The sequence below is a fragment of the Canis lupus genome, chromosome 18 (assembly GCF_048164855.1).
Source record: "Canis lupus baileyi chromosome 18, mCanLup2.hap1, whole genome shotgun sequence".
Lineage (NCBI taxonomy): Eukaryota > Metazoa > Chordata > Mammalia > Carnivora > Canidae > Canis > Canis lupus.
The window spans coordinates 36,747,919-37,240,091 of record NC_132855.1 but is presented as its reverse complement, the minus strand read 5'-3'; the positions used below and the strand labels follow the sequence as shown (position 1 = coordinate 37,240,091).

The window sequence follows — 492,173 nt, the reverse complement described above, 5'->3', positions numbered from 1 at the left end:
AGTGATTTTGCCTTATCGAAAAAAAAAAAAAAAAACCACCAAACTCTTGCTCTTAGAGTACCTTGAGGTGATTACACAAAGAGAAGGTGTTGGAATAGGTGCTTCTAAAATCATCTATGCTAAAAAGCAGTCCCAATGTGCTATGGCTCAATCCCTAATTATAAGTAAGTTCATAGAATAGTCACTGGTTGAAACAATTTTTTTAAAGATTGTATTTATTTATTTATTCATGAGAGACACAGAGAGAGAGGCAGAGACACAGGCAGAGGGAAAAGCAGGCTCCATGTAGGGAGCCTGACGTTGGACTCGATCCCAGGACTGTGGGATCATGCCCTGGGCTGAAGGCGGCGCCAAACCGCTGAGCCACCTGGGCTGCCCTGGTTGGAACAATTTAACAGAGTGGAATGAAAGATGGTTATTGAGTAATGATGCAAACAAATCTGAAATCCACAGCAAACATGAATGGGCTGTTTGCTATGTGCCAGGCATATGCTATATACTTTACATTTAGTTGTTACTGTAACCTACTGCTGTAGATAAAGTTATTCTTATTTTGCAGATAAGACACTCCCTAGAGCGCCTTTAAGTCATTTAGCTAATAGGATATTGGGCAAGGGTTTGAATCCAGGGTTGTCTAAACCATGAGAGGTTTAGCATAATCTCAAGATAGAAAGGTGCCTAGCCAAGATGAATAAAGTATAGGTGTTGTTGACATTTTAAAAGAAAGTTTGTAAGATGGTACAGCTCCAGAAATTTACATAACCTTAAAAGTTGACATTATTGTCTGGATATATTCTTTGGGGATTTTGTTTGTCATAGATGTATTTGAGCCTGTCCTAGCATGGCACAAAATATAAAGCTAAGCAAACATCAAGTCCTTCATAAATGTTTACAAATAAACAATGAATTAATATGATCTACAAAATAGCAAGTTGTTGAAAAGCTGAGATTCAAGAGAAACTTTGGAAGAGACAACATTGCTCCTATATATTTGGGTTTTATAAAAAGCATTCAAGGTAACCTGTTAACAATACATGCCAAGCCAAGTTATTTTTGCTCTTTATAAGAAGGAAAAAAGAAAAATACAAAACTCTTTAAAATGAGCAACAAGGGCTTCTTTGCAAAAGAAAGACAACTATTTTGTTTTAAAATACTTGCTTCCAAGAACCACTAAATAATGTGTAAAAACATACTATCGGGAGTTAAAAAGAAAAATTATTTTTTTAACAGAATGAAGTACTATTTCTAACATAGTAGGTACTCCATGAATGTTGGGTGAATGTATCAATCAGTTGTTCGAAACACTGAGAAACAGATCACAAAATCTCCTGACTCTGTAATGTTCTCCTTTCCACTAGTGTTGATTTACTAGTTACATGAAAATGTATTAGGAACCCTATTTATCAAAGGCTGGCTTTGTGGAAAATACTTAAATTTGTTACAAGAGAGCCAGTAGAATGGCAGGTTGATGGTATGTTCACAATATCGCCTCAAAATGCAGATAATTGAAATACAAGTACTGGGGGAAGTGAATGAGAAAACTGATTTATGTAACTAATTACTCAGGTTTCCTTTTACTTTTCTAAATGCCGAGGTGAAAACTTGGGCCACGAGTCAAGCAATCAATCATGGATGCTGAAAGTGGCTTTGAAGACAATGTCTGAAAGTGAACAGGTATGTGATACAAGCTCTCTCTGATCCAAATGGCACTGAAATTCCTTGGGCTCCCAGAGAGGTTAAGATAAATCTTTAAATGACTTTTTTTTTAAATGACTTTTTATCAAGGTTTTTTTTTTTTTTTTCATAACATTAGGATATTCAGGAAGGAAATAATAAAACTTATGCCCATTCTGCATCACCACAATGAAGGCTTTTCCTTTCCATTTAAAAAATTATTCCATCCATAAACTTCCATTTGTTTCTGGATATCCAGTTGTTTCAATTTTACAAAGCACTCACAGAACCTGAAACCTGTTGAGAACCTGAAACAACTTCTAAGAGAATAGTTATTGAATGATGGAATCTGAGATTAAGGAAGATATGCAGTAATGTACCTTTTCCAGAATGTAACAGGATGACAAAACTTTTCCACAGAAAAATTACATATTCAACTTAATGATTTTTTCAAGGGGTTCCAAGGTTCAAGATGTGTTAATTGAACCACATGAATTAGGAATTGTGTTAGGCTCTCATTAACAGAGACCCAGAAGAGCGGTGGATTAAATGAGATAAAGGTTTATTTTTTCTCAGATTATGGAAATTGGAGAGTATGCAGTCCAGAGCTGGCATGGCTTCTGACAGGTCATCAGGGTATTGCCCTCCTCTCCTGTTTCACCATTCTAAGCAAAGCAATATTGCTTAAAGTTAAAATCCAGGCAAGGATGTGAAAAAGTAGAAACCTTCATACATTGCTGGTAAGAATATAAAATGATGCAGCCACTTTGGGGCAGTCTAGCAGTTCCTCGAATGATTAAGCAGAGTTACCAGGTGGCCCAGCAATTCTACTCCAAGGTATATCAAGAGAAATGAAGACCTGTGTCCACAAAAAAACTTGCATGCAAATGTCTATGGCAGCATTATTCAAAATAGTCAAAAGGTGGAAACCATCCAACTGCTCCTCAGTGGATGAATGAGTAAACAAAATGTATTATATCCATATAATAAAATATTATTGGGCTGTGAAAAGGAATAAATACTGGTACATACTGTAACTTGAATGAACCTTGAAAGCATGCTAATTTAAAAAAGCCAGTCATAAAAGTCCATATATTATATGAATACATTTTTGTAAAAGTATATGATAGGAAAATCTACAGGACAGAAAGTAGATTAGTGATCATTTAGAGTGTATATATGTATACACATACACATATATATCTCTCTCTCAATACATTTGTATAAGTTAGTGTATGAACATACTTATAAAAACTGTTAATCTACATTTAACACTATATATAATACAACACAATAATACAATGCAATATTTAGTGGACTGTTGATAATATATTTTTAATATGTATTTTTAACATTTTGAGTGCTCCTTATGCTCTCAGCCAACATGAGCAAGTGAGGAAGAATGCCTTTCTTTCTTTTGGTGAATGGGAACCATAATGCAAATAAGTGCCTTACCATTCATCCAGACAGATAATTATAGTTGCCTACTGCTCTGAAATCCTTTTGCTTTCGACTCACCTTTGAGAGCATCATATATACATAGGGTACCTGTAAGATGTTAAGATAGAGCTGAAGCTATTATTATTATCAATGTATTTAATAAGAGCTGTACATATAAATCTCTTCCAAGTTTAGCTCATTAATAAGACAAAAATCACTTTTCCTTGAGTTACTGGAAAATTAATGTTAGATAATCTGTAAGAATAAATCGAAAAAAACATGTTTTAAAAATTATCATTAAACTTGTCTGATTTTTATTGGTGATAGAAATTTAAATAAAGCTTAAACTAAATTTTATTGGCAAAATGAAGTCATTTTTCCCTGTATCGTGTAATACTTAAAGAGAATTAGTTGTACTCAACTATCTTGACTAATTTTGGTGTAATTCTTGTCATCATTTGTGCTCTCTCATAGCAAAACAAAGCTGTTAAACTCTCAGCAGTGCTAGCTGTCTTTAAGCAAATTTGTGTGCACTTATGAAAATAGAACAAAAGTTTAATCAATAGCATTAACTTATGTTAATTAAAATTAACTTCCTTTCCCTTCAAAATTAAGGCTTCAATGAAGAGAGGAGGTTTATTTCACACTGAAGAGTAAAAGCAGTACACCATCTTAGATTTCTGGGTGAATAATGCCCACCTCTGTACTCCCAATATTATCCATTGGAACTTCTGCAAGAAAAATGCTGGTGATATCATCACTATAGGTAGAGAACTTTGTCATGTGCCATCTGGTATAATCCTGCCTGACTAGGAACAGCGCTGGGGTTTGGGCAGACCTCAGTGCAGAGTTCAGAGCTGTGCCTCTGATCTTATACATGAGACTATGTCCTCTATGGTAGATTCTTTCATAATGATCCCTGAAAGAATCACTCTCTGGTAAGGAACAGGACTTAACGGAAAGTTGAGGATGGAACTTCCTAGATCTTTAGTCTCCCTCTCCCTCTCTCCACAGGAACAGTTTAAAAAAAAAATAACTAAGAACCCTGGTGTAGATAGTAAAGGTAATTCAGGTGAAGCATCAGCTAAACATTTGGTTTAATCAAGGGGTAAGAGGCTGAATTAGGACTATCAACCATATTTCCTAACTCCCAATCAGATACACTTTTCCTTTTCTAGTTTTACCTCTGTCACAAATTTGCTTTGGCAGGGACTGCTAACCATTTCCCAATATTTATTCTACCCTTTTCTCCCATGGTAGTATAAATTTCAGCTGAGTATACATTGTTTCCCAGCTGAAGACTAGATTTCCTAGCTTCCCTGGCTTCAGGGTATGGTCATGTGACAAGGCTCTAGCCAATAGGATATGACTGAAAGATACTTTTAAAAGAAACATACCCTCACCTTTGTTTTGCCCCTTTCCCACTGGTTGGATCACCTTTGGCCATGAAGGTGAGGGCAATATATTGAGGATGGCAAGACACTTGCCACCTGATCTGCCACTCTGCCCTCCTCCTGCATGGGTTGTTTAATGAGAAGGAAATAAAATTCAGTATTGTGTAAACCACTATGTTTTGAAATAATATTACAACCCAGCCTTTATCCTAATTAATCCATCTACTCCATGATGTTGAATTAGATCTTCATTTTTCATGAAGTTTATATTTTAAAACAAGGATTCTCATCTGTGGGTCACAGAGCCTTAATATGAGGGACTTTGGTGTTAATATAAAGGATCATAGGGTACAAATCCCTAATAAGTAATGTATGCAGACAAAACCCCTCCTTGTTGGGGCACCTGGGTGGCTCAATTGGTTGAGCATCTGCCTTCAGCTCAGGTCATGATCCGAGGATTTGGGATTGAGCCCCATATCAGGCTCCCTGCTCAGCCAGGGGGTATGCTTCTTTCTCTGCCCCGCTTTCCCATTTGTGTTCAGTCTCTCTCTCTCCCTCTCTCTCTCTCTCAAATAAAGAAGTAAATAAAATCTAAAATAAAACCCTCCTTGATAAATAAAGATAGCAATTATTGAAATATATATGATGTGATTACAAAACAAAACCATTAATGAATTTTTGAAATGCAGGTATGTCGGTAATGAATCTTCTGGCTTTGTACATCTGAAAAAGTCTGTTTCACCTTTGTTTTTGAAATATTTTTCAAAAAAAATAAAAAAGAAAAAAAGAAATATTTTTCACTGGTAAAGAATTTGACTTTTTTTTTTTTGAGCTTTAAAGCTGTTGCTGTGTTGTGTTCTAGTTTGTTTAAGACATAAAATCTGTCATCTTTATCTTTGCTCCTCTATGTCTTTTTTTTCTTTTGGCTGATTTTTAAGATTTTTTTTCCATATTGCTACTTTTAAGAGCTAAGAAATTTGATTATGATGTCCTCAGTATTGTTTTTTCTTGTAGCTTTGGGATTGTTGAGGTTTTTGGTGCTGTGGGTTTCTATTTAATTTGAACTGTGAAAAACTTCAGACATACCCAGAATAACCAACACAATATTGAAGGTGAGAAAGTCAAGGGGCTGACATCACCTGACTTCAAGACTTATTATGAAGCTACAGTAATCAAGAGTGTGTGATGCTGGCAAAAGATTAGACAAGTAGATCAATGGAACAGAATAGAGAACCCAGAAGTAGACACCTGGAGATATAGTCATCTAAACTTTGATAAAGAAATGAAGGCAATTCAATGCAGAAAAAAGATAGTCTTTTCAACAAATTGTATTGGAACAACTGGACATCTACATGCCAAAAAAATCATCTAAACACAGACCTTATATCATTCACAACCATTAACTCAAAATGGATCATAGACTTAAATGTAAAATACAAAACTATAAAATTTCTGGATGATAATGTAGGAGAAAATTTAGATAACCTTAGATATGGCAACAACTTCTTAGATACAACACCAAAGTTATAGTCAATGAAAGAAGAAAAATGAATAAATTGGACCTCATTAAAATCAAACGCTTCTGCTCTACAAAAATATACTGTCAAGAGAATGAGAAGACAAGCTACAGAAAGGGAGAAATATTTTCAGGAGGTATCTGATAAAAGACTGTTATCCAAAACATTCAAAGAAAATGAATAACAATAAATGGACAAAAATTCTGAACAGACCCCTCACCAAAGGCAATATACAGATGGCAAATAAGTATTTTAAAAAGAGGTTGAATATCATATGTCATTAAAAAATTGCAAATTAGGGACACCTGGGTGGCTCAGTTGGTTAAGCATCTGCTTTCAACTCAGGTCATGATCCCAGGGTCCTGGGTTTGAGCCCCAGTGGAGTCAGACTCTGCTCAACAGGGAGCCTGCTTCTTCCTCTCCCTCTGTCTGCAGCTCCCCCCCATTTGTGGTCTTGCTCTTTCTCTGTGTCAAATAAATAAATAATCTTTTAAAAATTGCAAATTAAAACAATGAGATACCAGTGCACATCTATTAGAATGGCTAAAATCCAAAACACTGAAAACATCAAGTGCTAGAGATGATGTAGTGCAAAAGGAATTCTCATTTATTGATAGTGGGAATGCAAAATGGTACAGTCACTTTGGAAGACTGTCTGGCAGTTCCTTACAGAACTAAACATGCTCTTAACATACGACCCTACAATTGCTCTTCTTAGTATTTACTCAAATGAGTTGAAAACATGTCCATACAAAAACCTGCATATGAATGTTTATAGCAGCTTTATTCATAATTGCCCAAAATTGAGAGCAACCAAAAGATGTCCTTCAATAGGTGAGTGGCTAAACAAGCTGTGATGTATCCACACAATGGAATAGTAATCAGTGTTAAAAAGAAATTTGCTATCAAGCATGAAAAGACATGGAAAAACCTTAAAAGCATATTGCTAATGGAAAAAGCCAGTCTGAAAAGGCCATACTGTATGATTCCAACTATATGACATTTTGGAAAGGCAAAAATATAGGGACAGTAAAAAAAAAAAAAAAAAAAAAAAATCAGTTGCCAGGGACTTGGGTAGAAGGAGGGAGAGAGAAATACTTTTTCTTAATATCCAATATTTTGAATAGCATTTTGTCTGTTTTAGTGCTTTTAGAGGGAGGTATAAATCTGGCCCCTGTCATTCCATCTTGATCAGAAGTCCCTCTATTAATGAATTAATAGTAACCTTGCAATATGTATTTTCTGGATTACTATGTATTACTGCTTTTTTTTGTTGAGGAGAATCTATTGAATAAGGTCCTTCTGGATAACTCAACTGAAACGTCAGAAACAAATGGCTTGTAAAAGAAGAAATTGAATTAGTAAGAATGAAAAATAGACTATTTTTCAATAATTTTTTTCAACTGAAAGCATTTTCATATATTGTATTGGCAGACATGAAAAACAATACTCAGGCTTGATAAGGATATGGGAAAACAGACACTGACAGGCTCTCAAATGGAGGATAGAAGCAAAAATTTTACATACTTTTATGAGGGGAAATTTGGCAATACATACAAAATATTAATTGTGCATACCTGTGACTCTGCATTTCTGCTTTTAGGATATTTTCCTTAAAGAAATAATTAGTTGAGTGTACAAAAGTAAACCTATGAAGATGAACATCAGAACACTGTTTATAAAGTTAAACTTGAAAACAGTAAATTGTCCATCTAAAGTAAGGATTATTTAACTGAATTACACGTTTAGTACATTTACATATTGGAATGCTGACAGCTGTTAAAGAGAATAAGGTCAAGACATTTCTTAAATGTTTCACAACACTGTGAAGTATGATTCTATTTAAGTCAATATTTTATGTTTATTATGTATTTATATTCACTAAAATGTTAACAGAGGCTGTCTCCAGGGAGTGATCTCTTTTTGGCTGCAGCTGGAAGTGGGGGCGGGGGGAGGGTTCATTTATACTCGTTAGTAAATGTTTGGCTTTTTTGCAGTGTACATATAGTGTTTTACAATTTGCAAAAATTGGGATGATTTAAATTCTGACTCTAGAAGAAACTAAGAAGTTTTCACATTTGAAAATGTTTGTAAATACTGGTTTACCTTCTACTGGTTTATATTATAAAATTCCTTAATGATTTTATCTTCTGTTCTTCTAATCTCTAGATTAAACTTTAAGCTTCCTCCACGTGCTAAAAGTCCATGGCTTCCTTTCTCCTTGCTGCTGTCACCATGACAAATGTGAATTGCTTAGGTAAAGCTTGGGTGCTCCCTAATTGGGGGGAACCCATACAGTGGCTCAAGCGCTTCCTTTTTTCCAATAAAGTGACTTTATTCCTGGGTGACGATCTTGAGCTATATGCATAAAGGCATTTGGAGTTGGAAAAGCTTAAAGTGGTTCTGGGAATCCCTATATCTCTTTGGGGGATTAGAGGTTGTCCAGATTTGAGTGGGAAGAGAGGATTATGAATTGACTTTACATTAAAGATATCTTCCTCCTAAAGCTCTTTTTCTTACTTATCTTGGCATGCTTAAAAACTTCAAAATTATTTTGAATTCCTTTCTAGTAATTTACCTCATATACTCAATTAATTGTTAAATCCCCATTCATTACAAATTTATGATTCACTATTAGAAACTGTAGTTTCTTTTCTACTATTTCTCAGCTGTCCTGTCCATTTTTCTTGATCTTATTTATCTTCATTGCTTTTCCAACTCTAGCTGTTTCTTGTCTGGAATTTAAATTTTTTTTTCCTTCCATGATTGTACATTTAGACTAACACTAAGCTAGTTAAGATTGTTCACAATAATGAAAAAAAGAAGATTGTCACAATATAAGTATTTTAAGTACTTGTTTTTGTATCTACTTTAAGCTGAGAATTGGGCATGTGTGCACGTGTGTGATTGTGTAGGTGTGGTGGGTTATGTTGGGTTGGAGTGGGGAGGGTGATGTGTAAAGTAATAGAAAACAGAATCTATGCCTTACAATTACTCTTTAAGTACGAAGTTAGTTAAACTCTATTATGATAGTCTGGTTCAGTCCCAACTACAAAATCTTCCAAAGGTTACATCAAAATCAAATGCCTAATCAAGAAATTCAACACCTTTATCAGTTCTAATTTGCCTTGCTCACCTGCCAACACTGATTTCTTCTGCTTGTCCTCTCCTGTTCACTAACCCCACACATCCTTGTCACCAATCCCCCCCCCCCCCCCCCCCCCCCCGCCAAATTCATTCACTCAAGAATGATCACTATCTCCAGGTGCCAGGGCCAGACTTTCCCTGAAGGTGTTCCTCAGCTCCCAGTTCAGAGTACCCAGTAACTCCTGGCCCTTCTAATTTCACTACCACCACTGCTACCCCAACACTTTCTGTATCTTCTAAATCCCTGTTAAAGTTCTCATTAAATGCTCACTGAAGCAATCTGAAAGGAAAACTTTCTCAAGTAGGGAAATAAAGACTATTGGTCTTAAAACCCAGAGCCAGTTCAAGCAGTTTGCATTTTTCCACAAGAGATGCACACAGGCAATCAGGGTCTTTAATAGCCAGGACTCCACCTTCTTCATTTGTGTGTCTTCAGCACATCTACTAGTGTGCCTTAGATGTACTATATTAGATATTCATCAATGAACTCACCCATGAAAATTTGTTGAATTGCTGAGTGGTTTGTGTACAACTAGGTTTGTATACACAATGGTTTGTATACACTCCTCTGAGTTGGGGTGGCCTATTATTTCTTTTGGTTCTGTTTTGTTTAAGTTTCTCCATTAATTCTTAACCATATTTAAAACTTTGATATTCAGTACTAATAATTTAAAACTTTGATATTCAATACTAATGATTTATAATATTGATAGAGTGTGATATTACTTATTATAAGTCTTTTTCCACTCTTATTTTGTCCTAAAAATCATGTAAGCACTTGTGCTATAAACTATAAATGTTCACATGCCCCCAAATTCATATGTTAAAGCCTAATCCTTAATGTGATGATTTTTTGAGAGCTAATTCAGAGCCCTTATAAAAAAGATCCCAGGGATGCCTGGGTGGCTCAGCGGTTCAGCACCTGCCTTCAGCCCAGGGCGTGATCCTGGAGACCTGGAATCAAGTCCCACATCAGGCTCCCTCATGGAGCCTGCTTCTCTCTCTGCCTATGTCTCTGCCTCTCTCTCTCTCTCTCTCTCTCTCTCTCTCTCTCGATGTGTCTCTCATGAATAAATAAATAATCTTTAAAAAAAATAAAAATAAAAAAAAATCCCAGAGAGCTCCCTCTCCATGTGAAGACACAGAAGACAGCTGTCTACAAACAGAGAACAGAAAGTGGGTTCTCACCAGACACTGAATCTGCCAGGGCCTTGATCTTGGACTTGCCAACCTCCAGAACTGTGAGAAATAGATTTCTGTTGTTTATAAGCCACCTATTCTATGGTATTCTGTTATAGCAGTCCACACAGACTAAAATAACTTGGAAACATGCACATTCCCCAGGAACTTTCCAAATCTATGGCATCAGAAAATTCTGTGGAAGGTCCTCTAAGAATCTGTATTTTTAAATCCAACTTAGTGATTCTTATAGCCAGAGAAATTTGGAAACCCTGCTTTATTGAGAAACTCAAGAAGTCTTAGTTGAGGTTAATTACTGTCTTTGATCTTTATGCCAAACATAAAGCATTAACATCAAAATGCCTAAATGCTAGTTTCATTAATTACCATCTGAGTGTTTTGGGGCTAGTCCAGTGTTTCCCAAATTTGTCTGCAAATTAGATTCACAGGGGTTCTTTTTAAAGAAATGCCATAACTCAGGTCACACCCAAGACAAATTAAATCTCATTCTCTAAGGCTATGATACAGGCATTAGTATTTTTTGACACGTATATACTAATAAATTAGTATTTATTTCCCAACATGCACATAAGTTTAGGAACCACTAGACTAATCATTGATCCTCTCTAAGGCTGTGTCTTTATGAGTAAAATATAGACAATAAGTCTCATTCTAAAATGTTATTAGGGGGCAGCCCAGGTGGCTCAGCAGTTTAGTGTCGCTTCCAGCCCAGGGACTGATCCTGGAGACCCAGGATCCAGTCCTGTGTCAGGCTCCTTGCGTGGAGCCTGCTTCTCCCTCTACCTGTGTCTCTGCCTCTCTCTCTCTCTGTCTCTCATGAATAAATAAATAAAATCTTTAACAAAATAAAATGTTATTAGGAATTAATCTAATTAGTGCATGTGAATATACCTTATAAATGATAAAACCGTGTATAAATCTACTGCATTATATTTTAGGATTCAAAGTATTTTGAGTAAAGCTTAACAAATTTGCAAATAAGAGTTTTTATATTCTCTGTATATTTACCTTTTTTAAATGCTTATAATTGTGATGGTGAGTTTAGCAGTTTAGCATGGCAGATTTAAGCTAGCAAAAGAAACCACTGTTCAGAAAGCTATCCTTAAATTTAGGTAAGTTTTAGGTAAATTTTCATCAGGTGACAGTAGTGTATCTCTGGTCCTGGTTTAAAGCAGTGATTCTCAGCTCTCACTGTGAATCAAAATCTTCCTAGTCTTAGGTTTATCCACCAAGATTTTGATTCAGTAGGTCTGGAGTGGGACTCTAGCATCTGTAAGTTTATCAAGATCAACATGTCATTCTGATGCCCTGTTGCTAACCATGGTGAGTTTGTTATTTCTGTTAAGTCTTCTGTTCTACCAGATTTAGTCATAAATGTTCTACTTTTTTAATGTCAGAAATATCTTTTCATCATATAAAACAGAAAAAAATTTTAGAATAGCTTAAAAAATATTTGTATCCATATGGATACCACTCCTTATTACTACTACCATTCAGTCTTTATTATAGAATCTTATAATTTTATTTCAAAATGTGTCCTGGCTTTCTTGATATATAAGCAGACCTTCCCAATGTCTGTGATTACTTTCTGCCTTTTTAAAAAGTCAGAGAGAGGGGATCCCTGGGTGGCGCAGTGGTTTAGCGCCTGCCTTTGGCCCAGGGCGCGATCCTGGAGACCCGGGATCGAATCCCACGTCGGGCTCCCGGTGCATGGAGCCTGCTTCTCCCTCTGCCTATGTCTCTGCCTCTCTCTCTCTCTGTGTGACTATCATAAATAAATAAATAATTAATTAATTAATTAAAAAAAATCAGAGAGAGAGGGGATCCCTGGGTGGCTCAGCAGTTTGGTGCCTGCCTTCGGCCCTGGAGTCCCGGGATCAAGTCCCACATGGGGCTCCCTGCATGGAGCCTGCTTCTCCCTCTGCCTGTGTCTCTGCCGTGCACTCTCTCTCTCTGTGTCTCTCATTAATAAATAAATAAAATCTTAAAAAAAGTCAGAGAGAGGCACCTGAGTGGCTCAGTTGGTTAAGTGCCTGCCTTTGGATCAGGTCATGATCCCAGGGGCCCTGTATGAGGCTCCCTGCTCAGTGGGGAGTCTGCTTCTCCCTCTGCCCCTCCCCTCTACTCATGCTCTCTCTCTCCTTGGGGTATCTATAAGATACCTCTAGATGTTCTCTTTATTTTCTTTACCCTCTTCAATCTGACTTTTTCCCCATCTGCTGTCTTATTCCCTTGTTTTGTTGGTATGTGGTCCTCTCTTGAAGAAACACCCGTCTAGAACAGATCTAGATACCCCAAAACAAGAACAAAACCTATTTCTGAAACCACCCAATCCATCTTTAAATTGCACTAATGACATATTTGATCATTTATTTGGGTTAATTATTTTTACTTTTATGTATAATTTACTTGGCCTGTCTTTTGTTTCATGACTATGCTTTTATTTACAACTGTTTGCTTTCATTTATTAGCATTTTATACATCCTAAGGCTTCATCTGCCTCTGATTTCAGATAAACTGTGTACTTTCTGCAGAAGAAGAAATAAATGATTTTCTACTAAAATATGTTAGATTGCTAGGAACAATGATAAGGGTGGATCATTGGATTTTCATATTTGATATTTTAAGTTTTATTTATTTTTTATTTTATTTTAAGTTTTAAATAAACTTGTGAATTGTTAATCAATTTTTGTGTTAAGTCAGTATTGAATAAGCATTAGCCTCAGCAGAACTTGAGGCCAATAGAATCTTAAGATGACTTTAAAAAGTTATAATAAAAGCAGGTAAATTGATTAATCTTTTCCCAAAACTTTTGCAGCCTTCTGTTCACTTTCCCATCTATTCCCTGCTACCATAGACAAGTTGTATTCTTTATTGTGATTTGCAAAGAACTAAACACAATGCTGCTTAAATAAGATCTAAAGATCAGTGCTGCTTAAATAAGAGCTAAAATCTTATCTGCATTATGTCTACCTTTGTTTAAGAAGTATTACTTCTCACAAATGTTATGACGATTGCCCTTTCTCCTAGAACTACCCTCCTAGTTCATTCTCTAGCCTGAGCCTAAGGTCATCTTCCTAAAGTACAAATGTAATTATTTCTCTCTTTGCTTAAATTTTCTGATGGTCCCTTGTGCAATGGTTACCTGTTGTTCTGGCCATCCAGAACTACTTCTTTATTCATAGGAATTAAATGGGTTTCTTAAATTTAATATTAGAGGGAGAATGTGCTAGTTCTTCCTGGGGAGTGGAAGCTAAATGAGGAGCTCAGAGCTCTTGGTGGTCATGTTTTTCACAATGTGCAGGAATCCAGGCAATAGCAAGAAAGAATGAAGCCAGCCCATGGGGAGAAGCAGAGATGAGAGTTAGGGAACAATCTGCTGGTGGTATTTGAAGCCCCTGATACAAGTTGTCCCTAATCCTTGGCTGTATCCCCGTCCTTCCAGAAGCTAGTTGTTTCATCCTTCCTTGCATCACACAAGATACCCTAGGACATTCCTACGAGTTCTCCACTTTCACCTAAGCCAGTTAGAAATAGGTTTTTGTCACATGTAAACAAGGAGTCTAGATGGGAATAGCTGTAAGGCCCTTCATGACACGGCCCCAAGCTTCTCAATTCCATCTTCATTTAACCTTTAGGAAGATACTTAGCTGCAAGTAACAGAACAGTGACAAAGAGATTTAAATAATAAAGCATTCCATTCTCTCACATACCAAGAAGTGAAGACAAAGACAGAAATGGGTCCAGTGATGGTTTATCAGTTCCACTAAATGAAAACGCCTTAGTTAGCTCTGTAATTCTTTGGGTCTTTTCCTTGATCAAGGAAAGTGGCTTCAAACAGCTTTTAAGACCTACATGAGCATTACAGACAGGTAAGAAGCGGGCAACAGCCTTCTCCTTTGGGAGGGTCTGTTTTTAGCCTGGGAGGAAAGCTTCAGCTGACCTCTCCTTAGATCTGATTGGCCAAAAGTGGGCCACATGCCCAACCCTAAATTCATGATTGTGAAGTAATAATTGCCTTGACTCATTCCCTAGCTGTTCTTAATTTAATGCCTCTGTGCCAATCATCTGAGATTCATTTAACAGAGAAAGTAGAGCTGTAGCAGAGCCAAGGAACCACATTTACTACACGTATGTTTCCATTAGCCTCTCTGTTCTTCCACTACCACAGTTACTACCTACCAGCCCCCCAATTCTAAGAGCCAGCTTTACCAAACTCCCTTCAAGAACCCAAACATACTGTGCTTTGTGTGGTTGCTTTGATCTCTGTACATAACTTTTGCTCTGCCCAGAACTCACTCTTCTTCCTTTATTTAGTAGCATCTTGGTCTTTGTGGGTCCTTTTCCCTTAGACTTTGGCTTACATTCCACTTCCTATGAAAAGTCTTCCCTGACCCCCAGTTTCACAACACCCTCTTATTAGTCCTATCTTAGGATCTCTTGGACTGCCTAATAATTTTCTACTTATTTGTATCCTCTATTAGACCATAAACAACCCCTCCTCTTTTTAAGAGAGAGAGAGAGAGAGAGCAGCAAGCAGGAAGAGGAGAGGGGCCAGAGGGATAGGGAGAGAGAATCCAAAGCAGGCTTCATGCTCAGCATGGAGCTGGACACAGGGCTCAATTTCATGACCCTGAGATCATGAAACAAGCCAAAATCAAGAGTCAAATGCTTAATAATAGACTGAGCCATTCATACGTCCCTAGACCACAAATAAACTCTTTGATAGTTTATTGACTGGGCCTTATTTCTCTATGGCCTCACATAGAGCTTGCACATAGCAGATGATCTCTAAAAACTTATAGAAATAAATAAAGCATTTTTTGAGAGCATTCAAAATCAAATTGTGTTAAAATTATTTTAAAAAGGGTACTAAGAACATAGGTGTTAGTTTACATCTGATTTTTATTAAAGGGAATAGAGTGATTTGTTAAAAAAATTCCTATTAGACATTTCTATTTAAAGTCTTGGCTATGATGGTTTCCAAAGAGCATGGCAAAGGATGATTTCCCACTGAGACAAGGCAATATTCATTCTGTTTGTCTCACGTAAGATCTAAAGATTCTAAGAGCTTTTGAATGGGCCTTACATTTTCAAATGAGCAGATTTCTGCATATGGATTCATAACATAGAAACTAAATGTAGCTAAGTGATGAACTTACTTCCTTACTTAACTTTTATAATGTGCTATTTTACTCTGCAACTTCTTGCTAACATTTTATTACAAAAAAACAAGGTGACATGACAAGGACCTTTCAATCCTTTTTGTAAGTAGATGAAGTTTGAATAAGGAAGGAAGGAATTAAATGAAGAAAAAAATAACCATCACATTTGATTAATATAAGGGAGCAGTACTTTGAAATTTTAGCACTATGGAGTTAAACATTGAGTTTGTCATTAATGTGAGATAATGAAACATTCATTTACAAATTTCTGAAGAGAATTTGCCAGGCACAGTAAGTTGGGTCCTCTTGGGATTTTGGACATAGTGTTGTCATATGCTGACCTTTTCCTGGGTGGCCACCCAAAAGTTGCCAGTTCGGAGTGGGGCCCAAAGTTTGAGGGGGCTTTCCAGTTAGCACAGTCTCCAAACATGGATCCAATACTGCTTGCTGGAAAGGTCTATGGCCCAGCCAAAAGCTATAGGGAGTCGTCTATGACAAGCCCCAATAAGACAATCCCAAAGGCAAAGTCTTCTTTAGCAGATGATTCCTGGCTTGTGGCTAGGCTCATGTAGAGACTGAATCATTCCACCATCTGGTGTAACACAGCCATGGTACCTTGATGACTGACCTGAAATGGTATTGTCCCAGACACTTAGCTGTAAAGCCAGCCACTCCCAGCAGTACTCCACCTCAAGTGGATTGAGAAAGAAGAGAAATCTGTGAAGCTGAGCCTATGAGAAACCTGAAGACACAGGTAAACTGTATAAACAGGCAGTTGTACTCCTACATTACTTTCTTCCTTAAGTCTCATGGGGAGTTTCCTATGCCTAGTGGATCAGGAACAGAGTCACTTGAGCCTGCTGCTGTACAGATAGTTTTGCGTGATATGCTGGCCCCAGACAGCTGAGAGGAAGTACTGCTGATCTTCAGGGTGGCCCTGTACTACAAGTGAGAAGGGAAATGCTTATAATTGTTAAGTTTCGAGCAGAAATTTTATTGTTCACTTTGCTTAGAAGGAAACATTTTATTGTCTACTTTACCTGAGGTCAGAATCTATACTAATTCTTAAGCTAATGATTTGGCACATGGGCAACTTCCAAAACCTGTAACAAGTAAGGCAGTTGGAATCTAGCACTGAAATGGCTGAGGACCTGCTGTTGTGTCAGACATTTACCCATTCATTGCTGGATTGTGAAGGGGTCAGAGGTGTCTCTGAGGGAAGGGCCAGAGTGACTTGGACAATGATGTGTATACTGGGGCAGGAGGTTTGGGACAGTGGCCATATTTTAGAGCTGGCTAAGGCTGAATGAATCATACTGGGTAATTTTTAGTGCTCATCTGACTAGATCGTTAGGGACTTGGAAGGATCAAGATTGGAGAATTGAGAGCAATGAGGTTTTAGGGACGGGTGGATGGACCATTTGGAACTGGCCCAGAGTAAGAATATGTGTGTTCATGTGAATGCTCACAAAGAGGCATCATTGCAGAAGAGGTTCTTAATACTCAGAGAACAAAATGATTCCTTCTGTGGGAATCAGTTATCTTCAACAGAGCCAGTCTGATGGTTCATGGGCATAAGAACTGTGATGACCAGACTGGAGGTGATGCTTGGATTCAGTAACATATATTTCCTTTCACCTAGACTAATCATATACTGTTAAACAAGAATGACTAGCAATATGATTCTCGGGGACCTGGGCTACTACCCTGTGGCAGATAAATTCTTGCATGTTGGAAATGCCCCTTCATCATGGAGAAGCAATGACTTATCATTACTGGAATAGTCTTTCTGGATTTGGATTTGCTTTCCCTTCTTACATGCCTCAAAAGCATCACAGGATTCCATACATAGTTTTTAATCAGTGAACTCACTGCACTGCCAAACAAGGCAAAGGCTACTGACTGCCTGGCCTTATTATATAAATATCCTGTCATCCTGATGAACCTACTCTTCATTGGAAGGACCTATTGGAAACTTAACCAGACACTATCTAAGAAGTAGCATCTTGTAATATTGATATGCTAAGTTGTAGGATCTAGAACATGAATGGAACCAGTGACTAATACATTTGATATTGTTTTCACAGCTGTAATGCAACCTAGGACTTAGGCGTGAAGACATTTCTAATAATCACACTTACTCTTTCACTTTCAGAAGTTTTACTTTAATTCTTTAAAATTATTTCTTTAACACTTTAGCCTGAGCAATTCAGTACTCAGTGGAAAAATGTTTCATCCAAGGGTTAAAAAAATGTAGATTTTGTTGAATTGGGAGCTGAGACTACCACCTGGGCATATTGGATTCTTTGTGCAATCAGGGCAAAGATCTTTGGCAAGCTGTGGTGTTGGCTGCAAGCCAGGAGAACTTGGAACAAGCAAAGGAGGAATCTATCTCATATGTCAGCAGCAGTCTTGTGAATGCCTGCAGAATGGAAGACTAGCTTGCACCAGTATTTTCCTTGCTAAGTATTTATTCTCATGTTTCCTTTTAAAATGAGAATTATAATAATTATTTTTTCTTTCCTTGTCTCTTTCTTTTTTTTCCAGGGATATATAATGTTATCCAGATCATGGTTCAATTTATCACGTGGTTCATAGGCTATAGAATACTGAAATGGGGTTCTGACAGAACTGAAGAGGAATGAACATTAGCCGGAGGTCCTGGGCTTGAAGGCCAGCATCTTCCTTCTGTGTGCAGTGGCTGGCAATAACTTTGGTTGTTCCCCATTGTGGTTATGTGAGGTTTGGTTGGATCATATGTTTTGAACTTGTTTGTTTGTTTGTTTGTTTTTGGAATAGAGGGAAAAAGACGTGTGTGTGTGTGTGTGTGTGTGTGTGTGTGTGTGTGAAGTAGCCAGAAGGTGCATTAGAGCACATGGCTTTCAGGTAGTTGTATAGTCGACTGTGAGTTTCTCCTCTCAGAGAAATTATTCCTTTGTGCACAGACATAGGCCCCAGATTATATCTGTGCTGTTATTCTGTCTACGTGGCCACGAATGCCTATCAGGGAGCTGCCTTCTATGATCTGTATACCAATTATTAAAATTTGAAATGGTGAGACAGAGAGATGAGATGCCATTTGATTTAAGTCACATTAGTAGCAAATTTTAGAGAAAGATCTATAAACTCTTTGAGGCCCTGGAACTTCCCCACTTTTTGCCCTTTTGAGACTTTGTCCTTCACTCTCTCTTTAGATTTCATGGATTGCTTAGAAAATTTCCTATAATCTTCTCTTTTTGGCTAAGTTAGCCAGAGTTATTTTTATGTTCCTTGCAATCAGAGAGCACTGGTTAACTAATATAGAAATCAAGGACAACCTTTGTGTACAGTGTTCCTACATGGTCTTGCTTAATTTTTCAAAAGATTTTATGTATGTATGTATGTATGTATGTATGTATGTATGTATGTATGTATTTGAGAGAGAAAGCACTAGATAGCACAAGCAGGGGAAAGGGCAGAGGGAAAGGGAGAAGCAGGCTCTCCACTGAGCAGGGAGCCTGATATAGGGCTCCAACCCAGGACCCTGGGATCATGACCTGAGCTGAAGGCAAATGCCCTGAGCCACCCAGGCACCCCAGAGTTGCTTAGTTTTAATAAAAAAATTATCCAAGAATTGGGGAGAATAAAGCTACAGGAAGAAAAGACTTCCAAGCTAATCTCTTCCTTCATGGGATTGCACTGCTCTCTTTCTCTTTCCTTACATTTCTGGGGGCAGGAGGCGGGGAACTTGGCATAATTACTGGAAAACTATATTTATTTTTCTAAAGCTAAAATTTGGATCTACAGAGGACATGGCATGCTGAAGAATGAAAAACCACCATCTGGGATGACCAGTTCATTTTAGGTAGCCTAGTATAGTATAGAGAGAGAATGAAGTCAAACGGACAGGGAATAAATATATAGTAGGTTGACCTTTTCTGTGGTTTCCTTTCTGTGGTTTCAGTTCCCAAGGTCCACTGTGTGGCCCTGTAAGCAGATGATCCTCCTTCTGACATATGGTCAGAAGATCATTAGTGTGCCAATGCTGCTGCATCATGATGCCTACGTCATTCACCTCACTTTATCTCTTCATGCAGGCATTTTATCCTCTCATGTCATCACAAGAAGGGTGAGTACAGTATAGTAATATATTTTGAGAGAGAGAGAGAGACCATACAGAGACCACTGTAACTTTTAGTACAGTGTATTATTACAATGGTTCTATTTTATTATTAGTTATTGTTGTTAATCTCTTACTGTACCTAATTCATAAATTAAACTATAGGAAGTAAGTATAGGAAAAAACATAATACAATTAGAGGCTCATACTGTCCACAGTGGTAGGCATCTGTTGGGGGTCTTGGAACATATCCCTTGTAGAGAAGGGAGGCTATTGTACATAGACCTAGAATGATGGCAAAACAAATGTAAATACAGAAGCTAGATGAAGTCCTGTGGTGCTATCTTCCTCATTTGTGCCGTTTTACTGATCTCTGTCTCTGAGACAAAGATAGATGTGGTAGTGGTTGCAAGCCATAAAGAAACTTGCCGAATAAACACAATTATATATTGGTGGCTTTAGGTATATTATTCAATAATGTCACCTCTTGTTTATTTTCATTTACTGGCCTCATTGAAAGCTTTCTCCTCATCGAAATCTATTACTCTGTATTATATGTTAATGCAGCAATTCTCAAAGTTTAGTAACCCTAGCAATTACCTAAGGGTTGTCTGTTAAAATGCAGATCCTGGGCCTGCCCCTCAGAGGTTTGAAGCTATTAGGTTAAGGTGGGACCTGGAAGCTCTCCTTTTAATAAGAACCAGGATTTTCAAATGCATTTGGTCATTGGTTGAGTGACCATAAAAATTATTTTCCAAACCAGGACACTTCTGAGTGAAGTGAGTTGCTACTAATAATTACTCTGGGAGGAAGGCAAATGCACTATCCCAGGCAATCCATGCATGGCCAGTCATTGATCACATCTGAGAAACACAACTAAGTGAAATTAAATTTCGATTGTAACAACCCAAACATCACATTAAAACTGATTGTGGTATAAATGTCTTCGTTATATATGAGAAATTTTAAGTCTCAAGAAAAAAATAGATGGAAATCCACTTATTTTTCAGATGGAGGACTACTTGCCTGCTATACCCTAGAAAATTCATATAATCTTTGGTAGGCTTGTTTTGCCCACCTATTTTGAGATCATTCAAGTACTTTTAAATCACAAAATGGGGCAGCCTGGGTGGCTGAAGGGCAGCCTGGGTGGCTCCAGGTTTAGTGCTGCTTTCAGCCCGGGGCGTGATCTTGGAGACCCTGGATCCTGCTTTGGGCTCCCTGCAGGGAGCCTGCTTCTCCCTCTGCCTGTGTCTCTGCCTCTCTCTCTCTCTCTCTGTGTCTCTCATGAATAAATAAATAAAATCTTAAAAAAAAAATCACAAAAATGCTTTTTGTTTTCTCCTCTCAGGCTTCCCCTTTTAGCCTCCCTCCTTTCCCTCTTTACATTCCTTCCCTCACTCATTTATTATTAAATATTCATTGAGTGGGGCACCTGGGTTGCTCAGGGGTTGAGTATCTGCCTTTGGCTCAGGTCATGATCCCAGGGTCCTGGGATCGAATCCTACATCAGGATCCCTGCAGGGAGCCTGCTTCTCCCTCTGCCTGTGTCTCTGCTTCTCTCTCATGAATAAATAAATACAATCTTAAAAATAAATAAAAGTAAATATTTGTTGAGTAATCCAGAAGACTAAGAAAGTCAGAGGCTGGGAGAACACAACCATGGGCCATCATTCCTCCTACTCTCCATAAAATGCAGACACAAACTAGGTTCTGGAATTCCTATAATTAGCTACTGTTCTAGACAGGTGTTTAGCCAACATATTTAAAAATAAAACAGAACCAATAAGAAAGCATGTATTTTATTTTAATGCTAGTTTAGCAATTCAACCAGAAACACTTTAGCCTTGAATATTTAAAGGACTAGTTACTTCAAAGTATTTTAAGTGATGTTACATTGTAAATACGAAATTGTGTCTCTTTTGTCTGGCATGATTGTCATTGTGTTTAGAATCATTCTTGTAGATGAAGATAAGGTTTCACTTTGTTCTTTTCCAGTTAATTTTGGGTTTGCATTATAGGGAACACATCAAGTGTGTTGGAGAAGTAGGTATGTGCTGGAGAGGAGGAGGGCATTAACTATTTCATGTGAGTAATAAAAAATGGCATTTGCCTCAGAAGTAAACTAGCAAATTATACTCATGGCAACATGGACAAATTAGTGTATCTTTAAAGATCCCCGACCTTTTGAATTACTTGTCTCATAGAAAATGATCTTCCTCCTCAATTTTTAAAGTTATGGGTTCTAGGGAAATTGGAAGAGGATTATAATATTTACCTTTTCTCTCTTTTATCAGAAAGGAAAGGGATTTACTTAGGCAGATATTATCATTCTTTTATCTTTGTTGATGGTGTATCATCTTAAAGATGTTTTTAAAGACTTGGAACAACATGAAGCACTTTGATGGAAAGATATGTATTTTTTAAACAAGTCATTTTTTTCTTTGACCTTTCATCTTTCATATACTAATTACCATAAACACAATTTAAAAATTATAAGTTGAAATTCCTCATTTAGTTTGAGCTCTCCTTAAGGAATTCAACAAGAAGCAAATGTCAACTCTAAATAAATCTTTCTGATGCATCAGCTATAGTATGGTGTGTATAGTTTCTATAAAATAAATGCTACTTTCAGCTTCTGTTAACCCACATTATGCCAGGAAATTTCCTAATGGTTCTTGTAGATGTTTTCTCTCTCTGTAAACCTATTACTATGAAACTAGTTCCTTCCTGACTTCCTGTTATGTTCCTCTTTTATTGTATTATTGATATTTATTGTGTTGGAATAATTTCTCTTTATAAATTAATTTTTTTTCTTAATTTTGTCCATGTTCTTTATTTTTTCAACTTATACTATACTTTTATTATTAATTCCTTTCCTCTCAAGAGGCGTTAATACTTGAGAGGTTTATTCTGTTTGCAAATTTTTTTTTGTTTGTTTGCAAAATTTAATTAAAATTTCCTCCTTTCTCAAGATACTAAATCTATTATTGTTCTTGGATTTTAATATTTCAATTCAAATCAATAGTGGAGAATGTAGATATTCACACATTGGTCTAAATGATTTTCCTCTACTTTTCCATCTTTCTAGCAGCTACTTGAACATTATCTTCGGGATCCCCAAGTGTAAAAACATGTTCTTCTATCTCCTGGTATGTAAAAAAAGTCATTCTGTAGTTTTTTGTGTATGTACTTATATATGCCACATTTGTGTTGTCTTCTCCATGTCCATTCATTCAGCCAGACATTTGCTGAGCACCTATCATGATGGGACAGACATTGTGTTTAGGTTATACTTATTTGTATAGTTTCTTTCCAATTGCAGTTTTTTTTTTATTTTAAAGTTCTAAGGCTGCATACAATAAGTATGCTTAAACAAATTCTTACTCTATTTTACACCTTATTTTCTTATATAGTTGATTGTAGTGTGTTTATAGATTTAAGAGACATGACTACTGAGCTAATATACTAGTCATTCTGATAATTCTAAAAGTTCCCAGTGATATCAATTGTCTGTAGGGTCTTTGTGCATGTATAAAATTTTATTGAGAGCTGCAAAAAAAATTTACAGAAAATTTGATGGTTTTTATTGGCAATAATTTTATTTAAAATGGCAAATTAAATACAGATGATTATAAGCTGTAACGTAGTATCATTAATTATGTGCCAACTTGGCCAGATCAATTTCAGCTAGCATAAGAAAGCTAGATACATGAAAAATTACTGGCAGTCATGTTAAAATTATTCCATTCACTAAAAGTTCACCTTCTGCAAATAAAGTTTTATTTCTGGATCTTTATAAATTACTCTATGAGAAAAAAATCAGGAGAAATAGGAAATAAATTTAAAATGGACATTTTGCTCAGATGATTTAATTAATTGGAAATCACTGCTATTGGCCAGCTCTGTTCAGCCAGGATCAGTTGAGCAGAAGATGCTGGGTAGAGCGATTAAAAACACTGGCATCCTTGAACAGCTAGGAGAGGAATTCTTGACTTGGGCCTCTACTGCCCTCAGAGTCCATGTTTGCCTGACAGGAGCCAGGACTGGCCAGCATTTTATGAGTTGTGATATTGTGATTTATAATAAGAATTAGGTGGGATGCCTGGATGACTCAGCAGTTGAGTGTCGTCTGCCTTCAGCTCAGGGCATGATCCTGCAGTTCGGGATCCAGTCCCACATGGGGCACTTTGTGTGGAGCCTGCTTCTCCCTTTGCCTGTGTCTCTGCCTCTAGCTCTCTCTCTCTGTCATGAATAAATAAATAAGATCTTTAAAAATAACTAACTAAATAAAATATAATAAGAATTATGTATTTGGTCTTTGTCCTCATTTCTGACACAGAGCTCCTAAAATCCTTGTAGTTTCCTAAATGATGAAAACAATAAAGATGTCTTTTGTTACGTGAATGAGGTGACTTTTCAAAGTACCTGAGGTTGAGGGCTGGTTGCCAGGGAAGGGAGAGGAGCTGGGGTTGTAATGAAGCCTCTATAAAGATCCGAAAAAAACACGATAGAATTGGGCGTCCCTGGGCTGGTGAACACATGAAGATCTGGGGCAGGCAGTGCCCAGGAGAGAGTATGGAAGCTCAGTGCCTTACCTCATGCTATGGGTCTCTTCCATCGGGCTGTTCCTGAGTTACATCCTTTTATAGTAAACCAGTAATCTAGTAAGTAAAGAGTTTCTCTGAGTTCTATGAACTGCTCCAGCAAATAATTGAACCCAAGGAGGGGGTTATGGGGATCTCTGGTTTATATGCAGTCTGGTCAGAAGCACAGGTAACAACCTGTACTTGATGACTGGCATTGGAGTTGGAGGGGAAGGGCAATCTTGTAGGACTAAACCCTTAACCTCTGGGATCTGATGCAATCTCCAGGTAGTATCAGAATTAAGTTGTAGGACATCCACCTGGTGTCCTGAGCATTGCTTGGTGGTCAAAATTGGTATCAGAACCAGATTAGGCTCATATATTTAAAAGCTTCTTTCATGGGTACTCCTGAGAAATTAGTTAGTTATATGCAGGTGCAAGATAACTCCTCTAGTGACCTAAAGATGGACTGGTTTGATGAGATATGAACTAAATGTCACAGAGAAAACTTGTCAATTAATGGTGGACGCTGGATGTAATAGGTCAAATGGAGTTGAGAACTTAAGTTTCCATTTAGACTATTGTAAGTTGGTGTTAGAGAAGTGTCTGTCTGCTTGACTCAGCAGAGGAAGCCTGCTATTAGATGGGAGGGGGCTATTAGGGGAAGGTTGTGGGTAAAAGAAGAATGGAACTGATTAGCAAAACAATAAGGAAAGGTGTGTGTGTGTGTGTGTGTGTGTGTGTGTGTGTGTGTGTATGAAAGTAAGAGAGAGAATGAGAGAGACAGAGGGGATGAGTGAATGAGAGAATGTTTATGGTTTATCATAGCTAACTTAGTTTTTGCCCTTCCTGAGGGCTTATTTAGCTTTTCTCCTTGAGAACCTCCCATTTCTCCCTGTTTTAACCTTAGTGACTGTTCCATGAATTCAGGAGCCCATAAGGTAGCAAGGAACATCAGACAAGGGGACAACTTGTTCCTCCTTGTTAGACCCTGGTACTTGATTTACCATGGTCTTGCAGGAGGGTTTTGTAGTGCTGTCTTCTCTCATCACACTGTAATAACCTCCTCTGATATGAGCAGTCAAACAGATAGCAGTTTAGTGTGGAAGAAAATTACTTAGGGCTTCTGGCCTAAGCTGTGTTCTCCAATCTTCTTTTCTCAAGAGATGTAGTGCAGAGTACCCACTGCTTGCCAGGATTTATCAAGCTGCACTTACTTGTCTGTTTACTGTAGGAAATACAAATGCAAGGGGTGGAGGAATGATACACACAGTGTACCACACAGTGAGCTTTCACTTCATTATTTCCTTTTTTTTTTTTTTATGATAGTCACACAGAGAGAGAGAGAGGCAGAGACACAGGCAGAGGGAGAAGCAGGCTCCATGCACCGGGAGCCCGACGTGGGACTCGATCCCGCGTCTCCAGGATCGCACCCTGGGCCAAAGGCAGGCGCCAAACCGCTGCGCCACGCAGGGATCCCTCACTTCATTATTTCAAATAGAATTTAAATTTAAAGGATACTAATAACTATTTTAGTCTTTTATATGTTAGATATTTTGTTTTAATAATGTGAAAAACTATCATTAATTTGCTGAGCCCTTTATATAAAGTCTATTTTATTGGTTTAATTTCTGTTAGAGGGAAAACATACAACACACACACATGAAAGGTCACAATTAATTCCAAAATCTTGGGATATGGGGATGTCTAAACAAATTCTAGGTCAGTTCAACCTCCTTCGTTAAGCAAATATTTACAGATTACCTGCTCTGAGCCAGGCTGAATGCTGGGGATGCAAGAGGACTCACCTGAATCATGAGCAAGGATTTAGCCTTATTTATGCTAGATTGAAGGTTTGCAGTGTTTTATGGCATCATTCTAAAACCCCGTTGCCAGCTAAATGGGATGAAATACAATCCTAAGTATTGTTTAAACATTTGATAGTATGTTTCAGCATGCTTATTTCCTAAAACCCAGAGACGTGGAACAATCCAAAAGAAGCCCCAAGCTCTGCTTCTGCATCCCACCTAAGAGTCTCTTCACTTTTCTGCTTGGTAGGATCGCTTGCCAATCACTATTCTGGGAGAAAGATCCATCTTCTCTCTGTAGTCTACAACTCTTGTCTAAACTAGGTTTATTCATCTTTGTGGTCACCAGTGTTCTCAGGACTTAAAATATTTTATCTTTCAATGAGTACCTCCTTTCTGAGATTCATTTTTCACTTGCATTTCCTACCTTTATTGTTAAAAGCATCTGTAAAATTTACAGGTTGTATCTTTTTTTCTAAAGTTATTTTTCCCTCCTCAGAAGATACAGAGTTATAAAGTCATTTGTAACTGAGGCTAAATCATTTTTGTTTCTAATCCAATACCTAAAACAGTACCTGTTTTCTTTGTTCCATTCATGTGACTTTGGTTTGGTAAAGAATTTGAAGTCCAAAAAAAAAAAAGAATTTGAAGTTCATGTGAATATAAAAGTACCTAATACAAGCAACTCATCCTGGAACAGGATTAAAGAAAACGCCCCATGTGTGCTTACCAGTGCTGTTTAGTGGTCTTGCCCAGGAAGAATCATGACACCTATAGCTCAACATCTTGGAGATTCAGATGGTAATTAGGAAAGGCCACTTCTCACCAATTGGAGCTTAAAAACATTGACAGGCATTCCATTCTGAATTAGTCTAATATTGGAGCCTTTCCCCCCCTAGGAAATAAAATGAGAAAATATAAATATGAAAATATTTATATGAATATAAATATGACCTGATGTGTGTGTCTATCATTTTCTACTCAAATACGTTTTGTTATGAAGAGAACTGTATATGAGAATTTTTATATATCTCAATATTGATCCATTTCCACAGACCCTGTAAATGGATGAATGTCTGTGTAGATGGAACTTGATGCAGAGCAGAACAAGCAGCAAGCATTTTGACTGTTAGCACTGGTTACAGAATTGTTTCTTAATGAGGCTTATTTCTAGTTGGATATATTGGGATTATATCTGATGCTTGCTAAGTGCTCAATAGATTATTTGATGAATGTATGAATGAACCTACAAATGAACTTGAAAGTAGAAAAATAAAACTAATTCTATGCTTTGCCTCTGTGAATAATTTCTAGAATTAGACAATTTATATTAGCCTCAGAGAGTGAATTTAATAAGGACAGGAATAAGATTTAAGCAAAGCCCAGAACAAGGCATCTAGGGGGGCGGTGAGGTCAAGAAATGTACAGTGAGTAATTGAGGACTTACTCTGTACCCACACCATGCTACAAACTTCCACAGTCGTTACCCTCTCTAAATCACACAATAATCCCATAGATGAGGCATTACTAGTTTTATGTTATAAAGGAAGACATAGGGGCTCCACAAGTTACATAGCTATCGAAGATTACAAGCCTACAAGTGATGGAACCCAGATTTAAAATTTTAAAACCATAGCTAGTGATCTTATGAGGATGGCCTTGTCTGGATTTCAATATTGCTCTGTTGAAACACAATGGAATCCCCACAGCTGTAAAGTGAGTTCAAGCATGAGAAAGAATAAAAAAGAAACACTGCATAGATTTCATTCATCAGGGAACTATAGGGATTTAGAAATACAAAGTAGCCTAAAACATATGCATTCCAGACCTATTCATTTCCTTTATTCATTTATGATATATTTATTCATTCAATAAATATTGATTTGGTATCATCTAAATACCATGAGCCCATCATACCCATATCTGGCTTATGTCTTGGGTGCCTCTCATACTATTTTGCATTTTCTTTGGCTCTCCTGAGTAAAATTTATGTTTGCAAATTTTACCCTTGAATCCATCTACTGACACTGAGATGATAATTTGCCTCTTGATTTGTAGCGAGGGGTATCCCGGTTAGTGAGAGAGGCTGAATTAAAGGGGTGTGAGCAGCCAAAGGAGGTAATATGTCTCCATTTCTGCTGAAGAAGCCACCCAAGCAAATTTTCCTGAGGCTATGGTAATCTGGAAGGCTGTCTTTCACTTATCCATGGAATCTAGAAGTTCTGTGTCCATATTGGTAGGATAAGCTAATGTGAGTGTATTACTCAATAACAGATGCTGATATATCTAATCTTTCTTTGGTATTGGAAGGTGGCCTAGGAACACCAGGTGTTAGAGATAGGTTTTCTTGTCACTTGCGCAACCACTTTCATGTGTACTAAGTGTATGAGGTAACAGGTGAAATACCCGAATCAGATTAAAAGTCAACCAGTTAACTGTATTACAGGAATAAAAAGAGCTTTGAAAATGCCAAAGTGCTATAACATATTTTTTGGTATTTTGAGTCCTTTATGATGACTTCAATGGAATGGTTATGTCACAATTAGTAGATATTCAAATATCACAAAGACTTTCTTATGGACAGCTGAGTGGTATAAGGCAATGCTTTTATATCTTTAACAGGCATATGAATCCCCTGGGGACGTTGTTAAAATGCAGGTTCTGATTTAACAGGTCTGGGGTGAAGCTTGAGATTCTGAATTTCTAAAAAGCTGCCAGTGTTGCTGCTGCTGGTTCACAGACACACCTTGAGTAGCATGGATGTAAAATTGAGAGTATTATTATTCTTTATTTCATGGGAATTTATGAAAATCCTATGGATTTATTTTTAAAGATTTTTTTCTTTAAAGTAATCTCCACACCCTATGTGGAGCCCAAACTCCCAACCCTGAGTTCAATGGCTGCACTCTGTTGACTGAGCCAGCCAGGTGCTCCTGAAGCATTCTATTTAAAAACATGCACATATTATGCATGTGTTGCAGGATTCATGGTATATCATCAAATGGTCTTTATTTTTGTCTTTGCTGCCCCTTTAAAATTCATTCAGTAATCATTGGGCGCCCTTGGATGAAAATTTCTCCAGACCCCATGACTTTTCTGCTCATGCTTAAGTAATAGATCACCCTACTGTCAATTAAGGTCACGAACCAGGCTCAATTCAATAATTAGATTTTGGAGCCCAGGATATTAACCAAGCTCTGTCCTTGATTTAACAGGCAATCTTTGGTCCAGCCTGGGCCTGTTTTCCCTGTGAGTCTGCCCTAGAAAGAGGCCCTCGTTAATCTTCATTCAGCCATTTTGGGTCTTTGGGTTTAAAGCCGATCGATCCTTTCCTCATGAGGTACTTCTATGGAGTCTTTCTAGGTGCTAGGGATCTCTTTCCTGCAGTTCCCCTGATGCTGACTGGTAGACCATTTAGAATTCTGGAGGCCACTTGCTCCTAAAGCAAGTGGAAATTCCTGGGAATTTGGTTTGACCTGCAGCTTCTTTCTGCTGCCTCTCGAGGACCCCACTGGGCCAGACTCTCATCAGCTGCCTCTGGTCCACAGGAAACACCCTACTGTTCTATGCCCTGAAGAACTCTGGGAATGCAGATGGATCTGCCTCCAGAGCAGTTAGTCATCTCTGATCCTCTAGATCCTCTAAGCAGAAAGCAGATGGCAGGCCTGGGGTCCTCGAAGTGCAGGGATGTGCCCACTCAGGATGGCCAAGTGGATACTTCTGAATCCTCAGTAGAGTGGGGTAGTGTAGACCATTAACAAGGCTACAGCTCTTTTTAGAGTGTTCCCTTTACAAATATTCCTTCTCCTTTCTTATTTCAATTCTTTCATATTCCCAAAGTAGGTCAGAGGGTTCAGAAATTATAGGATAGATTCTTAAAAAATTTCCTTTGAGGGACATCTGGATGGCTCAGCTGTTGAGCATCTGCCTTTGACTGAGGGCATGATCCTGGGGTCCAGGATCGAGTCCCATATCAGGAGCCTGCTCCTCCCTCTGCCTATATTTCTGCCTCTCTCTCTCTGTGTCTCTCATGAATAAATGAATAAAATCTTAAAAAAAATTTCCTTTGAAATTCTTTTTTTTTTTAATTTTTTTTTTTTTTTTTTTTATTTATGATAGTCACATAGAGAGAGAGAGAGAGAGAGGCAGAGACACAGGCAGAGGGAGAAGCAGGCTCCATGCACCGGGAGCCTGACGTGGGATTCGATCCCGGGTCTCCAGGATCGCGCCCTGGGCCAAAGGCAGGCGCCAAACCGCTGCGCCACCCAGGGATCCCCTCCTTTGAAATTCTTTTTATGATGGTTTGGCTCCTTTCTTTTACTTATTTTTTTAAGTAGGCTCCCAGTACAGAGTTTGAACACCTGACCCTGAGATCAGGATCTGAGCTGAGATCAAGACCTGAGCTGAAAGCAAGAGTTTGATGCCTAGCAGACTGAGCCACCTAGCCCTGACCCCTTACTTTTAAATGTCTCTCTTGTTATTGTAAAAGAGTGTCAATAACCTAAGTTTCTCAAGCACTACATATCCTGAGGTAGGAGTGATACATTTTTCTCACTTTACAGGTGAAGATACTGAGGCACAAGAGAGATTAAGTAAAAAATGCTGGTGTGAACATAAATTTTACTTCTGAGTTTGTAGTCTTTATCCCTATGCTGGCCATCCAGTAGAACACTTCCAAATATTTGAAGGCAATATAATAATATATCCAAAGGAGAATGTTAAGCAAGCAGTGTTATCAGACTGCACAGTGAAATCTTTGGATAACATTTTTGGTTCTGGGTCTTAATAATTATTGTTTTATTTTTTATTTTTTTATTTTTATTTTTTTATTATTGTTTTAAAAGACATTCCTGGATCACATTTCCTGAAGTGTGTTCCATGAATTTTTAGGCCCATGATTCCTTCAATCAGTGAACACACTTACTGAAGGCTTACACAGGACAAGGAATTCTGTCCTTCTTGAAGATTTACAATCTATTACCATTATCAACTCTAGGAACCCCTGTAGGAAAAAAAAAGTGTGTTTAAGACCAAATTATTTGATATTAGATTTTTTGGGTTTGACCTTTTTTCGGTAGCATCAAAAATGTTCTTTGGAAGTTCCAAAGAATTGGCTTTTTGGAAATTTTGTAATGGAGTCATTGATTGAGAGATGCATGAAGGTTCATCTAATTTCATATTCTTCTCTTGGTTGTAAAGAATGTTTGGTTTGTGGTCACCTTTTGCAGTAATTTGAAAGATTTCCCCAAGCACATTTTAAAGCTAACTTGCAATTAAACTCTTTATTAAATGACACTGAAAATAACAGTAAGTGTGTTAATATCCATTTTATAAAATGTGAAATTTGGTACAGTGACTGTCAACCTAGTCTGCACATTAGAATCATCTGGGAAGCTTTTAAATCTCTGATTGGGCCACATCCTGGGCCAGTTAAAGCAAGCATCTCTGGGAGTAGGATCCAAGTGCCCATCTAGGCTCTCATGTGATCCCCCCACAGTCCATGTGATAAATAACCTAGACACTTAGGTGAATTCACACTCGCTCTCTGAAACAGAGATTAAATAATCCACTGCCAACAGATACAGTCTGGCTGAAATAGAATGGTTAAAACATGTAAGATTTTCTTTTTTAAAAACACTAAATGCATACTATTAACCCTTCTACATTATGGCAATTATCTAGGATATTCCTTATTGAGGTTTTATAATTTATGATCTTTTGTGTAAGCCCCCTTTCCTCATTTGGCTCTCATTTGTCAATTTTATATTTCCAAACTGCACTCTACTGAAAATAAGGAAATTAGATCAATATAGTTATGTTAATGGATGTAATATGCAGCTCATTTGAAAGAGAATGGCAATACATATTTTCATAAGTTCTACATTACTCAACTCATTGACCAGAAATGTGTTAATGATATAATGCTGGCATTTTGAATGTTTGAGAGTCCCGCTGATGGCACCTTAGAGATAAAAAGCTACTTAACGTGCATGAAACTGGAATGAATGACTGCACTGAATATATTTAAATTATCTTTAATGTCCTGTTTTTAGCGGCACATTTTATTCAAACTCATTGACTATTATTCCTGGAACTTAAATAAATCAACTGTGCATTTTTGTTCATCTCAGCTCACACAATTTCTTGTCATTTTGTTTGAATAGCGATTTTAATTCTGTTTGCCAAATAAAAAACAAAATCATGGAGCTATAAAAAACACAATACCAGAATCATGTGATTTAATAAGAACAAGCCAGGAGTAAATTCCTACTTGGGATTGTCTTCCTTCCAATCTCAGGCACACACACTTCCTTGCTTTCCCCATTGGTCTTTGCTCTTACCATGTATTGTTTCTTGTTTGATATTTACGTTTGTAGTGGGAAAACTAATACTGATGGTTTTTATGTAGTGAGGAACTTCCGAAGTACCTTTGCAGTATCATTAGGAAATAGAAATCTATCAAATGTTTTCTCCCTGAGAAGGCAGTAGCAGTTGTGAGAATGGAGGAGGTAGGAATTTAAGGGAATTGGTTTTGGAATATTTGAATGAAGGTGAGGATGCAGAAGGAGTCTTATTGAAGAGAAAATAGATTTGTGTAAATGATAGACTATCTGGGAAGTCAGCAGCCAGAGGATTAGCAACAAAAGATATTAACACTAATCTTTATATTAATAAAAATAGAGAAACACTAACAAAGTAATCCTGGGCACACACATACATTGAAAAAATCATTTGTCAATTTCAGAAATATGAACTGTCTTCTTAGGGACTACTGTTTAAATATCATCTGCCTAAAGAGAGTAAGTTTCAGTTGGATTCTGATTGGCAAGTTCTTCCCTACTTTTTTTTTAAGAAAGATTTTTTTTTTTTTTTAAGATTCCACCCATCTATCCACGACAGGCACACATGCACAGAGAGAGGCAGAGACACAGGCAGAGGGAGAAGGAGGCTCCATGGTGGGGAGCCCAACGTGGGACTCAATCCCTGGTCTCCAGGATCAGGCCCTGGGCTCAAGGCGGCACTAAACCGCTGAGCCACCCTGGCTGCCTGCTACTTCTTTTCTCTTTGTGAAGATCTGTTCCAACTGCCAATGCCTGAGAGTTCAGAGTTTTAAAAAAGGGAAAAGGGTATCTGGCTGGCTCAGTGGTTGAGCATCTGCTTTTGGCTCATGTCATGATCCCAGGGTCCTGGGATTGAGTCCTGCATAGGCTCCCCACTGGGAGCCTGCTTCTGCCCCTCTCTCTGTGTCTCTCATGAATAAATAAATTTAAAAAAATTTTAAAGGTAAAGGTGAGAAACACTATTACTCAGATTTGAGCCTGTGACAATGACAATGGCTTTGATATAATTCTTCCTAGTGTAAAGGGCATCATAGAGCTGGTTTCATTTTTTTTTTTCTTTTTAATAATGATCATAGAACAGAGAAAGCACTAGAAAGGGAATTTGAAGATGCTAGACAGAGTTCTAATTCCTCCATAAAATAGCTAGGAACTAACTGGAGTCCCTCGGTTTCATCAACTGTTCAGGTGAGATGCCATAAGGTCCCCCAAATCCAAAACCATGCATTGGCCTAGAATGAGACAGAGCACATTTGCTTAAACCAATGGTGACATCTGGTGGCCAGATATGCTAATGACGCCTCCAAGTTTCCCAGAGTTTTTAAAAATGGCTGCTTTTTCCAGGAGAAAATGCTCCAAGGTCTAATTGGGAATCTTCTTGTTCAGATTTGTTCTCTCTAGTTTATTTTTTGTATTATGAGGTTTCTTTTCAAATAGTGAATAAACAACATGCTTTTCAGTGAAGGATTATTTGATAATCTTTTTCTTTTAAATGCAATACTATAAACAGAGCTTTCATTTCCTCTGGCCCTGGAGCTACCCTTCTGAAGCGGATGCTGCTGCTGTCGTACAATTGCCGGTCTTAGTGTGAGCTGTTAAAAAACAAACTGGGGCATATTAAAGTTTTAAGAGTTTATCTGTGCAAAAAACTATTTTAAGTGATTGTCAGGTTTCAGCCAGGACAAACAATAACTATTCCTGGCAGTACTGAACAACCTCATGGAGGCAAAAGCTGTCACCAAAAGGGGTACAAAATATAATATCCTTTCAAGATCCAGAGCCACCACCAAAGATAAGCAAGGAGAAAACAAACAACAGCAACAAACCCAAAACTCAATTCCACTGAGAGCAGGCAACAGGCAGCAGGACCCTAGAAGCAAGTAGAGTGCTATCCACACCGTGTCAGCTGTAGCTAGTTGCAAATGGGGTGCAACCTGTCTGCCTAGCCTTATTTTTGGAGCTCCGGACTTGATGGCTGCTGATAAGCCAAGTTCTCAGGACACAAAATGAGGCAAATAAGGAGGTAATGGCTGTCCCGGGACAGAGGATCAACAACCAGTGGGCACTTTATTTTTTTTATTTTTATTTTTTTTTATTTATGATAGTCACATAGAGAGAGAGAGAGAGGGAGGCAGAGACACAGGCAGAGGGAGAAGCAGGCTCCATGCACCGGGAGCCCGACGTGGGATTCGATCCCGGGTCTCCAGGATCGCGCCCTGGGCCAAAGGCAGGCGCCAAACCGCTGCGCCACCCAGGGATCCCCCAGTGGGCACTTTAGAGCAAATTCACAGTCACAATTCAAAGTTGTAATCCTGATTTTTGTTTGTTTGTTTGTTTTTGGCCTGCCAACCTAGATTTGGAAAAGAAGGACCTGAAATTGCCGGTTCCTCTCTCGATCAGGCAATTGGGTGCCTCAGAGACCCAGGAGCGCTGCCAGGTGGGGACTGTGATCTTCTAGCTCTGGCCCTTTCCCTGACAGCTGTGGAGCAAGTGGAGTGTTCCCGCGGGTCTCCTCCCAGTCATCAGAAACTGTAGAGGAGGAGAAACAATCTTGCCTTGGCCTTTTCCTGTGAGTGCTTGGTTTAGCCCTTGTTAGCTCTATAGCACCTCAAAATGGGTAAGTTTATCTGGGTTTAAAGTTCTCTATGGTGGCCACTGAATTTCAAGATGATCTTCATTGAGGTTCTCCTGCTTTTACAGCCTTAACATTTTATTATTCACTTGAGGCTTCATACTGGACCCAGTTTAAGTTGATCCAGTCTGACGTCCAGTTTCCAAGGCAGATTCAGGCCATCGCTGGACCTGGTCCAGTTTCCAAGTCAGACCCAGTCTGTTCCTGGACCTGATCTGGTTTCCACGTCAGACCCGGTGTCCCTGGACTGGTTTCCTAGCTGGACCCAAAACACATCCCCAGGTATGTCCAGTTTCTAAGTTCAATGCAGACTGACACTCCAGCTGGGTTTTGGACCCGGTCTGGGAAAAGAAATGCTCAGTTTGAAAGCTCCTGACATGGATGCTGCAGAGATAGGGTCCTAGAGGGGCTCAGCCAGGACCTCCAGAGGCAGCAAGTTGGCAAGGCCCACAGGGAGCCCAAGAGGCACCATGATTGCTCCTGGAGCCGGTGGGGGTCTCCTTTATTTCCCCTCATATGACCCTGAAAGATAAGCTGGAGCGTGTTACAAATTTTAAGAGTTTATTTGAGCAAAAACTGATTCAAATCAGTCAGCTTCCAATCTAGCAGAGGGAAAGGAGCTCCAAGGAGCTGTGCAGAATGAACAACTTTTACAGGTAGAGGGAATGGGAACAAGGAATTTATGCCACGTTGGTTATTGCAAATCACTTTCCTTTAGGGAATGGCAAAACCCGTTAGACAGATTATTTGACCAAGGCTGATCAGGTGATTCCTGATGGACTGGTGTAAAATTGAATTTTTGGGAAAGCTTAAACTGTAAGGAAGTTTTTTTTTTTTTTTAAGATTTTGTTTGTTTATTCATGAGAGACATAGAGAGAGGCAGAGAGGGAGGAAAAGCAGGCTCCATGCAGGGAGCCTGACTCAGAACTCGATCCCAGGACTCCGGGATCATGCCCTGAGCCGAAGGCGGATGCTCAACCACTGAGCCACTCAGGCGTCCCAACCGTAAGAAAGTTAAATCTTGGTTTGGTGACATGAAGTAGCATAAACAACTCCATGTTGGTCCCATTGCCTTGTTTTTTAGCAACACTTAAACATTAGCTTATTTATTCCCTCACTTATTCAGTTCATTTTTTTTGTCAGCCTCTGTTGGAGCAGCAGGGATTCAGAAACAAAGCCACACCCTTCAACCAACTGAAGTTTCTGGCATAGAACCTGGAGACACACTAGCCTGGGTTTGGGCTCTTTTTTGTAAATATGGACAGTGTCAGGGCAAGTCTTGATTTCCATTTTGTTAGTATTTCCTGGTTTGCCCCTGATGGGGGTGACAGCCTTTCCCTGCCTTCTGAATCCTAGCTCTCTTCCTCCCCATCGACTCTTAGTTTCTATTCAGGAAAGAATGAATGAGCAAATATACTTTTAGGGGATGCTTATGCTCCCTCTTCCTGCCCCATTGAATAGCCATGACTTATGATGTGTAGAATTCCACTATTCCTTTTGTGCAGTGACACCACCTTGGGCTGAGTCCTGCTCCAGGTTACTTGGCTTCTTCAGAATTCCCCCCTTCTCAGTCTCTGTCATAGTGCTCTGTTTTTCTTTTTTTCCAGACATTTAGCATTATTTGCAATAATCATCTTTATTAATTTGTCTCTTGCTGGTTTTTTTTCCCCCATGATATAAGATGAGAAACCTGAATCTCAGCACATCTTAAAGAATTTTCCTGAAATATAGTTCTTTGCCATGTGCCAGACTGTCTCAACTCTGGAAGAGTGAGCCCCTCCCTATCCAATGCCTCCTCTTCAGCTCCTTCTTCCTTAACTGCCATCTATAGTTTCTGGGTTGTTTGTGGACAAGAACGTGGATCCAGTGAGAGAAAATGTGGAGAGAGCCTCTCTGTCCTCTGGATCCTTATCCACTGTGGCTTATGGAACAGGAAATAGAGTCATAGGAGTGTGTGCATTGAGTTTAGTTTTTCCAGGAACACTGACAGGTGGTTCAAACAGAAATCTGAATTATTTATAAGAGACTGTAAAAAAATATTTGCTTTAGAAACTCTTACTATTTTAAGCTGGAATCATTTATAGTCTCTATTATTTAGAGCTACAGTTGGCCTTACCAGCATTTATTCTTTTGTACATTGAGTCAGTGAGCCTTAATTCAGCAGATTCTATGGTAATGAACCAGATTAGGTTCTTTTCTTTTTTTTTTTTCAAAGATTTATTTATTTATTATTTTAGAGAGAGAGAGTGAGCATGGGAGGGAAGGGGAATTTCATGAAAACTCCCCACTGAGCACAGAGCCCAACTCAGAGTTCCATCCCAAGACTCTGAGATCATGACTTGAGCTGAAACCAAGAGTCAGATCCTCAGCCAACTGTACCCCCAGATTAGGTGATTTTCTTAGCACTTAGGAGTTACAGTGAATTTGATAGACTCAACAGTGGTACTTTTAAAATATTGCTTTCTCATTCATGTTCCTCTGTATAGTCTAGGGAGAGGATGAATTATGGAGCACACAACAGTGGTATAGAGGATGGCCTGTTACTGCTTCCCAAATTGTAAGGTATGCATGTGCCAGCACCTGGTAGTAGTGCCTGTCACACAGATGTTCAATATACCATTGTTAACTGGCTGCTTGAGTGAATTCTATGATGCTATCTTCCTGCTTAAAATCTTCCAAGGGCCTCCTCACCTCACTCATGCAGCCCTATCTGCACTGGTGTTTTTTTTTTTTTTTTAATATTTTATTTACTTATTCATGAAAGACACAGAGAGACAGAGGCAGAAATACAGGCAGAGAGAGAAGTAGGCTCCACGCAGGGAGTCTGATGACGTGGGACTGGATCCTGAGACTCTAGGATCACACCCTGAGCCTAAGGCAGGCGCTCAACTGCTGAGCCACCCAGGCGTCCCAGCACTGGTGTTTTTTAAAGTCTCTTCTGTCTGAGAACTTTTGCACATAATTTCCCTCTGCCCAGAATATACTTTTCTTTGTCCTTCTTCGAGTCCCAGTTCAAATGTGCCTTCTAAAGGGTTAATAAAATTTTTGTTAAATAAAATTTTTTTTCTTAGTTTATGGGTCACATAATTCTGATTTCTTATTTTGTTGATAATCTCTCTGCTGCTATAGGCTTCACTATATAGAAGTAAACGTAGTTACTTTGTTGTTTGTTGTGGCGTCCTGGATAGACTAAGACACCATGTTCTCAGGTGCTGCACTGTCATCCCTAAATCTAAGGTCCATCATCTCTGGCCTGGACTATTCTTGCCCTCTTATATTTGTTCCTCCACATTGCAACCAAAGTGAACTTGAAAAATAAATCAGTTCAGGGCGTGGTCCCAGTGTCATGGGATCCAGTCCCACATCAGGCTCTTTGAGGGAGCCTGCTTCTCCCTCTGCCTATGTCTCTGCCTCTCTCTCCCTGTGTCTCTCATGAATAAATAAATAAAACCTTAAAATAGTCTGTCCTAGTTACAGTTCTGGTTCTGTTATAAACAGGCCCATGTGATGATAATGATGAAATCTCTCTGGCTCTTAGTTTCCTTATCCAAAAAATAGGAATAATAAAGCATTTATCTTATAGGCTTGTTTAAATGATTAAATGAGTTTATATTTGTGAAGAACTTAGTCTAAGTGCATAATGCTATATTTGAACTTTTAAAATATAATAACTAAAACTCCTATTGTTTCTTATTACCCAGACTCAACACAGAGCCATGAATTTCTAAGGCTCTGTGTTATCTTGTTTCTTGCCTCTCTCTTCACACTGGCTGCTTACGACTCCTGCCTTCTCACTATTCAGACCATGAGTCTTTCCTCTGCCTTCCAGTTTTAGAACCTGCTTATACCAAAGCCTGGTACATTTTTCTCCAGACCTCTGTTTAGTTCTGTCCTTTCCAACTGAGGTCTCTATTAAAACATTGCCTCTTCTGAGGAAACTTCCCTGACTACCTTACCCTCATAAACATCTAATTGTACTCTATTCCTGTACCTTTATTATTTTTTTCCTTAATAGTTGCCAAAATCGATCTGTAATTATCTTGTTAATTGGTTTATTGTTTACTTCCTGCCCTCCACAACCCCAAGATATCTCCATGATATCAAGCACTTTGTCTGCCTGGTTTATCTTTATTTTCCCATGGTATAGAATAGTGCCTGGCATCTAGTAGGTGCTCTACCAACATTTGTTGAATAAATTGCCCATCTTATGGCAATTCTTCTCCATATGGTGGAATTATTGCCATTTCCTTCTTCTTGGCTAATGCATGAAATCTATGGCATAAATTAATCTTCTAAATGATATGTATTTAGTATGGAGTAAGCAAATTCTAAGCTCACATGATTAGAAATTGTTTTGACCTCTCATAGCTACAGGTTTCAGGGCCTTCCCCCCACCTTTTTTTTTTTTTTTCTTAAATTTATTTATGATAGTCACAGAGAGAGAGAGAGAGAGAGACAGAGAGAGAGAGGCAGAGGGAGAAGCAGGCTCCATGCACCGGGAGCCCGATGTGGGATTCGATCCCAGGTCTCCAGGATCACGCCCTGGGCCAAAGGCAGACGCCAAACCGCTGCGCCACCCAGGGATCCCTCCCCCAACCTTTTTGTATTCTTAGTGGCCTGGGTTAATGAAATAGGTCTGTAGTCTAATTTTTTTTCAGTCAATACCACTTTTATTAAATCATTATGTAAAAATGCTATCTCTGGTCTTCCCTGATAAATGTAATTTGAATTCCTTGGAATAGTTGAAGAAGATAAAGAAGGAAGGAAATTAAGGCTGGGATGTTTTCTCAAGACTTAGACCCTAACATACCTTGAGGAATTTATATTTTGATTCATATGTATTTTATTAATTTGGTAAGAATGGAGTATAGTGATAGACTACTTTAGTGTTACATACAAAACTATGGAAGTATATGGAGGAGGGAAGCACTCATCCTGACTGGACAGGGCTTTGGACTTAATTGGTGAGCTTTTAAAATGAATGAGATAATCAGAAGTCCTCCACATCAAAATCTATAGGGCAGTGATGAGACATCAATATTAGCATCATGTATGTACTAGAAAGGCTATCTGCAGTGACCTCTATATTTCTGGGAAAAAATTCCATGCCTATAAGTTGTCATAATCTTCTAGGATTTTGCTTTGGTTTTAGCATCTAATTTCTTTAGCTACATTTTTTTGGTCACTTTGGCCAAGCATCTGTCAGAAGTAGTCCTAAAGCAAAGTGATCCAAAAGCTGCCCAGGGCGTTTGGAAGGGCTTCATAGATGAGGACATTAAGGAGATCATATAAACATAACCCCCTCCCCTCAGCTCTGGCCCATACTAAGAATACCTCCTGGTTTCATGTAAATGAATCTTTGATTCTTCCAGTCCTGGTTTGTGTATGTTTTCCATCAATTTTTGAAACAGTGGTATATTGGGTTTAGAACATTTCCTCTGCTGAATCTACTGGCCTGGTCATTGTTAGCTATTAATTTACTTACAGCAATGTGCAATGTAAAATAGAATATAAAACATTTTGTCAAGCCTATCAGAATGCAAGATTTCTGTGTTATGTCTCTGACTTCTAGCCAGTTGCTAGAAACTTTGCGTACCTATTTTGTAATATAATGGTTGGATTTTTAATGAAAACAGATTAAGTTTATACTCACAACAAAACTTGTCATTAATTTAAACAGTTATGTGGTAGACAGATGATGTGATGGTGACTCCCAAAGGTTCTCCATTTCCTGGTGCACAAGCCTTGTGTAATACCTTCCCTTTGTGTGTTTTGGGACCTGTCATTTGCTTCTAACCAGCAAATAAGCCAGAGGTGTTGAGATGTCACTCCCATGATTAAGTTACATTATATTGTGACAAGCCTGGGCCAGACTTAATCAGATGAAAGGCCCTGAAAGAGGGTCTGGGCCTTCTCTAGGGTGAGAGACTCTCCTGCTAGAGTAGAGGAAGCAAGTTCCTATGATGTGACCTGGTTTTGAAGAGAGTTCTCTGGTAGGGAACATACAGTCCCACAACTATAAGGAACTAAATTCTGCCAACAACCAAGTAAGCTTAGCAGAGGACCCTGAACTTCAGGAAGGAACATACCCAGTTAATACCTTGATTGCAACTTTGTGGAGAGAACCCAGCTAAACTGTGCTCTGGCTCCTAAAACAAGTACCAATTCTGTTCTCGTGCACACACAAAACATCATAAACTACTTTTGTGTTGTCAAATGGGCACAACTGGCTTGGTAATTATTATCTCTTCAGTAAGGAATTTCTTGAAGGTTGCCTGTGGGTGCTACTCACTGTGGTCAGCAGTGCCTTGGAAGGCATCTTCCCTTAGACAAGTCCTGGTTGGAGAAATGATAAATGCCTTTCTCTTTGGCTCTGGTAGATGCCACTTCTTTGGGTCTTTAACAAATGAGACTTCACACGGTTCTAGATGTAACTGGGAGCCCTAAGAAAACCATTAGAAACCCAACTGAGGATTTTCTATGTGTCTGAAACTGAGGGTAAGAAATAACTCTGTCCTGATACCCTCTCTCTTTCCCTCATCTCTGGGGTCTGGTAGAAACTTAAGCAGATGAGACTGGCCTAACAAGAAGAAAGCATTGCAATAAAGCAAAGGAAACCAGTCCATTTTCACACATGTAAAATAGAACAAATTGCTATTATCAAACAACTAAATGAATTTAAATATAAGTGAATGATTATTCAGTGCACAGACCATTTGAGATATAGTTGACTATTCAGAGAGTGACAGAAATTCCATTTAGAATTATTGAGGTCCCCTTCTAAGATATGCCTACATGGCAAGCATATGCATCCTCAAAGATGGAACCTAACCTCAGCCATCCTTCCATTTATTCTTGGCCCGACCTTGTCTTCTACCTCAGTCTCTTGAATCTCAAAGATGGAATGAAGCTTATCACTTGGTGGAAAATGCAGGGTGAAAATCTGATGGTTTGATTTTAGGTAGTGTCACAAACTGTTTCAAACTCATCCCCTCAAATTGGTGTCATCATATTATCATGGCATCAAAATGGCCGCATCAAAGCAGCTTTATCAATAGATCATACACTCAAAGAGCATGAATATATTGCCTCAATACAAGAGTAGTTTTTAAACCCTCTGCCCTTGTGAATATGCCTCCCTGACACTCACACTAATTAAATCAAATCAATTATAACCCAGCGATGATTTAGCTCCAAGTCTAGCACATCAACAGCTGTTTGTTTATATCAGTTATCAGAGCAGAGGCTACTAAGCTGTATATGTAATCTAGATGGCACTTTCTAAACAATGTAGATCAATTTAATGTGGATTCACTATGGTAAATGGTTCATAGTGGAATAATAATGTCAAACCTATAATTAATGATGTCTACAAAAGGAAAGGAACATTACAAGAGTAAATATCTTAATTGAGTTATTAAAATTCTTCAGATGAACCAATTCAGTTAACAGTTATTTATTTGAGTGTCTCCTGTGTATCAGGCATTGAGGGGTATAAGGAGTGAAAAAATGGACAAAAAATTTCCCTGTCTTTATGGAGCTCTCATTTCTGTGAGAGGGTCAGGTGAAACACTGAACGTTAAATGTGTATGTGTCAAAAAGTGATAAGTGCTATAAAGAAAAATAATGCAAGAAATGAGAACATTTCACTTCTAATCTGTCAGCAAATTCTGATGGTTTTACTATTAAAATATATTGGAAACCAACTACTTTTGCCATGTCCACTACTCAGGTCAACCCACCAATAATATATCAAGGGCAGAATAATGTCATAGCTTCTAGATTGGTCACCCTGTTTTATCGTGGCCCTTTTCAGTATATTTTTAATAGAGCTTCCAGTCATCCTGCTAAAAAGAAAGTTAGATAATTTATCTCTTCTAAACTCTCCAGTGGTCACCCAAAGTAAATGGTCAAGGCTTTATAATAGCCATCAAAGCCCTGAATTATCTGGTCTTTGTTTTCTTTTTATATTCATCTCTTATTAGCCTTACCTCTCTCGAGCCCTACTGGCCTGCTTGCTCTTGCATAAATACCAAATATCCTGCCTCTGGGCCTTTGTTCTTGTTGCCCCTCTGTCTAGAAATCATCACATTTATTCCTTTTTGCTTTGACTATCACAGTTTCCAGGGATCCCTGGGTGGCGCAGCGGTTTGGCACCTGCCTTTGGCCCAGGGCGCGATCCTGGAGACCCGGGATCGAATCCCATGTCGGGCTCCCGGTGCATGGAGCCTGCTTCTCCCTCTGCCTATGTCTCTGCCTCTCTCTCTCTCTCTGTGACTATCATAAATAAATAAAAATTAAAAAAAAAAAGAATATCACAGTTTCCAAATCATCTCTGGTCCTAACAGGAAATAGCCCATTCAAATTGGGTAATTTGAAGAGAGTTTTGCAGCTGCATGAGCAGGGTGTAGAGAAAGCACTGGGTCTAGTGCCATAGAGAACAAGGGGTGAGGTGAGGGGACTGAGTTACCAGGGCCTGGACATGGTGATGCTGTGTAAAGAGGGCTGCTGAGGCCATAGGGGGAAGGATGCAGCCAGCCGGTGGGGACCCCCACAAGGCAGGAGGTGGAGGAATAACCACCCTGACCTCACTTCTCTAATCTGCTGGTGCTCCCCATTGGAACCCCTTGAAAGCCAGTGGGCAAGGCAGCTTAGTTAGCTTTCTGGGGCTGGGACCAGAGTAAACAACAATATGTTTCCTTGTCTCTCAGACAAGGAAAAGATGAAAGATCGACAATATGCAGCTTGTCAGACAAAACAAAATAGAACTTCTGCCAAAAAGATTAAAGGGGCTTCCCTGTGTGTGTTTGCACCCTCCTCTCTCTCCACCTGTTTTGATTTTCTGTGGATGAGCCACATGATGATTTAAGATGCATTTAGCATTTAGTAGTTTTTGCAGCAGGCTATTTAATTCAGGCATTCTTGTTCCTATACTGTCATTCCCACTCAACAGGCCTATGAGGTGCCAAGAACTAGGTTAGAAGTTGTTGGGAAGACAGGTTAAGGTGGGAACTCAATCCTTATCTTGGAAGAACTTGCAGTGTAGTTAGGGGAATAGGAAAAACCCATAATAGTGAGCAAATCAAGATGTATGATTATACATATGGTAGGAATTCCAAAGATGGCCATCATTGAGGAATTGGTTAAGAGGTAAGTTTTCTTGGAGAGGACAGTGCAGGGGAGCTGTATTTTGAAGGTGGGTGGGGTAGAAAGGAAAGCATTGTAGGTGACCAGAATAAGCAAAAAAGTGATAGTTGGAGCCCAGATATTTGGGGCCAGAACAAATATTACTCAGTAAGCAAGATAGAACCAGACAGAGATGCTCTTAAATCTAGTTTAAGGAAAAAATGTCATAGAACAAGTCACTGGGGAATGAGTTAGACTTACTTTTTCATTTGTTGCCCTAATAAATCTAGAAGAACATCATGGGTGAAATAAGAACAATTCCTAATGTTGACTTTCTTTATTAACGTAGAATCTTTAAATGTGACCTAGTAAATCTAGTAATTTTTGTTAGTTTTTCTAACTGCCTAAATGCAAGAAGGTGCTGACTTAGAACTTGAAATAATTAGGTTGTTGGATTTACATAAATTAATATGGTTGCAGGAATTTAATCGATTCAAACATCTTGAGACTGAATAGTTAATTAACTGACAGTTAAAAATAGGAATTCATAGTATCATTATACTCAGGGATATGAAAACAGTTGTGATGTATTTCACATTTTAAATGTCTTTACAAACAATTGTAAGCATCAGTATCATGTTATTTATGTAAAATAGGTTCTTTAGTTTTTCGTGATTTTGTGTTCTTAGGATTTCTATAATGAAATTTCAGTACTCTTACTTGGCACTTCCTTGAAATTCTTTTTGACTGAATTAAAAATGTCTCTTTCATCTGTACCATTAGTTCATTTACCAAGTCTACCAGCCCTTGTTTTGAAGAAGGAATAGAGATTACAAACTGGCAGTTGACCCCATCACAATCTCCAATAAATTCAGAGGATGGAAAGAAAAGAACATCAGAATCCTTTATCCACCAAGTCCTGTTATATGTGTGATCTTACTGCTGTTCATAGCAACCTAGATAGAAGGTTAATATCATCTTCACTTTAAAATTTGAAGGGCAGTCCCAGTGGCTCAGCAGTTTAGCGCTGCCTTCAGCCCAGGGTGTGATCCTGGAGACCTGGGATCGGGTCCCATGTCTGGCTCCCCGCAAGGAGCCTGCTTCTCCCTCTGCCTGTGTCTCTGCCTCTCTCCCTCTGTGTCTCTCATGAATAAATAAAATCTTTAAAAAAAAACAATTTGAGGAAACTAAAGCTCAGAGAGAATACATTGGCTAATGTCAGACAGCTATGAAGAGATGGAGCTAGGATTTGAACCAGGGACCATCCAACTCTTTATCTCAAATCTCACTACTTTTATTTTAACATAATCTAACTTTGTTGAATTAATTCTTAGAAGCTCACAACACTTCTTATTAGAATCTCACAAATATTTCATAGACATTGATGCCTCTTACCTCAGGAAATACCAAAGTCATAAAAAATACAGAACTACAGGGGTGTCTGGGTGGCTCAGTTGGTTAAACGACCAGCTCTTGATTTCAGTTCAGATCATGATTCCAGGGTCATGATCTCAGGGTTATGAAATCAAGCCCTGTGTCAGGCTCCACTCTCAGACTGAAGTCTGCCTAATTCCCGCACCACCTGTCCCATCCCAGACTTGCATGAGTGCTCTCTGTTTCTCTCTCTCTCAAATAAATAAATAAATCTTTTTAAAAGTACACAACTACACATATCCTACTCTCCTAGACCCAGATAGGAATTAGGGCTAATGTCTAGGTTTTCTCAAATCACCTAGAAAGTAAAAGGAAATGATGGAATACATAAGTAGAAATTGACCTTGCATTTTTTTTTTCTCAATTTCTTTCTGCTTTGGGAGCCTAGTTTTGTTTTTTGGTCATGATTAATACATTTATCAGTTTCTATGTGGGCGTATGTGTATGTGTGTTACAAAGTTTTGATATGGGAAGGGTGAGGTAGGCACAGGAGAGTTTCAACTTTATGTAGAAAGAGATTCATTCCAGTCAGCCAGTAAATTAAGTCTCTCCAAATCCTTTCATGTTTGAGTACAGAGTGCCTGGTCTGGGCTGACCATACTGCAGAAACTCTGAAAGATATGAGGGAAGATAAAGATATGGCCCTGCCCTCAAGTTGTTTCGTGTTTGGTAGGGTTTAAGACAATGCACATAAACATCCTCAAGTTGTTGTTGTTGTTGTTGTGTGTGTGTGTAAACATGGTATTATAAGAAATAAAAAACAAGTAATATCAAGTGTTATTAGAGAAGAAAGGGAAGTAAATGGGATGGTATAGGATGCTGAGTTTTTTTCCTCTGTTTTTTTTTTTTTTTTTTTTGCTTTTCTTAACTTTTTTTTTTAAATTGTGAAACAGCGAGTAAATGAAAGAAACTAAGGCATAAGCATATAGGTTAGTGAATCGCTGTAAAACAGTTATTATATTGCTTTATAATATTCCATAAACTTTTCTGCTGTTGATGAGCATTTTTTAAAATTTTGGACTTATTATGAATAATGATGTTATAAAACATTCCTGCATGTGTACTTGAGCCCAGAGGACACATTTCTATTGTCTGTGTTTCTAGGGGTTTAACTCTAGGTCATAGAAGTCTTCAACTTTACAAGCAATGCTAAATTATTTTCCAGTTGTATTAACTGATACTGTCATCAACAATATTATTCAATATCCTGAATAAAGGATCATCAGCATCCTTATAAACACTTGGTATTAAATTAAAAAAAATACCCATTTCAGTGGCAGGTTAGTAGTATCATGTTGTGGATTTATTATATTTCCAAGGTTACACAATGGGCAAGGATGTTTTCCAATATTTAGTTTTATAAATTTGGATTTTCTCTTTTTGTATAATGCCTGTTTAAGTCTTTTGTGCATTTTTAAGCAGATTGTTTTTTTCTTATTGATTTATAAAAATTCTTTTCATAATGAGTCCTATGTTGGTTGGTTATGGTTGCTACAACTGTTTCCCCTCGTCCCATGACTTGCCTTTCACTTGCTTAATAGCATCTTTAGATGAACAGAGTTCTGGGGGATGCCTGGGTGGCTCAGCTGGTTAAGCATCTGTCTTTGGCTCTGGTCGTGATCCCAGGGTCCTGGGATCGAGTCCACATCAAGCCCCACATTGGGCTCCCTGCTTAGCAAGAACTCTGCTTCTCCCTTTCCTTCTGCAGCCTCCCCTGCTTGTGCTCTGTCACTCTCTCTCAAATAAATAGAAAAAATCTCAAAAAAAAAAAAGATGAACAGAGCTCTTAATTGAATAAGAGTCTGATTTACTAACATTTTTCATTGTTTTCTTCTTTCTTTTTAAAAATTCTTTCGTTTTTTCTACCTTTGGTGTAATAATTTTCTATCTACAACCAAGAGGATATTCTGCTATATTCCTTCTAAAAGCATTATTATTTTGTCTTTTATGCTTAGGTCTATAATAGATTTGAAGTCGATTTTTGTGTGGGGTCCAATTTTATTTTTTCCCATATGTTTATCCAGTTGTCCAAGCACCATTTATGGAAAACATGATCCCATTCTGACAGCTCTGCAATGTCACTTTTGTCATAAAGTGTTTATTTATATATGAGGGTCTGTTTCTCTTCTCTCTGTTCTGTTTGAATGATTCTGTTCATTGGTTGATTTGGGTAGTCCACCGATGTAACAGCCCTTCATTACTTTAGATTTATGTCAAGTGTTGATATCCCGCAAAGCAGATCTCCCCCCCTACCCGTTCTTTCCTTTTTGGAATGTCTACAGTCTATTCTTAGACTTTTGGCATTTCCATATAAATCTTAGAATCAGCTTGTTCAACCACACACACACACTACACACACACACACACACACACACACACAAACACACAGAGGAACTATTGGTATTTTGATTGAAGCTGTGTTGAGCCTATAGATCATTTTGAGGAGAATTAAATCTTTACAACATTGATTCTTCCACACTATGAATATAGTAGATATCCTTATTTTTATAAAATCTTTCATTTTGTTCAGCAAAGTTTCATGATTCCTTCCATAGAGATTTGCGTATCCCATATTAGTTTCATTCCTTAGGTACTTGGTATTTTTGTTGCTTTTTCTCAATGATATTTAAATAATTGTTTTAAATAAATATTTTTAGTAAACTATGAAATCCAAAGAGAAAAATGAACAAAACACAAGTATGTAACTGAATGGTCACAAAAACATACCCTGGTTACCACTACTTGGATTAAGAAACAGAACATTACCCATACCTCAGAAACCATCCACATGCTCCTTCCAGTTAGATCTTCTCTCTTCCTCAGAGGTATCTGCTAGTCTCATTTCTGACACTGTAGGTTAGTTTTGCATGTTTTTGAATATTATATGAATCAAAGCATGCAGTGTGCATTCTTTTTTATGTGGCTTTACCTTAATGATGTATTTGTGATATTCATCCAAGTTCTTGCATGTAACAATAGTTTGTTTTCTTTGCTTGTATTTCTGATTCATCCTAATAACTGTTCATTTAACAACTCTTCATTGTAATAGACTCATGAAAGTTTATTCCATTTTTTTAATAGCTCCTTTTTATTCAGTATAATGACTTTTTTAAAGCCCCTACATACTAAATGAATATGCTGTAGGGAGGGATGTTTTAACATTATAGTTTCTGACAGATACATTCACTCAAATTCTCAAATAATTGTTCCTACTGAAAGAATATTATATGGAAAAAATTCCAATTGTGTATGACATTTGCATGAACTCAAAATGTGTTGTTTTGCTTGGTATACCAACAGAGAGGCAGAAGTGTATTTTCCATGACTACTGTATGAATGTTGTATTTTCACTTGCTTTCAAGAGATCTCATGTTTAACCTTTATTTTCTTTTCTGTTTTGTTTTACTGTGCTATTATTTTCTTCTCTGTTTTGTTTTACTGTGCTATTACTTTGTTTATAGGTGGAGTTTGAGTGCAAAATTCCATACTCTCCCAAATTTAAAAAGTTGTTATAAAAATGGTACAGAAAGAAGAAAAAGGGGACATCTGGGTAGCTCAGTGGTAGAACATCTGCCTTTGGCTTGGGTTGTGATCCCCAGGTCCTGGGATCGAGTCCCACATCAGGCTACCAGTGGGGAGCCTGCTTCTCTTTCTGCCTATGTCTCTGACTCTCTCTCTGTATCTCTCATGAATAAATACAATTTTTTAAAAAAGAAGAAAAAGAATGAATATAATAAACCTTATATCACACTACATATGTGTGATTTGCTTTTAAGCTATTGATTATTATATAAACTTGTTTCCTTGTTCATTTGATATATTTTCTTTTTTTTTAAAAAAGATTTTATTTATTTATTCTTGAGAGACATAGAGAAAGAGAGGCAAAGACATAAGCAGAGGGAGAAGCGGGTTCCCTTCAGAGAGCCTGATGTGGGACTCGATGTGGGACTGGATCCCTGAACTCCAGGATCACTCCTTGAGCTGAAAGCTGAGCTTAACTGCTGAGCCATCCAGACATCCCATGTGATATATTTTCTATCTGTAAATATTATTTGCACTTTTATGATTGGAATAAAATTCATCAGTTTTTCAAATTAAAACTAATAAAATATTTTTCTTTGAATGTTTTTGATTTGGTAACTTTGATAGTATGATTTATAGTAAGGGTCTTCTTCCACCATTCCTGGCACCTAGCTCCTAGAGCCCTTGGAATTTGCTAAGTACTGGGAGCCATAATGGCATCTTTTGTTATGTTAATGAGGTGATTTATGGACCTACTGAGGATGGGTGCTAGTTGCTAAGAGAACCAACCAGGTGATTACAGGGTTGGAAATTTCAATCTTGTCCCTCTGACCTCTGGGGAGTGGGGAGGGTTGGAGGTTGACCCAATGGCCAATTAGCTAATCGATTGTGATTATGTAATGAAGCCTCTAAAAATCCTGAAGGACAGGGTTTGGAGAGCATTCAGGCTGGTGAATACATGAAGGTTGGGAGAAAGAAGCATGTCTGGAGAGGGCCTGGAAATTCCACACTCTTTCCCCTTATCTTGTTCTATGCATCTCTTCCACCTGGAATTCAGGATAGAATTCCAACCTGAATTTTATCCTTTTATAGTAAACTGGTAATCTGGTAAGTAAAATGTTTCTCTGAGTTCTGTGAGCCACTCTTACACATTAATGGAACCCAAGGAAGAGGTCTTTGGAACCTTCAATCTATACTCAGTGGGTCAGAAACATTGGTGATGTAATCTGGATGTGCAATCAGTGTCTGAAGTTGTTGATGGAAGTGGGTGGGTGCAGTCTTTTAGGACTGAGCCTTTAACTTGTGGGATCTGATGTTATCTCTAGGTAGGTAGCGTCAGAATTGAGTTGACTTGTAGAACACCCTGCTGACGTCTGAGAATTGCTTGATGGTGTGGGGAATCTCCCCTCCACACATTGGAATTGGTGATCAGTCAATAACGGCAGTGTTTTCAGGAATGAATTAGTCATTGAGTAAAGGATAGGTATATTTCATAGTATGACTATACCACAAATTATTTACCTCTTATGTTGATGGATATTTTGGCTGCTTTCCTATTTCTGGTAATTAAGAATAATCTTTCTATAAATATCTTGTAAAAGTTGTTTAGTGTACATATACTCATGTTTCTGTTGGGTGTAAATTTAGGAAGTCTTTTTTTCTGGGTCACATGTTTGTGTGCAACTTTAATAGATAATACCAAAGAGTTCTCAAAACTGCTTGTGCTAAAATGCATTACTACAACCAGTGTATGAGAGTTATGGTTGCTCTAATCTTTGCAAACACTAGTTACTATCAGTCTTTTAAATTTTATCCATTTTGGGGTGCCTGGGTGGCTCAGAGGTTGAGCGTCTGCCTTTGGCTCAAGTCGTGATCCGAGTCCCACATCAGGCTTCCTGCAGGGAAGCCTGCTTCTCCCTCTGCCTGTGTCTCTATCTCTCTCTTTTTGTCTCTCATGAATAAGTAAATAAAATCTTTTTTAAAAAAATTATCCATTCTGTAGTGATACTGCGGTATGGTTTTAACTTGTATCTCTCTGATTATTAAAAAGTCGAACACATTTTCATATGTCTATTGGCCATTTGGATATTGTTTTGTGAAGTATCTGTTTGAGTCTTTTGCTCATTTGTCTGGCATATATGTTGACTTGTCAGCTTTTCTCATGCATTCAGGATACTGGCCCTTTGTTGTTAATGTTGCATATCTGTTCTCTCATCATGTAACTTGCCCTTTTACTCTGTTAGTGGGTCTTTAGATGAATAGAAATGGTTAATTTTATTGAATTCCAGTGTACCAATCTTCACTTTATGGTTAGTGTTTTTTGTGTTGTTAAATAAATCTTTGCCTACTTCAAGGTCACAAAGTTGTTTTCTATGTTATCTTTGGGATGCTCGATAGTTTCACCTTTCATGTTTAGATCTACAGTCCACCTGGAATTGATTTTTTCTTTTTGGTACGATGTGAAGTAAGGGTCAAGTTTCATTGTTTTCTATATGGATATCCAATTGACTCAGCACCATTTTTTGAAAATATGACCCTTTCTCACTACTCCACAGTGGCAGATTTGTCATAAATCAAGTGACCATATGTGCATGTTTTTTTCTAGGCTCTTTATATCTCCATAGATCTATTTATCTATTATCAGTACCACACTGGCTTAATTTCAATAGTTTTATAAGTCTTGATAAATGGTAGAGTAAATCCTCCAACTTTGTCTTCTTTATACTTTTTATCTTGACTATTCTTGATCTGTTACATTTGATAAGAGCTTGAATATCAGCTGTCTGTCTCTCACGCATACACTGTTGAATTTTGATTGGGATTACGCTGAAAATATAGTTTGAGGAGAATTAATATAGTACATCCTTTAATTTATTTGCACGTTTAATTTCTTTCAATACTATATCATCATTTTTTGTGTAAAAGTTTTATATATCTTTTATTAGATTTCTTTCTAAATATTTGACTTGTAAATGCTATTGTAGATACATTGTTTTACCAACTTCATTTTCTAGTTGTTTGATGCTGGCATAGGGAAATACACCTGATTTTGGTTTGATATCCAAAGTTTACTTATTAATTCTAATAAATTATTTGTCGATTCTTTTGAATTCTCTACATTCTCAATTACATGGTCTGTGAATAATGACAGCTTTATTTCTTTGAAATTCCTTTATTCAAAGGGTGGAGTGCTTTGAGGTCCCAGCCTAAAGCAGAAGGTGTTTTAACAAGTTTCCTGACCTTGATGGGCCTTGAACTCTTTTTGTCTCCTCAGTCCCTCTAATTGTGGGAGCTGCTTTTCATTGTGCATCTCAGCTACCCCTCCCAGTTAAACAGATGTTCACAGGCAAAAGTAGCCCCCTGTCTCTAGGTTCTCTCCCCTTTGGTCTGGTTATTCCTTACTCTCTTGTTAGCTCTTTGATGCTTTTAAGAATCTATTTTAAAAATATTGCATCCAGCATTTCCCAATTTGTCTTCAGTGGAAAGATTGATTTTGATTACTGTGTCTGCGATTATTAAAAGCAATAGTTCATTAGATGTCTTTCTAAGGCAGTCTTGGGAGAGAAAGGGTGCCTAGCCTGAAAACTAAATGATGATGCTTGTTTGGGAGGAGAGGGATGAGTCATGGGTGCAGGGGGCTGACTGAGCCAGGTCAGAATGACCTGCTGGCTTTGGCTGTGCTCTAGGATTGCAATGATCATGGACAAAGACAAAATTGTAGGACTCTATGTACTGGGGACCGGCATAAGGAATATTCCTGGGTGAACATGGAAACTTATTTCTTACCTGTGACCTGTGCTAACCACAGTGATTGGTGTTTACCCAGAGCTGCTTCTCCCTCAAGCATCCATTTATATTTTCAACTCCAGGGACTATAATGGCACATGGGAATCAGTTCAAGGTAGTACACTGAGTTCTAAATTGGGTTATTCAGACAAGTATGAAGTATATTCAGACAAGTATATGGTCATGATAGAGAAAGCCTTTTACATGTTCAGGAGCAGACATGCCATTTTTTGAGGTTTATTTGTTGTAAAGCATTTGCTAATTTGGATCCACAAATCTTGGCATATAGAAATATTTCTATTCTGTAGAGGCCTTACTTGAAATGCTATTTGTTATACTGAATTTTAGCTATAGTAATTCTAGGGAGGGTTTTCCCTGTATAATATGCAGTCCACTGAGATTCCATCTGAAAATTGATATAAATTCTTGAGCTAAGAAGCTCACCATAGTAGAGGACTGAACCCGGATGTACAGTTACTGAGCTTTCTTGAAATGTTGTTCATCCCATTGCCTTAGACTTTTTGCCTGTTTGAACAATATACTATTGTATATACTATACTATATATCTCTTAGAAAAAATTCCCTATGGAAAAAAAAGATAAAATCTATCCTTTGCTGGTTATAGAGCTGAAGGATCAGCAATCAATTTAAATTTTCACATAAAAATGGCTAAAGGCCTCTGGGAGTCTCTGGTTCCATTCATCCAGCTTTAGTTGATTCAGGGATACTGGAGTACTGGAAAGTCAGCTTTTTCTATTTCTTTGTATTTTAAGAGTCTGGGACTTTGTATGTTCTTTATCAGCTGTTACGGAAGCATAGTTTTTAACTACATAAGCATTTCCCACAAGGTAGTATTTTGCATTGTTATTTGAGGCAGCATTTTAAGAAAAAATTAATATTTTCAATAAAACTTCCCTGCTATAAAGTTAGAAACAGTCTGGCTAACATTATACTAATCCCCCTCTAATCCCACATGACAAAAATATCTGGATGCACTGCCATAGCTAATATATATATTTTAAAGATTTATTTATTTATATACTCATGAGAGAAAGCAGGCTCCATGCAGAGAGCCTGATGCAGGACTTGATCCTGGGACTCCAGGATCACGCCCTGGGCTGAAGGCAGGTGCCAAACCTCTGAGTCATCCAGGGATCCCCATAGCTAATATTTTTAAAGTGAGATCCAAGTTGAAGACTGTCCATCCTTTTAGGACTATTTGACTAAACCTACCCTTTGCATCCAAATATTGGAAATGAATCATTAATCAGTAGTTATCAATAGAATGTAAAGTAGTATATCCAGAATGCAGAAAAATCGTTTTGGCCTATAAGAGCAATTTTCATTAAATTAAACCATCAAGTATAAGAAGGAATAATAGCAACAACAATTGCATAGCAACAACTAAAAAAGCCCCAAGCTAATCACCTATGCACATAATTTGTCAAAGTATCACCTTCCCTTCCCTCACAAAAATTAGTGAAATGGACAAAACCTTTAATGAAGTTGATCTTGTGCATAATACTGTTGCTTAAGGAAAGCCCCTCTGCACCTGGGTGGCTCAGTGGTTGAGCGGCTGCCTTTGGCTCAGATCATGATCTCGGGGTCCTGGGATTGAGTCCCGCATCAGGCTCTCCAGCAGAGAGCTTCTCCCTCTGCCTATGTCTCTGACTCTTTCTCTGTGTCTCTCATGAATAAATAAATAAAATATTTAAAAAAAACCTCTCTGTTTTATGTATTGGTGAATACACGTAAGTAATACTGGAGGTCAGAGGAAAACAATGCATTAGTGTTTAAAATGTTATGGACTTGAAAAATAGCAACAATTCTACAGCCACTTTTTATGCTGTTGGTTTGATATTTCAGTGTAAGTTGAAAAATCCTGGATGTACTTTTTGTTCGTTATTACTACTTGCAGAGTATTCCCAAATACAGGTTTTCAGCAAAGAAGACTAGACTGATGTCATCAGAAGGATGATTGTCAGATTAAAGTGACTTAAATGGCAACAAAAACAATAAAAAGCATTGGCATAGCACCTTAAGAATCAAACTTTAGAGAAATATGAATAAGGCACAAAGTAGTGGTGAAAAATCCTAAATTATAGTTTCTTTGGAATAACACTATGTGCAGTGTCAAAATATGACAAGCATTACTGTTGTGCTACATTGAGATATCGTGAGGTAGTCTTTGAGACAGCATTCATTTTAATTGAAACCAAATTTTTAAGGTTTATATTCCCTGAAATGTATAGAGACATACTTTTTTCAACACATCGTTTAATCAGTTCCATTTGGAAGGAAAGAAAAGGGAGGAAGACAAGGATTGGACAGTCATGCACCAAGCAAGGAAAATAGGGAAAAACAACTCCAAGACTTATGTAAGTACCAATAGTTTTTAGGATTATAAACCATGACTTCAGACACTCAGACAACTAACTGGTATTTCCATTACTCCACACTGTCTTCCAACTGTTTCTTGGCTATTGCTGGATAAAGTAAAATTTGGACACCCAAATTCTTCCATCACTATGAAATTCTCACCTGCTTAAGAGATGCCTTACTATGTAAGATTTGAACAGGGAAGAGGAGGTTAGAGGAACTGATATCTGATAGTCCCTGGGGTTAGATAACCAAGGGATAGTTCTTGTCTTCAAAGTTTCCATGAATTGGAGCCAAATAATTTAGCAATAATTGTAAACATGCTATACTGGGCACTCACTACAAAAAAGATTTGTATAAAATAAAGACATGTGGGATAGAGACGGAAAGGGTAACGTAGGATAATGTAGGATAGGTGTTAGGGGTAGGGAAGGCATAGGGAGAGCCCAGAAAGCATTGTCCTGGTGTTAAATATCTAAGAATGAGCAAGAGTTCAGGAGATGAGGAGGGAAGAGAAGGTGCTTTGAGAGGCGAGTACATGCACAGACTTATGGGTGTTTAGCACTTCAGAGCCCTACATTGAGCTCCAAGTGTGATACTAGGAATGGCTGGTGAGAGGGCCAGATAGAATGCAGACTGAGGATAAAAGGTTCAGGATTTGGATGTTGCCCTGTTAGGCCAGGAAGGCACATGGAAGGGTTCTAAATAGGAAAATAAAATGATTCCATTTGCTCTTTAGAAAGACCATTTTCTCTGCCCTGTTGGCAACTGATTGGAGGAAGCAAGACTAGAGGAAGGACTATTGATTTGGGAGCCATTGCCAGAAACCAGGATTTAAACCAGGACTAGTTGTGGCACAGAAAAGTGTGAAGATAATTCCCAGATTGTAGGCGAGTTATGGTGACTTGCTTCACGAGGATAAGGAATGTAGGTTTGGGAAGGAAGATAATTGTGCGTGGATTTATTTATTGTATTTGTGGTAAAGGATAGTATAGAGGATAGGCAGGGAATGGCATGGCTTGACGATAACCTCAAAGACAGAGGAGTATTCATCCAGGTGGGCTGGTAAAGTACCTTTCTTGGAGGCCTACAAAGTCCATAATACTCTTTCTACTCTATCTTATTGAATTCTAAGAGGAGAGAGGAAAAGAAAGTTACTGGGATGAGCATAGGGTTAAAGGGAAAGAATGGGTAGCATTATTCAACTGTGTTGGATGGATGTAGGTCCTCAGAAAAGATGTTCCCATGACTTCTTATTGCAGTGGCTATTTTCAAGCCTTTCTCCAGATCTTCAGGTTTCTAAGCAGGGCCCTGAAGATTGCATTTGAAATAAGACAAATCTGAAAACTATTATTTTACTTTCTCAAGGCATCAATTAATCATTGGTTATAAGTTTTCCATCTAGTGGCTTTCCTTCCAAAATTATCTAACACGGTGGGAACATATTGACAGCACTATGTTTTGAGAATATGTAGACTAGAGGTATAGAATTTTAGATGTACTTAAATTTCATGATCTCATTTAGTTCTCACGTTAGTCCTATAAGATAACTTTGTTTTCCCAGTGTCAGAGTTGAGGAAATGGAAGATCAGACAGGTTAAGTAACTTACTCAGACCTGAACATCTGTAAGAGTTGGTGTTAGTACTAGAAAATATAAGTCTTTTGACTTATTCACAATATTCTTTCCACTGTGTCACACAGATGTGTGAGTGTGTGTGCGCGCGCGTGCGTGTGCAGATTTATAAAGAGAGAGAAGGAGGGGGAAGGAGAGGATGTATAATAGAGAAGAGGAATGCAGAATAAGATTCAATAAAAATCTAGGAACAAGGAACTGATAATTTCTTTGCGTTTAAATGCACTATTTATGTCTTTCAGACATCTATCCTTCTGTTTTGTCTTGTTTTCAAAGATTCTTAGGCTCTTGAGAAATTTAAATGAAGTACCCCATGATGTAGCCACATAGACTGTCACTGAAGGTGTCCTGAGGTTGGGGAGTTAATGTCCAGAAGCCCACTGCAGTGCAGTCAAGTATGGTGCTAGAGTTACATTTTTTTTTTTTTTTCTGGTAATGAGCTGACCTTGCTTGCTCCACTGTCTAAAACAGACCCAGGGTGTGGTGCTATTTGATGCAAATGACAGCAACCATGGATGGCATACCCCTGAGGATGACTCTGGGCTGAGGATCCACTTTGGCACAAGCATCACTAATTAGATTTTGAATTTCACCTGTGAAAGCCACCATTGTCAGGCATAGGATGTGGGCAAAACTCTTAGTAACCTTTAGATCACGGTTCCTTTTACCCATCAGCTTTTGTAGGTACCAGTCGAAGTGTCTCAATTTTAAAAGTGCAAGGCTGAATCTTTACCAAGTAATGAAGCCATCAGACTTGTCAAGGGCTCTTCTATGGCACTTCTGCACTTCTCAGGAAATATTTATGTCTGCTGCTTAACCATTATTGACCAAAGATTAAGGGGTTGTTGTTCTGTCTTTGGAGAGGAGCAAAGATGGCACCCAGGCTACCTAGAAAGCTCACTTACACCTTTTTCTTGGCTGTCTTGCCTACCATTGCTGTTAATTAGCTCCTTTCAGAAACATCCATCTAAATCTGTACTAGCATCTTTATAATACAGCTTTCAAAGTAGAGAGAGAACATTAATCTTAATGTTTCTTTCCCCTTGAATGCCATGATTTAAAAAAAAAAAGCTGTTTCAGTCAAATATACAAAGCAATTTTTTTATAAAGTCTGTCAAAGTATTAAATGTATAAGTAATGGCAAAATAGTTAAAACTCTGCACTTGCAGCAGACGTGGGGTCATTATTTTTGATGAATATTTTCCTTTTATAAGAGACACTGCTAATATAAGTAAGTAGACCAAAGAGGATATTTAAACTATATTCATATATTGCCTTTTGTTAAGATCTTTAACCCTGGAAAATCATGTCCATAATCACAGCTCATTATCTTAATTAGATCTGTCCTACATTATCTCACAAGTTATTCTCATTACTTCATAGGTGATCAGCCTTTCGAAAAGAATGTGAGCAGAATTTTCTGATTTTTATTGTTGATAGTGTCTGTCTTCCTTTTCAAACTCTATTTAGATCTTTGGGGTGTTATAATGGTGATGCTATATTTAATTAAAAATTACATTAGAAAGATATTAATATTCATTCTGATGAATGAACATGGGATTAACTCAAGAATTAAAATCTCTATAATGGCTAATGAGATGAACTATGCTGGGTTGCCCATAAAAACAGAGATGAATCATATAAATGACCAAAAATCGGGTTTTCCTTCCAATTGTCATGCTCTGTGTACAGGCAACAGACCTTTTCAGTAACAAGTTACTTCAACATGTGCTTGTACTTAAGAGTGTGATGCTACCAGATATTCTTGACTTAACCACACTACCCTTAAGCTCCAATACCTTAAAGGGGACCAAGCTATACCTTTCCTCTTTCTCCCTTCCTCACATTCAGGTTGGGGAGGGGACAAAAGAAATAGCTGTATTTCTAATAGCTTGTCAGTTAAATGCATTTATAATCTTTTGAGGGAGAAATGAGTACTGTACTTTCAATTTTCTGGTTTGTAGTATAGATCCTGGAGAAAAACGACAGTTGAGGAAGGCAGAATTGTAATTGTTTATGCAAAATAGGAAGGCAATATTGCAAGATTAAGGTTATTAGCAACTAGTTTGTGAGGGCAGTTCTCTTAAGACCATAACTATGTAGGCAAATATAGACATTGCTGGGCAAGTGCTGGGACTCTCTCGCGCAGGTTTGTTTTGTAAGGAAGGATACTTGTGACAGTGCAGATAATGAGAATTATGGAAGTTCACTGTGAAAGACATTTTAGGCAGTATACTCATGGGCAGAAGGCAAGTCTCAGTAGAGGGGGATAAGGTAAGGTACCACAGCTAAAAGACCCAACAGCCTTCCTTGGCTTCTGTTGACGTTCTTCTAGATAATCATTTCATGGCAAATGTGGTGGATGAAAAAAATGAACAGAACCAAAATTTTTTCTATCCAAAAGGTGTCTTTTGGGAAAGAAGATAGTACAGTTGAAAGAATTCTGAGCTGAATAAAAAGTAATTTCTAGTTCTCCTTTGTCTATAAAAAATTAATCCAATTGCATAACCATTCTGGACCTCAGATTCCTCCTATCTCAAATTAGGAGGTGGGAGTAGACAGTAATCACTAAGATCCTTCTAACTTTAGCATTCTGGGAAACTTAATGGAGAGTGTACAACCAAATTTCTCTCACACAAACTGTATCATGATAAAAGCAGTGACACAGATGTTGTGGACTGATTGCAAAAATGGCCCCAGTCACCTTCTTCTCAGAATGTTCCACCCTTGCAATTGATTTTGCAGATTTTCCCATAAAAGGCAGAGTCTATATCTGTACCTCTTAAATGTGACTTTGACATGTAGAAGAGGTGGTATGGATGGTATTCCAGGTCCAAGTGAAGGCCTCAAGAAGTTTTGTGCTGCTCTCTCTCTCTCTCTCTATCTTTCTCTCTCTCTGTCTCTTGGACCTCTACCTTCACAATGAGGACAAGTCTGGGTTAATTCACTGGAGGGATGTGAGAAACATGAAGGAAAGCTGAGACATTTCAGCCAAGGCCAACTAGTTTAGCATGTCTCCAGCTGACCTGTTAGCTAGCTAACCATAGACACATGAGTGAGCCCAGATAAGATAAAACAAGTGCAGCCCAGGTTACTGGAGCTGCCCAATCCACCTAGACTTGTGAGAAAAAATAAATGATTCTTACATTATGCCAATAATTTTTGAGTGTTTTGATACAATAAAAGCCAACTGATACGTGAGACTTCCCTAGCTCTTCCCTCCATTCATTCACCTAAGAATTCAGTTCCTGGTAAAGTCCTTTCCTCTTGCTCTATTTCTTGCAGTCCTTAGGCAGTGTTTTCTAAGTGCTCATGAAAAGTCTGATCATCAGCCAAGTAGCATTCATAGGATCCCACCCCTATTTCTGCTGGATACTGTTCTAGCTGGGCAGGTAGAAACTGCAACAACCCTTTTGGCTTCTACTGCCTGGTACTCAGATTTTGACAAGAAGTGCTGAAGGTACCAAAACTTTGTTGAAGGGAGAGTGGTAAAGTTGCAGAAATGCCTCACACCTCGTGTTGTGCTATTCTGTTAGTGGTTATCAAAGCTACATCAATACACAAAATGTCTTGAAGAGGTCTAAATTAAATACATTTCAGGGTTTTTAAAAAAGATTTAATTTATTTATTCATGAGAGGCATGGAGAGAGAGGCAGAGACATAGGTAGAGGGAGAAGCAGACTCCCTGCAGGGAACCCGATGTGGGACTTGATCCCAGGACCCCAGGATCACGACCTGAGCCAAAGGTGGACGCTCAACCACTGAGCCACCCAGGCATACCACATTTCAGTTTTTTATTTATAGACCTCTGTCTACCTAGGGACAAAGAAAGAAATGAGTGAAGATGCCATGTTATGTCAAGAACACTTCTCCCCCTCAATGATTCAGGCTTTGCTTTTGGGGGAACCTGATCATGCCCAGTTCTTCCTTTCCTAAGGATGAGTTCTTTCCTGGGAGACTCCTTCACTCTCCCCATAAATGTACTTAAGTTTGCATTATATGAGACATATCCAGATGTGATCAAATCCTGGCCCAGTATAAAGTGGGGATATCCCACTGCAGTTCTGAAATTTGCCTCCTGTGGCCATAGAGAAGAACACTGGGAGCCAAGAGGTAGTTAAGTGTGATCTACATACTGGCTGTTTCTTATTGCAGTGCATCTGTGTTTGCACATAATGTCTTAATATTTTCAGCTCACTTTAACCCAGACACAAAATCTCTTCAAACCCATCCTTCTTGTTCATTTATACAAAAAAAAATTAAACATCAGCATAGACCTTGCTAAAAATGTTGTGGGAGGATAAGGATGGAGTTTCTGTTGCATAATACGTTAGTTAATCTAATCTAGGCTATACTATGATAATAACCCCAGAATCCTAGTGATGCTACACAAATAATACCTATCTTCCTCATGCAGATTCAGATGCCGTCTTTCATTCATCTTTTTTCCCCCCAGATTATTGGGATATAATTGACATATAACATTATGTGAGTTTAAGGTATATAATGTATTGATTTGATATACTTACATATTGGAAAATGATTACCATCACCATGTCAGGTAACTACCATTTATTTTTTATAGTGAGCACATTTAAGATTTACTCTCTTAGCAACTTTCAAGTATATGTACAGTATTATTAGTGATAATCGCTATGCCACTTTTCTATCATATAGCTATAGCATTTGGAACACATAACCTCTCCAGGATCACTAGAGCAGGGGTAGGGAAAGAACTAGACAGTTTTGTTGAGAAGTTACATATTCCTTTTGCTCACCTTCCACTGGAGTAATCTGGTTGCATGATCCCACTTAGGCCCCATCCGGGGGCTTGGAAATACAGAGAAATACACGAATATTAAGTAGGCACTCACAGTTTCTCCACCGTCTGCCTTTCTAGCCACCAAATTTCCAATTACTACCTTTTTCACATACTTTGACAGACTCAGGGGAGTCTGTTACCACAGACCTTACTTCCAGTCCAGTTACCACATCAAACTCTATGGAATACATGGGATTCTCTGCCTTGTCTATGTGAAGCTCTTTTTGATCAGATAAACATAATGAAATGAAAAGAAAATCGTATGAACTCTCCCCCTCCACTGGATATACATTGGTGGAAAGGGGCAAGATAACTATGGTACATATTCTCAGTTGGAAAGGGGAAGAGAGGGAACACACAATAATGATGAAATCCCACTGGGAAGACATGGTGAAGGCTCCTCTATCCTGAAAGTGGTGAATGTTCCTGAATTAGGCCTTAGTTCTGACTCTTGGAGTTCTCTCATTCATTGTGCTCCATGTCTGCAAGCTGCACCCAATGAGATGTTCTTTTTTATTATCCTCTTTAGCCACCTCTGAAGTGGATATTAGGGAACATGGCTTCCTTGAGAGCCACACAATTTTTTCAGTGGCCTTCTTTCTTATGGAACATTGGGGACCTAAGAATTGCAAGTCTCAAAATGTTGGTGGTTTTTAGCACAGACTCGTAGGTTCTTTGGCAATGCATTTCCCTCACAAACATAGTAGCTTTCTAATCATTTTATATCACTATGTTCCACGTGATAGTAGTCATACCTGAAGTTCTTTTCTAGACAGAATTCTAAAATCTTCTTTGTTTCATTGCTTCTTACATGAATTTCTCTGTCAGTTTTATGGTGGTTATCTTCTTGAAGATGTCTGAACAGGTGGGAAATTCACATACTTAATAGCAGCTTTATCCTGAGTCATTTCATCTAAGAGGAAAGTTTTGCAATGATTTTGTTGTTTAGTTTTCTGAGATCCTACATTTTATTGTTTGGGTTCTAGAAGTACTCATTTTTTCAATTTGCAAGTCTCAGAATTCCTAAACTATTGCCATTTGTTTAATTTGTTTGCAAACCATCCAGAGTTTTCTGAACCTTATTTTATCCTTGTCATCTTTTGTCAAAGATAGCCAATGTTTGCTTTTAATATTCTTCCCCTAAATCAATGGGCTCAGAAGCACATGGTATACCTCCAAATTACCACAGGAAATAATTTTACCAAAAGCTTTCACAATCCATAGAATGGATTATCATTTTCCTGGCCTCCAAAATTGGTTTTCTTACTGTCCTCAGTCAAACTGCTAAGCCATTGCTACACATTTTAGGTTTCTTTGTTATGACCTAGATATGTCACTTGTACAATTGCTGAATTCGTAAGATTAGAATATGCTAGAATATGTTAAGCTATAATATACTGTGGAAATAAACCACCATGTCAACCGAGCTAGCTGTTGGACACAATGAAGTTTTATTTCTTCTTCATGCCAAGACTTCAGGATCTTGTATTTCTTATTTTGCTATAGACTATGGTTATGAGCTACCATCACGTCAGATGGGTATACATTGTAGGAAAATGGAAAAGAAGTTCAGGGTGATGTTTTACTTAGCAAACTTGGATTACATGTCAGTATTATTGTCTGGGTTCAGGTTCATGGTCATTCAATGTGATTAGGAAAGTTTACTGTGCTTGAATCATTGATTTCCCTTCATTTTATCAGACTTACCAGAGTGAAAATTAGCAGAAAGTTCATGTCAGTGGACATATAAAATAAAACCTCCTTTAAGTTATAATCATATTCAGATTTTTTGCAAGGTAACTATATGGCTGTTGCATTTTCTTCTGGTGGCTTACTGGTGGAAAACAAACACAGATGTTTTTATTTGTTTTTATAGGGTTTTTGTTTTACGGTTTATTTGTTTTATAGTTTTCAGCAACCTTGAGAGGTAGGCATGGCTGGTATAATTATTATCTTCATTTAATGATATGGAAACAGGCAGCTGCCGCAGGTCCTGGCACACTGAGGGTTTTATTCACTGAAGTTCTAGACTGGTTAGTAAGTGACATAATCTAACCAAGTTTTCTTGTGTTCTGTTAACATTGTCTCAAAGCGGCTTCAGAATGGAGGCTTACATTTCTGCTATAAATATTTTCTTCAGAGTTTTGCTGATGAATTGAAGTTTCATAACAAAAAGAAAGCAGATGGCTTTTGGGAGGGGCTTATACTTGCTCTTTGAACTGTGTTTCTGTTTTGCTTGTTTGTGCAGCGTGTGCACCAAGGTTGCCAGAGCCTTAATTTCAAACTGCATCATTTAATAAAATACAATAAGGAGAATTAAGAAGAAAGGCTGCAGGGGAACATCCTGCTTATTATCTCTGTAATGAGAGGACTATTTTTTTCTCCCATCAGTTGCCAATGATGGGGTTTTTTGTTTCCATTCGTCCGGATACAATTGTGATATTCAATGAGAGGAGTGCGAAGTGCCTCTTTAAAGCCAAACATTCAATTCCTCCTAATTCACAAGGGAGAGAAGGATCAAGTTGTGCAGCTGGGAGGTGATGTTTCTTCTCAGCAGCTGTCATTGAAGAGACACGTGCAAACCATAGAAGTCATTTGTCATAAGAACCCATCCAGAATTTGCTATGCGTGTCTCTCTTGCTAACGTGACATGAAATAGTGAAGCTTTCAAAATCAAGTACGGTGACTTCGTTGTGTTGACATGGGCAAAATGAAATGGAGAGCTGAAGCAATTATGTGGATAAATCAGGCCAAAAATATCTAACCATTGAGAGAAAAAGTTCCTTAGTTCAAATTATTCAGAGTGACTGTCCATGTTCATCAATTTATCAGGATAATGAATTTTATCCTATACTTTACTTTGTCACTACAGATATATCTTTAGTCTATGAATTTGAATGACTTTGTGATATTTTATTTCACTGGAAATTGTAATAGGAGTTGAATGAGCAAGCACTATGTTAAAAGATTGCTGCTGCAGCTATGATAATAGCTCAAGAGAATTTAGCTTTCTTATTCAATAGCTAGCGGATATGGCTATTGAAATGGGGCTAGGAAGGGAGGTATGCAATCTGTTGAGAATCCAGTATACTTGTAACTAATCCGTCTCTTCTCTATTATCCTAAAATATCTTGCTCTGTAGCTCCTGGCTGCTCTTCTGGTCATTGGAAGACTGGTTAAATGAGCCCGAAAATTTAATAAGAATTTATATAAATAATAATATATTATACCATACACACAAGTGTATTCTTTTGTGTATTTTTATTATCCCTTATTTATATACAAAGAGATAAATGTTTCAGATATATGAAGGATAAGCAAGATCAGTTTTTATGCCTGCCATGTATTGGCATTGAGCTTCCAACCTGTCATCTTCCAGCATGCTCCACCTTTATCTATCCTTCCTGGTTTTTCATGCACCTGAGAGCCACCAGAATTATGGTGAGGAGATCCAGGGCCTCCCAGGGGCCAGAGGGAGTACTTCTGAGTGACCTGGAGACCTCAGGTGGTCTAGTCCTGCTGGAGTCTCTTACATATCAGGGACAAGTCACCACTCAGAAGTTACAAATAATGAACATATTCACAGAAACAATAGTATACTGTATAAGCAATAAGTACCTAATATTGATGAACCCTTTATCTTTATCATAAAATAATAACATGAGGATGGACCTAGGAGAGTGATTCTATTGCTTCCAGTCACAATAATATTGTAAAATTTTGTTTCTCAAAATGAAAAATGTGTGTGCTTTCTGATTAAATAAGAAAAATATTGTATAAAATTATCAGGAAAATATAAAGGAGAAAATAGAAATAATATAGAATTCTATTATCCAGAAATAACCTCTTGTTATCAACTGTTTGTGACCACTCTGAAAATTCAAAGATTGAAGCTCCAACTCCAGGGTAATAGTATTTGGAGATGGGGCCTTTGGGACAGAACAAAGGTGGTAAAACTGTAATTCAGTAGGACTGGAGCCCTTATAAGAAGAAGAGACACCAGAGCTCTCTCTGTTTCTGCCAGGTGAGCACATAGGAAGAAGGAGGCCGTTACAAAGCCAGGAAGAGAGCTCTTACTAGAAACCATCTGGCGCCTTCATCCAGCCTCCAGAACTGTGAGGTCATAAATTTCTGTTGTTTAAGCCATCTGTTCTATGGTATTGTTATGGCAGCCAAAATAGACTAATGTAGACGAATATTTTATATCCTTTTATACTTTCATATTCTCTTACACTAAAAAATACATAAGACTTACATACATACACTAATGCATACAGATATGACACTATACCCAGTGGTTTAGATCAGAACTGTCCAATAGAAATATGTGGCAAATCACATACATAATTTAAAAGTTTTGCCATTTGTAATGATGATGGAACTAGAGGGTATTATGCCCAAGTGAAATAAGTCAGTCAGAGAAAGATAAATACCATATGATTTCACTCATATGTGGAATTTAAGAAACAAAACAGATGAACTTAGGGGAAGGGAAGAAAAATAAAATAAGGTGAAAACATAGAGGAAGGGAAACCATGAGATTCTTAACTATAGGAAACAAAGGGTTGCTTTGGGAGGGAAGGTGGGTGGAGGGATGGGGTAATTGGGTGATGGGCATAAGGAGGACACTTGATGTAATATGGGTGTGATATGCAACTGATGAAATCACAGAATTTCTAAATTCTGCCCCAGAAACTAATAGTGCACTATATGTTAACTAAATTGAATTTAAATGAAAAATGAAAAAAAAAATTTAGTGGTCACATTGAAAATATAAGAAAATGATAAAAACTATTTTCATGATATTTTTTAAATCCAGTATAACCAGAATATTGTCATTTCAATATGTAATCAATTAAAAATTATCTTTGAGGTATCTTAACTTTTTAAAAACATTTTAAGACCTTGAAATCTGGTGTATATATTATAGCACTTTTCAATTTCTATTGGCTTCTTGGCCACTTTCAAGTACTGGGGCCATCCTATTGGACAGAGTGGATTTAGATCCAGGGCTTTACGTCTTGGGTTTGGGTTGGACCAAATGTCCTTTGGCAATTTAATTAACCCTTTCAACACTGGGTTCCTTGTGTTTAAAATGGAAATAAAGTATCTGTAGTAAAGAGTTGTCATGATGCTTATTTGATATGATGTATAAAACATGTACACTGCATGGTGGATAGCACTTCATAAATTCTGGCAAAAAATATTTCTGTAGTCATAGAATATGAATCCTTATTTTATAATAAATGCCAATTTGTATATTTGAAACCATTTTCTCATAATATTTGTTCAGAAAGTCTAAATTTATAAACATGTGCCAGAAAGTGAAACATGTTACCATCAAAGATCGTGCCATTTCATTGGAATGCAGTCTCTGTGTGTAAGTGTGTGCATGTTTTTGCCCATGCTTTGGGAAAAGTACACAGGTGAGAACATGTCACAAAAATCTTTCAGGGCTGAGATATATATTTATTGAACTGAATTCCAAGTATAATGAATTACCTTATGTTGAGAGCTCAGGCAAATATTTTTTTGTGTTTTTTTTTAAAGATTTTATTTATTTTTCATGGGTGACACAGACCGAGAGGCAGAGACATAGGCAGAGGGAGAAGCAGGCTCCTAGAAGCCCAGGACCACGCCCTGAGCCAAAGGCAGATGCTCCACCACTGAACCACCCAGGCATCCTTCAGGCAAATATTTGTATCTTTTAATTTCTTTATTGATAGGCATCATGTTACTCCAACCAGTGCCCGATTAAATTGCCATTTCATTTATTGACAATCTAAGCAAAAAGGTTAGGAAAATCAATTCTGAACATGAATTATGGCATTTCTTTGAATAGCAACCATTTCTGGTGTTTCTAAAATCTGTACCATGGTATCCTGTTTCTGAGTGGTAGGTTATTAATGAATTCTAGTTGCACTTTTTCCCATGCTTGTTATAATTTTTGTCAGAAAGATAATAGCAGTTTCTGGCACAATAACCTTTCCAACACTCTGTAACTTGATTTGCTGACAATCCTTATCCTTAGCTCTTATAACTAGAGGAGAAGAGGTGGAGTGGAAGGGTCAATCAAGGGACAGAAATTATCAAAAAAGTTTAAATAACTAGATCATTAAAATGCTGATATCTTCCCACATGACAAAGATATTAACAGGAAGAGGAAACAGTATAATATGAAAGCATTTCTCATGAAATGAATATAATGGGATTGGAGAAGAGGAAATTATACCAAACTACTTGCGTTCATTATAGTCTGAATATTGGTCTTTCATACATCTTCATGAGTCCTAGGTCCTGCTCTCGTTCTCTGTCAAGAATAGCAAATCAGAATGGCATTTTTGGTGTGGACCTGAACTAGCCTTAAAACTATGTCACTTTAAAATTAAAACTGCTACTCCAGTCATTTTTAAATGTATACAGTGAAAGCTCAAACCAAAGTGATTTGATATCCACCAGCATCCATTTGAAATTACAGGAACAAAATCTTCTTTTGAGTCATTTTATGTTGTTCCTTTTCTCACTTCCCCCACAGAGTTTTATCCCAATGAAATATATATATTTTTAACAGTTTTAAAATTGACCATCTTATCATATTTCTCTGCTAACAAAACATGTTTATAAATTGGAATTATTTTGTTCTTGATTTTGTAAAGCTCTGTGGGTTAAAATGCTTCTCTCTATTGTTATAACATTTTTATTAACTAATAATTTATAAAGCCAAAGTCAACATACCAAATTTTTGGTACTTTAGTATTGCAAAACATAAAAACAAAGCTCATTTCTTTTTTCTTTTTTTTTAATCCTTTCACTTTATTGGAGTTCAGTTCGCCAACATATAGTATAACACCCAGTTCTCATCCTGTCAAGTGCCCCCCTCAGTACTCGTCATCCAGTCACCCCAACCCCCCACCCACCTCCTTTTCCACTACCCCTTTGTTCGTTTCCCAAAGTTAGGAGTCTCTCATGTTCTGTCACTCTCACTGATATTTCCCACTCATTTTCTCTCCTTTCCCCTTTATTCCCTTTCACTATTTTTTATATTCCCCAAATGAATGAGACCATATAATGTTTGTCCTTCTCCGATTGACTTATTTCACACAGCATAATACCTTCCAGTTCCATCCACGTCGAAGCAAATGGTGGGTATTTGTCATTTCTAATGGCTGAGTAATATTCCATTGTATACATATACCACAGCTTCTTTATCCATTCATCTTTCCATGGACACAGTTCATCCACAGGATGGACACAGGCTCCTTCCACAGTTTGGCTATTGTGGACATTCAAAGCTCATTTCTTAATAAGGACAATGGTGATTCCGTATGTGTCTCCTGGGAAGGGGAACTTAGGGTGTCTCAATGGGGAGCAATAATTCAAATTTGCCCCTAAAATGATATGCCATAAGGGGGTAAGGTATAAGTGGGAGGTGTACTTTTCTTTTGTAAAATGGGAAAAGAGTTACGGCAAAAGGAGGTTGGGATGAAGAAAGGAGAACCCAACTAATGTAAGTGCCTGGTGTCTTCCTCCTCAGATCAGTTTTAGAGAGGACTGTACTGTATGTTGACGCTGAGGATCGGGTTGAGAAATTGAGTTTATTGAAATTTCTGTGCCCATTTTCTTCTTTGGAATAATCTTGATCCCACAGAGATCAGCAATGCCTCTTGGAAGGTCTGAATTATAACTTTTCCATAATTCTTGGTAGAACACTGATGAGTGGAAAGGGATTGAAAAAGAAAAGCCCTTTCAAGCTCACTGTCATATTTTTTAAAAAGATTTTATTTATTTATTCATGAGTGACACAGAGAGGCAGAGACATAGGCAGAGGGAGAAGCAGGCTCCCTGCAGGGATCCTAATTTAGGACTCCACCCCAGGACCCTGGGATCATGATCTGAGCCAAAGGCAGACACTCAACCACTGAACCACCCAGGTAACTTCCTCTGTCATGTTCTAAGTGCAGGGGCTGTTTGACAAGGAGCAAGCAAGCTCAGTGTGATACAGTGGCAGGACCCTGGGTTGTGGAAGCTGCTTTTGATTTGTGGTTTTGTCAGTCATTAACAATTAAACTGCTAGTTTTGTTATTAACCACCAGTTTTATCATTAACCTATGAATTTGGGTTAATCTTTAGATAAATGTTATAGAATTTCTTTAAAGAAGTAGCACAACAAAGGTAAAGCACCTATGTTATAACAGAGGTAAAACATATAATAGGTGTTCAATAAACATTTAAAAAATGTATATACATGTGCGTGCAGTATTTAATGTCAGCAAAATTCTTCAGAGGAAGGACAAGCTCAAAAATACCCGCAGATTGGTCTCAGACACACTCGAGAGGCAACTGGGTATTTACCTGCTGACTCAGAGATAACCTCAGTTATCATTTTTTTTGAGAAAAGAGGAAGAAGCGACAACCTATGGCTCTCCCAAACAATGCTCAGGAAATTGTTAGAATTTTCTCAGCCACCTTGGAACACAGGATGATATATGCAAAAGCCACTCACAGAGGGGGCCTCTTACTCTAGACACGTAACAGCAGAATACAATGTCCAACAAACAGCTAGAAGGTTTCATTTCACCAGAGAAGAGCTCCTGCTTTGAAAGGTTTTCAAAGTTTCCATGACAAAATATTCCGCCACAGTCTCTGCATCAGCGAGCTGCTTTGTATTTCTAGCACAGCTAAGCAATTAAAAGAAGATGAATAGATGTATTCCGGCATGTGTGATAACAAATGGCATACTTAAGGTGACAAGGTTTTCTGTGTTAACTGGCTTTGCAGTCACTTGCAAGTTTTTGAAAAATTTTCCTTTTTATTAAGAGTTTTTTCCTGCTTAATCTCAGTTTAAAGGCTATTTTTTCTCAAAGCAAATTGGAAGAGGACTTTTCAAGTCATCTTTGATGGGACAAAATATATGTACATATTCCCTCTGTGCAAGGGAGCTGCTGCCTTTTTTTTTTTTTTTATGACAGCTCAAAATTGACTAAAGTTTTAAGCATCAAGCTGTTCACCATTACAAAAGATGCTCATCTTGGCTAGGAATGATGAGACGTCCACAGGAAATGGAGTTGGTCCACTTAAATTGCTTCTCTATGGCTTATGTTTTTAGTTAAGGTTAGTGCAAATGAGGGAGGCTCTCTAAGGATCTCGGACTCAGGATATTTTTGGATCTAGACCATTTCCAGGAGCAGGGAATAAGAGAATTTAGATGCCATTTGGTAGCAAATTGGTGAAAAGAGAAGCAGATGGCATTAAAGCCCTTTTAATTTAATCTTCAGTTCTCATCAAGTCTTTTACTTTTGTTTGCTCTTTTGGAAAATTCACCTACCCTTGGACTTCAGTTAGAGTCTCTCCAGTTATTTAAATTGATGTTGTTTTCAATCTGATAATTAGAATCACAGGGAATGCTAACCTGGTTGTTTATGAATTGTTTTGTGGCTTCAGAAAATGGGTAGTGTGATATAAATTAATAAAGACTGACTCTGAGGAAACAAACCTGAATTCAGTTTCTGACACTTTGGGATTTGTGACCTTAGGCAAGTTACTTGACCTTGTTGGCTACCAGTTGCAAATGTAAAATGAGGAGTATCTGGTGGCTCCGTCAGTTGAGCATCAGACTCTTGGTTTCTGCTTAGGACATGAGACTGAGCCCCCGTGTTGGTCTCTGTGCTCAGCGCAGTCAGCCCGTCCCTCTCCCTTAACCTCTGCGTCTCTGAGCACTCCCTATTTCTCTCTCTTAAATAAACAAAATCATTAAAAAAAAATCTCTTAAAAAAATCTAAAATGAGGCCTTGGGATTTATCACATTCCCTATAGGTGCTGATATAGCCTAGTGGCTAAGAACCTGCTTTTGCCATCAGGTGGATCTAGATTTGACAGACCTCTTCTACTTCATAACTGTGAAACCTGGAGAATTTTATTTAATCTTTCTAGGCTTGCTCATTTCTTTACTTAAAAAGTAATTCAAATATTAAAATAATAACACCCTTATAGGGTTCTTGTGGGGGACTGAAAGTGAGAATGTGCATTTGATAAAGAATAGTTCATATGAGCTAAGAACTCTCTTACTCTACAAAAATTATGTACCATTGTAAGGTCATTAGCAAAGACTCAAAATCATAGAACATTTGCATGGTACTCAGGTGGTCTAATCTAAATTCCTTGTTTTATAGATGGAAAAACAACAGCAACAAAAACCAAGCAGAGATTAAGTGATCTACTCCAAATCCCACATCAATAGGCCACCCCTGACTCCATCTCTGTAACACTAAGTGCATCTGGCACATTCAACACATATGTTGTTCACTCCAAGAAGTTCCAAATATGGCATTTTACCTCTAAATCAGTGAACTCACCTGAAACCTCTTTCTTGTGAGGGAAATAGAGATTTTTTTTGATCATTGTATTCTTTTTTCTACCTAAAATAGCCAATTTTTCATGACTAAAAGAAGAAATGGTCAAATAAGATGGAGGGTTCAACCTTTAGTAGAAGAGTTAAGATGTTTATCAAGACAGAGTCCTTTGTCTGTTGGGAATGCATCTGTGTCTTTTGGTAAATGAATATCTGTAGACCATTCATAAGAGTAGTGTGAGAGTGCCTGGGTGGCTCAGTTGGTTAAGCATCTGCCTTCAGTTCAGGTCATGATCCCAGCAGCTTAGGATTGAGCCCCAAGTCGGGCTCCAAGCTCAGCAAGGAGCCTGCTTCTCCCTCACCCTCTGTGTGCATGTGCATGTGCTTGCTGTCTCTCCTCGTCAAATAAATACATAAATCTTTTAAAAAATGACAAAATTTTTACACTGAATGTTTAAGTTTTTTTCAGATTTATTTATTTATTTTAGAGAGAGAGAGAGAGAGCACGCATACATGAGCATGAGGGTCAGAGGGAGAATCTCCAGCAGACTCCCTAAGCACGGAGACTGATGTGGGGCTCGATCTCATAACCCTGAGATCATGACCTAAGCTGAAATCGAGTCAGATACTTAACCAACTGCGCCTCCCAAGCCCCCCTGAATGTTTAAATTCCGTATTCCAGCTCTTATCCTCTCCATGAAAGATGTTTTTAGCCTTCTCCAACCACAATTCCTCCAAGAATTATTTTTATTGTACTTACACAGAAACATTTTGTCCCTTTGTTTCATTTTAGACATTTCATTTCTTTCGGCTGAACTAACGAGGGTTCCCAATGGAATAAAGGGAAAATGTGAATATTCAGCCATACAATAAACGTGTATTTTATGACCTGCACTCTGTGAAGTTACCTTGCTGTGTGTTCTGACTAACTAGTGCCTTTAGACATAATGAATTTTCCTGTCTGATAGACTGCTCGAAGAGGTTAGAGCTTTCCCCAGCTATTTAAAACTCTAAATTGGGGACATTAAATGCCTTCCAGTGTTGTTATGACCTGCATGGCAAACATGTGTTGCCATTTCACAGTTCTGTGCATGATGTCTTTTAAAGATATCCCTTTCACTGTTCCCCTCGTGCCCTACTCTTTTCTTCTATAGTGGAAAAGAACCACATGCAAAGGCATAGAGAACAAATACTGTACAGGATTTATCTACAAAACATGTTGTGGCTGGAGCTGTAATGTTTACCCATATTCTCCAATCTCCATCTGAATAAATAAAGTGGTATCATGGGATAGGCTGCTCTACAGATAACGAGTTTTAAACTCATTCATCCTGAGAAATTTCAACTGATATAGTTTGCCTATCAAATGGATTTAAAATTGTATTGTCACTGCACTGCTTTCCATGGTGATTGCTTCTGCTCTTTGGTTCCATGCCTCAATAGACGGTTTGATTGTATATATCTGCTGTTTTGTTCATACCATTCTGTTTGTAATGGTCTGTAGTATACAACCCTGCTATCCGGTAATAAAGCCGAATATAACCGCTTCCATGATTTTAACTAAAGAGTTTATCCGTTTCTAGTGCTGTTTTCTGACAGTGAATGAGGATATCCTTTTTGATGATGACTATTTTTCTTTCTTTTTCTTTTGTTCTTTATTTTCCTCCCTCTCTTTCCCTCTCCTTCCCCCTTCTCCCTCTGTCTTTCTTTCATCTATGTATCTTTCACAATTTGGGCTTGATGAATATTTCTACTGAATTTTTGTGAGGAAAAGAGAAGTTTATCAATGCATTTTTTTCCTTGTTAATGGCTTCAGTAGTCTATCATTTATTATCTGAGTGCTGGATGCCTTGAATAGACAGACAGTGGAGTAGATGAGGCAGTCTTTCACTTGATGATCTGCCCCCAACTGTCAGAGAATAGTCTTGGATCTTTGATCGAAATCAAGGACTGTCATTTGCCTCATACTTCGCTGGTTCCAGGAAGGAAGCCAGGATTATTTTCCCCTGGAAAGAGAATCAGCTATATTTCCTTTAAAATGCCTAGATTTCGCTCTCAGGTTCAATTATCTATAAAAAGAGCTTTTATAGCAAGGAGACTTCACCACAGAGAAATGATGTTAAGTCAAATGGAATATAAAGAAAACCATATTCCAAACTCTCTCTGATAAGTAATTTAATATTAACTGAAATCTGCAGTTGCAGAATATAAAAAAAAGAAATAAAAAATAACTCTGCTGCTTTCTCAAGGGAGAGATTACTAAGCTGCCTGGCTGAAGTTGGCCCCTGTGTCCTTTCTACAAAATCACCCTCTTAACCACTCTCTCTGACTAAAATCCTTAAAACATCAATATAGGCATTACAATTTTATTAAATTTGATGCTGTCTCAAAATGACTAGGTGTAGGATATCATTAAATTTCAAACTGACCTTGGCATGTGGAAGAAATGGGCAGCTATAAACAGGTTCAACTGGTTTAGTCTAGATAAAGGTGAGGAAGAAAGATTCTGTGTATAGGAACCAGAGAGGCAGATCCGCTGGTACATAAGAGAACAGAAAAAAGGTCAGGATTTACAGGAATCACTTCATTCCAAATTCTCCTTAAATATTACCTCCTCAGAAAAATTTTCTGAACACCCAAATAAATACAGAACAGAACCCTTCATCACACTCCATCCCTTATTCACTTTTATTTTTTTCATTATATATGTTATATATATTATGTGTATAGTATATGTTGTATATACTAAATATATGTTAAATGTGTATTATAAATAAATATTTTAGAATGTGATTATTATCTGAATTTCCCAGAGTATAAAAGCTCTCCCACTCAGTGAAGGCAATAACCTTGTTTGGTTCACTGCTATAGACTCAGAACCTAAAATAATGCCTGGTACAAAATAAATGTTTGTTGAAACAAAAAATGAAAAACAGAAAATATAAATTGATTATGTTACATTATAGTGGGAAGTTTTAATTAAGAGTACTGATTGCTAGTAATCATTCCAGTTACTCAACAGTTTTTAGGCTTTATATAAAAACCATGGTCTGGGATCCCTGGGTGGCTCAGCAGTTTAGTGCCTGCCTTCTGCCCAGGGCATGATTCTGGAGTCCCGGGATCAAGTCCCACATCAGGCTCCCTGCATGAAGCCTGCTTCTCCCTCTCTCCCTCTGCCTGTGTCTCTGTCTCTCTCTTTCTCTTGGTGTCTCTCATGAATAAATAAATAAAAATACTTAAAAAAAACCAACAACCCCAAAACAAACAAACAAACAAACAAACAAACCCATGGTCTCTTTGGTACATGATGATACTATATTAGAAACTTGAGGTGCCTGGGTGGCTTGGTCAGTTGAGCATCTGACTCTTGGTTTCAGCTCAGGTTCTGATCTCAGGATCCTGAGATTGAGCCCCATGTGGGGCTTCCCCCATGGTGTGGAGTCTGTTTGAGATTCTCTCCCTCCCCCTCTGCCCCTACTCCCTGCCAACTTGCTTGCTCTCTCTAAAATAAGTAAATAAACAAAATCTTTTTAAAAAAGAAACTTGTCACAGATCTTGAAAAGATAGATGAAAAATTCATATACTTCAGCCTTAGCAAGAATATCTGATGGGGTCTACTACATTCAGAGAAGTCAAGGTGGACTATCTTTCTTAGGGAGGAAAATATAGCAGAAGTATGAATTTAGCAGTACTAATTGATTGTATGTAGGAATATCTAATACTTAATGAACAAAATTAGCTGGCCTTCTGTAGTGCTAGGCAGTGTTTTAAGTACTTTATATTTATTAGCTCTTTTAATCTTGAAAACAACCCCTTGAGGAAGGTTTTGTCATTAGACCCTGTTGTATAATGAAGACTTTGGCTAGCCTTTTTCATGGTTCTTGGGACAGAGCCTCCAAATCCTTGGAGTTCCCTCAGTTGTAGGAGTGTCTTTGTTACTCATTGTAGGCCCTGCTAGTTTTCACGAGACAACTCATCATAGGTTCCTATATAGTACCAGGATGGGGTGTAACTGGCAAAAGACCAATATGTCATTACAGAGTTGAGTCTTTTTTTTTTTTTTTTTTGTAGATTTTATTTATTTATTCATGAGAGACAGAGAGAGAGAGAGAGGAAGAGACACAGCAGGGGGAGAAGCAGGCTCCCCTCAGGGAGCCTGATGCAGGACTTGATCCCTGAACTCTAGGACCACACCCCAAACCCAAAACAGAGCTCAACTGCTCTGCCATCCAGGCATCCTCAGAGTTGAATCTTTGAGCCATGCAATAGATGCAATATCAGCTCAACCTACTGGAAGGGAAGAGGGTGCTGGAGATTGAATTCAGTCATGTGGCAAATGTTTCAGCCAATCATGCCTAAGTAATGAAACCCTATGGAAAATTGTATACATGAAAGCTTGGGTAGGGGCCTGGGTGGGTCAGTGGTTGAGCATCTGCCTTTGGCTCAGGGTGTGATCCCGGGGTCCTGGGATCGAGTTCTGCATTGGGCTCCCTGCATGGAACCTACTTCTCCCTCTGTGTCTCTGCCTCTTTCTCTGTGTCTTTCATAAATAAATAAATAAATAAATAAATAAATAAATAAATAAATAAATAAAGCAAGCAAGCAAGCAAGCAAGCAAGCAAGCTGGGGTAAACCAAGTGATGTGTCCTGAATCCACAGGGAGAAGACAGGAAGTTTTGCATTGGTATCATCACAGATCATGCCTTCTTTGCATTGGTTCTGAGTTGTATTCTTTTGCTATAACAAAATTGTAATATTATAGCACTTTTCTGAGTTTTAAAAGTTGTGTTAGCAAATTATTGAACCTGGTAATGGGAGCTCCCAGATTTTTAGGCAGCTGGCTAGAAGTGGAGGTGGCCTGGGAACCACTGAGCTTATTGCCAGTGTTTAAAGTAAGAGCAGTTTTGTGAAGGCCTGAGCCCTTAACCTGTGAAGTTTTGCCTTCTTCTAAGTAGTTAGTGTCAGAATTTCATTGTAGCCCCACTTTACAGATCAAGAAATGGAGGCATGCAGAGATCAGATAGTTTGTCCAGGATCTTCCACCTGGTAAATGGCAGCATTGGGAATTAAGTCCAGACTCTCTACCTGCAAAAGATGTATACTCTTAATCATTATGCTTTTGTTTCTCTTAATCAGAGATCTTTTCAGCCTTCAACAGATGTAGGATTGGAAAGAATCAGTTAGAATTTATTACCCTGTCCATACTTTAATTTTGAACTTCAGGCATCCAGAACTGTGAGAGAATAAATTTCTGTTATGTTAAGCCACCCAGTCTGTGGTAATTTGTTACGACAGCCCTAGGAAACTAATACAGTATTTCAAAATTAATATGACCAAAACAGAATTCTTGATCTGTCCCCCACCCAAAACCTGCTTCCTCTTTGTCTTGCTTTCTTGGCGAATGGCAAACTTATCTGTCTAGTTGCTATAGCTAAAATTGGAGGAGTCATCCTTGATTCTTCTTTTCCTCACCTCCCACTTCCACCCCTGTAATAGCCTGACCTGTTGTCTTTAAAAGAGATTGGCCTTTCCCCACTTTTCTCTAGACCTACTGTCATCTCTGGCCTGGACTCCCATGACACCTTCTTCTCTGGTTTCCCTCCTTATACTCTTGCCCTGTCATACTTAGAATAAAGTGCAGACTCCTTACCTTGGCTTAAAAAAGCTTACCTGATCTGGCTATTGCCTACCCGCCTGCATTCATCTCCACTCACTTATACTCCCTGTGCTTGCTTGCTTGCTTTATTTATTTATTTTAAACAAGATTTTATTTATTTGACAGAGAGAGCACTAGAGCACAAGCAGGGGGAGTAGCAGGTAGAGGGAGAGGGAGAAGCAGGCTCCCCATGGAGCAGGAAGCCTGATGTGATGCTGGGCTCTGGGATCATGTCCTGAGCCAAAGACAGGGCCACCCAGGTGCCCCTCTTCCTGTGCTTTAGCCATACAAATATTTAAGTTTCTCAAATAGACCAACTCATTCTTACCTGAGGCCTTTGTACTAGTTGTTTTCCCCGCCTGATATGCACTTCCCCTTGCTCTTGTTCCAACATTTCTCCTTGTTAATTATATCTCAATTTTAGTATCACCTCCTCTAAGAGGCCTTTTTCTGATCACCTGGTTTAACTAGCCTTTCTAGTACTTACTCTCCATCACATTAGCCTATGAAAATTCTTTGCATTGCACCCATCATTATCTGACATTTTTCTTCTTTATTTGTCTATGTTTTGTCACTAGAATATAAGTCTGTAAGAATAGGGAGCTTGCTTGATTAGTTGACTATTGCTTTGCTAATGCCAGAGCAACCCTTGATATACAAGAGAGGAACACAGTATCTATTTGTTCAATGACTATCTTCCATTCTCCCCATCCCTTGTGATACCACATAAAAAAATAGACATGACACAGATTTTTAATCATGGAGCCTTGAAAGCTTGGGCAATTCAGTAAGAGCAGGGTGGACAAACATCTAACATACTCCCTTTTCCTTTATTTTTTTTAAAAGATTTTATTTACTTATTTATGAGAGAGAGAGAGAGAGAGAGGCAGAGACACAGGCAGAGGGAGAAGCAGGCTCCATGCAGGGAGCCTGTTGTGGGTCTCTATCCCGAGACCCCAGGATCATGCCCTGGGCTGAAGGCAGACCCTCAACTGCTGAGCAACTCAGGCATCCCTCCCTTTTCCTTTATAAGAGCCTTTTTATAAACTTTCATTCTCTTACTGGGTTTTTAGATTTGTTCCTGCTGTTAACATATACCAAACACCTAATGGGTTGATTATATGTCGAGGAAAAAAAAACATATTTTAAAAAAATGTATGGAAGCTCTGAAATTTTTAGTATTAGGGGATCATTATATAAAATGAATGAGTAAATATGCCATTAAGTGGTACCTATAAGCCATTAGGATCCATTGAAGCAGGTCTAATTTAATAACTTTAAATCACTTACACACAGTGAAAATAATTTTTACAGTTCACTGATAATTTTAGAAATTTTATTGTCATTAGAAAACAGTAAAAAATCAGGAAATTTCTGAAAAAGTATTGCCTTTTAAAGACACACGACTGTCTTCATTCTTTCTTTTTAAAATACGAATTTCAATTCAAAATCTATTTAACTCATAATTTCAGGAGTTGAATTTTAGGTTGATATAAAAATGCACGACCAATTCATGTAATATCTTGGCACATATCCTAACATGTTATAACCTGTCATGCCCATTTTTGTGTGTTCTTAGCTCAGAGAAACATTTTTAATTTTTTGAATAAAAAATTAAAGAATATTGAGACACATGAAAATTATATGAAATTCATGTATTAGTGTCCATAAAACACAGCTATACTCAGTAATTTAAGTACTGTCTGTGATGCTTTCCATTATAATGACAGCATTGAGTAGTTGTGACAGAGACTATATAGCCCTCAAAATCTAGCTATTTATTATCTGGCTTTTTACAGAAAAATTTGCTGACCCCTGTCCTAACATATGTAAATATTTGAGTAATATTTTTATCACTCAGTTCATCTTAACCATCTAATTGGATAGCAAATGTAGTATGTGCTAAACTCAAGTCAGTATTTTCTTGTAGTACGAACTACTGCCGTTCAGTGTAAGAGCAGTAACACAAACATATATAAGAAATGGACTTACCTACATCAACTGTAATATTACATATCTCTGGAAACTATTAGTCAGAGTGTTCCCTAGACTATATGGGAACAGAGGGCTGTCCCTGTTAAGGCATCTATATTCAGGCATACCATTTAATCAGATCTGTATTTAAAGTCCTGGTGCTGCGACACAAATATGAATGAAGAAACTCCTACTTTCTAGGAGCTCCTGATCAAACAGGAAGTCTGTATTTTCATTCCCCATGCAACTCAACAAGATAATTATTTTTGCTATTTTAGAGGTAAGGCAATAGAAATGCAGAGAGATCAGGTGATTTGTCTGACCCTGAAACACTGGGAATTCCTGTATTTCTTCTGGATTCAGGTTAGTATAGTACTGAAAGATAAGATATACTTTTACAAATAGCATACTGCTGAGAAAGTACATGGGAAAAAGGGAGAACTTAAAGATGGTCCAGACCCAGCAGCAGAAATCTGTCAGGAAAGTCCATGCTAGAATGAATTCCCAGCCCATGTTGTTTCTTTCAACATCTAACAGATTCCTATATATGTTTCAGGTTTAACATGGTTGAGGGTCAAGCATAAGGGACAATGGGAGTGGGAGGGCATCATAGTGGAGTCCATCCTTTAGCAAAATATTTCAATGGATCACAGACACCATACCAACTTCCCCATTAAAAAAAAGTCTCAAAATAGACTTGGTGGGGCCCTGTAAAGTGTAATAATACAAGGAAGAACAGCTTGGGTGCTGAGAGAAGCTCTGAAGTTTGACCTTTCTCAGATGTGGATGTGATGACCCATTTCCATTCCAGGTGGAGAATAAATTCAGGTAAAGATACCTGCTGCTGTCCTGTGGAGCCCACATGTGGCCTTAAAATGAGTGTGCTGCCAGAGCTCAGAGAAGCCAGGTTTATGCGTGCAATGATAGTCGCTTCCCTGGATCCAACTGGAAAGGCAAATCAAACGACTAAGGGTTAGACTATAGACTTTGCCAATGTTAAAAAGAAATGGCTCCTCCCTCTGGCCTCAGCTATATATATGAAATCACACACACACACACACACACACACACACACTTTTTCTTTTCCTGAACAATTTGAGGGTTAGGTTCAGGCTTGCAGGATTCATGATACTTCCTCTTTCAGCTTGTGTCTTCTAAGAAATAGACATTTCATTGACATAACGAATATTATTTTCATACTCGAGACATCTAACACTAATGTAACACTATGATCTAAAATATTGTCAATATCTATAATTTTACAATTGTCCCAATAATGTTTTCATAGGTTAAATTTCTTAAAAAATTTAAAGTCAGGATTTAGTCAGGATTGTTCATTGCATTTACTTAATCTGCTTCTTTAGGGTCTTTCTAGGACAGTTCCCTGGAGCTTTTTTGACATTTTTGAAAAGTCAAGGTCAGTTACTTTGTAGATAATCCTTTAATTGGGATTTGTCTGACTGGTTTATTATCATTCAGGTGAAACTTTTTAAACTCTTTTTTTCTTTTGCAGGAATACTACAGACTTGATGTTGTACCCTTCTCAGCACTTCTAATTAGGAGACACATTAAGTCATTTTGTCTTTCATTTGTGCTAACTTTGATTATTTGATTAAGGTGAAGTCCATTGGGTTTTCCTACTACCAAACATAACTTTTCCTCTTTTTTTTTTTTTTTAAAGATTTTATTTATTTATTTGTGAGAGACACAGAGAGGCAGAGACATAGGCAGAGGGAGAAGCAGGGAACCAGATGAGGGACTGGATCCCAGGATCCTGGGATCAGGACCTGAGTCGAAGGCGGATGCTCAACGACCGAGCCACCCAGGTGCCCTAGAATCATTTTAATTTGGATTCACACTAACTTAGTCCTGATGTTGAGAACCTGAGGGTTGTGTAACCAGAACAGAGCTCTTTTGAGAAATACAAGAACATATAAGACTGTAACTCTTAAGAGTTGGAAGAGATCTTAAGCATTACCTTTCCATGGACAGTAGGAATCATCTATATAATGTCTTGTATCCATCTATGGAAAGTGTCCATATTTTTGTTTTCTCTGGAATGCCAGTCTACTTCCCAGTTGACATGCCCTATTGCATCTTATTCATCACACACATTCTGCCATCTGGTGGTACGTTACTGAGCCTACAAGAGGAGACCAGACCCACAAAGGCCTTTGATATTTGGAGACCAAAGCAAGACCTGTGCTTTCCAATATTGTCCAATGTCAATGGACAATGCCTAATTAGCCAGTCATTTCTTTGTTAAGAATTGTTCATTTTATTTTATTTATTTTTTAAACATTTTATGTATTTATTTATTCATGAGAGACACAGAGAGAGTCAAAGACTCAGGCAGAGGGAGAAGCAGGCTCCTTGCAGGGAGTCCCATGCGGAACTTGACCCTGGGACCCCAGGATCATGCCCTGAGTCAAAAGCAAGCGCTAAACCGTTAAGCCACCCAGTCATCCCGAATCGTTCATTTTAAACACTTGCAAGTTTCTTGAGGAGAAAAGAAAATGGGAAATAGTTACTGGTCTCTGTGTTGGGACCTGTCATAAATGCTACTAAGTTAAACCTCAAAAAACTCTACAGGGTAGACACTATTATCCTCATTTTATGTATCACAAAACAGAAAGGTAAATAATTCTGTCAGGATCATGCAACTTGTAAGAGCCAAAGTGTGAAACAAATTTAGCTGACTTTGAAGGCTGTGTTCCTTCCTTTCACTACACTGATTCTAAAGTATGTTTATCTGTGTGTGTGTATGAGGAGAGAGAGAGAGAGAGAGAGAGAGAGAGAGAATGCACACAAAGATTTATGTGTAAATCACTGGAGGCCTCCCAAAATGTCAGACTGAAATCAACTGGATTATAGACAATTAGGATATGTTAGAACACAATATAATATATACTTCTTTAGGTAAATGCTGTTCTGATATCAGATTTCCTCATTTCCACAATAAATTTAAGGAAGGCAGTAGGGTCAAGTATTTAAGAGAGCCTTTATTTAATAATCTCGGACCTGACTTTGTTCATGTTTGTTTCTGTCTCCTGAATGTGTGACTCTGGACAAATCAGTAAGCATCCCTAAGAGTTAGTTTTCTTATGTGTAAAATAGTAATGTATATGTAATATTTGGTCTAGGGAGTTGTAAACATTAAGTTAAATAATATATGCAGGGGATCCCTGGGTGGCGCAGCGGTTTGGCGCCTGCCTTTGGCCCAGGGCGCGATCCTGGAGACCCGGGATCAAATCCCACATCGGGCTCCCGGTGCATGGAGCCTGCTTCTCCCTCTGCCTGTGTCTCTGCCTCTCTCTCTCTCTCTCTCTCTCTCTGTGTGTGTGACTATCATAAATAAATAAAAATAAAAAAAATATTTAAAAAAATATATGCAAAGTGCTTGGTTCAGGACCTGATGGAATTTGTGCTCAAAAGCTGATGATTGCCATCACTAATTATGAGAGGAGTGAATGGGAATCCTTTAGGCCAGTAAATATTCCTCATATCTGAAGACATCCCTGATGCATCTTCTTAGAGATTAAGCAGTAAGTTACTCTTGCTTTTTATCCTTGACCCTACTTAACATTTAAATTAAAGTGGTTCTTAGCTAAACAGTTCAGGGCCTTAGTACCTGTTAATCAGACAGCCATCTGTGACTGTGACATGGAGACTATTGATGTTTTCTTTTCTCTTGGTGGACTTGCTGACCAGAGCCCTCAGAGACCACCTGACTTGGGAAGAACAATTGTTTTAATCAGGATTTAACCTGTGACAGTTTTTTTTTTTGAACCTGTGACAGTTTTAAATCATTGAAGGATGAACTCTTTTTTTGTTGACATTTGTAAGGTAGATTTTGATATTCATATTAATGTTGTTGAGGCAAAGAAATATGGAGTATTATCTTCAAATATTCTTAATGTGACTTTTTTGCATAAACATGCGCAATTCTCCCTTGACTTACTGCAAATAGAAATACATGACATTTTAATTAATTTGATATATTTGTTGTCTTTTTATATCTCATCATTTTGCAGTTTGCAATGAATTTGCTTAAAAATATTTGTTATTCATTATATGCCAGGCACTAGGTCACTGTACAAGGTGCAAGGTGTAAGAAAAAAGTTAGTAAATATAAAAATATGTGTTTCAAGCATTATGCCTGGTACAGGCGATATAAAAATTAGTAAGATATATATTACTTAGCCATCAAAAAGAATGAAATATTGCCATTTGCAATGATGTGGATAGAAATAGATGGTATTATAGTAAGCAAAATAAGTCAGAGAAAGAAATATATGATTTCATGCATATGTGGATTTAAGAAACAAAACAGTGGATTTAAGAAACAAAACAGATGAACATAGGGGAAGGGAAAGAAAAATAAGATAAAAACAGGGATACAAACTATAAGAGACTCTTAGCATAGGAAACCAACTGAGGGTTATCAGAGAAGGGGTGAGTGGAGGAATGGGGTAATTGGGTGATGGGCATTAAGGAGGACACGTTGAAATAACGAGCACTAGATGTTATATGCAATGGATCAGTCACTACATTCTACCCCCAAAATGAATAATATATGTTAACTAAATTGAATTTAAATAAACTTTAAAAAAAAAAAAATTAGTAAGATATCCTCCTTATCCTCAGCGAACTTAAAGTCTAGTCTGTCATTGCAATTTAATGAACTTGGTATTATGAACTACATTTAGTGAGAGAGGAGGAAACAGAAGTTAAGAGAAGTTGAATTAGGGGCGCGTGGGTGGCTCAGTTGGTTAAGTGTCTGACTCTTGATTTCGGCTCAGGTCATGATCTCAGGCTTGTGACATTAAGCCCCGCATTGGGCTGCATGTTGGACCCGGAGCCTGATTAAGATTCCCTCTCTCTGAATGAGTGGGAAATATCAGTGAGGGAGACAGAACATGAAAGACTCCAAACCTGGGAAACGAACAAGGGATAGTGGAAAGGGAGGTGGGCAGGGGGTTCGGGTGACTGGGTGACGGGCACTGAGGGGTGAATTGACGGGATGAGCACTGGGTGTTATGCTATATATTGGCAATTGAACTCCAATAAAAAAATATACACACACACACAAAAGATTCCCTCTCTCTCTCTCTCCCAATACCTCCATACCTTCGCTTGTGTGTGCTCTTTCTCTAAAAAGAGAGAGAGAAAGAGAGAGAAGTTGAGATAACTTGCATATGGTCACAGAGAGTAAGAAGTACAATTGCAATTTAGGTTAATCAAATATTTTTATATTGTTTATTTCCTATATCGGCTCTGGAATTATATATTGTTTTTTTAAAGATTTTATTTATTTATTAGAGAGAGACAGAGAGAGACAGAGACGGAGACAGAGAGCACACAAGCAGGTAGAGGGAGAAGGAGAAGCAGGCTTCCCTCTGAGTGGAAAGCCCAATGTGGGGCTTAATCCTAGGATCCTGGGATCATGACCTGAGCCAAAGGCAGATGCTTAATTGACTGAGCCACCTGGTGTCCCTATATCTCATTTTGTAAAAGGTGTTGATCTGAATAAAAATATGCATTCTTAACTTATTATAGGCTACTTAGAATCGCTATTAGATAACTTTCCATATAATTTAATAATTATACTTCCATTTCCCACTTCTAGCCTCTAGACTATTTCTGTCATACATTTTATTTTATACATATGTTATAAACCCTATAATATATTGCTATTAATTTTGTTTAAATAGCAAATTCTCTTCTAAATTGATAGAAAAATAAGAATAAAAATATATTTATCCATGTAGCTACCTTTTCTAGTAATCTATATTCCTTTTTATAGATCCATATTTCCATTTCATATCTTTCTTGTTTGGCCTGGAGGACTTCCTTTGACATTTCTTATAGTGCACATCTTCTGGTGATAAATTCTTTCAGCTTTTGCATGTCTCAGAAAGACTTTCTTTAGCCTTCATTTTTGGCAAAATATTTTTACAAGGCGTAGAATTCTAGGTTGGCAGATAGTTTTTTCCTCTTTCAGTGTTTTAAAGTTGTTGCTCCATTGTCTTCATGCTTGCTTTGGGATGAGAAATCTACCCTCACCCTTATTTATTAATAATAAGTAAATAAGTAAATAAATAAACAAATAAACACACTGTACCATGCTCTCCTCCCTACCCTGACCCCCTATTCCCAGACTGCTCTTAAGATTTTCTCTTTATCACTGGTTTTGACCAATTTGATTAATGTATCTCGGTAGTTTAATTCCTATTTCTTATTCTTGGAATTTGTTGTGCTTCTTGGATCTGTGAATTTATTGTTTTCATCAGTTTAGAAAAATAATGGCCATCATTTTTTTAAGCATATTTTTGGGTCCACCCCTTCCTTTCAGAAATTTTAATTATAAATGTTAGGGCACTTGAAGTTGGCCCATAGCTCACTGACTGATGCTTTTTCATTTTTTTAAATTCTTTTTTTCTTTCTGAGTTTCATTTTGGATAATTTCTGTTGTTACTTCCTCAAGTTATTTTCTTCTGAAATACCTAATCTTTTGTTATTCATGATTGTTTTATTTTTTTTAAAGATTTATTTATTTATTTATTTATTTATTTATTTATTTATTTATTTATTAGAAACACACACACACACAGAGAGAGAGAGAGAGAGAGAGAGAGGGGCAGAGACACAGGCAGAGGAGAAGCAGGCTCCATGCAGGGAGCCTGACATGGGACTCGATCCTGGGTCTCCAGGATCAGGCCCTGAACTGAAGGTGGCGCTAAACCACTGAGCCACCCGGACTGCCCCTTCATGACTGTTTTCATATGCAGTTTGATTGCCCCAGATTTCTGACTTTGGAGAATCCCCTTTTTAAAAAAATATTTCTTGTCTTTACTTAAACTTTTGGACATATAGAATACAGTCTTAAATAATTATTTTAGTGTCCTTGTCTGTTAATTCTAACATTGGTCTCAATGTGGGTCAGTTTCAATTGATTGATTTATTTCCTCTTTATGGGTTGTATATTTTGGCTTCTTTGTATCTCTGGTAAATTTAGATTAGATGCCAAACATTATGAATTTTATTTTTGGGGGTGCTGAATATTTTTATATTCTTTGAAATCTTTTTGGCCTTTGTTCTAGGATGCAGTTAAGTTACTTGGAAACTGCTTGAATATTTTGTGTCTTGCTTTTATAATTTCATTATGTATAGCCAGAGCATCATTTAGTCTAGGAATAATTATTGATTGCTCATGTCTAATGTAATACTTCCCTGAGTACTTTATCCAAGGTTCCCTGAATGATGTGGTTTGCTCAGCTTTTCAGATCTGTACATTGATATTTTTCACCAAATTTGGGTAATATTCAATTATTATTTCTTCAAATATTTTTATGACCAGTCTCTTTCCTATTCTTGTGATAATCTAATTGTGTGCCTATTAAACATCTTTCTATTGACAGAGGACACTAAGATGCTGTTCATTTTTCAGGATTTAATATTTATTTTTATTCTTCAGTTGGGATGATTTCTACTGACCCATCTTCAAGCTCACTAATTCCTTTGTTTCCATGGTTCAATTTTCTTCTGAACTCATCCAGTGAGTTTTTTTATTTCATATATTTTATTTTCAGTTCTTGAATTTACATTTGATTCTTTTTTATAGTTTTAATGTCTATAGTGATATTCTCTATCTATTCACTCATTCTATTCATCATTTCCTTTAAATCTTTGAATATGTTTATAATAGTACTTTAAGAGTACTTCTCTGATAATATCAGCACCCACATCATTCTGGGGGACTATTTTTATTGAATCTTTTTGTTTTTACTTTAGGTCATACTTTTTTATTTGCATGTGTATCAGTTTTTAAAAATGTATACTGAATATTATGGGTGAGACATAATTTTTGGATTATGATGTTTTCTTTACAGAATTTTAAGTTTTTCTGGTTGACAATTCAAAGTGATCACTTAGATCTTGTAGAGTAGTGGCTCTCAATCAGGAGTAATTTCCCCCTTTTGGCAATGTATATAGAGAGATATTTTTGGTTGTCACAACTTGGAGGTGATAGTGGCATATGGTGGGTAAAGATTAGGAATGCTGCTGAACATTTTACAATTCACAAATAAAGCACCCCATGACAAAGAACAATCTGATCCAATATTTCAATAATGCTGAGGATGAGAAACCCTATTGTAGATGTTTTAGATCTTGTTAGAAAGGATCTTTTACAGTTTTTTTTCTCCCCCTTAGAGCATATCCCTTATTCTAGGGTATAGTCCTTATTTCTAATGTGTGTCTTTCTATAGCCTTAACTAAATGCCCAAAATACTAAGTAAAGTCTCTTTATTCCACTCCGATGGAGTAGAACTCCAGAATTTCCAAGCACTTTATAATCTCTGGTATCTTTTTTAGGAATCATTTTCTAGCAGCTGTTCTCTGGATGGACTCACTGAGTTTCACCCAGCACAAGTACAGTCCAGTGCTTGGCCAAAGTCATGAGGGGCACCTCCATGCAGAGTTCTAGGACCCCACTTTTTGCATCTTTCCCAACTCAGGTACCTTTCTCTTTAAATTTTAGCTTCTTAAGCAACCCTAATTTCCAACTTTGTCTTCTCTAATGAGTCTGCCACTTTCTGAAGTACAGAAAAGGACCTAAATGGAAATATGGGGTCAACATGAAGCTCACCCTACATGTTTCCCTCTGTCAAGGATCAAAGCCCTGTATAATTCATCGCCCAGTGTTTGACAACTATTGCCTTATATATCTTGTACATTTTTATAGTTTGGAATGAAAATATTTCCCATACCAGTCATTTAATCATGGTCAGAGGTAGATATTTCATATTGGAATTTGAATCTCAGCTCTAAATCTTAGGTTTCCTTATCATTCCTTGAGATTAACAAAATATTATTTTAATCAGAAGTAATTCTTTAATAATAGATAAAGATAAAATTGTAGTTGTCTTCTCTAGAAAATACTACAGAGGAACATTTCTGATAGGTCTACCTTCTTATTCCATTCTCCAAGGCCATTTAAACGCTGGCTAATAAGACCGTACAAATGATGCCTTCTCTTCCCCAATGATAATAGCTATATTATACTGTATACATTCTATTTCCAGGGACTGTGCCAGTAGATTTACATACATTTTATTTTACTTTATGATTACAGAAGCGCTATTTTCCCTGTTTCACTAATAAGGGAACTGAGGTACTTGGAGATTAAATAACTTGCTTAAGTTTTCAGAGCTAGTGAAGTGACAGAGCTGAAACAAAGGCTTAAGTTTGTCTGACTCTAAAGCCTTTAATGTATTATACATTAATCAGTCAGAGCAGGCTAATTGATGTTCCAAACAACCCCAAAATCTTAGTGGCTAAACACAGTCACAATTTATGAAATTTATTCCTAACACATTCCAGCATGGGTTGTTGGAAATGTCTGCCTCACACAGTCCTTCCTTCATGTGGCCCCATCATTCCCTGAGGACTTGGAGTTCTCTGTTCCTCTACTTCATTCCAACTGCCCTTCTACTTTCGTCAGAAGATAAAAAAAGAGAAAGTGGAGGATCAATCTAAAAGCTTTTCAGGCTTCTAAGTGGGGAACATCATTTCTGATCACTTTCAATTGGGTAAGTCAGTTGTAGAATCCATTGCAAGGCCAGGAAATAAAGTCTTGCTGTGTCCTCAGGAAAAAGGAGAATGGATTTTGGTGAATAACTAGATAGTCCTACCATACCACATGAAGCCAGATTATCCCCTACATTGTTTTTTGGGAAGCATTTATACACTTTGCTCTAAATGCAGGGTTTTTTTGTTTTTGTTTTTGTTTTTGTTTTTAATATGTGGGATTTAAGAAGCAAAACAAATGAACATAGGGAGGAAAAGAGAGGCAAACCAAGAAACAGACTCTTAACTGTAGAGAACAAACTGATAGTCACTGGAGGGCGGAAGTGGTGGTGGTAGGGATTGGGGATGGAGATTGGTTAAACGGGTGATGGGTAATGAGGTCACTTGTGATGAGCACTGGGTGTTGTATGTAAGTGATGAATCACTAAATTCTACATCTGAAACTAATATTGTACTGTATTTTGAGTAGCTGGAATTTAAATAAGAACTTGAGAGAAAAATAAAATACAACACTTGTATCTTTAAATACATAAATAAATAAGTAAATAAATACACACAGTTTTTCTAGGCTGGGACTTGTTTTAGTATCACACATTATCCTTGAGATTAGTGAAATTTAACACAATCATGTCCTGAGATTAGGATCTTCAGTTCTTGTATAATATTGTCCCTCAGAGGGGCAATAATAATCATCAACATCCCCAATTTTAAGCGATACATTTTTATTCTTCATTTTTGACATATTAATCTATGGATGGTATCTACATTATTTTAATTAGGGCACTCTACTCATTTCCCATCATTACCTCCTGTCATGCCATTTAGACCTGGTTGATTGGGGAGTCAATGCCTTGTTTTCTTGGCCTTTCTCTTGTCCATGTATCAGGCTTTTAGAATAGTGTCTTCCAGTGAGAATTGAGTCTATAATCACACAATGGGTGTCAGGAACTTTCTAACTGTCCCGAAAGCAATATCAATGCTAAATTAACAGCCAAAAAATAATCACCAATGCTTCTTAGCCTTTTGGCTAAGATCAAGTATAGTATTTGTTTTTATCAGTTTATGTCTGATATGTCCTCTGTTGCAGGACAATATATTAATGGGTTTATGCAGCAGGGCAATAGAATAGGAGCTTGCTCTGCACACTTTATGCATCAACCTGTCAACCTGGTGTCATGATACTACTAGGGAAGGTGCACTCCCTCAGGGTTAAAAAAAAAAAATCCCAAGTTTGAGGAAGATACTTCCAGAAAGGGCTGTATTGGTTCCTTTGAGAAATGGTGGCAACACCTGGGGCACCCAACAGTTAACTTAGAAAGAGGCAAATCAGCAAAGTACTTTAGAAAGGTTGCTTTGCTTGGCCCACCTTTCTTTTGATTTGAATATATCTATACCATCTGTTTGGTTGGAGTGTTTGAACAGATTCCCTGAATTTCATTCCAACTGCCCTTGCCTTAATCCTGGACCTCCTTATGACAACACATCTAAAATTTCCCTGCCTTTAATGTCTTTCTCCCTTATTCATCCTGCAGAAGATGGCCATTATCTTTTGAAAGTGCAGTTCATATTAGGTCTTATTCTTGCTCAGACACCTTTGGTACCAATGGCACTCTCCATCTCCAAATCACAGCCCTACCTTACATCGCTGTTTCTCTGGGTTCTTCCCTCATACATGCTCTGATCTAGTCTGACTGGTGCCCTTTGTGTTCCTAGAACTTGTTCCGTGCTCTCCCACATCCATACTCTTATGAATGGAGTTCCCAGTATCTAGATACCTTCTCATTCTCATTTCTCTTCCTCAAAATCTACCCAGTTTTTAGGACCCAAGTAAAAATCGATCTCTTTTATGAAGTCTGCATCTTTGTTTCTGATTAAATAAATCTTTTTCTTGCTTGTTTGTTTAGCACTTTGTACCAGTTACAGTCTGCTTTGTGTCTCATCTTCTACGTTAGACTACAAGCTCCTGGGAAGTAGGTATTTTGTGAGCCTTCCTATCCACTTCCCACAGTGTCCAGTATCACACCTTGTTCAGCAAAGATGCTTAGAAATGCTTATTTGGCAAAAATTAAAAGCAGAATGTGACATCAACTGTATAAAGACCTTTTCCTCAAATTAATCTGGAAACTAAAAATAAACCATCCTCAAGATGGTTAGATAATGTACTTGAGATAAACTACTAATGTACAACATAAAAGTGCATTTAAATGGTCTTTTTTTTTAAAAAAATGAAACAATTCCTTCAAACAGCTGATTTTGAAATTTGATGATTACAAATGCATTATAATCATCTGCATTTTTAAAAGATAATTTTAAATGCCCTAATTAGGTAGGAAGGAAGGTTGGAATTATCCCTATAAAACGTATTCTGATTTCCAGTGCCCACAAAGACATCTGAAATGATAGATATGGAGTGTGCCTGGGATGGTGCTCTGTAGGTGGCTTCTGTAGCAATGTCCTGGATACAGATTTGCATCAAGATTGGCTTTGCCCAGGAGAGGCACAACTTTTGTTGGGAAGCACAACTGCTGGTGCAGCGGGGCAATTGGAATGAGTTACATCTGAGAGAGATCCTTCAGAGAGAATGTGTATCTTCATCAAAATTCTAACTGCGTTGGAACTGTCATTCAAAGAGTTAACATCTGTGAAGAATAAAAAATGCCATGGAGAGGTTTCAGGCAAAGCATGGGGAGACTGATAAAATTATCAGTGAATTAAATTCAGACAGATGGCTTTGGAAAGGAATGAAGTACACAAACCTTATGCAGAGTATAATGACTCTCAGCCTGACAGGGGCTTTGTCAACAGGGTAAGCCTTTTTTTTTTTTTAAACTGGATTTTAAAGCAGTTGGAAGTCAAATTCTTCTCCTTTTCTGAAGGTGTTATTTAATACTTCAACAACAACAGCAATAGCTTGTAAAACCATCGGACAGGCTCAGATGCTGAAGTTCTGGGTGAAGGTGCGCGGCTCGGGAGAAGGCATGTGGAAGGCATCCCGTGCGCTCATGCTTCTCACTGTCCTCAGATTCACTGCCCACATCGATAGGTCCTTGGCAGTTAAATTATTTCTATAGAACAGAGGTCAATCATTAGCTCTGCTTACAACAGCAGGATAGCGAAGGAAGTCTTCAGTCATTAAACACACACGTACAGGATAAAGACACAAATAGACTGATTTCTGTTTTTAAAAATTTCAGTTCTTACCATTGTTTTTGATCAAATTAAGAAAAATCATTCTTAGAATATCCCATTTTATACTATCATTTTACATTTAGACAAACACAATGAGAAAATAATGTGTTATTTCTCTCTCAGGATTTCTTTTTTCTTGTGGTTTTTATTTTATCTTCACTTACTTGGCTCCAGGGGCCCCCTCTTTCAGGTGACAGGCCCCGGCATATTCACGCTTGGACGCGGATGGCCAGGCTGCTTCTTAGCAATGGACTTTGCCTTTGTTCCAGACCAGATGTTCTGTTTCTCCCTGGTAACAGTTTGCATTGTGGTACCTTATTATACGGTGCTCTCTGGAACTGGTGCCAGGGTAGCCTCCAAATCAGCCAAGAGCAGTGCTGAATCAATGAGACAGCTGGCGGCCTCCCTTGGGAGAGAACGTTTTTACCTTTTTGATTCATGCAGTCTCCGCTAGTTCAGATCCAGGATGCCATGAATGATTTTTCTTAGCGACAGGTGAGAACAAAAAAGCTTTGTAAACCTAATTCAATAGAAGCTGGAGACTCGGTGTGCTATTGATTAAAAGGAGAAGACGATGAAGAGAAAGTGTACACACAGTCCGGTTGCATTTTCCCCATAATCGACTTCTGTGCTGCTTCTGCCTGGGTTGGAGTTGTCAGATTTGCCGGGAGGAAAAGCTTGAAAATCAAGAGTATTGTGTTTATTGACTGAAGGTTAGGATTTAATCATGTCTGTAAGACTGCATGTTATCTACAAAAACAAGAAGATTATTCCTTTTTCATTTTTCAGCTATAAAATTCACCGATCTATTGCTAACTTCACTAAAAATTTGAGGTTACTTTAATGGGCTTGCTCACACCATCCAGGCTTTAATGTTTGGGGTGTGTTTCTTTATTAGGGCTATGGATTTGGGTAAAAAATCATCCACATTTACACTCAAGCAAAGGATTATTACTCAGTAGTTTTCACCCTAGGTCCGACATGTCAGCACACTTCTGAGAGAGCAAGAACACTAGTCCTGGGCTGCCTTGTATCCCACTGTTCTGTAAAAGCACTCCAATTCTTGAGCCATTGTAATCAGAGGACCATTAGATGGGTGGCACAGTACCTGAGAGCTCCAGTCCTGGTGTGGATGAGAGGGAAAAACGTGACAGTAACAGAAGTCAGGGACCCTGCAGTATATCATTCCCATCAATCATGGCAGACATATTGGCAACATGATGGATGACATCCAACCACTGACCTTGGTGGGTCAGCCTTTGTCACATAAGTAACAGAATAAGTCAAAGTAGTGGGTCTACCTACCATCAAATAGGAGCGATAAGCTGTGACTGCAGCAGAGGGAAAACAAACATTAGTGTCAAATGTTGTCTGCATTTCTGAGCCAGGAGGAGCAGATATCTTATTGTTCAGCCATTGAATGGAATTGGATATTTCAGGAAGGGGGGAAAATCAATGTTATCAAGGCATGCATGTACCTTTCTGAGTTTTTCTCTTAACTAAGATATTACTTAAAGAATAGTGAGTCTGTGGAGTAGATATTCTCATAGGGAGAGAACTACTATAACATAGATTTCTTTACTTTAAGCCTGAGTATTGGCTCATATATATGCAGTTCAACATTTAGTTGGTGACAGATGGTTTGGCTTGGGATAAACATAATTTAGTCTGGGATTTTTGGTGACTGTCCCTTGATGGTCTTAGAATTTGTCCCTCAAACAGTCTCCCAAAGCTTCACAGTTATAAATGACCTATCCCAGATTCTTTCTCTGAGTTTAAATATTACTTGATTGGCCATAGAAAGTAAGGAGAAATTCTCAATAATGAGCAGCAGGACATGTGGACGGCTTGATGTCTACTGAGGATAAAAGAAACAGAGAAAAGATTATGATCCCCTCACTTTTCCTAGGAAAGTGAGGTTAGAATAGATTGAAGCAAGATCAACCCACTTATTTTCCAGATGGCTTTATACCATATTGTGAGGAATTTGGTCAGCTTCATTGTTGAGAACCATATTCCGAAGCCAGTGAAATCCTGTCTCATCTCTTTTAGAGTCAATATTAAAAAAGCCAAGAGACCCAGATATCATGTGCTCATCCCCCCTTCAAAGCCAAAAACTCAGGTTGGCATCCTGAGGAGTCCAGTCAAGGGGAACCAGTCAGGTGATAAATTTATATTTAGGTATCACACCTTGTATATTTCCAATCCAGCCAGGTCAAGTTGGTATGCACTTTTCCCCAGACATCTTCTGTGTGCTTACCACTGTGCCAGTCATCAGAAAAGAGGTTAAGGCAAACAAATGAGACATTATTTATCATAGCAGGCTTAATAAGCTTTTGGAACTTCAAGAGGTGGGTACAATCTGAAAATGCATATGAAATCAGGAAGGAGTTAGGAAGAAAAGGAGCAATTTTAGATGCATATTAGCTCAACTAAGGAAAGAAAATCTAGGGGTGTTTCAGAGTCAGCTTTCCTCTTTTGAAATTGGTATTATCAGAGAGGAGGAACCTATCTTTTCACAGATGACCTGATGTTATAAGCTATTTGATCCAGAAAGACATTTCTCCTGCTCTTGTGATTGGAGCCAAAATATCTGGATCACTTGTATGGCTGCGTGGACTGGTGTCTAGAGAGAGAAGATAGAGCATAAGTTCTGATGGTATTCTATATGTGTTTCTTTCCTTTCTGGATGAAAGTCAAAGGTGCTGCTATAAACTGAAGACTGAGTTCTCTTGGTAATCTTTCCCAATTCTTCCTGAATGCAGGATTTATAAGACATTGCTCTTTGGGTCTAGGTGTCACTTTGGGATCACATCATGATAACTCTGTGTGTGTGCCGGGAGGGCAAAGTTGCAGAGCAATTACTCAGCTGTGCTGGGGAAAGAAGCAATTACCAGAACACGTTTTAGCCCCGCTTGTCAGAGTGAGTTTCAGTCCGGCACAAGGAAAGCATTAACGGGCAGTGTCCCTTTTCTGAGGCTTAATTTATTTTTTTCTTCCCTTTAATTGTGTGATTTCAGTATTTTAGCCACAATCCCTAGGCTGTAAGAACCTTTAAACAGCTCTTTATTATGAAGCAGGGCATGGGTTTTTGAAGAAGAATGAACAGGGACCTGCATAATTTATAGGAAAACTGCACGAGAGACTTTTTCTTTACAAAGAACATTGGGGTTACATTGGCACAAGCCAAATACCTTTTTAATGAATAGTCAGTAATCAGCAGCAGCTACAGTAAATGCTTGAATTTTTTTCTTTTATGTGCTATGAGTCCATAAATTAAGCATCTGATTCTGATTGCTGTCGTGAATGTGCACGCCTATTGCTACCCACCCCCACTGCTCAGATCCCTGCATCAGCTCATGCTCATTTTAGAGCAGTGTGAAAAATGGAGGGCAAATCTCTTTTAATATGTTCAATTTCCATCTACTTTAAATGCTATAATGGAAAAAAAATGTTGACAATATACTCCACTTTCTTTTTTGGATCTAGATCGCCATTTGGGTTTTAAGAAAACAGTATTATGATCTAGAATGTAAGAAAAAGAGTTTATACTCTTTTTAAAAAATAAACATTCAAGAGCCATTAAAGTAAATTGAATCGCCAAGGTATCTTTTTTTTTTTTTTAAGTCAAAGCTTTATCTAAATTGTAGGTTTCAATTTGCTCATTTCTCTAAGATTTTGCGCATGCTATTTTTATCATTTGGAATGTATCCTTTTTTTTTTTTCTATTCTCTGCTTCTCAATATTTCTAATTTTAACAAAACCCCAAACAAATGCTTCAGGAAATTATTCTTTTCTAATGTCATCTGCAGCCAATTCTGTTCACTTCTCTCTCAATGGTTCTTTAGCCTCTGTAAAGTTGATGTGAACAGATGGTTATTAATTTATAACCAAGATCCTTTTTAAAAGTTTAAGAACATTTTAAAAAAATCTAAACATGTTTTCTAATCTCAATAATGTTATATTTGGTACTTATGGTTCCAGGCCAAGCAACAAGGTCTATTCATCCCAAAGTATGGATTAAGTACAAATGTTTAAAAAGCAGAATCAGAAAATCTTATTGTAATATTGACTATAGGATAAAATATTAGAGCTTCATATGTACCAGGTACTGTTTTAAGTCCCTCACCAGTACTAATTTCCTTTTCACAATACTCCTGTAAGATAATACCATGGTTTTGCTTATTTTAATAGGTGGAAACTGAGGCACCAAGTATAGGTAACGTCTTAATTTGTGGAGCTAAGTGGTAGAGCACAGTTTAACACAAAATCCTATGATTTTAAGCAGTGTTAATGCTTTTTAAGTTTTTTTTTTTACTTTGGTAATTGAAGTATAGAAGAAACAAAGCTTATAAGATAACTTTAGTAAATATATACTCTGGGCCCTGTTAAGTGCTTTTTAGATAATGAGGAAGAAAAAAACTTCGTAAATGTGGTATCTGATAGGTTCCTCAAAGGCCCACTAGGTGGCAGTGTTGTATGCTGCAGCTTTGTGGCTAAATCTGCTTAACCCAGGGGTAGGGTCAGTAGGGGCAAGTCAAAGTGAAAAACGTGTGGAGTGTTTATTATTCAGCTGTCATAACTTGGGGAATGCCTTGTTAATGGTTGTCACTTGTTATCCTTAAATTTTTTTGAGCTTATGTTTTTCCTTTAACTCAGTAAATTACAATATTTTAAGGACAGAGAGCATTGTGTCTTTCCACAGCTCCCACAGTTGGCAAATGAGTCTCTCATGTTCGGAAAATGTGGAAATCTTTCCTGTAGAGTGCAGAAGCTAAACCTCGCCATGGGAGAAACACCTTCCTGATCAAGGTATTTCCTCAGCCAACTAAGATTCTTATCTCAAGTAGCGCTCCAAACATGGTATTCACTCAGTTAGTATTGTTGAATACATGTCTTAAAGCATTTGGAATCCTGATTTTTACATGAGCACGGTGATTTTGTAGTTTAAGTGCGAAAAGTATCCATTGTGTCATTCCATCAGCTGAAGAGAGTGACTTGTGCTGCTCTCTTTGTATTTCACTGTTACTGCCTGAGGAGGAAGCAACATTGAATGGAGGAAGCCCCAAGAGAAGATTTGGGTAGACTGTAAACACTGTGGAGAAGTGAAGTGTTTAGCTTTGCACTAGGTAAGCAGAATTTCAGCAAGTCAGGATCAGCAAATTTGTGTGATATTCTAGTATGCCACTTGCCTTCTGCAGCCACTCATTAATTTTCGGAAGCCTGACAGAATGGCTAAAAGGATGATCAATTTCGAGTGTCACTCCTGGAGTGTTTTTAGTCTTATGTAAAAGGAGTTCTTGACAAGTAACCCTGTTAATGCCCTCAAAATGTCTCCTATTATTAAATATTGGGAATAAGCTGAAATAATGAAACTAGCTTTTTTTTTTCTTTCCTAATTTTGGTCACCAGAGTGGTTGGTTTAGGAGATGATAAGATTTGTCTATTACTGACCATTAGGTGGGCTCACCAAAAACAGCAAAACCTTGAGAGAAATGAACACTTTTCAGGAGAACGACTTTTCTTTAATGGATTTGTTTGGAACAAATGGGATATCTCTACTCATTTTCCAAGTGATTGCATAATATTATTACCTAGCAGATAAAATCCTCTATCTCTTCCTCCTCCTCTCTATCCATTTTTATTCTAATATGTTACTTTTATCTAGGGTAGGCAACTGGTGTCCCTGGGGCCCCTGAGTTGCCCCTGAGGGAGTTGTGGGTGGGACTGGTTATGTCTCTCTACTGGAAGGACAGTATTTTTCTCTCCTTGTGTTTGCTTCTCTTTCTCTTCACTCAGATGTTTTTTCCTTTCTTTCCTGGATGTCACATTTTTCTCCTTTTCCATTTGATAACGCCCTCTATCCTTAAATCTTTAGGTCAAATCATAGGCAGTGTTGGCCATTTTGATACCTATTGGCACCTAAAGCATTTGCTAATGTTGGTCTTTTTTCTTTCTTTCTTTCTTTCCTTCTTCTTTCTTTCTTTCTTTCTTTTTTTTTTTTTTTGTTAATGTTGGTCTTAATTCCCTTTATATCCTAATATTTGGTGAACTGATTTTATTTCCAATGTGCTTGGTGAAAAAAGGGGAGAAAGTTACTGCAGAACCCAGATGCAGAATCTCTACTGCAAAGATGTGGAAAATTCTAAGATACAGCCTGAAGGTCAGACAAACATTGCATGGCCCTGTATGTGGAGAGGTAGTGGCAGATGTGAGTGCCTGCCCACAGGGTCTGGGTGGTTAAAGCAAGTAAATGGCATAGACTTCCTAAGAATGGGGAAGAATGGAAGAGCATGCAAACTATTTGGGGGAGGGGGCAGATGCTCTTCACCTCTATGGCTTCCTCCCTTAACTATGGGTGTGTGATCTACATGACTTTAACTTGGGGCGATGCTGTATATATATACACAAACACACATATATATAGGAGAAGGAAAAAAAAGGTGTTTGTAGGCCCAGAGTGCCATAGACAGCTTATTTGTAACTCCTGCCATAAAAACTATGAGTTCTAGAGATAGAATATTGTAATTTTATTATACCTGGGAATCTTAATGTTACCACAGCGTTCTGGCAGAATTTTGAGCACAGTTTTCTAGATGAATGTTCATCTACTCAATTAAAACTCTGTAACTCATCAGAATGTGAAATTCTGAACTAAGACTGGAAACAATAAACTGACTAATTAAACAACATCACCTACTGTTAAAATACAAAGTTATTAATTTATAAAGCTAATTGGATTGGAATCCAGGTAAACTAAACTCAAACCAGAGTTACATTCTAATTGCTTCTACTTTAGAAAGTATCAAAGACCACGAGATGATATTTTTATGGTGACAGTTCTTAACAATCCATGTGGGGGTCTTCCATAGAGGCTTTTATTAGAGTAGTGACATTTGAAAGAATTAAGTGTTACAGGCCAACTTTATGGAATTGACTCAGAGTGCATTAGAAAAGGAATTTATAAAGGACTTTTAATAACACAGACTTTATCCCATATATACTAATATCCAATAGTCTCATAATTTTTTAAATTTTGTTTTCTGCAGTGTTGTCTGAAATACAGATTTGACAAACCAAGTTGTTTTCGATACTTTGAAGCAGTTAAGAATTGTTTCCTTTGTCTTAATAGAGCTGTCAGGCTGTTTATAATCATGTTGGCTTTGATGTCTATCAAGAATTGACATAGAAAGAGAAGGTTGGGAGGCCTGTTTGACATGACACTCCCCATAGATGCAAAGTGACTGACTTATCCAAGTGGAAGAGCATGTAGAGACAATGTGACATGAAGTAGAGGACGCTTGGTCTTCTAGTCCGAATGCTCACTGATGTTTGAGCATTGCACTGTGAACACTTCCTCTCAGATGTTTCTCTTCAAGGAGGGCTTCAGGTTGCAGAGACTCTTCCTTTTCTAACCTAAGTTAAATTAACCTCACACAGACCTGTGAGTCATTTCAGTTTTCTTCTTCAGTGAGCTTCATCTAGCTGTTACCCAGCCTCCTGAAACTGTGCAGCCTGCTGAGTTTCTTGGGAATCCCGAGCGCACCCATGTCCCCTGTTCCTTACAGTCCTGTCAGGAAGTGTCAACTGTAGCTTAATCCCCAATACTGAGGATTGTCAGGACGCTGATCCCCACCCACTGAGGGCTCTCAGTGAAAGTAACTCCTCGGAGCGGTGCTAAGTCCTTACACAGGACTCTGGAGGCCTGCCAGTGCCAAGGTTTGTTTCCTGTGGTGGCTGGCTGGGGAATCCTGAAACCACCAGCCTTCTTTCTGGCCACAGCTGTGAGGAGCCAGGCTTTATGGGACATCCCTACTTTCCAGCTCACCACTGCTACTGGCCTTGAGCAGATGCCTCTCAGGGTGGGTCATTTGACCTCCTTGGGCTCTGTCACGCATGCATTCCACCTCTCCTTCGTGTTACTTTCCTGGCTGCCCATTTACGGGTGCAAACAGTGTCTCATTATCAGTTTCCTCTCTTTGTCTTTTGCTAGCCTCATGCCAGGCTATAGTTTGTCAGCAGCCTGTCACCCACAGTTCAAAACCGATGCTCCTGCTCACTTTGCCCACACGCATCTCCTCTTTGTATGCCATTGGATGGAGTCTGTTGTGTGGCACAAAGGAAGACAGGGTTAGGAGAGGCTCTGAACTCGGTCACCTGTCAAACATTATGTCTTTATGAGGCAGTTTCACCCAGGCTTTGCTATTTGTGGTTTTCCCAGGCTTGTGGTTTTCCCCTACATGCCTCTCAGCCTTCTTGCCACTATCACATGCCCACCAGAGAAACTGTGGTAACTATAAAGTGGGATTTTAACTTGCACAACTATAGGACTTGAAAGGTGAAGATCAAGAGCAATACCAAAGCACTGAGTGGGAAGAACAGGCAATTGCAATTCACTTGCCAACCATACACCTCTGTGGGGGAGATGGCAAACTATTGGCCTAGAAGAAGCAATCATAAGGCTCCTTTAAGAGTTTGCACAAGAGAAGAGATAATCTATTCTGTTTTGGATTAAGGCACATTGCTTCTGAAGCTGATTGGTCTTCTCATATGACTATATTTTCTTTTCAAATATTTCATCTCTCTCCTTTTTCTTACTAGATGTAGAAAACTGCTTCCTACCTTAATGGCATTGAATTGAGTAAAGCTGCGTTTACTTGACAGTAAAAAGCATGCAACATAGCATGTTGCAAGCCAATATGTGTGTGATGTGCATATATTTCATCCTTGGACTTCTCTTTCTGTGAGCAGTGAGTGAACACACACCCCTTTGCCTGTGCGTGTGTGTGTGCATGCACATGCGCGCGCACACACACACACACACACACACACACTCTATTCCATAACAATCTCTTTGTCATATATGCCTAGATAGGTAATGCCTTATGTAAATAAAGCCTCTAATTAATTTTTATGACCTACACAGGCTTCTGCAATTCTTTATCTCAGCACCATTATGTACAGAGTTAGCATAATATAAAATTATTTTAACAATTTTTATTTTTTAATCTGCTATCCTATTTCCAATCTGTAGCACTTTAAAAATAGATTTTTTTCTTTTGAAATCCTTTTTTCCCTCTTAAACTGGAAAATTTTATAATTAGGTGGTGTGATAAAATCAGTAAAATAAAAAAGAATCTCTCAAGATTTTACTTCTTCTGGGCTATCTTTGGACAGCGACTTGCAAGGTGCCTGAGAATGCACGGACTGAGAATTTGTTTGGACTGCACTTTTTTCAGTAATTGAAGTAATAGTTCATGTGTGGACGCAGATTATAAAGTTCTGTAATAGTTCCCATTTGTTCATATTTTTATCCTTGCTGCCAGCATCTGCTTTATTTTCTGACAGCATTTGTAAGTATTCTCTAGAAGGTATATGAGAATTTAACCTTCTCTCTCCCAGAGGACAAGGAAATGCTAACAGATGAGGCTCCAGTGGGGTCTTTTTTGCATCTTCCCATTTTCCCACCAAACCGTGCATTTTTATTTCAGTGTTATGATTCACACAGAGGAAGGACACAATCTCATTTGTATTACCTCAGCCAGGTATGTGCACCAACAGGCATGTGCTTTTTACACAGAGAGGAATTCTCACTGCTCATTGCAGAGACCTTCTTTTTAAAATTTCCTGGTAGTAGGGTTTTTATTACATTTTAGTCTGGAAACACAAGCATTCCTCTGGGTTCCTTTTGTGTGTGTGTGGAGCCAAAGCGAGTCTCTAGAAGTCAGAAGCTGTGTCTTCCCTTTGCTTTGTTATGGGTACATTGTAGAGGTTTCTCGTTACAGATTGTGCACTTTACAGGTCCAACAGACCTTTCCACTTAGTTACAAAATGTGTTTCCAAAGACAAATTAAATCATTTCTACTGAGAGTAGAGATATCTCCCCCACACACACTAAAAAAGATCTAGTTAGCTTATATTAATATCAAAATCCTTCATGTTATGGCATGACTTTCTCATTGCGCATCTTCTGAAATGCTGCTCACGTGACTGGGTGTAATCAGGAAGTGGGTGGTATGATTAAATAGCCCTAATAGCACAGCTTGGAGCTAGAAACTTCAGAAAATATGTGGTGGATCCTTTGATATTTCTGTTATTTTAATTAAACAGTTTAATGTGCACATTTCCCCAGAATTTGATGGCCTACTCTCCTCCACCCTAAAACCCACTAAATATTCTATGTTATAAATGCATTGACTTCTCATAATTGGCCAGAATTCTAGATAAATTCTACACCAGTTGTCAGGAGAATGGTTTAGTTAAAGCATCCAAAGAGTGAGTTTGAAGGAAGGTCAAATTAAAGGCAAAGACCTGGTATGATCATCACCATACATGTCTTAGGTTGGGGTGCCCCCGGAGCAGACCCCCAGTATGGGGATTAGTGTATGATTTGCTAAAGAATGCTCCCTGGACAAACACAAAGGAGAGACAGAACCAAGGGTGTGATTCCATGTTAAAATCTAGAGGAGACTGTCTTTGGTCTACCCCACAGGGAAATACTTAAGGCAAGAAAACTGGACTTTTCTAATCCTGCATTCCATGAGCCATTAGCTCATACTCTGAGGGTGAAGCAAGCTGACCCAGTAGCTTGAGGGCTATGTTCCATAGAAGAATAGTAAGTGTTAACCATTGGAGGTTAAGGCCCATTGCAGCCAGAATAGGCCACAGAAACAGTAAAGGACAATTAGGCAGAGCATGGCACAACCACATGCTATAACTCCTGTGAAAGCTGGTTTGGGCTTCATAGTATCACCTGGATGTTTCTTCAAAGGCAAATTATTTTCCCTTAAGTTAAGCCTGCTCGGATACTAGTATATTAGCAGGAAGCTTGAATACTAAAAAGGAGAGATATTCTGGAGTCTGCTTCATTCTACTTGCAAGAGCTGATTGTGCACATCTCTTCCTAACTCCTTGTTCAGGGATGCACTGGTAACTTGTAATCAGCTATGGTAGTAGTGTTCCCACACAGAAATTTGAAATTGCTGCAAATCAGGGCTTTAAGGGAGGGTGGGTATGGGGGTGGGTGGCAGGTAGGGATGGAAATCGGTTGTTAAATGATTACCATCATACCACCCTGATGCCAGGCAAAAAGTTAATAGAGAAAAGATATTATTAAAAGTGAACATTTATTTTATTTAACACAGTAAGTAATGTTTACATTAAATAACATTAAATAATGTATGTGAAGAGATTGTGTAATCATGAAGTGCTATTTAAATGTAATTCTTGAAATCAGCTATTACAACATATGAAACATGTAACATTTCTCAACAGTGCAACTAAACTGGCAAAATACTATAAAATAATTGTGAAAAGGTCATTCTTCAGTTTTCTGATACAACTGTTGCTGCTATTAGGCTAGAGTGATCCCAGAAGAGAGCTTAGTTATCACTTTCTTCTTTTATTTCCTTTCCCAATATGCTTGGTTAATTGCATTATGACTCGTCTTATATTTGCTTCTCTCATAGGTAGATAAAAAATGTTTTGTTGGGAGAGGTCACCACATTAATGTTAATACTCCCTTTTCCAATGGATATTGTGAGGAAAATAGTCCAATAGAAAGAAACCACAACAAAAAAACCCAAGAATTTCCAGCTTGCCTGAACATTTTGAAGGAATACTCTTCAAACTTTAAAAAAACACTCATCAATGATTTTTTTTTAAGTGCTATGTCACGAAGTCTTGTTAGAAGGGTGGGGGTGTTGCTTTAGTTCATTCAGCAACCCCTAAAATGCCATGATCAGTACCCATGTCCTGGGGAATGCAGTGAAGAAAACTGCCCTGAAAAGATTGATTCACACCCCTTCTCCTATTCCAGAAAGGCAATGAGTCCTACTTGATAGCTGAGATTTTGAAAGCTCAAGAATAATAGAATCATGCCCTCCCTCCTAAAAGATGTTCACATACTAATTCCTGAAACCTGTGAATATGGTATTTTACATAGCCAAAGGGGCTTTGCAGATAAAAATAAGTCAAGGATTTTGAGATGGGGAGATTATCTTGGATCATCTGGATTGGCCTACTGTAATTACAAAGGTCGTTATATGAGAGAGGCAGGAGAGTCAGAATCAGAGAAGGTGTGATGATGGAAGCAGAGGTCTGAGTGACTGGAAGGGCTGATGAACCAAGGAATGAGGTAGCCTGTAGAAGCTGGAAAGAACAAGGAAGGAAATCTCCCCCAGGGCCTCCAGAATGAGCACAACCTAGTCAACATCTGTTTTTAGACTACTGACCTTCAGAACTACAAAATAATAAATGTGTGTTGTTTTCAGCACTAAGTTTGTGATACCTTGTTACTGCAGCAATGGGAAACAAATACACCAGGGTTCTAGGCTCTAGTCTCTCCTCTAAAGGTACCCTTTAGACCTCTTTTTACATAGTGCTGTTTAGTGATTCCCATGAGCTAAGCAGGGACAGTATTAAATGCAATTCCAGAGAGGAATGCTGGCATGTGACTTCTAATGAGCTGAAAAAAACTTTTCTGCATTGATTCATTTATCCCAACAGATTCTTTTTTTTATTTTAAAGGATTTTATTCTAACTTAGCACACAGAAACATTGTTTCTAATATATGAAGTTTTTTCAAATTTTATTATGTTCCTGCTAACCTGATTTTTACAAGATAAGCATTTTCTATTGTAAATGAATTAGGTATTCATTATAGAAAATTGGAAATAGAAGGATAAAGAAAAAACATCTGTTTTCCTATTATCAGAGAAAACCATTCAACATTTTTTCTTCCAATGTTTTATGCACAGCTTTTATATTTATTACACTTATTTACGTAATAACATTTTGTGTCCTGCTATTTTCACTTAATACTATATAAATATTCACTGTATGCTTGTGAACTTATTGTAACTATAATTTTTTCTGTTCTCTGGTTTGTATTCTTGAATAAACCTAAACCCAGTAAGGGTTCTTGGATGCAAATGTAAAAAAAAAAAAGAAAAAGAAAAAAAAGTCAACTCTGGCTAATGGAAACAGAAATTTTCCATTAGCACACAAGGGTCCATTTCACACAAGGGTAGTTGTGTGACTTATGGAACTAATGGGCAGACTGGAGAATCAAGGGAGATGACATGTAGCCAAGATCATGCTGCCCAGGACGCTCAGGATCCTGGTCATGGGCCTCTCACTTCTGACTATGCCTTTAATACACAGTGAGGCTCATGAAGCATTGTGGCAATCTTTGTGGTAGGAAGCTCCCTGCATAGCATATTAACCTTGGAGAGAATATTCTCATATTGTCCTCCATAAAATCCCTTAAATTGTCAGGTTTCTGTATTTTTAAGGGGTTTATATGCCACTTTGTGATATGTAGGTATCTTCCCAAAGCTTCTAGGATAACTTCTATCTTGATTTCCAAATCTTATCAAAATATCATCCACACAAGGGACAACCATGATGTCTTGAGGAGGGATGTGATCTTCAAAATTTTGTTTTGTACAAAATTGTGGCACGGAGCTAGAGATTTCATCTCTAGGCAGGATAGATAATAAAAATATACTATATTTTCCTTGCCAGATTAGAGCAGACTGCTCTGGACTTTTCTGCTTTTAGTGATACAGAGGGAGAAAAACACTTTTTAAAAATTAAAAATACTAGGTACCCAAACCTGTGTCTATTTGCTTCAAGAAGGACAGCATACCTGGAACAGCACCTTCACTCAGAGCAACTAACTGATGAAGTGAACATGTCTTCACTATACTAAATTCTCTAAGACCCATGTGTCTTCTACATGGGCTAAACTGAAAGTTAAATAGAATTTTCCATGTATTTGTTCCACAAATACGTATTAAGTACCTACTGAGTGCCAGATCTATTCTGCACCTTTGAGATACGTAAGTAATCAAAACATTCAAAGGTTTGTGCCATCATGTAGCTCATATTCTAGTGGGAATCACCTCCTCTGCATTTTTCTGGATTGGAGGAAGACACTCATCCTGGAGATTTATTACTTGGGCAGAGAGGGAGGGTGCCAGGAATTTCCAGGTGGCTCTTCCTGCTGTACTGGCACTTACTTTCTTCAACCTCGGTACCACCTTGAGGGACATTTTGAAAATTTGTGGGTACATGTTTGATTGCTGCAATGATTGATCAGTGCTACCAGATTTAGTGGACAAGGGCCAGGAATGTTAGTCACTCTGCAATGTGCAAGGCAGACCTCTGCAGAGAATTGTCCTCCTGCACAAATTGCAATGTTACTCCAGGTACTCCAGATATTCTGTAGCCTAAACTAATTATATCCTTCACAAAAACACTAGTTATGTTTGTACATTTTAGTACATTTTTTTAAAAGGTTTTACTTATTCATGAGAGACACAGAGAAAGAGGCAGAGACATAGGCAGAGGGAGAAGCCCCTGCGGGGACCTCGATGTGGCCCGGGATCACGACCTGAGCCAAAGGCAGATGCTCAACCACTGAGCCACCAGGCATCCCCAGTTGGGTACTCTGAATCTTCCAGGAGTGTAAATTGAGAGTTGATTTTACCTTCTTTCTTTAGAACTTTTAAAGACTTGAATGCAATTTTTCAAAATCACATCAACGATGGCAATGTTGCTTCTGTCCCTTGAGTCACCAACGTGAAAGATGTATGTCAGTCTTCACTGGTAGCTGTAACATTCACAGTGAATCTACATATGGGGCAAGCATCTGACTGATTCATTATGACTTCTAATGCAATCATGCAATTGCATAATTATAAGTTTATTTACTTTTATTTCTTCTTCATATTATAGGTTGGCCATTCTCTTGTTCTGTTTAAAAGCATGTGTGTAGATTGGTTATATTTATGAATTTCATTCCAGGGAAGTAAAGCAGACTTTTAAAAATTTCTCAAGTTTTATTGACTGGAGGTTCACCCCTTCACTGGTTCCACAAATCAAGGAGCCAGGAAGTGGATTCTGTTGGCCGATGAGTTGACAATGTTATACATAGGATAAAGGGAAATAACTCATGTTATTGCATTATTAATTGGGTTATTATACCTGATATTTTAGGGGTTCCAACAGGACTACTGTGATGTGCTCTTTGTTTAGAATTTATCTGTATTTACCAGAAGACCTACATAAGCCCCTATCTAACAGGTGAACTCCAGTGGTGCTCTGGGAAGCTAAGATTCAAAGTTAGCTTTAGCATGTGGCCAAAAGTCCCCAGTGCCAGAAGTCCCCTTTGAAGGCTGGGGGAGGGTCCACTGAATTTTTCTATGGAGTCCTCCTCAAAGACACCCCACGTCCCCTTCAGTTAAGAAGCTTTTCATCCATGAGGTATGGGGATTGTTGACACTTTGGCTCAGGTTAGATCTCTCTTCACCCACCTGGAGACTTACCGTTTCTATAGACTAAGAAGCACTTTGGTGATCTTCTCATATATTTTGGTCTGTAGATTTCATGGTCGATTGTTCTCTTTTGAAGAGAATAACTGCATGTCAACCATTCTAAATTTCACCCTGGCCTCCCTTTTTGTTTGTGGTAGCCACTCTTATCTTGTGTCAGGGGTTCACTGGTGCCCTGAGTCTCTTGTCATCTCAGGATCCTCCCATCCACAGGGAACTCAAGGGGTCCTTATGGCTGCACTGTCTCCCTCAGTATCTTGGCCTTAAGCAAAAACCATTTAAGTGCTTTTCAGAGATGCGAGCACTCTCCTCACCAACATATTTCTCAAGGCCTTGGTGAATGGTGTTAGAGCCGCTTGAAGGACATAGAGGATGGGTGGTAGACAAATTGCTCAGGATTAATCCATTCCATTATTTGTATTTCATGAGCTCTTTGTATCTGTTCCTGTTTATAAACCAAGTTGATTTTTTCCCCTGGCATCTCAACTTCATTTAATGTTGCCCACTGCTATGTCTAAGTTAGGAAAAGCCTCCAAACACCAATTAAAATAGTTTGTAACTGCTTAAATTATTTTCTCAAATTTAGAATCTCTAGGTGAATGTACTTGTGCTGAGTATACTTGTTTGAGCACCTTCAGAGCTCTTTCTACACACATTCCCCAGACTTTTCTGACTTAAAATTGTAGAGTCCTGCAATTCTTTTGGTGTAGAAACCTTTTCTGCAAGTGTTTGACTTCATGATTGTATTCCCAAAACATGCTGGGATCTGACACTAGTTATAAAACTAGTAGTGGCAAGAAGTGAGGGATAAAGAGAGATGGCTTTTTCTTGCCAAAAACTTCTTTATATGAGGTTACTAGAGGGTCTTCACATCCAGTAGGGACAGCTTTGTCACAAGAATGGCAGTTGAAGTTTCAAAGTACTTAGAGTTCTCCAAATCTTCCCTTATGTACTAGTTGGCTTAGATTCCTGTAACACAATACCATAGACTGAGTGGCTTAAACAACAGGAATTTATTTCTTACAGTTCTGAAGGCTAGAAATCGAAAGTCAAAATACTAGCTGATTTGGTTACCAGATGAGGGCTTTCTTTCTGCCTTGCAGACAGCTGCCTTCTTTCTGTGACCTCACATGGCAGAGACACAGCAAGCCCTCTGGTGTCTCTTTCTATAAGGGCATGAATGCCATCGTGAAGACCTCATTCTCATGAAGTCATCTAAACTTACCTCCCGAGGGCCCATTTTCAAATAACATCATACTGGTTAGAACTTGAACACATGTGTTTTAGAGGGAAATGATTCAGTCCATAGCACCATATATCCTCAGAATAATATTTGAAGTCCAAATTACTTTCCAATTAATATCCTAATTTTCACATATGACATATGGTAAACATATGAATTTAAGTGATATGATTCAGTAATTTCCAGGATAAACATTCCCAATTATTATTAATTTCCATCTGTCACTTGGCTCTTTGTGTCACACTTTCAATATTCAAAATTCCAGGTGTGAGCGTCTGATTGATTGAGCCTGCGTTGTAGGCATGTGTCCTCAAGGCATGAGGCCTAATCTTTACCTCATGGGATTTCCCTTAAATCAGAAGAATGTTCAGGTGCTGAAATCCCAATTGTTTTCTATAAAGATTTTCAGATATTTTTCTTCAATGTTCTTGCACTTTTTAATGACACTGATAAATAGCAAGGTTTTCAGTTATTTCCTAGATAGATTCTCTGAAGTAAAGTTTTGGGGGAGGGCCAAAGGTTTTATAAAAAATTTAGGTTGTGGTATATACTGTCAGATTGCTTTCTAAAATTTTGTACCAATTTATTCTTACTCCAATGTTTGAGTGATCCTGTTTCACAGTGTCCTCTCTCCCACTGACGTAAGACATTTCCTTTTCTGTCAACAATCCATTACTTTTTTCTTGAAAACATCAACTTTTTGTCTTTTTAAAGAAGGTTAGTTGGATGCCTGGGCATCTCAGTCAGTTAGGTGTTTGACTCTCTATCATGATCTTAGGGTTGTGAGATTGAGCCGATACTCAGCTCAATGCTGTGCATGGAGCCTGCTTAAGATTTCTCTCTCTTCCTGCCCCCCTCCTCCTCTCTCCACCTTCTTCCCCCTGAGCAGGCTCTCTTTTCTCTTTCTCTTAAAACAAAAAAAAGTTTAAAGAAACTTAGCATTTCTCATGCCAAAAGAGAGAGAGAGAAACAAAGGAAAACAAAAACCCTCTTCAAGCCAAATAACATTCATATAAATTTTCTTTTAGAAGAGCTAGTCACAGCATCAGACCAATTTAGATATTTCTAGATTTTCCAGATTTAGCCAAGATATATGCTGGACATCTCCCTATGTCTTACTTGGTGATATTATTTTTCTTATGATGATTAAAAATTCTGAAAGGTATTTTTTATTGACTATTTACCTTTTCTGAAAGGTATTTTTTATTGACTATTTACCTTTTCTTTGAAGAAATTAAACACACTTCCCACTGTGGGGGACTTTCATGCACTATGTGTCTGGCCTACCACATCAGTTTGTTTTGTGTACAGTGTAATGATTCAGTGTTGTATTGTGAAATGATCACCATAAATAAGTCCAGTTAACAACTGTGACCATACTTGGTTACAAAGTTTTTTATTTTAATGAAAACTTTGAAGATTTAATCTCTTAACAACTTTTAAACATGCAATACAGTATTGTTGGCTATAGTTTTCATGCTGCATATCACATCCTCATGACTTTTATAACTGGAAGTTTTTACCTTTTGATTCCCTTCATCATTTTGCCCAACCCCACCCCCCTGCATCTGGCAATCACTAAGAAATAAGTATTGGTGAGGATGTAGTTAAAAGGGAACTCTTGTGCACAGTTGGTAGGAATGTAAACTAGTGCAGCCACTATGGAAAACAGTATGAAGTTTCCCCCCAAAATTAAAAAAAAATTGCTATATGATCCATTAATCCCCCTTCTGCATATTTATCTGAAGAAAATGCAATGAAATGAAAATGGAAACACTAACTTGAAAACATATATGCACCCCCACGTTCATTGCTGTTATTTATAATAGCCAAGATATGGACACAACCTAAGTGTTTACCATTGGATAAATGGATAAAGAAAATATGAACTCATATATGAATTTCATATAATATGAAAATATAAATGTGCTAGACAGAGAAAGACAAATACTGTTTGATTTCATTTTTCTCTTATTCTGGATTGAAAGTTTTTCTGAATACATAATTGAAAGCTGAAAATACTGTTTTCTCAGAATTTGAAGAAAATGTTTGATGGCAAGAATTTCCTGGGGAAGCTCTTTTTTTTTTTTTTTTTTTTTTTTTTTTACAAGTAAGCTCTTTCTTTCTAAACCCGGAATTGTAATTGGAGAGATAGAAAGTTTGAATCTGAATCTCTTGGTATAAAAACAAAGAGTCTGTGTTTGTAATAAGAATTTCATATTTTTATTATGTTTTGTTTTGTCCTTAGATAAAACCACTTCATTCTGTATTTCACTTTTCTGACTTATTTTCACACCTCCATTTCATGGAAAAAGTAGTTGGTTTATTCTTTTAACAAACATTTCCTCACTGAGACTTAACTTTGAATTATTCATTGATATACAGAAGAGCCAAGGTCCCTGCTTGCAAGGAATGACCCTTCAGAAGGACGAGACAGATGAGTAAATGTCAATTATATGCAGCTTGAGAAAGATTGTGTTCTTCTCAAGGGCACCCAAGAGAGATACCTGGGGATTAGGTGGGCTTTCCTGCAAGTAGAACACCTGTGCAGGTAAGGACTGAGGGCACCAGTGTCTGTGGTTTCTGCTGTGTATGCACATGCATGAGTCTCTGTGTTAATCTGACTTCAGCCATCTTCTCTCTATGATCTTCAGTACTACTAGTTACATCTCATGCATTTCTTACATCCCTCACTATTTCCTTTTACCCTCCCCCTTTATTTATTTGTTTATTTATTCACTTATATTTTATTTTTAAATTATTGTTTTAGATGTGGATCAGAAATGTTTATTGCAGAAATTTGGCTAAGTTTCCAGTGGGTGGCCCCAGTTGGGGTTGGGCTTAGCTCTCCTTCATTTTTTTAACTAAACCATTTGAGCTGCCAAACATCTCTTCTCCATTGGTCTTAACCTGCCAGATTTCTCATCACAGCCACTTATTCCTTCTGCTTCTGTTTCCTCTTCTGCTCCCTTGTTCTTGTTAGACCTTGGAGTAGTAAATTGATGTGTTCCGGGGATCCCTGCATTCCTATACCCTGTGCTGTGGGCCCATCAGTGACCAAAAGACTATTTCTGACATTGAATTAGGAGGCATGATTGGTCCACAACATGCACAGTGATTTCTCTTCACTCTCTACTGAGACTCAGGAGCAGGTGGTTTGCCACAGTTCTGTCTGACATCGAATTCTCCCTAACTGCATGATGCCTCATTTGGATGAGTGAAGGTTGTGATAGTGCCAGCTGTCTGGAAAGACTTTAAAGACTTTGCTCATAAAGTATCTTTGGATTGAGTCTCTTGGAGCACTTAAGGTGACAGTAATTTGGGTTCATTTTTGGGTCAGTTGCTGCCTTCTCCAGAGTGCTCTTAGTCCAATGGCAAATTATATGCTGATTGGGCCTCTCTATCTCTTCTTTCTCTTTTAGAAACTGTATACATCTCAATTTTCTTCTCATTCTCTTCCTTTAAGGTAGGCCTTATCATAGGGCAAATGTAAGATGTTGAAACATTAAACATTTGGAAGTATTTGAACTAAGGGAAGATTCAAATATGGTCAGGAAGGGGGGGCTTCAATATTGTTTTGCGAACTTGTATAGGACACCTCTTCCAAACCACTCTATTTCCTCTCAACCATGTTTCCGTGACTGGTTCTGTGCATCATTCAGGTAGTTTCTCACAGGTATCATTGGTTAGCACCTCACGTCAGGTGCTACCATCTTTCGTCCTTCCTTCCCTGAGCTTTTCTAGTCTCAACATCTTGACTTCCATGTATGTGCATCCTGAAAATGCATTTGTGGAGTCATCCTTGAGTCCTGGCAACAGAAGCCAGTGGATAAAGTACATTTGTCTCCTAGGTCAACAGTTCTGACATTTCCTAAGGCTGCTCAGAAGGTTACAGCAGGATCAAGCACAAGTCACATATCGTAGTGTTAAACTGTAATGCACCTTTCTACTATTCTTTCCTCTTTCTCTGTTTCACTCTCATTGATCTCTCACTACTGCTTCATGAACCATATTCTGTAAAGAAACTACCTATGCTTAAGACTTCACATCAATTTTTGCTTTCAGGGGAAACTCAAACAATGACATCAAGATTGGGGGGCAGAAATCCAGTTCACACTGTCCACCAAAACTTGTGCCCTGTTGCAGGGCTTCATCTGTCCAGAGGAAGGAACCGCCTTTTCCTTCTACAAAAGTGTTATCTGATTGCCACCCCCTGTATGAGGGTCTTCCCCTCATAGAATCTTCCTAGAGGGAGCCTTTTCTAATTTGTCTGCTGAGAGTCAGGAACCTTTAAAAACTTATACAGGCACCTTATAGGCTAGTTTTGGCTCTCATTTCAAATCAGGGTATCAGATTAAGTGATTGGCCAAGATTCAGTTCACACTAAAAATCCAAAAGTATTTTTCAGATGTTGGGCAAGGGTGGAGTGGGGGGTGCAGAGGGAAGAAAGACTGAGATGGACAATGGTTGAAAGAGATGATGGTAGAGGAGGAGGAGGGTAAGGTATCAATGTACTAGTGATGGACCTAGTCATGAGCATGTCTTCATTCCCAGGTCATTTTTATGATTCCACACAGGCACGCTTTTTAATGCGTATGAAAATGCTCTGGAATGCTCATACACACTGATTGACATGTTTTGTCACTCCTTCTCTACCAAGGCTTCCTGAGTGGGTCCTTAAATTGTACCCTAAATTTAGAGAGTATGCAACTATGTGCATTATTTTTTGAGGGAAGTCTATAACATTAATAAAATTCTCAAAAGGATCCAAAACCTAAGACAGGTTAAAAACTAGAGTAGATAAAGGACCTGGCCTCCTCCCTCTGAGTCTCTGCAGTCCAGACATCTGTTCTCTCTTATTTTGTATCTGCCTTATCCCAGCATGTCTCATGGCTCCCGGAGCTCTGACTGATGCACTCCCACGGACCAAACACCCTTCCAGCTCTCAAGAACACCACTTAACATGAATAAAGTGGGTATGGTGATTCTTCCCTTTCTACTGAATAGGTCTTCAAAAGTTTTTGCTTGCATTCTCCCAAAAAGAATTTTGAAAAATTGTTTACAACCACATATCTAAAAATAGATATTTAAAATTTTAAAATCAATTTTAAATAAATGTAGAAGAGTTATATTCTGGCATATTGTATACACTTTAAATATATTTTAATAAAAACTTCAGAGTTGCAAATTTAGCTCATTCAGTAGATTCAAAAGTCTGACATATAATTTAATTAGCAAAGTCAGTCCTTGCAGTTGAACTTATCAGCCATATCAAAGTGATTTTTTTCCACAAGAAAAGATGTTAGAGTTTAATTCTTGAAAAATTCAAATCGATACATTAGCACATTCTTATGATAACCTTTTTCATTCTGAATTAAAATTCTTAGGTTAGTAAGTTTATAGGAGTAATTAACGAAGTAGGTAGGAGAGAGAGACAGAGACTTGCTACAGGTTAAAAAAGATTTAGCTCTGATCATTATTCTTTCCTGCATTGTCTTTGCTCTCTTCCTTTTGGACTTACTCTTACAGGCATTTCCAGATTTGTCCCCTGGTGTGCTTTGTAGGTGGTTTTACACCCTAGGGCAATTGACCTCAGCAAAATGAAGTATGGAGAAGAAGTGTTTTCTTTTGTCAAGTGGGAAGAGGGCTGCTGTGAAGGGAAGAAGGAAAAAAAGAAAATGGTCAGAGGGAGAAGCATTCTCAAGGACGTCAATTAAAACTTAAAAAAAAAAATTTGAAGTAATTTTAGACTTAAAGAAGAGTAGTAGAAATAGTCCAGAGAGGTTCCATGTGCCCTTCACCCAGCATAAAAATGCTGAGCTCTCTTCCTAGCTGTGCCTGTAACTGCTGAGTCCTGTCTCATTATGGCCTTCAGATCTGCTTTGAAGGGGCGAAGCCTATAGGATCCATAAGTCCTGCCAGGAAACTTGGTGGCTTGTGGCCTGCCACTGTTTTCGGGCCAAGTCAGACAAGAAATTCTCCGCCTTGAGGTTAATAGCCTGGATGTATTCTAAACCAGTTATTGACCTCTAGGCACCAGCTGTTATGTAGTACCGCTACCTTGAGCACAGATTACTACTCTGTAAACCAGCCACCACCAAAAGGAGAGCAAAGGAAATGAAGGATCACTTTAGCTGTTGGGTACATTGAGTAATACTAAATCTTTCCCTAAGCCACTTTATCTCAGAGCAAGCATACCATTAAGGTTAATCATTGTATAATTTCTCATTTTATTGTCACCTTCACTCTAATTCCTGGCTTCTTGTCTCTTAGAGTAAATGGTTTCTGCAAGTTTATAAGCATTATTATAACTTCTTAAAAATATTGTATGTACTTATTTATTTGAGAGAGAGAGAGAGAGAGAGAATGAGGGGAGGAGCAGAGGGAGAGAATCTCAACCAGGCTCCTCACTGAGTGAGTGCGGAACTGAAACCCAGAGTTGGTCGCTTAACCGCCTGAGCCACCCAGGTGCCCCAGCATTATGGTTTCTGGTGAAAATAAAGGTGTTTCTTTCTCCAAAACAACGATTGCAAAAATCATGCTTCTGCTAACGTTAACATCTAACAAAAACATTGTGTATTTATCAAAACTGAGAAATTACCATTGGTATAATCTTGTAGATTGGTACACATTTCACCAGTTTTTCACTGTGTCTTCTTAAACTCTTCAGTCTGTGATGGTGTTTGGTCTTTTCTTGTCTTTCATACCTTGACACTTATGAAGCATACTTGCCGGGTATTTTGTAGAATGTCTGTCATTTTGGGTCTGTCTGATGCTTTCTCATTGTTACAGTGGGGTTATGCATTTTTAGGAAGAATACCCCAGAGGTGAAATGTTCTCATTGCAATATATCAGAGGTGCATGATGTCAACATGACTTATTACTGGTGATGAGTTCAACCTTGATCACTTGGATAAGTGGTATATGCTAGTTTCTCCACAGAAAATTTACTGTTTTTCCCTTCCCATTTTCTGTTTGGTGCAGTCATTAAGTACAGCTCACACTCAAGGGGAGAGAAATTAAGCTCCACTTCCTGGAGGGAGGAATGTCAGAGAATGTGGATATATGTTAAACCACAGCAATTACTACATATTTTGGGAGAGATTCTTTGAGACTATTCAGTGATCCTGTTTCTCATTAAAGTTGGCCTACTAATTTTAGTGTGCATCAATGGGTCTTATCCGCAGCAATTATTGCTGTGACATTCTGATGGCGATTTTCTATTTCACTCATTCCTTCTTGGCTTCACTCATATTCAAGCAACTATATAAGGAAAATTTGTCTTTTTCCATTTATTTATTTATTCAATCATTTGTTTATGTCACAACAGAATCATGGATATTTAATTTTATTCTTTGTATAATAAACTGATACTACTGTTATGTATGTAAGTGGAAATTGAAGATCTAAAAATGGATTTCCTTAAAGCTATCTATATCCACATATGCTATGAAAGTTCTTATGTCTTGAACATTATTATAAGGCTTAAATATATAATGCATATTGTGCAGTCTAAATACCTGAGAAATAAGTTTTATGAGATGCTAATACAGAGACTATATGTTCACAACCTATGTTATATGTGATAGCTACCATGCTTTATTAGAAATAAGAGCAATGGTAAATCAAAGCTGGTAAAGAAAAATGAAGCCCACTAACTAAATGCTATGGATTAACCCCATTTGTTTGTTCATAAGATTCCTTAAAGCTAATCGAGCTCAACTCTAATTAATTAAGTGGCATTTCACTCCACGAATGCATACTCTGAACCTCTTAGCCTCGGTTGCAGAGACGTAGGTAGGTATTAAAATCTCTGCATCTTTGCTTGGTATCTTCATGTTTCCTCTCTTCCAAATATGTTACATTAGCAATTTCCTGCTTCACTGGTCTTCCCCATAAAACAAGCTGTAAGGTTTCATGGTCTTAGAGCCGAGTTAGAGTAACTGTACTTCCATTTCTCTTTATAAAAATCAACCTTCTTTTTCTTGCCTGCTGTCTGCTTTAGCATGGTCATTCAGGCTTTGAGGATATTTAAATAGGAGTAAAAATGGGGAAAATCACCCCATCACCTGATGATAGTTCAGCTTCCCTGTAATTTCTCTTGACCCTGCCCTGCCTATACATGCCTTGATCTACACTGTGGGAAATGTCTGAGATCAGTGGCTGAGACTGAGTATGCACACAAAGTAACTGAGGGAGGATTTTGGCTATGCCTAGCTTTCACCCTGAATACTGTGGGCTTAAGGAAAATTTCAGCCTTGAAGGTGGGTACTATTGCCACTTTTCTCTTTTTTAAATTGTTGCAGCATCCCTCACTGAGAGAAGACATTGCCTAAACTTCTAGGAAAGGGATAAGATAATTAGAACATAGGCTAAACAGAGATCCTTTGAATGAGCTTCAGATTGTGTTCAGTAAATGCGTGCCTTGCCGAACACCACCAAATTTACATATGTACACCTGTTTAAGTAATTTCCAATATTTTTGGGTATGAAGACATGTTTTAAACGTCCCCTAATTTCTAAAATTTTCTAATAGCAGTTGTATTTTTAGAATCTTTTGAAAAAATACTTGAAGACAAAAGCTATGATCAATTTAGCAATGTTCTGAAATAAGTGTCTATTTTTCATCATAATATATACATACATTGGAAAAATAGTCATCTGTGTTTATATGATATATAATGTTTATTCAATCTATAAATAACTCTTGGTTCACATATTGATAATGGAACTCCTCATGATAAGCTTGGGGTCAGGATGAGAGCATGATGGTCCAATTACTACAGTTATAAACAAAAGTTGATTTATTTAACCAATATTATCAAGAGTTCTTACTCCATTAAGGATGATAAGCAAAACAAGTTTGAGCCTTAAGTACAGAAGCATATTCTCTCATAAGATTTACTCATAAAAACAATACTTTACAATATTAAGTGACATACACATTTTTTCAATGTTTAACCAGAATCCTAACAAAGAGCTTAACTCTTTTTGGAATCACTTGATACTTGGAAGTAGGGGGATGAGTAAATTAAATTGTATTTGGTCATGATAAGAACAACACTCATATGGTCACTTGTAGAGTAGAGATTGCTCTGAAACAATAATATTAAATGTAGCAGTGAAACAACCACTCTGATAATATTAGAGAGAATTAAATTAGTACGATTTCCTATGATAGCAATTTGGCAAAATGCATTGAAAACTTAAGCATCTTGGCCCAGTAATTCTATCTCTTGGAGATATGAAATGCATTTCAGCATTTTTTATGTTGGTAAGGAATATAAAACTTCTCTACATTTCGAACAATAGAGACATAGTTAAGCTAATAATGATCTATTGACTGGATGGAACATGAAGTCATTAAAATTATATTTACAAAGTATTCATTAGGTATAGAAATACAAAAATGTTATTTAAGAAGAGACCAGTGTACAATATGACTAGATAAATCAAACTTCCCAGGTTTTTATAATAAACCTGAATGTCTTTTATAAAGGAAAACTCAGTATGTTTTTTATTTTCACACATACGGGGGCAGCCTGGGTGGCTCAGCAGTTTAACGCCACCTTCTGTCCAGGGCCTGAACCTGAAGACCCGGGATCGAGTCCTACATCAGGCTCCCTGCATGGAGCCTGCTTCTCCTGCTTGTGTCTCTGCCTCTCTCTCTCTTTCTCTGTGTCTCTCATGAATAAATAAATAAAATCTTAAAAAAAATCCTTTATTTTCAAACATACATTATAAACAATTTTCCCCTTTTTTATAATGTTGGAAGCAATATCTAGAATAGCAAGATCATTTGCTTTCTTTTTTCTTTTCTTTCTTTCTTTCTTTCTTTCTTTCTTTCTTTCTTTCTTTCTTTCTTTCTTCTTTCTTTCCTTCTTTCTTTCTTCTTTCTTTCTCTTTCTTTCTCTTTCTTTCTTTCTTTCTTTTCTTTCTTTCTTTCTTTCTTTCTTTCTTTCTTTCTTTCTTTCTTTCTTTCTTTCTTTCATCATTTGCTTTCTAAACAGACAGAGTTGGTTTCATATTCCAGTTCCAGGTGTGGTAGATATGTGACCTAGGCAAGTAACTTAAAAGCTCTAATTTTAGTGTCCTTATTTATATATTGGATTATACACATATGTAAAGTGTAATGTAATGTAAACAATGGTAGCTATTTGGTTTAAGAATTCAGAAATTGCTTTGTATGTGTGCATGCAAACTGAATAAATGAAGAAGAAATGGATGATGGATGATGGGAGGCAGGTTTTATTGTTGAAGAGGGAAGTTATGGATAAACAGGGAGTGGGGATGGGAAGCTAGAATGAACTGGATCAGAGACAAAATCATCAGTATAAAATCTTAAGATAGATCAACATGGATAGAAACAGAAATAACTATACATATATATAATACATATATATGGATTAGCATACAGACATATATTTTTCTAGTTCTGTGGACTGTGAGGACATAGAAGCAGTAACACTCCAGGAGCAGCACACATAATCAGAACATAGACCTTATTTCTAATACTATTTTCTAATAGAAAGGAGTCAGGGTTCTGTAGAGGAATGGCTGATTCTAGAAGCAGGACGAGGAAAATAGAAGATAAGCCTGGAGCATCTTGTAGTGTCAGAAAGTAAATGCTCAAAAGACAAAAAGATAAGACCACGTTCAAGTTACACAGGAACCAACCTGGAAGAGTTCCCTATGGCCAAAGCTGGGAGGGTTTGAGCAACAAAATGAGTAGTGGTGATACTGGATTTTAATCTAATGAGTAATATAAATATTGATGAGTCCATACTGATGTGAATGATTGAATGAATAAACAAATATGGAGAAGAGACACCTTTTCTATACAAAACAACTCCAAATAATTTATGTGGATATTTTCTCTTCCATGAAGTGGAGTTCAATTGCTCCCACTCCACAGTGTGGACTATGCATTGACTTGTTTTTCAGAGTTGTGTATAGGAAGGGGAGGAAAGAGCAACTTTATAGTGGAGAAATCTGACAAACACTGCCTTAGCCAGGTGATCAATGTTAATATCAGTATCCATAAGTCATGTTGATAACATGTACCATTGATAGAATGTGATTAAAAATGACACTTTACCTTCATGGGTCTTTCTTTCCTAAACCCATAACCACAGTACATTTATGAGGAAAACAGACGAATTTAAATAGAAGGACGTTTTACAATATACTTCAAAATAGCCAAGGTCACCAAAAACAAGTAAAGTTTGAGAAACTGTTACAGTCAAGAGGTGCCTAAGGATACATGACAACTAAATATTACCTGGTATCCTGAATGGGATCCTGGAAGGGAAAAACACTAGTGGAGAAGCTAGAGAAATCTTAACAAGTGTGTTTAGTTCATAGGAATGCACCAGTGTTTGTTGTGACAAATGTACTGTAGCAATGTATCTTGGTGGCACCCTAGCAAGAAGTCACAAAGTTCCTTCTTGAGCCTTCCAATGCACAGATGGAAGAAGCCTGTTCTAGCTTTGGTCAGTTCTGAGGATTAGATTATTGACTTTTCATTCTGATTCATCCATTCAGTTAAGGCCCCCCATGCTAGGGCATTAAGATATATAAGTGAAGAAAATGAATGTGGTTTCTCCTTTCCAGGGGTGCCTGGAAAGTGCATCCCTGCCATGAGCAGACATCTATTTATTTCCATGTAATATTTACCTAGTGATCCTAGTTTTACCGGCTTTGATGCGACAATGTATATAGAAAATCTCTCTTGCTCAAAATGATTTTTGAATTTAGGAAAGCAATGAGCATGCCTCCCCTGGGCTTCCTCCAGACAAAAATGCCTTTTTTCCCTTCAATATATCCTCAAATACATATTTTTGGCTTCTCTTTAAATCCTGTTTGTCTTTCAGCCTTTCGATTTTCTTCTTAGGGGATGGAATTCAGAATAATTTTAAGCATTACTATTTACCCGTTCTACTCATTGTGTGACATACTTTCATGAACTGTTTTTTTTTTTTTTCAGTAAACCCCACAGTTGATATTATTACCTCATGTTACCAACGAATACAGTGGCCAAGGACATTAATTCATTCTGTGAATGTTTAGGAACTACTTTGTATCAGGCCTTCCTCAAAGGGATGGAGATAAAATAGTGAATAAGGCAGATTATGATCTTACCTATGGAGTTTGTTATTCTAGAGCAGGAGTTAACAAACTATGACCAATGGGCCAAACTCAGCACCTGCCATTTGTTTTTGTAAATAAAATTCTATTGGAACACAGCTGCACCCATTTGTTTACATATTATCAATGGCTCCTTTCCCCTGGGATTTCAGAATTGAGAAGTTGTGACAGAGACCCATATGGCCCACAAAGCCAAAAAAATTTACTAATTGGCCCTTTAAAGAAAGTTTGCTCCCCCGTGTTCTAGAAGTTTGAGGATGGGGCGAATGGTGGTTAGGCATTGAAGGAGAAAGAAAAAAAGTGAACTACAGAGTTCTGTATGTCAGATGGTGATGGATGCGATGGAGAGCAGTGAAGCAGCAAAGTGAGACAGGGAGTGCAGCAATGGGATATGCGGGTGTAGTGGTGTCATTTAGGATGGAAAGAGGGGGACTCTCTAAAATGGCTACTTGGGAGTAGAGACCTGAAGACATCCGGGGAATAGACTGGGAAGCTCAAAGACCAGAGACTCCCTAGGTTTGAGAAGAGAACATAAGACAGGAAATGAGGTCTGAGAAGACAGGGTCTGATAGGAAGTGGTACAGGGTCTTCAAGCCTTGGGGCATTTCACTATTTTGGCTCTTTCACTGGCTGTTGTGAGAGTCATGAGAAGATTGGGGAGTGAGGTCACAGGACCTCCAGTGATGCTCTGGTGGCTGCTTTGAGGACAGACCGAGGAAGGGCAAGGGCAGGCAGGACAGTAGGTAGGCTTCTGCAGGGATGCAGGCAGCAGGTAGAGGTGGCTCAAACCAGCCACATAAGGAGCGAATGACAAAATAGAAACTGCAACCTCAGATCTGCCTCACTCCAGAGCCCATGCCTGTCAGATGTGGATTTTAACCACAGATCCTGATACTTTAAGACCGAGTCATGTAAGGCAGCACTTACCTGCAAAAGATCTCCCTTCCTCATGGATTTTCTGTCCTTTCAGGAGAGTTGGGTAACTATAATAGATAAATCTGTAATAATAAGATAATTGGAGGGGCTGGTTAAATCCTGTAGGCAGTACTCATTAGCTCTTTGAATCAGAGCAGGGACACTCTTGAACATCTAATTAAAGCTGTGGAACACACTTTCCAGGAAAAAAGGAGGTCATATGTACAAATACACAATATTTTGCGTACATTTTTAGGGTGTTTACAACCTCTGCCTTTAGGATTTAACGCTAAGAAATGATTCTTTTGGGGTTATCTAAATTATGGTACTGACTTTAAAGTTGAGAATTTGAGCTTCAGCAGGAAGGGAAGATGGTACTTCACTGAGCAAGTGGGGAGACATTTAGGCACGTGTGAACTTTAGGGCATCTTTCAAGTCACACGGAGCAATTCACCTCTAGGAAAGGAATATTTGGATCTGCTTGTGTCTCCTATTGTACTGAAAAAAAAAGATAGGTTTCCTAATTATTTTCAAATCAGAAATTTATTAATGTTAGAAAATATTGTAGAATTTCTTTGGTACAAAAATCAAAACGAATGTCTCTGTTGAAATATTTTTTAAAAATTGAGTACAAAGTGATGTCACAGCTCATCTTGAGCATCACATGCCTTTGTTACATTTCTGCTCCCATTCATGTTTTGTAAATGAAGAAATTGGATTGTTATATAGGAAATCTAGATTCTTCTCCATTCACCGACTTAGCTGGAAACAGAAAAAAAGCTAATCAGGCCTAAATGATGAACTTTCTCCTTCCTCCTTTATTACCTGACTGAAATTGCACAGCAATGTTTGGCTTCTTCACTAGCAGACCAGGCTAGTTTATTACCCTGGTGTGTATCTGGATTAGAAAGATCCAGATTGCAATTCTGTTTCCTTAGACAGTGCTTTTTATCTGACCCAATCCTAGCACTTCTTAGCTAGAAGCAAAGATGTTTTTCTGGTTGTTGGATTTCTTTGATAAAGAGATTTGAGAAAGAAAAAAGCAGAATAATAGGATATTTCCTGGAGGCACATATAGATACCATCTCATTTCCATGTGTCTTAAGAACAAGGGAATTTTTTGTTGTTGTTGGTACTATTCTGTAACATACCTAACCTATTTGACACTTGGAGTGGATCAGTTTTTTTAACACCACCTTTTTTCTGTATGACAAAATTATTTTCAGTAATTACCATGAAGTAGAATTAGAGATCTATAGCTTTCATCCATAAGGATGGTGCATAAAGCATTACCTCTAAGTGGCCTTGTGTCCAGCTGTTGGTTTAGAATACTATCTGATTGCCTGATGCTGATCACAATATAACACAATTCTGCCTCAAGGATGTTGCCACATTTGCCTCTAGGAATCTGTCATACAAGTAGTTTGGTCAGCACTAAAAAGAAAGGACTTTGTTAAGCCCCTAGACTAAACTATATGAAGAGTTTTGTATGTGCGTGCTATTGAATATTTATTTAATACATGTGTATAGGTGTGGCATAATTTGATCTGAGATATGCTTTCAATTATCATTTGGTAATGAGGCTGTGGGGGAGTAGATGTCGTTCACCTTGACCTTAACCTTTTGTGTCCACTATTTCTAATAACAAGAACTGGAGAGTGTTCATAACAAGAACTGGAGAGTGTTCCCAAACAAGTCAATTCACAAACTTTGGGTTTTCAATGGTCATCCTTTGTTTCCATGTTTCCTTGGCTGCTTCTGTAAACCCAGTTTGTATATGTGTAGTCTTCTACTTTAAAACCTCTAAAATATTTAGCTGAATAAGTCATAAAGTGACTTACCTTTTATGAGAAACAAGGTCAATCTTATAATTTCATCAGTTTTCCAGAGCAAGTTAGTGAAGCCTTTATCAATGGGAATGAACTCCAAAGATATAAGACTTTCAGTTCAACAAAAATAAGAGACCTTCAGCAATTTAGAAGCATTAAAAGAAGATAACAGAAAATATCTTACCTATAATATTTCAAAATAAAGCTATGAAGACTTCCTATTCCTTTAATTTAGGATGTATATGAATACTTTTGTAAGAAATTATTAGTTTGAATACGTGAGCTGGGCAACAGAAATATGTGGAAAACGCTAGGTGGCGCGAGAGGACTGTAATAATTGACCACAATTAGCGTCCTTTACAAGTCCCACCATTGTCAGAATCAAGGAGAGTGTGAAATTTTACATTAAAAGTGACGCAAAATGATCAGATTTTTTTCTCTTCCGACTATGGCTTCACTCACTAAAAGTCTAAGTGCAGTTTTGTCATGAGTGAAATAGAGTTTTTACAGTGCTCACTGGGCAATAACTTTTCAAAACAAATTATACTGGAGAAACAACATCCCTTTGTTTTGGATACTCCCATTTTCAAATGTTAATCCTCAAAGTCATGGTCTTAGTTTGGTTAACAGTAATAAACTCTTTATAATCCACGTGAAAATGTATTTGATAGTAACCTCTCTAGTGACTGACAGTTTCTTTATTTTGTGCAAGCTCCCCCCCCTCCCCTTTTTAATTTAAAGGGTCACTGTAAATCTTGGAGCATAGCAGAGCACATGATAAAAGGTGAAGGCTGTTCCTTCACCCTCCATTTGCTCACATTGTAAAAAAGAATGAAAAATGTCCGCTGCATAAGCTGATCTTTCTCATGTTTCATCTTTGCTCTTCAACAGGAAAATCCACTTTATAATTATTCCATTGAGGCTTATTTTTGTCCATTTTCATTGAAAGGTATCCACTTTCTGGTAGTCTGTTTAGATTTGGCAAAAGAGAAAATAGTATGTAGGGTTAATTATCATTACATTTCTATTCTGTTTTTGAAAATGATATAAGAAAGCATATTTCTAGTTTCTCAACTAGTTATTTGTCAAATTCCTCCACAATATCTGGAAAGGTTCTATCATTAACTGATTCTGAAACCTTAAGACACAAATTAGAAGTAGTAAGCTTGAGATTTAAAATACAAAAATACATAGTCTAAAGATAATTTTTCACAAAATTAATGTGTCTAATATAGTTCATCCTATTTTGAATTATAGAAGCTAAAATCCAAAATCTCTACATTGCAGATTCACAATTTCCCATGAGAACAACCAAAAAAGCATTTAAGGTCATATAAAACGAGTCAATAACTAATATACAGTTAAATTTCAGTTATCCTGATTTCATGTTTGTCAAAGATAATTTTGTTTTATTTTTTAAAAAGATTTTATTTTATTTTTTTATTTTATAAATTTATTTTTATTGGTGTTCAATTTGCCAACATATAGAATAACACCCAGTGCTCATCCCGTCAAGTGCCCACCTCAGTGCCCATCATCCAGTCACCCCCACACCCTGCCCACCTCCCTTCTACCACCCCTAGTTTGTTTCCCAGAGTTAGGAGTCTTTCATGTAAGATTTTATTTATTTTAGAGAAAGAGCATGAGCAGGAGGAAGGGCAGAGGGAGAGCGAGAGAGAGAACCTCAAGCAGACTCCAAGTTGAGTGTGGATCCTGACACATGGCTCTATCTAATGGTTCTGAGATTACAACCTAAACCAAAATCAAGAATTGGATGCTTAACCAACTGAGCCACCCAGCCGCCCCATGTCAAAGATTATTTTAAAAATTAAAGCACTTTTGTTTTATATACAACTCCTCTGAATATCTCAATATAACCTCAAGTTTTGAGACAGAAGGCACCGTGGGTGGGCACTTGGGATGCTGAGTGAACTACTTGGCTGCCTTAACTAGTTGGTTCTTCTTCTTAGAGAATATACTTCTTTTATAGTATCATGTGTTGCCATGTAACTCTCCTTCCTTAGTTTTTTTACTTAGAGCCCATGACCAAAAGTAAAGAAGATAGAATTGCCTGATTTTTATTATTAACCTTGAGAGATGTCATGCTGTTGGGATACCAGTTACTAAATTATTCACTCAGATCTCTTATGATGCCTCAGTGACCAAAGAGGGTTAAGAAACCTTTCAAAATTCACAAGAGTTTCCATACTGAGGAAGTAAACAGAATATCTTTTTAAATATATCTGAGGTGTGGAGTTCATATAGGCTCAGAAAGCACTTGCTTAGTCAACTATTCTTTGTTTTGTTCTTTTAAGATCAGAAATCTGAGAGGAAGGTCTTATGGTAGAAAGAAGTCCACTCCAAAGAGGAAAGTAATGTATTTCCAGAGAATATTTTTATCTTGATTTTCAGGAACTCAAACTTGTAAACTATTACCGTGGGAGTCAATGGTTGTCCTACAAAGCTTTTGAGATGTAAAGGGATTGAAAACAGAGTTGTTTAAGAATGGTGCACTGTGTTTTGCCTAAACTTTGTTAAATTAAATGATCAAACCAATTAGACTAGTAGTTCATATGTTATTAAGGGGGAAAAGAGTAGAGCCTTTAGGTCTAAAGTTTCATTGAAAACAAATTCAGCCAAACCTCATCAATTCTAAGTGAAGATGTTGGAAAACAGCTTTGAATTTGGTTTTGAGTGGTTTTATATTTTTATCCAGCAAGCAACTATGAAGGAAACAGGAAAGGGCTGGGTTCTGGAGTCAGAGATTTAGGTTCCAATGTCCTGGTATAGCCTTGAGCAGGTAAACCTCTTTAAGACTATTTTACCTTAGGAGTGCCTGGGTAGCTCAGTTGATTGAGCCTCTGCCTTCAGCTTAGGTCACGACTGCAGGGTCCTGGGATTGATCCTGGCATTGGGTTCCTTGCTCAGCTGGGAGTCTGCTTATTCCTCTCCCTTCTTCTGCCCTTTTCCTCCACCCCACTCCTGCTCTCTTTCACTCAAAGAAATGAACAAGATCTTTTTTAAAAAGACTGTCATCATAGTCTTATAAAAAGTATACTATCCATATCCTATGGCTCTTGAGAGTATTAAAGAAGATACTGTATGATGAATGAAATAACTGTACTGTAAAGTCCTTTTCATCTATCCATCCGTCCCTTCATCATTTATTTATCCATTTTCTCATATATTAATCTTTCATTAAATAGCCTCATGGGTGGTGATATTTTGTTCCTCATCTCATTTTTCCTTAGTCCTAAAAGTGTTATTTGATGGATAGAATAATCAGAAAACTAAAAATATTAAGCTTGGTCCAAGATATATTTTTTTAAGATTTTATTTATTTATTCATGAGAGATGGACAGAGAGAGAGAGAGAGACAGAGGCAGAGACACAGGCAGAGGGAGAAGCAGACTCTATGCCGGGAGCCCGACATGGGGGACTCGACGTGGGACTCGATTCCCGGTCTCCAGGATCAGGCCCTGGGCAGAAGTTGGCGCTAAACCGTTGAGCCACCCGGGCTGCCCTAAGGTATTTTTTTAAAAAATGGAATGTATATAAAAGTAGAATTTTTGAATCCAATAGATAATATGAAATGTCATGATGTTGAGGTATAGATGATAAGCCTAAAATCTGGAGTAACTATACATTAAAAATAAAGGACCAAAAGTTGAGATTAGGATTCTTTCTTGATTAGTTTCTGGGAGGAGAAAAGCCCTTGGGTTGGAGGAAGAATTTCCAGACAAGGATAATATTACAATTAAAGTGACATGTAAAAATAAATGTCCTCGTTTCAGGAAATGGTCAATAAACTGTCTTAACTAAAGCAGAGGATTATATAAGGAAATACTAAAAGATACATTTTGGGTAGGACCATTTCATGAAGGTCCTTAAAGTTCAAAGCGAAAAGTAGAAATTTGACCTATAATTAAAATTATAATTGGAAGAGCTAGATAAAGGAGTAGAGAATGTCATTAGATAAATATTTATTAGTTCATCATGTGTTTTCAAATACTATTGGTGCAGAATTGTATAACTCACTGAAGGGGGTTTTGCAGATATAAAAGGAGATATTGATTCTCACAACTAAGGTCTTCCAAATTAGTTAGAAAGAAGATAGAAACATAGTAAGCATCACTGAGGCCAAAATATGATGAAATGCCAATATGAGTACACTGGTGCTAGATGATACAGAGACTCAAGTTGAAGGAAATTAAAAAGGGATGAAAGAACATACTGGAAGACTGGTCTATGCTCATTGTGTACCACTCATGTTTTTTATATTTCTTTCTTGAATTTGCTCCATTCAGCTTTCCCCATATTCACCTACTGAATATCCTCTTGTTAAGGTCACCAAAGACTTGCTTAGTTCTAAATTCAGTTGCCATTTACAGTCTTACCTGACTTATCAAGGTGTTAGATTGAGTCGCCTCCTCTTCCTTCCTGGCTTCCTCTAATACCAGTGAGTACTCCTTCTTAGCTGGTAGTCTGGTTTTCTGGGTCCACCCCACTCCTGACCTCTCAACAATGATATGCTTAAGTCCTTTTTCCTTCATCTACTCTGATTCCCTTGACAGTCTCATGTTATTAAATACCTTCTATGTGCTGATAATGCCTAAGTAATATCTAATTTTATATTTTCATCCCAACCATTTCCCATAAATTCTTGACTCCTAATACTAATGTATTTACATGGATGCCTAGCATACATCTCAAACTTAACATGGCACATTTCAGACTCTGCTGTTCATTCCTCCTCTCCCTCTGCCTCTCTTCTTCCCTCAGTCTTCCTCATAATCTGAGTACTGGGGGCAAAGACCTTGGAAAGTGTCTTTCACATTCCACATTCAATCCATCAGCAAATTACGTCATCTCTCCCTTCAGAATACATTCAGAATTGGTTTATTTCTCACCACTTCTACCATAAATCCATGTCACCAAACCATTACTGCCTCTTGCTTGGATGCTTCCAACAATTCCTAACTACTCTTCCTGCTTCTGCTCTGTTCCCACTTTAAACTGCTTTTGAGATAGTATCTAGAATAATCCTGTTAAAATATGAGTCAGACATGTTACTCTTTTGCTCAAATTAAGGGCGTCCTGTAAGGACTTATGAAGCCAGGCCATCCCAGTGCCCTTCAGATGCTACTCCTTCTGTTACCTCTGATCGTATTTCCTTGTCCTCTCTTCCTGCTCACTCCTTTCCAGGCACATTGGGACTCTTGTTGTTACTAATACATGAGGTGTACGCCTGTCTCAGCTTTTTCCACTTGTCATTCCTGCCTGCATAGCTTTTACTCCAAATATCCACATGGCTTATTCTATTACCTTCTCAGTCTTTACTCAGTTGTCATCTTCTCATGAGGCTTTGACTTTAATTGCTACCACATGAGGTTCACATGCACCCTGTGAAATAGGGCTTTTACATTCCTATCTATCACTTTCTAAAGTGAGGTTTCTCAAAGCATATCCTTCTGACAGTGTTTATCAGGATCATTTGGATGCTTGTGAAAATGCATCCTTTTCAGGATCAAAGCTTAGGCCAAAAAATTGTAATAGAAAGTGGGGGGGGGCTGGTAATGTGCATTTTAATAAATCCCCTAGGTGAAAATTAAGCAAACTGAGATTTGGAAACTATTGTCTTAGGGTACTCTAGACAGTTACTAGCTGTAGTATTGCTTGGGGATGGGACAGAGGAAAGAAGGTAACATAGAGAAGGCTGTAGGTATGGATATAGCATTCTACCACAGATTTGACCAGAGACACTTTAAGTTTCTGTTTTGCAAAAAAAAAAAAAAAAAAAAAAAAAAAGTTTCTGTTTTGCTTGTAATGTTTCTGAGTGGGGGCTCTCTTGAAGAAATAGTTTCTTATTTTATTTATTTATTTATTTGTTTGTTTATTTATTTATTTAAAGATTTTATTTATTTATTCATAAGAGACACACACACAGAGAGGCAGAGACACAGGCAGAGAGAGAAGCAGGCTCCATGCAGGGAGCCCGACATGGGACTTGATCATGGGTCTCTAGGATCATGCCCTGGGCTGAAGGCGGCACCAAACCGCTGAGCCACCGGGCTTTCCTTTATTTATTTTTTTAAAGATTTTATTTATTCATGAGAGTCAGAAAGAGAGGCAGAGACATAGACAGAGGAGGAAGCAGGCTCCCTCAAGGAGTCTGATGTGGGACTTGATCCCAGGATACCGGGATCATGACCTGAGCCAAAGACAGATGCTCAACCACTGAGCCACCCTGGTGCCCCAAGAAACAGTTTACTGGAAAAAAATACATAAAAATAGCCCTGCTGTGGACATCAGAAGATAAAAGATGTGTGTATACATAAGGGAGTGATAGGGCAAATATGTTATTTAAAAAATAATCTGGAGGTAGTATGAAGAATTGATCCATGCATCAGGCATGGATCATGGATTCTGGATTCTGATCCTGGATTCTCATTTATTGAGAATCTATTATGTGCGGTATGTACATAGCTGAATAAGACATAGTCCCTACCATTATGGTGCTTACAGTAATGATATTAATTGAGGAAGATTGTAGCCAGGAAAATCAGTTAGAAGGTAGCTGTCCAGATATGAGATGATGAAGATGTGGTGTACAGTGGCAAGGAGGTAGATGCAAGGATATTTTGAAGGATGACTTGGCAAGATGGTGTGCCTGACTAGTCCGCAAGACACATACAAAAACAATGAGAGCTAATTCTAAGCTTTAAAGGCAGTGTACAGAAAGAATTTGGGTGCTACTAATAAAATAAGGTTAACTGTGAGTAGGAATGTGTGTCTGTGTTAGGGGTGTTGTTGTTGGGGGTATTGATGAGCTCATTTTTAAAAGATTTTTTAATTTATTTTAGAGAGAGAGAGTGTGTGTGTGTGTGTGCAGGGGGAGGGACAGAGGGGGAGGAAGAGAGTCCCAAGCTGACTCTACACTGAGCCCAGAGCCCAATGAAGGACTCTTATCTCACGACCCTAAGATCACTAGTTAAGCTGAAACCAAGATCTGGACCCTTTACCAACTATGCCACCCAACTGCCCCATGGTGAGTTCATTCTTAAATATTGTTATGTCAGACAATAGTAGGATATTTGAATGAAGATGCCTTCTGGGAGCTGAAGATATTAGAGTGCGATTTAGGTCAAGGGGAAGGACTTGAAAGACAGCACACTGACAAGCTGGGGAAAGCTGGTAGGAATAGCTAGCACCAGAGACAAGAAAGAACTGCCAAAGACATAGGAAAGAAACCCAGAAAGGATACTTCTATAGAAAATTGATATGAAAATTGAGAAGACCACTGAATCCAGTGAAATGTAGACTACAGGTTACTTTAGGATCCTGTCAATGCAGGGAGGGAGACACAATTCAGGGATGTTTAGTGAGACCTCAAAGTTCATGAAACAAGAGCCATTGGTATTTATCACATCAGGAGTTTAACTGTGACAGGAAAAAGTGCTAGTGTTTTTCCTTGACCAAAGGTCTCACAGTTCTACTTTCTGTTAAAAAGATTCATTCAGAAACCCAGAGTCCTAAGGCCTAGTATCCTGTTTTTCTATGGTTAATCCTATTTCCCAGGTCCAGAATTGGTAATGTTATGATGATGGTGTTCATGTTCCTTTCCTGAACCCTCCTCTCTCCATCCTCTGTCCTATTTCACCTGGTCCAAAAGCAGAGGGAATAAAGCAGAGTCTGATTATAATACATCTTTGAGTAAGAAACTAATTAAGGGGTGGAATAACTGAAATGTGAGCTAGGATCTGGGATGTGCTTCTGCAAGATGAAACTAGAATTTAGGGATATCCAGGGACTTTTGGTACCAAGATATTCTTGGCTCTGGAAGTGAGGGGGTTAATGAGTCAGCGACGGAGTAACACATTCAGATCAGATTATTCAGTCAGCCTCTGATTCTGAGAAGACTCTGTTTTTTTTTTTTTTTTAAATGATTTTATTTGTTTATTTGACAGAGAAAGAGAGAGAGCACAAGCAGGGGGAGCAGCAGTACGCAGAGGGAGAGGGAGAAGCAGGCTCCCCGGTGAACAGAGAACCTGACATGGGGCTCCATCCCAGGACCCTGGGATCATGACCTGAGCTAAAGGCAGACACTTAACTGACTGAGCCAGCCAGGAGCCCCTCTAAGACTCTTTGAGTGTGTTTGGGATGAAGGAGCTTATGCCTTCTGGCCTAAGCCTTCCATACTGGTCCTGTTTCTTTTGCTAATTTCACTGGGCTGAGGTTTGCCTCAGAACTTTTTCCAATTATGCACTGTTTATGTACTTCATAGAGGAAGACTTGTTATTCCACAGTTTCTGATATGCTTTCTTTTAAGAGGTGGGTGCACTAGGCTGTTCTCTGGGCACTGTGCTTTCCAAGTGTGGCTGAGCATTGAACTTAATCTACTCCAAGGCAAGGTAGGGGGTACAAAACTGAATGACATAGTCCAGGTGAGAAGACAAATGTATAAACAACATGATGTAGTTGATTTAATAATATGTTTCAGTGTGCAAATCTCTAAGATAAGCAAAGAGGATGGGAGGCAGTCTCTGAGCAGAGATTTGTGGGAAGATTAGGGGTTCATCTAGAGGTTGGAGTCAGAGGATTCAAACAGAGAAGAAGGTTCAGAGGCTCCAAGTTGAGACATAAAGTTGTGTGTTGGAAGCTCTAAAGATCTTCTAACTGATGAATGGGAATTACACAGTTGAGTGGGGGGCAGGAGGCAGGAGATAAGGGTGAAGGAGTGATTAGAGGTCAGTTCAAAGTAGTCTTGTGCTGGGCTAAGAGAATCTGATACTTTTGTTTTCCAGTATGAGAGTAGTGTCACTAATTAGTCAATTTTGGCTACAAAACAAATAACCCCAATATTTTGATAGTTAAAGCAATAGACATTTATTGCTCACTTTTGGATCTGTGGGACTGCAAGTCAGTTTTGGTGGCTATGCTCTAGACCACAGGTCAGGTTCTGATCTGCTCCATGTGGTTTTTCATTTAGGAAACCATGCTGAAGGATACAGTTTCTACTTGGTGTGTGCTTTTCTCCTACTAACTAGAGGACTAAGTTGAAAACATGCTCTAACTCTTGAAGACTCTGATTAGGATTGAAAGGAATCCTGAAGAAGGATTTCCTAGGAAGTAAGGAGAGGAAAGAAAGAAGGAGGAAGGAAGGAAAGAAGGGAGAAAGAAAGAAATTTGGTCTATTAAGGAGGAGAACTTGCTCATTCCACCATGAAGTCACTTGACAAAGGGCATAGGCTTAATCCTGTTACAAGTAGAGGACTCCAGAATCTGTCACACGAATTAGCAGATTATGTAATATGTAATGTAATGGTAATAATGTATTCAGCTTTAGACGTGTTAATTCTAAACACCTCTAGGACATCTAAGTGGATGTAGAGACAATAGTATAGTTGGGTTAAAAAATATCAGAGCTAGATTTATGAACTAGTTTGTCATTGTGTGTGAGTAGTAAATACAATCATGGGAATAGACAGGATTGCCTGGTCAGAGTGAAAAGAGAAAGTTACTGATAACAGCCCTCAGAAGTGCCAGTGTTTAATGTACGCAGATGAGCATGTGGAAAATATAAGAAGAAATGGTTAGAGGATTAGTCGAAAGATCTGGAGAGGGAATGGTAATACTGAAGCTGAAAGAGAGTTACAAGAAGGAGAAAGTGGTAATCAATGGGCCAGTGACTCTTAGATTTGTTTGAAGTCAGCTTTGTAGGAGAATGAGTGTGAGGAAGGAGATCTTCTTATCTAATGTGAGAAGTTTCCTCTCTTTTCTTTTCTTTTTTTTTTAAAGATTTTATTTATTTGAGAGAGAGAGAGCGAGAGCGAGTGAGAGAGAGAGAGAGAGAGAGAGAGCACAAGAAGGGGGAGGGTCAGAGGTAGAAATAGACTCCCAGAGATGTGAGGCTCTATTCTGGGACCTTGGGGCTCAGAACCTGAGCCATCCAGGAGCCCTGAGAAGTTTCCTTTCAAGACTAAATTGCAAATTGATGCTCCCAGAATCACTAGGGAAACAGTGGGGTAAGGCAACTAAAACTCAGGGCACAGTTCCTGGCATGTGTCTAGCACTCCCTAAATGGGTAGCCATTATTATTCTATAGAAATCTGGGGACCTTTGAGAAACTACCCCCTAGTTTAATATAGAATTTGATATTACACCATTTTGCTTTGAGTTTTATCCAAAGTATTTTATTATTAGAGCTAGAAGAAGCAGAAAAACGTAAGGTTATATGATTCTTATGGCATCGCCCTTGAAGTTAATTGTGGTGAAATTAGTGGTGTAGTTGTTTTCATTAATCTGATGTTAAAAAGGGGAAATACGGGGTGTCACTGCATCCCTGTGAAAGCTCTTATTTAAAAGATGTCTAATCCAAGACATTCTTATCATTATATTTGTTGAAGCAGCCATTTGCTCCTTGCCTGTATAAATCATATAGTTTTCATATCGCCAAATCAGGATAAAAACTGGAAGATGGGTGTGTCAAAGTAGCCATGGACTTTAGATTATGGAAATAAAATATGCATTTGCAGACTCATTTTCAGCATCAAGGCAACTACAGGGCTTGCAGTCTTTGTCCTTGTAATTTCTTCTACCTGTATGTGGTTCAGAGCCCCAGTGTTCTTTCTGGCTGAAAGCATAGACTGTGTTTTACTTTGTTAACAGAACATTGGTTATCAAGTTCTTTGTCTTTAATGATTCTGCTTCAGGGAACTGTCAATTAATAATCCCTGGAGGGACCACCATGAAGAATTTTTGTAATTAGATTATAATGCAAAGGTTTGCTGAGTCATGATATTTTTTAAAATTTTAGTTATGATTTTTGGGCAATGACCCCAATCTTCCCATCTTTTACATTCAACTGCCTTTTTAATGCCGACTTTCTTCAATTTCTCTTATTGTGCTCATTCTCTTTTTAAAGTTTGTGAGTATAATTAAAACTACCCTACCTTTGAGAACCCTCTGTTCTCACCTAGCAGAATAAATGAAATATGGATACAAAGACTGAGCATATAAATTACCTCTAAAAAAGAAAATGCCTTCTACATAAAGCTTTTTGATTCTCTTTAATTTTTTTTATTCTACGGCTTGACGGCTATTTTTTCTCTCTAGTCCAGTGATCTTGTTATTAAAGCATTCTTGTAAAGGTAATTTAGCACACATGCCTCATAGTTATTAACCAAGTTCTACTACATTCAAATACCAAATCACTTTGCAAATGATCCTTCCTTCCTCTAGCAAAATAGCTTGGGGTGTGGGAGGACCAGGGAGTTTCTTAGTTGTCCTGAGTGACATTTAAAAATTCTACAAAAGTAGTGAAAATGGCTATGGGTCTTTTAAACAAATATTCATAACTCTGATAAGGATGCCATTCTGAGTGTACATTCTCATAAATCAATGACATTATAAACATGTGCAAACAATTTATTTGAAAAAAATTATATAATTAATACAATAGAGTCAACCCTTGACCTAGAAGAAAGAGGGTGGGGCACAGAAGAAATGCACAATAAGGCCTCAAACCCACAAACACACTTGCCTAAAATCTTTGCAATGAAGTGAACAAAATATATTCTTTTAAATTGTTAATATTTTTGAAAATCACAATACAGTATACAGTTGTCATTTGTGAAGTTTTAAAAGCCAGAGATAACTTTACACTTACTTAATCATAAAAAAACAGAATAAAGGCATTTTACACATCACCTTCATTATATAGGGGAGGAGACTGAGGCCAGAGGAATCTTCAGGCTTTTGTCCAAGGTCATCAACATGCAAATACCAGGCTATACTGAGGTCAAGGCAGAAGGATAATGCATGCCTTATAAGTTTTATTGTCACTGTTAGGGAAAAAATAGGTACAATGCAGTTACTATGTACAAAGTGATATAATTTGGCCTGAAGCTTAGGCAAGACCACAGCTGGGTGCTTCATAACAACTGTTTTCTGTTTTTATTTGGATTTTGGGTAAAAGATAATGATATTTATGCATTTTAAAGATAGGTTCATTATAGGACAGAGTTTTGTAGAACTCAAAGTTCTTTCTCTCTTTTCCCCAGCCCCCAAATAATTCAAACTTTCAACTTCTGCCCTTTCTTTCCCATTCAGAAAAAGAGTCATACAAGTGAACCAAACCAGATCAACCAAAACAACTAGTTACCGTTAACAGAATTATCAGTATATTTCAGATGAATTTGAATTTTTAATTTCTTCTGGTTTTAATTATCAGGAAAATTATTTAAAATCACTGTTTCCTTTTGTTAGCTCATTTTAATTCTTTTAAAAGATATATTTCTTGGAGAAGAAGATGTTCATTTCAGATTGGATCATGTGGACTTGGGAAAAGCAGAGGGCGGAGGATTGTGTTTTACCATGATTATAATTGACACTGAGTTTATACGTGTATTTAGTTGTGTCACACATAAAATTTAGAGAATGACTTCCAAAAGGATTCTCAACATAAACTTTTCAGAATAATATCTGAAAAAATTGGCACAAATACTATACTACTTAAGGACACGTTTTTGTTCTATCCTGGTAAGGCTGATTGTGGATGTATTCTAAGAGAGCATTTTAGAGCAGGGTAATACTTTAAGCAGAAGAGTAAATAAAAATCATGTCCTTATTGTTTTTACTTCTCTTCTTTTTTCTGATAGGAGGGAAGGAGGGTGAATGAGCCATCCTTGTCTCCCATGGCCTCCCCCCCCCTCCAATGTTATGTCATTAAAATTGGAGAGGGTTAGCAGAAACAATGGTAAGTTTTACCTGGCTTAGTGTCCTTTTCTAATTGAGTACTATAGGAAATGAAGACTCTAGCAAAGATACAAAAAATGAAAATCCACTGCTGTTTCATATCTCAGGCCAAGTTTCTCATAGGATCCGGTAAGAGTTGAATGTCTGGGCAGAAGGTCTCAGGTCATTACCATAAAATGCTCTTTGGCACCCTCTGTCACAGAACAAAGTGTCAGACCAATTCCCATTACTAGGTGCCTGTGGTGCTTTTCTTAAATAATCAGTCCCATTCAGTCAGAGATTTTAAGGTTCTTCATCATCTATTTCATAAGCAGTTATTTTTAAGGCTAAATGGCACTAGAAGCAGAATGTTTTTGAAGTAAGGTTTAGAAAAAAGAATTTAGTATATCCCAACGCTGGCCTGATTCTTTCTCATTTTTCCCAAAGGTCATATTCCAAGTTCAACCCTGACAGCATTGTACGTGGGCATCTGGGGAGAGGTAGGCAATATTCATTCCAGCTCCACACTCCAGCCTGGGAGGCCTGGGAGCTCACATACAGGGGGGGATCAATTTTTAGGATGCCCTCTTGAATCCTAGAGAGTGGAGACAGACAAAGCTTCCCTTGCTCTACTTTGACCCTTGAGGTTCAGATATGGGTGCCCTTACATTTGCTTTTCTTCTTTAAACTTAAGAACATGAACAACCAGGTAAATGAAGATAGGCAAGGTAACACTGCAACTATGCTATATATAAATGTGCATTTTTTCCAAAGTGCATTTTCAGAGTCCCACTTAGAAAATGTGCTTCACTGCCTTACTCTGCATATGCCCCAATGAATTCCAAGAGGTCATAGCAGCAGAGTACAACTTTTGAGATTAGAAGAGTTTGCTCTTTAAAGAGCTATTTTTAGCTGGAAGGGAAAGTGTAGGCCTCAAAGTGCCTGGCAGTATGTCCTCCAGTGGGAATCTAAATTGCAGGTCTGATTCCAGGGGAAGGTCTCAGTGGGGTTCTTTCTGCCTTTGTTTCTGGAAAGGGTGGTTCTGCTCATTGTCAGTGTTGGGGGCTGCGGGGTTAGCAGTTTCTCCGGGGAAACTCAACCTATAGTCATCCAGGACCTATTGTGTCTGGGCACCCAACTGACCAGAAACGCTGGAGCCTGAGGTGTCCAATAGCCACACTGGAGGAAAGCACTCCCGATTCATTAAAAATCCCCGTCCCATCGTATTTTGACGCCATCAAGTAGGGCTCCTGAGATAAATTTCAGCCCAACTCTTACAGATTATTAACCGAGTTTTCATTGTGTAGAGGGCATCATTCCAGGTCAAGCTCTGGTGAAGGGGAGGACTTGGAGGGGTAACCAGCAAAGCGGACAGAGATGGGGGGCATGGTGGGTGGAACGTAAAATGCTTTCAGCCGCACTCAGACTTGGGGGCCGAGTCTGGGCACCCCGAGGAGGCGCTGGCTGCCTGGTCTTGGGATCTCACCCGATAGGGGCAAAGCTGGCTTGACGGTTGTGCTCTGGAGAGTGAAAGGGAGAAGAAAAGGACAAGGTTTGGGAGGAATGGCGGGATGAGGTTGAGACAGAGAAATACAGGGATGGAGAGGGTCAGAAATCCTGAAAGAAACACACAGAGGGGTAGACAGAGCAGCCGAAGGGCGGGCACAGAGCACAAGAAAGAAAGGAGGCAGAGAGATACTGAGAGACGCACAGCAAGGGAGAGATGGAGAAAGACGAGAGTCAGAGCAAAGAGGCCGCGAGGGGGGACGCCAGTTGGTAGGGGGTATCCGGAACGAGGGAGGGGGCGAAGGCTGCAGGCCCCACCGGCGTCCCCCTCCACCCCACACCAAGGCGCAAGGTCGCCAGTCCCTGGGCTGTCGCGCGCTCCACGCTGGCGGCCCGCAGCGCCCCGCCTCGGGCCCCGCAGCCACAGGTCCGCGAGCCCCGCGTGGGCGCGAGGCGGACGGGGAGGGGTGGGGGGTGAGGGGTGGAGGGTGGGGGGTGGGGGGTGGGGGGCGCTGCCCCTGCTGCGCCCATTCCTGCCCTACGCACCGCCCCACTACGCTCCCCTCCGCTCCTCTGGCGGCCGCAGCTCTCCTTACAGCCCCCCCCCCCCGCCCTCCCCCGGGGACCAGGCGCTGCGGCCACCAGAGCCACCGCAGAAGCCACTTCCCGGTCCACCGAGAGCCTGGGCGAGGGATCTGTTTATTCGGGGTGTTAATTAGTCTTTGAGGAATCGCTCACCCACGTGCCAATACAACTGCCCGTGTCGGGAGGGAGGGCGCCGCGAGCGGCCGGCCCACCGCGAAAGCACGACCCCGGCGGCGCCCCGACCCCCAGCGTGCTCCGGAGCGTCCCCCAGTGGCCGGGCAGGACCATGCACGGGGCCTGCGACCCGGCTCCGGAGAGGTCCCCCGGCTGCCCCGGGTCGCGGTAGACGCGCTGCCGCGGGGTGCGCCAGGAGCCTCCGGGCCTCGCCACCCGCCCCTCCCTCGGAAACTCGGACCGTGGGCGCTTGCCGTGTGGCCTTTTTCTTCCCAAAGGCCAGTGTTTTCTCTCTCCAGTTCAAGTCCCGAGGACTGGCCCAGCCTCCTCCCCTTAAGTCCTTTCCAGCATCCTCCGGCAGCCTCGGGAAGCAAGGAGCGCGGGACTGCTCGTCCCGGAGCCAGCGCCGGCGGTCCCAGCCCGTCCGGCGCAGTCGCCTTCCTCCCTCCCTCCCTGGCTCCCTCCCTTCCTCTCTTCCTCTCTCTTCTCCTCTGCTTCCCCCGCCCTCTCTTGCTCTTAAGTTTCCTGCACCGTGAATCCAACTGTTCCAAGCCTAGGCTCCCACCGAACCTAGCCTGAGCGCGACCCGGGCGCTGAGACGCCGACTCCGCCGCGGCTGGACGAGGCAGCGGGACCGGTGCGCGCCCGAGCATGGAGATGAAGCGCCAGGGAGGGCATGTCCGGGGCGCCGGAGACGCCAGGCCCGAGTAGCTCCTCCATGGAGCCTGCCCAGAGCGACCCCTGCTCGCCGGTTTCGCCCCCGGTCCTGTGCGGTACGTACACTTCGCCTCCACCGTCCCGGAGAGGATGTCTTGGGGCGGCGTGGTGGGACACCGCGAAGGGGCGGCGGGAGGGCCACTGCTTGGGGGACAGAGTACGCCTGGCGGGTGACCTCACAGACCCGGGCAGCCTTCCACTCTAGAAGTTAGCGACTGACGGTGCCCCTTGGCTTGAAAAAAAAAAAAAGTAGTGCCAAAGGATGTGCTTGTATGCGCGTGTATCTGTGCAGAAGGGTGGCATGGGTAAACTGAGCCCAGCTTTACTGTATGCAAATTGCGTTCCCTTTCCCCACCCCCACCCACTCCACCGACTGTGTACCCACCGCCTAATCCTGGTCAGCTCTACCTACCCCTTCCTCTTCTTGTGCAACCCCCCCCCCCCCCAGTCTCTCTCTAGCTCGCTTTCCCTCTCTCTTTCTCTCTCTGCTGGTGTGTACGTGTGTGAGCACTGCCAGGGCTGGCGAAGAACCAGCCGCCGCCTTTAAGTCCGAGCCGCCCGGCCATCAAACACTAGGGCAGGTCTCGCTGCCAGAGACGCTTGGGCTCCCAACCAGCTTGCACGCGTCTCCGTGTGCCCCGCCACCTCCTGTCTCCACCGCCCGGGAAGTCGCATCCGAGGAGTGCAGGGCGCAAGGAGCCCCTCATCCTCCTACCCTCCTGCCCGCCTGCCTGCGGACCGGGCGCTCGCTGGTTTCAGGCGCTGGATTTACTCGCTTTTCAATTTTTCCTGCCCCCCCCCTTCCTGGTTTTTGGTCCACCCCTCCCCTCCACGACCCCCTTTCCTCGCTTGGTCGCCAAGCCTAACCTTGCCCGCGTGGTCATGGGATGTCTAATTTCATTTGTATCTAGGCTGCTGAGAGCGCTCCTTGCTCTGTAAAGTGGATGTCAGGTGGATCTATGTGTTTGAAGGAACAAAGACTCAGCGAAAGCACCGCCGAGGAAGTTTGAGACGCGGGAGGATGCAGGCTGCGTGCTGGTACGTGCTTCTCCTCCTGCAGCCCACCGTCTACTTGGTAAGTCGCCGCCGATCCCGCGCCCCCGCAATCCCACCCTGGTCGCGAGGCCAGACACCGGGGGCGCGCGGGAGGAGGGTGAGACCGCCAGTTCAGCGAGAGCAGCGTTCCTAGCGACCGTGTTGGAACAACTTTGGCAAGCTGGTCTTTGGATCCCTGCGGGATTTTCCGGGGTTCCCACCCTCATATCTTGCTCAAGTCTCCCCTCTTCCTGCGTGTGATTCTGAACAGCGTCTAGGGCGCCCTGGACACCCAGAAAGCGAGGAAATAGTGGGACGGGATGCTTTATGGGGAGAGAGGGCAAAGCGAAAGGCTTGAAGACATGGAAACTCTCATTAGTTGATCCACAGAGTTTGAACGAAAGGAAATGGAGGTAGGGAGTGCGGAGCACGAATCTCTGCCTAGGTCTGTGACTTTGAAAGTGCACCCACCCACCTAGTCCCCCAGTTTGGAGATACACGTAAAGAAGTGCAAGGTAACTTTGTTCGACTTGTAGGGTTCAGAGGACAAGTAAATCAGATAACAGCACCACAGGCGATGAGATAGAGTTAGGTCAGGGATGCCCCGGCAAACACGCAGCGGCTCTCCACCCTCTCCTCCCAATCTCTTCTTTCCACCAGATAACCGAACCCCAGTCCCGGCGCCGAGCTTCTTACTAGGGAATGGCAGACCTTGTTACCAGGAAAATACTAAGCAAACCCACTGCCTCAGTCTTTCTGGAGTGGAGTTTCGGGGGTCTGGATTTTGTGCACTGTTGGGACTGGAGGTGGAGGTGAACTGGTAGCTGTGGGCACCGCGTGGAGCCAAGGAGGAGAGCATTTTCCCATGTCTGGCTTCAGGGAGGGCCAGGGACACTCGCACCCTGCTGGCGAAGTTGTGTTCAGTGCACTGACTCCCCATAGCTTATTTCTGAGCCACAAGAGTGCCCTGAGGGCTCAGTGTGTTCTGACCAGGGGCAAGGAGCACTGGAGCGGCCTGAGCTCTCTGACGGGTCTGGAAAAACGGGAGAGAGGGGCGGTGCCGTCCGTCCCTCAATCCCAAGAGCTTCAGACCCCACAAGCCTGGGAGCAAAAGTGTTGCCAACCCCGAAATTGAGAGCATTTCCCAGCTGTTGCCCTGGTGCATGTGACTGCGGGGCTGCTAGTTGTGTGAACTCTGTGTATGTTAATGAGTGTAAACGCGTGTGTGAATATGTATGTGAGGGTGTGTGCATCTCACGGGGTTCAGCTTCACAGTCCAAGAACCCTCGGTGTTGCCTGTCTTTGCATCTTTATCGCTTGACTGTCGCAGCCGCGGACGCCAGAGGGCGCTGCACGTCAGTGTCCTCGCCTACAGGACACCTTGGGGTAAACAGGTGAAAGCCAGGGCAGCCAATACAAAAGAATAGCCTTTCTGACTCAGTCACCGAAGTCTGTGCCTTTCCCGGCTGGCTGGAACGCAGACAGAATGCAAAAATTGTCCTTCCCATCTCCCCTCTTCAATCATTCTTGCCCGCACCTGTGTCCAGTCGACCCACTGACATTGAGAGCCTAAAGACCGAGGGCAGAAAGTTTGGCCAGAGGAAATACAGCAATTGTTTATTGAAAGAAGGGGAGGACCGCAAAATGAAAGCTACAGAGGAGGGACATTAACGATCCCCTTGACCATGGAAACCCTCCTGCCCCTTTGCTCTGCATACCTTTACACCTGACCTGAACCTCAGGACTGTTCTTACGTCCTTGGACTGTTGCTTACACACGGCAAAGGCTCGTGGCTGTGGTGCAGTTTATTGCTTGGAGCAAGTGTTTCGATAGTCTGGAAAATAATCTATCAAAAGCAGAAGTGAAATCAATACGTTGTGTTAAATTTTAAATGTGTTTGTTGGCAGTTAAACCGTTTTCCACTCATTACAACAACAGTGCTGGATTTATTCTAATGCGCTGCGTTCTCAACAACAAGCGCATTAATTCTCCTTTAATTGTAAACTGGGAGCATTTGAAAACCATTCAGTGTGCAAATTATGCTGATTCAATTACCGTTTAGTTACAGACTTCATTACCTGAATGCCTTTTGGCAATACGGAGAAAGGAGACAATTTTTCCAATTTCACTCAAAACAATACGAAATGTGAACAATAAAATAGAGAAGGCGATTTAGAAGTCCATTCTTTTCTCTCCGATCTAAAGTTGTTTTGTGTGTCGGGGATTAGAAACCACACGGTACCACAAAAACAAAAGGCTGGTGGCTGTGACCCAAGGTAGTATTTCCAGGGATTGTAATCCCATAGTTATTTGCCCACAGAATTCCAAGATATTTTCCTGGAAGAGCAGGGAGCTGGTTTTTACTATGGAAATAAACTTAAAGAGGTGAATTGGGCAGGAAGGACAGGTGTGGTTCTAGGCAGGTAAGGAAGTGGAGAGCCTTGATTAAAACTCTAGGGCAATGAGACAGACCAAGTAAGAGTCAAAGCTTCTTTCTCCATCTCTTTTATTAAACATCACATACAGTAACTGAATTTATCATTTTTTTTGTACCTGTATCTTAGAACATCCCAGATCTTTGCAAGAAACTGCAATAGATGCATGCAGTTTGTCAGGAACTGAACTGCTTCAAGTTACACTCCAAGAAGGCAGGAGTGGCAAAAACCATTATTTTATCTTATTTTTTCTCCTTGAGAGGCCATAAACCAAGAAGGAGTTTAATGAGTAGTTTTATATCTTTAAGAGCTCACACAACAAGTTAAGTGAGAGGGTGCTCTATTTATGCGTTGCCTCCTAGCTGATAGCACAGTACACCTTTCTCTTTAAGCCCCCGGAATTCCAGTTATGTTTTCTAAGGAGTGATTGCCACATTATGTCCAGGGGACAAGATTTGTTTAGGTATCTCTTGTACAAAAATATTCCTGCTTCTGCTTATAGAGAAATGCCTTAAATATTCCCAAATTGGCGATTTAAAAAAAAAAAAAAAGAAAAAGAAAAACAATTCTCTACCTAACAGGTCAGGGCTCTGTTCTTAAGCCACACTCTCCTGCCTGCATTTGAGTGAATGTTTTCAAAATGTTTCTTGGCCCAGGGTTCTTTGAATTTCTGTTTTCGCTTAAGGATTTGAGTGTTTTTCTTTTGTGTTTATTGAGAGATGTGTCTGTCCTATTTCAAACTGGAAGCTTATTTAGTACTGCAAAGGAAAGTTAATTAGAAATGTGTCTACAAAGTAACCTTCTGAAGCATATTAGCTAGCATACTCAAAAATCACCACAGGGATAACTTCAGCCATAAATGCAGGGAAGTAGGAAACCATTTTTTAAAAAATAAAGGCAAGGAAATTTTTTGTCTATTGAATTTTGTGTACTTATTGTAGATTTTAAAGTCTCAATTTAGTAGGAGAGGAACCTATGGCATAACAATACTTGTTTAAAAATATATATAAAAAAAAGATCCTGCAATCTTTATTCTCCTGTCAGTTCTGGACTGATTCCAGGATGTTCTCAGTATGATAGAATTGGGTAACAGGACAATGGGATTTTCACTGAATTGAAGCACACATTGGATAAACTAGGAATATTTTGTTTCTGGTTCTGAAGAAAGGGAGTTCTGAATTGGGTTCTTTTTGGTGGATCAAACGGAAGAATAGGCCAGGGTACACAGGGAGAACACCTGCCAGCAGAAAGCAGAGGTGTCTTGCTGGGGGCTCACCTGTGGCAATTTTCAGAGTTCAGAACTGAATCTAATGAGCTCTCCCTGGGCATGTCAACAAAAAAGTTACTCAGAAATTGAGTCCAGAGAATCTGGCAAGGGGTTGCATGATGTTATGGTGATCAGTCACACACCCACAGTTCTATTTTTATGAGAAGAGGCTTCTCATCCTCCAACTTAGATCCCATCAGTTCTGCTAGAAATGAAAATTGCTAATAATCTAGTTGCTTTTTTAACCAATATGGTCAAGAATTGAAAAATTCTTTCTAAACCTTGTCCTTAAAAATATTTTGAATCAATTACTCCCTCGAATTTAGGGTGTCCTTAAAATGTGAATACCACACCAATTGTTTAATAGAGATTGAAGAGTGATTAATATATCCATAGAATACTACCTCTTTACTATTAGAAGCCAGACAATTTTGGTGAATTTTACTCAGTGTGAAGGTGGCTGTTAAGAACTGAGGAAGGTGAGGGAAAAAGCAGCAGGAGAGAGACCATCAAAGTCTGTCCTTTGGACTAGGTATGGGCACTGTATTTACATCCTTTGAAAATTAAGCCACTGTCCACTGAAAATTTTACAATTTGAGCTTATTCCTGAAAAGAAGAGTGCATTAACTACCTAAGAGTGGCTATTCAGTGTTTTCTATTAAGGCCAGTTCTTGGAGGCAGTACTAAAAGTTCCCTAACACCACTGCATTTCCTGATTTTTCTATCCCACATCAGCGTTCCCGATAAAGGGAGAATTAAACCTAGATGTTTGAAGGATCCTGTGCCCCGGGAACATAACATGAAAATTTATCAGTCCCAAGACATATTCTAGGGCTCTGTGGGAGAACAAGTTGCTACTATTCCAGGCATTTTCCTGAACTGTTCAGTTTTCCATTGACCAAGAAAGCAGCTCCTCCGGTGTGTGGGAAGCACTTGGGTGGGTTGCCCTTCTGCCACACTTCAGGAGGATTATCGGTCTGGGGCCTTCTAGTGATAGCTTCTGGGAGAAACTGCCTTCAGTATTAGAAGGGGGAAAACCACAATTACTCCAACTTTCTCAGCTGTGTTTTCCCAGAAAGCCATTAAGTTCGTGGCTCCTCTTTGTGCGAACTTGATTTCTATTTGGCTTTGAATTGTTGACGGCTATTTCCTTCTTAATGAAAGTGTTGTCTGGGTGAAAAACATATCTGGTGGCAGGAAAATTGGTTGATTTTTTTTGAGATAGGTGCCCAATGTCCTACTTTTCTATCTGAGGGAAAATTTTCTGCAGACTACAGAAATTGACAGCATTGTCCAGGTAATAACCACCGTGGACAATATTTTCAAAAAGACATTTGAGTGATGAAAGCATTTGGATATTGCTTTTTCAAATAAGCAATTTTCTGTCTTGGCCTTCTTTGATTTTTATAGGCGGTGGGAGAGAAGGGACCAGGGATTGGCAAAGGGAAGCCTTCCTGGTTTCTCCCAGTCCTGAAATATTGAGGTGCTCCTCAGCTTCGCTTGGAATTCCGGGGTCTGAAGAGCGCTGAATGGGATTGGCTGTCTCGGCATTGATTTTGAGAGTCAAGAGGGAATCTTGGGAATGAGGAATGACACTCTTCTTGCACTCCTCTGCCCAGAAATAAAGCAGATGGAAGCTCTGAAAGTTGCATGCTCTCAAGCGGCCAGTTAGGAAGTCTGCATTCTTTCCGAGTTGTCTGTTGGTTTTAAATAAGGTGCCTAGCTTTGATTTGATTCCGGAAAGTTCCCTTAAAGCAACCAAGTCCTTCTGGAGCCTCAGATCTCCTTCTAAGACTTGAACAGTCTTCGCCATTTTAATTCCTAGAGGGAGGCGGGCTCGGCGCGGTGGGGTCAGCTGCTCCAGGAGCAGCGGGGTGGCAAGGCGGGTACGCCCTCCCGCCTACCCCTGCAACCGCCTCGCCCCCATTCCTTAGGTCGGGACAAGTGTCTGCAGGAAGTTGCGGTCTTGATTTATCCGCTGCTCTAGCTTCCGACCAGCTAGCTCTTTTTCTCTATGTCAGCACTAACCCCTCCCGGAGCTCGGTAAACAAGGCGCGCACATTTTTTTTCTGCCGTCGATTGGCATGTTGACGACTCTGCTTGAAGGAATGTGACAATAAAGTGGGAAACCAAAGCTTGGCAAGCACTTAATCAAGGATAAAAAGGTTCCGCTGTAAGGATGTCACTCAATTTATTGTGAAAGTCGAATGAATTACGTTTAATGAAAGTGCTCCCCAGATGAATATTACCAGCAATTTCCTGAGTTGGCTCTGTCAGCTCGAGATGAGGAAATGCCAACCCAGATCAGAAATGAGCGCCCATCTCAATTACTATGCAAGCTTTCCAAGAGCGGCTTTTTATTGAGATAATATATATTGGCGGCTTCTTCGTGCCCCTCCGCGCGCCTAGGAGCGCATTTGCGCGTTTTCCAAGTTTGCCATCTGCTCCCGAAGGTTGCAGGTTGTTGTTTATGCTTCTAATGAGTGCACCGCGTTTCTGCTGCGGGCTGGAAACCCAATTACCCCCTCTGTAAACAGCCTTTTTTTTTTTTTTTTTTTTCCCCCCTGGTACATTTTGTTTACTATGGAGGTGCGGGCTGGCGGGGGTGACGTGGGGGTGGGACGGAGAGAAATCCTTTGCTCGGGTGCCCTGCGTTACAGAAAGTTCCTTTGTCATTTAGTCCGGTGCTCTGGGTGGTGGAAAGCAAGGTGGCGACCAGAGCGGGGGCGCCCGGAGAGGGAGCACGGTGGGGTCCCAGGAGCAGCGAGGGTGCATCCGCTTGCCTCTCCCGCCGCCGGTAGCGAAAAGTCTTCTAACGCTCCAGCTTCCTTTAAATAAATGAGGGTATTTTACTTGTTCAAGCCGGAAATACGACGGGGAGGGGGAAACACAGGCCGCAGCCGGAGCACATCACCTCATCTGCATGAGAATGGAGAACCGAGAGTCTTTTCATGTACTGCTTCTTTCTCCCACAATAAGACAAATTGCTGCTTAGAAATACCGAGTGTTTCCTTAGAAACTGGCTCGTGGGGGCTCCGCGCGTCCCGGTTGAACCTGACTTCGGCCAGGCCTGGCCCATCACCTTCGTAACCCCAGTGGATTTTGACGGGAAGGATCCGAGGTAGTGGCGGTGAGGGCCGCAGAGGGAGGCTGGGCGCCCTCGCCCCAGCAGAGGGAGGGGCGTCCTCCTGGCCCATCCTGCCCTAGGTCTCAGGATCCCTCCCCATCCCACTGATTTTAAAGGCCATTTCAAGTCGTCTTCCACGGTTAGAAGCGAGAAACTTCCTTCGACGTAGGCTTCATACCCGAGAACCGGCAACCCAGCCCTCTCCCCAAAGCCGCAGAGTGTTCGGGCCCCGGGAAGTTTCCCAGCCGGAGTCGCTGCCGCCGCAGCTGCGCGCTCTATTTTCCGCTTTTAGCCTCAGGTGACCTCGAGCAATCCCAACCGGCTTGAGAACACACGGCTACGGCCCTCTCGCGTCTAGACCCCCACGCCTTCACACCAAAGCGTTGCTTCTGCGGAACTTTTTGCGGACGCCGCCGAGCTTCGGTGCTTCTGGGGCAGCAGGCAGGACTGCAGCAGCTCTGGGGAGGGAGGTCGCCGGCGCCGAGAGGGAACGGGGTCGCTGGCGGGTGGCGGAGCCAGCGCGGCCCGCGGAGCAGGGCTTCAGGACCACGGACAGAGCCCCAGGCTCCGCCCGCCAGGTGGCCGCCGCCGAGCATCCCCGCCGCGGCCGAGCTCCGCGCCCTGGAAGTGGAGTCGGCGCTTTCCGCGGACACTTTACCGCCAGTCGCGACTCAAACCCGCCTCCCCCTCCCCGGCGTTCGGGAGCCCTGAGCTCGGGTCGCTAGGTCCCCAGTGTTTCCTGCGGCCGGATCAGCTCGTTTGCACCCCTTCCCCGCCCCCCCCCCACCCCCGCCTCCGTGGCTGCGGCGTCACGTGACTACCGCAGAGTTTAGGCTGAACGGAGGTGAATCCCAGGTTGCCCCACTTTTCTCCTCTCCTGTCCACATTCCCTCGCACAGTGGGCTAAATCTCCCCCTCCTCCCAAGCAAACATGAATGAAGTGATGTAGAGCTCCAAGGCTTCTTAACAACGTAAAAGTCCCGTCTGACACACAAGGAAACGGAGGGTACAGAGAAGGGAAGCAACTTTCTCGCCGGAGTAAAACCTCGCGGGGGCAAGTGACTCGTGCCCTATCTCCCACCTGCGGGCAGCTCGGCTGGAGCCACAGCGACACCCTCCAGGACCAGGCGCCCTTAAAAAAGCGACGCGGGTGGAGGGTAGGAAGTCTTAATTATTATGAATTTCTAAAGGAGCAGTAATTATTCACGGGGAGCAGGACAAACCACAGCCCGGGCAAAGGAATCGATATATTTCCTATCGAAAGTGCCTGGCTCGCTTTTAATGCAGACGAATTGGGATGCAGCCTCATTATTTTCCGTGCGGTTAGGCTCCCCGGCGTGGGGCCTGATGCAGCGTGGAATCTATCATCATTAGAAGCAGGATGGGATAGGGGGAAGTTTCCCCTTATTTACCTAACAAAACAAATAAACAGAACCCCAACAACCCCCAAACACCCTGACACAACCGTTGCCCCGCCTCCCCTTTCCTTCCTCCACCCCCCTTGTCCGGCTTGCTGTTGCATACTCTCCCCTGGCCTTTCTGAGCCTTCCAGAGCCAACACTGCGGCCATTGAAAGTGTGCGCAGTTTCTCCTTGGCTGTGGTCACACGGTTGATTTGGTCCAGAAATAATAAGCCCGGGAGTACCCAGAGTTGGCGCTAGGGGTTCTCTGTGTCAAAGGCGAGGGTTGGCTGAGAAGTTCTCTCTGTTTCTCTCCCCTTAGTGCAAGCGGTAATCCTTTCAGGATACCTAATTCTGCAAATCCCCTCAGCATTAAAGGAGCAGAGGTCTGGCAGGCAGTGCTTGCTTCCTCAACCTGTGTGAGAAGCCAGCTTGGAAAAAGGCAAACCCCGGAGAAGAGAACCAATCTGAAGGTGAAGAGAGGCGGGGATTTGAATAGGAATGGAAAGGAAGGTTCAAGTGCAACGCTTCCTCCGGGGCCTTCTAGGAAGGCCTTCCTCTTTTGATTGAGAAGCTGGCCTTTTGCCTGCTGGGAATGGGCCCCCTCTCAACCCACTGAAGATGCTACAAGTGTCCGGGGTCCTGCCCAGTGACTTGCACAGCGTTTTCCTATTTCTACCCACTTGTGCAGCCAGCACCTGGGCACAGTCTTTCTTACTCTTAGAAATTGCCTGCTGCCCCTAGTGGGCAGCTGCTGGGTTTAAAGTTGTATTCTTATGTGGATGTCTTCACTGTTTTCTGCAATGCTTTGCTCTTAAGGTCAACAAAAGAGGTGTGTGTGTGTGTGTGTGTGTGTGTGTGTGTATTTTTGAGTGCTTGGCCTTCATCTGGCTCATTCCTTCTTTATAACAGATCAGTCTAGCAGAGAAGATAGGGTGTGGCACTTAAAAAAAGCTAACTCCTCCTCCTTAATTGCATTAAAATTAATAATAACATCTTTGATAGCATTAATGAATAGAAAAATTAAAATTGTGAATTTCCAAGCCCTAAAGTAGAAATGATACCCTTTACTCCTTGGATTTTCTTTTCCTTAGAGCCCGGCGTTTCATGGTATATTGTGATTACCTGAGTGTCTTTGTTTCCTTGCTGTCAGAGACAGCGAGCTAACTCAATACCAGGACTGTATGATCTACTGACATCATTTCCTCCCACCATCTTCATTTTTAGAGGCTTTATAATTAAACTCTGTGAGATATATGTAACATGCATCCAGCGGAGAGCCTTTTTATTTATATTTATGTAGCATGCTGAGGAAGGAAAATTAAGGAAGTGCTTATATTGAAGTAATAAGCCTGCTTTGATATTAGCAGGAATGTCCTTTTAATTTACTTTTCTCAAGTCTAAAGACTATCTCTGGAAGACCAGACCCCACAGTCATGTCTTTTTAAGGAGAGATTCCAATAAAGTGAAAAGACATTTATTAGCTTGTACTAACTAAGTGGAACAAAAGGCCCGGCTAACCACTCACTGAAAATGTACACTTAGCATGGAAAGTTGCAGTATGATGCAGGAAGCTGAGCAGAAAGAGGCTAGCTGGAAACATCTGCAAGGCCCTACATTTTTCTCTGCCTCTCCCTGCACCTAACCCATCACAAGATACACATTTATACATAGTGTAACAAGGCCTTTCAGAGCCAAAACAAAGACATCGCATGGCAAATTGAGAGGAATTTTAATAAAACCGAAAGTCACAGTCTAAAAGGTAGGAGATTTTCTTCTTTAAGATAAGTTATTACTAAGAAAAAATTATGATAGAAAGGCTTGGAGAAAATTTCCTCACTTAGAAGAGTCTTTCTCTTTTCCAGGTTAAACATACACCCATACGCACACAGCAGAGCAAGATTAGATGTACATCGGTACATCTCTCTTTGAAAGATTCCGTGGGAAATTATAGAGGGGAATTCTTTTGTTTTCTAAGTTGCTGGCCTTGAAATACCAACTTGAGTTTGACAGCAACATTTCCTTGATAGGAATCTGGTTACTGACACTACACTGTTGTCCTGTTTATGTCAGTATTTTCAGCTATAGAAGGAAAGCAACTTTGGTAAAGAAACTACTGGCATGATGGTTTGAATTCTGGTTATGTATATATACACACACGCCAACCTCTCTAGCCGAACTTTAGAAAATGATTCTTCTTCCTTGTAACCTTGTAGCTGAATGTTATTGGAGGCCCACAGGTATATAAAACAGCTTATATAAAATTAATGGACTGCTTTACATTCACGATCTCTTACTTGTGAAGCCCTTGTAAAATATCACATCTTAAAATAGGAAGAATATAAAGTCAGGTTTTGTGTGCAATCAATAGTTGTAAATGGTTCGGTGAAATATTTGATTGTTTTGAGTGAGTTTGCAAATGTGATGGAAATTTATTGTCCTTCTTTGTGCACTGATGTGCTAATCATAAGGCTGCCCCTCTTTTATGTACTTGACCAGTTTTGAGACGGATTAGAAGACTCCCAGGTAACATCTAAGTACACAACCACAAATTTTAGGAAAGATGCATTTATTGATTTGCCAGATTACAAGGGGATCCATGGACCACTATGAAGAAAAATAAACTGACCCTCCAATACTGTGTTGTTTTCTTTAAAATGATCAACAATATACTTATTGTTTTATTGGAGTTGTATACTATGAATACTTAAGATGCATTTTTGAAGAAGAAAATAAGTGAAGGTTTTAAGTTAGTCTCAAACTTCATAAAAAAGACTTTCTGAATATAGTGAAATTATTAAAATAAATCTCTTCAGCTACTTTGCATAAATGTGGACAAAATTTAGAAAAATTGGAGGTCCTCATTCTTTTCTTTCTTTAGACATATATTAAAGACCATGTGTTTCTTTATTTCATCACTTGGTTTATGGATCTTGAAGACATAAGCCATAAGCCTCACTACAAATTTCTTTCCTCTTTCTTTCTATTTCTTTCTTTCCTTTCTTCCTTCCTTCCTTCCTTCCTTCCCTCCCTTTCTTCCTTTCTTTTTCTTTCTTTTTTAATTGTGTATTTTCATTTAGAGAGTGAAGCCTTTCTTTTCTTTTGCCTGATTAGATTGAGAATTATAATGCCAAAAGCCATAGTTATGTTTTCAAAAACTTCTTCCCTCTTCCCTCTATTTCATTCAAAGATTACCTAAAGTAATCAGACTTTTTTTTCCCTTTCCTCCTCTTTGTAAAGATGGCCCTTGTACTATTGTGTTAATATCTCTTTTAAATAAGAAACGGTGCTGCCCTAAATTACCAACTGGCTATATTCTTTGCTGATGCTGTTCAATGCATGATGGAAAACTCTTAAAAAAACATGGGCTGGATTACATGAATTCCATTACATTTTCTGTTTGAGAAGTTTTCAATGAAAATACTATAATTAATCCCATATTCGATTTTAAATCTATTTGTAGAATGGTGAGCTGTGATTTGTTGATGGAGTAGCTGTGGTGTTGGTAATAGGGCTATATGATCTCTAAAATTGAAAATATAAAATACCTTTACTCACATATCTTTTTCAGTTATTTGTGTATAGTTTCTCACACCAGAGCACCATCATTTATTGTTTTACAGAATTAAATTCAGAGAAAGATGCAAGCCATTGCATTTGAAAGGAAGTTATTCATGCATAGTCAGTGTAGTATTTCTCCGGTCTTGATGTGAAACTTAATTGCTATTGATGTGGAGATTTTACAGAACATGGCAGAGTTTTTGCCTCTTTCACAAGAAATACATAATTGAATGATGAGTGCCTCATGTTAGATTTTCAACCTTATTTCTTTTGGTTTAATAAGGCAGAGTTATGAACAGGGCCAGCCACAATCTCTAGCCATTATCAAACTAATGCAGATCTGGTATTAGCACAGATGAGCTGAACTGCCTCTTTTGGATCTGCAGCCCTGCTCTCTGAAATGTGCTGGAGAGTAGAAGCATGAAAAGTGAATTGTTTGGCCCAAGATGTTTAATCCTGCCTTGCATTCTTGACTGAAATCCTTTACAATTAAAATGATTCTAATTAATATGTGGCCGGATGTATATATACATGTCTCAGATTGATGGACTCCCCACTCCCCACCCCAACAGCCTGCTTCTGTTCTTTGACCAAATGGTGAAACAAGAGGCTTTAAAGGAAAACACACATGTGGAAAGATGGCTGATATCCTACCAAGATATACTGTACTGCTTCCACTAGGTGGATAATGTCATGGCCTCTGTGCAATTGTTAACACTGAATTTGTTCTTGGTAGAAATAGAGGAGTTATGAAGTTATGATAAGAAAGTGGAGGACTTCTGGGCTCCATGAGGACCTGGCCACAAGAGGGAGAAAACAGGCCCCTTTCCAATCATTTCAGGACCTCTCCCTCTCTCTTTCTTTCTCAGATGGCTCACTTCAGTTCTTAAGGGAAGCAGCCCTAAAAAAGACTTGTTAAGAGAGAGGAGGGAAAGAGAATGGCAGTGGATTTTCTTAATCCTGTGACCCTGGACAAACTTTTTAGCTTCTCAGAACTCCATTTCCTTTCTGTAATATGGACCTAACAATACTTTCTATCCCATATAGTTATTATTGAGGATTAACTGAGTTAATGTGCTGTAAAAAGCTTTGAAAGGTGCATGATGCATGGGAGTAGTGAACTAATAAAGAAAAAGTCTTGTTAACCCTTTAGACAGAAAGGTGTCTGGGCCAGGTTCTCCTGTTCCCAGCAAAGCTCTTATGTGGGTAAAATGCAAGGGCTGACTCTACCCTAGGACCATCCTATCTTTGGTTTCTCACTGGCTTATTGCTGTACAGTTACCCAGCATTGCCCAGAGAGCCATAAGTATTTAATGTGAATAGTAACCATTGTGACTAAAGCCGGAAAAAGATGGCTATTTCCACAGCAACTGTTTTGAAATGAAGACACAAGTCATTGACAGGCCTAATGAACAGATTGCCTAGTTGAGTGAGAATTCTTGTGATGTTTTAATTTTAGGTGGCAAACAGTGTGAACATTTATTAAGATATGATTTTAAAGTATTGATATTTATGAGCAGTAATGGCTTTTAATTACTTTTAACACTTGACATTCTCTTAAAATTTGTGCACAAGGTAATCAGAACATCTAGCCTACTGGTTTTAAAGCCCAGGGACCTCTGGCCAAGGGATGTAAGCTACTTTTCTCCATTAAAGTTCATTTTAGTTGAATGTCTATATGTGGCAGCACTGTAAGCTCCCGGTAGTACTAGATGAGATAATTTGATAGGATGAGAACCACAGCACCTCTCTCCTATGCCGCTTAAAATATCTCCTATCTGCCACCATACCCCTCCTTCCAAGGCATTGCCCTGGGTGCCTAAGAAGAGTTCCTACATAGAAACAATGTTTTGTCTTGTTTTTGACATGATAATTGGGAAAAGTGTGGGATGACTTCAGGGGATAAAATGTTCCACATTCCACTTTATACCTAGAGCCTGGACTCTTTTTAGATTCACATTTAATTTTCTCAATCCTATGATGATAGGTACTCTTAATATCAGTAAAGTATTTTTAATATCATTAGCGTTAATATATTCCTATGACCATCTAAGTCATATCATTAGGAATACACCATTTTATAGATGAGGAAATTGAGGCATTGAGAATGTCTCTGGTGCAAAGTGGTGACTATTCCAAGCAGTCTAATTCTTTATTTTTTTAAAAAGATTTTATTTATTTATTCATGAGAGACACAGAGAGAGGCAGAGACATAAGCAGAAGGAGAAGCAGGCTTCCTGCGGGGGCCCAATGCAGGACTCCATCCTGGGACTCCAGGATCACTCCCTGGGTCCAAGGCAGGCGCTAAACTGCTGAGCTACCCAGGGGTCCCGACAGCCTAATTCTTTAAATTGCTGCACCGTATTAGGTGAGTGTGCGTGCATGTGTGCACGTGTGCATGCATGGGCACACATAATGGAGGGGGAGGGGACTGAGCCTTATTTTAAAGGTTTTGAAAGAAGTAATTGTTGCTTTCCACTTTAATGGACATTTCTTTTCCACTCCTCTGAGTAGACCTTACTTGGGTAGGTGGAGTGTGTGCATAAAATTGCTGTAGTGTTACCATAATGTATTAGTTTTCATTACATGTAGTTATTCTTGAGGGGCTTCCCATCAAATAGGAGATACAAGGGTAACAAATGCAGGTTTGATATTATGGTTGTGACTCAAGCTTGTGCTGATGACATGTGGGGCACAGTCTCTTTAGGACATCTGTATCTATTGACCTGACGGATATGAAAAATGATCCCTGGGCCTCAGGGTAAGGTAATAAGTGAGATCAGGGCATAAAGCACAATCCTCACAGTCATCTGTGATGGAGTTTAAAATGATCCATAACATCTGTATCCATCCTAGCAAATCATACACCTGTTTTGTGAATTATTTGCTGTATCTGGACAGGAAGAGGTGGGGAGAGGAGAGCAGAGCTTATTTGTAAGAAGATAAATCACATGTAGGAGGTATAAACTCCAGTTTCTCCCATGGCGTTTATTCTCATGGGTCTGTGTTCCAACAGCTTACCAGATATAAAACAGAGATTCAAATCCATATTCTTTTTTTAAAAGATTTTATTTATTTATTCATGAGAGACACACACAGAGAGAGGAGGAGACACAGGCAGAGGGAGAAGCAGTCTCCTTGTGGGGAGCCTGATTGATGTAGGACTCAAGTCCAGGACCCCGGGATCATGTTCTGAGCCAAAGGCAGACACTCAACCACTGAGCCGCCCAGGTGTCCTGCAAATCCATATTCTTTTAGGAGTAAGATCTTCGCGTGATGATACAAACTAAGAAACTTTAAAAAAATCTGTTTAGTTTAATACCTTAATGATATAGTAGTCCCAAATATTCAACTAGTTTAGCTTAGGCTTTTTTTTTATCATAGTCTGGATATATGATTTAAAAAAATAGAAAAATGCTCATGAAATATTCTATAGAATCACTCATGTTGGATTTAGACATTTTTCTATTTCTGAAGGATAAAAGTAGATCCAAGATATTTCTGTCCAAAGTAGAAGCCCTCTGGCATGGGATGGCAGGGGGAGAGCCTGGTTTCATTTCAGTCTTGTGCTACATTTGACCTTGGGAGAGCTTAGTTATGCCTTGGGGCAAAAAATTAAATGTTCCATTTTGCAGCAGTATCATCTTTCACCTTTATGTGGATTTAAAAATGTAAATAAAATTGCTTTCTGTAAATGGTATACATGAAGGTCATATTCATATTCTCTGCAAGAATTCAAAATGCCATTTGACCCATCATTGGCTCAATAGATAATAATGTGTTCTATTAGTTTCTAGTAATCTACTTTTTAAGCATTTTATGGCCCAATATTTTTATGCCTAGTTCCTAGTTTGTGAAATAAGAAATCAGAAATAAACCTTTTAGTACTTCATTGTAGGTTTATTTATAGAATATATGTTTTCAACTTTGAACTTATAAAAATTCCACATCTTCCCAGAATACATTTCCTTAGTTATAAAAGTGGTCTGGTTGAAAATCTACAATGAGAGAAGAGTGTACTCTTGAAAAATTTTGAGGGGTCAAGCTATTCCAGTTATAATCTGAAAAGCAGAGTGCAACCACTGGATTTAGAAAGTTAAGTAACTGCTCTTCTCTTTGAGGAAGAGGGTATTTGAATTATTTTCATTGAAATTTGGATAATAAGACCCTAATAGATCCTTGTATTTAATTGTCATGATTTTGATCGTTAATGACTTTTGATTGCTTCTTCTGGAGGCACCTGTCAGCCATCTCTGAAGCACAGATGGCTTTATCAGCAGCAGTAGGAGTTTCTTTTTCTTACTAACCTTGAGCTGAACACATTTTTTGGGGAAGATGAGCAGACCAATGTCATCCTAAGTTTTTCTGTCTTTGGGAAATTATTTTGTTTATTGAATAATGAATTGAGATCACTGTTTCAAAAGTGTGCATAGTTTTTTTTTAATTGTAAAGAGTATTAGTCCTCCTTCTAAGTTGTTATGTAATGAATATTCAGTGACCTAGGCCATAAGACTATGATGATAATACCCCTCTGTTTCCTTGGGACAGGCCTATTTTATGCCTGTTGTTTATATCAAAAATATTTTCTCTAATTTTCAAAAGTGTTTTAGTGTAGATGATAGATTATATGGTTGTCTTACATGTAACTCAGTGTTCAAATGCCTGACTGTGGAAGGTTGATTATGTCTTTTTAGGACAGTCTTATGTTATGAGAGATTGTTGAACAGGTAAGAAGAGCATTTCCATCTATTTTACATCCCTTTATCATGGAGCATTCAGGCTCTTCCTGAACTTGGATAATCAGGGTCCATTACCATGATGTGCTTCATGAAACATATCCCGTGTTTCTTCATTTAAAAATCTGGTAAATTTTTTACTAAATATTATGCATTACACAAACATGAGAAAAGCGGATAGAAGACGGATTAGGTGAGGTCCTGCAGAGTGGCATCAGCTTGGTGAAATTGTTTTGGTCCAAGGCACAGAAACTAAACTTTGCCAGCGCTTTTAGAGTTAACAGTCAGAAATAGACTCGCTCTAACCTGAACATTCTTTTGATAATGCCCTTTTCCTGGGAGAACAATACCTGAAACACTTATCAGAGCACATTTCTTTCAATATGGTAGCTCTGGAGAGTCCAATTAGTAATCAGAACTTGATACATATCCATGCATCTATGTATCTATTTATATCTCTATCTATCTATATATCTATATCTAGAAAGCTTTGAGGTTATTTCACAAGAGTACATGGCAGAACCCAAAGTAAAGTGAAAGGTTCTCTTTTTCTGTCTTGTGCCTTCTTATCCTTGAGAGTGATGAGCATACATTACCCTTATTGCTTCTCTGAATCCCTGTTTTCTATGCTAACAAACCCATTCAGTCTTTTTGATAAATCTTTCTCTAAATGTTATTATCACTGATGAAACTTCAAATAGTAGCTCCTATTGAATAATCTTCCTATCCTCATTTTTTATTGATTTTATTAGATTCCCTGAAGGTGCTGTTTTCTCCTTTAGTATCTTGGTTCTTTACGATCTAGAACTTTATTAAACTGTTGACTCTCTACCATCTTTTACATCTCTCTTTTTTTTAGGGCTCTGCAAGGCCTTGAGACTAGGATATGTGAATATGTAATATTGATTGATCGATTTTTTAAAAAGATTTTCTTTATTCATGAAAGACACTGAGAGAGAGGCAGAGACACAGGCAGAGGAGAAGCAGGCTCCTGGCGGGGAGTCTGATGTGAAAAACTAGAACCCAGAACGCTGGGATCATGCCCTGAGTCGAAGGTGGACGCTCCCAGCAACTGAGCCACTCGGACATCCCTGTGATATTGATTTAATAGGTTTTTCTTTCATACCTCTACTCAGGAGTTATTTGTGATGGGTAACTTAAGCAAGTAAATAGACAGCTAGGCAAAGCCTTCTAGTGGATGGTGGGAAGAGGGGAGAAGAAAACCTTTTCCATACCTCTGTTTAAATGCTTGACCTGTTTTTAAAGTAGACATCTTGTAGACATGTCTTGCTTTTTCTAAATTTCTTGGGATTGTAGAAGTAGGTGCCTGGTAAAGCCTTAAAAAGAGTCAGGGTGTGTAGGATGAGGTGGCTGTGGGGATTGATATTAGAACCACTGGACAATTCTTTGTTTTGCAAATGTACTGGCAGAAGTTAACTGGATCCTCCTTGGTAGGAAGGATCAATGTGGATCACTCCTGCTGATAGCTCAAGAGAGGAGTGTGCTTCCTACTTTGCTTTTTTGGGGAAAACAGAATCTCATGGGGAATTTTTCCCTAGAAATCTAATTCGTGCAGGTCTCTGGCAAGAACAGAGTTTAAAATTAGTTTTTAAAAATTTATTTTTAATTATGGTAAAAGATGCATAACACAGAATTTACAATCTTAGTCATTTTTAAGTGTACAGTTCAGTATATTCACATTTTTGTGCAACCAATTTCCAGAACTCTTTTCATCTTGTAAAACTGAAATGCTGTATCCATGAAATGGCAACTCCCCATTTCCTTTTCCCTCTAGCCCCTAGCAATCAACCATTCTACTTTTTGCCTCTGAATTTGACTAATATAGGTACCTCATGTAAGTGGAATCATACAACATTTGTTCTTTTGTGACTGGCTTATTTCTTTTAGCAGTATGTCCTTAAGTTTTATCTGTGTTGTAGTGTATGTTAGAATTTCTTTTTTTTAATTAAAAAAGATTTTTTAATGTGGTCATATTTATTGACCTTTTTATTGTTTGTTGATTTTGAGTTAAAGAGAACTTTAGCCTACAGCTAGTTAATAGAGGAATTCCTCCATGTTTTCTTGTACACATTTGGTTTTATTTTTTATGTTTAGAACCCTAATCTATTTGGAATTTATGTCTTGTGTATGGTGTAAAGTATTAGTTTATGTTTTCAAATGGATAACCAGACATCCTAGCATCATTTATTTAATATCCCATGTTTGCTTCAGTGATTTGAGATGATGGTCTTATCATATACTAAATATTCTTACATTTATTTCTATTCCACTGGTCTGTATGCACGAGAAACACTATGTTAATTAGAAAGATTGTTTAGCTTTATTTAATATTTGTTGGAGCCAGTCTCCTCTCATAACTTTTTTCCAGCTTTATTGAGATATAATTGATATACAATATTGTGTAAGTTTAAAGTATGCAAGTGATGATTTGATACTCATCTATATTGGGAAATATTTTCCACAGTAAGGCTAGTTAACATATTTCTCACCTTGCATAATTACCATTTTGTTGCAATTTTTGTTATGATAAGAACATTAAAGCTCTGCTCTCATAATGATTTTCAAGTATACAGCACTGCATTGTTAGCTAGAGTCACCATGCTGTATATAGAGTTATCATGCTGTGCATTAGATCCTCAGAACTTATTCATCTTATAACTGGAAATTTATACCCTTTGACCAGCATCTCTGTATTTTCTCCACTGCTCAGTCCCTGGCAACCATCATTTTACTCATTGTTTCTATGAGTTCAACCTTTTTATATTCCTCATGTCAGTGAGATCATACAGTATTCGTTCTTCTCTGTCTGACTTATTTCACTTAGCATAGTGCCCTCAGAGTCTATCTATGTTGCCACCAATGGCAGGATTTTCTTTTTCTTTTTTTTATGGCTGGATAATACTTAGGTTGTTCCCATGTCCTGGTTGCTGTAAATAATGCTTCAGTGAACATGAGAGTTCAAGTATCTCTCTGTGATACCGATTTCATCTCCTTCGGACATACACCCAAGACTGGGAATGCTGGATCATTTGATAATGTTATTTTTCATTTTTTGAGGAACCTTCATACCATTTTCTGTAGAGACTGTACTAATTTACATTCCCACCAACATTGCATCAGAATTCCCTCTTTTCCATAAACTTGCCAGCATCAGTTTCTTTTTAATAATAATCATCGTAACAGGTGTGAGGCAATATATTTCACTGTGATTTTGATTTGCATTTCCCTGATGATTACTGATTTTGAGCACCTTTTCATATACTTGTTGGCCTTTTGTATGTTTTCTTTAGGAAAATGTCTATGTAAGTCCCCTGCCTATTTTTTAGTCAGACTCTTTCTCTTTCTTTCTTTCTTTCCTTTCTTTCTTTCTTTCTTTCTTTCTTTCTTTCTTTCTTTCTTTCTTTCTTTCTTTCTTTCTTCTTTTTCTTTCTTTCTTTTTCTTTCTTTCTTCTTTCTTTCCTTCTTTCTTTCTTTTTTCCTATTGAGGTGTAGGAGTTCCTTACACATTTTAAATATTAACTTCTTATCAGATATATGGCTTGCAAACTTTTTTGTCCCATTCCATAAGTTGACTTTCCATTTTGTTGGTTTCTTTTTTTGTGTATGTGCAGCTTTGTAATTGAATGTAGTTCTGCATGTGGATTTTTGCCTTTGTTGCTTGTGCTTTTGGGGTCATATCCCAAGATACCCCAAAACCAAAAAGCAAAAAACAGAACAAAACATTGCCAAGATCAATGATGAGGAGCAAGGAAAGAGTTAAGAATTAATATAATATGTCAGGAATTTCATTCCAGCCTGGAAACTAAAATGGACTAAAAAAGATAGAAATCATCAGGTTTATTTTTGAAGATACTTTTTTCCCCCTATAGAATTAGGAGTAGAGAAAGAAGAGGAGAGAGGAGAAGAAAGAGGAGGAAAGAAAAATATTTAGTATTTGCAATTACTCTGTATTTAGAAGCTATCATCATAAAAATATTGCCTTTTCCAATGAGCTGAACAGTTGACATGAGCTTCTGCCTTCTTAGTCCCTCAACATCTAAAAGTAATTCTAAATATTTTAATAAGCAGAAAAGAGACCAAAGGGAAAAGATTCCAAACAAACAAACAAACGAAAAAACAAGCAAACAAATACCATGTGTAATCACCAAAAAATTTTATGGAGGCTCTTTGATTTCCAAGATGGCTGTATATCGAAATGGCATTTTGCAATCAGGTTGTTTTTCTAAATATAGTAAATGGGCAAATATACTCTTAAGCAAAACATTTGCTTTAAGAAAATTCAATGTTTTATTTATTAAACTTCCTCAGCTGAGGAATTTCTGAATTGTACATTATAATAGCTCTGCATATTATTGTGATATTGGTACTAATAAATTCCAAGATGTGAATGACTTTTCTAACATGTGCTTTTTATGTAATGTTGAAAGAAAAAGTTGGAGGACTGCCTTTGGGATTCGGCAGATTGCCAGTGAACAATAACGTATAGCTGAAATAATACATTATTTTCAATGTCTTAGGAATTTAGAGTTTAAAGAAAATGGCCAGTTCTAACTACCACAGGTAAGGGACCAAGCATTTGTCCCCTGCATTATATGCTAGGTTTCCCCTTCTTACATGATCTGTCTTTTCCATACCTGGCTTCTAATGACTGGGGAAGTGATAGAATTAGGACAAGAAGGATGTAGAAGATTTTCTGATGATATTTTTTGGCCTCTAGCTCCTCTTCTTTTTTTTTTTCTTTAAGTGATATAGGCTCCACATCTAACATGGGGCTTGAACTCATGGCCCTGAGATTCAGAGTCACATGCTTTACCGACTGAGCCAGCCCAGTACTCCATCATTAGCTCTTCTTTTGGACCCCTATTATGTCTCTCCTCCCTCTATCTAGGATATACTCAAAATTAAGAATGAGTACAAAAGTGTTCTTTAAAAAGGGAAACATGGTTCTAGAGACACACTGTTGGTTAATGGTGAAGAGAGAAAGAATGAGTTAATTTTTTTAGTATTCAGTGTTAACTGGAGTCCCAACATTACAGCCAGGGTTTACATCCCTGTGGAGCAATGTAGCACTTTTTGTAAATCATGAATTTCTCTATTCTTGTTATGGTACATAGTATTTCAGACAGGAAATAGAAATATGAAAAAATTGTGTGGAAGTCTTTGTTTTCTTTGACAAATGCAAAAGATAAGGACAATTTTAAAAAAATAGAATCTAGAAATCTAAATTACGCCACTGATACTATCATTTGAGTTGCTATGCACTGTGGAGTAAATTATGGGCCAGAATATGGTGGGTGTTTGTGCCACAAATTATCAGCAGTAACCTTATAACACCATGTCATGCTATTACTTTCCATAAGATATCAAATGAATTAATGAATTCTTCTATAAACTATATAGTCCTCCTTTCACTTAAATTTCACAAAAGCAGACTAAAACTGTGTTTGCAATCTGTAGTATTGGGCTGAAAAGAGAATGAATTGGCTTAAAGATCAACTTGTGGCCACTTTAAAAGACTAATCCTGAAACTTTAATCAGTTGGTATAATATTCCATGCATGAAGAAAATTGATGTACTGTACATTGTGTCTTGGTGAGTATTCTCTGGTCCTACTTTCCTTTGCGGTACCATTGAAAAAAGAAATGAGTGGATCTTTTAATGGAAATCAGGGCTGTTTCAGCTTTAGTGGAAGGGTGAAAGGTAAAGCTTTATTTCCAAGCGAGGCATTTAGGCTCACAATGAGAACAGAATTCCTTCTTTCTATACACCATCTGTATACACAGGCTGTGGCTTGGGTTGCCATTTACTGTCTGGAGAGAATGGCACTTCCCAGAAAGGATCAGAATTTGAGTCTCGAATTTTAACATTCGTAAGCCGTCCGTAAGCAAAGGTTGGGAGGAAATTGCCTGATGCTTATCGGTGTCCACTTTTTTGCCACTTCTTCCAAAAGTGTTTGGGCCAATATTTGATATCAGATGCTGTTGGAAGCCACTAACCCATAAAATATTAAGTGGCTTATTACAATGCACATTGATGTACTTGTCATTTGTTCAAACCAAATATGAGATGCAGGGTTTTTTTCCTCCCCCAAAGGTTATTATTATTATTTTTTTTGTCAGTCATTTATTTGTTGACCCTTACAGAAAAGTATAATTCTTTGGAATGGTATGCACCATTCTTGGGAAGTCATAAGGCAGTTTTCTAACAAACTGTAGAAATGATCCCTGAAAGTTTAGTCTTATAAGGCAGGTTTTTAGATGTAACTTCTGCTCTGAAATGGGAGGGTAGGGAAGCTAGGTATTGGTAAGTTATTTTACTTTATTTTATTAAAAATTTTTTAAAAAAGATTTTAAAAATTTATTTATTCATGAAAGACACACACACACACAGAGGCAGAGACACAGGCAGAGGGAGAAGCAGGCTCCATGCAGGGAACCCGACATGGGACTCGATCCCTGGACTCCAGGATCACGCCTGGGCCAAAGGCAGGCGCTAAACTGCTGAGCCACCCAGGGATTCCTTGTAAGTTATTTTATAAGTGATGAAGCTGAGCACAGGATAGTTAATCAATGTCTTACCTGAGTATCACATGTTGGAATTAGAACTCAAGTCTACTGACTTCCATCTTGCCAGGAAGAGAAATTTAGAGCTACAGGATTATATACTATGCTAGTTCTGTCTAGATAAAGGTAAAAGCTTAACGTATTGACTTAGGAGGATCTTACCTAAAAGCACAGTGTTTATAAGAGAGATAAAGAATTCTGAAAAAAAAAAAAAAAGAATTCTGGTTTATTCTGGTAGGAGCTGATTATAATTCATTGATTCCTGGCTTGGGAATAATAAATAAGGAATAATTATGATTGTTTATCATTATTTCTTGATTCCAAGGTTGCTGTGGTTTGAACACTTTCATGAAATAATCTGCCCATCTCTTTAGAATTCACAGAGGCTGTGGGACCTTGAGTCTGGTCCAAGAGGCTGTGTGTGCTCAGCATGTGACAAAAATGATGAATGGAGATGCAGGTTCAAGGAAACAGAGGTCTTATTGGAATGACATCTGCTTCTCTTCTAGGCCAGACATGTCATACCAGGGATCAGTGAATCATGGTGGAAGAGGAATTTGACAGGCTTAAAAACATAACTTTTTTTCTGGTCTATTTGATTTTGAGCAGAAAAACAAACATAAACAAAAGTAATTGATTTTTCTATTTCCTATACTTTTTACATCCAAATTCATAAAGCCACATTAAATTAACTGCAAAAGTAAACAATTTTTTTTGGCTTTATAAGACTTTTGATTTAAGCCATGATTGCCCTTTTAAATTTATTCACTTATTAAGGTCCAACTTTGTGAAAGCAACATTTTACTTTTGCTTCTTATTTTCAAATTATTTCTTTGTCAATGATTTCTAATTCTCCATTCACACTGCTGGCCCCACTACTGTCTAAATAGACTCTCTAAGTTTCAAATTATATTAAATTTTCAAAATGTTAGCAGATTATCCTAGGTAGACTTCCAAATACTACCTCACATCTAGAAGAATCTTTTATTTCAATAAAGATCAACTGAATATTTATGCTCAATGGATGGGCATTTAATAACACTTTATATGGGACTTTGTGGGAGGGGCGTCTGGGTGGCCCAGTCAGTCATGTGACCTAGTCATCTAGTTTGTGATTTCTAGGTTGTGATCTTGGTGGGGGAGTGGGGTGTGGGATCCAGCTGCGTATTGGGCTCCCACCTATTGTGGTGTCTGTTCCTCTTCTTCCCTCTCTGACCACACCCCCTCCACTCATAAGTAGGCACAAACACATTCTCTCTCTAAATAAATAAATAAAATCTTAATTTTTTTTTATAAGAGCTGTGGGTTCTTTACATCTTAAAAATGGATTTTAAGAGGTATTTTCAAACTCTTCAGTTGTGGAAGAGGCATTATATCTTGACTTTTCCACTTAATTTCTTGTGGCATTAAAGAAATGCTCTTGTTGTGCAACCATTTTACAGTGGTTGGGAACTAATGCAAATGAAACAGATCTCTGCTTCTCTGGTCTAAGTAGTTTCATTTTCTCAGGCAATTTCAGAGCTTCTTTCTTTCTTAGAAAGAAAGAACCTACAGATGCAGTCTGTGAATGGTATATGCTGGATCAGAATTGGTATATGAGTGGAGAAAAAACATTTGTCAAGCTGTACAGCTAAGAATCATGGTATTTGTAACATCCCTGGCCTGGAGGCCCACATTCTTAACATAGCTGAGAAACCTAGGGTCTGGTCACACATCATTTTTCACTGGTAGGATGCTTTCATTGCCCTAATTTTCATGAACTTAAAAAAAAGTTGAAAGGATCCTCAAAAGGCAGGGAAGCCAATTTCATAGGTCCATTAGGTCTCATAGCTACTGGCACTCTCCCCTATTGTTCATAGATTTCCTCAGCATTCTCTTTGGACTGAGCTCTTTCTTAGTGAGGATCCAAATAGAGTACTCACATATCTATCCTTGCTTCTCAGCCCTCTGGCAAAGACTAGGTACAGGCTGTTCTCCCCTTACCATGTGTGTTACTTTGAAGACTAAGGTAGGCATATCTGTCATCTTTGTTGCCATTCATCAGAATAATTAAAAAAAATAAAACATTTAGAAATGATTCAGACCAGTTCTAGTTTGCTTACTTGCTTAAGGTCAGACAGCCAGTCAAATGCCCGAGCAGAGTTCCTGGAACAGTTCTTTATGATGTCGTAGTAAATGTCTTCATTAAGTCTTTAAGACTTGTTTTAGGTAAGTTGATATATTTTTCAAATTATGAAAATGAGTACTGGGTTGCAAAAATTATACAATGGTCCTAGTGAATTGATGTCTAAAGAGACTGCATGTAGTCTCTTCTTTTTTTTCATAGTTTGTAGAACTATGCTGATGTGACATGAAGAACAAAGGTGTTCCAAGGAGACATGGGGGGGTCTTTTATTTTTAGGTTTATAAGCAGTGGAGAGAGAACCAGATGAGTAATCCAAGATGTATTCTAATTCTGATTCTCTTAGTTGGTCAAGACTTAGAACTGAAATACACCCGGAGTTAATTTACACTAGCCTTTCATCTTACTGATAAGGAAAATAAGCAGAATGATGATGTGGCTAATCCTATACATAGTTATAGGAGGAACAAGGAATAGGATCTTGGTCTCCTGACTTCAACTCCTTTAGTATTTCTCCTCCAGTAAACTGTTGTCAGAGTCATTCAGCCTCTCTAAGTCTCCATTTTTTCATCTGTGAAGTGTTGATTGTGGTATTTGTTCAACATTTAATAATAGGTTGTTGCAAAGAGTAACCTGTGATAAACAAGACAGTGAGATAGAAGATATATTAATAATTTAATGAAGGAGGAATTTAGTGGAATAGGAATTATGATTGAGGCATTGCAAATTTAGGAGGTTGAAATAATCTTGATGGAAAGGAGCACTTTACATAATTATTTGAAAAGATGCTTTCTGACATGGAATTTTGGGGTGAGGTTAAGAGAGAACAAATGAGCCATGCTTTTATTTAGCTAAATTTATAAATTATTGTCTTGGGGGTAATCTTATCCATAAACTTATAATTACATAAAATAGCCCCTATTGCATATAATAGCTTTTTGATGCTGATCTATTAATGATATTTCTTTGATTTTTTTTCCCAAGCAGGAAAAAGTTAATTTAATGAACATCTTGGGTTGTCTTTGCGGTCTAATAACTTAATGCTTATCTAAGAATTTTAGTATTTTGCAGGCAAAATATTTAATGAGGACATAAAATTATTCATTTTTTACCTGAATTCTAGATGAAATGATATGAAAGAAGGATGATTAATTTCATCATGTGGAGACTTTACTGGCTTTTACAAATTAAAGCCAAATACCCTTCATGAAAATTCTTGGAGATGTGACAAACTGATTTATATTCCATTAATTTAACTCTATTTAGGCAGAATCGTGGACTTTTGTACTAAAACACAAAATTAATTAAATTGCCCAGTAGTATAATTACAGTTTCATCAACAGAGAAAACAACTTTGAGTGCCAGAGTTTTGAAATGTTAAACTGCATTTTCAGTTTAATTTGGGTGCCCTGCCATCTTCTTCCCTCTAGAAATGTTAATGCAAATGCATGCACTATTTTCCCCGCTTATGACTTCAGCTTTGATTCCAGTGTGTTAGACCTGTCCACGGTGGGTCCTCAAGGCTTGAAGAAACTATGAGGTTGGGGAGACGAAAGCATCGAAATGGAGTGGAAAAGGTAAGGGAAATTTAAGGGGGAAAAAAGTAAGGATGTATAGTAGATATAAATCCCATTATGAAGTCTTTGTTTTTGTGAAGAGAATGACAGAAGGCAATCTAGAGCTAGATAGGCAATAAATATTTGTTGCATAAATGAATTCATGAATGAATGATATAGGGCAGGAGACCCCTTGAAAATGAAAGCAGCTATGAGTTATATAAAATATGGATGCTTAGGCAGACTGAGCTATGCCATGATGACCACAAAGTTTAATAAAATAAGTGGCTTTCCTTAGGATTATGGTTGAGTTCGTGACATTTCTTGTTTTCATATTGGGTTCTCTGTTAGTTTTGTTCATATAAGTGAATAAAAAGCTTCCTTGCAAGTGAAAAGAACTTACTATTTTATTTACAACTGTAAGAAAGGTATATCATTTTTTAAACCAGGATAAGCTTTTGAGGTTGAACTTTTGTTAATTTTATCTGAAATTTATTATTTATCAATTTTATATTTCTGCTCTTTTTCGTTTGTCCTTCCGAATAGCCCCAGATCCCCCAAAGGAAGATGAAAGTAAAGAGGGGCTCTCTTTATATCTTTTCTTGTCCTTCTAGTTGTTGTTTTATACTAGATTTCATTAAGAATCAGTTTTTAGAAAACTAAGTGGCTGTGTACATACACATTTAGGTGTTTGAACATTGATAGTAAAATTGATTTCTCTTTGCATAATACTTTGCTTCAGAAGCAAACCTGAAGCAGATCTATTTCATTAGTAGTAGAATGGGATCAATGGGAAGGTTATCGGTGGGAAGGCTGACTTTCAAACCTTGCATTGCTTTGGATATGCCAGGCGCTGATCTTCCCAGATGAGTCGTAGCTTGGGGAAGGTAAGTCCACAAGGTTTTGAATAGTTTTTGCTTCTAACACTCAAGTTTTTTGTCCCCTGGCATAATGAAAAGTGAAAGGTAAAACAGCATGAGCCTTGGGCCAGCCATGCTTGAGTTTGATTTTCAACACTCTTAATTATTGGCTGTCTGTCTTTGGCAGAATTATGTAACAACAGCCAGACCTCTGTTGCCACATCTGTAAACAGGGAGATCATACTAATCATCTCCCAGGACTTTGTGAAGAATAAATGTAATAATGTCTGTGAAAGTCTCTGGCATGCAATAGGGCTTCATTACATTTCTTCATCTCTTCCTTTCCTTTTGGCTCTTTGTATCCAAAACTTTGCAATATTAGGTATTGCCAAATTCTTAGAAGTGAAATTGTTGGGATGCCTGGGTGGCTCAGTGGATGAATGTCTGCCTTTGGCTCAAGGCCTGATCCTGGGATCCTGGATGGCATCCCGTGTCAGGCTCCCCATGGGAAGCCTGCTTCTCTCTCTACCTGTCTATGCCACTCTCTCTCTCTCTCTCATGAATAAATAAATAAGTAAAAAAAAAAAAAAGAAGTGGAATTGTTAGGCTGAAAGACATGCAAAATTAAAATTATGCTAGATATTATCAAATTGCCCACCTGAAGTTTTGTCCCAAATTATATCTCCATCAACACAGCACACGTGAGCTATTTCTCACATCCCCACTGAGTTTTTGATCACCAGTGCTTTCATAGAAGAAATATAATAACATTTTTATCATTTGTACTTATTTAATTTTAAATGAATTTGAGTACCTTTCATGTGCTTAAAGCCATTTGTATTTCTTTTTCTGGGAACTGTTCATGTCAGGTTAGTCCCTTAAGCTATTGAAACTTCATTTCCCTCATTTGTAAACTGAGGGTTCTGAGGACAGAGAATGCAAGGGGGTTTTGCATAGCACCCGACAGAAAATAGGCAATTAATAAATGTTAACTGTTATTGTTGTTTTATTATTTCTGCTACTGTGTATCAGCACCTTTTTTTCTGTCATTTGGATCTTTCTTTAGGATTCCAGATTTACATTTCTGTCTCTCACTTTGCTTTACCCCCTCTCTATGTCTTTATATTCATTGATAGAGCCTTTCCTACAGTCCTTAACTGTGAACTCTTGCCTCTCCAATCCATCCTCCTCACTGTTTTGGAAATTTTTCTTTCCAAAAACCAAGGGAGTTGTTCTGCGTCTTCTTCAAATTATTTGATAGCTGCCTGATGCCCACACGCTAAAGTCCAGACTCCTAAGCCAGGCCTTCAAAGCACTTTGCAATTTCAGTCTTCCAGACTTTTAGCCCACTCTCCTAATCTTTTCCATGACCCCAGAGGCTTCCTGATATTTAACCATACAAATCCCCCTTTTCCCTATTCCCTGAATGTTCTCAAGCTGTTCCCTCCACACCTATCACTTGCTCATGGAAGCCTCACCCATATCTTAGACGCTATTCAGATTCCAGTCAGTTAATGGCATTCTTTCATGTTTGGGGCCAGAGCTCATCTTTTTATATGAAAACAGCACTTTGTACCTATGAGGCCTTTTGAAATCACATGACTTGTTTTAATGAGTCAAGCTGATCTGGAATTGAATCCCTGTTCCTTTAAGGTGACTTGGAAAGTTACTGAGATTCAGTTTCTTCATTTATTAAGGTACAGGATTACAAAAATGAAATGATGATTGTCAAAAAACTTAGTAGAGTGAGAGGCACGTAGTAGATCTGTAGTGCATGCAGTTTGCTTTGCTTATCCTTGAAAACTACCCTTGACAGCTCACCTGGAAGTTTACTGACAATTCATATAGCGAGTGTATTGCTCACTGGGTTGGCACCATTTATGACCTAGGATCCATATGCACATGCTCTGAAGGGCCTTAAAGTTAGCCTAAGTAGTGTAGAGTTTGGATTTTTGATGTTTTTTGAGGAAGGGAGGGGTATAACCAGAGTGTACTTTGGAAAATTGATTTGGCAGTGTGATATAGACCATATGGAAGAGAAGGTGACATGGAAACCAGTTAAGAGGGAGGTAGGTATAGATACTAGAACTGGGGAGTCTGGGACAGGGGAAGAAGCTCTAATTAGGAATAGCGGCACTTATTATAGAAAGGACAAAAGGAAAAGATATAGCACAGGGGGTCTTCCCAAAGTCTAAAAACAAAAAAAAAAAAACCCTTTTCAATTGCATGAGGAAGTTTTGGTTTGATGGAAAAGCATGAGTGAAATCCAATTAAAATATCCAGAAGATTAAAATGACATCCTTACAGAAACACTTGGTTTATCTTTAGAATTTCTGCCAGAGCCCCCTTTCAGTGTGATCTTCATAAAGAATGTAGAATACTGGCGTTTCCTACTTGCTCTTCTCTGCTCAGGTGACATTGGGAATTGTGCCTCCTGGAGTATTAAGTACTATGAAAGGTCTTTCACCCCTGAAAGGCTTCCTTTTAGGTCATGGTCTAGCTCAGCCTGGGTCGAGCTGGGAAGGCTTGTATGTAGGATGCCTGCAGTGCCCCTGACAAGTAGATAGATGAGCTCTCATTTCCCGTATTGTGCTATTAGATTCCAGAGCCAGTGTAGCGCAGGATACCGGGAAAGTATTGCAAAGCAGGGGGCATTGTCACAGTCCCTTTCCAGCTGTTGGCTGTTAGCAGCAACATCCATTCTGCTGCTGACACCCCGCTCTCCCCAGCGGCACTTATGCTTAGGAATTATTTAAACCACTTAAAGACAGTAGAATATTTAAAAGTCAAAATGCCTGCTTTCTAATTATTCCCTAGACCTCACTTAGCAATAGCTGGCTTCATGTCACACATTGTGACTCTCCTGGGGACTTCAGCAGCCCCCTGAGCAGAAGTGATGGCATTGACATGCTATTAACAAAACTAGAGACTGCTCTGCCCCAAGCCTTGCAGAGGAAGGCGAGAGGCCCTTCCCCCTTCCCAATTCAATCCAGTCTGTAATCCTGTGGACAGGGCAACTTCAATGGGCTGTTCTTAGGTATTTAAAGGGAATCTTGAGGCTATTCCTTGGTTTGCTTTAATTCACTCAGGTCATTTCTCATGAAATGATCTGTGAAAAATGGGAAGTAGTGAAAAGGGGATTTGGTACTGTTGGCCTCTCTTGACCTTCCCTGACTTTCGTTAACATATTCAAAAGTGGTGACAAAATACAAAAGAATTAATGAGTTATAGGAAATCAGGACTAGGACCATCATATTGTCAGGAAGTTTGTTGAATGGGCTTTTGAATTTGCTTTGTTAAATCTTGAAAATGGCATTAAGCAGCTAATGGGGTTGATATATTAAATACAACCCTAGTCTGTACACAAAATGGACACTAGCTAATCAGTGATTTGGTACATCAATTGATATGGGAAAGATGAGCTCTTTTTATTAGGTCAGCGGAACCAGTGATGTATGGAGGTACTAAAATGAAGGAACAGATTAGGCTGCTCTTTGCAATTTTAATTATGAATTTTTATGAACAGAAAAATAAAATGTAGACATCTTTGACTGGGAGAATAAAGGTGTCTGCAACGTTTGCTGGAGTTCTGATCTATTCATGTTCCATTTTTCTTTAGTCTTACATCTAGATAAAGATTTGAAGGGACATTATAAATTTACATATTCTTAGTTTTTAATATATTTTTAAGGAAGATGAGGTGTGAAAAATCCTTTTATCTGATTTCCTCTGATATTACTCATATTACCCATTTAAAAAAAAAGAAAAGAAAAAGAATTTTAGATCCAGAAAAAATTTAGGAGATGCTGAGTTCTAGTCTTTTGTTCCCTAGTCCTGAAAAGTCACTTTTCTTTCCATTTGTTTCTCCTGGTAATGTGCATGGGAGGTGGCGAAAGGTAGTGGTGAAATGAGCCCAGCACCCGGAATCATTAGGGCTTATGCAAATAATAGGCTTTGCCACTTGCTAATTCTGTAACCTGGGACCCTTTCCTTAATTTTTCTGGATGATAGTAGTTTCTATATCTATAAAATGGAGTCAGTAACACCCCTAGGGCTATTTTGAGGGTGGATAGTAGAAATGAGAGAAATATAAAATATTTAGCACACTGCCTGATATTTATTGTTGAGTGAATATTTTTTATTATTTGGGTTTGAGTCCTGCAAAATCCTCCTCTTCTAGAGTACCTTTTTCCTATATGGAAGTCTGTGACTGCTCTGGGCCTTTTCTAGTATGGACAAGTTTAAATCAAATCTGGTTTGAAAGGTCAATGTATTTTATAGGACTATGAAAGGGTATTACTAGCTAAATACTGCTAAATGAGGAATCATAGAAGTATCAGGTGATAAGGCCTCTTCTAGAATCTCCTTAAGGCCATATCATGCATGTTTGCATATAGTTGGCATATGATTTACAGATGCTTCCTATCTGTTCTATGTTCAAATTAGACTTTTATTATGGCTCCCCTCAGGACACTAATTTCCTGAGTTTCCCTAATCTTCTTGTGGAGTTTCTTATGTCTTACACTCTTTATGTTGTTAATTTTCTATAAGCACGAGCCTGAGACAGTAGATATATAAACTAAATGAGGGGTACTGTAGGGGATTGGCATAAACCTTTGCCAAGGCATTTTAGCCTATGTATGAAAATGTTGTGTTTTCAGTCTAGCATCTTAATTTAAAAAAATTATTTATTTGAGGGGGGTGCACAGAGAGAGAGGGAGAACAGACTCCCCGCTGAGCAGAGAGCCCTATGTGGGCCTCCATCCCTGGACCCTGAGATCATGACCTGAGCTGAAGGCGGATGGTTAACCCACTGGGCCACCCAGATACCCCTGGTCTAGCATCGTTAGGTCATGTTAGAACATCTTGGAACTTCACTGGTATCAGGTTGTATTCAGGACCAGTTAGGTAATAGGGTGAACAGTAACAAGATAACCACTCTCAGTTTAGAACTTTTTGATTTAAAGTGAATAATAATGAATAGAAATTTTCTTGGAAGAAAGGAGTTACTGGATATTCTGCCTATTTCTTTTTCCTAGAAATTTATTACCAAGCACTGCTGTTTATTTTGAGGCCAATTCCCAGTTTTTTGGGCATCTTGTGCTATCAGTGTTATGGATTGCACTCTATAGAGATGTCTGTAATTTGTATGCAGTTAATTAATAAAGTTTATTGAGCAATTAGTTGGGAAATAAATTGTACAAAACAAGAAAAGAGAAAATAAATTGTAATCTGTGCATACTCTGTTTAAATGAAGCAGAAAAAAATAAGTAAGGAAAGTGTTTGGACCATATTTTAATAAGCTTTCCCCCAAATTTCTAAAACAGATATATCAGATTATAGGAAAAATGATAAATATAAATCCTTCTAGAATGAAATACATAGGATGATGTATGAAATCAAACGTAGAGGTTGACTAAAGCATTAAAAATAAAGTCAGACAAATGGATTAGCAAATGGTTAAGAATAATCTTATCTTCCGCAGTTTCTTCTAAAATGGGTATGTAGATGAATTTAGAGAACTTGAAGAGGACTTCAAACCAGTTCAAAAATTTAAAGCCTATTTGCATTTTATTTTTGCAAGTCTCTTTTCTGAAAATACTGACCATTAGGTAAAAGCCATGTTTGCTACAATCTGCATTTATTTTCATGTATCTCATTTTATCTATGAGATTTAGTCTTTGAATAGAAAACGTGCTGTTTTTTTGGTTTTGAACTTGTGTTGTATAACCTAAGATCTGTCACATGTCCTACCACTCTGTTTTTCACCATTACTCCCTATGGATCAGGGAACTATGGCCTACAATGCTTCTCTACACGTAACGTTGTGCACTTGGAACCACTGTTGTGTACCACAGGAGCCTCTCCAATAACACTGGACTTAGAAAGGTCAGAGCTTTGGGTTATGCATCTGTGTTGTTTCTGTTGATCTGTTGAGGATACTTCTTCATTTATTTGGAAGTTTTTCCCTGGTAGTTACAGCATCTTGATAATTTCAGTTCTTAGCTTTGAGCTAAGTTACTGTAGTATAAAAATTGTGTTAGTGTAAAAAATTATCTGAAATAAAATTCTGGAAAGAATTTCCATCAAGAAAGATTTCCTTCTATTTATGAAAATACATGTAAGGCAGTTAATCAAGTTTTAAAGATTGTTACATTTATCTGTGGTTTATTTGTTTTGTTTTTTAAATATTTTATTTATTTATTCATGAGATACACAGAGAGAAAGGCTGAGACATAGGCAGGAGAAGTAGGCTCCCCATGGGGAGCTTGATACAGGACTCCATCCCAGGACCCCATGACCTGAGCCGAAGGCAGACCCTCAACCACTGAGCCCCCCAGGTGCCTCTATCTGTGGTTTTAAGGCTATTTCTCTTCCATGATATTGACATAATAATCTTGTTTTTAAATAAATGCTTATGTTGAAGTGCTTATTTTTTTAATTCATAAACTCAAAGTTTACCTAAAAGTAAATATTTAAGTCACAACTATCTTTAAGATAGAGAAAAAAGAAATATTAAAATGTAGAAAAATCATGTCATTTTCCTTACAGTTTCTTTTTTCTTCTTCTTTTATTTTTTAAAGATTTTATTTATTTATTCATGATAGACACAGAGGGAGAAAGAGGCAGAGACACAGGCAGAGGGAGAAGCAGGCTCCACGCAGGGAGCCCGATGTGGGACTCGATCCCGGGACTCCAGGATCGTGCCCTGGGCCAAAGGCAGGCGCTAAACCTCTGAGCCACCCAGGGATCCCTCCTTACAGTTTCATATCATACAAAGAAAAAGGTGAATACATTAAAAAATTTTTTAAAGTACTTGTGTGAATTTTTGAGATACTGCAATATCTGGAATTTTAAGACTTGGACTTCTTTAGATTTGCACAATGAATTTATCTAGACCTTGAAAATGACTTCTCTTATAGTGACCCATAGACTGTCCATGATAATAGTCATATGAACATAAATATAACCTTTATTTGTCAATACATTTTTATTGAGTACTTAATCAGGTGCCAGACATGATGTTGGGTTGATTTAGCTCTAGCTTGGGAACTCTTGGTTCTGTGAGAACAATCATGTAGGACTTAATGATACAGAGGAACAAATATGTCTTTGTGCTCTCATCTGTTTATTTATTTATTTTTCTGAGTCCTGTTTCCTTCATTAATAACTCTCTTTTCCCTTTCTTTTTCATGAAACTACTGGTATTTTTCAAAGTATGGTCACAGGAAAGAGTCAGAGTCAGATAATTTTACATCACACATCTTATCTTAAATAACTTACATCTTATTTTGAATAAGTTAACTATGAATAAGTAGAATAAGTTCACTATGAAAGCTCCCAGAGATTTTTAAACTTCAATCTAATTGCAGATGGAAATGTACACTATATTGAGGTTAAAATACACACCATTACTATTATTGTTAAGGGTAGATGTGTATAGCATGAACTTTAGGTTAGGTATTATGGTGAGCATTTTGTATACATTATTTCTACTCTATGTAACAATCTTGGTGACATGTCATTATTATTACTCTAAGTGTACATGAGGAAACTGAACTGTGATGTTGGGCTTGCTTAAGTCTCTGTGGCCTGTGGTTGGAAGAACTGTGATTGCATCGGAGTTCTGATGTTTCCAAAGCCCAAGCCCCTCTCATTCTACTACTTGGCCTCTGAATATATCTTTTTTTTTTTTTTTTAAGATTTTGTTTATTTATTCATGAGACACACACACACACACACACACACACACAGAGGCAGAGACACAGGCAGAAGGAGAAACAGACTCCTGGCAAGGGAGCCTGATGCAAGACTTCATCCCAGGACCCCAGGATCATGCCCTGAGCCGAAGGCAGGTGCTCAACCACTGAGCTACCCAGGGGTCCCTTTGAATATATCTTATTGTTGAAAATATTAGACAATGTGAATTGTATGTCTTGTTTATATAGTAAAATTTCTTGTGTTACAGAAGTCCAACTCAGGTGAAGTCAAATTGATTGAAAGTACTTTTGGGTTGAGTTTAGTTTAAGAATCTAGAGTTGGTCATATGTCAACCTACCAGGCTTTCAGAAAAGACTCTATTTGTAATTTATGCTCACATTGCCAGAAGAATCATGTAGAGAACTACATTGAGCATTAAGATGGTTAAAATGTAGATTCCAATTGTTTCATACATATGTAAGTGATATTAGTACACATCATCTAAGAATAAGAGGGATTTTAGGGAGTCGGAATTTCTGATACATGGTTAAGAGTAACAGATGATCATTCTTAACAATTCCTGGGTCTGGAAATGATTTTCCTATAAAGGGAAACATTTCACTTTATTCAAGATGTGCTGTTTTTAAAATTCTCAGAGAATGCATATTTTGTTTAAAGTTCCCTGGGTGGCGCAGCGGTTTGGCGCCTGCCTTTGGCCCAGGGCGCGATCCTGGAGACCGGGGATCGAATCCCACGTCGGGCTCCCGGGATGGAGCCTGCTTCTCCCTCTGCCTGTGTCTCTGCTTCTCTCTCTCTCTCTTTCTGTCTATCATAAAAAAATAAATAAAATCTTTAAAAAAAAATAAAGTTGAATCACTTCTGAAATTTAGACCATTTAAGGTCAACTTCGGCTTTACTGAGAAAAATGCAGAGTAGGAATAGAGATGGACCTTTGGGAGGGAAACCTGGTGTCTGGCCAGGTCAGTAGATAAGGGGCAGAATGTACTGGAAGTTAATGAGGGGTGAGGACAAAATGAACACCCAAGTTTAAGATCCTTGTTTAGGTGTTTCAGTCTTGTTTTCACATGGATTTTTATATGGCTCTTTATCAAGTTCTTTCAAATGTCCTGTAATAACCACGAACACCTTGTTGCAAGGTGCTACTTTTGTATATTTTCAAGGCCATGATTGTGAGCTCTGCTCTTTCCCACCAGCTGTGTCTCTGGTATGATGAAAAATGACTTTTTAAATAAAAAATATGGAAATGGCAGGATGGTCTGGACATGAAATTGGGTCTTACAAAATTCTGGGGTGCAGAAAGATAACTGGAGGTTAGGTCAAGGTCAGGAAAGGAAGTAACTACCTGGAACTTCTTGGGTTTCTTTTTGGACAGTTAGGCAGTGGGCAGATACAAAATGATGGTATTCGGGCTTCCAGGGGGTTTGTATCTGAAAATTAGAGCTACTTCAGCAGGCCTGGTTTAATCCAAATTGGATTCGAAAAACTTATGTGGAACTGCCAAGCTTAGCATCTCAGAATTAAAGAGAACAAGCAATGGGACATGGTCATCTTTGAATTTCACTTTTTAAGATGGATATCAGGTCAGGGAGGCAGTATGCTACAATTAAGATTGCATTTAAGGGAATTTATAAGTAGAATGAACCTTCACTTTGTGAGAAAGGATTGTGAAGAGTAAAATTTCTGGGTCAGGCATATCATTAACATAAAAGATATATTCTCATAGACCTGGTCTTTGTTTAGAAGAGGGGTAAAGGGACAGATGATTGAAAAGGATGACTATTAAAAGTCACAATATCTCAGTTTTGCTACTTAGGGTTGGAGCTGCTGAGTCAGCGATTGCTTTGGAAAGAGATTGTATATACAACAGGAGTGACTTCTCTTAGGAAATAACTTTGTTGCTTACTACAGAAAAGATCTTGACTTAGCATGGAACATTAGTAGGATGGATTTGTCCATGGCCTTCAACTAACTGGAGAAAACACTTTTTAACTTTTTAAATTCTTGATCTATTTTTTTTTTTTTTGTTCCCTGGAGATTAGATAGAGACCTTTACAGTAGTTTCCTCTTCTCATGAAAATATTAGTGCCCTATTACTCTTTCATATTTTTCATTATTAACATATTTCACCGGTGTTACTTTGTTAGAAGATATAGACTAGCATTTTTATCTTTAAAAAAAAATATTTAGTATTATTTTTTTAGAGGGGGGCGGGGCAGAGGAGAGAGAGAAAGAGAATTCTAAGGAGGCTCCATGCCCAGCGAGGAGCCCAACATGGGGCTTAACCTCATGACTCTGAGATTATGACCTGAGCTGATATTGAGAGTTGGATGCTTAAACTGAGCCATCCAGGTGCCCCTGGACTAGAATTCTTAATTCTTATTCAACATATCAAATCACAAAAGGATATGTAGAGTATAATCTCATGATAAATGGTGCTTACCATAATGTTAACACTGACATTTTTTCCTGAGAGAGGAATTATAGGTAATTTTTATTTATTTATGTTCTGCTAACCTACAGTGTGGCCATAAAAACTGAAAATGTAAATAATAGTATTTTACCATGTTTACAGTGTCATAACAATAAGCCATTTATTATGTATTCCAAACTCAGTGGCTGCCCTAATCATTTCTTGTTATTTCTATGGGCAATGTGTCCTCTTTGTACTGAGAAGAAAGAAAAATAAGTTATTAATATATTTGTAGTCACATTGAAATTGCACTAATTTGTAATAATTGTGCTTTGACATGTACAAAAACTCTGCTTCTGTTTGACATTGTGCAAGTCATTTAAACACTTGGGGACTGTTTCCTCATCTGTTTATAATAAGGGACTGCATTAAATGATCTCTAAGGTCCTTCTAAAATTGTGTGATTTTGCGAGTGAATATTTTTCAAAGTACTTTCATATTCATGATTTCATTTGATTCCCAGAATGCCCAGTGAGGGAGATAAGATCAATGCTATTTTACAAATGAGGGGCTGTATCACAGAGGGGTTGGGCGCTTTGTCCAAAGTCACCCTGAATCAGTATCCAGCCTGTGTGAAGACTGTGGCTGTCCTTTGGATCCACATTTCTGTCACTGGGCTGCCTGCCTTTTTACCTCCAGTTCTTTCAGACACTCTGGCTTCTGGAAATGTTATAGATGCCATCCTCCTGGGTGGGCCCAACTGGCTGGTAGGAAGAGACTCTGGCTAGGACACCAAGAGTGCCCCTATGGCAAGGGAGGAGATAGAATAAATCACCAGGCCAAGGGAGAGGAGTCACTGATTGCAAATCATCCCTCTCAGCCTAATAAGGAATGAAACTAGGTTATGGAGGAAACCTGCTCATTGGCCACAGCAGATTTCCATTTGCCTAATGGAGGCAGAAAGCTCGAATACAAGGATCTGGACTACAGGATGGAAACTTGTGTGTGGTATAGTACTTGGTCCCAGCTTTCCAATAGGCTTCTAGAAGTTTAGAAAAACCGTTACTGCTCTGATGCTACGGTTTCCCTGTAGTTCAACAGCAGAGCCAATCTACCTTCTCATTGAGACATCACCTTGTGGATCTCACATAAGAAGGGTTGATTATTAGTGCTATGTGCTGCCCTCCAATTCCAGAAGCAGAGAAAGATCTAGATGGGGCCAAGAGCCACTCTTCCAGTTATGGTGTTTAGACATGACATAACTGATGCTCCTTTTCCCTTTTTTTCCTATCACTGTACCTGGAGTTTTCAGGGAACAAATTTTGGATTAATTCTTCCGTGTGGGAAAATGGTCACTGTCATGTGCTTAGAACTGTAACTGCTCTAGCAGTGCAGCTATTCCCGACCAGGGCTTGAAAATCATTGACTCAAGCAGGCTGCATCGTCTAAGTTAGTTGTTCCAATGCATTACACCCAAGCTGTGTTATCCATCATAAATGTACAAGAAAGCCTTTTTCCCACTGCTATTGATTTTTGCATGGTGAGTATTTGTCTGCACTCCTGACAGGATGACAGTTGGCTGACATTGCTAAGCTGAAATGTCCTTTTACACCTCTTGTAGTCTAAAACTGGCATGGGGGTGGTAAGATTCAGATTAAAACCCACTTAAATAATTGCTCTCTTATTGGCTTTCCCCCCATATCACTTATTATTATACTGTACTGTCAGTTCCAGCATCTTGTGTCCCTCCACTAAACTTTAGTCCTATTTTTTTTCAGTGCTTCTTCTTATGCTGTGTTTTCTGTATAAATAAGGTTATATTCTCATTTACTAGATTCTGAAGTCATTCTGAGGCAGTAGACAGTGACTTGAGATAGATATTAAAGTGTCACACTTTTCTAGGAGAGGAGGCAAGTTGCCAAACCCCAGCAATGATAGACCTTCTATTTAGTTAACTTTTTAGTCCAATTAGACTCGTCTAGATGAATCTACCCCAAAAGAACAGACATTTTCAGCTCGGGCCGGATGTCATTTCCCGTTTATAGGCTACTCAGATTTCATTTTCCACTTGAACTGCTGTAGGTATCCTGAGCTCCCTTCAAACTACCCAGGGGCTTGATGAATAGCTGGACTCACCAGTGAATGGACAGCTCATTAGCCAATCTGTGACGGCCTGCTGTGACTATCTGGAACCAAGAAGCTGGGTTTCTAATGGCGGATGGCCAATTAACAGCAGAAAGTACCCTCATGAATTTTAACTGTTGCCTTGTCAGAAGGCTGAGTTCGATGTTCTTTTTTTTTTTTTTTTAATTTATTTATGATAGTCACAGAGACAGAGAGAGAGGCAGAGACATAGGCAGAGGGAGAAGCAGGCTCCATGCACCGGGAGCCCGACGTGGGATTCGATCCCGGGTCTCCAGGATCGCGCCCTGGGCCAAAGGCAGGCGCTAAACCGCTGCGCCACCCAGGGATCCCCGATGTTCTTTTTCATGGTGTTTACTTGCCTTATGATAATTGGGAACATGGGAGGACTTGGTTGGAATTAAGAACCAGGTGAGCGAAGACAGTTCTAGGGGTCGTGATGATTGTTATGAGTGCTTTGCATTATTTTTTTCTTTCTCTTCAATTGGTATAATTTTCATCACAAGTTTCCATCAAATGGGTGTTGGGAGGAAGGATACAGAAAAAGTAGTAGCAACATCACTTTCAATTTTATTAATTATTATTATTATTATTGCATTAATTGCACAAATTATGGAAATATAGAGAAGCCTAGGAAAGAAGAAAATCTCTCATAATCCCATCACACAGTAACTCATGCTAGCATTTTTTTCTACATCCTCTTGTCTCTAGGCCTTTGTCTCTATATTCATCTATTTCTCACATGCATCTAATATAACACATACACGAGTACCTTAAACTCTATATGTTTAGACATATTTACAAAAATGAATAGATACTCTGCAAACTGTTTCCAAACCTTCAGTTATAGTTGATTGTTAAATTGCGACCACCTCCCTCATATCATTACATGTATTAGGAGCCATGATTTCAGTAGTTGCCTGGTAGCTCACAGAGTTTTATTTAACCCAGCTCTAAACATTTTCCTTTTTCCATCTACTTTACTCATCCAAGTCCATACATTTCCATTTTTCTTTTTTCCAACCTCACTTTCATGCACCTCTCTTTAGCTTTAGGACATTATCTGCCTGCCACTGGCTTTTTCCTCTCTCTTAGCTGGAGTTCAAGATGAATGCATCATGAAGCTGCGGCCGCACTAGTTCTTCCATGAACTTTCTCCTAAGGTGAGCAGAATACATGGAACTGAAGCCTGAGTATAAGGAGAGAAGCAGGTGTGAGAGAAGGGATGTCCCTAGCGAGGTCCTGGTGCTCCCACTACCTCTACTGATGGGAGGCCAACCTTGGTTGTTTTCTTGCATAGTTTTCCTGCAGTGTGCTATTCTTTTGCTTTTGCTTCCACCTTTCTTAACTCCTTCTTCAGAAATACTTAAATGTCAGCTGTTTAAATCTTGGGACGAGAGCTCTAGGATATGAAGCCTGATTTCCGTTCTGACCTGTCCCCCACAAACTCCATTTAAGCTCTTCTGCTTGGTCTTTTCAGGGGGATTCTGAGGGACTTTGTGCTTCCTTCATTGTTCCCTTTTCATGAGAGTCTTTTTGTTCCCTAACCAGACTATAAAGTTGTACCACTTAGCTCTGGTATAAAAGTAATGGATCATTTGGGAAGATTTGGGGTTATGTATATGAGGACAAATGTAGACATGATTTATGATTATATCATAATTAAAGAAACCCAGGGGGACGCCTGGGTGGCTCAGCAGTTGAGCGTCTGCCTTTGGCCCAGAGCATGATCCTGGAGACCTGGGATTGAGTCCCACATTGGCCTCCCTGCATGGAGCCTGCTTCTCCCTCTGACTTTGTCTCTGCTTCTCTCTCTGTGTCTCTCATGAATAAATAAAATCTTAAAAAAAAAAAAAAAGAAAAAAAAGAAACCCAGGGATTGGAGAGCCTCTTTAAGAAAGCAGTGGTCAAACTGAAAAGCCACCTAGACCAAAAAAGAGCCCATTGTGAATCACATGAAGCTAGCTGCTTTCCTATGCTTCTCTTTACTGCCTACAGCATGGTAATCAGAACTGAATATAAGAGAAATTTTAGTGTTCAAAGTGTTTCTTTTTAAGACTTAGTCACAGTAAAATATTATCTCAAACAGGGTTCTAGATTCTAGGATCCTTATCTCTGTTTCTCTTCCAGCTAATAGCGATGTCCCCCACCCCTGCCTAACCTTTCTAGTTGTCTCTCACTTTGCTAACAGGGAGTGTTTTTGTTTGTTTGTTTTTAGGGCAATGGAAGTGGGGGTGAGTCTGAAATGATACTAACATTATGTCATTGATCTTGAAAATAGTTTAAATTCTTCTGCAGCAGGTTTCTTAATTCTCTGTCTGAAATATTTTGTATTCCCTTCTCCCATTATATATGTATTTAAAAGAAGTTCATGAAAGAAGTTCATGACTATGGCACTTGCTCTTAGCTGCCCTTTGAGTGATATTAATGAGGGTGAGAAAGTCCCAGTTATTTTCTCTATCACCTAATCATCCTCTTCTCTGAAGTACTTGACCTACTTTAAATTTTTTTTGAATTTTATTTAAATTCCACTTAACATACAGGTGTGGAATTTCTTGATTCAGAACTTAATATAACACCCAATGCTCACCCTTCTTAACACCCATCACCCATTTAACCTATTTCCCCATCCACCTCCCCCTCTGGTAACCCTCAGTTTGTTCTCTATAGATGAGAGTCTGTTTTCTGGTTTGCCTCTCTCCTCCAGCTCCCACTATGTTCATATGTTCTGTTTCTTAAATTCCATACAGGAGTGGAATCACAAAAATCCACAAAATCATATGATATTTATCTTTCTCTGACTGACTTATTTCACTTAGCAATATATTTTCTAGCTCTATCCATGTTGTTGCATATGGCAAGATTTCATTCATTTTTATGGTTGAGTTAATATTCCATTGTTTCATTTCATTCTTTATCCATTCATCAGTCAGTGGACATTTGGGCTGTTTCCATAATTTGGCAATTGCAGTTAATGCTGTTATAAACTTTGGGGTTCATGTATCCCTTTGAATCAGTAAAAAAAAAAAAAAATTTACTATCCTTTCAGGCCTAGGTTTGTGTCTTCATGTTCCCGGCACAGATATACTGTTGGCTGTCTCCTTACAGAACCCTCTTACCTAATCATTTCTTATCTGATATCAGACTAAATTCATTTTCTTCCCTTTCTAACAGTATTCAAATATTCACTCACTTCCTTTTTCGTCAAGACTTCCAAATTCATATTTGGTATTAGTAGTGTTATTAACAATTTTTGTGTTATTTTAGTTTTTTTTAAATGATATTTTTATACTGAAGTTCCTAGGATCTGACATCCTTAAATGCCACTCTATGTATGCTTTCCCTTAATAAAGATAATAAATTTTACATTTTAAATCTAACAACAGTGTAGAACTATTCCTAGAGCTGATTTCTGGAGCAGGTTACAAATGTCTTCCCTCCCTATGCTCACCCCTCATTTATTTCAAATGGATAGTTGCCTGGGGATTTTAGCTAAAGGAGGATATCTACGTTCAAATATGGTCACTTTTTTTGTGAGACTTGGGGCTTGTCTGTATGTCACATACTACCTCAAAATGCATTGTGCATGTATAGTTTGGGAGAGTGAGCAGATTAGGAATTCCTTCTTTTCTTGGCTCTAGAATGGAGACAACAGTCTGAGATATAACTCTAAGGAGGCACTCCCCTGGTAGGTGACCTGGGATGGCAAACTCCCACAGTTCTCATTAGTAATTAAAAAATAGAAAATTCTGATCGGCCCAAAGAATGGTATATTTCTCTGCTTTGTGTTTACTTATCTTTTCTTGGTTTTTAATAGTTATGTTGCTGGAGTGCAAGTGACTGATGGTTATAAGTTATCACTTTAGCTGAATGAATATGTATTTCCTTGAGGCGAGAATGGCTGGGGAAACAGTAGTAATTCTCTTTCCTTCTTACCTTTTTGCGTAGATACACATATTAATGTCCTATAGGACAGAGTGAGCTATACAGCTAAAAAAACGGATATGCAAATATACCTAATTTTATCACATCTTTAATGAGCCTCTTAATATAATTCTACATTTAATGGCATATTAGTGCTTGAGTTAGACCAATGCTTTTTTTTTTTTTTTTTTTGAGTTTAAGCTGTATAGCATGATGGCTTGATTTACATATATTGTGAAACAATTACCATAATAGGTTTTGTTAACATCTCTCATCTCATATAGATATAATAAAAAGAAAAAACATTTTCTCCTTGTATGCAAACTCTTAGGTTCTACTCTCATAACATCTTTCCTATATATCATGCAGCAGTGTAAGCTATTGTCCTTAATGTTATACATGACATCTCTAGTACTTATTTATCTTGTAACTGGAAGTTTGTACCTTTTGATCACCTTCTTCCATTTTCCCTTCTTCCCAGTCCCCACCTCTGGTAATCACAAATCTAACCTCTTTTTCTATGAGTTTGGTAGTGTTTTTTTGTTTTTGTTTTTTGTTATTGTTTTTGTTTTGTTTTGATTCTACATGTGAGTGAGATCATATAGTGTTTGTCCTTCTCTGACTTATTTCATTTATCATAATGCCTTCAGGGTCATCTGTGTTGTTGCAAATGGTAGGGCTTTCTTGCTTTTTTTTTTTTTAAAGATGTATTTATTTATTTGAGAGAGAGATAGAATATGTTCAGGGTGGAGAGGGGCAGAGTGAGAGGGAAACAGAATCTCTAGCAGGCTCCTCACTGAGTGAGGAGTCCAATGTGGGGCTTGATCCCAGGACACTGAGATGATGACTTCTGATTAAATGAAGAATCTGATGCTTGATTAACCCAGGTGTCCCTTCCTTTTTTCTTTATGGCTGAATAATATTCCATTGTACATATACATCCCATCCTTTTCCGTTCATTGATTGATGGACAATTATGTTGTTTCCATGTCTTGGGTTTTGTAAATGATGCTATTATGAACATAGAGATGCAGATACCTTTTTTGAGTTAGTGTTTTTGTTTCCTTTATATATATTCCCATAAATGGAATTATTAGATTATATGGTAATTTTATTTAAAATTTTTTAAGGAACCTCCATACTATTTTCCATAGTGACCATATCAATTTACAATCCTACCAGCAGTGCAGAAGGGTTCCCTTTTCTTCATATCCATCCTAGCATTTGTTATTTCTTGTCTTTTTGATGATGGCCATTCTATCATCATGAGGTGATACCTCATTGTGGGTTTAATTTGCATTTTCTTGGTGACTTGTAATATTGAGTATCTTTTCATGTACCTGTTGGCCTTTTATGGATCTTCTTTGGAAAAGTGTCTAATTAGATTCTTTGCCCATTTCTTAATTGTGTTATTGGTTTTGTGGTATTGAGTTGTGTGAATTCTTTATATGTTTTGGTATCAACCCATTATCAGATACATAGGCCAGTGATTCTTTTTTCTTTTTAAGATTTTATTTATTTATTCATGAGACACACACACACACACACACACACACAGGGAGAGAGAGAGAGGCAGAGATACAGGCAGAGGGAGAAGCAGGCTCCATGCAGGGAGCCTGATGTGGGAATTGATCCCAGGACTCCAGGATCACGCCCTGGGCTGAAGGCAGGGACTAAACCCCTGAGCCCCCAGGGATCCCCTAGGCCAGTGATTCTTAATAGGAGTCACCTTTTGCTGCAGAGGTGTTGATGGGAGGATGGCTATGTCAAAATAATGTGGAGAACTGTTTGACGTCCTGTCTTAAGGACACATGTTTACTGAGCTGAAAAATCATCACTGACTAGTTACCCTATTGTCTGTTGCTGTTTCATCCATTATATATGTTGTGGTAGAAGAAGGTTGAGGATCACAGAAGTAGGTTTTCTTCAAGGTCTTCATTATAATTACCTATTTGATTTTTTGACTCCCCTATTACATTGTAAATCTATAATGGCCTAGACAATGTCTGTTCCATTAATCATTCAGTTTATTAATCATTAATTATCTTACTAAAAATTTGACCTATTGCACATATGTTAGAGTTAACTCACTAGATATTTATTAAATGAATAAAAGAATGAATGCATGGTGATTGGGGAAACACTGTAGATGGAGATTTCTCTGAGGTTTAAGTTGGATTGTTTAGTCAGGCATCACTTGCATGAACACTTGCAAAAATTTACCACTTTTCCTACCCCCTCCAAAAAAAATCTACCAGAAAAATATAGTTAAAAAGAATAAAAACTGTAATGTATTATTTAAAAATAAGCTGAAGATTAAGAAAATGGCTCAATACATGGATCAATCAAAGCAAAATAAAAAATACTTAGAAATGAGGGAATGTAACTTAGGAAAGAATCAGAAACAAAAGAAAAATCAGTTCAGAAATGAAGACTTAACTAGAATAAACAAAAATGAATCAACACAACAGAGACTTCCTTAAAAGAAATGTAAAATGAAAAGGAGGGATATTTTAATGGTTAAAAGGAAATGAAGGAAAGAAGTAAAGAAGTGTTGAAGAAAGAAGATCCAACATGAGTAGAATAGGAATCTCTGAAGAATTAAACCAAGAGAACAGACCAGAATAAATTCTAAAAACTATAATTCAAGGAAGTTTTCCTGAAATTCAAAAAGGATTTGAAACTACATATTGGAAGATGTACCTGAGAATATCAATCCAAAATGAATAATGCCAAGACATATTCCAGTAAAATTTGGTGAATAAAATTGCTTGAACATCTTGACAAAACAGAAAGAGACTTATAAGGGAAATAAAATTAGATCATCATACTTTTCTTTTACAGCGATGTTTTATGTCAGAAGAAAATGGAGTAAAATATCTAATAAATTCAAAGAAAGGAAAATGTGAGCTGAAGATCTTTATAGGTAGAAAAATTGGATTTCAAGTATAAAGAGCACAGGCTATGATTAACATATAGTGACCCAAAGAGTATGATTCTGAGGAATAATCTTGAGAATGAACTTCAGGCAATGAAAATAACTAGATGGACATTGCTGTGAGAACATGATGAGTATTAAAGATATAGTTACTTATAAAACTAAGGCTAACTGAGGGCCAGAAGGGAGCAAGTATTTATGAAATAGTATGCTATAAAGTGTAGATAAAGGCTAACTATAAACATGGGAACACAAATGCAGAAAGCATATGCAAATAGACATTTCAAAACTGTTCTCATTAATTATATTGGTGGTAATAGTATTAGTATTGGTATTCTGAGACACTTATTCTCCTAATAAGGGAAAAAATACATGAGTAATTATGTAATATTCTATCATCCCATGTGTCTTTGAGAATTATAGTTTTTGGTGTGGAATGTAGTATTGAAAGAGTTGAATAAAAAGCCCTATGTTCTTGAATTGCAGGTATCAATATTAACCTATGAAATACTGCATATGTATAAATGTATGTATGTGTATCCATTTCTTATCTCTGTCTATTAGAGAGGCCCAGAAACAAAAAGCAACCCAGGGGGCAAATGTACATCTAACATCCAGATTGTGGTGGTTCTGAAATAATATTTAAATAACATTAAAATAAAGTAGGACTTGGAGAATTAGGTAATTTTAAGTCTGGGGCAAGAAATGTATAAGATTAATTTGGCACATCGTGTCATACCATATCAAAGACTACTGGGTCATGTCAAAAGAACTCAGGAACCAACTTAAGAGCTTCCCATTGGGACAATTTAAGCTTTAAAAGAAATAATAATTGCAATTGAATGAAAGTCTATAAATTATGCTTAAAATTACAAGTACATAATTGTATTTAAAAAAACCTAGCTACTTTCAGAAGATCCTAGAGAACCACTTGATTTTCTTGAAAATAGATAAGCAGAGGGAAATAATCAAACATTTATCCTGCCTTTCCAACATGAAACACTGGGAAACCAAATAGTTGATGAGCATTTATTTATAAACTATTTTAACTAATAAATGGAAGATAATGGGTAAAATTTCATTATCACCATTTTGCAAACCACAAATGAATTACTGGGTTTACGTATTAAGGCTCAACAGCTGCTAACAGTAAAAAAGATAATCAGACATTAAGTGCTTTTTGATGAAAGACCACACTAATTAGAATCTTTGCAAAGGATTGGAATCCAAACCTGGTCATGGTTCTGGATCCAGCTGCCAATTTTCAGGAAATATGCAGGACAGAGGGACATGTTGAACTGTACCATGTCCATCAGCAATATCTGGACTGTGAGAAATTGCAGGTTAAATGCCCAGATCCTTGAATAAATAAATTAAAAGGCAAAGAAAAGGATAGTTGAGAAACTTGTACATTAAAAGAGAGTTAAAAAATGTATCACGTTTAATAAAATGGGCAAGGCTAAAATATGAGGTCTAAGAATGTGCACTTAAGTAAAAAAATCATAAAAAGTGATTCCTATAAAAATTAGGATAGTGGTAACTTTTGGGAGGTGGACAGTTTGAGATATGGATGCTACACATAGATGGAGTACCTTAGGTGGCTGGCAGGTCTATATTTTGACTTAAGTGGTGGTTGCAGGATATCTGTGTTGTAATAGCTCATTAAACTACATATGTTTTTGTGGTTTTCTGTAAAAAGTTTAGAAAAAAGAAAATAAGATTGCATGGGATTTTTGTTTCCTCTTCTAAGTAAATTCTGCGATTCTTCCTCTGCTAATCTATGTGGTCTGAGATCTTATTAATGGCTAAAGTCCAGAGACTCTTAAAGTAGAGGACAAATCCATCTTTACATGAGAGTATACCCTATGCTCCAGAGAGTTGACATGGTTCAAAACAGACATAATTTCCTTTTGAAATCCAGCATTTTTCTGCATTTTATGTTCCTCCAGGGAAAACACCGTGACTTTATATGCTTGTTGTCATCCGGAAGAATTTCTAACACTGGGATGCCAGGGAACTGGGCAATAAATCTCAGTGGACTAAACCACTGCCCTAAGTGGCTTACTCATGCCTTAGTACTCCCTGAATAGCTGATAACAATGACTGCAAGCTGTACTTTCCAGAAGCTAGAGTTGATCTTTATTTAATCTATCTATCCATTGTGTGAAGGTGGCCACCTGGGAATTGTAAGAAGAAAAATGAGTCACCAAGACTTTATACATTGTGGAAGGCAAACTCTCCTTTTCCCACAAGCAGTTCTAGAAATTAAATCTTGTTTTCCTTAGTGATTCACTAAGTGTTTGCAATCATGGTCTACACATTTAGTCATTGTCAAGATGGATGTTTCTAAAGGAATTATTTTTTTCATTTCATGGTGAGATTCTTTTTATCTTCCAGACACTTCAATTACTGATAGAAACTGGACATGAAATGTTCAAGTAGTGAGGTTTCATTTGTACATTGGTGCTCAGGGATGAGACTCCCATATGTACTGGGTTGTTTCTAATGTCTGAGGAGCCACAGCAGCCCCTTTTGTGGACATTGATTAAGACTTCTGAAACTCCATTCAGGGTCTACCTTTTCAGTTAATATAAAAAAAAATAAAAGAAATACCCTGGGATGATTATACCAGTCAACACTTTTCTTCCTTCTTTGCAGAACTCATATAGAATAAACTGCTTCATAGATAATGCCAGGGGAACTAGAGAGGGCTGCAGGCACATTTTTGCATTAGGTCATGGAGCAGATATTAGAGAGGCATTTGCAAAGGTGCAATTTATCCAGCAATAGTGATCACGTGGATATAGAAACATCTTGAGAGAGAAAAAAAAAACTCCTGAAAGGACATTTGGTGGTACTGGGAAAGATTTTTAATCTGAGTGTTTAGGAGTATTGAGGAATGAAATAAATATTAAATTGAACAGAGGGCAGAGGTGAAATAGTGAGTTCATATTCATTGTTTTTGGGTTTGTTTGTAACTTAGAGACATTTTATTGGGAGGAGGTTATCATTCAGGGGTAACAGTGCCCTGTATATGGTTGAAAGAAAAATAACTTCTTCCACCATAAACATGCTTTATCTAGGTCTAATAACTAGTTTCTGAAATGAATCATGATGGCTTCCATTTCAGGACCCCTCTGGAGTTTTTGTGTCATCCAAACTCTGCTGCGGAAAGGCTGAACAGAACCTAGTACTCTCATTGGACAGCTTCGTTTTGGCCTGGACCTAATGCACATGGAGTTCTGTTGACTTTTTGCGGAACTCCCTGTAAGACTGGCTTGGGAGGCCCTGAGCATCTGGCCAATGTAGCAGAATCCGTGGGCTGGGACTCTGCAGAAGCTTTGGCCCAACAGAGTGAAACTGCTGAACTTCAGCTTTTTCGCCAGTTTGCTTCACTTTAAAGAGCAGCCTCAGCTTGAACAGCTGGGGCTAAATTACAGGGGAGAGTGTTTCCGTGAGCTTCGCTGGCTTTCCCAAATGAGTGTGTGAAATCTGGCCCCTGTCAGCAGTGCCCAAACACAGCCATCTGATTGTGCCTCAGTGAAATGAGGGTGGTTTCATTTCCCTTTTTAAAGTCCATTTCCCACACAATCAAACCTCCTCTAGTCAGGCCCACTTACTTCTGTTTTTAGCAGGGAGCTGTTTAGGCAAGGACAATATCTGGAAGCACTTATTTTTCATATGACTTTGGGGTCTTTACGTCCTTTCTGGGCTTTCCAAGCCTAACCTGGTAGATAATGCGACTTAAAAGGAGAGCTAGATCAGGATTTAAGGCTTAGTATTCTAGCCTTTTTCTCTCTTCTGAACTTTTGGCATCTTAAATCAAGGATAGTGATGACTTGACATGTGTGACTCCATTTCTTCCTTCCTGTGCCCTTCTGGTGCCCAAAAGGCTGACATTGATCATGATCATGGGCTCCTTTCTACTAAGTTAATACACACCCTCAGAATACCTGTTATTATGTCCAATCAGCTTATGTGTTGCATCCTTTTTCCTGTTCTTGGTAAGAGGTGCTTGTGTGACAGTGGAGTGGCCCAAGAGATTAGCAAGCTGGTCTTGCCCCAGTATTGTAATGAATGGAGTTTTGGATAGGATGGTTAGAACTATGTGCTTGTCTCAGCTCCTCTACTTACCAGTTAACTACATTTGATCTCTTTGAAACTTAGTTTTCCTTATTAGAATAATGGACTATCCACTTTGGATGCTTTGCAGTTTGTTATAAATATGCAGGAATAAACTGAATGGATATGGATGCCTTTGCAAACTGCCTACTGTGAAACTCATATAAGCTGTTAGCAACATAGTATATTGAAATTTCTGCTACCCTATTTCCTTGACTTACAGGAACTTTTAGATGCTAGGTACTTTAAGTAAATACCTAAAATTCTCAATATTAATACTGCTGTGAAAGAAGCACTAGACTGGGATTTATCATGTCTGAGTTTTTGTTTATATCTTGTAACTAATTGTTTATGACATTTTGGGTGTTTGGAATCTACATCCATAGCTGTAAAATTACAGGGTTGAAGAAGATGAGTGCGTGTTAAGCATTCTTTTTAGTACCTGAAATCACATTACTAATAATTTAGTATTATTAGTAATTATAATAATTATAATAAATTATAATTATATAATTTATATATTATATAATTTATATATTATAATTATATAATTATAATAAATTAGTATTATTAGTAATCACATTACTAATAATTTAGTACTAATCACATTACTAATAAAATCGTATCAAACCCTGAAATATAACTGGGATACTTAAGAGGAGCTATTCTAAATTGTATGGGAGTAGGGTGTCCAGAGGCCTACCTATGTGACCTTTTGTGCAAGCATCCTAGAGGCACCCTTCTGGAAGTTTAGAATCCCCTGGAACACAGTTTAAAAACCACTAGCCCAGCTGTTCTTCAAGATCCATTCAGTCTTTGATATTCTATAATTCTAACTGAACAAAGAAAATTTATCTCTCAACTTTTATTTCTTTCTTCCTTTCTTTTTTTTAAAGAAGTAGACTATAGAGGACTTCAGAAATATCTCTTACAGTCTATGGGGTTTTCTTTTCCATGGAGCCATCTGTTTCATTAAACCTAGAATCCTCCATACTCTCTCTTCAGGTACACAGAAATTTGTTCAGTGTCATGTATGTGCTAAGCATGATATTTGGGGTATCTTTGGGCCAGAGTTACAAAGGTCACTAACACACAGCTCTGCCTCAAGGATCTCATACTACAAGAGTTGTTTTCTAACTGTGCTCAGCAAATGGAACTTCTTATGTTGGAATTTACGTATCAGGATTTTCTTAGGTTTTTAGTGGTTGGTAAAAGAAAATAGTTTGATTTTTGTACCTGAAATATTTGGTCTGCTTCATTTGTTGCAGCTTGTCTTGGTCTACAACATCACAGAGGATGACGCCAATGCCTATGACTCAAAGATCAGTGATAGAAGCTGTCAAGGAATAGGTTTGGGGCTTGTGTGTGAGCTCCAAAACCATTTCTTTTTAACAAAGTGAGAAAAAATTAGAGGTTTTAAAAATACATTTTTAACATTTTAGCAATTAAAGCAATAATGAAATGAAATTAGCTCTCCCCTTTGTTAAACTATATACAACATAACCACCTCATACATTGCTCTAGGCTTATTTATCCTGATCTTCATTAAACTAAGCTTCATCAAAAATGAGAAGAGCTTCAATAAACTGTCAATTTTGGGATCAGTAAAGGAAACCTGGCATATGTACATTTAATTTTCTCTTTTTCTTCAATAAAAAATACTGGTCTTTTTTCTTTCAGGAAAAATATTGTATCACTTTGTAATAGGCCTTTTTTTTTTTTACCTTTAAATTACATTCCAAATGTAATAAAATTCCAACAATGATCTTTAATCTATGTCATTTCATACTATGCTTAGATATAGAGACCACCACTTAAGCAATCTGCAAAATACGTAAGCTTCTGACCAAAGGGAGAAAGACAAGGTAGGTAATCATGAACATGAAGCACACTTGTTAGACTAGTCCCAAAATTGAAGGGAAACTAAATTAGAACTTGTCAACTCATCCTCCAGAGCATTCTGTTCATTAAGATCCCAGAAGTTTCTTAGAAAGAAACTTTCAATTTCTCATTATGTCCCTTTGCTCCACTGAAGGATGACACAAAGAACTACCCTATTTTTCTCTAGGTACCATGAGATTCAGTTCTCTATCAGGAGTTAGGTGGGGGGTAGATATGGGATCTAGAGATATGTAGTATTTTGGTGGAAAGGGGGTCTTAAAAGACTTAACTTTCCATTTGATAGACTTCTTTTTCCTGTTTTAAATATAGTATTAAAAGGGAAACCTTTTTCAACTTCAGGATAATACATTTCAAAGGATTCATCAGAGATAGTGTATAAGAGGCAATTAACTGCAAATCATTTTTCTGAAGAGAACATTTTGGAATCAGGTATTGATTAGGACCCTCTGTGAAAATGAGAGCCAGGGTTGATAAGCTCAAATCAATGCCATAAAAACAAGAACAGTAGCTTCCAGAACCATTTATAGGTTAAACATTATTGGTATTTATCTGGCATTGGCACTTGTAAAGATCAGTTTCAACCTACTTGTTTTTCCCTTTCCAACCTGACTAGCTAGGATAAAATCTTAGAAAAATAGTTGCTTCTTATGTTAAAAAAATACACTTATATTATGGTATTTGAGATGCCCCCAGAAACATCACATCTTTCCCTACCTATGTTTGAACCAATTGAGAGGTGTCCGGAAGATAAATTCAAAATATTTCTGTTTCCGATGAAACTGATTTTGGAAAGTATGGCTTTTATCTGCTTGCAAGTGGATTTCCTCATTCTAAAGGCAGAATTAGGGAGAATTGCCATCAGCCACAGGCAGTAAAATGGCATTGTGTGACTCCTAACATAATACATGGAAGACCAGAGCAAAATGTGTGCTTTTTTAAGGAAGAGAAACGGAGGAAGGAGAGCCTAGGCTGAGTGCTCCTATTTCACCTTCCAAACTCATCTGTTGGATGAAGTTGCTCCTTCTGCAGGAGTAGAGAAAGGCTGCTCTGTTTTGCTGGTAGAGTCTCTTACTTGGAAGAAATCATCTGGAAAGGAAGAAACATTTAAGACTGTACTCTCCCAGTGACTCAGCTGTGTGAACTCAGAGAATTTGTTAATTTTCCTAAATCTTTGTTTTCTCACCTGTGAGACAGACATAATAGAGACCTCTTTTCTTAATTGATTGAGATGATACATGTGTGCTAAACTGGATCTAGGCCCCGATTTCCTCTCCAAACTCGTGTGCTCTTCCACTTTTATTCTCACTGTTTGGATCTATAATCTTTCAGTCCCAAAACACATCAGGCTCTTTGTTTTCTCAGGAGTTTTGATATGCAATTATCTGTACCTGGACAGGCCTTCCCATTTTTCTTGATCTGGTTAATTCCTACTTCGGTTCTCAGCTTGAATATGAGTTCTTTAGTTAAGCTTTTCCTGACCTCCTCATTATCTAAATTACTTGCTTTTTATTATTTCTCATTCATAGCCCTTATGATTTAGAATTTAAATTTGTTTATTTAAATGATTATTTAATGTCTGTTTTCCCTATCTGCATATTATGCATATGAGAATAGGGACTGTGTTTATCTTGCTTGCTGTTGTATACTGAGAGCCTTGCAGAGTATCTGACATATAATAGTTGCTCAATAAATATTTGTTGAATGAATGTGTTGACTAGCATGTAGTGTGTGTCCCATCAATCCCAGTTTCTTTCTTCCTTTCTTTCTTTCTTTCTTTCTTTCTTTCTTTCTTTCTTTCTTTCTTTCTTTCTTTCTTTCTTTCTTTCTTTCTTTCTTTCTTCTTTCTTTCTTTCTTTCCCCTTCCTTCCTTCCTTCCTTCCTTCCTTCCTTCCTTCCTTCCTTCCTTCCTTCCTTCCTTCCTTCCTTCCTTCCTTCCTTTCCTTCTTTTTTTCTTCAAAATTAAGCTTACTGGTGAGTAGAATGGTAGACCCATCACTGATTAGCTTCTTTTTGTCCTTTTACCTTATAACTACCTCCACAAGTAGAGTGATAATTATGAGTTGGTACCGTAATTTCTGCCATCATTGTGGAAGACTTGAGTTTCCTGAAATGTAAATCTTTTAATTTAACTTTACTTACCACCTTGTCCTGAAATAAGTAACTCTACCCAAAATAGGAAGTCTTAGAAAGTAAAATTATGGAATTCACTTAATTAGGATAATTTTTCCATCTAGGGTGAGATGTGGGATGTTGAGACAGTGTGGGGGCAGTGGAGAGGGCTCATGGTTTAATATTAGAAGATGTAGTTCTTGAGTCCTCTTCCAAAACTCACTCATATGAATAGGTTATTTAAATTCTCCAAATCTTAATTTCCCCACCTCTAGAATACTGAAGGTCACTTGAAATGACATATGTTAAAAAAAATACAGGGGCACCTGGGTGGCATAGTAGGGTGAGCTTCTGACTCTTGGTTTTGACTCAGGTCATGATCTTTGGGTCATGAGATTGAACCCTGAGTTGGGCTCTGGCTCTGCTCTCTGTGTGGAATCTGCTTGAGATTCTCTCTCCCTTCCCCTCTGCCCTTCTTGCTCATGCTTTCTCCCTTTCTTCAAGCAATCACTCAATGAATCAATCAATCTTAAGAAAAATACAAAGGGCTATTACAAGGCTTATAAGGATCATCAGTTGTAGCTTGGTGGGACTAGGTACTTATCAGGCCCTGCCACTGGACTACAGACCTGTTTCGGGAAACTTTTTTACTCATCATTTTGTCTCATATAGTTCCAGTTCTTATTTTGTTTAATGTTAATAACAATGTTTGACTTATAAAACTCATGAAGATACTGCATAGAAAGAATCTGCTTATGGTAGGTACTTCCTTTCCTTTTCTACCATACCATACTGTGCTATTTTATAAATACAATATTACAGACTAAATATTTACGTACTACCATAATGTGATCTATCCATTTATAAATCATATATCAATGGTTGAATTGAAAGGATTTCTTTGCATCTCAGTAGCTTTGCTGGATGCTATTTTGATCTGATGTCTAGTTCAGGGTGATTTAATTAAGCTGAATTCCACCTTAATCCTCTGAACCTGAGTCCTATTGCATCCTCATTGGTAAAGCCAGAGATGCGCAGCCTTGCCTCAAGAGGCAGGTTCCTTCTGGGTTGCTTAATGACTTAATCTTGCTCATTGGAACACCTTTCTCAAGGTAAGCTTCTGATTTGGACATACAAATTTCATAAATTTTCAAGGGACATACTTAACTACTTTTCTATTAATAAAAAGGGCTTCTGGGGCGCCTGGGTAGCTCAATTAGTTAAGCGTCTGCCTTTGGCTCATGTCATGATCTCCCAATGTGGGCTCCCTGCTCAGCGATGAGCCTGCTTCTCCCTCTGCCTGCTGCCTGCTGCTCCACCTGCTTATGCATACTCTCTCTCTCTCTGTCAATAAATAAATAAAATCTTTAAAAAAATAAAAATAAATAAAAAGGTATTCTATGAATGTTACCTAGAGAAAAATTAACCAAATCACTCTTGCAGTACTTTAGATTAAGACTAAATGAAAAAAAAATGGAGAGAAACTAAATCCATGAACAGTATTTGGATTAGCACAGAAATTGTCCTCATATATATGCAGGCTGTTTTCCCAACACACTTAACTCACCAATTGCAACTTTGTAATCAAACTTTCTATTTGGTATTTCATAGAAATAGCCCTTTATTTCCTTCTCATACCGCCTTGTATGAGTGAGGGAATGTGGAAGTGATGATTCATTTTGTGTAGTACATGACTTCACAACCAGGGAGATCTTTGCTTCCTGTGAAGCACATCAGTTCCAACATTTGTGGTAACATTTTGACTAGCACTATTTACTAGTATAAAAATCTGTGTTAAAAAATGTGAGAATTGCTGTTTTCTCTGTAAGATGTCAATAGTTTTATAATGGCAATAAATATTTAAGGGAGGAAGGAGGCACGGTGTTTAACTTATTCTAAGGCTTGACATCCCAAGCTATATAATTTAATCACAACAGCCCCACCCTCCAGTTCTTTAATATTTTACCAAATACATTTCATGAATAAATATTAGTCAAGCACTTCTGGAGTTTGTGATTAAATATTAACAGGGTTATTTTTGCAAAATGCAGAGGAACGTTTCACAGGATTGTGTCTATGAATGTAAATAGATCTACAGATATTTTGATGGAAGCTTAGAGTTTCTTTTAGTGACACCTACTTTGGATATTACTATTAAAATTTTTTTGGCTAACATACACCACTGGCCTCCTCCTCAATGTATCTTATGATTTGTTATCATCTACAAGTATGATTTTAGCAGGACAATGAATAATAAAAAAAGATTTGTAATTTATCCTAATAAGTTTGAATGGGAATCCACTTGCTTTGGACATTTCCAGCCAGGCATGATTTATCCCCATTCTTGGCTGTGAAATAGTGTGGATCTTCTTAACTGAGTCCCTGACAGATGGTTTCAGTGTTTTCAGGACTCCATTTCCAATCATTTTGCCCATATTGCAAAATTGGCCTTGAAACAGGGTAAAGAGTTGTTATGCTGCATTAACATCCCTTCAGAATTGCTTGCTGTGAAGGGCATGAAGAAATGAAGGAAATCAAGAGAGCACTGCTTGAAAAATATGCTTCTGGAAGTTAGAAGTGTTAGTGACATATTGATGGTCCCAGATTACATCACAATCTCCATTTAATTTTGATTGTAAATCCCAAAGACACATTAAATGCAATAATAAAAACACAAATATTCAGTTAATGTGGCTCATAAGCCATTCTGATGGCATCCATAATGTGGCAAGCTAGAAAGAACTCTAGTTTAGGCTGGCTTCCTGTCGTCTTAAATCCTGCTGATAGGTACCACCACTGACTATTAGATGAACAGAGATTCTCATAGTACCGTTCAAGCCTTGCCACCAGCTCATAATGGAAGTGCTCAAATATCTACATTCATTTTCCAAGAAACATGAATTGATCACATTCAGCATGCCAAATTTTCATTTTCTTTTGCAGCTTCAGCTGACTGACTTCTTCATATAAAGTGCTGTTCTTTTCTTTTTGTCGCCTTTTAGTTTATGATCAAAATCAATGAGGACTGAAGCTTTCCACAGCCATCTATAAAATGCAATTACTGTATACAACACACAGTAAAACTCCTGTGGTGTATATGTTGAGACATAATTTATGCCACTTACCTCCAGAGAGGTATCGATCTTTTTTCTGTGAATGTTTTACAAAAGGGTCTCTTGAGTGCAAGTGCAAGGAAATATGTGGCTATTGGGGCTGATCTATAATTTGATTAATAATGACCAATCTCTTGAACTTGACTCCTCACTACACTTTTATTGTGATCTGACCTTTGTGTTTTAGATTTTTTCTTTTGCCATTCTTTTCAGAAGCATAGTTATTCCATTTTGACGTGCTAATCGTATTACTTGCCTTATCCATGATGTAGCTCTCATCAAATTTGTCAGCATTATAGGGGAATGGATACTAAATTTGGAATTGGAATACTAAATTAGTTTGTCTTCTGACAGCCACTGAGTAGTGTTTACCTTGGGCACACCGCTTACTCCCTGAGTCTCAGTTTTATCCTGTGTAAAATGGAATAATCCACTTTAAGGGACATTGTTTTCTGAGGATCAAATAAGATATTTAATTTGCTTATTCAACAAATATTTACCAATTAGGCATTTTGACAGGCTTTGGGAAACATGACGATGCATAAGACAGACATGGAGCTTAATCAACTGGTATGTAAATAAATTTCATATACTTGGATATGTCACACCTATGGAAGGTGGCATCATTATCATTATTGTTATATTGCTGTCATGCCTGAGAGTGGAAAGCAAAATAATGCTGATGCTGTTCCTGACAGTCGGTCCCATTGGTGGAGGGAGCAGTTAGAGCTAATGACATGGAAATTGTTCTGAAACTGCACAATGAGCCTTCTTAATGCTCCAAGGTTTAGCGTTTACCAGTTCATCCCCTTAAGTTTGGCTGGAAACTCTATTTATTGATTATTTCCCTTGTATCCCAAGTGCCCTAAGTAAAAAAGACAGAAAGAAAAAGAAGGAAAGGTCTTTTCTTTATACTCTTCTAAAATACAATTTATCAGAGTCAATGAGCATGGGAAATCATTTTCAATGAATAAAACTCCCTATTTCAACCATGACTCTTCAGGATCTTATCTTGGGTCACTATGTGATAGATAATCCACCATTGTCTGAACTGTCTTTGTGAGGCAGGGCAAATTTGTCATGAAGGGGTTGTAGCTCTTTGAACTACAAGATTTTAGTCATGCCTAGGGTCATATAATGGTATTTTTTTCTGTTTGCTTACTTGGAGGGATGTCTCCTCCTGAGCATTCTGTGCTAACCATGGAAGGAAGCGTATTTTAAATTACTTGCAATTTTAACCTGATAGTTCTGTTTATTTTAACAATGCTAGATGAAAGGTAGGGTTCAAACCCAGTACTTTGCTGATGTGAAAAATAGCAGCAAGTTAGTAAATGATAAATGATCAGACTGCCTTGTGCTTTGACTTTGCTTACTGCTGTTCCTAGAACCTTGTATTCTTCTGGAATATTTGTCTGTACCATGTGAAGAAAGAACATTTTGTCCTGATAGAATGAGGGAACAGTTCAAGCTAATTTACCTTGAGCAGGAATCTGGAGAGTAGTATAAACTTCATTGTTATATGACTACAATATATTTTCCCACCTTGACCTGGAGTAAGTGTCCACTTTTGGGATTAGAGGAAAATTAATTGCCTATTTTCTGTTCACGGAGGTCAGCAACATAATAAAATGCTCATATATATGCAATCAGAAAGATTATATGGTCAAGGAAACTTTCTAGAGAGGTCAAGGTCTACTTTTTGGCTTAGGAAAAAAGTTCTGGAAGAAGCCAAGTCAGATGAGAGCCTCATGTGTACAGTCAAGTGAACTCTCTCTCTCTCTCTCAAGTTGAGAGAATTTTCTGCAAGTCTGAGGCATCAAGAGTAATATGGGGATAGTGCTGGATAAGAGCCATAGAATGGGATGTTTTATCTCAATTTTGTTTGCTCATATAAGAGTGAGAATACAAAAGTAAAATGAAGGAAAATATAGGGAACAGTTAGTTGATTTTTAAAACTATTTTTCTATTTGGGAGGGCCATACTTATAAATCCTGGCTTTTTTACTGTGATCAATTATCAGAGGCTGTAGCTGTGAATCACATGGTTAGCAGGCTCACAAGGGATACATGTTGGGCACACTTTGTTTTCTCATTCCTTCTTGAATTGTTATAGCAGAATAAAATATTTAGGCAGATAAGTATAATTTCTTTAGGTAGATATTTATTTCTGCAAAGAGGAGAGGAACTAATATTTCTTGAATGCATAGAATGTGTTATGCTTGTGATAAGCACTATTATGTATATTATTGATTTTTTTCTCTCTTCATATCAAATTGTGAGGTAAGTAGTATTTTTTAATTTTACTGCTGATGGAGCTAGGATTTAAACTTACTCATTGTGTAACCTTATTTGACACCTGTGAGCCTTCCTTTCTTATTTGTTAAATGTTAGCTAATAATACTGTTTTCATAGATGTTTAATGATATAATATGTATAGAGTGAAGGTCACTAAGGATTTCAGAAAATGAATTCTTTAATATATTTTTTTGGGGTCACCTGGGTTGCTCAGTGGTTTAGCGCCTGCCTTTGGCCCAGGACATCATCCTGGGGACTCGGGATCGAGTCCCACATTGGGCTCCTTGCATGAAGCCTGCTTCTCCCTCTGCCTGTGTCTCTTCCTCTCTCTGTGTCTCTCATGAATAAATAAAATCTTTAAAAATATATATATATTTTACTATTATAACAAGTGTATTTCCTCATCAAATACCTTGACAATACAAACAAACCACAGTCAATCATCTGAATGGTTTATTTTTGTGAAGTGCCAACCAACTGGCTCAATCAAGTTGTTAGAATTATCTTTATCTTAAATTGCTGAATTAAATGTTCTTGTTCTAGGCATTTATGATTTCATGGGTGAATGCACAAATGAGATATAACTGATTTAGGGGTCCAGCTTTTATGGACATGTGATAATACTCCACAGTGGTGAGAACATAATCTTCTGAGTCAGAAAGACTTGCTCAAATCCCAAAGCTCTAACATTTATCTATCATCTATCTATCTATCTATCTATCTATCTATCTATCTATCTATCTATCTATCTTATCTATCTATCTATCCTCTATCTTGAGCTTGATTTTAATATATTTATTTTAAGAAATTGGTTCACATGATTGTGGGGACTTGCAAGTCTGGGAGTTGTAGGGTAGGCCAGCAGGCTGGAAATTCCTGAAAAATTTCATGTGGTAGTCTTGAGCTCTGAGGCAGTTTTAAGGCAGAATTCCTTCCTTCTCAGGAAAACCTAATCTTTCTCTAAGGCCTTCAACTGATTAGATGAGGGTTACTGCATGATGAGGGTGATCTGCTTTACTCAGAGTCTACTGATTTAAATGTTTGTCATATCAAAAAATATCTCCACAGCAACAGTTTGAGATCGATGTTTAACTAAATAGATGGACATCTTTGCCTAGCCAAATTGACATTTAAAATTAACTAGGACACCTATGATTTAATGGATGAGAAATTCCAAAGCTGGTTTTATATAGGTCAGTTTCATAGAGGAAATGATCAAGAACTACTTTTTAAAACCTTTTTCGCACCCTGAAAATATGAAAGGGCCTGGGGAGAAGGAAGAGGAGTCAAGATTTGTGAAGAGATGTAATTGAAGAGAGGCATAGTGCATTGTGGATCTGTACTTGCCTCGCCTTACTACAGGGAATAGGGATGCATATTACTTCCTTTGCCTCAAGCTTTGTGAGGGAGATTTCTATAAGACTGCTTGGAGACCAAATGTGTTCCTTGTAGTTGGGAGTAGATCTAGAGGATACATGAGAATGGCAAAGTGGCCTGTGGCATAGAAGTAGCTGCCATGCCATTGCTGTGTATTTCTGGAATTTGCTGGGGTGAGATATGTGGTAGCATTTCCAATGAACCACAGGAGAGAGAGTTAATGTCATGGGTCTCCAACAGGGCCTCCTGAAGGGACAGAGGGACCCTGTGGCAAGAACCAAGAGGGTGAACATTAGATTTCTAGGGGCTGAGGAAGGAGTAGATGGCAGCTAGTTAGAATAGAGATATAGAACGTAACTTGCAACATTGAGATTCTCAATCCACTTAAGCACCTACTGGAGATTCAATTTCAAACTGCCTGAGTGAGAATGTGTGAAGGCTGTTACAACACTACCAGTTCATGTAAGGTCTTTACTCTTTATCTTTCTTTCTTCTACCTCTAAAGATCCTCTCCACCAAGCACAGAGGAGCTGGTATACTTGGGGAATAGAAAGCAGAGGAATCAGAAGCCAGTTGGGACTCTTTATCCCTCTTTCCTACTCTGCTGTCTGCCAGCCTGAGAAAGCCTGAATATAAAGAAGGGAGGAGTTTTAACATTAAGTTAAGTTCAGAGTTTTGACTAATAGCATAAACTGGACATTACACTTTCTGAATTGAGATTATGTGTATAATTATGTTCATAATTTAGAGTATTTGCAATTTAGAACACAACTGTGAGCACGAATGCTTTGGGACCTGCTCAAGTTTTCATCTGGGGTTAGTGGAAGACAGAAGAGAATTCTGTCTTGAGTACTTGAAAAATGGTTCTCAGAGTGCTCCCCAGACCATTCATATTAGTGTTGTCTGGGAACATATTAGATATGCAACACTACAAAGATACAGATGCAGTGAAAAACCGAGACACCTGCACCCCAATGTTTATAGCAGCAATGTCCACAATAGCCAAACTGTGGAATGAGCCTCAGTGTCCATCAAAAGATGAATGGATAAAGAAGCTGTGGTCTATGTATACAATGGAATATTACTCAGCCATTAGAAACGACGAATACCCACCATTTGCTTCAATGGAACTGGAGGGTATTAAGCTGAGTGAAGTAAGTCAATCGGAGAAGGACAAACATTATATGGTTTCATTTATTCGGGGAATATAAAAAATAGTGAAAGGGATCATAGGGGAAAGGAGAAAAAATGAGTGGGACAAATCAAAGAGGGTGATAGAACATGAGAGACTCCTAACTCTGGGGAATGAACAAGGGGTAGTGGAAGGGGAGGCGGGCGAGAGGAAGGGGTGACTGGGTGATGGGCACTGAGGGAGGCACTTAATGGGGTGAGCACTGGGTGTTATACTGTATATTGGCAAATCGAACTTCAATAAAAAAATATACAAAAAAAATATGCAACACCTCTTCCCCGCCCCTGACCTCCTGACTCAGAAACTTAAGCAATCTCAAGCCCTTTAGGTGATTATTATTCATGCTAAGCCTTGAGAACACTTGTCCTACAGCAATGTCTGCCAGTGGCATATACACAAAAAAATGGGTAATAGCCTCCTACCACACTCAGATAAATCTCTTTAATGATCCCAGCCTTTCATAATAAATATAAAAGAGGTATGTAAATAACAAAATATTTAACCTATTTCTTTACGGCAGTAATATTACAACTGACGTTTCCTTTTCTGTATGAGATAATCATTCCTGTTCTGCTTATTTTGTAAGAATATCATATCAAATAAGCTAATATATTTGAAAATGCTTTTTAAACCATGAAGCACTGTACATATGCAAGTTATTATTATTACAAGTAACTTATTTACATGGACATCAACTTCAGTTTGAAAGTGATATCCCTGGGGTTTGCTGGGCACTTAACTTTCATTATCACACCTGTCAACCAGATCCTATCACTAACTAATAAGGTATCAAGCAGAAGAGCCAAATCAGAAGGGAAAATTGGTCAAATCATGGCTGCATGCTTTAATTTTAGTAAGAAAAAATAGAGTTGATGGATTTTTGTCAAGGCTGAAATTGAGTATTTCGAGTAACTTAATGACAACTGGTTTATCAATCCCCCTGTTTCTTTTCCCCCCACTTTCAAAAATGTTTCTGTCTATCAGATAGACACAGCCTTGAGTGAGGTTAATAGCATTTGTAAAGCAAAAGGAATTTAGGGATGAGATTGACTGTTTTTGAAATTTCCACTTGTGGAAAGTCATTTCCATATTGAAAACTGTATCTCATTTTGTTTGTTCTTATTGGAACACCCTTTTTCAGTTCTCCTGGGGAATTAGAGCACAATGGGATGTTGCCTTTATAGATACTGATATTTGTGTGTCATGAACTTCAGTATTGCCAGCAGTCAGTGATCACACTATTTTGAGCTGTTACACGCAAAGTCCTAGGGGAGTTGTCAAATGTGGTATTTTTCCAAGTTGTCCTCAGAGCTTATTTGGGTAAAGGCGTAAGATTCAGGCTCTGGGAAGGGAAATATGTAATGTCAATCAAAAGAGTGGTATGAACAAATAGAGTATAAGTTAGGATTGGGTAGACAACGTATGGGAATGGGTGGCTTTATTGAGAATTTGGAATTTTAGTTCTGAATAGGTGGTATATGTTTTATTTAACATGAGAGTATAATGTTTGGCGGTTGGCATTCCAGCAACTTGGATTTGGGAATATTTAGCATGAAGTAAACAGGTTCTACATACAGTAAACCTCAGATCAGCAAGATGAGATGAAGCAGTAATGCTAGTGGGAACCCCTACTACAGGTGCCTGGGTGATTAATTGTGTTAAACCGGAAGTGTATCTTTGAGGTGTGCCAGAGGAGGGTTTTTTCAGTTTTGCATCAAGCAGGAAGAGACCATTCTTAAGAAAGGGGCTTAACACCCCCTCCTATCACAAAAGAGAACAAGTTGAGCATAAGAATGCTCCTTCCAGCTGAGAGAGCTCAGATAGAAAGCTCAGGAGACCTCCAGCTGGGGCAGTTTTATACTGCCCTGCCCTCCCTGGGTTCACAGCAAACAGCCTGTGCTCCAAGACTGTACTTTCATCAGGTGTCCAGGCAAAGACAAAGACTTGGTAATAAGGGGTCTAATGCAAACAGTAGAGAGTCCAATCCCAGCTGAACTATGCCAGCCCACAAGGGCCTGTCTGGGTTTAAAGATAAGCAGGAATGAGACTTGGATTCAGCTTTAAATTGTTTGCAGTTTGGTTAACTATTGAGCTACTAAAACCAGCAGTGTAAAGATAAAGGTACAATGAGTGAGTGAGTGCAGTACTTTCCCAGTGCCTCTCAGATTCTGCACAGAGATAGATGCTCCCAAGTTCTGCAGTCAATACTGATGTCTACAGTAAAGCAACAACTGGATTGGGGCAAGGCCCACCTAGTCCTCAAAGGTTTGTTTTAGGAATCTTTCCTCTCAATGCCATAGTTGCACATTTCTGAGTGTGGGCCTGGGCAGCTGGACTAGCTATGGCTTCCCATGCCATCACAGACTTCAGGGGAGAGGGGAAGCCTGGACCATCAAGGAAAGTCCTTCTGTAGCCATTTATTTATTGGTTATCTCTATTTCTCCCACGAGGAAGAACCACAGGTGGAAAACTCTCTCCACGTCCTTTACACTTTATTTTATGCAGTTAGTGAACTGGAAAATAAAATGAATGATATTTTTATAATAGAGTGTGGGGTTCTAACATCCTGGACAAATCTGTTTTGTCATTTTCACATATTTGCGATTTAAAATATTGCATCTAGGTATTGTAGATTTGCACTGGTGGAAATTTCCTGACCATCAGAGTCAAGATTTCTCCAAAATCAAGGCTTTTGGGTGTCTGGGAGGACACAGACTTACAAAGATAGCAAAAAGTGTAGTTTTCTGGAAGCATGGACGTAAGTAATGGTCACTTTTGCATTTTAAATCTGTTTCCCTTCAACAGCATCAATTTCCATGTGTCACACAACCACTAATGGTAAGAACATTGAATCAGGTACTCCGATTACTTACAGTTTTTCTGGAAAACTGATGACCCATTGATTTATAGGAATAGTCTATGATTGGGATTTTTTTTTTTTTAAAGTTTGTTGAACTGTGAAGAGTCAGGGTATGACAATAAGAAAACAGACTTTAGGATCAAATTCCTTGAGTTTGAATCCCAGTCTGGTATTTCCTAGCTGTGGGACCTTGGGCAAATTGGTGGTCTCTCTGATTCAGAGATGGTACCTGCTTTACTTGGCTATTGTGAGAATTAGATGAGTTGCTGTGTTTTGAACGTTTGTAACAGTGCCTGAGATCTAAGTGTTTGCTATTATTATTTCCAAACACAGCCTCCTCTTTTGTGAAGGGTACAATATTGTCTAGACTATTTATTTTCCCTGCTGCTGTGATATGGAATTTTTGAAAGGATTTTTTTTCTTAACTAAATGGTAAAAATGCTGTCTATTACCATTAGAACTAGCTGGTACATTATCTGTAATCTTGATAGCAAAATCAAATTCAATATGTCTTAGTTTCTTAACCTTACCTTTCACAGAATCATTTTATTTTAATGCAGACCATTTCTAGTTGGACATCTTCATATATATATATATATATATATATATATATATATATATATATATCCAAAGGTAAGTAAGTAGGTAGCAATCCCCAAGCTTATAAAGTCAGAATTCGAATACAAGTCTTCATACTCTTAGATCTAAGACATCTCCAATAAAACATAATGTTCAAAGATAAATACTATAGATGAGGTCTCTATAACTCTAAGCTTTCTGGGATCATGGGAGGTGTCTTATTAAATCATATACTTGTTTTTGAGTTAGGCTCTTCAGCATATGTTTTCGGTTTTTGCTTTGAGAGCTTTGGAAAATCTGGCAGCTGTCACAGATATGATTTCTGTCATCTGGCTCTTTCTAGCACTAAGGATCTGTCAGTTCTAAATTTCATAATATAATGTGGCTCTCAGTTCTCACCATTGAACTGAAGTTGGGCTTTTCATGTGCACGATGCAAAAATGAGAAACTGTAATTTGTTATCGAGTAATGAAATGGCAAATAATCAGTTCTGCGAAGCTTTTAGGGGCTGTGCTATCCGAGATGTGACTATAAAGCAATGAGTTCTGAGTGCCTGGAACAGTGATTCTCACACCCAGCCATGCAATCCTGGTATGTTTTAAAATACAGATTCCTGGGTCCATTTAAGCTTTTGGAATCAGTATATAAGGTGGATGGCATTATTTCTGAAAAATTCCATGATAATTCTGATGAACCACTTTTCCAAGTGACACATTAAAATAGTCCTGAAACTTTGGAGTGAAGTTTCAAATATTAGAATCAAAGCACATAAGCACTGGCAAAGATTTAATGTAACATCTAGTCCAACTGTACATTTTGTAGAAGAAAGTAAGATTGGGAATGACATAGAAGTTTTAGGATCATAGTGGTTTAGAGGAGGAAGAAAGCTCATAACATCTTAGAGATGAAGAAACTGAGATACAGGAGTGTTACATGAAGGGCCTAGAGTCAGAGGCAGAGGCAGAGTAGCAAGCTGAGACCTATCATTGTCGTGTGTCCCCATCACAGGGATAAGGGAACTGTAAACATATTCAAGGTCTTTCCAAGGGTTGTGGGCGTATCAGTGGTGGAGACGGGTATTGGAAGGTAAGATCCATGGAGGAACCCATCAAGTTAGCTTGCATGAATCTCCTAAATTTGTCTTGAAATATTTCACATTTTAGAGAAAGTGTTAATTTAAGATGTCATTTGAGGTTGAATCAATCTTGATCACAGTTGTTGCGGAGTTAATATGGTAAAGGGGAGAAAAACATTTAGCTGAGAACTGGGAGATCAGGTTCTCACGTTCATCACTAATTAGCACTGTGGGATCACAGGGAGAGCATTTAACCTCTTGGAGCTTCAAACACCTATGTCAGGAATTACAGGGATAATTTCTTCCCTAAATACTTTTAGAATAGTTTCTTGGGGTGGCTGGGTGGCTCAGTTGGTTAGTGTCTGCCTTCAGCTCAGGTCATGATCTCAGTCCTGGGATGTTGGGCTTCCTGGTGGCCTCCTTGCTCAGTAGGGAGCCTGATTCACCCTCTCCCTCTGTTCCTCCCCCCACCCCCCCTGCTGTTCATGTGTGCTCTTTCTCTAATAAATCATCAAATAAATAAATAAATTCCCACTCAAGATGAAAAATGTTTAATATACCTTTCAATATACTTTTCTGGAATTTTTAAAAATTTTATATTCATAATGATTAATATTTAAACAGAAATGCTTTTTTATGAAATAGGGGGATGTTGAGTTTATCATCCAGCTAGTGCTATTATGCCCATCAACTAAAACACTAAAGTATATATGCTTTCTCTTTATATTTGTTTTTAATATCATTATTTAATGTAGATTTTTGGCCTTTAGTAGGACAGATAATTTGTTTTATTGTACAAGTATATTTAATGGAAAAAGCTGTAAATGAAATAGAAGGAAAGCAGATAGTTTTTCTTTCTCCAAGAATACCAGGTCAGAGTGGACATTTATATGATGATAGATCTAAAATTATACTTTTTCTTATATTATTATAACAAACACCATAAAAATGTAACAGGAACTGTTTTGCACTTAACAAATCAGATTTTATTAATCCTCTTACATCATTCAGGGTCTAAGAAGGAGACAGAAACCACACAGTAGTGATTTAAACGGTGGAAGTGATACCTAAAGCATTAAAAACCATGGCAAAGGGGACGCCTGGGTGGCTTAGAGGTTGAGTGTTTGCCTTCAGCTCAGGGTGTGATCCCAGAGTCCTGGGATCAAGTCCCACATTGGGCTCCTTGCATGGAGCCTGCTTCTCCCTCTGCCTATGTCTCTGCCTTTCTCTCTCTCTATGTCTCTCATGAATAAATAAATAAAATCGTAAAAAAAAATATGGCAAGAGATTGGGTTTATGAGGCATTGACTAGTAAGAAGTAAAGAGAATTCTGAAATTATAGGATTAACTCATAATAGGGGCAGCCACTACCCCACCCCCCAGGTTGAGATAGAGCTTCCATGGAAAAAAATAAATCTGAAAGTGGGTCCTCCCTACCCCAAGACTAAGATCCAGACCTCAGTGGAAAGGGTGTGGCCATGGCATGCATGTCAGTGGAGGAGGATCCAAGGGGCTACACTGGTGAAACCTCCTAGGAATCTGTCACCCTGGATGTTGCAGGAAGTTGTTCATAGGGATGTGGGGGTACCTCAGAACTTGCTGCAGTAATGCTCAAGGAAGTCTTAGGGTGGCAGGGGGACTGCTCTGTGACTGATGCTGGCCACTGAACACTACAGAAGCAGGATACTGGAAAACTCATTCCCTACAAGAGCCTGATAATAGAACGACCACAAGCAGCAGGAGGCTGTTGAGTGAGATGAGTGGGAACTGGCAGGGAAACCCCTTTCTCTTCCAATGTGTCTCCAGGGCCCCCTCTCTTGATGCTCAGTATCATGCCAGTTGGCAAAGGAGAACTATTTAAAGGGCCCATCTCAATTTGTGCAGAGTAGGCAACAGAAGTTGAATTTGGAGCTTTGAGGGAATAGATGGACAACTGGAATGACTTTCAATAGTTCTGTGAGATAGGTGCTACTATTATCCCCATTTTTCAGATAAGGAAATTAAGATACTTGCCCCAGGAAGGTCACATGGGCAGTAAGTGGCAGAGCTAGGATTTGAATCCTTATTTTTTTGGCTCTGGCACCTGCTCTGAATGCACCCCTATGTAGGCTCTGTGTTTATTTTCTCACATGTGATGCTTGTTCAGGATTATCTCATGGCTGCATGTGCAGGTCTCACTATAGTCCAACTTGACAATTGGTTCCTACTTTTATAGGCATTATATAAAATCTTTGAACTCTAACATAAAGTTTTCTTGTTGCTCTTCCCATGTGACTGTTCTTCTGTTTGTTTTCCATGTTTATTTAATTCTCCCAAAAACTGTATATCCAAACCAAAGCTCAGATCTATTTGCCTTTAACATTTTCCATTTTATTTGAGGGGGAAAATGTGAAGGAGCAGTCTGTGGATTCTCTGTATAACATTTCTTTATCTATATATTTTGTATCTATACATTCTTTATGTATTTCTATATTTGTTTTCGGCTTTCCATCTCACTATACTAGTTCAGAACCACAGTACCTCTTACCTGACTGTGAACACAGTCTGCCTACCAGTCTGTCTGCTGCCAATCAGAAGTCAAGGTCATCTTGAACACTAATCACTGCATTAGCTTTCATGAAGAGCAGCCCTGGTCATATCACCACCATCCTTCACAGTCTCCAGGGGTTACTCAGGCACTGCCCTATTAAAGCACATTCCTTCAGTGTTGGCCTGCCATAGTCTCTATGTGTTGATCCTAAGTAGCTTTCCAGTTCCAGCTCTTCCCTCTTCTACTAGTACCAGTTTTCCTAGATAAAGTGACTATTCTGTGTTCCTTCAAATTTGTTTTTTGCCCCATCCTTTGTTTCAGGTGTACATTTTGCCAGAAAGATTTTTCTGCCCACCTGAGGGTCCAGCCCAACCTCATCTCAGAATCATCTCAGAAGCTCCTCTTTCCACTAAGCCTTTGCTGTTTCCAATAATCTTTTTCTCTTTTGAGGGTCCAGAGCACTGTATTTTTCTCATATTGTAGCTTTTTATGATAGCAATATTGTTCTTGATATCTGCCGTATTTATTAGATCACAATTTCCTTGGGATGCCTGGGTGGCTCAGCAGTTGAGCATCTGCCTTCGGCTCAGGGTGAGATCCTGGAGTCCTGGGATTGGGTCCCACTTCGGGCTCCCTACAAGGAGCCTGCTTCTTCCTCTGCCTATGTCTCTGCCTCTCTCTGTGTGTCTTTCATGAATGGATAAAATCTTAAAAAAAAAAGTTCCTTAAAGGCAGGGGCAATATTTTATGCTTTTCTTTCTTTTTTCTATTTGTCTATCATATCATATCATATCTATCTATCTATCTATCTATCTATCTATCTATCTATCTATCTATCCATCCATCTACCCACCCACTTATTTACCTACCTACATATCTACCTACCTATCTAATTGACTGATTGTATTTCCTGAAATTCAAGAGGCCATCAAATAGGTTTCAAGGTTTGGATTGTCTGTCAAGTTTATAAGACTTGACTAGGCCTACTTAATATCACATTTACTTAGGATATAGAACAGAGAAGACAAATATAAATTACAGAGCCACCATAGAGTTTACAACCATTCAGATGCAGTTTCTAATATCTCTTAGTCATTGCTGGGACATGTTTTTGAGTCAAGATTAATAGGAAGTGGATGGAGAGGAAGGCATATCAGAGAAATCACTGGTTCTGGGTCCATCAGCTCAAATTCTCTGCTAACTACAGAGGTTTGGAAGGGTAAAACACATTCCCTAGCATGGTGCCTTGAACAGAGTACAAAATTAAAACTTAAAAAAAATTTAATTGTATGTTATTTTGGATTAAGTGTTTGGGTTTTCTCTGTCCTGAAGAATCAACATTCTCCTACTTCTCAAGAGAATGTTGGGTCTCTGAGTCACCACTGGCTATGCTTCTGTTACATATGACTTTCCCTGTTTGTAATTCTTAGCCTCATTCACACCTCCAGTAACTGCTTGAACTTTTCTACTGACCTGGACTCATTTTCAGTGCCAACATCCTGCTTGATACTTGACGGCTTGCCTCAATCTCCTCTCCAGTTCCAGGTCCTTATTGTTTGTCTGTAATCTGTTCCAGAGTAACGGAATGGGCAAAACCGTCATTTATAGGGTTTGGCATTGCAGATTGAATTCTTGAACCACTCAATAGAGGTTCCTGGTGGCAGCAGTTTAGGAAAAAGTAGTGTTTTTATTTTTTAAGATTTTATTTATTTATTCATAGCCACACACACACATACACACACAGAGAGAGAGAGAGAGAGAGAGAGGCAGAGACACAGGCAGAGGGAGAAGCAGGCTCCATGCAGAGCCTGACGTGGAACTCCAGGATCACGCCCCGGGCTGCAGGCGGCGCTAAACCACTGCGCCACCGGGGCTGCCAGGAAAAAGTAGTTTTAAATCACATTTTTCATATTAGCACACTGTAGGAGATATATAACAGCATATACTTATTGGATAACTTCCACAAAACTTTTTGTAAAACTTGGACTTTTTTGTGCCCATTAGGTTTTCCATGGGACTAACTGGAAATTTCAGGTTGCACTAAATTTTTGCATAAATTGTACATTCAATTGCTGTTAGTTGGATAACTCTGTAAAACACATGGTGTTTTATTCTCAATTATCAGAAATCTCATTGTTTGCTTGAAAATTAACTTTGAAGAACAGACAGGTGTTTCTGTACAAGGTCTTAACCAGGTGATTAGCCTTCTCCTTGAGGATATTTGCCTTTTTAAGCAGTCTTGCTGCATATAGATCACTGTTTCCAAACTTTCATGTGCATGAGAATCATTTTCTATGCAAATTAAACATTTAGATTTCTGGGACCTCAACCATTTTGATTCAATAGATCTGGAAATAGGCCCAGGAATCTGTGCCTTCACAGCATCCAGTGTGGTTCTAGTGCATGTGGTATGAGGGCCATACTTTAAGAAACATAAGAAACACTAAATGATTCTCTAGAGAAGGTGTTTAAATGTTCCATCATTTTTGAGGTACTTTCTGGGTTAAATTCCAAAATATCACTTAGGAATTATGATGCTTTTTAAGAACAGTTATATTGAAGTATAATTTACATGCCATAAACTTCATCTACTTTAGTGGACAAGTCAGTATTTTTAGCACATGTACTGAGTTATACAATTGATGTGATAATTGTCATCTCTTTTTTTGCTTGGGTTGATTTTCAACACAGTCCATTATGCTGACTGGTGATAACATACAATACACTTTCTTATTTGGAAAGTAGCAAAGTGTTTTGGAGGACCAGAGAGTCAAAAGATACGAGTTTGAACTTTTACTCCATCACCCAGTGACCTGAGTGGCAAGAGACATGGTTTTTCTGAGTCTTCATCATCTCCTTTATAAAATAGGGATAGTATTAACTAATATCTTTTCTACAGGGTTCTTGTGAATATTAAATGGAAAAGGGTTTTTGGAGTATAATTTATAAGTGTTTTAGATTATTTAATTAATAAGTATCCACTTCCGTTGCTCAGTTACTGGTCTAAGGAATGAAGATATATTAATGAACACCATCCTTGTTCTCTAGGAACAGATAGTAAGCAAATTAGGCATGATTCTATGAGGGCATATAACAAAGAAATTTTAATTGAGTGAGGAGAAGGGAATTTTCAGGAAAGTTTTATCCAAGGGAATAATGTTTGAGATGAGAGTTGACAGATGACTGGCATTAATTAAGCAAGAAGATGGTGGTGCTAGCATTTCAGGCAGAAGAAGTAGGGGATGATATGGCAGAGGGTGCAGGATACATTTGTAGGATGTGAACAAATGCTGGGGTAGCTGGAGGATGAAGCTCAAGGAAGAAGGTAGTCCTAGGAAACTGGTGCCAGACTCTACATGCTCTGTAGCCATGTGATGGTTCAAAGCCTAATTCTTGAAGGATGTTAAGTTTATGGACATGTGTGCATGTCATGACCAGGTTTGCATTTCCAGTGCCCACTCTTGGAAGATGAATGGGGAGTGTAGGAGGGCAGAGGATACCAGAAGGTCAGTTGAGAACTATTCCAACAGTTGAGATGAGAGATGGTGGTCTAAGGTGGTTGTGGTAGACCTAGAATAATGCTGAGTATTCAAAATAGATTTAGGGGATGCAACTGGTTGGATTTGGAGGGTTTGGGGAGAGTGGTATCTGGATGACTCTTGGATTTCTGACTTGCATAATTGAATAATGGTGGTTCATTCACTAAGATATGAGACACTGCAAGGACAAAGAATCTGAAGGTGAAGGGGGAGAAAATGAGTAAAGAACATGTAAAGCACTTAGAGCCATGCCTAATGGTCAATGAGTGGTAGCCATGATGATGATGGTGATGATTTTAAGATGCCTTCAAGGCATCCTAGTGGATATCTTGAGCTGTAATGAGCCATACAAATGTTGGTTATCACTATTATTTTGGTCATAAAGCTTGGCAAGTAATATATTAATTCACATTTTAATTTCTTTAGCTTATACTTCAAAATCACTTATAACATTAATCCTTCCCCCAGTGGCATAAAAGCAGGATTTTACTGTATTAAATAGGAGCCTATGTTTCATAATCTTCCAAGTTTATTGATTGAAGCTGAAAGCTTCAACTAGATCATTCCTCAGAGCTCCTCTAGGGAGTGTTACATTAGAAAGATAACAGCAGGCTTGTAAATTAGTACAGTTTACTAACCCACAAACATTTGTCACAGTCTCTCCCCTACCCCCGACCCCTCACAAGAAAGCAGGAAGAAAATAAGCAGCCTTTCCTCAATGCCTCCTGCCTCATGATTTGTTTGGGATAAATTGCTACCTGCCTTGTGGCTGGGCAGTTAGCTAATTTAAAGGCTGAATACTAAAGCTCTGAAAACAGCCAGAGTGTTCTATTGAAGTAGATGGCCAGTCAATAGGGAAAAAGGGGAATAAGCTGATTAATGATGAAATCAGGAACACCTTTTGAAAAGAATCTTTATGCTTTGCCAAGCTGATTTAAGTGGATCTCATATTCCTGGTACCTGGTGCCCATCCAATGTTTCTGATTTCAACTCTAGACAATTTCCAGTATATTATTACTAAATCTTGGCTGATTTTTTCTCAATGGAACAATACTGAGATGATTCTGACTTAGCTTTTATTTTTCTATTATATATTCAGTTATCTCTCTACCTGTGAAACATAATCACAATTAGATGAATATTTGCATATTTACAGGTATATTTTAACCTAAGAGAAAAATCTAGATGTTTTTGGCTAACAAATTCATACTGCTAAGGGTGTATGGAGTTAGTGGTTCTTTAGTGTCTGATTTAGGTTAACATTCTGATTGTTTCATTAATTGTATGACATTGGCCATGTTGAATTACCTTTCTAAGGTTTGCTTTTCTCATCTGTAAAATAAAAAAGATAATATCATTATCTCTCTCATAGGATAATTGCCAAAATTAAATGAAGCAAATATCTGTTATAAATATCTGCAAAATGCTTTATTTTTTATTTTATTTTTTATTTTTTTCATTTGTTTTTATTGAAGCTCAATTTGCCAACATATAGTATAACATCCAGTGCTCATCCCATCAAGTGCCCTCCTCAGTGCCCATAACCCAGTTTGCAAAATGCTTTAAACAGTACCTGCCATATGAATGTCTTATTCTGTTTGGGCTGCTATGACAGGATACTTTAGACTAGAAGTATAAACAACAGGAAGTTATTTCTCATTGTTCAAGAGGCTGGAAAGTCCAAGATCAAGGCCCTAGCAGATTCCGTGGCTGGGGGCAGTATACTTCCTGGATCATTAGTGGCTGTCCTCTTTTGTGTCCTCATATGGTGGAAGACGTTAGGGAGCTCTCTGGAGTGTCTTTTATGAGGGCACTAATCCCACTCATAAGGGCTTCACCCTTATAACTTAATCACTTCCCAAAGGCCCTACCTCCAAATACTATCACTTTGGGGATTAGGTTTCAACATATGAATTTTGAGGTAACACACACATTCTGTCTCCTGCAATAAGCATTCATTCTGTGAGGGCTATACTTACTGCTAAAGACTCCATTCTTAGCCCAATATGGAGAGAGAATATAAATATTTCTTTATCCTTGGGTGAGCATTGTGGATAGAGTATAAGCCAGATGAAAAGAAATTGCCCTTCACTTATGAGATCTCAAATTTGCTGAGTATTTTCTAAATGTCTAATGTCTTCTAAATGTCTAATGTCGGGCAGCCTGGGTGGCTCAGCAGTTTAGCGCTGCCTTCAGCCCAGGGTCTGATCCTGGAGCCCTGGGATCGAGTCCCACGTCGGGCTCCCTGCATGGAGCCTGCTTCTCCCTCTGCCTGTGTCTCTGCCTTTCTCTCTTTCATGAATAAATAAATAAAATCTTAAAAAAAAATAAACGTCTAATGTCTAAAATACGAATTCTGGAGGGCCAAGTCTCCACCTATTTCTCTTTATAACCCCAGTGTCTGGCCCCTTGTGCTCTATAGGGTCAATCAATGTGTGTTGCATAAATGAATACAAAGTACAGTGACTTGTACTGTCCTCAAGATTCCATGGAAAAGTACAAGTTAGGGTCTTTTAAAAGGAGAAGGATCAATCTGAGGCTGCCAGTAACCTATCCATGATCGTTTGAGGAGGTAGGGACATTAGAGAAAATGGACCAGATTCCTGGCAAAATAGAGAGCTAATTCTTGCAGCACGGATTCTTGTAACAGTCCCAACAAGTGATATTTGTAAAAATAAGTCTATATTTGTGGATATTGCCTCCTTTTAGATGGTCAGATTTGCTTGAACGAGACATGAAGCACCATGAAACAAAAATTGTAACACTTTGCCTAATCTTGATGCCTTTATTAAATGACATTATCCATTAGTGGATGACTGCTAAGTCAATTATTTACCAGTATGAGATGAACTACAAAACTTACATATATCTTTAAAAATAGAATGTTGATTCCATAGGGTTATCAAAAAGTCCAAGTCATGCTCATTTAATATTGAAAGATAGAATGAATTTTGGAAGGCATTGTGTATGATCTGAGTAGCTTAATTCTCCATTAATAAATATATTGTGGTGTCTAGGATAAATATCTAGTTTTGGAGTAGCACATTGATTCTCCAAGACAGTGTCAACTTGTGCCTTGTTATAGAGAATAGTATCATGATATGCGGAATGTCTTCTCTTTCTTCCTTTCTCTCTCTCTTTTTTTTAAAATTAAATTTACCAATATATAGTATAACATCCAGTGCTCACCCCATCAAGTGCCTTCCTCAGTCTCTTTTTCTCTTTTCTGTCTCTGATGATAAACATCTTCATTTGCCTAGGGTCTAGAGTAATCAGAGTCATCCCGAGGAACCTGCTGGTGAGTCTCATTCTCCCTCTCTTTTGCATTCCCCCTCCTCTTTGTCTGTGTGGGACTTGGAGGGAGCTTGCAAGGGTCAGCTATGGGCAGAAACTTGTGTTGTATCTGAGTGAGAGAATAGTGATGGTACATGGGGACGTTGGCTGTCCCATGTCTCCTCATTGGGACCTGTACTGCTTTTGATGTTTGTTAGCATGAGTGTCACTAGCACCAGTGAAATATTTCACACACGCTCCAAAAAAAAGCAAAACCAATGTAGGGATATTTCATAAATCCTTTTGTAGGGTGAGCAACAGGAAGTATGGGAGACAACATCTTATCATGTAGCTGAGAATTAGCAATGATTTTTTTTCTTGGAGCATCTGCTTAATGATAGCTTTTTAAAACTTCATCAGAAAAGAGTTAGTGAGAAATCCTTACCCACAAATCTTGCATTGAAGAGTTTTATTTAGATATTTTCTGTTTCAGAGTCACTAGCTCAGAGCTAATCCTAAACTTTAAGGTGCTGACTACTTATGTGCCAGACACAATTCTAAATAGTGTTCCCATAAACTCTAGGAGAGTTGTTTATATAAAAGGGAGTCCAGCTGAGGGCAAAGCAAGGCTAAAATCTGGGTGTGACAGTAGGGGAGGCAAGAAACATAAATTTGACCATTTTGCTTATTTCTGGCCCTGAAATGACTACTTATTAGTCATTGACTTATTAGTCAATGACAAATATAATTGTAATCTTATTAGTAATTCCTAAGGTTTATCACTGTATACAAATATTAAGTGAAGTGCTTTCACAAATATTATTTCATATAATTCTCACAATCACTCCGTGAGATAATTACTATTAACCTCATCTCACAGATGGCAAAATTGAGGCTCAGAGAGGTTGAGACATTTATCTGAAGTACAACTGGGACTTGAATCTGGTAATTTTTTTTCAAATACTCTGCACATACAATTTAGCATTAGTCCCACTAAGAATATAGGGTCATGGATAAAGATAAAATATTTTGAATTTTTTTGAATTTTGATGATTGAAGAAATACTGCATTTTTGTTTTTAGGTACAATAAGAAGTATAGGAACAAAAGTATAGAAAGCTTGCCCCTTTTGGAGGAATTATATAAATATTTGCTAAAATATAGGGGTATGTAATTTTAAAAGATGCATTGCATATATTCTCTGTGTGTGTGTGTGTGTGTGTGTATCCACCATTAATATTTACTTAAAAAATTCTGTTGTAGTGTCAAAGTAAGGGAATAGTATAAATTTAATGTATTTGTTACTCTTAGCTAGAGCTATAGTCTCTCTCAATAAACACTTGCCTTTTGGCTCCAATTCATTTAAGTTTGAACTTTTGAACCCTTTCACTGGAAAGTTCCATTTATTTTGTCATGGGATCTTAGGAAATAAATACCTGTATTATGTGATACCATTCTGATCTTCATTTCCTTGACCTTGAATCAATAAAGGAGAGGTGTAGAAGATGTTCTCAACTTTGCAAACAAACCTTATTTTAAGTAGAACAATAGAGCTTGGTTTTAACTGGAATCCACAAAGAATTAGACTTGAATTGTAATTACAGACAAGTTTTCTGAAGAAATAATGTATTGCGTATAATATTAAAGAAGCATTCTAACCTTTAATGATAGCAGGCAAAATGGGGGGTATGAATACCTCACTTATGAATATTTGCTATATTACCAGGCTTTATGTTGACGACTTTTCTGGTTTCCGGGTTAATTCCTCAGAGTTTATCACCTTTTCTGTAGAGGCCACAAGTCTTATGTTAGATGCTGCCCAAGCACAAGTTAGCATTTCCTTTTAAAGTGTGGAAATTATACTGCCTATGAATATTGTCTTGGCCATTGAGTTCAGATTTCTTGTTGCAAGTGGCCTTGGGTCCAATGGTGTCTGACACTCTGCCCCTTCTCTCAGGTATGAGGCCATTGTGTACAGTGTAGACCAATCATCTCTTGTTCAACTAGAGACCTTGAACTGTCTCCTTCATTCTTTGAAGACTGGAGATGAACAGCCTAATAGTAGAACAAAAGGGGAAGTTGCACATTGTACCCAAAGGTTTTGGGGAAGACTTTCTACCTGCACCCTAACCCTCTGGCCCTAGGAAAATGGTGGGCTCTATGCCACTGGCACCAACATAATACAGGTAGTACCAGTTATTTCTGTTCCAGTGCTGAATTAGATTCTTAGCTTCAAGTCCTCACATAGCAGGTTTATAGACCCTGCTGAAGATTCTGGCACAGTTTCAGTCCTACTGCAGGCAACTTCAATAAGACATGGGCCAGGGGATTGAATTGAAGGCATATTTCCTTTTATCAAGGTTGACTGAAAGAAAGTAGCCACCAGGAGGTTCTGACAGCTCAGGACTGGGTGACCCTGCCCCGGCAGCTCTGGCCCTTGGATCCCAGCCAGGGCAGACACTAGAGATAGTATCACTACAGCTGCAGATGCCATAGCTCAAGATGCATAATCCAGAGCTTGACAGCTGCCAAACTAGCCCCCTGAGTGCCCAAATGAGTTGGCTCTTCTGAAGGAGATGACAGGAAGGAACCAGAGGGATTGCTGTGGCTCTTCTCCAAATATAACATTAAAGAGAAGTCAAGAGAACATTGCAATTTCCTCTATATTTTAAGAAGTGCATAGAACCATGTACTACTCTTAACCCACTGTATCATTGCTATACCTAGAGGAGGTGATGAGCTAAACTCTGTACATTTTTGTGACTCTTTGTGGTTCTGAAAGCATTCATTCATTCATTCAATCCATTGATAATCATGTATCGAATGCCTACTCTGTGGCAAGCAGTGAGAATACAGAGGTTTACAAAAAGTTTAGTAACTTACTTTAAGGTAGTGGTTCTCTAACTTTTTGAACAAAGCCCACTTAGGAGGGGCTGAAGGCTCTATGGCTCACCAACTCCACTCTCTCCTCCCTTTCAGTGGCAGAAAATTTGGGAAGGTGAGTATGGTGAATTTAAATTAGAATTAGTGATATATATGTCTCATATTTTAATCATAATTCCCTAGTCTAGTAATGTAAAACAGTAGGCTAACATGATTTTGATGCAAATATACATTTCTTCATGCCATAAGATAAACCAAATAACTCAAAGTAAATTTATGCTGATGAAATTAAATTAGGATAATTTTTTACTAATTGTAACAAATGCAAACTACATCCACTTTATAATACTGATAATGTTTTTCTTTTAAACGCAAAATTCTATCTATTGGCTTGGATGTATGTAGAGGAACAGCACCAGCATTGCATGGCAGCCAGGCAACTTAATAGAAAACTGAATTACTTAGAAGTACACACTCAAAAATACTAATTTTCATTTGCAAATGCTAAGTGTTAGAAACTTCTGGCACGCTTGGTACTTTTACTAGCCAGTAGCCTTAGTGCTACGTTAAGATGAACATGTATATTATTGACCTTCATTATCCCTAAAGACATGGAGAAAAGTATTCTTTTTGCATATGTACACAGTCAGTTGGAGAATTGCTCAAATAAAAATGTACATTAGAAGGTATCATGGAAGAAGGCAGGGAGAGTGCCCAACTGCCTAAGTAATGTGGGGAGATTTTGAATTGGTGCTTTTTGAACTGAGTGGTAATCATGGCATAGGAATTTTACGGGAGAATGGAATACTAAAATGTATAGGAATATCCAGATGGTCATTCTAGGTGAAAGAAACAGAATATACAGGGATGGGAGGAGTAGAATGGTCTATGGATTCTTGATCCCTTACCTGAAATTTTAAAATCTCAAAAGCTTGAAAATGTGAAGGTTTTTCTTCACTCATTTGGTAACTCTTGACCTTAAGTGACGGGAAACATGTAGTTTCTACTTATTAGTGGTAATATTCACATACTTATTTGCAAATGGATTGATGTGTTGATTATAGAGTGTATTATCACATCCTACCAGGAGTTTTACATAGTATATGCTACATGTACTATAATACATTTTAAGATCTGAAAATTTCTGAATTTGAAATCATATCTGGCCCTAAAGGTTTCAGGTACGGGTTTATATACCTTTAGGTAACTCCAGACATTTCATTAGGGTTTTGGGGGACAAGGGCCATTTGGAGGCATGGTGGGAGATAAGATGAAAAGGTAGATGTCATTTGAATCCCTTGAATTTCCTTTGAGCTCACCATTAAGGATTTCCAATAGAACTACACATGTTACATGGTTTGGCAGACTTGCCTTGCTCCATGTATTAGTTTCCTAGGGCTGCCATAAAAAGTAGCACACACTGGGTGTCTCAAACAATAGAAATTTGTTGTTTCACAGTTAGGAAAGCTAGAAGTTTGAAATTAAGATGTCGGCAGGGTTGGTCCCTTCTAAGGGCTGTGAGGGCGAATTTGTTTCAGACCTCTCTTAGCTTGTAGATGGCTGTCTTCTCCCTGTGTCTCTTTACATAGTTTTCCCTTTGTGTGTATCTCTGTGTTCAAATTTCTCTTTTTTTTTGTGGGGACATCAGATTAGGGCCCACTCTAATGACTTAATCTTCACAAATTACACCTTTAAAAACCTCATTTCCAAATGAAGTCACATTCTGAGATGCTGAGGGTTAGAACTTCAGCATATGAATCTTTGAGGCACACAATACAAGCTATAACTGTCCATATCTTGCCTATATTCAGATGCCTATTCTCAAAAGCGTTGCTTCTACCTAATAGCTACTTGTTCTCTCCAAATATTTATTAAGCCTTTTATATTCACAAAGCATGGAAGTTAATTATTATTATCCTTATTTCCAAGGATGACTCAGAGAGGTACAGTAACATCCCTAAGGTTACTAAGTAGTAGACTTGTGATTCAGCCTTGGGCTTTCTACCTTGACAGACAAGCTTTGGATTTTTGCCCATATTTTGGTAAATGGTTAAACCAAGAGAGAAACCTGTCCTCTATACTACCTCAGGATGGTATATAAAATATCCCTTCCCCCTTTGCTGCCCACTTCATGACTGTAGATTCTTGAAAGTTGTAGGGTATAGGTATCCAATAGGCAGGTCCTACCATCTCATCGATGCTTTACACTGTCAGCTCTGATCCAAAAAGACACTCTGCAAGGCTGTATGTCAAAGTGTCCAATTCCATGCCATTCTATTTCAACATGCAAATGTCCACCTCACTGTATTTCCCACCCCTCCACTAACCTCCCCTTGCTACAAGTCAGTGGTTCAGCTGACTTAACACATATTGCACTCTAAAGGAAATTTACTTCTCTGTCCTATTTTCCAAATGTATTGTGGTCAGTTTAATTCATATGGCCCATATGTCCTCTGTCCCATACAGAAGCAGCTGCATACTAAGTGCTTCTTCTTCCTTTCCAAAGAACATTAGAATAAACAGAGCATTGCAAGAAAGGATGTGTGTGTATGTGTACACATACACGTATACAAGGGATAGAACAAGAGTGAGAAGGAGATAGAAGGAGATGGTTTACAAAACACTTGTCAGTGAACAAAATGACCTTTTTCACTAGATTCTAATCTAGCTGGGTTAAAAATGTTTCCTAGGGGGATGGATATTGAGTGAGGCAAAAAAGTCTGCATTTCTGGGCAGATGTGTCTAGGTGGGAGGTGGGATAAATAAGAGAACAGTTCTGTAGAACTTCCACTGGTCTGTGTGATTCTGCTTCATCATCATCAATTAATATTTACTGAGTGATAGATCATGCGGCACATGCCACTGAATGCTGTTCCAAAGGATAATATTTTATTTCCTGCCATGGGATCCTGGAGAGTTGCTACATTTCACAGCTAAATGGTGGATACTTGAACAGTTGGTTAAAGGGACTCAGCCATCTATTCTTTATAAAATTACTTCACAGTCTTTGGAATCAAGAGAAAACTTTTATGAGTATGAATCATTTTTAGCTGATTATCATTGAGAGGAAGAGGAATGTATATATATTACAGTAAAAACTAGCTTTTTTTTTCTTTTTACTAAGAGTATAGCTATGATCCAACTCATGAACTCTGTATTACTTCTTACCAAGGCATTCTAAAATGTTTAGATAAGACCTAAAACATATTCGGAGTCACTGTTGGGAAATGTGTATGTTGCAGGTCTTATCATCTGCCGTTGGGAGAACTAAGACAATTGAGCATTTTAATGATGTCAGTAAACCTCACATATGGAATGCGGATCTGTTCACATAAACCCTCTAAACCAGGACAAATTAAAAAATATATAAATTTCTCTTTCTTTGTGGCCCATGGGTTACTTGCTGTTCTCTAGCTATATTTTCCTCTAAATCTTCCCCTTTCCCTTCTTTCTCTCTAACCCCACCCCCACCTAGCCAGTCACATGCTCCTGCACACATACCGAATACTCTTGCCAAGCTAGACTATTCTCAACTTTCTTAGTCATCTATTTTCCTGCCACCAAGCTTTTGCTTTTATTGTTTGCTCATTTGTGTCATCATATGCTATTATTCAAGTCCTGCTTGCTTAAATCTCAGGCATTTTTAAGGAGCTCTCAAATCCCATTACTTTTCAAGGCTCTTTTAGATAATGCCTTTCTTCTTATCGTTAGTAAGCTTTCCTTTTTTTTTTTTTTTAAGATTTTATTTATTTATTCATGAGAGATGCAGAGACACAGGCAGAGGGAAAAGCAGGCTCCATGCAAGGAGCCTGACGTGGGACTCGATCCCGGTCTCCAGGATCAGGCTCTGGGCTGAAGGCAGCGCTAAACTGCTGAGCCACCTGGGCTGCCCAAGCTTTCCTTTTTTCCCCCTCTTCTACCACTACACATCTTTTAGATCATCTATTATAACCCTCCCCTTGCTTCATTTCTCAAGCTCTATCTACTTGGGATTTGCTCACTAGTGGGGAATATCTCAGACATGGATGTTCTCTTGGACCCTAGGGCATTTGAATGATCACTCAACAAACCAGTTAGTCAGTCAGTCAGTCAAGAACATTTGCTCACTTGTCCACTGTGAAGTAACAAAACACAGATCAAAGAACATTATAGTGAGCCTCAAAGGACTATTTAATACTGTTTTTACAGATTAGGAATTAAATAAAAAAAAGGAATTAAATTATTTTATATGAAGTATCATTTGAAAGTCTTCAGACATTATCTGGGGCCCAGAAATACCTTGATCCCACAGAGATTTTCATTAAGTTGATCAACAAAAGTAATGGTTTTCTTCAAGGAAAGTATTTGTACAAGGCCAACACCTAATTGGGGGAATTGCTTTATTCAGGTTATTTGTACATTTATACATGTTCAAGTATGTAAGTGGCTGAAAGTGAGTAGAATTCTTGAGTCTTAAAAAAAAAAAAGAATACTTGAGTCTTGTGAATTTAGAATTTTAGTGAGAAGTAGAAGAGAGACAAAGAATGAATCCCTTGTCATTTATTCCCACTCAAATGTGTTTTTTTTGTCTGTCATAGTAGCTAATATTTACTGAATTCTTTTTTTGTTTCTTTTTTCCCCTTCTCAGCTTTTATTTAAATTCCATTTACTTAACATACAATTTAATATTAGTTTCAGGTGTACAATTTAGTGATTAAACATTTCCATACATCACCCTGTGCTCATCGCAACAAATGCTCTCCTTAATCCCTGTCATCTGTGTTTAAGCACCCCCTCTTTTACCCCCTATCTCCATCCCAACTCCTTTCTGATAAACATCAGTTTGTTTTCTATGGTTAAGAATCTGTTTCTTGGTCTTCCTCTCTTTTTCCCCTCAATGTTCATTAATTTTGTTTCTTAAATTCCATGAATGAATGAAATCATACAGCATTTGTCTTTCTCTGATTGACTTATTTCACTTAGCATAATACCCTCTAGCTCTATCCACATTGCTGCAAACGGCAAGATTTTGTTCTTTTTATGGCTAAGTAATATTCCCTCCCTTTTTCTTATCCATTATTATTAGTTGATGGACATTTGGGCTCTTGCCATAATCTGGCTATTGTTAAAAATGCTGCTATAATGAACATCAGGGTTCATGCACTCCTTTAGATCAGTATTTTTGTATCCTTTGGGTCAGTACTTAGTAGTACAGTTCCTGGATCGTAGTGTAGTTCTATCAAATGGGTTTATAAGGCTCTTTATCAAACAAAACCATGAGTGAACTGCAGAGAGGCTCAATATTGAGGGTATAGAAAGGGAGCTGGAAAAGAAAGAAGGCAGATATTTTCCCATCATGAGCCCATGTTTGGGTCACCTTAGGGTTTTGTTGTTGTTGTTGTTATTGTTTAAGGTTCAGTCTGATAGGATTCATCCTGTGGTATGTAAGAAAGCATGTACTAGTTAGTAAATTAACATTAATTGATCGTTAGACTCATTCAATCCACAAATATTTACTGAGCACCTATTTTGTGCAGGCATAATGTGAGGCAGTAAGAAGATAATAGTGAAGAAGATGGGGGGCAGTATTTGCCCTGGCTGAGCTTGTAGACCAGTGTGTGCAATAGCAGGTGAGCAATGAGCAATAGTGGAGTGTGGATAGGCTATTACAGGGGAACGACAGTGTGCTGTGGAGGTGTGGGGAGTTCTATTCAGATGCGGGGGCCCAGAGGAAGGGTCCTCTATAAATTGGGACCTGAAGGCTAAGTAGGAGCTAATTGGTCAGAATGAGAAAAGGATCATAAGCAGAGGAAAGGACATGTGTGAAGGTCTGGGGTGAAAGAGAACGTGGAGTGTGTGACAGTCAGTGTGGCTGCAGCACAGAGACCAGGGGGCACAGTTCAACGTGTGTTTCTGTGGGAGTCCTCTTTCTGGGCAGTGGAGAGAGAAGTGGAGCGTGGAGTGGTCCTTGCACAATAGCTTTTACATGTACTGCTTCAGATCTGACTCTGAGTTTGGAGGAGATACACAAGCACTAAAGAGGTGCTCTGATGGTTTCTCTTTAAAAAGAACATATGGTGCTGGAATACTGAGCCCTCCCAGAAGAGATCTCTACCCATATTTGTACCTGGGCTTGTTTATGGGAATAGTAGAACAGGGCTCAGGGAAGGGGAAGAGGAACAACATTGATTTTTCTTGTGCTCTACTAGGGACGTTTATATAGAGGCAGTTCCTGGCAATTCTTTGTGAGAACATGCACTGGGGAGCAGGCTAGGGAGGTGATTTCTGACATCTCTGAAGAACTGTTAGGAGTGAACAGAGCTGCCTGGGACTGCATTTTGGTAAACAAAATTGTACTGAAAATTGGCAGTTTCACATATGTTTGATGCCCTGAAGCAGTTTCTTTCTGCCATTGCAATATTTGTCAAACACGCAGATAAAAAGGAGGTAGAAATAGCAATGCTCAGGTGCTGAATTTTAGTAGCTGTATTTGTGTTATTTTGCAAGCCTGGGATATCCCCCTTTCTAAATCATGACACAGTACTTGGTGTATAGTAGGTATACAAAGATATTATTGAAGTTGAATTTTGAATGTATCAGTAAAGACTACAGATTAATATGGAATTCAGGGAAAACCCCAGATTTATTTTCTTCTGTATTTAGAACAATTTATTTCCTTCTTTTGCATTATCCCTAGTACTGAGCAGGGTGCTGGATGGGGAATGTTTGTTGACATGTTGAAAGAGTGTAGTCCTAATGAAGAGTTGCATAAGAAATGTCTTCATCATCAACAACACAGTTACTGGGATGTCTCACGTTTTGAGGGTGCTTCCATATGTATCTGTCCTAAATCATAACAGTTATTTAAAAAAGAAGAAAGAACATTGATAGCAAAAACAGAGAATGATATGTAAAACACACTTTTATTTTCTAGCTCCAATTAGCTCTTTCTAATCCAGGGAGTTTGGAGCCATACAAGTTTGTGCTTAACCCTGTTTTTCATTGGGAGGAATATGGGGCAAGTTTCCTCTCCCAGGTGCTCCTACCTCCTGATTATTATTTTTCTTTCAAAATGGAGATAATACAATTTCTTAGGATTTTGGACAATACAATGAAAAAAAAATTTTTTTTAGGTGAGGCATGCAACAGAAGGACTGCACAGAGGAGGTATATTTAATTTTTATTTGCCTCCTCTTGACATTACTTTCTCCAGTGCTCTGAAGGCCCATGCTCCTCCGTGGTGTGGCTCAGCCTCAGTAGTAGTATTTATGTATTCTGAATTATTTATTATTTTGACAGAGGTAGACAGAGGTTTACTTTTATATACTCTAAAAGGGTAAGATTTTCAAAATAAATTATGTCCAGAAAGTTATAGAATGTGTTAAATACAAACAACACACTTTTTAAAATGGTGAAGCCAGTGTCACAGCTATTAATTAAAGCTGCTCTGTTGTATATAAGATAGTTCTGAAGAATTAAATATTCTATCTTCTGTAATTTACTTGTGCAAATTCAGAATGGTAGCAACTTTTCCCCAAGATTACAAATGCTATTTTGTTTTCAGCACTGAACACATTTAAACTGAAAACCCATTTGAACTAGGGGATTCCAAGGAGAAAAAAGAAAGACTGCACAAAGAAAGAGTTATAATACGGAACAAGCACATTCACTGCTTTCTTTTGCTATGAAATTGAATTGTCAATACTCTTGTCTTGATAAATTGTAAAACAGCATTCCTTTTCTTTGCTTTCTTCTCTTTTCTACCCCCTATCTTTTTACTGTTCATATACGTGTATGTTACTTGAAGGTCAGGTATGGATGGAGGATGTTGCAATAGAAAAACCAAGAAAAAAGCAAATGAACGCTTATTGATTTTTAGTTAGTTAATATGTATGTGTGTGTGTGTGTGTGTGTGTGTGTGTGTGTATGTACTTGCATATGAATTAACACGTAAATTGAAATGGAAAAGTTTGTGAGAAAATATCTGAAAAAGTCAATGCCACCTTACCAAGTAGCTATAGATAAATGTGCTAGTGTTACTCCCCAACTTTGTTCACGATAATACTCGGCAATAATTATTTATATAAAGGTATGCATAGTATACTTTCTATTATATAAAAAGGATGGGAGTGTTGACTCCACATTTAAAATAGAGAAATCTGAACTGAAAAAGCTGCTTGACCATGGTGTCATGAGACTCTGGAATAATCTTCCAATCTTTCATGCTGACCTGGATGAGGCACTCAGAAAATCCATTGCAGTGATCCATCCTCTCCTGCCAGTAGCTAGACAACTTAAAAGAAAGGTTTTTTTGCAAGTCACTGTCTGACTTTTCCAGGCAATTCAACAATTTCTTTTTAAGGAAAAAAAAAAAGCGGCATTTGTTTTCCTTCAAAGCATTTTTGTTCTATGATTGAGATGACATGGTTTTTGGACTGCTCCCTGCAGGAGGAGAAGCCAGACGGAAGGCAGCTTTCTCTCAGCTCTGGCAATTATAACAAAGTCATAAAACCCCAGGTAAATGGGAACTCTTTAAACATTTGCAGATATAAATCCGACACAGTAGGAAAGTGACCCAAAGGGAAGTGCTTATTGATCCATTTCCCCCCAAAGCTGTCAGTGACGAATGAACATCATCTAATTTAATAGGAACAGCTCCAAGCCTGCAACCTTGCAGGTACTCTCCCTGGCTTTTCTTGGGTGGCTGTTTGACTATGACCAAGAAACTTCACCTTTTCAGGTATCCTTTTCTCCATCTGTTAATGGGGATAACAGTGTCTCATCTGGAGCCTTTCTATCTGAGGCAGTTCAGGGAAATGTGCTGTTGTGTTGTATTGTATCATAAATATATTTCTGGCCAGGTTTTGTCACTTTATGAAGTGACCTTTCTCTTCAGTAGGGTCTTGTCCATCACTGTTGATTTCATTCTGTCTTAGCATACAGGGAAGGGGGAAGTTTCGAAGTTGTGGCGTTCACGTGTAGTCAATTGAGACAACCACAAGAAATTCTGATGTCCCTGCCACATTCATTTGTCTTATAAGCTACACTTTTAGCAGTTAGAAAATGGGGCCAAGAGCTATGAAGAGACATAACTTGATCAGGTATAATGTTTTTCCCTGTCAGTGTTCAGACTGAACCCATCAATAAATACTTTCTAAGGCAATTCTCTTATACATGAGGCACAGTTCTAGGATCTCTGGCAGGATCCTAATGATGTGGATGATTGTCTTGCACTGAAGGACCCCAGAGAGCTCAGACAGGCCAGCCCACTAACAAACAAGCAAGCAAAGTTCACTTTAGCTGCCATTAGCATCACTGATGTCCCAGTCTGTTTGGAAGACATGATATAAACTTACTGTAGTAGAGAATACTGGGGCTCATCCAGATCCAGATCTTTTGTTCTTTTGGGACATATAGAAACATTATACTTCCCAGCCTCCCTGTTGATAGCTGGGCTATGTGACTAGTTCTAGCCAATTGCATATTAGTGGCTGTGTTGTCTGTCTCCTTGGGGCTGGAACATTGAAGAACTGAAAAAGGCCACCTCCATGCTTTCTCTTCCTTTGCCATGGTATCTTTGAGGGTCAGGTGTTGAGATGACAGCATTCCAAGATGGAGGGAGCTTGGATCTCTGAGCCCCTGAATGGTGAAGAGACCCTAATAATCCCCAACAGGCTTTATATGAGTGTAAAATAAACTTTTGAAGGGTACACAATTCAGATGTAGGGTTTCTTATTGAGACACTACACCATAGTCTGGCTTACTCTGCCTAATGAAACATTAAACACAATTACAAGAATTAAATGCCAATATAAGATAACAGCAAATAAGAATAATCACAAAATAAGAAGTAAGGCCAACAAGTTTCCTGAGCACAAGGAGGGATGAGATCAGTGTGCATGGGAAGTGGTTTTAAAGATATGGAAGATTTGGATGGGAGGAGGACAGGGAAAGGAGGAAAGATGTTCCGAGAAGGCAGTAGTAGTAAGATGCTACTTCCATGGTTGCATGGAAGAGCCTCAGAGTAGGACACTGGTACTGTTGCTTTGGGAGGAAGAAGAGACAGGAAACAAAAATTCTTAACATGAAATATTAAAAGCTATTACTGTGTATGCACATAGGTCATCACTGTTCTTAATTAAGAGTGCATGTTTCAAAATTAGGGCCACAGTGCATTACTAGCATTCAGGATAGAAATATCAGAGTTTATTATTTGGAAGAACAAAACAGGTTATAATCAAACAAAGACAGTAAGGACCTCTGGGCAATAGGAGACCATTCTTGTGAAGTCAGTGACACTAGCTTGAGTCTAGCTCTATCCTTTGGCCCCACTCTCTGCTAAGTTACTTCTCTAGAAGTGTGTAGTTTTGACAGTGCCAGCACACTTATATTGCACTGAGTTTGGGCCTATAAATCAGTTAGTTCATATAATTGAATGTAATGACTAGTTATGTCACAACATTGCTAAAAGCCCCGTAGAAAATGGATCCAATCTATTTTATGCAGTTAATATTATTTTATTGAGTATGCATTATTGATTTTATGGAGTAGATAGTTCTTTAAGAGATGTATGCATGAATTTGTTTCAACTCTGGCACTATTCTTTTGAAAGCACAGAAGATGCTGGATAAGGTCTTAAAACTCAAGTTCACATTTTGTGACTGTTAACTGTATTCCATTGTCATTTAGATTAATTTCCTCCTAGGTTACAGAAAACTAATTTTTCTTTTAAAGGCTGAATTGCCAGCTCAAGCCTGGTTTCCTCAGTCTGTGTCTTCCATAAATGGCCAGAGTTGGATCCACTGCTGCTTCCTACCTGCATGTCCAGGCACCATGTGCACATAGTCCCTCTGACAGTGAGTGTGATTCTACTAGGCTCTGAACTCAGAGACTTAGAGACTCTTCAGTCAACTGGGCGCTTGTGGGACTTCCCTTTGGAGAGCGTTGTGATGTGACACAGAAAGTTGGCTCCAGAGGTAGATGGACCTGGATTTCAAACTCAGCTCTGTCACCTTATTTACTTTGTGCAAATCAAGATACCTCCACTTGGTTGGCTTTCCTCATCTGAAAAACGAGAATAAGGCAGGAGTAGTCATGAGAATTATGAGACAATACGTTTCATGTTTGAAGATAACAGACACTCAAAAGATCATTGCATGAATGAACCTAACTGGCAATGCTGGAAGGGTGCTATTCCAGGACTTCCTATGGTTATACGGGACCTAATTCAGTGTCCATCTCAAGCCTGTATCTTCTAGAGTTGAGGCAGGGAGCCTATTGCTGCTTCTCACATGTGGTGCATTATGATAGGCACACTCAGAATTCTCTCATTAGGAGATGTTGCTAAGTTGATATCGTATGGGCATCTTTTTTTTTTTTTAAAGATTTATTTAATTTATTTATTTATGATAGTCACACACACACACACACACACACACACACACACACACACAGAGAGGCAGAGACATATGCAGAGGGAGAAGCAGGCTCCATGCACCAGGAGCCTGACGTGGGATTCGATCCCGGGTTTCCAGGATAGCGCCCTGGGCCAAAGGCAGGCGCTAAACCGCTGCGCCACCCAGGGATCCCTCGTATGGGCATCTTGAAGCTAGGGTCTTCCCAACCAAGGTAGCTCTATATGAAAATGCATAGTTTGTTTTTTGATCTTTGGATTATATGAAAAAGACTGAAGGATTTGATAATTATGTTTATACACTTGCCCTTAAATAAGAATTAAGTACAATTTACTCCATACTAGTATTTCCAAAACTGTTCCAGGAATATTAATTCTCTGATATGGTCTAAATTTTCTTAGAAAAAAAATAGAATTCTAAGGATTAAATACATTTGGGGAAACTCGAGCTAAATAATTTTGTCTGTGATTCAGTATTTCTTAGAGCTTTTGTATTCCAATTTGTACCTTGCATCTCTAGGAGACCAAATATAGAGTAGGCATGTAATAAATATTTGTCTCGTGAATGAATGAATAAATGAATAGCTGAGTTAAACCTAGATTACTCTTCCTGAGTCCAGTTTTGGAGCCTTCAGCTTCCCTTTACTCCTTTCCTTTCATCCCTTATTTACATGGTCCTGGACCTAGTTTCTTTTTCCCCACTAGCCGTATATTTTTGCAGGCCTGCATGCCCCTGTCCCAATTCTGAGGTTGTGAGACGAAACACCAGTGTTTCTGGTTATTAAAAATTGAGGACAGATATTTCCATGCATGTGAGTCCTTAGATTATAGATATAGTGACCCTAGTAATTCTCAGTTAATAATCTCTGGAGGCCTGAGTCTTTTCGCCCTGGGATGATAAGCTCTTAAAAGAAGCACCCCAGGCAGGACTTGCTGATACTGGTCAGTCTGCAAGGTCTTCAAAGGCTCTACCTTCTCCTCCTTGCTTACACAAACTTGGCAGTTGCCCTTTGGAAATCAAAGGGTGGCTTGTTAGTTTGTTCCTTTTCTTTTTGCCCAAATAAGGGGCTCACTGAGAAACTGAGCACTGCCTTTGCTATAGAAAGAAAATGTGGAGGTATCTTGGCACAGGCAAGGCACAGGTAAATAAATGTATCATTGTGCTTGGATGATGTGGGCTATCACAGCTTTTAATTTCTGTTCTGCCAGCCAGGACCACTGTGACCATAATATCTCATCAGCGAGTTTCCTAGTCATTTCCCAGTAGAATTTCCAAAAGAAAGTGCATGGGATTTTCTTGCTGCCTGAAATTCAGCTAAACCAAACCTGATAACCCTCTCTTCTCTTGTTAGTAACTACAGAAATGTGGCCATTGAGTAGGAAAAGGTGAGGGCATTTTGATTGGCAGCTCCTTATTCAGAAATTCTGGTTGGGGTCATTGTGGCCAGTGTCCATATATTGATCTGTCACCTCCTGTGCAGAGCACCCAGGATTGAAAGCCTGATTGATGCAAGATGACTGGGCAGTAGATAGGGGAGAGGAGGCTCAGTGAAGCTCAGATGGTCTCAAGTTGCCTTCAGGATTTTATCTTCAGTGCATGCAGCTGGCATTCTTGCTTCAACATCTTATCCTTTTAGATAAAAATAACAAGTTTCCTCATTAAAAAGAAAAAAAAGTGACAGCAAGTATGGCTTTGGCAAACTGGCAGAGGAGACCAGTCAGGCCCACATGGTCAGAAGGGAAGGACCTATGTCATTAGTTGAGAGCTGGACTTAATCATTTATAAGTATGGCATGAATTAGTATAGTGGACATTTTTGAATGAAGCTTTTCTATGAGCCCCCAGATGGACATATTTTTTATGGATCCAGACTCTGGCAAGGGGAGTAGTGAATTCATTGAATTAACTGAATCTTTGACGTGTCCTCTAAATAGCTTATTCATGCAGGATTCAACCTGAAATTGTTTGGCAGACATTTATCCTTCCTTAAGAGGGCCAGCTACAGTGATTAAACATGGCAAAGAAATACCACAACTTGCTGTGCTTTTTAGTGGGGAGTTAGGGAAAAGAAGGAGCATGGGATATGATTATTGACCTGATGGATTTTGATCCACTGTTAATGATCTGCGACATGCTAACTATCTATTTCTAATTGATTGCATGGTGAAGAGTTTCCTGGGGAAGAGGCTTCCCTCTTATAGACTGTTTTCTTTGCTTTAGTCTTCACTTTGTAGCTGACAGAACTCACAAGGGTGGTTCTTTGACCCAGCTCCAAAAGCAGAGTAACTGGTTCCTTTGAATGAAAGAGGAGCTGTGGTGGGAAGGGGCAGTTTCATTTATAGAAAACAGAGGCGTCAGGAGGGAAGGAAAACAAAAGATTCTCCTGCAAAGGGCTCTTCCTCCTCTGAAGGGCGAGCAGGGAGGACTGTGGTGGTGCCCACCACCAGCAGCACAGATTGTGTCCTTCTCCATGGTGCCTGGGCGGCCTGCTGTTGGTGACAGCTCTGTAGGAAGCCAGAGTGGGCAGGAGGGCCCACACAGCCTGGGGCTGCAGGCTGGACATATTTCAGAAGGATGTGGTGAGGTTGAGGCATGACTTTGGATTGCAGAAACGCTTTTGTTTTTCCAACAGATTGCATCCCACAAGTAAACAACAAGCACAGACACACGATTCATTTTAACATGAAATCTGCACAGATGAAGTGCAAGGCATGGACCATATTGAATTGTCTTTGTTTTAAGACTCTTAGTCTGGAATGATGCCTCATTTGCATATGAAAAATATGTCCCTTTTTGCAGTGGTCTCTTCCCCCTCATTTTCTTTCAAAGAACAGCTCTAGTTTACAGTTGAGAAGCATAAAGTTTTTACTTTGTTGAAGAGTAGGATGAGTGGGTTAGTGGCTGAAAGGAGAGAAGTCAAGAAAATTGCACATACTTGTTTAATATTTTAAGTTTTTCTTAAGGTAAAATATTATTTGTCTTACCTAGGGTGGACCCTGGAAGAAGAACAAAAGTTTATAAAACAGAGAGAATATATTAGGGTTTTTTTTTCCGTGTTGTAGCAAATTATTACAAATTCCCCAGTTTAAAACAACACATAAAGATAGGTCAGAAGTTCAGTAGGGAATTCTGGATTGTTTGGTTAGAGTCTTATCACGTTAAAAATCAAGGTATCAGCTGGGGCTGCAGTCCTCATCTGAGATTCTGCATCCTTTTCCAAGTTCAGTGGTTATTAGAAGAATTTAGCTCCTTGCAGCTGTAGTACTCATCTCTGTTTCCTTGACACGTGCCCCTGTCATCGTCAGGTCAACAATGGCACATTGAAAGCTCTCATGCTTCTAATCTCTTATTTTCCTTTCTGTTATGTCTGACTTCCTCTTGTAGCCTTAGTTAAAAGAAAGCTCTGCTTCTGAGGGCACAAGTAATCATGTAAGGCTCACACAAATAATCCTTATCTCCCTATTTTAAGGTCACTAATTAGAAACCTTAATTTCATTTACAGATTCCCTTGGCCACATAAGGTAATATATTCATGGGTAGGGCACCAGGGACCCAAAATTCTGCCTGACACAGGGAGGGAAGAGGAGATTCAAGGCAGGAAGCATAATATAAATAAAGGTGTGGGCATGGTGTATATGAGAAGGCAAGGGAAACATGACTAGTATTTTTTTTTTTAGCATTTTTATAGTTATTTGTATGATTTTATTTTAGAAAGAAAACTGGAGATAAGTAGACTAGTTAGGAATTATAATGGGGGTCTATACTTGCCAAGACACATCTTCATACTATCAAGAAAGAGTTTCACTACTAGGACAGTATGGTAGTTAAGTGGGGACTAAAGGACCAGAAGGACTGTGTTCAACTTCTGGCTTTGATGTTTATTAAGTTTTATTACCTTGACTAGGTTATTTAGTTCTGCTAAGCTTGAGTTTTCTCATGTGCATAATGAAAGTAATAATAACTTCTAGGTTATAGGGATGGTGCGAGGCTGAATGAGCTAGGGAATATCCTGGCACATAATCAGTGGTCAAAAAAAGTTTATAATTTTTATTACTGCTTCCTTTTTTCCCTGTATCAGAAATATGGTTCAGAATGATTCATATCAATCTGGGAATGGTTTGAATTTATTTTCTATTTTCTCTCTTCCAGCAGCTACTATGTGATTTTCCCTTCTTTGTGTTAGTTTTGTCACATTTAAAATGAAGATGATGTTGATTATGCCAATCATGTCAAAAGTAAGTTGGTGATGTGAAAGCACTTTGAAATGGTTACTGGTTATTTATGAAATGTATATGATTGTTTAGAGGAAAACAGTCCTGATTTCTTTTAGCTCATTCTTTGAGTCATCCTACGACTAATGGAAGAAGTCCAGGATATTTCTTGTGGGCTCATCATTCAATAGGATGTAGAGAAAAACCAAACATCGTGAAGAGCATATTGGAAGTGTACTTACCCCATAGATGGGCAGAGTAGCTGGCTGGCTAAGGGGTGTGGGTTGAAAGGTATCAAATAGACAAACTTCCAAAATCTTTTCTATCAATCTGTGGTTAACGACCTAAATACTAATAGAAGAGACCTTTTTTTTCTTTTCTTTTCCAGTATTAAGGCCCTAAAAACAATGTGGTAGAGTACAAAGAACAGTTAACCCAAAGCAGGAATCTTCTTTTTTTTTTTTTTAAAGATTCTATTTATTTATTCATGAGAGGCACACAGAGAGAGAGAGAGAGAGGCAGAGACACAGGCAGAGGGAGAAGCAGACTTCTCACCAGGAGCCTGATGTGTGACTCAATCCCAGGACCTGGGATCACAACCTGAGCCAAAGGCAGATGCTCAACCACTGAGCCACCCAGGTGCCCCTTCAAAGCAGAGATCTGCATCCTACTTTGGTTCTAGAGCCAATTAGCCATTAGTCATGTATCTTTCCTGAGTCCCATTTGTGAATGACAAAGGTTGGTCTAGGATGATCTCTAAGCTGACATGGTGGATTTGTAAAATCTTTGATCTTAGTTTGTAAAAGTTGGACAGCCCATGTTCTCCAAGGACATTACTCCAAGGGCATAGGCAGAAAAGAGGGCTGTTGTAGAGTTTCTGTAGGCAATAAAGGACACTTGCAGGGATAGGGCCAGAGTTGGGCCGGAAGAGGCAGCAAGGAGGAAGTGAGTCAACAGAAGAGATGATTTCATGGTGAAATGAGGGGAAGGAATGCTGTGAAGCCCCTTGTCCACTTTCCTGCACTGCTGACAGTCTCTCATTAGAGGGATCATCTATTCAGATATCTGATTCATACTATAAATTTACTAGCCTATTTCCCAGGCTGATTGAATTTTATTGGTGAAAACTTCATCTATAAATGAGGCTAACATTTATTTGTTTGAAGGTAGGGGTCAAGGTATATAGTGTTTTGAAATTCATATAACAATGAGGTATATTTTTTCTGGAATATATGTTATCTCATTTGTCTCAAGACAAAGAATTTAATTTAAGGTTTTTATGTCATAGTTTGAGAAAACTAGAATAAGGATCAGAAAATCTGATTATAGTTTGAGCTCTGACACTAAATAGAAATGTGAACTTAGGCATTCTGTAACCCATGTTACATCATGGTTACATCATTGATGTGGAGTTAATAATACCTGCCTAATAGTCTCTAAAGCTATGTGAAGTGCTTTGCAGTTAGTTACAGTTACTTCATAACTATGAGCTATTATTTTTCCAGCCCTGGTACAATCCCTGGAAAATTTGAAAGATTAAAAAAAATAGTGAATGAATAAATGAGAAAAAAACGGTGTTGTGAAGTTTAAGTCAATGTGTGTAGTGGAATAAGTTAGAAGTTCCTAATATAGTATAAGTTCCTAATAACATAGAAATAAGTTATACTTTATTCTTGTTGAATGAAGCAATGATTTTCACATATACAGGAACATTGTAGAAAAATCCTTAAACCTTAAACGTCTTCTTCTAAGCTAAGGTATCTCCTCTTACCTAAGTCAGGTGGATGGTCTAATTGCTAGTGTTACCTTATATCAGAGATACCTTCCCTGACTACCCTATGTAAAATAGAACTCCTTCAATTATTCTCTACCCTTTATCTTGCCTCATTTTCCATCTCAGCACATACTATCACCTTGACAAGTCTATTTTTATTTAATATCTGACTCCCAGTACTGAATGTGAGATCCATGAAAACAGGTCCTTTGTCTGTTTTTGTCTTTTCTCACTACTTTAAACTGGATTTGTAAACAGCACACAATACAGAGTAGACACACAAGAAAGATGCTGAATTAATATCTTTTGGGGATGCTTCAATTATGATAATGACTTTTCTTAAATGATCAAGTCTTTTTCACTCTATTGTAAAGCCTATAATCTATTACTTCTTGTTTAAAAGCTATAGCAGTGATTTTTCTGATGGCTCATAGTAGGTAGGTATCATCGAATATATATGGATCTTAAGACCAGGACCTGGAAACTGTTTATCTATGATCATTTGTCTCCTTAGTGATGGTCAGGATAATTGCTTCCCAAATGGAAGTACCCTCAATCCTGACAGCTACAGAGGTATCTAAGTTAGGAGAAACACCAATAATTCTGCTCTGTGCCCCATAAAAATTAATAGCCATAAAAGTCAAATTGGCTTCCTCACTAACAAATGAACTTTACTATCTGCTTTAGCTTACAGACTCTTAGTAACTAACCAATATGTAAAAATACCAACTAGGGGAAGATATTTTCCTGCTTTATAGGCTTTAAAAAAAACATTTAATTCAATCTGGCACCCAGGCTGAATGTAAAATAGCTGCAGAGCAATATTGATGGGACAACACATGATATAATTAAATCTATGTATCAATCCATCAAGTTTAAGATAAAAATCAATCACATGCAAACAGATACCTTTAGGCAGAGGGGAAAAAAACACAGGCATTTGCTACAGCCCTGCTCCTATGTTGTTCCCTGTTGGTCTTTTCTTGGAGCAATACTTTTCACCTACTGTAAGATTATCCTTTAGTATTTTCTGAGGGCCTGCTTTGTACAAGGCTCTGAACAAAATATAAGTTTTTGAGCTTGCATTAAGGTTTTGAAGTTAGCCATCTCTGGAAAAATGACATAAAATGACTTTCTCATGTAGATCACTTAGTCCAAGGAGCCATGATCTGGGGCCAAAATCTACCTAGGGAACTTGTTAAACTTACAGATTCTTGGGCTCCATTACAGAGACTCTGATTATACTGATGGTGGTCCCAATGCCATACTTTGAAAAATAGTGTCATTTGCAGCAAGAGCCCTGAGTAAGAACCTGGGCTCCATCACTTACAAATTCTATGGCCTTAGGCTAGATAATGAATCTTTTCCTAAACCTCAATTTTCTCATTTGTAATTCAAGCTTATGGGTGATAAAGTATTCTGGATACATTCTTGTCTAGTCCTACTTTATAGGATAGTGTAGGAGTAAATGAGGCAAGGTGTGTAAAACATTTAGCTCAGTCTGATAAATATTGTACTATTGCTACTATCAGCAGCTAAGATACACTGAGTGCTTACTATCTGAGGGACATTGTTCTAAGTACTTTACATGTATTTTTTCTTCTAGATCTCAGGTAGATACTGCAATTATACCTGTTTGTACAGTTGAGACAACTGAGGCACATAGAGATTAAGTACCCTGTTTTAGATCACATGGCAATGAAGAGGTAGAACAAAGACAAGAATCCAGGTTTGCTTGATGTCAGACTCCACATATTTTATTTGCTATTAGTACTTATTTCTAGGTGGAGCCCACCTATCTTTCTCCTTTTGGCTTTACACATTCTTTTCACTGAGGTTGTCTTCCTGGCTAACCTGTTGTCCTCCTACATGTTGTGGCACCGATACATTTATTGGTGAAGGGGAACTCACACATATACGTGCTAAAATAAGAATCTACCTCACTGAATTGCAAATAATCTGCAATTCCAAAACACACACACACACACACACACACACACATACAACTAACAGTAGGAGACAAATGAGAAGAATTTGTATAGTTTTTGTTTGTTTGGTTTGGTCTAGGATAGTATGTGTCCTAGAGGATTCAGTAAGGAAATACTTAAAAATCAAATTGAAAACTTCATATTGTTGATGGCTAGCTATGATTAGTGAGATTGTGGGTAATTTCTTTACTTCTTTAGAATTTTTGCATTTTATGAAATTTGTACCACAATGAACTTATAATACTTTTGTATTCAGAAAAATTGCTTTCTTTAAATAAAAAACAAATTAATTGCAAGTAGAACCGCACAGCATTAGTCTTAAATGTCTTCAGGCTGCTGCTCACTCCTAGGTATGCATCCTGGTCACCTCCATAGGACACTGAGAGAAAAGCTGATCAATATTTTGGTGCCAAGGGGAAGAGAGAGGGGCTGATGAGAGAGGGAATATTTTAAAACTCTGTGAGCTCTGTTAGAAGTATGCCTCAGTTCACTGACCTTGAAAATTAACCTAGGGTAACCAGAGGACTAAGCCCCAGAATCAACAAACAAGCAAGAAAATTCATTTCTAATTTCGACCAAATGTTAACAACATGTTATGTTTCCACGATGCCAAAACTCATTAATTTAATGGAAAACAACATCAGTCAAGTCATTGGAAACACACAAAAATCAATATGGGTGTTATTTTATAGATCAAGCTATCACTTTATAGATGGAATTTCTCTACTGTTCATGTATTTGTTTAGTTACCACTTGACATAGTTAGAGGTCACACTGGATTCTGAACAGATACTGGTGTCTCAAAAAGAGTAATTATGAAAATACCATGTCGCAAAAGGAAATGTAATGAAAAAGGCCCTAATACCTTTTAGGGCCGAAAAAGAGCCATTGGAAACATTCAATTTTCTAATAAAGTGATCACAATTTTTTTTTTATTTTTGGATAGCACAGTGCAATCTGTTTACTACTACATTGAAAACCTCCAGCAATAAAGAAATCGTAGACTGTATGGAACAATCCTCTACAGCAATAATAATCTCTCCGACACACTGACGTGTTAAGCTACTTATAATAAGAGTTGCTTGGTAGCAAATGGGAAAGGAGACTTGAATTAAGTATTTCATGATATTTTATATAAAAGCAGAGTTTCTAAAAAGGCCAGAAATGTTATTGTAAATTCTTGAGAATGTGGAGAGGAAAATCTTGTTATTTGTGTAAGCCAAAAAAGATACCTTATAATAATGATATCTCACATTTATAAATTATAGTACTCTCAGACATTTGATGTGATTTTAGATCTATTTTATCATTCTGTTACTGTTACAGCTCTAGATCAGGCAGGCATTTTCACTCCAATTGATGAAGAAACTAAGGCATGGTTAAATCATTTGCTTGAAGTTACTGGTAGGATCAAAATTATACCTACTGAATTGGGGTTTATACACTATTTTTTTTTGTCTGTCTTGAAGATTTGTTATGATGGCACAAAGATATCTATGAAAAGTAAAAGCAAATAAACAAAAAGAAATAATACCACCAAAAAGTCCAGCACCTATGCCCAGATCAATGAATGTGAAGTGCAATGTTTGAGAAAGTTTGGATAATTGACTGCTATTTTTTTTTATCCATATGCTTTGGTATCACTTATTGTCCAGCTGATGTTAAGATTTGGACAGACACAGAGATTCACAGCAAAGATGATATGAATTAAATTATATATTTTATAGTTGGTATGATTTAGGTTTGAATATAGCTAGATATTTTTCACCTTTAGGGTTGTACCAAAAAAAGCAAAAAGTGGAAATAATGAGGACATAAGAGTTATATAGTAGAATCTTATGCTTCACTTGGGAATTTTGGGAAAATTTTATAGATAAGAAGCTTTTGCACAGCAAAGGATACAGTCAACAAAACTAAAAGACAACCTACAGAATGGGAGAAGATATTTGCAAATGACGTATCAGATAAAGGGCTAGTTTCCAAGATCTATAAAGAACTTATTAAACTCAACACCAAAGAAACAAACAATTCAATCATGAAATGGTCAAAAGACATGAAGAGAAATCTCACAGAGGAAGACATAGACATGGCCAACATGCACATGAGAAAATGCTCCGCATCACTTGCCATCAGGGAAATACAAATCCAAACCACAATGAGATACCACCTCACACCAGTGAGAATGGGGAAAATTAACAAGGCAGGAAACCACAAATGTTGGAGAGGATGCGGAGAAAAGGGAACCCTCTTACACTGTTGGTGGGAATGTGAACTGGTGCAGCCACTCTGGGAAACTGTGTGGAGGTTCCTCAAAGAGTTAAAAATAGACCTGCCCTATGACCCAGCAATTGCACTGTTGGGGATTTACCCCAAAGATACAGATGCAATGAAAAGCCGGGACACCTGCACCCCAGTGTTTCTAGCAGCAATGTCCACAATAGCCAAACTGTGGAAGGAGCCTCGGTGTCCATCGAAAGATGAATGGATCAAGAAGATGTGGTTTATGTATACAATGGAATATTACTCAGCCATTAGAAACGACAAATACCCACCATTTGCTTCAACGTGGATGGAACTGGAGGGTATTATGCTGAGTGAAGTAAGTCAGTCGGAGAAGGACAAACATTGTATGTTCTCATTCATTTGGGGAATATAAATAATAGTGAAAGGGAATATAAGGGAAGGGAGAAGAAATGTGTGGGAAATATCAGAAAGGGAGACAGAACATAAAGACTCCTAACTATGGGAAACAAACTAGGGGTGATGGAAGGGGAGGAGGGCGGGGGGTGAGGGTGAATGGGTGACGGGCACTGAGGGGGGCACTTGATGGGATGAGCACTGGGTGTTATTCTGTATGTTGGTAAATTGAACACCAATAAAAATAAATTTATTATTAAAAAAATAAAAGCATTTTTTAATTCAAGCCCTTGATGATGTGTTGTTGACTACCATTGGCTATTAGTTGAAAAAGAGGTTAAAATGAGAATTAAAGAGGTTAAAATGGAATTCTTATTATATGGACCTGATGTGGATATGTGCTGCCATTGTCTTGGTGACTGGGATTGACTAGGATACAGCACAGAGAATACAAAAATAGCAAACAACAAGATTCTACTCCCATGGTGCTTAGAGTCTAGTGGGTAAAGAAAGAAAAAAAACAATAATAAGCCATTTACAGATTGTAGTAAATACTAGCATGAAAAATAGTTAAAAATAGAACTACTCTATGATCCAGCAATTGCACTACTCAGCATTTACCAAAAGAATACAAAGATACTAATTCAAAGGGATACATGTACTCCGATGTTTATAACAGCATTATCTACAATAGCCAAATTATGGAACTAGCCCAATTGTCCACCGATGAATGGATAAAGAAGATATGGTATATATATACAATAGAATATCACTTAGCCATAAAAAAGAATGAAATCTTGCCATTTGCAATGATGTGGATGGAGCTAGAGGGTATTATACCAAGCAAAATAAGTCAGAGAAAGACAAACACTATATAATTTCACACATGTGGAATTTAAGAAACAAAAGAAACAATAAAAGGGGAAAAAAGAGACAGGCAAACCAAGAAACAGACTTTTGACTGTAGAGAATACACTGATAGTTAAACCACTGGGTAGGTGGGTGGGGAGGTGGGTGAAACAGGGGATGGGGGTTAAGGAGGGCACTTGTGATGAACCCCAGGTGTTGTATGGAAGTGTCGAATCACTGTATTACATTCTTGAAACTCATATTACACTATATGTTAACTAACTGGAATTTAAGTAAAAACTTAAAAAAATTTAAAAGGTAGGAATAAAGTACGGTGACTGGGCTGCACTTTCAGATAGGGTTGTCAGGCAAGACACTTTTTTTTGACAAGGTAAAATTTTAATAATACATTTCAGTCAATTTATGGTTATGTGAAAAGGCTGAGTTTTTCAAAAGTAGTGAATATGAAAAGATTAAGATAATATGTGATGGAAGAATTATGTTAATCTTTTGTCTGCCTCTACTGGAAGCTTCTTTGTCCCTGCATCCCACCCAGCTGTCCTCTTTACTCAATTCATTCTGGTAACTTCTATTTATTCTTCAGGTCTCAACTCAGTTGATCACCAGCTCAAAAATGTTCCATACTTCCACTTCCATAATTGTAATCACACTTGTGTTTAATATCAGTCTGTCCCACTTGATTGAATTAACAGAGTGCTAAGATCATGCTTCTCTGTTCACCTTGACATTTTATTCTTTTTATCTCTGTACATGTGGAGATTTAAGATGAGAACATAAGATTTATCTTCTATTTGGGGGATTGGACTTGCATGTGTAAGCCCATATAATGGTATAAAGTGTTTAAAGTTCAATACTAATCATATATTGAGGGGAGCAAAGATGGATGGCAGTAAGTTAATTCTTGAATGATAAGAAAATAGGTTTAGAATATTTCTATTCTTGCATTGGAAAGATCTAGTAAGCAATGAACTTTTCTGCTGTGGTCTGCTTTTTTAAAGAACCATATCATGTAATATATTCTGGTAACTGAACTCACTAGTGGTTCTTTTGGCTAGTTGGTTGCAGCTGACTAAGGTTGTTAGTTGTGCCTTTTTGGATTAACCGGAAAAATACTTAATATGCTGTTATAAACAACAGAAAGGAGGCTATTATGACGATTGGTAGTCTCTCTTTTTTTTTTAAAGATTTTATTTATTTATTCATGAGAGACAGAGAGAGGCAGAGACATAGGCAGAGGGAGAAGCAGGCTCTTCAAGGGGAGCCTGATGCCGGACTCAATCCTGAGACTCTGGGATCATACCCTGAAGGTAGATGCTCAACTGCTGAGCCACCCAGGCATTCCCATTGGTAGGCTTAAGAAAGGGAGTTAACATTATCTGGTTCACTAGTTTTTAAAGTCATTTTGCTCACTTGGTAGAAAATGTAGAGGGCCAGCATGGAAGAAGAGAGACTATTTAGGAAGCTATATTAATAGCTGAGACAAGAATAGGGTGGCTTACCCTCTAATTGTGAAAATGAGGGCGGAAAATGGGCCTATTTGAGATGTATCTTGGAAATAGGATCAAGAGGATTTATTTTATAGGTTGGATACAGAGAGTGAGGGAGCTATATTTTTGCTGATTTTTGCTGTAATTGGCTCAGTGGGGGTGCTGTCTACTGAAATGGTAAAGCTTATATGAGTGAGTGAGTGAAATTGAGAGTTCCTTTATGGACATTTTACTTTTTATTTTTTTTAAGGTTTTATTTATTTATTTGAGAGAGAAACGGAGCAAGCAAGAGCAAGAGCAGGGGAGGGAGGTTGGAAGGAGGGAAAGGGAGAGGGAGAGGGAGACAGAGACGGAGAAGCAGGTTCCCAGTTGAGCAGGAAGCCTGACTTGGGGCTCTGATACCAGGACCCTGAGATCAAACCTGAGACGAAGGCAGATGCTTAACTGACTGACTGAGCTACCCAGGCACCTCTCATTATAGACATTTTAAATTCTAGATGCCAAAAGATTGTTATATACAACTCTCCTTTTTGGAATAAATTTGCAAATTATTACATTTGCTATGTTTTAAAATAATTTAACCTGTTGCTTTGTGTGTGTGTGTGTGTGTGTGTGTGTGTGTGTGTGTACTTCTTATAAGGATAGGATAGAATGCTTTTGTGCTTACTTAAGAAAAAGATCTTTCTTTCTTTCTTTCTTTCTTTCTTTCTTTCTTTCTTTCTTTCTTTCTTTCTTTCTGTCTGTGAGAGAGAGAAACAGAGAGAGAGCGCGCGCATGACCAGGGGAGCATGAGCAGAGGGAGAGGTGAGAGAGAATCCACACATAGCTCCCTGGCTGAGGATAGAACCCTATGCGGGGCTTGAACTCTGGACCCTGAAATTATGACTTGAGTTAAAACCAAGATCAGCCACTCAACCCACTCAACCCACTCAACCCACCCAGGCTCTCCTTGTGCCCACTTTTGTACTCCTTGCATTTATTGGGCCTTTCAGTTAGCCCAAGAAATGAATGAATGAGTGAATGAATAGATGGTGGTAGAGATTTCCACATTGCTTACTCTTTCTTTATCTCCCTATTTTGCCTCTTCTTTTTTTCCCCATTCACTGTGTGCCATATCCCTGCTTCAGTTTAAGAAAAAGCACAAACTGGGAATCATCACATTTGGGTATGAGTCTCCACTAGCAGTGTCTCTGGAAGGTCTAATCAATATTTTTCGGAACTTCAGTTTCTTTACCTCAAAAATAAGGTAAATAGAGGTGGTCTCTGAAGTTCCTTCCTGTTTGAAAATTCTGAGTGATATATTTTTTTCTGAGATATGCAAATCTAATATGGACTTACTGGTTTTACTTTATAACTGTTTCAAAGGAATGCATTTTTAGAAAGAGACAATTTAGAGATAATCAACTCACTCATGTGAAAGGTAAGAAAAGTGGAACCCTGAGATAGGCTTCCCCACTTATAAAATGAGACAAAAATGATAATAATGGTAATGATAAGAACAATAATTATAAAAAGAACATCTACATCAAAAGATTATTGTGGTACTAAAGTTAGATAAAACATGCAAAACTGCCTTGGTAGGGATAGATGTTCACTAAATGCTGGTTTCCTCAATAATGATTATTATTTTAAAATGTCATGTAACTTGCCCAAAGCTGTCTGACTAGGAAGTGTGGCAAGCTGAGGCTCAGACTCATCCTTCAGAAGGACAAGTCTGTCATTTCTCTTTTAGGATCTTCCTATCTTCTCTCCTGGAAATCAGAGCTGAACATGCTTTATTTTTTTTATTTTTTATTTTTTTGAAGAACAAAGCAGCTACATTTATTAAGCTAAACCTCCCTATTGGGGCCTATTTCACAATTCTAGTAACAGAGGGAGTGTGTAGCCTATAATATGACAAATCAAAGATTTTCAAATACTCTATACTATAATTTCAGCATGACATTTAGCATCTGTTACCTCATCTTCTTTTTTTTTTTTTTAATTTTTTTTTTTTATTATTGGTGTTCAATTTACTAACGTACAGAATAGGAGACAGTGCACTAATATGGTTAAGAGCATATGTTAGGGGTAACCTAACACATGGGTTTGAAACTAGGTCTGGTGCTCTTTATCTGTGTAACGTTAGAGAAATTACTGAATGTTTCTGAGTCTCAGTCTCCTCATCTCTAAAATAAGCATAATAATAATGGGTACCACACTCAAAGAGATATAGTGAGGATAAATGATGTAATGCATGTCAACCACTTGGCAGGGTTCATGGCATGGATAAGATCCGCAAACAGTACCTATCTTAATTATCTTTCCTCACCCCCGCTTCACTTGCTAAGTGGCAGAAGTTCTCCACATTGCCTGCACAAAAGTTACTACATGTATTCTTGAAGGAAGGTCTGGATACTGCCAGTCATGGCAGACAAAGATGTAAACTCCAAAGTTGTCATGGGAAATATTGTCAGAGCAGTTCAGTTTAGATGTTAGAAGATGACAGCAGTGTGTCAGGCCTCGACAGCAACTGGTATGTACTGAACAGGAGGATGAAGGGCCATTGGTGGGAGGTCTCCAGGAAAGAAATGAAACTTAGATTTTTCAATATGTTTGAGTGTGAAGAATATTATTGGTGCTTGATAGACTTCTGGTAACACTTAGAAAATATTAGCGATAGTTCATATAAATCTAAGAAAATGGTACTAGCAACTTCAAGATAATTTAAAAAAAATAGAAAGATTATCTACATCTATCTATACTATTTGTATCTTTCCTTAATCAGACAAAATTTGTATAAAGCTTATCAGGACTCTGACAGTAATTTCAGAACTATAACTCCCCCATATTATGTATAAGGATGTCTATAAAATGTAGTATTGGGTAACAGAATTCTTCTGACATTGAGATACAAACTTGAGGAATCATTAGTGTTGGAAACAAAGCTTGTTTTGATTATATTACAACTAAGCATGTGGTATTATTACCAAATCATGTCTTCAACCAAAAATATAGGTTGTAAATATTTTTTTTACAACTGGATGTTATGATAATACATGATAACACTTATTTCTTAAAAGAATTTTTGAGTATAGCTGACACACAATGTTACACTGGTTTCAGGTGTACAACATAGTGATTCAGCTTCTATGTTAAACTATGTTCACAAGTGTAGCTTCCACCTGTCACCATACAGCACTATTACTATAACATGATAACACTTCTCATTTTTCTTCTATACTTTTAGCTCATGAAGGGCAGGAACAGAGTCTTCTTCTCATCTATAAGTCTTAGGACCAGAGACTGAATATATGAATTACAGATGTTTCCATTAGTGACTTTAATTACATGGCATTTCTTCTTATTTTATTTTATATAATACTTAGCCAAAAAAGATGATTTTGATAGTTATTTTATTTTATGTACTCCAGAAAATATAAAATCCTATCACACATTGATTACTTACTTTCCACTTTGGATCTTCAAAATCAATCTCCAGTACCCTCGGGTTGGTGAGGGTGAATCTTATCAGAATCTGAAAAGAATGGTGTTTGAAAATATCCATTAGGTTATTAAGACCTTGTTGAGAACTACATCTTAAATTCAATGTTGTTACCATAACCACTATGAGCTGATATTTTCATATAAGGCTTAAAAATAATATTAATGAAATCAAGTCAAGTATACATCATGATATATCTAAGGTAATCCACTTGAACTGGGACTTTTGCATCCAGTACAAATGACAGTGGCTGGAGTTATACTTCTACTCAAAACAACCAAAGGTGGACAAAATGTATGAAACAAGTTTGAAGATAGTGGACATGTTTAGGCCAAAACAGTCTCAATAAATTTAATGGTATTCAATTCAATACAAAGCATATTTTCTGACCACAAAGGAAAAAAAATTAGACATCAATGAAGTATTTCGTATAACCAATGAACAAATGAAATTATTTACTATTATAAAACAAGTCAAGTGAAATATCTTTGGGTTTTGGGGGTAAAAAAAACCTCTCAGTTCCCACCCCTCAAGAGGAAAGACCATGTTAGAATATAGAAGTATGGCCAATATAGGAACACTGCTTTATGTCTGAATTTACACTGGCAAAATAATGTGTGTACCAGAGGGAAATAAGATTTGTTCATCAGATAGCCATGTGCTCTTGAATAATGAAATAAATTAGGAGACTTTGAGATCTAGAATATTAATGCATAGGATAATTCTATCTTTTTCTTGAATGGCATATGCAATCTAAAAATCAGTGACAGATTTTAGTCAGACAGCATTTAAATAGGATTTAAACATCTTTGAAATAGTTTTTTTTTTTTTCATGATGGTGGTCCTTTGGGGGGATAGACATTTTCAAATTGGTTCTACCATACATGTATACAGCTAATTCACTTTATTATTTCTGCTCAACGCCAATACTGCTATTATGGGACTCTTCATTGACTTCTAATTACATCTCATCTACTCCCACATCTGTGCCTTTGCTCATTGTGAAACTGCACATGAATACCTTTCCTGGCTCTTCCCATCTTGCCTTTCTTTCTTTCTTTCTTTCTTTCTTTCTTTCTTTCTTTCTTTCTTTCTTTCTTTCTTTCTTTCTTTTTCTTCCTTCCTTCCTTCCTTCCTTCCTTCCTTCCTTCCTTCCTTCCTTCCTTCCTTCCTTCCTTCCTTCCTTCCTTTCTTTCTTTCTTCTTTCTTTTTCTTTCTTTCAGATTTTATTTATTTATTAGAGAGCACACGTGTGTGCATGCAAGAGCATGAGCGGTGGGGTGGGGCAGAGAGAGAGGAACAAAGCAGACTCCCCACTGAGCAGGGAACCTGAAAAGGGGCCCCAGGATCATGACCTGAGCCCAAGGCAGATGCTTAACCAACTGAGCCACCCAGGCACCCCTCCACCTTGCTTTTCAAACCCCATCCCATCTATTTAAGCTCCCAGTTTATCTGCTATGGATTTTCTTTCAACTATTCTGACCTACCAGGAATGTTCCTTTCCTTGAGCTCCTATAGAATTGTATAAATAATCAAGACTAAGGTATAACACAGACTGTCTTATTCATTAAGTTTTAATTCAGTGGGTTTTAAACTATGGTATGCATAATAATCACTTGGAAGTGGTTGCAAAAATGCAAGTTTGGGCCAAATTGTCAGAAATCCCAATCCACTTAGACTAGGAGATCAGGAATTTGTATTTTATTAAAGATCCCAGGATGTCCTAATGTGATGGTCTGCTAATTATACTTTGGGGAAAAAAAACATAACACTTTAGTGAATTCCAATAACTCAATCTGTTTCACTTATAGAGATGCACAATGCCTAATCTTTTTATATCTTCATATCAGCAAGCAGAGTGTTCAGCATACTATGAATGCTCAATAAATCCTCACCAACTTTCTGAAGCAATGCAGTTATACATTTAATGTAGAGAGGACCCTCTTATCTCCAGTTTCACTTTCCATGGTTTTAGTTACCTGAGGCCATCCACCATACAGAATTAGATGATCCTGCTTCTCGCATATCATCAGAAGGTAGCCTAAAGCTATTCATAATGCCTGGGTCATTCACCTCACTTCATCTTATCATGTAAGGCATTTTATCATCTCACATCCTGACAAGAAGAAGAAGTATAGTATATTTTGAGAGAGACCATATTCACATAACTTTTATTATAGTATATTGTTATAATTTTTCTATTTTATTATTGTTAATCTTTTACTGTGCCTAATTTATAAATGAAGCTTTATTTAAAAAAAAACCTCTGGAGTATATAGATGGTTTGGTACTATCTGGTTTCAGGCATCCACTGGGGTCTTGGAGCTTATCTCTTACTGATGAAGATGGACTCCTGTATATACCCTTGTTATTTTTTTCAATGATTGCATAGCTATGTGTCTTAATTAATTTTTTTAACTTGTGATTTGACTTCTCATTTGAATAATAGAATTTTAGAGCTATAGGACTTTCTAGAATTAACTTAGTTTAATTCTCTCATTTTTTGATGAAGCAGTTCAGGGCATGAGAGGTTAAGTGACTTACCCAAGTTCATGCAGTTAATTACTGAGCAAGCTACAGCTGCAAAAGCCAAGTTTCAAGGTTGCCAAGCCTAGCGTTCTTGCTTCTGTACATGTTGTCTTTTACTCAGAAATTTGTCCAGTGACTCTGGGTAGTAGCACAAGTGATAAGATTGAAACACCCATTTCTCAGTAAGTTAAGTGAAAAAAATGTCATTCCATTCCAGAGAATGCATGGTAGCTGCTATTAGCTTTTTTGGTCTAGATAATTTAGGGTCAGATATTCCTTGTTCTGTGAATTATAGAAATAATAGCAGGATTCCTGGCCTCTAATCATTGGTTGCTGATAGCACTCTTTACCCAACTTGTGGCAATAAAAAATGTTATTTTTTAGAAAGATTTTATTTATTTATTCATGAGAGACACAGAGACAGGTGGAAGGAGAAGCAGGCTCCATGCAGGGAGCCCAATGTGGGACTCAATCCTGGGACTCCAGAATCACGCCCCGAGCCGAAGGCAGGTGTCCCTATAAAAAACGTTTCTAGACATTGCCAAATTCTCCTGGGAAACAAAATCACTCCCAGTTGAGAACTTTCACTTTATATAGACAAGGACACAGATTCTTGGATTCATGGATTCTTAAATTTTTGGAAAGACTCAAAAGGGTCTTTGAGTCCATGCACAAATATCTGTCTTGATATTTGATGCTTTGCATTTGAAGCAATCACTATCTGAAGACATCATATACATATGTTCTTTAAACAAAAGGGTGGTTAAGCTAAGAGTACAGTGCAGTTTTTTTTTTAAATTTTTATTTATTTATGATAGTCACAGAGAGAGAGAGAGAGAGAGAGAGAGAGAGAGGCAGAGACACAGGCAGAGGGAGAAGCAGGCTCCATGCACCGGGAGCCCGATGTGGGATTCGATCCTGGGTCTCCAGAATCGCGCCCTGGGCCAAAGGCAGGCGCCAAACCGCTGCGCCACCCAGGGATCCCCACAGTGCAGTTTTATAAAGGAGAATGTAGAAGGCATGTGATGGTGTGATTTAGTTGGATTTTTGTAGCTTTTATATTTATATAAATTTTTATTATGCTCCTCTTTATTTTATTCCCCAGTGCTACAGTGCCTGTTATTTCTTTAAGTGGAACATTATGTTATGGTTTAAAGAGTGATTTTCATCATCTGTAAACCAGCATATATATAATCTAGACATGGAGTATTTATCTTGTGGGTTTTTCAAAAGTCAAGAAAAATTATGTATATACACCCTTGGGAAAATGTACATACATATAGTATTTTGTTATATGCAATGTATTTTGTCCCTCCCCCACTTTTGTTGAATGTAGAAGCTTAGGGAAGTTTATTGGACACTTTAGTTAAGCATGACCTTAACAGAATAATTTCTTGAAGGCTATCTTCTCATCTTACTGTTGTGCTAAAGAAAACAGCATCTTTTTGCTTTCCCAGGATAGGAAATATGAGCTGAAGTTTAACAGATGAGCAACATATTATCAAACAGCTGCTAGAGAAACATCTCTTCAGTGTAAGTAGAGATCCAAATGAAAAGAAGAGAAATACCATTTAAGGAAAATTTTATCTCAAAGAGAAGCTTGTGAAATAGAAGCCTCAAGCAGGGCTGGGGAGTGGGATAGGGGGAGTAGTAGGTTGAGTTCCAGTCCTGGCTTTATGATCTGGGGCACATTTTTATTTATCAGTTAATGATGGTGTTGGGCTAGATGATCTCATACCAGCCTGAACTGCATATCTACTCTTCAAGTTCCAATTATTTATATTGTTCAGAATAAAATATTTTCTCAGCAGAAAGAAGAAAAATGACACTAGAGAAATGTTCTAAGTGATAATGTAAACTTCATCAGGAAAGACTTTCCTCTTCTAGACAGTTGAACACAGGATTTTACTTAGAGGACATATGCACATGGACACTTCATACACTAAATAGTTCTAATTAAAATAAAACAAAATACCAACCTCCAGATTATCTTCTTCTGTGATTAAAACAAAATGCTGTATTTACTCTTAGCAATATTCTGCTCAGTTAGGTCAATTAGTTGTTTAATATTTAAAGGAAATAATACTCAGCAATTATAGTATTGATGATTTTTATAATTAAAGTATAGAAATTATAAATATCTACTCCTTAGACTCCAATTAGCTTATTAACATGCAGTAGAGAATACGTACCTACATTATTGGTATCATTTTTCTTATTCAGTCTATGGCAACTAAGTACTGTCAACCCTTAATACGATTACGTCAAGCTCTCATACAAGTTAACTCTTGGCCAAAGTCTGACACAGGCTGTCAATATCTGGATTTAATTATGTTGATGAACAAAAAAAGTCACCTTTTTGTGTGTAGGCTAAATGCTTACTGTGTAGGGAGAACAGCTGTTGCACTTTTGATTTCACCCTAAAGATTGGAACAAAAGGTCAGAGATCTTTTGATGCAAGCTAATTAAAATATCAATGATTATGCACACCATGTAACCTTGTTCTTAGATCAGTGTGCAAATCAGAAATTTCTTTATATATATATTATGACTGCACTTTGGGGTAATACTTTAGATGTGTAAGTGCCAAGTGATCTACACATTGACCTTTGAAGGAATACTCAGACAAACATTTTTGGAGTTGTTTTTTCTTCCTTTACAAAATCGAGTACATTAATGTATGTTCCTCCTATTCATGCCAAAGGGCAATTGAATTTGGGAAAGAAAATTGCAAACAAGGAGAAAAGTAGGTTCAATCAGATCATTATTGAGACCAGATGGGGATATTCTTCACTGGTGGTTGTCAGGCTTCTGGTCATATAGCTGTGAATATTCCAGCTGAATTAATTGGATTAGCTTTTTTAGAAATGTATCACCATAGGTCCAACTGTGATCTGTGTACTATCTACCTTAGAATCAACTGAATGTTTTAAATTGCATTTTTCCTGGCCTCGCAACCAGATATTCTGTTTTCATGGTTCTGGAGTAGAGCCTGGAGAATTTCAGGTGATTCTGATATCATTAAAAGTTCTCAGATCACTAACTTAGCAGCATCCAGAGCTCAATCAGGGCAAACATTTTGTCTTTTGCTTGTCTACTTTTCTGCTCATTCATTTTCCAGTGACTCTTCATCTTTTTTCTGTCCCCTACCATTACTTTATTTAGGTTTCAAGGAAATTGTCAACTAATGCCTGTTGATGAGAATATTAAAAGTATTAGATTCTCTAGGGGACATTTCTATTTTTTTATTATTTTTTAAAGACTTTATTTATTTGAGAGAGAGAGAGAGAGAGAGAGAGAAAGAGAGTACAGGACCAGGGGGAGGGGCATGGAGAGAGGGAGAAGCAGACTCCCCACTGAGCAGGGATCTAATGAGGGGTTTGATCTCAGAATCCTAAGATCATAACCTGAGCTGAAGGCAGACACTTTAACCAACTGAGCCACCAGGTACCCTAACACTTCTGTTTTGATAAGAATAACAATAATGATGTTTGGCTCTATACATTTCAAAACTTGTGTCTCTTTCCTCACATACTTTTGGTGCCAGAGGTTGCAGAGTGTTTTCATACTGTGAAATGACTTTGGCCCTGGACTTGTATGTGGCCACTCTAGATTAGTGGGAACATTGAGAAGTAGTAGGAGTGTTCCTGGCCCCCTTCCTAAACTGAGATATGGTTAGCATTAACTGAGATCTACATGGAAATGACTATAAACTATGTAAATATATCTGATTGAATTCCAACTAAATATAACTATTCACAACTCAGGTTTTCCTCTGATGGATACTAAAATCTCTTCAGTGCTGCAAAGCCACACGTACACAGGAGAGGAAAGTGTGAGGAAGAAAGAGGAGGTGAGAGACAAGGGAAATCCAAGGGGATAGAGAAAGTGACCTTAATTGATTGTAATTAATGTATCTTCTTTTGCAAAATTTTGAAAAATACATGATTATGTATACTGTTGTCCCCTTCCCTAGGAAGGGCCTAGACAGATGAGGGTCAGCTCAAGCTGTGTTAGCTTCTCGAAAAGCTCACTTCTACCTACATCTAGCTCATATCCTGCAGTGTACAAAAATAATTGTATAATAAGTAGATGAATTAATAGAAAGGTATAACTCTTCTTCTCCTACCAGTTCAGATGAAGAATTTAACATCATTTTGAAGTCACATAACTTAATAAAGTCACATTCATATTAAAAGAAAGTTTTCTGGGGTGCCTGGGTGGCTCAGTTGGTTAAGTGTCCCACTCTTGATTTCAGCTTAGGTTGTGATCTCAGGCTCTTAGCTCTGAGTCTGCTTGTCTCTCTCCTGCTCCTTCTCTCATTCTCTCTCTCTCTTATACATCTAAATAAAATCTTTATTTTTTTTTATAATTTTTTTTTATTTATTTATGATAGTCACAGAGAGAGAGAGAGAGAGAGAGGCAGAGACACAGGCAGAGGGAGAAGCAGGCTCCATGCACCGGGAGCCTGACGTGGGATTCGATCCCGGGTCTCCAGGATCGCGCCCTGGGCCGAAGGCAGGCGCCAAACCGCTGCGCCACCCAGGGATCCCTAAATAAAATCTTTATTGTAAAAAAACAAAGTTTCTGTTCATGGAGTTTGCTATATGCCTCAATGATCAATACTTCTAGTATAGTCCATCCTTGCTTGGCTACCATGTTTAGCATTGCCCTGAGTTTAGGCGCCAAGCTTTGCAGTGATAGTCTCTCCCCAAGAAAAACTCTGCCTCTATAAGGTCCATTCTTTGTTAAAAAAAATCCAGAAGAATGTGATGACTATCAGGTAATTTTTTTCTAGATATTAAAGCTCCCTTATCTAGTTAACTTGTCAGTTCTTAAGAAGGCTAATAAGTGGTTGTATAAATGCTGGGGCATGGAAAGAAAGAGAGGGATTTTAGTATTTTCTGATGGTTTTCCAATCATAATAATGCTCTGATGTTGCCTTTGACATGAGAAATACTTTTTCCAATTCACTGGAGTCAGTATTGTATAGGAGTTGAGAGTTTGGTTTCTAGAATCAGAATTCCTGGGTTCTCAATATAGTCTGCTGCTTACTTTGTAACCTTTGGCCAGTCACTTAACCCTACTATGCCATTACATTTTCATCACCTATTAAATAGGACTATTTTGAGGATCAAATGAATTAATACATGATTTGTAAATGTTCAATAAATACTAGCAATTCCTGTTGTTATGCTTGATCTTATCTTTGACATTAACTACCTTTTGACATTGGCAAGCAATTATATTTGAGGACCTCAGTTTTTTCATCAATAAAAGGAATAGTTAAATAATAGTTGTGATTCACAAAATGCTATGATAAGAGTAGCCTTGGATCACTATGCATAACACTTATAAAAATCATTTTGAAGTCAAAACTGTGGTGAAACTTTTTTGTTTAATAATTGAATGAAAAAAGCCTACTCATTCTCTAGCATCTTAAAAAAAATGAAAAATATCTAACAAGTTGCTCTCTTTCTCTTTGGATTGAAGTCTTGTTGCCTAATGAACCAAGAGCCCAAACTTTGGATTTCATTACTCTTATGATTCCAGATCCCTCCAGAGTCTCTTATCAAATGTGGCCTCATTAAGTGCAAAAAGCAATGCATTTCTCCATTAAATTGTGCTGAGCTAACTTGTGGCTGACATGAACTCAAATGAAATGTAATCACTTTAAATTTGTTCTTATTGGACTGTAGTTGCACATCACAGACATATATAAACACATGCAAAACTACTTGGGAATCCTTATTTATCCAGGCTCTTTTCTGAGTAAGTATATGGATATCAATCCTATTTAATGAGGCTCTATCAATAATAAAAACTAAATATGAAACAATTCCAATATGTTATCCTGTTTTAAGTAAGTTACCTCTAAAACGAACTCTAGTTGTTTTTTCCTCCATTGAAAAATAGAAGTGTTTATAAACAGTCTGTTTATGAACAGATTACAGAGTAATCTATACTTTTTTTAACCAAGAATTTTGTAAACATAATTATAACTTTGGGAAAAAAGAAGACACATGCTTTGTAATAATCGTTGATAACATTTGCTGCATAGCAGAAACACTTTTAAGTTCTGTATATGTGTTAGCAAACTAATTGAATCTGTTTTACAGAGGAGGAAATAGAAGACAGAGAGACTACACAGTTTACTCAAGACCATATAGCTAGTGTGTGATAGAGCTGGATTCATATCCAGGAAGTCCAGTTTGGGTTTGTGGTTGTAAACACTAAACTACTATTATTTCTCAAATTTCTCCTGAACTATTAGGTTTCCTTAAGGTGGAAAGACACACTAAGCATTTAATAGTGAGAATGGAAACCACAGAATGCAAGTTTGTATCTGGTGTATTTATGTTTTTCAGTGAAAAGGAATATGATATCAAATGCAGCCCAGTTTTAAAAGAGGGGAACCAGCTAATAGGTGGTTATGAAACTTGCCTGAGGTGATGTAGAGATTTTAGTGAGAGCAGGGATAGGTACAAGCTACTGATTGACTGTTTTTTTTTTTTTTTGGCCAAAGCCACTAGAGGATGTGTCTTTGCAGTGACAGCCATCAATGGCTGTAGGGGATAGAAACAACTAGGAGACAATTAGCGATTCCAGAGGGAAGTGACAGGACATGAAATGCTCGGGGGTGAAAGAGCATTGCAGGGATCTGGCTTATAGTAATAACTTCACTGGCAACTTCAGCTTAAAACAAAACTAATGATAGATTTTGAAACGGGATTCCAGAAGAATCATTCTATTCGACTCTTGAGTTCCCAGCATCCATTTTATGGAGTTAACCTAGGTTTTGCATACCTGAGGTCTTTTTTCAGAGGCAAAGACACATGGGCAACCTGCTAACTCTTCCCTAGACTTACCGGCAGAGTGATGTTTCTCTATTTCCTTGATTTTGAAAGTGTGCTATTAAACATGGCTTTTGAATAGACCAGCAACAGTGGGTTTCAAATAGATACATGTAAAACGAGGTAAAATATCAACATAGATTAGATAATAAGAAACATTTATAATTCCACTATTTAGAAACTCCAGGTTAACATTTTTCTTGTGCATATTTATAGTAATGACAACTTTAGGATTACATACAACTATGATTTTTTTTAAAGATTTTTATTTATTCATGAGAGACACACAGAGAGGGGCAGAGACACAGGCAGAGGGAGAAGCAGGCTCCATGCAGGGAGCCTGATGTGGGACTCGATCGATCCCGGGACTCCAGGACCATGCCCTGGGCTGAAGTCAGGCACTAAAATGCTGAGCCATCCAGGGATCCCCTGCACCTACAACTTTGAATCTGTATTTCACTTTGTATGAATGTCTTTCCAGATCATTGCGTTTTTTAAACTTTGGATTTGAAAACACCATTGAATGAGTGGATAATGCATTGCACATTGCGCTTTAACTTATTTGACATGCTTCTATTGTTGGATGATTAGATTATTTTTAGATGTTGGTTATTTTGAATAATAAGTAACACGAATCTTTGTCTGAACATTTCATTATTTTTAGTATTGTCATCCTTAAGATAGGCATAAATTTTCAAAGACTAGAGTTTAAAATGAAGCTTAAAATAAAATCTTTAATATGTATTTAAAATTTGTTTTACAGAAATTGCTTACTAATTTTTTGTTCTATCAACTGTATGAAAGGATATCTGTTTCACCAAATCCTCATTCTCACGATTTTCTATATTTAAATGCTAGGGCATTATCATTAAAAATATCTTGTTTAAATTAACTGGCCAACTATCATATCCTATCCAATTCCCATTTCTTAAATGTTTGGCATCTGTGTTTTCTCTTTTGTAAATGAATTGTCTACTTAATTCTTTGTCTAAGATCTAAAATATTAAATGTTTGCTATTGTATGTTATGATTAAAATGTTAGGAAATCTGACAAACTTGTTGAAAGCAAAACATACCAAATGCGAGTCAAACAATTTCACAGGAGTTAAAATACTTTTCCTTTACTTATGTTTATTAAGACTATTTTTAGAAGAAATGTGGAAAGATTTAGTCAGAACAAATAACATTTTTATAATATTTTATAAAACTAAGTTAGGGCAGCCCCGTTGGCGCAGCGGTTTAGCGCCGCCTGCAGCCTGGGGTGTGATCCTGGGGACCCGGGATCAAGTCCCACATCGGGCTTCCTGCATGGAGCCTGCTTCTCCCTCCGCCTGTGTCTCTGCCTCTCTCTTCGCTCTCTCTGAATGAATAAATAAATCTTAAAATAAATAAATAAATAAATAAATAAATAAATAAATAAATAAATAAATAAATAAAAGTGAGAACATTTAAAAAAAACCTAAGTTATAAATAGGGCAGAATTACAGTTTATAATTTTGGAAAAAGGGAACAGCATTCTGTATATATAGTTATATTCATGAGCCTTATATATGACTCTATGTATATAATCCATAGCTTCTGCATTCCGATAATGTGCTATAACAGCTTGGAAGAGAAGACAAATGAGCAAGGAAACTTAGTTAACATTGTCAAATGTCTTTCCCCATATCCAACCCTGATGGGTTAAACAGTCTGATGGCTTCTTTGACCCTATTCACTAAAGTAGCTTCCCGTTTGTTCAAATAGATCCACAGCTTTTAAAATATGTATTTCGTTTGAACATTTTCCCCCTCAACCCTCTGGTGTCTCTTTTTCTTAAATAAATGGCATAAGTTTGCTTAGCTACAAAATTTATCTGTACTTTTCAGAAAGTAATGTGAATCTTTCCAAGTCTCAGAATAATAATTCCATTTGGCTTAACTCCAGTGATTGGAGGGTGTGTGTGTGTGTGTGTGTGTGTGTGGTGTAGAACCAATCAAACAAACAAAAAAAAGCACAAACTGTAAGGAGAGTAATGATTTGTAGAAATCTACAGGAGGCCTTGGTCCTTGGTCCAGGAGTGTTACTGCTGACAATTACACAAATACTGTTCCTATGCAATTATCCCGGCAATAACCGATAGCAAGCAAAAATTATAGAGGCCTGATGCGATTTATGCCCACAGGTTTCTATGTAGCACTTTGTTTGAATCAAAATGGCTATCTTTATTTTTTTTTCTTTTCTTTAAAGAAAAGAGTCAGTCAACTCCTTAGGAGAATATAATTTTCTTCCATCTAGTTTTAAATGGCATTAGCACAGCAATCAGATGTCAAGGTGAAAGATAAACATGTCTGCTCCTGGGTGCATAAATGGTGAAAATACCAGGTAATATGGGTACCATCTCCCTGCTTTTGCATTTTAAATAGCATTAACCTTGTGCAGGGTAGAGTTATGATTTCTTAAACTGTTTTCTCCCTACAATGGGCAATCAGTTCCATGATTTAAAAATATACTCTGTACTGTCAAATTTTTCTATTGGATGTAAGCACATAGAAAAAAAAATCAATTTGTTTTGTTTTTCATTTTTGCTTGTGATTACTGCATTGTATTTATTTCTACAATTCCTTTAATGTCACCATTTAACTACCCTTAATTGAAAACTGCTTATGTCTACTCTTTGCCCAGGAGATTACATTTCAGGTCATAGGCAATGCATTTTAAGCAAATCAGATTGGAGGGAAAATATAGATATGGTTTTTCCTTTTTAAAGATGTAAGCGTTATGGTCAAGTGTGAGGCATGTTGAAAAGTAATCACCTATGAGTCCATTTAAGAGCTCTGGTGGCCATTTTAACAAAAATTAAATGCAATTGCAAAATGGAAGAGGGGGAAAACATGTGTACCAAATCCCCCTCAAACAATCCCTTTCCATCAAAAATGACTAGAAGACAGTTTTAGTGAGGCTGCCTTTAGAAACTATGCAGACCCTGTTTGGCTCAAGAAGAAAAAGGCAGAACTGGATAAATCTATTTCTCTACCTTAATATACTGAATGGGAAATGGATTCTAGCAGACAAATTATCTCCTTTTTTGGAGTTTAAAAAGATGACATCTCAAAGGATTAGAAATTTGATACATAATTGGTTACATAATGTTTTATATTTTTTTAAAGGAAGATGATGGGTATTTTTTCCTTATGTGTATTAGAAAAACAGAAACAGTGTAGTAATTTTCTTTTTTTTTTTTTAAATTTTATTTATTTATGATAGGCACACAGTGAGAGAGAGAGAGAGGCAGAGACATAGGCAGACGGAGAAGAAGGCTCCATGCACCGGGAGCCCTACGTGGGATTCGATCCCAGGTCTCCAGGATCACGCCCTGGGCCAAAGGCAGGCGCTAAACCGCTGCACCACCCAGGGATCCCAGTGTAGTAATTTTCTATATTTAAATGCTGGAACATAAATTGCCTGATATGTGGTTATTGCTAAATAAATTACTTCTTAGATTAAATATTATTTGGCATAGTCTTGGCTTGACCTGGGCCGGTTTCATGACTATTTGGTTTATAGGGACTACACCCAAGTTCTGGTCCTAATCTAGGGATGGTTTTAAAGGGATGGAAGGGTGCTTAGCCATCTTCCTCAGGGTCCTAATTTGGCATATATGTAGCAGTCCAGTGTCAGCTTGATCTATCCATTCAATATTAGCCTGTCTCTGTGGATTTAATGAATCATCAGGAATCAGGAAGCTAATATGTTCAAAAAGGGAATCAATTATCTTATTTATGTATATATGTATGTAGGTAGCTATTTAGAGAGACAGAGGTTGGGGAGAGAGGTATAGAGGGAGAGGGAGAAAGAATCTTAAGCAGGTTCCAAGCCCAATGTGGAACTAATCTTATGACCTTGAGATTCATGACCTGAACCAAAATCGAGAGTTAGTTGCTTAACCTGCTGAGCCACCTAGGCATCCCTGGAATCATGATCATATTAATCATTTGTTCTGTTTAAGTACTTTGGTCCTCCTCAGCTGAGACATATTACTAATTCCATATCCTCACCTAGTTCTCTGGTTACCGTAGAGATTTCTTCTGGTACTAGAAAAATTTTTCAACTGTATTTATTTCCAAGCACTTAGAAGAAATTCTTTAATTGTGGAATTTAGTATTGAATCTCTGAAAGTCCTATTAATAGGGTGTGATTTAAATCCACAAAGTCTTAAGAGATACACAAGGTGGTTAGGGTGGGAGCTAAGCTTGTTAAGAGCTACAATCTTGGTCTCCTTATGATGTGGGACCCAGGGAGTTTATAAAATGAAGAAGACAAAAACAAAAGAAAAGAAAAAAAGATAGGTAAATTTTGCTGTCATTTTTAGGTGTTAGCCTTCTGTATTCAGGATAATACTCAAGTTGTCTAAAAATAGAATAATAGCCAAGGGCAGGCCTTCATTCTAATGGGACAGATGTGATCCAAACCTGGAAACCATGCACTCCTCAGTGGAGGAAGGATGTGGACCATATGGTGTGAGGTCAGCTCACATCCATCAGGATGAACCCATCAGTGCTCTTTGCATTTGAAGCTGAGGACGTTGTGCTTATGAGTTATTCACATATTTGGTTGTATGTAGATAGGTAGGTGAGTAGTCCTCAACACCCTGAATTATGATACCTAGATACACTTAAAAGTGTTCCTATTTTATTAGTGTATGCCATATATATTTTCCTCATTGTTCTATCTCCTTTCTCATTTTCAGGAGAAGCAAACTAGTATTTGGGAAGAAAAGAAGCTCTGAGGATAGCTGTTCTAACATTAAAAAAAACCAAAACAAAACAGAATGTGGCTGATCTGTTTCCTGAATTCTTTACCTTTTCTATTGTTTTGTTTTGTTTTGTTTTTTCCTTTTCTATTGTTAATCTTCTTGAGAACCCTTAGGAAGTTTCTCCGCTTGATATGGTAAGAGTCTGGTCACCAGGAAAGTAGAGTTTGTAACAATATGTGAAAGAGGATTTTAAGGATTTAAAAAAACTGAGAAAGGGGCACCTGGGTGGCTCAGTTGGTTGTCTGACTCTTGATTTTGGCTCAGGTCATGATCTCAGGGTTGTAAGATTGAACCCCACATGGGGCTCCGTGCTGGGTGTGGAGCCTGCTTATGATTCTCTCTCTCCTCCCTCTGCCCTTCTCCCACCTAAAAAAAAAAAAAAGAAATAAAGAAAGAAAGAAAGAAAGAAAGAAAGAAAGAAAAGTAAAAAAAACTCCTGAGAAATAGTAAGACCTCAGCTTTTATAATTGCAGTTTAAAACTTCTCTTGATTCCATTAGAATTCTGGAGGGAGATTTCATATTTGTGGGAGATTACTATGATTTCCTGATTTACATGGGCTTTAAGACCCTTTTGGATCAGTACTCAACTAGATGCCATTTTCTGCCAAACTTGGCAGTAGGAAAGGATAGGCCTTGGGCCGCTACAGTTTGGCTTCATCTGATAAAGGGTAGGTCCTCAATAAAAGGCACTAAATGAAAAGCTAGCCTGCAACCCAGGTATGCTGGTGTCAAGAACCTGTGGTTTGAATGGTCAGGAGCCACTGGTTGGGGAAAACTGACACACAGCTGATAGACTGAAGTCCAGTGGGAGTTATTTTCTGCTCAGCACTCCATTGGCAGCTGCATTTGTGAATCAACTAAGAGCAGCTTTTATTGATATGGTCACTATGCTTTCAGTTCCCATTTTGAAGTGTATCTCTTTGATGGATGTGTAAGGAATCCGCTTAGACACCTCTGACAGAAGACACCAGGAAGAAGATATGACTAGATTTTGAGCAATCCTGATTCCACAAAAGAGATGACACAGACTGCTGAGTAAAACACAGCAAGCCAGTTTGTAAAGAGACCAAGCATTATGTGACAGAAGCACCTAAGTCACTGTTCAGCCTGCTTGTCTTTGAGGGCTGGAGAGAAGGCTTCTGTCTGAAAGGAGAAAAGAAAAACTTTCCCAAGGCCAAAGCACACCAGGTTGTAAAAGCTTAGAGTAGAGATTTGTTGACCCCTTGTCCCGATCTCCCCAACCTCATTCCTTTGTTCTTCTTGGCAAGGACCCTCTGCTAGAATTTAAGCAGTCTTCTTCACAGGTCTTGTCTATGACTTGTTCATTACTAGTTTTGAACCTTCACATAGCCATTTCTAACTTACAGAATATATTCTCTGCCTGCCATTTGTATATCTATCCTATGTTTTTGCTCTACTTGAAAAATCTGGCTTAAATCAACTCTTAGGAGACGTTTCATAACTAAGCTGGTCCTGCCCATGTGTTCCCTGCTTAGCCTTTCATCTGTACTTGGAACAAATGGACTTGATTTAGGCTTCTGTAATTTGTAAACCCTGTACTGTGTTAAGTATTTCATAACCATGCATTTTGGTTACTTCTGTGTATGGGCATTTTCCCCAACTATATTGTCACTGCCTGAGGGCAGGAACATGTTTACTTATGTAACGTATTCATTCCTTCTCCCTCCATCTGGGACAGTCCAGTGATTAGCAAATAGCAGGCACTAAGCAGATGTAACAGTTATAGATCCTAAAATAAGAAGTATCTCCTTCTCCTCCTCCTCCTCCTCCTCCGTCGTCTCCTCCTCCTCCTCCTCCTCCTCCTCCTCCTCCTCCTCCTCCTCCTCCTCCTCCTCCTCCTCCTTCTTCTTCTTCTTCTTCTTCTTCTTCTTCTTCTTCTTCTTCTTCTTCTTCTTCTTCTTCTTCTTTTTTAAAGGATTTTATTTATTTATTTGAGGGTGGGGAGAGGCAGAGAGAGATAGAATCTCAAGCAGACTTTGATGAGTGCAGAGCCTGACGTGGGGCTCCATCTCATAACTCTGAAATCATGACCTGAGCCAAAATCAAGAGCCAGATGCTTAACCCACTGAGCCACCCAGGTGCCTCTAAAATAAGAAGAAGTATTTTTATGACACTTAGAGAATGTGAGCTCCAGAAAAGTAGATAAAAATGGTGATTATATAAAGTGCTGTATTCTGAGTATCTACTATCATCCATAACAAACTACCCAGGACATAGCCACTTGATACAACAATAATCTGCCATTTAGGCAGAGTTTCAAAGGAACTGCTTAACTCTGCTCCATGTAGAGTTCCATGCACTCTGGAGTCTGGAGGATCTACTTCTAGATTGCTTACTCAACTGGTCTGCAAGTTGGCTCTGGTTGTTGCCTGGGAGTTTAGATAGGATTGTTGGCTGGGGGCCTTGGTTCTCACCATGTGGGTACTGCTATGAGGTTACTTGTGCTTCCTTAGAGCATGGTGGAGGAGTTACAAGAGAGTGGCCCAGGAGGCAGGAAGTAAAGCCTAACAGGCCAGGTAAGGTCTATATCTAGACCTAGTACAGCCTCACTTCATCAGAAGCAAATTTTATCTCTTTATGGGATAGTGTCACGGTCATCTTATAGAAGACCACATGTGATGGGAGTTATTATTTTGGCTATATTTGGAAAATACAGTCTGCCACAATAAAACTGTATAAAGTCACAATGCATAAAGGGAGGAAACTCCTTGAGAGTAACTTCTTAAAATCAATGATGATAGCATTTATTTATTTCTTACTCTGTCAGGCACTGGGTTACAGGTTTATAATACACGATTGCTTATTTGACTCTTGCAAGTATGAGTTGGACACTTGTTATTGCTCCCATTTTACAGATGAAGAAACTGAGATATAAAGAGGTAAAATAGTTTGCTTAGGGTTACAACTATCAAAGCAAAGGTAGAGTGTTAATCCAAGTGATCTAACCCTAGAACTCACACTTTCTGTCTCCTATTCAGTCACTATCTAGAGTGAGAAGTTGTAATGTAGCACAGATATGCAAGTGGCCAGGGATGCCTGGGTGGCTCAGTGGTTGAGCATCTGCCTTCAGCTCAGGGCCTGATCTCAGGGTCCGGGGTCGAGTCCCGCATCGGGCTTCCTGTGAGGAGCTTGCCTCTCCCTCTGCCCTATGCCTCTGCTTCTCTCTCTGTTTCTCATGAATAAATAAATAAAAAAAAAAAAAAAGAAAAGAAAAGAAATGCAAGTGGCCATTAGTTCAGGGGTTAAGAATCTAGGTTTGGGTCCATGCTTCTGGGGCACTTGAAGTGCCTCTGTGATTATTACACAGCATTGGTCATTTGTGTGTGTGTTTGCACTTATCCAATTCCTAAAGATATGCTTTGTAAACACGTAATAAAAACACCCATCCAAAAACGTAAATAATTATAAAAATTTAAAATGAAAGTGTTTCTCGGACATAAATCACAAACAAAAATCTCTTCCAGATTTTATTAACAAAATAGTAAATTAGGGAAGACAGGAGAGAAATTTTAAGTGTCAAATAAATAAATAAAAACAATGTAATTAGTCCCCTTTTTCCTAAAATAGTCTTACTCTCAAATATCTTACAGATCAGTTAGCTTCCTTTCTTTAAAACCTTCAGAAACAGTCATGCGTAGTTCACACTGAGGGTGCACCTGCTTTGGGCCTTTGACAGACTTTGTCAAGATCTCAGTGACTCCTTTGCAATCCTTGTAATAGTGGGAGAATTACCGACCCCTCCTCTAAGGGCCCCATTTCCTGGTTTGCAGAATAGGGTTAATGACCCTCAAAAGTTGGGAGGACAAAATAATATGCTGTGTGTAATGTACCTGGCAGTGATAGATTTTCATCTGGTGTTATTTCCTTTAAAGGTATTTTCAGTGTTGCACAGAACTGGTACAGTAAAAACATTTCCTTCTCAAGTAGCTGCTAACCTCTAGAGGCAGGACAAATCCCCAAAGAAATCCATGTACCAAATCTCTTCCATGTGGCTACATAAACAGCTCAGCTCATGTTTCAGTATTCAGTAGCATGCTAGGCTTCATATTTTCCTCCTTGTGCAAAAGCATCCTGCAGATTTAGTGCCAAGTTAAGGGATACAGAAAATCAATCCAGGCAATTGCTTCTTTACTTTCTGATCAGTTCTTCCCTGGTTATCTCCAGCTTTGAATGCACTTAATCTCTTCTGTGTAGACCAATATCCACCCCCCCCCTCCAAATCTTGCCATAAAAAAAGGCTCAAATACTTTATGCATGTATAGAGACTTGTTAATAAAATTTCTCTCTGTCTTCCCTAATTGTTATTTTGTTAATAAAAGCTGGGAGAGATTTTTGTTTGTGATTTATGTCCAAGAAACACTTTCATTTTAAATGTTTATAATTACTTACGTTTTTCGTTGGGTGTTTTTATTATCAGTTTTCATGAGGCAAGATTTCATCTGTTTTTTTTTTTTTTTTCAGAACAAATATGAACATGTCTCTGTGGTATCTCTTGCTTGTAATGAAGGTATGATAGGTAATTCTTCTAGTGCTTTTCTCAAATGACTACCTGGGCATCTATCCAGACTTGAAGTGTTAGAGAAGCTGAGGTTTGAGAGAGAAGGTTAAGGAAGAGTTAGGGGAGAAACAGACTTGTGATTGTGTCTTTTTATCTTTTTAATGTCTGGGAGACAAGGAAACCAATAAAACTTGGTTACTATTCAAAATATTTATTGACAGTGTTTCCAGTTTGGTCTCTTTCTTTATTCTTGGGGCCTTTTGTTACAGGTAGGTTCACTTCTTCAAAGCTTTGAAGATGGCTCCAAACTTGTCTTTGGCCCAAGTCACCTAAGAACACAACACTTCCCTTTTATGTGACTATTACTGTTGTACTGTCACCAGCCTACAGCAGATTTCAAATTATTTTATAGTTAGAATCGATTGTCTGAACTGCCTAGTTTTCTTGCTTGCTTTCCTTTTAATTGTTTCAGCAATGCCTGCTATCCTTTTTTGTTCCTTCTCTATTTTGCTTAGTTTTTTTGTTATTCGTTTTGTATTGGAGATGTAGTGAGCCACAGGAAAAAGAGGAATATTGATCACATCCTAATAGTTTTAGAACATCTATATAAACATTAAAAAAACTTCATTTGACTAAAAAACATGCCTTTTATTTCTCTGTCACTTCCTTTGTGGTTTAAGAGATTTATATTCAGCTTCCTTTAGATTAGCAAGCCATGCTTTTGTCTTATGTGTTTTCATTAAAATTCACAACCAGGCAAACTTATTATTTGGATCCCACAATTTAATAAAAATATAAATGCTTTTGGTTCCCATTTTCTTCCTCATTCCATAAGACATTATAACTGTCTTATGCTGAGAATATTCACGTTTGCGTCTCAGCTGAGTTCTCTAAGAATTTCAGCAGGTAAGTCTTTCAGCAGGTGCATGAATTTTACAGCATAGATAGCTTGGGCTGGGTCTGGTACCCAAGCTAAGTGTAACTCCTATCATTTTAGGTCTCTTAATGATATCCTTCCTTCAAGATAACTCTACAGACATAGACTTCTGTTGTAGAAATGCAAATATTTCAATGAATGTAGAATGCATGATGTTACTGATTTGAAGTGGTCATGACATACTGGGCTAGTTCTCAACTTGCTTGCCAACTCTGATCCATTTGTAGTGGTTGCTGGAAGCACTGTTTTTCTGAAATCTCAACCCAGCTGATGGAAAAAAAAAAAAAAGCCAGATTGATGATTCCACCCATGCCTTTCACCGAGGGAAAAGTGGTAATGGGAGAGCCATGTATTTGCCAGCTTTAATCTAGGCATTCATTATTTATTAAGAAAACAGAAAAGGGCTCCTTTTCATTTCATTTAGATGCCTCCCCTACAAACAGGATTCTACTTGAAAGGTTAACATAACTCATCCCTGAACATCAATACCTGCTTAAATAGGTATGGTGGAGTCAGGTCTTATTAAAAAGTAACGGCACATGTAGATGTTTATCATTATGAAAAGATTACAGGTTGTGAAGTCTGATTTCTCAGACCCAATCTTCTCATTTTGTGAAACCAAAGATAGTCACAGACCCGCTTTACTCCTTGGCAGGAGATACCTCAAAGACTGCTGACATTTGAAAACCAGAGAAGCTGAACACTGACTCTGTAAAGAACATACTCTAATTCTAGAAAAGAGGTGATCTGATGTGTTTGGCTGTATTTGATGTGAAATGCTGCAAGGGAGTGTACTAGGTGGTCACAGAGATGCTCTCAGTTTGGAAGCAGTGGCTTATTTGGACCTGTGTTATTTCTGTTGCGCCCTCCAATGGTAGGTCATTGGCAAGTATTTATCATTCTTTCTGCACTGTGTAAGTTAAATTCCTTTTCCAAGGCAATAGGGCCCTGAGGGAATGTTAAGGAAAAGTGGGAGAGGGAGAGGAGTAGGGGATGAAATGTCTGTTTCTATAACTTCCTTCAGGGCCATTAGTTGATCTATTAGATCAGCTTCTCTCAAACCTTTGTGTGTAACTTTCCTGGCAGAGTTGTTGAATTATGTACAGCCACTTTCAGCAAGCTGCTTAGGTCAGGGGGCTTTTCTTTGGCATTTAGTTCCCACGTACTTAAACAAAACCTCAATTTGCTAAGGTTTTTAACACTAGAAGCTTCTTCTTTTCATCCATTTTATTATTTTTTTCCATGCATTGTTATTCATTACACATCTGGCTGCAGGTTATGGCATTCTGGCTGTGTTTCACCATGCTAACCTCAGTTACCTCTCCTAGGGTTTAGGAAACAGTCCCCTCTGGATTGAAATATTAATGATCATAAGTACAACAGCAACCCCTCTGCTTTTCAAGTAATGCAATTCTAAGCCTAAGGGCAGCAGCACCAATTATAACTACGGGAATCCTATATACTCTCCCAGTAGGATCCACAGATGCACACACAGGGACTCAGCTGGGCTCTGATACTTGTAACTCGATGCTTTCTTGTGCTTTGGTGTTTCGAGGCTCTAAAAGAGAAAAATGATTCTAGCAAGGAGATTTGGTTGGTGAGGGAGAACCACTCACAACTGCTGAGCTAGCTGTGTGGGAAATTGCCCTTAGGTGCATGATAGAGCCTCCTCACCTCTGCTTGTAATACTTAGGTGTGGAGATGAGGGAAGCCTGTGTGATTCTCAATTTCTTCTCACTCCTCTGGGCTGTTTTCACTAATTAGAATAGTGTACCAGGGAATGCAGTAGTTGATTTTATTTTTGGCTTAACTGCCACCTGAGAGACAGGCTTTCTGTGCCCCGAGACATTCAGCCCAAGGGTGAAAACACAAATGAGCAAAGATTATAAAATGGGTTGAGTCACATGGTGTAGGCAGCCTGTTGGCAGAAACGGATCCACACACCAAATCTTTGGAGGCTGACTTTTCTGCTAGACTGCTCTCTAACTTCCGACTGACAGGCCAAAGCCTTAGACTATTAGAGGGCATAATCAGGTTTTGTAAAGGTCCATGGGTTCTCGACAGGAAGAAAGAAGAAAGAGAATGTAGAGCAGAGCACAGGCAAGGAAAAATGGAAGTATTTATATTAAAAAGAGAGTTGTGCCAAAACAGCAGTACTACAGAAAAGGAAAGAACAAAAAGCGTTGCCAAGAAACATAAAGACAAAACATTAGGTAATTAAGTGACCAAATGAGAGTTACAGATAATCACACTTAGCATTTATTGAATACCTATCATGTTCCAGGCACCACTCTAAGTGCTGGGTATATATTGACCTATGACCCTTGAAACCATCTTATGAGGAAGGGAATATTTTTATCCGAATTTTGGAGGTGGGGAACTGGAGGCACACAAAGTTTAAAGAACTTGCTCAAGATTAACATTATATTCTTAACCATTATTCTTCAGGTTCCCCCTAAGAGATGAAAGAGTCTAAGAAAAGGTTGAAACAGTTGCCCAGATAGTGATTGGTCCACCAAAATCAGTAGCATTTAGCTATGCAAATGAATAATGTTAACAAAAGCTTGTTGGCAAAAGGGGGCCTCAATCAATTCATGGTTTTTAAAGATTGGTTAGTTTCCTTAAGGGAATTAATGAAATCCCTTTCCTTTGCATCCATAACTTAGGATTCAGCTCTGGGTATGGTGAAATGATGAGTTTTCCTTTTCCTTAGGCCATCAGTTTCTTGAATGCGATTTTTTACAGATATTCATCAATGACTAACATTTTACTGTTTTGAAGAATATTAACTGGAAACTTTAAAACGAATTTAAAAGTAAAGTTGATAGAATAATATTGAGATAAAAACTTCACATAATTGGGAGTACTCATGATATACAAGCAATATGTCAAGCATAAGCTCAGTTTTGTTTAAAAATGTACGTATGTATGTGCACATATTTTAAAAGACTAGAAAGATACACCTCCACTTATCTCTGAGAATATGAAGGATTTCTATGTTTTTCTATTTACTCTTCTGAATTTCCCAGTTTTAAAAAATGACATGTATTACCTGGATAAGCAGAAAGGATGTTATTAAAAGTGAAAATAAGCACAGTGCTAGCATCATGTTTTAGAAATGGCTTCGGTAGATACTTAATCAAGTTATGAATCCTAACCAACCACCATACACCTATCTCTGCTTTTTATTTGAAATAAATCTTCTGACTTTATAAGAAAGATAGAACATTGACTTCCGAATCTAAAACAGGATTAGTCAAGCTTCAGAAGGTCAAAACGGAACCAATTCTCTATCACACATTGCAAAGAAAACTGTCAGCTCCTGTTGTAACCTTTGGGTCCTTGGAATCATTTGCTGCTTTCTTAGTGTACAGCACTCTTTAGTTAGAAGAAGAGCAACATGTTGTGTGAAAAGGGGAAGAAACGATATCTCAGGGCAAAAATCAGCCTTATTTTAATGTGGGTTATATTTGGGAGTTGGATCTGAATTCTTGGAGCTCTTTGAGAGTGCCCACTCACTAGGAACTTGGATATATATGTACCTAGGTAGCTGCTAGAATGGACAGTGGAATCGGTGTATAGTATCTGGAGACCAAAAAACTAAACTTCTGAAAGTATTACATGTTCATGTTACCATTTTCATTGGTGGCAGAAAAAGGGAGGAAGCAAAAGGGACTAAGATAAGACTTTCAGAGGCACTTTCTGACTGTGACCATTAAGGCATGAAAACCATTGAGATGCAGTATGAAGGCTGGTAAAGGGAAAGAATTTCAGGAGAAGGAAAACTACCTTGAGGTGATTCTGGTTGGAGGGAGGGGTTATCCTCTTGGAAATCTCTCCTTCTTACAGATTGAGACAAACTTCACCAACAAAAGCTTTATCTACCTTACCTGGAGACCAAGGCCACCGTGCTCTCCTAGTGATGCACACAGAAATTCCTCAGGAATGCCACTTATCCTGCTTAACTGGCCTGCCCAAACTGGAAACCCTGGAGAGAACTTAGTTAAAAACTGATGGCCCATTGAAATTAAAAGAGCAAAACAAACTGCCACAAAACAAATGAGTAAGTGATGCTTCTTTGGTTATTGAATGGCAGGCAGAACTGCTCACTGCCAGTCGTAGCTTTTGCAAGAGGCAAGGGAAATGTGTATTTCAGTTTCATTGCATGGAACTAAGAGTCCCCCTAGCTTTCCAGAGCACAAAAATTATAGATTTAGCACATGCTTTGTGGCTAACCGCTCGCTTCTTGGGCAGGAGTACCAATAATCTTGCCAAACACTTGCTCTGATGGGGCTATGTCGTCTTTCCTTGTTCATTGCCTGCTCACCATCCTAATCTCTTCTAGCAAAACAGATTTATGCCAACTGCAAAAATAATAAAAAAGTAAATATTTTTAACCAGTGTAGCAATAAATTAATTTCATGCCTATTCTAAATGGCACTGTTAATAAAAATAGAACTCTTCTAGTGCTTGAGAATAACTGTATAGAAGATGTGATTTTGCTGGCTTTCTCCTCGGGATGTGACATTGCTCACAGCTCTTCCCAACTGCTGCCAGAAGCTGTGTCGGTCGTTGGTTGTGGGTGCTTAACAGCCATCTGGAAGGAAAGTTGGCATCACCTAGTAGAAAGCATAGCTCAAGTCGAGGGATTGTAGCTGCCATCTCAGTTAGTAAACACTGTAGTTTCCCTGCTGGATTGAACATCTACTCCAAATTCCTGATGGGAAGAGAAAATCAAGGAGGGATGAGGATAAGCATCACCTGAATGCTTTGCTGACTGGCAATTAATTCATTAAGGCAGGAGTTTTTGTTTTATCTGGAACTCAAAGCAGGTGATATGCGTTCTATTTTCATTCTTAACCTTATTAATAGAGCTAGTCAGTTGCTGCTCCTGCTTAGAAAAAGCATGTGGGCTATTTTCTTTAGAAACCAGAATTTGAAAGAGTTTTTACTGGAAATAAATGAAAGAACGGGAGGCATAGGATTATTTTGTTTTTTTATTTACTTGATAATTTAGTTGCCAGTGCTGGGAGGCATGGGCAGTCATTCTATTGAATATTTTTCTATTTGCTGGACTGGGGTCCACTCTGGGAGTGGACTTTCAGAGTCTCCTTAAAGTTTGGATTAGAGATAGCAAGCAGTAGAAATAAAATAGGAAACTTTTGTTGAGAACTCTTTCCCATCTGATCACCTCTGGTTTATAAAATGGTACCTCAAAGGAATTGTGACCTGGTGTATTTTTTCTATTGATTATTCTGAGAGACCTGGAGAATGAGGATGGATAAATATCAGCCACTGGCATCATGGATAGTTCCTTTCAAAACCAGCAAAATGTGCTTTTATTGTCATTAGAGTGTTCATTTCTTCTCTTTCAGGAGTATTTCCCAGGGAAGAGTTTGTCTTTTTTTTTTTTAATTGAAGAATAATTGACATATAATACCGTATCAGTTTCAGGTGTACAACATAGTGATTTGATAATTATATATATTATGAAATGGTCACCACAATGTCTGTTGAAAGTTTGTCTTATACCCATATTTTAAACATGCATGCAGAATGGGATCCTGGCATTTTTAAAGCCAAAAATACCAAGCAGAGCATCAGACAACAGAAAAATTGAAATGTGGGATCCAGATTGGCCACTTAAATCTAATTAAAGAGCTCTGGGTTCAGTTGGTATGTTTAGGTGTTCCCATCAAATATTTTAAGTAGTAAACTGGCATTATCTCTTGGCCACGGTTGCATTTTACCTGAGTTTTGGGAGAAATAACTTTGCAGTGGGTTTCCATTTCTAAGGCCATAGCTTGATGGGTTGTAGGGTCACAAATAAATTTTTAAAAACTGTTCTTTTGGTTCATTCTTCTCCCTCAGATCTCACTGTAGCCTAACTCCTCTCTTTAGATTAGGGATGGAGGATTCCTTGTATGCCTTAAATTTTGACATATCCCTTGAAATTTCTATTGACCACTCCTAACTAGGTGGGATAATGCCAGATAAAGCCTCCATAGTCAAGAGAACCCAGTTGTTATTGCTTCCTTCTTGGCTGCTTTGATTTGCAAGGAAGCATAGTATTGTGTTTTCCGAGTCTCCCATAGACACCAGCAAAAAAGCTTTAATCTCTTTAGTTTTGGGGCACCATTTCTTCTCCTGATAAGTCAGGCACCTGACCATATGGAATCATTAGAAGCTTCTCTATGTGACTGCACTGTGATACTTTCTTTTGTATGACATGAAATTGTTCCTAAACTAAACCTGTTGCTTAACTTTAGTTGAATGGATAGAGACCCATTACTCAGATTATTTCAAACAAAAGGGTATCTAGAGTCAAGATCTATGGCCCCAAATTTCAGTGGGAACATTGTGAGAAATTTGGCTTCTCTGTTGACTAGTTGGTGACTTCTCTCCTACATTGACATCTCTGATGGAAGCGTTGCTTTTCTCTTACCTCCATTATACCTGCCTTGTTAACTGGTTTTCTTAACTAATTATCTCTGGTCCCTTATAGTTTAAGCTGATGCCAAGTATTATGGTTCTAACTATGGTTTCAGCTTTTCTATATAACTGTTAAAAGTCTTTTGAGTTTTCCAGAAACTATTTCGTGAGAAGCCCTATTCCATTTTTATTTTAAATAGTAGGTTCTTTCATAGGTCAATTGCTAAGCTTAAATTACTTGCCTTTGGTTCATGTTTCCACCTCTGATCAAATCAACTCTGGCAGACGTCTTAGAGTAAATATTGGGCCTGGGAATTGTGAGCAGGACATTTCTCTATGGAAGATGCTGTGGGCAGTTTCTGTAATGACTCATACCTGTGTATCTGATGTGCCATTTTTGGATTGTGTCTGTTTCTATAGAACCACTGTAGGGGATCCCTGGGTGGCTCAGCAGTTTAGTGCCTGCCTTCCGCCCAGGGCATAATCCCAGGGTTTCGGGATTGAGTCCGACGTCAGGCTCCCTGCATGGAGCCTGCTTCTCCCTTTGCCTGTGTCTCTGCCTCTCTCTCTGTGTCTCTCATGAATAAATAAATAAATAAATAAATAAAATCTTAAAAAAAAAAAAGAACCACTGTGAGTCAGACATACATGGAAAGATAAAGGAGGAACAAACTTTCTTGTGTTCTAAACTTGGATGTTTTTATTTGTGTTATGTTTTGAATGACTCTTAAGGGAAAATGTGAAATTATGAAACAAAATACTGAAATACTGTGATTTATACAAAATCTTTTCAAAATCTGTTGTTCTTTTTGTCTTGAGTATTCAATGTCAGTAGGTTGAAACCTGTATATTTCTCTGAGAATGGACCATATTTGCTGTTGTCTGAGGTTACCTTGTACTAGTGAGGCTATGTAGAGTATGGCGTTCATCATAAATATCTAAATATAGTTTAGTTCAAGGAGAACATATGGCTTTTTGGTGTTGCTCAGGACATGACTTGATTGGATTAATTTCAATTGTATACTTTTTTGTGTGTGTATAGCACTTAACAAAATTACAGACAGTTTGAGTTGGGAATGGCCTTCCATCATCTAATCCAGTCTTTTCATATTTATAGGAAAGGATTTGTCCAAAAACAGATAATTAGTGGGAGTGTGGAAATTAGAAGCTACATCTTCTGAATTGCAGGTCAAGACTTTTTCTAATGTTCCGTGCTATTTCCAAGGATGTATAAAACATATGGCTTTAAAATGATACTCATCAAGAGCCTTTTAAATACAGGTAAATAGATTAAAGCAAGTTATGTAGATACTAGAAATATCTAGAAATATCCTGAGGATGGTAGAGACCTCTAACACCTAAAACTAGTTCTGAACCAAGATGCTGGGCTTTAATTTCCTCAAATGCTTTCAACATTGAAAATTTCCCTTGTTTCTTTTGGAGACCCAATTTCTTTTGGAGACCCAGTGTTTCTTTTGGAGACTCAATTTCCTTTGCCAATGAATAGGCAAACAGGAACTAATAATGTACTTTCATTAGCCACATTGTCCTCTCTGATATTATGAATTTCTTTATCTGATGCTCTGTGCAAATGTTTTAGATGATAAGTTTTTACACAATGCCCTGCATAGCAACTTTTCATGAAGACCCATAAAGAAAACGCTATATTTTGTAGTCTATGTTAATGTAATGAGAAAAATATTTTATTTAAGTTCCTCTCCATGGTATTATAACTGCTTAACTCTGAGTCTGTATTTTGTGTAGATCTACAAATTTGTTGTTTAGATTAAATAATAGGTCATCAAATATCTCTTCCATGAGGTCTAAAAGAAAGTTCACTTCCTTAGCAAAATCCTAGTTTTAACAAGATAAATGTTTATTGAATCAGTGCTAAAATATTCTGTGAAGAACCAAGTAGACTGCTGGTACTTGAGTTCTAGGTCAATTATAGTTTAATGGAGGACTTTTTGTTTGTCTGGATATGGATAATAATTTCTAATAATAGAGAACTTTATCTACTTCTAAGCCAATACTGAATGCAATGTTTAAAGTCTTTGTGTTTGTACCCTGACCCATTTCCTGAGAAAACCAACAGGTAGTTGATAATAAGAATTTCAACTTACAAATGCAAAAGGAATTATGGAATTAGAAAAAAAAATCTTAAAAACTCTTAAAATATTGGTCTTTAAAAATAGAAGCCTATGGCTTCTAAAACTATTTTGATAAAATTTGTGGGAACATAGACTAATTAATGGATTAGGGTGACAATTCTTGAACTCACTGATGAATCTTAATCTCACGAAATTTGGGACCAACTGGCATTATGTGCATCCCAATTGGTGCCATGGGATATATGTATCATCCCCTATGTGTATTTTGCCAAAAATAATTGAACCTGAATTTAAATAAGCCCCTAGGTATAGCAACCAGTTCTCCAACAAATAAATGGAATGAGAAAAAAATAGTGAGGAGGAACAGATGTAATGGATAGACATTGCTAGGATCCTTATTCAAACATATCACTGTAAGAAGACATTTTTATTTTTATGAGATCAAAGAAAATTGAGCATAGATTGGGTATTAGATTATGCTAAGGAATATTTATTAATGTTTTTAAGTGTGATAATTTTCTTGTGGCTATTTTAAGATATCTGTTAGAGATACATACTAGTGGATTTACATGTGAAATGATATGATATCTGGGACTTACCTTAAGAGTGATAAACAAACAAAGGATGGGAAGGTAGATGAAATGAAGAATGGGGATCCCTGGGTGGCGCAGCGGTTTGGCGCCTGCCTTTGGCCCAGGGCGCGATCCTGGAGACCCGGGATCGAATCCCACGTCGGGCTCCCTGCATAGAGCCTGCTTCTCCCTCTGCCTATGTCTCTGCCCCTCTCTCTGTGACTATCATAAATAAATAAAAAATTAAAAAAAAAAAAAGAAATGAAGAATGGTGTATTATTGATAATTTTTGAAGTTGGCTGATAGATCCATGGTAGATTATTATATTTTTGTCTCTGTTTTTGTGTATGCTTCAAGTTTTTAAAAATAAAAATAATTACAAAATAAGCCAACAAAGGGAGCTATGTCTTTATCCCAGAATGTGTGTGATTTTTAAAACTTAAAAATCTTAGCTTTGACTAAAATCAAATAAATCTTTGACTTAGCTTTTGATTAAAATCAGAACTTAGCTTTGACTTGGTAAGAAAAGTAGATATTCTTCAAGTTCTCACACTATTCAAGACTGAAGACTGACAACTTACCTCCTAAGATACGCCTGGTTTAGATACTACTTTGCTATTTTACTGGTTGTGTGCCTGTCGGCATTAAGCCCTCTGAGTCATACAGTTAGCATCTGTGTTATGAAAATAATAGCATCCACAGTACATGGTTGTAATGAGGTTTAAATATGAAAATGTATGTGAAACACCTGGTATGGTGCCCAGCATGCACTCACTCCTCAACAAATGAAGCTGGTGCTATCTTTGCTTCATTTAACAAAGACCAATTAAGTGTCAGGTATGTGCCAGACCTGTGCTAAATCTAGGGAATTTTTATGAAGAAAAGGATATGGTATCTGCCCATGAATGGTTCTTAATTTATTAGAAAAGTTAAATCCCAGGAGATTGGTGTTTTGTAGGTGTTAAAGAGTCAAATATCAGCAGTTTCGTATGGTTCAACCTGATAACTGAAGTGAGATATAATCAGAGAGGTAGGAGGTTGCAGTGGTTAAGATGATTGAGTCATGTATCAGACTGGGCTTGGACCTTGGTTCTGGCATGGACAAATTGTGTGATCCTGAATAAAGTTACCTCTAGTGCCTTCATTCATGGTCTGTAAAATGGAGATATATATAATAGTACTTACCTCATAGGATTGTTATGGGGATTTCACATAAAATACAGACAACAGCACTTAACATGGAAAGCCCTTATATTATTGTCATTAGGGCATGTCCAAAGTGATGTGTGAAGACATTCAATTATGAGAGGTGTGTGTAATCACATCAGGTGCCAGGGGTGCTGGTGCTGAGAGGATGATAGAAAATTTCGCAGGGAAAGTGTGACATTTGAACTTTACCAGAAAGAAGGGGCCACTCAGGCAAAGAAAATTACTCTAAGGACATTTTAAGCAAAGGGCCTGGAAATAGAAAAGGAGAGTTTCAGCAGCAGAAGGGAGTGGTGTAGGAGTAAGGTTTAGAATGTGTGTCTGGAGAAGGGAGAGGGAGCTGCACATGAAACTCACTTATTGGTGGCCTGGGTGGGTTTATATCTTGACAATTCAGTTGCAGAAGGAGTCATATGACACTTTTACCTAGAATAGTGACAGTAATGTGGTGATTAGTTGGAATGAAAAGAAGACTTGCTGGAGCCTATAAAAATAGCCTAGAACCTTGCTTTTCAAAGTGTGCTTCCTGGACCAGCAGCATCAGTATTTCCAAGGATCTTTTGGAAATAAGAATTCTTGGGCCCCATCCCCAGAACCTGAATCTTAACAAAATGTGCAGGTGATTCATGAGCACATTGAAATGTGATAAATCTGGTCTGGAGACAGCCCAGGAGAGCGTGGCTAGGCAGGGACAGTAGAGATGGTAAGCAGAAGACAAAGACCACTAACAGATACATTTAAGAGATGAAACTAAAAAGATTTGACTGATAAGGTCTGGGGGTTGAGAAGGTGGTTGAAGAGGATGCACTGAGAATAAAGCTGTGATTCCTTATTAAAATTTCTGGATGGATGATTGGGAATGCAGAAAAGGGGAAGTGTTAGGGAACAAAGGTGAGAAAAAGAATTCATTTTATGGCATGTTGATTTTAAGCAGCCTGTGGGACATAGAAGATCCATAAAAAATGGACTGAGGAAAATGAAGTTACATTATTAAGAAGAAAATCTGAAGAAAGTAGTTATCTTAACGTCAAGTAAGAATCCAATGATGACAAATGCTAGACATATCCTCTCTACTGTTCTTCTATAAAAGAACAAGGGCACATTAGAATTGGTTCTCTAGTGTGCATTAAATACTCTGAAAAAATTTTGAGCTTGTAAAGTCAAACATTCCTGGCTCCTCTGTTAAGTTTAAATGCATAAAAATAAAACTGTAAGACACAACAGAGCTTGATAATTTGTACGTAATTCTCCCATGTAGACTTGGCAAGAATTCAGGATCTGGAATTTAGAGAGGTTAGGGACTCCTGGTGATTTCTTGGCATCAATGTTAGGGGATTTTCTTTTTTAAACTTGGTTTGGAAGGATGTAGAGAATTCAGATATCTGAGTTCACTATCTGCTGAGTTTAAATGAAATGCTACCCAGGGGTAGGTTTGAGAGGTTATTTAGCCAGATTGTAGAATCTCTAAATATGCAATCACTCTCCCACCCAGAGTTACTGAGTTTAGCAAATAAAAATAAAGGACTTCTAGTTAAATTTGAATCTCAGATAAATACAAACAGGTTTTTAGTATAAAATATTAGACCAGATATTGCATGGGATATACATATACTAAAGAAAGAATCACTATTTATCTGAAATTAAAATATAAATAGATGTCATGTATTTAATCTGGCAACTTCCCCTAATGCCCTAGTTATAACAAAGAGTGTATGTATGCATACACATGTACATATATATTAGTGTTTAAGGGCTGACCTGAGGATATTTCAAGATATTCTGTGCTTAATTCATACAAACATTTATATATCCAGTTATATATTGGAGGAAAAAAGCAGAACAGGTTGGCCAGGAACATTGCGCCATAGTTTTTCTTCCTGTGCTTATGGTAAAATTACTAGTTTATTTTTTTGACCCCTGCATACATTTTAGAACTTTGTTCCATAATGTTAGTACAGCATTTAGTGGAAAGATAGTCTATAATTAAGGCATAAGTTTTCAAACAAACTGCAGATGTAGAGCTGCAAGGGTAGGCTTGATGCTTGGTTTGTAAAGGAGACTCTGATGTTAAACAGATGTGCTTCTACTTAACAAGACGATGTTGAAAATAAATCCTTATTACAGGTAGCATCTGAATATATATAGAAATCTCTTCAGCGGATCCCTGGGTGGCTCAGCAGTTTAGTGCCTGCCTTTGGCCCAGGGCATGATCCTGGAGTCCCAGGATCGAGTCCCACATCAGGCTCCCTGCATGGAGCCTGCTTCTCCCTCTGCCTGTGTCTCTGCCTCTCTCTCTCTCTGTCTCTCATGAATAGATAAAATCTTAAAAAAAAAAAAAAAAGAAATCTCTTCAGTTGGGTCTGGTTTTAGAAATTTTAAGACATGGATCTATGCTAGGTCTGTTTTTCCCAACTAAATTCACCAAATATGTCAGACAGAAAATGTGATTAAAAAGTAGTTGGCAGTACAAAGTATTACGGAACAACAGAGAAATAAGGCATTAATTCCATCAAGGATTATTTGACAAGGTCTCACAGAGGGTGTCAGACAAGCATCTTAAAATATAGGATTAAAAAAATCTTTCTAGTATGTTATTTTTCTAAATAATAAGGGAATATATGCATAAATTTTATAAAGCAGACAGAAGCCTATAAAAGCAGCAGAAAACGATTATCCCAAATTCTAAGAAATAGAAATACCAATATTATTTTGACATATTTCCTTTCAGTCTTTTTCTGATTTTTTTTTTACATAATTAAGATTGTGTATGTAATTTTCTGTCCTGCTATTTCACTTACCATACATCTTAAATATTTCTTTCTATCATTAAAAACTGTTAACATTGTTTAACAGCTAACCAATAATCTGTTATGTGAATAATGGTTTTTAATACAATCCCCTAACTTTGGGTTTTTAGGTACCTTTGGTAGTCTTCTTTTTCTTTTGCTATTATAAAATATATTGTCATGCATTTAAAAAATCTATAGCTCTGATTATTTCTAGGATTTAAAGTAGAATTATTGGGTTACTGGTATAAAATAACATTAATCGTCTTGACACACATCCTACCAAACTGCTTTCTGAATAGATTGTCCCAATTTAGACTTGAAGAGTCAACAGAAAGGACGAAAGGGAGCACTGGAGGACAGAGGTGGAAAGTGTGGTGTGTAGTCAGCAGCAAGGAATACCCAGATTTGTTTGGAGCATAAGGCATGAGTGATGGACAGGTGAAATCAGGCTAAAAGGGTAGTTTAAAACCAGATTACAGGAGATCTTAAATGCCAAGCTATGGCAGTGAGCTTCCTTTTACAGGCAATTGTAAGCCACAGAAGGCTTCTAAGTAGAAGAATGCCATGACTTTGGAACTTTCTTCCAGTTAATTATAGGTTATTAAATGTCTCTGAACTTTTGGATCATGCCCAAATAATATTTAAGGTCATCAGCTATCAAAATTTGAATGTCTGGAAATAAACTATGCCATTGGCTCATCATGTTTAAAGATATCATTGACATTTACCTTATTGAACATAAATTGATTTTTACACACTTCTGTCAGTGACTGCATAAAGCACCTGGAAGGTAGAGAGTGCTAGGTCAACTTTATGTCATGGGAACCTTTTAATGTGTACTCCAGTGGTATATAGAACTGTTGAGTGTTACAAAGATTTATTGAGGATTTAAGTTGTTCTGAGGACCTTCTTGTTTAATGATGTGCCCTGTAACCATTCCTGGCTCTGACCAGGACTGGCAGAGCAAAAATGCTATAAAAAAGTCAATTCAGGTACATATTGTCTATTTAAAATCAGGAGCAGTGAACTTTTTTCTCCAAGAGCTTCTGTTTCTCTATGACACTACATGTTTATATGAAATATTAAAGAAATAAATTACTCAAATATCCAGATTTATTTTACACATAGTTGGCAAAACTGGGTGATTTTATTTTCTCCTATTGCACAGATGCTTTCATGAAGTATGAAAGTATGGACTCAGATTAATGTTGCTCAGTCTGGTCATGGAGGGTGTCTCTTTCTGAAGGAAAGAGATAGAATCTGTTAACTTCTTTTATATGAGTGTATGCCCACAAAAAGGAAGACGAGACACTGTCTGACTTTGGCAATCACACGATTCTTCCATGGGTTGTTTTCCTGGTGTCGTTGTGTCACATAGACTGGGGCCGGGAGAATGCAAGCTTCTAAATTTGGAATCTATTTAAACACTGAAGGTTCTGAGTTTCAAATTCAACTTGATCTTTTCAGCCTTTGGATTCTATCTCCTGCTGTCATAACATCACTTCTCGATTCAAAGGGGAAAAAAAGAGATTCATAGCACCTCAAATAGAGCTTCTCGGGCATGGCCGTGCGTCAAGTGTAAATGAATCAGAAAACCGAGCATTAACTTTTACTTGAAATAGATAAGACTTTAAAAAATAGGGATAAAATTGCATTGATGGTTTGAAATAGCTATTCAAGTATTTTATGGCACTTACGACCAGACATGCTTGGTTAAGAGCGTGGGGGCACTCCTTCCATGTTACAGCAGTCACTGGAGACGTTTTGTTAAATCTAAAATGTAAATAGCCTCTTCCTTTTATACTGTGCTTGACTCTGACATTAATGCTATATCATTTAAGTGACTAAAAGAGTATTTCTGACCAGGGTTTCTAATTTTGTCATAAAATTTTGTCCAGAATGAATTTTTGCTTAAAAGGCCAGTCATTTAATACATTTTTCTTTTGGCCAATTTAAAGCAAATAAATCAGGTCAGTTCTTCTTATGACACAAAGGGGGAAAATGATAAGTTTTCTTCAGACTTTTTTATTTTTAAATTTCTACAACTGGAATGTCTCTTCTTTCCTTTAAGTACTAGCTGACAGGTCATTAATCCTTAATGTGGATTTATACCTCTGGGTATTTTGAGGAGAAAACTCATTAAAATTCTTTTGTTTTATGTGTAACTGTCCTAATAGAATTTGGAGTTCATGTTTAGAATTTGTTAAAATGGATAGAAAGCATAGAAATCCTTTTAAAAAGACCTGAAGTACATGAAATTACTTCTACCTGTAGTCAATACTATCACTATTCCTGAATGTCTGCTGCTAACTTTTTACAGAAAGAGTGCAAGTTCTGGAGGTTCACATTTTCAATATGAATATATTTATTCATATATTCTGGGTTAGCTTTTGGATTTAATATAATTTTCTATAGTGTTTTCCTATACTTCTGAAAAGCTCTTGATATTTTTGTCTTTATAACCAAAGGTGAGGCATTAGGCAGTCATCCTGCTTTTATTTTTAAGGGAATTGGCTCTTATTTGGTGAAGGTTAGCTACCAGTGGTTTTACGTAGGCAGTGGGGAATGTGTTATTGACACTGGTGAATCTTTTCTGTGTTGTGTTGCCACTTAATATCTTCCCCTTATTTCCTCTTTTTCCCCTTCCCTCACTCCTCTACTGGATGCTTGAAGGTTTTCTAAATGGAAAAGAACTTCCACCAACAAACTTACATTTCCAGTCTCTCTAGAAGTATTTTAAAATCTGTAAAAACCTCCCTAAGATCTAAATTGGGGATTGGAATACACCCTTTCCTTATTGTCCAGAATAGCTTCTCTTTCATTTTATCTTCACCATTGATGGTAATACCAGAACTCATCAAGAAAGACATGCTTTTGCTTTTTACCTTATTTTTCCTAAATAAGTGCACCAAGTTCTTCCATAATCTAAGCTACATTCTTGGTATGCATATGAAATCTTCATTTCTTCAATCCATGTGCACACATTGAACATCAGCTCTGGTTTGATCCCAGTGTTGGGCACTGGAAATATAATAATGGACACAGTAGTCACTGTATGTGCCCATGAGATGGGAGTGGGAAGGATGGGGAAAATGAGAATTCAGCACTATTCAATTTGTTCCAGGAGAAGTAAAAATTGCAGTTGTGTTAAGAGCTACCAATGAGATATATAGTGCTAAAGTATATAATGGGAAGAACTAATTTCCACTGAGGTCTTTCCAGGGAGAGAAGGCTTCCTTGAAGAAACGACTTGTAAACAAGGATGTGATGATGGACATTCTAGGCAAGGTAAACCACAGAATAAAATTTTAGAAGTATGTTTTTTGAGGACTGAAAGAAGCTGGAGCAGAAAACATGAAAAGGGGGTCTTGTCAGATGAAGCAGAGAGTTATATTTGGACCAAATCACACATGACTCTATAGTCATGTTAGTGATTTTTATCTACAGGGCATAGTCAAGAATAAAAAGGCATAGAAGATTTTGAAAAGGGGAGAGACAAGATCTTTGTTTTTAGAAAGATCAGTCTGGGGCAGCCCCGATGGTGCATCGGTTTAGTGCCGCCTTCAGCCCAGGGTATGATCTTGGAGACCCGGGATCGAGTCCCGCATCCGGCTTCCTGCATGGAGCCTGCTTCTCCCTCTGTCTGTGTCTCTGCCTCTCTCTCTCTCTCTCTCTCTCTGTGTCTCTCATGAATAAATAAATAAAATCTTAAAAAAAAAAGAAAGATCAGTATGATTGTCAAGGGGAGTACAGATTAGAGTCATGGCAGTATGTGTGTTGAAATCTGTGTGGGGTCATTTTAATGGCCCAGGGTGGTGGTAATAGAGTATAGAATGGGTTTAGGGGATGTTGATGGATTCAGTAAGGGAGGTGACAGAGAGGATGCTATCCAGGATAACTACCAGGTGTCTAACTTGCTCTCTATGTGAATGGGGGTTGTTCTGCAATGAAATACTGTCCTACTCTTGGGTTCATTATATCTTGAACCCCTATAGGGTCAGAGCTGTTTCTGAAGTGAACTAATAAGCTTGAATATTAAAGTAATCAATTCTGTTCTGTGATGTTCCCTTCTTACTCTGAATGGCCTTTACTGTTTCATGGTCATAATTTACAAATATTTACTCAAGTATTTAAAAATTCTTTCAAAAAACAGTGTCAAAGAAAATGCAAATAGTGTTATTATTAGAACTTTGAAATGATAATTATAGTAATGCTTGTATTAGTCAAGAATGCTAAAAGCTCAAATCCCCCCCTGTATTGTTTAATGCATTTGCATAACATGAATGTAGCTGAATTATGAATTTCCATAACAAGAATAATGAAAAAAATCAACTTTCGCAGTTTCTAAGCCTCTCATTAAATTTTTTTATGTAAAAGAAAAGTTCATTTATCTATACATTTTGTTCTCAGCTATGCTAGAGGGTTAGGAGGAAGTAAGACTGGGTTCAGAAACTTGAGAATTATTCCAAGGGCACGTGTCTTCTCCTACTATCACTAACCTCTCTTCTGCACCTTTTTCCAAAATCAGTAGTTACAATCTTTGCTGTGGTGTTTGGGGAGTATGTGAGTGCAGTCTCATTAATTGCTCCAGTGTTCTTTCTGATTTTTCCATTGCTAGTATCAGAAACTAAGTAACATCCCCTCCGTGGCCTACCCTTTCATCTATCCATCTGTGATTCCATCCGTAGATCCCAATAAACATTGATTTTAGATCACATACTGTGCATGAAGCACTGTGCTAGTGACTTTGGAGAGAGACAAAGTCCATGGCAACCAGACTGGATGGCTCCCAATGTTCCTTGCCTCTTGGTATCCTGCCCTGTTTAGTCTCCTCCCACAGAGAACCAGGATGTGTTTGTTTGTCATATCAAGTGTGACAGAGGTGATGATATGCAATTTCCAAGGCTTGGTTTTAAAAGGCATTTTATCTTCCATATTTTTTTCTTGGATCTCTTGTACTGAGGGTAGTTAGTTGCCATGTTGTGAGGACATTAAGCAGTCCTGTGGAGGGGCCCAGGTAGGAGGGACTGAGCCATTATTCAGTACCAACTTGTCAGCCATGTGAGTGACCTACCTTGGACATCTTATTGCAATATTATGAGAAATTCTGAGCCAGAAACACCCAGCCATATCACTCCCAAATTCTTTCCCCACAAAAACTATGACAGATAATAAATGCTTCTTGTCTTAAACCACAGAATTTTGAGGTAACTTCTATTACTTCAAAAGATTCTGATACTGGTCCCTACCATCATATCATACTTCCTGTGTAGCAGATGATGGTAGCATTCACTGAGAAGTGTTCACTTATCAGCCATATCCCAGTCAATAATAAAGAAAGCTCAACCATAGCTTCAGCACATTGAGATTTAGCTACAATATGAGATTTTTGGAATTAAAAACATACATAGATAATAGTAGTGACTTGGGTTTTTATAGCAATTTACTTTTGCAGTTTACAAAGTGCTTTCACACAATATATATAACTATAGCTCTCTGAAGATAGTGAGGATTTCAGAAGAGGAGCTACTTACTACAACTGTATTGAGTATCCACTATATGCCAGTCAGTGCACTAGGTACCGAGATCATAGAAGAAGAGCTCAAGGCAGGGCAGCTCGGGTGGCTCAGCGGTTTAGCACCGCCTTCAGCCCAGAGCATGATCCTGGAGACCCAGGGTCGAGTCCTACGTTGGGCTCCCTGAATGGAGACTGCTTCTCCCTCTGCCCGTGTTTCTCCCTCTCATGAATAAATAAATGAAATGTTTTTTTTTTTTTTTTAAAGAAGAGCTCAAGGCAGATAGAGATTCTGAAGAGGGCTGAAACACTCAGATTATTACAAGAGTTATGCTTGCTGCCAAGGTTTAAGTACAAGTTGCTATGAAGGCATAAAAGAGGGAAGCCAAGGTAATATGAAGGTAAAGGAAAGTTTCTCTGAAGATGCTATAGATCATTTGAGACTTACAAGATTCAGGGAGTTATCCAAGGGAAAAAATGTAGTAGGTAAAGGTGAGGCTAAATATTCTGGGTATAGAAAGTCCTGAGTCAGAGTAGCGTGCTTTGTTTGAAAAACTGGAAGTAGTAACATATGGATGGAGTAGGACAAGGAAAAGGACAGATGGTGCTAAACCAGCTATTCATTACCGTAGACCTGTAGTACCACATGCTTATATGAGTTAAGGAGAGTTACCTGAAATGAAGTGCAAGATTTTATGTGACTGAACTAGAACTTGAACTTAGGTTTTCTTTCCACTCCTTTCATTTTATAGCACTTACTATTTCTTTATTACAGTATCCTTGACAGACCGCAAGCAACCAGATACCTACTTTTAAAAGAGAGGAAGGAAATAAGATTCAGTGAAGGCAAGGAGAGACTTACCTAAAAACTATAACTCATCTGTGGTAGAACCAGTAACTTGGATGTTGGTCTAATGCTCATGGAATTCAGGCTTTATGACTCAAAATTCAGTATGTAATTCACCTTATCCATTTGATTTCATCTGAATCATATGGTTGTTTCATTTGATTGTGAGAAGCATCTTTAGTTCTGTTGCAGAGGTTGGATCACTACTAGGTGGCTATTAGAAAACCTAAAGGCTTGTCTGGTTATAGCCTGCCCTGTCAACCTCCTTTGGGGCTTCTAGGGATGACCTAGAAGGGAGTTGGGCATTTGTCAGCTTTGAATGCCCCTAGCTTCCGTATCTATAAAGAGTGGTAGCCAATTCTCATATCAAAAATGACTTATGGGCAGCCCAGGTGGCTCGGCGGTTTAGCGCCGACTTCAGCCTGGGGCCTGATCCTGGAGATGTGGGATCGAGTCCCACATTGGGCCCCCTGCATGGAGCCTGCTTCTCCCTCTGCCTGTGTCTCTGTCTCTCTTTCTTTCTCTCTCATAAATAAATAAAATCTTTAAAAAAAATGACTTATGTATTTGTCATCTGGAACAGTGAGAAGAGACAGTTGGGAAGAGTCTACATATTTCCACAACTGCTTTGTCCAAACACCGAAAAATGTAAAATGGGTGGAGACTGTTAGTTAAAGAATGAGTTCCTGTGGCATGTTTCACTGAGGAAGGAGTGCATAGGATAAGGACTCATGACCTTCCACATAAGAGAACAGAAGGAAAATACCTAAGAGTCCCCAGTGGCTGCTAGAGAATGGATATGGGTGAAGGATGGAGCTGATTGAATATGGAGTTTAGAGGAGGAAGTCACAAGGTGCTATTATTAAGAGTTTATTGTCTCTTCATTGTCTATGACACCTTGAAAGATTGAAGGGACAGAGAAGGAGAGAAAAGAAGGTTTTACATGGGGTCTTGCATTTAACTAACATGCACCGATTTATTCCTGGCAGATAAAGATTAGGAGACCAAGGATTCTTGAATTACTAACCAGGGACTCCTTCTCTAGGCAAGGCGAAGCTATTTTTCTGCTTGGAGATTAGGGGACTGAGAGTAGGAGACGGGCTGATCCTTGGAAAATTGCAAAGCTGCTGAAGAGGCAGCAGCTGAACATATTTTCCTTTTATTTTTGAATGTTGCGATGTCTGAAGAAAAAGATATCAGTCATAGAACTGACTGGCAGTGATCCAGCCAAACCTCTGGATAGCTTAGAATTCTGGTGATTGGCATTTGAGTGAAGTTCCCTGACATCCAGGCTGAATCTGCTCTATTCAAGCAGGCTGACTTGTGCAGGTCATTTTTCCCCCCTTCTTGTGGGGAGGGAGCAAAGTAGCTATGCATGATCATGGGCCCTGTTTGGCTTCTCAAGAAATTAATTAGGGGCACCTGGGAGGCACAGTGGTTGAGTGTCTGCCTTCGGCTCAGGTCATGATCCCAGGGTTCTGGGATCGAGTCCCACATTGGGATCCCTGCAGGGAGCCTGCTTCTCCCTCTGCCTATGTCTCTGCCTCTCTTTGTGTGTCTCTCATGAATAGATAAATAAAATCTTAAAAAAATAAATTAATTAAATTCCTTTCAGCCAGACCATTTAAGGAACCTCCTTCCTTCATGCTTCAGCTCTTCTATCAGTGAAGAATCAATCAATCAATCAATCAGTGATTGCTCTTCTGCAATCTTAGAAATTGTTGGTCTAAAATTCTAGAATGCTCCAGGTTTATTAAAATGTTCTCTACAAGGGGTTTAAAATGGAAGAAGAGAAAAAAATTGCATTTTTCTTGCCTCACATCTTTTCTTCCTATCTAATAAATAGATATTTACCAAAGGCATATATCTATCAAGCATTGGGAGAACAGTGATAAGTACAGCACACCAGAATCCCCACAGAGCTTAGAGTTTAGAGGGAAGCACAGATGGGAAATGTACCACTACAGTCCAGTGTGTTAAGAGCCATAATAGGAAATTGTTGATGGGGGCTACAAGACTAACTTTATTTGGGAGAAATGCTGAGAGAAGGCCAAAAAGACTCCACATTGAAATTAATTTTAATCTAAATAATAATGAGTCAGTTGAAATGGAGATAGAGTTCTAAGCAGAGAGAGCAGCAAGTTGAAATATCCAGAATAGAGATGATGGGATTGTGACAAAGTTGGTGGTAATGGCGTCAGGAGAGGGTGTCACTAGCATGGGGATGGAGATGGTGAGAGATGGCAATCGGGGAGATTAGCAGGGCTAATCTATGAAGAATGTGAGTCCTGTTGAAGAATCTGTTCAAGAGGCTATCTCACCTATAAGGATAAAATGAAGATTCCTGCACTGACATCTATATAGTCTGCCAATACCCAATTCATTAAGACTTTACAGAGTGGGTATGGAGGCCTGGCATTTAGAGAACACCTGCTAAATTGCCAGGTATTGTGCAGTGGTCTGAGGCTCTGGAATCAGTGTCTGAGTTTGAATCCTGACTCTGCCTTTTACTAGCCAAGTGACCTTGCTTTGGTTAGTGCCCACTAGATTGTAAGCATTCAAAACATGTTTGCAGTCATTATTGTTATTATTATCCCCGTTTTACAGATGGAAAGGTCGAGCTGCAAAAGGTTTCAGTTGTGTATAGGACAACAGTTAGTGATAGAAATGGGGTTTGCATTACCCTGATAAAGGATGTTGTACTTCTGTTTTCTGGAAGACGGAATAGACATTGAACTAGGGAAAAGGAGAGCAAGTCCTAGAGGGACCCAGGGCAACAAGTACAGTGACACTGGTTCACAGACATTTACCAGTATAATCCAATGTCTCTTCTTATGTTTTTTTAAAAAATGACTTAAGGCTATTCTATAGCATAAAAAATGGTATCATTTTGCATTTTTAATGCTTTTCTATATCAGAAATGTTAATAGTATTCGAAGTCTGAAGAACAGGTCTGCACAATGTTTTTATAGATCCTTTTTTATTCAGAAATATCAATAATTTGTGGGAATCTCCTAAAATTATTCTATTTCTGCAAAAAATGGTAACATGAGATACTTTATCTGGGCTGCTTATACTTCCATAAGTTTCTTTCTTATAATATTTTTATTTATTTATTTATTTATTTATTTTTTCTTTCTTATAATATTTTTATAAAAAGATGTGTACCTCTTTAATTTATTGGTGCCTTTCTATAAGAAATCCAAACTGCTGACAGGATCCCGCCCCTATCTATGGTGTTCAAATGAGGCATGCGTGCTCTGTCAGGTGATGCAGATTGCACCTGGCTTTGTGTTTTCTACTACAAGCATTCCTAAATTAGGGATCTTGAACTGGGGCATAGTAGAGCATTTCCTTTAGAAAAACTCAATTCTTTCAGTAAAACTTGAGATGCTTACCATGGGTAATTCATAACAAGGGTTACTCATAACAAGCTACTGAAGTCAGGTTTCAGAGAGTCTTAAGAATGGGGAGATTATGCTCTAGTCTTGCCACTCTAACATCTAAGTGTTTCATATGTAAGAAGCCTTGAATCTTTAAAAAAATTTTTTTTATCTATTTGAGATAGAGAGAGAGAGAGCGAGCTTGAACGTAAGAGAGAGTGGGGGCAGGGAGCATTATTAGAGGAAAAAGCAGACTCCCTGCTAAACAGGGAGCCTGCCGTGGGGTTCGATCCCAGGACCCCAGGATCATGACCTGAACTGAAAGCAGACACTTAACTGACTGAGCCACCCAGGTGCCCAAGCCTTAAATCTTATATCAGTTTTGTGAATTTATTTTCATTTTTACCTTCAGTCTGGCAATGAGGTATACTTTGGCTGGACTATTTTATTTCAAGAAGCTTCTTTTGTGTTTTAAAAATAAAAGGATGAGTGTGCATCACATATGTTGAAGCATTTGCAATTAGTTGGTGTTACTCTCTTAAGTGATTGGGCAGGGAAGGCAGACTGCCAACCTTGGCAATCTTTTCAGATTCTTTTTCATGCCAATTTGCAATTTGTGACAGTGCCATGTTTTTATCAGGAGGCTTTTATTGAGCTTTAGAAATGATGACTTCTTGACCTGACTAGGTGGATACTTGGCTAGAATCATAAAGCTGATTCTTCTTCAAATATTTTTTTCCGAGGGGATATTTGGGATGATTCAGGAAGCCCAGTGTAGAATGGACATTATCCTATTACCAGTTATCATGAAGCTATTTGGAATACAGTTGGCTATAGGGATGAAGAAATAGTGACATAGAAAGTCAGAATGAACACATCCTGTCTTCGTTGATTAAATAAGATTGGAACTGGTTGACTAAAATCAAATGAAAATTTCAGTCCCAACACACTGAGGGAGCTGAGACACTAATTTAAAAAAATTTAATTTAAAAACACTCTGGAAAACTGTACTAGAACCCTAAAGGGTGAGAGAGGAAGAGGAGAAACTATGGAGGGTTTAAGAACTGATTTTTGACATTGCCTTTTTTTCTTTTTATCTTTTGACCCCCTCCACCCATTTCTCCTCCTTAAGTCTCCACCCCTCACCCCCTTACCTCAGGCAGTCACCAATTTGTTCTCTGTATCTGTGAGTACCTCGAAGTGTAGATAATTTAGTTTGGAATTCAGGTTGATTCATAGAAACTTAATTAACAGTATCCCATGTCATATGCTTAGGGCCTAATTGTATTGCAGGAATGCAAATAAGGACTATAGGTTCTGTGGGGGAAATGAGGTCCTTGAGTACTGAGATGGTCAGAGAAGATTCCAAGGAAGATAGAGGTTTGATTTATTTCTGAAAGGCAGATGCAAATTAGAAAGGTGGAAAGTGGATCAAGGGAGAGCATGACCCAAAATTCCAGGAGTAAGAATGACATATTAAGAGAATAATACATTGAGAAAAAGCTTTATATGCTATAAAGTAAGTCAGAGATTTGCCTTAGAATAAAAGTAGTGATTTTCAATTTTTTTTAAGATTCTGTTTATTTATTCATGAGAGAGAGAGAGAGAGGCAGAGACATAGGCAGCGAAAGAAGCAGGCTCCACACAGGGAGCCCGATATGGGACTTGATCCTGGGACTCCAGGACCACGCTCTAGGCTGAAGGCAGACACTAAAACCACTGAGCCATCCAGGGATCCCTCATTTTTTTTTAACCTTTCATATTCCTGTTGAAGTAGAACCAAGATCTTTCTTTGGGTTGGTTTTTCTTCCTTGCTTTTATGTATTCACACAGAACCCAGTTTGAGATATCTGGAGGTATGTATTTCAGTTGATTTAAGTTGAGAATTTTAATTCATAAGAATATGAATAAGAATAAGGATGTAATAATATAGCCCTTAGAAAACAAGATCATTGTTACATTAGGTAAATATTCAGGCAATTCCATATGAATCTATGAAGATGGGTGGATATAATTGATAGACAATCATATATAATTTTATAAATAATAGGATCATACCGTACAAGTTTTAAAAATTCTATTATTATTTTTAGTGATAAATAATTTCAAAATACAATTAAACATTTGCATGTCAGATAATTGAAGTATTTCATTACCTAGTAATATCTCAAGCAGCATGTTTCTTAAAAACTTCGAAATATATGTGACATTTATTTGAGCACAGTTGTGAGATCCTTTGTTTTTAATGTTCTGGGTTTGTGTGTGTAATTTCAATTCTTATCCACAATGCTGCATTTATTCAGGGTGGCTTTTTTAAGTGTTATAAACATCATATTGATTAAGATAGCAAAAACATAACTTGAACCAACTCAGTAAAAGGAGTTTACTGGAACGGTATTGGAACATCTGTTGAAAAACAAGAAGGACAAGGAAAGTTGACCCCTGGGACAGGAGATCCCTGCATATTGGCTTTCCCTTGCATAGTAGACCATATATCCACATAGCTGGGAACATGGTTGCTCAAGGGTCTGATATCCCATATCCCTTCAGAGAAGCTCTCTTCCCTTAGCTCTAAATTGAAAGATTTCAAGGAAAGTATGATTGGTTTGGCTTGGGTCAGGTGCCCAGTCAATATAGAATGGAGTCACCTGGCACAGCCTGGCACTGGGGAGTCCATTCCTATTTATCCGTTATGTTCCCATGAAGGAGCTCAGCAACTACTCTCCCCTAATTAGCATCAAATATATTTATAAAACTGCACTTGACTTAAAATGTAGAAAAAGAGGAGAAGTGCATTAAAATGCTATTGTAAATTATAAAAGTTCAGAGCAGTCAAGCACTTCATTATTTACAATTATAGAAATAACTTTTGATAAATGTACAATTTTTTACATGTATGCTATCATCTTTCTTTTTATTCCTTTACATGATAGCATTATACAGAAATTCATGGGGAAAATATCTCAACTGTTCAAGTTTGTAATTTAAGAATAAAACAGTGTGTTGTTATCAATGCAGAAAAAAAGATTAAAAACAAGTTTCTGGTGGAATCAAGTTTGCCCACTTTCACACCTGGATAACTGACCTTTAGAAAAAGAAATTTAACTTCTAAAATGTTTTTCTTCTGCTCTGAGCTGTGGAAAGCAGACTAGGGTTGAATAATCAAAAGAGAAACTAATCTTAAAGTATAAGATGCCTAAAATAGGATCTGGGAGTCAGAGAATTAGAGGTGGAACTGAACTATCTTTGTTTGTCAGGCCTGACTATTTCTATTATATTAAGCCATAGGGTGTAAGGTATATGAACAGAGCTTCCAGAAATTATAATTTTTTGTGGGTACAATATTGGTTCCTAAAGTCTTGATATCTAGAGTGAGAAAGTAGTTATTATGCTCATTAGGAGAAGAAGGCTGAGGACTATGTGGGTAGTATCTTGCTAAAGAAAAGAGATGGTGGAAGAGTGATTCTGAGGGCATATGCACCAAATAGAGTTACTAGGATCAGTCCATATCCAGCAATGGTGAGGGGAAAAGATCAGTTTGGACACTGGACTCTAGGGACAGGAAATGGTGGCATGGGCTACACAAACGTGACAGGTCAGTGGGTCAGAAAAAGAAAAAAAAAGACCTGTAAAGCAGTTGGTGAATAAATATTGAATCTTGAACCAGATATGTAGCTGAGGTTGGTTTTAGCCATTAAAGAATATGTTCAGGGAAAGGATAAATCGATTGAGTGACAGGGCTCGTGTTCTAGCTGCAGTATACAATAAGTAGCCACATATGTCTATTAAGCTGTACTAAAATTAAGTAAAATAAAAATTCAGTTCCTGTTTCTCTAGTCACATTTAAAGTGTGGAATAGCCACATGAGGCTAGAGGCTACTTTATTGCTCAGTGAAGGCACAGAACATTTCCATCATGGCAGAAAGTTCTATTGGATAGCACTGAAAGGCTCTGGCAGTGAGCCTGAGGGGCAGTGAACCTGAAGCCTTGATGCAACATCATGACTTCACTTTTCTTTTGAGTTATTGGAGATTGACCATGTTGGTAAATCTGCTTGGATTTGAACAATGAAATGACATTTTGGGGTAACTGAGTTGTGTTATCCAGCATCACTAGAGAGACAAGTGCTGAGGTGGATTTAGATATGTAACTGCATCCAAAGTCCTCCACTTCTTCCTTCCAGGAAAGTCTGTGTCTCTTTGCAGGTCACTAGACAAAGACATGTATAAATCACGGTTAGCCAAACCCTAGAGCAAGTCCTTTGCTTCCAGTCAAGGCTGTACCTAAGCCATAAAAGACAAATGACTAACCAAGCTATTTGGAGGTGTTGCCTCACTTCTCAAAGGAAATCCTTCCTATTTCCAGGATTTCTCAATAAAATCAGATCCTTCACCAATGTCCTGTCCTGTAGGTACTTTTCCAAAGCTCTTTTATATATAGACAGTTCCTGCCCTATTCCAAGAACGTAGTAGTTTAAGAATTTGAGACTAAAGTGATATATCTTTTGAAAAGAAACTTAATATGTTCATGATAAAAAAGATATTAAAAAATAGAGTCCATATTTTACCACCTGGAAACATTAATTCATTGATTTGGTGTATTTATTTTAACTTAGGTCTTCCTTGCCCTTATCAATGATTTTCCCTAGGGACATAAGTCTCTTTTCACAGTAACTGACTACAATTTTATTGAATTGGTGAACAATTTGGATTTGTATATTTATTTATTTTTTGCTAGATTTTTGCTTTTTTAAAAAGAGTGTTAAGGAAGAGTGAATATCACAACAATTCACAGAAGCTCATTCTCCCACTTTCTGAACTGTTCCTATTTTTAACTCAACATTTTTTTTTAAATTGCATCAGCTTTCTGAGGCTATTAGGCTACTATTCAATTAGGTATTTCTTCTGTGTACACAATGGCACCCCAAGAGCTTTAAAGTGCTCATACGGTTTCAGAAATGTTTAATTTGCTCCCAGGGAATAGCTTCGTTCAGAATAGCATGAGGAAAGCAGAAAGAATAAAGCAGCATACTATGTCTTACACCTATGGGTACTGAGGAAAGAACAGAAGAACAGTGAAAACTATCATTTATTGAGCTGTTACCATGAGATAAACATTGTGTTTTATTTCCATGTGTTTTATCTTATTTGACCTTCACAAGGATGATTTGAGGTGGGAAACATTATTATTCCCATTTTGCTGATGAAAAAACAAAGGCTCAGAGACACAGAATAATTTACTCAGTGATACAAAGGTAGTAAATGGTGGATTCTAGATTTGTTCTCAGACTGATCTAGAAGCTATGTAACCACTACTTTTCCTTAGTTATCTAAGATGGTACTAAAAAATAAATAAGATGGTACTAAACATGTTCTGTACTTTCCTGAATGTGTCTTTTCTCAAACTGGGCTGGAAATGCTCTGCTCCTAGTTGCCTTTTGAATTTCTATCATGCTTTGAGATCCAGATTTTATCTCATCTTCTCTGCCAAGACTCTATATTTCTCCAACCAAAGCGAACATTTTTCTCTCTTCTTAATCCTATGACATTTTGTTTCCATTATTATTTTCAAAGGCTGCCTTATATCAGAATTTTGCACCTATCCTGTGAGCTTTTGGAGAGTCAGTACTTATGCAAGTTAATTTTCCCTTGGTGCCTAGAATAGTATCTTGCATGTAGTAGTACTCAAAGTATTTTCATTGTTAATGATTTTGAAAATTCACTAACAACTTAATGAACATTGTATTTTTTGAATTCCAGGTCGAAAAGAAGGATGAAAAGTCTATATTCTTTTTTGAAAGTCTATTCATTGTACTTCATTGTTTGAGGATGAGTTGTCCTTGAAGAACAATCTCCGGAGTTATAAGCATTGATTCATGTGATGCTTGTGAGCTTCCAATATTCTAGGAGATGGGCATACAGTGGTGACAGAGACAGATTGTATCACTCTTCTCCTGGAGTTTAGAATCTAATGGGAAGACAGATGGTCATAAACAAGTTGCTACCTAAATCTATAATTATAAATTTGCTATGAAGGAAACAGGAGATGCTAGGATGAGGTAGTTGAAGAAATGATATTTAAGTGAAGACTTGATGGGTGGGGAAGAAGAGAGCTCTGGGGTAAGCAGAGAGAAGGGTGTCATTAGAAGATGGGACGTCATGGGTGAAAGTCCTGGGGTGGGAAAGAGCCTGAAAAATTGAATCATGGGCCACACAAATGTCATGGAATAGATAGTACAGCAACAATTACATTCTGGTGGTCAGTTCTCCGTCTTGCATGCATGACAAGCTCTATATGAATTGCATGATTATAGGTTAGACAATGCCTGTATTTCAATTTTTTTAGAAGCCTTAATGGCCAATTACTTAATGGGTAAGTCATGCCTTTTGTAACCTTGTTTACCTTTGAAGTTGTATAGTTGGTTCAAATTATAATATCTTACAAAACAATCATAATATTTACCATTTATTCAATGCTTATATGCCAGGTTCTGTGTTAATCATTTTATTTATATTATTTCTTCTAATTCTCTGCAACAGAGTTCTTCTCCACAGATTTTTCTGTAAAGGGCCAGACAGGAATATTTTAGGCTTTGCAAGGTCACATGGTCTCTTTTGCCACTATTCATCTTTGCGGGTTTTTTTTTTTTTTTTTTTTAAAGATCTTATTTAATTCAAGTTTCTTTAGCATACGGTGTATTAGTTTCAGGGTAGAACTTAGTGATTCATCAGTTGCCTATAATACCCAGTGCTCATTACATCACGTGTCCTCCTTAATGCCCATCACCCAGTTACCCATCCCTCACCCCCACATCCCCTCCGGCAACCCTCAGTTTGTTTCCTATATTAAGAGTGTCTTATGGTTTATCTCCTTCTCTGTTTCTATCTTATTTTATTTTTTCCTCCTTTCCCCTATGTTCATCTGTTTTGTTTCTTAAATAATACATATGAGTGAAATCATATTCACCTTTGCTGTTTTATAACAAAACCAGTTATACATGGTATGTAAATAAATGGATGTGGCTTTGTTCTGATAAAACTATCAGACTTTTTTTTTTTAAGATTATTTATTGAAGGGTTAGGGGCAGATCCCCATGAGGGGCTCGATTCCATGCCCCACGAGATCATGACCTGAGCCCAAACCAAGAGTCGGTGGCTTAACCAACTGAGCCACCCAGGCGCCCCATCCGCGGTTTAAAGGCAGATGAGAAATTTTACCCAAATCCACCAGGCTGGTGAACCTGGCACAACCTAACACTGAGGTGGTTCCAAAGAGCCAGGAACGGGTTTCACTCACAGTTGGGCTCGGTCCCCATCCTGCTCTGAGTCTGGAGATACTGATGATCGCCAGGGATTACCCGGCGCCTGGGTGAGAGAAGCGAAGGAGGCCAAACCTGCTGGGCACCCTCAATGTTGGGAGCTGCCCAGGCGCAGAGCACAGGAGGGCGCCTGGGGGTTGGGGGTTGGATGGGGTAAGTGGGCGGAGCTCATCAGCCTCCGAGGTTCCAGCAGACCTGCCTTGTCCTGGCATCAGCCTTCTGTTCACCTCTCTCTGCGTGGAAGTCTGAGTCTGTAGTAGAGAATGCCCAGGTGGGGAATGTGGGGTCCTGTGGACAGCCCAGACCTTCCAGCCACAGGAAGATTTTCTAGACACTGAAAATTTAATTTTATATAATTTAAAATATCATGAAATGTTCTTTAAAAAACTGATTTAATCTTTTTTTTTGATTTAATCTTTTAAAAATGTGAAAGCCATTGTAAGCTCGCAGGTCATTCAAAAACAGGTGGTGGGCAGGATTTGGCCTATTGGCTGCAGCTTGCCTATACGTGTCCTCCTCATTGTCTCCATTTAATTGACAGGGAAGCTGAGGTCAGTGAAAAGTATCCTATAGCCAGAATTGAGACCCGGACTGGTAGAACCCAAGGTCCATGTGTTTAAAACTCAAATGCCTCATAACATTAACATTTTTGTTGGGTTCATGGAATGATTTCCTAATTGTTTCTGATGTTTAAATCCTAGTCCTCAACCAGCATGTTGCTCAGAGGAAGGCACTGACTTTCTTCTATTTGTATTATTTTCCTCCACAACAATGATGAACTTGTGGGAGACATTCAGAAATCTGAAGGCTTAGCTCTTCGTCAAATAGTCTCTCTGGAAGTGACTTGAAACCGTAGGATATGGGGAAATACATAGCGGTTGGATTTCTATTGCCTATGTACTTCTGTCTCCCAAAATGAGGCCCTGAAGACTGATTAGAAATACAATAAAAATTCTAGGTGCGACTCTCATGTCACATTTGTAGAATTAGTGTCATTTTAGCCGTTTTTCACATGCAAATCTCATAAAACACACAAAAAAGTTAATTTCTCTTCCTTTGTAGAATTAATTGCCCTCTAGTTCTCAAAGCCATGGGTGATTCTTTAGTTTTTTATTTTGAAATTGTGGAATCAATTAAAGGTAAATGTTAATGCTTTAAAACCTAAAAAAAATGAGTAAATTAATGGAAAATGCATGAAAAGATCCATAATCATTAAATAGTACCTGGATGGTCAATGTCTTCCTCTCTTGCTGTCTCTTTTCATCTTTCTCCCTATTACTTTAAAATAAAAAATCATATGTGACAGAGTTGTCACAGGAATGTATTAGGATCTAGAAAATGGTGGATTGTTTTAACAATGAGAGCTGGCTTTGTGATTTAGGGTGCTGGTTGTGGCAGACATATTCTATAAATTGGAAGACCAAAAATGTATCATACCAAAGTTTTGGCAAAAAGTATATTTATTTATTATTTATTTATTTATTTATTTATTTAAAAGATTTTATTCATTTATTCCTGAGAGAGAGAGACAGAGAGAGAAGCAGAGACACAGGCAGAGGGAGAAGTAGGCTCCATGCAGGGAGCCTGATGTAGGACTCGATCCTCAGACTCCAGGATCATGCCCTGGGCCAAAGGCAGGCGCTAAACCACTGAGCCACCCAGGGATCCCTGCAAAAAGCATATTTAAAGCAGATATATGCTATCATATACCAGACCATGTATGTCTTAGAAACATATCACCTTAAAATAAAATTTTAAGATGTCAACTTAGAAATGTGTGAGTGGATATAGTGTTTTGAAATTCTTCTGGAGGGTATGGTAGCAACAAAATTTGAACACTTTTGATTTAGGGAATTTGTTTTAAAGTGGTTTCTCTGAAAGCTAGACTTCTTCAAGATCCCAAATGATCATCTGCCTTTAGAGGCACCTCTTTACCTGGACTACCCCTCTCTACCCCACTTTGACCTGATGGTAAATGTAATAGAGAAAATGAGATGATGCTAGCTACAATAGTTTTGCAGTTAAGCCTCTCACTTTGTAGTATTTGAGGGAAGAGGAAATATTTTGATGTTTGTTCTAGATAGGAGCATGAAAAGGCTGTTTTAAAGTTTCATATATTTCAGACATGCAGAAGTATGTCATTGTTGAAAATGGTAAACAGCTGGAGAATATAACTGCCTTGGACAGCTGGAGAAGGGAGTTAACTTTATACTGTTTAGAAGTCTGGAAACAGAGAAAGCATACTTTCTTAACTACAGTGTTCCTTAGCAGCATGATGCATAGTCTATGTGCCTATAAAGCAGCCATTCAAGCTTAAAAATATGTTCCTCTTTGCTTATATGAGGGACAAGGCTGTGAAAATAAATAACTAAATCAAGTAAGTAGGTTCTCACCTCAGCAGCTCACTGCCACAAAATGATAGTGAGGCCCGAGGGGAAGAGAAATGAAGTTTCTTGGCCTCAGTGGAGTCTTCTCGAGGGAGAGTCAGTAGCAAGTTATATTTCTTTGGAAGTTGACTAACTTTACTGTGGTTCAGTGAGGTAAGAGTGCACTTAATAGAGCTCCGGTGTCCCTAAAGAATCAATGCTGCTTCCAATTGGCACTTTCAAATTTAAACAAATTATTGCCTTGTGGAGGCATAGCTTTTTCATTAGGTTTTCATTGGGAATAAACTTCCTGCATTTGCTGCAGGCTGAGTATGTATTTCCATTAATTAACAAGGCAAGAAGCACAGAAGCCAAAAGATGAGCCAGCCTAGGTGAGACTCCAGAATTCTTGAACCTGACTAAAAACTACCTGGTTTGACAACAATGAAGTCAAAACTTCCATACCAGGAAGTAGAAACTAAAGGTCACTTTGGTGGATTACTTGGTCTTAATTTTTTTAAACACTGCATCATCACAATCTTCTTTGGAAACACACTTTTATCTGTAGTTTTAAAAGTTACAGTGATGCCTGAGTGGCCAGTGTTTGAGCATCTGCCTTTGGCTCAGGATGTAATCTCGGGGGTCCTGAGTTCTGTATTGGGCACCCCACAGGGAAGCTGCTTCTCCCTCTGCCTATATCTCTGCCTCTCTCTCTCTGTGTCTCTCACGAATAAATAAATAAATAGTTTAAAAATTAAAAAAATAAAAGTTACAATAAGTTTTCTGTGGTATAAATGAGTGTAATAAATAAATGAATAAGCATTTGATTCTAAGAATTTAGGCTTATATCGTTTTGAGCCACCCCAATATAAGAAACTATGAAATAAAGACAACAAATACAGATTTAAGAAGGCATGAACCAAATTTTAAAACATTTAAAATGGGATTGCATTTACAAATAATTATTGTTTTGACCTAAGAAAAAATGGATGTTAAGGTTGTATTTATCACAAGTTTAAACCTGAAAAATGACAACCACTTGGAAATAATTTGGTGGAATTGTCTAAAATATTTATGTGTGTGTATAAATATCCATATATTTATGTATATATAAATATGTTATCTATACACATATAAATATTCATATATTTATATATACATATGCATATGTTTATATATGTAAATACACACACATATATAAATCACATAGGAATTTCATACTTAAGTCTATATCGTGGAGGTCCATTAAATACTATAAATGCAAATTGGTAATTTAGTATGTGATATTGACTGAATCTGCTACATATTTGTTTGGAATATGTTAAGGTTCAATTTCTGATGGTTTAACTTCCCATAGTTTGTGAAGGTATAACTCCCTTCTGTAGATTCCACAGTGTTCTGAATGTATTTAAACTGAGCTTAGTTTTCTTGTTTTATTTGGGGATGTTCTTTTTTTTTAAGATTTTATTTATTTGTTCATGAGAGATACAGAGAGAGGCAGAGACATAGGCAGAGGGAGAAGTAGGCTCCTCACTGGGAGCCTGATGCGAGACTGGATCCCCGGACTGGGATCATGCCCTGAGCCGAAGGCAGATGCTCAACCGCTGAGCCACCCAGGCATCCCTTGGAGCTGCTTTTCTTTTGAATTTTAAATCTTCATGTCCTAATAAAAAGAACATTGAACAAAGACCATCCTTCACCCTTACTTTAATGGGTCATGGACCCATTTGTGGTTCAATTTTACAATGTGTTGTCTATTCTTAAAAAGTTATTATGAGGACAGATAAATAGCAGATTCAGTGTTTTTTAAATTACTCAAGTGAATGAATTTATACACGAATATTGTATTAACATTCAAAACTCTTTTAAAAACTAAGTATATAAGTTTGAAGTTTGATATGTTTATAGTGTGCACAGAAAAGACACACGTTATATGTGTTCACTTATGCATTATGTATTTTTTGGGTGATCTTATATTACCCTTTGTTGTAATGATATAAAAATTAGGTAAGGATAAGGATGGGTGAAATTGTGTTCTTTCCAAGGTGAGCAGTGAAGCTGAGATTGGGAAGTTATTTCCTGGTAAGTAAGAGCTCATTAGCTCATTCTGAATTTTATGTCGGGGAAATTCTGTTCAGGATGGGAATGACAGTGCTGGTACAGAAATAAAACCCTAAAAAGGATGAGTATGTTCTAGAATCAAAGTTTGAAAAGATATAGAATCGCATTACTGGGAAGAATTAATGAGGGCATTTAGGTTTTGGGGCTCTTAGAAGAACATTTCTTGCTAAAATGGCCTACAAAGTCTTGCATCAACCACTGCCAGAGTGTTTTTACTGGAATGAACTTTATCATTATTTCTTTACTTAAGTCAGTTTACACAATCCAGTACAACTATTATGTCCAGGTCTTTACCATGTATCCACTGGAGATTAAAAATGAATGCCACTGACTTTTCAATCTGTAAAATAACATTCATTAAACATTTACTTTGCTTTATGGATATCAGATTTTCTAATACCCACAATAGCTCTCTAAAGTGTATATTGTCATAACCTTTATTTTATGGAAGAGGATACTAAGTCATAGAGAGGTTAGGTAACTTGCCCAAGGTCACACAGTAAGAAGTGATACCAGGATTTGAAATCAGGGAACCTATTTTCCTATTACTGTTTTACTTCAGGAGAAGAACTTGAAGAGCTCACCATCTAGTAAAGGAGAGCAGGAAATGTGATTTTAGTATGGTGGGATAAATGCAATCAAAGATGCAAAAATGCCCAAAGACAGGACCACTACAAAAAGGGGACTATTAATATTTTTTATGGGATGGTCTTGTGGAAGGAGCTCACAGGACCAGTGACATTCAGGAAAGTATTGAGGATAAAGGGAAGCTTTCCAAGTGGGCAAAGTGGGAATGGCTATTCATGGTGGAGGGAAGAGTATGTAGAAATGTAGGAATTGTAGTGTGAGTTTGTGTAACTATAAGTAGTTCAATGATAAATGTTAAGTAGGGTTGGAGGGCGTGGAGCATCCCACAGATGAGAACATAGAGATTGGTAACAACCAGAAGAGGTGGGTCTTTTCAGCCAGAATGAGGGACTTCAGTCATTAAAGGGTCAGATTTGTTAATTAACTTAATTGTTTTTTTGTGGACAGATTTGTGGTGGTCAAATGGGATGGGTGGGAGACCAATGCAGAACTTAACCAAGAGCAATACTAACTCTGGGTTGGGATAGGTGGATGGCGGAGCATCTGTGTTAGAGAATACAAGAACAAGAGCAGGCTCGGGGAACATAGTGAGTTTGAATCAAGTTCGTGGTTACTGAATGAGTTACCTGGTAATCTCTTATATTTCTTCTTTAGAATTTCCCTTAATACGCACTTGAATATGCAGATATTCTAAATATTGACTGAATGATCTACTTTGTGGGGACAGATACTCACTCAAGGAGTCAATGTTAAAAACTAAACAGTCTCTCTTTGTTTACTCATCCAGACATTGGATTTGTCTAAAGAAGTGGGTAAATGCCTGCAGCTCTGCTATGGTCAAACCTGAGATATAAAAAGAGGATGGTCAGGGAGAGATGAGGAGCAGCTATAACCTTTATACTTGGCAACATGCCTTCCTACTCTGAAGACCAGTTGTTCTTTAGCTGTTAATGCTGATTATACAGAAAATTGCACAACGCTTCACTTTGATTTGGCCAATGATATGCCCTTTTAGGAAACAAGTGGCATTACCAAATTGGTCTATTCCTGGATCAGTGCAAATCTGAGAGTTCTTTTGCTTCAGACAGTGGTCCTATCATTTCAGTGTAGTCAATTAGCAGAGGTGATATGAAAACATCCAGCTCTGCTCTAGAAAGCAAATAGCCTTTGGGTGATTATTAAGCAGTTTTTGCCTATGTTCCTTCCTTGATGGAGTTAAAGGCATGAGGATTTGATCCTGCCCACACTCACTGTATAGAGCATATGTCATTCTCTCCATCTTTATTGCTATTCATATCGAGGTCAATTATGAGCCGCTGTTTAATGTCACCATGAAATTGTTCAATTATTTTTTCTCAGCATCTAAGCAGCAATCCTCAAAGGGATTTAGGAGGAGTGGTATTAATACCGAGGAATTCTTAGGAAGCCAGTAGTGCTAGCTGGCTCTCCTTTTGTGTCTCATCCCTTCTCAATTATGAGATCCAAAATGCCTGATAAGTTGTTAATGAATAACTCAGTATCCAATCTTCTCTTTGGTTAATATTGGGGAAAAGAGATATAATTCCTTTCCTTGATGGTAGAGTCATAATTAAAGAGAAGCTGTTATCTTTCCACTTTCCCCCTTCCTTAATAACTAAACTCTTCTGGACCCCAAGGGCTTGTGTTTATTCCTAACTAGGGAACCCATTAGGGTGAGTTTTCTTTTTTCCATTTTAGTGTTGGAATGGAGGCAGGTGAGATGTGAAAACTTTTTTTTCCCCATGAGTCATGGAGTTATTTTTATACAATACCAGTATTTATCTGTTTGCAGTTTCAAATAAAATGCCCTTGGATCTCTGTTACTATTGTCATGATTTGCAGGGAGATGCACAGAAAAATACTTTGAGAAAGAAACAAGTATCAGTGTTTACCTAGAAATATCTTGTGTTCTAGTTACTCTTTTTTTTTTTTTTTTAATTTGTAGCCTAGTTTGGGTCTTCTGAAATTGGCCTGATTGTTGCTCATTATTTTATGCCTGCTTTTGGCCCTGGAATTTGGTTATCTCTCTAGCAATACAAAACCAGCAAAGTAATTTTGAAGCATTTCAATTTATGTATTTATTCATCCAAACTATTATGTGCAAGGTACTCTGCTAGATGTTCTTGGGTGAAGGGGGGGTAACTGGAGTCAACCAAGGACTCTCTTTCAAGGAGTTTGTGGTATAATGGAGGCAGTACAAATGTAAACAGCTAACTGTAATACAAGGACTAAACGTTATGAGAGGACAGACAAAAGTCTGTGGGGCACAGATGAAGGAAGAGTTCTCAAGGAGATGACTTCAAGGAAGAAAAACATTGAGAAACATTTGAGCCAAAGCTTGAGAGTGATAAGGATTTTTATAAGCAGTGTTGGGCATTTAGGCTGAGGGAATGCCATAGCAGTCACAAATGTCATTATGGCTTATGATTTCATCTTCTTAACCATTCCCTGCCACTGCTCTTGCCCTGGTCTTCAGAATCCTCTTCTTTACTATTCGTGTACCCATCTTCTAGTATCATTCACTTTTTAACCTTATTTTCCACCGTGCTGCTGTGCTAAGCTTTGTAAGTCACAAGTTTCATTCTGTCTCCGCTGCTTGGTAAGTACAATAGTATTCCATTGCCCCCAAATAAAGACTGAGATTCCCGTCTTAGTATATGAAACCCACCATGATTATGGTAGGTACCTGTGTATCTGCCATTTTAATGTCTTTCTGCATTCTTACTCGGGATTACCTATTTGGCAAGCATACATTTGTACCTATTTGTCTTTCTGACTTTAACGCCTTCTTGTTTCATCTGCCTGTCAGACACTAGGTTTAGTCACTTCTAGCTTCTAAAGTTAACTATCAAGATACTGTTTACTCAACTAGTGCTGCCAGCTGGCATGAGTGGAGCAGGTAAATTGTAGCATTTCAGAGTGCTATTTAACCATCCTTATTCATATCCACTTGTGCCAATGTTATCCTCATAAGATAGGGATTTGTTTTTGAAGGGGGAGGGATTGTTGGTGTTAGTTTATAAGTAAATAGAATTTTCAGCTTTAGTGATTATGTATCTTTAAGTCATATTATAATAATTAAGCAGATACTAGGTTAATTTTGAAGAAAGAGCTTAAGAAATGAAAGAACAAAGGAGTGGGGGAACAAAAAGTATCTGAGGGAAATATTAGTAGTTGAAGAGGAGGAGGTCACATGGTAGAGAGTGTTTTCCAACTTCCACAAATCCCTTACCAAGAAAATATGTATTTATATGATCTCAGTCTTCAAGTGAAAAGTTGGATTTATTTATTCATTTATTTAGTAAGTAATTACTGAAAAAGGCCAGTTTTGAAAACTCGATAAATGATGATCTGGTGGGACCTGTGCCGATTTTTTTTCCTGTGTTAACTCTTTTAATGGATCCTGATAAATCCATGCCAGTGATTGAGAGGAACCATGTAAAAAGCTAATTTGGAAACCTGGAAACCAGCTTGGGGGATTTTGTGAGGCTCAGTTTCTTTCTTCTTTATGCTCCAGCTCTCTTAGTGCTTGACCCACTTGGCTTCTTATGGTGTTGGCTCTCCTTTCTGATCTGTTTAGACTTGGTTACAGGGCTTTAGATTGCATTCCTGTGCCATTCACTTGACAGGTGGGAGGGCCATTGTGCTGACCTAGACTAGCTTGCAGACTGCTGTCTGGACCTGCAGCAACTTCTAGGCTCTGTCTGCCCAGGCTGGGCTGGGGACAGATCAGATACTGAAGTTCAAAAGAGATCATGTAGATTATGTGGTGTGACCAACTAGTCCTAAGTCTTGACCCTTAGGCCACTTACTTTCATTGAATCTTCTTTCTACTCTACTAACAATTTATGTTTCACCTTTGATTTGAGAAGAAAATTTAAATTTTGTGGCATAATATATATGGACTGCTTTGTTCTATTCAGGAAACCCCATGTAAATGCAAATATTCCATTTGTTATGGGAAAAATCTATATATATATACACACACACACACACACATACTTCTTTCTTGAAGCTTATGTAATGTTGCCATCAGTCCTCCTCTGAGAGCTTTTTAAAAATATCACTTTAAAAAAATAATCAACTTCAGGGCACCTGGCTGGCTTAGTTGGAAAGGTGTGCAAGTCTTGAGGTCAGGGTCGAGTTCAAGCCCCACATTGGGTGTAGAGATTACTTAAATAAATTAAAAACTTTTCAGTGTAATCAAACTTATTTTTTAGTATATGGATGTTTATCTATAGTGTTATGTCATAGGGGAACTAGGCTAAGAGGAAGCAAAAAATAATTTTTTTTTCCCTGAATCACTGCTTAACATATTAAGAGAAAAGACCTAAAACAATGCCACCAAAATGGTGTATCTGGTGGTTCCTGAAGTCACCAACAGTCACTGTGAGCTATATCTATTCTTCAGGACGCTATTTCCCAGAAGTCCCCCATTTTATCATTTTCTCCCCATGTAGACCACAAGTAATATTGTACTAGGAGTGGTAAGTGATGCTGTTCATTGATCTCATCAATGTGTATTTAGATAGCATTTTTTTTAAAACTGGGAACTGAGCTCTTAAAAGGATACCTAGTCACCCTGGAATATATCATGTCATGACTTGATTCCCTAAAACACAGGAAGTCATTGTACCCTTGTGCTTATCTATGCCTTCTTGCTTTGTGATGAGAAATGCCATTACTTTCCAGATTTGTGATCCAACTGGTTCTTCTTCCTGTAACTCAAGGAGTCACAGTGCTATTCTAGGACCAGACTGCAGGATATTCGGGAAAGTGCCATCATTTGCTGGCTGCTAGAAATATTTGGCTTTAAATCAATTTCAGTAAAAGTCCTGACCAAAGACCAATGACTGCATTTTGGCTTAATCAATACTGAAAGTTAAATACTTACATGGCTTTAGATTTTTTTTCCCGCTTCCAACCTCTTATATGTATGTAATAATAAATAGTATACTTATATTGATGGAAATTTATTTATTTTATTTAATTTTTTAAAAGATTTTATTTATTCATGAGAGACAGGCAGAGACACAGATAGAGGGAGAAGCAGACTCCTTTCAGGGAGCCTGATGCGGGAGTCGATCCCAGAACCCCGGCATCATGCCCTGAGCTGAAGGCAGATGCTTAACCACTGAGCCACCCAGGTGTCCCTTGATGGACATTTATATCAGAAAAGTATACAATACGTAACTCATGTGTTATAAAACACTTAGAAAATATCAATAAACAAAGAGGTAATTACCTATTGTCTTTCAAAAATAACACTTTTGTGAATATTTTGGTGTATGTTCTTTTAGTGATTTCTCTCTGTATTTAAAATAGCTTTGTAAATGGCCCATAAACGCTTTCCAAAATTTTCTTTCTGAGCCAGAGGCCTGATCAGATTACCACTGAATTTAAAAATCTTTACTTGCCTTGGCTTGCCTATAGAATGGACTCCAGTTTTTTGGCCTGGCATTTAAAGATCCCTCATGGTTTTCTGACATCTCCCTTAAACTTTTTGATCCATCCTCTGGTCTCTGTCATTTTAATAGATAACTGCTCTGGATACTTGAGGCTTTTTGTTTCAAATGCCCTTCCCCCATCATTATCCATCTTGCTATGCCTGTTCAAATCCCTCCTCTCTCAGAATGTCCTCAGTTAGAATTGATGTCTTGTTTCACTCTATTGCCCAGCTCATTTCTCTCTATCAAGCGTATCTCTCACTCAGCCTTACCTTAGCTCCTTTATGTCTGCGTGCTGACTTTCTCCACTAGATTGTAAATCTGGAGGTAGGGGATTATCATTCTAACAATTTCTTGCCATAATTTCTTTCATGTCAGTTTCTCCCACCCCTGTAATCCAAACAGTGGCCACCTTCATGGCTCCAACATCATGGTCCTATTGGTTGGGATTGTAATAGCATAGACTCAAAAATAGTTGAGTCCCATTTCTCCTGTGTCATTGCAGCTCCTAGGATAGTGCCTGTAATACCTAAGAGATATTTGTTGAATTGAATTATTTGTCATTGACCACAAATAAGGAACATGCATGGATGAAATACCAAAGGGCTATGACTTGTCCAAATTCTTTGGAATGTTTTCAAAGGAAACAAGCTTATTACTTTGAAATTTATTTAAGAGTATAAAGTATTTTGAATAGAAATACAGTAAGTAAATATTATTCCAGGCAGCAGTTGGTATTACAGGGTGTTCTTACTGACCTCAATAGCCACTCTAACCTTTTGAGACATTATTCCTCTTACTATTTTTGTTTTTTTGTTCAGCTGGCCACATCACCACTAAGATAAGATCAATAATTGTGTCATCAGCTACATTCCAGGCAGAGAGAGTACCATCCATTTACTTAAGATGACCACTCAATTTTGCCTTAATTATTTTGGGTTTTATTGGTTATCATTGTCATTTGCTTAGCTCTTCCACAATTCATGGTACTTTTCCAGATTTTACTTGTTCTGTTTAGATTTATCTTTTCAAGTCTACTTTTGGATAGAAAATGGTTGCACTCTAAGTGACATTGAAAGATACATACTTTTCTCACTCTTTCTAAGATCCTAACAGGAAATAGCATGGTTTATTTTCCATCACACTATGCAATCTCCTCAGTTCCTCTTCCATTATTATTATTTTTTTAATTAAAAAATTGCACCTGTTTTTTTTTTTTCTTATTTGTCATTCTTCCCTTATTTATTCTCTGACTAATTGGGAATAGTATTCTGTCTGAAAAAAGAAATAAATTTATATTGAAATACTTTTTTGTGTTTATTTTTTAAAAGATTTTATTTATATATTTGTGGGAGAGACAAAGATAGCGAGAGAGAGCATGAATGGGGTGAGGGGCAGAGGGAGAAGCAGGCTCCCCGCTGAGCAGGGAGCAGGATGCTGGGCTCCTTGCTCCATCCCACCACTCAGCACTCTGGGATCATGACCTGAGCTGAAGGTATACATTAACTGACTAACCACCCAGTCACCCTTTTTTACATTCTTTAAAATGAATGCCCCAAATTGTTCTATCATGGGACAGATGCAATGATGATAGAATGTTAGCTTCATTGCATTAGCAACAGTGCATGTAACTGAGGAAAAATGAAAAAAAGTGTGGGTGGTTCTATCCCTTCTAAATACTGGGCTGACCACTAGCTTCAGTATGAGAAGCATTTTCTTGGTCAGGATTATGTGCTACTTAATGAATTTCAAATTTCAAAAAAATTTTTTTTGAATTTCATGTAATAAGTGATTTGGATTAAATTGTTATAAAACACTATTTTTTCAAAGCCTATTGGTTCAACATTCCCTATAGCCATTCTTAGTGTTGCCTGTCCTTTGATTTCCAGTTATGTGCTACAAGCATCTCTAAGTATTTGCAGCATACCCAACCTGAAGTGGACTCTGTGAGGGGTACAAATGGAACATAAGGTGTTGTAATTAGAGAAAATGCTAAATTTTCATCTCCATTTTCTCTTTAGTTGCATTGTTTCTTTCTTACTGTGTGATTTCTAGCAGACCGCTTTTCTCTCAGATTTTTATTTAAAACTAACTTAGGCAAAAGGGGCTTTCAAACTAAAAATACTGGAAAATAGAACTTTCAGGCAAAGTTTAAGCTTCATTGTTTATAATTTTTCCTTTGCATTTTGGAATCTCTAATATTTTATCACCTTATATATACCCTATTTGTGATTGGAATTTATACTGAATCCCTTTCTAAAACAAGGTGTTACAGTCAGGTTCTAATATGGTAGTAGACTACTGCTGACAAGAGCATAATCAAATATCACTCTTTGGATTTGTGAACACAAATTCCTTACAGATTTGTGGCTGGTCAAAATGCTGACATTGTGATGAATTGGAAGTCTGTAGTCTAAAATAAGCCTAACCCTACTTACTCATTTCATATAAGAGATGTAGGTACTTTCAAATAATTTACATTACACAGAAATAAAAGAATACTTGTCATTTTTTACCATTTTAGATTGATGCTTAAATGTCACATTACATATCACTGCTAATTTTCGGAATTGCATAGCATATGCCAAATTTATTTCTAAGGCTTTATACTTGTACTTTAAGATTTGGAATAACATCAAGCGAGTTCATTCAGATTTGTTCTTAATTACTAGATTCTGGTAGGACTGTTTAAGGAATGCCTTCTCTTTGGTGTGTAGAAGATGAAAGGTGATATAAAAATGCAGTGTTGTGGGGTAGCTTCTTTGTAATTTTGGCTCACTAGAATGCCAGTTGGGGAATGGCAAAGGCTAATACTCAACAGATGGCAAAGTCCTAAAACCTATAATAATGGTTGCAGTTATTTTCATTACTGTCATTTGATGACACATACAATAGTGTGAAAAGGCTTGAACCGGGTAATCACAGTATATATACTCAAAGGGACCAGATGCATTTCAAACAATCAAACCGGTGATGGATATTCAGGCTGAGTGCCACTTCTGCACATATTCTAGGTGCATTTATTGCTAGGAATTAGAAGCAACATTACTTGTCACAGAGAGGAGCTCCATTTCCCCTTTTAGTAATAACAAGCAACAAAAATTGACATCTGTTGTAACACAGACAGATTATTTCACATCCTTTATGATTGTGTGTCATTATCATGCATATAAATTTAGTTTGCAGATGTTCAACGTCAGAGATCAAAATACCAATTTTGCCTACAAAGGAGTTGCAATGGATACGGAAAACCTAAGCACTTTTCAAAATAGATAAGTTAAATCTTTGAGAGTGGGGACAATAAAAATCAAATGAGATTAGGAAGGAAGAGCATCAAAAGGCATCAGAAGGTATGTATGGAAGTTTCAGACGTTCTTAATATTTTTATTTCCAGCCTTGTAAAAACATCCATTCTTGATTTTAATCTTCAGAGACTGTAGTTATATCTTTGTTATTTTCTTCAATACAATGAGTAAAATAAGGCATTTTTTCCCCTTGAAACACAGATTCTGTCATTCTGGAACATTAATTAGAACATATTTGAATATTCATAATTTTTCCTATGTTTAATATATAAAAATAGTTCTTGGTGATTACCTGTGGGGGGTGGGGTAGTAATGATGTTATTAAACATGACTCAACAGATGAGTTTACCTTTTGAGATGGTCAGTACTCAATTTAACATCACTATTTGTTGTACGTATATTTTATTTGTTAATCTTAAAAATATGGATAGAAGATGGAAAGGAAGGTTTCTGTATATTTTGGATATACAATACAAAATTTTGGATACAATACAAAATATCAAAGAAGACAAAAATAATTATATTTTATGGAAAACACTTTTCCTTTTCCCTGCCCCCAAGAAACCCCAAACCACAGGCAACTTCAGCCAAAGCAAAGAAACCCGAGTCACTTATTTTAACAATCTTGCGCCTGCTTCAAAGGCAATGTTAACAGTGTGGATATAGTTTGCATTTACCTCTGGGGATTTACCACTCGATATTAAAACACTTCCCACTGTGACATTTTTAAAACTGTCTCTTTCCTCTGCTGAGCTAACAATATAATGGGGATCAAGAAAACAGTCTGGAAAAAGCACAGCATATAATCCCTGCCAGGCATTAGAAGCTAAGGCATGGTTTTTGACTTTCTTTTTGTAATGGGCAAAGGTATACAACTGCTGCCCTCCCACATTTTGCTTTTCAAAAGCTTGTTAAATGGGTTGACTCTGTTTTATTGTAAACTTGAGATATTTACACAAGGTCCTTGGTTCAAATAGTGATGATTCTAAGTGTAGATCCTGAGAGATCAGTGAATATGTGTAAATCAAGAAGTGATACTGATGACAATGTATGAATGGCCATGGAGTTGGTAGGAAGGGCCATCGAGTTGATAGGGAGCTGTGATTAGATGATGATGACATGTATTTTCTTGGAATATTGAAAAAAATCTTTCTTTTCTTTTTCCTAGATTTTTTTGTCTATCTTGAGAAGTGTAACATTAAGTTTAACAATTGTTTATTTTCTGGAGCTTTTGGGATATAATGTATTTTTAGTAAATTTGATAATCTGAGGATATACTTTTTGAACAATTTTACTTAGAGATTTGATTCTGGTTTGTTCTGGGACCAAGATGTTTAAGGATATAGTAAATATTAATAAAATTAATTCAAAGACTTTTGAACCTTAGCAGTGTGAAATCACTTTGGATTGCTTTAAATTTCGTAAAAATAATTGGCCTATCCATAATTAATACAGTACTTATATGTATTATTGCTTAAATAGATATTTAAATTTTACATGCTCTGGATAATTCTAGCTTAAATGAGTTAAAAGGACAATTTAATTAAGACCAATGAGATGCTGAAAGGATGCATTTGTTTTATACTTTGCCCGGATGGTGTCTCACTATACAGTACTCATTTACCAGTGGCAAATAAAAAAGTCAATAAATCCCTGTTTCCATCAACTAGACTAATGAACTTCATTAGTTGATCATGTTATCAGTATAATTACTACAGACTACATTTTGCCTTTGGTTATTAATGCAACAGACTTCTGCAACTTATTCTTAAGAGGACTGCTTAAGAGGACAAGAAGTCGTTTAGCTCTGGAAAAAGCCTTGGTTCTTCTCTTTCCAAACTCATCATTAAATCTTCCTGGAAATGCTTAGAATATTCCATATACCCAGTTGCAATGGTTTTGCCCTCCAATTTGGGAATATTTTGCTAGACATCATTATTTGTTAGTTTTTATAGCTGGCTATGTCTTTACGGGATACTGTTATGGGTCGAATTGTGTTTCCCAAAGGATATGTTGAAATCCTAAATGCAAATTTTAATAATAATAATTTAATATTAAATTACTATTTTTAATAAAATTCATTTTAATAATTTACATATATAAACCCAGTGTGCCATATTGTATAATCGACAACTACTTTAGGGAGTTTGGGATCATATTTAAAAATAACTTATATAAGTAGGTAGAATATTAAATGAGAGCCAGGAATATGTGTGTGTGTGTGTGTGTGTGTGAGAGAGAGAGAGAGAGAGAGAGAATGTGTGTGTGTGTATATATATATATAATTTAACCATAGTTTAACTGAAAAGATATATGTCAGCCTTTCTAATCTTTTTATGTATACTTAATCTACCAGCTATGCTAGCTAACCCAGGAGAAGCTTAGAAACTCAATATATGTAAGCAACTAAAAAAAAGAAAACATTATATTTGATGATTCTTCAACCTTTACTTCAAAAATAGAGCAGGCATTATAAATAAGAGCTTTACAGTTGTTGTCTATCCTTTGTGGTTGAGAATATAACAATCAGGAAATCGTCTAAAAGATTGGCAGTGGAAGGGAAAAGAAAGAGAAACACAGTCCTTAGCTAATTCATAGAATTGACTCAAATAATAAGAAACTGGTGTTTCACAAACAAATCTTGTAAGGGAGAATGAGATTGGGATCGTGACTGTGGAGTACTTTGAGATACTCTCAGAAGGGCTTAAGGACAAAGATGTCCCTTGGTATAAAGTATGTTTTTATCGATGACTGTTTTTGGGCAATTATCTATGAAGTAATTTTACAAAGAAAAATCCTATCACCTGCATAATCCTTCATTGTGCACCGGGACTTTAATGGTTTCTTGATTTTATATGAGCAAAGAATGATCTAAAATAACACAATTTTAGCTTATTTATATGTGTACTGTATATTTATATAAGTATATATATTTGCTAAGCTTTCAGAGTTATTTTTTTCTATTAATTTCATTATAACAGAGATGCTGTTTTCTGATTTTGTGGTTCTAAAGGAGAACTATCTTTATATTTTACTTTATGCTAGGTAAAGGAGAAATGCTTTTGTAATTAAGATAAATGAGGATTATTTTTGTCATTCAGACTTCCAAATCCTTTGGTGAAGAAGGTATTGCATTATTAAAATTTACTTGTTTGACTTAGAGTCACGGCTCTTAGACATAGTAAGAGTTTTCAACTTTAATTTTGATTTATTTGTTTGCTGGACTGATATCATTGAAGAATTCATAACATTTTAAGTGGGAAATTACGAACAGAAATAAATGGATTTTATAGTCCTGAGACAGTTTTGGTTGCAATTTCACATTTGGCTATCAGCACTCAGAGAGACAATTCCAGTTAAGGAAGTGGCAAATATTTCTCTTTGAACTTTCCAAAAAGAACTGAGTACCTTTCTATGAACAGAAGCATAGCTTGGCATTCGTAGTCATATATAATCCAAGCACTCTCCTGCAGCACAAGAAGAAGGTTGAATTACCTAGGACTTTACATTTCAATGACATTTTCTATACCTATCAACATTCTTCCCATTTGTTTTTATTCCATTACTATTTTCAAATCTTCATTCCCATGATTACATTGTACTTAGCATGTTAGAAGGAGTACAAGGCACTATAGCTTATGACATTTTTTTGTTAAAGAACAGGCAACTGTCTACATGATATGACTTAATGGGTTCTGTGAGGTCCTCTTATGTAAAATATCTCTCTACTACCTAGCCCGAGGACTCATATTACCCTCATATTCCTTTAAATATTTCTTTAAATCATTGCATCTTCAGAAAGTATCTTAGAACATAAATATGTTACATGGGAGGAACAATCATTCTGCACAGATTACCTGACAGAGATCAAGCCCATGAGGAAATAAGCATAAAACAAGAATCTTGAAGAGAGTGGTTTCGAATATGAATCACTATTAGTGGCAATCAGGTGAAGGAATCACAGTGGAGGGTTTTTAGTCACCAGAAATCCCTCCCTGTGAGAATCCTAAATGCTTAGTGGGGATTTGTGAAGAAAATGGGGAAAACTTAAATTAAGACTATGTTCTGTGAAATGAATCCTTGTGGCACATTGCACAAGTATGTTTTTTTTTTTTTAAATCATTCCAAGTGATCTCTTGTTATGTTGGAATTTGTAATTTTGCTGAATTTGAATCAGCTAATCATCTACTCAGCATTTGCTTCTCAGCAGGACTTTATTGTTTGTTACTAGTACTAGTAAGTCTACAGCAACACGGTGAGTTATTTTTAAATGGTCTCACCAGTAAAACTTTAGGCAATTAATTTGTGGTGTCAGGATGTCCCCAGCACATGCAAGGAAATATGATTTCAGAATAAGCCAGAGAGGTACTTACAAATATTTCAAGATTGTGAATTTTTTGAAGTTTCCGATAATAAAGATCTAGAGAATTGATTCCCTAGGAGTCAGGGTGTTACAAAGTAAATGAGTATGTGAAGTTTATCTTACAGATGCATTCATTGTTTCTCTTCTCTATTTTCTTCCCCCCTTCCTTTCCTTCTTTCTCTTTTCTTTCCTCCCTTTATTTCTTCTTTGCTTCTCTTTTTTCCCCTTTTGAATATTTATAGTGAAATAATCAACCAACTCAGGCAATTTGGCTACAATATAGGTTTTTGTTTATTTGTTTGTTTTATAAACCTGTGCTTCTCTTATTATCTCAAAAATAATTGTAGGGAGATTGAGTAAGCGTTAGTAGAAAGAGAAACTTGACTTTCCTTTGTAATTTTACATTCCAGTGCTATCACATTAGATCTATAAAAGTATTGACAGCCATTTTTGCCAAGACTGAATTAGTGGGCATTTATATCTCTTAGACTATAAGAGAACCTAATCTGTTCTGCAGCCTTACAGTACCTCTTGCTTCCACTTCTGTTATAGGTCAAAGTGAATATTTAAAATATTCCATGTTAAAAAGAAAAAAAATATTCCATGCTTATGGTCTTATTTTTTGATATGAGATCACTACTTATTTTGTTAGCATTCTGTCTTCACAGTATGTCTCATTCATTCATCAAACCGTTTCCCCTGCCTGCTATCATTAACCTTGCCTCGTAGATAAAGAGACACAGAGGTCAACAGTCTTGGCAAGTGTTTTGTCCACTCACTGCTGTTGCTGATATTAGATAAAAGTATTGAAAAAATGCAGCTTTATTTCCTTGTTTACCTTGCATGGAAGTTAGGTCTCAATTGTGCACTAGGGGATTATATGCTGCAGCAGAACTGCACAAACTGAATAAACCATAATCAAGATGATCAGTGTGTTGTCAAATTACAGACATAAATTTCTGTGTTTTTACCTATAGTCATATACATTTGCATCCGGATTTTTAGAACCATATGTTCTAGTTTTCATGCCAGTACTACACTCTGTTTGTTTAAATGGTTAAGAGCAGATGATCCTGGGACTTTGTTAGTGTTTAAGATTCAGAGTTTTTTTCATCATTAGATCTGTTAATTTTACATAGCCAATTTTAATACTTAACTAGTCATGTTTTAAAATATGTGCATATTTTTTTCTAGCCAGATAAGCTCCATTTTAAATGCTAGAAAACCTAGTAATTCAAAAGCTTTCAAACATAGTCTATTGTCCAGGGCTTTCATGGTGCATTTCAACAAAGAGAATCTCTGTGCTCACTCAATTTGCAAACATCTGGAGGAAAATAATGTGATAATTAGGAGGCAACATGGGCTCATCAAAAACAAATCATGCCAAACTAACTTAATTTCTTTCTTTGATTTCTTAACAAGCTGAGTGGGGACACAGTGGGTATTTTTATTATAGAAAGACACTTGATGTAGGTTCTGAACATTCTTAAAAGATCTAGGGAAAATGCAGTTAGGTAAAATGATTGGCTAATGTATGATATCTCTGTAGAAAGGAATAAGCAATGATTATTTACCTATCATTCAATATATAATTAGGAGACACTGTTGGGTAAATTTTATTTTATTAATTGTATCTTCACTAAATATCTTAAGCTCTTGACTTTGGCTGCATATATTTTGTTTCTCATAGCTTTTTTTTTTTTTTAAAGGCGACTGACTGCAACATTTTAATTTAAAAATTAATGTTAGGGGGCACCTGGGTGGTTCATTCAAGCCTCTTCTTTCAGCTCATATCATGATCTTAGGGTTCTGGGATCAAGTCCTGCATTGCGTTCCCTGCTTAGTGGGTAGCCTGCTTTTCCCTCTCCTCCCCACTTGTGCTCTGTCTCTCTCTCAAATAAATAAATAAAATCTTTTAAAAAATTAGCAGTAGTATTCTTTCTAGAAAGTAACCTATACCTTGGCCAATTTTTTTTATTGGAAAACTGTGAAAATCATATATGTGCATATCCACATATCACATACATAAATTATAAACACACATATTTAATCCACAATCTCTGTTTCCATATACAACAAATATTATTTTGGTAATTGTTTTCTCAGACTTAGTTCTGTATGTAATATTTATGTTTTTATGCAAGTGGAAGTATGCTATACTTATACTTACTATTTTTTTTAAAGATTTTATTTATTTATTCATGAGAGACACAGAGAGAAGGCAGAGACACAGGCAGAGGGAGAAGCAGGTTCTCCACAGGGAGCCCGATGCGGGAGTCCATCGTGGGACTCCAGGATCACACCCTGGGCTGAAGGCAAGCGCTAAACTGCTGAGCTACCCAGGTGTCCCTATACTTACTATTTTTAAACTTATTTTGTTTTCACTGAATAATATACTGTCAAACATAGTTCCAATTCAACAAATATCCTTCTGCAGCATTGTTTATAATGGCTGCATAGTATTTCCATATCCAGATGTGCTATAATTTATTGACTGATTACCTTTTATTAGGTAGATTACCTCTTTGTTGTTGTTGTTACTATAAACCATACCATAACTATACTTATAGTTAAATCTTACTGTATTATCACAAGATAAATGCCTAGACATTGTATTATTGGATCAAAAATATGAATATTGTAAGAACTTGATGTATGCTCCTTAATTGCCTGGCTGGCAGAAGGTTGAGCCAGTTTACGTTCCTGCCAGCTGTTTGTGAGAGGAATAGATAGATATAGATGATATAGATATATATCGATATATACATACCTATACATAGAGGTATCTTGATTTCTTTCTCTAACCATATATATACATAAACATATTTTTTTTAAGGAGAAAAGAAAGTTTCTCCTTGGGAAAAATGAAATTCACTGAAAATATTTAAATGATGAAAGTTTTCATAAATATTTGAGAAACCCCATGTTTTATTAGTTAGCTGTGATGAAAGAATTCCAAAATATAGCTTTAAAGTGACTTTTCTCCTATTTCTCTCTAAAGATTTATCAGAAGGAGAGATTCATTTTTGTGGCAATTATTCTGCTTATGGAACATTCTGAAATAAGAATTATTTTATGCCTCAAACTGATATTAAATTATATTTTTCGTTAATATGTGAAACAAACTGAGTTCTTTTAAATAGTGCTAGAAATGAAAGATTCTGTTTTGTGCTTTAATACTGTAGCAAATACAATTTCTTAGATTCTGCTATTAGGTGGCTCTGATTTTCCATTCTCTTCCTTTCCTCCTTTTTGCTTGTTGTGCCTCATTAAAATTTCAAATGAAACTGTGTGACACTGATTGGAATTGTTTCTGTTGGGGGAAATGTACACACTGCATGTGCAGCAAAAATTCATCTACATTTGAACCCTGCTATTTGTTTGACACAATAGATTTTCAGGAATGGGATTGCAGGAAGCAAATCTTTAATAAAATTGCTATGGACTGTCCCCGCAGGAGGCAGAGTGCATGGCAGCTAAACAGGAAGATTTGAACCCTCAGCTCTGCACCTTATTGGCTATGTAACTAACCTCTCTAAGTACATTTACACATCTGAAAGATGTAATAATACAAACCCCTTAAAGCTGTTGAGAAGATTCAACAAGAGAAAGTACCTGGGACCTAGTAAGTTCTTAATAAATGTTAGCTTTTACTGATAGTGCTCCATGATCTATACTTCTCTCAGATGGTAGAGAATAACCTTTCCTCTAGTCTTTGGAAAAAATTATCCTATTTGCCCCGGATTATTCTATCATTTTGGAGCAACTATACCAGAGTTGGTAAAGTGACTTTTTTTTTTTTTTTTTGGTAAAGTAACTCTTGTTTCAGTGTTTTCCTCTCCTTCTTTCCTTCCTCCTCACATCCCTCTCCCCCTATGACTTCCTCCCTTTCCTTTTTCTCCCTTCCTTCCTTGCTTTTGTTTCCTTTTCTCCTTTCCCTTCCCTAGTATTCATTGCGCACCAACTGTGTTCTATATTCTACTAGACATTGAAGAAGGAAAAACCTGAATGAATCCTTTAGAAGGAATTCACTGACCAGGGGAGACAAATATTAATTGAACAAATAAACATAAAATTGCAAGGATGACAAGGCTATATAAATGACAGATGCACAGATTATAAGAGCATATAGAAGATTGGAAAAACTTTCCTGAGGAAATGAAACCGGAATATAAAGGAAGTATAGGGGTTAAATAGGTGAAGTGGCAGGCTTCTAGTCTCTCTATTTCTGCCATTGCTTCTTATAGTCTGTATTCTTCACCCAGGGTGATTCCATGGAAATGGAAGTCAGATCACATTAGACCTCTTCTTAAATCTCTCTCATTATGACTTCTCGTTTTATGTATAGTAAATCTCATAGTCCTTAGCTTGGCTGAGAGTGCCTTATGTGATTGGCTTCTTACTACCTATCTGACCTCATTTTCCCACACTCTCTTCTTACGTACTGTTCTGTAGCTGTGCTGGCCTCCTTGCTGTTCCCAGAACACACAGATAAACTCCACCAAAGCGTCTCTGATCTTACCGCTCCCCGTGCCCCAAATACTCTCCCCTGGATATCTTTTCACCTTCTCTGTGAGGTTTCCTCTGATGACCTTGTGTCAAGTAGCAACTCTCTTTCCATCAGCATTCCCCATTACTCTTACACTGTATATTTACCACCATTCCACATTTTTAAAATCCACTTGTTCTCTTATTTTTGGTTTTCCCTCCCCATCTCCACTCACCTTGTTGAAGACTCCATGAGGTCAGGAGTTTGTTTACAGTTGAAGTTCCAGCTCCCAGAAAAGTGCCAGGAAGGTATTAGGTGCTCATGCAGTGTTTGAGGAATGAATGAGGGTTGAAGAAGCACAAGAGATTTAAAAACTCAGAATTTAGTGTTGGAATAAATATGGGGATTAAGGAAGTGAGGTGTTATTGGTAGCTTAGATTTGGGGCTTGTGTAACTAAATGGGTGAGTATTGCTCACCGAAGAATTATAATACTACTAGGTTCTTCTGCCAATTTTGAATCATTGATTTCTGACCATCCTATACTTGTCTTTTATTTGGTGGTAATAACACAAACCAAAAAGGTAGAAAGGTTAGTCATGTTTGTACTTTATGATTGGGGTGTGGGCATTTGGGGATTTATTTTATGGTGGGATATGAGGTTTGAATGACAGTGTTTGGTTGGATATTTCACTCAACTAACTGATGTCACTGAGTTATTGGATGTTCACACAGCTGGTACATGTGGTGCTGATTCTCAGAGCAGAGGAGATCAAAATAGCTGGTAGATCTATCCATTGAGAACATTAACACACTGTTAACAGAACTTGGATGTCCAGCTAATGACTGGCTATGTAAAACTAATGAAATATTTTATTAACTTTCTATAAAGAGCCCAAAGCTCTTTCACATACATTTTTCCTTATTCTTTATGTCCTTGTATTGACAGGAAGAAGCCAAATTAGCTGGTTTTTATTATGTAACAAAGTTTGAGGCACTGACATATTTGTGAGGCTTACGTTTCACTGTAAAACTGGGAAAGGAGCTGGAAATGAGGAGTCAGGATTTTACTAAGGTATTGTTCCCAGAAGTGTAGTGACTGTCTCATTTTTTCATTATATGAAAAATCTGATGAATCTGCATGTGAGGAACTCATTGTATTCTATGTATTTTTTCTATTTTATTTGTTTGACTTTATGCCAAACATACTATCCAGAATTCCAGTAATGTCTAATTACATGTGCCTCTGTTGAAGTTACCTGGACCCCAATTCCTTTTCTTCTCCCACTCCATATTTCACAGCATGAATCTCTTGCAAAGAGTAAATTGTAAAATTCAAATATTTTCATTTTATAACTTGCTATTTTTAGGTAGGAAAAGTTTCATATGAATAATAGAGGTGGGATCAATGAATTTCTGTGGCATCAGTTGATTATTTTCTCCCCTTGAAAAGGACATTGAGAACTCATAGAGCTTGATTTTAGGGTTGTGTGTGCCCTGGTGAACATGTCTACATTTGCCATGTGTTCATGGTGTAGTTCTGTGGCAGCATGCACTTTGGAGGAGCATAATTTCATTTTGGAAGAAGTCAGGCTCTCTGTTTAGTCAGCATGCTGTCTCTTGTCTCCTTTTTCCAATTGCCTTCCAAATCTTCTGTTCACCTCACTTAACTTCTGTAATTTGCTTCTGTGCTCCTTTTGACCTTTGCTCATGCTTAAGGGAAGAAGTTTATAATTATATGTTCATTGTGAAACCTTTACTATAGTTTTGGCTAATCCTGGTTTTAGGTTATTTATGTTTGTTTAGACAAATGATGCTCCATGCTCTTTCAGATGTCCTTTAATGTAATGGGATTAATAAGTAAGCTTTATAAGTATGTATATCCTGGTCAAGCCTGTTCTACCAACACATGTCTGTGGTGTTGGTTTTATCTACATTGAACAATCTCATTGACCCCTGTGGATTCATTTAGCTAAGAAGCAGAATCAGAATCAGATAATAGTATAAATTCAGTGTAAGAAAGTATCATAGAGGTCTCCTATCTCCCAGCTTATTTTTCAAATGGGAAACTGAGTCCCTGAAAATAGAAATAGAAATGTGAGTGTCTCACATTTGTGTGACACTCTATAGCTTATAAAATATACTGATGCACATTATTATTTGTATTTTTTTTCAGTAGTTCTGTGTGATAAGCTGGATAGGCATTATTTATCCCTATTTTACCAATGGGGGACACAAAGGTACAGGGAAATTGAGACTTGTCTCAACTACTTACAGCAAGTTAAATGGTGATCTGTTTTAAAAGCCGGGACTTGAGACTTCACTTGATTAGATGGTCTTTCCACAATATTATCTGCCTCCTTGCTGGAACTTCCCCAGCCACATGCGTTGAGACACTGACTATCTCAATATTTCGAGTGGCTGGGACAGCCATGATCTCTAGCTGTAAGCTGCTTTCTTTCCTCAGTGTAACACAGGACTGCTATTATTTTTTGTATACCATGATTTCAAAGAAGCTTGGAAGCACAGTCCTAGCATATAATGAGGAGAGACCTGCTTAAGTTATAGAATGAGGTTATTGGAAGATTATTAGGTATATACAGCCTGTGAGTTCTGGAAATGTTTCCATAGTATGCATTCACCCACCCTCTGACACCTGTATCCATTTTCCTCTAAGAAACCACCCCTCCCCAGGTCTGTGTGGTCCCCGGAATCCAACTAATACCTCTGACCCAGGTTGGAGATGTGGGCCTTAACAGGTCTCTTTGCCATCTCCTCTTGTCATGTTGATTGGCTCCTGAATAGTCATGGATTCCATCAGAGTTAACTTAGTCTCATGAGACATTTTCTGTGATTTTTGGGAAAGAGACTATTGCTACCCTTCTAGAACTGAACCAGGTAGCATTCAGACTGGAGCTGCTACTAGTGTCTTGACTTCTGAAGCTAATACTAGAGGAGAGCTGAGGGAGGAGAGTTGAGTCCTGCTGATACAATTTGATGTCAAACTGCATAAAAAAAGTCAAAACTGATTCTATTCTTTAGAGTTATATAAGCCAATAAATTCTCCCTGTTCCTTAAAATACTTGTATTACGTTGTCATCATTTAAAGACTAAAGAATCCTAATATATTCCTGGTCAAGCAAAAAAAAAAAAATCAATGCCACTTTTTCACAAATTTCTAATTTGTCACTTTAAAGGCCTGTGTAGATAGGAGAGATTTAGAAATGAATGCTTCAATTTGATCCAGTTTCTTTCAGCTTAAGTATATTTTTCTTCTGCCTCTGAAAAGATGATTCATAACTTATAAATAAAAACTATCAGTATGCAAACTTTTACATAATCCATAAGTTTCCAGAAGGTGCTTTTGTCATGATCAGTTATCTATATTAACTCAACAAATAATTATTGTTTTGACCACTGAACCAGGCTAGAGAATAAGGCATCCTTGCCATCAAATATTTTGTAATTCAATTGGTAGAAAAGACACATTATTGTGTAGAGAAAAGCAAGTATAGGTCAACATATATATCTAAATATGAGATGAGTGTTGCTGGCTAAGTCAAAGGAGGACAAGGTCATCAAAGATTGAAAAATGACAGCTGCCATGAAAAAGCAGAGATGGAGTCATATCTTTATGATGTAGGCACATAAAAAGGAAGAAGTCTCTACAGGAGCTGAAGCACAGCACAGGCAAGGACTCAGATGAGAGAATGCTGAGTGAGGAATGTAGTGACTCAACAGGATGGGCTGTGACAGAGGAGTAGGGTGTGGGAAAAATACTTTGGAAATTTCCATCTAATATCACTTTTGAGAATAACTTTGGAATGAAGTGCTTTGCTTAGGATTTGTATTGAGAAGCAACATCACAGAAACCCTTTTTTGAGCACTTAACATACACATGGGATTAGGTTAAACATTTCATAGGGATGATCTCATTTAACAATAGTACTTTTGAAGTGGATATTATTGTTATCTACATCTTATGCAAAGTTGCATGTGTTTACCAAGCCTGTTGGTAGTTAGGGCAGAACCAACCCAGGTCAGCCTGCCTCTGAAATTCATGCAATTTCTCTGGTTGTGAACTTCCTTCTAAGACGAGCAGAGAGGTCACTTTGCACAAGCAAGTGATAATAGTGTTCTGCATGGTTCAGTAAGTATTTATTTTTTGGCGAGTTTATACTACCTACAGATTTTTTTTAATTTATTCATGATAGACATAGAGAGAGAGAGACAGAGACACAGGCAGAGGAAGAAGCAGGTTCCACACCGGGAACCCAACGCGGAACTCGATCCTGGGTCTCCAGGATCGTGCCCTGGGCCAAAGGCAGGCGCTAGACCCCTGAGCCACCCAGGGACCCCCTACCTACAGATTCTTAGAATGACTAGATTTCAAGTATTTGAAGAGCCTCCCTCTACACTTCAAGCAAGAGTGAAATCTCATAAATTAGATTCAACTAACAATTATTGAGAACATCACAATATTTAGGGATGCATGTACTTGTGTCATTATTATTTCATTCCCCCCCACAAGCTAGAAAGGTAAGTGCCATTATTCCCATTGTATAGACAATAAAACTGAGATCAAAAGCATTTAAATACCTTGCCTAAGGGCATTTAGTTAGTGTGGGCAGAGCTATGACTTGAACTCAGGCCGTTTAAAGTCCAGTTCTTTCCCACTACTTTAGGCTAACAGTGGCTGAAGGGTCTATCTCTGAAATTTGGCATTTGGATTTATTGCTAGTTAGTGGAAAATTCAAAGTAATTATTGAATATTAGTGATGATATGACAGATGTTAAGCCTTTTCCAAACTATATGTTTGGATTTCTCGTTTGACTTGTTATTTTTTTCTAGGATCTATCAGTAAGTCAGATACCAAGTATTTATTGAGTACCTATTATTAGGCAAATTTATGCATCAACTTAAAAAGGCCTTTGCGTGGACCCTACACTAATGGAACTTAAAATATAGTTGAGGGACAAGGTGGAAAGTTAAGGCACAGTACATAAAAGGTTAAGTAGTATGAATGATGAGTAATCTATGAGAAAACATTAAACAGCTGTTGTGGGGCAGGACATTTAACTAATTGTCAAATGAATAATTGCACATGAATATTAAGGACTATGAGTTCAGAAGAAGATAATTGTAGACACTGAGTGGTCTGAAGAAGCTTCATGAAGGAAGTATTTGAACTAGGTTTTTGAAAATAGGACTTGAAGAGGAGAGAATGTCCTAAAATCAGAAAGAGTAAAAGCAGAGAGGTAGGGAAATACACTGTGTACTACAGGAAACAGTTTGTCTGATACTAAGATTTTAAAAGGGGAACAGATAGGGATGAAACCACAGAAGCGAGTCAGGACCAGCTTGAGGAGGTCTTGAAAGGAAAACTAAAGGGTCTGGATTTTATGATGTCGGAGGTATGGTGATTGGGAGGGATTGGTGCAGAAGGGTGGGAACAGGGAAGATTTTAGCAAAGGAATTAAAGCATAAAGAGAGTAGAGAGAAAGATTCATTAGTATATAAAAGATTAGGAAAATTAGGTGATATAAAGGGGACCAATTAGAAAGTAATTGGAACAGGCCAAGCCTCTACAAGTTACAGGGGAAACAGATAAAAGATAAATGGTATTTCAAGGAAACAATCAGATAAATTTAGGTTATCTGACATTTTCTTAGACAAAGTAAACTCTTAGGAAAAATAAACAAGGAGGAGGGAAGTAAAAAGGAGATCAAAGAAATAGGATAATCAAATACAACTTCAATTTATGAACTATGAATCATAGTTTAACAAAATAAACAATAGCTCTAAGAGCCATTGGTAGGGAATCAGTGAGACTATTTTTTTCTTTATTTTTAAAAAACTATTCTATTCTATTTATTTATTTATTATTTATTTATTTATTTATTTATTTATTTATTTATTTATTTATTTATTTTTTTATTTATGAGAGAGAGAGAGAGAGTGAGAAAGTGTGAGCAGTAGGAGGAACAGAAGGAGAGGGAAAGAGAGTATCTCAGACTCCACGCTGAGCATGGAGTGAGTCACGGGGCCCTATCTCACAGCCCTGACATCATGACTTGAGCTGAAATCAAGAGTCAGAGGCTTAACCAGCTGATCCACTCAGGTGCCCCTGAGTGCGGCTATTTCAATGTGGACTGAATTTTAGGTAATATTAGTGTATTATTACTAATTTTTAGTTGTGATGTATATGTGCTGTGAAGTTTCATGATTATCCGTCTCTTAATGTATATGCATATGTGTGCATATGTGTCTATGTATATATTTGTATATCTGTATTTGTGTCTATGTCTACATCTTATCTATGTCTTTATTCATTTCTATATTTATACCTAAACCCATACGCACACTCATCCCTATCTCTATCTGTATACTTACGTGTAGATTCAGCTATAGATATAGAAAAAGAAAATATGACATAATGATAAAAATTATTAAATCTAGTTTGTGGGTACAAACTGTGTACTCACTACATTATTCTTTTAATTTTTCTATATGGTAAAGACTTTTGTAGTAATAATTGAGCCAGAGGGAAGAGGGAGAAATAGGTCAGGCTTTGGAGCCTAAAGCAGAAGCAGTGTGAGTAGAAAAGAAGGAGCAGATGTGCAGAGATAATTGGTAACACTGGGTGATTTGTTTAATCCAAAGCATCAGAGGACTCTCTTAAGCGAGAGTCTTGGCATTAAGGCCTTGCTGTAGGGATGTCATCACATTTTGCATGGAGACAGAAAGTTTTCAGAGGAAGTAGGTTGGGGGAGAATACATATGCAGATTCAGAAGGGGTTAGTTTCAAGTGGATCTGAGCTTTCCTGCTGAACGACTTGCTGGAGGAAGGTAGCCCAAGTTCTGGGCCAGAGGAAACCTGGGCTAGAGATGCCACTTTGTCATTCATCCACAGAGGGTGATGCCTGAAACTGTGGAATTGGATCAAAGTTTTGAGTAAAGAAGTTTTCAAAAGGAAAACTGACAAGAGCTTTGAGGAATGCCCATGGGAGTAGAAAGAAAAAGTAGGTGCCTGCAAAGCAGACAGAACAGGCCAAGTCAGAAGGAAATCTCTTGGTGTCATGTGGAGAAATCAAGGACAGATGTAACAATCAAGGGAAGCCTTCCATAAATCTTTTGAGTAGATGAACGAATAGAGTTTTGCAAAGGATTGAAGGTCATCAAAATAAAAAGATACAGAGCCTTCAAGAAAATTGGAAAGTGAAAAAAAAAGTAGTTAAGAGATTTAAGAGATCATTTTTAACTTAGGCTAGAAGTTTATTTAAGGATGTGTGACAGTCCTTTGGGAAAGCACAGGTCAGGAGGAGGAGAAACTGAGTCAAAGAAGTTTTCTCAGTGCAGAGATTTAAAAACACCACCAACAACAAACCTGGATTCAAGTCATGGCTCTTACCTCATAAAAGATTTCCATGGGCTTCACTTTTTTTTTTTTGCCTAAAACAGTGATTGAACTGAGTATTGTTGTTCAGTATTTCTTCCAACATACATTCTCTTAGAGATTCTATTAAGGGAAAAAGTAATATTTAGATAGGACTGTTCTAAGTTCCATATTATAATGTCATTAAGAGAATCCTGTGTGTCACAATTGTGTTGATCATTGAGACCATATGTAGAATTAAAGACATCTTACTCTTTTTTTTGCAACCTCATAGATTTATAATAAATTATTGTTATTGGATTTGTTAATAAATATATCTATATACTATTTTGATACAAAGTGTGACTTGAAGAGCAAAACCATGTTTTAATTTTTTGTCTTCAACGTCAAAGTTTTTAAGAGCTAAGGAACTGTCATAATGGGTTGCTATGCATTAGTAGCTATTTCTAGTAGGAAGTTAGTGGGAAAACCTATTCAAAACTGTGTTTTCCATGTCCTATCATAAACTTTTCTAAAACCTATTAGGTCCAAGTATGCAGAAAAGAATTATGCAGACAGTATCATTCCACTTAAATGACAGACCTGGAATGATACATGCCTTTCTTGGTCAATTAACTGCTGCTAGAGCTCTCAGGGACTAAAAGAAATGCTGTGGAACATAGTCTCAAGTAGACTATAAAACATATGAATTACAGATCTTCTGAAGAGGATAGCATTGCCTTAGAAATCTAACAACTCCCTCCTTTTAACTCTACGGTTGCCTATTTCTCAGAACATTTACCAGAGGCTTGAACAGAAACTGGCTTATAACCACTTTCCTTAACAAAGCTTTCAGATCTTTGTTATCACAAAAAGAGATAAAAAGTCTGAAATCTTCCTTATGATGTAGGCATCATCTGCTATCCTAGATCAATGTCTGGCTAAAGATTTTTGGAAAAGGATTTTGGCAAAGTGCAGTTGTAGATTAACCCACAGCATTCCCTTAGATAAGTGACACACTGAGGGATTTTAAACCATGAGTCAGAGGCCTGGGCCCTGATCTCGAGATGACTGATTTTCTCTATGACCTTCAATTAGCTGCATAATCTTTTAGTTGTGATATCTAGACACTTTTTCTGTTGGTTAGTTTAGGAATACCATGGGAAATACAGGGTGCTGTTATTTGTCACGTTTGAAGGAGCTCCATTCTTTCTTGACATTTTGCTATGAGGCCTCTTTTTCTTTTAAGCACCTCAGACTTGACTGGCAAGCAAAGGATACATTTACCTGATTAGGAAAGTCAATCCTGAAAAGAGGGAGAAACTTGTGGGAAGGGAAGTGCTAGCATCCACATCATACTGGGTGTGATGCAGCATGGTAGGACATGCATAATGGGTCACACATTTTTGGGTTTGTGTCTCTGTTGCAACCTACAATTTTACTGAATTTAATGGAACACAAATATGACATTTCAAAGGAATGTAATTATTATTATGTGGTTTACTTTGTTTTTGGCGACTTCTCATACTTGCCCTCCTCCAGGTCCTCCTTTCTGCTAAGGGTAATTTGCCCTGGCCAGCTTAGTCCCTACGACTTTTTCACTGCCCTGGCCAACACCTGAGCAAGCCCTTGGGTTTTTATCTTTTTCTTTGAAATGACTCTTTTACAATGCCTGATAAAGAAGTTTTCATGAGCATCCTTTGCCAGTACTTTGTGGCAAACTAATACTACACTCAGGTTTGAGGCTTCAGATTATACAAAACTAAAGTGCTATTTAATTTCTCATTTTGCAAATTCAAAGTGCTGCATATGACTCTTCAAGATCTGGTTCACAATTATGTCTTCCATTCTTCCTACTGGCATACTCGTCTCAGATTTGTTTTTTTAATAACAGCAAACTAGGGATGCCTGGGTGGCTCAGCAGTTGGGCACCTGCCTTCGGCTCAGGTCGTGATCCCGGATTCCGGGATCGAGTCCTGCAGCAGGCTCCCTGCGAGGAGGCTGCTTCTCCCTCTGCCTATGTCTCTGCCTCTCTCTCTCAGTCTGTGGTTCTCATGAATAAATAAATAAATCTTTAAAAAAATAACAGCAAACTAGTAATTCCCTGGGTACAATGTGGTATTTATCATCCTGAAGCCATTATTCATACTTTCCTTATTCTTGGGATGCTTTTCCCACACTCTGCCTACTTAATTTCCACTCAATTGTTATATCTCTGTTCAGACTCTCTTTTCTCCAGTATATCTTTCCTGACCTCCTCACTGACTTCCTCAACTGGACCAAGGGTCTCTCTGCACATTCTCTTCATATCCCATGACACTTCTCACTGTACATCTCCCATCTTGTTTATATTTCTGTTTATGTGTGTTATCCACATTAGACAATGATCTCCTCGAGAACACCAGTAGGATTTTCTTAATTATCATATTGTGGTAGCTTACCCAGTGCTTTGTACATATCAAATGATATGGTGAGTTGGCCTGCTTGGAAGAAAGAATAAAATTGCAGATTCATGCAAATTTTCATGTACACGTAGTGTCCCAACAATTCTTATTTGGAGAGCTGGGCACTCATGTGTGATCTTGGGTAAGGTAACAAGGGAGTGTTCACTGGAAGAAATGAAACAGGACTAGAAACCACTTGTTAATCTAGAAATAAAGGCCATATGTTGATAGGCAAGTTGATATGGGAGGAGAAAATGGTCTCAAGGGAAGCTGGCAATGAAATAAACTTCTTAATTATGCAAAATACATTCTTCAGCTAATATCTTATGTAAAACACAGGAAAGACATCCAGACCTCCAATGCTCCAACTTGCCATGGCAGCAGCACCATCATTCCTGGCTCTTTGAGTAGCAGGATTACAGGGGAGAATGGCCTGACATTAGTAGGCAGATTGCCAGGGGGCTGGGAGAGGTTACTGAAGCATTTTATTACTGACACTGAAGAAATGATTATAGATCTTGAAGCAGGAGAACCTACCATACCGTGGCAATGAGATTCATTGGTTTCCAGAGAGTTGCGTTTTGACTTAAAAAAAAGATTTTTAAAAATGATAGTCAAATACACTTCAATGGATTAAAAAGAATAACCATTTTAAAAGTGGAAGGATAGAAGCTGCTAGAGAGTGTATTCAAATTCATGCTTCTAAGCAACCAGACCAGAATAAAAGAAAGCTAGAGCAACAATAATAGTAGTAGTAGTAGTAATAATAATAATAATAATAATAATAGCCTCTGGTTCTTGAGAGAATATAAAGACATATTAGAGAAAAAAGAACCGCTTTGAGATCTTGAGACGAAAGGCATGGTGTGGATATAAAGTAAAAGAGAAGGACAGGAAGAAGTGATGCCTAGACTGGATAGGTTATCTTGGATATATATATAAAAATAATTGCCAAAGTCAAAATGAGAGAAGATCATGACAACTAGAATTACTGTAATGTTCAGAAGTTATTATTACTCTTTATTATAATGGATATGATTTTTTACCCCTGAATCAAAGTAAGGGAAATATAAAGGGAGAACATGTGGCTGACTTGGCAACTTGAGAATATTTCCTCAAAAGGTTTTCACAGAGAAGCGAGATGAAAAGGTGCAAATAAAAACGTCATTAATGTGTTACAGAGTTAGATGTCATCTATCCTCAGATAAAATTTCAGTGAAATTCTACACAAGTACTTGGTTCTTAGTAACTCAACGATGTAAGGAACATTGGGGCACGTATGCATAATTCTTTGCTAATTTAAGGTCAGAAGAATCATCATAAATAAAACAGAAAACCCAGAGAGAGGAAGAGACAGAAAAAAGAAAAAGAACCCAAGCCCCGAAACAAACAAACTTTTCTTTTCTTTTTTTTAAAGAGGAAAACCAGTGGCAAGAATGCCATTTCTGGCCATACTGACTGAAAAAAAAATTTACTAGTTAAACTAGAAATTTCATTTCCTCTGATTTAAATGAGACCTTTTTGCATATGTGTAAAGAAAGAGAAATATGGCGTGAGAAAGCAGAGATTCTATTCATGTGCCAGGAATGATGTATACATTATTTTCAGGAAGACTCAGGTATGTTCCTGAGCGATATACATAAAGATTGGTGTATTTCAAAAACAAAAAAAAGAAATGAAACAAATATTTTCTGAATAAAAAAAAGACCTAAATTTGGAAGGAGAATGTGTAAATTTAGCAGATATTGGATGCCTTGCTTCGAACAGACTGTGGTGCAGTTGTTATCTGCTGAGGTTATTTTATGATGGCTGCATTTTCCCTTGAAGCCAGACCCCATATGGGGTGGGATGACAAAAACCTCATATATCTCACTATCATTAGGCTAATGAGATTGGTCAAGGCCACATGCATTCTAATTCTTGGCAAAATTTAAGATAAATCTAGGAAGCCATTCTAATCGCTTTATGCTGTTTTGGGGAAGAAGTAAAAGAACTAAGCAGTGAACAAAAACAAATCTTCATGTGTATGAGGTTCTATTTCAGAAATACTGTTGCATTATCAAAATAATTCTAAGAAAGGTTATTATTTATCCACATGATTGTAGAATTTTATCACAGAAAAAAATTTAATCAGATACTTAGGAAAATCCAATATGGAAACAGAAAACATTATATAACGATTGTTTTTTAGCATTCCTTTTATACACAAAAGTCTCCAGTTTAAAAAAAAAAAAGGTAAGAGCTTTGAAGATTATGATGCATGGATATTGAAAATAGGTTTGATTACTTCTGGAAAGTTTATCCTTGAACATATCCAAAAGGCCAACTTTTGGAAATGATAACCAATTTATAATTGCTAAAGCAGTTGAATTAGAAGGAACCATCATGTGTGCTTTCTGATATAAGGCTTATAATAACTTCTGTGTGGTTGAGGGAGATATCATTTCATTTAAAATATTTAGATACATTTTCATAGCTGGTTAAAAATAATGCAAATTCATTTTAACTTTGGTGTGTTAAAATAATATTATGAGCTGTTATGTGGATAATTCATTGAAATTATTGAAATTGTTTTTTATATTGGTAGGTAATAACTACACAGAACTTTGTGTAAAGTAGAGGCCACTGGTGAAAAATGTTCAGATGCTGTCCAAAGGCTGAAGTTATGATACAGTGCAGAGCAACACCCAGTAATAAATGAAAGTACAATCTGCAGTATATTACAAATGAGTCAATTTAAAGCCATGTGTGAGACTCTCTAAACACAGTTGTAGCTACACAGACAAAGTGAAGTGGAGAGTTTAGAAATTATCTGGTACATTTATCAGCTTAGGCAGTCATTGTGGATAATTTAAGTCCTACAACCCTTCTTCTTTCTGAGAATTAGGTATTCTTGGCCCAAATAACCTATATAATGGCTTTAAATTTATATATCTCTTTCCTGATTTGGCTGTAGTGTGCTAGGAAGCCAAGATGGATGGGTTGGTGAATATTTCCTTCCCCACATTTTATCCCTAAGTCTTAGAAAAATATATACTACTAACTTCTTCAGAACAACTCATGTTGTACATCTTACTGATGGTAGTTCAGTAGCATCACACCAACCCAATATTATTATAATAGATTCAATTAGAGAATGACATTATAGTGCTGGGCCCTGTGCTCATTAAGAGACTTCACATAGAAAGTCATTCCTACTAAGAAATTTTCTAAAATTTTAAGGGTTGAGTTAAATTAAATTCAATACGGAATGAAAAGCCCATTGAAGCATTAAAATTGTACAGTGTTTTGTAATTACTCACTATTCTCAAGACATCTAATGCTGCATTTTGCACCTAGTACTGGATGTTGTTCCAAATGCAATGCATCCCCATGAGTGCTCCAATATTTGACAAAGAAAACAATGACAAATGAACATTTTGAGGAAGATATTAACAGAACTAAAGCAGAAATAGACATTTTTGGGTGATATTTATAAAAATATTTTACAAGCATAGGTAGTAAAATCCATTAATGTTCTCAGTAAGTTGTCATTTTACCAGCAAAAGAAATATGCTAATCTAATTAAAAATATTGAACTAATTTTTATGTCTTTAATTTTCCAGTTCTTTTCTTGTCTGTGATGCTAATGATCCAAACAAAGTCACACTATTGGAGATTATGCATAATTTGACTTCATCTTATTGTTTGAAAGTACAAATGCATGATTTTTTTTTCCAGCATGCCACTATTAACAGAATTAGTGTTATTTCAACTTTTTTACTTTCAATTTGATTTGATTTGTTATTTTGTCAGTAGTTTGTCCATAAAATTACCACTCACAGCAATTTAACAGTTTCACTCACCCCGTTACTAAGTTATTCACAAGTACTGTGGTCAACATTCACAGTGTGGTAGATTATTGGGTATGCTAGGTAGTAACTCATTAGTTCTATTCCATTCTTTTCTGATGTTTTCTTCTTAGAAGCAAGTTATGCTTTATAACTGTTGTCAAGACATGGATCTGAAAACCATAATTCTCATTTTAATATGTTTTTATATTATTCAAATAATATTTGATTAAGATGGGTATTGCATCTTTCATAGCACAAATGATTTCAGCCCCCTGGTCTGACAAAGAATACTGTTATACATGTGTAGGTTATAGGATATTCTTTAGTGAGCCCTGAGATATCTACCATACTGATAAAGAGCTAGGGACTCATGTAAGCTCTGAGACCTTATATTTTTCCTTCAGAAAACTACCATCAGATGGTTGTGGCAAGCTCGAAAATTGCCTTGTACTTCCTTTTTTCTCCAAGGACTGGTGGTTGGGAAAGAGAGATTTACTCATAATTGAAGTTTTTGTCTTCTAATTTATCTCTTTGTTTAAAATAAATATATTGAGTTAAGAAAATCTCTTTATGATGACTAAGCAAAGAATTTTAGCTCATAGTTCATTCAATAGTATTTTCTCTATCAAGATTACTATTTACTTCTGTGTTACTGCTCTTGTTTCTGTTGTTCACCTGTTTCCATGTAAGCCTACCTATAACTCTGTGTCTTGATGTGTTTGGGTCTTTTTCTATGAAAGCTTCCCTTCTGGCTACTTGGAGGTTTGCCAGGGGTGAGTGGGCTATCAGTCACTTGAGGTGCTAGTCTTTTTTTTTTTTTTCACATTTACATGCTTGGTGGTGAATTTCCCTGTTTCTGAAATATAGCAGCAGTACAGTGATTGGAGTACGTCATGTCTGTGTTCTTGATTCTTTATGATTCTTCTGAACTAGGAAGCATTCTTAAAGAATGGTATCTGTGTGACTAAATTTCTTCCTATAAGTTAACATGGTGTTAACTCACTCTCAAATCTCCTTTCTGAACATGAGAAGGAATTCCATGGTGTAGAATCGAAATTAAAAACTAGGGCTCTGAAGGCTTCTAGAAATCTTCCAGTTTGTTAGAAGATTTTTAATATACCCTTCTAGAATTTTTCTGAGACATATTCTATTTATGTGATCATTCCAATAGACCACGTACCTAGTCATGAAAAGGAAACATGGCAAATATATTTTGGGGAAGCTTCTTTACTGTTCTTTATATCACTTTCAAATTGTCATGGCTTCATGTGTCCAGTATGTGGAAGACTAGTTAATGGTATTTTACAGACATTACCAGTGATGAATCTATGCACCTCCCCATGCAACAAAACAACTCACATGAACTCAATTAATAATGATGAAGTTAATATAACCATAATGTATTATTAAGAATAATAGGAGGTGAAGGCTGCAATCAACTCAAAGACATTCCTGTTAATGATCTAGCAACAAAGCTTCCTTCCCTAAAATTGTGGGAATATGAAAGTACATCTACATTGTACCCCTGTGCTGTGTGATAACCAAATTAAATAGAATACTTAATTTGAGTCTCAGTAAGCTCTAGTAATGTGCCAACATTTGTTTATGGATTCCAAACATTAGAAACATTTAATAAACCACTCAAGAGGATATTTAGTAGCTTTCAATAATTTGTAAAAACAGATTTCCAGCTAATTACCCATATGAACTGAGGAAACGACTTGTAATTTTGTAAGGTCCATGGCTCATCAGGCTGGCCCTGTATGAGCTGACAACAGTGCACATGCTTGACAATTACTGTTTTGTTTGAACCCTGTTTTTTTTTTTTTAAGATTTTATTTATTTATGAGAGAGAGAGAGTTGAAACATGAGCAGGGGGTGGAGGAGTGGGGTGGGATAGAGGGAGAGGTGAGAAAAAGATAACCCACTGAGCAGGGAGCCATATAAGGCTCTATCCCTGGACTCCACAATCATGACCTGAGCCACAGACAACCATCTGAGCCACCCAGACACTTCTTGAAGTCTCTTTTTGAGGAAAAAAAATGATACCTACTAATGGAAGTGGTTTGTCAAGTTGTACTAAAGTTAAATATTCTCTTTTTTTTGGTGAAGTACATGCTTAAGAATCTAAACTTGTAGGTTATATACTGGGCCCAGTTACCTTATTTATTAAAAAGCTTTTGTTTAAGAGCATCTGTAAACAGGAATTTCTACCCATAATGAAGCCATTTATTCCATTAGAGGGCAATTCTGATTGTTTGAAAGATGAGTTTGATGTTAGGCTGAAATCTATCTCCTGGTAACTTCTGTTTATGTTTCCAGTTTTTGGGTCAGATAATGTTTGTTTTGCTATCACATTTGTCTGAGTATTTCAGGTCCATGATAGGGGCACATCTGCATTTATTTTCAAAGCAATAAGAATAAAATTTTTTGGAGTCAAATCTTTCTTCTGCATCTATCTGCATTATAGAAATTGTCCAGAAGATTTATTTCCAAAGAGCATTGCTTCCCTGCTACTATGTAATTTGCTTTGAGATAGGAATGGCCCAGGAAATGATAGGGTTTATATTCATTTGCTTACCTAATAGAAAAGCAAGTTGACACAAAGACTCATCTTTGGCCCAAATCTCTGATAATTTTCTCAAGATTAAATATTTGAGAACTCCAGAATTCAGAAATTCCAACTCCTTCACCAGGCATTTTTGAAGTTCTTGGGTACTGAATAATTTCTAAATAACTTTATTTTTATTTCTTTTTTTTTTCTATAGAACTTTCTATCATATGTAGCAATGACTCTTTTGCTCCTATCATCAACATATTTTCAGGCAACACAAATAATATTTTGATGATGTAATTATAATATTGGGAATTTGCTAAAATAGTGATCTGCAATCATTTTTGTCAAAAGCAGTCTAGAAGTCTTATCTGTCAGGAGCAGTCAACCGTCAGCAATTTTTCAAGAGGTAACCTAAAGTGCTGAATAAGACTTGCAAATGGGGGAAAAATGCTATATCATCGAAGTGGAGGTAAACTCAGAGCCTGTGCTATTTGTATTTCTTCAAAGGTTATGGGAATGACAGCTATTAGCAGGCTGAAGGTACAATTCTTTAAGAACTAATACACAACAGTCTTTGCTGCCTTTTGCCCTAAAATCTCACATCACATTTTATTTAGTTAGACAGCTATTGAACTCAAAAGAACTTTGGAGTTTCTTTCAAGTTTCTTTTTCTACCTTTCTCTTTTTGGTGTTATAAATACACTGAATCTCTTGGGCACCATTTGAATTATTCTGTTAAATTCTACAAGATCTTAGTAATTGGCTTCTGGAACTTCCCCTATTATGAAAACCACTATTAAATCTTAAGGGCAAAGCCATGGTCATAGAAACAAGAAAATAAGGACATATTAAGATAAATAATTTGGACAAAGAACCACTGCTCAGTTATCTACTAAAATGTTAGAGAATGTAACAACATTGGGTCTAAATATATTTATAGCATTTATATAAATAAAAGAAAATATTTAAAAACCAACATCTTGAAGAAATCATATTCAGTTCTACTTAAATGTTTTTTTGGAAACTTTTGTATGAAGTCTTTAACTAATGGAAATAAATTTTTTTGACAATTAAAAAAATTGTCTGACTGAATTTAGAATATATACAATTGCAGCTGAGCAGGCTGCCCAATTGTTTCAAACAACTGGTAGAGTTTTAAAGTGTGTATTAATTGGGGCACCTGGATGGATCAGTGGGTTGGGCCTCCTGTTCTTGGTTTTGGCCCACGTCATGATCTCAGGGATGTGGGATTGGGATGCGGGGCTCTGTACTCTGAGTGCAGAGTCTGCTTCAGAGTCTCTCTCACTTTCCCCCTCTGCCCCTTTTGCTGATCACACACATGCAAGAGCTATCTCTCTCTCTCTCTCTCTCTCTCTCTCTCTCATATGAATGGATAAAATCTTAAAAAAAATTTAAATAAAAAATAAAATAAAATGTATATTAGTTTTACCTCTTCCATATTAAAGAGTTTTATTCTTTGAGAGAGAGAATCCAAAGAATATGAGACTTAAAACTATTGTTTCTTACTTACATCCACTGAAGGTCACTTTATCCAAGGGTAAGGCTTTTCTTTCTCTTTTATTTTTACTGAAGTTGGACTGCAGCCTGCATAGACTTTCTTTTTCCTTTAAAGATACCGTTTTCTGCCTAATTGTGCCCAGCTTCATTTACACCCTGAAAAGGATTGTGTTTGAGCTCATAGACTCAGGAGACTCTTTCACTCAATAGCCAAACTCCGGCTACAGCCCTTTGGGATATTTGAGTAAATGTAAGTGAAAGCTCCTTGTGTTTGTCTCTGTGTTTCTTTTAAACAAAAGTTTAACTCAGGACACTATGGGAATATTTATAGACATTTATCTGTACAACTGTCTTCTAGGTAAGATCTGAAAAATACTTTTTGGCCTGCAAAAGTACTCATCAGTCAGCATAATTTTCAATAGCACTTCTGATGTTTTCCAGCCACCTTCTCCCCATATTAATAGGTAAAGAAACTACAGCTGCCTACAGGAGATAATGGTATTCCTTTGAAAATTTCCATAAAAACCTAACAGCAAAGGATTAAAAATAAGTTGGCAAACAAAGGATAGCAAATTTGTTTCATTTCCAATGGAATGCCGATTGCAATCAATTAGTGATTGTGGCACCATTTATGGGCTAACTCAGATGAAGAGAATACATTCATAGGGAAAGCATGCTATGCTTAAATTATGGTGTCTACCACAGGCATGAAGAACAAATCCCATATTTGAATATATATGTTCAGTTTGGCAAATTCTACCTCTAGCTCGAATCCTCAACATCAGGTTTGGATAGCCTATAAATAGTGACCTGTTTCGTGTTCTGGTCTACATCATTCATATTTTCTTAGTTTAGGCTGCTTAGGCCCAAATGAAGACTCAGTTCATCAGACTCTAAGGCCATTGGATCCCTACAATAAGTGAAATGTTAGAATCGGAGTAATAACTGAAGGTTCAGTAAGAGGCCAGATTTGTTCACTTCATGCTCAAGTCCCAGAACTAGGGCTCTAGTTTTGATTTTATGAGCATAACCTTACTTTGTGTTATAGCTGTACTTGAACAGCCTGGCTTCCTCTCCATTAGAACTTTGTATATGGTACTCCAATGCTTTCTTGAACTACGTTGTTTTGCCCTGTTTTTTTTGGGAATAAAGCCTCTGCACAGACTATAGACATATAGTCAGATTTTACACAGAAACCAAGGAACTTCCAATACCTCTGTCGTTATGCAGGTATGATCCCTTAAAACCATGTCCTTCACACCTTATGTCCCTCATCTTCACTGTTGCTGGGACTGACTCATTTCCTGGTCTGGTCAGTGAGGCGGGACTGTCCTGGTTAGCCTGCTTTGGCCACAGATTGGTCTGCTGCCCTAGTGGCTCCTTTTTGTTTAGATATTGTGCCTTAGGTATCTTTCAGGCTTTGAACTACTTTAGCCTTTATTAATTTGTGGATTGAACTCATAGTGCCTTACATGCTCTTCAGCTTTGTTGCATTCATTGCTAAAATAGAGATTGGTATTTCTATTGGACATGTGGTTTAAGACTGAAAAGAAATGCTACCCAACTGGGTAAATATATTAATAGGAGGGACTCCCGTGACTTGATATAAGGCAAATCAAAGGAATTTATTTTAAACGTAGTATGGGGTTTAAAAAAATGCATTGAAAAAGTCAGACCATATCTGGAATAGAAATTCCCATTCTAGACTATCTTATTAAATAAGACAGACTTCTCCAAAAAATGAAAAGTCTGCTGAAGAAAATTGGAGAATTGAATATAAAAGTGGATAAAGTACAAGTGGCTGTTACTTTGAAAAGAAAATACTCCAACTTGTAGTGATGGAGATGAAGAACTTGGAGAGGAGAATGCTGATCTAGTGAAGCAGATGGTCCAAACAAATACAAACTAGGAAAACAGCAGAAAATCTGGGAGAAGAGCCAATAACTACAATGGACTAATAAAAGCGAACAAATACCTCGGCAACCGTGTTATACAGCTAGGAACCTGGATTGGCACTACTCATCTCATTGTCTTGGATGTGTCAGAAAAAGCAGAGGGATCACCCGTCTGTAAATGCTCACATTCACTGTGGACCAGTGATCACTGGAGAGAGTTAGAGTTCTTCTGGTGCCAGGAAGGCTCTGCAGGTTTGCATTTTAGCCATTGCTGGTGCTATTTTTATTTTAAATATATCAACAAACCAAGAAATTACTTAGGGGAACCTTTATTTTTATTTTTTAGAAGATTTTATCTATTCATCAGAGAAAAGAGAGAGAGAGAGAGAGAGGCAGAGACACAGGCAGAGGGAGAAGCAGGCTCCATGCAGGGAGCCTGATGTGGGACTTGATCCCGCGTCTCCAGGATCATACCCTGGGCCGAAGGCAGACTCTCAACCGCTGAGCCACCCAGGGATCCAAGGGGGAAACTTGAAAAGGGGATGGGAAAAATGAACAAATGCCTTATTTAGGAATTAATTTTTGTATCATATTTTTCACAAATAGTTACGTTTTGGAATAGATGACAGATGCTTTGAGAGGTTTTTAAGAGACATTAAAAACGCCTTGCTCAGAGCAGCCTGGGTGGCTCAGTGGTTTAGTGCCGCCTTCGGCCCAGGGAGTGAGCCTGGAGACCTGGGATGGAGTCCCGCATCAGGCTCCCTTGCATGGAGCCTGCTTCTCTCTCTGCCTGTGTCTCTGCCGCTCTCTGTCTCTCATGAATAAATAAATAAAAATCTTTAAAAAAAATAAAAACTCCCTTGCTCTATCTATATAGTGGGGCACATATTAATTCAATAAATGATTAATTTTTAATGTTTCAATAGAGTGATTTTAACACAGGATTATATAGTTAATTCGGTATAACCATTCTTGACTGCATTATTTTTGATTGCAGTTTATTTACTGTTCATATTTTACAATTATAACATAGAAATTGAGATCTTTGGAAGTAGTCAGATCTGTGTTTGAATTACCCACTAACTTACTGTGTGTCTTTGGACAGGTTACTTAAGCTCTCTAAATCTCATCTCCATACTGAGGAAAATGATATTATCTCAAGAAAGTATTAAAACTATGAAATGAAATATACATAAAGTGTGGAGCTAGCTATCAATAACTTGGTTAATGATATTTTTCTGTCAGTGCCTCATATACATAAAAATAATCATGTAATTTTAAAAATATGTCATATATATTAAATGAAACCTCTAGTAACTAAATAATGATGGTATTAATATTTTGAGGGTTCTGACTTTGATAATATCACATTATCAAACTTTAGACCTGTCTATAAGTTGTTTAATTTGGAAAAAAAGAATAGTCTGATAACTGCATCTATATGAGCAAATGGAGACATGAGGAATCATCTGGTAAATTCGCCCTACAGTCAATAGACTTTCTCACCTTGACCCAAGACACTATGACAAAAAGCATGAGCATTTATGTTAGATAGATATTGCTAAATTGTCTTCCAAATGATTCTATCAATTTACATTACAACCAGGAGTGCAAAAAAAAAAAAAAAAGACTTGTTGTTCTGCATGCTTTTTTAATTTTTGCCAATTTTGTGGGTAAAACATTATATTTCATCATTTTCCTGGATTTTTTCATAATTATTAGTGAAGCTGAGCATATTTTAAATATGTTATTGGGATCCCTGGGTGGCGCAGTTTAGTGCCTGCCTTTGGCCCAGGGCGCGATCCTGGAGACCCGGGATCGAATCCCACGTTGGGCTCCCGGTGCATGGAGCCTGCTTCTCCCTCTGCCTGTATCTCTGCCTCTCTCTCTCTCTCTGATGTGACTATCATAAATAAATAAAAATTAAAAAAAAATAAATATGTTATTGGCTATTTACCTAGCTTCTATTAATTGTGCTTTGACTACTTTTAATTCAATTATTTGTTTTTCTCATTGATTTATAGAAACTTTTTACATAGATATTGATTAATAATGTATATAGCAAATCTTTATTCCTGATGTAACTTGCCTTTTAATTATGTTATATTTTACTCCCTAGAAATTGTTACTATTTATTTCAGTGCAAGTCTTTTCCTTTAAGGCCTCTGGCTTTTATATCTTATCTAGGAAGATCTTTTAAACTCCAAATTTAATGACAAATCTGTGTTTTAATTGCTTCTAAAGTTTTTAAAAATGTAGAGATTTTTATCTGCAATTAATTTTTTAAATATTATATCACAAAGAAATCTAAATTAATAATTCAACTTAATATTTTCTCTGTAAGAAAATCCATTGTTCCCATGCAATTTCGAGTAATCCAATTTCTCCCCACTCATTTAAATATTTCATTTATTAGTGTTGCATTTTTCTGTGTACTGTGCCAATAACATCTTTAAAAGAATTTGACTTTATGGTATATTTCAACATAGTATGGCAGGTGCTTTATTGAGAGGAGTTTCTTTTTATTGAGAGGAATTTTCTGAGAATTTGGCTAGTTTACTTAAATATCACTTGTTTGAATTTATTGAGATTTTTTTGAAAATTCTATTTATTTATTCTGAGAGATACAGAGAGAGAGAGAGGCAGAGACCTAGGCAGAGGGAGAAGCAGGACTCATGCGGGGACCCTGAGGTGACACTCCATCTCGGGACTCCAGGATCACACCCTGAGCCGAAGGCAGACACTTAACCACTGAGCCACCCAGGCGTCCCAAATTTATTGAGATTTTTTTTTAAAGATTTTATTTATTTATTCATGAGAGACACACACACAGAGAGGCAGAGAGAGAAGCAGGCTCCACACCAGGAGCCCAACGCGGGACTCAATCCCGGGTCTCAAGGATCACACCCTGGGCTGAAGGCAGGCGCTAAACTGCTGAGCCACCCTGGGATCCCCAATTTATTGAGATTTTTAAATAAGCCTAATACATGTTCAAATTTTATAATTATTACAAAGAACAATTGGAAAATGTATAATTTCTGTCATATACAAAATTTACATATCTACTCATTATAGGAGTATTGATTATCATTAAAATAACTAAAATTTTATTTTGTAGTACTTTATTAGTTTTACATAGAGATGTAATAATGTGATTATAACTTCTGAAAGTTGTAACTTCTAATATATCTAAGAGTGTTAACTTTGAATGCTATATTGTTTGATCTACAAAATTTAAACCTGCATATAGATTATACCTTCTATTAATAAAAACATACATATTGTTTTATTTAATGCTTTGGTCTTGTACCAATATTACATTTTATCTAATAATAATAATAATAATAATAATAATAATAATATGTGCTTATAGAAGGCTTTCTTTGGGGTTCATAGACTACAATAGGCTGAATTCTGCTCTTGGGGTAGAGAAATTTGGTATTTTTCACTTCCGGGCTTTATTTACATACTACTGTTACATCGTCCTTGCCTTTTGTGGAAGTTTGGTTTGTTTTTCTCTCTGGCCTGGATAAATAGGCTAAGTTCCCTCTTAGAGAAGAGTCTCCTTTGTTTGTAAAGTAATTCTTAAGGTTTTAATCCTGGGAAGCAAATGCCAGTCTTTCTAGATGCTTTGCTTTTTGTGTTGGAGGAGGAAAGCCAATATTGGCACAGTAGGGGCTGTTTGACTGATGGTCTTTTAATTAATTGTCCCCAGGATTGTCCTACTCTGAATTAGCTGACTCAACTTACTTTCTCTGGAGCTCCTTTGGGAAGAAAGGTTCTCACCTTGGCAATGGCCTTTTTTTTCAGGCCATTTGGGTTGCTGTTTTCTCACTGCGATTTCTGTTTGTTTAATCCATCATTATTCTCTTTTCTAGAAATCTTTATTTCTGGTTTGTTTATGGCATTCTTTCTTCTTGATGATAGTTATTGTTGGACTGTTTTCTTAGAACCGTTTTTCTTACCTGCTATGTTGGAATTTATAAGAACATTTGTGCTCAGGATGCTATCTGGAATTGATCTTGTCACATGCTTTAAAAGACTAGGATTTAAAAAAAAATGAATATAAATTATCTAAAATATCTAAATATAAGAAATAATATGTTAATTACCCTCCTCTCAAAGTGGTACCCTAAATCTTAAATTTGTGGAAGTTTTTCCTTTGCTTTTAGTAATGATTTTATACTGTATGTTTATATCTCTAAATGGTATATCTAGTTTTGCATATTTTTTGTACTTTACACGAATGGGATGTTATCTTGGCCACTTATGTTTTTGCTTAACAAATATTTTGGGAGATTCACTCCTGTTGATAAATGCAGTTCTAGTATATTTGTCATTTTTGCAAATGTGGGGTATTCTAATTAATAAAGATAGTGCTTATTCTCTTATTGGTGATTTCTAATTATTTTTTATTAGATACAACGTTGGTATGATTCTCTGACTTTTCTCCTAATGCACATGTGGCAGCATTCTTATAGTTTATATGGATAGGATTAGAATGGGTGAGCAATGAGATACACATCTTTGATTTTGCCAGATAAAATTTTCCTCCAAAGGTTGCATCTTTTGTATTCCCAAAAGTCCTTTATAAAAGTGTATAAACTCTGTATCCTCAGCAACATTTTCAAGGTTCTTAATTTATGTGAATATGTCTTATATAAGGTTCTGTTTCATTTGCAATTTTTTGATTATTAATGAGGTTGAATATCTTTTCATATATTTATTCACATTTCTTCTATAAAATGCTTCTTCATATTACTTGCACAATTACTGTGGCTTTTTGTCTAATTTATTTGTAGGGCTTATTAAAATGAGTTTTAGATATTAATCCTTTCTTGATGATCTGTATTGAACATCACATATTCCCCTAATATATTCTCTCTGGATTTTGGTTCATCTTATAATTTCTTTAATCATTTTCTTCATGGTTTGTGTTCTTTGCATTTTTTAAAAAAATAAATTTATTTTTTTATTGGTGTTCAATTTGTTTTTTGCATTTTTTATTGGAAATCTTTCCTTTTCTTGAAGTCTTAAAATTGTTCTCTTATATGTTCTTCTACAAGTGTCAAAATTTTATTTCTCATATTTGAGTATTCATTTCAACTGGTTTTTGTGTATGTTATGTGGTAATTGTATGATTTTCTGTTTTTGTTTTTCCATATGGATTTCTTGACACCATTATTCCTCCACTGGTCAACAATTCCACTTGTTCTATATCAAAACTTACATATATGTGTGGTCTAATTCTTTCTCTTCTATTTATTTCTTTGTTATCTTTTCCTAATCTCATATTGTTAGTTACAACTTTATTATAAAGATTAAGGTCTACAGGGAAGGTATGTCATCCCTTCTGTATAAATTTTAGTATAATTTTATCAAGTCCTCTGACAGTTCTGCAGGTCTTATGATTTTGGTAGGCATTAAATCAATTAAATTGAAAAACTGACTATTTAAAATATATCATCCTATTCATGAATGTGGTCAATTCCTTTACTTTTAAAAAGGTCTTCTTCTTCTTCTTCAAAAAAAAAGGTCTTCTTCACTGTCTTTCAGCAAAGATTTTTTTTTTCTATGAAGACCCTGTACTACTTTCTTTAGCTGTGTTACTGGATATTTATTAGTTATTTTGTTTCTTATTATAAATGAGCTTACTAGAGAAGCTTTTAAAACTCTTTATGACTTAAATATAAATGTCATTAATTCTTTTATATTTATCTCATATCTAGCGATTTTGTTAAACTTATATTAATTCTTATAATTTGTATATTGTTTCAGGTTTCTCTGTTTATAATCTGCAAGTAATGACAATATTATTTCTTCCTTTCCTGTCTTGATCCATTTTATAGCATTTTTTTTTGTTTCATTTTCCTGGCTATGATAATAGAAAACATCGTTTTCTTACTTTTAAAGGAAATATGAATGTAAGTTTTATTGTATTGTTTGGGGTTATTTTTTTTTAAAGATTTTGTTTGTTTGTTTGTTTGTTTGTTGAAATCGAGAGCATGTGTAAGTGGGGGTAGGGGCAGAAAGAAAGGAACAAGCAAAGTCCCCACTCAAATAGAAGCCTGACATGGGACTTGATCCTAGGATCCTGAGATCATGACCTGAACCACTGAGGCATCCCTTGTTTGTGGTTATATTCTTTTATTAAATTCAGATAATTCTCTTCTAGTCCTAGATTCTGAATTTTTTAAAAATCTTGGATGTCAATTTAATTTTCTTTTTTACATTTTTTAAAATTTAAATTCAATTTGCCAACATATAGTATAAAACCCAGTGCTCATCCCATCAAGTGCCCTCCTCATTGCTTGTCACCAATTTAATTTTCTTATATGATTTTTATAATATATTAAGGAGATCATATGATTTTTATTATTAGATGTGTTAGTATGATGAAATGCATTAATAAATTTTATACCAGTAAGTCAGTCTTCATACCTGGAATAATCTCAGTTTGGCAATCATGTATATCTGTATACAGATTACAGATAATCTGTACACAGGTATATCTGTGTACATGATTGCCATATATATTCATGCCATATCATTGCATATATATTCATATATATTGCCATATATATATATTGCCAATATATATGCAAATTGCCATATATATATATATATATGCTGTTGGATTTAGTTTGTTAGCATTTTATTTGGGCTTTTGTGTCTATATTCATGAATGGATTTGCCTATAATTTTATTTTCTTGAAATGCTTTTATCTGGTTTTGATATCTCTAAATGATTTGGTGAGTGCTCCCTATTTTTAGTCTCTAGTGATATATATGTAACATTGGAATTATATGTTCCTTCAACTCTAGTAGAAATTTCCTATAGGCATGATGAGTTTTTTTTTTAATGTGAAGATTTTTTTTTAATGTGAAGATTGACTTCATCTTCTTGATTATTCAGGCCTTTTTTTCTTCCTGTATCACTTTTGGTAAGTTACATTTCTTTTTTTTTAATTTATTTTTTATTGGTGTTCAATTTAATAACATACAGAATAACCCCCAGTGCCCGTCACCCATTCACTCCCACCCCCCGCCCTCCTCCCCTTCTACCACCCCTAGTTCGTTTCCCAGAGTTAGCAGTCTTTACGTTCTGTCTCCCTTTCTGATATTTCCCACACATTTCTTCTCCCTTCCCTTACATTTCTTTTTAAATAAGTTAGCTCATTTCATCTAGTTTATCCTTGACCTGTTAATTACTTACAATGGTGTTTAAAATTTCCAATATGTGTGTTATCTTCTACTATGTGTAGTTTTCTTGTTATTGAATCCCATCTTAATTTCATTTTGGTCAAAGTAATAAGCATATGGCTGTAAGAAACTGTCCAAACTTGCTCTATGTCTTTTCATTATAAATTTACATAAATTTCTCATGTACACTTGAGAAAAAGGTTTATTTTCTTATTGTTGAGAGCAGACTTATATGTTTTTATTAGATCAAATATATTAACTGCCTTGGAAACATCTGAATCTAATTCATTTATATTTGCTTTGCTTAATCTATCAATTACAGAGAGAGGGGCCTTTAGAAACCCAATACTATGATGGTGAATTTGCCAATTTCTTGTGTTTCTACCAATTTTTGCCTTATATATAATTGAAGCTATCTTGATAAATACGCATAGGCTTCAATTTGGTATGTCCTTGTCTTAGACCAAAACATTATTATTATGTGGTCCCTTTTTAACACTGTACTTTTTGGTCTTAAAATCTGTATTATGTGATATATTTATACCCTTTTGCTTTTGATAATATTTAATCAATTAACATTCTGTTTTTTCCCTTTATATCCATCCCTTTAAAACAAACCAAAGCTAGATTAAAAAAATAAAATTCTGTCTGCACATCTTTCTTTTTTAACTGAAGAGTCTAGTCCATTTACATTCATTGTGATTACCAATATCTATCTATATATTTTTTTTTGCCTTTTTGGGGGCTTTTTATGTGTCAAATGATATTTATAATGTGTAAAAAAACCCTTATTTTTTAAGTATTATTTTCCCTTTATTTTAGAATTTACAGTTGACCCACCTGTTTTGCACAGACAGAACCATCATGCCTCTCCACACTTGTGCATGTGCATATACACACACATAGGCACTTACAGGCACTTACAGAAAAAAAAAATTCCTTTTTATCTCCCTTGGTGGATTTGTAAAATTTACTTTTTTTTTTTTTCTTCCCAGCTTTATATTCAGATTTCAAGTCTAGTCTGAGTGGGCCAAGGCCTTGTTTCTTAACTGCTTTGGCAATTATTAGAAATAGATTTCTTGGGTTTAGACATGCTTATAATAGGCTCAGGCTTAAATTACTCCTAACAACTTTCTATTTAATTCTACTTTATTAATATTTTATGAGTATTTTCCTTACTTCTTTGCTGAACTAGCTATATATTTCAGAAGACTTAATATTATGAGTCCAACATTTTCACTGTTTTGTAGTTAGGGATGCTCCAAGGATATCTAATCCACCATCTTTCTAGAAAGAGTTGTACATGCTCTTTTACTTTCTATCCCTTTTCTGTGCCAGTCCCTGTGCAGGTGAAGAGGGCTTAAATTAAGGAAAGGCTGAGAAGCTGTGATGTGTAATGAGTGAACTGGACGTTGGATGATAATAATGAGTGAAACATATCCACTGGGGGGTCTGTCTGCATCACACAAGAGCTGTGTTGCTGGTGTTTTGGGATAGCTATACAAATAGGGTGCAGTGGTCAATATTTATTTTATTTTTTATTAAAAGAAGAAACAGATACAGTCTTTGACTGATATAGGAAAAATTATATCCGTGACTTTTGGTCTCAAGCTTTATCTGCAAGATTTGAGATTAAAATGAATTAGAAACCATCAAGATTCTCTTTATTTTTCTTTTCCTAATGAAATTATTAGCTGAAAATATGACAAATTAAAAGATTGTCTATACAACAAAAAATTGTCTAGTGAAAGGTTTGTTAGGTGATTTTCATCTACATGGAAATAACAAATTCAATTATGGGAGCCTCTATTACATGTGATTTCTACAAAATTTGAAAGATTGTCATGTGATCTCTCTTTGAGCACTAATCAGGAAGATAGGCAGTCTGAGATTTAATATTGTCTTGCTCTTTGTTATAAGTCTGTTACTTTCTATGTTTCAATTTTTTCTTCTACCAATACCTGCCTAACCTTAGTCCAAGAGGTATGAGAATACAGTAGGGTTCCTGCAGCCCTCCTCTTTTTTTTTTTTGTTTAAAAGTAATTGCCATACATTACCATATGTTATGCTCTCATGCTCTCTTTGCCATTTAACACATATTTCTAGTTGCCATGTGGCAATATTCTTTTCCAGCCATTATTTCAGTTTTAACAACATGCCTGTCGTTATTCATTAGTGTATAAGCCATGACTAGAAACAAGTAAATGGCATTGCTGTTGTGACAAAGGTGGAAGCCATTAATATGGACCAAAGCAGCAAATATTTAGCCTTAATCAGACATTCATTATACTGATTTTGAGTTCAATTGTGAAGAAAATGAACAAAATTAAACTGCATGAGTACAATATTGGAAATATATAATTGAAGACTTATCTGAAAGATGAGATTTAATTTAGGACATTACAATTTTAAGTTGTCAAATAGAATTCCTCTGTATCTACAAGCCTTTTGGATGCCTGACTTTAGAACATTTAACGGTGGTTCATCATTTTAAGTTTATATTTTGTCTTTATCACATGTTGTGATACTTGAAGGAAAATGTCTCAAAACAGATCCAAATCAGAGTGTCATCAGCATTCTGATCCTTATCAGCATATTAGAAGTGTTTTTGCAGTACCACTTTTGCAAATGGTTATAATGGATCATTCATGGTTAAAATATTTATCTCATCCTCTTTTTTGTGTACTCCATAAATTATTGAGAATGAGTACAATTTTTCTTTTGGAGATTCTTCTACTTTGGCGCTTTTTTTTTTTTGGTATTATTTTTCTGGAACACAGAACAATATAGGGGCATTTATCCTCACATACCCACTCTATTCCTTGCGCTTTCTCTCTCTCTTTTTTTAATCTCAGAAGGAATTTTAATTTTTAAAAATCCTGTTTCAAGCTTTCACCAATCTATGAAAGACTATTTAACTTTCTGAAGCTCTTATCTTCAGTCTTCACCTTTACTTGACCTGGTCAGTCTTCCATGTGAGCATACTTTGGGCCACACATCCTTTTAAATATGACTGAAAAATTCCACAGCAATAAATTATTATCATAAAACATAAGAAAAAGCTATAATTAAATTATCTATATCTCCACTACCCAGAAATAACTAATGTTACATTTTGATATATAATTCTTAAAGTATTTATGTGTGAATAGCCATTTTTTATGTATCTTATATACAGAAATGAGTGGACTCATACTTGACCTATGATTTTATAATCTCATTTTATTCATTCAACATAGAGAACAACTTACATCATGGGTGTCTTTCCTTGTCAATAAATATACCTCTAAAATTTGTATTTTATATCTGCCCAAATTCAATTATGTGGATGTGCCAAGATTTACTCAACTAATTTCCAATTATTAGAAATGCAAGAGGTTTCTAATAACATCCATTTATTAAACACATTTTGAGCTTCTACTATGTGCCAGGCCCTATTCTAGGCAGTGAGGTTTTAGGTAAACAAAGCAGGGAAGTTTCTGCCCCTGTGGAGCTTGTTGTTGGAGAGTAGCATTCAAATAGTTCCTCTTTGGAGGAACTATTCTCTCTCATGATCACATAGGTACCTTAATTTGTTGTCTACAGATGATGTTTTTTATTAAACCTAAGGGCAAAATACCTTAGGTGTACTTCCATATACTTCTACCCTCTACTACCTAAGTTACTGTTAAGTTTTGATAATTTTGTTTGGAGACTTTGATGGCACAGAGAAATTAGTGTCCTTTTAGAAATCTAATTGCATAGATGGAATTATTAGTATTTATTGACTTGAGAGTCATCTCTTAATGTCAATCATTAAAAATAAAGGCTCCTAACTGAACACATTTTAGTATAATGAATTACAATATAATTTCATCAGACTCTTATAAACCATAAAACCATAAAACAAAAAGTTTGACTAGAATGATTTCCACAGTGCTTGCCAGCCCTGGACAAGGAGGCATTGCACTATCATAAAATAGTTCTTAATACTTCAGCTCAAATAACTTCAAACCTTTTTTGGTATACACATATTCATGTGCTCTCAGTCTCTGCTTCTGATTTTTCTTAAATATATTATACTGTTTTTCTCAATTATAGGAATAGCAGGATTTTCAATTAAGTATAGACTACACAACAACCAAAACTTCAGTTTCATTTCTCCTCTCTCAGTTCTAGGGAACATTTGCCCTCTCAAAGGCAGAAGGGCAGCCCCTCTACCTCCTCAGGGAATTTTTTTAACTGTTAAGTCAGCTCATAAACTGATACATGAAGTTTTCAGAGGATTTTTCATTTTATCAGAAAATGATATACCATTGGACTTCATTTACTTTCTTGCTTTCATTTCTTATAATATACAAGAGAATATTTCCCACTCTATATACTTTTACATGGCCAGGATAAACTATTATTATCAGGAAAATGTAGATTAAAAGTGTTAATATTAACATTTAGTTAATAGTTAATTTTAACAATTAGTTAACCTTGTTTGAATTCAATGTGTGGAAGTTCAGTCAATGATTAATTGGGCTTTCATTGGAATTTTGCTTTTTTTGCATCTCTCTTGATGCATAAATCTATTTACAAAGGATGCAATGCCAGTGAGATGGCAGAAATCAACGATCTCTCCAGCCCTTAACTCTTGGCAAATTCTTCAAGTTGCTTTTGGATAGTCTTAATTTCTTCTGCCATTTCTCCTGGGAGAATTCAGAATTAGTGTTCATTTTTTTTTCTTTTTGGCACAAACAACTCTATTAGATTCTTTCAAGTGAGTCACTTACCACAGATTTCATAAGGTCAGATTCCAACTAGTATTTACATTTTTAATTGACATTCAGGAAGAATTTTTAGTTAGAGTTAAAGAGAGGAGAGCCAAGTACTTATAGCTCAATGTTCTGAAAGTGACCTAATTTTTTAAAAGGCCACAAAATGAATATGATTATTCTATTATTCCTAATCTGAATTTAACCATTAAAACCACATCCTAAAAAAAAAAAAAAAAAAAAAAAAAAAAAAAAAAAAAAACCACATCCTACTAAAGGAACATACATTACAAGTTAATTAATGTATAGTGTCACATTGAGAGATTCAGGTGCAAAGTGAAAACTTCCTCCTTTGAAAATCAGCCCATCCCCATATATTGATAGAAGGATTTGTGTGGCCCATAAAACATCCCATGAGGCATGTGGCAATAGCCACAGTGATTGTGGTCTCATTCTTGCCAGTTTTTTCATCTCCACTCAAGTCACCTCTTTGTTTAGCCACAGACTTTGTGTTTTGGGAGAGAGGTTGTAGGTGTAATACCTCTATCTATTCCAAGTCAATTCTGTGGACATCCATGGTGGTTTATTCTGTCTCTCTGAGCTGGTGTTTTGGGAATTCAGGTTGGGAACAGGAAAGAAGGATTTGGGACAGTATCAGCTAAATGATTTTGACAGATTCTTCTGGCAGTGGGAGAGCGGGTAAAAGGGGGGATCCAGTGGGTCTAATCCCAGGGGAATGAAAGGCAGAGGGAGCTGTGTAGAAGATCCAAGGGCAAGAAACCATAATTACCCAGATTGTTTATTGCATAATTGGAGAAATTCAGTTACTCACTAAGGCAAGACTTTCCACTGAGTCTTTTTTTTTTCTTTTTGGAAATTGAGCAGTTTCTGAATACATGAAAAAATATAGGAGATGATAGTATCTGATCTATACTATCTCTAGTGCATAGCATTTGCTGGCACAAATTAAATGTAAGATACAATTTTTATTGAATGAATGCTCTTCATCTAAATGGTATATATAATTGGCTTCAGTTTTGGTTTATTTCTTGGTTGCTTGTACAAGGAGATCTATCAATCTATCTATACAGAAAATGTAGCAAGATAGCCTCTCCTAGTTTACTCCTGATAATGTGAATAATAGAAGTTATTGACAGTGAATTTTAAATACTATTTGCTTTTGTATTATAAAAACACATGGCAGGTCCTTAGTAATATTTATAGAATAAATGAATAATCAATAAAAATTTGTTTGTTTTAAACACCTAATATATACCAGACACTGAGTAAATTACTTTATTTACATTATCTCACTTACTTTTATTATTTTGTGAGTGAGGTATTTAAATATCCATTATAGCACTGAAGAAATGGACTTAAAGAAATTAAGTAACTTTACTAAGATCAGATAGCTTGTAAACAATAGAGCCAGTATTTGATTGAGGTCTGTCAGATTCACTTTCTCATGATGCTTTTAACCATTCTACATGTTTCCCATGAATTTGTTGCTCTTCATTAATTGATTTTTAATTTTGATCCTTATTCTAATTATGTATGGCAGAGTAAGTATTGAGTTTCTACAGTTGGTACCTCTTTGATTCAATAAATGTGTATTGAACTTTTATGTACATGATATTGTCTTAGTTGCTATAGGACATATAGTCTTAGCTACTTAAGGACATGAATTATGCTTCATTCATTTCTTAGTCTCATATTGTCTACCTAATGCAGTGTTTTACTTATAAAAGTATACGAACATTTAATATGCAATTCCAAATTTAAAATGCAAATAAATAGTACTATCAATTTCATAAGGTACTATAAATGCCAGATAAGCAAAATAAGCAAATAAATTATAAGTAAAATGAGTTATTAATTGAGAAGTGAGAGAAAACATTGTTGGTAGGAATACTCAGGAGAGTTGGATTTGATAACTTTGTTAGATTATTTTAAAAATTCCCCATTTAGATTGTCATTGATAATACCTAACTACTTTACAATAATGATTTGCAGGATGTTTCTACATGAGAAGAGTGTGAGCACTTGTCTTGGGAACAATAAGGTAGATGAGAGTGGAGGAACCCTATTCTACTCTCAGGCAGAGGGTAGAGGCAGGATTGGGGCAGAAGAAGTGCAGATCAGTGCCAAAGCAGAGATGATGTCATGGCAGCTGAAAGGGAAGTGAACAGCAGGCTGGGGTGTAAGATTCAGGTATCACTTAAAATCATTAGTCTAGCAGCAGGAGACATCAGAGATAACTTCAACATCATAAGCTTCAGAAAGTAAAAGTTTCTTGGCCTCAATAATAATGGGATGTTGTGAAAGAAGCAGTTTTTTGGAGAATACAAACTCAGTAAAATGGAACAATTCAAAATTAATTTCACTCTACACACCCTTTTTCAGATATGTATATGATGACTTTAGAAATACAGTATCTCTAATAGGTACATTCCTATATACTTTCCATGTAAATTTTGAATCAAATCAGTCCTAATACTTATATATGCATTCATTATCTAAGTGCCTAAATGGTGAGTTCCTAATGCAATGTTTTATTCATCCTTTTATCTTTGGTACTTACCATAGTGTCTAATTTATAGTAAGTACCCAGTAAGTGTTTGCTTAATGAACAGATTTCCATTGAGTGTATTAGCAGTGCTAAATACTTAAGAAATTCTCTCAGGCACCTAGGTAGCTGCCATTTAAGCATCTGACTCTTAATTTCTACACAGGTCATGATCTCAGGGTCAGGAGGTGGAGCCCTGAGTCAGGCTCCCCGTTCAGAGGGGAGTCTGATTGAGCCTTTCTCTTTCTTCCTCTGCCCCTCCCCCCCTAAAATAAGTAAATCTTAAAAAAAATTCTTTCTTGAGCTTCAGTTTCTTTATATCAGATGTACTGATATCAATATATCAATGTATTCATACCAGAACACATTGTAACTACAGCTGCAATAAATTCACTGTGCTTATGAAGCACATGGCACAAGGAAAATTTTTTTTTATTCTGGTTGCTGGTTATGAGCTGGTTTTGAGATTAGAAAAAAAAGAACAAAACACCATGTGGATTAAATGTGGCCACATTCAAACATTAAAAAAAAAAAGCTCCTTATCTATCCTTGTCATCGATTTGTACAATATGCAATCAAGTAAGATTAAATTTGTCATTTGAAATTCATCCTGGTCCCTACATCATCACTTGTTCATAACAATTTATATCCAGCTTTCAATAAAATATCTCTTATTTTATAATATTATATATGGTTCTACTCTCCAGGTCCTTAAACTCTAATATGAGAAGGGTGGACACCCAATTTAGTTTACATATGAGAAAATAAAAGAATATAGAATAATATACCTATAAAGCAATGTAAGGAGGCAGGATAGTTTGACTAGCATGAGACTATTTTAGGGTAAGGGATATTAGTTTTGGACAGTCTATTATATGGGCAAGATTTGTACCATATCCTTAACATTTGAATACTGTGACTCATAGACGAGTGGTAGAGGGAAGGTTGACATCATGATGTGAGAATAATTTTTTTTGGCTAAAATAGGAAAGTATGAACTGGATAAACTGGCAAATGGGTTTGTTTCATGCCTTGAAGTCAAGTGACAGGGGGTTTTTAGTGTGGCTATGATTTTGAGCCCTACTTGTTGGGCTTCAGGAGAACACTGAAAGTTTTGAAGGCTAATCAACATAGTTAAAAAGGAATATCACCAGGGACACCTGTGTGGCACAGTTGGTTAAATGTCTGACTTTTGGTTTTGGCTCAGGTCGTGACCTGTGTCCTGAGATCGAGCCCCATGTTGGGTCCCATGTCAGGCTCCATGCTCCTAGTCGAGCTCCAAACTTAGTATGGTCTCTGCTTGAGATTCCCTCTCCCTCTGCACCTCCCGCTTATGCTCTGTCTCTCTAATAAATAAGTTAATCTTTATTTTTTAAAAAAGGAAGATCACTACAGTGCTACTGATAATAACTAAGTAGAGATAAAAAAAGGAACTTAAAAGGTTTATTAGTCCAGGAAACTTAACTATTTAGAAAAACTTTGGATGTCCCCACTACTGAGGTTATTTATCAGATTTTTTTTTTTTTTTTTACTAAAAGCTATTAGAAAGAGAAGGCTTTAAGAGGAATGAATTGATGTAAGTTAGTAATGCATTGTTTTATTTTTTCATTCAACTCAAAATTATTGTTTTTTGTGAAGTTGCCTGGGGCTGCACAGGTAATCATATCTTGTCAGCCATGATAAAACTCATCATCCAGTGCTAGAGATGTGTGAGTGGTTGCACAGACAAGTGATTCTCTGATACTCCACAATAAGAGAGAAATGCTGGGATAGGATTGGTGGAGGGCCTTTTGGAACACATGTATAGCATAATCCTTCTTGGAAAAAAAAAACAGCATAACTTTCTTGACTTGCAATTTTACTGTAAATTAATTTAAACTGCTAATAATAATGATGATGGCAGTACATATACCCAGTATCTTTTTTTGTGCCAGTTTTGGGAATGTGTTTTATGTGCATCATCACCTCAAAACTACCCTACAGATAGGCAATAATTTGATTTGTTGTTAACTATTTTACAGATAAAGGAAGTGAGACTTAATAATATTGGGTAGTTATCTGATGGTCACAAAATAGTCAGAAGTAGATATGGGCACAAACTAAAGCTATATTTTAACTTTCATAAACACACATGTAAGACTTTTAAAAGGAGACAGTAAGTAGAACAAAGAGTATGTGCAACTAACACGACTACTGCTCAAAATTAAGAACAAATTCTCCCCCATTTGAGTCGCTATTAAATTTTTAAAATTACAATGGTAAACTTGTTGAACTTTTTAGATCAATAAGGCTCAAATGTACAACTCACTTCTTGGCATCTGAAGACAAGAAATATAAATGTAAAATGAATTGGACAGCAATGAAGCCACTCACTGGAACAGAAATCCTTTTCAATAATAACAATTGAAGTCTTCTTTGGCACATGAATAATTGTAAAATATTTATGTATGAGTGAAGCAGCAGTACCAGAAAGGAAAAAATTCACAACTCTTCTAATAATGGGTTTGGAAGTAGGCAAACACCTTTTTAATTCAGTGTAGGAATCAGTTTTAGGTTAATTTTGAAGGTTAAACATTTGATTTTTAGCTTTCCTGTTTGTCTTCTGATGTCAAAAATTTCCAGCTTAAAAATGGTTAATTTTACAAATGAAGAGAAATGCCAACTGCATGAAAATCAGAGAACATCACTTATATATCATTCCCTTATTAAAAAAAAAAAGTGGCTAACACCATTATACATAGCATAGCCTTAGATGGAATGATCTTTTCCTCAGGTAATCTCTTTTGATTAAGAAGCTGCTCAGTGGCATAGAAAAGGACAGCAGAGTGATTGCTTCCTCTCCAAATCATTCTGAATAATAAGTAGTCAAAGCAAGAATAACGTGGAATATTCAGGTATCTTCATTTTGTTAACCTCAGAACATTTCATCACTCGTTTTATCCTTACCCCATAGATTCAAAACTTAGTTACAACCCACAAAATGATAGTGGTGGGAGCAGAATAGGACTGAGGATGAGGTATAAAAAGACATTTTTTTCCGCATCCTAATATCAAAGTGATCATCTCCTGCATCTACTGATTGTTAAATAACAGTTTGGCTCATCAAGTCCAGATTTATCAAAGGAACTCAATCTAGTTGGATCTAACAACTGCCTAGAGCAATCATTAACAAAGAGAGGAGACATTAAAAAGACACTGTAAAACAAAGGTAAAAAAACCACAATATAAATGGAATTAATGACTTGGTTCGATTGTACCTAAAATAAGTAGTAACCATAAGAAATAACCAAATCGACATAAAAATTATTCTGGTGTAAAGATATTGCTAAAAGTCTTAAATTTCCTAAATGATGAGAAACCCTACGTCCTCCATATTATTAAAACAATCCATTGCACATGTTTCCAAATAGTGAACTACCAAGTAGAAGTGACACATAGAATTATGCATCTGAAACTGAGGAAAACTTACAGGTATTTGAAACCTTCCAAGTACAAAATAATAAACAATTTAAAGCTATAAATTAGAGGCACCTGGGTAGTGCACTTGGTTGGGTGGAAGACTCTTGGTTTTGGCTCAGGTCATAGTCTCAGGGTTCTGGGATTGAGCACCATGTTGGCTTCTGTACTCGGCATGGAATCTGCTTCAGGATTCTCTGTCTTCTGCCGCTCTCCCTGCCTGCTCACAAGTGCTCTCTCTCTCTAAAATGAATAAATAAATCTTAAATTAAATTGTAAATTAAATAACATATATTAAGTAAATAAAATTATAAAGATTTTTTTAGGTAGCTTGCAACCAAAAACTTTCAGGAGCTTGAAAATGACTTTACAAGTGTCTTGTGCTTTGACTCATATTTCTAGTTTCAGTGATTATCGCATATTTTTTGAGATATTGCATGTGTGTGTATGTATGGATATATATGTATATTATGAGGAGATGCATGGTCTGTTTTCCATATATTAAAAATATATATTTTATTTATTTATTTATGAGAGACGCAGAGAGAGAAACAGGTTCCCTGCAAGGAGTCTGTTGTGGGACTCGATCCCAGGACCCCGGCATCACGCCCAGAGCTGAGGGCAGACGCTCAACCACTGAGTCACCCAGGCATCCCTGTTTTCCATATTTGACTCAGCACTGCTGTTTCAACTTGTTACTGGTACTAAATGATGTTAGTGCCTTGTGATTCCCGTAAGTAAGAAAGGCAGGCAGTTGCTTGTCATTTAATTCAGTCCATAACAGAAAAGTTTCCCTCAACCTTGGAGGTAAGTTTGTCTTAAGTTACTAAAACTTGTTCATGAGTGCTTACTTATACCAAATGAGAAAGCCCACTATGAGAACTTCAAATGTAACTATGATTTTTTTTCAAAGATTTTATTTATTTATTCATAGACACACGGAGAGAGAGGCAGAGACACAGGCAGAGGGAGAAGCAGACTCCATGCAGGAGCTCAATCTGGGACTTGATCCCGGGACTCCAGGATCACGCCCTGGGCCGAAGGCAGGCACTAAACAACTGAGCCACCCAGGCGTCCCTGTAATTATAATTTTATTTCTTAAATGGAAATTGTGCAAAATTAAAAATTTTACCTGTGTGTAGATGTATTTGTAAAGTTTGTGAAGGAAAGGTTTTTAATTCTTCATTAACTCTGAGTGATAGGTCAGTGTTATTGCATTGTCCTTTGCAAATGTAAAAAAAATTGGAAGTGAAATTACTTGCCTAATGTTAGAAAGTAAGTGTCAGAGTTAAGACTTAAACAACAGCTATCTGACTTCAGGTTCAATTAAATCATTAAATCACAGCTAATGTTTTAAATCTATTCAATATTGTAGTGTTATCCTCAAGCCACAATTTGCGATGTGTGTGCTACTGCCAGTGCTGCTACCTAAATATTCATAAATGTATATAAATATTAAATATCTGGAAGATGCACAAAAAAGGTTATGCATTACCTTCCAGCTTCATTGGAGTATAACTGATAAATAAAAATTGTCTATATTTAAGGTGTTGATGTGAGATATATTATACATTGTGAAATGATTACCATAATCAAGCTAATTAACACATCCACCACCTCACAATAGTTTTTTTTTTTATGTTTTGTTTGTTTGTTTGTTTTTTGGTGTGATGAGACACTTAAGATCTACTCTCTTAGTGCATATCAAGTATAAAATACAATATTATTAACTATAACCACCATGCTGTATAGAACTTATTCATCTTACAACTGGAAGTTTATACCCTTTGACCAACATGTCCCTATTTTCCACATTCCCCAGGCCTTGGTAACCACCATTCTACTCTTTGATTCTGTGAGTTTGACTTTCATAGATTCCATATGTAAGTGAGACCATAGAGCATTTGTTTTTCTCTGTTTGGCTTATTTCATTTGGCATAGTGCCTACAAGTTTCATCCGCGTCATAAATGACAGGATTTTTATGGCTGAATAATATTCCATTGTATACTTATATCACATTTTTTTTTGCTGTTGTTAATTCATTGGTTGATGAACACTTAGGTTGTTCTTATATACTGGCTATAATAACACTGCTGTATTGAGCATGAGGGTGCAGGTATTTCTTCAAGATTCTAATTTCATTTCTTTTGAATGTATGTCCAATAGTGGGATTGCTGGATCATATGGTAGTTTCGTTTTTAACTTTTTGAGGAAACTCCATCTAGGTTGTGCATTTTTTAACAAGTGAAAGCACATTTAAATAAGATCATTCATGTTATCTATTTTTATCTCTATCAAGATGTTTTGTGGTTATAACACTGTAAATGCTAAAGAATGGAAGGAATGGGTGCAATACTCTGATCTGGTCTGGGTGAAGTATTTCAGTGCGTTGGGTAACAAAATAGCTGCCTACAAAGGATTGACAAGATCAGAGGGCATCATGGTGAAGTCCCACAGAAAGCTCTGGGCTAGAAGATTGGGACTTAAGAGTCGTTAAATATACAAGGAGTTACTTAATATACATGAGTATCAAATGTACTTACTTGTAAAAATGAGGAGATTGGTAGAGACTAGGGTTCCCCATGGTATCTTCTGGCTGATTCTTCCTTCTCTTACTTTTGGCAGTCATGATGTGCACAATTTTCCTTTCTAAATCCTTTAGGAGGAACACATACTTAACATTTTACCATGGGTCCTATCACTTTCTCTAATCTTAACAATCTGTCTGAATCACACAAGTGGTACTTATCTGGCCCTGATGTAGGTAAATTCCAAGGTTCATTCCTGCTCAAAAATCAACTGCTTAATCTACAGTTGGCTGATTGTATGTCATTGCATACAAATAATAGCAAATGTCTGCTTCTGTTTCAGACCATAGCATTTTTGGGCTAAAAAGAGTGTTTTTGATATGTTTGTTTTGTTTTACATTTTTATTTTAATTCCAGTTAGTTAACACAGTATAATATTAGATTCAGGTGTACAATATAGTGATTCAACACTTCCATACATCACCCGGTGCTCTTCACAAGTGTGCCCCTTAATCCCCATCACCTATCTCCCCCGTCCCCCCTACTTCCCTCCCCTCTGATAACCATCAGTTTATTCTTTATAATGAAGAGTCTGTTTCTTGATTTGTCTCTCTCTCTAATTTTTTCTGCTTTGCTTGTTTCTTTTGTTTCTTAAATTCTACATAGGAGTGAAGTCATATGGTATTTGTATTTCTCAGACTGACTTAGTTTGGTTAGCATTATATTCCATAGCTCTATTCATGCCATTGCAAATGGGAAAATTTCATTCTTTTTTATGGATGAATATATTCTATTGTAGAATATACCGCACTTTCCTTATCCATTCATCAATTGATGGACACTTGGGCTGCTTCCACAATTTGGCTATTGTAAATAATACTGCTATAAACATAGGTGTACAGGTATCCCTTTGAATTAGTGTTCTTGTATTCTTTGGGTAAATACTCAGCAGTGCAACTGCTGGATCATAAGGTAGTTATTTTTTTAAATTAATTTATCTATTTGAGAGAGAGAGAGAAAGAGAGGACTAGTTGGGGGTGGAAGAGGGGCAGAAGGAAAGAATCTCCTTGCTGAGTGGGGATTTCCCCAGGCAGGCTTCATCCCATGACTCCTGAGATCATGACCTGAGCTGAAACCGAGGTTTGGACACTTAACCAATTGAGCCACCCAGGTGCCCATGGATCATAAGGTAGTTCTATTTTTAACTTTTTGAGGAACCTCCACAGTGACTGCACCTGTTTGCTTTCCCACCAAGAGTGTAGGGAGTGTTCCTTTTTCTCCACATCCTTGCCAACACCTGTGTCTTGTGTTGTTGATTTTAGCCATTAAAAGACTTGTTTTAAATTTGTTCCAGGTTCCTCAATTGACAAACAAACAAAGTACTCCTCAAAAAAAATGTTAATTTAATATTCTAATTTATGGAAATTCTTAAAAAGTGCATTAAGTACTGGATTCATCAGCCAGGGGAGTCACAGTTAGCTTTCTGAAAGCTAACTGAGCTGAAGAAAGTCTAATTCTGTGGTACACAGAAAGAATCAGGTTTTCAATTCCTGGTGGTCTTGATTGTTGGAGATAACTTCCCTCTCTTGAGGAGAAGTAGTCATTTATTTCTGATTTGATTGTGTCTGTGTATCTGGGTTTATTAGCCCCTCATCCTGATCCTGATTTCCTTTTAAAAGAAGATCCCACTATCTTTTTTTTTAAAGATTTATTTATTTATTTATTTATTTATTTATTTATTTATTTATTTATTTATTCATGATAGACGTAGAGAGAGAGAGAGAGGCAGAGACACAGGAGGAGGGAGAAGCAGGCTCCATGCCGGGAGCCCGACGCGGGACTCGATCCCGGGACTCCAGGATCAGGCGCCGGGCCAAAGGCAGGCGCTAAACCTCTGAGCCACCCAGGGATCCCCCCACTATCTTTTTTACTGAATTTGGGACACCCTGTATGATGCCTTCCTTTCATTTCCTGATACATTCCCTTTATCTCAGTTCTCAGTATTTTTGCTGTTTCTCTTGTTTTTGTCTACTAGAGGAAGACAAGTCTAATTCCATTTCATCTCCTCCCTCAGGGACTTCCCTCTTGTATCTTTCTCTCCATTGTCTCCTCTTACACTGTCAGGACCAAGAAAACTTCCTTTCCTGGTGCCCCCTGGGACACCCACCCTCCTTCTTTCTGCCTCTCATTGCTAAACTTGTGAAAAGAGTACATTTACTTCACATACACCTCAACTGCTCACTCCCTAATATCTTACAATTGGTAATCTCCCACTACCCATTTGAAATTGCTTCTCTCTTGCCTTGATGAACATTTCCTGTATTCTTTCTGTTTTTTAAAGTGATATCTATTCATTATAGAAACTTGAAAAGATATAAAAAAGACAAAAAAAAACAAACTAACTTATATAATCATTCTCCAGATATGGATATAATCATAGCTAATATTTGATAACATTTCATCAGATATGTTAACAATATATTTTTTAGACTTTATCTGTAGTTATGTATATATCTATGAATGTAGGGGTATATGTAGATATGTAAAATATATGCAGGCATAGGTTCATATATGCATATACACTATGATATATATAGAAAAATATATATACTGTTGTGAAATTGTCTCAATATGAATAGGTATACTTTTTGCATATCTCTGTAGCATATACTTTCTCAGCTCTTTTATTGTTTAAAAATGTGATTTTAAATGATTGTTTAGTATTTTATGTGTACTGTAGCTTCAGCACTCAATCTTTAGTTTTTAGGCATTTAGGATGTTTTTCATTATAAACAAGTACTGGGATTGCTCTCTTCAGAGTTAGCAATGACTGCTAGTCATCCAACCCAATGACTTCTGGCATTTGGAATGGCTGCTAATCTTCTGAGATGAACTTTCTTCTGCCTTTGATCTCTGATCTTTGATCTCTTGACTTTTCATTCTTCTCCCTCTCCCTAAATGTAGGTGGTCCTCAAGGCAGTGTCCTCAGCTCTCTTATTTCAATAGACTCTTCTCTGGAAAATTTACTTTTCATTTCATTTTCATTTTCAGTCTTGAAATTTCTCACAAGTTCTATTACCTCTTTTCTTACTAAAAATATCTACCTAAAACTGATGTTTAAAACCAAATTTGACTTATTCAAGTTAATATTAAGATTGAACGTAACCAGCCCAAATTCAGAACTTTATGTGACCTCCAGATTTCTTTTATTGGATTGGCCAATACAAAGATTCTCATGGAAACTCATTTTCATTCATCTTTTCTGCTCTTTTCTGAGTCCTTCCTTTTTCCTTCTTTCTTTTCCACTGAAATTCATCCTTCATGGTTTCAATTGAACATTAGTTCTATTTACTGCACCTTTAGGCTGCTGGATATCCTCATTGAAAATAAATAAAAATAATAAATAAAGTAGTCTCGGAAATGAAAGTCAGTGATAAAACAGGGTCTGATATTAAAGCATTTGAACAACTTTTTGATACTTAAAGTACCTGTGTTATTGAAGAGTTTCCTTTTTCAACATAGGAGGATGGAGACAGGGGAACTTTGTTCCTATTTCTCCAAGGATGTCTGACCTGCAAGGTCATTTACTATGAGCACCCCATCCCTGAGATTGCTTTCTGATCCTTGAGATCAATATAGACTGTGCTGGTGTGCCCAAACTGATAACACCTCTGACATGGTCTGACCTACCTGTGATGTGCCATCTCCCTGAATCATCATCATGTTCTTTAACATGAAATCCCTAAAAATATCAGCCTGCCGTGGTCTATGGACAAAGTCAAGTCCGGCAGTCCACAGGTATGTGTCATTCAGCTCTAATAAAGGATGCACATGTTTTAGATCCCCCAGTATAAAAGCAAAAATATTTCTGTGCAAATGTTAAATAAATAACACCTACTATTTAAGTGTGTTGTGTTACTTAAATAAATAGTATGATTTCTATGTGAAAAAAAAATTAGGAGGGCTATTATAGGAAAGTACTTTCATGTGGAGAAGACCATATGTTTGACTAAGGATTTTATCATATTAAGCACCCAGCTGTCTTCAACCATTGAAGCTTTCTTGGACAGATATGTGCCTGAGTATTCTGAAAGCACTTTTCTGATTGCCAATATAAAGTTTGGCTTCAGGGACTATCTCTCATATATTAGCCAGAGAGAACGAAAATACTGATGCTTTCCCTCAGTTTCAGGGAGAAAAACATTTTAGAGCATTGGAATGAGGGACTATGGAAGGTTGTATAATTACCTCCCATTAAGTCCTTTAAAAACAGAATGGCTATTTATATTCCTGGAGTTCTTAATGAATCTCTTCTCTCTACACTGAAGGAACGATTCTGTGATATCATTCTAGGTCATTCTAGGTTTCATTTTGAATAGTTCTAATGTGTTAGATAAATTTGGTTCAGGAAAACACTCATGTTCAGAAAAATGGGTCTGGTGCTGGCTCTATCATGAAGTTATTGCATAGATCTTAATTCTTCCACCATTTATGAAGAGGGGGTTTGAGGATAAAAGAAATAATAAATGTAAACATTCTGTTGCCTCTTTAGAAAAGAACTTGAAAGAGATATTCAAAATTGTCTTGTCCCATTGCTTTCTAATCTCTGTACAGCTCAGCTGTTATGATAGTTGAGGCAATTAGTAAAAGAGGTTTGTGTTTTAAAGAAATAAAAAGTGAAGACCAAACTTGTGGAAGAAACCTTGTTTCATAGAGGTGACCTAAGTCACCAACTTTATATATTAACAGGCGACGCCACCATTATGTGCTAATTGCTATGAGTTACAAGAGGGGTCTTTTCTCTCTTTCCAATTTTGAGGATTTTGTTTCTTTCATGTCCCATGGTCCCCCCTGCTCTTTCTGTGTTACTTTTCTGAGCCTTCCCTTGTGTGTTGTTAAGGGAAGAGTGAAGTGGCAGAGTGAAAAGTGCATGGATTTGGTGGTATCAGACTGATTTGGGTTTGTGTCTTCCTTTACCAGTTGCCTTTGTCAAATTACAGTTCCTCATGTGAAAACCCTGGAATGACTTTCACCTCTCAGAGTTGGTACAAAATGAGATGGTATCTGGAAAACACCTCAGAATAGTTGCTGACTGAGAATGAATGTTCAATAATTATTAGGCATCATTGTTCTATTTTCATATGTTGTGTAAGAATATTACTGCCAATTTGAACATAATTACTTTAAGCCTGATAAAAAGGATACAAATTGGCTACCAAAAAAGGAATACATGATAAATAAAAGCAGAAGATATTTGAAATAGATAGCCAAAAATAAAAAGAAATAAGCATTATCAACATAGTTTCAATTAAGATACACATAAAAAAAAACTAAATACAACAGCATTAAGTTATCAAATGTGATTTGATGCCTCTGGTAATCAATAATCTTCCTTAATTTGAGGCCACTATAGAGAAAAATCTTTTGGATATATTAAAAACACAAGTGTAGTTTGAAGTTGTATGTTTATTTGTGAAAACCAAGTATCAGTTTTTCCTGTAGTGTTTTCAAGTAAGGAAAGCTGTGTGGCATGCGATTAAGACCATGGGTCCTGGAGCTGAGTGTCAGGGTTTGTATTCCAGGTTCATCAATTAGTAGCTCTATGACTATAAGCAAGCTACCTAACTGCTTTGTACTTCAGGCTTTCATGTGTAAATTTGAGATTATAATAATTCCATGCAATATAGTTTGTATGTGTACATGCATGATAATTAACTGAGTTAAGACATGTAAAGGGATTATAGCAGTGCCTGGCAAAAAATAATTCTTCTATATTTATTAGGTGCTATTATTATTGTTATTATTATTATTATTAATAGTAGTAGTAGCTACAAGATGATAGTGCTACATGAAAATGTTTTTATTGGTAAATTTCCCAGAATTATTTTATGGCTAATGTTGATTAAACATTGACAATCTTCAAAGATTAGGAAAGGCCACTATTTGAGACTAAAATAAGGAGACTAATAATATCAGTACTTTATTTATTCATTGACAGGGAAGCTAAAGAGTTACTCCACATGACAGAGTAGGAATTCATCAGTGTTGGGGTTGTGCCTAAATTAAAAAAAAATGATTTTCTTCAAGGAGGTATAAATCTATTGTGAAATCATAAATCACGCCTTTATTTTGTTGTAAGATATAACCTTAAGTTCCTGGTGTGTATACACACACAGGCACAAACACACACACACACACGCACTTACTCAATTCAATCCTTTCTGCAAATCTGCAAGGTAGATATTAATATTTCTATTGTACAAATGGGGAAAACTAGAGATTAGAGAGATTTTGTGATTTGCCTTAGACACACACTGAGTGCATGGGGGAACTTCTTGATTCTTTATTGTGTCACTTTGTCTCTCTAAATTTATATTCATTTCCTGAGAGGATTGTGGTTATGCCACCCTGTGGACCTTTTTTGTATTTTGTTATGTTCAAAAGTGTATCCTGTTTAAAAAGAAAGCCCATTCTTGTAAATTAATCTCTATTAAGAAACAAGAGTATGTTCAGATGGAGAGCCACTGACAGTCTGAAGCTTTACTAGCAAAGCTTTGGAAGCAGAAAGAGAAGTAAACTCACTCTAAAGGAATTTGGGGCTTTGGGCATTCAAAAAGGCAGAAGGCCAGAGATGAGAAGCACACAAGACGCTGATCAGTAGGTAAACTGGCAAAATGTGACCATAGTGACAGAGAGGTGGGATCATAGCTGCGTTAATGAAGCAGGTTCTTGTCAATTTTGGGTGAATCATGCTGACAGCCAGCAGCACGCACCAAAGAGTAAATCATGCTCTCTGGAGGCCTATCACAGAAGGGATGCAACTAATGAGATTCCATGCATCACTCTGATGAGGTCTGAACCATTGCTCATCAGGAACAACTGACCTAGAAACTGATGCCAGTATTTCAAGGGGTATCTTACAGCCAAGCCCCTACCAGTATTTTCAGCTCCAGATGAAATATGTGATTTTTCTAAGCCAACTTAGTGACAGAGCAGCCCTGGCTTTTTTCCTACCATTGCTGACAGCATTTTTTGGACATGATGTGCTTGGGTAAGTCCTAAAATAGAACAAAGCAAAGGTAGGCTAAATCTTCTTGGTCTTGGGTGTAGGGAAGAAAATAGGAACTCTGGAGTCAGAGAGACCTAGATTCAAATTCCAACTCTTCCATTTGGTTCCTGTAAAACTGGATAAGTTACTTACTCTATTGGTAAGTTTTCTTCATCACTAAAATGGGACTGAGAATACTTACTTCAAAATGCCAAAGATGACATAAGCAATACCCTGATATTTAATAAATTTTGGTTCTATCAGTCTCCTTTTAGGTAGGGACAAAAATCAGTCGTTAGTGTGCTATCCTTTCCTGATTATAACTTCTTTGCATTCTTACTCCTTTCCTAGAATTTAAAATTCATTCATTCATTCAGCAGATGTGGAGCATTTACAGTGTGCCAGGAATGGAACCAGGGACCAGGATTATAGATAGGGAATATACAGCCTCTGCTTCCATGTTGCTCACTGATCACTGCAGAACTAATGAATGACTTTAATAACAGTGTGATGAGTAGAGGATGCTAAGAGAGCACCTGGAGATGTGAGGGTGATGGGTCACCAATGGAGCCTTCTGAAGTATGACTATAAGTTATCCAGGTAAAGGAGAGTGAGGGTAGGTGTATTTCTTAAAAAGGGGATTGAATACAAAAATATGAAGGACTTATATAGACAACCGTGGATGGGTCTCTTTCCTATATTTTAAAGGTCATTAATAAGGTTTAAATGGCTTCCAGTAAATCAGTCAATTCAACTCTAGTCAAGGACACACATTTTCATCTAATCTCTTTTTTGTCCCTCATTGCCTCCCACTCTTGGCTCCATCTACTTCTAATTATCAAAAGTTTTCTATGCTGCTTGGCTGTGTAAACTAAGCAAGCTCTAGGGCTGGGCCTTACAATTGCAGGCACAGTCTTAGATGTTTTTCTAAACAATTTAGCAATTTAACTATTGTGGTCAGTGTTGCACTGACACAGATTTTTAACTAACATCTGTGCTAGTTAAAAAAAAAGTGTAAAGCTTTATTGGGTATTAACATTTCAAAGCAGTTGCTTCTATACTTTGCATAAGGCCTTGAAAAAGTGTTATAGACTGAATAGCCAAAAAGGATTATGACTCTCTTAAAATGCATGTTATCCTAGGCTTCTATTGTGTTATAGCACAAAAGAACTAGCTTAAGACATTGTTTGAGTTTTGTTCAAAATACTTTATCAGAGCAAAATACAGAGTTCTGGACCTCTGTACTTTAGTTGGAGTGTGTGAGCTAAAATATGCAGCAATAAACTAAAGTCATTTGCATAGTGATACACCTGAGAGCCCCAAATTAGTCTTCACCTATACACTTGTGATTTTTATTTTAGCTAGGAAAAAAAAATGTTGGAAGAGACCTTTTGGACAAAAATATCTTTTTTGTTTGTATATTATTGGAATACAGGAATTATCTTTAAGATATTACTTTGGCTTGCTTTTGCCTAAGAACAGGGAAATGCATTCTATATATAGGAAATTCTGAATATATTCATTTACATTACCAGAAAATAATTGATGGCTGGTGACTCAAGATTTCAAGGGGTGCTTATTTATCTATATAGAGCTTGGCTGTGTCTATATAGTTCCTAGTGCCTCTGATGTAGTGGTTAATTGCTCAGTTTAAATAAAATCTAATACATAATATGGGACTTAAAGGCCAGAAACAAACCTGTAGTTTTATACTCTGTTGTTTCAAGTCTTATTATTTATCCAAAACTGGAAAAGCTAACCAAAGTGATTAAGGGGGGAAAAGGCTCTGAACAAAAATGTTTACTTATCCTTGTTAAGTATAATGGTCGATACAGAAAAGCCAACTCTGGTGTAAATTTATGTTCTTAAGCAAATATTGGGTATCTATATTTTGTTTATTTCGAGAGCCTTGTTTAACTTTTATTCTCTAAAACAGTGTTACAGGTTGAATGTAGTATTCATCTGCAGTGTCCTGAAAGATCAGAGTTGTCTTGTCAACAGAGAGCAGTAAATTTTTAGATGCACTTTATTTTTCCCAATCTGGTATTGAGACTTAATGAAACTAAGAGAATAATTAAGAAGGGTCAATTTTTTGGAAAAGATTCCATAGGCTAAGTTTGACGACATTGATAATGGCAGAATTAGGGAACTAAACTAAAAGTAAAAATTTCCTAAAGTTATTCTATTTATGTCATAATTTTTGACTCTTTAGAGAGTAAATATCTTACTTGGATTGGATTCCACTTAAGTAGAAGGTTATCAGAGTGTTAATATGGAAACTGCGTAGATTTTTAAGATAAGGTATTAAAAGACATTTAGAAGTGCATTTAAGAAATGGCAGACCAAAGAGAAAGTACTAATTTGTTCATAGGAACAGTAGATATTAGATAAATTATTTGCTAAGACGTTTGCAGGGAAAAGCAGGGGACAGATGCCAGCAACAGACTTGAAGTTCCCTAGAGAGGAAAAGAAGAACTATGATAGCACAAAACCAGATGATCAAGGTATTAGAATGTGAAGTCTGACAAAAGCTTCAAGCCATATGGAGTCCATCCCATAATTGTGAAAGGAAAAAGGAAGATATAAACCTATCTCCTCATCCTTGGTTTCCAAAGAAACAAGACCTCATATTAAAAGTACTCAAGTGTATTTAATTTAGAACAAGAAAAATCAAAGATAAATTTAGTTAAGAAAACAAGACAATGTGTATTGATCATAAAACCATGCATTTTTCCAGGCAAGAAATAAATTAAGCTTTCTTTGCAACTTATTAAATGAACTGGTAAAATGGACTCTCAGTCATCAGTTTGATTATAGTATAAATCAGTTGCCCAAAAAATTACTGCAGAACATATATAGTTTATATTACATTATAAAAAATAATCCCTAGCATCAGAAAATATAAGCATCTATTTTATATGGGTATGATGAAAAATGAAGAATAACTAGGAGAGTAAGTGGAAGTGTGGAACCGGAGGAAATTTCTGATACTCTGTTGAGCAGGAGGAAGAAATTTATCCTTGTTTCAAACACTCTCCACATAAGGTGATTTCCTAAGTTTCTGAGATTGCTGGTACTGTTGTTTAGTAGCCCAAGGACCCACAGGGCTCACCAGGTTATGGTTGTACAAGAAAGTTCTGCTGGCAGTTACACCGAAGGCTCAGTGAAACCTACCACTGGCTGCTTGGTTTAATTGCCAATATCTGATTTCACATTCCTCTCCCTGAGTAGAGAAACATCTCCTTTTCCTCTATTCTGCTTATTAGGACCTTCGATTTTGCCTTTCGCTTTTTGAGATACTCCCCCACATTCCAGAATATCTCTGGGAGTCTGTGGGAGTCTCTCATATGCAGTATCTGCTTTCTTTTCATTGTGGTTTTTCTCCAGTTGCCTCTGAACTGCCTCTGGCTGTTGCTTACTCAAGACTACACCAGAGCTGCTGGCACCAGTGGGCAGCCCTGCTCATGTCCAGGAACAGGGATGGCCACCAGATTGCCATTTGTTATTGCTCTCATCCCACTGTTGTGGCTGAATCACAGACTCTCACAGGTTCCACTGGGCCTCACATTGTACTGGTTGCTGCCTCTGCCATTTGCAACTGCATATTGTCACCACTGTCTCCGGGTTTGTGGTCTGGACCTGAACTACTTGTAATACATAATTTTCTCGTTTTGTTGTTTTTATTTTCTTTATTTAGAGTAACTCCACAATAGAGTTCCTGGGACTCTAGTATTACATCTATTTGTTTCTTACAGTCCTCTCCTCCTTTCATTTGGCTCACCTTTCGAGATTTGTGTTTGCTATACTCAGCTCACCATGATATCACAGCATCCCCTAACGTTTTAAGAAATATTTACATTTCAGTATATTTCACTATAATTTTCACTTCTATGGACTAGACATATATATCTTCAAGGTATCATCAAAGTATTATCTTAAATTGTGTTGGCCAGAATTTTATCTTAATCAGTTTAATGTGTTTAATTGAGAAACAGTTATCAGGTAAGGCAAGAGACACTTACGTCACAGAAGAATTGTTAAAATCTTATTTTTCATTTTCTCTCTTAATTTTTATTTGTCATAAATTAATTCTTATTGATTTTGGTGTGAGTTTGATTGAAACAAATATGTATTTGATCAGATGCGTCTGGATTGGGTGACATAATCATGCTCTGTTTGTTACAGTCTCTTCATTAAGGTTTAAGCTAATTCAGCTGTTTGAAAATCTATTATTTTTTTTTAGACATGGAGTTGTAGTCATTCGTGGTATGCACCTTCAATCATCAGCATGAGAAATCTTTCATTCAGTGCCATTTGTGGGTTTGCCTAGGTTGGTAATTAGACAAAAGAAGTTAAATTCAGTTCAGACATTTCATGCATAAGGTCCTCTGACAGGCACTGGGGATTTGAAGATGTATTAAACATAATAAGGGTATGCATGCAGGTGGTGAAGAGGGAAGAGGGAGAGTTTCAGATGGAGGGAATACCATGTGTAGAGAGCATCGTGAGTGGAAAATATATGGGCTGTGTGACGTCAGGTGAATGGCCAGCCACAGCTAAAGGGAATCTGTTCCTCCAAACAATATAATCTAAGATTGTTGAGTGTATTGCACAAACCAAGTCTCGTGTCTTATAGATGATGTTTGCAAATTCTAGTTAGTACACACGGATGCTTAAGTAAAACTCATTTGATGACGGGAAAGCATTTAAAGCCAAACAAAAGCAAAAATATGTTCCTGGTAGAAGTAGGAAGATAGTGTAGGTACATCTCAAAAAGTGACGTACTATGTCAAGAGACTTAGCAGTGACTGAGGAAATTGTAGAATTATCATGCAATAATCAAAGAAGGGAATTCACGTAATTCGGGAGATCATTGTAAGAGTTATTGATATGAATGTAACACCTGGAGCTGCCACTGTTAATGATGTAGCTTCAGTCAAAATACCTGCTATCAGCATCTTTTATAAGCAAAGAAGTGCTAAAACAGCTCTCACATAATCCATGAGGGAAATTTCTATTAATGGAATGTTAGTGCTGGGAAAGGATCACAGTGATCTGAAGCTATCAGAAACCTTACAAATACTTCCACTGGGACAGCCTTGAAAATATCTATCTAGTTTGATCCTTTGTTTTACAGATAAGTAAACTAGGGTTCAGAGAGGTAAAGTGATTTGCTCAAAGTCACACAGCTGGTTAGTAACAAAGATGGCTCTAATGTATATTGTTTGTCTTACAGATTTGTTGTCCTTGTCCATCCCTTTAGCAAACAAAACAAAACCCTCTTTTTATACTCTCAACTCTTCTGAGTTTTCCACACATTGCAATTCTCACACAAGGTACCTGGTGTTAGCATGGGGTCCACAGGTTAAGGGTTCAGTCCTACAAGACTGACCCCCATGTCAGATGTCAGTTGCAAGCCCCAGGTTGTCACCCGTATTTCTAATCAACAAGTTGTAGGTCAAGAGTTTCCATAATCACCTCTTCAGCCTTGTTAATTTGATAGAATGGCTCATAGAACTTAGGAAAAGTGCTATACTTATATTTTTGGTTTACTAAAAGGGATGCAACTCAGGAATAGCCAAGTGGAAGAGAAACATAGGACAGGATATAGTGAAGCAGAGCTTCCATGCTCTCTCCTGAAATCTTCTGTGTGTCTATCAACCTAATAGCTTTCTGAATCCCTTTGTTTAGGGTTTTTATTGAGGTTCCATAAATCATTGGCCAATGGTGATTGGACTCAATCTTCAAGCCTTACTCTGTCCTGAGGAGGCTGGGAGGTGCTGAAGGTTCCAACCCCTTAATCACTTGGTTGGTTTCTCTGACAACCAGCCTTCATCCTTCAAAAGTCACCTCAGTAAGGTAAAGTCAGGTGTTGTTGAAAAGGACTTGCTATGAATAACAAAAGATTCATGTCACCTCAATCATGTAGGAAATCCCAAGGGTACTAGGAGCACTGTGCCAGGAACCAGGGATGAAGAAAAAGTATATATTTCTTATTGTATCACATATTAGGTAGTTAGATAAACAGATATTTGTGGGAGAACTAAGTAGCTTTCCCAAGTCATTTAATTTCAGAGTAATAATAATAATAATGCAGTCCTTTTACTTTTAGGTTTGTGATCTTTCTATCATATACCATCTTTTGTGAATAAATACATGTTTTTTGATCAAGGTGATAATATAATCTAGAAATACCAAATTTCAACTGGAATTTATTTGTATTTCTTTCTGTAAAAATTAAGTGATTTTGAGATAACTTTACCAGTGATGTGAACTACTTCAGCTTCACAGAGATCAAAGAGACCTTATATTTGTTATAATGTATATACATATATATGAAATATGCTTTAATACATTTAATAAAACTACTCAGAGTGGGGAAAGCTCATCGAGTTGGGGAGTGCCATTGTCCTCACCTCCACTGAATCAGCAGACCATGAGTCTTCATGAATAGATAGTAAGGTCACAGGACTTCTGAGAGGGATGTGGCTTGTAAAGGGCAATTAGATGAGGCATTTATTCAGTATTAACAGTCATGTCTAGGATTTTGAGTTCATAATATAAAATGTATGGAAACACACTATTAATTATTTTACTAGGTTAAGAAGTTTGTGATTGTTACTACAGGGAGGTTGCAGTACTAGAAACATTAGTACTGTGTCAGGCTGGGTCCTAGAAGGTTTGGAGACATTCCCTGTTTGGTTCACCCTACCCACTTTTGCTCAATCTCCTTTTTTACTGGGAGGCTGAAGGAGCTCATCTAGGTATGCGCCTCATTCGTTGCAGTGAGACTGGTAGAAGGTATGTGCTTTTTCTAAAAACCTGAAAGTTGATATCCCAAACAGGAAGGATTCTGGAGACAGTTATCAGGAGCCTGAGGGAAGAAGCAGCAGGATGAGTGGCAGTGATAGGTGAATAGACCAACAGGAGGGTTGGCCTGGATGAGTCCTGGGGTAGAGGTGATGATCACCTTCAGCTGCATACATGGGTAAGCCTACCTCATTTGAAAGGGCAGCAAGAGGCAGAGCAGGTAATGAGGATGAAGTTCAGGATCTTGGGGAGAGGCAGGGGTCAGAGTTAAGGGCCTAAACCAAACACAGGGGCATAAAAATCCCCTCAGATACTTGGGGTGGTCATGTGAGAATGCATAGCTCCCAGCCAAGGTACAAAAGCAAAATATGATTAGATATACATAGGTGGGAAGAGATTTCAGCCATCTATAAGAGGTGCAGTTCTTTGGAGTAGCAATTCCTTAACCTAACTTTGCATTAGAAGATCCTTGGGATCAGATTCCTAGGTTGCTGGTTAGAAGATGTATTCTGACTATAGGTCTTAGCTGAGATCAGCAATCTGTGTATTTATGTATTTTAAAGATTTCATTTATTTATTTTAGAGAGAGAGAGTGTGTGTGTGCACATAAGTGACGGGGTGGGGCAGAGAGAAAGGGAGAGAAAGAATCCCAAGCAGACTCCATGCCCAGCACAGAACCCCACTTGGGGCTTAATCCCAGGACTCTGAGATCTTGACCTGATCCGAAATCAAGAGTTGCAAGTTTAACTGACCGAGCTACCCAGGCACCCCAGAATCTGTGTTTTTAAAAAGAATTCTGTAAGATTCTAATATACAACTGGATTTGGGGATACATTCGTTTGTAAATTCTTTATAGTACTAGCAAAGTGATTGGATGATTATATTTCAATGTTCAATAAAGACTTTGGAATACCTGTAAGAGATTACCTTCACTTTGCCAAATTTCTTTTGTCTGTATAGAGATCAAAAATAAGAGGCAAGACTTTCCTCTCCCACTCTTACAATTTTGTACCATTGGAAAAAAAATATCATTTGAAATAAACATCAGTGGGATCAACATACAGGTTTAAAATTGAAACATAATCTCATGCCCTGATTCTTAATGGAAATGAGTACCCACCGACTAGACTCTGGGCAGGAAAAACAGAAGTATTGACCGCCAAGTCAGAAGAAATCATTGTAGCATTTATAAAGGATGAGTGATGCCTCTTCAGAAATGTAGCAAAAAAAATGCATTTGAAGAAATGCACACATTATTAACCTTTTTATAGTTCAAGTCATTAGAATGTGATGTTGAATATTTTCAGACATCAGAAAAGATGGATTTACCATGAGGCAGCTTGTTAGAGCAAAAAGAGCTCTTGATTTCAATTCAAGGAATCTGGGGTCTACTCCTCATTCAGCTACTGGCCCAGTATCCCTGAAGAAAGGAGCAGAGCTATATGTCCAAAGTTTTCCAAGATCTAATATTCAATGATATTTGTCATTGTAATTTAGGATTCTTAGCAGAAATGGGTCAGATGACAGCAGTATGAAAGTGGTTGGCAGAAAAAAAAAATGCATCACTGCAGCTTATATTCTTCCAGTAAGAAGCTACAACAAGATCATTTCTAGATTTGCCATTTATAATCCCTAAATCCTTAAAGCTCTTTTAATTAGACAAAAAAATGACAACCTGTTTTTTTCCTGGCTCCTTGATCTCTTTTCTTTCTATAGACCATCCTAACATGTTCACTCATTTACTCATTCATTTAACAAATATTTCTTGACATGTATTGTGTGCAAGACACTGTGATACTTAGTATGAAAAATCTACTCCAAAGGAATTTAAAGATTAATAGGGATAGTGAGAAATATACGATGTTCCAGAAAAGAAGAAACACTATGGTAGAAAATGATGATTATCCTAAGAATTCAGCTAAGAAGGCTTATTTCTAATGTGATTCATATTTATAGAGATGGCATGTGAGTGACATCCTAAAATTCATATAGGGTTTGGAAGTAGAAATTTGGTGGACAGCAGCCTTTCAAGCACAGAGAGATGAAAGAGCTGGATCATATTTAGAGAATAGTGAATAGTTTAGCTTGATATACCAGACGTGTGAAGGAGGTCCCTGGGAAATGAACTGAAAACATGGGCTGGATTAGTAATGGTGAAGTGCCTCTAGTGAGGCTCACAGTTTGGCTTTTCAGGAAGCAATTTTCTACAGATCAAGCCATTTCTGGGCTTGTTAATTTCTTATTTCTGCCTTCAGCACACCTTTGCCATTAGCTATGATCACCATGATAGTGTGTCTACGTTTCCTCATACCCGGCCTTATTTTTAGGAAGACATTTGACTGGTATCTCGGCTTTGAAATTTGGCCTTTGATATGTAAGACTGGATGCCAAAGGTCAGGTTCAGCCTTTCTACTTTCTTGACTGTTTTCTCTCAGGCTGTACTCTGATTTTATTAATTCTTAATCTTATCCCTTCAGTATGTCTCAAGATGGTTTGTATGTTAGTAAAAGAGACTCTCTCACAATACAAGAGAAAATCTAGGCTTTCTAGTAAGAAACACTAGAGATCTTAGGTGTTCAGAGCTTCTTACTAACAACCTAACATAGTTCAGATCTATAAACAGTGAAAAGAGATTGCATGTTTTAAGAAGTTTCACTTTGTTCACTTTAAAGAACAAACCAGACATAATCATTAATTATATCTTAAAACCTACTTTTGTCACTGTGAGAAGAAAATTCCAAATCACTTCTTCCAATATCCAGTGTCTCTTGTGCTATTTATTATGTTCTTCCAGAACTCTTTTGCCTAACTCTTTGAAATTGATTAATTTTGCACCCTCAGTGACATTTGAATCTTCTATAAGACATATTTGCTATGTTATTGAAATATCTTCCAACAAAAATAATAAGTGGCTTTGATTTGGAGTATGAGTTTTAAAAGACTCAAATTCAGTACGTTGCCTTGTCTAACAGCATTAAGTATATTTGGGGCTTGTTCTGGGCAGGGCTCAAGGTAAAGCCTTATCTTCTGATTCCTTAGCCTTTTCTCTTGTCCCTTCCCTCTCTGGCCAGTGGCCCTGGGTTTTCTCTCAGGAGCAATTTTTGCTGTTTCCTTCAAATCCTATGCTTTGAAAATGCTCCATTAAACTCATTCACAAAAAAGGTTTAATAAACTGATAACTCTCAGTGGGTTTCCTTTATCAAGCTTATTTGCTTTTAACAACTCATATTATCCTAAGCAAAAGAAGTTATTTTTTAATTGGGTATGTTAGAGGTAGTGAGGCATTTCTGGCTTCTTAAAATAACTAATGTACCCTCTACCCTCTCCCATCTTAATCAAAAAGAGCCATTTCTTAATTAAGCATTTGTTTAGATAATTCTAAAGTTCCTTGTTAGATATTATGTTAAGTTTAGTGAATACGCCTGATATTTTATGCCTACAAGCCTCCTGCTTCTAGTTTGCATTTAGAATATGTTTCATTCCTCAAGTGTTTGGTGTTTTCTACTTACATCTAATGAAAATTCTGTGCTGCTGTCAAAATTCAGAAAGCATAGTTATCATTCACTGTGGTAGGTCAGGAAAATTTAAATTGGATTTGTACTCTTCAAAATCATAGTCTGTTTAGGCATAAGCAAATTACATGCAAATAATGTAGAAAATATCAGGTGTATTTGTTACACTTGAGTATGACCTTTGGGAAAATAATATTAGAAAAGTGCCTGGCTGTACTGTGGGACCATTGGAGATTTTGCAGAATAGATGGCCATCTGCACATAAAAAAACAACAACTGTAATTTTTTTATGCAATTGCCTGTATGAGATTTGGATTCCTGTTCTGTTAAGTAAGTAAGAGGAAAACTAAAGAAGGTTAGCCCCATGAATGTGCTAAAGGCAAAGGGACAATTGGCATTACTTCACCTGCCTTTAGTGTCAATCTTGTTGAAGAAGAGAAGAGAATTATGGCAAAGATGCTCTGTTGGGAATACCACATGCAACTCAAAACAAGATTCCTGCAAATCAGCTTAATTTTATGATAAACTTGAACTTATTCATATCATTATTGGACTTATGTTCAGTAATACTGCACTTTATTCTAACTTACACGTTATGATAAATGCATTATGCTAATTTCGCTGCTTATAAGAAGTTATTTGAAAGAAAAAAAGCAGGCAACCAAAAGGTTGCACTGTTTGGCAAGATATTCCATGAAAACAAGAAAATTACAGACAAAATGATATGGTTTGGAAAAAACCTAAATAAAGGTGTCTCAGTCTCAAAAAAGAGACCCTCTCTTTGACTTAAAGTCATACATTATGTTAAAATATCCCTCACACTAGTGCTCCTTCAGGTAGATTTCATGGTATGTAATCCATCAGTGCTCAGGTACTGAAGATTCCATACAGGGAAACTATGAGGACCTGAGGCAGGGTGGTAGTGTGTTGGCATCATAAGGTTAGGTCTGGATTTTAGAGGATTGAGCACTGCCAGAGTGAGCCAAAGGAGGTGCCAATAGAGGCATTTATGTAGCTAGGGGAAAAACAAGGGAAAAAGGGACTCCAAGGAAGAGGAGTGCTATAATGGGGAGATGGGGAATCCAAATTTCATCAAATCTTTTCATATCAGGGAGATTAATTTTCCATCTAGTGTTGTTCATTTTTTCCCATTTGATTTTAACTTGTCAAGTCACCATGAAGACATTTGGTTGGGAAAAACAATATATTGAAACATCATTTTAGCTTCATTTTTCTAACCATAGGAACATAGTTCTTCTTTCTGTCAAATTTATGTCTCTGGACATTTCTTTCCCTTAAAATGCATGGACACAGTATCAGAGATAAATGAATTTAAATACTAGCATTACTATTTAGGAGCACAGTGATCTTGGGCAAGTGAAATAACTGCACTGACCATCCATTTCTCCTTTGTGAAATAGAGACAATAACTTGATGAAAATTTTGAAGAGAAATATGGTGATATCTGTATATCATCTGATCAAGTGCTGGCACATGGTAAATGTTTCATATTAGCTAGTATCATTATCATAGATACACAATTCTGTTGACAATTCTTTCTTTCTGGAAATAAGACTATTGGTCAGATTTAACACACATAAATGAAATTTCATTTCTCTACACCTGTGAAATCAGAATCATTGGGCTGTGTCACTTTTTTTTTCCTCAGATGGTACGCATATATGCATGGTATCGAATAAATGAGTTAAAGGATTCTTAGTCTAATTTTTTTATGTCAAGGAATTTATAGATTCTATGTTTGAAAACTGATGTGGCTCTTCACACTTATTATAAAATGCACAACATGACTTGTTTCTCCCTTGCATCGTGGATGGGGACCCCTGCTTACTTTGATAGAGATCTATGTGTAAAAGACTATCTAAAGGGGATTCCTGGGTGGCTCAGCGATTTAGCGCCTGCCCTCGGCCTAGGGCGTGATCCTGAACTCCCAGAATCGAGTCCCAGGTCGGGCTCCCGGTGCATGGAGCCTGCTTCTCCCTCTGCCTGTGTCTGCCTCTCTCTCTCTCTCTCTCTCTCTCTGTCTCTTATGAATAAATAAACAAAATCTTTTTTTTATATATTCTTTTTTTTAAATTAATTAATTTATTTATGATAGTCACAGAGAGAGAGAGAGAGAGAGAGAGAGAGAGAGAGACACAGGCAGAGGGAGAAGCAGGCTCCATGCACCGGGAGCCCGACCTGGGACTCGATCCCGGGTCTCCAGGATCGCGCCCTGGGCCAAAGGCAGGCGCCAAACTGCTGCGCCACCCAGGGATCCCTAAATAAACAAAATCTTAAAAAAAAAAAAAAAAGCTATCTTCAAAATATAGAGCATCCTGAGCTGATAGATGCTCTGGGATCTGATGTTTTCAAAATGGATAAAACTCGTTATTCAGGAACTTGGAAGTATAAGCTTTTTTAATAATATTAACATAATTAATAACCCCAGTGTAATTCTAATGGTTCATTATATGTCATAAATTCCTTTGCATATCTTATAGATCACTTTTTCAATAAGTGTGTTCTCTTCTATTATGTATCTTGGTAAGTGTGATTCTCATTTTTTTTTTTTTTTTGCCATTACCACATTATCTTAGATTGATGTTTCTGCTCTTATTTTGCATGTTGTCCTCTCCTTAGTCCAAGCCCATCTGTAGATTTTACAAATCCAATTTCCTAACAGAACTGAGAAATATAGTTAAAGGTCTGGGCACAGAAGGTAAAAAGTATGATAGAAAGTATGTGATATTTGAACTTAGTGTGTTGTGTTCAAATTGGATAAATGGACTTAACTTTTTTTTTTTTTTTTTTGAGAGAGAGAGAGGAGGGGAGGGACAGAGGTAGAGAATCTTCAAGCAGACTCCCCGCTGAGCATGGAGTCCAACATGGGGCCAGTCTCACCACCCATAAGATCATGGCCTAACCAAAATCAAGAGTCAGCTGCCCAGTTGACTGAGCCACCCAGCTCCCTGGATTTATCTCCTTTTAACTTTAAGACTTTGGCACTCATCAAGAGATAAGTTATCCTTATAATGGAAGGAACCCATGCTAGAGAAGAGGAAACATGGGTCCTGTTCTTATTCAGCTCATCATCTGATGGTCTTATAGAGAAACTAACTTGAAATTGCAGATAGATTTTCCTTGTTAGGACACAGCTAACAACCAAGATTTCAATTTATCAGAATGTAATTGATAAATATGGCAGAACTGGATTATTGCTTCAGTCACATCATTCTAAAGAAGCTCTTGTCTACTGTGTTGTCACATTTTAAAACTGACATCAGTTAATATTTTAAGGTACCTTTTTTTTCTCATGGCCTTTCTTTTGACCTCTTCTAGTGCTTTCCCCAATTAGCACATTACCTAATTCATACTGGTTACTTTTTCAAAAAGTATTTGTTGAATACTCGTTCAATGATATATGTTTATATATCATTGGAACTATAAAGAGATGATTGAATCCTTCATCATCTCATCTAGGAAGGGAATACATGGTTTGACTAACTTGATATAGTAGGATAACCCAGAGCTTTCAGAATCAGGGGCACCAGAATTTGAATCTCTTCCATCATGCACTAGCTGGAAAAATAAAGTAGCTTTTCTGAGTCTTTTTTTTTTTTTTTTTTGGTAAGTAAAATCCATGTGCTTTCTATCATATAGGAGTTCTGTGTAGATGAAGAGAGAGAGAAAAAAAATTCTCTCAGTTAGCTTCCTAGATGGAAACACAGGATATACTCAAATGGGAAAATGAGGGAAGAGACTATTTTACAAGGTTAAAGGATATCTACAAGTATTATGAAGCATCCTGGGGCTAGTCACAATGGGGAGCCATTGCAATACCTAGAACTGAAGGAAAGAGGAGAGTGAAAAGTTTGCAGAACCCAGAAATAGTGCTGTGTTGTAGGAGAGAGACATCTAGAGCAGTGGCCTGTGGTAGAGGGATGCAGCTAGACCATAGCCAGGCAGAGAGTAAGATCACGGAATAAATATCCTGACTTCTCTTTATTCCCACTCTCCCATTTCCTGCTAATGCCTCTGGTTGGCTAAATCCATTCAGAAGGAACATACTAATTCGGGTTAGTTCATACCAGTCTGCTCTGGGGAACAGAGCAAGTGTAGAAAGAAAGATCTTTCTCTCTACTCTCCTCTCTCTGGACTCTCTCTGTCTTTTGATCTTTGGATCCATCACGAACATAGTACTTGCTACATAACACAGGGTAACCATATAACTTACTGCCTAAATTGCAACATTTTTGAGAGAAAGGGATGATACTATTAATAATTGCGCTGGGACAACGGGCATAGAACAGATTTGTGCCAGGCAAATCAGGGCTTATTGTCACCTTACTAACGGAGCATAATAAGCCTAGGTAAATGTGAATTTCCTGCCCTTCCTTTAATGCTTTTTTCAGATTCTTTCCTCCTATAATAGAGTAATGTGCACATTTTGAGAAAGAAGATTGGATTATTTTAATAAAGCAATCTAGACTCATCTCCCTGTGGCAGGCTTTCCAAAGTTGGTAATTATTACTGAGTCCCTTGCTAAAATCTGCCAGAAGAATGAGAAGGATTTAGGTTATTCTTTAAACCTAAAACCTGATTATCTTGTTTAGTAGTTTCTCCCGGCTTGGAAACCTTGTTTGAACACTAAAGACAGTAGAGGCAACAGAGGGTCTATTACTCAATAAATGGAATGTACATAATATACACAGGGGGATCTGGTGAGCTATTTATACTTCTCTGGCACAGCCTTGTTTAAGTCTTACTTATATCTTAAAACCAATTACTGTATGTGTTGGTTTCTTCTATTTGGAAGACACCAGTGATTAATATTTTTAGAAGGAGTAAATATTAGTGGTTGAACAGGAGTGGTTTTCAATGTCATTATATATAACACAGAACAGGAAAAAGGAGAATACTAATGAATGCAGGGAATTAAGGAGATCAACAAACATTTCAGCATATGCTGATAGGTGCATGTAAGTTCAGACAAAAATAATTTTAGTTAAGCCAAGAAGTGTCGATATGATCAAATATGATGGAGTGAATTTGGAACAAAAGAAGCTTTAATTGTGAAAACTGTGTGTGGTTTACCTCCTACATGCTGGATTTTTTGACAACATACTTGGGAAATAAATAACCTTGGTTATTTCTGCTTATTGATATTTCACCTTTTATATTTATGTTTTTACTGCCCTGTTTGTGATAGCTATGTCAGTATCAATGGTCCGATGCTTCCCTTTGAGGTTTTGTGGGATCATTTGCATCCTGGGTTTGGACCCACCTCTGGTGCTCTTGCTCCTGGCATAGTGACTTTCTTGAAAACATTACCTTTGCCCAGCTTGGATAAGTCTCTGTGCTCATAAGCTCTTGTATTGCTTCCTCATCATGCATCCATATTTGAATAAGGTCTCCTCAAGGAGTGACTTACTCCTTTTCTCCAGAGACTTCTTTTTACTTAACAATTGGGAGTCACATAGTCACTTGACTATGACTCTAATGGATTGGGATGACATCTGTTTCACTCAGCCCTAGTGTTTTTCCAACCCTATTGGAAGATAGGGTATATATCCTTAAGGAAAATGCCTCCTAACTTTTCAGTGAGGGTTCTTTTTAATTAAACAAGCATTTTATTGGCAAGCAAACATTCAGTCTTGTCATTCAACCTGTTCTGTGCCATCAATGAAATCTTAAGTCTCTAGAGTTAGGTGTCCTGACCTTGCATTCTATGAAATTGTTCAACTGGGGGCACATACAACAACATCCTAGAGGCAGAATTTTGTGTCCCATAATTGATATCATGTTATCAGAAAGCTTCCTAAACCAAGGATTGTCACAGCAGCAGAGAAGGGCCAGGACTTCCTAAAAGTACAGGCCTCACTAGTTTTTTATAATATGTTTATGCAAGGATTTGTAGTTTCTGTGAGTTCTTTCTAGAACTTTTTTGAGGTCACCCCTACAAAAAAGAATCAAGGAAGTTTTACAACTTGACATTGGTAAACATACTTTTAAAAATCATCTGTAATTATAAGAAAAGATCTTTTTTGCCAAATATACATTTTTAAGTTGGAAAGTGGAAATTAAGAATTTTGTACCCATTATGATCATCATATAAAGGTAAAGCAAAAATTCATAAATGAATTGGTTGACTAATTTATTTATTTGTTTACCAAATGCTTTTGAATTCTATTACATGCCATATTCTTCTAAACACAAGGGGTATAATGGCAAATCAGATGGACACATTCTCTGATCTGGTGGAGTTTAAATTTTTAGTAGGGGAGACAGGGAGCACACAACTACAAAATAAATAAATAAATAAATAAATAAATAAATAAATAAATAAATAAACAAACAAACAAACAAACAGAACATAGCAATGCTATGTCAAGATTACTATGTTTGAGTAACAGAGGGGCTGCTCTCTAGGTTAAGGACAGTCTTTTAAAGGAGGTTACTTTCAGATCTAGGTTTGAGTGACAAGGTGCATCAGCAAAGCAGGGATGGGGAGATACCATTCCAGTCAACAGGAATAGTGAGCGCACAGGCCCTGAGGCCAGAACCAGGCTGGCACATTCCAGACACTGGAAGAAGGATAGTAGTGGGCGAGAGGGAGAAGGTGTTAAAGGGCTTGCAATGTCCTGTTGGTGCTTGTAGCCAGTAAAAGGAGTTCAGATTTTTTCTAAGTGCTTTGGGGTATAATGGAGGGGGTTACATAAGAGAGTGACATGAGGGATCCCTGGGTGGCGCAGCGGTTTGGCGCCTGCCTTTGGCCCAGGGCGCCATCCTGGAGACCCGGGATCGAATCCCACGTCAGGCTCCTGGTGCATGGAGCCTGCTTCTCCCTCTGCCTATGTCTCTGCCTCTCTCTCTCTCTCTCTCTCTCTCTCTGTGACTATCATAAATAAATAAAAATTTAAAAAAAAAGAGAGTGACATGATTTGATGAGCATATTTAAAAAATACTCTGGCTGCTGGGTGGAGAATTAACCACCATAAGGAAGCAGAGTGGATGCCTGGAGACCACTGAAGTTATTGTGCCACCAGTGAGAGATGACAGTTGTTTGCAGTAGGGTGCTGGTGACAGGGATGGAGGGAAGTAGGCAGAATGGAGGAAAGTCTTCTTTTGTGGATATTTGCCTTTAGAATATAGTCTACATGAATATAATAGCCAATGACTAGCATCTGAGGATTGTTTCTTTCTGATTATTAGAACAAGACTTCCTCGGTAAGAACTCAAGAGGGATTTATATGTGCCTTTGCTATACAACCACATTCTTCCTTAGTTTTCTTGGTCTCTTATCTAGAATGTTGCCACTTAAACTTTCTCATATAATACTGTAGGAAAATCGCCCATAATTGCCTTTCAATCTGTTCCCATTGAAGGAAGCTTTATGTTAGCCTAACTCCCTGCATCATTTGTGTACACATACAGTTTATGGATTTTCATACTGTTTAGAGAAGAGTGATAACCTCTCAAGCCAAGTTGAAAGAAGGAAAAGTATGACAGAAAGGGATGCTGGGGGCATAAGTTTCTTTGGAGATGAGATGACCCATGCTGAATGAATTGGATAGGAAAGAAGGAGGATTTGAACAAATCACCCTAGGATGAAACACAGTCTGTAAGTGATATAAGGGAAAAGTCACTGAAGCTCCTTACCAGTAAGCTAAGGTTTCCAACAAGGCAGGTCTGGCATCTTGATTAAATAATTAGAAGGAGCTCTGAGAAAAGAGAGAGAAAAAAAGAAAAAAAAAAGTGAGAGGCAAGGAGGGAAAAGTTTAGAGTGAAAATGGAGCTTAGCAAAGTCAAATCAAGAATAGGGGAAGAGTTCCATTTCCCAGTCCCCTCAAAAACAAGCAACAACAAAAAAACAAAAATTGAAACCAACCAAACAAAGCCCTAGTCTCTGAGCAAAAGCCCACTCAACACTTTGGTAGGAAAACACTGGCTTTAGAGTCACACAGGCCTGAGTTTGAATCCACATCCCATAATATATGTGAATTTGCCATCAGGACCCTGTCTCTGAGTCTCAGTTTCCTCATTCATAAAATGGAAATGTAATGCTGTAATTCCAAGAGTAACCTTGGAAAAAACTGAATGAGCTGGCACATTGTTTGAATCCAAGTCTTGACTTTTTATCTAAGGATCTTTGGTAAGAGAGTTAATCTTTTTAACATTGGTTTCCTTATCTGAAAAACAGGGCCAATAACTATGTCACAGATTGTTGTCTAACATATTATCACTATTTTACATATTGTTGTTGGAGTTTTTATTGTTTAAAAGCTTGGCCCAAAGCAAGCCAGGAAAAATATTATTTCCTTTTTTGCTATTTTCCTTCCTTCAACTCTTGTGTCTCATTATTATTCTTCCTTCATCATGGAAAATCTTTTTCTTCCTGCAACGTTCAGATTTTAGTCTTCAGGTTCACATACATGAGTATATGCCTGCTTTAAACTATTTTTCTCATAAGATAAATACATGATTTCTTCCTCTCTGTTTGGAATAATTATCAATAATTTCTCTTTTTGCTCTCAAAAGTGTCCCAGTTTGGACAACAAAATACATGGTCACCCCTTTTATAGTTACTGTTAATCGTCAGGTCATTCAATATGTAATTGGAAATATATATCTTTGGAAAACTTAGTGCTGTATGAAGGAAGGTTCAAGTCAATATTAAGTTTGTAAAAATGATTTTCTGAAAAAACAGACAAACAAACAATGTCTTGTTTACCAAATATGCAATGAATCTACCAGCAAGCCCTGATTGAGGGGACACTCAGGATGGGTTGTCACTCCTGGAGCATTCTGGGGCAAACCGGATGCACTCCTGTAGGTCATTTCCTCACACTGCAGGTTATGAAAATGCCCGTAATGTTGAAAAACATTCATGGTTCCAGTCTCTCCCAAGCGTAGGTAGAGGGTTGTCTCTGTGTTTCAGGTGCCATCACATACACCTGGAGAAAGTTTGAATTGTCCTTTGTTGTCCATGTCATGTAAGCTTGTCAAAGAACCACAGCTTTCTTTGGGAAAATGAGCTTTATATGTCCCAAAAGACAACACAGCAGGATGGTGCTGGGGGAAACAATGGATGACATTTTGGGGGGGATTGTGATTTCTTTTCTCAACCTGTAATATAGTGGAGAAAAAAGCTCTTTTAAAAATTTAGTCTGGACCTAGCCTTAGCACCATGTCAAATTAGAGAAGCCATGGAACTTGGAATCCTCAATATTTCGTTCCTGCTTAAACAAGTTATAGTAACATTTATTTTCTTCATAGAGTGATATTTGATTCATAATTCGATTATTGTACATTCTAACAAGAAAAAAGGAGAGGAATTCATAATGTTATAATTGATCAATGTTAGACACTTTTGAAATTCATCTCACTCCCCTCCATATGCCAACCCATACCTCACCACAGTATAACTGGAAACTCATAATAAAGCGTCACAAAATAGCCTCTGCCTTCAGGTAACTTGCTAACTTCTTAGAGATATACACATGAAAAAAAAGTTGAAGAAAATGAGAATACAGTATAAAATAAGTGCTAAACTAAGTTAAAAATGAATACTGTAGGACAGAATTTGGAATTGTGTTGATTATTCAGTCCACTTGGCAAAGAGAATCTCTGACTACATTATTAGTTTAAAACCAAGTATTAGGTGGCTTAGACTTTTTAAAGTATTGGATATAATTTTGGATGTCTGGCAGAACTAGGGTATCCACTTTTATTAAAACAATTTCTTCTAGAAAAAACATGAAATATTCATTGCTAATATTAAACCAAACTTCCTTTTATATTAAATCTAAGATTAGAATAGGATACTTTTAATTTTTGTAACAGTAGTTGCATTATTCTATAACAATAATAGCTGCAATTTCAGGGCTTGGTGGGTGCTAGGTCTGTGGTTTAAACTGTCTCATATTATCCTCCCAGTCTTCTTAAGAGCTAGGTATTATTATCTCTGAATCACAGATGATGAAACTGAGGTCACTACTTTGGTCAAAGTCACACCCTTAGACGTTGACAGAGATAGTTTTCAATGCCAGGCTTTGTTTACTATATCATAGAATGCAGTTTGTGAAGCAAGATTATTAATGTGATGATGTTTTCTTCCTAGATGTCATCATTGTTTTAGTGGAAGTCACAATTTACTGCTGATCTAAATGCTTGTTGGACACCTATTTATTCCTACTTATCAGATTGTCATCACCAGACTTAACTGCTTTGCTATTTGATGACCTCTTAGTTTCCTTAGGATTAGGTAGATGTGAGGCCACTTTGGCCTTCTTCACTAAGGAGTTTTGCATATGTCTTGGTCCTGGTCTTCTAGCTTGACCTTTAACAACAGATATTTGGTGCCATAGTTAACATTTGCTGCCGCTGACAGGAAGTAGCAGCACTCAAAGGTTTTCTTTAAGGGGGGAAAAAAGCCCTCATAAATCTAAAATTCAGAACAATGGAAATCACCCAACACATAGGAAACTGCTTCTCTCCCTGGTGGCATTTTATTTTATTTTTTAAAAGATTTTATTTATTTATTCATGAGAGACACAGAGAGAGGCAGAGATGTAGGCAGAGGGAGAAGCAGGCTCCTTCTGGGGGGCCTGATGTGGGACTCAATCCCAGGACCTGGGGTTCATGACCTGAGCCACAGGCAGATGCTCAACCACTGAGCCACCCAGATGTCCCTCTCGTGGTATTTTAAAAATAGAGAATTAAAATGGAGCCTAAATTAAAATTTCCATTCTCAACTGTTTGCTCCAATTATTGTTCATGGAGTCATTCCTTTACTTCTAATTTTATTTTTTACATCAGTGTATTCTTTAAAACTGGGGAGAATAGCGTCATATGTCAGGGGATTTGGAATCATAGTGTTTAGCAATTGCTATAATCATGAAGTTTCACAGAATTTTTATCTTTTTTTTTTAAGATTTTATTTATTTATTCATGAGAGACACACAGAGAGAGAGAGAGAGAGAGAGAGAGAGACAGAGACACTGGCAGAGGGAGAAGCAGGCTCCATGCAAGGAGCCCAATGTAGGACTTGATCCCAGGACTCTGGGATCACACCCTGAGCAGAAGGCAGACGCTTAACTGCTGAGCCATCCAGGCACCCCCAGAATTTTTATCTTATATTAAAAATTCATATAAGTAGTATATCTAATTCATTACATATCTATTTTCATATAGGTATATTTTTTAAAAAAGATTTTATTTATTTATTCATGATAGACATAGAGAGAGAGAGACAGAGACAGAGACAGAGAGACAGAGACAGAGACACAGGCAGAGGGAGAAGCAGGCTCCATGCAGGGAGCCCAACACGGGACTTGATCCCGGATCTCCAGGATCACGCCCTGGGCCAAAGGCAGGTGCTAAACCGCTGAGCCACTCAGGGATCCCATATAAATGTATTTTTAATTACTTTCACATAAAATCAATGTTTTAGGAAGATATGCCGCATTTTCCAGTGGTTTGAGCTATTTGGCAAACAAACTCATGTTTTCTGGTGATGCCATCCTGTAGTTTGAAAATCATAACATTAAGGAATTGTCTTCAGGAAAATCTGTTTGGAGTACTGAGTTGCTCATTAATTTATTCATTCAACAGATTTCTTTCTTCAGTGTTCACTCTGATTAATGACAATTCAAGCATTGGGTACAGACTTATGGCTAATTTCATCAATGTTCTTACTTGCATGGTGCCAGCTTCAATATTAAATAATAATAATAAATAAATAAGTAAACTAAAAATGTCACATATTTATCAATTCTGTGATTAAAATAAAGATATTGCGAGGTGGAGTAAATGGGCATCTCTTTAGACCTGGTAGGTCAAGAAAGATCTCTCCGGTGGTGTGACATTTTAAATGACATCTAAATGATAAGCCAGCCATATAAGGACCTATATGACAGATAGGTCCATGATGGAGTAAAAATCCTAGGATGGAAATGAGTATGTCTTGTTCTTTCACCGGAAAGAAGACCAGTGACATAAAGAGTGAGTGGAAGAGGTGAATGGTGAGGCAAGGTGATCAGATTGTTGAAGCCTTGTGGACTGTGGTGTCCAAAGTTTGGGTTCTATTCTAAGTGTGAAAGATGTCAGTGGAAAGCTTGAAAGAGGGAATGACATGATCTGATTTATCTTTTTGAAGATCACTCTGGATGCTGTGTGGAGAAAGCATTGTAGAGGGTAAGAATGGAATCAGCATGAGCAGTTAGGGAGACTCTGAAATGCTGCAGGTAAGAGATGATAGTGGCTCAGATAGTAATAGTGGCAGCGGTTGTGATAAATTTGGGATATATTTTAAAGGTAAAGTCAAAAGGACCTACTCATTTATTAGGTGAATATTGGGAGAAGAAGTTAATTGTCAGATTTTACCTTGAGCAACTGGATATGCCACTTGGTAAGAGGGAGAGGATGATGATTTGAAAGAGTTAACCAAATCTCCATTTTGGGAAATTCACCATCCAGGTGAAGAAGTCAAGTAGGATACAGGAGTCAGAGAAAGGGTCAGATAAACTGCAGATAAAAGCCCCATGTCTGGACTAAGTTTGATGAGTTTTAAGATCAGTTAAAAGAACTAGTGTGTCTGGAGCAGGAAGCAAGAAAGACACCAGTAGAAATGAGGTCACAGAGATTGGACTTGGGAGGGATCACTTAGGATCTCAAGGTCAGGCAAAAGCATTTGGAGATTCTGAGTGTGACAGGAAGTCATTGGTGAGTTTAGCCCAAGTAATGCAGTGTGATTAACATTTTTAAAAGGATTACTCTGGCTGTTATATAAAAAATTGATGGGTAGAAGGTGGTGCAGGGAGGAAGAGTAGAGGAGGAGGGAAAAACTTACTAGAAGGTAATTGGAGCTGGGGATATTAGATGTCTTGCAATGTATGAGTGAGTTCTGCAGTCACAAATTTTCTCACCTATGTTTTGTATGATCTTTGAACACCCAACTAGAGAGTCATAGGGGTGAAGGATCTACTTATAATTATAGAAACATAAATTTATATATTTACATATCATTTGTGCATAGTTTTAGTCTACATTAAATTTTCTAGGAATGTAAGTTTATGTGTATTTAAGGAAATACTGTCCTTGTTTTGTTTAGAACTCTGCCAACAGCAGTTCAGTAGCTTGGAAAATCAAGTCATTGACGGCAGTGCCTTCATGGTATTTAAGTGGTCAGTAACTCACACCTATATCTACCTGCATTTGTGTCATCTTGTTGATGGTTCTTTCTATAGGTATAAGCAGCTGATACCAACATGTCTTGGAAACTAGTAGTATCCATACATTTACCTATTGAAGTACATCTTATGGAACACTATACTGATTTTTTGAAAAATGTGTAGGTTACAATATCTATGAATTTATTTCAGAGTGCTGAGCTATTGTTATATAAAGGGAACCACTAATGTGATAAATTGAGAACCACAGATCTAGGTAATGATGGATAACATATTTCTGGTGATGACTGATGTTAAGCCAGATAGATTTAGACCTGATAATCTCTTAGGTTAATGCAATTTGCCCAGAAACAGATAGCTATTTGGCTACAGATACTGATTTTGAACCCATCTCAGACTGTTCCAAAGCCCATATTCATTGCCATACCCATCAGTGTAAGGATTTATTTTCAGAAGTTTATTTCTGAAATACTCTGTAGTAGAGTATTCCACTTAAATTCTTGGCCCAAGAAAAATATTTTATTTATTTATTTATTTATTTATTTATTTATTTATTTATTTATTTATTTATGATAGTCACAGAGAGAGAGAGAGAGAGAGAGAGAGGCAGAGACACAGGCAGAGGGAGAAGCAGGCTCCACGCACCGGGAGCCCGATGTGGGATTCGATCCTGGGTCTCCAGGATCGCGCCCTGGGCCAAAGGCAGGCGCCAAACCGCTGCGCCACCCAGGGATCCCCAAGAAAAATATTTTAAAGTTATCCCTCTACTGGTAATAAAATTGTTAATTTAGCCAACTTAGTTGTTAAAATAGTTAAATTTGGATGTTAAGAACATATATAATAATTATTGTGTCTATTATGTGAAGAATAAATCTGATTTTGCCTGATTTTGGCTTTTTTTCCCACTTCTTGTTGGGATAGCTTGTACAAAACACTGGGTTTTATCATGGTTTCTAATTTAAACTTGAAAATAGTTTCTATTTGTTTTTAATTATCTTCCTCTTATCACAAGCTTATTTCTTATTGGTTAGGTAAGTGCTTCACGACTACTACAAATAGAAAACGCATACAGATTTTTACTTTAAAATTTTAGAATACTTGTTTTACTAGAAAATCTGTTCAGTTTTCATCTCTGATTTTCCCTTTGTAGAAATTCACCTGGTAAAATGTTCTTTAAGTGTCAATATCAACAATATTATTACTCTGTAGAAGAATAACTGAGAAGGAATTAACTTGGCAGTAATTGTCATGTAGAAAAGTAATTTTGAACAGACATAACACTTTTGTGACCATACTTCTAGGGACTATCACCAAAGCATTTTAATTTTAATGTAAGAATTTGCAACATTTTAGAAAAACAGTTGCTATAAATATATCAACCATATTTTGTTACTATATCAAATAATTTTTTGATAGTTTTGACAAAGGGGAAATGTAAGTTAAAATACGTAATATGTCTTCTTTTGTTTGGGCCACTTTGCATTGGAAATTGACATGATATTAAAAGATTGATTTTTAACATTTCACTTTTATTGTGAGGCGATGAATAGCTCAGATCCACAACATCGTAGGAGATTTCTTAATCTCCACGTTGCACCTTGCTCTTCATGGTGATTTGTGTCTGGCTTTGTCTTATGGATAGAAAGGAAAGATCCACTTTCTTACTGTGTTGAAGATATAAAAGAAATTAATTACACTGCCTGTGGTTACTATCTCCACAGAATCAAATTACTTGGTTTAGGAAATATTTCATCTGTTAAAAATCCAGTGTGGACCAGAGATACTGCGCCTCGACCAAATAAGAGGTGCGACCTCAAGATAAATTTACTTTTCATGACTCTGACTGTGAAAAGCAGGGCAGCACATGCCCAAAAGCTGTCCCAGTGAGGCACCAGAGACACTGTAATCCTTTTTTTATCAAATTGAATTGTAAACCATTCCTATTTAGGATCATTTATAAGTGGTTTGAATGTTACTTAACAAGCATTATATTGCAGAGTAGTGTTACATATTGCCAAAGAAGGAGGTTTCTATGACTTCTATTTATCTATTGCACCAGTGTTTTAGACAAGTAACAAATGAAATTCCTCTTCTAAAATTAAATCCAGCTTCATTTTTGTCTTTCACCCTTAAAGGATGAAACATTATTTGCTTCTTGGACAGTTCCTGTACTCTATCATCTTTCATTACTTTTATAAGTTCTGTCATAAATGCTCTAGCTCTTTGGCCTTGGCTTCTAACTGCCTATTATAGAGATAAGTGTCTGGGTTTGATAATATAAAATCCTCAAATGTTGCTTTACCTGCAATTAAAAAGTACTTTACAAGCAGCATTAGGGTAGGATATGGTCTTCATTTCTCTATTGTATTTGTCTTCTCACATAATTTTGGTTCTTCATAACCATGAAGAACAGTGTTTCTAGAGCATTTGGAACAGTTCCCTTTACTGAGGTCCATACCCGGACACCTGTCTCTGGACACTCTTACCTGGATGTCCCACCTTAAACTCAACCTGAATGCTATTCCTTCCCATGTTTTCTCTGTTGTAGAGGCTGACAAATTATGGTCCTTGGGCCAAATCTAGCCTACTGCCTGTTCTTACATGGCCTTACAGAAAGGTAAGAATAGTTTTTACATATTTAAGAGAAAATGAAAAAAATATTTCATGACATGTGAAAATTAGATGAAATTCGAATTTTGGTGTCCGTAAAAATGTCTTACTGGAACACAGCCACACTTGTTCATGTGTTGCCTGTAGCTACTTTTGTGCCACAATAGCAGAACTGAGTAGTTATGATGAAGACCGTCTGGCTTTCAGAGGCTTAAAATAGCCTGAGTTATCTGGCCATTTACAGAAAAAAGTTTGCTGACTCCTGCTCAATTTGAATGGAAGATTTTTCCACTCTCTCAACTCTTACTCTCCCAATATCAAAACCTCAGAATTCTCTTCCAGACTTTCCTCTTTCACATGCATAGCCTATTGATATATATAAGGAACATCTCCAGATCAGATTCCTCTCCTTTATTCTCACTTCTGCAGCTTTGCACATGGGTCCTTGCCATCTATTGCCTGGACGACAGCAATAGTTCTCAACCTCAGTTTCTTTCCAATAAAATTCACTTTCTATTTGAGTATCAAAGCTGTCACATGCTCCAATAATTAGATAAATCCCCTATTTCAGTTCCCTATTAAAGATGTCGTTGGGATCCTGCTTCCAACTGAATCAAGTCCAAAGTCCTCACCATTATAGCATATCCCTTCATGCATTGATTCTGGCTTCTCCAGTTTCATCTCCTTTGGCTGCTGCACCCTCTGTTCCTACTCTTGCATCCTCAAGTCCCACACAATGCAGTACTTTTTATTGTCCACCTAGTATGTTGCTGCCTTTCATGACCATCTGCCTTTGTGACATGGCTGACTTTTTCTTCACTGCCTTTTTACTGCCTTCTAAATAGCAAACTTGATTTCAGTTTTTTTGAGATTCAGTTTAAATGTCATATTTGAGAATCCTTTCCTAGAACCTTCAGGTAGAGTTCATTGTTCTCACATTTCATCTCAGCACTAGTGTAGATATTGGAGCTCTTCCTCATTTTTGTATCCTGACAACCTAGCATTTGTCTCGAAGAAGATAATCCTTATTTGTTGGCTAAATAAGTGCTCATATATGTTTAGAGAGATTTTTTTTTTGTTTAGAGAGATTCTTGATTTTAATTTTGAATTCATTTTCATTCAAAATTCTAAAATAATAGCAATCAAGTCTGTTAATCCTGTCTAGTCTAGAATGAAACTCTGATTTATGGGCAATTACCCAAAAGTCTCATATAGGTATCAGTAAATGCTATAGTATTCATTATTTAATTTTGTGGTTTTTCTTTTTCTTTTTTTAAAAGATTTATTTATTTATTTTAGAGAGAGAGAGAGGGAGAGCAGGAGTGTGGGGCGGAGGGGCAGAGGGAGAGGGAGAGAAAGTCTTAAGCAGATTCCATGCTGAGCCCAGGCCTGACAGGAGGTTCGAACTCAAGACCCTAAGATCATGACCTGAGATCATGACCTGAGCTGAAGCCAAGAGTTGGATGCTCAACCGACTGTGCCACCCAAATTCTGTGTGTTTTTTTTAACTTGCAACATTATTAAATCAAATGTACTGATATATCTATTAACTTCCTTTCCAAATAATTATTCATGACCTCAATGTAAAACAAAACAAAAATAAAAGCAAAATCCTTTGTATTCTGAACTTTGTTATTTGTTTTATATTGGCCTACTATTTACTATAATTTTTACTATTTGTATAGGCAGTAGTTATTTTTTCAAATTCAGTTTTCAGGAGGAGCAGGTTATGTGTAACTAGTTGGTAAACATGTTTCAGTTACTCAAACTCTCCATTCACTTGGAGAATTAGCTAAAGCTCCTGATATTCTCTCATTCTCCCTGGTCCTGTCCTTGGATTCACATTATCAACTCCGTAAAAGGCTAGACATGGAGCTTATTGAGCTATTTTACATGTGTCCTGTAAAGACTGGTTAGATGAAAAAGAATATAAAGCCGTCTAACTGAAGATTTTAAGATTATCTATGAGTTTCATTCATCTATTATTTTCCTGGCTCCATTTAGTATGGATAATAATAGTGAGACAAGCTTATGATTATATAGTACTCTATACTTATTCAGAGTGCTTGCGCCTACATTATGCCTCCTGCCGGGAAGGCATGGGTGGTATTGTTATAGTGATTTTTTTTTAAATGAAACTGAGGCTCGGAAAGGTGAAATTACCTGCTAAAATTCTTACAGCCCATTAGGGATGTGGCTGAAATTAAAACCTAGTTCCTGACCTCTTGTAATTTTTCTGTGGTTTTGATTTCTTCAGCTAAAAATATATTGGTTATCAAGCTGTTGTCTCTTGGCTCTAAAGTACCTTCCCATACTCTGATTTGTGGCAAGGGGCCAGGACTGCAGAGTCCTTGTTCTTTACCAATGGCTTCTTGTTAGGTTTTGCCGGTAGATGGATGTTAGGAGAACAATATTCCGCCTGCTGTTCCTGAAACATACATCTAGCAATAGTTGAATGGAAGCTTCTTTTGGCCTTCTTAGACTGGCCTCATCCATTATATCTCCCCAGAACTACCAGTACCTCTATTCAGAGCTCTGGGTCCCTTCTATCAGCTTCTAGGTCCCTTCTATTTTTCTAACCTCTGAGGTGGTAACTATTCTTTATAATTATGTCCATGCTACTTTGTTATTCCTTTTGTGCTTTTTTTTTTTTTTAGTTCACTAATACCTGTGAAATCAGTTTCCCATGCTATCTGCTCTCTGTTGAAATACTTGGTTTGGTTTTGGTTTTCCTGACAACCTGATGCATGACAGCATACCTACTACCAGAGTGGTCCTGGAAACACACTCTCAAAGATGATACTTGGGCACTGTTTTTTTAATACATTTGTCTTGAAAGTAGTGCTGACCTCCTTGCTTATGGTATGCAGTGGCACACAATTAATTAAACTATTATTGTGATTGATTGAAAAGAAGTATCTAGTGAAATAATGTATTGGGGGGATCAAATGGAAACTGAACTTGACTTGTATGGCAATGATGAAGAGTACAAAGACTGGGGTGGAAGGGCTTTTTATGGCTACACTGGGAAGCTTAAAGGAAGAAAACAACAAAGTGGTGTCTTTAAACCTTTATTTCAAATCACCATTACAGAAAACCCTCTCAAAAGAGCCCCCAAAGATTTCTTTATTTCTTTATGCTTTAGAGTTACCCTCACTAAAAACAGACCTAAAATTACAGTAGGATTCCCATGCTTGATGTTCCTGCAATTAGTTAGCTTAGGGCATTTGCCATGTGTAAGGGGATGTCCATTGTTCCCCAGACCCATCCCAAACATCTCTTATTGTCTTCAGACCTATCACTAGAATCAGCTTTCAGAATATTCCATGGGAACAAGTATAAAGTCTCATCCAGGATAAGAGAGCTTATATTTCAGAGTAATTGTAAGATTTTGCTAATTTATATTGAATAGTTCCTAAGAGTTTTTGACTGAGAGGAAAAACTTATAACTGGATAAGGCTGAATTTATTGATATGGTAAACTTGGTAGAAAGTCATGATATAGTGTTTTAATTTGTGCAGTTGGAAGTGGTTCTATAAAACTGGTTAAGTGACTGAAACTTTGACTTAATGGTACTCTACATTCAGTGAAGTCTGAATTCCACAACTGCTGTGGCATAGTAATAAGAAAGGAATCAAAAGTATAGAAGTTGGGACACCCAGGTGGCTCAGTGGTTGAGCATCTGCCTTTGGCTTATATTGTGATCCTGGCATCAAATGATCCTGGCATCAAGTGATCCTGGCATCAAGTCCCGCATTGAGCTCCCCACAGGGAGACTGCTTCTCCCTCTGCCTTTGTTTCTGCCTCTCTGTATCTCATAAATAAATAAACAAACAAACAAATAAATTTTAAAAAGCATATGGAAGTAGATATTTTGCAGTAGATTATCCTATGTGATTGTCACAAGCTGTCTCTCTTTCCCACCACTGCCACACATGTACACTATATTCCCAGGGAGACCCCAAAGGACATTCCTTAATTTAGGCATTGAGAATACATTAACAGGTAGGATACTTCTGAGATCATTGTCTTCTATAAGCCAGGAAGCATCACGGGAAATGCTGGTATTGAGATAGGCTTCCTGAATTTAATGAGAATGTTGGAATTCTGAAGAGGGAAAGGTCCAGGTGGCAGGGCCTTTGTCAGAATTAGTGGAAGGCAGAGGAAGCAAATTGGTATTGAGTATTTTTTCCTGCATGAATATTTTGATTATAAATAATTATTATGGTATCTATAGGAGTAAAAGATTATAGACTTCTTTTTAAATATTGTTTAAACTGTAAGGAGACAAAACTTTAGGTCTATTGGCTAGAAACTTGACTTGAGTCACCACAAGAGAAGTCCTGATATGTCACCAAGATTCCAGACTAAGACAGTTAACAGATCTAGAGGCCAAGTCCTCCTAAAAATGAACCCTGAAATATTGCCAAAGTATATGCTTAATCTTTCTCCAAGCTTTCTCCAAAGGAACCTATAGCCACTAACCAGGGCAACTATGTACTTGGAAGAGGAAAATACCCAGAATTTTTGGAAATTACTAACATGTTCTCTAAATGTATGCTAAGCATGGGGACCCAAAGTGATAATGCAGTCCACCAGTCAAAATAGAGATATGGCTCAAGTGACATAGGGATGGGACTAGGATGAAGCAAAAAAGGCATTTAAGGTACAATATTTTAGGATGTACCTGCAGGTTTATGTGAACCTGCCTGAAGTCTCAGTACTTCAGTAACAAAGATGATTTTAGACAAATCTTAACCTCTCAGTGGGTTCATAAAACCATTCTGTGAGTATTGTCTTAATATCTGTGTATAATTGGAACACACTTACATGGAAACTGTCAAGTTTCACATTGGTCCCCGACTCATAAAGTGAAGGTTATCCTTTTTTATTTTTATTTATTTTTTAAGATTTTAATTTATTTATTTAAGAGAGAGAGGGAGAGAGAGTGGGGAGGGGAGGAGGAGCAGAGGGAAAGGGACAAGGATACTCCATGCTGAGCTTGAAATCTATTGCAGGGCTTGATCCCACGATCCTGAGATGATGACCCAAGCCAAAATCAAAAGTTGGATGCTTAACTGACTGAGCCACCCAGATGCCCCTGAGTTGAGGGTTATTCTGGCATAAAGGGCATGTGTAAGTTTCTAGAACTTTCCATCTCTGCCAGGATGGTGAACCTGAAGCAGTACTGCATCCTTGGGAAGACTGCAGATTGGTGCCAATATAAAAAACTTGAAATATGCAGTGGTGGTGATTTCCATTGTGTCTTCATTTAATTCACTTGGTTGGACTTTGGAGAAGATGGATGCATCTTAGAGAATTACTGTAGATTATCTTAAATGTAATCAGGCAGTGATTCCACTTGCAGCTGTGGTTCCAGATGTGCTTTCTTTACTGAAGCAAATCAACACAGTCCTTTGGACCTGGTACAAAGCTATTGATCTAAAAAGTGCTTTTTTCTGTATAACAATTTGCAAAGATCACCAGCAACAGTGTGCTTTTACTTAATTATGATCAACAGTGCATCTTTGTAGTCTTGCCTTAGGGTGTGTCAGCACTCCTTCTCTCTGCCTTAATTTAATTCTGAAAGATTATGGTGGTACAAAGTTTGGTTGGCTAATTTGGATTTGGGAGATAGCATATACCACAAATAAGCTGCTCTACCATATTTATTGAGTAACTCAAAATGAAGCAAGAAAAGGCTCTGCAGTTAGTAGCACAACAGTGCAAAATGCTCTCCTGCTTGAGCTTAATGAGCCATCAGATCCAATAATATTTGTTGTATCTGGAAAATAGAGATGTTTGTGGAACTTCTGACAAACCTCTATAGGAGAATTGCAGTTATTATTGCCAGGGTTTGGAACAAAGCAGTGTCTACTTATGCAGATATCTTTCTGAAAAACAGTTCCCAGAAGACAGACGTCTAGTTATTCAGTTAAGCATGAGCAGTTATGATTTATCGTTCATTAAAACCTAAGTTTGAGATCAGGCTTAAGCAGATACAAGAGGCATAAGCAGGTGTCTCAGACTTACACTGCATATATTCCTACTACATTACCTCTCCCCTTTCATTGTATAATTAAAGCTTTGTAGGGGAATTTCTTATGCCTATTTGAAGAGTGCTGAAGAGTGCTCAACTTGGTTGAGGTAAATTGATGATCTTGGGGAGGTCATAGTGTGAAGATGCTTGTGTTCTATGTGAATATTCAACAAAGGGCATCTACCAGAGAACCAGCTCTGAGTAATCATATGGATAAGATGACCCCTACTTTGATGGACAGTTTGCTTCTTTTTTCATCCACTTTCATTCCTGCTTAGTGGGCCTGTAAGACAATGGTCAGGGCCACAGAAATAGAGACTGTTCCTGGACTCAACAACATAGGCATCCCCTTACAAAAACTGGTCTGATTACTACCAGTCCTGAATGACTAACCTGATAACCACAAAGGTCAACACTATGTCCTCAATATGGCATCATTCCCATTTGGTGAGGGGAAGACTCATCCAGGGGCAGGTCGATTATATTTGATCTTCTTTAATTATCTAAACGTTAAGGTGTTTTATTTTTTTTTATTTTATTATTTATTTATTTATTTATTTTTTATTGGTGTTTAATTTACCAACATACAGAATAACCCCCAGTGCCCGTCACCCAATCACTCCCACCCCCCGCCCTCTTCCCCTTCTACCACCCCTAGTTCGTTTCCCAGAGTTAGCAGTCTTTACGTTCTGTCTCCCTTTCTGATATTTCCCACACATTTCTTCTCCCTTCCCTTATATTCCCTTTCACTATTATTTATATTCCCCACATGAATGAGAACATATAATGTTTGTCCTTCTCCGACTGACTTACTTCACTCAGCATAATACCCTCCAGTTCCATGCACGTTGAAGCAAATGGTGGGTATTTGTCGTTTCTAATGGCTGAGTAATATTCCATTGTATACATAAACCACATCTTCTTTATCCACTCATCGTTAAGGTGTTTTAATGACTTATTAACTCTGTTAGGTTGGCTTTTACTATTTAAACTAGAAACTTGCATGAATCATTGATTTCCATCTCTCTGTAGCTCTTCACTATGAACCATTCCATATTTCTTATTGTTAGAAAGAACCTATTTGGCATTACTCAATATTGTATGCTTTTCCATACCTTTGTGCCCCTGGAAGGTCCACCTTCTCTATTCTATTGACCAAAATATATCTAACATTCAAAATCCATCTCAAGTATCACCTCCTTTAATTTCAGACAATGCTTTATATGTCTTTGTAGCATAGTACTCCTCAGGCTGTATTACAAGAACGCATAATAAATGCATGTTTATCTTTACTAAACTGTATATCCAATGAGGAGTGGGCAATCCTGTCCATTACTGCATACTGCCCTTTTGCTTCTAGATCAATGGCTAGCATGTTAATGGTTCTCAATACATACTCAGTGAGTGAATAGGATATGCTTCTCTTTCCATTTTTTCTCTTTTACCATTATATTGAATCTTTACTGAAAGCATGTCAAATGTGGTTTTGTGATAATGCAAGGATACTGTATTCTATGGACAATTCTATGATATTGGGGTCTATAGGTCAATTTAATTAATGATAGTAAAGCAATGTGACATATGAGAGACAAACATTGGTCTTATAGTCAAAGGCCAACTCTGGGATTTGTTAGCTGTGTGACCTTGGCAAAGTCATTTATTTAAGCTCCCAAGCTCCAATTCCTTCTTTTCTAAAATGAGGGTACTTTTAACTTAGTAATTCTATTGTTTCATGGATTACATCAAAAAAGAAATACATTATAATATAGAATCAATTAACTTGAATTTTTTTCTATGTATTATTTTTGCATAATTTAAAATAATTGCTTAAATATTGCAGATAAAAGCTTTTTTGTTTTTCTTTTGAAGATGATCAATGCTTGAAACTTTGCTTCGATAGAAAACATAAATCTTTAAATAATTTATTAGGCATTCATATATATGAATATGCAAATTTTACATGGGATTAATTTAAAATGGAAAACATTTATAACACACTATTACAAAGAATTTGTCCTATATTTTGAACCACTATAGTAACAAAGAAGCAAATCATAGTCTATGAAGAATTCTTAATTCTTTTCTTCATTCAGAAAAAAATATCAGATATGAGGAACTTAATGCCTATTAAGTTCTTCCACTGACATAAAGAAGGATACCCTTTGTCTAGGTGTTTTAAATTTTGCCTTTGGGCCAAAGTGGACATTAAATAGAGATATATGTATGCCTCAATGCATGTTTTTATAGGCCACTTCATAAAATCACTTTTGCAGAATTCACTTATTGCACTGATGTCATACTCTCAGCATACCATGGGGGATACTATAGGAAATTAAGTTCATTATTGATAGATTGCTACCAAGAATATCCTTGATATTCTATATATCCTACTACTCAACATATTATCCAAGGACCAGCAGCATTGACATTACCCAAGAGCTTATTAAAAATTCAGAATCAGGGACGCCTGGGTGGCTCAGTGGTTGAGCATCTGCCTTTAGCTCAGGTTGTGATCCCGGGGTCCTGGGATCAAATCCTGTATCAGGCTCACCACAGACCGCCTGCTTCTCCCTCTGACTATGTCTCTGACTCTCTTTCTGTGTCTCTTATGAATAAATAAATAATCGTTTAAAAAAAGAAATTCAGAATCACAGGCCCTAACTATAGATGTATTGTCAGAATTTGCCTTTTGATCAGATCCCAGATGAAAGCCTGAGAAGCACTAGACAACATCACCCATCCTTTATATTAGATGTCTCATAAAATTATTTTAACATAAAATTTATTATAAAATAATAAAATTATTACGATGAATACACACAGTCAAGGGAAAAGAAAACTATTTCTCCAAACAAGTGTTTTTGTTGTTGTTGTTAATAGTTGTTTTCAATTTTTTGAATATTGTAAATGTAGTTTATCCCATTTATCCCATTTTTCTTCGCCTTAGCCACATCTTATAGCTCATATTACATCTGTTGAGTACTATATGGCAGGCTTTTTTGAAAGTACTTTTCTTAATGTTTTGCTTGTTCATTTGTACATTATCTACGTTTTCCTTTTGCCTCAGTACTTTCAATTAAAAAATTGTTATGTGGTATATTGGGTGCCTCAAATATTTTGTGGAGTGAGGTAAAATATTAAGAAATAAAACCAACATAAGCAGCCTAAATATTTCCAGGATTTGTAATATGATTTGAATATTGCAAACCTAGACCACTCCCTCTTTGCTATCTACTCTTCTGAGCATCGTAATTAATGTTCACTATGAAGATCTTGAAGGCACTCTGGGGGTTACAGTTATCAGAGAAGTATTAATTATGCTCAGCACACTATACTGTACTTACTGAGCCAGAAACACGAACTAATATGTTTTATAAAGATTTTAAACAAGAGTGGAAAACCCAAAAGATTTCTGACTAAATCAGAACATTCACTTCAATTAAAACCTCCCATTTCATGAGCACACTGGTGACTATCAGTGTTTAAGTCTTTCATAGACAAATTATTTTTCTACTCCTTTTTTTAACTGGGTACAATAGTTTTCTAAGAATTTAGAAATCATTTACATCAAACATGTACTGATAAAACAAATAGCAGGTAAATTCTGAGCTAATGTCAGGCTATATATCTCTACCAGCAGGCAGCCAAATAGTTGAACTTACTGCCTCAGGAGGCCATTGAACCAACTATGGTGGCTGAATAATTTTATGACCAGTAATACAGCTTGCACGTTATACATGCTAAGAGAGGAGTAATCAAATCTTATGCTTCAGGGCATAAATTAATCACTGCAGGGGTCAGAAAAGAATCTTCTTTGCCCTATGAACAGAATAGAATAATTAAGCAGTGGCTGTATTGATGTTTTTAAAACCTTCTTCTTAAGGATCAGCACTGGTTTTAAGAACAGTTCTGAGACTTCGTGGGGGTGTTTCAGCTCTTGATTAGAAGAGGTGGGGCACTATAAGTTGAACAGTTTATTCTGGCAGACAGGCGGGTTGGGCAGCTTCCTGATACCACACTGTTCAACCTGATTTTCATTAAAAGCTCCAAGTGCATGCTGTTAAAATGTCTCCAGGCAGTTGGGGCAAATGGGCCTCCTTGCCTATCTGGAAGTCTTGAGGTGGATTTTCATCTTTTAATCAAGTTTCCTTGTAAAGTGGGGAGGGTGGTTTATTAGTGTGTGAGGTTCATTAACCTTTTTCTACAATTCGCTTTTTACATTTTAAAAAGGCATATTTATATAGGATTGGGGAATTAAATCTTGAGTTCCTTTTCAGTAAAACAGTCTCAAGGTGAAACCTGTTAATCAAATGGCATTGAAGGCCAAGTGTGATCAACTACCTAGCACATAAATCTTTTCAGGTTTACCTACATGGTTATTGAATGAAGCATGTCAAACGTGGTTTTGTGATAATGCAAGGATACTGTATTCTATGGAAAATAAATTGTATTTCCTGTGTCCTTCTGCTACATCTCTATATTCAGTAGTTTTAAATTTAGATAAAGCAAAATAACTTTCAAGTCATATCCCAGGCGTATTCCTAGTAAAAGGAAAACTGAAGAATGAATCATGTCTAAATAATGACTGTATATACGTGACCTAGATACCCAATACACCTAGAGATGTAAGCCAAAACTTTATTGATGTACCTATTTATTGACCCCAGTAGACTTCTAGATGTTTGTATATTCGGTTTCCTTGCCTTTTCTCTGTTTTCACTTTGAAATCAGTCACCTATTATTGTATTGCTAGTCTACAGTGGGTTAAATATATTTATTTGTGAAAAATAGTATGATTTTTCATCAAAGGATTTACTGTATCCTTCCTATGAACCTAGCACTGAGGCAGGCATGGAAGCTGAAGTAAAGGCAGCAACTTTTCCCTTTAGAAGCTCATAATCTGGTTGGAAATATAGGACATACACACTAAAAAAGAAAGAAAGAAAAACACACATACACATACACACACAGAGAAACAACTTATTTTGTTGCATAAGCAGTGTTAGGTTAAATGTCAGATAACTGGTATCATCAAGGCCTATATGTATGTTCAGAAAAAGAGAGATCAACATTACCTGGCATGATTCATGGTAGGAGGCAAAACTGCTGCTGAGCCTGAATTGTTTGCATGTTTTGGAGAGGCATGGGGGAGTGTTGTGTAGGAGCATGAAAGCATACATAGGTATGGGTTGGGGGGGTTCATATGTGTGGTGGGGGATGCATATTTTTGCAAAATGAACAAAGACTTGAATTCAAGAAGGGGTTGAGAATGAACTGAGAAGAACTGAGGATATGTTTTAATGATAATAGGGAATGGGGCTAGTTGATAGGAGTCTGATCCTTGAGGAACTTGAATGCCAGGCTAGGTAATATCTTACATAGATTAGGAAACCATTGACTTTTTTTTAGTAGACAGTAGGCATGTTGAAAGCATATTTTGGGAAGAATAATATGGTTATAGTATGGAAGGTAGAAAAGAGCAGAGAAGGGCTGGGGTCACGGATATTGGTTTGAATACCTTTCAGTTGTGAAACAATTATGTTTATTTTATCTGCCATTCACTTTCTGGCTTATCAAGCAGAGATTCTGATTGATCATTTTTGTTTTTGTTTTTGTATTTTTTTTTCTGAAGGCTCAAGATTGTCCTTTGCCAAAAGAGAGATAAGAGAGGGGGTTTGATTTGGCAATGTGTACTAATGTGACTGTAGCACTGGTATTGCCCATTAGGTACTGGATTCAAGCATCTGTATGTTTAGAAGGACAGTGAATATGACTAAGTATATGTCCCTAAATCAATGTTGAATTCAGTATGTTTAATTTCAGGATCAATTGTCTCTCTCTCTCTTCTAGAAAAATATCCAATATTTTTATAAGGCTGTTTTCTTGAATTAAACATGCATTAAATATTTATTCATCTAGATGATAAATCTTTGTGTCAGCAACTGTCATAATCTCATCAGATTTAATATTGCCACATTTTCATAACACTCTAAGATAGTAAAGTAAATCAACTACTCAGACAAATGAATGGTTCAAATTTCTTTGAAAAGTTAGTCGGTATTGGTAGCATGCCCACTAAATAGAGAGTTCTTTCCTCTGTACCCTGGGAAGATATGGAGAAATAGATGACTGATCTGCTCTTGGAAAGACTGCAATAGAATGAGGGCAAGAGGAAAAGCACAAATTAAAAGATTAAACTAAAACCTTAAAAAAACCCTTAAGATAGTAACAGCTCTGAATCAAATAACCATTCTTTCCAGACATTTCACAAACATCATCTCATTTTCTTCTCTTATTAGCTTTGTCGATTATATTATTAGCATCCCTAATATTTCAGATGAGTCTGTAGCTCAGGGTTGGCCATCTCATCTTGCTCACAGTTACACAGTAGCAGAATCAGAATTTGACCTCGTGGCTCTCTAACTTTTGCGACAGGTTTCTTTTAAGGCTACTATAATCAATTATGAGAAGGCAAAAGTGCCAAAGTTATTGTTTATTAATTCCAAATAAAGTGATTTGGGAAGTTTATTATAGAGTCCTGATTTAAAGCCAACTGGGGTTGTGAAAAAGAAAGTAACCCAGAATAGGTAAGAGCCTTTGAGAGAACATTCCAGATCAGGAAAATGGAAGACTTGTAATCATAATACAATAAGGCTATAGGGGTGGGGTGGGAAATGGCAGTAGTTAGTTGAGGTGAGAGATGAAGGGAGATGTGTCCTCAAATTAGAAGCATTACTGGGACTTGAAATCCTGATTAGAAAATTTAGCACTGGGCACATATAATGTGGTTGCTATATGCATATTAAGATTATGGTTCCTTGTGGTGCTGAGCACTGATGGGGATTCATGTGGTGAAGATGGAAAGAAAGAACTGGCATCTCCAGGTGTTCAAAAAACAAAACACATGAGATTATTCTTTAAAACTTTCCTCATAGTAGTAAAGCAATATGAGCATCAGGTGAATTTCAGCATCCTCTTTTCTATATCATACACCCCAAAACATCTGGAAGCCCTCTCATGTCATTGGCCATTCAGGGTGACGCTGAATATAACTTTGATCTATACTGCTTTGTGTAAAAAGTGCTAGAGAACAGAATTTAGCTAATCTACTTCCAAACCCTAGATTTGGGGATTAGGATTAATGGATCAAGAAAGAAAGAAAGAAAAAAAAAACCCACCAGCATTGTTTCATAATCTCATAAAAAGGTCAGTTTAACAAAAATATTTACTTAGAAAACTTATAATTTAATTTATAATTAAGTGCAACGGCTTTTGATCCAATTTATTGTTTAGAGAGCAATAATTCAAAGTAATTCTACCTATACATTGCAAAAGGGCACATAGAAAAGAAAGTATGGTTCTATGCTTTCTGTTGCCCTTTAGCCATTCTGAATTCCTTGGATTTTTTAGTTAAATGGGTTTTGAGGTATATTTGCATTCTAGGCTGATGAACCTTTTCATAACTGATGAAAAAAACAGGGTGGATATTAAGATAGTATGCACCAATGTTAAAATATTTAAATACTTTTGTATTAGTTGGTAAATAACCACTGCCGGAGCCATTGGCATGTCACCCCATCCCACTCCACCCCACCCCACTACTGTGCTGGGCTCTCTGGCCACTCTGGTTTCTTGCCCTTCCTCCAGGATAATTTCCTCACCACCTTAAGATCCAGCATCTAAAGAGTTCACGAGCACAGCAGAAGGCCTCCAGGCACGTCCTGTTGCCCCAGCACCCATCCTCATGTACACTTGTTACCCATTTGACATGCCAAGTAGCTGATTGAGTATGATTGAAAATGCAGCCATTTTTTAAAGATTTATTTATTTGGGAGAGACAGCGCGCGAGATGGCACGTTGGTGCGTGAGTGGGGGAGGGCAGTGGAAGAGGGCAGGAGAATCCCAAGCCTATTCAGGGCTGAGCCTGAGCCAGCCCGACTGGGGGTCTATCCAGGACCCTGATATCATGACCTGAAACAAAATCAAAGGTTGGATGCATAACCGACTGAGCCACCCAGGTGCCCCCTGACTTTTTAAAAAAGATTTATTTATTTATTTAAGAAAGAGAGGAAAATCCAGTCATTTCTTCTTATATTCAAGTTGTGCTATTCCTACATCTTTCTCCCTCTTTCTTTTCTCCCTCCATAGGCTCCTAAAGGAGCAAAAAAACATTTCCTAGAGGATGATACTTCCTTGCTCTTGAATTAAGAATGCCTCCACATATACTAATTTTCCATATTCTTGCCCTCTTTTTATGCTACTATTTGTAAATAGGGTTGAATAATGGCAGTCATCTTGCTTTTTACAATGCTTGCATCTAGTTTTATTTATTTTTATTTATTTATTTTTAAAGATTTTATTTATTTATTCATGAGAGACAGAAAGAGAGAGAGAGAGGCAGAGACACAGGCAGAGAGAGACGCAGGCTCCATGCAGAGCCCCACGTGGGACTCGATCCAGGGTCTTCAGATCACGCTCTGGGCCAAAAGTGGTGCTAAACTGCTGAGCCACCTGGGATGCCCTACATCTAGTTTTAAATGGCTTTGAGATTAATGGATTCCAGAATTCCCTAATAAATGTTAAGCCATAAAGTTTTTAAAAAATTGGATTGTGTGTTTGTATACATGTATCTCTGTATATACAAAACCCATATTAATATGCATGTATAGACACATATCTACACACACATATCTACACATTCATTTTGGCTTGATCAGAGTTTAAAAAGTCATAACTATTAATATTTAATAATATATTAATATATTCCTAGCACAATATTTCTTTAGGTGCTTCTATCATTCCTTATGATGTGGCACTGTTCTTCCTTTGCAGTTCTCCTTGAAATGCACTTGCCCTCTCTCAAAATAGAGTATTTATACAGTCATACTTAATGTGAAAAAGGGATCTTTCTTTGCACATATTATATGTAAAGCAGGCTTGAACTCAGCTTTTGATTAAAACGTAGTTGTGTGGCCTTGTAGCTCAGCTTTAATTGCATTTAAAATTCCTTTCTGCACCCGTACTGAAGATCGCAAACCAATATTAATAAAGTAGGCTTAGAGCTGTGCAGCACCTGAGCAATAGCTTCTTGACAAAAGTTATTTACCTAACTAGAGTTTCATTTCAAAGTTAACATGTCTCTGTGCTACTTGAATAAAGCACTCATCTGAAAACTCTTAGACATTCTAACCCAGTTTAATTTATTCCTTGAAAGTTTAATCCCCTGCTGAAAAGAGTAGTTGCGAATTTTCTAGAGTCACAATCCACTGAAGTGAAAAATGTTTAATGACATCATAGGTACTGAGCTTCAAGAGTTTAGTTAAAAATCTTCTTCAAAATGTAAAACAGGGGGCAAGAGTTAATAGGATATTTTATATAGTTATATTTCAATCCTATTCCAAATCTTTCTAAAGTCAGTTGCATCTCTATCATTAAAGCTATATGAAATGAGTTACTTAGACATCTCCAGGGAGTAGGGGGGAAAAAAACAACACTTAAATTTTATTTTATTTTATTTTATTTTATTTTATTTTTTTATTTATTTATTCATGATAGTCACAGAGAGAGAGAGAGAGGCAGAGACACAGGCAGAGGGAGAAGCGGGCTCCATGCACCGGGAGCCCGACGTGGGATTCGATCCCGAGTCTCCAGGATCGCGCCCTGGGCCAAAGGCAGGTGCCAAACCGCTGCGCCACCCAGGGATCCCAACACTTAAATTTTAAACCATAAAAGCAAATTTCTTCTGAGCTTTGACATTTAAGTGGCTCATTCAATCATTTTACATTTTATAAAACTCTCTTTGTAATCACATCAGCCAAACAAAGCAAATCTTAGGTATTGACCACCAGCAGCATTCTATCCAACTGTGTGAGAAAGCAGCCCACAGTGCATAATACAGGATGCTTTGGCACCCATGTAACATCAACTCAGACTTGATTTTGTACAGTAAATTATGCAACTGAAGTCTATTTATCTGTTATTGAAATATTTTTGGTCTGACTGCCAGGGAGTAAGAATAAAAACAGGGGAGGAAAGAAAATAAAATCTGAATTGACTTTGTTTTTGGCACAGTAGAAAGCATTTTGGTCCCCTTTATAGTCTCCTAAAAATCTAATTACTCATTTGGCAGATATACCTCTACAGCACAACTGGATAGTTGTTTTAAAATATGCAAAGCACAAATTTCAGATTTAATAGGAGATAATGACTACTTTATAGCCTGTCAGGTCATGGCCTATTTGGCCTACTTACAGAGATATTGCTTCACGGTTCAGTGCTCCGAGAGCTGATGATGGCTCCAGGCCAGCGAAGGTGTCGTTGACATAATAGAAAGTAAGGGTTTCTCTGGAACTCTAATGGGATGCTATGTAAAGAATAGATCAAAAATGTCACGGCTTGGATAGTACAGCTCTGATGGAGACATTGGGTGGTATTTCTCTCTTATGTATCATGAAAGAAAAAAAAAGAAAAGAAAAAAAGGACAGAAAGGAAGGAAGAAAACAAATAATAAAAATCTATGGTTTGAATTAGGTTTCTTTGTAAAGTCATACTTTCACTTCTAAAACTAGAAATATTAGTGTAAATCATACTGTCTTTGGAATATTACCACTTCAAAAGGATAACAGTTCTTTGGTTGCCAAATGACTTGGAAAGTCATCAGTTAGGCAATTCCCATGGATAAGGGCATCTGCCTTAAGAGTTGGGATGTGAGCCCATGGCCTGGCTTGAGTCCACACTCTTACCACTATGCCAAGATACCTATAATGTGCAATTTTTCTACATGAATTTAAATTATGTAAATTAAATTCTTTCATACAAAGTTAACTACATGGATCCATACAGCCACCTGAATTAGTAAAAATAAAAAAAAATAACAAAAGTTATTAATACCTACTCCTTATTTGGAAGAAACATTCATTTATATTGTCTCTAATTTTAAAAATAAAGCTGAGGCAAGGGTATTAGGATCTCTAATTTACAATGAGAGAATTGAAGTTTAAGACTATGGCTTTGAAATTGCAATTTGGCATGAAGCACCTGCTTGATATATAATTCATTATTTGTACACCTGAGCACCTGGTATGGAATTAACAGAGTGATTTGTTAGTTAGATCTTTTTGGGGAATGATGATTTATATTATACTTGAACTAGGAATTCTATATCCAAGGTTGAATTGTGAGGATATCCGTACTTGATCAAGGTCAATTGACTTATGCCTATTCAAGGAACTGAATAACCATGTTCTGTTAAATAGCAATAGATAGTATTACCACCTTTCTTAGGTAATAGCAGCACCACCCTGGGATTTGGGGCCAGAATCTAATGTTCCTTCCTGGATGCATGATTCTAAGGAAGTCTTTTTGCTGGTGGGCCTTGGTTTCCTCTAATCTATCATTGAGTTATTGGTATCTACATCCCAGAAAGGTTTATGGAGATCAATCCCCTCATATAGTGAAAATTATAAACATTATGCAAATAATATAGTGATTATGTGGTGAAAATGATAAATACCTGCAAATAATACTTAAAAATCTTTGTGATTTAATTTTTTAAAAAGATTTTATTAATTTATTCATGAGAGACACACAGAGAGAAAGACACAGAGACACAACACAGGCAGAGGGAGAAGCAGGCTCCATGGAGGGAACCTGAAGTGGGACTCGATCCCGGTCTCCAGGATCAGGGCCAAAGGCAGGTGCTAAACCGCTGAGCCACCTGGGCTGCCCAAGCTTTGTGATTTAAACAAAAGAATATCATCCTTGGACTGATAAGTTTAGTGAACCCAGGATATAGATTTTTTAAAAACGCACAAAAATTAGCTTCTTTTAAACAAAATGTTAAATGAAAGAGACCACAAAGTGGCAAAATATAATGAGTTTATTGTCAAAAATAGTAAAACAATTATATATAATGCAAATTAATTACCTGTAAAATTATATTAGTCAAAATAATTTACAAGGATATGCTATAGTGAAGTACAATATTATTCTCTCTGCACCTACTCAAAGCATTGCTTCCTGCACTCTCTAATCAAGGAACATTCTTTCTCCACTATCATCTTTGTCAATCAAAAAGCCTTAGAACTTTATTATAAAATGATTTTCAGCATCAGAAACAAATTGAGGAACATTTTACACATAAATCAGCCTATAATCTTTACATTTTATAAGAATGTAAAGAACAAGAAACAGAAAGAAAGGCTGCTGAAGGTTATGACAACTATGACAATTTCAAGTGAAATTGAAATGCATGATGCTGGATGGGATCCTGGACCAAAAATTAGTAAATATAATGGATATTGTTGGAACAATAGATGGCATTTGATATTACTATACATTAAGTCATTTATAGTTATGTGTCAAGGTTAAATATTCTGATTTTGATAGTTGTGTTATGGTTATATAAGACAATGTCACTTTTCTTAGGAACTATTTCAGACCTCTTTTTTCAGTTGAGGTATAATTGACATATAGCATTATGTTAGTTTTAGATGTACAATGTAATGATTTGATACTTATATATACTGTGAAATGATCACAATAAGTCTAGCTAACATTTTGTCATATACATAGTTATAATTCTTTTCCTTGTGATTAGAACTTTTTCCAGAACTCTTTTAATCGTAAATAGGAATAACATCTCAAACTTACTCTGAAAATGGCTTCGAAAAAAAGATCTGTGTACATATATACCAACATCCATGCATACATAAGAGAATGAGAAAGTAATAAAGCAGCATGATCAAATAAAATTAATTAATGGATCTGGGTAAAGTGTATATGTAAGTTTCTTATAACTTTCTGCTAAGTTGGAAATTATATCAAAATTTTAAAATTACAAAAATATAAACATAAATACTATTTCTATACAGATTCAGATCAAGATGGATCTTCCTCACAAAGTATCTAAAGAACCAAGGTCACTTAGTAAAAGATGATATCACTTAAAAATGCATTTCTTGACTGTTTAAAACTACTTTTAGAAAATCATGTAAATCTTACATCTTCCTTCATGGTCGACTATGAAATATTTAGACTAAACTCAAATCAATGGTACATTTCAAATATGCTATTTAATACTCTACACATTCCAACCCTACCTCCCAACGCACACCAGTTCCAACGTTATTCTCAGCAAGATCACAGCTCAAGTTACTGGCTTTTCTTTAGCATTTCCTGTTGAGAGCCACTGACTTCTCAAAGCTCATAGTCAGATTAAGAGGGCTTCAAAATACTAGGACCTTTATTTATTAAAGAGTAAAACATATTGATGTTGGTTATCTAGAATGAGCAGATGTACACAATGTGAGATGTGACTAAAATGACTTCTCAAACTTTTGGAAATTTTTCAGATCATAGTGACTTAGCAAATGCTTGTTGATGGATTTATAAAAGAGGGACTCTGACAAACTTTTGCTTCAACTTTGTTTTTTTTAAATAAGTCTTCTGAAAGATAGAAATTGATAAAGTATTTGGAAACAAATATCACTTTCTCTTTTAGAGATGGAAGAGTAATTTCCTCTGTGTTGTAATTTGCTTAAACCTGTGACTGTGGTTTCCTCATTTTGATTCTTTCTTCCAGCAGAGCAGTCACTGCTCAGACTTAAGTCTTGAAAGGTCTGAGCATACGTTTGTGTATGTAATCACCCAAGGGGATCCCAATCTGTAATTGCAGTGCATTAGATTAGTGCCTTTTGTTTTAGGCTTGGCAAATGATGCCACATTTCCACAGTAGCCCTTCCTTTTACAAAATTAAGAAACTCTTTAGCAAAGATAACTCACTTCCTTCTTTTGAAGTTGACACTGGTTTCTAGAGCTTCAACAAACTCTGAAGGAGTTATAAAGTATCAACTCTCAATAAAAGTGAACTTTGGAACACACACAAAAAGTGGACTAAATGCCAGGAAACCTTCACTACAGTTTTAATTCTGCCCCTAACAACCTTTAAACTTGAGGCGAGTCACTTCAGCTCTATGGGACTCCGCTTCCTAAGTTATAAAACAGATTCCAGAGAGGTCCCTTCAGCCTCAGATGTTTTGGGATTCTAATTCTTAACAATTGTGGATTTTCGTGATACGGACACAAAGCAGAAATGTCACAGTCATAGTGTGTTTATTTGCAATCTATCAATGTTAGAGTAAAGCTAAAAATGCCTTTGAGACATTTTTAATAACAATTTAATTTGTACTGTTAATGGACACTTTTAACAGTTCAATTTTGAGCCTTTGCAAACACACCCATAAAACTGATTGTAATGCTTCACATTTATAAAACCTACTGCATTTTCCAAGCAAATGGCATTTATGCAAAGAAATAGCCTAACACATGCCTAACTGTTTCAAAGTAATTATTATTTGTCAATACAAATCTACACTTGAATAGGGCAAAGAAAATGCCCCCAGAAAATTTGGCAGGCTTTCTCATGGAAGGAGCTTCTGCTTTTAGAATCCCATCAGCATTTTCTTTCATTACTATCTTTAGGATTAAATTTACAGAATTCAAGAAAGAAAATCCAGAGAATGGCATTAACTTTCTTGCTGCCCAAGAGACCACAATTCATTGTTTTGTTAAGTTTTTTCCGATGTTTGTCAAACCTCCAAAGTGAAGTTATGTTCATCCAGGCAATATTGTTCTTATTCACTTTTCACTTTTATTTAAATGAAAATATAGTCATCTGGGTTTTTTTCCTGGGACATTTCTGACTTGGTAATGGTTTGTAGCTGCCACTGACTTTATAGTTTCCTAGAAAAATATCACCTTTTGTCTTGTATTGCTGTGCATGTTTATAGATTTAGACCAAGCCTCCATGAAGGCTTACAATATAAACCTGTTTGTGTCACAAAATGAGCTATTTTTCTGCTTATGGGGCATGCTCATCTGCAAAAGGATATCATTATGTGTGGTTGGACACTCCATTAAAAATGCATTTATTCATTCAGCCAGCATTTGTAGAGCACCTACTTAGAACTTGGCATTTTATAAAGTATATATAAAAAAAAAAAGTTACCAAGGCATTGGATGGGTCTACCATGGAGATAGCAGTTCAGGTAAAGAAAGAAAAAAAAAGAGAAAGAAAGAAAAGAGAGGGAGAGGAAAGGAAGGAAGGAAGGAAGGAAGGAAGGAAGGAAGGAAGGAAGGAAATAAAGAAGGAATATAGATAATAGTATTACTTTTATGAATGAACAGTACAGGGTGCTCTGAGAGGATCAAAGATTACTGTGGAAATGAAGTTTAAACTAGGCTACAGAATGAGTATGAGTAAACTAAGCAAATGGGAATGGATTCCAAGGATTCCAAGGATGGGGAAATAGTCTATGCAAAGGTTCTAAAATTGGAGGAAAGATAACATATAACATATAAAAAAATGTGTTTACATGTGATCCGAACTCTGAGGCTGGACGAAAGAGTAGCCAAGATGAGGCTGGCGATATAGAAATATGGTGCATTGACCTAGACTATTTCCAAATAAATAAATATAAATGCCTTATTCCTGAACACACCATCTAGCAGGAATTGAAGACTCACAAGAGCTTCTTTAGTGGTGATGACTTCAGTAGTAGTTCCTTGAGTAACAGTACCTCCTTTTCTGGTCTCTGCAGCTTACAGAAGAGGTAGTTGCCAGGGGCTGTGTCAGTCAGCAGTGACCACAAAGATTCCTGGTCCTTCTTCTCTCAAAGAACTCTGGGACCCTTGCTGACAACTATTCTTTCTGACTTCAGGACCACGAATGAAGACAGCTGTCAGATGTCCTAGCTGTGCCCTCTAGTGGCAGCTGGAGTGTTACCCAGCTTTTTTTGAAAAGGATAATTAAACTACCTCTCAGAGTTTGGAAATACGTGAGGGTAGGGACATACCAGCGAAGGAAATTCTACCTTAACAACCTGTCCTTCTTTCAATTATCCTGTGATACCTTATATCCACAGTTTACATGGCAGTACAAACTACTAATGCTATAATAAGTTATTTTAAAGTTCATTAGTCTCTTTAATAAATGGTTTTGGGAAAACTGGACAGCTACATGCAAAAGAATGAAACTGGACCACTTTCTTACACCATACACAAAAATAAATTCAAAATGGATTAAAGATCTGAACATTAGACCTGAACCATAAAAATCCTAGAAGAGAGCACAGGCGATAATTTTTCCGACATCAGCTATAGCGACATTTTTCTGGAGATGTCTCCTGACGTAAAGGAAATAAAAGCAAAAATAAACCATTGGAACTATATCAAATAAGAAGCTTCTGCACAGTGTAGGGAACAGTCAACAAAATTAAAAGACAACCTACTGAATAGGAGAAGATAGTTGGAAATGACATATCTGACAAAGGGTTAGTATCTAAAATACATAAAGAACTTAAACAACTCAACATTAAAAAAAAAAACCCAAATAATCGAATTAAAAAGTGGAAAGTAGACATGAATTGAAATTTCTCCAAAGAAGGCATCCAGATGGCCAACAGACACATGAAAAGATGTTCGAACATCACTCATCATCAGAGAAATGCAAATCAAAACTACAGTGAGATATCACCTCATACCTATCAGAATGCCTAAAATCAAAAATGCAAGAAACAACAGTGTTGGCAAGGATGTAGAGAAAAAAGAACTCTTGTGCACTGCTGATGGGAATGGAAACTGGTACAGTCACTGTGGAAAACAGTATAGAGTTTCCTCAAAAAATAAAAAGTACAACTATCTTATGATACCCCCCAAATAGAAAAATACTAATTCAAAGGGATATATGCACTACTATGTTTATTGTAGCATTATTTACAATAGCCAAATTATGGAAGCAGTCCAAGTATCCATTGATAGATAAGTGGATAAAGAAGATGTGGTATACATATATAATGGAATATTATTTATCCGTAAGAAGCATCGAAATCTCTTGCCCTTTGCAACAATATGAATAGAGCTAGAGAGTATAATGCTAAATGAAATAAGTCAATCAAAGAAAGACAAAGAAAGACAAATACTATGATTTCAAACATGTAGAATTTAAGAAACAAAACAAATAAACAAAAGAAGAGAGAGAGAGAGAGAGAGACCAAGCAACAGAGTCTTAACTATACAGAACAAACAGATGGTTACCAGAGGGAGGTGAGTGAGGGGTGATGGGTGAAATAGATGACTGGGATTAAAGAGAACACTTATCCTAATGAACACTGAGTAACAAATAGAATTGTTGAATCACTATACAGTGTACACTAGAAACTAATATAACACTGTATGTTAACTATATGGGAATTAAAATAAATGATTTAATAAAAGTAAAAAAAACAATCAAAAAGAGGTATTTGATGTAAATTTCCTCTATTGGAAGGTTTTTAGATCAAGTTCTTGATAATCAGAGGGTAATTAGGCATATTGTCTCAAAAATAACAAAGTCATTATTTCCTCAGGAATTTGAGCTTCTCTTGGATAAAGTGTACTATCATTACTACTCAGTATGTAGATACAGGATACTGAAAATAGGTTTGGAAGGTGAGTCAATCCTTCCTCATTTGGTCCATTAGAGATGGACATGCACTTTGACTTTAAAACACTATAAACCTTCATTGGCATCCATACAATAAGCCTTTTAATGGAGAATCACTCATATTAACCTTCAATTAAAAAAAAAAGACCCAGGATCTAACCAGCTATTCTCACATATGCAACATTTTCCTTTTCCTCAATGACCTCTGGATTTACTGACAAATTCAAATCTCTTTAAGAGTAATAAAAAAAAATGATGCCGAAATGACTTTATTTCAGCCCAGAAATCATCTTTCAACATGTTATTTTACATATTTTGTTCATTATATTAACCACATACCGAGACATCTTTACAAGAGATACTTCTTATATATTTTAAATGGAAGGAGTATAAAATACCAACAAAAGAAGCAACTTTTGCAATGCAACCTTGGTAATCATAATTACACTTTGAGAGAACGGGTTAAGTGGAGCTAAGTGGAATAATTACTCTTAGTTTCTCATCAGTATTAATGTGTTTATGTGTCAAAATTTACATAAGTTCATACAGTAAGCATTAAGGAAAGGACGATATTTTCACAGGATGAAAAAGTACATTTCTCAGGAGCAGAGACAAAATAGTTCATGGCTCTTCATAAGGCATGTTTGTTTTTTTTTTCCCCTCTGCAGTTAAAGAACCAAGAACACTGTAAATATAGTTTTCTTAAGAGTGCCTACAGGAAAAGGAATCAAAGGGAAAGCTAATGATTATGGCTATACAAACTTAAGAAGAGCTCAGTTATCCATGACTCAGAACAGTCTCCAATATAGTGAGTGATGTAGGGAACAGTTAGTACCCTATGCTAGAAGTAAGCCATCCTCTATGGGAACATGAGAACTCATGGGTAACATACCTAAAATTCCTAGCCATTGAGGATTCTTCAAACTGATTGGAACACCATGTTTCTAGTTTTTAGGATGACATGGAATATTTAGGCTGATCAGGATGCCTTCTCTTAAAGTTACTATGTTAAAGATAAATTATTGCCCACATTTGCAAATACTAAATCCTAACATAATCAGCATGGTCACTTATCACTGGCTACTGCTAAAGATGACCACAGAGCAGTTATAATCATGCTTATTTCCATCTCAATTTGTTTGGATCACTTGAGCAGATGTAATGTCTCCAGTGAGAACCAGGAATAGAATAGCAGTATGCAGTCCAAAAGCCTTGTTTTCCTTTTCTTTGGGGTTTCATAACCTAGCCAAGCATAATAGTTCTTAACATGTTGAACTCCTACTGTTTCCTATATTTTCATGTGTACTACATATAAAATCTGTTTTCACTAAAACCCAATGAGTGAGGTATCATCTAATTAGTAAAAATGTGGTCCTAAGGGGTCGTTACTGATAAAGTAGCAGATTTTGGATTTAGCCCTGCAATCTCTGACTGAAAAGCCCATTTTTTAAGTTTCTATACAGTACTGACTAGATTAAAAAAGAGGCACAAAGTTTCTTCTCTGCTCTTATTGTTAATGCAGCACTGCTGCTCCTGAAGCACTGCCTTGCAGCAGAAGGAAATGATGTATTTTTGATGTATTAAAACACTAACCCATTTCCTCCGGCTTATCATACAAGCACTCCAGGTGTTGTCAATGTCAAGTGCAGAGTCAAAACTTGTAAGAGAGAAATCTCTAAGGGCCATTCCCCGCCCCCCCCCCCCGCCCGCACTTGACTAGGACTTGACTTGACTGTGACTAAAGAACAGTGATCTTCATTGTTGAAATAGATGTGGGTAAGAATATAAACTATACAGCTAATGTATGGAGTGATTACTCTATGTGAAGTACTCCCTACCCCAAGTTACAAAATATCATACTATAGAAGAACATCCCTCAAAGAGTTAATTGTCCTCTTGGGAAAACTTGATGAAAAAAGAGCCTCACCTATTTAGAAATATCTGCATATTTTTCTCTAAACTAGCTAAGAAAGGGGCTGGAGAAAGCCTGGGCACATGTAGCCCACCTTGTGAAATTTCATGATGCCTGAAATAAAATTCTATTTTTGTTTTCTTTGGAGAGAGAAAAGTTAAACAGAACAAAATGAATTAAGGGATAAATGAATATCTACCCAATGTAAGCTTATAGCCAATAAAGACATTTTTTAGGTATGGACAACTTAGTGTATCCTCTATTAACTCTTTCTAGGAGAATCACACAAATCTATACCTCAATAAAAATTAAAATCCATCTCATGTGCGTGTTGGCCATGTCTATGTCTTCCTCTGTGAGATTTCTGTTCATGTCTTTTGACCATTTCATGATTGGATTGTTTGTTTCTTTGGTGTTGAGTTTAATAAGTTCTTTATAGATCTTGGGAACTAGCCCTTTATCTGATACGTCATTTGCAAATATCTTCTCCCATTCTGTAGGTTGTCTTTGAGTTTTGTTGACTGTATTCTTTGCTGTGCAAAAGCTTCTTATCTTGATGAACTCCCAATAGTTCATTTTTGCTTTTGTTTCTTTTGCCTTCGTGGATGTATCTTGCAAGAAGTTACTGTGGCCGAGTTCAAAAAGGGTGTTGCCTATGTTCTTCTCTAGGATTTTGATGGAATCTTGTCTCACATTTAGATCTTTCATCCATTTTGAGTTTATCTTTGTGTATGGTGAAAGAGAGTGGTCTAGTTTCATTCTTCTGCATGTGGATGTCCAATTTTCCCAGCACCATTTATTGAAGAGACTGTCTTTTTTTCTAGTGGATAGTCTTTCCTCCTTTGTCAAATATCAGTTGACCATAAAGTTCAGGGTCCACTTCTGGATTCTCTATTCTGTTCCATTGATCTATGTGTCTGTTTTTGTGCCAGTACCACACTGTCTTGATGACCACTGCTTTGTAGTACAACCTGAAATCTGGCATTGTGATGCCCCCAGCTCTGGTTTTCTTTTTTAGTATTCCCCTGGCTATTTGGGGTCTTTTCTGATTCCACACAAATCTTAAAATAATTTGTTCCAACTCTCTGAAGAAAGTCCATGGTATTTTGATAGGGATTGCATTAAACGTGTAAATTGCCCTGGTAGCATAGACATTTTCACAATACTAATTCTTCCAATCCATGAGCATGGAATATTTTTCCATCTCTTTGTGTCTTCCTCAATTTCTTTCAGAAGTGTTCTGTAGTTTTTAGGGTATAGATCCTTTACCTCTTTGGTTAGGTTTATTCCTAGGTATCTTATGCTTTTGGGTGCAATTGTAAATGGGATTGACTCCTTAATTTCTCTTTCTTCAGTCTCATTGTTAGTGTATAGAAATGCCACTGACTTCTGGGCATTGATTTTGTATCCAGCCACACTGCCAAATTGCTGTATGAGTTCTAGCAATCTTGGGGTGGAGTCTTTTGGGTTTTCTACGTAAAGTATCATGTAATCAGCGAAGAGGGAGAGTTTGACTTCTTCTTTGCCAATTTGAATGCCTTTTATTTCTTTTTGTTGTCTGATTGCTGAGGCTAGGACTTCCAGTACTATGTTGAATAGCAGTGGTGAGAGTGGACATCCCTGTCTTGTTCCTGATCTTAGGGGAAAGGCTCCCAGTGCTTCCCCATTGAGAATGATATTTGCTGTGTGCTTTTCGTAGATGGCTTTTAAGATGTTGAGGAATGTTCCCTCTATCCTTACACTCTGAAGAGTTTTGATCAGGAATGGATGCTGTATTTTGTCAAATGCTTTCTCTGCATCTAATGAGAGGATCATATGGTTCTTGTTTCTTCTCTTGCTGATATGATGAATCACATTGATTGTTTTATGAGTGTTGAACCAGCCTTGCATCCTGGGGATAAATCCCACTTGTTCATGGTGAATGATATTCTTAATGTATTGTATCCAATTGGCTAGTATCTTGTTGAGAATTTTTGCATTCATGTTCATCAGGGATATTGGTCTATAATTCTCCTTTTTGGTGGGGTCTTTGTCTGGTTTTGGAATTAAGGTGATGCCGGCCTCATAGAATGAGTTTGGAAGTATTCCATCTCTTTCTATTTTTCTGAACAGCTTTAGTAGAATAGGTGTGGTTTCTTCTTTAAACGTTTGATAGAATTCCCCAGGGAAGCCATCTGGCCCTGGACTTTTGTATCTTGGGAAGTTTTTGATGACTGCTTCAATTTTCCTCCCTGGTTATTGGCCTTCAGGTTTTCTATTTCTTCCAGTTCCAGTTTTGGTAGTTTGTGGTTTTCCAGAAATGTGTCCATCTCAAAAGAGGAGGGAATGAGGCATCTGAAACAAAAATGGCAGAAAAAGTAGTAGAATCAAGATTAAAAAACAGCTAGAGGTAACTTGGCCATGAAGCAATGTAATGTTTAAGGATCTATCACAAAAGGTAAACAAAAAGTGGAAATATGGTATCTATATTATTAAATTTTATATTCCCTTTCAATAAGATGATATACATGTATGTACTAAGAAGTATGCATCTTTAAGATATTTTATTGATAGGAAAATATATAATGTAATTCATAAAATATGACACTATATACATATTTATATGTAAAACCTAAGATATTTGGAAACCATATACACCAAAATTTTGACAGGTTGTACCTCTGGAGAGAGAGATGAAATTGTGAGAGAGCAGGAGTTGATGATGAAGACAGGGTTTTACTTTTTACTTCATAAATTCTATAATATTTGAATGTTCTGATAAACCTATATTAATGTAGAATTGCATGATTAAAATGATTTTAAAAAGTAAAGGTCACAGCCTATGGAGTAACTAGGCAGTAGCTCTTTCCCTTAACAGCAGTGATCTGGCCGAGCTGTTTTTGAGTTTCTATATCCCCATGTGTAAGCTAAAGATGACAATATTGACATTAAAGTGTATGTGTGTGTGTGTGTGTGTGTGAGAGTGAATGTGTGTGAGTGTGTGTAGTTAATCAGTTAATTAATTAATTAATGAGAGAGAGAGAGAGAGAGAGAGAGAGATGGGGCTCAATCTCATAACCTTTAGATCAAGAGTCTGATGCTTAACCAACTGAGTCATCCAGGTGCCCCTATATGTAGTTTAAATAAAATACAATGTTATACACAAAATACTAATTACAATGACTGGAATATAGTGTGCCCTTATCCAATAGCAGTTATATTCAACATAGCAAATCATAAAATTGTCAAAATGAAGTAATCATAGAGCAATACCGTTTTGTTGATTAGTTATTCACTGTTGAAAGATATTGCTTAAGCATCAAGTTGTTTAAAATTTTTGGCTTAAGTATTCATAGAGTTGATGAAATAAATACTTAATTTTCAAAGTAATCTTGAAATTATTTATACTGAATAGTAATAGATCAACAGTAAAATGTGCAGGTTAGTGGAAATTAAAAGATATCTTACTGCTCTTTTATAGAAAGAGGTGCACAAACATTTGGAGACATCTTTCATTGGATTTAGTGTATGTAAAGGAGTAAAATGTTTATATACTGTCTCATAAGACCAGGAGCATACTTCAGGGAGCAGTATAGTTGAGGAGTGGTTTATTTTCCAAAAGTGTATTTTTCAACAATATTTTAAATGATAAGGTATTGACCTTATGATTGTAAGCCTGTAATAAAAAGATATTAGAGAAAGCTATGTGAAAGTATGGCCCTAAAATATACATAGAGAAGGAGCGAGATCAAAGTGTGGCAGCTCTTATATGCCTACATTCCAACATCCAATGGGAGTCTTTTCTCCTTAGTCCAATACATAGGACCTGCTCCAGACATTTCTCTCTTCATGATATACCCCATCTCTGTTTTGTTTATGGTTGGAGGAAATGACCCTCTCTTTGTACCTATTTTTGGATGTTTGTCAATAAATGTATACTTTAAACTGCATACACCTAATTATGTTAAGAGTCTTTATGATCCTCAGTGTTTCTAAAACAATGAGACAGATAACACATATAATTTGTGGAAATGGTATAATTGGACTGGCGAGCCAGCTCCTTTGGAATGGGCTTGGCGACTTTTAACATGGAAAATTATACTTAGCCAGAAAATATATTTGGTGTTTTTACTGGTACAGAACAAATCATTTGTAGAAAAAGTTTCACAATGCTTTGCCTTTTTGGAATTGGGTTCATTAGAATTTGTCAGCTTTTTCTTTTGTACTCCTCTTTATGCCATGATCTTTACCACTTCTGTTATCACTCAGATATACTGACATCAAAGAATCTTCAGGTGATTTTTAAAAAGAAACTTTTAAAATTATGTTTGTAACATCAATAATAGAAGGTGCTCTGGATGTAAGGTTTCTTCTTAATGATTTTTTTATTCAGTAAGGCTCAAAAATTTTATGTGTATATTTATGTGTATCAAAATTGAAAGTTCTTCATATGTAAAGCAATATGATAGAATGAATCAGCCAGTGATTCCTGACCATAGTTGAGAGTAGATGTATTAAGCTAATTGTTCCTTCTCATCTTGCATCACCTCTTCACCACTGCTAAAACTAGCTTCAGTAAGGTCATTAATAGTGGATTCAAAAGTCAAGGCACTTCTTTCCAAGTATTTATACTACTAGACTTTTACTTGGAAGTTGAAAATCTGCATATGCCTGGCTTTCCTCTCCCCAACTTGTCTTTGTTTCTACAATATTATTTTCTTTCTAATATCCTCCTTTGTCTTTACCTATTCTGGCTCCTCTTCTGCTTTTCTCAAAGCATTGGCATTATATATTGTTACCAACCTTCTTCTGCATCACCTTATTCTATCTGCACAATACAGTCTCTTCATACTAAAAAAATCAACATCACCATCCTCCCATTTTTTTAGACATTCAGACCCATGTTACCAACTTCCTTTGGATAGCATCACTAGAATGACTTGCAGGCACTTCCAACCTCCAATTTTCCTCTGAGATTTAATTATATTTTCCAGCTAACTTGTTACTTCTGTATTCCCTTCAGATGCCAGGAAACTCATTAATTCAACTTTTCATATTCCTGCTTAGTCAAAAAATCATCAAGCTGAGTTAATCCTACCTCTGAACTATCTCATATCCATCTTTTCTCTCTCTTTTTCTCTGCTATTGCCTTGGTTAAGTCTCATTTTACTTTCTCAAATGAAGTATCACAATTAGTTTTGTAATGAATCATTCTACCAGTCATTCTTCCTTTAAGATCTTTCCCTACCAATTCACCCTTCAATATCTAATTAGTGATTCTTCTAGAGCCAAAATGACCTACTTAAAAGCAAAACAAACTTCTAAAAACAAAACAAAACACACACAAACAAAACCAAAAGCAAAACAGAACAAAGTTTAGTGATTCCCCATACCTTTAAGTTTAAGTTCAAATTCCTCTGTTAGAACATCATGATTTGACCCTAGACTACCTTTTTGAAGTTCTACCCACTTCTTACGATTTCTTCTTTTGGGCACTCCCTAAGGCTCAGCAGTAAGGAGCTATTTTCCATTCTTAACATTTAACATGTCCCTTCTCAGCTCTGTGCTTTTACACAGTATGTTCCTTATGCTTAGAAGATCTCCTTTGGCTTATTCTCTCCCTTTTGAACTCCTAAGTGTATTTTATCTTGTAGATCTGAGAATTATTTCTACCTTTTGATCTTGACTACTAGAATGCTGTATATAGTGTTAGTCACGTCACATTGTTACTTGCTTAATTGATTTCCCCATTAGACTGTGAACTTCTTGAGGGCAAGGATCATGTCTCATTTATCTTTGTATTCCTATTATTTAATTCAGTATCAGCAGAGTCTCATTATATAGTTATTAAACAAATAAAACAAAATAAATCAGATTGTTTGTGCTCAACAGATCCAGGGACTTTCCTAAGGACACTTCTTAGTTTTTCATGATTGATACTCTCTTTAGATATTGCCCTGGTTCTTTCCTAACCAGGGAAGGGAATATTCAAGATTGTGTTGTTGACAATTACAGCTGAAACCTGCTTTGATTTTGTACTCAAACTGATATGTTCTGGAGAGGTTTCTTGACCATCAGCACCACTGGGAGACTTTCACATTACAAATAAATTCAATGCTTTTGGTAGTTGAGGAGTTTAATGGCTGAACTTTTGCTCATCCTTTATTAACTTGTGTTTTACTATCTACTCAACTTGCCATATTTTTTGGTTGTCACAGCAGAACTTTAAAAAATATATGCTTTCTTTCTTGTTTAAGAGTTTTGGTTATGTAAAAAGAAGATTTTCTTCTAAAAATATTTTTTGTTCTCATATCCTATTATTATTCATTTACATAAAATATTATCCAATGAGATTCAGAGGTTAAGATATATGAGGATGTTAATAATAATGTTGAACACTGACCATGGCCCAGGTACTGCTCTTAGTGACTTAAATTGAGTGTCCCATTTAATTCACACGACAGCTCTATGAGGGAAGTGAGCATTCTTCTGTTTTCTAGAAGAGAAAAAGATAAGTATAAACAAGTTGAGCCAGTTGCCTACATCATATAGCTGTTGAAGATTACAGCCTGGATTGGGATTCATGCCATCCGACTCCAGAACTAACACTCATAATCACTACAGCTGTGGAGAGTATCATTTAGAGCTAAATTTCTGTTCTACCCCCAATTCAGAGGTTTATCTGTCAGTCTTAGCATCCTGTTTGAATAGATTGGTTCTTTAAAATCCTATCTCCTAGTTCCATATTTTTTCCCTTTCACTTTTCATATGCTGCTGATGGGTTGCACTCTAATTCCCTTTTACTTCCTTTTTTTGGGACAATTTAATTACTGCTTCATGAGCCACTGCACCATGGATACATCTCATTATAGCCCGTCTCCTAAATCATCTGTATTGATGCTGAGATACAAGTACCAAAACCAAATACATGCCTATATTTATTTTTCTTGTTGCTCGAAGAATGGGAAACTATTTATGTAATTCCAGGTAAAAATAAGAGAGTAGAATATGCATTTATTCTTATAATTTTTGTCTAAATATAGAGGCCATGTTAAGGATAACATTTATAGAATCAGGCAAATAGAGATTTGATTTCAATTAGATTGAAATCAATTAATAAGATTTCATCGAGACAAAGTAAGACAGACAAATACACATAAAATAAACTCCTAAGTTAAAGATCTGTACTACTCTTATAAATTAATGTTTGTTTTAAATTTTATACTACAGCTGTGTTATAGAAAAAGTTATTTTGAAATGCACTTCTTTCAGTGAATTGGGAGGAGAACTGTAGTTGGTTTTTGTTTGGTAAATTACAATGATATAATATTAACTATGGAACTACTAGAGATTATACTTTTCATATTAGAGTAAAAATTGTCCCATAGAGGATTGACCTTATTATCAGGTAGAGAGGATAGGTAAGAAATTTCATGCTTTTCTCTTAAGAAAACTCATACATTTCTAATGCATCATCCCCCTCCCCAAAGGATATTTCCTTCTCAATTTCATCCCTTTAAGACTTAATATTTAGTCCTTGTTAAAAAACAAAGTGAATTTTGATAAGGCAGCCATTTTGCTATTACTACTCATCTACTGCTTAAATGTGATCCATTTCTGGAATATTTTGGCATGAAGGGAATTTGCAAAGAGGAAACAGTTTGGGTGCAAGGGGGAAAGAGGAGAGCAACCAATTCAAGGGTTGAGGAGAACTGAAAGGGAAGTACCTAGCATAAAAGAAAGTTGGCAGCAAACACAATCTTCTTTCAATTCCTTATATTTGCCTCAAGTTTGGTCATTTTGGTTGGGTGATATATTTAAGAGTTTAGAGACTGTGTACATGTGGGCAATCTGCACTTCCCTTAGATATGAGCATCCCACCCCCACTACAATTTATGCATTATTTCTGCACCTCATCCTACCTCTAGGGTCTGATTCTTCATTGGTCAGTGTTTGTCTCCCCACTAGCAACTTCTGTGCACAATGGCCTTTTGGGTCTTCCTATAGAGGAGTCACAATTGCCTTGAGGATAACAGTGGTTGCAATTGGACCCAGGCTAGCAGCTTGAAATAGTGACAGAGCTTTTGTGTTAGCCTACCCAGCATCATAGTCTTGTTTTTTCGTGGTGCAGTCATGAGATATATAAATCCATTTTCTCTCAGATGAAATGTGTTCATGTGGGATTAAACTTTCAGAGTTTCTTAAATTCAGCATTACTGGGAAGAGACTAGCTTTAGCTGTTAGTTTTCCCCAGGTAGGAATGGATTCATACCACTAACGTTGTCTCAATTTGACCTGGGTAGAGATAAAGACTGCTTGTCAACTGGCAATGGAAAGCTCATTGATTCTGGGGAATCTATGAAAAGGCAAGATTACTAGATTTAAGTGACTTTGTTCTAGTTTGTTCTAGTTATATTATCAAAGCCTCTTGCATGTATGTCCCTGGGGAAACCCATCCCATGCAGGTTCTGAGTATTTGGCTATGTAATCAAGAGCAAAGCTACCCTTAAAGCAGACCTCCACATGTACTATTTGGTGACCTTTTTATCTCTAGTTGTCTTCACATAGCAGCTTGGGATTTATCAAAATAGCTAAATTTAATTGAACCATTTCTATGTGTCAGCCACCCTATAAGGGAGGTACCATTGCTACTCTCACTTTGCAGATGCAGGAAACTGAGGTAGAGGGATGTTAAATGACTTGACCAAGCATATAGCTTGGCAGTGGCAGAGCTTAGCATAGATTCCTGGTATCCTAGCTCTAAAGTTGATGCCCTTCCTCCCTAGGGATTGGGGTAGAGTCCTTTTAGTGCAAGTGACTGAATAAAAGGCTATTCTCAGGCCACGGTTTTACCTTAGCAAGAAGCCTTCATGCCTAAGTCTATAGAGAGATCTTTAGAATGCAGTTCTAATTCCTAGTAGATCTGAATTAAAAAGCTTTCCAGCAATGGCCTCTTACTTTGGGAGCTTGGAAGGGAACTAGAAGGCCCAAATGAGGCTGCCGAGTGGTAATCAGGCTCATGTCTGAAACAGGACTGGAGATGGAGGTATATTGTGAAACTTTAATGGGCAGTGAGGGACTCTCTTTAGCAGACTTACCATATAGGCAGTCCACATCTTAAAAGGTTTATTTGTATTGGCTATTTAGATTCCTGGGGGTTCTTGGCTGTCTTCCCTACTGTCCTTGAGCCCTCATTGTTAGGATCAGAGGTCACTGCTTTAACTTTAGTCTAATAAGTACATTGTAGATACTCATTTATTTCTTTTATTTCTTCTATACTAAACATAGATATCGGGGCTGTGATAAGGACAATTCTTGTATAACCTGGCCAGTACAGATTTGGTCAAACACCAGTCATATATAGGGTTCCTTTGAACCCCTGGTCTAGTTGGGGGTCTAAATCTTCCAAAGAGACAAGACCAGGGTCCCGGAAGGATGGTTTATGAATTTGACTCACAATCCAATCTAAAATGACTTCTCTGTTGTTGTTTGCTTCTCTAGATTGACAATTATCTCTAAGACATTGTGTATTAGATGTTTTCATTTAGGTCTCTTTTCCTAGTACACATTTTAAGCCCCCTAAGGTAAAAAAAAAAGTGATATCTTATACAATATGTTCCATGCTAATAATTGGTAATAATAAACATGTTTTGTTTCGACCGGTTAAAGTATACTAGAATCTCTTTGCAAAAGTGACTTTTCTAATATGACTGGCAAGAATTACTGAAAGTCTTTATGATGTTGGTTGAGGTAATTTTGAGAATCATACAGTCTTAAAGTCTATAGTAATTTTGAGGTAGACAAATAACAATCTGTAAGCTTTTTATTTTAAAAGTGTTGGATTTTAGTGCACAGAAATAAACTTTGGTTTGATTTGTGTTTGAATTCATTTTGCTTTACTCATATTAGGTAGTGTTTTCCTTGTCAAAGTCAATGTTTTTATCTAGTTTTTCAATCATGTTTGGGGACTTTTATCCCCCTACGCCTCCTCTCTCCCATCTTACATGAAAACAGAAGTGGCATTTTATCATGTCTTAATAAATATTGGCCAGATGCTGAAGGTAATTTAAGTGAAGTGTCCTCATTTCATCTCAAGCCTCTGAGAAAGGGTGCAGATCTGTGGGTTGGATGGTCTCAGATACAGAGATGTAAATACCATATTTCTGTTCCATTTTCAGGTCACATGTGCCAATTTAACAAATGGTGGAAAGTCAGAACTTCTAAAATCAGGAAGCAGCAAATCCACACTAAAGCACATATGGACAGAAAGCAGCAAAGACTTGTCTATCAGCCGACTCCTGTCACAGACTTTTCGTGGCAAAGAAAATGATACAGATTTAGACCTGCGCTATGATACCCCAGAACCTTATTCTGAGCAAGACCTCTGGGACTGGCTGAGGAACTCCACAGACCTTCAAGAGCCTCGGCCCAGGGCCAAGCGAAGGCCCATTGTTAAGACGGGCAAGTTTAAGAAAATGTTTGGATGGGGTGATTTTCATTCCAACATCAAAACAGTGAAGCTAAACCTGTTGATAACTGGGAAAATTGTAGATCACGGCAATGGGACATTCAGTGTTTATTTCAGGCATAATTCCACTGGTCAAGGGAATGTATCTGTCAGCTTGGTGCCCCCTACAAAAATAGTGGAATTTGACTTGGCACAACAAACCGTGATTGATGCCAAAGATTCCAAGTCCTTTAACTGTCGCATTGAATATGAAAAGGTTGACAAGGCTACCAAGAACACACTCTGCAACTATGATCCTTCAAAAACCTGTTACCAGGAGCAGACCCAAAGTCATGTATCCTGGCTCTGCTCCAAGCCCTTTAAGGTGATCTGTATTTACATTTCCTTTTATAGTACAGATTATAAACTAGTACAGAAAGTGTGCCCCGACTACAACTACCACAGTGACACACCTTACTTCCCTTCCGGATGAGGATGAACGTGAGTGAGACTGAAGCCTAAGGAACTAAAGGTCATATGACAGGGCTGTTACCTCACAGAAGAAGGTCACATCTGTTGCCTGGAATGTGTCTACACTGCTGCTCTCGTCAACTGGCTGCAAATACGCTAGTGGAAAACAATCTGATGTAATTTCTGCCCAGTCAGCTTCATCTCTCAGTATAGTTGTAAATCACCACAGATTTTAAAGGCACACTTGAAGACATGCTCTCACTCATAGGTGTACACAAACACCCATTCATATACATTTCAGCTTGCATCTGTCATGATTCCTGTCAAGAGGGCTTTCATTGTCTGACTCGTAATGGTTTAGGATAAACTGTCATCAAGCAAAAGGATTAACTAGACAGTGAATGGTTTCTAACACTTGCTGTTATGGAAATCTCTTTTAAAGTCTTGAGTACATGCTAATCAATAATCCCCACTCATGCATTCCTACTGCTTGGAGTAGCTGTACTGGTAAATACTACTGTAGGAGTATATGCTTGTTAAAATGGAAAAAAAATGTGTCTTTAGAGCTCAGTATTCTTTATTTTATGAACACAACAAAGTGTAGTAACTTTTTTCCAGCATACAGTAGGCACATTCAAGGTAATATAAGATGGCTCTTTTTTCTCTGGAGGGAGCCTGTTTTCAGTAAAGATGAGCAAACATTTGGAATTTACATGTGGGCAGACATTGGATTACAGCTTTCATCACCAGTCATTGGACTTCTGCAAAGTTGAGACCAGCTAAGGCTGCTTAAAACAAGTTCTGATCATTATATAAGAAGGGAAATGCCTGACAGACACCATGTAAGTTATAAGTGTCTGTCTTATCTTTACTACACATATTGTAACAAATTCAATATCCTAGTCTTCATTTGTATGAATGGTTTGTATTGTACATAGTTTAACCAAGTGTTATTTGAGCTGCTTATTAATATTAACTTGTACTTGTCTCTGCTTGTTATTGGTTAAAAAAGAAAAAAAAGGATATGAGGAATCCATTTTATCAATGTAGCTGTGACCTCCATTAAAAAGACAAACCTAATGTACAAAGCATTTATTCAGCTCAAGTATTGTTGAAAGCTATACATATACAACATTACAGTCTGTCTGTATTTAGATATTTTATTTCTGGACAAATGAAATGTACATAAAAATAAAATGCTTAAAGTTGAGTTTCAATATGTGCTTGTGTAAGATGGTGATTTAAGTGGTTCTGACAAGAAGAATGTGCTGGAATACAGTAATGGTTTTGCATCTCATGTCTCTAAATTTGTACAGAACTATCTAAATTGCTATTAGTTGCTCAGTCAAAACAATTTAGGAGTTTCAATCTCAAGCCTGGAAAGCAGTTGTGGCATACAGCGTCGCACACAGTTTTGGTTTACTGTCATGCTGGTGATTCAAGAATACCAAAAATCAATGAGCATAAGAGATGAATGAGGTCTCCTAAATATTATAACTATTTTTTTCCTGTGTAGAGTCTTTATTTAGCAGGAGATTGAGAAGAAGATAATTTTTTTGTGGCTGTCTTTCTCTGATTCTACTGTAATCACTCAACTGACAAAATTACAGTAGCAGGAGAGGGCTTTGGTTCTGATTTACTTATACCAAATGGGATTAGCTTATCTATATAGTATTGTTTATGGACAGTAAGCTTTCTTTTAAAAAATAATTACTGTATATAATCCCAGCAAAATAAACATAAGAAATATGTAAGGAAACCCATTTTTAAAGTCATGAATGGGGGATTGAGATATGAAGCGTCTCAAAGGTTAACCAAAGAAGCCAAATTAAAAAGCTAACTCATTCTCATCTTCCCTTCATGCCACATAGGAATAAGTATGTTTTCATATAGAAAATAATCGAAGTACTACAGGAAACACAAGACCGCAGAGTTCTAAAGTGAGAATTCAGCAACTGATTTGACTAAAGGGAGACTTCAAATCTAAGACACAGCAGTCTGTTAAATGTCCATCTCTCAAAATCTCCAATATATCTAGACAACCATTTCTCTCAATGTATTAATTAATTTGCCGTGGAATTTAGAAGCTAATGTTGGAATAGACTCTCTCTGGCACAACAGGCAATACATGCTTCATGAGTTCCAGCTGTGGGACATATTTGCTACAGATAAATCTTGTTATTCTGGGATTTATTTATCAAAATGATCACTTAGGAGTTTAGTTGTGTTTAGCAAAAGGGAGAATAAATGAGAAAGGGAAAATCATTAAAAAATTTTTTTTTAGTATCATTTGATTAGTGGACTGTGACTTCCATTATGTGGTCTAATCTGTCCCTTTTTAATTCAAAATTCAAGATGAGATAAAAATATACTTCAATCTCCCCTGGCTGCCCTGTTTTCTAACCTCCTCATGAAATGTTGCTTTTATATTTTTATAAACCTACAGAACATAGCTAACTAACATCCAATGAATTGAAATATTTCTCTATCATTTTTCCTTAAAAGGAAAAGTAAATGTAGCAAATTTCCAACAAGAATTTCAATTTTTAAAAAAATCCAGACTTTCAGGACTCTTTTTTTGGCCCTGTGCACACTTATCCCAAATTGCTACATCATTAACAGCACCATCCGTAATATAGAAAAGTCATGATGATATAGAACTTTGTATTTAATATGCTCTTCCTGTTCTAGACAAGGATCATGATGAATATGAAGGTTCTAAGGTTTAGGTTTAAACTTTATTAGACTAATTTGTGGCTTTAATAAACTGGTCAGTTAAGTTTTAATTATGGTATAAATCTATTTGTTATTTGGATAAAATTTAATTTGCTCTAAGAAAATCACCTTTTCTAGTATCTTAAATATTATTTCACACCTTTGCTAAGATACAGAAAAAAACCCCTTTAAGGTGGAAATAGATAGCACTTGATGCAAGCATGGGTTTGTCATTACCTGTTGTTCTTTTCAGAAACATTTTAGTAAAATTGAAATTATTATGAAGAAATAATTATGGCAGCTTCTTGCCTCATGGAAGAAAAATGATACAAGCTACTGGTTTATCTACTTATGATAAAAACGATGCATTGTCATGGCATGGTTTCAACTGGGCATTTTTGAGTCCCTGGCTCTTGTTAGAATTTCTCTGCATGAGTAGAAGGGGTATAACTGTTAATAGAATAGTATTAAAGTTCTGGAGGTCATTATTCTGCAAGTAATTGAGATACTTGTTAACTTTAAAACTGTGGACTGGGAATCTTTAGGTTCCTACATTTCAGCAATAAACTGTAAGCCATATTTTTGCACAGAATAGATTAAAAAAAATCATGAGAAGCCTGAGAAAGTGTTCGTCTTTTCCCTTTTCCCCACTGTTTTACATGTAAGAGGCAGCTTAACCAATATAAACAGCTCTTTGGAAAAACAATATTCATCTCCATCATCAACTTTGAATGCTAAGTTTTAGCCCAAAGCAAATTCAAATGGCTGGGTTTATAAGCCTCTGAAAGACTTGGTTACTGTACCAGTTTGAGATACCTATTGATACTTATTCAATTATCAATCTATTTACCTATTTGTTTATTATTTATATTTGCATTTTTATTTAAATAAAATGCAAATTAGTAGATGCATTAAAAATACAAAATTTAAAAACTTTAATGTGAATAAAGATAACTACTACCTACCTAGTTTATAGAAGACAAAAACTGAGAATCTTTTTTTTTAAGATTTTATTTATTTATTCATAGACACAGACAGAGAGAGGCAGAAACACAGGCAGAGGGAGAAACAGGCTCCATGCAGGGAGCCCGACGTGGGACTCGATCCCAAGTCTCCAGGATCACACCCCAGACTGCAGGCGGCGCCAAACCGCTGGCGACCGGGGCTGCCCCCAAAAGTGAGAATCTAAAGCCAGAATTGAATCCTGAAAAGCTGGTTGCTACCATGGGCTTTTCTCAGGAGTCCCAGGTATACCAAAGATTGGTTTCAGGGATTGGGAACATAATGAAAACAATCCTTAATTTAAAATTTTTGTGTACCATTGAGGTTTATATCCAATACTCTCAGAAGTATTTTTAAGTAACAAATTTACAACTGCTTTTTACTAGGGTGGCAAAGAACAGAGTTCTCATGACAGAATTTTAGTTTCAATTTGTTTGTGAGCAAAGTCTATTTAGCCTAAAATAAGATACTACTAGTGGCATGCAGCTGGCCAAGTGCCCCAAGTTTGATCAAAAGCACTTTAATATTTCTGGTTCTGCCTTTGCAGGAACATGCCTTTTATCACTGATGGATCGGAAGATGAGTGTAGAGGTCCCAGAAGTGATGGATTCAGAAGGCTTAGAGACCTTCTATCTGTGGCTGAGTGGCTGTTGCCATTGGCGGTGCATTTAGAGTTCCCAGGTGTTGATTCCCCCAAATTCTAACTAGTGACCTAGACATATAGGTCTAATAGACCATAGAGCTAATGCTCTGTTCACATCATCCTTACTTGGCAGGAACTAGCTTTCTATTTCCTAATCCTATGTTAGACTGCAAAGAGACAAACTAGAATGTTATTGATCTCTGATGGTCAAATTCCTTTACTCAAACACAGAAGTAAACTTGGCCATTTAAATTGTGACTATCTAAAGAAATATGCAAGAAAGTTGTTAGAATGTGCTATTGCCAAACAAGTTTTTTTTTTCTCAAACAGAATATCTGCATTGTTTCTATTACTGCCAAAATTCACTTTGCCAATTTTCTGAAATCCCTTTTAGAATTAATTTCTTTCTTTCTTTCTTTTTTTTTTTTTTTGCAATTTATAAAAGTTTTCAGTAGAAAGCATGCCAAGTGACATCACTGAATCAGGTTGAAAATATTTCATGGATTTCTTAAAAATTGAAGTATAATTGGAATATAAGGTTATATTGGTTTCAGGTGTACAAAATAATGATTTTATATTTGTATATATTGCAAAATGATCACTACCATAAATCACTACCATCACCATACATAGTTATAAATTTTTTTTCTTGCGATAAAAACTTTGAAGATTTACTCTTAGCAACTTTTAAATATGTGATACAGTATTATTAACTATGGTCACCATGGTGTACATTATATCCCAGGACTTGTTTATTTTATAACTGGAAGTTTGTACTTTTGTAACCCCTTTCATCATTTTGTCTACTACTCCTGTCCCTTCCTGGCAACCATCAATCTCTTCTCTGTATCTATGAGCTTGTTTTTTTTTTTTTTGTTCGTTTGTTTTGTTTTGTTTTTGCTTTTGTTTTTGTTTTTTGATTCCACATATAAGGGAGATCATAATGTATTTTTTCTTTCTTCGATTTATTTTACTTAGGATAATGCCATCAAGGTCCATTCATGTCATACATGGTAAGATTTCATGCTTTTTTATGGCTGAGTAACATTTCATTGCACACACACAACACACACATACACTTTCATTATCCATTCCTCCATTAATGGACACTTAGGTTGTTTCCACATCTTGGCTATTACAAATAAATAATGCTTCAATGAACATGGGTGCATATATCTTTTTGAGTTAGTGTCTTCATTTTCTTTGAATGGATACGTAAAAGTGGAATTACTGGATCATATGATAGTTCTATTTTTGATTTTTTGAGGAACCTCCATACTGTTTTCCATAGTGACTGTACTAACTTACATTCCCATCAAAAGTATCTGAGGGTTCTCTTTTCTCCACATCCTTGCCAACACTTGTTATTTTTTGTGTTTATGATAATAGCCACTCTGACAGGTGTGAAGTAATATCTCATTGTGGTTTTGCTTTGTATTTCCCCACTGATTACTGATGTTGAACATCTTTTCACATGTCTTTGTCCATCTGTATGTGTTCTTTGGAAAATTTTCTTTTCAGATCTTCTGCCCAATTTTTAATTTTGTTTGTTTGTTTGTTTGTTTGTTTGCCATTGAGTTGTAGGAGTTCTTTGTGTAGTTTGGATATTAACCCATTATCAGATATATGACTTGCAAAAATTTCCTTCTGTTTACTAAATTGCCTTTTCGTTCTATTTTTTTTTTTTGAAGATTTTATTTATCTATTCATGAGAGACACACAGAGAGAGAGAGATGCAGAGACACAAGCAGAAGGAGAAGCAGGCTCCATGCAGGGAACCTGACTTGGGACTCGAAACTCGGTCTCCAGGATCACGCCCTGGGCTGAAGGTGGCGCTAAACCACTGAGCCACCCAGGCTGTCCCCCCCCTCCCCCCCCCACCGCCTCCCTTTTAAAAAAATAAAAGCCTTTTCATTCTAATGATGATTCCCTTTGCTGCTCAGAAGATTTTTAGTTTGATATAATCCAACATGTTTATTTTTGCTTTTGTTACCTTTGTTTTTCATGTCAGATCAAAAAAAAAATCACAAGACTAATGTCAAAGAACTTACCACCTATATTTTCATCTAAGAATTTTTTGGTTTTAGGTCTTACATTCATATCTTTAATCCAATTTAATTGAATTTTATGTATGATGATGGACGCCTGAGTTGAGCGTCTGTCTGTCTGCCTTCGGCTCAGGTCGTGATCCCAGGGCCCTGGGACCAAGTCCTGTATCAGGTCCCTTTGGGGAGCCTGCTTCTCCCTCTGCTTATGTCTCTGTCTCTATGTGTCTCTCATGAATAACTAACTAAATAAATAATCTTTAAAAGATTTGTGTATGATGAAAGGTAATGGTCCAGTTTCTTCCTCCTCCTCCTATTTTTCTTCTTTTACAAGTGGATGTCCAGTTTTCTCAACACTATTTATTGAAAAGACTGTCTTTTTTCCACTGTATATTCTTTCCTCCTTTTTTGTAAATTAATTGACCATAAGTGTGTAGGTTTATTTCTGGGCTCTCTATTCTCTTCCATTATCTATGTGTCTGTGTTTATGTTAATATGGTTTTGATTACTGTAGCTTTGTAATATAGGTTGCAATCAGGGAGTGTGATGTCTCTAGCTTTTTTCTTTCTCAAAATTGCTTTAGCTATTCAAGGTATTTTGTGGTTCTATACAAATTTTAGAATTATTTGTTCTAGTTCAGTGAAAAATGCTGTTGGTATTTTGGTAGAAATCATGTTGAACGCTTAGGGTGGCATGAACGTTTTAATATTATTAATTCTTCCAATCCATGAGAACAGGATATCTTTCAAATTTTGGGCTTCTTCAGTTTTTTTCATCCAATGTCTTATAGTTTTCAGTGTATAGAATATTCATCTCCTTGGTTAAATTTATTCCTAAGTATTTTTAATGTAAATGGGGTGTTTTAAATTTCTCTTTCTGATATTTGGATCTTAGTGTATAGAAATGCAATATATATTTGTATGTTGATTTTGTATCCTGTACTTTATTGAATTTGTTTATTAGCTCCAACAGTTTTTAGGTGGAGTCTTTAGGGTTTCTATATATATCAGGTCATCTGCAAATAGTGACAGTTTTACTTTTTCCTTTCCAACTTGGATGCGTTTTATTTTTTATTCTTGCCTAAGACCTTCTATGTTGAACAAAATTGGGGAGAAAGTGCATCCTTGTCTTGTTCCTGAGCTTAGAGGAAATATTGAGTATGTTAGCTGTGGGCTTGTCACATATAACCCTTATTGTGCTGCAGTATATTCCATTTAGACACACTTTGTTGAGAGTGTTTATCATAAGTGGATGTTGAATTTTATCAAATGCTTTTTCTGCATTTATTCAGATGGTCATATTATTTTTATCCCTCATTTTATTAGTGTGGTATATCATTTTGACTGATTTACAGATGTTGAAACATTCTTCTATCCCTGAATAAATCCGACTTGATCATAGTGTATGATCCTTTTAATATATTGCTGAATTCAGTTTGCTAATATTTATTTGAGGATTTTGCACCTATGTTCATCAAGGATAGTGGCCTGTAATTTTCTTTTCTTGTGGAATCCTTGCCTGGTTTTGGTATCGGGAATAATGGCCTCATAAAAAGAGTTTGAAAGTATTTCCTTCTCTTCTATTTTTTGTAAGAGTTTGTGAAGGATTGGTATTAGTTCTTCTTTCAATGTTCAGTAGAATTCACCAGTGAAGCCATCTGGTCCTGGACTTTTGTTTTTGCTGTTTTTTTGATTACTTGCTAGCAGTAATCAGTCTGTTAGATTTTCTGTTTCTCCATGAGTCAGTCTTTAAACTTGGAAAACAAAGCAGTAAGGAATCAGCAATGTTTTAAACGAAGTCATAAAAATTATAATCGCTTCCATCAGTTGATTCAGTCTCCTGTATTTAATTCTTATTTTGCTTCATCTTGTGTTAGCAGGTTTATGAATCAATCAGTTTTCCATTAGAATTTTAGAAATTTTAACCCAGTTTCAGTGTTATGACCTTAAAGTTATCAGACTCCTATGTTTGTCAGTCTTTTCTAAGAATCTCCTTGAAGATACAATACTGTGCAGGAACACTTTTGCAAAAGGATCAGAGTAAAACAATAACTGTCCATAAATGCTAAAAGGCTTAAAAATGGCCATGGATAAAGATCTGGTATGAGCTTATTGTATTGTGACTGATAAGGAAATTTGGTTATTTATATGACATACATTGTAAAGCAATAAGTAAAATTATAACATTATACCAAAACATATCAGGCTTTTAGGAATTTAATTTCTGAATTACTTATTTTAATTACACATATATCCCATATAAATATGATCTAAGAAGGTTAAATATTACTTTTTATTTAATATTTCCCATGAAATTTAACATATCAAATAAGCCTAAAGAAAATTACATTTCCCTTTTCATAAGGAGAAACAGCACCTTTTTGAGATCTCCTGGGAACCCTCTGGAAAATATCAAGTTCATTCAAGGGCAAAAAGACTTCATTTAGAATCTGATTTGGGCAAGTTTGCTAAAAATGTCAAAAGATTCAAAATATTTGATCAAATAGGATCACAGGTCACTGTGAAACAAGAATTATCCATTCATCCAAAGTGACAAAAGATTCTAAAGTAAGTACAGAAAGTTACGTTGTTGTAAAAACAAACAAAACAAGCCTTAGCTCTTTTAATAGAGAAGACTCATTTTGTTTGTTTGTTTAAGTAGTCAAAAACCTGATAAAGATAACATTGAAGACAAAGTATTTTGAGAAGACAGTCTTTGTTTTCAAAGCAGATTATATTAAAGAAAAATCTTTGTTTATAAAATTTCTTATTAAGAGCAGACCAATAATCTAAGAAAATTTTGCCCTTTTAAGAGAGAGAAAACCAAATTCTAACTTAAAAAAAAATTTTACTTATTTATTTGACAGAGACAGCCTGATGAGGGGCTCCATCCCAGGACCCTGGGATCATGACCTGAGCTGAAGGCAGATGCTCAACCAGACTGAGCTACCCAGGGTTCCCCCAAATTCTAATTTTAAACCACTACACTTTTCATATTAAAACTCCTTTTAAAGAGAATTTAAATAAATTAATTCCAATCTTAGCTTGACCATAAGTAAAATTTCTCTCTCAAGATTTCTTTTCCACAAACTTTCTACAACTTTTTTATGTCCATTCATCTTTTGCTCCACCCCCTTTTTCACTCTGGAGCAATCTTTCTATTTTAAGACAAATTATTTTCTTTTTTCCTTTACCACTCCCCAAAAAACCCCCTCATGTCCATCATACTTTTCCTTATCCAAAAAACACATTCTATTTTCCTTACTTACTTTTCATACACAGTGTTTTCTTTTACCGTTATTTCTTGTAGTTTTTATTACATATTTTAATTTTTAACTCTTTAAAATCCTTAATTCCTAGGAATCAGTTGTGGACTGGCAAATTTAAAAATATATTTAATAATTTCTGAAGTATATTCTTACAGTAAATTTTTCAATGTGGCACAAAACATGTTTACTAATAGATCGAAATATTTTCTGTCCTTTTGTAAAAAATTTTAAAGAAGACAAAAGAAGATAAACTTATGTTTAACATTTAATGGTTTTTATTTGGAAATAATTTTGATAATTAGTGAATATCAAGTTAATATTATTTATTTTAACTTAACATAAACTTTATTTGCATTTACTTAAATTCTTTTCTTTTCTTTTTTTCTTTTTTTTTTAATTTATTTTTTATTGGTGTTCAATTTACTAACATACAAAATTATTTTCTTTTAACAATTACATTTGGATTTGACATCAAATAGCTCAAGTTATTTTTGTTGCTGATAAGTTTTGTAATATAAAGATAGCATGTGGGGCAGCCTGGGTGGCTTAGTGGTTAAACGCCACCTTTGGTCCAGGGCCTGATCCTGGAGACTCGGGATCGAGTCCCATGTCAGGCTCCCTGTATGGAGCCTGCTTCTCCCTCTGCCTGTGTCTCTGCCTCTCTCTCTCTCTCTCTCTCTCTCTCTCTGTGTCTCTCATAAATAAATAAATAAAATCTTAAAAAAAAATAGCACGAGTTATTTACCTAGTAAACTCAGATAGAAAAAGCTGTATGTTTGCATTATATTAATGTTGACAATTCTGAAGACATTCTTGCTTTTATTAAATCAACAAATTTAAACTTAAGCTAGCTTTTATCTATCACAATTTGTCTCAGATCATGTACACTTGAGAAAAATTTGGGTTAGTTTGTATATTTCTGAGAGTTTTAGAAATACTTTATATAAATACTTATTTTTCTCTAAGCCAATTAAATAGATCTCTTTACAAAATAATTTTGGCAATACCATCTGAGGTAGAAAAAATCACTCATCTGTAAGATATATACATAGGCATACGTAAACCTATAGACAGACATGGAGACCTTACAGTTTCCCTTCTAATATTTTAGCTATAACAAAACTTACTAGTTTATAAAAGAACATTTGGATCCAAGTTGAATTTCTAGAAAATGACAAAGGAGTTAAGGTTACCTGCCAAACTTTATTACTAAAGATTTTTATTTGCATGGTGTAACAATCATTTTAGAGCTATTTTTGGAGTCATTTCATTTTTAGAAGCTTCTGGATACCAATCAAAGAATCCATTCCATTGTCTCTGAAAGGTTTGACATGCTCTCTTGTCAGAGACAAAACTTACATAAGTTAAGCTTTCTCTAAAGTGACCACCACAATTCAAAATTATACTAAGTTCCACAATTTTCTAAAAAGGTACAAGATCCTGGTTCATAGTGGGTATACATTGTGGAAGCAGGAGTTTTCTGACAGAGGTGAAGAAAGTGTTTTAGATTAGGTGGAGTCCATCTTTGCCTTTAGTTTTCTTAAGATGTCTTAAATATGAGGTGACCTGTTCTTTAATAGCTATTCCCAAACACAGCTATTCCAAATCATGTATTTTCCCCACTTTTGAACAGAATAGGGTGACTTACCAAGAAGCTTCAACAAACAAAATGCAGTCATACACAGTAAAGCCAGAGAGCTCAAAATGCAAAGAGAGAGAGCTTGGATCCAAGAGACTCACCCTGAAACTCCAGGGTCAAAAGGAAAGCAGTGAGCTCAGTGACTCTGGATGCTAGCACCCTTTTGCTCAGAGGCCTCGGAGTCATTGAGGGGTCTTCTTTGGATCCCATTTCTGATTCTTGGAACTGTCAAAAGTTCAGAAATAACAGAAGTAAAAACCAATGAATTATTGAAGTATTAATTAGTGAAAGAAAGAAAGAAAGAAAGAAAGAAAGAAAGAAAAGAAAGAAAGAAAGAAAGAAAGAAAGAAAGAAAGAAAGAAAGAAAGAAAGAAAAAGAAAATGAAAAAAAAAAAAAAAGACAAGACGGAGCCTGCCAGCTTCTACAAGGCAGAGGGAGAGTGTAAAGATGGCTCTCACTAGCCTCCATTCCAGAGTGTATCTCAGCCTCTCATCCCAATGCTTTAAAATTAACCAATGAGCCAAATCTGGGCGCTTTTCTTGAAGCTCCTTCGCGCTGGGCCCTGGAGCAGGTGAGTCTGCACTGGTCCCTTTAAGAGTCACTCACAGCCTTGAGGGCCTTCCTGAGGCCTGTGGTTTTCAAAGCTAGATGTCTCAGAGACTCATCTCCCAGTGCAGGTTTTAAAAGTTGGGGTGCCCCACGGGAGATATGCAAACTGAACTCCTTAGAGAGAAGCTCCAGGCTCTGCACCCTTGTGCTTGTGGTTCACCGCCTGGGGTGGACTTTATGGTGAGATTGTATGTCAGACACTCCTGCCCTGTTGCTGTGGCTTCCCTCCTCTCTCAGTGTGAAGAAGTGGCTCTGCTAGTTTTTAGGGCTCTTTCAGAGGAAATCACTCCATATGCGCTGTAATTCAGTGTCTGTGGGAAAAAGTGTGCAGGACCTTCCTATGTCATCATTTGAACCAGACCTTGCCCTTGAACTTTGCCAGAGAGGTAAGCAAATGTTCTTTTCTCTTACTGTTCCCTTTCCCCAAAAAGAACGGGGTACAGGTCCCTTGTCATAGTTAATATTTATTGAACACTTAAAAATGAGCCATTTACTGTGCTGAGAAGTCTCTATGAGTTCCCTCAATCATGCTTTATACCCTCTGTTAGAACATCTGTTGCAATGAGGAGTCTGATGCCCAGAGACAGGAGCTAACTTGTCTGGTAGCACAGCTTTTTTTTTTTTTTTTTTTTTTTTTAACTCTTTGTATATTTGTGAGAGAGAGAAAGTGAGAGAGAGAGAGAAGAGAGAGAGAGAGAACCAATTAAATGGGTAAAGGGAGAGGGAGAGAGAGAGAAATTCCACCCAGATTCCACATTGAGTGCAGAGTGGAAGGCAGAGTTCAATCTCAGGACCCTGAGATCACTACCTGAGCTGAAACCAAGAGTCACATGCTTAACTGATTGCCCCCCAGAGTCCCCTCCCCGCAAAGTGGAGCAGCTCTTAAGTGATATATCTAGGAGTCCAATCCCATCTCTATGACTCCACAGCCTGACATTTTAAACTGTTAATCCTCTTCAATTTTTTTTTCAAATTGCAAAACAAATGTACACAAAATTAGCACATTTAATATGAACATAGGCAGAGTGTACTATATGGAAAAGACATGGAAATTCATTTAATCCATTTGTTTTTCTTCAGCAAAAGTTGAAGGATACCTCAGAATTCTGTGGCAAATTCAGTCCTGGCTCTGGTCCAGCAGAAGCCAGCTCTGCAGTGGCTTGTCTATGCCCATCTGCTGTGGTAGCCAGTGTTTTTCCCTAAATCTCTTTTTGTGAAATCATTCTTGATTTGAGGCCAGAAGTGTCTTTGAGCCTGATGAGTATGAAATTTGATGGTCAGGGATGAGTGGCAGTATAATGTAATTTTGAATTACCCAGCCTCTGTGTTGGATCTCATTTCAGGGAAATCCTACTGTATGTTTAGGAAATTTCCAGAACGTGGCTTTAGTTTTTTTTTTTCTCAAAAATAAGTCAAGTAATTGTAATAACGATTTTCAGTCTACTCTGTTCATGATTTGTCTTTCTGCTTTTCTGCTATTACAGGCTTTGAATTATGTTTTTTTCACAAAGGAAAACAAAACATGTGATGGTATTTTCTACATAAAGTTTAAGTGGATGAGAGGATTTGAAAGGATTGCTCAGGCTTCTTTTAAGACATGTTTCATTATTCCTTTGTCATATCTTACATACCAACAAATTATAGCCATTTTCTTGCTTTTCTTTCTTAAGGTTTTTAGACACCCAGTTTTATAAACAAAATAGCAATTAGAGTAGTCTTAATACTTTTGCCTGTTGTACCCTGGCCCCCTGGCTATTAACAGTGATACTTATTCCATTTTTTCTGTTACTCATGTTTTGCTCATGTTCAAAATTAGTATTATTTAAGAGAAAGCATAAGCATGAAGGTAAGTTATACTCCATTGGTGTAACTAGAATCCTGCTCAAATTTTATCATGCTATAAATGATGAGCTCTTCCTTTATTGTTAACTGAGCCTGATACTTACCTTTTCATTTTTCTCCAAATTTTAGGGAAAACTGAATGTATCATTAAAACGAAACTTGTCTTTAAGTCTAAAGTATGTATAATACTTTATTCTACATAAGTTATAAAAAACTAAGGATTAGTTGAATTTACAAATGTAATTCTTTGTTTTCTTTAGTTCATAGATTTTTCTCCTTCCTTCCTTCCTTCCTTCCTTCCTTCCTTCCTTCCTTCCTTCCTTCCTTCCTTCCTTCCTTCCTTTCCTCCTTCCTTCCCTCTCTGATATCTGTTAGATATTACTCATGCAGGACTTTTTAAATATGTGCTTTCAAGTCTCCATACACATTTTTAACTTGACTTCTCTGGACCATGTGGGCTTTCCTTGACTTTTAGGCCACTATAGCTTCGTACATTTAGGCCTCTGCTGGTCCTGCAAATTTATTTTAAAAAATTTAGCAGAACTTATGGGTTTGGCCAAAAAGGTTTCTTTGTTGCTTTGTTTTCTTTCAGCTTGAGTTATGTATATCAAAAGGGAGGCCTGGGGACATCAAAGCATACATTGATGTTCTGTCTAATAGAGTTTGTTGGGGGAAAGTTAAAGTCATATAGAGCCAGTTCTCTCCTCACTCACAACCCCCACTCAGAATAGATGCTTCTTAGTCACACTATGAAGAAAAGGAATTCATTATTGGAGGCAAGATTATGAATGCCAGGGTGTGTCTGGGAAAAAGCCTTGTGCTCTCAGGGCTTGAGGATCTTAGAACAGAAGGTTCATGCTTTGGGATGGAATCCGGGCAAGCAGCAAAACTTGCTTCAGAATTGAGATGGATGTATGGAATATCTAGGCCACGGAATGGGATATAAAAGTGTCATGAGAACAGCAGAAAGTTTTCTCTTATATCGAAGAGTGTCATAAACTTGGCAGAGCCCAGTGTAACCATGAGGTCTTGGGGTTGAGAGAAGTATGCAGGAACAATCTATCCAGACCTGACTGTTGGAGCCCAGATGGGATGGGTGTCTCTGGGGAGGCCAGTGTGGGCTGATAATGAATGGGAATCAGGTACCATCTCCTGCCAACACCATGGCATATACATGCCCCATGAGTTTTATGTAACCTTGGGAACAGGTTGGGAGAACCCCTAGATAAAGTGAAATTGGCCTCAATTGGCTGAGATTTTAGTGTTCTCCATATGGTAGAATTTGGGCTTAAAATGAAAATTAAGTTATAGAAAGATAAAATTACATTTATTCCACAGTTGATTATGTAACTTGAAATTAACATCTGCTAGATATTATTTCACTCATTTGATAGAATTTGTTGTATGTGGAAGATGCAATATGAGTACACTGATTCTGAAACAGAGAAGTTTTAATATGGAGATACCTATATTTAAGGACAAAGGAATTTCTTAAAACAAAGAGGATTTGTGACCTTTATGATGTTTTCTATCCAATATAATACTTTATATTGGTTTAAATAATCTTTATAAATAATGGTTTTGGGGTACCTGGGTGGCTCAGTGGTTGAGCGTCTGCCTTCAGCTCAGGGTGTGATCCTGGAGTCTCAGGATTGAGTCCCACGTTGGGCTTCCTGCAGGGAGCCTGCTTCTCTTCTCTCTCTCTCTGTGTCTCTCATGAATAAATAAATAAAATCTTTAAAATAAATAAATAATGGTTTTGGATTAAAGGGGTAATTATAGAAATATGAAGGAGATGGGTAGAGGATGAATAATGTTTTCAACTCACACCTTTAATCATTCTTTCTTCCTCCCTTTTTCAGTCACATTTTTACAGTTTAAGGCTAAATGTAGAAATTGATTTCAAACACTGGTACACTAAAAGGAATAGAATGCTTAGGATATCTTATAGGGCCCTGCCAAGGGGAATGCTCTGCAGCGAGAATAGGATTGAACCTAATTCATTAGGCTTCAAGTCTTAACACTCTTTTCATCACATTGCAATTATACTTTCCCCATTCTCCCTGGGAGCTCCTTCTTGTGCCTCTGCAATAACGTTTCTAGACTAGAGTCATGATTTGCAAGTATGCCCCCAAGTCCCTAAATTTCCAAGGAAGTGGTCTCATGCCCTCTGGAGTGGGATATAAAGGAGGCAAAGAGGTGGTGGTACTGAGTTTTCACCTAAGTATTCACTTATTCTTTTGATACATATTTATGGAATATCTGGTATGTTTCATGCACTGGTATATGTCCTAAGAATACAGCAGTGAATAATATAGTGAATAATATAGAAAATGTCCGTGCCCTGTGTATCTTAGAATCTAGTGGGAGAAGATAGCGCTAACCTAATAAATATATTGTCTGGTGTAACAAGTGCTATGAAGACAAAGCAGAGAGGGAATAAAGACTTATTGTTTTTTAAATTTAATTTTTATTTTTATATTGCTGCTTTAGAAAAGTGGCTCTTCTATGTGACATTCAAAGGAAGTGAAGGAGCTAGTCATACAGATATTTAGGACAAGAGCATTCCATGGGATGCAATCATAAATACCTGAATCAAGGGCTCATTTGGTATGTTTTTAAGGAAAGGCAAACCAGCTACGATGGCTGGAGTAGAGTGAGCACTCCAGAGAGAATCTTAGATGAGCTAAGAAAGGAAGCAGGTATTCGATTTTACCTATGAATGAATGTAAAAGGAACCTTCAGAAGGTTTAGAGCAGATTAATGATAAGATGTGACTAATATTCTAAATAGACCACTCTGACTGAACTATGGAGAATGGAATATTTGGGGGAAGAGTGGAAGCAGGGACACCAGGCATGAAGCTGCTGCAATAATGCAGGTAGGAGGCAATGAAGGCTCAGATTTAGACCAGAGAGATAGCAGTGTCAGCAATGAGAAATCATTAGATTCTGGATATGTTCCAAAGGTAAAGCCCAGGAGTGACCGTTGGACTGGTTGTGATATGTAAAAGAGAGAAGTCAGTGATGCCTTATTTTTTGTATTTAGGTAACATATAAAAGCAAGCGCTTTATACAAACATTTTACAACTTTTCAACTCACTGGAGGTTACAGATATGCATGCACCTTCTGATCTCTATTAGATAGTAGTTCATTCAATTTCTTTGGAACTCATGGAGGGGCAATAATTGATTTTATATTTCTAAGATCTGTGTATCTCCCTTTGGTCCATTCTGACAGTTACTTTTATTGTTTTTAGAAGCATGATGAGATTTGTATAGTTTCTTTAGGTGTTGCTTTTAAAAAATGTACAAAGAATTCTTTCACATAAGACTATATCAATCCATCATTGAAAATTTGAGAGAGAAAAGTGCTTTTATGTAATTGGAAGGAACAAGTAAATAGAAAAGTATAACATGTAAATTTCTTTATGCTCAATTTTAAACCCATGTTCAATTCATGTTGAAGCAGATCCACATATAATCTGCAAATAGGTCAGGAGTTCCAGATCTGCCTTTTATGGAGGCTAAGAAACTCTCCAAATTTTATGTGTATTTCTTTTCCTTGGGATAGAAATATTACTTTCCATTATGTTTGAACAGTAGTTTTTAAAGCAAATAAGTTCAAGAACAACAAAATTGGATAACAAGGAATTGTGAGCTGATGGGTGGAGCCAAAGTTATCAATCAATAAAAGGAAAATTTGAAAGTCGTTGTGAAAGATTACTTTAAAAGTGTATCTATTTTATACTTAACTATCTGTAACTTTAAAAATTATTTTTAATGTTGCTAGAAAAGAAAGACCATTGTTAATATATCTTAAGCCTTTGAATAAGAATTGATCAAATAATAATTTAAACTTTTAAAGTATTTACCTCATCCTAAAATGTCTGGAAACATTTGAGACATACTTTAAAATCAAATGTTGCCAGGATGCCTGGGTGGCTCAGTGGGTAAGCATCTGCCTTTGGCTCAGGGTGTGATCCTGGAGTCCCAGGATTGAATCCCACCCACATCGGGCTCCTTGCATGGAGCCTGCTTCTCCCTCTGCCTATGTCTCTGCCTCTCTCTGTGTGTCTCTCATTAATAAAGAAAGAAAATCTTAAAAAAAAAAATGTTGCCACCAGATTATCTGTTAATCTACAAAAGTTTCAAAATCTGTGAGTACTAACATTAGTAGTACTCAGGTTTTTTAGAAATGTGAAATCAAAACTTTGAAAACTGAGAAGAAATCTTTACATCACAAAATGGAAAGGCTATAATAATTGAATGACTAGAAAAAAAAGATTGTATAGTTGGGTACGTCGTTGTGCACTGGTTAATGTATTTAATCCACTTAGATATACTGTAATGACCACTGATTCAAAAGTATTATACCTAGAAATTAAATATGTAGAGTTAATATTCATCTAGAAATTTAAATATATGTGGAGGTTGAATAGACAGTTATGGCTATAATGGTTGACGCTAAATTTCCTCAAGTTGTTAAAGAACAAAACAAAACAATAACAAATCTAATTGTTCCACTTCATTATATGGGAATTTAAATTCTGTTAGGATTCTCAGATGACATTTAGTATTCTTCTGTTGCATAATAGTTTGATAGTTATAACAGATAAGTGTCTTAAATACTGTATTTATTGCTAAATATATTGCTGTTAGTGACTGATCATGGGGGAAGTTGTAGTTCTTTGCCATAACTAAAGACCACTGCAAGAAAGAATAATTATATTTCTAAATTGTGTTCCTATTTTGTTTCCTCTTTACATTGATGTGTTAATTTGATGATAACTAAATTCGGTGATAGTTAAATTTTTTATCGTATTTGAATGGAATAAATCTGAATGTCAAATTTGTGGTCAGTTCCTCTGGCTCATGGCTCCTTTATTGTTGTCAAAAATGAGTTCGTCTTGAAAACAAAATGGAAATAAAACAAAGGATCCAAAGTTGTCTTTAACTCTAGTGTCTATGTGATCAAAATTTCTGAATCAGCAATGTACTTTGAATTGTTGGGTGTTCTTTTCTAGTAATGTTGTAGCAGGTACTGATGGTGTCCCATCCAAGTCCCTACTCCCCTCAGCACTTCAGCCTATATTATTTCAACCTGCAACTGCCAACATCTGCATTTCTTTTCCAGAAGGTGCTGTCTACTGGCCCCTGCTTTGCTCCCTGTATAGGAGGCAATAAGCTTCCAGGAAATAATGCTCTTTAGGGACCCAGGGACAGGCTTCCAACAATGACCAGAGTAGCCCTCAACCACTGGTCTTCAGATGGGATAACTTTGATATCTGTGAGTTGTACACTTTTTTGACGAACCCCCCAGTAATAATTTGCTTAATGGAGCATATTTTATTGAATTTCTTCCTTCCCTCCCTCACTTGTTCACTCCATTTCTGATGTCTCCTATAATCACAAGTATAAACTACTTTCATTCAAATCTTTACTAACGAATGCTTCTGCAAAATCCACATTAAGACAAATGGAAATTGCAAAACTTTTGATCATGATGCTTGCTTTTAATCATAAGTGTAAAATTATATATTTTATAAATATAGATTTTAAAAATTGCATTTATTGATGTAAAATTTACATAGAATGAAATGCAATAATTGTAGGTATATAGTTCACTCTAAAACATTCCCTCATGCTTTTAGTCAATTCCTCACCACTTAATTTGCCCTCTTTCACTAGACATTAGTTTTTCTTATTTTAGAATTTCATTTAGAAGGAATCATACAGTGCATACTCTTTTTCCCTGGCTTCCTTTACTCTGCATTATATTTTTGAGATTCATTAATTGTGTGTTCTATGATTCGATAGTTTCTTTTTTTTTAATTTCCAAGTAGTAATCTATTGTGTAGAGATACTACAATTTGCTTATCCACTCACCTGTTGATGGAAATTTCAGTTGCTTCCAGTTTTTAGCAATTTTAAATAAAACTTATGAACCACCTTTGTATGGAGCTATGTTTTCATTTATTCTGGGTAAATATCTTAGACTAAAATTGCTAGGTTGTATGCTGGGTTGTATGATTACCTTTAAGAAAAAAGAACAGACTGGTTTACATAGTGGTTTTAGATATTTTACATTCCCACCAATAGTCTATAAGAGTTACAGTTGTCCTATGTCTTCCCCAATGCTAGATATTATCATTTCTTTTTAATCTTAGCCATTCTAGTGGTATACCATAATATCTCATTATGATTTTAATTTCAATTTGCATTTTCCTTATGGTTCCTCTTGATGTTGGGTATGTTTTCAGATACTTATTGCTACGTATATATCTTCTTTTTGTGAGGTGTCTGTTAACATATTTGCCCATTTTAAATGATTAAGTTGTAGAAGTCATTTATTCTGAATACAAGACTGTCAGAAATGTGTACTACAAATATCTCTGTTTTAGCTTGCCTTTCATTTTCTTAATAATATCTTTAGAAGAACAGAATCCAATTTACCATTTTTTATGGTTAGTGGATTTTAGTATCTTGCCTAAGAAATCTTTGTCTATTCTTTATTTTCTCCAGAGGTATTAGAGTATTAGTTTTTTGTTTGTTTGTTTGTTTTGACCTATGATACATTTGAAGTTAGCATTTGTGAGTGGTGTGCGGTAAGGTAAGAGATGAAATATTTTTTCCAAATGAACATACAGTTTTTCCAACAACATTTAATGAAATGACTTCCTTTTCCTTGTTGAATTATTTTGATAACTTTACAAATATTAATTCAAAATATACATGGGGTCTGCTAATAGACATTATTTTGTTCCATTGATCTGTATGTCTATATATTTTGATGTGTTTTGATTTAATTTGTATTTCAATATATTTTTTAGGTTTCCCTGTTACTTTTTTGAACCCAGGGTATATTTAAAAATATGTTTGTGGATTTTTCAGACATCTTTTTGTTATTGATATTTACTTTAATCCAATTGCAGTCAGAGAATATACCCTACATAATTTCAATCTCTATAGATTTAATGAGATTTATTTTATTGATCAGGAAATGGTCTATTTTATTGGATGATTCATATGTACTCGATACGAATATGTATTGTGCTATTGTTTATTATAGTGTTGTGTAACATCAGTTCTGTCAAATAGGTTGATAATATTTAAGTGCCCTGTATTCTTACCAATTTTGTGTATACTTATTATTTCCATTGCTGATAGAAGAGTATTGAAGCCTGAAACAATTAATTTTAGTTTTATCTATTATTTCTCTCATTTCTACTCTTTTTTGCTGTATGTAGTTTGAATTTCAATTATTAGGTACATACACATTTAGGATATCTTTCTGAAAATTAAAACTTTTTATTTATGAAATATCCTTCTATAGTCTTAGAAATATTCTGGAATCTTAAGTACACTTAAAAAATTAATATAGCCACTCCATCTTTCTTTTGCTTAGCATTTTTAAAAATATTTTATTTATTTATTCACGAGAGACACAGAGAGAGAGAGGGGCAAAGACACAAGCAGAGGGAGAAGCAGGCTCCACGGAGGGAGCCTGGGACTCAATCCTGGGACTCGATCCTGGATCCTGGGACTCGATCCTGGGACTCCAGGATCACGCCCTAGGCCAAAGGCAGGGCTAAACCGCTGAGCCATTTTAGGGATCCCCTTGATTAGCAATTTTATAGTGTACTTTAAAAAATCCCTTTATCATTGACTTGCCTGTGCTTTATTTTTACACTGTGTTCCTTTAAGACAGACATATAGTTAGTACTGTGATATGTTACTCATAGTCTCCTTCAATTAAAAAAAAAAAAGACATTTAGCCTTAGCTTTTGAGAGTGTTGTCCACAGATAGGATCCTTCATGAATGATCTCTGCTTCAGAAGGTTACCTCATCATGTCTTGAGAAATTACATTTCTGGCTCTGGTTGACCTATCTGGAGAAGAAAGGCTTATTTGAAGATTTTGGTTCATTGTAGAATATGCTTTCTTCTGAATCACCTTTACACTGCACATTTGCTCTGATGCTTTCATTAAAAATATAGCAATGAATAAGTCATGGAAATAAAAGACAAAGCATAGAGAATATAGTCAATGATATTTTAATAGCATTGTCTGGCAACAGATGGTAGTTATACTTGTGAGCATAGCATAGGATATAGAGAAGTTGAATCATTAAGTTGTATACCTGGAATTAATATGTCAACTATACTAAAAAATAATAATAAAAATAAATTTAAGTATAATAAATTTGAAAAAAAAATGAAAATTAAATTTATAGAAAACCACCGAGTTTGGATTTGTAAAATGCGATATAAACAGTTTATTCCAAATAATGTACATGAAATATTTAACTCTGATGACCTAGATACATAATGTTCTACAATAGTATCTGAATTATTAGCGTTTAAAAACGCACTCACATTTTATTTATACCCTTATTTTTAAAAAAAGATTTTATTTTTTCATGAGAGACACACAGAGAGAGAGACACAGGCAGAGAGAGAAGCAGGCTCCACACAGGGAGCCCAATTGGGACTTGATCCCAGATCTCAGGATCACACCCTGAGCCAAAGGCAGATGCTCAACCACTGAGCCATCCAGGCAACCGTATACCCTTATTTTGAGTCAAGGGGCCATGTTTTAACATTTATACTGAATACCCACTAACAATGGCAGAGGTTTGACACAACTAGGATTGTGACTTGAGGGTCTTTTTTCTCCCTCAAGATGACTATTTACTCTAGCATTTGCCTGTATTAGAATAGGAACCTGTACATGTAGCCTACTTTAGCATTACTAGGGCATAATATGCAAAATAAAAGTCTTTAATGCTATGAAAATCAGATAAACTATTTTTTTCAGTATTTTTTTCACCTTAAATGCATAAATTGCATGGAAAGACCTATTTTAAGAAACATGGGTTTTCACATAAAAACAATTCGTTTGTGAAATACCACAGATTTAACTGGGAAGGTTTTGCATTGTTATAATTTTGGCATAGTATCCTGCTTTTCAGTCACTGTTTAGCTTTACTCGGAATATATATATATAATATATATAATATATATATTACATATATATGTATGTTATCTATATGTATAATGCATGTAATATATACATATATGTATGTTATATATACATGTATAAAGTTACATACATGTAAATGATTCCTTACTTTATTAGAAGTATTTGAAGAGATCATGGGGTGCCTGAGTGGCTCAGTCAGTTAACTGTCTGGCTCTTGATTTTGGCCCAGGTCGATTTCAAGATTGTGAGATCAAGCCCTGCTTGGGCTCTGCACTGGTCTCGGAGCCTGCTTAAGATTCTCTCTCTCTCTCTCTCTTTCTCTCCTCCTTCTCCCCTCCTTCTCTGTCCCCCTCAAAAAAATATAGAAGAGATCAAATAGTAGTTCAAATACTAGGCTCTGCAGTTGTCTTTACAATTTTTTTATGAATGCTTTTTTTAAAAATAGTAATTAAAGGTTCACAGCAAAATTGAAGGAAAAGTATAGAGGTTTCCCATATTCTCTGTCCCCACACAAAAATAACATCCTTTCCTCTTTGGAGAAATGCATTTGTTATAATTGATGAACCTATATTGACACATTGTAATCACCCAAAGTCTAAAGTTTACATTAAGATATACTCTTGGCATTATACATATTACGGTTTTAGACAATTGTTATAAAGATATGTATCTACTATTATGGTATCATACAGAGTATTTTTATGCCTTAACAAACTTCTGTGTTCTGCCTATTTATCTCTCCCAGTTCCTCAATGCCTGACAACCACTGATATTTTTACTGTCTCCATATTTTTGCCTTTTTGCAGTTATATTTTTAAAAATTTATTTAACATAATTATTGAGCATATAAAATGTTCCAGGCATCACACTAGGTTCTAAGAGCACCAACTTTTTAAGAGGTGTCACATTATAGGGGCACCTGGGTGGCTTAGTCATTTAAACTTTGGACTCCTGATTTCTGCTCAGATCATGAGGTTATGATCTCAGTGTTATGAGACTGAACGCTATGTCGAGCACTGCACTGCAAATGAAGCCTGCTTCAGATTCTCTCTGTCACTCTGCCCCTCCCCCCTCATTCCTTGTGTGCCTGGGCATACCTCTCTCTCTCCAAGAAAGAAAGAAAAGAGTCCACACATTGTAGAGGGGTAAAAGTAACTTATATCCTATGGTAATATAATATATAATATATATCTATAATATAGTATGGCTAAATATGTATATATATATAATATAAGCATGATATAAGCATGATATAATATGTAAGGTATATTGTTTTCTAACCCTGGCAAAGAAATAAGATATTTTGCCTGTAGATAGCATGGAAGGGCATTGTAGTATATGTTCACTCTCTAGTAGACCCTACAACATAGGTTTGAATGCAAGTATTTATTTGGAAAGCAGAGAAATGAGATTGGGAAAGAAGGAAGCCAATAAAGGGGGCTTATGGGTGAGCAGATGTAATTGTTACACATGAGACTAGAAACAGCATAAAATAAGTTAAACATTCTCTGAAACATATAACACTAACTGGGAACCTTAAGGCATTCAACCTTGGTTTTAGGACAAAGAACAAATGTTTCGGGGGAGCTCAGACTGAAGATATTTCTATAGGAATAAAAGTGACCTCACTCAGCTCTTTCTTTATATTTCCATATCAATGTATTTAGATATCTAGTGTCAGGGAGCAAGAATTTCTCTCCCCTCTGAGGTCCTTCTAGCTGGACTAAGAATCAAATTAACATAACGCAGATTAACAGGAGAAAATAAAATTTAATTGCATATGTATAGGGAATCTACAAAAACATGGAAATTCCAAAGACAGTCAAGCAAAATAATATATATATATATAATCAACCTGAACTAAGGAGAAGGGGGTACGTATCTGGAACTTCAGAAGAAAGGAATGTAATTCACAGGACAGTAAGAAGAACAGATGTTTGGTAATTAGCTGCTTGCCCTGCCATAAAGACAGGTCCTCAGGTAAATTTTATCTTTGCTAATAACCCTTATTCTGAAAAGAACTTCCATTTGAGATTCTTCTCTATAGGTAAGGGAGGGCCAAAATTTTCTCTTGAGCCCACAGGGTCTTGATTGCTTTCAGCTTAAGATAATCTGTGTGCCAAAGTGGCACATTGGGTGGGGGAGAGATGTTCTGAATCTCTTCACTAAATATGTAGATATATAGATATTTTTCCCAAGAATTTTCCGAATTGGTCCAAAGTACTTTGAAGGCCCAATTTTAAAATATCAGACTAGTGTGGAGCTGATATTCTCTTCCAAGAGCATATCATCTCTGGGCATGTTTTGTGTAGCAAGTAGATAGCTTTTACAGTTCTTTTTAGCTTAAGATTTGATGAGAATTTGTGGGGCAGGGGTTGATAAGAGAGCCTCCCAAAATAGCAGAATTTTTTCTACTCAGATTTTATACATTTTGAGAAATTAAAAAATAAATTTGGAGGTCAAAAGATCAACTCTCTTTGATAAGGACTCTGTAAGGATGTGATTTATTGTTAGAGCCAAATCCATGTGATATTCACACCCCAGAATTAGGCTGATTTATCTAGTGGTCAGGGCAGTACATTTCTCCATACAGACAGCCTGCACAGGAAAGACTAAGTTGAGAATAATTCCTGCTCTTAAAAGGAAAGGCTGTTCTCAAATAGAAGCAAGATGGAGCAGAGCTGAATGTGCCCACTGATTCTTCCCATTATTTTTTGGATATGCCACTCTGCTCCCCAGTAGTAGAGATAATAAGGGAGCAGAGAAAGGCTAGGAGTAGATTGATTTTTCCCTGTGGCTTTGTATTGGTGTTGTGGCAAGGGAGAGCTATTCTCTCTTTTATAGGGATTCTATCGAAAAAGATTGGAGACATTAGAAAGATTAGTGAATAATTTGATCTAGGGATCCCTGGGTGGCGCAGCGGTTTGGCGCCTGCCTTTGGCCCAGGGCGCGATCCTGGAGACCCGGGATCGAATCCCACATCGGGCTCCCGGTGCATGGAGCCTGCTTCTCCCTCTGCCTGTGTCTCTGCCTCTCTCTCTCTCTCTGTGTGACTATCATAAATAAATAAAAATTAAAAAAAAGAATAAAAAAAATAATTTGATCTAATATTTTTCCCATTAAAAGAAACATTTGGGGGTCATTATTGTTTAGAACAAAATTAAAAATAATAATTTATTTTATAATCACTCATAATAATGATGATATGGGAGAAATCACATATCAAAACATCTCTTAAACAGATTTTTTTATGTGTTTAAAATTTGGTTGTTACATTCTGGATATCACCTTTGTTCTGATCAGTGAACATAAAACAATTTTAATAACATATTTAACTGAAATTTAACTTTGCTCCAAATTATGCCTAATTTAAAAGTATCACAATGCTTTTTATAATGTACTTTATACCATCTTTCAAGTTATACTATACAGCTGCACATTTAAACAGGAAGACACTCAAAGTCAACATATAGTATGGTCAAATTAGTTGGGGAAATACTGAGCTGAAAGCTTTGCTAAAAGGTTTCCTCACTATGACTATAGAAGTTCTTAAGATATTTAAAATTTAAATATAAATTGTGAATCTTATAACATTTTCAAAACTTACTTGACTACTGTCATTTCTTTCACAGACTACTTCATGGAACCAATTTTCTTTGGATCTTGCTTTGGAAAATAGTGCTTTCAATTTCTGAAATACTTTCTTGTATGTTGTTTTATTTTGTTATCAAAGTTGCCTTCTCATGTTGGCCCTAATATCAGAATATGAGAGATGAGGAAATTGAAGTATTAGGTTACATCACTGGATCAAGGTACAGGTCTTGAGAAACATGGGAGTTGAATAGGGGACTTCTGACTCCTCTTCCATTAACTTTCCACTGTGATGTCATTTCTCTTTAACTACAATGCAGAGTCCATGTACATGGGTCAATGCAGTCAATTGAAAAGTGAAAAGAAAAAAAAAACCCAACTTAAGCATTTTCATAATAATAATATGACAAAATTTACATTATTGAGAATAAATGTTTTAGACATGTTTTCTCTTACTGGATTAATGACTTAGTTTGGAGTCATGCAAAAAAAAAAAAAAAAAAAAAAGGATTGAATTACCGTGTTTTGTGCCAAATGGCTTTCTTGTACCTGAATCCAGTTCATTTCTTTGACTTTGAGATGAGGTGCTGAGGTGGCATCAATTTTCTAGAAAAATTCTGGCATGGAATGAATAGAAATATATCACTCTCACAAATACTAGAAAATTTTTCCTTTCACTTGATATTTGAAGATAAAGTGTTCATTGACATATTTTTACACTAGCTAGTATATTAAAAGCTCCTCTATAAGAGGTTCTTTATTGGAGATTGTGAAGAAAATAAACAAGAACCTGATCCTGATTTCTGAAAAGCTATTTCTTGTGAAACAGGAGTGAGATAACTTGATAATGCAACCTCTCTAAAAGTGATTTGATAACTTCAGTGCTAAAGGCTTCACTTGTAAGAGGTTCATTTTCTACTCATTTGCATGACATTTTATGGGTGAAACATCCCCTTTAGCTGAAGCGAGGCTGGTGAAACATTTATCCTGGAGGAAAGGTTTTTATATCTGAACAAATTTTGTGTATCAGCTTATAGTAGAGGATCTGCTGTCTTGGGTTCTTTCACTTTTTTTTTTTTTAACAAGTGTTTTTGCTCAGTGTTGCTATTTATTAGTAGCTGAAAATTGTATAGAAATGCATGGGGATTCAGTCTGTTTCTGAGGTGATTTATGTGCAAGTAAATCCTGTAAACCATCACCCCAAAGCATATTTATGATTTCAAATACCTTTCGGTTTCCACTGTTCTTTAGCAGGCAGGAAGCATCTCATTTTGGATTCAAGTCTTCCAAGAGGGAGAGAAAGTAGTTAATATTAGGTTTTGAGTTTGCTCCTATTGTTGAAATCTCTTTGAAGCTTGAGTGCAGTTATGTCAGTATTTAATTCTTTATATTAATTAGTTGAGGAGGACAGTTCCCACACCCTGACATGTGTTGACTTGACTCTACAATGTGTAGATAAAAAGCCAAATTAGTTTTTGTTTGAGATATTAGAGATAAAATTGGAAAGGAGAGGGATGTTGGGAAAGTTGTTCTACATGGATTTGCTTTTTAAGCTGTTTTGCTTTCACTTAGTGCAAATCGTTTTAGCTCTCTTGAGTCTCAGATTCCTAATCTGTGAAATAGATGTAATAAAACTTACCTCTAAAGGCTACAGAGATTGAGTATGATAAAGTTTATAAAGTAACCTCACATGGTGTTTTACATGTAGTGGATACTCCATGAATACTAACTGCTCTGATTGATTTTAGTGCAGGATATCTTTTAATATGAGAATACAAATGTAATGTCAGTGACAACACATATTGTTTTTTAAGTTCACAGAAGCAAGCAAATAGGCTTCTGAAGGTCCTTGAGCTGAAGTTACTCATAAATAATTGTTTTTTTTATTATCTATGTTTATGTGTCCATAAATGCACGTTTAGTAAAAACCAGCAGTTCTCAACCACCTGCGTGTTAGATTTGACAGGGGAGCTTTACAAATTATATAAGGATACTCAGAGCCCCACCCCACACCATTTAAATCAGTATCTTGAGGATGGAACCTGTACATCAATAGTTTTTAACAGCTTTTCAAGTGAAGTGCAGCTATACATGAAAACGATTGGCATACCGTCTATCTGGCCCCAGACAGATACTATTTGTGTAAATTGTCTGAAATAAGACAATCAATATAGGTTATGGATAGGAGTTGCATCTTAGGTTGTAATGCTTAATCACATTCCCTAAATCTTTATTGCCTGGGTTATGAGCAGGATTAGGAACTTTCAATAACTTTGTGTTTAAAAGAATCTGCTTAATAGGCTGTTGGGAAGTGCAAAAATGGTAAGTAGACAATTTTCAATTGGAGAAATACAGTTACCGTTATTTGTAAATAACAACCCAAAAAACAAACAATGACAACAACAAAAATCCATGATCAACTCTTAACTGACATTAGCAAATTTTTCCAGGTGAGAATGAGCAAGCTTGGGAGTTTTAATACAGCTGGATACTTCCTTTTGTTATAAACCACCTGCCTGGAAGCTGATAGTAGGTTTGGTCTACTTAGCCAGAGTGAGAAAGGAAGAGGCATATTCCATTATCAGATCAATTATGCATTGACTAGGTGCCTAACTTGGATGGTGCAGCCTAAGTTTGCTTGGACTCTGAAATCGTAGATTTAATCAGTGTTTGTGATCCTAGATCATATTAACATTCCCTAGGTAGTCAGCAGTAGTGGTATTCATTTAGTATATCCATCTTTCTGCCCATGTAGAAGTTATAAATCTGAACATTCATAGGACTTTTGCAACACTGTAATTTCAGTGTAGGTAATAAGTGTTTTTTTATTCCTGTATGATTTAGATAGCTGTTATTTTGTATAAAATGGGTATATCCTTGATGACTGGAAGAACACATTTCTCTTTGTAGATACGCATGTGTTATAGTAAATGTGCACATAGACATATCAGGATGGCATATAATGATAGTATGCATCTATCTGTTTCTAAAAGGCATAGAGCTATAGTTAATATATATTATTCCACCTTCCTATTCTCTCACAAAGACCAGAATTGGCCACAGTATTAATAGGAGTATCTTTTGCTAGACATTATCTATGGATTAAGTAAGAAAAGCACAACTATTTGCTTTACTGGAGTCTTTCCAACAATTAATTATTTTAAACCATGTTTTTTTTTCCAGTGAGGAATGAAGGTGTTAGTGCCTAAAGGAATAATGTGTTGTTATCTGGAATGGTCTAGATTGATATGTGGACTACTCTGAGGGGAATAGTAAACAGACACATGGATATTTTTTTTCCAAATTTATAAAACAGTACTCAAAAATTCTTAACTTCTGGATAATTTGAATTGACTATCTTGAACTAAAAAATATGCAAATTACCCAGTTTTTCCTCCCTTTATATTTAAGCCATTTCTTTTGGTGTATGATTTTATACTATGGGACCCTTTATGGTTGTGCAGTTTTATCTCACCAGAATACATACTTCTCTGAAATACTATAACCCAGTAGAACCTAGTGCAATATTGAGAATATATCTTCCATACTAATGAACTTGGACTCAATCACATTATACCATTTAATGTTGCTCTAGGTAAATAGCAGTTTTCTTGCTATTAATTTCTCTAAAAAGAAAGATTATTTTCTTATTAAGATATATGTTCTTATATATAATTCTATCTTTGAGCTGTTAAAAGTATTTCATACATTTTGAAGCTATACTCACTTTGCTTATTATAATAGATTCTATTAAGCAGTGTAATACTGTCCATGAAGATCAAGATTGCTTAGTTTTATTATATAAACTTTTTTGAGAATAGTTTTAGGAAAAAAACATTAAAAAATGACTTAGAAGGAAAGCACTACATACTGTAATGAATTTCGAAACAAAACAAAAATATGTTTATAAGGAAGCATCTCTTGGTTTAGTCTTATTTTTAAAAATTAGGGTCACCTGGTTAGCTCTGGGTAGATATCTGCCTCAGGCGCAGGTTGTGATCTCAGGGTCCTGGGATCAAACCCTGCATTGGGTTCTATGCTCAGCAGGGAGTCTGCATCTCCCTCTCCCCTTGCCCCTTACCCCACTCACTTTCACTAGCTCCTCTCTCTGTCAAACAAATAAATTTTAAAAAATACCCTTAAAAAATTAATGAAGTTCTTATTGCTTCTTTAAAAAAAATATCCAGACTCATTGTAAGTATTTTTGCACATTTGCTTTTTTAAACATAAATTACTTTCCAAATGCTCATAATGGGGTATTAATAAATATTAGTTAATTTTCAATAATCTTTCACTCATTTTTTTCATTTTTGCCATCTGTTGTCCTTTGGAATATAGAAAGTAGATCGGTGTAAACCTTTTGAAGGACAGTTCAGTAGACAGTTTCAGTCTACTGAAAGCCTTTAAATATGCTCATAAACTTTGGCTCAGAAATTCTTCACTAAGAATTTATCCTTAGGTGATAATCAGGATTTTATACAAAGAACAATGTATAAGGACCTTTATTACAACTTTTAACATGTGGGAAGACCATGTGAAATGAAAAAGAAATAAGGTTAAATGTCTAATAGCAGAACTGTTAAATAAATTATGGTATATCCATACTATGGAATACTATATGCTTTTAAATTCATATTTTTAAAGGGTATGTAATGGCATGAGAAAACCTCATAGTAGAATACTCCCTGAATCACTCAGAATTGCAGGTTTTTTTGTGTAATGTGGTCCTGGTTATTATAATGTGCTTTTATTAGTGCTGTGAATGTAGTCTTGTGTGTTTCAATATATTCAGAAGGATATGTATTGAGTTGTTAAGAGAGATTACTGCTAGTTGGTGGCACTACAGTTAATTAAGAATTTTTTTCCTTATACTTTTCTATATTTATTCCAATTTTCACAGTAAATATGTATAATTTTGCTATTAGAAATATGTTACAAAAGAAAACTATCATTGTATAGCCCAGCAAAGATAAACAATATGTCCCGAAGACCATCATTTAAAAGTAAGATGTTTTGTTAGTAACTGGGAAACAGCCTGCCAGGTGACTGTTCTGTAACTGAGAGAGCAATCATCCCAGTCAAACAGAGGAAGATGAAGGATATTCGGAAGCCTCCACTGACCTAATGGCAAACTCAAATGCTTTGTGTCAGCTCTGTTATTCTCAAGTTCAACAGCCTTGTAGCAGCAAATATTTGGCTCAGGTCAACAAGAAAGCTGGAGTAGTAAAGTTTTAAACACAATAATGTGAAAATATAATAAAATCTTTTCAGAAGCAATTGGCAATAAATATCACAAGCCTTTAAGATGTTCTTATTTTAGGCCTAATTTCAGTTCTGAGAATGAATCCTAAGGAAACAATCTTAAATATTGAACAAATTTTATGTACAAATATGTTTAGTAAACTATTATTTCCAATGGAAAAATATGAAAACTAAATATCTTCTTGGAGAATCATTAAATTGATTATAACATATTTATTTGATGAACTATTATGCAGATGTTAGAAATACAACAGTTATGAAATTGCTTAAGATAAGTGAAAAAGTAGAATATGGCAATGTATCTACATAAAAGGTTTAACAACTTTGCATAAAGGAGCCCTACATAGAAAAAAAGAATGGAATAAAATATACTAAAATGATTAATGCTGTCCTTTTTGAAGATAGGCTAATAGGGTAATTTTTTTCTTTTATTCTTCTCCATACTTTATATTTTCTTTTCTGAATATCCTTTTTAAGGCAAAATAAACATGACTTAAAAATGGTATTAGAAAATTTTTGCATGATTTTATAATGGAATAATTCCCAAAGAAATGGGACATTTAGAGAATGTTCTGAAGCATTCCACCTTGGCTGTGACTCTGTTCTCCTCATGGTTTTATATCCACCAGTCCCGGGGCAAGTGAAAATACATTTCCATACAAGTCTCATGCTCCCAGAAGTCCATTCCCAAATTTTATCCCAGAGTCCTGGATGAGTATTTGTTTGAGGATGGTATGAAAAGAGGTGGAATTAGGCAATGTTCAACAATGAAAAATTATGTTTGAAAATGAGTTTGGTTGAGAATTTTTCATTTACATTTTCAGAAAGTTATGGAATAAAATCATACTAATCCTGTATTCAAATCTCTGCATAAGAAATAAGTGGCAAGACAGGAAAGGGTGACCTGATGAGAACACAGGAATCTGTAAAAAGAATATCCAATTGCACATTCCTTGTAGTGGGGTGCCCAAAGGAATTGTTAAGAGCTGAGATAGAGTCTTCAATTCTTTTTCATTTTTTTTCTGCTGTGATGTAAATCTCAGTTATTAACTTTAATCTCCAGTAAAAGTCAATTGCAGACATAGCCTTATATCAGTGGCTGTTTCGGAGACTGAAAAACTCAAGATGCTTTTCAATATGGAGTGATTCCGTGAAGAGAAGGAACAATATATATCAGACAGCAAGACAAACAGAACCAATTAAGAGGAAAGAACTTGACACCAGTGATGACTAGGAGGGATATAAGCCTACAAGAATTTTAAGAAAAGTTGAGAGAGATACTCTTTTACATTTGGTTGGCAAAAGCCAATTTTATTTGTATTTCAAAGGGCAAGGTGATATCAGTTAGCATAAGATTTATAGTTGTAAAGGGCAGAATTTATTATATAAGCCTGGGAACTCAATAATGATCCAACTGATGTTGAGTGAAATCAGAATGGCCAATCTCCCTTGCTTCTGCCAATTTTTCTTTTAATTGTAATAGAATAGGTTCCTAACATCACAGAGATAAGGGAATTTATTTTATAAAATTAATTCATAAAAAAATAAAATTAATTCATTCACACAACAATATTTTATACTATCTAATATATTTCAGGCATTGTTTTAGGCATTGTGGATACATTGATTGGTATAACATACAAAAAGCCCCACTCTCTTAGGACTCATGCTATTCTAAAGTTAAAGTCTCAGTGAAAGAAAAAAAATCAACAAAACTGGTGAGATACAAACAGGCAAGTTAACTGCACTTAAGTGCTTATCTAATCATATTGTAGAAGAAGAGTGGCTATTTTGTGGTAACATTACAGGGACATTAGCAGATCTGGAGAGATAATATTATCCTTATGCATCTTTGAGTTATGTTGGGATCTTGTTACTAAATGACTGATTCAAGAGAGTTCTAGAGTTTTAGGGCCAAAATAGAGTTGGATGAGAATAATTATCTAGAAGGAATTTAATACACTATCTGTTTGGAAAAAAATGGAAGTAGATGGGGTAAGAGATTAACTATGGAGTTAAACAGTAAAAATGCTAGTCAGAATGGACCTCATGGAAATTTCCTATTTTCTTCCAACATTAGCTATATTACTTATTTCTAACCCAACTGGTCAGACCATATGTTTAGAAGCCTCTTGACATCATGTTGAGGATTGGCTCTCCCTGAATCACTGCAATATACTTTAATAGCAACTAAAGTGAAATAAAACAAACATAGAAGCAAAATTCAATGAAGATTGTGTGGTTTTAATTACCATTTGGTCACAGATATTTGATATGGCTTCTATTAGGGAAATGTTGCAGAAGAGTAGTCTCTTGTGGAACTTCTGGTGAAAGGATTTACTGGCCAAATGAGTTTGGAAAACTGTTTCCTTCATGGAGTTTCACAATGAGTGTTGATCCAGTAACATCTGCAAGACATCCAACAATAAAGAAAACTCTTTAACTTTGCTTGGTCAGTTTTCTGAATATTGTTGAACATAGAATCTAGTTTATTTATATCTTTAATATTTTCTTATTTTGAGAAACATCAATTATCATCCCATGAATATATTTTGAAAATGCTACTCTAAAATGGTTTATGTTTTATACTAAGAGGAAAATTATGTTTAGAAGAGAATTTACTTGAAGTTTATGCTTGGTGCATGAAACTGTATATGTTAGGCATTAATAAACTTGAAAAAATATTTTTTGAGGTCTTTGTGATTATTTTTTCTATTGAAAGTCAAAATGATTTGAAAATAGCCAGTAGTTTCCTAGGCCATACGTGGCTGATAGCAGTTTGTTGCACAAATTTGCACTGGTAGATAATCGAATTTTTATCACTCATTTCAAGCTGATTACATTCTTTGAAGATGTTCTACTTTTTCCCGACTTTGCATCTGAGGCACACATTAGCTGGGCAATTGCTTGCAGTTTTTGTTTTCTATTCTCTAGCTTTTAATGCCATTTGAAGATCCAAAAACTTTCAAGAAGCAGCAAAGCAAGAAAGTAGTAGCCTGCTTGCTAAAAGAAAATAAAATCATTTTCAAGGTATGTTTATTCCTCCAATTTCATGGATGCTAAAATCCATGAATGGGCTTCATCTTCTAGGCCATCTTGAGCAGAATTACACTGCTTTGCATCTAATGTTGGATTTCTCTATTTGAGAGTCTTTTTCCTGGGAGAGCATTTCTTAATAAAGATGAGGAACAGAATTTCCCAAGATTAGCAAAATTCTGTAATGACTGGGGTTTAGGCACCTGACAGAATATGCTAATACAAACAAAACTGCCTTTCCAAAAGAGTAACAGCATCCTATGGGCAAAATAAAACCAGGCAAAATAAAAAAGGCTGTGTCTTTTTACTTCTGCTGCTAATTAAAATGTTAGAATTATAAAACTAATGAGTAGATTTCTTCCTGTATAGAATTGTTATCTTTCCTTATTAAAATATCATTAACATTTAAAAACTATTTATATTCATTTGTGCAGAGAGACCGCTTGTTCTAGAGTAAAGTTCAGATGAATGGCTGGATCCTGAAGGACATTAATATCAATAATATACTTTGTTATGTTTAAAAATAATCCAATAAAAAGAAGTCAGCTTCAAAGTAAAACCCAAACAGCTTTTAGTTAAATTTTAATCCTACTAAATAGAAGGCCCAAAGTGAACTTGTTAAAGATATTAGCTATCAAAACCAAACAGAAATTAATTAAATCAATATCTGTCAAACTGACAAGTATTATCTTATGGGCAAGGCATCATAATAGATACTGGAAGGATAGAAAGCAAAGTCATAGTCCCTCTTGTCAAGAAGTTACAATCAAGCAGAGAAGAAAATACAGTAAATAGGCTATTATACCCTGCCCAGTCTCAAAGAGAAGGGCGAGAATGGCAATTTATGAATGTTTCTAGAGGAAATGAATCTGAACTGAGTTTTTAAAGATGACTAATAGACTTGATGAGCTGAAACAGTGGGACACTACAGGTAGAATGTACATGATGTGCAGTGGGGCATGGTGACAGGGAGTATGTTAAGTTCTTTTTTTAAAAATTTTTATTTATTTATGATAGTCACAGAGAGAGAGAGAGAGAGGCAGAGATATAGGCAGAGGGAGAAGCAGGCTCCATGCACCGGGAGCCTGAGGTGGAATTCGATCCCAGGTCTCCAGGATCGCGCCCTGGGCCAAAGGCAGGCGCCAAACTGCTGCACCACCCAGGGATCCCTTTTTTTTTTTTTTTTAATTTTTATTTATTTATGATAGCCACAGAGAGAGAGAGAGAGGCAGAGACATAGGCAGAGGGAGAAGCAAGTATGTTAAGTTCTGACAACAGAGATTAGTTAAAACAAGGCCACAGTATAAGTGATTGGCATGGGATGAGGCTGGAGAAGTGAGCAGGAGCCCCATCACAAGGAACCTTGCATGCCATGTTAAAGAATTGTGATTTTATCCTGTAGGCAGTGAGGGTCATTGATAAATCTTACATAGGGACTTCATAGGTCAAATCCTATCAGGCACATTGTTATGGTTAGGTGGGTGGCATTCACTATCACGTGGTAGTGGTGGTAGTGATGAGAGTGTGTGTGGAAGAGTAAGATATTGTATAACTCAATGATGGGATTTATGGGCCTTGGCAGCTGAGCAATGGTGGTGTTGAAGAATGGGTGTTGGGGTGTGATGGGCATACTGAAATATTATAGTAGATATAGGCAACTTTTCTTTTTGTTGTTAATAATTCATGATTGAAGCCGAAGGTCAGAGCTTTTCTCTGCTTGTTCACAGAAATAGTAGTGATATTGTTTGTGGTAAGGCAAGAAGGTGGATGTCTGTGGGATTCACATTGTAGTCTCATTGGTAAAGATGCCTCCTTTCCTGCATGGTCATGTCTCTCTTCCTTGGTCAACTTATTTTACTTCTTTAATTATATCTTTTATGTCTTTCAAATTTTATTTCTCTCCATAATGTAATTTAAATTTTTCCCAAAGTGAAATATGCAGCTGGTTATGAAATTAAATCAAAAGCCACCTTGTGCTGAGAGTATACCAGTTTTATTAATCAAATGTTCAGACATTTCCTCCAATTCATCCTTCATAGAGCTGCCATATTCTTTACCCTTAAAACACTTTGTCAACTTTTCATATATATATATTAAAATCTTTAGTGACTTTTTAGTTTATATGTGATGCAGCATCATTTCCTGATACATGGCAATAATTTATTTTTATCACAAACACTGATTGGGCCCCTAGTTGTCTTAGTACTCCAGTCACATACATACATACACAAGTATATATAAAGCTTCTTGAGATACAAGGAGCAAAACTCAACATATTTAAAAAGTAAAGAAATAACATGGATGGAGCTACAGAAGCGGTACGCTGACCGAAATAAGTCAGTCAGAAAAAGACAAATATCATGTGGTTTCACTAATAAGTGGAATTTAAGAAACAAAACAAATGAGCAAAAGCAGGGGAAGAGAAAGAGACAAACCAAGAAACAACTATAGAGAATAAACTGATGGTTACCAGATGGGGAGTGTGTGGAGGATGGGTTAATAGGTGAAAGGGATTAAGGAGTCTACTTGTGATGAGCACCAGGTGTTGTATGGAATTGTTGAATCACTATATTGTACACCTGAAACTAATATTACATGTATGGTAACTAATGGGAATTTAAATAAATACCTAAAAAAAGTAAAGAAATGAAGTGAGAGGATTTTTCAGAAAGGTAGAGGAGTTTGACTTAGCAGTTATTGACAAGTATTGTGAGCTATAAGAATGAGGAATTGAAAAGTCAGTCATTCTGCTATTTCTCCCCCCAGGTCTGCATGGTATTTAAGACCTGCTCCTCTCCATGTACCTGTTTCAATTGTCCGGTGTCTAAAGACTAGCTCTGTTAAGGTGTGAACAGGAGATCCTAGTCTGAACCAGATGCATTCTCTTCAGTCAAGTTCCCAGTAAAAAAAAAATAGCTGATGTCTGTGAAACACAATTCTGTGGTCATAGGAACGAAATCCTAATTGGTTCATCTTGAGTTGACTATTAGCCCACTTCTATCATTTAAGGCCAGGAGGCTAGGTCACATGAGACAGTGTCCACTCAGTGGGGGTATAGAGCAGGATATCTAAGAAGAGATAATGGAGAGTTTCTTCAAGAAGGGAACATGGGGTAGGAAGAAAATAATTGGCCCAGCTGAGCTTTATTCCTGAACCTGCTGCTACTCTCCCACCTTTTTGTTTTTCCTTTCTCAGAGCATCTAACAAATTTCAACTTAACCTAGGTTCTAACTCTTTAATTTAGATGCTAATGAGCAGTGAAATGACCAAACCATGGACATGAATAAGGAAAAGGTCTAAGGGGAAACTCATGAAGAAGATAATGAACCCTTAAATAATCCAGCATTACCTGGCATATCTGTGACCTACTGTCTGTAGGGCAAGAGGACTCACTCTTCTTCCCAAACTGTTGGGGTGGCTACAGAGACCTGCATTTTCCTCTGCCAAAGTAAAACAAGCTGAATTAGTTCTATGAATCTTTCCTGGAAACTGCTTGGTACTTAACCTTTCCTCACCTTCTGCTAGCAATTCAGAAGTGGTTATTTGTCTTATTTCTATTTGTGCGGTTTTATTCTTCTCTTTTCACAAATTGCACCCTTAGTCTATTGCTTTGCTTCCTTAATAATGAGAATATAAATGCCCCTAGAAGCAAATCATGTAAAATTTAACCCATTTAACACATCCCTTTTCATGTAGCCAAAAGTTTTCTGAAGTTTCTTCCTCCTAGTACATATGTAACGATGAGGATTTATAGATACAGGAACATTTTCTTTCCCCTGTAGGTGATCCAGGGTTATACCCAGAGGTGAAAAATAATGGTCTCTGCTTACATCACTTTAAGCTTTGTGTGTAGGAGTAGAGGTGCTGGGGTAGGCACTGTCCTTTTGATCCTGAAGTAGTGGCTGGACAATGAAAATATGCAAAATGGTTTTTAATGGGCTTATATAATTGTGGTTTCACATGTAGTTTCATTCAGGAACTATCTTCCCTAAATGATACCTTCTCCATTGAATGGTTGTCTACTTTGACAGTCACAGAAAATAAGGGAAAATAGTTTAAAAATCAAAAGATCATTCACTAATTGAAACATTTTATCAAGCTCTTGATATTAGGGGTTCCACAGAGGTAAGTCTGAAGCACTAGAGAATATAGGAGTTAAGCTGAGTGGGTCATTCTTTTTGAACAGCTGGAACTCCATAATCTCAAGTGTTTTACATCTAAATAGAAGGTAGAGCACTTTGATTTGTCAGTCCATTGACCTTTTCATTTTCAGTTACTTCCTTTTCCTCTCCAACTCAACAGCCTACTTCCCATCTTTCCATATCTTGTCCCATAAGTTCCCCAACCTATAATGGTAATTCAAGAACACAACTTTCTGGTCCAAATCTCTTTCCAGTTTACTTGTTCAAGAATTCTCATGATGCTTATTCTTAGATCTTTTCAGTTCTTTCCATACTCTGCCTCTTTTCCCAGTTCATCAGCTTTCTTCTTTCTTTACCACCCTCATACTCAATTTAAACTCAAGACCTATCACATAAAACAAAAGCAAAAACAAAAAACTTTCATTACTATCATAATTCCCTTTTCCCTCTCTCTCTTTCTTTTTTTTAACACCTCTCTGGCAAAAGCTCATTTCTGAATGAACCCAACTATCTGCTTTATTTGAACCTGTGCCCAGATAGCACAAAGATTTTAGAGAAAATATACAATAAAACAGATGGCTACTTCTATCAATCCATGACCTTCAAATTCAGGTCTTTTAATATTGTTCAGAAATCCTGGGTTATTTCTTTGGCCAATCCTCCCACCCTCAATATTGATATTTAAAAATTTTAAAATTCCTCCACTTTGGGAAAATGTCCACCATCCCACTCCCAATTTGACTTCTTTAATGTTGGCATATTATCTTATGTTCTGTATATAGAGACAAAAGAGAGAGGAATAGACAAAAGAGAACAAATTCTCAAACTTAATTGTTCTTCTACCCATTATCCTCTCTGCCTATACAATGGGACAGCTCTTTGCAGGCCCTTCTAGTGCTCCTGGCTAAGTCTGGGGTAACTCCTGTCTTCTCAGAAACTGTATGCTATTGCTTATTTCCTTACTTTTCTTTTTAAATTGCTCCCAATTTCTCCTTCTCTGCTGGATTATTCTCAGTGACAATTAAGCATGTTCAAATCACTACTGTTAAAACAACAACAACAACAAAACAAAGAAACAACCTTTTGTGGTGCATCTTCTCAAAGGAATTGTCTGTACTTAATGCCTAATACTCAACAAGTAGTTTTGAATAAATGAAGAAATTACTTAAAATATCTGATAATTTAGCAAAATATTTTATTTTGAGGAAGATTATCCTTGTATAAAGGTTTTATTTTGCTTTTTGTTTCTTCTTATTATTATATTTAAATTTAGCTAATTAAAATAGTGTATCATAAGTTTCAGAGATAGAGTTCAGTTATTCATCCAATACATATAACACCCACCCAAGGCTCATAACATCAAGTGCCCTCCTTAATGCCCATCACCCAGTTACCCCATAACCCCACTCACTTCACCACCAGCAATTCTCAGTTTGCTTCCTACACTTAAGTGTCTCTTATGGTCTTTCTCCCTCTCTGATTTCATCTTATTTTATGCATAAAAAATTTTTAAACTGCTGAATGTTTATAGAGGTCCTACTGTACTAAGTGTTGAGGATATAGAATATGCAGCACAGTTTTGTCTCTTATAATAGGCTTATAACTGAGCACATAAGACTGGTAAATAAAAGACACTATCAACACAATATGATATGCTATATGATTGTGTATGTCTGGGACTAGAGAAGCATGTTCATAAGTAATTGAAAGTTTAAAATGGAAGCACAACACAGTTTTCTTTGAGGCTGGATAAAATTAGGACAAACATGTTTTTAAATTAAAATAGAAAAATGTTCTAAAAAGTAGAAAAAAGTTGTAAAGAAACTTGTGAATATTATGTTTACAAATTTTATATAAATTCTATTTTGTGAGATCTTTTAATTTGGGTCAGAAATTGCACAATTATTTTAATTGCAGGCAAAACTCTACTTTAAAATTGTCTGTTTGGTTACCTGAGTGTCTCAGTCGATTAAGCATCTCCCTTTGGCTCAGGTCATGATCTAAGGGTCCTGGGATTGAGCCCCATATTGGACTCCTTGGAGGGGGAGTCTACTTCTCCCTCTCTCTCTGTCGCCTGCCTTGTTCTCTCTCTCAAATAAATAAATAAAATAATAACTAAAATCTTCAAAAATATTAAAATAAAATCCTCTGCTTGGCTGTTAAGTCTTTCCAATGTTTAAATGATTTCTATCTTTTCAAGTCCCTGGTGCTGCCCGCAGTTCAGAAATTACTTTTCAATTACTAGCTTTGGTAGATTTTTTTGTACCAGACCAAATATCTCAGGAAGAATAATTAGTAACAATGAATTCAAAAGCCATCTAAAGCCATTGAGATATTTACTGAATTGTATAAGACTTATGATATGAAAGAGTAACTATGTGAGTAAAGTCATAAATACTAAAAATAATATCTTGTGGCATTTATACATGTATATATACAGATGTGTTTGTATACAAAAGAATAATATTTAAACATTAAATGATCAATAATTGCATTAAATATAAATGGACTAAATACTATAATTAAAAGAAAAATATCAGACTAAATGAAAAAATTAAAATTGTTTGAATATTGCTTATAAAAAGGGTAGCTTAGGGATCCCTGGGTGGCGCAGCAGTTTGGCACCTGCCTTTGGCCCAGGGCGCAATCCTGGAGACCCGGGATCGAATCCCACGTCGGGCTCCCGGTGCCTGGAGCCTGCTTCTCCCTCTGCCTATGTCTCTGCCTCTCTCTCTCTCTCTCTCTGTGACTATCATAAATAAATAAAAAATTTAAAAAAATAATAAATAAATAAATAAATAAAAAGGGTAGCTTAAATTTAAAGTCATGGAAAGGTTAAAAGTAACCATAAAAGATATCAGAAAAGCCCAATACAGTTATCTAATACCATTAAAAAGTAGGTTTTTAAGCTAAAATACCTTCTAAAAATGGATAATTTAGTACAGCTACTTAATATCATAAAAAGTAGATATTTAAACTAAGACATATTCTTAGAATATGAGGGATAATTTAGAATAAAAAAGGTTAATATATTAGGAAGACATGTTATTCTACATTCATATATACCTAGTAACAATATTCAAAGCACATAAAGTAACAGAGAACTAACCAAATCATAGTCTGAGATTTGAATGTATTCTTTTAATAAATGATAGAATAAGCATCTGCTTATTTATCTTTTATCATAATAAGCATCTTTTTTCAAATAAAAATATCTTAAAATATTTTATCAAAAAAATTTTTATCAGATAAGCATCTGCTTATTTATCTTTATCATAAAAAATAAATATGTTGAATATTTAAGAATGTGATGAACAAATATGTAATTATATTAATACAAGTTTATATAATATACAAGTTTACTCATATATATGCATGTAATTATATAAGTATATACACACATAAACAGGAAAACGTGTGTGTTATATAACCAACAATTGCAAAATACACAATCTTTTCTATTTATTTATTTATTTATTTATTTATTTATTTATTTATTTATTTATTTATTTATTTATGATAGTCACAGAGAGAGAGAGAGAGAGAGAGAAAGAGGAGAGGCAGAGACACAGGCAGAGGGAGAAGCAGGCTCCATGCACCGGGAGCCCGACGTGGAATTGGATCCCTGGTCTCCAGGATCGCATCCTGGGCGAAAGGCAGGCGCCAAACTGCTGTGCCACCCAGGGATTCCAAAATACACAATCTTTTCAAGGACACTTGAAAATTTTGTCAAAATTGACCCCCTAGTGCTTTAATAGAAAGCTTTAATGAATCTCTAAGAATTGAAATATTATAGATTATGTATGGTTTGTGACATTTATTTACTTTAAATTTATTTTATTTATGATAGGCACACAGTGAGAGAGAGAGAGGCAGAGAGAGAAGCAGGCTCCATGCACCGGGAGCCCGACATGGGATTCGATCCCGGGTCTCCAGGATTGCGCCCTGGGCCAAAGGCAGGCGCCAAACCGCGGCGCCACCCAGGGATCCCGGTTTGTGACATTTAAATTAAGCTAGAAATTAATAATAAAGAGGGAAATAAAGATAAATTAAAAGTTGCAAGTTAAGCATTATTTTTCTAAAATAGCTTTTGGTTAAAGAAATAAATCATAATGAAATTTATAAAATATTTTAATTGAAAGATCATGAAAAGATATCATTTCAAAACTTGTAGAATACAGCATATTATTTCTAAGTGAGGAATTTATAGCCTTAAATAAATATATTAAAAACAAGATTAAAAATAAACATTGATCCAATAATTCAGAAAAAGAACAGAAAATTAAACCTAAAGAAGATAGAAGGAAGACAATAATAAAGATCATAGCAAAGATCAACAAAATAATGATACCTAAAATAGAGAGGGTCAAGAAATCCAATAATTAATTCATTATAAAGATAAAAAAATAACTAAGTTTTAGCAAGGAAAGTAGAGAAAGAGCTATAAAATTTCAATGTCAATATTAGTAATAAGAAAAAAGATATAATTAGAGATTCTACAAACTTTCTAAAGATGGTAAGTGATTATAAGGGTTTTTAAAATTTATTTGAGAGGAAAAAAGAGTGTGAGTCAGGGGAGGAGCAGAAGAGGAAGGAGAGGGACAAGCAGCCTCCACTTAAATTGTGGGGCCTCATCCCAGGACCTCGAGATCATTACCTGAGCTGAAACCAAGATTTGGATGCTTAACCGACTAGCCACCCAAGTACCCCAAGATGGTAAGAGATTATGAATATTTTTTTGTGCTATTAAAATGGAAAGTGTAGGAGTAAATGTGAAAACTAGAAAAATGATTATGAGGGAAGCTACTCTCAGACTTTGGGCATACAAGGAATTCTTAAATATACAAAAACGCACCCCACCTAAGTTTCAAGTAAAAGAAAGCTATATTACACTTTTATAAAGCTAAAACATTTTTTTCACCAAAAGTCATTAGTATATGGTAAAAAGGAAATCCAGAGTTCAAGAAGATTATTGCAATGATTGTAAAAGGGAGCTCTTACCCAGAATATTTAATGGTCTTCCATAAATCAATAAGAGAAATATAGAAAAACTAACAGAAAATTGGGCAAAATATTTGAATAGGTACATTACAAAAGAGGATATTCAAATAGCCAAAATAACATGAAAAGGGGCTTAACATCATTAGGTCTCAATTGAAATCCATGAGCTCCAACTGCCTCCCAGAATGGCACCACCCAGGTTCCCTAAACCTGTTATTGTTTAAAGCCAAGGAAAATTTTCCATCAAAAAGCAAAATAGTATAATAGAAATTATGGACTTTGGAATTAGGAATTTTGGGTACAAATTCTAAATGTTCTGTTTACTAGCTTTATGGTTTTGAATACATAACTTTATCTCATCTTCAGCTTCTAAAAAAATGCCTTGGAGGAATATATAAAGTGTATCAATAGGCCTGGAGCCTTTATTTCCTAAGTTTTTTTTTTTTTTTTTTTTTTTTAGCAATGCTTATATAGTAAAGCCACCATGCTCCCAGGATGGCCTTCAGCCAATAGATGTGGTTTTGGCGATTAATATATTTCTGCCTTTACTCATTTGGAAAAAGGCAATTTAGAAAAATATAAGGCACTTCTTACATACAAGTCATACTTACTTAGCTTTGCAACACTTGCTGTTCGGTGGTTAGCTCCTAGGCATGCTAAAACATAGCAGCAAAACAGACTAATCATTTTCCTATACTGAAACTTAAGTCAGGAAATTCATTTATCTCATGTGTGCCAAAAGCAAATTTCTTTGCAGTCCTCCCTGCTTTGCCTTTTAGGTGACTCAGAACACCTGGTTGCCAATTGCTAGCTGACGATAATTAGCTTTCAATTATCACCAGTTACATTTTCACCTGTTCAATTTGCAAATTCCTGAATTTTTTGGCTTGTCCTATTAACAAGTTCTGATCTCTTCTGTCTTCAGTACACCTGCTCTGTGAGAGTGGGGAAACAGTTCTCTCACTGGGGAATTTCCCCTTCATCTGCCATCCTGTCCAATTTTATCCATCTGGTGTTGGATGGGTACACTCTCTGCAAAGAGATACTCAGAGAGACCCAGGTTCTTATTCCCAGTCTCTCAGGTTTCCAGGGCTGTCCTGCTTTCCTGGAAGTGATTCTGTGACTCTTCTCACTTTGTTCAAAAACAGCCAAATAATTTTTTTATTTCTGTAAAGTATCTTTCTTAAAAGATAACCAAAACAAGAGCCAGACAATATAAGGAATGAGTGAATTTTTAACAATAGAGTTCTCCCAAATTTGATAATGGATTGAAATTTAATAAACCAGGAAATGAGATGAAGTTATAAGAAATAATGTAGTAAGATTTTGAAAGATAACATGAAAAACATCCTAGGGAAATTTTTGATGGTCCTATTTGAAGATAGTTATGTCAGTTAAACAAAATATACTCATGAAGTGTCTGATAGGTGATCTTAGAATAAACATAAAGTGTAATCCTCTAAATATTATAATACTGGTACCTGGCAATATTACAATATAGGATAATTTTAAACAGTACAAATTGGATATGTGACATTGATTTATACATTAAATATGAACATAGTTTATATATAAGAGATTTAAACTTACATTGAAAATATAAAATATAATAGAAAATTATTTGCATCATATAGTTTCCTTCACTTTCTACTTAAAATCTGCTATAGTAATCAAGTTATAAAACAACAGTTAATAGCAAAATCATGACATTAAAAGAAAAATCTTAAAAAGAGAACACACAACACCTTTCTATAACTTTGTCTTTTATTTTGCATATTTTTATCTTTATCAACAGATACCTTGTATTATTGTAGCCATAGTTTATAATAAATATTATATGTTTTTAAGTGTTTAATGTCTTTCTGTGTTTCTGTCGTTTTTATTATTTTAATGAGTGTAGATTAATTCACCAAAATAATATCATCTAAATCATTCCCTTATTTTGGAGCATTTGTTGCATCTGTTTCTTAAATTATTATAACTATAATGGACATCTGGTTTTATAACTTTTAGTATATTATATATCAAATAGTATGATCCAATTTTTATGTTCCTTGATATATTGCCAAATTGCCTTTCCAAATATTATTTATCAGTTTGTGTTTTCCAACTCCAAATCTGCATTACTAAAATGGTAATGTTTCTAACTTTCACATTTCTTTGTCAGAAAGAATATATTTTTACCATTTTAATATTACAAAATATTTCATCCTTAGTGAAGGAAGCCTATAAAATTAGGAAATTACAGAGAAAAATAAAACTAAAGTTACCATGATTCTATGACCCAGAAATTTCCTTAATATTTTGGAATATATTATTTATTTCAGACATCAGTAATAAAATATTTTAAAACTCATTATATAGCTGATATTTTGGAGCAATTAACAATAACCAAGTTGTAGCCTAGTCTTCCCAATTATATTTTGAATTTTTAGTCATAAGCATCATATCTTCTATTTATTTTGAATCTACACATGCAAATCATTGTTCTATCACATGAAAGATATTCAAATTCTTTAAAAATTGCTGAGGTCCACTGTTTTCCCTGGAAGCTGATATTTACATTAAAAAAACCCCAGTTGGAACTGCAGACTTATGTTAATATTTTAAGCTTATGCTATCTCTCAAATATGATTTATTTATATACTAATTCATTAACCAAAGGGACATTTATTTCTTAAAGCATTTTGTTATTTTTATTTTTAAAGTATCTTTTACTTTATTATTATTTTCTAAGTAAACTCTATGCACAATGTGGGGCTTAAACTTATGACTTGCAATTAAGAGTCACATGCTCATTAGACTGAGCCAGCCAGGTGCCCCTCAAGGGATATTTATTAAGTGTTAAGCAAAACAAGGGAGGACATGGTCATTCTATTAAGACGGGCCACAGGCTCACCAGAAAAAGCTTTATTCCAAGAGTAAAACTTCACCAGAATATAAAAAGACAAATGGGTCTTCACAAAGCTTGGACAGGTAAGTATTTCAGGAAGAAGATGCAATATTTCAAAGACTCAAACATATGACAGAACCATGATACTGGTAGCAACCTGATACGAAGAAGAAATGTTAAGAAATGAGCCTACAGAAATAAATAGGGGCCAGATCAGAGTGAGCGTGAGTGTCACGCTAAAGATGGTTACCAAAGGCATTATAAAGTAGGAATTGACTTAGCAATAAGAGAACACCTAACTATGCCATTAAATAAGTTAGATATTTATTACATCAAACTCCAAATTTCCTGTTTCAGAACACATTTCATCTAACTAGTTAGTATAAATAAGTGTATATGGAAATTACTTCTTAAGTGCTAAATTAGATGGTCATTGCACACACATATGTTCACAACATAAGCAGAGAAGACAGTATAATTTATGAACATCTCCCTTTTATGGTAAATGAATAAAAAGGCAATTTTTGGGTTGATCTCAACAAAAATTTAACCAAGTCTCTAAACAGCATTAAATGCCACCACATCTCTTAAAACAGCAGGTTATAACTTTGCAAATATATGTCATAATAGAAGATGACCTGTTATCATACAGATGCTTTCATCTTGAAACTATTTTTTTAATGGCAAGAAATATAAAGAAAACAAGAAAAACAATAGACTGTGTGACTCAGGAATGATAGCTAAACTAAGCCACCATGGGTGGTCAAAGACCAAAAATATACTCAATGCATGGTTAGCAATTTTAAGTGAGGTAGTTATGTCAGACCAAAGGATGTGGCTCTGAGCATACATCAAAATCTATACGAGTGATGTCATCTGCCTACAACAAGCATTAACTCAAGAAAAAGTATTCCGTCTGTATTTAAGCATTTCATAAGTATTACAAATAGCATGTCTGAAACCTCTTCAGGGTCTTTCTATCAAGATTTGACTCATTTTATTTCAGCTGCCAAGAGATACAGCAGTCACTATAAGGCAATGTTTCAACTTTCTCATCCCTTGGACTTCTGCAGGAAATCTGTGAAGAATAAAGAAAAAATTTATAGTAGTACCTAAATTCTCTAAACTGGCTTTGATTTCTAAGCCTCAGATAAGAAAAGGTGAGTTTGTAATTGATTTGATTATTTAATTCCCATTCTATTTTGTTGTGATTTTAAAATGTTCATTCTCATTGCAGAATTATAGTCTCTGGGGTTTTATGCACTTGTACACCACTGAACTTTTTCATTACAGATACTAAGAAATGTAGTCAACAAGAAAGAGATTATGGAACCTTTGAAGATCTGACAAGTACCGGTAAGTTAGCTCTATTTATTTGGATAGTCAGTAACTGCTTGCATTGATAAGCCACTTATATATGAACTTCTGGCTTCAGTGGTTCACTGATTCTGTGATTCATATTTGTGCAACTTGGCACATATCATGTAGAAAACATACTTTATTATATTCTTGGATTATCTGGGTCCTTTAAAGTGATATGGTTTTTAATATTTTTATTCATCTGATGAGAATTAAGTGTGTTGACTAATTTTCATTCTTATGGTTATCATGCTCTTTTAAAAATGAAATTATTTTGAAAGACAGATAATTTATTTAATTGACATGAGGAGACAAGGAGTGAGGAAAAATTCCAGAAAATATAGGCCATTTCTCTCACTTTTACTATGTCTTCTCATTTTCTGATAATAAGTTTATATGTAAACCACCAGTACTTAATTGCCCTATTAAAAAAAAGGAGGGGGCTCCTGGGTGGCTCAGTCAGCTAAGTGTTTGATTTTTGATTTTGGCTCAGGTTATGATCGCAGGGTTGTAAGATTGAGCCCCATACCAAGCTCTGTGCTGGGTGTGTAGCTGCTAAGATTCTGTCTTGCAGCAACCCCACCCCCACCGCTGACACATGCATATCTGAGCTTTCTTTCTATAAATGAATGAATTAATGAATGACAATACAATTTAATTTTTTTAGAGGCCTCAGAGCTGAGATGGCATCTAAATGTTGAATGGTAGGGAGTCAGTTAAGATTATAATATTTTTATACTATAGAATGCAATCTACATTTTGATTTTAGCCATTCTGACAGTGTAAGGTGACATCTTATTGTAGCTTTGATTTGCATTTCCCTGATAATGAGTGATGTTGAGCATCTTTTCATGTGTCTGTTGGCCATACGTATGTATGTCTTGGCCATATGTATGTATATCTTTGTTGGAAAAATGTCTAGTCATCTTCTGCCCATTAAAAAAGAATGGTTAAACATCATAGCTTAGGTTTTCTGTTATTTGTAGCCAAGTTCAATTCCTAACTCATATGATAGAAAAATATATTTTTAATGTTGAATTGAATAAAGAAAAAAATGCATACTTTTGCTTCTGACCATAAGCGAATAACTAGTAAGCATTTACCATCTCTACAAAAAAAAAACCTAGAAAAAATGAAAACAAAACTGAACCACTGTTTTCAAACACCAGACAGCACAGACCTGAGATTCCTTGAGAGAAGAGAAATATGTTGGGTCTTACTTTTGACCAGACAGTAAGCCTGGGTAGCAGCACAAGAAAGGAGAATCTATGCAGTTACTGATTTAAGGCGACAAGAAGTTGTCCAACTAAAATTAGATTTATAAAGAAAGAAACATAATGCAAAATCAAGACAAAAATTAGTAGAAGCAGTTGAAGATATTACTAAGATGATGGAATTTGTCAGACAAAAACATTAAAAGGCTATTATGCACAATATGCACCAAGATTTTAGAAAGGAAGATAGAAAAAAGATGTAAATGGAATTTCTAGAGATGAAAAAGTGTCCTAAATTAAAATTTCACTAAATTGGATCAATAGAAGATTACACACTGCAGAATAAAAGACTAGTGAACATTAAGACTTTGATCTTTTTATGTCTCCTTAATTTTTCTTTTTCCCCAATAGCATGTAGTGGAAAGTGTATAGCATATTACTTTACCAGATTGGCATCTTTCACTTAGTAATATGCATTTAAGATTCTTTCATATCTTTTCATGGCTTGAAAGCTCATTTCATTTTATCACTTTTTTCTTTGACTCACATATTATTTAAAAGTATGTTTTTAAAATTTTTTTAAAGATTTATATTTATTTATGACAGACACCGAGAGAGAGAGAGAGAAAGAGAGGCAGAGACACAGGCAGAGGGAGAAGCAGGCTCCATACTGGGAGCCAGATGTGGGACTCGATCCCAGGCGCCCTGGGCCAAAGGCAGGCGCCAAACCGCTGAGCCACCCAGGGATCCCCCTGTCTTTTTTTTTTTTTTAATTTTTAAATGGCCCTGAAACAAGTTGATATTTATATGAGAAGAAATAAAAACTTTGACCCTATCTATAAATCTAATTCAAAATGGATTATAGAACTAAATTAAAAGATATATATAACTATAAGTCTTACAGAAGAATACACAGGAGAAAAATGCAGGCAATAGTTTCTTAAGCAGGACACAAGCACAGTTCTTAATAGAAAAATGTTGTGAAATTGTACTTTATTAAAATAAAAAAACCTGATTATTGATAGACACTATTAAAAAGAAATAGAAGCCACATACTGAAAGTATTTTTATTTTTTAAAAAATTATTTTCATTTTTTCAGTTATTTATTGGAGAGAGAGAGCACACACATGGGGGAAGAGGCAGAGGGAGAAGGAGAAGCAGTCTCTCCACTAAGTTGGGAGCCCTATGTGGGGGGTCTATCCCAGAACCTTGGGATCATGACCTGAGCAGAAAGCAGGTGCTTAACTGACTGAGCCACCCAGTCACCCCTGAGAGAAAATATTTTTAATATACTTATTTGATAAAGGACTTATATTAAGAATTTATAAAGACCTTTTACAATGTGAATACAAGAAACAGGTCAATAAAAAATGGACAGAAACTTGAACAGGCACTTTGCCAGAGCAAATATATGAAGACTTACAAGCACATTAAAGATGTTCAATACCATAAATCATATGCAAATTAAAGCCACCACATAATCTCACTATATACATATTAGAATGGCTAAAATGTAAAAGACAGAGAACACTAGGTTTTGGTAAGCATGTAGAGTGACTATAACTCTTAAACATTGCTTTTAGGAATATAGAATAGTTCTATCTCTTTGAAAACCAATTTAGCATGTTTGAAAACAGTTCAAAATGAACATTCTGGGGTCAATTCTACTTCTGATTATTTATCCAGAATATTAAAGACTTAAAGACATGTCAAAATATGTTCATTATAGCTTTGTTCAAATAGTCAAGAATAGGAAACAACAACAAAGTTTTCTTTTTTATTTATTTTATTTTATTTTATTTTATTTTATTTTATTTTATTATTTATTTTTTTTATTGGTGTTCAATTTACTAACATACAGAATAACCCCCAGTAACCGTCACCCATTCACTCCCACCCCCCGCCCTCCTCCCCTTCCAACACCCCTAGTTCGTTTCCCAGAGTTAGCAGTCTTTACGTTCTGTCTCCCTTTCTGATATTTCCCACACATTTCTTCCCCCTTCCCTTATATTCCCTTTCACTATTATTTATATTCCCCAAATGAATGAGAACATATAATGTTTGTCCTTCTCCGACTGGCTTACTTCACTCAGCATAATACCCTCCAGTTCCATCCACGTTGAAGCAAATGGTGGGTATTTGTCATTTCTAATAGCTGAGTAATATTCCATTGTATACATAAACCACATCTTCTTTATCCATTCATCTTTCGTTGGACACCGAGGTTCCTTCCACAGTTTGGCTATCGTGGCCATTGCTGCTATAAACATCGGGGTGCAGGTGTCCCGGCGTTTCACTGCATCTGTATCTTTGGGGTAAATCCCCAGCAGTGCAATTGCTGGGTCGTAGGGCAGGTATATTTTTAACTGTTTGAGGAACCTCCACACAGTTTTCCAGAGTGGCTGCACCAGTTCACATTCCCACCAACAGTGTAAGAGGGTTCCCTTTTCTCCACATCCTCTCCAACATTTGTTGTTTCCTGCCTTGTTAATTTTCCCCATTCTCACTGGTGTGAGGTGGTATCTCATTGTGGTTTTGATTTGTATTTCCCTGATGGCAAGTGATGCAGAGCATTTTCTCATGTGCATGTTGGCCATGTCTATGTCTTCCTCTGTGAGATTTCTGTTCATGTCTTTTGCCCATTTCATGATTGGATTGTTTGTTTCTTTGGTGTTGAGTTTAATAAGTTCTTTATAGATCTTGGAAACTAGCCCTTTATCTGATATGTCATTTGCAAATATCTTCTCCCATTCTGTAGGTTGTCTTTGAGTTTTGTTGACTGTATCCTTTGCTGTGCAAAAGCTTCTTATCTTGATGAAGTCCCAATAGTTCATTTTTGCTTTTGTTTCTTTTGCCTTCGTGGATGTATCTTGCAAGAAGTTACTATGGCCAAGTTCAAAAAGGGTATTGCCTGTGTTCTTCTCTAGGATTTTGATGGAATCTTGTCTCACATTTAGATCTTTCATCCATTTTGAGTTTATCTTTGTGTATGGTGAAAGAGAGTGGTCTAGTTTCATTCTTCTGCATGTGGATGTCCAATTTTCCCAGCACCATTTATTGAAGAGACTGTCTTTCTTCCAATGGATAGTCTTTCCTCCTTTATTGAATATTAGTTGACCATAAAGTTCAGGGTCCACTTCTGGATTCTCTATTCTGTTCCACTGATCTATGTGTCTGTTTTTGTGCCAGTACCACACTGTCTTGATGACCACAGCTTTGTAGTACAACCTGAAATCTGGCATTGTGATGCCCCCAGCTATGGTTTTCTTTTTTAAAATTCCCCTGGCTATTCGGGGTCTTTTCTGATTCCACACAAATCTTAAAATAATTTGTTCTAACTCTCTGAAGAAAGTCCATGGTATTTTGATAGGGATTGCATTAAACGTGTATATTGCCCTGGGTAACATTGACATTTTCACAATATTAATTCTGCCAATCCATGAGCATGGAATATTTTTCCATCTCTTTGTGTCTTCCTCAATTTCTTTCAGAAGTGTTCTATAGTTTTGAGGGTATAGATCCTTTACATCTTTGGTTAGGTTTATTCCTAGGTATCTTATGCTTTTGGGTGCAATTGTAAATGGGATTGACTCCTTAATTTCTCTTTCTTCAGTCTCATTGTTAGTGTATAGAAATGCCACTGACTTCTGGGCATTGATTTTGTATCCTGCCACGCTACCGAATTGCTGTATGAGTTCTAGCAATCTTGGGGTGGAGACTTTTGGGTTTTCTATGTAGAGTATCATGTCATCGGCGAAGAGGGAGAGTTTGACTTCTTCTTTGCCAATTTGAATGCCTTTAATGTCTTTTTGTTGTCTGATTGCTGAGGCTAGGACTTCCAGTACTATGTTGAACAGCAGTGGTGAGAGTGGACATCCCTGTCTTGTTCCTGATCTTAGGGGAAAGGCTATTAGGGGAAAGGAGAATGATATTTGCTGTGGGCTTTTCATAGATGGCTTTTAAGATGTCGAGGAATGTTCCCTCTATCCCTACACTCTGAAGAGTTTTGATCAGGAATGGATGCTGTATTTTGTCAAATGCTTTTTCTGCATCTAATGAGAGGATCATATGGTTCTTGGTTTTTCTCTTGCTGATATGATGAATCACATTGATTGTTTTACGGGTGTTGAACCAGCCTTGTGTCCCAGGGATAAATCCTACTTGGTCATGGTGAATAATTTTTTTAATGTACTGTTGGATCCTATTGGCCAGTATCTTGTTGAGAATTTTTGCATCCATGTTCATCAGGGATATTGGTCTGTAATTCTCCTTTTTGGTGGGGTCTTTGTCTGGTTTTGGAATTAAGGTGATGCTGGCCTCATAGAACGAATTTGGAAGTACTCAATCTCTTTCTATCTTTCCAAACAGCTTTAGGAGAATAGGTATGATTTCTTCTTTAAATGTTTGATAGAATTCCCCTGGGAAGCCATCTGGCCCTGGACTCTTGTGTCTTGGGAGGTTTTTGATGACTGCTTCAATTTCCTCCCTGGTTATTGGCCTGTTCAGGTTTTCTATTTCTTCCTGTTCCAGTTTTGGTAGTTTGTGGCTTTCCAGGAATGCGTCCATTTCTTCTAGATTGCCTAATTTATTGGCGTATAGCTGTTCATAATACGTTTTTAAAATCGTTTGTATTTCCTTGGTGTTGGTAGTGATCTCTCCTTTCTCATTCATGATTTTATTAATTTGAGTCTTCTCTCTCTTCTTTTTAATAAGGCTGGCTAATGGTTTATCTATCTTGTTAATTCTTTCAAAGAACCAACTCCTGGTTTTGTTGATCTGTTCCACAGTTCTTCTGGTCTCGATTTCGTTGAGTTCTGCTCGAATCTTTATTAACTCCCTTCTTCTCTTGGGTGTAGGATCTATTTGCTGTTTTTTCTCTAGCTCCTTTAGGTGTAAGGTTAGCTTTTGTATTTGAGTTCTTTCCAGTTTTTGAATGGATGCTTGTATTGCGATGTATTTCCCCCTTAGGACTGCTTTTGCTGCATCCCAAAGATTTTGAACGGTTGTATCTTCATTCTCATTAGTTTCCATGAATCTTTTTAATTCTTCCTTAATTTCCTGGTTGACCCTTTTATCTTTTAGCAGGATGGTCCTTAACCTCCACGTGTTTGAGGTCCTTCCAAACTTCTTGTTGTGATTTAGTTCTAATTTCAAGGCATTATGGTCTGAGAATATGCAGGGGACAATCCCAATCTTTTGGTATCGGTTCAGACCCGATTTGTGACCCAGTATGTGGTCTATTCTGGAGAAAGTTCCATGTGCGCTTGAAAAGAATGTGTATTCAGTTGAGTTTGGATGTAAAGTTCTGTAGATATCTGTGAAATCCATCTGGTCCAGTGTATCATTTAAAGCTCTCGTTTCTTTGGAGATGTTGTGCTTAGAAGACCTATCGAGTATAGAAAGAGCTAGATTGAAGTCACCAAGTATAAGTGTATTATTATCTAAGTATTTCTTCACTTTGGTTAATAATTGATTGATATATTTGGCAGCTCCCACATTCGGGGCATATATATTGAGGATTGTTAAGTCCTCTTGTTGAATAGATCCTTTAAGTATGATATAGTGTCCCTCTTCATCTCTCACTACAGTCTTTGGGGTAAATTTTAGTTTATCTGATATAAGGATGGCTACCCCTGCTTTCTTTTGAGGACCATTCGAATGGTAAATGGTTCTCCAACCTTTTATTTTCAGGCTGTAGGTGTCCTTCTGTCTAAAATGAGTCTCTTGTAGACAGCAAATAGATGGGTCCTGCTTTTTTATCCAGTCTGAAACCCTGCGCCTTTTGATGGGGTCATTAAGCCCGTTCACATTCAGAGTTACTATTGAGAGATATGAGTTTAGTGTCATCATGTTATCTATTCAGTCCTTGTTTTTGTGGACTGTTCCACTGAACTTCTTCTTAAAGGGGAATTTTAAGAGTCCCCCTTAAAATTTCTTGCAGAGCTGATTTGGAGGTCACATATTCTTTTAGTTGCTGCCTGTCTTGGAAGCTCTTTATCTCTCCTTCCATTTTGAATGAGAGCCTTGCTGGATAAAGTATTCTTGGTTGCATGTTCTTTTCATTTAGGACCCTGAATATATCCTGCCAGCCCTTTCTGGCCTGCCAGGTCTCTGTGGAGAGGTCTGCTGTTACCCTAATACTCCTCCCCATAAAAGTCAGGGATTTCTTGTCTCTTGCTGCTTTAAGGATCATCTCTTTATCTTTGGAATTTGCAAGCTTCACTATTAAATGTCGAGGTGTTGAACGGTTTTTATTGATTTTAGGGGGGGGTGGATCTCTCTATTTCCTGGATCTGAATGCCTGTTTCCCTTCCCAGATTAGGAAAGTTTTCAGCTAGAATTTGTTCAAATACATATTCTGGCCCTCTGTCCCTTTCGGCGCCCTCGGGAACCCCAATTAAACGTAGGTTTTTCTTTTCTTTCAGGCTGTCGTTTATTTCCCTTAATCTATCCTCATGGTCTTTTAATTGTTTGTCTCTTTTTTCCTCAGTTTCCCTCTTTGCTATCAACTTGTCTTCTATGTCACTCACTCGTTCTTCCACCTCGTTAACCCTCGTCGTTAGGACTTCTAGTTTGGATTGCATCTCATTCAATTGATTTTTAATTTCTGCCTGATTAGCTCTAAATTCTGCAGTCATGAAGTCTCTTGAGTCCTTTATACTTTTTTCTAGAGCCACCAGTAGCTGTATAATAGTGCTTCTGAATTGGCTTTCTGACATTGAATTGTAATCCAGATTTTGTAACTCTGTGGGAGAGAGGACTGTTTCTGATTCTTTCTTTTGAGGTGAGGTTTTCCTTCTAGTCATTTTGCTCAGTGCAGAGTGGCCAAAAGCAAGTTGTATTGGGAAAAAGAGAAAAAGAGAAGAGAGAAAGAAGGAAAGAAAAGAGAAAGAAGAAAAAAAAGGGAAGAAAAAAACGAAAAGAAAAAAAAAGAGAGAAGAAAAAGAGAAAGAAAAAGAAAGGAGAAAAAAAAGGGGGTGGGGGAAGGAAACAAATCAAAAAGCAAAACAAAACAAAACAAAACAAAAAACAAAAAACAAACAAACAAAAAAAAAGAACCACCGGGGAGTATCTTCTGATTCTGTGTTCTTTAAGTCCCTTGGCTTCTCCTGGAAGTTGTCCGTCTAGCTGGTGTTCTGGGGGAGGGGCCTGTTGTGCTGATTTTCAGGTGTGAGCAGTTGGGGGAGCTGCTGTGCCCCTGCCTGGTGCAGGGCTCAGTGGGGGTTGTTTACCCCGTGAGGCCGCAGGAGGAACAGCCCCAGTGGCGGGGCAGCTCTGGAAACCTGGATTCAGCTCCGGCAGGAACTCCGTCTGCAGGGCCTGGAGGCTCCGGGCGGGGCCGCTGATCTGCTCAGCTGGGGCAGGAGCGTCCTCGCTGTCCTGGGCCCTCCCGGCCTCTGCCTGTCCTGGGGGAGGCCGGATCCTGGGCTGTGTCCCGGCGCCCTGTGCTCCGGGGCCTGCGCTGGTGGATTCGCGCTCCCGCCCCGCAGCCCCCTCCGCGGAGCTGCCGCCCGAGCCCCTCCGAGCTGCTCCTGGAACCGCGCAGCCCCCTCCGCACGGAGCCTCTTCCTCTGCCCGAGCCCCTCCGAGCTGCTCCCGGGGCAGTGCAGCCCCCTCCGCGGAGCCGCCGCCCGAACCCCTCCGAGCTGCTCCGGGTCCCGCCGGGTCCCCCGTGCGCGCTGCAGCCCTTAGGGAGCTCGGCGCACTCTCCCGGGGCGCAGGTGTCTGTTACTGTCCCAGGGATCCCGAGGGCACCCCCGCCCTCCTGGGTCCTGCTCCCACTCCCCACGAGCCCCTTTCCGCCCGGGAAGGTCGGTGCAGCTCCTGCGTCTCCGGGACGGGGCTCTCCTGTCCTGGGGACACTCGCCCCGGCCTCAGCCCGGCTCCTCGCGGGGCCCCTCCCCCTCGGAGGCCTTTGTTTCTTTACTTCTTTTTCCCCGTCTTCCTACCTTGATAGAAGCGTGAACTCTTCTCACTGTTGCATTCCAGGTGTTCTCTCCTTAATTCTCAGGCCGAATTCATAGATTTTCAGGATGATTGGAAGGTTTTCTAGGTAATTTGGTGGAGACAGGTGATTTGGAGACCCTACTCTCCCGCCATCTTGCTCCTCCCCCCAAAGTTTTCAACAGATGAATGAACGTTCAAATTTTTTTCTACCCATACAACAAAATCCCATTTAGCAGTTAAAGGAAAGCATAATTGATGTATACAAGATGGATGAATTCAAGTATTATTGTGTGCAAAAGATGTCAGGCTCAAAGTCCATACCACATGACTTCATTTATATGAAAATATAGCAAAGATGAATCTCTGGTGACTGAATGCAGATCAGGTTACCAAGACCTTGGAGTTTGGGTGGTAGTAATGACTTGGGAAAGTGTTATAAGAGGTGCCCTTATATCATCGAGTGCCCTGGGAGTGCTAGACAATTTGCTCCTCTTCAAACATTTCCTGATGTTCATAGATGCTTGCCTCTGTGTATTCAGTTTTCTCTGCTTAAATGTCCCCAAACTTCTCTGCCTCCTACCTCACTTAGTAAATTTCTACTCATCATTCAAGAATCAGATGGAAACATGTATACATATACATACATATATTTAAATGGACTATAATATTTGTAATACCATATGCAAATTAAAATGTGATAACAGCATATGGCAAAACACACCAGAAACCTTTTTTAAAAAAAGATTTATTTATTTATTTTTATTTATGATAGACAGAGAGAGAGAGAGAGAGGGAGAGAGAGAGAGGCAGAGACACAGGAGGAGGGAGAAGCAGGCTCCATGTCGGGAGCCCGACGCGAGACGAGATCCTAAAACTCCAGGATCGCGCCCTAGGCCAAAGGCAGGCGCCAAACCGCTCAGCCACCCAGGGATTCCCCCACCAGAAACCCTTGAAACCATATTTCAATAATAATTACTATATTTTCTTCTCTGTATTATTCTTTATTTTATATATTTTCAAATGAACTTACATTGACTTTATAAATGGAAAAAAAAAAATTAAAATTGAAAGCAAAGACCTGATTTTCCAGGGTTGAAATATACACTTTAGATTTTGATCTCTTAGGCATATTTACAAACAGGAATCTAAGCTATTTCCTCTGGTCTTTTATATAGACATCATAATCATTTACAAAAATTAAATTTTGTTCCCTTATCCCTGAGTAATCTGTGAAAACATTACCAGTTTTTATAATGTTTAAATGCCAGCATTAGTTTTCAATTGAAATATAAATAAGACTTGATTTGATTTAACAAAATGATAGTGTTTAGAAAAATCTTACATTTATATATCCTAAACCCAGTTTCTAGTGTTTTCAGAAAATCAGCTATAGAGAACATATTTTAGTTCATTTCACACTGTGTTAATTGTGTAACACACTGTAACCATTACCTTTTACCAGCTACAATTACTCTTCTAATGAAAACTGATGAATTTAACAAGAAATTATTAGATCTGTTTGATCTCCACATGAACAAGTGGTTGATGGGAAATACTTCCTAATGAATATTTCATTCTCTTTACCGCTCCCTCCTTCAATTTTATAATTGAATTACATGCCTCAATTTAGTTAAATAAAGAAATAATGATTTAAAACATTTAGTGTATAAAATACCATAATATGTAACATTAGCTATAAGGAATAGTCTATGGCAGACCAGAGAAGATATTGCCCTCATGACCACTTCTGCCAAGTGCTTTTATTCATCCAATGTGGGAAAGCAAATATTTGGAAGATTTTTTTCTTTTCAAATTCTTCTTCTTCCTCTCTTTTCTGCCTCCCATTATCTTTCAAATATATTCTCGTTTTTCTTTTTTTTCCTGTTGTTTTTTTATTTATAAATTTATTTTTTATTGGTGCTCAATTTGCCAACATATAGAGTAACACCCAGTGCTCATCCCATCAAGTGCCCCCCTCAGTGCCCGTCACCCAGTCACCACCACCCCCCGCCCTCCTCCCCTTCCACCACCCCTAGTTCGTTTCCCAGAGTTAGGAGTCTCTCATGTTCTGTCTCCCTTTCTGATATTTCCCACTCATTTTTCTCCTTTCCCCTTTATTCCCTTTCACTATTTTTTATATTCCCCAAATGGATGAGACCATATGTTTGTCCTCCGATTGACTTACTTCACTCAGCATAATACCCTCCAGTTCCATCCACGTCGAAGCAAATAGTGAGTATTTGTCGTTTCTAATGGCTGAGTAATATTCCATTTTATACATAGACCACATCTTCTTGATCCATTCATCTTTCGACGGACACCGAGGCTCCTTCCACATTTTGGCTATTGTGGACATTGCTGCTAGAAACATCAGGGTGCAGGTGTCCTGGCGTTTCGTTTTTCTTTGTTATTGACCATGGAAAAGGTATTATTTCTTGTATTTCAATGTGCTTAAAATCTGACATCTTTTAGTGGTCTCCCATTGCCTTTAGAATAGGTGCTAAGACCCTAGCATAATATAAAAAAGCCTGTGGGAAATGTTTCCTGGCTACTTCTCCATGCTATCTTCCTCATGACATCCAGTGCCCTGGGAATGCTAGACAGTTTGCTCCTCTTCAAACATTTCCTGATGTTCATAGATGCTTGCCTCTGTGTATTCAGTTTTCTCTGCTTAAATGTCCCCAAACTTCTCTGCCTCCTACCTCACTTAGTAAATTTCTACTCATCATTCAAGAATGGAAACATTTTTTTTTCTCAGTAGAGGGCAAGATGTCAAAGTTTGTCATAAGCATAAATGTCATCTTAAGAAATCTGTACAGGGGAATCTGGGTGGCTCATTTGGTTAAGGGTCTGAGTCTTGGTTTTGGCTCTGGTCGTGGCCTCAGGGTTATGAGGTGGAGCCCCTCTTTGGACTCTCTGCAGCAACCATGGAGTCAGCTTACATTTCTCTCTCCCTGTCTCTGGCTCTCCTCACTATGTTTGTGTGTGCATGCTCTCTCTCTAAAAAGAAATATATCTTTTAAAAAAAGAAATCTGTAAAATGATCTCTATTTTTAAACTCATTCTTCATATAAATTTCTTCATTCCCTATTTGTACTATGTTTACAAACAGAATCTTCGGAGTATTTATAATGAAGAGAGAGAGAGAGTTATAGTGTAGATCAGTACCCCATTCACCTCTCTCCTTTTTCCTCTTCAGTGGACACCAAAAATGCAGAACTAATAAGACTTGGGAATGGCCTTCAACCTGTTATAGAGAGTTGATATATAAATACCACAGCTTCTTCCCCCCCTAGGTTGGGGTATATGTGAGATATTTCCCAGAATGATTAAGATTCTGTTACTTGGAGAGGTAACTTGCTAGATAGTTCATGTTTTTGCCTTATGGTTTTCTTCCCTTCCCTCTCATACTTTCTTGGGATTATTTTCCAAATAAACTTCTTGAATTAAAATCTTTGGCTACCAGTTTACTTCTGGGAGAACACATGCAAAGATATGAGCATAGTATCTCTTATTCATTAAATTGTTTTTGCATGTTGTATTCTATTGCTACTCGTCATTACTAATCTGAAAATTTTAGAATTTTTGAAGTAAACAGTGATTGTTCCTATATAAGCATTGCTCCTATATAAACTTACAAACTTATATGCATAGTTAACATATAAACATATATATTTAGAGCACATAAAGCCCATTCATATTCCAGTAAATGAAAGTGTCTTAAAGATTTAAAAATAGGGGCAGCCTGGGTGGCTCAGTGGTTTAGTGCTGCCTTCAGCCCAGGGCATGATCCTGGGGACCCGGGATCGAGTCCCATGTCGGGCTTCCTGCATGGAGCCTGCTTCTCCCTCTGCCTGTGTCTCTTCCTGTGTCTCTGCCTCTCTCTGTCTCTCATGAATAGATAAATAAGATCTTAAAAAAAGATTTAAAAATAGGACAAAATAAACCAAGGATGAAGTATAAAACCAACCACAATCTAGAAATAATCTGTCATTATTTGACCTATAGGATTCATTCATTAGCATTGGGAAAAAAAAATCCCTCAGTCAGTTCTTAGCATCAAAATATCACTTAGATCTGTACATGTTCTCTTTTCAACCTTGGCTAAAATTTAGGTTTGATTTTTTTATTAATTTCTGCCACTTATTCTACAATAAAGATTAGTAAATCAAAATAGTAAATTTAAACTTAGTAAATCAAAAAGCAAATGAAAAAAGTGTAACACTCATCATTTCTCCCTAAAACTTATCCCTATTAAAAGTTTGACATAGCTGGGATGCCTAGGTAGATCAGTTGGTTAAATGTCCAACTTAACCAACTGAGCTCCACCTCAGGTCATGATCTCATGGAACCCTGTGTCAGGCTCCACACTGGGCATGGAGCCTACTTAAGATTTTCTCTCTCTCTCTCTCTCTCTCTCTCTGAGCCTCCACTGCTCTATCCTACCTCCATGTGTGTGCACATGTACATGCTCTCTCTCTCTTTCTCTCTCTCAAAAAAAAAAAAAGTTTAACATGGCTTTCCATACAATTTTCCATGCATAAAGGCTTATATAAGTGTAGGCTAACACTATGCATACCATTTTTTCAACTCTGTCCTATTCAATAGATTCTAGAATATTTTATTATCATTAAATATTCTTCCATAAAAATTATTCTGGATGGCTATAGGATACACCATTTAAGATATTTTGTTTT

At 37.2% G+C, this 492,173-nt stretch overlaps 1 protein-coding gene and 1 non-coding gene across 2 annotated transcripts; both read left to right on the top strand.

Moving 5' to 3' along the window:
* Positions 1-90,279: 90,279 nt before the first annotated feature.
* LOC140609618 (U2 spliceosomal RNA) lies at positions 90,280-90,476 on the top strand. The gene has a single exon (XR_012011385.1). It is a non-coding gene; the product is annotated as a U2 spliceosomal RNA (small nuclear RNA).
* A 36,845-nt stretch (positions 90,477-127,321) lies between these two features.
* On the top strand, positions 127,322-431,499 carry NXPH1 (neurexophilin 1). Its single transcript, XM_072784020.1, has 7 exons — positions 127,322-127,461; positions 136,593-136,690; positions 137,116-137,168; positions 139,491-139,706; positions 140,562-140,725; positions 393,890-393,958; positions 429,543-431,499. Exons 5-7 carry the CDS (start codon positions 140,672-140,674, stop codon positions 430,302-430,304), a joined length of 885 nt encoding a protein of 294 aa, XP_072640121.1. The 5' UTR covers positions 127,322-127,461; positions 136,593-136,690; positions 137,116-137,168; positions 139,491-139,706; positions 140,562-140,671; the 3' UTR covers positions 430,305-431,499.
* The last annotated feature ends 60,674 nt before the right edge of the window (positions 431,500-492,173 follow it).

Excerpts from the sequence above, each read along its gene's own strand:
- NXPH1 (XM_072784020.1), top strand. The coding sequence starts at position 140,672 with ATGCAGGCTGCGTGCTGGTACGTGCTTCTCCTCCTGCAGCCCACCGTC. Across the intron at positions 140,726-393,889 it reads TGCAGCCCACCGTCTACTTG|AGGCTGACAAATTATGGTCC; the intron begins GTAAGTCGCCGC and ends TCTCTGTTGTAG. Across the intron at positions 393,959-429,542 it reads TTACATGGCCTTACAGAAAG|GTCACATGTGCCAATTTAAC; the intron begins GTAAGAATAGTT and ends TTCCATTTTCAG.